The following is a 576,716-nucleotide window of genomic DNA, read 5'->3' on the forward strand; positions in this document are numbered from 1 at the left end:
GAACAAACAAAGGAACCTTTACAGACAGAAATAAGGTCATTGATCAGGTGCTGACTGAACTTGACCAGGAGATCCACAATTTTTCATCCACTCGATCCAATTTTTCCTAATTTGTCTCTCTGGAGTCTCACTTAGGTGTGGAACAGTCAATACAACCCTTCGGCCCTCTAAGTACATTCCAAACAAGTGCTCACAGCAACCAAGCGTTGGGTATAAAGCTAGAGAGTTGGCGTATGCAAAACAGATGAGTTTATTCCGATTACAATGTATTATGTTGACCTGAGCCACCACATCTCCATCCAGTTTATACCTAAACGAGCTAGAAGCCCTATAATTCCATTAGGCGTTCTCACCTCTTCTTTTTATTCAACATTCAAGTGGTCACTTAATTATATAGACTCTTCCTTCTCTATGAAAAGTGGAACCATTTTAATTTCTGGGGTTCGAAACTGCAACATCTCCTTTATTTAACGTTTTAAATGTCATTTTACAATGTACTTATAAGGCAAGAGCAACCACTAACAAAATTCCGCCTAAATCACTTGAGAGCTCAAAGTTCTGCTAAAAGATGTCCAAGCAGGGGCGCCCGGGTGGCTCAGTTCGTTGAGCATCTGACCCTTGGTTTCCGCTCGGGTCATGATCTCCAGCTGGGATTGAGCTCCCCTCAGCGAGGAGTCTGCTGGGTTCTCTCTCCCTTTCCGTCTCCCTCTACACCTCCCCACACACACCTGTTCACACTCCCGCCCGCTGTCTCTTTAAAATAAATCTCAAAAGAAAAAGGTTCATTTATTTGTGCACACTCAGTACCTTAGCCAGCATCTTTAGTTGCTAGTTGCTCATAAACATTAAAAGGAATGAAACTCATAAAAGACATTTGCTCTTGTGTAGTGAAGTGGTTTGCATTCTTGCAAAACATTTTAAAAGTAAAGATGTTGGGTCTGAGTGCTACGAGTCCAGAAAACATTCATTTTCTTTTGAAAGAGAAGTCATAAGAGAGGAGACCTCTCAGCCACCCATCACCAGCCTCTTTCAAAAATGCATCCCCAAGAGCCGTGAAAAACTTACAGCCCCCGTCTTCACATTTTTTTAAATAATGCAAGCACTTGGACACCCCCGCCCCGTGACCCGCACCCCACTCTGCAGGAGACACAGTGCCTGTCTTTTTACTTAGTTTTACTCTTGAAAGCAGTTACAGAACACCTATAGATTCTGTAAGAAACCGGCTTGAAATCACCAATAATCTGCATTTCCAACCAAGATCTCATAGACAGAGGTAAATATTCCACATGAAAGCAAAAAGTGGTTTGTAGATAAAGGTGATGCCGAAACTCTGACATTCATCTGAAATTGCAGTAACAGGCTTCTCCCCAGCCAGGGTGGATCCCAAACAGAAAGCAGCCTCTATCCCTACAGGGTTTGGCCCAGGGGTTCAAAGTCAAACTCAGAAGGGCGTGAAGTTGGAACAACAGGAGACAGGAAGGTGAGAGCAGCGAGTCCAGGCACGAGCGGCAAGAAGGATGTGGGTTCAAGTCATCTCTTTCGGAAGACAAATTTTTTGTCCTGCTTCAAACAGGCGTTTAAGTTTTTGCTACAAATATTTCCTTCTAATGCCTCCACCGACTGCCTTCTCTCCTCTCTGCAGGCCTGGGTGTAGCTGTCGTCTCTGGTGCGCACGCAGACACGTCGCCGTTGTCCGCGTAACACGTGTGCAGCTTCCGCGCTTTTGCTTCCCGAGCAGATGTTCAGACTCGTTTACATTTGTATCTCCTCCAATGATGTAATCACTATTGTGAAGAATAGGACCTTCAGAGCTCCAGGGGAATTTGATTCGAGCCCACCCCTTGTTGGACATCTCCAAGGGCCCCACCAAAGCCAGCACAGCTTTGCTCACTCCGAGCAGGCCCCGCTCACTCCGTATGTCACCTCCTGAGACCTTTGGTTCTCACAGCATTTTGATGCTTAGCTCAATGTTTGCTTTTTTTTTTTCTTTTAAGATTTTATTTATTTATTCATGAGAGACACAGAGAGAGGCAGAGACACGGCAGAGGGAGAAGCAGGCTCCATGCAAGGGAGCCTGATGTGGAACTTGATCCCAGGACCCCGGGGTCACTCCCTGAGCCCAAGGCAGATGCTCAACCACTGAGCCATCCAGATGCCCCTTGCTCAATGTTTTAGTAACCTTTTCAATATTTGTTTTCAGGAGGTTCTTAAAAGATAAAAATAAAGATAATTATGAAGATAAAATTCTTAAAAGATAAAGATAATTTATTTATTCTTGAACGGTTAGTAAAAACAAGAAGGGATCCTGTCCAGCAACATGTCCAGAATATACTTTCTTGCTTCTAATTAATAGTCACTGGCATTTGATTAAAAAAAAAATGCCGTTAATTTCTTTAGCAAGTTAGGAATAGGGAGGAAAAACACTTCCTCAAGCTGATAAAAGGTATCCACCAAAAACCCACGCAAACATTATACTTGATGTTGAAATACACAGAGCTGGCTCAAAAGCCTCAAGGAGACTTCCTTGTGAGCATGCCTGCAAAGGGTGCAACTTGCCCTCTAGTCCCTTTAAGGTCACAACAAAAGCTCACTAGATACTCATAAATATACGAAACATAAATAAATACAATGATAACAGAAAGCATCATGGGTAGCCCCATGCACCGAAACCAGAATGTTGCATAAGCACCAGCCGTCAATCAAAACTGTCAATCAAGGCCAAATTTACATGTACACAAGCAGGTGTAAGAGGACGGAGCTCGAGCATCTCGGTGCCATTGCCACTCTTGCCCCAGTGGCCTGCTTTCACTCTTGAAAAAGTTATATACTTATAACCATATTATAACTGAGGTTATACTATACTTATCTACTCCATAAACTCCGGCTACCCGTTCTGGTCTTGGATCTCCAATTCTTTGGTGCATCTGGGGCAAGAACCAAGGTAACCCTATGAGTGTTCTCTTTAACGTAAACAACAAGAAAGGATCCTCGCCATCACCATTCTTGTTCACCTTTGGTTCTAGCCAGCACAAAAACACAAACAAAATGAGAAAGCAATTATAAATATCAGGAAGAAAAAAAAAAGTCATTATTTTCAGGCAGTACCATTGACTACTTAAAAATTCCACGAGAATCAACTTAAAACTTTTTAGCTGTAATAAAAGAGGCCAGTGAGCTGACCGGGTACATCATCAGCACAATCAATAACCACGACCGGTTAGAAAACTACCCACTTGTCAAAGAAAAATATATAAAATTATACATGTTTATGTTTTTAAAATATACATAAATTAAATATAATCATATATTTTTCTATATAAATTATATATATAAATTAACTACAACTATACCCACCAAAAAATGGACAAAATCTATTGGAGGACAACTATAAAATTTTATGAACTATCCTTAACAGGTGGAGAGTGGTGCTACATTCCTAAATGGGAAAACTTAACACTGGGGAGATGTCTGTTCTCTCACAAATAATCTGCAAATTCAAAGGAAGGCCAGTGAACACCTAGCAAGATGTTTAAGTAATTTCAAATGCAGATTCTAAGTTTTTTTTTAAATTTTTTATTTATTTTATGATAGTCACACACACACACAGAGAGAGAGAGAGGGGGGGCAGAGACACAGGCAGAGGGAGAAGCAGGCTCCATGCACCGGGAGCCCAACGTGGGATTCGATCCAGAGTCTCCAGATCGCGCCCTGGGCCAAAGGCAGGCGCCAAACCGCTGCGCCACCCAGGGATCCCCAGATTCTAAGTTTTAAGTAGAAAAAGAAAATGGACAATATAGCCGGTATATGGTAATACAACAGAATAATTTTCAGAAACAGACCCGTAAACACATGGAAGTTTCATTTATGATAACGGTGGAATCCACAAGGACTTTAATTTTTTAATAAAGGGCGACCTACTTGGGGGAAAACATAAGGTGAAATTCCTATCTCTGCTGCAGAGAGAAACAGATTTTTGGGCGGATTCAAGAAAAGAGAACACAAGAGAAGGACTTCTAATTAATAGTGACTATGCCCCTCAGTCGCAGTGTCTGTGAATGGAAGGTTCCTATGATCTTACCAGTCAGGTCTCAACTCCCAGGAAAAAGCAAGAAAAGGGTAGAGAGCAAAATGGAAGGGCAGGAGTTGTCAAGGCGAGAGTCAGGAGAAAGAGGAAAAAGAGGTCCATCCCCACCTGCGCACTACAGTAGGACACCCCCCGACGCAGCCTCTCCAGGGACAAGGGCCCGTGGTTTCGGTCACATGGTGGCTGACCCATGTGAGTTAAATGGACAAACACATAAATGAAGAATCTCAACATGTCCAAATGCTTAAGCAAATCGACAAGAGAAATGGAAGCTCTCTCCGAGACCATGTTTTGTTTTTGTGTGTTTGTTTGTTTGTTTGTTTGTTTGTTTGTTTTTTTCGAGATCCCGGGGTAGTAAGGAGGTTGTCGTTTCCCCCATTGTCTTTGAGCAAATATCCAAAGCATGGGCTCTCCCTGGGTGGAATTGAATGAATTCCTATAAAAATTCATTAACTTTGTCAGCATCCTGCATTGCTTTTCAATGCATACACATTCCTCCACGTTCTAGGTCAGTTGAGGTCAAGTCCTTTTTTGCAGTTGGCCTGGGAAGAAAAATAAGAGTAGATGCCAGGAACTTAGGGTAGGTTCCAGAAAGGAAAAAAAAAAAAAAAAAAAAAAAAGGCGCCAGCCCTGGCAGTCCCCAGGAGAATCAGCTCCAATTTGCCTCGTTTGTTTATCAAATGTCCTGTCTCAGGACCGGATTCCCTGCCATTCTACAAATGCCTAGAGCGAGACTCAACAGTTGTGTCATGGCTCATTGAGAAAACAGCAAGAATCCAGAATCAGCAGTCAGGTTGTTGTGATTCCCATGAATGCATCAGTCAATAGAGCAGCTGTTTATTTGTACATTGATGTTTTGATATTTCACAACTGCCTGAAAGGGCTTTGTCCGGTCCGTGGTGAGGACATCTCCTCACCTCGGCTGCAGGGCACGTGTCTGTGAAATTCAGCCTCGACTACTGTTAGTGTGGTTGCCTCTAGAACAGAAACTCGCTTTCTTTTTTCTTTTCTTTTTTTTTTTTAATTAATAGATTTTACTTTTCTGGAACAGTTGTAGGTTTCCAGGAAAACCGGCCAGACAACGTGGAGAAGCCCCACGCATCCCTCTCCCCAGCACACGGCTCTCCCAATGAGTACCACCGGCAGGAGTGTGGGACCCACATGCCCCAGTGTCCGGGTGTGTGGCCATTCACCTGCTAAAGGACACTCGTGCACCTTCCGGCTGTCCATAGACAGGAGTCAGAGGGGCGGCTTGACGCTTCCCATCAGGTGTGTGTGTGCGCACGCGTGTGTGTTTATAAGACACAGGTGGGGGGAAGGGAAAGTCATCCATCATTGGAACACCAAGACAAAACCTCTGAAATATCTTCACTTATCCCCTCTCAGTCTTTTCTTTATATATATATGCCCATTTAAAAATATTGAAATCCTACTATAAAAATACTTTTTTACCTCGTGTTTCTCACTTAGTATCATCATGAAAATGGGTGTCACGGATGCACGACTAATGGGGATAGTATGCTACTCCACCCCGCTCCCCTCTTCGAGGCTCACACCCCCCAGTTGCTGGGAATATCAGCTGCCGCCCATAGTATTTGCTATTCCCCAGTTTCACTGCTATCTGTCTAAGGAAAATCTTGGTTTTGTTGCTATAAATCTACTGGGTTTCCTGAATTAACAGTCTGCCTGTATGTTGCATCAATTCTGAATGATTTTTTTTGTCATCATTCCTGCAAAACTTGCCTCTCTTCCCCTCTGTCTCCTTGCCTTCCAGGATAGCCATATGGTAGACCATCCCAGCCCGTGCCCCAGGCCTCGTAACCTGCCTGTCATGTTCCCCACCTCATTGTCTCCCTGCTATGCATTCCAGATCACGCCTCAGATCTGTGTTCCTGCTCATGACTGTATCACCTCTACTTAGTTTTCTCTTTCAATCATCATTTGAGGGGCACCTGGGGGGCTCAGAGGTTGAGCGTCTGCCTTCAGCTCAGGGCATGATTCCAGGGTCCCAGGATCAAGTGCCGCATTGGGCTCCCCACAGGGAGTCTGCTGCTCCCTCTGCCTGTGTCTCTCTGCCTCTCTCTCTGTGTCTCTCATGAATAAATAAATAAAATCTTTTAAAAAATAATTAACAAATGTGAGGTTTTTTAATTTCAGTTTTTATATCTGTCTTTTATTAAAAGTTCCTTTTTGGTTGGCTTTCAAATATGCCTGTTTACCTTTCATCATAATCGCTGTACCTTAAATTTTGAATCACCACTTTTCTTTCCTAAATATATTAAACGTGCTTAATTTATATTTTGTATCCAATAATCCCCATATCTAAAAGCTTTGCTGGCCTGATTCTGTGGTTTGTTGTTCCTGCTGACTTTTGCGTACAGTGTGCTTTGTCTCCTTAAATGCTTTTTGACTTTGACTCTGAGCCCACATTCCTCAGAACTTTATTCATGGAAAACTCTGAGGTTTTTGTTGTGATTGCATTTCTCCAAAGAAAATTTATGTTTGCTTCTTCCAAGTATCTGGAATCATTGCCAGTCCAGAACTGTTTTAAAATAAATTCTAACCTAAAGGTATTTAGAATCTTGCAGGTATTGTAAATTTGGGTTACAAACTTGAGTTAGTGCCAGCCTGTGGTTAAGAATTCTCAAGAAAAAATTTCCTCCCTTAACCCAGCTGGGACAAACAAGCTATTCCTTTGCTGTTCCTATCTGTAGGACAGAGTACTTTTCTAGATCATTCATACACCCTTTTAGGGTCCCAGTTCCTTATGTTGGCTCTTGTCTCTTGTTCACTCAACCAACATGTGATCATCAAAATGAAGCTGGTCCTTGAAGAAATGAGTGATTCCAGGATTAGTACACCAAACAAGGGCAAGATGAGAGTGGAGCATAGATGTACCATGAAGATAAAGAAAAAAATCTTCCTTGGGGCACCTGGCTGGCTTAGTTGGAAGAGCACATGACTCTTGGCCCTGGAGTTGTGAGTTTGAGCCCCACGTTGGGTGTAGAGCCTGCTTAAAAAAAAAAAAAAACTTCCTTAAACATAATGTCCACAAATAAAGGCCAACTACGGAAAGAATGATATAATTAGACAATTGGCATTTTGGCAACCACGATAGTAACAATCGTTTCAAGCAAGAATGATAAAAAGATATTGAAACTAATGAGCAAAAGTATGATGAGAAACAGGATATTCACATAGACTCAAAACATATCACCAGACATACTTAGTAATTATAAAAAGATAAATAGTATGTTTATAATGGAGAAAGTTGGCGGATAACCACCTTCAGCAAGTTTAATCACAGATGACAATCTGGTATCATGTGCTTCTGTATATGATGCACCGAGAAGGGCACAGCATCACTTCTGTGATATTCTTGCCAAAAACGTACAAGCCAAGTCCAGTCCTGAGAAAACATCAGACAAATACAAACTGAGAGAAACTCTACAAAATAGCTGACATGTTCTGCTCTTCAGAAAGAAAGGGCCAAGACCAAAGAAAAACAAAGACTGTAGAATTGTTCTAGATTAGAGGAGACTAATGAGACAAGAAAACAGATGCGGCCTGTGATCCTGGGCTGGACCCTGGATTGGAAGCTTTTTGTTGTTATTATTATGAGAGAGGACATTATTGTGACAGCTGGGAAAAAATTGAAGGAGGTCTGTAGTTTAGAAATAGTATTTTATTCATGTTAATTTTATGAGTTGGGTGGCTGTACTATAGCGCTATAGTTAGGTAAGAGAATGTCCCTGTTTTTAGGGGAGATAGACACATACCTATATAGATGGCAGAGAAAGATGGCTAATAGATATAAATACAGACAAATATCTGTATAAATACAGATACAGAGGTAGATAGAGGTATATAGAAGAAGAAGAAGAAGAAGAAGAAGAAGAAGAAGAAGAAGAAAGAAGAAAGAAAAGAAGAAGAAGAAGAAGAAGAAGAAGAAGAAGAAGAAGAAGAAGAAGAAGAAGAAGGAAGAAGAAGAAGAAAAAGAAAGAAGAAGAAGAAGAAGAAGAAGAAGAAGAAGAAGAAGGAGAAGAAGAAGAAGAAGAAAGAAGAAAGAAGAAGAAGAAAGAGGGCAGCCCGGGTGGCCCAGTGGTTTAGCACTGCCTTGGGCCCAGGGCGTGATCCTGGGGTCCCAGGATCGACTCCCATGTTGGACTCCCCACAGGAGCCTGCTTCTCCCTCTGCCTGTGACTCTGCCTCTCTCTCTCTCTCTCTCTCTCTCTCTCTCTCTGGTGAATAAATAAATAAAACTTTAAAAAAAAGAAGAAGAAGAAAGAATAAAACTAGGGTGGAAAAACGTTAACCACACGAACACATGAGAATCAGGGTAAAGAACATGCTCCAGGATTCTCTGCACCACTGTACTATTTGGAACATCTTTGTAAATCTAGAATTATTTCAAAATAAAAGTTAAGGAAATGAAAGCTAATTTGGACAGAGTCCAGAACCAAGGCTAGAAGTAAGTCTGGTCCTGGTCCCCAGCCTTGCCCGCGTCCCAGAGTGAGGCAATTCCGGAATAGAGGAAGACTAAGAACAACCTGGGTTTTAAAAAGTCGGAATTAGTGGAGCTGGAGACTGATGGAGACTGAACGAGCCATGAGGCAAGGGACAAGGAGAGGTGCAGGCAGACGGGCCACCAGTACCGGGCACTTAGGAACAGCAACCAAATCACAAAGATATGCTGACTGTGAACAACAGATTAACAGACGCTCTCGGGGAAACAAAAGTCTGTGCGATAGTTTCCAAACTCTTCAGTTTCTTATATTAACTTCAGATTTCAGAAAAGAAAGAGCAAATAAATCAGTTGTAACTTAACGTGAACTCCTGTTATTTAGCCCTGTTGAAACTCCCCAGCACCTATTGGTCTAAATCCTCTAGAACTTAACTCTCCGGTATGGTGATCATTAGACCCATGGGGCTATTCTAATTTAAATTATTTTTTTAATAAAAGAAAATTTAAAATTTAATTTGTCAATTTGTCAGTCACACTAGCCATTTTTCAAGTGCTCAATAGACCCATGTGACTACTGACGACTAGCTACTGTACTGGGCGGTATAGATACAGGACATTTCCATCACCACAGAAAATTCTGGGTATTCTGGAATTCTGCAGAAGATGTCGTACATCACTATTCTAGAAGCTGAAGAGCTCATCATTGATGAAGATGGCTGTGATTTTTTTTCTTCATTTTCTTTGATTCATGGAAAATAACAGACAAAACATGAGAAAAGAAAACTCAAACATTCCACTTCCTGTAGGATTCAATATTAGGAGGGTTCTTTTTTGCCAGATGAAAGACACTCATGGAGAAGAAATGGGAGTATAAAGAAACTTGAGGAGCACTTGGCTGGTTGAGGCAGAAGAACATGTGACCCTTGACCCCAGCGTTGTGAATTTGAGCCCCACGCTGGGTGTAGAGATTGTTTAAATAATTTTTTTAATTAAAAAAAAAAAAAGCAAGAACCTTGAGACTATTGTAAGCATTGCAGAGAAGACTCTGATACTCCTATGGCCTCTGACTCCTTGATTGATCCACACTTCCCCCCACCTTCTACACCCACCTCGGCACTGTGGAAAATATCGTTCATGTTTCATTCATTACCCTGAATGGTTTGGCAAGAAACGCTTGAGCAAGGCAAGCTACCAATAATAAAGCCTGTAATATTATCTAAGGAAGTAAGGAAATTGACTTAAACATCCAAATTAGGGAGCTAAGGAGTTACAACTCTGACTTCACAGGACTGGAGGCGAGTTGTGAAACACTGAACCTTCAGAGCCTATGGTCCCCTCGTGTCAGAGCTGACAACGCGATGCTTGCTCAACGCAAGCTGAAGTTAACCATCTATGATCGCCAATGGGTATCTTGAATGTACTCAAATGGAATCCAGGAAAAAAAAAATGCAGACTTTGATACCGTTCTTGCAACACTTGAAAGCATGCAAAATAATACCATGGATTGTTGTTTTTTTTTTTTTTTAAATGAGCGCACAAGCTAAATCTCACAGGCTTGGTGCTTTTTATTTGTTTATTTATTTATTTATGATAGTCACACACAGAGAGAGAGAGAGAGAGAGAGAGAGAGAGAGGCAGAGACACAGGCAGAGGGAGAAGCAGGCTCCATGCACCGGGAGCCCGATGTGGGATTCGATCCTGGGTCTCCAGGATCACGCCCTGGGCCAAAGGACCCAGGGATCCCCATGGATTGTTTTTATATGGTATGTATAATAAAAATATAAACAGGGATCCCTGGGTGGCACAGAGGTTTAGCGCCTGCCTTTGGCCCAGGGCGTGATCCTGGAGACCCGGGATCGAATCCCACATCGGGCTCCCGGTGCATGGAGCCAGCTTCTCCCTCTGCCTATATCTCTGCCTCTCTCTCTCTCTCTCTCTCTCTCTCTCTCTCTCTATCATAAATAAATAAAAATTAAAAAAATTTTTTTCTAAAAAATAAAAATATAAACAATTTGCGTAGTAATAATAAACATCAACTTCAAATAGCAGTTATCTCTAAAGAGAGGGAGGAGGAAAAATATCAGGAGGGGAGCCACAGAGAGCTTTGACTGGATTTGTTCGTATTTTCTTTTAAAAATCTGATGCAGAGACGGCTTAAGGGTAAAGTCTTATAGAGCTGTCATGTGGTATTCTTGGAATGTTCCTGTTTTTCTGAAGTATTTCATAACAAAAGAAAAGTTTAATAAAATAAATTCTACATCCCCCACTTCATATTTGTGTGATCTTGAGTTTCCTTTTGTTCTAGCTGCAAACAAAACCAATATAATACCTACAAGGCGGGCTGTTGTGAGACGTTCAGGAGGGCCTCAGACCAATCAAGACGCCTGCGTGGAGTCTGGAAGGAGGCGCCCTCAGGAGCGGCCGGGCCCGGGGATGTGTGGTGGGCCAGACTGGCCGGCCGGGCACGTGGCACGCAGCTGTCACGCTCTGCCCTAAAATAGGAGACCAGAGATGGCCCATTTTCCTTTGGACTGGAACAGACTGGAGGAATGAAGCTGGGTCCTGACGTTCCAGTTAAAACAGAAAGGAGGTTTGGATTTGTAAGGCTCTCTGCTGACTTTGGCTGGCCACGCTCACTGCTTCCACATCTGTCCTGGGGTCGGGGGCTCGTACGCCTCAGCACTCGGGGACCCAGCTTCAATGCTGCGGCTCTGTAAAGGAGCGACAGGCGAGAGGCTGGAAACAGCCCAGAGATCGGAGGCCAGTTTGGAAGCGCTCCCAGCCCTCCCTCGGCCCACGCCCCCGCTGCGGTGCCCTCGGTCACTGAGCTCCGTGGAGCGGCCTCCCTCCACCCCAACGCTTCTGAACGCTCTCCTCCCTTTTCTGTTCCCCCGGAGTCCTCATTTCTGGGAAAACCTCTCTCCACTCCTCTTCCCCTGCCCTTCGGGGACCTGGCTCTCCCCCGAGGCCACCTCCCTTGGAGCCCCCGCCCCACACGCCAAAGCCGCCCGGAGGCAGTACTGGCACCTTCCTAACTTCTCCCACCACCGCACACCCTCCATCTCTCCTCAGGGAGGGCATCATCCAGCTGTTTCAGGCACGGTCCTCGTAAACTCTAATGCTTCCCAGGCCTCTGACCTTGGCTTTTTCCATAGCACATAGTCTCTTTCTATCCATTCCCATGATTTCAGTTTTCCCTAGGAGTTAGTGACTCCTAACTCTGCACCTAACACAGATGTCTCCCCAGCATTCCAGATCCATCCTTCCAGCCACTTCTGGACATGACTACCTGGATATGGTACAGTCGCCTCAATGGCACATCCTCTTTCTCTCCCATCCCCGAAGCCCGCTTACCTCGAGCACTAGTGGCTCAGGCACCTAATCCTGACCCCATCTCCTAACTGCCACCTCTAGTTAGTGACCAAGTTCTGTTGATTTTGCCTCTGGAATAATAAGCTCTTCCATTGCAGCCCCACTTCCCTTCTAACTTCAGGAGCCATCGTCCATTCCCTGATATATAGTGCAGCCATCCCCTAATTTGCTCTCTGGCTCCCTGGCTTTGGCCTTCCAAACAGGTGCTCCAGAGTTACGTCTCTAAAACACAGCACTGATCGTGTCACACTCCTACAATGGACAATGGACTTCAATACATTTCTGAAAGACAGAAAACAATACATAGGGGCTGGCAAGGGATGAAACAGGATGGAGGTTGCCACAGCTTCTAGGACTCATCGAGGGGCCACAGGTGAAGAGGGAGACCCCTGCCCTAAATATCCCCAGAGAAGCTCTCAATTCAGAAATGCCAGGTGTTAGAGAATGGGAGGAAGGCAAAGGGCTGAAAACAAGGAGATTAATGAAAAGTCTGTATACAGAAGAACTGTCCCCCAACTTACGTCTTGCCTCCATCTTTTGCAGAAGTCCTAGCAGACTAGTATTCTCTAATCACCCCCTCTCTACCCTGGACAAACAAAACAGAATTCTTCCTTTTTAAGAGTAGACAAACTAGGAAAAACTAGGGAGGCCAGCGTAGGGCATTTGGAGCATCCTTGGTAAGATCCGACTTCCTGCCCACTCTCCTTCCCTAAAGCAAAACCTATGTATGAGTTGAAAAGCTCCTCCCGGACATGCAGACTATTTCTATTGCCTCATCCCTGAATATAACTAAGATCTCACTAGACTTTTAAGAGAAGCCTACCTATACCACAAAAGAGAAAGACCAAAAAAAAAATTAAGAAATGGGGAATTCAGAGACAAGGAGCTCTCTAATTAGTATCCTCAGTGAGATTTGTAACATCACATAAAATAGTAAGACACTACAAATAAAGGGAACAATACAAGAAGAAATTTAAACATTATCAGAATGATAGGAGTATAAAGCTAAGGAAGTCTCCTAGCAAAGAGAATAAAAGTAAAAGAAAATGTTAAATAAAAGAAAAAAAGGGAAAAGACCTAGAGGATTAATCCATCTGACCTGTAGAAGTCCCAGGGGAAATAAGAGAGAGTATAGAAAACAGAATGGGTGGAATTATTATTTTTTTGGTGGAATTATTTTTAAAATAGTATCCTAATATCCCAGAGTTGAAGGAGATACTAACATCCCAGAGTTAGAGAATTTTTAGATTGAGGGGTCAACCAAATGCACTGCAAAAAAGGAAAAAGAGAGAAAGAGACAAAGTTACATGTTATAAAATTTCAAGATTCCCAAGGATAAAAAGAATAATCCTAAAAGCTTCTAGAAAGGAAAAACAAAATTGTCTACAGGGGAACAGGAACCAGACTGGTATCGGAAATTACATCAGAGATGTGGGATTCTAGAAAACATTGGAACCAAGCCTTCAAATTTCTGAGAAAAATGATTTCAACACAGAAGTATATACTGTGCCAAACTATCACTGGATCATAAAATTAAAACAAAGATATTTTGAGGCCTTCAAGGAAAGAAAAATTTACTACCTTTTAATTAACATACTGGAGAATGCGTTCCAGAAAAAAAAGAGAGAGAGAGAGAGAGAGAGAGTAAAACAAGAAAGAAGACACAGGATTCTGGAAACAAGAGATTCAACCCCCAAGGTTAAGGATTCAGGATAAAAGCTATTCAGCACAGCGAGAAAGGAATCAGTCCAGACTGGAGCAAGACAGCAGTGGCCCCTGAGAGACTGAAAACCAAGGAGAAAGGTGGATTCTATAGATGGGATACTATTCTTGGTTAGTTAGAAGAACTTAAGCTTGTAATTCAGGAAGACAATGCACGAAGAAAGTCATCTGAAAAAAATTAAAAGTGAGCAAAAAGATACAATCAATGCTCTAGTTGAATATGCAATGAAAGTATGCACATACTTATAATAAACAGTTTTTATTATTGATTTTTAACTTTTGGATCAACATATAGCCAAATGATAAAAATTAATAACGGTTATAGTTATGAATGTATTAGCCTTAAAAATACAGAGGGAAAATTACAGATGACAAGCTGAGAGATGTGAGAGAGAGATGTAAATGGAAAAGAAGAGAAGCCAATGGGTGCCTAGGGGCCGTCGGTTGAGTGTCCGGCTCCTGCTTTAGGCTGAGGTCATGATCTCAGGGTCTTTTTCTTTTAATATTTTATTTATTTATTCACGAGAGACGGGGGGGGGGCAGAGACACAGGCAGAGGGAGAAGCAGGCTCCATGCAGGGAGCCCAACGTGGGACTCGATCCCGGGACTCCAGGATCATGCCCTGGGCTGAAGGCAGGTGCTAAACCGCTGAGCCACCCGGGCCGCCCCCATCTCAGGGTCTTGATAACAAGACCAGCCTCAGGCTCTGTGCTTAATGGAGAGTCTGCTTGAGATTCTCTCCTCTCCCTCTTTCTCTGGCCCTCTCTCTGCTCACGTGCATCTGCTCTCACTCTCTCTCTCTCCCAAAAAATAATTCAATAGGGACGCCTGGGTGGCTCAGTTGGTTGAGCATCTGCCTTTGGCTCAGGTCATGATCTTGGGGTCCTGGGATCAGGCCCTACATCAGGTTCCCTGCTCAGTGGGGAGCCTGCCTCTCCCTCTCCCTCTGCCTGCTTCTCCCCTTGCTTGTGCTCTCTCTCTCTCTGTAAAATTAATAAATAAAATATTTTAAAAATAAATAAATAGGGGGATCCTTGGGTGGCTCAGCGATTTAGCACCTGCCTTTGGCCCAGGGCGCGATCCTCAGGTCCCGGGATCGAGTCCTGCGTCGGGCTCCCTGCATGGAGCCTACTTGTCCTTCTGCCTGTGTGTCTGCCTCTCTCTCTCTCTCTCTCTCTCTCTCTCTCTCTCTCTGTCTATCGTTAATAAATAAATAAAATCTTTAAAAATAAATAAATAAACCTTTAAAGAAAAGAGAAGAAAGAAATGCTGTGTACAATTGATAGGACAAGAAATAAAAAGGTGACCAAAGTCTTTAAAGTCATGAAGATAGTTAGTGAAGGAGCTAAAAATAGTGCTATAACTATATCACTGAGTTCAATCTTGACCTATTATTGCAAGAAGCCATTAAATAATGTCTAAATTTAATTAATCAAGAAGTGATAGTTAGATATTAAGTAGAAGCTCTGATGAAATTGACAGATTGAACACGTTGAGCCTCTACTAGTCAGAAACTCCACTATAGATGAAGTAAAAAAAAAAAAAAGTTTGTTTTTTTTAAGATTTTATTTATTTGAGAGAGAGAGAGAGTGCAGGTGCACATGAATGCTCATAAGTGGGGGGAGTGCAGAGGGAGAGGGAGAAGCAGACTCCCTGCTGGGGCTCGATCCCAGGACCCTGAGACCATGACCTGAGCCAAAGGCAGATGCTTAACCAACTGAGCCCCCCAGGTGACCTGCAAAAAACAGTTTTAAGGCATAAACACACAAAGAAAAATAAATTGAAGTGTAAGATAAATTGATTGAAGTGATGGATGCACAACTCTGAGGATATACTAAATCCATGGACTTGTCATCTTAAATGTTGTGTGGAGCTGTTTGGAGTAATAATTATATGTCAATAAATTTGATTTTAATGCAAGAGAATGGATGATGAGAAAATAGGGACAAAATCTCAGAAAATGGACAACAAATGGATGAGCGATAAATAACCCACAGATCCCCTCAAAATAAAGAAACAAAACCACAATGGAGAAAGAGCCTCGGGATGATTTTCACTACGGATGCGTCGAGAGATCTGGAAATCAGCCACCCCGGGTCCCGGAGATGGAGTGAGGGGGGGACAGGCGGCTGGCGAGCGCAGACTCGGGCCCAGGCCCGCTGCCCCAGGCCCCAGGCCGCTGCGCTGCAAACACGGGCCCGCGGCACCTGCAGGCCTGAGACCAGGTGTGAGCGCGACGGGGCGGGCCGCAGGGCCTGGCGGGGCAGGAGGTGAAGGAAGGCGGAGACCTCCTCTGTTTTGGACAGAAGCCAGCAGTGATGACGGAACTGGACACTCAAGAGCGAGCACTGTGAGCAAAGTAGCCGGGAAGCGTGGGGCAGCAGGGCCCCCCCCCCCCCGAACTGAAGCGGTGGCCCCGTGAGGCCGGGAGGGGCGGGGAGCGGGGGGGGGCTCTGCTGAAAGTATTTGTCGTCCTTCCTTTTTGCACAGCTTCACTGACCTGCATGCAGCTCCCGCGCGGGCGAGATCCTCCCCACAGTCCGTGGGTTTCGGGGTGTTTCCAGGGTTGTGCAACCACCACCACACTCTAATTTTAGACCATGTGCATCGTCTCCCAAGGAGCCTTGTACCGCCGTTTTAATAACAAGCCTTGGAGAACTATTTCACTCGTTAAACTATGGTAACATAAAATAATATAAAAGCTAAATTTAAAGAAGAAACAAAGCAACAATTAAGAGTGGTTTCCTGCAGAGGCAGGGCTTCGGGACGGTGGCCTCGGAGAGGGGCTTGTCACCGCTGGTGTTCTGGAACAGTCTCTGCTTTTTTCTTTGAAAAGTCTACACGTACTGTCTTATTTTTGCATTCTCTTCAAAAGTCACAGCAATGCCTCGAGCACAGTGGAAAGTAAGAGATCCCACGCGAGGCAGGGGCCGTAAACGCCCTTCAGGAGGCTGGGAGGTGACAACTGTCCCTCTGGCATCACGGTGGACCTGCGCGGGGAGCAGCAGCCAGTGGTGACTTGAGGGCTGCGGCTGGGAGCCTACCACCCGCAGGCTGGAGTACGGGCTGTCACCACCACAGGGCCAGGGCCCGAGTGAGTCTGCCCTTGGTGACAAGGTGCGGCCTCCACCATCAGACACGCGGGCCAGGGCTTCAGCGCATCCGCCTCCCGGGAGGAAGGAGGAACGTGGCATCTGACCTCTCAGCCAGACTTCTCTCCCCAAACGGCAGTTTGCACTCCTCTTGATTTTAGGTCCTTCTTATGTTTTGTATTTTCCTACACTCCTAAAAAAAAAGAAAGAAAGAAAAAGACCATGGAACGGTGCTGGCCACAGGCATTGTTCTCGCCCTGCCTCGAGCTCTGTTTCTCATCTGGCTGCCGAGAGAGGTGGCCATTACTCTGCCAGCAAACTGTCTCTGGGAAGAAAGGAATGGAAAATGTGAGGATATTTTCTTCCAAAATCCCAAAGAATCCTCACCTCAGCATAACCAATGAGAATTAGCTACACGACGAACCACACTGGAAAAAAAGAAAAACAGTCATAATTTCTCAGTGCCTGGTGGCACTTAAATTTATAGCAAGATCTCTCTTCCTGGACCCCAAGATGTAGCCGGGTAAGGGGAGGGCTTCCCAAAGAGGACTGGAGGAGTGAATCTCTTGGGTGAGGACCCCTCCTGCAGGGCCTTGATGGAGAGATAGGACCAGCCACCCTGGGAATGATGAGGAATTCGACTTAGATTTCAAGCTGAAGGTGGTAAACTGCTCATAACTTCCAAACTGTGACCAAGCCTGCCCAGTCCCAACCACCCCTCACTCTCCCTAAGTGTAAACCCCACTGGCCCTATTCCCAGGCTGCCGGTGGCACAGCCTTTGGGAGCCCACGAAGGCTATCACACACGTGCCCCAGAAAAGTTGATTTTGTTTGATTTTTTTTTTTAAACCAGAACATCTGGGTGAGATCCCTGTTACAAGAGTCAGACATAGAACAGGTAAGTTTTTACTGGGAAAAAAAAAGAAAAACGGTTAGTAGTAGGAGACCTTACTAGGAGGGCAGCCCTGCTAAGGAGATTTACCAGCTTTGGGCAATACTCAGTGGAAAGAACAAAGAGCAAAGAAAATGGAGCAGAAGTGATAGAATGCAGTTAAACATGTGATCGGGAAAATAAAAGTAAAACAATGCAATAATTCATAGCAAACTTTTCCTTTAACTTATTTCAATTACTGACACCCACTTTATCTCAAATATGCTTCTTGAAAATAAGAACATTTACATGCAATGCAAATATACAACTAAAGGATTAAACACCATGAAGAAGTGAGATTCATCCCTGGGATGCACGGATGGTTCAACATACCCAAACCAATAAATGTGATACATCATATTAAAAGAATGAAGGATAAAAGGAAAAGGATGAGCTCAGTTCATGCAGAAAAAAAAAACATATGTCAAAATATAACATGCTTTCATGATAAAAACTCCCAACAAATTGGCTACAGAAGGAACATATCTCAATATAATAAAGGCCATAAACAACAAGTCCACAGCCTACATCATACTCAACAGTGAGAGGGTGAAAGGTTTTCCTCTAACGCCAGGAGCAAGACAAGAGTGCCCACTCACACAACTCCTATTCAACATAAACTGGAAGTCCTAGCCAGAGAAATTAGGCAGGAATGAAAGATAAAAGTCATCCATCCACATTAGGGGCGTCTGAGTGGCTTAGTCAGCTGAGCATCCGACTCTCGGTTTCGGCTCAGGTCATGATCTCAGGGTCATCAGATTGAGCCCCACATCAGGCTCCATGCTCAGAGGGGAGTCAGCCTGAGAGTATCTCCCTCTCCCTCTGCGCCCCCCACCCTGCCACTCGTGCTCTCTCTCTAAAACAAAGATTTTATTATCTATTTTAGAGAGACAGAGAAAGGAGAGAGCTTGAGTAGGAAGGGAAGGGCAGAGGGAGAGGGAGAATCTCAAGCAGGTTCCGTGCCCAGGGTAGAGATTTAAAAAAAAAAAAAAAGAAAGAAAGAAAGAAGAAGAAAATCCTAAAGAATCCACAAAAGAACTGTTAGAACAAATCAACAAACTCGGTAAAGTTGCAGGACACAAAATCAACATCCAGAAGTCAGTTGCACTTCCATACACTGATAATGAAATATCTGGAAAAAAAGAAAGAAAGAAAGAAAGAAAGAAAGAAAGAAAGAAAGAAAGAAAGAAAGAAAACAATGTCAATCACAATAGCACTAACAAAAATAAAATGCTGAGGTGTAAATTTAACCAAGATGAAAGATCCATAGAATGAAAACTATGAGACTTTGATAAAAGAAATTGAAGAAAATACCAATACATAAAAAGATATCCTATGTTCATGGATCAGAGAAATTAATATTGTTAAGACGTCTATACTACCCAAAGTCACCTATAGATTCAATGCAATCTCTGTCAAAATTCCTATGGCAATTTTTCACAGAAAGAGGAAAAACAATCCCAAAATTCATATGAAACCACAAAAGACCCTTAATAGCAAAGGCAACCTTGAGAAAGAACAGTAAAGCTGAAGGCATCACACTGTCTGATTTCAAAAATGCATTACAAAGGGATAGGAATCAAAACAGTATGATTCTGGCCTAAAAGTAGACAATGAGACGAACGGAACAGAATTACAACACCAGAAATAAACCCAAACATATACAGTCAGCTAGGATTTGACAAGGGAGCAGAGTACTCAATGGGGAAAGAATAGTCTCTTCAATAAATGGTGCTGGAAAAAAAATGAATAATCACATGCAGAAAAAGGAGATTGATTTATTTTTATACCATACACACCAATATACAAAAATTAACTCAAAGTGGATTAAAGACTTGAACATAATACCTGAAGCCATAAAACTCCTAGAAGAAAATATAAGGAGGGGATCCCTAGGTGGCGCAGCGGTTTGGCGCCTGCCTTTGGCCCAGGGCGCGATCCTGGAGACCCGGGATCGAATCCCACATCGGGCTCCTGGTGCGTGGAGCCTGCTTCTCCCTCTGCCTGTGTCTCTGCCTCTCTCTCTTTCTCTCTCTGTGACTATCATAAATAAATAAAAATTAAAAAAAAAAGAAAACATAAGGAAAAGCTCCCTAAGACACTGGTCTCAGCAAGAATTTTTTGGCTATGACATCAAAAGTACAAGCAACAAAAAGCAAAATAAGTAAGTGGAACGACATCAAACCACAACACTTCTGCACAGCGAAAGAAACAATCGACAAAATGAAAAAGCGACATGGAGAATCGAAGAAAAATATATTGCCAATTGCAAATCATATATCTGATAAGGGGTTAATATCCAAAATATATAAGGAACTCCTACAACTCAACTAACAATCCAACTCAAAAATGGACAGAGGAACTAAACAGACTTTTTTTTTTCAAAGAAGGCATCAAATTGACCGAGAGGTACTTGAAAAGATGCCCAGCGTCACTCATCATTAGAGAGACGCAAATCAAAACCACGATATCATCTCACACCTGTTAAAGTGGCTACTATCCAAAAGCCAAAGGCAACACATGTAAAGGGAACTCTGTGCGCTACTAGTGGGAACATAAATTAGCCACAAAGGGAAACAAAATGGAAGTTCCCAAAAAATTAAAAATACGACCCCCCTACGACCCAGCAGTCCTCCTCTGGGTGCGTATGGAAAGGGAATGAAATCAGACCCTCAAGGAAATGGCTCCACTCTACGTTTATTGCAGCATCACTCACAATCGCCAAAAAAATGGAAACAACATAAGTGGCCATTTGCAAAGGAATGGATAAAAAAGACGTGGTACCTATGTACATGGAATGTTCTTCGGTGAAGAATAAGAAGGAAATCCTGCCATTAGCAACACGTGAATGGAACTGGCGTCAATGCAGATGGAGCACGTCTTCCTCTTCCCTCCCGTTCCGGTGTAACCACTGTCCTAACGCCAGCATTTCTCCCCCCACCCCCGTGCTTACTCTGGAACCTGTGAACATATAATATTGTTTTGCACTTTTAATGTATGTAAAATAGTGGCTTTTGGACTTTCCTACCGTGCTCGGTGCAAGAAATGTGTTTTGCACTTTGATAAACGTGCACCATTTTGACAACCATGCACACGTACACGCGGAGGTACCCCTAGCACCTCTCTAACAGGTACTGCAAAAATGTTCCTAAAAATTGGTGTTTGCGCTTACATTGCCACCAGCGCTATTAAAGTTTCTACTGCTCCACATCCTAACCACCGCTTCGTGCTATCAGATTTTGCATTTTTGTCAATCTAATGATGTGGAAATACGTATTTTATTTTGCATTCAGCTCGTTACTTTTTTTTTTTTTTGGCATTCACCTCATTACTAACGATGTAAGATTCTTTTCATGCCATCATCATCCACTCAACTTTCCTTTCTGTAAATTTCCAACTTTATTGCCTGTCTCCTTCTACTCATAGTCACGACGTTTTCTGTATTCTGCACTCACTCTTTATTGGCTATCTTTGTTGCCAATTTCTCTCATTTTCATGCAACCAAATTTATCAGACCTAACCTTTAACTTTTTTTTTCCTATTTTGTCTTGTTTATCAAGTTTCCAAACCTTGAAGTTGTAAGGATATTTTTCTATATTTTCTTATTAAAATCTAACAGTTTTTAATTCCACATTTATAGTTTAATCCAGCTAGAAGTGTGTGTATGTCTGTGTGGTGGGGTAGGAATCCCATTTTATCTGTTTCATAGTTTATGATCCAACACCAATTTATTAAGTGAGTCCATTCTTTCCCTGGTGCTTTGGAATGCTGACATAAGCCAAATTCCTAATATACGTAAGTCTGTTTCCTACACGCTCTATTCTGTTTCATTGGTGACTTTCTCTATCTTTATACCAGTATCACACTGTTTGAATTATTATATAGCTTTGTATAAACTTTTTTAATTTCGTAGAGCAAACCTCTTATGATTATCATGAGTTAAGATTTTTTGGATTTTTTTGGCCTTCCTTCTTTTGTTTGAATTTTTAAACCTATTTTGTCAAGTTCCATGAAAAAGACTCTCTTGAGAATTTTCACTGGAATTGAATTAATCTTAACTTCATTTGGACAAAAAAAGTGACATCTGTTATGCCACCCGTGAATGTGGTTTTTTGGTCTCCAACTACTTATGTCTTATTTTATGTCTTTCAATGAATTGCTTTGATTTTTTTTCCGTAATAGTCTTGTGCTCTCTTATTTCTATTTATTTCTAAGAGTTTAGAGATCTTTTGTTGCTGCCGCTGTTACTGCACATAGTATTTTTAATTAAATTTTCTAAATTTTGTTACTGATCGTTTTTGTACATCGATGTTCTCAGTCACCTTTTGTCACTCTCATTATTTCTAATATTTCTGCCTATTGATTCTCATGGATCTTCCACGTTGGCCATCATGTCATGTTGAATAATACCAGGTTGGTTTTTTTTTTTCTTCCCCAATGTCTGCTTTTTTTCTACAACCCAAAGAACCCCAGCCATGCTCAGGGCACTAACGTCTCTAGCAATACTATGCTGGGACAGGAGCAGGGGAAGAGGCGAAGCTGACACTGATTCCTTGTACTGACGGCGGGTGATTATCGGGCATGTCCAGCACCCAAGTTCTCTACTGTGTCTGTTAAGTTGAACAATCGTACAATTAAAAAAAAAAAAAAACGCACTAGGGGTACCTGGGTGGCTCCGTGGTTGAGCATCTGCCTTTGGCTCAGGTCATGACCCCAGGGTCCTGGAATCGAGTTCCGCATCGGGCTCCCTGCTCAGCCAGGGGTCTGCTCTCTGTCTAAATATCCCTACATCAGTGGTCTCTTTCAGATCGTATTTCTATGATCTCAACTTTGGAAGTTCCTGATCCTCCCGCTTGTCGTGTCTGCAAGTTCTTGTTCATAGCAGATCTTTCCAACAGGTGTTTTGTAATTTTTTACTGAAAGCTCATCTTCAGCTGAGCTTGATTTTCTTCCAGTGGAAATCTGCTATGACCGGAGTGGTTTTCTAACTGCTTCTGCAGGTGTCCTAGCGGTAACGTAACCTGGACTACCCTTATGTGCATTTCTTCATTTAGGATGTCCACAACTCCTAGGCAGGATACAGTCGGTCTCCAGGACCTCTCAAAGCATAATGGTGGGATTTCATTTTTTTCTCAAAAGGTTTTTATTTTTTCCACTCAGAACCCGGGCAGAGGCAAACTTTCTTGGCATCTTCCCGATTCAATGGCTGGATTTTTTTTTCCTAGTCCTCCTCTCTCGGAGAGTTCAGCCCTGCAACTGCCCCACCTTTTTGCTTTCTTGTTCAGGCCTCCCCATGGCCCTGGCCCAAGGCCTTAACTCTCGTCCCGGCCTGGGCCCTACCCCAGCCTAATAAAAGCAGAGACAGGCACGCCCACACCCTGGCTCACTGCGGCGCCACTCACCACTTCCGGCTATGTTTTTCCATTCCCTCTTCATTTCCAGCAACTGAACTAACTTGGTTTTTGTTTTATCCCATATTTCTACGTAGTAGGAAGGATTCCACATTACCCCACTCCTCCTGCGTCCCCTTGTCCTCACGGAGGCCCGGAAAGCACCCGGGCCTCAAAACCTCACAGACACCAGAAGCCCATGTCGCTGGGACGTAGGGTAGATGCTACCTGCAGAGACTATCTCCAGAATTTGGCCAGAATCTTTTTGGGAAGAGGGGGCTGGGCTGGACTTGTCTGATTACTGACTGGACAGTTTCTGCTTAACAACCACCTTTCTGTTCTTGTGCTGGAACGAAATTGGAATGCTGCTCCTCTGCCAGCTTCAGGGGTGAGATCATCCTCACGAAGTCCCCGCGGAGACATTAAGTCAGGAATCTCTCACAAAAGAAGCGCATGTGGCAGAGGAGACTCGGTGAGGGACTGTCGTCCTAAGAAGCAGACCCAATGGGTCTCTTTGCCTTTATTGTTGCTTTGGGAAGGAGGCTCCTCAAGCTTGGTTGTTTTGTTTTGTTTTTAAGAAAAATAGGAATAAACCAGGGAGCTTGGCTCTTTGCGGAGGGAACACATACCTCCGCGGATCAGCAGGCCGGGGGTCACGCCAGGTGCCCCGACAGTGTTCCAAGCGATTGGAGTCGGGGGAAACTGAGCAAGTATCTCAGGAAAGGAGAGTCCGGAGAAAACACGCCCCGGGTTTTAAAGTGCATCTCGGAGACACACCCCTTAGTGACGCTCCCAGTGAGGGCTCCTCCTCTACGCGGGCGTGAGCGCCTAAAGCCCCGTGGCACCGCACCCATGCGCCCAGGCTCACGATGATCAACCCGAGGCTACGTGTAGACGTCTCCTCGCTGGATCTCCTGGCCTCTCGCGGCTCCTCTTCCACCCTCCGTGGAATCAGACCTGGCTCCAAGGGAAGGCACACGCAACCCGTCAACCCACAGCCTAGTGCGGCTTCGGCCCAATGTGTCACCCACCCAGAGACGCCGTCTCGCGAAAATTATCATCTCGGGGAGACAAAAACTCAACTGAAATTATGTGGCGCGGCGTGAGAGGATTCAGACGGGTCCTCCAACTCCAAGTCCCCCCTCTTTCCCAGCCTCACCACCGGGCCCGAGAGGAGAGCAGGCGGGAGCCTCCGCTCTGAGCGATGAGGCCCAGGTGACCCTATGGGACGCACACTCTGGGCAGTGACCGGTGACCGAGGGGTGACAGCTCACAGGCCCCGTCCTGCCGCGCCGGGCAGCTCTGCCGGAGTCGAGGAGCAGCGGGCGTCGGGGGAGCCTCCTGATCTGCTCCTCAGGAGCTCCGCCTCATGGTGCCCGGTCCCTGGGGCGCCAGCGGCTAACCCCGGGCTGCTCCAGGGAGATTCAGCGCCCCAGGAAGCAGCACCCCAGGGATTCAGCACCCCAGGGATTCAGCATCCCAGAGAAGCAGCGCAAGGAGCTGGCTGGACCCCACTAGTCCCGCCAGCCCGAAGCCAGAGCACTAGGCTGTCGAGGGCGCTCCTCTCATCGGGGGCCTCGTCCGTGACCTTGCTCACTCACCAGCACGACTTCCGCCGCGGGTGGAACCACGGGCCGTGTTTGTGACATGTGACCCACGGGTGGGCCAGGCTGATGCCAACGCAAGTGGAGGCCTCGCCCCGGAGGAACCAGCCCCCCGGCGAGGCCCCCGTGCAGGGAGGCCCAGAGGGTGACGGGGAGCCCCGGCCCAGCCGGGGGCGCGGCGGGCACCAGGAGCCGACAGGTATGAGGAGCCGACAGGTGGGGCCTCGCCCGGGTCAGGGCGGCCGTGGAGATGGCAGGGCCGGCGCTCAGCCCACCGACGCCACGTGGGGCCTGGAGAGAGGAGCGGGCGCACGCGGGACACCGCGGCCCGATGGCGGCAGATTCAGGCCTGGGACGGCCGAGAAGGCCCAAACCGCTCCCCTTTCATGCTCCTCCAGGGGGTTCGGGGTCCGTCGACAGCTCCACTCACGTCCTCCGCGACCCCCGCACCTTCAGGCCCCGGCCTGCCTCCTCCAGCACAAGACCAAAGCGCCCAGAGCAGGGGGGCCAAGGCCCCTTGCCCCCACCAAGGCCCGGCTCCATCACCCTCCAGCCCTTCTCCTCTGAGGAGATGCGCCTCCTCCGTGCACAACCCTCCACGTGGCTACGGATCCTGAGGCCGTGGGCCCTGGTCCTCCCCACCCGCCGACCGTCCCGCCGGCCCTGTGACCGCACCGTCCTGTGCCCCGCGCCCTTCCTCCTCCACGGGTCCCCCCGGCGCCTGCCGGGCTTCCCTCAGCCTCTTCTTCTTTTTTTTCTTAAAGATTTTATCTATTTATCCCTGAGAGACCCAGAGAGACGCAGAGACCCAGGCAGAGGGAGGAGCAGGCTCCACGCAGGGACCCCACGTGGGACTCGATCCCGGGCCCCGGGGTCACGGCCTGGGCCGCAGGCGGGCACTAAACCGCTGAGCCGCCCGGGCGCGCCCTCTCGGCCTCCCCATCGCCGAACCTCCCGGAGGACCGGCCGCCCTCCCGGGGCGCCCTCCCGCCCAGCTCTGTGCCCGTCACACCGGGAGCCGGCTCTGGAGACGCGGGGCAGCTCCAGGGCAAACCGCCCTGCCCGGGTCCCGGCCTCCCCCGTGCCCGCGGCGCCGCGGGCCGAGCCCTCTGTACTCCTCACGGCCAGACGGGCGGCTCCGTGCGGCCTGCAGCCCGCGGCGCCGGTGACAGCGGCAGGGGCCAGAGCCGCGGCCGTCGGGGGCCTTGGCGGAGGGCGAGAGCCGGGAAGCTCGCGTGCGGCCCTCCTCCTTCCAGCCCCTCCTGCCCTCAGCGCGTTGCTGCAGCGTGGCCGGCGTCCGCCCAGGGCTCAGGGCACCGCAGAACGCTGGCGAGGAGCGTCGGGAGGGACAGAAGGACCCAGAAGTCCCTCTGCTCCCAACTCTAGTCTCTTGGTTTCCATCCCTCAGCCTCGTTGTTCTAAAATTCTAACCACTCCTGGGACGCCCGGGGGGCTCGGTGGATGAGCCTCTGCCCTCGGCCCAGACCGTGACCCCGGGGGCCCGGGATCGAGTCCCGCGTCGGGCTCCCTGCAGGGAGCCTGCTTCTCCCTCTGCCTGGGTCTCCGCCTCTCTCTGTGTGTCTCAGGAATAAATAAATTTTAAAAAAGAAAGAAAAGAAAAGAAAAGAAGAAAAGAAAAGAAAGAAAGAAAGAAAAGAAAGAGAAATGAAATCCTTCCCTGTCCCATCAGTCCTTGTTGCCTGTATCCAGGGAGGACTCTGATAGGGACCCAGATTACCTGCTTGCAAAAAAAAAAGAAAAGAGAGAGAGAGAGAGAAATGATTTGGGGTTTCCAAAATGAGAAGCCCATTTGTCTGAAGAAGTCCCAGCTGACACGTGTCCCGGAGACCGTGTAGAGTACATGACGCCCCCTCGCTCTTATCAGGGTCTTTCTCTGAGCTTCAGTTTCCTCATCTGTAAATAAGGAGTAACAGCAACCAGGCCAAGCTATTCTTGATCCACAGAAACCATGAGATAATATTGTTGTTTCGAGCCACTGAACTTTGGGGTCACTGGTCACGTAGCAGCAGCTAACAGACCTGCTGTGCAAGCCGCCCTTCAGCGCTCGCCCGTGAACCCCTAGAAGTGCCTGAGCCGATGCCCATGCCCATGTATCAGGTGTACGACCAGACATGCTCCCCGGGGCGAGATCTTTTCCCTTAAAATCACTGTTCATTAGCATGTTTCCCAGTAAACTTAGGACACAGTTTTCAGATGGTTCGGCTTGAGGATCGACCTGCGGGTGTAGAAGCGGGATGCTGGGGTGGCAGGAAGCTCTACCTAGGCCTCGTCTTTCACAGGCAGGCGGACACGGCAAGTCCCTCTGGAGAAGAGCTTTCCTCTCGGAGGAGGCAGTGGACCCCTGTATGCAGAGAGCAGGGACCTGCAGACTCAGGCTGGAGTATTTTCAGCTCGTCCGACAGCAGGTGTGGGCCTGCAGCCGGGCAGGACGGGCGCCGGCTGGCCCATCACGCCCCAGGTAAGGCCCGCGGGCCCGAGAGAAGGGTGCTGCGCCGGGACTCCGGGCGGCTTGGCCAGGCGCCTCCCCCTTCTCGGGAAAGGGAGCGTTGGGTGCCAGAGCAGAGCCCAGCTGCTCGTCCCAAACCCGCCACCGTGGACAGGACAGGCTTCTCTGAAGGCCTTCTCTGGTGTCTGAAAAGATACCAAGGGCTCTGGAGAGGATCCCACCTCTTCCCGGAGAGGAAAAGAGGAAGAAGCTGTTTGTTGGCTTGTTTGTATGTTTGCCTGTTGGAGGGGAGCCATCCGGGCTGGTTCCCCGGGGCCTGAGGCTGAGGCTGGCGCCGGGCCAGGCCCGGCCAGGCCCTCCCATCCCCTCCCGGGCCGACAGGCAAAGCTTTGCAGGCCAGCGACTGAGCCCGTGAGGGGGTCCTGGGGGGCTCAGCCTTCGAGCGCAGCGTGGGACCTCGTGAGTCCAGTTCTGAGCAGGTTTCGGGGGTGAGACCCCCCCCATTGAAAGGCCTAGCACCTGGATAAACGGGTCTTGAAGTCATGGGAGTTCAAAACTGGGGATAAGGACTTTGTTTCATCGCGGTGGTACCTACGCAGAAACGCGGAGTTTCCCATTTTAACCGTTTCTACGAGGACGATTCGGTCGCAGTGGGCACAGTCGCACGGGTGCGCACACATCGCCGTCGTCCGCCTGCGGAACTCTTTTCATCTTGTAAAACCCAACTCTGGGCCCACTGAGTGATGCCTCCCCTCCGCCCCCCAGCCCTTGGCAACTGCCCAGCCCGACTCTACCTCCCGTCCGTCCGCGTTCGCCCATCCTAGGATCCTCAGAGAAGCGGACTCGGATGGTGTTTGTGCTTTTGTGTCTTTCTTTCGCTTGGCATCACGTCTTCAAGGGTCATTCCTGCTGTAGGGTGATCAGAACTTCGTGCCTTTTCAAGACTTATTGCTATTCTCTTATGTGTCTAGCACTGACCCTTGAACAACACTGGGGGTTGGGGGGTTCACCGTCAGCACAGTACAGAAAAAATCTGCATATGGGGCGCCTGGGTGGCTCAGTCGATGGCTCAGGTCTTGATTTCAGGGTCATGAGCTCAAGCCTGTATTGGGCTCCATCTGGGTGCAGAGCCTACTTTAAAAAATAATTTCAAAAAAAATTTTTAAGCCACTTTTACAATATAATTTTTACTCCCCCTAAACCTAACTGCCAGTACAGCCTGCCGGTGGCCGCCTTACTGATAACATAAACAATGAATCAACACATACTTTGTATGCGCATCATATACTGTATTCTGACGATAAAGTAAGCTAGAGAGAAAACAGTAAGAAAATAATAAGAGAAACTACATTTACGGTACTGTACCATAGTTATTTTTTAAACTGCATGTAGGGACGCCTGGGTGGCTCAGCGGTTGAGCGCCTCCTTGGGCCCAGGGTGTGATCCCGGGGTCCCGGGATCGAGTCCCGCATCGGGCTCCCTGCATGGAGCCTGCTTCTCCCTCTGCCTGTGTCTCTGCCTGTCTCTTGCTGTCTCTCATGAATAAACAAATAAAATCTTTAAAAAAATAAAAAAATAAAAAATAAAACTGCACGTAAGTGGACCCACTGAGTTCAAACCCATGCTGTTCAAGGGTCAGCCGTACACAGCAGTTCGATTACCCACCCTTCTGTCAGTGGGCCTCTGGATTGCTCCCACCTCTGGCAACCGTGACTGATGCCACCGTAGCACGGCCGTGCAAATATCTATTGGAGTCCCGGTCTTCAGTTCCTTCGGGCGTGTACCTAGTCCAGCTAATCGCTGGATCATATGGTAATAATTCATCTAACTTTTTAGGGAACGTCCATACTAATTCTCCACCACAGCTGCACCAGTTTGCACTCCCACCAGCGATGCACAAGGCTCCGGCCCCCCACGCCCCGCGCAGCACCTGGGTTCTGTTGTTTTTCATTGTAGCCGTCCTAACGGGTGCGAGGTGGCGTCTTTTGTGCTTTAGCTTTCATTTCTCTGACGATGAATGATGTTTAGGATTATTCCATGTGCTTGTTGGCCATTTGTTTAGAAAATACGAATTTCAGAATCATCAGCAGGGAAGTGCTAACGTCATGAGGGGCACCCACGGCTACTTTCCCATCTAGTATTCATCTCCCCTCTCTCTTTCTTACTAATACTGCCAGATTTGGGCTTTTTTTTTTTTTTCCAGGTCTGCATTGTGCCCAGCTAGATTACTCACGTCCCATGATGCTGTCGTAACTAGAGGAGGCCATGCACCTGGTTCTGAAACAGGATTTCTGGGGGGGAATCATAAAAAGATAGCTTTGATGAAACGTGGCCCGTTCAGTCAGCATCTTCCCTCGGCCACTGTCCCTTCCTCTTCCTCCTACCTGGAATGCAGAGGTGATGCCTGAACATGGGGCAGAGAGGGAAAAGAGAAAAGAGCCACGCATGAAGGCTAGCAAAGCACGTGTGTCAGTCAGCCCTGGACTGATGGCCTGCCCTCACCCCCACGGCTCCCTGAGAAAGCTGAGCGCCCCCCCCATATCAGCCACCATTTGTCGGGTTTCTATCACATGCAGCCAAACACAACCTTAACCGACCTATCACGGGAGCAGATCTGTGCAGGTGAGCGCACAGAGGAAAGAAGACAAGGGGGTGGTGCCCTGGGAATTGCTGGAAGATGAGAGAAGGCAGCAGAGGAGTCACCCAGGGCAGGGACTAACTAAGAGTCATGAGACGGATGTTTTAAACATGAGGCCATGAAGAAATAACCCCACAGTTACATGGTCCCTTAGTCTCTGACAAAAGGGAGGCAAGGATATGCACCGGGAAGAAGTCTCTTCAACAAGTGATGGTGGGAAAACTGGACAGCTACATGCAAGAGAGCGACGCTGGACCACTTTTTTTATATCACACGCAAGATAAACTCAAAATGGATTAAGGATATACGCGTGAGACTGAAACTACAAACATCTTAGGAGAGCGCACAGGCAGTAATGTGTCTGACATCGGCTGCAGCAACATTTTTTTAGCTGTGTCTCCTGCAGCAAGGGAAACAAAAGCAAAAATAAACTACTGGGATTCCATCAAGATGAAAAGCTTCCGCACAGCAAAGGAAACCATCTACAGAGCTAAAAGACAACCTACCGAATGGGCAAAGAGATTTGCAAATGACGTATCAAACAAGGGGTGAACATCCAAAATACGTAAAGACTTTATACGACTCAACACCAAGAAAACCACAAATAATCCAATTAAAAATGGGCAGAAGGCATGAAGAGGCATTTTTCCAGAGAAGACCTACAGACGGCCAATAAACCCATGAAACGATGCTCAACATCACTCATAGTCAGGAAAACGCAAATCCAAACCACAATGGGGAACACCTGGCTGGCTCAGTCAGTAGAGCGTGCAACTCTTGACCTCAAGGTTAGAAGTCTGAGCCCTACGCTGAGTGTAGAGATTACTTAAAAATAAAATCTTAAAAATAAAATAAAATAAAATAAAATCTTAAACACACACACACACAGGCCGCCTGGGTGGCTCAGTTGGTTCAGCGTCTGACTCTTGATTTCAGCTGAGCCCATGATCTCAGGGTCGTGACAATGCTTGACATTCTCTCTCTCCCTCTCCCTGTGCCCCCACACCTGCTCTCTCTCTCAAATAAATAAATCTTTTTAAAGTATATTTTGAAAACCACACACACACACACGCACACACACACACACACACGATGAGATGTCACCTCACACCTGTCAGAATGGCTGAAATAAAAAAATCCAGGAAACAGTAAAGTGTTGATGAAGACGCGGAGAAAAAGGAACCCTTATACAGTGAGGGTGGGAATGGGAACCGGCGAAGCCACTGTGGAAAATGGTACAGAGGTTCCTCAAAAAGTTAAAAATGCAGTTACCACGTGACCCTGTAATCGCACTACCGGGTATTTACCTAAAGAATATGAAAACACTAATTTTAAAGGATCTGTGTGCCCCTGTGTTTATCTTGGCATGGTCTCCGGCAGCCGACTATGGAGGCAGCCCAAGTGCCCATGGATAGGCGAATGGATAAAGAGGCGGCGTGTGCACGGGTATATATGTGCACGCGCACAGGAGGGAATATTATATGTGTGCACACACACAATTGAGGATTATTCAGCCATAGAAAAGAATGAAATCTTGCCATTTGCAATGACATGGAGGGATCTAGAAGGTATGACGCTAAGTGAAACGAGCCAGTCGGAGAAAGACAAATGCCATATCATTTCACTCGTATGTGGAATTTAGGAAACAAGGGGAAAATCAGGAGACAAACCAAGAAAGGGACTCTTACCTCTAGAGAACAAAGAGATGGTTACAGAGGGGAGCTGGGCAGGGGGAATGAGGACGCGGGTGAGGGGGTTTGAGAGCGCACGTGCCAGCACCGAGTGGTGGATACAAGGGTTCAATCACTACGTTGTTCACAGGAGACGAATATAACTCTGTGCTTCCCTATCCTGGAACTACGATCTTAAAAAATAAAAGAACAGCCAGGAAGTGATGACAGCAGATGAATGAAAGGAAGAAGGAATATCCGTAAGTCCGAAGCTGAAGGACCATCTAGCGGGGAAGCACTGGCGAGCGCGACCGCCACACACCCGGGGCCTCCGAGGCCGTCGAGGTGGGGACCCACGAGGAAGAGGGTGGTAGGACAGGAGCCCAGGCAGGGAGGAAGCAGGTGGAACCAGAGGCCAGCGGAGGTAGCCGGGCGGGAAGCAGGTGGACCAGGCTACCGACCTCCGTCCTTCAGGCCCCACAGGATCCCAGGCCTGTCCCCGGGCACTGCGGCCTGCTAACCCGCTAGTGCCAGTGCTGCACCGGCCCAAGTGATCCGGCTCAGGGTTGTCCCCCTACAGACCCGCACCAGGGGCGACAGCGGCGACTCCGGGCCAAGGGCACAGCGCAGTGGGCCCTGCGGCTTGAGCCCCGGGATAGTGGCCCCAGCCGCCCGCCCACCCCCAAGGCCATGGGCCATGCACCGAGGGCCACAGACCCCCCGCAGGAGCAAGCGAGGCCGCAGGGAACCAGTGAAATCTCCGTCGCGAATCGCAATGAATTCGGTTTAAACACGGCCTTTTATTGTGAGGTGACCCCCTTCCTAAGGCCCTTTATGTTCACCTGAACCCCGCTTGTGGCATCGAAGGCTGAACAAGGCCCAGGCCAGAAGCGGGAGACCGACGGCCAGGAGCAGGAGCAAGCCCTCCGGGATGCGGAAGCCGCCCAGGCCCGATTATGGACCTTCGTGTACGACTATGGAGGGTCAGCAAAATTCCCCAAATTGTAAGCGAAGGAACTGTACGGTATGCCAGCAGCACCGTGATTAAAAAAATAATTAAAATGAAAAAATGGTCCTTCTTTTATAAAAATACTAAGGAAAGGAAAAACTGGCTGTCATTTTTCAAGATGTACTTCGGAAAAATAAAAAGGCAGCGAGCTTCTGTGGACCCTGACATTGTTTTCAAAATTTTGAGGGCTGAGAAATTGTCGGGCCTGAGAGCCCCGGTTAGTTGCCCACGGCCGTCCAATAAACCACTCACACATTTAGCAGGTCACGGTCATACACACTCACATTTGATGGCTCCCGGGGGCTGGGACCTTGGTGGCCTCGTTGCCTCCTGACCTCAGTGTGAGCTGGGGCTGGGGTCTCATCCGAGGGCTTGAGGGAGGGAGGCTCTGCCTCGGGCCTGACTCACCCCCTTCGTCTCGGGCCCTCGGACTGAGGGGATCTGTTCCTTGCTTCCTGAGCCTCTCTGTGGGGCGCTCACAATGTGAGTGTGACTCCGGACCCCAGGATCCTAGGATCTCCAGACCCCAGGCTCCTAGGATCACATGACCCCAGGCTCCTAGGATCTCCAGACCCCAAGGTCCTAGGATCTCCTGACTCCAGGCTCCTGGGATCTGGTGACCCTGAGCTCCTAGGATCGAGCCCCATGTTGGGCTCTCTGCCCAGTGGGGAGCCTGCCACTCCCCCAGCTCACGCTCTCTCTCTCTCTCTGTCAAATAAATAGAATTTTTTAATCTTAAAAAAAAAAATACTGGGCACGAGATGGGCTTTAGCCCCCAACCACTAGGAAAGAGAGGGCACAGGCTTTGCACGGGCGTAGGAGCGCTGAGTGGTGTAGATGAGCACTGGTGGTCGAGCACCTGCAGAGCCCTCTCCTCTGTGGCTCCTCTTCCCCAGAGGCCGGGACCCCAGGCCCCGCTCCCCCCCACCGACAGCACAGACCCTGCCCGGATCCAGGATCCAGTCTGGAGGCCAGAGCAAGCACAGGAGAAGATCAGCTTTCAGCACGGGGCCAGTGCCCCGCGGACCAGAACCCCTGTCTATGCAGCCAGACCCTGCAGAGGGACAGCTTCTTCTGCAGGCAGATATTTCTGTCCACGGCGCCCTGGGGGCACCCCGAGCTGGGGGGAGCGGTCCACGGCACCCTGGGGAGCATCCCGAGCTGGGGGAGAGCCGGTCCAGGGCGCCATGGGAACACCCTGAGCTGGTGGGAGCCGGTCCAGGCGTCCTGGGGGCACCCCGAGCTGGGGGGAGCCGGTCCAGGGTACCCTGGGGGCATCCCGAGCCTGGGGGAGCTGGTCCAGGGCGCCCTGGGGGCATCCCAAGCTGGGGGGAGCCGGTCCAGGACACCCTGGGAGCATCCTGAGCTGGGGGCAGCCAGTCCGGGGCGCCCTGGGAGCACCCGAGCTGGGGGGAGTCGGTCCGGGGCGCCCTGGGAGCACCCGAGCTGGGGGGAGTCGGTCCGGGGCGCCCTGGGAGCACCCGAGCTGGGGGGAGTCGGTCCGGGGCGCCCTGGGAGCACCCGAGCTGGGGGGAGTCGGTCCGGGGCGCCCTGGGAGCACCCGAGCTGGGGGGAGTCGGTCCGGGGCGCCCTGGGAGCACCCGAACTGGGGGGAGCCGGTCCACGGCGCCCTGGGGGCACCCCGAGCTGGGGGGAGCCGGTCCGGGGCGCCCTGGGAGCACCCGAACTGGGGGGAGCCGGTCCACGGCGCCCTGGGAGCACCCCGAGCTGGGGGGAGCCGGTCCGGGGCGCCCTGGGAGCACCCGAGCTGGGGGGAGTCGGTCCGGGGCGCCCTGGGAGCACCCGAGCTGGGGGGAGTCGGTCCGGGGCGCCCTGGGAGCACCCGAGCTGGGGGGAGTCGGTCCCGGGCGCCCTGGGAGCACCCCGAGCTGGGGGGAGCCGGTCCACGGCGCCCTGGGGGCACCCCGAGCTGGGGGGAGCCGGTCCGGGGCGCCCTGGGGGCACCCCGAGCTGGGGGGAGCCGGTCCACGGCGCCCTGGGGGCACCCCGAGCTGGGGGGAGCCGGTCCGGGGCGCCCTGGGGGCACCCCGAGCTGGGGGGAGCCGGTCCACGGCGCCCTGGGGGCACCCCGAGCTGGGGGGTCCGGCCCACGGCAGGACCCAGCACCCCGCCGCGCACCCATCCGGCCCCGCGAGGCTCCCCTCGCCCCCTCGTGGTCGCCGCGCGCCGCCGCGTCTGTGGCCGCACCGCCGGGTACCTCGGCCACACCCGGGGCTGCGGACACGAGTGCGCCTGACCCGAGGCCCCGCGAGCCCCCCCCCCGAGGCCGGTCTGGGCCCCCCGACCTCCCCCGACCCCCCGGAACCCCGGCAGGACGGCGCCCGCGGGCCCGGGGGTGGGGGCGCCGCGAGCGGGGACGGGGCTCCGAGGGCGCCCGGGGGCGGGGCCGCGCCCGCTCCGACCCGGACACGGCTGGGGAGGCACTGCCCCCCGGTGGCCACCGCCCGCACCGCAGCTGCGTCCGTCGGGGGCACCGCGCGGTCTCCGGGTCGGTCTCCGCGTCGGTCTCCGCGTCTCCCCGGGGCCGCGGTCTGTCCTGAGCGGGCCTGTGCGTCCCCCAGCCCCGACCCAACTCCCTGCGGCTGGAACGGCAGGGTCACGGTGACCGCACAAAGCAGCGCTTTTCTGGATCCACCCCGTCTGCGCAATAGCGGATACTCCGGGCGGCAAGTTCCCCAGTCAGCGCGCCAGTTAGTGCATCAGTTAGTGCATCAGTCAGCGCGCCAGTTAGTGCATCAGTTAGTGCGCCAGTTAGCGCACCAGTTAGTGCATCAGTTAGTGCATCAGTTAGCGCATCAGTTAGTGCATCAGTTAGTGCATCAGTTAGTGCATCAGTTAGTGCATCAGTTAGTGCATCAGTTAGTGCATCAGTTAGTGCACCAGTTACTTAGCGCGCCAGTTAGTGTGCCAGTTAGTGCATCAGTTAGCGCGCCAGTTAGTGCACCAGTTAGTGCACCAGTCAGCGCGCCAGTTAGTGCATCAGTTAGTGCACCAGTTACTTAGCGCGCCAGTTAGTGTGCCAGTTAGTGCACCAGTTAGTGCGCCAGTTAGTGCATCAGTTAGCGCGCCAGTTAGTGCATCAGTTAGTGCACCAGTTACTTAGCGCGCCAGTTAGTGCATCAGTTAGTGCACCAGTTACTTAGCGCGCCAGTTAGCGCACCAGTTAGCATGCCAGTTAGTGCATCAGTTATCCCGCCAGTTAGTGCACCAGTTAGTGCATCAGTTAGTGCACCAGTCAGCGCACCAGTTAGTGCATCAGTTAGTGCATCAGTTAGCACGCCAGTTAGCGCGCCAGTTAGTGCGCCAGTTAGTGCACCAGTCAGCGCGCCAGTTAGCGCATCAGTTAGCGCGCCAGTTAGTGCACCAGTTAGTGCATCAGTTAGTGCGCCAGTTAGTGCATCAGTTAGTGCGCCAGTTAGTGCATCAGTTAGTGCACCAGTTAGCACGCCAGTTAGTTAGCACACCAGTTAGTTAGCGCGCCAGTTAGTGCACCAGTTAGCACGCCAGTTAGTTAGTGCGCCAATTAGTGCATCAGTCAGTGTGTCAGTTAGCGCGCCAGTTAGTGCATCAGTTAGCGCGCCAGTTAGCGCACCAGTCAGCACACCAGTTAGCACAACAAATCAAGGGGCGTCCAGGCTTCCTGGTGACGAGGGCAGGGATGGAGACATTCGGTGACCCCTTCCCTGACAGCGCACACCCCCCCTCTTCCCAGCACTCAGCCCCACGCCCTCAAATGGCCCCTGGCGAGGCCCTCGGGACAAAGCTCGGCTGCTCCGGGCCCCCTGAGCTCATAGCTGCTTTCGACGGCCCTCGCCCTGAGTGACCCCCCCACAGCACTCGCCCTGAGTGACCCCCCATGGCCCTTGCCCTGAGTGACCCCCCCAAGGACTTTCATGCAAATCCTGCCTCCATATTATTCCACTGCCCCCTCCCCACAGTCCCCAAACTAGAATCTCAAAGCTAAAATCCCTGCTATATTGACAAGTTGCCTTGTTTTGAACGTTCTAGACCCACAGTCCCCTCAGGTACTAATTTTGACCCAGCAGGTGTGGATGGCTTGTGACGGGACAAAGCAGGAAGGAGGACATGGAGTCCAGCCGACTGGGCCCTGGCGGTCCCTTCATGCCCGGCGGCCACCTGCTGCAAACAGTGAGCGGCCAGCACAGAACCTGAGGCAGCAGGACTGGCGGTGCTAGGGGGACAGGGGATGGGCCCCCGGGGACACGGTGACAGGGGATGGCGGGGCGGAGGACAGCACGGAGGACATCACCGTGTGGTCTCAGCATGGCCCCCTCCGGCTCAGAGCCCTGGGGTATGTGGGGGGCCTAGGACTCGGGGCAATGGGAGGGGTCATGAAGCCAGGGCTCTGGCCCCGAGGACAGGTGCAACCCCCGGCCTCACCCACCCCCACACCTGGCAGGAGACATGAAGGGATCTGCTCCCAAACACGAGCAGGGCCCCCGCGGACTCCCAGAGTCGTTGGGGTGCAGGGGGATACCAGGGGGCACCGGCCTGGGGCACCGGCCACAGTGGGGCTCCTCTGGGTCCTGGCGCCCCCAGAGCAGAACCAGTCTCTTCATCAGGGAGACTCCCAACAGTGGAGAAGTCTGGTGCTCGCAGTTGGACGTGGATCCCCGTGCTCCTTGTGGGTCCCCAGGCCCCGGCGGGCGATGAGGCAGCAAGTGAAGGGGCCCCACAGGCCGCCGCACCTCCAAACAGCTCTGGAGACGTGTCCAGAGACTCAGGGGGGACGAAAATGCAAACAGCTTTAGCCAAGCTTGCACAGATGCCTCGACACTGCACGTTCCTAGAAAACGGATGCCTCAGCTCATACCTTAAGTTTCTAGAAGGAATGAGGCTTCCTGAAGCCTGGGGGTGGGGGAGGACTGCAGCCGAGGCGCCAGGACCTGGGACCCTCTGGAGGTGTGAGCATGGGAGCTGGATCCAGCCATTCCTGAGGCCCACCGGGTCCACCTTGCCTGTCTGGTTCTGTGATCTGAGAAATCCCGCTCTTGTGATTCAGGGCAAGAGGGTAGGGTTTTTCTTTACTGGTAACCAAGTGGGCCCTCTTACAAGGGCTTGTGAAGACCTCCCAAAGAGAGTGGACATGGGCTACCAAGGGGGGGCGACACGGGGGCAACGGCCACGGGACGGGCGATCGATTGGGGTGGGGGTGGCCCCCAGTTGGAGAAACTGGGTGCTTGGGGTACTGAATGCTGGGTGCGGGCTGCGCCAACGCACTGTGGGTCGCAAAAGGTCTGCCGCCCCAGCCCCACCCCCCCCGCCCTGGGTCGCCCAGTGCCCTGGGCCACCCCGTGCCCTGGGCTGCCCCGCCCTGCCCAGGGCACGCCCGGAGACAAACAGCTGCTCAGCGTTTGTAATGAGTGTTTTCCCCTCCCGGGAGACACCGAGCCTGGCTCACACACCCTCTAGCCCAAGGGGCACAATGGACCCCATGAAGCTCTGAGAGCTAAGACTATGAGGTGGACCTCTGCCACGTACACCAGATCGATCACCTTTAGTGATTGTTGAAGATGCAGACTCCTGGGCCACAGCTCCACCCACTGAATCATAATCTCAGCTGTGGACCCAAGAATCTGCGTGTTTTACTAGGCTCCTCGGGCATGTGGAAATTTGAGATCTACTCCCCTAAGCCCGACAGGAGACATGTGTCTAAGGGAGACATGGTCATCTCCTGTGGCAAAACTGTGTTCTGTGGAGAAACAGCGATGACCAGGACCCATCAGGTCCTCTCGGAGTTAGAGCTGCATGGAGGTAAGCCCCAAGTGCACATCCCTGATGGCACAAACTCTCAAACCATGAATGTATAAAGCGATCCAGGACTGGAAAGTTCTTAGGCACCTCATGGAAATAAATGTGAATCCTCTCTGAAGGAAGAAATCACCTTCATCCTAGGCCTCAAGGAATTCTCAGAGGTGACTCTCCGAGGAGCTCATGCCTGAAACAAAAAAAAAAAAAAAAAAAAAAAAAAAAAACAAACACAAAGAAATTCAAGGCACCATGAGTGAATGTCAGCAGAAATAATGAACAATCCAGATACTGGAAATATCAGGTGTAGGCTTAAAGATAACTCTGCATATCACATTTAAAGAAGTAAAAGGGGGATCCCTGGGTGGTGCAGCGGTTTGGCGCCTGCCTTTGGCCCAGGGCGCGATCCTGGAGACCGGGATCGAGTCCCACGTCGGGCTCCCACCGCATGGAGCCTGCTTCTCCCTCTGCCTGTGTCTCTGCCTCTCTCTCTCTCTCTGTGTGACTATCATAAATAAATTTTAAAAAAATTTAAAAAAATAAAGAAGTAAAAGACTCAAAATAGCTTCAAGAAAGAGGAAAAAAAATAGAACAAAAGTTGGAAAATACCCAAAAGAACTTCTTAGCAAAGAATATACATTCATAATTAAAATTTAAAATTCAGGGATTAACTATAATCAGGCACAAAGGAACTCTCTAGAGAGATGGGAATGCTCTACAGCTGGGTTGTGGGGACTGTTGCACAACACCATACATTCACTGAAACGCCTTTAACCGAACAATGAAAATGGATGAAGCTCAACAGAGCTGTTTAAAAAAAAAAAAAACAACAACAACAACAACACTTTAAGAACAAATCAGACACAGGTAAAAATAAACTGGTGAACCAGAAGACAGGTCAGAAGAAGTCATCCAGAATGATGCACAAAGAGACAAAAAAAGGAAAAATACACGTGGGAGGTTAAGGGGTATGGAGGATAGGGTGAGATGGGTAACATACGTCTAGTTAGGGACCAGAAGGAGAGGAGTGGAGAGACGACACAGGGAATGGACAATATTCAAAGAGTTACAAAATGGGAATCTTCCAGTGCAAAATCTATAAAGCTCCATGAAGCCTAAGCAGAGGTAACCACGCTGAGAAACAAGAGCAAAGCTGCAGACCACCAAAGCCGATGATGAGATCCTAAAAGTCACTGTAGAGAAATAACAGATTCCTTCCGAGAACAATACTCTGGACCTCTCAACAGCCACAGTGAAAGTCAGGAGGCGATATGTTGAAAGAAAATAACTGCCAACCTCGAAGTCTGTGCCCAGCAAAATAACGATGTATTCAGACAAGCAAAGTCAGTTTGCCTCCAGACACAAGGCATGGTAAGGAGGAACAAAGGAAAATGAGGATTAATATACGTGAACATTATATAAGATAATAAGGTCTTATGAGTTGGGGCACCTGGGGGGCTCTGTGGTCGAGCATCTGCTTCTGCTCAAGTTGTGACCTCGGGGTCCTGGGATCGAGTCCTGCATGGGGCTCCCCCTGTACAGAGCCTGCTTCTCCCTCTGCCTGTGTCTCTGCCGCTCTCTGTGTCTCTCATGAATAGATAAGTAAAATCTTAAAAAAAAAAAGGTCTTATGAGGTTAATAAAAAATGTAATTAAAATATATGTTAAGAATGACATGTTAACATATGTAAGGAGAGGGAAATGAAGCTAAAATTCCCTAAAGTCCTTCCATAGTCTGCAAGAAGGACAACAACATAAACTTTAGAATCTGATACCTAATATGTGAATATTGTAATTTCTACAGTAATCCATAAAAGAACAGAAACAGACTGGAACATCCAAATAGAAGTGGGAAAATGGGATGATGAAAAAATGATTCAAGAAAGGGAAAAAGAGAGAGAGAGAGATACAGGACTGGCAATATGAAGAGAAGGCACAAAATAAAATGATAGATGTAAAACTAAGATACTTTTTTTTATATATAAAGATTTTATTAGAGACACAGGCAGAGGCAGAAGCAGGCTCCCTGCGGGGAGCCTGATGCGGAACTCGATCCCGGGACCCAGGGTCATGCCCTGGACCGAGCGCAGACGCTCAACCGCTGAACCCCCAGGTGTCCCTGTAAAGGGAAATTTAAAGCCTAAAGATACCAGATCGAGTCTCTCCTGGGAAGGCAACATAATCCACCTCATTAACAGATTAGAGGCGGAGAATACTGTGACGTCAGTAGAAGCGTTTGATGAAACCGAAGCAGCCATAAGGGATCTGGAAGCAAACAAACGAAGTCTAACAAACAAAAGAAAACAACTCAAACAAAAGTCCTCCCAAACCTCACGAAGGGTGTCTGCGAAAATCTACGGTGAATAGAAGACCTAATGGTACAATGTTGGGAGCTCTCCTCTGAGGTTAGAAGCGCAAACAGCACGTCCTGGCACCGCCTCTACTGGAGTTGGGCTGCGCGGCCCTCGCAGCGGGGCAGCGGCGGGTCCTGTCCCGGGAAGGGCGAGCCGGGCAGGAGCAGGCCCCGACGTACTCCGGGAGGCGGGGTAGCGCCCGCGGAGACACCGCCTGGAAGTAAAGCCAATTTGGAAATAAGCGAATTTAGCCAAGTTGCAGCGAAGTCAACATACAGAATTGCATTGTACTTTCTACACCAGCAAAAAAAAAAAAAAGGCTAGAAAACGTAAATGTTTAATTTTTTTGTGGATTCTTTACAAATCCTCATCTACAAGAATCCCCAAGTCCCTAAGGCGTAAACACAACAAAAGACGGGCCACTTTCCTGTGCGGCTGTCACACGTCCCGTGTCTGGGGACGGCAGCAGGAGGGTCATTCTCTGGCGGCTCTCCCGCGGGGGCCGGCGCTGGACTCGATCCCGGGACTCGATCCCGGGACCCGGGTCACGGCCTGGGCCGAGGGCGGCCTCCCCACCGCTGACCCCCGGGCCCGAGTGTGTGACCCATGTGTGTGCGCGTGTATTTACGTGGACTGTACTCTCGACCAGCCGTCCGAGGCGTCGGTGGCCACGCGTGCGCCCCCCGCACATCCACACATTCCTGGGACTCGCCTGCGGGCGCCCCCCGACACCGCCCCCACGGCCTTGGGGGGTCTCTACCAGGCGGACAGTGACGGGGGCAGAGGCGCGGGCCTCACGCACGGCGACCCTTGTGCAACGGGAAGAGCAGGCCGGGCTCCAGCAGGGCCCCGCAAGCAGAGCCGCATCCCTCGGCGCCTCCCTGGAGACTCAAGTGTGGACACAGGGCGCGGAGAGACGCCGGGGGACCAAGGGCTGCAGCAGGTCCCCCCCTTCGGGGCCCTCGTCCAGGGACAGCCACTTGCACAGTTTTGGAAAAGGGAAGTAGAAGCAGGTGCTGTCCAGCGGCTCGCTGGGGCTGCTCAGGGCTCGGGCGTCCGGCCGGCAGGCACCCACGCGGGCTCGGGGCCTCCCCCGCCTTCCCCGGCCGCCTGCTGGCTGCCCAGGCCCAATTCCCCACGTTAAGTCCTTTCTTACTAAAACGCCAGTCGGGATTTATGGTTTCTTGACCAAACTCTAACTCACCAGGGACAAGCACTGAAGGAAAAAATAAATAAAAATACTATTTAGAGCGTAACTTAAGGTCAGTAAGTATTTTATTAAGTAACTACTATGGCAAAGCCACTGGGCGAAGGCAACGAGAAGTATCATTTAAGCGGCGCCCATCGTCCCCGGGGCCTTCTCATCACACAGACCTCATGGACCCAGGACGCTGGGCGACGCAAGGGAAGGACGGAAAAGCAAGAACTGACTGTTACAGGTAGTGAAGGGCTGTCCATTTAAATAGTGATCCAGGTTCTGAGGCATCCTATTTGGGTATGAGCCAAGCCAGGACAGATTCTTTATTTTAAAAAATAACGTAAGGGGCACTGGGCTGGCTTAGTCGGGGGAGCATGTGACTCTTGACCTTGGGGTCATGAGTCTGAGCTCCACATGGGGTGTAGAGATTATTTAAAAGATCTTTAAAAATAAATAAAATAATATAAAGAACTTAAAAATCAGCCTTATCCTTTTTTTTTTTTTTTAAGATTTTATTTATTGATTCATGAGAGACACAGAGAGAGGCAGAGACACTGGCAGAGGGAGAAGCAGGCTCCCTGCGGGGAGCCGGATGCAGGGACCGGGGTCACGCCCTGGGCTGAAGGCAGGCGCTCCACCCCACCGCTGAGGCCCCCCGCTGAGCCCCGCCCCGGGCGTCCCTTATCCGCCTTATCTTCTGATAGGACGTCAATAGTCTCGGAGCTGCCCTTCCTTAGTCTCAGCATACTGAGCGCAGAGGAACTGAGGACCATTAGCGTGGAGACGTCACCCTCCGGGAAGGCCAACTTGAGGACCAACGTGTCTACAGGCCGCTGGCCTTGGTCTGCTCTGGGCAACTCCAGACTCTGTCCCCTGCACTCCTGGAACCAGGCGTTTGCAAACCAATTTACATAAATAAGTCTCTGCTGAGAAAACAACTCAAAGCACTTAAGTTATTAATGTGTCAGTAAAGTCAATTCTGCATTCGGAGGCCAGAGAATTTTGCCACTTTCACTTAAAACATCAAAAAACCCAAAACAATAATGAAAAACACAAAACCCTACATGTAAGATGTTTTAAAATTAATTTGTTTCTTTGAGACAAAGAAATACTTTGAACTTTAGTAACGATACATGGGTCCAAGTTAATACCCAAGAACGTAAGATAAAAATCTTGCAAGGATTCCCCAGCCCTAGGTTTCTGCATAGCAGCAGCAAACGTAAATTCAGTATTGGGTTTACATTTCATTCAAAGGGGAAATACAAAATTAGGAAAGCAAGAGATAAAAGTCAAAGCAAATATACTCAATACTCCCAAACAACTCTACGGTACAAAGTAAATAGGGGCGAAGGGAGCCCCCATGAATCCAATTGGCGGTCTGCGTTCAAGTCTACCAGAAACGTGAATTTCCTGCTATTTCCCCTGCCTGGGAACCACAAGCTGTCGCCGTCCCGGTCTCCGGCCCGTTAGGGACACTGCCTGAAGACAAGGCTTTCTTATGAGTCCATCCATGACTGACGGTGCTATCAGTGAGGGCAACGTGAGGGCAAGAGTGTCACCTGAAAGGGGCCGTTGGCAGAAACAAACCGTAGGGACCCCGGGACACGTGGTTTTTTGCGGCCTGGATGTTGTAGGACAACCTATTAATTAATGGACATCGACCCTTGAGTCTCACAAATCAAGAACGTATTAGCTAAGGACCACGGGGTCATTTGCCCTGCAGGTGTAATCAATCTAGAATCCTCAATGAGCACCCACATTACAGGTTTTGGGGATCCTGGCAATTCTCCTTCTAAGACCTCACTGTATTTAGGAACACATAAAGCTGAGTGATGGAGGCAAAAATGAACTCCTCAAGACCTCCAGGGTATGTGACAGCTGTGAGCTCCAGCATACACCTTCTTAGGCTCTGGTTTTTAAACTGCTGGATGCTTCTCAATCACTCAGTATACAGCAGAAATTAAAAGCATATGAACACATGGCAACAGCTTTCATCCTAATAGGTACAAACCGTCTTTTGAGTCTTTTTTTTTTAATTTTTTTTTATTTATTTATGATAGCCACACAGAGAGAGAGAGAGAGAGAGAGAGAGAGAGAGAGAGAGAGAGAGGCAGAGACACAGGCAGAGGGAGAAGCAGGCTCCATGCACCGGGAGCCCGATGTGGGATTTGATCCCGGGTCTCCAGGATCGCGCCCTGGGCCAAAGGCAGGCGCCAAACCGCTGTGCCGCCACCCAGGGATCCCCGTCTTTTGAGTCTTATACAGAGGTAGACAGATAAGTGAATGGAAGGAAACAACTCTAATTCCATCCAAAAAGTATTTCTCTAATGGTGACAAGCTCCAATTTTTATTCATTTTATTCTCAACTGCACATCCATACTTCACTTTCAAAAATCTCTTGAAATATGAAAGGGAAAACATGGCTACATAACAGCATTAGGAGAAACGTGTAAGACAAAACATGTATGTGAAACCTTGGAATTTGAACCAATGAATCATGTTAATATGAAGTGCAAAAACATGGCCTTTCAATCTGGAAAATAATCTCTTGTACAAATGCTAACCAAAAAGAGAATAATAAGTTTATCTTAATACCCACATACTTCCAGGGAAGGGAATCAGCTGGTTAATTAGCCTGTAACCTGGCAACCTGTCCATATATTATTACAAGATTAGTGTATTGCTCCAGGATGTTTAAGCTAATAAAGTTCCTACATCATTTTTTAAAATGAAGGAGAACTATTTACTTTCAGATTAACAAGAAAAACCTCACCCTTACACTTCGTTTTCCTCACACAAAAAAAAGTTAAAGAATTTTTTTCTTAAATGTTACTCCAATGAAAAACTGGCCTCTAAATTTCTAGGGAAATCATTTCTTGGCCTTTAGTAAGTACTCAGTAAATACTTACGGCCAATTAAGGAGAATTTAAAGATAACAGTTTAATAAAAGTAAAGCCGGATTTTATGCCAAAATGCAGCTCGTAGAAAAAATGATCCGTGCTGTGTGGCAGCCCCAGGCTTTGCTGCAGAGCAACACAGAGACAGAGATGAGAGGCTGGGCTCAGTTCAACGGGAATTGGCAAAACAGCACAGCTATTCATTCAAACCACCCGGGCATAACTCTGTCCCCGCAGAACACAGTGCGCGCTGTAAGCACCAGGGATGGAGACTTTTGCTTGCTGTTTGTGAAAGGATCCTGTAAAAGGAATCTTTGTTCTGCAATTAAAAGATTGCCAGATACTACAGAAACTTTAGATTCAGGGTACATGCTGCCTTGCCACTTAGCCACCTTAAATATCCTTCTTTTGCAACTATTAATTCACTTGCGCAAAGTTGCTGATCACTGTCTACACTAGAAGCTTGCTAGAAACAACATATTTTCCCAAAAAAAATTGCAAAAGACTTGAGAAGCCATAACATCTATGGAGTATGACATCAGAAAAGAGTAGAGCCTTTGTTTCATCTGGTGATCGTTTCTGAAACAACTGGTAAGTTGGAGTGCGGCCATGGAGCTTTGGATTCTATTTATGCAATCATCTCTTCTTTCAAAAAGCAACAGTAATGAATTAACTTCTAGCGTCAGAAAAGTTGACTAACAACTAAACACTGGCTACATTCCTAGTGCAATACAATCCTTAACACATCCACAAACAGGTATACACTTCAAATATTGGCAAATTGCTTCAGAATGCAATTCTCAGTAAGTTTTGGTAATTTATTCACAGTTCAAGGTTAGAGTTGTTGGACTTACAAGACGTAAGGAAGAAATGACCAAATGCCTCAGTAAACTAAATATTTATCTTAAAGAACAGGAAACTGAAACAAAGCAAGATTCTAAAATCTCGAACTCACAAGCAGGGTAATTTAAACAAATTCCAAAAGCTTTATTTGAGCAAAAGCAAAAAACAAAAGACAGAAAAAAACAACCAACCAAAAAGTCAACCACAGAACATTTAAAAAGCTAACAGGATCACTTCTATATTCATTCTGAGTACCTTAAGAAAGTTAATTCAAGAATTTCCTAAAACGTTCGCATTAGCCAATATTATGGCAGATTCCGTAACATTGATATCAAGCTATCACAGACTTACAGGTTAATACAGCGTCACTTTACAATCTTGCTGGTCAACTACGATTTTCATTTTAACCCTGGAAGCTCTTGGTTCAAAGTGAATGTTAAGCAGTCCTACTGGTTGTCATGCCATAGATCTGAAGATATGGTTAAGCTCATCAAGCTGGAGAAATACTGATATATTAATAATCCTTAAATATTGTGAGAACAAGCTGATGTGTTAATTCTCCTAAACTTAGGATTCTAACACGAAGAACAAGGGAAGTCATCTGAAGCATGTTTCGTCAAGACATATCTGGTAGTCTGGGAGACAAAACCCACTAAATCTGTGGACAGAAGGCTCAGATACCTTCCTCTGTCAGCCCTTCCACTTCTTTGGCCTTCACAAATTCCATGTGAGCTATGCTTTCTTCTTCTACAAACACTTTTCCAAGGACATTGTGCTTTTTTAGAAAAATCACTTAACTTGTCACATAGGATAGTTAACATCAGTCTTTCCCTTTTATTGCTGTAATAGATCCTAATTTTTTAAACAGATAAAACACTGACTCCAAAGGACTTCCTAAAATATGTTTGTTAAAGCCGACATTTCAGCTGGTCTTCCTTCTTTGACGACAATATAAGTTAAGTGCCAAATAAACACTACTAAGGAGCTAAAAGAAAGGGGGGGGCTCCTTTTCCTTCTTCTCATCCTCATGATTAGCTCAGGCCAAGAGAGCTGTATTCAGAAGGATAAGACAGTATCATCTTGGAAACAACCGCCAGCCCCACCGGCACGCCGCGTGTCCGCTCCCCACGCAGGACCAGGGCTCGTTGATCACTCGTGCACCTCGCCTTCGCCCTTCCTTAGCACACCCGGAAACACGGTCTCCGCAGCCCGCAGCAACAGCTCGCTCTACAAAATGCACTTTGTAGCTCCTGTGAACATGATGCACCCCTGAACGCGGAGCATTCCTTAACACCCAGCTCGCCTCCATTCTACGCCCTCACCCTGGGCCTTGCCAGGTCCTTGTCTTCACCAGAGAGAGGTCGGCCTCGGGACAAGCAGACGTTGCTTTCAACAAGATGTCCTTTCCGGTTCCGGGCACAGGGACTTGCCCATAAGAGGATGCTGACACAATGACAGCACACTAAAAACGGCTCATGTTAATTTATCTCTTCTCCTTCGCTCCTACAGCACAGGTAATTTAAAAAAAAAAAAAAAAGACAGAAAAGCGGACTGACTGCAAAGTAACCATCATCTACGGGGCCATGTGTGAGCTGCTACACATGACCCCAGCCTGAAAGGGCTCGTGGCGGAGGTCAGGAACGCTAAGTCACATATGAGTGAATCTAAACTTTAAATGTACTACAAGAAAGAACTTTTCATATAAAGGACTCCTTTTGTAGCATATCCTTCTTGAAAAATCAGATTTTTCTTATCCTGTTTCACATTGGTTTTAACTGGGCGGCAGGCACACTCATTAGTGATATGCCTCATTACACTACCTTTTCTGCATTCATAATTAATACATAAAAGCATTTAAAAATCACTACATTAAATAAAGTAAGAAGCAAGAAGGGACAAGAAGGAGAAACTGTTCATTTGGAAAATATCACTTCTTGGTTCTTTAGTATCAGCTTTTGAAATCCAGTTCAGAACGTATCCTAGCTTGAAATGTGCGTCTGTGTGTGAAAGACAGACATAGAGGAAGAGGAAAAATAGAGAAATTGAAAACTAATGATTGATCTCAAATATTTGCTCACTTAGAATGCTGACCCAAACTTCAGACCGTTAAGAAACCCTATAAACCCATACAAATCACAGACACAAAATGCCAATTTAACAAACATAAAAAATGACACTCTACACATACTAAAACTAGCAGGCCTAAACAAAATAATCTCAGAAACAATTAAAATAGGTAAATACAGCTATCGTAGCTATGTATATGATGTAAATAATAATCTTACCTTATTTTTAAAAACAATCAGGTTTCTAGTCTCTGTCTAGGACAGTCCTTCCAAACTACCTCAAAATATGCAAGGTATTTTTCTAGACCTAATACACAAGCAGAATCTGGGCTCCCCTTGTAGCAACAGCCATTAGAAAATCTTAACCTCACCAAGAAATTCAAACACAGAAAAAAGAAAAAGCCTGAATTTACTTAAATAATTATGCTAAATATCTTACCTTCACAATTTAAAAGTGAGAACTTTAGAAAGACTTCACCAAGACACAACACACTGCCCTATAGCCCCCAAGATTTGGCCAAAAAGCCCCATAAAAAAATGATTACTCACAACACGTTGGGTGTCTAATATTCTACTCTATTTTAATCTAAGTTGTTAATTTCCATTTCTGACGTAAGCCAGCTGAAGGCACCTTGATATCACTTTATTTTTATCTTCTTCATTCCTAAATATATTTCAGGGTAGAACACAGACAACAGAGAACACCTAGGAAGTAATACTATGTTTGATGCAATCCTTCACTAGCATCAGGGTAAAGCACGGCTTTCTCTAACCTAGCCCAGCATATACACTTATAGTCAAACGATTAGTCAAAAGACTTGCAAACCTTCCAAACTACAAAGAACTTCCAACCGGCACGATGGTACTAGTTTTATGCAACAAGGCAGTAAAAAGTTAAAATTCACTACAGGAAATTCACTACAGGAGATTTTGGCATATACCAGTACTGATTTACTCTCAGACATCTGATAGCAACTTTGTGTGGTGATTTCGAAGAACAAGTCATTTTAAGAAAAAAAACATGAAAAATAAAAACGATAGACGCAAGGAAATAAACAGTTTTAGAAGATGAAAAAACTAGGAGTAGGACACCCCACCTGGAGGTCCCCCATCTTCACAAGGAAAATCATGTGGTCAGTCGTCCAAAGCAGCTCAAATTTAAAGTTTGTGCTACGAAATTGTGCAAATATTTGCTGTTAAGAATGGAGAAAACCAATGTACTACCATATTCTAGCTTCCTACGTTAACTCGACCTCCAGATAACCAGCAACAGGTCTGAGACACTCGGGTTAACCTAACTTACATAGAAATCCCACCACGAAAAGCTTTCAGTTTTTAAGTTCTACAGTGTGATTTTAAAAACAAACACAAACAAATTTCAAAACAAATCATAGCATCTTCTAGTTATATGTAAATTTAACAAAACCTTAATTAAATGTCCAAGCATTAGCATACATTGCCACTGGCTTTAGATATTCCAATTAAATGTACTAGATTTTCTTTGGGCTGAAAGAATAGAAACATGGTAAAACAAAGGCCAATTATTCTAAAAACATATAATCCTCCCAGATTGAAGTGGAGGGCCTGGAAATCCAACACCCAGCATCCTTTAAAGAAAATGAGAGTTAAATCTCTTGGTGACAATGATTCCAATATAAATTCCATTATTTAAACTCCCCCACAAATTACTGAAAAAATATGAGGTAATTTCACAAAAATCACAAATTGAGTGGAATAATTATAACCGATATATAAATAAGGATTTACTAAAAAAGGCTTCAAAGGGTGATATTTTAAATCAAGGTGTTAAATACAAAAGGTGTCTTGTGTTGCTCAATCGCCCAGAGTTGCAGATGCTCCTTATTCTACAGTTACAGATTTGGCAAGATTCCGGGGAAAATCAACCTGCAAAAGAAGCAACATTTGAAAGATTATATACATTGCAGGGAGAGGTGGGGGTTCTCTAAGCAAATTATTTTTGTGTATAAAACCAGAAAACAACATGTTCATCAACCACCTTAATTACAGACTACAAAGAACTAAAATTAGAAAATGATGCTGAACAATGTATCTCAAAAATCCTGACACGAGGAAAAGAATTCCCCAGGAGCCAGTTCAGCGCAGGAAGTGCTTCTGTGGTCCTCCATGACAGGGCAGCTTACTCAGAGGACACTAGAAGCGGGTAAGACCAAGAGGTCTGGCTGTCCTAACGACCAGGAGACTGGGAACCCTAGGAGACTCCCCGCGGGTAACCGCATCACAGGGGCAGGCCCCACGGTGCCTGCAGGTTCTGTGGGTAGGAAAAAGTGAGGACGTAACCTACGAATTGGGCCATGCAAACGTAACAGGTGACAGATACGTATCTGAAGGATTTCTCAAATGCTACTGCTAAAAATCTAGAAGGAAAACTAAGAGTATCAAAGCAGGTAAAAAGCCGGCCCAAGATTTCTACAGGAGCCCATCACTTACGTCATAGCCCCTCAGCACAGCCAGGTGGAAAGCCAGCAACTGTAAGGGGATCACACTGAGAATGCCCTGCAAGCAGTCCACTGAGTGGGGCACCTTGATTGTTCTGTTTGTGTTCTTAATGGTCTCGGTATCTTCCTTATCACAAATCACCACTGGGCGTCCCTGGGAAAGACACACACACATTCAGCGGCAAGCAAAGGTAGAGCAGTTGCACACGAATGTGCAAAGCCCACACTGCACATCTGCACGCGGCCTCACAGGCTCAATCCCATGTGTAACTCAGATTGATTTCACTTGTAGCCAAGAAGCAGAAACTTTGCAGGATTCAGTCATTTGTTTAAACTCACACAACTGAGAAATACCAAGCTCAGTGCTTGAATCCAAGTCAGCCTGCCTTCAAAGCTCAGCTTCGTAACCACCATTGAGCCCACACGGTAATACCTTCGGGGCTTTATGTAAGTAAGAGCCAGATGATCTGAAGAAAACTCAGGTAAGCACAGCACCTGAGTAGTATTAATGTAAACCCTAGTTTCTCCTGAAATACACTTTTAAGTATACTAACTTAAAAGGGAGCAGCATACACTAATAGAGAGGACAGGACCTGGAGAGTAGGACCTCAGTTCTGGTCTTGGTTCTGCTTATTACGAGATCTTTGAGCTGGGTCCTGTCAAAATTCTTCACACCTAAACTCCACATGTTCTGTGAGCCTCCTACTGGGCCCTGGTCTATCAGTTTAAATGTCATAAAATTCAAATAAGCTATAGTAACCCAACTCTTAGACAACCCCAGGGACCGTCCCAGCACAGCCTCTAACGTACCTGCCTGGCCACCACCTGCTGAAGAGCATTCTGACACTTGGCATACGTGTGATCTCTCATGATGATCATGATGACAGGCATCAACTTATCCACCAAAGCCAGAGGGCCATGTTTCAATTCACCAGCAAGGATGCCTTCAGAGTGCATGTAAGTGATTTCTTTGATTTTCTAACAGGAAAGAGCTACATTAGTCTTCAGTTTGTTTTTCAAAAACCCATTCTTAAGTAAATATTACACAAAACATCTGCTGTCTGAAGTCACTACTTATCCACAGTATAAAAGGACCTACACTGGTGTGTAAATATAGGTTAATAGTTATTTATAAACTACCAACAAGTAATGGAAGTTTGAGTGTCTATATAGTAAATAACTACAAGTTTTACAACCACAAAAACTTTTTTGAAAATTTTAGATGATCATGAATATATTCACATTACTTTGTAACTGTTCTATCACTTGCCTCATGTTTACCTCAATTAAATCTCACACCTAGAGAACTTAATCTTTTATTTACTCCTATTTGGACAACAAATTAACTCAAGTAACTTGCTAAACCTAAATCCAAATCACAGTGGTGAAATGTACTTTTCTTGATACTCACTTTTCAATTACGTATTGTTACCCTTTTTCCAGATAAGTAATCAGAGTGCATTTTTTACAAAGGCATTTTCAAAAGTCCCACCTATTTCATTCAGTCTAAAAGTAGGACTACGTGCAGGTCCTCAAGTCCAAGATGAAATTAGAAGCGAGACGACTTACTAGGGCCCCTTCAAGGCAAGTGGCATAATGATAGCCACGCCCCATGATCAACACTGACTTCTGATGGTACAGTTCTGTTGCCAGTTTCTGAATTTCATCATCCATGCTCAGTACTTCCTTAATCAAATCTGTTAAGAAGTAATATTAACAAAGTCTATGAGAAAAGGACAACTAACTGACCCAGTATCATAACAATAATACACTGGCAGCAACCAACAAAAAGACCAGGGTTTCTATTCTATTCTGTGACACCAGCAAGGGATTTCTAAATACACGGGTTCAAAAGAAGAAAGATCTTTGGGACTAAATAGCTACAAGCCACAGCTTCAGGGATAAGAGACCTCACTCATTAGCCCCCGCTCAGACAACAAAAGTCGACGGTGTGAGCTCTTCCTACCGGGCAGCCGCTTCAGTCCAAGCATGATCTCTTTGCGTCTCTCTTGCATGGAGATCCTGTCATCACACATCATGAGGGCAAACATGACAAGGGAAACAAACTGGCTGGTATAAGCCTGCAACACCACAGAAAGGCAGAATTAGCTGCAAGTGCATTTTAAGAACTTGGAATTTTTAATTTATAAAAAGAGGAAAACAAAGAATTCCCTCCCACTGGTTTTATAAATATATATTGCTCCCCCCCCCCTTTTTTTTTAAAAGACAGCATTAGTAAAAGCAAACTGAATCAGTAGTTGGGAAATCTATCACTATGCTCCATTTCTGAATTTGAACAAATGACTTAATCTTTTTCCAAATACAAAAGTTCCTTATAATGCACTGGATGCTTACCAAATCCCCAATGTCTTCAAGAAAGGAGCGGAAACATGCCAGAGGAAGGTGAGCAGAGTGTAAATCTGCACATACATAACCAAATTAGGTTTTTTATATAAGCCAAAGCACTGGAAGGATTTTCCCTGAGGTACCTGCACTGATTTTGTTGGTTTTTTTTTTTTTTAAACTGATCTTTTTTTTTTAACTATTGCTTATTGTTTTTCCTCATTTCCATCTTTGTTTTTTTTTTTTTTCCAGTTTGGCTTGAAAAAATTTTAATCTCAATTGTAGCAAAGTGGGTAGAAATAAGAATAATCATCATTCTTAAGAATAATTACATTTTAATAACATGGTATTAATAACATTTCTGTACTAAGCCTTTTTAAGTAGGTTCCACAGCCAGCATGGAGCCCAATGCAGGGCTTGAACTCATGACCCTGAGATCAAGACTGAGCTGAGACCAAGAGTCAGCTGCTTAACTGACTGAGCCTCTTAAGTGCCCCTGTACTAAGTCTTTTTAATAGTAGTTCTGATATCTTTTTAATTCACCAGCCATCTAAAGAAACTAAATTTTATGATTTAAACATTTGAGTTTCTTTTTTTTTAATATATTTTTTAAAATTTTTATTTATTTATGATAGTCACACAGAGAGAGAGAGAGAGAGGTAGAGACATAGGCAGAGGGAGAAGCAGGCTCCATGCACCAGGAGCCCGATGTGGGGCTCGATCCTGGGTCTCCAGGATCGCAGCCTGGGCCAAAGGCAGGCGCTAAACCTCTGCGCCACCCAGGGATCCCACATTTGAGTTTCTTATTTATATTTTTATTAAATCACTAGGACTACTGTAGTGTGGCCAGCTACAGAGTTATGTGCAATTTTAACAGTAAGAAGTTTATTCCTGGGACACCTGAGTGGCTCAGCAGTTGGGCCTTTGGCTCAGGTTATGATCCCAGAGTCCTGGAATCGAGTCCCACGTCAGGCTCCCTGCATGGAGCCTGCTTCTCCCTCTGCCTGTGTCTCCGCCTCTCTGTGTCTCTCATGAATAAATAAATCTTAAAAAAAAAAAAGTTTATTCTTGGTTTTTTTGTAGATTATAGGCTGAATTTCTATCAGCCTTCTCTGGATAAGGAAATCACTTCATTAGTGAATATTTTCCTGTCATAACGTGGATAATGAGCCTCCTGTATAATGAAATCACAATCTGCTAATGCTCCTTACTGTCCCAATAGTTAAACGAGACTCCCTACTTCTTCTTGCTGAACCTCCCAACTAGTTGCTGCTTACATGTCCCCCACAGCTACCTGCGTGACCCGTCTTTGTGTTACGACGTGTTCCCCTAGCAGGCTGGGGTTTTCTCCCCCAAAGCACTGACACGGACTTGCAGTCCCTTGGCTTCAGGCTAACAAGCACACCTGTATTCTAAATTCCAGTCCCTTCTAATCTACCTTTTCCTACTGACATTTACTCTTCAATAAACCAATTCATCACAAAACATTTGATCAGGAAAAGGGGAGAGACCCAATATCTAGGACCCCTGGGATACCTACACTATTTCCAATTCTTTGTGTTTCCTTTTGTTTGTTTAAGATTTTATTCATTTATTTGACAGAAAGTGAGAGAGAGCAAGAGAGAACACAAGCGGGGGGCAGGAGGAGGGCAGGCAGAGAGAGAGAAAGAGAGAGGGAGAACCAGGTTCCCTGCTGAGCAGGGAGCCCAGATGCAGGGCTCGCCCAGGACCGCGGGATCATGACTGAGCCAAAGGTAGATGCTCAACCAACATCTTGAAGGGCCCCAGGCGCCCCTTCTTTCCAATTCACACTAATCCAATGAGTTCTAGTTCCTCCAGCCCATGACTAAAAATGTTACTCTACAGAGTAATGTTTCCTTATTTGGACTTAAGACATCTCAACCTTGGTTTTTAAGTATGAATATTAAAATAAAATAGATTTAATGCACACATTTTTCTATTGCATTCCCATTACAGCTTAATTTCCAATTTCATGTTTTTCATTTCATCAATATACACCAGAAAACCAATTATAAGAAAAGTAAGGTACACCTCACACTTAGAATTTACTGAGGTTTTAAAGAATTCACCAGGAAAATGTTGATTCTGAACTTTTAAACTTGTTTTACTTTATATTCTGCCAAAAAGTTATATTGGTTTATTTTTAAAAATCAACAAAAGTCAGTACTGTGGTTAAATTTTAAACACCTGCAATAACATACAAAAACTGCTAAATCTGCACATTTATGTCCATCAATTCCTACAGAAATATCAAATTGTCTATGGTCTGATATTAGGAGAAACTTAGTCATCTCTCTCTCTCTAATCCTAACAGTTTTTCAGGCAAAGTTGGGGATTCATGATCAAGATTATAGAATTCTTGGGCTGGCTCCATCACAGGGTCAGGGATTAGGACCGATGATGAACTTCTTTGATCATCTATTAGCATATAAACTTGTATTTGCCATTCGGAAACGGTCTATGACTAAGCACTGCAAAACTTTTATAACTCCAAGCCCAGGAAGTCTAAGGCAGTTGAAGAAAACAAAATTACTTTGGAGTTCAAGAAAAATTAAAGTAACACTAAACTGCCATACTTCCTAAAATTTTCAAGGGAGCTATTTTTTTTAAGCAGTTAATTAAAATATATGTACTACGAGAAGATGCTTATTTTCTTATACAAGATGTAACCACTGGGGGAGACTGAGGGAGAAGTACATGGCCTTGTCTGTACTATCTTTGCAACTTCCTATGAACCTTCAGTTATTTCAAAATAAAAAGACTGTATAAAAAAGGACCTGCAAAAAAGAAAACTACTGCTAGAAATAACAACCTGAAAAAAAATCTCAAAAACATCATCGGTGAAACCCTTGTTTCACCACGTGTTAAACAGAAGGAGCCAGACACAAAGGACATGTATTATACTATCTCGTTTACAAAAAACCTCTGGAAGATGACACAGGATAGCAGGAGAAAGCAACTGTAGCTGCCTTGGCGGGAGTGGGGGTTGACCGTAAGGCGGCACAGAGGAACTTGTTCAAGTGAGTCAGTCTAAAACAGGACCGTGGCCAGTTACACAGCCAAACTTACTAAAACTACATACCTAAAATCGGTGAGTGTTATGATGGTGAAATTTATACCTCCATAGAGCCGCGGGAAAAATTGTTAATGGTACAATCTAGGTGAAGAGTATATGGGTGTGAACATAAAATTCCTTTCACTTTGCTGTTTGAAAATCATAATAAAATGTCTAGAAAATTAAAGTTTTTGTGAACAACAGAATTAGAAATAAAAAAAGCGTACTTCCCCTGACAGCTCACAGTTCAAGAAAGATTTTAGTAAAAAGGTAAGTCAATGGCACCCATGCACTGGTGATCCCATATCCCACATACCCCGTGGTGAAGCCCTGTTCCACCATGTGTTGTGAATAAAGGAGCCCTGGAATTCCAATCCCTGATCAAAGCTGTCTGTCTGGATACTGTTCCAAAAATCCATAAGCTGCTGCTGAGGGAGGCTGGTTATTTATTCAGGCACAGAATGGAAACCCAAGCACAAACATCTTACATGTTTTAATTACCACATGGAGAAAATTCAGGTTTCAGCTTTCTGTAAATTACAGTGTTAGCAACATCAAAGTAACCAAGAAACAAAAAACCTCACTCAGAGTTTTTACATAAGAATCACAGATTTTCCAAAAAAGAAAAAATTCTGAGGTTCTTTAAAAGGAAAAAAAAATTCAAATGTGGTTTTGTACATCATCTTCCACACACCCTTAATTAGAATCAAATCCACCGATACCTAAGCATCTTATTAGACAATCAGCAGGAAATATTACATTTAAGCAGAAAAACAGAAATGTTGAAATCATAAAGAGTACTACAACTGTGGACAGAGAACATCTTTTGCATTTATAGATCTAAGATTCCTATTTTTATGACTAATACTAAATTTATTCCAATATTCCAATTTCAAAGAGCAAAGTAGTTTCAACAGGTCTTAAGGGACGCCTGGGGGGCTCAGGGGTTGAGCGCCTGCCTGCGGCTCAGGCCATGACCCCGGCGTCCTGGGATCAAGTCCCACATCAGGCTCCTCTCAGGAAGCCTGCTTCTCCCTCTGCCCCTGTCTCTGCCTCTCTCTCTGTGTCTCTCAGGAATAAATAAATAAAATATTTTTTTAAAAAAGTCTTAAAAAAAAGATGCTTTAAGTCTCCACAGATACAGTATCCAAAGAGAAGCAGATATTGTCATATAACACTCATTTTAATTTTTTTAAATAGGTAGATTGTATGCCAAAAAGTGCACACCCTCTTACAAACTTTCACGGGTAGTATGTATATTTAGGCATGTGTATTAGAAGCTATGAGTATGTAAATAAAAATTTATTATTATTAGAATTAAAAATAATTAAAAATTAAATGGATTAAGCTGGGTGTTTCTGTTATTTCTCTAATTTTCTACTCTACTTAATAGAAGAAGAGGACCTGCACTTACCATGTACCCCACTGTACCCGCAAGAGGGACATAAGTGATGAATGGAAACAGACAGCATATATGTTAGATCCTCTGTCCCTTTTAATGGGACTGAGGGAGGGAACAAGTGTTTTATCTACTATGGACCATCCAGCCTTACGACAATTACAATGATTAGTAAACTGTAAGAGCTCTGTAAGTGCTACCAAATGAACCATAAGGTATGGATGAGGGTGTCCTAGCAGCACTACAATCAGACAGGTGAGAGAACTAAGTCAGCAACTTACCTTCGTGCTGGCCACGCCGATCTCGGGCCCGGCATTAATGTGAACCCCACAGTCTGTCTCCCTGGATATGGAGCTGCCCACCGTGTTTGTGATCCCCACAGTTAAGGCTCCTCTCTCCTTGCAGTACCGAAGACCCATCAGGGTGTCTGCGGTCTCACCTATGAAAGCAGGAAGATAAAAGTCACAGAGCAGTCAGCAGACACGGTTTCTTAGATGCAAAAACAAAAAAACTGACTACACTTTCGACAGTATCATTTGTTTAAGTAAAATTTAAAACATGCCCTTGGGGCACCTGTGGCTCAGTGGGTTGAGCATCCGACTCTTGATTTTGGCTCAGGTCATAATCTCAGGGTCATGAGATCAAAGCCCCACATCGGGTTCCACATTCAGTGTGGAGTCTGCTTCAGATTCTCTCTCTCTCTCTCTCTCACACACCCACACCCCCCCACACCCAGCTCACACAATGCTCTCTAAAATAAATCTTAAAAAAAAAAACCAACCAAAAATATGCACTTCAAAATAATAAATTTGTAGAACTTTTAATAGTAAGTTCCTATTTTTTAGGATCTCCTTTCTTGGTCTTTGAAAATTCACCCCTTTAAGTGTAAAATGTGTTAATTCTCTAATTCATAAGGAATTATGTAATATCAAAATAAATCTGTGTTTGTCAAATCATCTGCAATACCTGTATATCTTTAAATGTCAATTTTGCCAAGATGTGCTGTAATTAGGGATCCCTGGGTGGCTCAGCAGTTTGGCGCCTGCCTTTGGCCCAGGACATGATCCTAGAGTCCCTGGATCGAGTCCTGCGTCGGGCTCCCTGTATGGAGCCTGCTTCTCCCTCTGCCTGTGTCTCTGCCCCCCGCCCCCTCTCTCTATCATGAATAAATAAATAAAATCTTTTTAAAAAGTCTTTAAAAAAAAAAAGACATGCTGTAATTATTAGAATGACGTTCCTTTCCTTCAAGTCTTTAAAATTAGCATACCTGACTGACTAATGAAAAAGCAAACATCATCTCGAAAAACTGGTGTGTTTCTATCCAGGAAATCACTGGCAAGCTCCACCATAACAGGCAACTCAGTCAGCTCTTCGAGAACTTGACGTGTCTGCAGAGAAAAAGATAACTTCCTCATATAAGCTTCAAATACTCTCTCGCTGGACTTCCTTGGATTCAATGTACACTTTTCATTTTTTTCTGATTATGAAAATGATACACATGCATTGTTAGAAAATACAAACAATACTGATTAAAGCATAAAAAAATCATCAAAATCCCACCAGTCGGGACACAAGTGCTGTTAATATTTTACTACAAGTCTCTTTAGACAGTTATCAATCCATGTATTCTTAAAAGCAAATATACCCGCACATATAAAATGTTTTGAGAAGCAGAAAAAGCACTGTTCTGAGTTAGCTTGTATATTCTCTCTAATTTCCCAATTCCTAATCTTGAAATGACAATTCATATAATACCAAGTCACTGAGAGATTTCAAATGAGATAAAACACAGATACATAAGCACCTCTTAAACACTTCAGAAATACTATGTATTCATAAATGGTACTGTTTCCAAAAAAATCAATACATTTTAGAAATCCTACTTAAGCTCACTATTTCCAAACTGTGTAGTATGCAGACCAGGTAGAGGGCAATATGCTTCTATGCAAACAGCACCTTAGCACTTCTTTCACTAATTTCCATTTTAATTCAATTTCTTCTACTCTAAACATCAGAAAATGTAAAATAATAGAAAACTTTTAGGTAGCAAAAATTTTAGGCCCTACAGGTGCATATATTTAGTTATGATGGAGGAGACCACCTGCTTCTGCAGGAAAAGGGCCCCAGCCATCTCTTGCCCTGTCACTGCATTCTTCCTTCCAGCAGTGAGGAACTGAACAGGTTTCCTTACTTCACATCCCTTTAACTTTCTTGTCCACAAAAGTAAACTAAACTGTTTTGTTCTGTAACTTTGGTTTGACACCTTAATCTTTTCCACTAATGTATTTTACTAATTATACATAAATAGGTTACTGATCCTAACATGCTGAACATTTCCCTTCAAATAGAGATCAAATTTTACCTTCTCATTTATAATATAAATGTTACACTAGAATTAAATTCTTCAGAGAAAGATACAGATAGCAACTTACCAGATATTTTTAAATATACCCCAAAAAACTAAACTCAAGGTTTATCTGTGCTAATAAATGTCTTTTTCTTTCAGTGGAAGCAACTCTTAATGAATACACAGAATGACATATTTGCATCATAAGGGACTAATATACTGTTATAAATTCTATTGTAGGTCACTGTAAAAACCCAGACACAATTAACGTTTTGAAAAGAAAACTACACTTAGGATGATTTTGATGGTTATTGTTCAGGATACATATTAAACAACAAAGCATTTATGCATATGTGTCATTCATTTTGAGCCCCACCCAAAAAACCCACAAAACTAGATAGAACAGAATTAAGGACACTATTTTGCATGATAAACCACAAAGGAACTTCGAACGTTTGTTAATTATAGTAATCTCAGCAGCTACCAAAAAACAAAACAAAGCAAACCTTACATTTTCTCAAATTTCATAATTAGAGAATTCTAACATAGCATATAATTTCTGCCCTAAAATTCAGGTTTAGCATCAGAAGAAACATTTAATCAAATCTTTTACTTCTGAATAGAGGGCTCATTCATTAACAACAGACTAAGCCGCAGGGAACTGGCCAATCCCTTCATTTATATTTTTTTAATTCATCCTTTCTTTTCCTATGTTCAAAACAAGCTCTTTCTTAGAGCTCTCCCCTTCAAAACTACCTAGACTTTACTATTCATTTTAAAGATTTTATTTATTTGAGAGAGAGAGAGAGAGAGAGCATGAGCAGGGTGAAGGGCAGAGGGAGAAGCAGACCCTGCTGAGCAAGGAGCCTAAGGCAAGGACGTGGGGCTCAATCCCGTGACCCTAGGATCATGACCTGAGCCGAAGGCAGACACTCAGCCCACTGAGCCACCAGGCACCACAGACTTTCTTTAAACCAGGTGATTTGGGGAGTGGGTGGGTTAGAGAACTGAGATGCAAGGGCTGGACAACCAGCCAGTTTCCATCACTAGTTACATGACTGGCTCCCACAAGTACAGATCATAGATATTTTTGCCCCAGCAAATAAAAAATTACTATGTCATAAACTTTGGAATCAATTCTAGAAGTAGAAACCCAATGTGTAAGGGTCTTCTGTACTCGTGGGAGTTGACACCAACAGCACTATAAATGTCTTTATAAGAAAACCTCATGTGGATCTGATTTATTGGCCTAAAAGAACATTATATTCTGCACTTCTGCACTGACAACCAACACACATCTTTGATACAGAATTTCAGCTTCCCAAAAATTAACTCGAAATGGATTAAAGATTTATTTATTTTATTTTATTTTATTTTATTTTATTTTAGATTAAAGATTTAAATGTAAGGCCTAAGACCACAGACTTCCCAGAAAAAAACACAGGAACTAAGTTCCCTGACATGGGTCTTGGTGATGACTTCTTATCTATGACACCTAAAGTACAAGGAACAAAGTAAAAAATAAAAAAGTGGGAGTACATCAAACTACAGCAAAAGAAACCATCAGCAAAGTGAAAAGTCACACTATAGAATGGGAAAAAAAATATTTGCAAACCATGTTATCTAATAAGGGACTAATATCCAAAATATACAACTGAAAAAAAAAAAAAACTAATCCAACTAATGGGCAAAAGACCTGAATATACATTTCCCCAAAGAAGATATACAAATGGCCAACAGGTACACGAAAAGATGCTCAAAATCACTAGTCCTTAGGGTAATGCACTTTAAAACCACAATGAGGGCAGCCCGGGTGACTCAGTGGTTTGGTGCTGCCTTCAGCCCAGGGCCTGATCCTGGAGACCCAGGATGGAGTCCCGCGTCGGGCTCCCACGTGGAGCCTGCTTCTCCCTCTGCCTGTGTTTCTGCCTCTCTCTGTGTCTCTCATGAATAAAAAAAATAAATAATCTTTTAAAAATAAATAAATAAAACCACAAGGAGACAGCTCCTCATGTCTGTAGGCATAGCCATCATCAAAAAGATAAGAAATAACAAACACTGTGTTGATGTGGAGAAAAGGGAACCCTGAACACTGTGGGTGGGAATGTGAATTGGTGCAGCCACCACGGAAAACACTATGGAAGATCCTGAAAAGATTAAAAATAGAGTTACCATATGATCCAGCAGTTCTGATTATGTGGATATCAAAGGTAAAGAAGACACTAACTTGAAAAACCATCTGCACCCTCAGGTTCTCAGCAACATTCTTCTCAAAAGCCAAGACAAAGAAACAAACTAGGGTCCATCAATTGCTGAATGGATAAAGTTGTGGTGTGTATGTACATGTGTACACACACACACACACACACACACACACACACACTCTGAGGAATATTATTCAGCTGTGAAAAATGAGGAAATCCAACCATTTGGGACAACATGGATGGATCTTGAGGGCATTACGCTAAGTGAAACAAGTATCAGAGACAAAAATAAATACTGTATGATTCACCTATATGTGGAATCTTTTATGTAAAACAAAAACTAATAGAAAAAGGGATCAGACTGGTGGTAACTAGAATTTGGGGCTGGGGGAGGGGGGATTGGAGGAAGGAGGTAGGATACACAGGAGAGTCCAGACAGTAAATCCTAAGAATTCTCATCACAGAGAAAAATGTCTTTCCTTTACTCTTGTTTTTATTGTACCTCTATGAGAAGATGGATGCTAACCGAACCTACCATGGCCATCACTTCACGACAGATCTACGTCGAACCACCAAGCTATACGTCTTCAACTTACACAATGATGTATGTCTATTATTTCTCAAAAAAATTGTAAAAAATTTAAATAATTTTTTTAAATTAGCTTTCAAGAGAATAAAGAACAAAGTCTGACGAGAAGCAGACTTCCTTCGTTTGCAGAAATGTGCCTACCCAGTAAAATCCTGTTGAGGTTCACACATGTTACCAGCCATCTGTCTGAGCCGAGGAAATGATAAGCAAAACCTAAGGACTGCTCCTATGGAAGTCTCGCTGTAAGAAGGAAGCACTTTGCCTGGGACGCCTGGGTGGCTGAAGGGTTGAGCGTCTGCCTTCCCCTCAAGCCGTGACCCTGGGGCCCCGGGATCAAGTCCCGCATCGGGCTCCCTGCAGGGAGCCTGCTTCTCCCTCTGCCCCTCTCTCTGGGTCTATCATGAATAAATAAATAAATCTTTAAAGAAAAAGAAAAGAAAGAAACACTTTGCCTTCCATGAAGTCACTGCAGGTCGTCTACCTGTATATCCAAGTCTTCCATTGATAAATAATTCCAAGCAGCTCTTAACATTTCTGCCCCCAACTGTCCTGATTTTTGTCTTAATAACATGAAAAGGTAACACGGTGTTTTAACAAAGCAGAGCTTCACGTGGTATGTTACAGACGCCTTCTAATATCCAACATCAGTTAAAATCTTAAGCAGCCACTTACTGCTACACCAGCGTGATAACTTGTCCCACAGGCAATAAGAATGAGACGCCGACACCTCTGGATCTCCTTAATGTGATCCTTCAAGCCGCCCAAATTCACTGAAATGAAATTTTGAATATAATTATTTAGGAAAGAACCACATGAAACAGGCAGCCACTTCTCGTGAGTGTCCGCCGCCAATGGGGGAAACACCACCACCGTTTAAATTTATATTCCTCTCAGGAAGTGCAGTTGTCTCTGGTTTTGAAAACCAAGCAGGTCACGAGTGGGCTGCCCGCCCCAGCCCTGCGGTGCCCGCCCAGCCCGCGGGCCCACACACAGGGGCAGCCACGAGCTCAGCAGGGGCCGGGGCGGGACTGCCCGCCGGGGGTGGGGGTACAGGACGTGGGCAGGTTTGTCAACTCCGGGAAGGAGGCACCAGCACCGGCGCGTTTCCTCCCGCCTGCGGAGACCGAAGCTCCCAGGAGTCTCCCCAGGCGGCCGAAGCGCTCTGAGCAGTGCTGCCCGGCCCCTTCCCGCCCTCCCTGGGGGTGCGACCTTGCACCCCACACCCCGCAGCTGAGGGCAGCGCCCACCGCCTGCCTCCCACCTCCCCGCCGGCCCCACAGCCACAGCCCGCCCACACCTTTCAGCCTCCAGAGATTTCTCCGTGTGCTTCGAAGGCCACCTGCTGGAGAAACACCCCAACACGAGCCCGGGTCTCTGCTCGTGACAAATTCTCACTCAACATCCACCCAATTTTTCAACCCCTATTTCCCGCATACCCAGGGCAGGCCACCTGGGCGCCTCGCTCTCCTTGCTCCCCTCACTCCCCTCACCCTCCCACACCTCGTCCCCGAGTCCGTCTTCTTGGCCGCACATGCACACCCCCGGGTGGCACCTCTTGTGTCTGACACCCTGTGGGCTGTCTCCCCACCGTGGGGCTGTCCACACCTGTGGTCTGTCCACACCCTGTGATCTGTCCACACCCCATGGTCTGTCCACACCGCATGGGCTGTCCACACCCCGTGATCTGTCCACACCCCCGTGGGCTGTCCACACCCGTGGTCTGTCCACACCCCGTGGGCTGTCTATTGTGCCCCTGCTCTCTATCTCCCCACACTTTGTTCTACCTTCACAGGTTATGATATAAACCAAGACATAGGTTTTGCTTTTTATTTTTCTGAGTAATCTTGTGTCCTCCTTTTTACATTTCAATACTAAGAGGACATGTCGTACTTCTCTATTTTTAAAAAACCAGCCAAGTAAACGATCTAAGGAAAGCACCACCACGAGCTCCAGCAGAGTCACAGACGGCCTGGGTGAGAGCCAGGCGCCCAGCTCCCCCCGCGGCCCAGGTCCCCCCGCGGCCCGGCGCTGAGCGCTCCGGGCGGACGTCGAGCAGTACTCGAGGGGTCTCCCACCGCGCAACGCGGAGCAGTGTGGACGGACTCGGTGTGAAAGCCGTGAGACCGTCAGAGACGCCGGTACTTCGGTCGGTGACCAAGAATGACGCGAAGGAAGCGGTGAGACGAGCTGGGCGACGCTACCTCCCTGGAAACTGGCAGGCCCCCGAGGCCGGGAGGCGATGCTCCGAGCAGCAGGGCCCGAGCTCGGCTCGTGAAGCGCAGGGACGTGGGCTCCGCAAGACGCTCACGCCGACGGGGCGCGATGTCCTTACCTTTACAATGAAGAGCGAACAGCTCTCCTGCTTGTAGGACAACTTTACGAGGCGCATAATGCTGACAAAAGGGCTTTCTGGGCATTTACCTCCCTGTCTTCCCTTGCGTATCTCCTCTTTTCCTGCTCTTTCTTCCATAAACACCGGAGGAGGCCCTGCTGCTGGTGGCCTGGGTCCTCCGCTCCCCGCAGCAGCAGGTGCCGCTGCCATCTCCCCGCCTCCCCCCTCCCGCGGTCGCCCCAGGCCCGGCCTCCCACGGGGGCTCTCGGGGTGCGCTCAGGCCTGCTAACGGCTCCGCATGGTCTACACGGGGCCCCGCGCAGCATGCCAAGGTCCACGGACACCCGGACACCCGGCAGCGCCCCATCTCCCCTCAGACCCCGCCCCTCACTCCTCTCCACGTGCAGCGTGGCGAACTAGATGGCACACCGCCCCGACAGCGGGCACACTGCCACCACCCCGACAGCGGGCACAGCACCACCACCCCGAGAGTGGGCACACTGCCCCGACAGCAGGCACACCACCCCGACAGCTCGCTGCCGGTCCTCCCTCCCCCCGCGGCTCCCACATCCTCCTCACCCTCCATCCTCACGGCTCACCCGCCTCCGAAGGCCCTGCCCACAGATTTCTTCTCTCCTCCAAACTCAACACTGAACTTTAAATATTTCAACATTAAACTGTTTCTGGTGTCATTTATCGTATTTTACCTTTCTTTAAACAAGTCTACATTTACCCCTCTTACAGATTTATAAGAACCTCAGAGAGGCCGTATCAGAACAACTCTGTGCAGCATGCGGTTCTGAACAGGTGCTCAACCTGGACTTCAGCTTCAATAAATCTCTCCCGCTGAGAAAGTCTGATGCTGCTCAGAAAAGAGGAAGATACAGAGACAGCATTTACTCGGAGAAATCATTATTAACAGGACTTAATACTGTACGGACGACACGCAGACTCAGGGAGAGGTTTTTGCACACCAGCAACTATTTCTCAAAAACTAATTAATGCTGAGAAGCTTCACCCAAAGTTTGTTAAACTGTTTATTTAGCCGGTCACGATGAATACGCGGTGTTCCAAAAATGTGATCTCCCAATAAACAGTTCACAGACATCTGAGGACCTCAGAAAGTCATTCTCAAACTCCTCTCTGCAAGGTACACAAACTCCCGTGACACCCGGTCCAGGCAGTTTCCGGAAACAAGACCAGAGCAGCACTCAGCCCATCTTAAACAGGAAGGTGAAGCACACGCCCGGAGAGCCTGTGGGCAAGTTCACACCTTCCCTCACTTAGAAGCTGAGAGAATCTAGGCTGAGCAGGCACACGGGAGCTTCCCCCGAGAGGCCCAGGCCTCGCTCCTCCTGGAACTGGTGGTGCCACAGCCGCCCCTACCACGGAGCAAGGGCCCAGCAGCGGCGTTCTGAAGGGAAAGGAGGTTAAGAGTTCTTCACGGCACACCAGAGGACCTCCCCCACCCCCGGAAAATCCTGCTAACACTCCTGTGACAGTTTTCAAATGCAACTTTCTAGTCATTCTTTACATTTTGTATGACCTTATTGAGATATGTCACATACCATAAATTCACCCTCTTAAAGTGTACAATCAGTGGTCTTTAGGATATTCGGAGCGGTGCAACTGTCACCACTATCCAATTTTAGGGCATTTCAGCACCCATCCCAAATCCCATACCCATTAGAATCCCTCCCCACCCCCGGCCCTGCAGCCTCTGGCAACCATTCGTTCTTACCTCCTCCCTTTGATTGAGGTAAAATATCCATAGCGTAAATTTAACGTTGAACAATCCTTAAGCGTGCAGTTCAGTGGCATTACGCATTCACACTTGTGCAGCCATCACCACCATCCATCCCCAGAACTTCCTCATCTTCCCAAACAGAAGCCCTCTCCCCACCCCCACTCACCATCACCCTCACTGTCCTAGCTACGCCCCCAAGAGCAGAACAACACCGGCGCCCCTGGAGGCTGCAGCCACAGCCTCCTCCACAGCTGGGAGGGACAATGACCCTTCAGACTGCCACTGCCACCCCCACAGGACCCCCTGAAGTCATCATTCGTGTTTGATTACCAGTGTAGTCATCAAAGTTGACTCTTCCTCTCATCGTGTTCACAACGGACTCAGGCTGCTCAAAAATTTCCTTCTGCATAAATGAGCTGAAGTTGCCTAAAGTAACAGAAATTATATCATTAAGAAAAGAAATTTGTACACAACCAAAAGTCTACCTCCTGGAACAGAACCTTAGTAAATGAAACAAGGGCTCATGCGATGAAGCACAATATTCACATGGGACGTTTTACCCAATGTGAAGAAAAATAATCAAGTAAGGAGGAAAATTCGCTTTATTAATAACTTTATACCTAAAATATGCAGTTAGAGCAAAACAAAGGAAGGGGACAAACTTAAGATTTAAAGTCAGATCTAGGTTCAAACCATAGTTCTATCCTCCAGCACCTAAATGGCTCTGGAGAAATTCCTTTATCTGTAAGCACAGTGACTACTTCACGGCGCTGTAGTGTGGATATAGGGCACACCCGACATATAGCAGCTACGTAATAAATGGTGGCTTCCAGCCCACCTCGACCCCGTGAGAAAGGAGAATAAAAATTAAGACCATAATAATCTTAACAACAGCAAACATGATGTAGGGCTCACTAAGGGTGTTCTGTTCTGAAGGCTCTACATAAATCAGCTCTCTTCAACCTTAATGAGGCAGGTCCTATTATCCCCATTTTACATATGAGAAAACTGAAGCACAGAAAGTAAGAGAGGAATAAGCCTTATAAAGTATCTTAAAAATATCAAGTGCTACTTAAACAATCTCTCTTTTTTTTTTAAAGATTTTATTTATTTATTCATAATAGACATAGAGAGGCAGAGACACAGGCAGAGGGAGAAGCAGGCTCCATGCAGGGAGCCCAACGTGGGACTCGACCCCGGGACTCCAGCAGCACGCCCTGGGCTGAAGGCAGGCGCTAAACCGCTGAGCCACCCAGGGGTCCCCTTTCAATGTTAGAAACAGAACCATGAATTAGTCTAAAGAACAACTACTTGAAGATCAGCAGGTAATTTTTCCAAAGAGTCATCCCGTTTTTGGGGTCACCCGCTCACCAATCGTGTGCAAGATTTCAGGCAGCACTGTGTCATCAGATCCCTACACGACAGGAAGGAGAAGGTCTCCTTTCTATCAAGAACACCAAGATAACATGACAAAAGCTTTCACCCTTCATGATCTGCTGGAGTTCCATCTGGAGGGTTTGCACAGCTCGTCCAGGGTGATCTCCTGCGGTTCGTTTAATTCGATGGATAGAAAGACGGCCATCCACCACCGCTGCAACATCATCGTCTTCAAGAAAGATGACACGATTGGTATGTTCTATGACAGCACTATAAAATGTTCAAGGAGATACTATGATCAGTAACCAAGAATGATCATTAAAAATAAAACTGTCATCAGGACACACAGACCAAATTTAAACACAAACTTAGGGCGCCTGGGTGACTCAGTCAGTTGAGCACTGGCTCAGGTCATGATCTCAGGGTCATGGAATCAAGCCCCACGATGAGCTCCATGCTCAGCAGGGAGTCTGCTTGAGATTCGCTCTCTCTCCCTCTGCCCCCCTCCTCTAAAATAAATAGATAAGTCTTTTAAAAAATAAAATAAAATATATAGTATCTCTGATAACTTTCTGGTTACCAAAGCCCCTTCCTACAAGGCAGTGGGAGGTTACTTTGGACAATGAATAACTGTGCTCTGTGCAGCAGAGCAAATTAGACTAGATCAAATCAGAAAGCATGGCTATTTCTTCCTCATTCTATCGCCAAACCCTTCAATTTTAACTCCTAAATATTTCTCAAAGCTTCTCTCTATGTCTGCCACCACAGACCAGTTCTAGCTACCATTAGCTCTTGGCTGAACTACTGCAGCAAACTGTTAACTTATCCAACCACTTTCCCTCCCTCCAACCATGCATTTTCCATTTCCGCCAAAATGAGTATCAAAAGGCAACTCAAACCAAGATTTCTCTTTCACCCACCCAGGAAGCTTGATGGCTTCCCTTTGGCTTTTTAGAAAACAACAAAACATCTTACCATGACCCCACCTCCTTCTCTAGCTTCATCTCCCACCAAACTTCCTCTCTTCATTCCAGCCACACTCATACCAAGAAAATGAACGTTCTCCCCTCTAACTCTTCACCTAATTAACTCCTAACAACTTACCAAGGGAGAGATAAGTGTCACTCCCTTAAGGAAATTTACCCATAGGAGGGTAAGTCACCCTGTCACAGGCACTCTGTAGCTCTCGTTGCAACTGGAATTCTAGACTTGTGTCTTCTTTATTAAGAAAAAGCTCCTCAGGGACAAGTGTGTGTGTGTTTGTGCGTGTGTGTATACACACAGAAGTGTATTTTATTATTATATACATATTAAATTTTTTTTGGCGTAATCTCCACCCCCAACATGGGGGTCAAACTCACAACCCTAAGATCAAGAGTCACAGGCTCCCCTGACTGAGCCAGCCAGGCCCCGCCTCGGACAAGTATATTTTTATTTTTACTGATCATTGTCTCTTAAGCCTAGCACATAGCTTTGCTCAGAATGTGCAATATGTATGAATGAATGAATGACAAAAGGATGGAAAGCTTCTGCAATTTCCAGTTTATTAAAATCATAACTATAAATTCTGTAACAAACCTACTTAATGACAACAATGATGCATCCTAGCACTGACTACATTCCTGCAAAAATTAGGAAACAGTGAAGCTTATTCTCTCACTGAGATGATGCATTCCCGGATGTCCTAAACTACGACACTTTCTCATCTTCAGATCCCCTCACTTTCAGGCACAACGAATGACTCGAATACCTGTTGGCAACCTGAGTGATCCACTTTATCATCATCACTGTTAGTATTCCATTTATAAATGCATCTAAGCATCTCAGGGTATTTTTCACTCAAAATGTCCTGGTCTAGTACTATTTCTTTTACAAAAGTGATTATGCTGTAAATTACTTCTGAATTAAAAAGGCAAGTGTCCTTATTAGACTAAAACTAGAATGGTTTAGCAACCATACTGGAATTGGTGGGACGCTAAGCCATTCTATTCTCCAATCTAAAAATCTCTCCTCCCTATATAAAACCTGGGTAACGCTCCAGAAAGAGGAGGAAAAATAATACAAGAGCTCAGAGTAAATATGCAGGCACAAGTCTCAAGGACTGTTCTCTTCTTGGTAAATTGATCTAATGCTTTGAATTGGGAGAAAAAGTATTTTTAGAACCCCATCTCCAAAAAGACACATTTTCCCTAACTGATATATTCTCACACATAGCATGCCTAGCTACTACAAACTGCCTTTTGGTTTTCTCTGAATCAGTGAAGGAAGCTCACCTTGCATCAGAAGCAAAGTAATACTCCACTGCCTTTTCTTCAACAGGGAAAAGGCAAGTTGTGCTGTCCACACGAGAGAGATTGCAGCTTCCTTTCTTGTCCTTGCCTAGAGCACAGAGTTAACACAAATCAACAAACATGTAGAAAACCACAGCCAATATATAAATATACATATTTTTCTACAAAATCAACAAAAAATCATAGCAACGCAAAATAATTCCAGCAACTTTAAGAAGCTAGGTAGATCACCTTATTTCCATGCAATAAGCCAACAAGAACAAGAGACAAAAGGTGTAGAGTGAAACAGCAACTATCAAAGAGAGCGTGGCAGTAATAGTGCTGCATTACACATTTTTAAAATATGATTATTTATTTTCCTGGTAAAAGGCAAATAATTCACTAATTGCACTAACTTTTTTTAAATCAAAAGTATGTAAACCTAATCTTCACTTAACTTCATACAAAACATGATAGAATACATACATCTGTGTAACTAAACTTATAAAAATTACATTAAAAATTCAAAACTGTACAATGAATAAAATGGCATATTTTATGCCATTTTAATTATTAAAATGAATAATACTGGCATAATTATTAATTAATAATACTGGCATATTAACTTTTATTATCTCATAACAAAACTTTGCCCTAGATTTTATAATAGTAAGTCAGTACAACAAATCAAGGTGTAGCCTACACTAATTCTGATTACAAAACAAAACAAAGACACTTAAAACTCCCTGACCATGGCATACCATATGTGGCAACTGCTACTAAAGACTGGAAATAAACACCTAGGACCTCTTCTTTCTTAAAATTGAGTTTTCTTACATTTCTTTTAAGTCAGGATAAAAGTCCTTCTGCAATAATAATATCCTTTTAATAATAATATCCTTTAATCCCTTTTAATCCTTTAGAACTTGAGAATTTTGACATCTCTACTTAATTTGTCAAGTCACGAATGAAGTATTTTTTTCCTTTTTGCTCATTCACAACAAAAGTCAAAACTGAAAAGCAAAATGAAGTTTGGCAAATTAGACAAATAGAGAGGGGAAAACCATTAATTGAAGATTATTTAAATGTCAGAGACAAAAGCAGCACCTTTTTCTGAGATTAGGACAGAGTAGACCTTATAACTATGGACACAAGACCAGAGGATATTATAAATACACTTGTAAAAACTCATATTGTATCTAGCCTCTAAAATGCATGTCTGTAAAGTACATCCAAAGTTCTCCATAATCTGTGCTAATTTGATGTGTTTTAGACATGAAAATAGAACAGTTCTTTCCATCCAAGTTCAACAGCAAAAAAAGATACCACACTTTAAAAAACATGTATAAGATGACATCCCAGAAAAAGTAACACTACAGAAAGATTAAACGTGTTGATAAGTGTTTGCCAAGGCCTGGGACTGGGAACAAGGGCTGGCTACAAAGCTATCGCTGCAGGGAACTTTTAGGGGGATGGAATCGTCCTGTACTCTGATTGTGGTGGTTATACAACGGTGTGCATTTGACAAAACTCATGAAACTGCACATCAGAAACAGTGAATTTTACTGATGTAAAAAAAGTGAATTAAAAAATATGTAGAAGGATAGCCTAGCATCTATATTTTCAAAACAAATACAACCAGCCTTAGGTTATAAAATGTCCTCACATTGTCAAGTTTCACTAAATTCCTCCTCCAAATGTTTATTCTTCAAGTAACACGGTATATTTAATTATAACATTTAAAAGGATTTAAGCTACCACTGCCTATTTAAATGAAAAGAACTTACCACCTGATACCTATACCATGACTCTTAAACTCTATAAAAAGTTCTGCCATACGTTGATTATCTCATCTGATTTGAGTGGAACACAATTATTACCACCCCTTTTTATTCTGTAAGTAGTTAGACCTGGAGAAAATAGCAAAATCTAAAAGCCAGTCCCATATTCTCCTCTTTACACAGCCTCGTCAATAAGAGGCTCAACTTTTCCAACTAAACTTTGTGGAGTCACACATTATCTACCTATTAGGAGCTAGAGAAATAAAGGTTACCAAAACATAATTCACAATCTTAAAAAGATGTCTCATGTTAAAGTTTTTCTTCAAACTTCTTAAGACCTTAGGCCAATGTTCTTCCTTTTTTTTTTTTTTTTTTTTTTTGCCCTAAAAGCAGTCTAAGAAACTGTACGAGGTAACATAAAGGTAATGTATACATGAGCAGGATTATAAACAGAAATCTGGGACTCTGGCTCCAAAATTCTGTACTCTCACTGGTAAACTAATTTTTCTTCAGAAAAGGGAAGGATAGGCAGGAGGAAGTAAGAAGAAAAGCTAACACTTCATGACTGAAGGCTACTTAAGGAACTCTGCTTTAGATAAAGGAGCTAAAGCAGCCACTATCTAAAAATGAACAGGTTTAGTCTTTCGCTAATTTTTTTTTCCAAGAAACCAAGAATTGTACCTTAATAATATGGGTTTCAAGTTCCTGAATTTACCACTCCCTATCTTTCACTTGGGAAGCTTTTAATAATAAGTAAATGAGAAGGGCATGCCATTTGTTTTCTGTCTAATTATATCAATAAAATGATCAAGAGTTTGACTGAAAGTCCTATAAAGAAAAATAAGTTTCAAACAATAAAAAAAAAAGACTCCAATTTGAAACAAGGCAATCAGAATGTTGAATGTAAATCTAAAAGTAAAATGTCATGCATAAAATAAAGACCATTTAAACATAATCTAGTAAAAAGTTAGGATAAATTAAATAACTATCAGTGAATTCAATCTACAATAGCCTAGCACGCAGTGTTCTGTTCCCAATCTAAGCATCTTATTTATAATATATCTTACATTATTCTTATTTAAGACAAAAAAACTTCATGATTTCAAATCTCAGAAATTTCAAAGAAACAAATTAAAAGCAGTTTTCTAAATGCCAAAAGCAGACAGACAAAATATACTCTGCAAATTAGAAAAATGTCAAAATATGTTTCCCCATAAAAAAGCATTTTTAGAGGCCCAGCACATTCACTCACTCCAAGAACAAAGAATTAGTAAAGAATGAACAAAAGAGGATAAGACTCCTCCCCATCCATGCAGAGTGCATTTCCCACCTCTTTCTCCCTGTGATCCCCACCGTGTGAATTTTGATCCAATCTGAGTCCTAGCTAAGGATATACAACAGAAAAAAATTCTCCTCGTCAAAGAATCACAACAACAAATCCTTTTCATGTCTAGACAGAACTATATACACATATGTGTGGATCTGACCAAAGAGGCATTTATTTCAATTTAATGAACACAATTCTTTAAATCTACTGCACTTTATACAGTTTCCTCATAGCAGGACGTAGGGACAGTTTTTACCTGTTCTGTAGAGTATCGGAATGTGATCAGTAGAGAGTTTATGTTCACTTCGTACACCAATCAAAAGAGGGCTGCCTCGTCTGTTAGCACAAAATTAGACAGAATTAAGCCATTTTCATAAATAATGCACTGACAGGCATTTTAATGAGCCAACACTCTTCAAATAATGTTCAAATTCTCCCTCTAAGCTTGGCTTCAGGTATAACAGAAGAATAACATAAAGAGAATTTTTAAAAAATACTCAGTGACGAGATCCCCAGGTGGCTCAGCGGTTTAGCGCCGCCTTCAGCCCAGGGCGTGATCCTGGAGTCCCGGGATCGAGTCCCACATCGGGCTCCCTGCATGGAGCCTGCTTCTCCCTCTGCCTGTGTCTCTGTCTCTCTCTTTCTCTGTGTCTCTCATGAATAAATAAATAAAATCTTAAAAAAAAAAAAAAACCTCAGTGACAGAGGGCAGCAGACTATAGACCCCGAGGTCAGGTTTGTCTATTTTTGTACACAAGAGTTTTACTGGAACACGGCCATGCTCTTTCTTTTACCTATTCTCTGTGGCTGCTTTCGCAGTACAACAGCAGAACTGTGGTGCTACGGAGGCCATATGGCCCAGAAAGGCTAAAATATTTACTCTCTCACCCTTCACAGAAAAGTTTGCCAATGCCTGTTCTAAAAACAGTGTATCTGAAATGTTTCTCCTTTTTAAAATGTCAAATGGAACCTTTCATTCCACTGCACACAGAATTCTGATACATGAATGTTTAGCACTTTCTCCTTAGTCATCTTGCCTTCGTATTAAAAATAGCTCTCTCCTGCCAAAGATTAGGGCTTCTCACTGTTCTAAAAATGACGTCATGATCTTAGCAAAAGCACCGATGGTACAATTATCTAGGAATCTGTTTAAAATATATACTTCCCAAAAATATGGAGCAAGTTAATGTTTGGGGCCTAAAACTAGAGAATACTCAATATCCAAATTCACAAAGTAAGCATGGTGTCCCAGTACAAAGGCCGGTTATAAATGCCAAAATATACTTGCTTTATTAAAGGATTCTGTTAAATGGAAGAGTGGTGAGAAATGGACAAGGAGGAACATGTGAAAAAAAAAATATATTCACATGGTGTCTCTGGGAAAGGGCAAGTCTTTACAGTTAAGGGTAATCACTGTGTACAAACAACACATTTATAATTCAAATGTTTCAAAATACACATAATTATTAGTCATTATTAAATTGGTATGTACCTTGTGCCAACTGCTTGGCCAGGAAAATGAACACTTTTAAATACCAGTGCAAAAGCACCTTCCTACAGAGGGAAAAAAAAATGCATTAGCAATATTTATTATGATCAATTATTAAATGTGAAATGCCTAAAACACATTGGCTTCAGCATAGAAATTCTTTGTTCACGTGCTGCTCTTTTGCAAGTTATAAATAAGCCTAAAATTTAGATAGACACTTATTCCTGAGCTTTGGTGTATAGCACTTTTGTATACATTCCTCAATAGATACATCCTATCTCTCATACTGTGCATTAGAATGCAAGGAGGAGAGAATTAGAAAAGATTCCAAACCCAATATCCAAAATCCATTCTCTGGTCCAGTGATTTTACACCACTGCTAACTTCCATGCTTGTTGACCTTGACACTGAAGATAAAAATATACACAACCACCACTGTTAACAGGTGTACCATTAACATCTCCTCAACACAACCTCCTTAGGGACTGGGCCTAAGGAAATCAAGAGTGAGTACAAGAGGAACAGGAGGTAGGAAAGGTAGGGGACCACCACAGAACACAAACTGGGTTTCATAATGAGTAGAAAAAAGGAAAAGGCTGGAAAGGCACAGTACTCTGCCCTAACGGGAAGGAACAGGCCTCTATTTTCTCCATCTTTCTGACTCCTCCTTTTGCTGCAGACATCTAAGATTTGGGTAGAAGGAGGAGGTGAGGGTTAGACCTTCAGAAAGAGGTGAAGGGCTTTTAAATAAGAAAGCTAGAGTTATGAATGGGGATGAGGGCAGAAATCCCCATGCATCTGGACTTCTGTGGATCTTGGTATCTTTGAACTTTAGCCAGGGCAACTGGGATGGGATCAGAAAGAATGACATTTTTTTTTCTTGGGCTGGGAAATACTTTTTTACAGTGTAACAAGGCCAAGGAAAAGTCCCCATAAGGAAAAATAAAGAGTTGCCTATATTGGCTCAGAGACATGCAGACATTATCCCAGAACAGAGTGTGCATTTTACTGAAGCGATCCTCATGCTAACTGACCAACTGAAGAGAATACGTGAGTAGGAAGCAAGAAAGTGATGATGAACCTCTGTGTCTCATGGGTGCGTTTGTGTGTGGTATGTATGGGTTTGTGTGTGTGCATGCCCATAGTTTTTGGACAACTCTTTGATTTCAGATTTTTTTTAATTCCCGTGACACTAAGCTAGAGTGAAAGAAGAATTTTAAGTGTAGGGAAGGGAGGGGGTCAACTAGTCAGAGTCTCTCAAAATTATTCAAGCCGAGTATTTTTATACACACACACACACACACACACACACACGAAATAAAAGCCAAAAATATTTAAATCAGCATAGTTTCTGCTTATCTTAATTCTAAGAGTTTATGATTAACATCAGCAATAATTATCTTTAAAGGTGTGGTTTATTACCAATTGCTGGATAACTCTCTCCACCAAGGTAGTGAAGCTGATATCTTGACTTTCCCGATTGTCATACATGTACTTAACAAGCTTGGCAATTGTCTCTGTGTCTGTTTCAGATTCAAAGTCATAGCCTTTGCTTTCCTGAAATTAGAAAGGGAAACAAATTGACACATTTAATGAAATAGTCATCCAAGTCTTTCCTACAGAATTTTTTTTCCTCAAAAATTTCACTAACCAATTTCTAATATTTTTTCAATACTATACCCCTTACCCATTGTTCAAAATTAAAGTCACCATCTAAATAAGTGAGCCCAAAATAGTGAGGTTATTTTGTGTAACTAAATATATACTTTTAATTATATAAGTCTATATATATGTCACATACGAATTAAGGACATTTCAAATAATTAAAGTATAATAAGCAACAGTCACCAAATAAGAATTCCATAATGAATAGGATTCTTTATTGGATAATGAAATTGCACCATCCATTACAACAGTCATTAGCTGTATGTGGCTATTTAAATTTACACTGATTAGGGGGCATGGGGCTGGCTCAGTCAGTAGAGCATGCAGCTCTTGTTCTCAGGGTTCTAAGTCTGAGCCCCACCTTAGCTACAGAAATTACTTAAAAATAAAATCTTTAAAAATTTTTTTAATTTAAAAAATAAAATTTAAACTGATTAAAATGAAATAAAATTTCAAATTTTATAATATATTACATTATATATTACCCTTGTAATCATCTCAAGAATTACTTGATCATACATAGATGGTGCTGTACAAGCTGCCTAACTGCTTTCATTAGAAATTTCTCAAAGCCTGGTGTCTTTGTCAATCACTTACCAAAAACTTTTTCAAGTCTTTGTAGTTGGTGATAATTCCATTGTGAATAACAATAAACTCTGAAAGAAATAAAAAATACTGATGACAAAAATTATAGGTCTGGTAAACACTATAAATAGCCAATAAGAACGGTCAGATTTTTCTCAAGTCAAAAAATTTGTCACATGCTGTAATTCTAAGAGTAATCAAGTACCTTTTACTTTTCATTATTGGATTATCCTCAGGTAGATCAATAGACTCATTTATGTGGTTTAGTGGAAGCACACAGCACTGGGGAAGTGGATAGAGGGGAAATATAATAAACTGGGATCTAGAGGTTAACAATTTCATTTGTAGCTGAACTACTAACTCAACGTCATCATATGAAAGGGACAAATTTCCTGACCCTGTTTCTTTCTTCATTTGCAAAACAAGAAGGCTGAATTATAGAACTATTGTTCTCACTTCTTCATTCATTCATTTTTACGCATGAAAAATTTCTTCCTAATTTTATTTTATTTTATTTATTTATTTTTATTTATGATAGTCACACACACAGAGAGAGAGAGAGGCAGAGACACAGGCAGAGGGATAAGCAGGCTCCATGCACCAGGAGCCCGACGTGGGATTCGATCCCGGGTCTCCAGGATCGCGTCCTCGGCCAAAGGCAGGCGCCAAACCGCTGCGCCACCCAGGGATCCCTCTTCCTAATTTTAAAGTGAAAGACTTTCAAACTAAAACAATGATCTGATTTACACTGAGTTTAGGAACTGAAGTTAAAGAATAAGAAAAATCAGTTATTCAGATCTACAGTGAAATTTACTTAGGTGAGGTCCAGACAATTCTTTAAATGTCAGATAAATTGGGCAACCCGGGTGGGGTTTAGCGCTGCCTTCAGCCCAGGGCCTGATCTTGGAGACCGAGGATTGAGTCCCACGTCGGGCTCCCTGCACAGAGCCTGCTTCTCCCTCTGCCTGTGTCTCTGCCCGCCCCCCCCCCGCCCCCGCCTGTGTCTCTGCCCCTCCCTCTCTCTCTCTCTCTCTCTTATGAATAAATAAATAAAATCTTTACCAAAAAAAAAAAAAAAAGTCAGATAAATTAATGTGAAAACAGTATTCCAAGATCAAATATATGTGTAGTGGGATAATTTTCATCTTTTTTGATTAAATAACTTTGAAAAATATAAATACAGTATTTTAGATCCATGAGTTTATAATAATAATAAAAGAAACTCATTCATCTTAGAACATTAGAACCACTTCAGTTTTGAAAAACGGTAAATAAAGTGGGAAAAAAAACCACATTTATCCCGTCTTTTCTATATATAATCTATAAGTCTAAGTAACTAAGTAGTTAGATACGGAGATGTTTCTCTTTATAGAAGTATGTCAGATAAGTAAAAAAGGAATGAGAACATATGACTATCACCACTTTACAAAACCCTAAGGAAATAATGCTGGCAATGATCATCTATGGCCACTAATAATACAAAAAGAAAAATGCCCAAACATCATGTATCTCCAGATGTAAATCAATACCACAACAATTTATAGCAAATAGAAGGGACAGAAAAACATGCTATTTTTTTTTTTTAAAGATTTTCTTTATTCATGAGAGACACAGAGAGAGAGGCAGAGACCCAGGCAGAGGGAGAAGCAGGCTCCATGCGGGGAGCCCGACACAGGACTCGATCCTGGGTCCCCAGGGTCATGCCCTGGGCCTAAGGCAGTGCTAAACTACTGAGCCACCCAGGCTGCCCGAGAAACATGTTAAATAACACCATGGGATGCATACAATTAGCAGGATCTAGACTGTAGGAAACTGTACAGGACAAACACCACAATAATCTGGGAAAGAAAAGGAGAGAAAGGGAAAGCTTCCAAAATATTCTGGGTGGAGGGGTATAAAGAAATAGAACTGTGTACTAACCAATGTTAAAGCTGGGTGACAGACACATCTAGTTCTACAGCCTCTCTAGTTGTGAATATGTTTAAAACTTTCCAGATTAAAAAAAAAAAATTAAATAACAGTAACATAAGAGCCTTCATTCTTCTCCCATTAATGATCTTCAATCATTCCAAAGCATGTAGAATGTGTCCATACCGTTATTTTTATCAGAGCGCTGGGGATGGCTATTGACAGGATTGGGTTCTCCATGTGTCGCCCAACGGGTATGAGCTATTCCAAGGTGTACGTCAAATTCTATATCCAAATCCATATCTTGTTGCTCTGAAGAACATAATAAGAAAAATTCCAATGTTAAACCATGCTGTAGAGATAATACTAGAAGCTATATTTAAATATAATTATTACAGTGCTACTCACCTGGAATACACAATTATTGAAACTGAGTATCAGCCATATTCAAAATAGTAATTAAAAGATTCAGGAGTTAATGCAGCTCAAATATTTAGGGCAAATGAATCCAGTAACAACCAGGGAAATAAAGCAAATGTGACAAAATACTAACAACTGGTAAAATAGATGAAGTATATGGGTGGTTAATGCACTATTCTTTCTTCGGAAGGCTTGAAGATTTTCAGGCTGAAGGGTTGTGGACAAAAAAAAAGTTAACTTGATTTTTTTTTAATCTATATTTAATCTTTGCCTTGAAAAAAATCAGCACCACTTTACCCATGTAAAAATAAATTCATTTTCTCAATGCCACAGCCTTATGACTGCAATTTCTTTGGTCTCTACTGAATGTAAACATATCTCACAACATAAACTGCAATTATAGAGAGGTTCTAAAATCAAGCAATAGCCCTTGAGAATAGACCAGGAAAGTACGGGGTTATAGACAGATGTTCCTTTATCCTGAAAAGCAGTTATTACAATTCCTTTTCCCTATAACCTAGCTCTTCTTTTTCCAAAGGAATAATAAAAAAAATAAAAAATAAATTTTAAAAAGGCAGTTCTAGTATTTACTAGTAATGCCCCCCTTCTGATTTCCTAAATATAACATTCATTTGGCGAAGAAACAGATAACCAAGCCTATGAGAATTAGGTCTAAATTAAGAAGAGCAAACTGCTCAGAAGTCTCAAAGAGGAAAGTCCATGCATTTTATTTTAGCACAGTCTTCGTGGTTTTATACTGGCTAATCAGACGTCATTCTAACACCCAAATCTGATCAAGAAACACCACTTAAAATCCTTGAACAGATTTCCATTGCTTAAAAAGTGGTTTGCATCCCTAACTCCCCATATGAATCATCTTAAAACCTGGTCACGGGGGATTTATAAAAAGATCCTCAAATTCTCATACAGAGCCAGAGAGCCAATTTCTCACAAGATAAAGCCATTTCTCACAGTGCCTTTCTATGGGTACAAGGCCCTCCACCATCTGGCTCCACTGCCTTGACGTTCTCATTCTCCCCACCTCTCCCATTTCCCCTCAAAGCCCTCAACACAGCTTTTGCAAATAACAGCAGCCACCATTCACTGAGAACTTACCTGGTGCTAGGGACTTAAGACTCCTCATGGCTCTATCCCTATCAGTAATGAGCCAAGCAACCAACCACTAAACCACTTCAGCAGAATCCTAACTGGTCTCCCCATGTCCAATTGTCCTCCTGTACATTCCAGTCTTTGCACACCAACCAACGAGATTCCATTAAATCAGATCAATCCCCTAATGCAAAATCTTCCAACGGCTTCACATGGCTCATGAAGTAAAATCCATCTTATTTAAGATCCTACATGTCCCAGTCCTGAGTCAGGTCTCCAGCTCATCTGCCGCCACTTTCCCCCTCACTCTGCTCTAGCCCCACTGACTTCCAGCTATAAGCCGGCCAAGCACACGTAGAGTCCTTGCACTTGGGAGTTCCCTCTGCCTAGAATTTCCCCTTTGGACAGTAACGCGTTCTCTGCTTACATGTCACCTCTATATACCTTTGTGTCATAGCACTGACCACACGCCCTAACGTTATCTATTTGTTTGCTGTCTGGCCCTCTCAGTAGACCGTAAGCTCCATCAGGCTAAGGAGTTTGCCTGTCTTGTTCTCTGTTGTGTCACCGGGGCCTGGCACAGTGGCTGGAATAAAATAAGTATTCAAGAAATATTCATTTTGTTATTGAATCTTTAATAATGCTCTGGTAGGTACTATTGTCCCCATTTTATAGATAAGGAAACTGAGGCTCTAAGAGGTCAGAGAACCTACCCTAGGTCATAACAAATAGGAAGCAGAGATAGGATGTGAACCTAAGGCTGGCTGACTCCAGAGCTGGAGATTAAAACCACAGGGCATACTCTGCTGTACTATTATAACTTTAATGACATGTGCAACCTGACTCCTACCCGTATTTAAGTTCTACAAAAGCAGCAGCTTGCCTTACTACCTTAGAATCCCAAGCACTAAGCTAAGTAGGACAGTTATTCAAATTTTTATTGGATGACTCAATCAACCAACAGATAAAGTCATCAATGTATTCTTTCCTGGCTTAACCGTGTCCTGAATAATTAAGGTGACCTGATAAATAACCTCCAGAAAAGTAAAGGATTACTGGTTATCACTACTGAACAGGCTGATGCAAGCAATGAAAACACCTGACTACTCTGTTAGGCTAATTATAATTAAGGCAGCCGCACCCCCACCCCGGCCACGCTGGAAGCAAAACTGAGGAAAGTAGCAAGAGTCTACAAATTGAGTCCAATTCAAACTCACAGTAATTATCATACCTATTTCACTGCTGCCAAAAGAACATTATCTAAAGTCTAATAAGGGGGATCCCTGGGTGGCGCAGCGGTTTGGCGCCTGCCTTTGGCCCAGGGCGCGATCCTGGAGACCCAGGATCGAATCCCACATCGGGCTCCCGGTGCATGGAGCCTGCTTCTCCCTCTGCCTGTGTCTCTCTGCCTCTCTCTCTCTCTCTCTCTCTCTGTGACTATCATAAAAAAAAAAAAGTCTAATAAGGAAAAAAAATCACTGCTCTGACAATAAGCATATTTCTCATGACAAATCTCTCGTTTTATAAATTAATCATGACTCCCAACCTTTGACATTCCTCCCTAAAGCCCTCTGTTGAACCTTAACTTTAGTTAACCTCCACCCTCAGTCTTCTCCTCTCCCCACCCACAAACTGCCAAACAGCACTCAAGAGAGGTAGAAAACTCTGTAAATTGAGTTCATGTCAAGTTTAGGGTAATCACCAAATCTCTTCTCCTGTTGCCACACACGAACATGTCCCCACGTTCCTTACTCATGAATCCAAAAGCTCACTCAATTCTCCAACAGCTCATGACATCCCTTCTATTCTCCGTAAGCCTTGATCCAACCTGTACCTCAATATCCCGTTTACTGAGCTTTTCCCCTTCACCTCATAACTTCTTTACTTCGCTTTTCTTTTACCTTTGACTCCTTTACAGGCTAACTTCCTACCCGTGCCTGGACCCTTCTGAGCTGTGATCCCTCAGTAATTTCCTTACTTGCATCTTCTGTCTTTTCCCCACGTGCACCCCTACATGCCCTCTGTGTGCCTTTTCTCAGATAGCAACCTTCTTCTAAAAAAAAAAAAAAAAAAAAAACTAATTCAGGGAACGCCTGGGAGGCTCAGCGGTGAGGTGTCTGCCTTTAGCTCACGGCGTGACCCCGAGGTCCTGGGATTGAGTCCCACATCGGGCTCCCTGCATGGAGCCTGCTTCTCCCTCTGCCTGGGTCTCTGCCTCTCTCTCTCTGTCTCTCTCATAAATAAATAAATGAATGAATGAATGAATGAATGAATGAATACCTATTTAAATTTGTTGGCAATAATAAAACACTCAGATACCTACATCCAGAGATAACAAATGTTAACATATAGCCATTCGTGCTTTAAATCTTATGATACAAAATATTTCTAAATCTTAAATTTTTGTTAGAAATAGCAGCCTTGGGCAGCCCAGGTGGCTCAGCGGTTTAGCGCCGCCTGCAGCCCAGGGTGTGATGCTGGAGACCCAGGATCGAGTCCCACATCAGGCTCCCTGCATGGAGCCTGCTTCTTCCTCTGCCTGGGTCTCTGCCCCTCTCTTTCTCTGTGTCTCTCATGAATAAATAAATAAAAATCTTTAAAAAAAAAAAAAAAGGAAAAGAAATAGCAGCCTTCCTTTGCTTCTAAACTTTACTGCCCCTACTGCCGACACCTACTCCTTGGTGTCAGTACTCCCATGTTTCAATCTCATCTGCAAAATGAGGATAATCATTTTACCTACTTCGTGGGTCGTACTAAGGACTAGTGAGGCACTTAGTAGAGTGCCTGGGGCACAGGAAGCAACAATACGTGTCAGCTATTGCTATCAAAGTCAGAAGTTACCAAGAACCAATCTAATGGCCTTTTCTGAGATGACTTCTTTCTGTCTCAACAGGTCAAACACTGAAACTTGCTAGGAGTAATAAAGCGAACGCCACAAACATCCAAATCCCCACACCGGGAGCAAACAAATGTGAACATCTAACCACTTGTGCTTCAGATTTTTTTTTAAGATGTAAAATGTAGGAGCACCTGGTGGCTCAGTCGGTTAAGCATCTGCCTTCGGCTCAGGTCATGATCTCAGGGTCCTGGGATCAAGCCCCACATCAGGCTCCCTGCTCTGCTCAGTGGAGAGTCTGCTTCTCCCTCTCTCTTTGCCCTCCCCCTGCTCACTAGCTCGCTCTCTCCCTCACAAATAAATAAAGTCTTTTAAAAAATAAAACTAAAATGTAAGAAACGCAGTTAATACCTCTTTTATGACCTGGGCTCAACCCATTCCACCCCAGGGATTCTCAACTTGATGGGGAGCTTTCTTACCTAGGTCTTTAAACATCTAATACACTAACATGTATCCACAAATGACAGCACTCTATTGTGTTTTTTAAGTGGTAGTATACTTTACCCGTCCCTCTGCAGGTTGCTTTCTTCACTCAACACTAGGTTCTCACAACTCAACCAGGTTCCCATATGCAGAACCAGATCCAGTACAGTCCTTTCGAAAGCTACACACAATCACGCACTACGTCACATACAACTTAGTCTCCCATTCTCTTACTGGTCATTTCTACATTTTGTTGCAATGAATCTTGTTGTCAGGTCTCCTTGTCCATAGAGTTTCTTCCAAGTATGTGCCCAACTATGGAAGCGCTTGGTCACAGGGTATAGGCACCTCCCATTTAGACACTGCCAGCTTCCTCTTCCAAATGATGGAGCAGTTACTAATTTGCCAGCGACATCTACAAATTCCCATGTCTCCACTCCCTTCCTGACTTTCCTTCAGGAGGCGGCATGTTTCAATATGTTGATACACAACGACAACGATGGTGATTCCGGTTATAGTTTGCCTTCCAGCCTCCCACATTCATCTACCAATAATGCACAGTAAAAGGACTACCCACCATTCCACCAAATTTGACTTCCTTATTCTTATCTTTGCCCACACCGTCCTCCTCAGAAGGTCCTCCCTTCTCACCTTCACTGCCCAAACAGAATTAGCAGCCATTCCTTATTTATACTGAATCTCCCCATGGTGTCCAACCCCAAGCTCTCCCCTGAGTCCTCAAGCAATTTGTCTGTTCTCTCCTATGGAACCTACTATAACCAGCCTGGTATACAGGACGTGGTACACACAGCAGACCGAGCGTGTACACTACAGTTGCTGAAGTACAGTTCTGTGGGTGCCTGCCTCATCCCGAAGCTAATCTTACCCACAATATGTGCAAAATAAGTATTGATCTAGTATGTTCAGCAAGGACTACAAAGCTAAATGCTTGGCTTATGTGAAAAAAAAGTGATTAAGTCCATCATTTTCCTCTGTTACCTGAACTCCTTTACCATGATTACTATGGCATCCATTCAAACAGGTACATAAAAAATCTACTGTTTCCTGGGGTTGGTGGAAGGTTTGTTTTTTTGTTTTGTTTTGTTTTGTTTTTTAAAGAGAGAGACAGTGGTGGAAGGGCAGAGGGGGAGAGAGAATCTTTTTTTGCGGGGGGTGGGGGAATCTTAAGCAGGCTCCACGTGCAGCGCGGAGCCTGATGTGGGGGCTCGATCTCATGACCTGAGCTGACAGGAAGAGTCGGACATTTAACCAACTGAGCCACCCAGGCAGGAGCTCTGTGGGAAATTTTTTTCAAATGTTTTTTCAGTCAACTTACTTTGAAGTTTTTGTTTTGTTTTTAAGTTTCCTGTGACAAATTAAAATGTAAGAGCAGAGTGTGATGAAACTAAATACTGACAAGTACCCTCTTTAATGAAACATGTATCTCTGGACAACTACTGTATGTGAGCAAAGTAAGAAAATCCTGAAGGAAAAACATGACACTTACCTGATTACATCAGATCTACTGAAAAGGGCAATATCTAGACTGACCATACATCCGAGGGAGGCATTTGCTCCAAAGTGAAGACAACCAAGTGAAGACACCAGAAGGAGGGCACCACTAAAAATACCTTCACGTCCTATGAAAGGTCCTTCCTCAGAAATGGTGGCCATGCTTCATTCTAGGACACTGAGCTTGCTGTGAACACTATGTACCTAACCAATTTCCTCCCCTAGTTAATAGGGTCATTTCTGAAGCTAAGGTACATTGTACACTAGTAGAGACAATTAACAAAACTACCTTTCTTCCTTCCTTTGAACTTTAAATATCACTATATTAAAATGGACGTCAAACTATGGGAAGAAAGGGGATTTGGTAGGGAAGGGAGAAGGAAGCGAAGGGAGGGGAGGGGGACAAAACCCAAATTAAGTACATTACTGTGAACTTCTTCATCCAGTGCCTTAACTTTCCCTTTCTTCTTAATGAGCTGGATCTTGCAGGCATTGGCTTCCCAGTCCTTGTCATTGCCTCCATCAACTCCCACACCTGAATCAACGAGGGGCAGAAAAGCAAGATTCAGACACTTAGATTATCATCGTGAGGCAGATTTTTAATTAAAAACTATTCTTTCATCTAATTAATTCATATGTTCATCAATTCACAGTCGCTGAAAATTATTATATGTCAAGAACCACAACAGCTGCTGGAAACAAAAATGCAAACTACTCAATTTTCTGCCCTCAAATTTCTAATAGTCTATTCAGAAGATAGGGACAAAATAATGACAATACAGTGTGGGTTTGGGTTATAATAAAAGGGCTACAGATTAAAAAAAAAAAAACAAGAATACCACAGGTTGGGTGGCCATTGGAGCACAATGGAGAGAGGCAGCAGATGGGTGCCCACCTCAGAAGGGGAGGGAGGAAGGAACATGAGGGAACACGTTTCTCAAAACTCTACTTTAGTGCCTCAAGAGTTTGAAAAACTCACCTGAAGGTACTAGAAAAGCACTGAGTAGTTTCAAATCAAGAAAGCACAGGGTAAAAATGTTTAGGAAACTCTCTTTGAGAAACAGAGTACGGACGGAAGGGGAGAAACGGAAGAGGGGAGCAGCTGTCAGCAGCTCTAGCTACAGCAAACCAAAAATGGGGACGCCCCGAACCAAACGGGGGTGATGAGGACAGAGATCAGCGCTACTGAGGGTAGAAGTGTCGGATGCAAGGTGAGAAAGCAGCCTGAACCCGGGGTACCTCCTAGGCTCGCAGGACTTGCTGAAATGGTGGCTGGATAAAGAAACGCAGAAAGAAGAGAGTGGCGAGTGTATTCAGTTCAATTCTGGACACGCAAAGTTTACGGTGTCGTGGTTTCTCCAGAGAGAAACTTGTAAGGGGCAGTTGGAAACCCAGGCCTGCGGCCTGAGAAATCTGCGTGGGTCCTGATCACCGACACGGAGGAGGGGAATGATGTCAGAGTTCACCCATGAAGATACAAAGAGAGAAAAACGGGCCTAGGAAACAATCTTGAAAGACGTTAATATTTAAGCAAGAGGTGGCAGAAAAGGAGCCCTCAACGCAGACAGAAAAGGAACCAGCATGTTAGAAGGACAATACGTGTTGTCAGAGAAGCGAAGGGAGGAGGGAATTTTAAGAACCACAGAGTAGGCCAAATTAAACTGCACGTTTAGCTTTTTACTTTCAATACCACCCCCCCTCCAAAAAAAAGAACCACAGAGTTGAGGAGTTCACTTTCTGTTAAGCGAAGAGAGTCACAGAGAACAGACGCCGTGACCTGCGGACACGGACACGGGCCTGCCACCGCCCTCCTCAGGAAGCTCTGCTGGCACAGTGGCCGCCGCCGGCGCCCGGGGACTTGGGGTTCAGGGCGGCTCCCTGCCCTGCCCAGCCGGCCTGCCACACCCCACACGGCCCGAGCTCCTGCTCCCTCTGCGGAGCCCACGGGGACTCCTGTGCCGGGGGGACTCCCCACGCGGGGCCGGGGCGAGGCCCCCACGCAGCGGGGAAGAAGCTGCCCGGAGCGCAATTGGCAAAAAGTGATTCTTAGTCGCTTCGTCATTTATTGAAGGTAGACGACCTCGGCTAAGTATATATGCCAAGAGCAGGGAATCCTTAGAGAAAAAGAAATTACAGGAAAGAAAAAAGATAATTTATAAAGTAAGGCCTCTAAGAACTGTGTTCCACCACGAAAATGCCCCAGGTGATTTCTGTTTTTACAGTAACATTCTTAACAAAGGCAGATATCCATAAGAAATAATATAAATGGTAATACTGTTGAAATTATACGAATAAGCCCTTTAAACATGGTAAGAGACAAAAATTCTTGTTTTTAGGTTTACTCAAAACAGAATAGACATTAATAAAGAATCTAGTTAACTAAAACAAAAAAGCCTATTTAGACTCAAGAATCATGCAAAAACTATATTTTTTTTATAGAAAGGGAAATACCAGCAGAATCATATCCTCTGTACTCCAGTCTCTGAAGGCCTTTGATTAGGGTCTCCAAGATTTCTCGTCTTGTGCGAGGAACATGGTAGTTTAAGTATGCAAATATACCTGCAAATGAACAAATATTTAATAAAAAATATGACTAACAGCAAAATTACATAATTATGACAAAATCCTCATTTGCATAGTTATGTCTAAGATGTGAAGAAATATGAAACTAGAGTCATCTTTAAAAAAGAAAAAAATTCTCACTTCAAATTACTTAAAGGTGGTGAAACTTTTACAAAGAGGTGTCTCTCCTTAGTATAAAAGACTGAAGAAAACATGTCAAAATAAATGTTTAGCTTTTGCAAAGAAACTTATAAGGCTGGTCACATATCTTCCATCGTTGCCACTCTGTCAAGTAAACTTTAATTTAAAAAAATTAATTAACAAATTTGTGACTTATGTCCTAGGTATTGAGCACTGTTTAAAGGAAAACATTTTCCAAAATAAGTATTGTAAGCAACACATGGGCCCTAAAAAATGAGACAAATGGAATAATCTTTCTTATTTCCAATGATTATGGGATCAATAACATGTAAGAATAAACATAAATAAGTATCAATGATGTGAAAAATACAACGTAAATAACTTAATAATAGGGGAAAATGGGACTAAAATATTTATATAATCATCTCAAGGGAAAATAACATTTGTTGAGTGAATCATTTGCTCACCAGACATGACCAAAAGATAAACAACTATCATGATACATGTTAACACCTACTGAGAATTCATAAAAAAGAAGCCCTTCTTTGGAAGAGCAAAACTAGAATAAAATGACTCGTACAACGTGAACTGAGCCAGAAAAGCAAATAGGCAGTAGAACAAAAGTAAGGAAATCCACATTTTAAAAACAGCAGCATGAAAGTGACCTGAAGTCTTCCATAACCATGCTTCGCTAGGGTGGATATAGCTTAAATGTATAAATACTGAAGATCAAAATATAAGGAAATGAAAGCTCAAGTCACTTTTTTTTTTTAAGATTTTATTTATTTATTTATTCATGAGAGACACAGAGAGAGAGAGAGGCAGAGACACAGGCAGGGGCAGAAGCAGGCTGCATGCAGGGAGCCTGACGGGGGACTCGATCCCGGGTCTCCAGGATCACAACCCAGGCCAAAGGCAGCGCTAAACTACTGAGCCACCCAGGCTGCCCTCAAGTCACTTTTTTATGAAAGAACTTTCCTCTTCCCAACTGTGTGACACTATGATGCCACTGATTCATACAGATATTAATTCTGTGGGGTATAAGAACTAGTGTCCATTTCCATCTGAAGCAATACCTTTATTTCTGTAAAGAGCTCGTCCTATTAAAGCATTTCAGCATACAAAAATACGACGGTGGGGCACCTGGGTGGCTCAGTTAAGTGTCTGCCTTCGCCTCAGGTCACAGGCTCCCCGCTCAGTGGATAGCATGCTTCTCCCTCTCCCTCTCCCCCTAACACCCACTCACTCTCTCTCTCTCTGTCTTTCTCCCATAAATAAATAACATCTTTTAAAAAATACCACAATGTTACTATCCAACAAAAAGCTATCGTGTGTATGACCATCAGGATCGATACAGAGCAATTTTTCAAATGAACTATCATGCTCTTCCGCCCCACTACACTACAATCCAAAACAAAATTAACAACTTTCCCCAAAAAAGGCAGTATGAGACCAAACGTTACAGAAATCCTGTATTTCATTCATATTTTTACTTTTTTAAAGATTTTATTTATTTGAAGGAGAGAGTGAGTGAGTGGAGGGAGGTACTGTGGGAGATGATCTTCAAGCAGACTCCCCACTGAGAGTGCAGCCCCACGCAGGGCTTGATGCCACGACCCATGAGATAACAACCTGAGCCAAAACCAAGCTGGTTGCCCAACCAACTGAGCCACCCAGACACCCGCATTCATAATTTTTTTTTAAAAAAACCTTACATTTGTATAGATTTTTTAAGTTCTCACGTGTTATACAGGCACGATGGCTGTTATTGCTGTTCCTTTATAAAGTATCTGTAAGATGAAGTGAACTAACAACCCAACTAGCGAGTTCTTCTACACTTTCCCTCATCACAGGTCACTGGCATTTGATTAAGATTAAATGCACTAAGAAAACTACCAGTTCCACGTAAGTATTTTTATTATACCATTAAAAGACAATACACAGAATATGAATCTTCTCCCAAAATAATACAGTAATAAAAATGAGCTAAAGAACACTGATTCTCAACTAGCCTACTTTCTACCATTGTGATGAGCATCAGCTAAATAATCCGCTAAAAGAGGATACGGTCTAGCTCATCTAAAAGTTATTAACCAGTGAAACACATTACACTGTTAGGAGCCATTTGCCATGTCTAGGAAATCTTAAAGAGAAAATCCATAGTTGCCAAATCCTAATAATGCAGCACAAATCAGAAAATTCACTGAGTCATCCCTCTCTTTATTTTTTTTTTTTAAATTTTTATTTATTTATGTATGATAGACACAGAGAGAAAGAGGCAGAGACACAGGCAGAGGGAGAAGCAGGCTCCATGCACCGGGAGCCCGATGTGGGACTCGATCCCCGGTCTCCAGGATCGCGCCCTGGGCCAAAGGCAGGCGCTAAACCGCTGCGCCACCCAGGGATCCCCATCCCTCTCTTTAAAAAAAAAAAAAATGTAACTTTAATGGTAAAAGTAATACACATAGAAAATTAAAGATTAAATGCCAATTTAAAAAAAATCAATTTAAATGCAGATATAAAACCAACTGTCCTTAATACAAATTATAGATTCAACACATTTTTTAAAAGATGATACAATATTCAATTCACGATTTTCAATACATGGAACTCAATACTGTTCTAACTTCAATGTCTTTGGTTTACATGGGCTCAGCATGCGGATCTTGAGATCATTTCGGGTATCATTTCATGGTGAAAGAGTATCTTCTAAGCTAATGCCCCACTTCAAACAAACTTCTAAAATGGTAACTATTTGAGAAATGAATAAAAATTCACACTAAACATCTGTTAACTCACAATCACTGAAGAAATCCTGTGCATCTTCTCACTCAGGTACGCCCCCAAAGCTTTCCACCACACCACCCTGCCTCAGCTTCCCGCTCTGCAAAATGAACGGGTTTCACGGAGAGGCGGCAGGATAGGTTTCAGAGCGAGTACCCCGTTAACGGGCAGCGGCTGCAGAGAACTCGGAGAAGAACCATACAGTGGCCCCACTTCCTAAATGGGAAGGCGAGCCATGGCTGCCCAGCAGCACGTGTTACCAGGAAGTGGGCAATGACAGCACAAAGGCTACGTATGTCCTACCTGACACGTGAGGACATCTACAGCCCTCACCAGCTAGATGTTCTCTAATTTCCGAAGTTTCTTCTGATTGCTTTAGAGCTATTCCAGATGGATCTGACGTTTTCTTAGACGTCAGATTAAGACTGCACAGACTGCACCTACAGACTGCACCTCTCTCCTGGGCCTCATTTCTTTGTTATAACATTTTCATGATTGTCTCCTGTGTACATTCTATCTACCAAATTAAAATTGGAAACCTGGTGAAAAACCTTGCTATTTTCAGGGTACAGTTGCCCCCTGAATGCAGGTTTGAATCGCACAGATCCACTCATGTGTGGATTTTCTCCAATAAATACAGTACAGTGCCGTAAACATATTTTCTCTTCTCTATGATTTTCCTAATAACATTTTCTTTTCTCTACTTTATTCTAAGAATACTGTATGTGATACAAAGCATGTAACATACAAAACATGTGAAGTTTATGTCATTGGTGAGCTTTCCAGTAAACAGCTGGCTATTAGGAGTTAAGTTTTCGGGGAGTCCAAAGTTATACTGGGACTTTCCATTGAAGACGGGTGAGGGCAGGCACTCCAAACCCCATATTGTTTAACAGTCAATTGTATCGTTAAGAATAAAAGCAAAGTAACAAAATTTGAGGACATTTTTCTGCAAAAATGATTATTATACCTAAGAAGAAAATGCTAACACCACCCACCTAATACAATGTTCATATTTAAAATTTCCCTGGGGCAGCTGGTGGCTCCACTTAACCAGGTCATGATCCCAGGGTCCTTAGGATCGAGTCCCCATTGGGCTCCCTGCTGGATGGGGGGCTTGGCCTGCTTTTCCCTCGGCCCCTCCACCACCCCCATGCTTGCTCTCTCTTGCTGTCTCTCTCTCAAATAATAAAACCTTCTAAAATAATAAGATAAAATTTCCCTATTATAAAAAAAATCTTTGGGATCCCTGGGTGGCGCAGCGGTTTAGCGCCTGCCTTTGGCCCAGGGCGCGATCCTGGAGACCCGGGATCGAATGCCACATCGGGCTCCTGGTGCATGGAGCCTGCTTCTCCCTCTGCCTATGTCTCTATCTCTCTCTCTCTCTCTCTCTGTGTGTGTGTGTGTGTGTGACTATCATAAATAAAAAATTTAAAAAAATTTAAAAAAAAATTAAAAAAATCTTTTACAGCTGATTGTTCATTCTAGGATGTAATAAAGGATCATACCTCCCATTTGATCATTATATCACAAAAGTCTCTTCGAATCCAGAATGATCTCTCCCCTACTGCCCTGTTTTTCCTAAGACACCTACTTATTGACAAGCTGTGGCCAATTTTCTTGTTGAATGTCTCACCCTCTGGCTGTGTCTGTTTCCACACAGTATAGTGTACTGATTCTTCTATTCCTTCTATTTCCTAGAGACTGGAGACCTAAAGACTTGATTGAGTTAGGTTAATATTGGAGGCAGGACACCTGGTTGGGGGCTCAGGGGTTGAGCATCTGCCTCTGGCTCAGGGCATGACCCCAGGGTCCTGGGATCGAGTCCTGCATCAGGCTCCCTGCGTGGAGCCTGCTTCTCCCTCTGCCTGTGTCTCTGCCTGTGTGTGTGTGTGTGTGTGTCTCATGAATAAATAAAATCACCAAAAAAAAATTGGAAGAATTATACACAATGTATGTATGTATTTTATATCATCCATAGGTCCCTTATTAGTGTTAAGACTGTCAATGGTAAATACAATTAGATCATCTAGCCCATCATATTCTGAAAGCATCTTCTGAATACTTTTCAGGGTTTCAGACACTGACAGCAGGGATTTTAAAACATTCATATTCTCTTTCTTTGTGATGTACATAATAACAGTGCATTTCCCAATCAGTGGCACCTTAGATTCAATAAAATATCATATATCATGTTCCAATTCAAAACCTGCCCTTTCCTTGAGAGGAAGCACTACTATTATCTATAATCATCACTGTCATTTTTTGGTTTACTCTTGGAACAAAGAAAAGGAGGAACAGAGGAAGAAGCTGGAGCAACATTTCTCCCTACATAACCAGGCAGGAACTGAAAAGAAGAAAAGGACAATGTATATAGAGAAGTTTTCAAAGATCAAGTAACAGAGTTGGGTGAAGAAATAACAGGGGGAAGGGATTAACCTAAGTCATCCCTGCTTAGAGAAATGAGAGATAAAGAAGAGACTGAACCTGTCCACTTCACAGCTCAGCCCCTTGCCAGGACTGCTGACCGGACACAGCGCACCTGCTCGGGTTAGTGGGTTACGTGTGTTCATGGGGTAGCTGGGAAAACACAATGGCAAATAACCAGCCAATCATACATGCGGGGCCTGTTCACAAGGGAGGCATTCACAACTCAAAATGGTACTTATCACAGTAGAAATCACTAGCATGAGCCCCGTTTCAGGTCTTTGACTTGTCTTTCCAAACCTCTCCTAAACAGCTTTGCTTTAGGTTAACTACTAAAAGCCTAAAAATCAGCTTTCCGTTGCTCTCCGGTAATTGCTCCAATATCGCACACAGCAGTCATATGGAGCGCAGGAGACTTTCTACTCCTAAATCACCATGTGCTTCCGGTATAAGTTCGCTCATTAATAGAATATTCTCAGAATAAGTATCTGCCTAAGTGGAGATGTTTGCACTTACAGGCATCACTCTTGGAAAAGTGCAACTTAAATTCAGTGACATGAAAGCACCAATGACACCTTTCTTAATAAAATATTCAGACATGACCCGGGTCACAGACACATTTGGTTGAAAGGCTGTTAAGCGTTACTGAAAGAAAACTAAGAAAACTAAGAATGCAACTTAGCAGACTAATTAAATTATTAAAGTTCCTACGCCTGGCTGAATATACGCCCTTGTAATTAAGAATACTTTTACCTATTTTTTGCCTTGACGGCTTCAGTATTTTGAGACCTCAGACACTGTAATTTATCAGTGATAAGTGTTCAAATTCATTCTCTAAATTTTATACTTTCTGAATCAAAATCCATCTGCAATGCCACTTAAATTTTTACATTTTTAAAATTTTTCTTACAATGCAAGTGTATTTCATCGTTATCATCATTAAAGATTCAAATTACACAAATGCTACAGAATTGTGAAAATCTCCTTTTTCTACCCCCCCTCAAGGGAGATATCCACTATTAATCCCTCACAAACTGTCCCAATCCTGCAGCTATGAGCCTATGTATATATACTGTCCTTTAGCGACACTATATAAAGCTAGATGTACAGGGTTTTAGAAGACACTTTAACACATCAATGTGATGACTCTATATACATTGTTTCTTTGACTTAAAAATGTTGGATATTTTTTATGCCGGTATATACACGCATCTACCCTATTCTATTTAATGGCCACGTACTACTCCCTAATAAATTTTTTACCTAATCATTTCACTCCTGATTGAGGTTTTTCTATGTCTTTGTAATTACAATGCTGCAATTAAACATATACATATCGACTTGATGCTTATCATAATACATATTCAATACTACAAACACGGAAGCACATTCTAAACATTAAGATTCCTTTAAAAGAGGAAATGCTGAGGGCGCCATGGTGGCTCAGTGGTTGAGCATCTGCCTTCAGTTCAGGTCATGATCCCAGGGTCCTGGGTTGGAGCCCCGCATCAGGGTCCCTGCTCAGCCTGCTTCTCCCTCTCCTGCTGCTGCTCCCCCTGCTTGTGTTGTCTTGTGCTGTCAGATAAATAAAATCTCAAAAAAGGAAATATTGAGATACTCTTTTCTATAACCCTAAAACACCAAGAAAAAATTATATAGAGTGACACAATGAGGAATTTCCATTTTTAGTGTTTTTTAATTGTCTAAAATCTTTCCCCTGTTTACACAATGCTGGTTCAGGTATCCCCTACCTTGTTGTAAATACATGCCGCCACTGCCCGAAGCTCCGTAACAAGCTCCCTTGCACCTTTAACACCCTGGAACCCACAGCGCTGTTCAAACCCTGACATCTCTAATTACACACTCCCTCCCTCACAGCCTACCTAGGGCATCAACTTTCCTGAGAAAAAGCATGCCCTTCCTGCTCACAACCCTTCAAACATTCCATCTCTCCCACTTCCACCCAAGCAATCCCATCAGACCACAGGCTTTCGTCATCCTGACACGCAGCCCCTCTGGGCCCACGGCTCTCTTCCTCCCGAGTCCCTGAGCAGGCCTGTAGCAGAGCCCGTCCACCTCAAGTCCATCCTCCATCTCGGGCCCTCCACTTGCTGGCCAATCCTGTCCATTCACTGCTTGTCCAACTGGCAAATTTCCCCAGGTATTATTCTAAAGCTAGAATCTAGACTACTCCATTTCTCTGTTCCCAGGTTCTTTCTCAGTTTCTGGTAGACCCTCACAGAATTGAAGCTTTCATTTTCATCTTAACAGTATATACCCTCCTACCTTCCTACGTTGTTCCAACATGCTGGAGGCTGTTCACCCTGGAGACCTGGGTGGATGCAGATACAGCCTGGCAAGAGATCCACACCTTCTCCCCCAGATTTTCAAGGGCCAACAAGAGCTCACCAGACACGCTGGAACATCGCTGCTTTCCAAGGCAGAGGCCCCTCCTCTGGGCAAACCCGCTCCAGGGTGCCTTATCCTTCCTTATAAGCTCAAAACAGAGAAACGTATTTCACAAGCTATTTCCTCGACGCCGGTCTCTCCTACCTGTAACTCTTGATTAGCAATTCCTCAACTTTCTAAATATAGAACCTTTTATTACATCAAAACATTTTGAGGATCCTACACAATAGTGGGTTGAATTTTTATTATGCAATGATCTAGAACAACTTTTTTTTTTTTAAGATTTATTCATGATAGACAGAGAGAGAGAGAGAGGCAGAGACACAGGCAGAGGGAGAAGCAGGCTCCATGCCGGGAGCCTGACGCGGGACTCAATCCCAGAACTCCAGGATTGCGCCCTGGGCCAAAGGCAGGCGCCAGACTGCTGCGCCACCCAGGGATCCCCTAGAACAACTTCTATACAACTTTACAGACCATGCCTAGAGTATGACTCAATCAGTGAACACCCACAGTAGCTTCATAGCTTACAGGTAAAGAACCACAGCTCTAGAACTCAACTTTTCAACTCCATCAGGGGATCTCAGTTCCACGGTACTCCCTCCTCCGCTGGTACGGATACCCTCCTTGACACAAACTCCAGTCCCTCCGCCTTCAATATATGCAGCTCCTCTAATGATTTATTTATAGCCAAATGCAATTAATTTCCCTCTGCAATGTTAAACATGAATGCAGAGTCTGTCCAAGTCAGTACACTACTCTGGAACTCTTCTGCCTCTAACCACTGTTCTTTGGCCCCTTTTCCTGGAATTTTTATTTCTTCTTTCAAACCCCACGGCAACAGTTCTCAACCTATTTCTGACTCTATTCACTGTTGGGTAAATGCCATCGTGATATTTCTCACAGTGCACTATTTCTCTACCAGCTGGCACTATTTCTCAACAGTACTGCCACTGGGACGCCTGGCTGGCTCCGTCAATAGGGCATATGCCTCTTGGATCTTGGGGTTGTTAAGTTCGAGGCCCACATTGGATATAAAGATTACTTAAAAAAAAAAAAAAATCTTAAAAAAAAAAAAGAAAAAAAGTACTGCCCTGTTACCTGAAACATTCCTGCCCCAACTAGTCCCTGAATTTCTATTCAATCCACTTGTAGTCCAAATATGACAAGGAACAGTGAACAAGAAATGCCTAGTAACACACCTGTTGCATTCCTTGTTGTACCTGTGTATTCACTGTTTCCTCCAACCAGACAGCAACTCCTTCAAGGCAATTTCCTTATTTTAGTCATCTCTCCAATGGACAAACCAAGTATAAAGCCTTCACTTCCAATATCTTCTAATGCTTTCTAGGTACTTGAAACGTACAAAAATTCCTAAACTACAGAAAGAGAACACTATTTTGCAGAATGCTAAATAGGGATGAGGTAAAAGAAATGTTCCATAATTAAAGGTTTAAGAAATACTGGGTTAGGGGATCCCTGAGTGGCGCAGCGGTTTGGCGCCTGCTGGGTTAGGGGATCCCTGAGTGGCGCAGCGGTTTGGCGCCTGCCTTTGGCCCAGGGCGCGATCCTGGAGACCCGGGATCGAATTCCACGTTGGGCTCCTGGTGCATGGGGCCTGCTTCTCCCTCTGCCTGTGTCTCTGCCTCTCTCTCTCATTCTGTGTGACTATCATAAATAAATAAAAATTTTAAAAAAAAAGAAATACTGGGTTAAAGTTAACAAGTTTATTTGTAGAACTTTCTAGAAACTTTATTCTTGCTACTTGCGAATCTCCAAAAGCAGAATTTCCCACAGCTGTGTTGTAAAACTCTTTCCCACCTTCCACTGCTCATAACCAGCACCTATTAACTTCTCCCTTTCCAGGGAACATATTTGAGGAAATACTTATTAAACAGTTAATTATTTTCTTTCACAATTACTTTATATCCAGTATGATTTCCAAGGAGGATATGTTAAAGGTATTGGTTTTATGGTTTATCCTAGCAGCCCATCACAGCATCCCTCAAATATCTCCAAGTCTATTAGTGTTATTACAAAAATCTTTTTAAGGATTTATTTCAGGATACTTTTAAACTGTAAGCTCCCTTACTGCTTTTAAATATGGCCTCACGGGGATCCCTGGGTGGCTCAGCGGTTTAGCGCCTGCCTTTGGTCCAGGGCGCGATCCTGGAGTCCTGGGATCGAGTCCCGCGTCGGGCTCCCGGCATGGAGCCTGCTTCTCCATCCTCCTGTGTCTCTGCCTCTCTCTCTCTCTCTCTCTCTCTCTCTCTCTCTATCATAAATAAATAAATAAATCTTTATAAATAAATAAATAAATAAATAAATAAATAAATAAATAAATAAATAAATAAATAAGGCCTCACTTACAAAAATTCCACTTATATACACACCATTGGATCAGAAGGGATATGTCTTCCAGGGACAATGTCTAGAGCCATTCCAGAATGGTCCCATGTTTGACATATCATCCATCATAGGCTGCCCTATAATACAGCATCTAACAAAAGTAGGCTGTCCCAAACCCCTGGTAATAGTACTGTTTTACGTTTATACCAAGGAGGTTGGAAAAGCACCAAAATCCACATGTTGGCCCAGGCCAACCTCCAGGCGTTTGTGCTGTGAGACCTACAGTTCTTATGAGGTTGTCTAAGATGAAAAAACACATTAGCAGAGACTGTGGTGATTCCATGTGTGCTGTGTCAGTGACTGGATCAAGCATGTTTTGCTTACAGAGGAGAACATTGTTTTGAACATGTGGAAGGAACAAGCACAGAATCAGAAAGCTAAATCTAAAAATGCATTTGAAAAATAAATAAATACATAAAAATGCATTTGAGTAACACACAAAAAGAAATCAGAAGAAAAAAAAGAACAGTATAACCCTACATTGATTATAATACAGCAGCCCAATCTGTTAAAAGCTGTGGGTAGCTTAAGTGACTTGCCATTCTCTTACCAAAACAAAAGGCAGTACAAATCAAAAACGACAGAGTGTATTCTAAAGAACCAAGAATAAGAGGAAGAGAAAATTAAGTTGGAAAACAAGCACACTATTCTTTTCTGGGAGATTCACAGCACTTATTAGCCCACTAAAGGTTCCAAGAAATCCTCAAAAAAAAAAAAAAAAAAAGCCAAAGTTCAACACTGTTTTAATCTACTGCTTCCCAAATTTACTTGGCTCAAATCTATTTTTTTTTCCTGATTAACACTATTAACCTCCCAACACAAGCTGGTAAACATTTTGACAGTTTTATCAGTATATCTGATTGGAAAAAGTGTATCACAGAATTTTCCACCTTCGTTCTTCTTCAACATTGTATGGTGTTGAAACAAAATGCTCTTTTAGAAAAACTTGGAATAGGCAGCAGGTAATCAGAAGGTAAACTTCCATGGGTGGGGAATGGGTGAAATAGCAGATGGAGATTAAGGGGTGCACTTGTCCGTGACCGATCACTGATCACTGGATGAGGTATGAAATCCTTCAATCACTGCCCTGTACACCTGAAACTAATGTAACACTGTATGCTAACTATGCTGGAGTTAGATGAAAAAGAAGGTAAACCTCTATATGTTCCTATCTAATCTCATTCCCACTCACTTCCTCTGTCTAGAAATTTTATTTCAGGGACGCCTGGGTGGCTCAGCGGCTGAGCGTCTGCCTTCGGCTCAGGGCGTGGTCCTGGAGTTCCGGGGATCAAGTCCGGTGTCGGGTTCCCTGCATGGAGCCTGCCTGTATCTCTGCCTCTCTCTCTCTCTCCACCCCCCCCCCGACATGTGTCTCTCATGAATAAATAAAATCTTTTAAAAAAAATTTTATTTCAATGATTGAGATATGGGAAGAATATAAATACAAAGTCTCATCCTCTTGACAGTTAAGTTTCAGAATTTACATTAAAGAAGAAATAAATCCTGAACTCTATTCCTGGAATCATGCAAAACTCTGCTCTGAGTTAAAAGCAGCACCTTGGAAATGTTTCAAGTACTATTTCTTTATAACCAGTGCGTTTCCTGAGCAGTAAAATTATGAAATGGGCACGGTGGCTGTGTGAAAACTACTTATCTAGTCTCCACCCCAAAGCTTCACCCTTATCTGAACCTTTCTAAAGCAAATCTGACTTTTTTTTTTTTTTATGGTACTCTCTCTCTTTCCTGAAACAGGATGAAGAAGAAACCACCTGCAACCAGAACGCCACGTACTCACCTAGGCACACGCCTCATCATTCCGGAAAAGTCAATGACCAAATGAAGCGTCTTAGGGATTAACCGGTTTTGCAGATTCACTACTTCACAGCCACAAACTAAATAATGTGTTTCTCAAAACCACTCTACTAACCAGACACAGCCAAAGCATAACTGACCCTTAGGTCAGCCCTAGTCTAATAATTTCAGAAATAATTTATAGATGTTTCTGTTTTGTCTTTTCGATCTACTCTGAATGTAAAAGTGCTCCTCATTTTCAGAAGCTGAAACTATCATAAAGTTTCAACACAGGGGGCAGCCCAGGTGGCTCAGCGGGTTAGCGCCGGCTTCCGCCGAGGGCGTGACCCTGGAGACCCTGGATCAACTCCCACGTCGGACTCCCTGCGTGGGGCCTGCTTCTCCCTCTGCCTGTGTCTCTGCCTCTATGTGTGTGAATGTCTCTTGTGAATAATCAAACAAAATCTTTAAAAAAAAAAAGTTTCAATACGATACAGGAAAAATCGACACTACTGAGTACAAGCCACATCCTGCTGGGATGTTCTCCCAAAGGGCCGTGAGGAATACGGGCACCGAGGGGGCACCTGGCGGGATGAGCACCGGGTGTTACGCTCTATGTCGGCAATCTGAACTCCAATAAAAAAAAATATACAAAAAAAAAAAAAAAAAAGCACAAGATGCCCAGGTAGCGTCGCTTCTTTTACAACCCCACGTCCCTTAAAAGAGCCTTCCTTCTCCCAGGCTTACGACAGCGGCCGATTAAATCCCTATTCTGGGGCCTGTCCATCCCTTCGGACGTGACTGCGACACTGCCTGTCAGGATGGGCTTTAGGCTGACATGGGAACTGCTGAGCCCCGGGTCGCCGAGGGCGACGAGCTGCCTTTTAACTGCTCTCGGAGAAACGTTTATCGTCGCTGGTGGGCGGGGCGCTTCCGACGGGAGCACCGGCGCGGCCGCAGGTGGGCAGGTGGGGGGGCGCTCCCCAGGTTAGGGCCGCGGTCCCGGGGGCGGGCGCTTCCGACGGGAGCACGGGCGCGGCCCGCAGGTGGCAGGTGGGCAGGTGGGGGGCGCTCCCCAGGTTAGGGCCGCGGTCCCGGGAGCGGGCGCTTCCGACGGGAGCACGGGCGCGGCCCGCAGGTGGCAGGTGGGCAGGTGGGGGGCGCTCCCCAGGTTAGGGCCGCGGTCCCGGGGGCGGGCGCTTCCGACGGGAGCACGGGCGCGGCCCGCAGGTGGCAGGTGGACAGGTGGGGGGCGCTCCCCAGGTTAGGGCCGCGGTCCCGGGGGCTTCCGACGCGAGCACCAGCGCGGCCCTCAGGTGGGCAGCTCTCCCCAGGTTAGGGCCGCGGTCCCGGGGGCGGGCGCTTCCGATGGGAGCACGGGCGCGGCCCGCAGGTGGCAGGTGGGCAGGCGGGCAGGTCGGGGGCTCCCCTCGGGCCGGCGCTGCGGTGGCGGTCCCGGGCGGCGGCGGGGGCGGGGCGGGGCGGGGTGGTGCGGCGCGCGGCGGCTCCCCGGGGTCTGCCCGGAGCGGGCGGCTGCGGGGCCGGTCCAGGAAGGAGAGCGCGGGCGGGCGCAGGGCAGGTCCGAGGGCTCCCCCGCCGCTCCACAGGTGGCCCCGCTCGCCCGCCCGGGTCCTCGCAGGCCACGCCGCCCGGCCGCCTTCCCTCGCCCGTCGCCGCCCCCGGGACGCGGGGCCGCCCCGCCGCTCCCTTCCCCGCGCGCCCCCGGCCCCCAGGCCGCCCCGGGCCCGCCCGCCGCCCGCGCCCGCCGCCCGCGCCCCCGCCCCCGCCCGCACACGCCCCCCGCCCGCAGCCCCCTTACCGCACATGATGCAGGCGGCCCGGCCCGCGGCGGGCGGCGGGCGGCGGGCGGCGGGAGCGCACACGAGCCTCCGGCGCGGCCGGCGAGGAGGGGGCCCGGGCCCGGCGACGCGACCCGCGGGGATGCGACGGCCCAAGCGACGCCCGCGCGGTTGGCCTCCCGGGCGCGCCTGCAACTGCCGCCGGCCCCGCCCCCCGCGCGCACCGCGCCGCCGCCGCCGCCGCCCGCCGCCCCCATTGGCCCGCGCCCGCGCCGCTCACGCCGGCCCCGCCCCCCGCCGCCCCGCCCCGCCCCCGGGCGCACGCACGCGCAGGCCAGCGGGCGGCGGAGACGTGGCAGCCGCGGGGGCAGTCGGCCGCGGGGAGCCGGGAGCGGGGAGCGGGCAGCGGGCAGCGGGGACGCGTGCGCAGCCGCGGGCGCCACCAGCCTGCCGCGCGGCCGGCCCGGCGGGAGGAGCAATGGGGGGGGAGCACCGAGGGTGGGGGGGGCGGGCGCGCAGCCCAGGAGCCGCCACGAAAACCCCGCGAGCCGGGGGCGGCGCCGCAGGCCTCCACGCCCAGCGCCCTGCGCGGCCGCGTCCTCCCGGGCCCCGCAGACCCCGCGCCCGACCTACGCGGGCTGTGGCAGGCGCGGCCCCCGGCCCCGGCCCCGAACCCCGCACCCCCTCCGTCCCCCCATACCCCACACCCCTTCCGCCCCCCCGCATCCCTTACCCCTCCGCCCCCCCGCATCCCGCACCCCTTCCGCCCCCCCGCATCCCGCACCCCCTCCGTCCCCCCATACCCCGCACCCCCTCCGTCCCCCCCATACCCCGCACCCCCTCCGCCCCCCCATACCCCGCACCCCCTCTGTCCCCCCCATACCCCGCACCCCTCTGTCCCCCCCATACCCCGCACCCCCTCTGTCCCCCCCATACCCCGCACCCCTTCCGCCCCCCGCATCCCGCACCCCTTCCACCCCCCCGCATCCCGCACCCCCTCCGTCCCCCCCATACCCCGCACCCCCTCCGCCCCCCATACCCCGCACCCCTTCCGCCCCCCCGCATCCCGCACCCCCTCTGTCCCCCCATACCCCGCACCCCTTCCGCCCCCCCCGCATCCCGCACCCCTTCCTCCGTCCCCCCCATACCCCGCACCCCTTCCGGCCCCCCCACATCCCGCACCCCCTCCGTCCCTCCATACCCCGCATCCCTTCCGCCCCCCCGCATCCCGCGCCCCCTCCGCCCCCCCATACTCCGCACCTCTTCCGCCCCCCCGCATCCCGCACCCCTTCCGCCCCCCCGCATCCCGCACCCCTTCCGCCCCCCCGCATCCCGCACCCCTTCCGGCCCCCCCGCATCCCGCACCCCCTCCCCCCCATAGCCCGCACTCCCTCCGCACCCCCCCCCGCACCCCCGCCCGGGTACCCCGCACCCCCGGGCCCCCAGCGAGGCCGAGCCCAGCGCCAGGGCCCTAAGCTCCCGGCCTTGCGGAGCTGTGCTGGCCCCGGCTCCCGCGGCCACCCGAGGGCCAGGAACTGCCCAGACACTGACCCTTAGTTCTGTGAATCAAAGCCCCCCCCCCCCCCCCCGACTCCTGCCCAAGAGACACTTAACCAGAGAGAGATGAGGTTTCTGAGAATCTGTTACCAGAGCGCTTGCTCTAGGAAGGTGTCCGTGGGACCTCTAGCCACCTGGAGGTGGTCATCTAACTATTAATGGCTCTAGATTATGATCAAATAAAAACTTGATTGGCACAGAGAACAGCCCCCGACCCCTGGCCCGAGATACCCGGTCCTTGCACGCTGGCTCCCGTCCCACCCCACCTTCCAGCCCTTCATGCCCCGTTTCCCCACCAGGCCTTTGTCCCCCACTATTTTCCACGTAGGAGTATTCGCGGAATCCCCACCCCCTCTCTGCCTGCCACCTGTTGGGGAAAACCGATTGTCTCCCCAGATGGGCTTAAGGACGTGGATCAACCTCTGATTCTTTGAATTGCCCCCTTTATTTTTTTTTTTTAAGATTTTATTTATTTATTCATAGACACAGAGGGAGAGAGGCAGAGACACAGGCAGAGGGAGAAGCAGGCTCCATGCAGGGAGCCCGATGTGGGACTCGATCCCCGGTCTCCAGGATCACAACCCAGGCTGCAGGCGGCGCCAAACCGCTGTGCCACCAGGGCTACCCGAATTGCCCCCTTTAAATCAATATACTTGTGACATTTTATTACTTTTTGTGTGTTTCCCTACCGGGCTGTTCCTTGAGGCCAGAACAAGCCTTTGCACCTCCAACACCTAGTATAAACCCTGGCACAACACAGTACCTGAAAATGTTTTTGTGGCGCTTGGCTGGCTGTCAGTGGAGCCTGCGACTCCTGATCTTGGGGGTCATGGGTTTGAGACCCACATTGAGAGTAGAGAGTACTTAAAAAAATAAAAGAATAAAACTCTTTTTAAAAAAGTTTTTCAATGAGTGAAAAAAGCCATATTAGCAGAACTGACTTCCTATGGCTGGTTATATGATCAAGTGAACAAAGAAAAGGCTTTTCAGATTCTCTTAAAGGGAAAAAATATATATGGTTTTCTTTTTAAGATTTTAGTTATTCATGAGAGACACACACAGAGAGCTTCAGTCCCAGGACCGGGGGATAATGACGTGAGCCAAAGGCAGATGATCAACCACTGAGATACCCAGATGCCTCCCAAAAAATGCCTTTTTATTACTTGCCTCAAGAGAGGCTAGAAATGTTACATTTAAATGAAGTATTTATCGCCTAAGAGCCCTTTAACATTTCAGGCCCTTAAGCCCCTAAACAACCCCAGAGCAACGTTTAAAAACAAAAAACAAAAAACAGTGAGCTGCTTGTTAATACACATTTCTTAGTTCAAGAGGCAAAAGACTGTGGATGTACTTCTTAGCCACACAACCCTCATCTAAGTTTCTAGCAAGACCAGGGTGATGTTGCCAAGGAGTCAAGGTAACAAACAGAAGAGAAAAGCAAAGGGTTCCATAGTCCTTTAGTTTGAGCACGAGAACATCGGTGTTAGCTGCTGGCACTTTCTTTCTGGCATCAACAGGGTTGTGAGCGGTGCACAAAGATATTGTTCAAACACTGTAATCATACTTTGCCTCTTTGGTGATTATAGTTAATAATACTGTGGGTTCTTCATTTCTTTAGACATGCCAACTGGAAGCCTGATGGCCTTCTGCCCAGCAGGATGTATGGCAAGGAAGAGGTGAGAGAAACTTTGAAAGCCAATATTTTCCCAACCCAAGGCAACAAAGAGCCCTTTATAACTATGCTCCAGCCAAGACACTAATGTGAAAGAACTCTGTTTGTCTGACCCCCATCTCTGCAGAGCTGTGCCTTAGCTGGACCTTTGGGAATAGGGGCTAGAGAAGAAAATAAATGATCTGTGAAGGAAATGGGACATCTGGGTCTAATTCAAACAGCTGAAGAAATGGAAAAGATTTTCTCTCCTCATCAAAAGTTCTGAACTAACTGAACTTAAAAAAAAAAAAAAAAGGAATGATGTGTGTCCATTTCTCTGTTCACAATCCGTCCTGTTAAACCTGATGGCTCTCAGTCTCCTCCATGCCAAACAGCCTGATGGGCAGAAGCCATAAGGGCTTCCATCTGCCATTTCTAAAGAAAGGAAGAACCATAATTAAAATAGGTTTATAAGATTTTTTAAATGGGGGTGCCTGAGTGGCTTAGTCGACTAAGCCTCAGACTCTTGGTTTCAGCTTAGGTCATGATCTCATGGGTCACGGGATCGAGCCCCATGTGGGGCTCTCTACTCATGGGGTAGTCCGCTTAAAGATTCTCTCCTTCTGCCCCATGCCCCACTCACATGTGCACTGTGCATACTTTCTCTCTCAAATAAATGGATAGAATCCTTTTAAAAAAAAAGATTTTTAAATGTCCCCATGATTGTGATTTTTTTTTTAAAGATTTCATTTATTTATTCATGAGAGACACAAAGAGAGAGAGGGAGAGGCAGAGACACAGGCAGAGGGAGAAGCAGGCTCCATGCAGGGAGCCCAACGTGGGACTGGATCCCGGGTCTCCAGGATCACGCCCTGGGCCAAAGGGCTAAACCGCTGAGCCACCCCGGCTGCCCTGATTATGATTTTTGTTAGCCCTTACCTAATTTACAATAACAGTTAGGAATAAAGTCATCACAATAAAGAGGGCCTAGAAACAAACTTTCAGTTCTAAGTCCTAGGAATGTAATGAACGGGACGGTAACTATAGTTAATAATACTCCATGTATATTTGAAAATTGCTGGGAGAATAAATCAAGTTTTTATAAGAAAAAAATTGTAACTATGTTTGATAATGAGTGTAAACATGACTTATGACTGTTTTACAACATACACATACACCAAATCATCCTGCTGTACACTTGAAACTAATATAATGTATGTCTGCTATATTTCAATTAAGAAAGGCCTGTGCATAACAAGAATATGGGGACCAGAGACATCAATGTCCCAATTTTTAGGGAGTTTTGTGAAGAAATGTACCCCGGTGGACAGAGAAGATGATGGTATAAAAGAAACAGATGGAGCCAATAAGGCCCATGAGATGGAAGATATGAACACAAGAATAAAAGGCACCAGTCAGGGCCTCAGAAAGACCCCTTCAGTGAACCCCTCTGGTTCTGTCGCCATCCCAATTCATCCTACACACCTTCACACCACAGTGACCCTCCAAAAACACAAATCTGATTCTGTGTCTTCCTGATTCAGTGGGTACCCCTCACCTGCAGAATTAAGTCCAGACTCCCATGTACACACATAGTTAGGATGTCGTTCCTGCCAGTTTTATCAGCATCATTTCCCACCACTCTGCTCAAGCAAGCAGCTCATGGTCTGGCCACACCGAACTAGTTCCCTACGAATGGACTATGATACTTTTTCACCTTTGCATTTGCTTTTTGAAAGGAAGCATTAAAAAGGTGTTAAACAGGGCATGACTATAGAGAACTAGTCACAAAATGGGACTTTAAGGGGACCGCAAAGTCCCTTTGTCCAAAATTACCTCCATTCCTTACGAATCACATTGCCTAAATGCTTGTATGTCTATATTCAAGGCAGAGCACCTCCCCTTCCCCCAGGAGATCTACATTAAGTCATTATCATCTATTTACACTTCACAGTGACCCTACATATAGGGTTATTTTTCATTTGGATCCAAGTATGAGAAGGTCACTGAGGAAATGAGAGTTTTGATGTGGATGAAGTTGATCCTGAAATTAGAAAGAAGGCAGATCTGGACAGATCACCGTGGTTGATGACACTAGGCAAAAAAGGGAACGTAAGGGCATCTGGAATTGAGTGTGATAATGCAGAGAGAGGGGGCCAAGATATGAAGAAGGGATCAGAAACAAGTTGGTGCTAAAAGCAGACTCCGCCCTCTATCATGGTTAATTTTGTCTATCAACTTGGCTGAGCCACGGTGCCCAGACTAGGTCAAACGCTATTCTGGATGTTTATGTGGGGTGCTTTTGGATGAGACTAATACTTAAACCAGTGGACTTTGAGTAAAGCAGATTGCTCTTTATGATGTAGGCGGGCCTCATCCAATCAGCTGAAGACCTGAGTAGAACGGAAGACTGACCTGGAGTAAGGAATTAGCCAGCAGCCAGCCTCTGGACGAACTACAACCCTGGCTCTTCCCTTGTGTCTAGTGTGACACCCACCCTGAAGATTTCGGACTTGCCAGCCCATAATTACATGAAACAATTCCTTGAAATAAATACTATGGATCAGTAGAGAGGTGAATAGATGCAATCTGTGTCTCTGGAGAACCCTAATACATTTACATAAAATTGATCTTACTGATCTTCTTAATGGTGAATATAGGTATTTGTTTTAAAATTCTAAAGATAGAGCTTTTAAGGACAAATAATAGAAATCCACTCGATGTAGCTATGGGGGTGGGGGGGATTTGTTGGCTAAAGTCATTGGAAAGGTCAGCGACACAGCTTCAGGCACACCTGTATCTGGGGACACAATGTTGTCAGAAGTCCCTTCGATTCTCTCTCCCTGACCTTATGCACAGGAAAATAAACCTCAAACAGCGCTGGAATCACATCTTTATAGCCTGCAGTCCACGGAGAGAGAGTCTACTCCTCCATCCTCACTTTTCATATTCTAGGCAAGGATTCTGATAGGTCCAATGTAGGCTTGTACGCCCCACTCATCCAGTGGCAAAGGGCAGGACACTGTGATTGGACAGTTCCACCAGCACCAAACCGAGTCACCAGAGGCACACACCGTCTACAAGAGCCAGCAAGTCCCCCAGCATGGCGTGAACTCCTTTTCTTCAAAGGAAAAGGGAAGGTGTTGCAAAAAAAAAAAAAAAAAAAAAGAACGGACACCTGGAGACACAAGCTAAAGATGCCCACTACATCGGATGAACATGCACCAGGAAACCTCACATTTAGGAACAAAGGATGCTGACTCCAGCTAGAATTAACATATTCCCCTATTTTCCCCTCTGGGGTGCCTCCAAATTTTCCTAGTAGGCAGAACCTAGGGCAGAGTTTTCTAGCTCTGCTAGAAGGAAACTCATTGTACTGCCAAGGAATGGTCCACGTGTAGGAAACCATGAGATTAACTGGTCCTGTCTACCATTTCTGTTCTGCAGAATGCGAACAGAGCTGCAATGGAAGCAGACCATCAGGGAGCTGCCTCGAGCTGAAAAATCACTAGAAATGTAAGGTGATAGAAAAAAAAAAGGATTTCCTAAGATTCTTTTGGGGGTTGGGGGGGTGATACAAAGGCATTCCTGCATAGTCTGCAGATGCCCTGTGGAGATGCCACAGATAACTTCCTCCAGTGTGGGGAAATGGAATATAAAGCTGGGTTTTCCCAAAGGAATGTAAATTCCCACTGGACTGAAGAGCAGCTTGGCTTCACACTGCTGGGGAGAGGTGGAGGCGGGGGATCACACATGCACACGCCACTGCGTTGGCCCATTAGGGTCAGGAGCAAAGGCAAGACGGAAAAGACTTTGGCCCACTAGAAAACTGCACCTACGGAGGCAGGGAGTGCTCGCTCCTCCATCAGGAGGGGAATTAGGTACCATCCCCTTAAGGCAAAGTAGTAGTAGAGCAGCAGTGTGCACAAGGGTCTGCAGCCAGGAGGCCTGCTTTCCCACTAAAGCTGTACGAGGCAGTGGAAACCGTACCTCTCCCTGTGCCTCACGGGGACAGTAACAGTTCCCAATCTCAAGGGATTAAATGACTTCACAAATGTAAGGTGCTGAGAATAGTGTTTGTCATGTAGTGAATGCCAATGGAAGTTTGCTATTTTTTTTTTTCTGTTAAGTTTGCTATTTTTAAATATTTTGCTCCTTGTCATTCTGGATAGCATGTCATTCTAATTTTCAGTAGCAAAAAAATCCTCCAAGTGCTTGGCTGACTCTTACCCAACAACTTTCCTTTCAAATACCTACTGGAATGTCCCACATTTATAAAGTGTTTTCAATCATACTTGCAAGATTTTATACATTTGTGGGGGGTGGCTAAAATTTTGGTTTTCACCAAGCACAACTAATGTGAATGGTTACTTCCCTTTTTGGGGACCATATAGGAGAAAATTAAGTATAATTTAATCATTCAAAAATAAAAACTTTTACCTGATGAAACCACACCTTCTAAATTAATTTCTGGTCAAAAAAGTGGCTCAATTAATTTACAAATATATTTCTTTTTTTTTTTAGGATTTTATTCATTTATTCATGAGACACACATAGGCAGAGACACAGGCAGAGGGAGAAGCAGGCTCCCTGCAGGGAGCCCGATGTGGGACTGGATCCCAGGACCCCGGAATCATGCCCTGAACCAAAGGCAGACGCTTAACCACTGTTAAGCCCCCCAAGTGTCCCTAAAAATATATGAATTTGTTTTCATTATAAGATCGGTATTTGGCACTGTCTGCCACAGATAAAGAAGCAGTAAAATTATGTACCAAGTCCTCCAGGGCTCTTTGTCAGAAGGCGATCAGCTAGCTGCAGGTGACAATACCCACCAACAGTCGTGGTTCATTACAAGAAAACCTCTTATGAAAAAAAAAAAAAAGAAAAAGAAAACCTCTTATGTCACATGATACTCTGAAAATGGGTGGTTCCCAGGCCAGGTCAAGAGTCGATAATGTCCTCAAGGACCCAGGTGTTGTTTCCTTCCTGCCTTTCTCAGTGGACTGTCAGAGCCTTGGATGTCAAGTTTTCAGCCTATGGCATTCCAAGAAGGAAAGAAAGGAATTGAGAAAAGAGCCTTCTTTACATATTTTAACTTTCTCTTAATCAGGGAAGAAAATCTTCTAAAAACACTCTGATAGACAGACCCTCTCTTCCAGCTCGTTGGGTGGAGCTGGGTGGTACGTCCACACCTAGACTAGGGACTGGCAAAGAGAAAAGGAATTAAAATGACTGGTTTAACTTAGTTATAATTTATCTCCAGAGATGGGACCTACCTTCCGTGGTCACATCACAACCACATGATGATTAAAAGGGCCTCTCTCAGTAGGAAGCAGGGGTCCATGTTGGGTGGGCAAGCATTAGTTTCCGCAGCACTCTGTTCCGCCCACTGTCTGCTTCTGTACCATTTCCAGGTCGGCACTTTCACTTCACACTCAGGCCATACTTAGCTCCTTGCAGTTCCAAACACATTTCACAGCTTCCAGGCTCTGTTTACACTGCTCTGTATGCCTAGAATGGTCTTCCCCACCTCTCCTCTTTGTTCCTCATGGCTGCTCCCTTTTGCAGAAAATCTTCCGGATACCTTGGGCTCTCGGTTCCATGATTTCCAGTCCTCCAATAATCTTAATTCATCCCCCACTTCAGCCACTTATTTCATGGCCATACCCAGGACTTGTCATTAACTGCATCTCCTCCACAGTCTCAATTTCCTGTAGCTTCTAAAGGGCACATTCGTGTGTCTAGTCTGGAAAGCAATTCCCAGAGTCTGACCTGAATTCATCTATAATAGCTCAGAGAACAAATTCTCCAATCCCACTATCTGGTTCTTTAAGATATTTACTTATTTACTCATGAGAGACACAGAGAGAGAGACAGAGACACAGGCAGAGGGAAGAGCATGCTCCCCGTGGGGAACCTGATATTGGCGGGACTCCATCCCGGGGCCCCAGGATCACAACCTGAACTGAAGGCAGATGCTCCACCACTGAGCCACCCAGGTGCCTCCCCCCCCCCCCCACTGTCTGGTTCTATGTACCAAAGGACAAAAATATAAACTTTAAAGCCCAGCATTCACAAATGCTGGAGTTATTCCTGTTTCTACTCATATCCGACTACCCATGCTTTTGGGAACCAGAATTCCATAAATACAATGTACCACCACTGCTATTTCCCTCTTTCCTATCCTGATATTGTCTGTAAACTACTGTCTCTGAATTATTATAGACAATGAGAGAGAAATGCAATTTAATATTTTCGATATCTGAAAAATCAGTACCTCTATGGGAGAAAGACAACTGATCAAATTTCTGCCATGGCACAGATTATAAATCTCTGAATCAGGAGAAGCCAGTGGAAGAAGAACCAAAGCAGTTTCTCATCTTTTCCCAGAGATTCTGCTTCATAAAATAAAGCCTGAGCATGCTAAGACAGCTTTTCCCTCAATTCAGCCTATTGTTTCTTCTATCAACAGAAATTCGGTCTACATTCTGGAACTTGGTTCTTTATTAGTTTTCAGCATTACAACTTTTTTTTATTTTTATTTTTTTGGTCTTTTAGTGAGAAGTTATGTGCCACTACATTTAGGGCTCCCAGCCTGATGCTATTTTTTAAGAGACAGATGGGGGGGGGAGAGGCAAAGGGAGAGGGAGAGAGAGAATCTTAAGCAGGCCGCACACCCAGCACAGAGCCCAATGTGGGGCTTGTTCTCACAACCCTGATATTATGACCTGAGCCAAAATCAAGAGTCAGACACTTAACCAACTGAGCTACCCAGGCGCCCCTAGCCAGATACCATTTTTAAGACAGAATTGTTAGGGCTTTTTTTTTAAAACAAGATAAAAATCCAATAAAGACAGTTTCAGATATTTCACAGAGCTAAGCCATTTTAGAGTATTTTTATTTTTTTTTATTTTTTTTAATTTTTATTTATTTATGATAGTCACACACACAGAGAGAGAGGCAGAGACATAGGCAGAGGGAGAAGCAGGCTCCATGCACCGGGAGCCCGACGTGGGATTCGATCCTGGGTCTCCAGGATCACGCCCTGGGCCAAAGGCAGGCGCCAAACCGCTGCGCCACCCAGGGATCCCCATTTTAGAGTATTTTTAAAAGCATTCTCCGTATTCTGTATTTAAAAAGTAAATAAATTAAATGGGAGAAAATGAACTGCTTCACATATTATGCAAAGAAGGAACCATGAGAAATAAAGAACAAACATTAAAATATCCTTGGATAAAATCCACGTGTACAGATGATTCAGGATGTTATAAATAACTCATATGAGGTAAAGCAAACATGCAATATTTATATATAAGTCTCTGAAAAAAGGGCATATTTTATTAATCCTCAAGTTTCTTAGATTAATAATAAACGCTTGGTATATAGTATCAGTAAGTCCAATTGCTGGGCCCACAAAAAATTCTAATTATTTTAAGTTGAGTTTGCTTCTTTTTCATCTGATTCATCATCCATAACCTAAAACCAAAAAAAAAAAAAAAAAAAGAGAGAGAGAGAGAATTTAAGAATTAAGGATTAGAAATTGCTATTTTTCCTGATTGTACCATTACTTGCTTACCTAAAATACACTATAATAATGCATATCAACCCAGTAAGAGTAAGTCTATCAACAGCCCCCAAAGCACAAAGTTTGTCTCACAACCTGGAATCATAACATAGAAGCAAATTTAATATTAGCAAATTAACTAAGCACTGGTCTCTTTTTTTTTCTTATCCCAAAAAAATCTAATAGCAGAGTCTCAGCTGGACACTGACCATAACAATTAACTAACTTTTTATTTCCTAGTCACAAGACTAATGTTAATTGACTGTTTTTTTTTTTTTCTCCCCAAAGCATTCTATTTACTTGAATATATTCTTAGGAGCTATACCAAACTATTATAAAATATATCTTAGAAAAATGAATCCCCCCAAAAAGAAATAAAATATCATGCTAACAACTAATTATTTTGGTTTAACTCAGATAAAAATTCATTTTATAACTTAAAAAAATGTGAGGACCTTCATTTTTAATGTAAAATTATTAGAAAGATACTAATGAATACCCGATTAAAAATGAAAAGATTTATTTATTTATTAACAACAGGTTTATTTACTTGAGAGAGAGAGAGAGAGCGAAGCGCCGCGCACACACAGAGCGAGAGCACAAGCTGGGGGACGGGCAGCAGGAGAGGGAGAAGCAGAGTCCCCGCTGAGCACAGAGCCCAGGCGAGGCTCCATGTCACAACCTTGGGATCAGACCTGAACCAAAACCAAGAGTGGGACATGTAACCAACTGCACCACCCATGTGCCCCAAGATTAATAACTTTTCATGAGTTAATAATACTCAGAAAATAAAAGGTTGTTCTTTAGAGAGGAAAAGAGTTACACAAACTCAAGATTTTTGTTTGTTTTCAACACACCTACTACAATTAAACACCAATTCAAGTTTATAACCTGACTACCAATTCACTACCCCGCCCTGGATAAGTGAACAAAGAAGATAAAGGAACATTTTGTTTCTTTAAATCTAGAAGAATCTGATTCTGATCCGAGATTATCATGGAGAAGTACTTCTCTCATAGTTTCTCTTTTGAGTTGTGTACAAATGGATATTTATTTCCAAGGAATGGATATTTTATAATTAATCTCAGCAACATTCAATCCAAATAATTTTGTCAATCACCTCCATTTTTAGGCAGAACATTCCTAAATTTGGAAAAATATTTCCAAATACTTTATAATACAAAGAAACACACAGGACTAAGTGTTGGAGAGGAACACAAAGACCTGGATATGATTACAAGCTTCCCAAGGACTTCCCCATAAACATAAATCTGAAACACACACTCAAAGAGGCTTTGGACCAAAGTAGACAGAGCCTAAGTCCAAGGGGGAGGACTGATAAGGCCTTCAAAGAGGAGATGGCATGTACTGTACCAAAAGGACAGGCTTTAATACCACCCAGATGAGTGGTTCTCAGAAAAGCTGAGGAGATACCTCTCCTTAAAGGCACAGAACGATCTAAAGAGTGTTTCCAAATTTCCATTCTTTTCCTCCTTGATAATCTCTTTCCATAAGGCCAAGCCTCTTGGTTGAGAACTGCTGCAGTGAAAGTCACTATTACCACTGAGAAGGTTCTGTGCTATATTCCTTAGATACCTTGGGGAGAAAAAAAAATGCTAGCAGGCTATACCTCGGCTCAGTACACTGTTTTACTATACAACAAAGCAGGATCTCTCGATGAGCTCTGGCCCAGGTAAGTATGATATAGTGGAGCTCTTCCAGAGAGGACTTCCAACTCTCATCTACAAAATTCCATGTTTTGAATCCTCTTTTCATAATTTTTCTACAACCAGAGCAGCAGTATGGTCTCTGAGTCTCCATTTCCTTATATGTAAAATGGGAATGCTTTACTCAATACTGTGTTGTGAGATTAAAGAAATAATATTTGTAAAAAGGGCCTGGCAAATAGTAGGTATTCATAACACTAAAGTGAATTCTAAAATAAGGAATCTTCAAGTCTGATAACAATTATAACACAAAGTTCCAGGCCCTGAAGAATATGTAAGGTGACAAATTTCTTTTTTCTCCCCTCCAAAATTTATTTTAATATTGAATTTCAAGTGTCATATAATATTGGCATACCTGTTCTACACCCTCCACTTCTGGAATATAAAATTGCAGCATGTTCTGAATTCCATTTTTCAGAGTAATGATTGAACTGGGGCAGCTGGTACAAGAACCTTGGAGCTTCAGCTGGACAATGCCATCTTCAAAGCCTTTATAGATAACATCTCCTCCATCTTCCTGCACAGTTGGCCTGTGGTCACAGAATATTTGTGATGTATGTAAGAGACCTGAAGTTTCCATCAAAAACATTTAAAACAACTTAGGGCTTAGATTTTATATTGGTAAATTCATAGTTAGAGCTACTTATACAACAGAAAATGAGTATTATAGCTAATCTCATTTGTAATTTTTTAAAAATTTCAGATAAAATGCCAAAACTCACTCATACAAGTATTTGCTTTACTTATTATATTTTAATCCTGCTTATTTGCAATCTTTTTAGGCATTTAAGATCTTAGATGTCCTAGTAATTACAGTAATTACCTAAGATAATACTCATTTCTTGTGAATGAACAGAGGCAGACTGACATAACACATGCTGGTTTTTTTTTTTCAGGTAAACTTTGCATGGAAATATAACAATATGAAAAATGCATAAATCACTTATGGTCAATTAAATGAATCTTTACAAAATGAGCACACATTTGTCCCAGGCCAACACACAATGCTAGCACCCCAGAAGTCCCCTCTGTGCTTCCTCACAACCAAAGGTAATCTTCTCGTAACTGGTTATTACCACTGATTAATTCTGCCTGCTTTTTAACTTTATAAATATAAATTCCATTTAAAAAACATATAGCACGGGGATCCCTGGGTGGCTCAGCGGTTTGGCGCCTGCCTTTGGCCCGGGGCGTGGTCCTGGGGCCCTGGGATCGAGTCCCACGTCGGGCTTCCGGCATGGAGCCTGCTTCTCCTTCCGCCTCTGTCTCTGCCCACCCCCCTCTCTCTCTTTCTATGTCCATCATAAGTGAATAAATAAAATATTTTTTTTAAAAAAAACATATAGTAGGGATCCCTGGGTGGCGCAGCGGTTTGGCACCTGCCTTTGGCCCAGGGCGCGATCCTGGAGACCCGGGATCGAATCCCACATCGGGCTCCCAGTGCATGGAGCCGCTTCTCCCTCTGCCTGTGTCTCTGCCTCTCTCTCTCTCTCTCTCTCTCTGTGACTATCATAAATAAATAAAAAAATAAAAAATTTAAAAAAAAAATAAAAAATTAAAAAAAAATAAAAAATAAAAAAACATATAGCATTTACTCTTTTGATTTTGGCTTATTTTACTCTTTATGAGATTTCCTCATCATCACATAGTATTCCATTAAGTGAAAAATGCCAGAACTTCTCCCTGCTATTGCTGCTGGACCCTGCTTCTCCCTCTGCCTGCATCTCTGCCTCTCTCTCTCTCTCTCTCTCTCTCTCTGTCTCTCATGAATAAAATCTTAAAAAAGAATGGATAAGCACATACCGTATTCTAGTATCTAACAATTCCTTAATCATTGCCACAACTTCATCATCTTCTTCAGATCCTAGAAACAATTACAAATAAAATATATCAACAATAGAAATTTTAGTGACACCTGAGAGGCTCAGTCAGTGAAGTATCTGCTTCAGCTCAGGTCATGATCCTGGAGTCTTGGGATGGAGCCCTGTGTCAGGCTCCCTGCTCAGTGGGGAGCTTGCTTCTCCCTCTCCTCCCTGCTCTAGCTCTTTCTTGCTATATCTGTCACTATCTCCCTCTCTCAAATAAATAAATAAAATCTCAAAAAAAAATTTTAATTAAAAAAACCCAGAAAGGGATCCCTGGGTGGCGCAGCGGTTTGGCGCCTGCCTTTGGCCCGGGGCGCGACCCTGGAGACCCGGGATCGAATCCCACGTCGGGCTTCCGGTGCCTGGAGCCTGCTTCTTCCTCTGCCTGTGTCTCTGCCTCTATCTCTCTCTCTCTCTGTGACTATCATAAACAAATAAAAAAAAAAGTTTTAATAAAAAAAAAAACCAGAAATTTTATATCAATGCAAATACTAGTACTAAACCAGGATGATTTTAACTTAATGTCTCATTAAAAAAAATAATAAAAGCACAGAACATGTATGTCTCATTAAAAAAAATAATAAAAGCACAGAACATGTAACTTATGGTGACATAAGGGAAATGGAAATGAAATGATAGTTGGGGAGATGGGAAGATCATTTGATTCTCTGAAGAAAAAAATTATTTTAAGATTTGTTTATTTGAGTGAAAACACACACGCATGTGCCAGGAGGAGGGGCAGAGAGACAAAGAGTCTCTAGCAGACTCTGTGCTGTGTATGGAGCCCAACATGGGGCTCGATTTCATGACCCCAAGATCACGACCTGAGCAGAAGCTAAGAGTCTGTTGTTCAACCAACTATGCCACCCATGCGCCCCTGGATTCTCTGAAGGAAATTAAGGAGCACCAGTCAACTCAACACTTGGCAATAGGGAATCCCTGGGTGGCTCAGCAGTTTAGCGCCTGCCTTTGGCCCAGGGTGCGATCCTGGACTCCCAGGATCAAGTCCAGGATCGAGTCCCACATTGGGCTTCCAGCAGCATGGAGCCTGCTTCTCCCTCCTCCTGTGTCTCTGCCTCATTCTCTCTCTCTCTCTCTATCATGAATAAATAAATCTTTAAAAAAAATACTTGACAATAAAGGTGTCTAACTGACATAACTTGATCTACCAATGATGTTAGGGTTTGAATTTTTTTGGTCAATAAATTTGTAAACTTTCATCATCCTGAAGGATTGAGAAGTGGCAGAGAAAAAAGATTGCCTGGATTCTGATGTACAGTTTGAGACACAAAGCCACACCTACTTCATAAGTTAACTTACACTTTTTTCAATTTAGTATTTTTTCAAAATGACAACCATACTAAATATAGATGTAACCCTTATGAAAATTTACAAAATGTTCTACAAATCTGAATAAAAATCAGTTCTTTCATTTTTTGTCATTTTTGTTTTTACTTTGTAAGGTTATATACTGACCTTCAATACCTTTTTAAAAATTTTAAGGTTTAGAAATTTTTTTCAGAAATTTACCTTTAGGAAAACTAAAAATACAGATAATCCCAATTACGCTAAAAGACACACACAGAATTCTGACAACAGTGTAAATAAAAATTATCAATGTTAAATTACATTAACTTTGAATCTTTTAAATAAAAGAAATCAAATATAATAAAACTAAAACTCTCTTATGTTGGGCGCCTGGTGGCTCAGTCAGTGAGCATTGGACTCTTGGTTTCAGCTCAGGTCATGACCTCATGGGTCATGAGATAAAGCCCACACCAGGCTCCACACTCAGCAGAGAGTCAGCTTGAATGAGTCTCTCCCTCGGCCCCTCCTCCCACACACAAGCACACATGTTCTCTCTCTAAAATAAATAAATAACACTTTTTTTAAAAAAAAAAGGCAAAAAATTCTCTTACGCCAACAAACCTAAGTTTCCTTCCCCACTACCACTTCCATAAACAATCACTATCAGAATTTAGCATGTATCCTTCTAGTATATTTACATTAAATTTACATTAACATGTGCAAATTTTCACAGATAAGATCACATACATACACTGTTCTATACCTTTTGTCTATTTAATATTTCTAAAAAGTTTTTCCATATCAGCATATATAGATATGCCTCAATTTTTAAAACAGGTACACAATAATTGCCGTATAGATTTTTCATTTAGCCAATTTCTGAATTTCAGTTGTTTCCAGTTTGTTGCTATTTCTAACAATCTGAAGCATACATGCTTCTGTGAAGTATGATCAATGTACTTTTGCAAAATCTATGAAGTATTTCTCACGTATCTGTAAGATAAATTTCAAGAGGTGAAATATTGGATCAACAGGCTTTTGTATTTTTTAATTTGGGGAGGTATAGTCAAATGGCTCTGCAAACATTCTATCAATTTTTTGTATATACCTACCAAAAACTCACATAACTGTTTTGGGCATTATTTAAAGTTTACATTAATGGTATATATGTAAGATTACGTAAATAAACATACCCTTCAATTTTCCTTAATCAATTAGTATTTTCTCTTATGTCTTTTCACATTGGTGTATCTCCCAATCTAGTTCATTCCTTTTAATTGCTGATACACTTTTTAAATACTTCAATGAACATGCTTCATGTATTGTTTTGTGTACATTTGTAAGACTCATTTAGGATATATATCTTGAAGTGGACTTGTTCATCTAAATATGACTATATAAATTTTTTGCGTGTGTGTGTATTGTGTGTATATATACGTGTATATTATATATATACGTATATATACACACACACACGACAGTATCTTTATGATGCTGGGAAAGGATAAACTTCATAAAGAACAAATTCTAATAGTCCTAGCAATACTTACTAATCTCCATGCACAGTTACTCTTCCTAGTGCTTTACACAAAGTTAAATTATTCAAAAGGTACAAAAAAGCACAAACCACAAAGGAAAAGATGAATATATGCGACTACATTAAAAAGAAAAACTTCTGTGCTTGCTTCAACAGCATACATACTAAAACTCGAATGAAAACAGAGAAGATTAATATGGCCTCTAAGCAAAGTTTACAGGTGAATTGATGAAATGTTCTGCCTTTTAAAAAATTGGAAAAAGAAAAATTTCTAAATGACAAAAACCCTATAAACATAGTGAGAAGGAATGGTTGCAAAGAAGTCATTTGCAATGATTATACCTAACAAAGGTATATTCACAATATTTTTCAAAATCCTGTTAAAATTAATGCAAAAAAAGATAACTCAGTTTTTAAACATTGGATAAAGATTATGAACAGGAAATTTACTGACAAGAACAATAATGGCCCGGAAACAAATGAAAACCTTCAAGCTCAGTGCTAATCAAGGAACTACACTTAAAACAGGGTACCATTTATACCTAATATATTGGCTTAAGAAAAAAGTAAAAGACACTAAGTGATGATGATGATAAAGATATAAAAAAGTTCAAATTCTTATGTACTGCTAATTTGCATGCAAATTAGAACAATGTACAATACAGTAATTCTACTTTTAGGAATATACCCTAAAGAAACTCTCCACATACCCACAGAGACTTGTACAAGGATGCCCATTGCAGCAATGTTTGTGATAGAAATGAGTACAAACAATTCACTTGACCGTAAGGAACATATTCACTCACTGTAATTTATTATATAATACGATCTAGCAATTAAGCTAGAACTACATTTTTTCAGAATGGTTGTATATATATATAACATACATTGTTTGAAGTTTAAAAAACCAATACCATATATTCCCTGCAGAGACTTATAGTAAAAGTTCAAAAACAAACCAGGTTTATATACATCTCTGGAAACAGAAAGGGGAAACTGATGGATGGGGTTTGTGGGGTTTGGGTTGTCTTTAATGTTTTATTGAAAAATCAGTCTAGGGCAGCCCCCGTGGCTCAGCAGTTTAGCGCCACCTTCAGCCCAGGGCATGATCCCGGAGACCCGGGATCGAGTCCCACATCGGGCATCCCTGCATGGAGCCTGCTTCTCCTTCTGCCTGTGTCTCTGCCTCTCTCTCTCTCTCTCTGTCTGTGTTTCTATGAATAAATAAATAAAATCTTTAAAAAAAAAAAAAGAAAGAAAAAGAAAACTCAGTCTAAAACAACTATGGCAAAAAAATTAACCTCTATAATCTGAGAGGAAAACAAATTGGAAAATTTTTGTGATTGAAAACTTCAGTTTTGTATAATATATTCAATTTATATGCAAGTTTTCAAAAATGATGGAAAAAACTAGTATATGTGAAGTTTTGTTCCCTCTAGAATTGGTTCCAGATCTAAACATGGTACAACGACAAAAATCTGAATTCTCATGACTTCCAAAATCAAGAGAAATGTGAAGAAAGTAGGAAAAAATTTTTAATTAGATTAAATATGAATTACCCAGCACAGTACCTGCTTCTCCTGAAGATGTTTCCTCAGTAACTAAGGGTAAGCCAGAAGCAAAGAAATCCATGATTGTTGCATAAATATCTGGTTTCAGTAAATTCCAGTCTAACTCTTCGCTTTCCTGTAAATATTTAAAGGAAAATGCTGTATTTCTAATCAAAAGCAAAGACTAATACAAAACAATACTTTGTATCTTCTAAAAATCTTTTCCGGGATCCCTGGGTGGCGCAGCGGTTTGGCGCCTGCCTTTGGCCCAGGGCGCGATCCTGGAGACCCGGGATCGAATCCCACATCGGGCTCCCGGTGCATGGAGCCTGCTTCTCCCACTCCCTCTGCCTATGTTTCTGCCTCTCTCTCTCTCTCTGTGACTATCATAAATAAATAAAAAATTTAAAAAATAAAAAAAATAAAAAAAAAAAATAAAAATCTTTTCCTATATACATCCTATACTGTGTAACAACAGGAGGCATTTCTGGAGAAGACCTGTCAATTCCAGTCCTTAATGGATCTGGCTTATAAGGACTTTTGGAAGATATAATCTTAGAACATTCCTCATACTTTCATTCATTCATTCATCAAACTTGTATTAAGTGTGCTGTAGGTACCATGTCTTGTATAGGGAGATATTACAATGATTAAAAGATACTTTTTTTCATGAAGTGAATAAAGTTAAAATATTGAATGAACTCAGTGATTAAAGAGAATGACCAAGAGAATTCTACTCTTTTAAAGAAAATAGGATAGGGTTGTTTGATCAAATATACAAGATATCCCATTAGTATTCAAAACCTTCAATTCACATGTATTACTTAAGAGAACTGAAGAAATTTAGTGACAAAACTGGAGAACATTAACATTCTTATCTATGGCTGTTGTGCTAGAGGACTTATGAACCTCCAACGAGCCTGGTATCTTTTTTTTTGTTAAAGATTTTTATTTATTTATTCATGAAAGACACAGAGAGAGAGCGAGAGAGGCAGAGACACAGGCAGAGGGAGAAGCAGGCTCCATGCAGGGAGCCCGATGTGGGACTCGATCCCAGGACTCCAGGATCATGCCCTGGGCCGAAGGCAGGCGCTAAACTGCTGAGTCACACAGGGATCCCCCAAGCCTGGTATCCTTAAAAAAAAAATAACTATGTCACCTCTATGTCTGGCCAACTAGTTGATTCCATTTTTTAAAAAAGTCGATTATTAAATACCTAGATAGTACTATATCTAAAAAGAGAAAGGGAGCATGTATTCTTTTAGTTTTTTAAAAGAGAGCTCTTTAGGAGGAAAAACTATTAGATGCACTCCATTTAGATTCTCAGGAGGCTGTTAGCCAGTGGCTATACTTAAATACTATTAAAAATGAGTCCACATGCATAAAAGGGGCTATTTTTGCCATGGATTAAGAACCAATTCAGGGTGCCTGGACAGCTCAGTCAGTTGAGCATCTTCTCTTGATTTCAGCTCAGGTCATGATCTCGGGGTCCTGGCATCAAATACCATGTTGGGCTCTGTGCTCAGCTCACAGCTTGAGATTCTCTCTCTACTCATGTGTGTGCTCGCTCTTTCTCTCAAATAAATAAAATCTTTAAAAAAAAAAAAAACGATTTAGACATGATTTAGACATGGTATCCAGAAGACAAGATAAATGAGCACTTCCATGGATACAAGAGCAAAACTAGTGAGTGCCTTAGTGACTGGGAATAGGAACTGGTTCTGGGTAACATTTTAATAACTTATTGGGAATATGGATCAGAGGGCTTCAGATCTTCAGGAAGTAGGGGCCCTATTGAGTAGGAAAATAGTGGTAATAAAAAAAAAGAAAAATATTCCAAAGTTGTCTGAATGAGAAAAAAAGGCAGTACATAAGCTTCAAACACATTTACTCATTTAGAAAAAAGTAACAGGGGTGCCTGCTGGTTCAGTCAGTAAAACATATGACTCTTGATCTTGGGGTCATGGGTTCAAGCCCCATGTTGGACACAGACCTTTAAAAAAATCGGAATTATTAAAGTTATTTCAAAGGATAGAAAAATAGAAAACTGTCTGTACTCTGCTAAAAAAAATAAATAAATGATTCATTTTTAACAAATTATATATAAAACACTCATTTTTATGAATATACCTGTAAAAAACATAAAATATCCATTTCAATAACAAATTATACATAAAAAGTCTCTGAATTATCAATTATAAATCAGAAAAGGAAACAGGTAATAGCTGAAGGTATCAGGTAGATGAAATAGTCCTTACAAAAGGTAAGTGAAAGAAAACAAATCTACTATTCTACCTATTAAATGTCAATATATGCCCTAACTTATTATTTATTAGTTATGCTATTTCACTTAAGAAAAAATAGTGGGGCTGGAAAAATTCCAAAAAGAGTAATTAAATTATGAATAAGGAAGCAAATAAAAGCTGACTTACCAAAATCAAGTCAAAGAAAAAAAAACAACTCTGTAAGATACACTCACATTTTCATCTAAAAATTTTTTACATGCCACAGGCTGTATTTAAAAGGACTAAAAAAAAAAAAAAAAAAAAAAATCTTGTTAAAATATACACATAGGGCAGCCCCGGTGGCACCGCCTGCAGCCCGGGGTGTGATCCTGGAGACCCAGGATCGAGTCCCACGTCAGGCTCCCTGCATGGAGGCTGCTTCTCCCTCTGCCTGTGTCTCTGCCTCTCTCTCTCTCTCTCTCTCTCTGAATGAATGAATGAATGAATAAATAAATAAATAAATAAATCTTTAAAAAAATAAAAATAAAAAGTAAATAAAATAAACACATAATTTGCCATTTGTAAAACGAAGACAAGAATACCTAGTTTACCTAATTAAATTAGATGATATACGTAAAGCACTTCTGTTATGTAAATGCCATACCAGACACGTTGGAGATATTAAACAAAATTGGTCCTCGTTCACCCTCAAAAAATATCAAAGAAAACAAACTGAAGAATACCAAAGATTGGTCAGATGTCTCTACACTGGTAAACAAGTGGGATTGGTCATCACGGATTTACTCACCACAGTTCTATTGGCAGAAACCCCTCAAAGCCTGAAAATTCAGTCTATGAAGTCTTACGTCATTGCTTCTTTCTACAAAAAATTCTTGACGTGCATACCATGTGCTAGGCATTGTTCTAGGTGAACTTAACAAGATGGGCAATCTCTATCTTTATGGAGCTTACATTCCAATGTAGGAAAGACACATAATAAAAATCAACCAAAAAAATGTAACTAAGTGATAAGTGCAATGAAGACAATAAACAGAGTAATGAGCTCCTGGAGGGAGAGCCACTTCAACCGATAGGGGTTAGGGAGGGCTCTGTGAGAATTTAGAGCTGGTAACACTTTAAAATAACAGGGAAAAACATTTTACATTTGGGATACTTGTAGGAAAAACTAGGGCCAGTGGGACTGCCACCATGGAGGAAAACTAATTCTCCTCCACACATAGAAAGCTGTTACGAGAATACTGTACTGGACTGTTTGTAACACGTCACCGATCCAGTCCACTTTTATCAGTTCTATCAGTACATCAAGAATTCAGAGTAATGCTTTCAAACTTCTTAAGAACATAAAAAGTTTTGATTCTGACATAATCTTAAACAAGTGATTCAGTTAGTGATACACATCAATATCACTTATCATCACTTATCATCAATACACACAATCAACAGGCCTAAAAGTGAACATAGTTTCAATTTAAACAGTCCATTTCCCATTCATCTAGTTGAGTTAAAAACAGAACTGCCTGGGCAGCCCCAGTGGCTCAGTGGTTTGGTGCCGCTTTCAGCCCAGGATCGAGTCCCATGTCGGGCTCCCTGCATGGAGCCTGCTTCTCCCTCTGCCTGCGTCTCTGCCTCTCTTTCTGTGAATCTCATGAATAAATAAATCTTTAAAAAAAAAAAAAACGGAACTGCCTTTTCTAGAGGATACCACCTCAGCTGTTGGAATGGGTAGAATGGTTAGATGGACTTTCTGACATCCACAAGTTAACAGGTGCTGCAGAACACCAGAGTCCACTGCTCCTATCTGTGCAGTTCTGAAGTATTGCAGCAGATGTGCCATGACTTAAGAGCCTGCTTTGAAAGCAGGTACACATTCATTCTGTTGGTCAAATATATAAACATAGTTTGATTATATCTGTTTGCTTCTCTTTTTACTCTATCATTTTAAATTAAGAACTACTAAAAATATCAAAACCACCAACAAAATCTCAAGTATGAAAGAAAAAAAAAGAATTAGTAAAAATAATACTTGGAGCCTAAATTCTAGTCCTGCCCAGGCTGAGTCCTGGCCCTGCTGTAGGACAGATATAAAATACTGGACACAATTCTGTATTCAACCCTCTGAAGCTCAAGTTTTTCTCTTTTAAAAAATGAGGGATTTGGACTATAGTTAATTTCAAGTTGAAAATTCTATTTAACAATTAACTGGAAAAAGAGAAGAAGTAAACAATTTGAGATTTTTAATAATATGTATAAAATACACTAAGAAAGAAAATTTTGAAAAAAAAAGAAAGAAAATTTTGGAGATGAATGTTGGAAAAAATTAACAGAACTTGACACATTATTTTATATAATCCTATGTTTACCTTTGTGACAGTGATGAAATCTGGTCCAAAAAAGACACTTTTTACACCTTCGATCCTAAATAACTGTCTGTGAATAAATAAAAAATAAAAGATAATAAAATGCTTTATTATAGAAAAGTTTAAACACATACAAAGGTAGACAGAAAAGTAAAAGAACCTTTACATATCGTCACCAGCATCAATAATTCATGGCCGACAATTATCAACTCCTAGCCAATCTTGTTTCATCCTCTTACCCTAAGATCTAGCAATCCCACTCTTAGGTATTTACCTAAGAAAAATGAAAACATGCTCCACAAAGACCTGTACATAAATCTGTATAGCAGCTTTATTTATAAGCCAAAAAGAATGTTTGGAAATGTCTATCAGCTAGTGAATAACTGAACAGACTGTGAGTACCTGTAAAATGCAGTACTACTAAGCAATAAAAAAGAATAAACTACTGGAACGTGCAAAAATAAGGAGGGCTCTCAAAAGCATTAGGCTAAATGTAAGAAGCCAAACACAAAAGACTGTAAGGTGCCATTTATATGAAACTCTAGAAAATATACAACTATGATGGCAGAAAGATCAATAGTTACCAGGGTGACAGATGTGTTAACTAATTTCACTGTGGTAAGCATTTTGCAAGGCACATGTATATCAAGTCAGCACACTGTATACCTTAAACTTACACAATGTTTTACATCAATTATATCTCAACAAAGCTGGAATTCATTCCCCTGAAACAAAATAGTTACCACCATATGAAAGTGAAGCAAAAAGATCCTATGGGAAGAGAAATGAGGGATTTCTGAAGTAATAAAAATGTTGCATATTTTTATTTTACTGGTGGTTACACAATTTTATATATTTATCAAAACTCTGGACTAGGGATGCCCGGGTGGCTCAGCGGTTTAGCGCCGCCTTCAGTCCAGCGTGTGATCCCGGAGACCGGGGATCGAGTCCCACATCAGGCTCCCTGCATGGAGCCTGCTTCTCCCTCTGCCTGTGTCTCTCCCTCTCTCATGAATAAATAAATAAAATCTTTAAAAAAAAAAAAAAAAAAAAAAACCTCTGGACTATACACTTAAAATTGATGAATTTTATTTCATGTAAATTATACCTCAATAAAATTAATTTTTAAAATCCTCTAAGAGGGGCAGCCCCAGTGGTGCAGCGGTTTAGCACCGCCTGCAGCCTAGGGCGTGACCCTGGAGACCCTGCATCGTGCATGGAGCCTGCTTCTCTCTCTGCCCCTCTCTCTGTCTCTATGAATAAATAAATAAAATCTTGGGATCCCTGGGTGGCGCAGTCGTTTGGCGCCTGCCTTTGGCCCAGGGCGCGATCCTGGGGACCCGGGATCGAATCCCACGTCAGGCTCCCGGTGCATGGAGCCTGCTTCTCCCTCTGCCTGTGTCTCTGCCTCTCTCTCTCTCTGTGACTATCATAAAAAAAAAAAAAAAAAAAAAAAAAAAAAAAACTATTTAAATAAATAAAATCTTTAAAAAATAAAAATAAAATAAAATAAAAATAAAATCCTCTAAGAGGAGGAGGGGAAGATTATTATTTGGAAAGCCCCTACATGGGCAGCCTGGGTGGCTCAGAGGTTCAGTGCCGCCTTTAGCCCAGGGCGTGATCCTGGAGTCCTGGGATGAGTCCCACATCGGGCTCCCTGAATGGAGCCTGCTTCTCCCTCTGCCTGTGTCTCTGCCTCTCTCTCTGTGTGTGTTTCTTGTGAATAAATTTTTCAAAAAATTAAAAAAAAAAAAAAAAAAAAGGAAAGTCCCTACAAGGGATTTTGAAATACATCTTCCTTCCCCAATCACTGGTGTATGTACCATACCTAGTATTACACTCCAGAGCAATTTCCTTATCCCCTTACCCCTTATTAGGAATAAAAGCTGACACACTCCAAAAAAGGTTACAGTTTACCTTTTCTTTGTCTACCATTGTAAGAGTATTACTGGAATTACTAATTTGAAATTATTTAGGAATTTGTCTAAAAAAATGTCATCTGGGTTCTCTAATTCAATATTAAACCTACAAGAAGTTACAAGGTACCTGGCTGCATAGTATTGATCCAATAAACCCAAGCAGATCTATATATAAGTAGGTCCATTGACTGGCTCTGTACACCTGCACTGTTATGAAAGCTTTTTTCTCAAATGAAAGGAACATACAGAAGAATCAACTCAATAATGGGCCATATCATGGGGACTTTTAGGCAAGACTACATAGGTTCTAAAGAACCTAAAGAAAGAAAAAGCTGAAAAGGAGTTTCAAAGATGATTACACATGCTTTGCCATTTAAGTTACTTTCCTTGGAACAATTTCAACTTCTACAATGAAGAAAATAAAATATGATACCTGGAACTGAACACATATGCCAAATGCAGTCTAACTTACTCAGAATATAAAGACTGTTGCCGCTCTTGGGCTGGACAAACTCTTAAAGTTTGACTGATTTTTTTGAGTACTGCATCACATCCAACATAACAAACTAAAAAGTCAGATTCTTCTATCCCACAATTGTGCTATTTGTTTTAAAAATTTAAATAACAAGCCTTAGTATTTGTTCCTGTTAGAATTTAGCTGACTTGCTTTAACCTATCATTTCAGCCTACTGAAACTTTTTAAACATTTCTCTGAATTTTGCCACCTAACATAGAAGCGATTGTTCCCATCTGAAAACTGGTAACTATCACTATCAACGTCACCGATAAAGAAATGTATTGAATACACATGGCAACTACAGAGATATTACAGATACTACAGAGCCCTCTTACATGTCACTAGAGACAGACTTACACTGTGCTTAAATTTGTCTTGTATATAGGATAGTGAGAAATAGATCAAATGTCTCTCTGAAGTAAGATACACTACTGTTTATTCTTATTTATTCAGTTACTCATTCATTCAACAAATATTTCAAAACTTACTGAATATCACACTGTACTAAGCACTAGAGCTAGAATGATGAGCAAGACAGACTGGTCTCTGTTTTCAGGAAGCTTACATCTAGCTTACAGTAAAAACATTCTCTGTTAAAACAACAAAAACAAGATTAGTTTTGCTTGACTGAAGATAATAAATTCTGAGAATTCAGGAAATGAGCTGCTTTCAAAAGACTAATTTGAAAAGGGCTTTTGCCAACTAACATCTGACAGGAATAAGCTCCAGCTAATCTGTAACTAAACAGAGTGTCTTTTTCACTTTTATATCCTTTTAAATACAAAATACATAAATTCATTCTTGATGTAAACATTTCAAACTATTCATACAAACTGAAAATGCCTCTTGACCACCCCTCCCCCAAATCTACCGTTATCACTTGGGCATACAGTCTTCCAGACCTCATGTTAGTATAGTTTTGGGTTTTTTGTTTTTATATACGTAATACTCATATGGTACTCAGTGTTCTGCAACATGCTTTCCTCACTTAACAGTCTCTTTTTTTTTTTTTTTTTTTTTTTAGAGAGGGAGAGAGAGATTGGGACAGAGGGACAAAGGGAAAGGGAGAGAGAATCTTAAGCAGTCTCCATGCCCAGTGCAGAGCCTGATGCAGGGCTCAATCTCACAACCCTGAGATCATGACCCAAGCTGAAATCAAGAGTCAGACGCTTAACTGACTAAGCCACCCAGGCACACTAACAGTGGGTCTTAGAGGTCAGCCTGTGACAGTAAATGAGGGTTCTTCTCATCTTTTTTAATATCTACAGACTATGGACAAACGAAGTTTATTGAACCCTTCCTACTGAGGAGTATTTAGGTTGTTTCCAATTCGTTAACATTACCAACAAAGCTGCAATGAACATCTTGGTACCAACTTGTATATGTATGTGGATGTTCTTTAAGGCAGTGTTTTTCAACTCCACTAGTAACTTGTAAAATCAGTTAGGTATTGATCTGGATTTTATGGAATATATTAAAACAGAATAGAATAAGGAAAATAAGAAAGGAAATAAGAATATATAATGTCAGGGTGAAAATTGTACCAACAAATATGTACAAATTATACGTCCATCTACATGTATGTATATACTGGTTTGTAATATAAAATGTTTCTTACTGTGGACTATAAAAAAAAAAGTATGAAAAACAAATGCTCTAAGGTATATCATGAGAAGTGGCATGTGTAGGTTAAAGGAAAGGCACATTTTTATTAAGGAGAAATTTTAGAAGGGGAGCCTGGGTGGCTCCATCAGTTAAGAGGTTGGCTCTTAATCTCTGCTCAGATCTCAATCTCAGGGTCCTGAGTTCAAGCCCCACACTGGGTTCCATGCTGGCCATGGAGTCTAGTAAAAAAAATTTTTTAATTAAAAAAAAATTTTCAAATTCCTGAGATGAATATATTTCTGGCTCTGCATATAAAATGGCTGTGTGTATAGAAGCAGTTATCTAAGATTTACTTTCCAAATACCCCTGGCAATCAGTATCAGGCTAATGTAAATTAATGTAGATTGATCTAATACATCTTATTACAAATAATTTCTCTAGCTATTACTAAAAAGAGGTTTATTCCAGTAATTTTATTGTTTGTCCTTTATCATCTGACCTACATTTAACATGTAGTGAATTTAAAAACTGTGTCTAATTGACCAGTTTTTTAAAAATCATGCCAAATCTAATAATTATTATTATTTATAGTTCTGAGTGGAATATTTTAGAAACTGCTCCATTTTGAAACATCTAAAAAATTCAGTTATCCTTAAGAAAAAAATGAACTTTTCACTTCTTTTTATGAACAGTTTTAAAGATTTAGAATGGAAATTTATGTTATCATTTTGATGAACTTTTTTTAAGTAAAAATATAAATTCTTATTTAGTCTTGCTATCGATCTCTCAAATACATTACTTTTCAGGAGAAGGGTTTCCTAATATCAACTGTTATTTTTCTTAAATCTCTTACTTGAGAAGAAAATAAAGCATTCTCTACACTGAAAACAGTGCAGTCCACCTAAAAACGCAATCACTAAATGTGGCTGCCTTACCCCCAAACTCAGTTATTTATGTTTCTTGGTAAAAACAAATGAGAAACAGCAATATACCTAGCCAGAGGGGAGCGAAATGCTGCAGCTGGTGTGGGAAAATCCATGGTCCTTGTCTCAAGAACTGGTTTTCCTGGAATAAACTTTAAACTGTTGGGATTTGGGGTATCTTGTGTTTGAATAAACATGTGTCTCACTAAAAAAGAAAAAAGAAGAAAAAATGTTATTCCAGAAAAAACAGTAGTTAACTTTATGGACTATGATGTGCTCATTTCAAAGAATCAAAAGAAGAAAAAAAGATAATAAGGCTTTATTGCTCAAGCTGACGAAATAGTTTTTAAAGACAAAGAACTTTATTGATACATTTAGGATAATTGCACTGAATTTTATACGAATACTGATTATTTAGTTTTGTTACTCAACAGACTCTAGCAATATCCTACTTTTAACTAGGAAGGTATATCATCATTCAAGAGTCTTCAATGTATTTTATTTGATGACTTAGCACTAATGTTATCATATTCATAAATCATCACTATGATATTAAAAACAGTAAAATGCTACATTTTCTTCTTTCCAAAGTGCTTGTTTTTTTAAGATATATATTTATAACAATAATAATACTTTGTGTGTGTGCTTATTACCTGCCAGAGACAGGGCTGAGTGCTTTAAATGTATTTGAGCCTTTAAAGGATCATATGAAGAAACTCCATATTTTCCATTTTACAAATGAAGAAACTGAAGCTTAGAGTTAAGTAACTTGTCCAACGGTATAGACTTAGTGACGTTATAATCATCATGTAGGGGCACCTGGGTGGTTCAACAGTTTAGCACCTGCCTTTGGCTCAGGTCGTGATCCCGGAGTCCAGGGATCGAATCCCACATGGGGCTCCCTGCATGGAGCCTCCTTCTCCTTCCGCCTGTGTCTCTGCCTCTCTCTCTCTCTCATGAGTAAAAAAATAAACTCTTCTAAATAAATAAATAAATAAATGTTTAAAAAATAAAATAAATTATGTAGGTGGGAACCTATGTGAATTACTTTCTGGAATATTTTTAAATTATCTTTACAGGTTCTTCTTTGTTTCCCCTAGGGCCAGTGAATTCATTAAATGAATAAAGAAAGAACAGAATCTTCCATTTCCTACCTTGCTATTATGATAACAGCTTATAGGACAAAAGATAGTACTAGGGTTTAATAGTTTTAAAACGGGTCCTGATTATTTATTACAAAAATAAACTTTCTAACCAAATCAAATCAAACCAATTCTCATCTTAGAGCAATATACTGAAAAAGATTAATTTATTGAGCAGCTATCATGTGCTAAGCGCTCTCTATGACACCATTTAATCTTTTCATTCTCTCAAGGAAACACTGTTCTAATCCTGTTTTATAAATAAGGAAAGTAAAGCTCTAAGTCACTTAGCTAGTTAAGAAATAGAGACAGGATTAAAGTCCTGCCAATTTCCCACCACAGACTTGCTTAACCACTAATACATGCTGCTACTCCACACCCAGCATAGTGCCCAGCATAATAGGAAAATATGTTTAGGGGATCCCTGGGTGGCGCAGCAGTTTGGTGCCTGCCTTTGGCCCAGGGCGCGATCCTGGAGACCCGGGATCGAGTCCCACATCGGGCTCCCGGTGCATGGAGCCTGCTTCTCCCTCTGCCTGTGTCTCTGCCTCTCTCCCCCTCTCTGTGTGACTATCATAAATAAATAAAAAATTAAAAAAAAAAAAGGAAAATATGTTTAATAAATCAGTTTTCCTATCCTGTCACAATCCTCATATCATGTCTGAAGAAAAATAGTAAAATATCAACCAGTAGCAGTTTTATTTTAAATTAGAAAGAGATTAAATTTGGCAAAACATGATTTGTATGAAAGTGGTTTTTTGGTTTTTTTTTTTTTTCCCATTATAAAAGATTATAACTTCACAGCTGAGAGTAGTTTTTTTGCAACTTGCCAAGCAGCCAACTAACCAATGTTGAATTATTTCCTTGGTGAAGCAGAATCTAAAACTAAGTCCCATACATTTTTAAGTCTCTGTCCTATAAAGGTATCAACTGTGGCTTGGTGAACACACAAATCTTAAAAAAGAAAAAAATTTAAAATGATAACTTCAAAGTCCAGATACTTGATTTAAAATATTTTTATCTCTGATGAATAAATTCCTCTGAAAATCTGTGTTACATGGGAAAAAGTTTTCAGATGGAACACTAAAGAAAAGACTGCCAGCAATTTCTGTAAATATAAAGACAATGAGGTTCTTTTAACTTGGTTCTAACCAATCATTTCTTGAGGCCTTTCTTAATAATTTATTGGTAACCAAGTTCTCCACACACATTAAGCTTTTACCACAATATTTGAAGAATTAAATGGCATTTCTCTTCTCAATTCATTTATATAAAACTATACATGCAGAAAGAAAAATTTTTAGAAATACTTGAAGGTACATCAAAAACCATAAGGTAACTAGGAATAAACCTAACCAAAGAGGCAAAGGACCTATACTCAGAAAACTGCAGAACACTCATGAAAGAAATTGAGGAAGACACAAAGAGATGGAAAAATGTTCTATCCTCATGGATTGGAACAAATATTGTTAAAATATCTATGCTACCTAGGGCAATCTATATATTCAATGCAATCCCTATCAAAATACCATCAACATTTTTCACAGAGCTGGAACATAAAATCCTAAAATTTGTATAGAACCAAAAAAAGACTCTGAAGAAATGTTGGAAAAGAAAACCAAAGCTGGTGGTATCACAATGTCAGACTTCAAGCTCTATTACAAAGCTGTGATCATCAAGACAGTGTGGTCCTAGCACAACAACAGACACATAGATCAATGGAACAGAAGAAAGATCCCAGAAATGGGCCCTCAACTCTATGCTCAACAAATATTCGACAAAGCAGGAAAGAAGATCCACTGAAAAAAGACAGTCTCTTGAACAAATGGTGTTGAGAAAATTGGACAGCCACATGCAGAAGAATGGAACCAGACCATTTCCTCACACCACACACAAAGATACACTCAACATGGATGAAAGATCTAAATGTGAGAGAGAAACCCATTAAAATCCTAGAGGAGAACACCACAGGTAGCAACCTCTGTGACCTTGCCCAGAGCAACTTCTTGCTAGACACATCTCCAGAGGCGAGAGAAACAAGGTCAAAAATGAACTACTGGGACTTCATCAAGATAAAAAGCTTTTGGGACACCGGGTGGCTCAGTGGTTGAGAGTCTGCCTTTGGCTCGGGTCGTGATCCCGGGGTCCTGGAATTGAGTCTCACATCGGGCTCCCCGCAGGGAGTCTACTTCTCCTCTGCCTGTGTCTCTGCCTCTCTCTGTGTCTCATGAATAAATAAAATCTTAAAAACAAAACAAAACAAAAACAAAAAAACGATAAAAGGCTTTTGCACAGCAAAGGAAACAGTCGACAAAACCAAAAGACAACCATGGTTTGCAAGTGACATATCAGATAAAAGGCTATATCCAAAATCTATAAAGAACATATCAAACTCAATACTCAAATAACAAGTAATCCAGTCAAGACATGGGCAGAAGACATGAAAAGACATTTCTCCAAAGACAACATAGACGTGGCCAACAGACACATGAAAAAATGCTCCGCATCACTTAGCATCAGTGAAAAACAGATCAAAACCACGATGAGATCCCACCTCACAGCAGTCAGAATGGCAAAATGAACAAGTCAGAAAACGACAGATGTCGGGGAGGATGTGGAGAAGGGGAGCCTCTTACACTGTTGGTGGGAACATAAGCTGGCACAGCCACTCTGGACAACAGTGTGGAGGGGCCTCCAGAAGTTGAACAGAGCTGCCCTACGACCCAGCAGCTGCACTGCTGGGGATTTACCCCAAAAATACAGATGTAGTGACCCAAAGGGGCACCTGCACCCCAATGTTCACAGCAGCAACGTCCACAAGAGCCAGACTATGGAAAGAGCCCAGATGGCCAATGACAGACGAATGGATAAAGAGGAGGTGTGTTGTGTGTGTGTATGTATATGTGTGTGTGTGTATATATATATGACATATATTATACATATATATAATGAATAAAATAAATGAAATCTTGCCATTTGCAATGACATGGATGGAACTAGAGGGTAATGCACGTAGTGAATTAAGTCAATCAGAGAAAGATAATTATATGATCTCACTCATGTGGAATTTAAGAAATAAAACAGAGGTTCATAGGGGAAGGGAGAGAAAAATAAAATGAAATCATAGGAAGCAAACTGAGGGTTGCTGCAGGGGAGGTGGATGGGGGATGTGGTACCTGGGTGATGGGCATTAAGGAGGGCATGTGATGTAGTGAGCACTGGGTGTTATATAACCCTGATGAATCACGGACCTCTACCTCTGAAACTAGTAATACATTATATGTTAATTAATTGAATTTAAATTTAAAAAGGAAAAAAAAAAGAAATACTTGAAGGTAAAAACTGTAAATGTGGGATGTGTGGCTGGTGCAGTGAGAAGAGCATACAATTATTGATCTCAGGGTCACAAGTTCAAGGCCCACATTGGGTGTAGAGATTACTAAAAAAGATAAACGAATTTAAAAAACTTAAAATTTAAACTTAAAAAAAATTTGAGAGTATCATCTATATATACTGTTGGAAGTAGAAAATATATGACATCACAACATCAACTTTCTCTTTTGACAATGAACAAAATTACTTCAAAACAGTAATTTGACTAGGTAGTAACAAAATCATTCCAATTATAGTCTAAGCTGGGTTTAATTAGGTATTTCAGAAACCACCACTGGTCCATCACCCAGAAGGATGCCCCTGAAAGTGTCCTAAGGGTCCTAACAAAATAGACTGGGGAGGAGGGCGGGGGGTGGGGGTGAATGGGTGACGGGCACTGAGGGGGACACTTGACGGGATGAGCACTGGGTGTTATTCTGTATGTTGGTAAAATGAACACCAATAAAAATTATTAAAAACAAAAAAACAACAAAAAAAACAAAATAGACTAATCTAAAATAATTTTTCCCATCATACCTGGTACTAATAGGTAAATAGGTAGGAAGAAAATCACCCCAAAATATACATTAATAGTGTTTCAGGTCAGTATCTAAGACTAAGATCAGTGGGTTTCCAATTTGAAGAGCCTGATGACCACGTAATTCCATCCTACAAAATCTAACAGTCCAACTAAGGTAGTTTAACATGCTGAGCTACTCAATATTTATGCCTAAATTTTTATTCTATGATTCAAGGAGACAGGCAAGGTTTTCCTCTTCTTCCCCCGGTTTACAGGGAAGGTGAGGTCTCTACCTCCATCCAACTCATGTGGTTAGCCAGAGTCAGCTACCTGCCAGAGTATGGCCACAAAGTGTTCAAAGTGGTGATGGCAATGGGAGACGGTCCCAGAGCTGAATCCAAACTCTTACAGCTCCATGAGCACACACAGCAGACATTTATACACAGACACGACAGACAGACACACGGAGACAGCTCCCAAGGTTCCCTAACCACATGACACGGGTTACATTTCAATAATTTTCAAATCCTGTTTTTAAACCTATTTCCAATATTAATGAAAATAAAAGCACGTGACATCAACAAAAATGTCACAAAGCTCATAACTAATTTGTACTCAAAAAAAAAGAAAAACTACGTTGAAAGTTCTATTTTCTAAGGCTTGGTTGAAAGCCAGAAATTTACTGATTTTAGGTGTATTCTTATCAAAATAAGGAGGGCACCAGCTTAAAATAATGATTTTTTGAAACAAATCCATTTGTAACTTCTTTTTATAACATTTTCATTTCATAAATCATTTTTCTTAAAAAGATTTTATTTACTTATGGGGCACCTGGGTGGCTCAGGGGTTGAGCATCTGCCTCCGGTTCAGGGCATGACCCCGGGGTCCCAGGATCGAGTCCCACAACGTGCTCCCTGCAGGGAGTCTGCTTCTCCCTCTGCCTCTCTCTCTGTGTCTCTCATGAATAAATTTTTAAAGAAATCTTTAAAACATGGGATCCCTGGGTGGCGCAGCGGTTTGGCGCCTGCCTTTGGCCCAGGGCGCGATCCTGGAGACCCGGGATCGAATCCCACATCGGGCTCCCGGTGCATGGAGCCTGCTTCTCCCTCTGCCTGTGTCTCTGCCTCTCTCTCTCTGTGACTATCATAAATAAATAAAATAAAAAAAAAATCTTTAAAACAATGTTATTTATTTATTTGACAGAGAGAGAGCACAAGCAGGGTAACTGCAGGCAGAGAGAGAGGCAGAGGGAGTAGCAGACTTCCGGCTGAGCAGGGAGCCTTGATGCGGGGATCCATCCCAGAACACGGGGATCATGACCTGAGCCAAAGGCAGATGCCCAACCAGTTGAGCCACCGGTGTCCTCAGAAATCATTTCCTGAGAAATGTTCCAGATGATGTGCTATAGAAAATACTAAGATTTCATAGGTCTATTGGACACTATGCTCAGGATTCTTTTTCTTTTGTTTTGTTTTTTGTTTTTTTTTTTTAATATTTATTTATTTATGATAGAGAGAGAGAGAGAGAGAGGCAGAGACACAGGAGGAGGGAGAAGCAGGCTCCATGCCAGAAGCCTGACGTGGGACTCGATCCTGTGACCCCAGGATTGCACCCCAGGCCAAAGGCAGGTGCCAAACCGCTGAGCCACCCAGGGATCCCCTTCTTTTTAGAGATGTATTTATTTTACAGAAACAGAGTGAGTGTGTGCATACATGCACAAGTGAGGAGAGGGGAGAGGGAGAGACTCTCACACAGACTCCCTGCTGGGTACGGGGCCTAATAACGGGGGGGCTCACGGGGCTCCATCCCAGACCCTGGAGACCACCACTTGAGCTGAAACTAGTCAGATGCTCACCCGACTGAGCCACCCAGGTGATCCTGTGCCCAGTATTCTTGAAATCTAATGCCAATGATATGTGTAAGCAAATAATTAAAGTGTTATTATACTAAAAAAAAAAAAAAAAAAAAAAGCTACGTTCCTTTTACACATCTGACTAGAAAATTTACAAATTCTTATCGCTTATGATCCACCAAATTTTATTTAAGCACTGTCTCCTTAGCTTCTGAAACATAATTTGTTCTAAAAGGTGAAATTTTACCTGTGTTACATAAGGTTGCAGGCAGTGGGAAAAGTGGTCTTTGCACAAACTGATGCAGAGGCTGTTTCTTAATGGTGTCTGGATTCATCATCGCACAGAATCTACATTCAAAAACAAATAAAAATGACATTTCAAGAGATAATCTTTTAAGCTCAGTGTCTACTTCTTATATTTATAAAAAAAATAATAACAACAAAGCTTAGTTTTCATCCTCCATCCACATTACTTGCACTTCCTTGGGCAAGCAACATCTGCAAACAGTTTAAGAACAAGAGCTCACGTGGAAATTTACAGCCTTGATAACTGAGTGTCACAGGATAGTGCAATACCCAGTGTAAGAAACAGAAACGCTACATTTGTGATTTATAACCCAGATTCTCAGACCCTTAGTGATGCATGAAGGATGCAAAGAACTACAAACTGTTATTTTTCTTCTTTTTTAATTTAAAAAAAAAAAAAAAAAGGGATCCCTGGGTGGAACAGCGGTTTGGTGCCTGACTTTGGCCCGGGGCGCAATCCTGGAGACCCGGGATCGAATCCCGTGTCAGGCTCCCAGTACATGGAGCCTGCTTCTCCCTCTGCCTGTGTCTCTGCCTCTCTCTCTCTCTGTGACCATCATAAATAAATAAAAATTAAAAAAAAAAAAAAAACCACTAGGTAATAGTCACACAGTTCAAAATTCAAAGAGAGGGCAGCCCGGGTGGCTCAGCGGTTTAACACCGCCTTCAGCCCAGGACGTGATCCTGGAGACCCAGGATCAAGTCCCACGTCGGGCCCCTTGCAGGGAGTCTGCTTGTGTCTCTACCTGTGTCTCTGCCTCTCTGTGTGTCTTCCATGAAAAATAAATAAAACCTTAAAAAAAAATTCAAAGAGAACAAAAGTAAATATTGGGGAAGTCCTCCTCCCTTTTCTGTCTCTACCATATTTCCCTGTAAAAAAGAGAACCAATAGTACCTGTTTTGAAAGGTATTTCACACTTCAAAAAGTCTAATAGAAAGTGTACTATTCTTCTCCAAACTGCTAACATATCAAACAATTTTTATATGCTTTTTGACTGGAAACCTCTTAAGCTGGTATTTGTAACTTTGGTTATTTCACTGTATTAGAGAAGTATTAATTGGTTATTTTTTTGTGGCTTCGACAAAAAAATGAAGAAGGGAAAAATAAATATTATTAGGAAAGGAGAAAAAAAAAACGCTTTAGTGAAAAGTTTTAGAGACCTTTAGAAACTTGATGCAAGTTACTTTAGGATCCAGTTCCCGGCAGCCCGGGTGGCTCAGTGGTTTATTGCTGCCTTTGACCCAGGTTGTGACCCTGGAGACCCGGGATCGAGTCCCACAGGCTCCCTGCATGGAGCCTGCTTCTGCCTCTGCCTGTGTCTCTCATGAATAAATAAATAAATAAAATCTTTAAAAAAGAAAAAAAAAAAAAAAAGGACGGAGAGGGGCCTGCAAAAAAAATCTTCCAGCAAGCTTAATGCATTTAAGCTTCTCAAGGGCGCCATGAGCACGAAAGCTGCCAACGTTCACTACGTGAAACCTTAGGCCGTCCTGTCCTTTTGGTCCAGAAGCAAAAATCAGGGCAGGACAGGTACGTGGGTCGTGAGTCCTGTTCACCTGAGCAACGTGGGCAGGTGTCAGGGGAGGCCGCACGGCAGGCAGGTGGCTCGGGGGGCTCAGGCCCAGAGGCCCGGATCCTCCGCGCAGCCCCTGCCCTTGGAAGCTGTGACCTCCTACAGCTCGGGTCACGTCCCTTCCGGGCCTTCGGGGCACAGGACACCCCCTACCGTCCGCGGACACTCGGGTTTGTGCTTAAGAGGCGGGGGGGGGGGGGGGGCGGGCTCAGCGCTGGAGACCTGCCCCGGCCCAGGCGTGACCCCGGGTCATGGGTTCGAGTCCCGCGTCGGGCCCCGGCGTGGAGCCTGCGTCTCCCTCCGCCCGGTCTCCGCCTCTCTCCGTGTGTCTCATGCATAAATACGTAAAATCGTTAAAAAAAAATAAAAATAAAAAAAGAGGGAACGCCGGTGGGGGAGGGAGGGGGCCCGCGGGCCTCGCCGCGCTGCACAGGCCCCCACCCGGCTGAGCCCCGACGGCAGCGGCGGCCCCGGAGGTCGCTCGGGGGCACTCGTCCCCGCCCCGCCAGGCCCGGCGGCACCGGGTGCGGAGCTCCGGGCTCTTCACCTACCGCCCACGCAGCCCCGCGGCCGCGGCCGCAGCTCCCCCGCGCAGCCCGGCCGCCGCCATCTTAGTCCGAGTGCGCAGGCGCGGGCGCGGGCGCAGGCGCAGACCGGGAGCTGGGCGGGCTCCGCGGAGAGCGCACCCTGCCGGCCGCGGGCGGCGCTGCCACCGGGGAGCGGGAGAGGCGGACGCCGCTCCGGGACGCCTTTGCCCGGCTCCGCGGTGGAGACCGCACCTGGTCCCGGTGCCCGCCTCCGCGGGAGAGACCCGCACCCGGCCCCCTGGCCCCACCTCCGCGGTAGAGACCCTCACCCGGCCCCCTGCACCCACCTCGGCGGTGGAGACCCGCACCTGGCCCCCTGCACCCACCTCCGCGGTGGAGACCCTCACCTGGCCCCCTGGCCCCACCTCCGCGGTAGAGACCCTCACCTGGCCCCCTGCACCCACCTCCGCGGTGGAGACCCGCACCTGGCCCCCTGCACCCACCTCCGCGGTGGAGACCCTCACCTGGCCCCCTGTACCCACCTCCGCGGTGGAGACCCGCACCTGGTCCCCTGCACCCACCTCCGCGGTGGAGACCCACACCTGGCCCCCTGGCCCCAACTCCGCAGTAGAGACCCTCACCTGGCCCCCTGTACCCACCTCCGCGGTGGAGACCCGCACCTGGCCCCCTGCACCCACCTCCGCGGTGGAGACCCGCACCTGGTCCCCTGCACCCACCTCCGCGGTGGAGACCCACACCTGGCCCCCTGGCCCCAACTCCGCAGTAGAGACCCTCACCTGGCCCCCTGTACCCACCTCCGCGGTGGAGACCCGCACCTGGCCCCCTGCACCCACCTCCGCGGTGGAGACCCGCACCTGGTCCCCTGCACCCACCTCCGCGGTGGAGACCCACACCTGGCCCCCTGGCCCCAACTCCGCAGTAGAGACCCTCACCTGGCCCCCTGCACCCACCTCCCCAGTAGAGGCCCGCACCCGGCCCCTGGCCCCACCTCCGCGGTAGAGACCCGCACCCGCTCCCCTGCACCCACCTCCGCGGTAGAGACCCGCACCTGGCCCCCTGCACCCACCTCCGCAGCGGGTCCGCAGCAGGCAGGTACAGGTCCCAGAGACGCGGCGCCCTGGGACAGACACCGGGACTCCGCAGGCAGGCGGAGCAGGGCATCACCCTCCCCTCCTGCTGGGGGTGCACTCACAGGGACGATCCTCTGCAGGGTGCTGTCCCCCACCCCACCCGGTCGTGGCCGCTGGTGGGGCCCTACTCGCCCTCCAGGCCCAGCTCAACAGCCGCCTGGACGACTGACTGCCTGGGGCCTCAGCTCCCAGGGGTTCCCCCCTTCTGCAGCAAGAGGCCTGCCTTGTTCCCCGGGCCGAGGTGGACGGGGTTCCCCGGGCCGAGGTGGACGGGGTCATCCTTCTGCAGCCTGGGCTGCTGGACCCCGTCATCTGGGACCCACCCCAGGGAGGACTCCCCGCCTGCACAGCTGCCCTTTGCCGTATCAACAGGAGTATTTGATGAGTTTCCAGAGTACAAAAGCCATTTCTGTTCAAAGTACAGAAGCCCATTAACTACTCTTCCAGAACTTTCCTTGAGTATTCTGCTTTCTCTAGGAGGACGGGTCTCAAGATGTGCACCTGGGCAGCCGCGGAGGCGACGGCATCCAAAGCCGGCCTTAAACCTACTGAGCCACAGGGTCTGCGGGCGGGGGTCTATACTCGCTTTCAGCAGGACCTTCGGCTAGAGTTTGAGAACCACTGCTCTAGAAGTAAGCACAGAACTGGCTTCTGGACTAGAAACTCCCGTTGTTGGGCAGGTTGAAGCGACACCACGGTGGCCCGTGTGGCCTGGAGACTAAGGTGGGGGGTGGAGGGGGAGCTGCGGGCCTGGATGCCGCTGGCTCGGACACGGAGCAGGCCCTGGCTCCGGGGCACGTTGCCTTCTCCCAGCTCTACCGGGCTTCCGCCCCGGCTCTGCGGTGCCGCTCGGGACCTCGGGGCTCGCCCCGCCTGCTGTCTTTTAGGTCTGGACCCAACAGGCCCGGGGGAGGGAACAGTCTCCTCCTCCTCCGGGGTTCCCGCCCAGAAGAGAAATCCTGCCTTGCCCCCATCTCCCCGAGCCGCCACTCTTCTTCCCTTCAGAGCCAGATTTTAATCATTAGTGTTTCCAAGCTGCTGAGCCACCACTCCCCCCTTCCCCCCTTCCCCCCCTTCCCGTGTCCCGTGCTCTCCACCCCCAGGCACCTCTAGTCAGGACCCTCTCTTTTTCCTTTTTGGCTCTTCCTCTCCTGAATCGCTTGTATTAATCCCCCCAGGTCTGAACATAAGGTAGGGATATTCTCCCTAAATATCCTGCCTTGGGGGGCTTCCCTGAGCCCCCCCTCCCTCCCATCCAAACGGTCTCCTTCGTTGGTCTCTCTCTCAACACACCCTGCCTTTTCCTTTGCAGTGCATCCTCCCACCGTGTCACGATGTATCCGGGTGTTGATTTTTCTAACGGTCGCCTAAGACTTAGAGGGGCACGTGTGTCTCTTTCCTCCTGTGTCCCAGCACCTGCTGTGACACCTGGCACACGGTGGGCACTCGACCAGAAGTTGTTGAGCGAATGCAGTCACCCCACCCTTTGTCACACCCGGGACGTTTGTTCACTGCGTGTGGCGCCCCTGCGGACGCAGAAGGGGGGCCTGGCCTGGCATTGCGCAGGCGGGGTGTGGCCGCCCCCCACCCCCCACCCCCGGAGAGCACCGTGGCCACTGGCACATGAAACCAGCGACAGCAGCGGGGGACAACTCAGGGACAGACGCCAATCAGCCTTCATCTTTTACTCCAAATGTGCTAGAGGAGGGGCGACTCCTTTAGGAAGAGGTGAAGCTGCGACTCTGTGTCCCTGTTGGTGCCCCGCGCCTTCCCGTCTGTGTCCAGGGCACACGTGCGCACACACCGTAACCGATGGAAACTGGTATTTTCCCCAACATCATTTCGTGAAGGTGCCAGCCCTGCTCCACTTGTTGGCTAAGAAGGTTCCCAGATGGCGTGACCCGGGCCAAACAGTCGTGGGTTTGCTCCTCCACCGCCCACTCAGCAGCTGTTTGTTAAGGACGGAACCTTCCGAGGGCGACCAGCGCCTGGCGCGCGTGCTGCTAAGGGAGGCGAGTGGGAGACGAACCCCCTGTGGTCGCACCCGCGTGGGGAGTCTGAGAAAACAAGCACAGGGAAGAAGAGTAGGAGAAAGAAATCGGGAAACAGACTCTTAACTATAGAGAAGCAGCTGACGGGGGGGGGGGGGGGGGGTAGGTGGGGCCTGAGGGGCGCTGGCCGTGAGCCCCGGGGGCTGTGCACTGCCGGACCCTATGCGCGGAACACTCTTAACTGGAATCACAATGAAAACTTTACAGAATGGTCTAAACTAACTATGTTTCGATTAAGTGTCATCTATAATCCACACCTGGTGTCACGTTGGTGACAGGTGCGCAGTCTAGCGCCTCGATCCCTGCCGGTGCTCGCGATGAGTGGACTCTGGGCCCGTCTCCCCATCCGCGCCCCCCTCCCCCCGGCAGCCCCCAATCTCTTCTCTGTAGTTAGGAGCCTGGGCTTTCGCTTGTCTCTTTTTTCCTTGCTCGTTGGTTTTCGGCCAATGCGTGTTGAGCGCTGCCTGGGTACCACGTGCGGGCGCTGCGCTTTGCCTCCGGGTGGCCCGCCACCTGCCGCTGGTCCCCTTCCCCCTCTCTACCAGCCCCTGGACTTTGCTCAGTGGCGACGTCTTCAATCTAACAATAGTAGCTCAGCGTGGTGTGCGGCTACGGCGTTGGCTTGTCATGTGGCAGTGCTCCAGCCAGGGGTGTCCCAAAGGGCCGTCCCGTCCTGTCGGTGCGGGAGGGAACACGGGTCCTCCCTGAGGCCCCAGCCGCCAGCCCCCAGCTGCCACCCTCCCTAGGCTGCCTGCTGCGTGACAAAACAAGTCAGCCTCAGTTTTGCCGATGCCACTGGCCACACGGATGATCGAAATCTTTGGTTCGAGGATGTAAAGGTGAACAGAACAACTCGGGGTGTCAGGGAGCTCCCAGAAGAGAGGCGGGAATCAAGGCAGGCGGCTCCAGGGACAAAGTGCTAGACAAGGGCCGCTCAGGGCCCTGTGGCACAGGTGTGGGAGGGGAGCGACGACCCGGGTGACAGGGGAGCCCGAGGAGGGCCTCCCGGGAGGGCCAGTTCCCGAGCGCAGGGCTCAGAGAAAAGTGAGGGTTAAGATGTTCCAGCGGTGGGGGGACCCCTGGGTGGCTCAGCGGTTTGGCGCCTGTCTTTGGCCCAGGGCATGATCCTGGAGTCCCGGGATCGAATCCCACGTTGGACTCCCTACATGGAGCCTGCTTCTCCCTCTCCTGTGTCTCTGCCCACCCACCCCCTCTCTCTGTGTGTGTCTATCATGAATAAATAAATAAAGTCTTAAAAAAAAAAAAGACGTTCAAGCAGTGGGATATCGGGCGCTCAGGCCGTGACCCCGGGTCCGGCTCGCAGCCCACTTGGGCTCCCCACGGGGAGCTGCTTCTCCCTCTGCCTGTGCCCCTGCCTCTCCCGGTGTCTCTCATGAATCAATAAGTAAAATAGTAAAAGAAAAAAAAGGAAAGAAGGTGTTGGAGCAGTGGGGGCGTTGCCGGTGCCCAAGCGGCCTGGCCGCACAGCTCGGGTTCCGCGGCCTCGCGGCCTCTGGGGCGGGCACTCACGTGCACTCGCTTCATCTTGGTCTTGACGTGGTCCCCAGGGCCTGGCACGGAGGAGAGGCTCAAAATGCCCTCCGACGTGGGAGCGCCCGGAAGTCCCCTCCAACCGGTCCCCTGCCACACTATTTCGTTACATGCTCATTATTTACAGTCATTTCCCGTCTAGAGGGCCCAGGCGGGGAGGCCGGCGGCAGGGACGGGGTATCCGGTGCCCGCAGCAGCGCGAGGGGCCCAGCGCCCTGCTCTGTGAGCTGTGGGTGTGCACAGCGGCCGCCACCGGCTGAGCGGGCGACAGAAAGGTGCATGTGAGCAGGCCCTGAATTGTCACAGGATCATGACGCGGTTGTCCTCCTCTGTGAAACTCGGGACCCACTCGGGACCCACTCCGGACACGGCCGTTAGCAGCCGCGGGGCCGGCAGCCTGGTCTACACCCGGGCCGGGGCGGGCAGGTGCAGCCCGTGAGTGTCTGCCCGGAGCACAGACGAGGCCGCGGCGGGGACCGCGTCCGGGACAGGAGCCCTCCCTGCCGAAACCGGCGGCGGCCGAGAGTCCGGCCCACGGGCCACGGGTCCTGCTGTGTAGGGCCGGTTCCCGAAGGCTCTGCCTGAGGTTCGGGAGGGGCCTCGAAGCCAGGTGAGCCCCAAACTAAGAGGGTGGCCGTGTGACAGCCCCGGGCCGGGGTCAGGGAAGCGGGAGGAGGGCCGCGCGGGCACCTCACCTCCTGGGGCTCCCAGGTCAGCCGGGTCAGGGCGGGGAAGTAAATAGGGCGATGGTGGCAGGACACACGCTGCCCCGAGGACACGGGGCCCCGGGAAGAGCCGGGAAGAGACGCGGGTCACCGGGGTTTCTACAGAGCGGGGGGCAGGAAAGCATTGTGCTGGGCCCCGATTCTTCCCAAGAGACTGGTCAAGGTCCCAGGAAGTGCTAACAGCGACAGCGGCCATCGGGCCTTCTGATTACCACTCCACACTCTCGTGGGTTGTTGGTCGAGAGAAAGAAATCTCTTCCTTCTTCCTGTCTCTTAAAAATTCTAGAAGAATCTTTTTTAGATTTTATGATTTGGTGGGGGGAAGAGAGCGTGCGCAGCAGAGGGGCGAGGGGTAGAGGGTGAAGCAGACCCCTGGCTGCACAGGGAGCCCCACACAGGGCTCCATCCTGGGGCTTTGGGACCATGACCCAAGCTGAAGGCAGACGCCCAACCCCTGAGCCCCCCAGGCCCTGGGGATCTGGGTGCTGCAGTGGGTTAAACGTCCGACTCTTGGTTCAGGCTCAGGTCATGACCTCAGGCCTCAGGGTTGTGGGATGGAGCCCCTGGCAGGGCTCCGTTCTGATGCAGCCGGCCCTCTGCCCCCCCGCCCCCCACCCCCACCCCGGCACTCTCACCTTCTCTCTCTCCTAAATAAATCTTTTAAAAATAAAAGCATGGGGCAGCCGGGGTGGCTCAGCGGTTTAGCGCCGCCTTCAGCCCAGGTCGGATCCTGGAGACCCGGGATCGAGTCCCACGTCAGGCTCCCTGGGTGGAGCCTGCTTCTCCCTCTGCCTGGGTCTCTGCCTCTCTGTGTCCCTCGTGAATAAATAAATAAATAAAATCTTTTAAAAAATAAAATAAAAAATAAAAATAAAAGCAGAAGTCCCCAAGTATTTCCCCAAGTCACTCTGCAAGCCTTGGATCTCCTCTGCTGGTTTATGCTCGATGGCTTTATACCAACCACCACCCAGACCCGGCCTCCTCCCTCCCCCCCCCATCCTGCTCCCCCCCCCCCCCCCCCCCCCCCCGCCAGCCCCTCTGACCTGGTTCCGCCTCCACAGTCAGGAAAGAATCCTTAGATTTGAGATCTACGGGGAGGACGGAGCCCGGTCAGGTTTGCAGCCACAGGGAGGTCGCCTCCCGCCCAGCGGGTTGTGCCCTGGGCGACCCCGCGGCCACGGTAGCAGCAGATCGTGACCCCTGAGCTCACAGCGCCACAGCCCGGCGGCTCAGGCTGCCATAGGACCTTTTCCCGTCGTTTCCTGAGTTTCAGGTAAAGCCTCAAAGTCCAGGACACCGGATGCTAAGGGCTGCAACGTTTCAACGTGATTGGAGCCAACCGTGTAAGCTTCCCTTACACACTGTAGAAAAATGATGACCCCCCCCCCCCCCGTTCTAGAACAGACGCCTACTGGAAATCCTGTTTTAACGCCCCAGGGGGCCTGTGCACGGTGGGGGGGGGCTGGCCTGCACGGGGGGGGGGGGGGCTGCGCACAGAGGGGGGCTGCTGCACACGGGGGGCCTGCACACCAGGGGGAGGGGGCTGTGCAGGGGGGGCCTGCGCTTGGGAGGGGGGCGCTGCACATGGTGGAGGCCTGCGCACAGGGTGGGGGAGTCTGCGCAGGGTGTGGGGGGGCTCCTGCACACGGAGGGGGGCTGTGCACGTTTGGGGGGCCTGTGCACGTTGGGACAGGCTTCCTGAGCCCTAGGAGCTCTGGGCCTGCCCCCAGCTACTGGGGTGAAACGCAGTGGGGAGCCCTCAGGGGGCCCAGAGCTTGGGGTGAAGCCTAAAGCAAGGGCCTAGCGCAGCAAAGGCGGAGGGAGCAGGGGAGCAGCTCGTCCTCGTGGGCTTGGAGCGACAGGACACAAGGCCTGGTGGTGGCACTGGAGCTGCGGCGACAGTGCCAGGCCTGCGGGTTCTGGAAGGGCCTCCTGTTCGCGGGGTCCGGGCGGCGGTGGAGGGGGGGGCAGTGGGAGGCGGCGGCGCGGGGTTGGCCTGCACCTGGGCCTGGACACCACCCTCGTCCTTCAGGTCATGCGTGTCCTGAGTATTGTTCTCTTTTGCAGACGTGGAAACCTGGAGTCGCCGTTCTCCGCGGCCCCGGCTCCGCCCAGGTCCTGCTGGCCAAGTGCCCGGCGAGCTGGCGCGGTCACCGCGGGGACAGTCGCCGGAGAGGGGCCCGCGCACCCTCCACCCACGGGAAGGAAGGAGGGAAGCCCGGGCAGGCGGGAGGTGCAGGTCTTAAGGACTTGGCTGGAGTCCCTAACTCTGGGGAGCACTGTGGAAGGTGTGCTAGGGTCGTTTTTGTTTTTAAGATCTTATTTATTTATTCATGAGACACACACAGAGGCAGAGACACAGGCAGGGGAGGAGCAGGCCCCTGAGGGGAGCCTGTGGCAGGACTGGATCCCAGGCCCCGGGCCACCTTGTTCCTTAAAATACATCCTTCCTTCCTTCTTTAGACCCGGCTCACTCCTCAATGCGCTGCCGTCTACACCGCGCCTGCTGGGGTCACCGCGGCCCCCGCCCCTTGAATCCCGGTAACACTTTTCTCCTGATGTCTCCGCAGCTTTTCAAACTACCGACCACTGTTCATTCTTGAAAAGCTGGACCCCCGAGCTCTGCTATCACCCTTCTGCTGAGCGTGTGGCTCAGTTTCCTTCGTGGCCTCTTCCCTCCCCCCATCCTTTAAATGTCCTTCCCAAAAGATTGTGCAAGTGCACCTCTTACCCTACCTTCTCTCACTGATGCCATCTACCGCCGGGATGTCCTGATGACTGCCCTCTCCCAGCAGCGGAGACTCCTCTCCCAACTCAAGCCGCCCACCCCGTCTGCACCACTTCCTTCCGCAGCCCCGTGCAGGCTCAAGAAGGACATTTTCACCTAACGTGGCTGTGTCACTCGGTGTTTCTGAACACCTACGTCGGGGGGCTAAGCTGGATGGATTTGCATCAAGAAACTCCATTAAGCCAGTTTAATTTTTGATCCACTTCCTATGCTATGTATTTCCATTTTATTGTAATTATTTTCCCTAGGATCCAGTCTCTTCTCTATATATTTTATAATGGAGACTTCTTAGTCAATTTTTGGTTGATTTGTAATTTTAGCAATGTAGCTTCTGCTCTCGAGGTCTCCTGGGGCTACTAGACCTACTAGATTCAAATTTCCTGGCTAGAATTTCGATTTAAACTTGACACTTGGGCAGCCCGGGTGGCTCAGCGGTTTAGCACCGCCTTTGGCCCAGGGTGTGACCCTGGGGTCCCGGGATCGGGTCCCACGTCGGGCTCCCTGCATGGAGCCTGCCTCTCCCTCCGCCTGTGTCTCTGCCTCTTTCTCTCTCTCTCTGTGTCTCATGAATAAATAAATAAAATCTTTTTTTTTATTTTTTTTTTAAATTTTTATTTATAATAGTCACAGAGAGAGAGAGAGAGAGAGGCAGAGACACAGGTAGAGGGAGAAGCAGGCTCCATGCACCGGGAGCCTGACGTGGGATTCGATCCCGGGTCTCCAGGATCGCGCCCTGGGCCAAAGGCAGGCGCCAAACCGCTGCGCCACCCAGGGATCCCTTTTTTGTTTTTTTATTTTTTTTTTAAATTTTTATTTATAATAGTCACAGAGAGAGAGAGAGAGAGGCAGAGACACAGGTAGAGGGAGAAGCAGGCTCCATGCACCGGGAGCCTGACGAATAAAATCTTTAAGAAAAAAAAAAACTTGAAACTGAAACAAACAAAAAATAAATAAAATAAACTTGGTCAAAATTTCATTCTTCCATCAATCTTTAATGATGCGTGGTTTTAACAGATTTGAATTTTACACAAACTATTTCTACCAGTAATACTCATTATAAACTGAATAGAGGCCAACAGTTTATATTTAATTCTTTGGTTCTTCCAACAAAACACAGAAAACTGTGATCAATTCTCTGCTGATAACTTAAGGTTTTCTCTGAAGAGTAAGAACAATCTGTCCTTGAGGTCAAGTTCCTGCTAAGACACAGGATGCGCCTGGGGAGATGTAGAAATACTGATTTTGCCAAATGTGACTCGGGGAGTTCCGTATCTAGTGATGATCTGGGTCCCCAAACCTCAGGGCTAGAGAAGTGGGCCGTCTTCTGACGAGAATACTTGGACTCTTCCGGGCCTCTGCACCAAGCAGAATTACGGGTCTTCTTCCGTGTAAACTGGATGCTCCCCGACCCTCTAGACCTTGCTACCCCAAGGAAAGGTGAACTCAAAGAAGAATTCTTACGATGGAAGGAAAAAGATCTTTGTCTCCCAGTCCAGGCGAACAAGCCTAAATCATCTGCTCACAGCTTTTCTCTGGGTCTCACTCTGGTTCCTCCCACTGGCTCTCAGTTAGGGGCTGATATTCGGGCACCCCCTCCCTGACTGGGCTCTTACTAACCAGTCTCGGGGCTGGCCTGGCAAAAATGAGCCACACCGGGGCGAATGCGAACGACAGCGTCCTGTGGGAACTGGAGCTTCTGACTTGGGCTCTCCCTACCAGGAAGGCAGGGCTGAGTCCACCCACATTTGCAGAAGGCCCTGACTACCCCCAGAGCAGTCCAAGTCACAGGCAAAGATGACTGTCCTCTTGGTCCACGGTAACTTGAAACAGAAGCAGCACAGGAACTTTGCATCGTAGGACGAGCTGGGGCGTATCGTTAGACATACACGAACCAGATCTCGGTGAATCTTCAGAAAAAGGAGGCAACTTTGGTTTTACTCATGTGAGTCCCACCGGAACTCTCGGAATATCCCTGGATCTTCCACTGCCAATTTCAACTCAGACCTGAACTCAGCCCTTCACCAATTCTCCCGGAATGATGGATGCCAAACTCATTAAAGCTAAAATATTATGGTTGGGTTATTTTGTCAAATTTGGGGAGGAAATAAGCAGGCAGTTTCTCTCCCACACTATGGGATTTTAAGATTCTTAGGTATCATTCATTCCTCCCCAATTCCTCTCTTTGCGTGTATGTGTGTACTTTATGTACTTCCAAATTTTAATTCCAGTATCATTAACGTACAATGTTATATTAGTCTCAGATGTACAATAGAGGGTTCGGTGATTCTATACATGACCTAGGGCTCCTCAAGGTAAGTGTCCTCCTAATCCCCTTCACCTAGCTCACCACCCCCCCACCTTCCCTCTGGTAACCTCCAGTTAATTCTCTATAGTTAAGAGTCTGTTGTTTCTGCTTGTTGTTTCCAAGACTTCCCTCTAATTTGTTATGTTAATGCTGGTCTCTCTTAAGGGCTTTTTTGGTTTGTTTTGAAAGACTGAATATTACGCAGGTCATATTCAGGTAACGTATTTTAGGGGCTCATGGTAAAGTTTACAATAGCAGGGATCCCTGGGTGGCGCAGCGGTTTGGCGCCTGCCTTTGGCCCACGGCGCGATCCTGGAGACCCGGGATCGAATCCCATATCGGGCTCCCGGTGCATGGAGTCTGCTTCTCCCTCTGCCTATGTCTCTGTGCCTCTCTCTCTCTGTGACTATCATAAATAAATAAAAATTAAAAAAAAAAGTTTACAATAGCAGAGAGCTCTGTGGTTTTCTTGGCTCAGTCCTTATGGCCCCGCTGTCTTTATTATTTCATTTATGTCTCCAGGTAACATCTAGAATGGAAAGTAGGTCTCAGGTAGTAGCAATGCTGGCATCGGAAACCAACCAAGCAACCAACCAATCAACCTTGAAACTTAAAAACGCAAAACTAGGTGTGGCACTGTAAAAGGTACTTATGGAGGCCTTCAATCCTAGGAAGATCTGACTTAAGAAATAATACAAAATATAGATCATTTGCTTTTATTAGGTTCATTTTAATAAAGTGTATAAGAGTTTACAACTCAAAACAATTATTCATAAAAACTATCAGATACATGAGATAGATCACACGACGAGTGCAATAACAGAAATCCAAAAAGTCTGCAAATAGGAGGTATTGCAAAAACTGTGAAGATTGACTTTACGAATGTCTTTCTCCCTTCCTTTCCATGTCCACAGCCCATGGGATTGCATGCACATACTGTTCTCTGCGGTCTGATGACCTCAGGGTTCCTTGTAGCTGGGTCAACTTCCTCGTTCACTGAACTCAAAATGTCTTGCCAGCAGAGGAGTTCACCTCTCGTCCATGGAATGAGCATTGTCCTTGGCCTTTATTTGGTTTCTGCACCCTAACAAATGACATCAAACGCTTTCTCTTTCAAAGGAATGTCTTGCAGGCCTTGTGCTGGTCTGGTCTCTACTGCCAGTCCAACCCCACACATGAGCCAGGGGTTCGGGCCAAACCCTACTGAGTTTCATCCTTGTGGATGAGAAGAGCGTACTTAACTGTGGGAACAGGCTAAGGCGATGGCTGACTTTTCCGACCATTGTCTAGAACAACTCCAGGTCTCTGAGTTGTTGGCAAACGGGACTGAGTTTACTCAGGTCAACTACCTATTGTCACCACTTGCTATTCTTTGGATGCCTTCATAAGGAGGTCTTAACACCATGGCAGAAAGTATGAGGACAGACAGACACACACACACACACACACACACACACACACACACACACACGCCTCTCCAATCACAATCCTCAAACAGGAGTCTTCGGTAGACTCAGAGAATACAATGATTTGCCATTTCAGAGTGAAAAGGCTACACTGCCTTCTCTTACTTCCAAAGTCTCACTTTAACTGACATTGTTAGACACCATTTCTGCAAACAAACAAAAACAAAGACAAAACAAAAACACAACGACAAAAACCAGTTCTGCGATTCTTTGCCGAAGGGAATCCAACAGATCCCTTTCATACGTATACGCGGTTCCATCACAATGCAATGCAGATTTCAGGAACACAACATTGTACTATAAACGCACAACAGCGTCACCCATGTTGAGACTGCTGGGAAGGCGCTCGGGCTAAATTTCTCACAGAATTACTGAGTTCTGGGAATACTGGAGTAGCCCCCAGTGTGCTGGGTGGCAGTCGGCCGTCTTTGCAAGGCCTTCTGGAGCCCCTTCACACCTGAACTTTCCCCTGCACTCGGGGCACACCGAGCCTGTGTCAGGTCATGGTGGAGAGATGCCTTTGGGCTGTGTCTCCGGAGTAAGGCTGGACCCCTGCCAACCTCGCTTCGTCTGCTCTTCTAGTCCGTAAGGAGCGGGAAGGTGAGCCATTCAGCTTACTTGGGGTTCCTCCAGGTGGTGAGGTTATCACGGGTTAGGCTGGAACTTAGGAAGAAACTGTTTACAGTAACAAAGGCACATAGAAGTTACCATGATCATCCAGTCATACCTCTCATTCATCCTCTTGGTGGTGTGGCCATAGTAGGGGAATGTTAGTGGGGAAACCAAGTGGGAACGGGAACAAGAGGAGCCAGGAAGCCTGCAGGAGCAGAGAAGCCGCAGGGGAGAGCTGCGTCGGCAGCGTTTTAGGGACCGGACGTTGGATACCACACGGGAGGCCTGTTGGCTAATAAAGGTCAAGGTACAAATGAGGCAGGTAGGACCCGAAGTCGGAGAGCAAGGTGGCCCCTGGGGAATCAAGACATAGCCAGGGTGGATTCTCACATCTAAGCTGAGGCAGCTAGGTATTTTCAGCAACCTGGAAAACTTATTTTATAGCAAAAGAGCATAGAAACAATTCCCAACCAGATACTAATTTTTTTTTTAATTTTATTTTCAAGCATCTTGAAGTCTTCAAGTGAACGTCACAAGTTTGCAAGTGTTGATGGTTTAAAAAAAAAACAACAAGAAACAAAAACTACAAGGAGGAGTTGACAAAGGCATTGAAAAACGAGGAATTTAAATTACATGATTCCATTTAAAATCTTCACGTTTACTCCATGAGGCAGGATTGGAGGATGAGAACCCCGGGGGTGACTATGGGCATTTACAAAAGTGCTTCTACCTCCTTAGAAGCTGCGGTCTTCCCAGCAGCTCTCCTACGTCCCTTTTATCAAAATAATCCAAGTTCCAGATTTCTCAGATAAAAATGCATCTATGCGACCAGTAGCCATTCCAGAGTTGACTGGCATGTATTCTTGAAATTCAATTCCACAGACACAGCAGGGAATAACATTTTTCTTTATTAGAGGCACCTGAGTGACTCCATTTTAAGTTGTATCCTTCCTGCTAGAGAATGGGTTGGAGCTCACCCTTCTCCAGTTTCCTAAAAAATTTCCTATGTGGGAAAATGAACACAAATCGTACGATCCATGTTCTGATGACCTTTCTTTATAGAAGCAAACACAGCATGATTGAATTAATATTGGCAGATCACTCTGGTGATCACATTTAAGTAAAACTGAAAACTGCTACTTTGAGTCAGTGAAATGTCCACCAAACAGTTTAAAATACTGATGTTCATGTATTCTAAATTTACTGAATAAATAATGGGCCAATAAGATGCTGGTATTTTTTCTGGAAGGTTTAAACAAACAAACAAAAGTCGGTTGTCAGATTAGACTGAGACCAAACATGGGCACGTGGACAGGTACACACCAGTCGACACATAGGAAATTTCCAACTCAATGACAACTGAGCCCAAAATGAAACTGAATTTATGACCTAGATTCCCTTAGGTCCTGCCCAGCTTCTGCTTCTGCCTCGTTTTGTTCCAATTAACAAGGATTGGGAGCCTAACGGGCCGTATGTGAACTCAAGGTAAATATTTTCCACCACACATAATGTAACTTCATTAATTCAATGGTGCCGCTGGTCAATTAACACAGATTCTTTCAAAGAGTTCTTCAGCGCGCGTTGTGCTTCAATGCTTTATGTCTAAATATATTCCGGCTCATTGCACTCCACTGAAATGCAAAGGCACAAGTTCTTGCATCCCCATCAGATGTGTAGAGCAAATAACACATAAAACTAAGAGGTGTAGCATTTTGTTGACTATATATCCTCTTTTTCTCTTTAATGTTAACCTGTTGCGGTATAGTTGTTGGAAACATGCATTTGCTACTAATTTAAAGCACCCTGAGCACTCCTAAATCCCTTAACACTAAATTTTCTAGAATTCCAGATTCAGGATGGCCTCTGGCAAGAATATTTTATCTTTAAATGATGCTTTTACCCTATACGTTCCAAAGATCGATGCAGAATTTACTAGTTATTAGCTAATACGTAAGGTAGGATAGTCACAAATTTTTCATGCTTCACTCAGCCCACGCGTGACAAATGATTCAACTCTGTGATTAAAATCACCACGATTTTATGATTTTACCTGGAGAGCTAAAATGGATACTTGATTAGGAAGAAGCAATTAAATAACCGAAGGAAAGACCTTTTGCAGGGCTGTTACAGAGGCAACCCTGAATTTTTGGAGGAGTGAGTGAGAATGGCCTTCCCCTTGAAGAGCTTCTGTCTTGGGGTAAGAACTCTCCCCGAATGCTCCTATCCTCTCAGCGCCTGCCTTGGGGGGCTTTACATGATAACGACCAAGGTTAGAGTGTGGGGTGCAAAGTTCCATACGCATGAGCCCAGACTATTTATCCAACTGGAGAGATGATTTTTGCATCCCCTGTTACACAAAATAATTAGAAATAATCACCGGGAGAAAAGCAACCTCTGCGAAGGAACATTTAACTAACATTCCCCAGAGGGAAAGACTGTCGTGGTCGGAACCTCACTTGGGAGACCATTGCTGCGAGCCCTGATCCAGTGCCGATTATTTAAGTTTGTCTTTTAACCTGGACATTTGAAATAGGCGGAGGCCGAACTAGAAAAAGTCTTGTGAAGTTGCTGTTCATGTCCTACCCCTAAGATGCCACCGATTGAAAGAGTATGACCCCTCATCAACTGCGATCAAGTCTGGCATTCTGGCTTGATTCTTGGACGAATTTCCAATTCTTGAATCCTTAACCAGGTTGGGTGAGCAACTCTCCCGACTCCTGCAGCGACTGGAGACATCGCTGACGTCAACGACAAGTCACAGGGAGCTTTCAGGCTGAAACACGGTGCAGCAGCTCCTCCCACGAGGTTGAACTTCGTCAGCAGAGATGTTCCCGTGGAGACACCGGAGTCTCACCTTAAGGCACTAATAACGAAGGCTGCGGAAGCAGCCGGGCGGCCAGATCTCGCCCGGAATAGAAGACCTCGCAAACACACAAGCCAGGCGCCCACCTGGCCTACCTGGACGTCTCCAGAGGATGGGGGATCAGAACGTTTGCAGGGATCGCGGACTCGGCTCCTTACTCTTCTCCCAACTGATTTACGGGTCTCAGATTTTTCCTCAAGGGGCGGCGGAGAAAGGGGGCAAGGAATGGGCAAGCACCCACAAGCCGATCTCGTCTGGAGCCGAGTCTCGAGCCGCATCCCACGGTGGCAGGTGGCAGGTGGCAGGTGGCGTGCTCAGGCCTGAGGGTCTAGGTACGTTATCGCAGAAACCACGTGCCCAGGGGTTAGAGCCGCCACAGGGTGCTCTTTTCTAATGTTCTGAGGGAAAGAGCATAATTAATTTTTTAAGACCGTGCAAAGAGAATTTGTTAATAGCAAATTTTGGAGGAAATAAAAGAATCTCCGAAACCTCAGTTTCGGCAGAATTTTCCCACACCTTCCAACGAATTCGATCTCGCCACAAGACGACTAAGTAAAAACAGGAGCTGCGACAGGCCAGGAGCCTGATGCCAGGAAATGAGGGGCCGTGGAGGTAGGTGGAGGGAAGCCGGCTGGACCCAGGGAAATGCAATCTGGGCACACATGCGCACGCGCACACGCACCTGTACACTCACAGGGATTTAACAAGCACAGGCGTGCGAAGGCTCAGCACTGGCACACTTCGACAGAAGGAAAGGATCTGACGCCCGTTACACACCCGCACTCACTCACGTGTGAGGCCAGCCTGGCTCGCAGGGCCACGCGCTCCCGGGGCTCCCGGTGGGGCTGCTGGTTTTACAGGAACGACTGGTGTGGGCAGGACCCGCGGCCCTGGGTTTGCAGGGGCCCCTTGCACCTCCTCCGGCCACGTCCCCTTCACCACTCAAGGGTGGACCTTGAGTCCTTGGGCCACAGTCACCGGGGACCCGCAGGACCAGAACCTGGGGGAGCCTGGCCCCTTTGGGGTTGGGGGGGACGCTTTCCTGGACTTCAACAGTTGGGGGGCGGAGAGAGCAGAGTTCTGGGCGCAGGAGGAGGCGAGGTGCCCGGAGGTCCGAAATCCGCATCCACAAGGGAAATGAGCATAACTTACGGGGGTTCCACTGAGTGTCACTATCACTGGGGTCACTGGCCGCGTGGAACCGGAGGCTGCTCGGCCGCCCCGCCTCTTCTGGGGGGTCAGCTGTGAGGGTCAGCTGTGAGGTCGGGGCTCGGGGACGCCGTCTCTTCTGGGGGGTCAGCTGCGAGGGTCAGTTGTGAGGCCGGGGCTCAGGGACCCCGTCTCTTCTGGGGGGTCAGCTGCAAGGTTCGAGGCTCAGGGGACCCCACGTCTCCTGGGGGTCAGCTGCGAGGTCGGAGCTCAGGGACCCTCTCTCTTCTGGGGGGTCAGCTGCAAGGTTAGGGCTCCCCACATGTTCCAGGGTCAGCTGCGAGGTCACGGCTCGGGGACCCTGTGTCTCCTGGGGGTCAGCTGCGAGATCAGGGCTCGGGGACCCCGTCTACTCTGGGGGGTCAGCTGCGAGGGTCGAGGCTCAGGGGACCCCGCGTCTCCTGGGAGTCAGCTGCAAAGTCGGGGCTCAGGGGGCCCCCTCTCTTCTTGGGGGTCAGCTGTAAGGGTCAGCTGCGAGGTCGGAGGTCGGGGCTCGGGGGACCCTATCCCTTCTGGGGGGTCAGCAGCGAGGTCGGGGCTCCCCGCGTGTTCCGGGGGGCCAGCCTGGAGGTCGGGGCTCCGCAGCGCCCCTAGGGCCTCTGGCGGCCCGACCTCGCAGGGAAGGGCGCTAGGGCGAAGGGGTCGGCGGGCAGCTCCGCGGTCCTGGCGGGCAGGGCGCCGGCGCTCACGGGGGCCGCGGCCTGGGCGCCGGGCGGAGCCACAACGGTGCAGGCGGCAAGGGGCTGCGCGTCGGGGCCGTAGTGGCGCGAGTACTTGCGCAGGGCCTGCGGGCGCGAGGGGCGGCCGTCGGCGGGGGGGCCCGGCTCCGGGGGCGCCGCGGGGCAGGCACCGTCGGGGGGTGCGGGCGGCGGGGCGGGGCCCGGGGGCGCGGCGCGGTCGGGGCCGGGGCGCGGGGGCCCCTCGGCCGGGGGTGTGGGGGCGGCGCGGGCCTGCGCCGGGGGCTCGGGCTCCTCCAGGCTCTTCTTCTTGCTGAAGGGGGCGCGCAGGAACACGTCGGGCTCCTCGGCCGGGGCCGCGCCCGCCCTGCACACAAACGGGGCCCTGGAGAAAATGTCCAGGCCCGGCGCGGGGCCCCGGCAGCTCCTGAACGGGGCGGTGGCGAACACGTCGGGCTCTGCGCCGCCCGCGGCCGCCGGCTGCTCCAGGCCCAGGAAGGGCGCCCGGCCCACCTGGCCCACCTGGCCCACCTGGACGGCCCGGCCTACCTGGCCTACTGGGCCTGCCTGGACTGCCCAGCCCGCCTGGCCCGCTTGGGCCGCCTGACCTACCTGGCCCGACCAGCCGACCTGGCCCGCCTCACCTACCTGGCCTACCTGGCCCAACCAGCCCACCTGGCCTGCCTGGCCTACCTGGTCCGCCTGGCCCACCTGGCCCGCCTGGCTTGCGCAGCCTACCTGGCCTACTTGGCCCACCTGGCCTGCTTGGGCTGCCTGGCCCGCCTGGCCCACCTGGCCCGCCTGGCCCTCCTGGCTCACCTGGCCCACCCGGCCGGCACCCAGCTCCCGAGCGAGGGGCCCCACACCACCCGGCCTCCCCTGCGGGCCCTTGCAGCCATCGTCCTCCTCCTCGGACTCCAGGAGGGGCCGGGAGCCACTGCAGTCCAGCACGTCCCCCTCCAGGTCCGTGCCCTCCTCCTCGCTGCTGTGGAACGAACTGTTGCTCGAAGGGCCGTCGCGGGCCAGGGAGTCCGACTCCAGGCTGCGCTGGGCGCCGGGCGCTCCCGAGGCCTCCGGGTGCAGGGGGGCGCCTCTGCCGGCCGCCGGCTCCTTAAAGTGCTCTACGGTTAGGACAGGGCGGGGGTTGGGCTCTCTCTGGAGACCTAGGGAAGCACAAAGGGCAGCATTAAGGCACAGGTCACGTCAGCTCTCCCTGGACACGCAACGGCAACCCGCGGCGGACACATCGGGGGCCAAATAATAAAGGTGGAAATGGAAAAAGGAAAAACGGAAACATAAAGTCAGGCAAGGAAACGGCACACAAACCGGAACACGAGCAACCACCGTCTCACACTTTGGAACAGGACGCGCACGGTGTGCGGGACAGGAGATGAGGGTGTAGACACACGCACGTTCAGCACAAGGACACGATGCCCCGCGCGCCGGCACCGCCACCCGTCTACCTGGCACTGGCTCGGGTGGGCTGCAGGCCCAGTCCCTCGTCTCCACACACGCCTCGGCACCTCCGGGTACGCAGAGATGCTCAGGGCAGGGACAAATGCGACCCGCCCCCGGGGTGGCCTGCCCCCTGCCTGCCCCTGAGGACGCGGCCCAGCCCCGCCACCCCGGGCCTGCAAGAGCACAGGGCTGCTCCGGAGGTCAGGCCGCCACGGCAGCGCGGCCAAGAGCAGCGAGCGCCCCCCAGCCCGGACCGAGGGCGCTTCGGGGGCCCTGCCGGCTCCTGTCACGTCCAGCCCCTCCGCTGGAGCGGCCCTGGGATCCTGCTCGGGTTGGCTTCGGTTTTCTAAGTTAGCAAACATCTCCTCTGCTTCAGCGCATCTATCATAAGGCTCTTCAAGCAGATGGAGTCACATCCGTGGGTAGTGACGGAAACTTCCGCAAACTCTACTAAGCTCGTCTACTTCTGGCGACACAGAGGGAGCTGGGGGGCCTGGCTTTTCAAATCAAATAGACAATTATCAGAAAGCGAGAGAGCTTACCTTCCAAGAAACATTAGCAGGTTAGAAGTAGGTCATTGGGCACATGTTAGCAAGAGGGCAGGAGAAAGGCATAAGTAACTAGGCAAGAAGAATCCAGAGAAAGGGTGGCTGGGGGTAAAGGCGTCATTTCATCCTGGGGTTCCCAACCCACCAGGCCTTGGTACAATGGTGTGGATTGGGTAGCCGACTTGGAACCTCCGTGCTCAGGTAATCCCATCAGCCCCTCCCCATGCTACCCTCTCCCCTCCCGGGCAAGTGGTGAGCTACCAGAAACTTCCGCTAACAATCGGCCCATGCTAAGGTTTCTGCTTGAATTAAGCACACAGAACACAGCAGAAGCGGCATCAAAATCAGTTTATTGGGAAGCCAGTCACTTAGGAGACATCACCTACATTGTAAAGAGACGTAGAGAGAGGCTGGAACATTTTAGAAGGGAACGTACAAAAATACTACGTTTCGCAGAATTCTAGGACTCTTTTTTTTTTTTTTTTTTTTTTAGCAGTGCTTCTTTTTAAACAGCTCTGACCTTAAATATTGTTTGCGGAAACCAGAAAAAAAAAAAAGGCGAGTGTCCCCCTCATTTTCTAAGAGCTTGAACGCATCCGGTGCATTTCCAGGCAGAGTCTTTAAGCGGAATTCTGTCCTGGCGCCAAACAGCGTCCCGGGTGGTGCTTGCAGAGCGTGATTTTGAAGAGGAGACTTTTCCCCCTTGCGTTGCAGCTTCAGTACGTGCTCCCGCTCGGCGACGTGGAAGTGGCAGCCGGCGGACAGGCAGTGGACGGAACGCGCCGCCTGCCGTGTACGTGGAGACCCCTGACCTCAGCCTCTCGGCGACTATGCTGCTATTAGTCCTGTGGCGGGGATTCTTGGGGGACTTCTGAGAGGAAACGCAAATGAGACGGGGGCGCGGGGGGGGGGGGGGGAGGAGCCTCCCAGAATCAGGCCGAGCCAAGGGGTATGAAAGCTCCCCTCCCCCAAGCTCCCTGAACCGCTTTCTAACCCAGCATCCGCTGGACGACACAGTTTTCAGCCAAAACTAAGGCACAGTTTCTCCTCTTCCAAAAATTACCCCAAAGTTGGCGTTATCAAGCCTGTTCTAGGGGGAAAAAGGTACATTGAGTCCAGCCGATGACCAATCCTGGCGTCATCCTAGTGGGTACTGAACACTGAGCTCCAGTGCGACTGGAGTGAGCGTTTTTGGGGAAATTTAAATCGAACTCAGACCAGTTCGCGTGCACAGTGCCAAGCAGCAGCCACCCGCGGAGCGGGGTGCGTGGGACGCCCGCGAGGGTCCGGGGCACTCTGGGAGCTGCCGAGTACCACGGAGCGGCGCCCGCATTCAGAGCCGGACGGGACGGAGGAACGTGCTTAACCTAGACCTAAATCGCCTAAAAAGCGGGTTCGTGGTCAAGTGGACACCCGCCAAATCCGCACATACCAGGACCCTGATGGTAACGGGAGAGCCATACCTAAGATGTCCAGGACTTTCAAAAATCCCTACGGACGGTCACAAAACCCCTGTGACACTGAGTGTGAAGGGGAAGCTTGCTTCCCGCCCTTCACGACAAGGCCAGAGCGGACTCTCTTTCAAGGCATCAATCTGCTTTGCAGGCTCGGACAGCTACGCTGGAAGGATTTTCCTAAGGAGGCCAAGTCCCTTAGCCTCTCCGTTCGTTTCTAGAGAAGCTGTCGTGTGCCCACAGCAGACAGCAACCCCCTCGCAGCTGGCCCAGGGTGCCGGTGGCTGTGGGGGAGACCCGGACACCCATAGCCCCTGAGCACAAGACAGAGCGGTCGAGAGGAGGGGAGATCCCCAGTACCTGGAAGCAGAAGATGGACATTACACCTTGTCGGCAGGGAGGTCTTTTTGGGGGGATCGGAGTCTGTTCTTGTAGGGGCCGTGTACGTGTGCGGGGTGAGCCGCCCCTCTGAGAACGGCCTCGCTCTACTGGGAGGATGTGATGGGGGCCGTCTGGCTACCAGCAAAGGATCTGCACTCGTGTCCCCTTGCGCTGGGCCCCCCCTCTGGGAACCAACACCGGGCACAGCAGACACCCCGGGCCACCGCGCTCCGTGAAGCCAGCCGCTTCCTGAGGGGTGGGGGGCTCGGAGCCAGGCCCCGGCCTCAGGGGCGCACAGGGGTCTTCCTTATCACGAAGCCCAGAGTAGGGCATTTGGTTCTAATCCCCTCAAACTGGGCTAGGGCTCTCTTCATTCTGGTTTAGCTCATTACGTTAAGGCGAGACACACTTCTTTTTCTTGCTCTCATGTAGGACCATGTGCAAGATTAAGGGTTAGGCACACTTTTTTGAGACTTCGACTCGGGATAACCCCATTTTAGTCTATTCTGAGGCTCAGAATGCATGCAGGTTGCAGTAAGAGTTCATATCCTTGACAGAGTAGGAAGGAAGCCGCCCAGAGTCCTGGACGGCTCGGGAATTCTCCTCCCTAACTGTGCTCAGTGGTTTGGGGTAGGGTTACCCCGGGGCTTTGATCTCATGGACACAGTGAGGGGTCATCAGAGGGCTTTTTTTAAAAAAAAAAAAATCCAGATTCTGAAGACTTAAATTCCAGGCTGGATACTCTTTAGTACAACGTGTCACGCACGGCCAGAATTTCACTCTCCCCCACACTGTCACTGAAGTGATCACGAGCGGTCTCGGAGACACGATCCTTGCCAAAAGCTGGAAACGAAGACTCGGGGGGCCGAGAAAGCTCAGACATTTGGCAAATAGAAAGCAAACTGGCCCTTCACGGGAAGGTCAGAAGTGCTGCGCCAATGAACACCCACCCTCTTGGGGCCAAGTCAGGGACTCAAGAGCTGCACGTCAGGTCAGTAACTTCCGTGGCCTTCGGCTCAGATGGTAAAATCAGGGTTTGGCTCTGCCGTGCGCTGTGCGTGGCATTAACGCCCGTGACTGGGGAGTGGGGATTCGGGGGCGGCCGACGCAGCCGGGGATGCTGTGCCCCTCGGGCCAAGGCAACAATGAAGCGAGGGGGGTTTCGGGGAGCACAGAACTGCTGTCGCCAACATCGAATGTCTAATTAAACTGGCCCCGGGAACCCAGAGATTAAGTCAGAGCAGGGAGCTGCAAATCCGTGCTCTGTTTTCGAACCCGAGCCTGGTCGTAGGGAATGCAGGCTCCGGGGGTGCTCTCCCTGCCTGCCGGGGGAAGCTGGGTGGCCTCGGTACCCGTCCTCAGCACGCGGCCGCCCCCCCTTGCGCCCAGGTGCTGACTGTCACCCAACAACCGGGTTAAGTCCCTTTGGCCACGGTGGGTTTTCAGAGCAGGAAAGCGGCAGCTGTTCAAAGTTACTCACACCCGTGAACATCAGGCTCCTGGGTGAACAGAGAAGTCTTTATTCCTGTGTGTTTACATAATAAACTGTTTACAGACTTTTTTTTTTTAAATACAATACTTGCGCAGCAATGTTTAAGTTCCGTATTTTTACTGCGTAGGGTAGCTTCGCGGACCTCTGTCTGCTCTGTCCTCTTGGGGAGGACCTGATAGAGACCTGCGGTAAATACACATCCAGGTGCCAGGGGCAGGGCAGGGCAGGGCAGGGCCGGGGAGGGTAATGACTCCCGGGGGAAAGGCTGAAGTCAGGACGCCACAGCAACGTGGGAACCAAGAAAGTGTCTTCCCTTCGGGCAACTACGGGACTCCAAGTTTGGTGACTTGGAGTCAGTCAGCGTTCCCCGGAGCACCTCCCTCCTCCACCTCCTCCACCTCCTCCACGGGCAGTGAAGGGAAACCCAGGATAAACAAAGTAGTGTCTCCTTACAGATGATTTACATGGAGGCCATCTGGGATTCATTTCGACTCAAGAAACCCAAGTACATCCAACTGCAGCGACAGGGCGAGCGTGGAAAATGAAAAGACTAACTTCGTGTGGGTAAGACTATAGTCTCTAGAGAGGACTAAAAGACAGCTTGGTATTATCTGGAGTGTTTCAGTAAAGATCTCATTTTCTGCATCCCTCTGATAGCTCCTCTGCTCTGCCTGGCAGCCTCTAATTTGCTTCTTAGGACTTTGGGCGAGCCTGTCATTTTTGTCCCCAAACTCTTAAGTTAGTGGCTACATGATCCTGGTAATCTTACAGCCAGAGAAAGTTAAAGACTCCTGGAAACTTAGACAAACATCATCATGGGAGACTTTACTTTGGCCCAAGGTTATCTACAGTGTGCATTTCTTCAGCCGAACTCAGATCCCTGCACACTTCTGCGCGGAGCTCAACCCCAAAGGTCCTCTCCTTCGTCTAAGATTGCTGCTGAAGGCAGACTGCTCCTGACCTGGGGAAAACTGTGTTAGTTCGAATCAGAATGATCAATTACCTGCCAGGAGAGCAGGGGGAAAAGAAGTATGATAAACAAGACTAAAATTCCATCTTGAGAAAAACAGGCTCTTTTCTTGAGTTTGTTCCCTTGTAATTATTAGCGGCCCAAGTTCTATAATTCTAATTCGGGAAGAACCAAGTCCAATATCAAATGACGCGGAACAGAGTGACAACCTCCCTCAGAGGTTATTTTAAAATCCGCATCTTTCCATTTTCTAAACTACTAAAGACAGGTGCAATTATGGAAGTTCCCTTATTCAGAATATTGAGGAAATTAAGACTGATTGTTGTCGCTTTCCATTATAAAAGGTCATCTCTGGGAATTTTCGTTGGTTATTCCTTTCACTGTCTTTAATAGTAACCATGCTTCACTGGGGGGGAGGGGGTGATTTTGGTTTTGGGAAACAGCTAAATGTGACTCAGAACCAGGAGTCATGGAAAAGACCAGGAAAGAGAACACACTTCCAGATGTTGAAAGCAATACTAATTAGATAAGAATTCAACGGATTTTTCTTATACCTGATTACCTTCCTTGATGGTTTCTAAGGAGGGTAGTAGTTTCAAAAATAAAGTAAATGAAGGCAGCATCGCTAAAGCATTAGCCTCCCAAGTAAAACCAGATGCCTTCGGAGGGAACAACACGCAATGAGCGGTCGCAATTCTGATATGTCTGCTGAAGAACCCATTAATTATGATCAGAGTTAGAGGTGTCCATTTAAACCTTATCTCTTCTTAGCCTGTGGTTTTTAAAAATACTGGGACTTAGATTTGGTGATCTAGTTACCTGAATGCGGTAAAGGAGAAAAAAAATCTGCGATGTGTTCTGGTGCAGTTACTACTTGTGCACAGTTGGGACTAAAGCAAATTAGAGACATATGCTTTTAGTGTCTGCTCATTTTTAAGTGCCAGATCACCGATTATATTTTAGAAGAATTGAAGGTGTCTGATACTTTTTTGTTGGAATAGGCAGGTACGTGTAATAGTTTTTCTAAAAGGGTCTATGTCCCAAACTCACCGATAATGTAGGCTTCTGCTGCGATAACCAAGGAAGGGCAACCTAAGCCGGTGAAGGGCCGTTATGATTCTCTAAGATGTAAATACTGCTCCAGTAACGGAAAGAACTAGAGAAGATAACTGAAGAACATCAGGATTATACGAATCCTTCACAGTCCTTCCAAAGCATAATAATACGTATGCAGAACTCTAGAATCCCGTAAGCTTGAAGACCATCTAGTCCAGACTCATCATTGCATACATAAGGAGCAACAGCGCTTGGAAGCGAAGCGCCCGCTGAAACCCACTTGGCTGGTGACTGGCAATCGTCAGGGAGAGACCCCAGGTGGACTGTCCTGCCCAGGCCTCTTCTCCCACGGCCCGGCCTCGGGTACCACACCCGTGAAACGAAGTGGATGGACCAGAGACTGGTCTCTCTGACCCCGCTTGTGGCTCCGTCTCGAGTTCCGTGGGTCTACCAGTTATCAGACACTGTATTGTCTCTAGTCTCCTATCAGATAAACCCTTTTAGCTCAGGGATGAAGCTCTACACTAAGGGAGGTGCCATTTACTGAGTCACTCACATGGGCTCCTTAAAAGAAAAAAAAAAAAGTTCTCCCCTTTGAGGTCCTATCCCTAAAGGACAAACCCAAGATGATTTCACGCCGTTATCTCCCTCGGGCTTCCTCCATCCAGTCTCTGGCTTCCAGTCTGTTCATTCTCATTAACAGTCTCCATTAAGCTTTATTGAGCCAGACGACTAGGGAATACATCTCAGTGTGATTATGGGTAATACACGAAAGGAACAATTTAGAGATACCGAATTTCTACACTGTACTCTTCACGGTTTCAATTAAATTGAGAAACTAGATATTTCATTATATTTCTGACATGTATACGTATGGAAAAAAAATAAAATTGGAAAACATAGGCATAAAACATTGTTCTTATTTAAAAATAAACATTTCCTTCATTTGTTTATACATTCTTTATCTATGTCCAGGAAAAAAGAAGAATACAGTTTTGATTTTCAGGAACATCCCTGTCCATAGAGGGGCCAGCCGAGTCCCACTGTCACTGCCATCCAATCATGGAGAGCTCTTCAAGGACATCTTTTTTTTTTTTATCTTCAGCAGGAAGGTTGTGCCTCCCTCAATTTTGGAAATGATCCATTATCCTAATAGAGGGCTTTACTTAGCTCATCTAGTTTCAGCCGGCACAGGAAGTATTTAAAGTCAGAAGGAAGACTGAAAGACTCAGACTTTTCCTCCGATGCCTTTCAAAGGCTGCTCTCACATTTCTGGGGTCAAGGCTTGACCTCCAACGTGCAGTGCTTTGCAGGCTGTTGTTGCTGCTCAACTTTTTTTTTTTCCCCCTTAAAGTGCAAACGTGAGGAAGAAGAAACAAAAGTACTAGATAGAGAAACAAGCAAATGAGCTTGGAATTTTATTTGTACAAATCTGATCAACTAAGAGTTTCCCCTTCTGATCATGGAAAATGGCACTCAAGGAAGAGAACCACGACGGGTTTCTCTGTGCCCACCTCTTTCCAAAAGGGCAATTCTATAAAATTGCTTTCTGTGTAAGGAAAAGAAAAATACACTTCAACGAGTAAGGACATATACAGAGGGTGACCATGAGGCATGTTGTCATGTCAGTGCAGGGTCCTTTATTTATTTTATGAACAATATTCTAAGGTTAGTGAGGAACTACGCTTTGTTTTGTCTTGTTTTTAATCTAGGAAGCCAAGGAAAACCAACTGAACATATTTCATTGGCTGCATCCTTCGATTCAAACATCAGAGAGAAAAGAAAGGTAAGTAGCCAGAATCAAATTGTGCCTAGCTTGTCAGCACACTTATTTCTGATTATCTGAAAATAAACGACATGCTTATTCTACAAAGACAGAGGACCTGCTGAAAGCTTATAGCAACACACAAGTCTACTCGAAATGATTCCATATGTTATACTGTAGGATTGCTGTATAGTTATACAAGGGAGTGAGATCAAAACCCTGTACAGACACCTGATATCAGACTTGAAACGCCAAGTGGAAACAGAGCTATTCAGCGTCTTCATTTATACACAATTTACAATATTTGATTCAAAATAAAAATCACAAGAAAAATACATCTGTTTCTGCTACAATTCCTTCCCCTCCCCCATCCACCCCCCAGTGAAAAGTCTTCTAATAAAAGGTATCATGTTACCACCATTGTCTTGTTTTGGTCTAATTCTGAGATCCCGGCTTGGGACAGTTAACATGGAAAGGAATGGCAATACTTGGGTTTTAAATAATGTACACATTTTATCCAAGGATCTCAAGTACTTGCAGTCACGTCTCCAGATCTGAGAAATCACGGTTCAATGGAAGCCAGAATGCTGGATGAATGCTGGGCAGGTTGCATGGGGTGGAAAATCCCTTGGCTAAGTCTATGATCAAACAAGGTCAAGGCTGGTTGGCTAGAGCTGGGCTCAATTTCTCTTTTCAAACACATCCCATCCGTCCGTCAGTTTTACCCTCTCTTAAATCACACACCCATCTCCAGGCTACTGCCCAGAGTCAAGACCAACTGAAGAAGCCATGTCCTCATGATAATGCAGCAGCGTAAAAAGCAAAAACAGAGAAACACATTCATCAGCATCTGGCCAAAGGAGACAGGGGCTGGGAGGATTGGTTTGGGAGGCCATTCCTAGCAAGAATGAGACAAAGGTGTCAATTCACTAGTTTCAGTTACAGTTAAGCTTTGGGTGGAGTTGATTCCAGCAGAGGTGAAGCTCATGGCATCTAGCGCTTGATTTAAGATTATGCTATTGAAGAAGGGTAATGAGAAAACACAGCAAACTAACAGGGAGGAACTGGCCAAGGAATATGTGGAGGGCCAAAGTGATTTTCTTTCCTTATCGTTTCTACAGGAGAAGGCAAGGGGTAGGAGACAAGGGCTAGAGGGCCCCTTATTAGCAGATTTTTTAAAAAAATCATTTTTCTTATAACTCCGTAATGAAAATGTATATTACGGTGTGAAGGTTACAGAACTGCATCTGCTACTGGGTCACGGCTACAGGTCTATGAGCTGATCCACCAGCAGTAAAGACCTGGCTAGGTTGGGAAGACTGGACTCAGAGCTCCCACTGCTGTTTCTAGAGTGCCCACCTGGAAGTGGAGAGATAGGAATTCAGTACAAAACACAGAGGGTTAAGGTTTAGATGTGCAGAGCAAGCAAAGGAGAAAAAACAAAAACAAAACCAAACCCTAGAGAAGCAACAATTTACATTTGCAAACTCTTACATGTTGATTTTTAAACACACAGGCCAGCTTTCCACCACCTCCCACCTCGGCTTCAGGCACACACCCTGGAGGCCCAATACCTTGCAGAGAGGATGCTATTTTCCCATGAACATGTATTTCGCCTGAGAACTGCTGGCTGCACCCTAACTTCCTGATAACATCGAATCACCTCCCTGCTAAGGCAAACGTCAACATTTTTTGCTTTGGGGAGAAATTAGGTATTAAGACCACTGGCAATAGGAACGTGCTTTGGGAAATATATGGATGGTCCCACGGCAATTCGGTGCCTCAGGGCATGTGCAAACGGCTTTAATCCATCAAAGAGGAAAAAGGATGCTTCGCAAATGTCCGAAAGATGCAAATGGTATCAAAGCACCATATTTAATCTCTTTGGCAAGAATGTTTATTGTGGATTATTCTACTCATGCTAAAAAAACGTTCAGAGCCTTTTTTTTTCTTTTTTAAATACGTGCGTTCTGGTTAACTGACTAAAGGTCATTTTAGTTTTGGCTTGATACCTTGTAAAACCCAGGTTTTAGTCAAAGTATTAAATGTTTTTCTTGGGGCAGCCCGGGTGGCTCAGCAGTTTAGCGCCGCCTTCAGCCCAGGGCGTGACCTCGGCGTCCCGGGATCGAGTCCCATGTCGGGCTCCCTGCAGGGAGCCTGCTTCTCCCTCTGCCTGTATCTCTGCCTCTCCCTCTCTGTGTATTTCATGTATAAATAGATAAAATCTTTTAAGTAAATGCTTTTTAAATAAATAAATGCTTCTCTTTTCTCTAAATAAACCGCACAGCCCAGCTTTGAGATCACCGCATCTTGGTCTGTACCTGTGTCTCTACCTTACCCTGGCTCAGCCCCAGGGACGGTCATTATCCCCTGTTTCCCTCGTTAGGTGTGGATGCAGTTTCCCCTCTGGTAGATTAGGTACATTACTATTTTGTAGAGAGCTGTGATGTCAAGCTCTTCTCTGTTCCCCATCCTCTCTTTCTTACCTTGTGGGTTTTTGGTTATCAATACAGGAATAGGGTCAAACTCATCTTCAGCCACCTTGTCCGAGCCCTCAGGGACATCAAAACCTGAGATGAGATTACTATCTTCTGCAGCTTAATACAGAATGCAAGTACACAAGCAGAAACAACAGAGGTAGAGATTAGCAAACGAGAGAACACGTAAGAGGCACAAAGTTCCCAACTATACAATCATGGTTGTTTTTTGAAGGTGACAACGCTTAGTCTCATGAGTTGAAATAAAAGCAGCAAAACTGGAAATAGGGAGACAGAAAAGATGGTTTGGAGACTTCCATAAGTGATTAGGGGGAAGGGTCAGAGGACGCGTTCTCTCTGGCCACTGTGAGACCACTAACTGTAGTTGCTGTGAGGTGGCTCTTCAATGCCCATAATTCACAAAGGCATGGGAATTAGTCATTGGTCTTCCTTACTGAGCAAATAGAGGCCTAACAGACAAAACTCGAGAACCTCAAAGCCAGGGGCAGGGGCTTCTTTAAAAAGTAACTACTATAGACACTGAATGTTAGTTAATTGGATTTAAATTAAAAAAAAAAGATGCAACTGCTATATACAAGGCAAACAAAATATTTCTGAAAGGACTTGCTGCCCTGTGACTGGAGGAAAACGACTTTCCATCCACTCTGATGCCTCGGGGAGTGTTGGGGCCCAAGATCACATGCACTGAGATTTCCAGCAGAAGCATGTTAGAGCTTTCTCCACAATTCTGATTAAGACTATCCTGCCACAAAGTGCTCGCTGAGCACCTATTTTGCAAGTGATGCTTCTCTGTGATTACATATTGCTGCGGACACACTCCTGCCAGGCATACCTGGTCAAACACATACTCTATAAAAACATGATCATTTCAATGCTGTCGAGGGTAAAAACAAAAGCTCCACTGTTACCCCTGCAAACCCTAAGCTAATTATTTTTAGACATCTCGGGGAAGCTCCCTTCTTGAATTTCTTTCAGAATAAACTCAACATTGTTCTTTTTCTATATTCTTGCCCCTTCCACAAAACCAATTTCACTGCCCAAGTACAGAAAGAGGTTTAGTGAATGCTGCACACAGTAAGCCAGGCGCTGTGCCCGTCACTTTTACAAACTTGCTGAAGGGAACTCCATTCAAGCTACTTCTGTCCCGCAGCATTTCAAACCAGTATCAACCCAGGACTAAGACGTGAAAATGGGAGATTAGAAAGAGAAATCCAGAAATCAATCCTAACTCAAAATTCAAAACTTTTGTCAGTTCACTCGCTGAAGGCTGACTTTCGAGGACTTAGGCCTGCTTTATTGTAGCAATCGCTACCCAAAATCTTTAAATCAGATTGGATGAGACAATTTTAGGTTCTAAGGTTAACACGTATCCTATTAATAATGATAGTCAAGTCAGTGGATGGTCAACTCAACCATCTACGGCTCTGCCTTTAATGGAGAACGTGGAATACCCTGTGCTCCACGTGACACCAGAAAGCGATGCCTCCGCCAGTTTGTTGTCTGAGCCTTACTGGGCACTCTTCCTGAGAGGGATTATAACCCAGGGGCTAAGAGTACAAACTCGGGTTTTCCATAGGAAGGAGGGGGCTGAAAAACTTCCCTGGCAAAGACTTTTGGTAAGGAAAATGCTCAGGAGTCATTCGGTTCTCCTTGAAGGACACACGTGAGCCCGAGGACAGGAAAGCGTTTACCTTTATGGGCTGGAGCAGAGATCGCTATGGGGGCAAACTCTTCCAGAAGGTCAGTAGTAGGGTTAGAAAGCAGGGAGCCATCAATCAGGGAATCTTCCCCGGTGAGAGAATCTGAGTCCAGATTGACAACATCCCAGGTCAGTGATGGCATTAAACGGCACATACAATATCATGACATTAGAGCGTAGCCTTGAAGTTACTGCATTTACATGTCACACATACAAGCCAAGGCAGGAGACAGAAAACCCCAAGTGACACATTAAGCCCCCTGCGTTTTCATCTATGGAAATGTGTATTTCTAGATTCCTCTGAACATGAACATACAAATATGGGATAATTCTTTGCTCAGAGGTTGCTGGGTAAGCAAATATGTGGTCGAGATGGAGATAAAACTTTAGCAGCTCAGTTCTCATCAAATGCCATTTGGGAAAAAGGACTTTATAACTTAAAAGTTTCATTTAAACTTCCCCGAAACATTGGTGGGAAAAGGTACCATAGGATGAGGTATCTGAGTTGACTAGGAGGGGGTTGTCCTTGGGCTTATTATTAGCAGAATATGACATGATTAAACAGTGTTTTCTAGAACCCAACCAGATACTCATTCAAGATAAAATGGTCTTGCTTCTTAATATTATTCTTTAAATTTGAATTGCTCGTCTGAATATATGATTGTACTTTTAGTTAACGAACAGAAGGAAGACAAAAATCCAGAGTTCAAGCATCTTAACATACAAATTGTTCTCCGGGAAAGTTTTCTAAAAGGAAAGTCAAGTAAGCACAAGTGGAAGGAACCACATCGCCTTCTATATTCATTTATTCCCCCCACCTACATGAGTTTATTTTCATAGTTCCCAAACTTCTAATTGTCTTCTGTTCCAAGTTAGGAAATCAGACACTTTTACCAAGGTAACTATGGACTCAGTAAAAATGCAGGTTATCAACTCTGGATTTATGGACAATTAAGGAATTGTATTAAGGATTTGAAATTAGGGGGAAAGCAATGCTGGACCAGGAGAGATTTTAGCACTGTCTACAATTTAGGAACAAACCACCCATATAGGATAAAAGCACTGTGCTGAGAATAGAATGCCAACATCCAGAGCATGAGCTCCACGAAGTGACTGACACCGTTAGATGGAAAGGCGGTTCAGAAACCTTGGAGGGGTTAAGATCATCCTTGCAGCTCGGCAGAGTTCTTTAAGGAAGGAGGTGGAGGGAACCTGCCACCAGTGAAAAGAATCTTGAATAAAGAAACAGCCGAGAAAGTCCGAGTACCACTCTACAAAGAACATGGCTCCGAAAAGTACTCTGCTCTTTAGCATGGAAAGGTAGCACTAACCATACCGAGCATCCATTCTAGGGGGAACTGACCAGGCTGCAAAAGCAGCCCAGGATCACCTGCTGCAGGTGCAAAGGTTGACTTTGAGGGCCACCACAATGAACGGTTCCCGCAGCTGCAGAGACACCTGACTGACCTGTGCGGTTCGAGGTCACAGATTCCGTCTGAGATGGAAGGCGCTGGGGCACTGGGGGCTCCAGTCCTGGTATGAGACTCTCAACAGCAACATCGGCTTTTTCTTTTGTAACACAGCATTAAGAAAGGAGAACAAAGGGGAAGGGAAGAGGAGTCAAAAGTTTCTTTAGACAACTCTGTGAAGTCTTTCTTCTACGGGGTCTCTAAAATAGCCAGCCCGGGCAGGATGGACAGGACAAGAAGTCACTTTATTTCCGTAGCTTTCAGGGTCTGGGCTTCACTGGCTGGGCATGCGTGCGCAAGGCTTACCGCTAGGACTAGTCTCGGTGAGTCTCAGTTTTTAGAGATAAATGTAGAACGTGAGACACCCAGCAGGTTTCTTCCACGTCAGCAGACACAGGCTGGGAGGCACCGTACTATCTTACGGTAATTTCGCTGTTCTCAGGGATAAACCTGGGGACAGACAGCCTCTGTGCCTTGCAAAAGCCACTAGTCCATTTCAAATCCCACCCCATGATGTAGCTGGGAGGTGCTCTGCACTGTAGGACACCCCGCAGCTGGAGGCCCATCTCTCTACAGGGTCACGGCCTTCCTCAGTTTTAGGACTCTGTGCCCTGGGGTACAGAGGCCCTAGACACCTCATAGGTCTTGCTTGCCTTGCTGCAGGAGCACAGGGCAATACCCACACCTCTACCCTGGATTCGACTAATGGGGCTTCATCACTGGGCAAGTGTTTTCTGTTACTGATACTTGGCACACACAGAGGCCCTATAAAGAAGAATCTGCTAAAGGTAAGGGCCCAGCTTGAAAGCAACTTTCTTCATGAAGCTTTTTGGAACTAACTGAATTTTCCCGTTATTGCTCGTTCATAAGACGGTCCCTCTAGAAACGTCAGGCTATTGAGCAAAGCAAAAATAACAGCGTGTTGCCCCTGGAAGGCAGAGAAAACTCTTCCTTTCGGTGATAACAAATAAGATTAAAGGAAGCTTTGTGGCATTTTCCACTCCAGAGCAGGGCTATTCTAGGGATCTGCTAACCAGTTAGTTATCATTCTAGAAACAGACACATATATCATGCAGGACTGAAGAAACAGAGATGACGACTTTACCAATTACAGCATCGGAAGTGCTACCAAAAGGATCTGTCATAGGCAAGAGGTCAGGGAGCAGGAGAGAAGTGTCAGGAGATTTGAGTCCCTCAATTAGTTTTTCTAGGTCGGGCAGAGAGGTAAAGAGAAAGCAAAAATGCAGTGAGATATTCAAGCAAGCTGATCATTTACAGTTTTCTATGCAAACACATTTTGCGGTCAAACTTCTGTATAGATTCATCACAAAACCAAACACTGTTAGCATCTCTTACCATTAATTAAAAACAAGCTTTCGACGTTCAAGGTTTAAAAATGTTTTTTTCCTGGGCCACCCTCTTGGGTCCCCTCTGTCTTCAGGAGCTTTGTACTCAATAAAACTGTGCTTTGCTGCCCACCAAAACAAAAAAAAACCCAACAAACCAAGTACACAAAAACAAACAAAACAAAATAAAAAAGTGGAACAAAATAAGGATGGTTATTTCCCTTGGTTAAAAAAAAAAAACAAAACGCATTCATTCCTCAGTTGAAGTAGTCACTTTGTAAGTCATTCAAGATAGTGCCCTAAGTTTGTTTGTTTTAAAATTTGAGGTATATTTACCCAAAGGACACAAAAATACTGGTTTGAAGGAATACGTGCACCCTGATGTTTGTAGCAGCAGCAGCATTCTCAATAGCCAAATGTCCATCAACTGACGAGTGGATAACGATGTGGTGCATACACAATGGAGTATTACTCAGCCTTGAGGGAATGAGATTTGCAACAACACGGATGGAACTAGAGGGTATTATGCTACGTGAAATAGGTCGGAGAAAGACAAATACCATATGATTTCACTCATGTGGACTTTATGAAACAAAGTAGAGAGGGATGCGTGGGTGGCTCAGTGGTTGGGTATCTGCCTTTGGCTCAGGGTGTGATCCTGGAGTCCTGGGATTGAGTCCTGCATCAGGCTCCTTGCATGGAGCCTGCTTCTCCTCCTTGTGCCTCTGTCTGTGTCTCTCATGAATAAATAAAAAAATAAAATAAAATAAATAAAATTAAATTAAAAAATAAAAAATAAAATAAATTAAAATAAAATAAAATAAACAAAACAGAGGAGCAGAGGAGGGGAAAAGCAAGAGGCAAACCATAAAACAGACTCTGAACTAGAGAGAATAAACTGAGGATTGCTGGAGGGGAGGAGAGTAGGGCGATGGCTAAGCTGGGTGATGGATATTAAGGAGGGCACTGGTGGTGGTGACCACTGGGTGTTGTATTTAAGTGATGAATCCCTAAATTGTACTCCTGAAACTAATAGTACACTGTGTGTTAATTGGAATTTAAATAAAAACTTAAAAAAAAAATTTGAGGTATAAGGTACACTGAATAAAAGTCACCAATTTCAAGTGTACAATTTTGCTGAGTTTTGACAAAGGCACATGTTTACATGAGCACCACCGAAATGATGCAGAATGTTTCCATTACCCCAAAAGTACCAGTGTGTGTTATTCTGGTCAGTGCCTTCCCGTGACCCCGAGACCTGGCTTTCTGATCTGCTGTCTGTCCCTATGGCTTGGCCCCTTCTGTCTCATGTCTTTCATTTAGCACAATGCTCTTGAGATTCCTGCCTGTTGTGGCTGGTGTCAGTAGTTTGCTCCGTTTCGTTGCCGGGTAGTGCTCCACTACGGGACGGTACCACGGTTTGTTTAATCATTCACCAGTTGATAGACATTTAGTTGTTTCTAGTTTTTAGCTATTAAACCTGCCATAAAGGGATGCCCGGGAGGCTCAGGGGTTAAGTGTTCACCTTCGGCCCAGGGCATGACCCCGGGGTCCCGGGATTGAGTCCCATGTCGGGCTCCCTGCATGGAGCCTGCTTCTCCCTCTGCCTGGGTCTCTGCGTCTCTCTGTCTCTCTCATGGATAAATATAAAAAATCTTTAAAAAAATGGGATCCCTGGGTGGCGCAGCGGTTTGGCGCCTGCCTTTGGCCCGGGGCGCGATCCTGGAGACCCGGGATCGAATCCCACATCGGGCTCCCGGTGCATGGAGCCTGCTTCTCCCTCTGCCTGTGTCTCTGCCTCTCTCTCTCTCACTGTGTGCCTGTCATAAATAAAATAAAATAAAAAATTAAAAAAAATGACGCTGCCATAAACATATGTATATAAATCTTTATGCATTCATATCACTTCTTGGGCTTAGTTTTGAAAAAAATTTTTGGACTTGCATTTAGAAATCCAAGTGAATCAAAATATGCCTAAGTTAACTTCAACAATCATTTATTTTCTGCCAACTGAGAGCCTGTGACAAGCTGCCACCCTTATCACTCTCTGGCCAAATCTCCTGAAATGCGCTTCCACCTGAAGGTAGATTACTTTTGATGTCTTTTGGCTAGGAAACAAAGGGACGCGAGAATCCACCAGACGTGTCACGCCTGATAACGTCAGTGCACACATTAAGATTTCTTCATGATTTTTTCAGTCTTGATCCATCAACAACTCTCTATTTACCTTCAACTTATTAAAGATAGAGAGCATTACTTGAAACAAAATAATGAACCACAGAATCTTACAGAAAGAAGGGAATTAAGAGCTCAACCTCCTTTTAATTACAAGGAGATTGAAACCACATAAATTCTATAACTTGCTTGGTTAAAAGCCTGTCAACATTTTTTAAGATTTTATTTATTTATTCACAAGAGACACAGAGAGAGGCAGAGACACAGGCAGAGGGAGAAGCAGGCTCCATGCAGGGAGCCCGACGTGGGACTCGATCCCGGGACCCTGGGGTCACGACCTGGGTCAAAGGCAGCGCTAAACCACTGAGCCACCCGGGTGCCCCAACATTTTTTTTTTTTCTGTAACAGAAATACCATGCCATTAAGGTAAAATTACAATGAAAATTGAGAAAAAGAGTGACTTGAAGTTCAAGTATGTGTATAGAACATTTTAGTGACTCTGCATTCTTCTAGGCCATCAGGAATCCAGATAAGATGAACTTGGTATTTGCTGAGGGACTGAAACCAAATTTTAGGTGATGTGTTATTTAAGGTGATCTATAACTACACAGATGAAACAAAATAATGGATTTTAGTGTCTTGGCAAGATAATCTGCTTTGGTAAAAGTAACACACTGCAGAAAAAGATATTTTTATATGGGAAATCAACTTACTGTCTTTGGAGCGTACGGCATGTAGACATCTTTGAGTTAAATGACAATATGCTACCTTTCTCATTTATACCTGATACTCATATTGAAGACAAGAGGTTTCTCAACATTGGGGGAAAAAAACCGGACTACTAACCAAGTGTACAAGTGTAACCACATCAGCATTAATCTTGCATCGTGAATAACATTTTATTAGCAGAGAAGATGTTTTTTTTTTTTTTTTTTTAAATGATTTTATTTATTTATTGAGAGAGAGAGAGAGAGAGAGAGACACAGGCACAGGCAGAGGGAGAGGGAGAAGCAAGCTCCATGCAGGGAGCCTGATGTGGGACTCGATCCAGGGTCCTCAGGATCAAACCCCGGGCTGCAGGCGGCGCTAAACCGCTGCGCCACCGGGGCTGCCCAGCAGAGAAGATGTTAAAAATATCTGACAATTTTTAGCATACTGGCAAAGATAAGACAGTTTTCTTGAAAAGTCTAATTTTTCATTTTTCTGAACATTAGCTTTTGTTTTATTCCCAAAAAGAACTTCTTTCATGTACAGAAAAGTGATTTTTTGCTTCTTTCACTTTTAGAACTCCTATATTTGCAATCTTATGAAGCAATGGATAAAAAGTAATGACCCCAAATTACCTGCTTATCTTTCATACAGTAGTTTATCTCGGTGCAAAACCTTAGGCTAGCCAAATTCAGAGTCCGGATTCTGGACTTTCCAGTGACTCGCTGCAACCATGGGGTCATTCCTTAAACTTCTGTCCTTACCTCCTCAACTGTACAACTGACACACCTCCCACCATCTTTTTGTATTGGTCACTCAAGTGTCATCCCCTCTACGCCCTTCCCCATCCTCCCTGCCACATCAGGAACCTTCTGGAGCACTCCGCACTCACTTCTCCTGCAGCCCTTACAACGGGACTGAAGACAGGGTAGGTATCTTACTGATCTCTGTGTCCCCAGTTCTCGGTCTCCTCTCATACCCTACTTCACATCTCTGCCTTTTGGCTTCCATGGGGAGGAGACTAGGAGATCAACTGGAAAGTCAGGTACTTCAGCAAGAATCTAATATTTTGATTAACCATTATCAAAAAGACAATGTGAGGGGGTAAAAAAAAGTGTGTGTGTGTGTGTGTGTGTGTGTGAGATGGAATAAGGTGGGGATGGGGCGAGCTGCCAAATTTAGGGGGCTTATCTTCAGACCAAACCTTAAGTAACAGGCTACTCAGCTCACACAGATCACCTGCATGGTCACTGCTGCATGAGGATACTCGAATCCTGAAATGTGGGAGGGAGGAGCAGGGACAGAGCCGTAGCAGACAGAGAACCAGGAGTGAGAGCAGAGCCACAGCATATGTGAGGTGGCCAGCAGGTGCAAAGCCAGCCTGTCAGTCCCAGCGCTCCCCAGACGACAGAAGAGTCTCACTTAGTGCGGGAGCCCAGGGGCCACTGTAACTATGGTCACCACTTCCATCTGTAGCGTTTGATGTCAAACATTTTCATTCTTTATTCACACACACAAAAAAAACCCTGGGGGGGGGGTCTGGGAATACTGGTAGAGTTCAGAAGAATGGAGATAGAGACCAAGAGAATGTGCGACTTGCTCAAAGTCACAGACGGGACATGGTACAGCCTGGACATGACTTCAGTTTCCCCCACAGGCTGCCCACTAGGGCCTGCCTATCTCCATCGATACAGGAGAATAGGGTTTTACACAGACATGGCCCCGTGCACAACGGCCAAGTCATCAAAGATGTGTTGACGCTGGAAGGAGCCTCGGATTTTTTATTCAATTAGCCTTCTCATTTACGGATGAAGAAACCAGCTCCAGAAGATGCAGCCACCTGCCTGAGAGCCTACAGCAGGTAAGCCACAGACCCAGCTAGGACTAGGACCCAGACCTTCTAGACACTAGAGACTCCGCCTTCTGGCTTAACTAAGGCTTTGGCTCCTTTAAAAAGGTAAAGGCTATTAGAAGTCACATCTCAAGCTATTGTTGCTCATTTTTGATCACTATAAACGAAGAACCCAGAAGAGGATGTAACGGGAGGCACAAGGACACAGCCCACAGGCCTCACGCGGGCATCGAGGGATGGCCTCGAGTCACTCATGTTAGGAATTCCTCTTACGGTTATATAAAGACACTCTGTGTGGCGGGAGGGAAGAGTGGTGCAGAAAAGAGGGTGGTGAGTTCAGGAACGTGGGCAGGAAGTATTCTTTAAGATCCCAAACCTCAATCAAGTCCTCCATGAACACTTCACGACTTGTTGAGATCTAACGAAGCCCCAGGTGCCTGAGATTACAGGAGTGAGAATGGGTGGAGTTCCAGGTTTTACTCCCGTGCCTTGGTGTGAGATCAGAAGAAAAGCAGAAGTCCCTGCATAAAGTGAAATGTGGGAGGAGGCAGCAGGGTGGGACAGAGAAGGAACTCACCAGGTGGACGCCCAACTGACTGAGCCACCCAGGTGGCCCCTTAGGAAAGAGAACATCAACTAGCAGGGTCTGAGCGCTTCTGCTTTCTCAGACACTCGTCACCCATGAGGTGGTGGGTCTTCCCTCTTTCCAAGCTGATGGCAGAGGCTGCAGCATCTCACTGTTTCATAAATGGCTCTTCTTGGATTCATCATGATGATGGACATATACATGCTGAATGGTCATTTCTATCTCTTCTTTCATGAATTGTCTGCTCCTATTTTTCCATCAGTGGTTATTTTCTTATCACTTGCTTGTTACCATACTCTGTTGTTTTTCGAGTCTCTAGGGTTCCCAAATAAAAATGAGTCTGGTTAAGAGCATGGAGAAGCACTGAAATCGCAGTGAAAGGACTGAGAAGGTGGACAAGGTGGACCCTTGGAGCAAAGTGATGCAGGAGTTCGCCTGGGCACTGGAAACTGAGAGTGCTCTTCAAGGAGAGGATTGTTAGTACTTTGAAAAATTAAGAGGGGACTTGGAAAAAGGATCTTTTGAACACCCCCCTCTCTCCTCTCAAGCATAAGTCAAGGGGCATTGGGGACTAGGGGAAGAGAGGAAGAGGTAGGAGTGAATCCGTTCTGGAGTCCTCTCTTTCGTTTCTCTCAAGATGTAGTTATTGAAAATATCAACCACAAAGTAAGAAGGTTAAAGCCTTCGTAAACCTGTCTAAGGTTAGGTAATCAAAACTGCCTCCTGATGTGAGACTGGGACATGCTGCAAGTTGTGAGTTTTCTCTCTTACAAAATATCAAAAGAGAAAGGCCAGGTGTCTACTTAGGTAGGCTAAAAGGACTACGGGCCTGCTCAAGGACCATCTCGGCCCTAATTAGGGATACGATCATGAGCATCTTGAACCACTGAACATGGCAGAGCTTGATGCAGCCCCATCAGAAAAGAGGGTCTGGCTGCTGCAGCTTTGTGGCTTTGGAAATGTACATCCCGTCTGAAGTCTTGTGATGAGAGATGCTGTTTTTAAAATCTAGTCACTTTAAATAGTTCCTGTCATTGAGAACCAGACACCAAACTGTCTGTAACATCTGCAAGTTGGAAGCGAAAATCAACCACCCTGCCCCATTCCAACTTCATTCCAGGGAACTGAATGTGCAGAGAGACAAACTTTCCAGAGCAAATACACAGAGGTGATCAACTCTGGACCTTTTAACATCACAAAACAGAAGTTGGAAGTGAGGAAGACGCCAGCAAACCGCTCTAAGAGGAACGCCCATCTTGACTACAAACCACTAAGAAAACACGCTTTCTCTTGCCTACTTTTTAAGAGATGATCAGGTGCCATAAACCGGGAGGCACATTTTTAAAAAGCTGTTGGTTCCAGAAAGCGGCACTTAGGGGGCAACTAATGCATTGTTGCTTAGGCTTGTGGAACACGGATGTTGGGAGGTCAGTATGAGGGAGCTGCTATGAAAAGCTTTTCTTCAAACTTGTGCTCTGTTAGTGGGAAAGTAAAAAGACGTAGTCGTTGTGGAAAATAATACAGTGGTTCCTCAAAAAATCAAAAATAGAATTACCAAGGATGTAGCAGTTCAACTTCTGGGTATATAAGCCCCAAAGAACCTTGGGTCTTGGAGAGAGATTTGCACACCCATGTTCCTGAAGCATTATTCACAACAGCCGAAACATGGAAGCAACTCCACTGGCCAACAGATGAGTGGATACACAAAACGTGGCTCACAATGGGATATAATTCAGCCTTAAAAAGGAAGGAAATTCTGACATACGCTTCAACATTGACGAACCTTGTGGACATTAAGTTAAATGAAATAAGCAAGTCACAAGACAAATGCTGTATGACTGCACCTAGATGAGGTAAGTGGAGCAGCCGGGTTGACGGAGACAGAGTAACGGTGGTTGCCAGGGGCTGCAGGAGGGAGGACGGAGAGTCACTGTTTAACAGGTAGAGAGTTTAAGTTTTGCAAGTTCTGTGGATGGATGGTGATGGTTGCAAAACAGGTGAATGTACTAATGAACTTTAAAGATGGTAAACTTTGGGTTGTATGTATCTTACCAGTTTAAAAAAAAAAAAAGATTCGATCTTTCAGCCAATTTTCAGGGAAAATATCCCATTCTCTTCCATCATATTTTAAATTTGGTACCACCTATAGCTTATCTGTTCTCAATAGAGGGTGAAATAAATGCACACACAGTACGTGAGCATCAGTGAAATGCTTTGAGACTCACCAGAGCTGGGCTTCATTTGGCGGGTCTGTGGGCACACGAATGCTCACGGCTTTGATTTTTTTTTTTTTTTAATGCCAAACTTTCTAAGAAAATTTGTTTTGTGCTTTGGAAAATAGAAATGCTCCTTTATGAAAACCCCCCAAAAATCCAATTATTTAGTCCCCTCTACCCCCAGTTTAATAATCATTATAGCAAGGAAGTCTACTTCAATGGTTCTCAGTTGTGCAAAGGTCCAAGGTTAGAAAAGCAAGTTTAATTTCTGTAAGGGAGAAATATCATCATCTAAGACTTTATTACGAGTAGGACTGCCCACGGGGAATAAGGACCCAGGACCAAAGCTGTTATAGCATTTCCTATCTTTATACTACTTTAAAGTTTACAAAGCAATTGCAAACACATGCTTTCATCCGAACCTCGCAAGCCACTTCATGGGGTGGGTTTGAACAGCCCCAGTTTTGAGGATGAGAATACAGAGTTTAAGTGGTTTGATCAAAATCACGGAGCTACTCTGTGGGTAGAACCCAGGTCTCACAAGTTCAAGCCCATTTTTGTATTTCCCTAAACCTTAAGTTTAGCTCTCCAGTCAAAGGCTTTATTGACCTCCAGACAAGGAAACCTTCACTGCCTGGGGCCCGAGGGCCACGCAAAGGAGTGTGTACAACAGCACCTGCCACAGGAGCAGCGGGGCCACACCTCCTCACCCAGAGAATGAGACACTGCTTGACATACCCACCAGTCGGGATTCTTTGTGGATCAAAGGAAATTATATGTGAGAACATTTTAAAAGCATAAAATAAAATGTTAAGTCATTAAAAGGCATATAGTTGTCAGGGGTCTAAGATTTCATGACTCCTACAATCAGGAGGTGGAGTGTGCAGGGAACCATGTGTGCAAAACAAACAAACTGACCCAAAAGCCTGACCGGTGCCCATAGTGGGCGGGAAGTCATGAAAAACTGGGTCCTTAAGGGGGCAGGAGGTGGAGGGAGACAAACCTGCCATTTGCTGAGGTCCCAGAGACCCTAAACTCTCAGGCCTTTCTTCACTCAGACATTCCAAGACGGTAAGGAGGAATGTAGGGCAATCCTGTGTATCTCCCACCTACGTCCTTGGATAAAGAGGCCACCGAATTGAATTGTGTACACGCTGAATGTTATAGTACATACAACAGTTCAGACACGGCGGCAACACAGTCCAAATTCTGGAGGCTCCAGGAAGGGCTGGAGGTGAAGCTCTGCTCAGCCTAGCTAGGACTTTCACTCTGGGGTTTGGCAGCTTCCTGACACGGCGGGCTGTGCCTTCATTAATTCATCCTCTAAGAGCAGATGGGAGGCCTGGCTGGAGTTGGCAGAGGCACAGATGGAAGGCTATGGAGCTGGCAGTCTGGTATTTGGGAGCTGGGGACAGAAATGAAGAGCAATGGGGCCACCATAAGCCTTGCAGCCTCAGGTCTTACTTTGTTCATTTATCCAACCTGCAAATATTCGCTGCGGGCCAACTCTAAGTGTTCTTAGGCCTGGCAAAGCAGCGCTGGGTAGGAGAGCAAGGTCCCTCCTTCAGGACAGTGACATCCTGGTGGGGAAAGACATAATGAAGCAATGAAAACAGACAGTGTCATAGTAAGTGCTATGAAGAAAAAGGCCAGGAAGTGTGACCGAGGGTGTGTGGGACCACGGTGGGCCTAAGAAGACCGCATTTAAGCAGAGGCCCAAATACCAGCTGACAAGAAGGGAGAGAGATGGAGGAAAAGCTTTCCAGGCAGAGTACCAGCATGTGCAAAGGCCCCGAGGTAGGAACAAGCTCAGCCTGTTGGAGGAAAGACTGAAGAAAAGAATGCTATGAGCTCAGGTTCGAGGGGTAGCCAGGGGGCTAACCAGATTAGTTAGGGCCTTTCAGGTCACAACAAGAAGCCTGATTTTATGCTCAATGATATGGAAATTCACTGGAGCACAAAGGAGTGACAAGTCTAATTTATGTCTTCAGAGGAGTCTGGTCTGAAGGATCATAAAGCAAATAAGATACCCCTGTAATTCTCTATAGAATGTTCCATTTTAATCGATTTCCCATTAAAACCAAGAGGGGCCGCGGCTTACTTGGTTTTAAAGTGAACACCAGTATCACTTGAGCAGGAATCCCCCAGAATGAGAGAAATACAGAGAGAGGATCAGGAGACAGGAAAGGTAAGGGAGGTGGAAGGCAGCCAGCGACCTACGGCTCATCGTCACAACCTTCACAACTCATCTCTACAACCGGGAGTTGGTCTCTTGAGCCACCTGGCACGTGTGCCTGGCTCCTCATCCCTGACCCGGCGGGCACCTGTGACCGCGGCAGAGGACAGCTCCTCGCCTGTGGACCCTCATCTTCTGGCCTGTGCCAAGAGGCCGCCCTTCCAGCTTCCACAGCTCATGGGCTATCCGGGAAAGAGTAAGGCAAGAGCCCCGCGGGCTGTTCAAGGGAGATGCCTCAGTAACCCCCTCTTCCTGTCTGATCCCATGACTACCGCAACAAGGGGCCAGGGGGCCCCAGCCTGAGTTTGCAGCCCATACTTTTCCAGCGTTCTCCCAGAAACCGGCTTGTCTACGCACTGCCAGGCACACCTGAAGGACACAACTGAGAAAAGGGCCTCTACCTGATGCCTTCCTTCCCTTTAACCATCCTGTACTGAATCATTCCTCAGTGACCTTAGGTATTTTTGACCTGTGTCCAGGTCCAGCAAGCTATCAAGTGACACAATTTACTACCAGGTCAAGGCAAGTATTTGCTCCCCCTAAAGAGGGTCAGCAAATTGCCCAAAGAAATAAAAACCATCATGGTACCACTGCTATAGTCTGTCTTAGTAAGTAGATGGTACAGATATCATGATCACTTCCAATCTTGAGCCAGTTAAATACCTTTAACATTCTGAGAGAAGAAGAACCAAGTAGATCCTATTAGTATAAAAGCAAGAACAGGCAAGGGTAAGAATGAGAAAAAAAGAAAACCTATCAGGAACAAAATGGGCGCTAGATGCTTCTAAATAACTGGATCTATTTGCTAAAGGGTGGCTTCTATGCCACATGTCATGCTCCCCACCCTACCCTCAAAAGGATGGCAAAGATTAGGGAGAAAAATCCTTGGCATTCGTGAACCCCACATAGACAACACCCAATGACTGTTTCAAAAGCTATTTCAATCAGAACATACTAACAATTTCTTACTTTTTTAGACTGCTCACTTAAAAGTCAGGATATTGGAGCCCTAATGGGATATTTGAACTCAGGCAGGTCAAATTACTTCACTGATGAAGAGGTGAGCCCAGAAGGCTTTCAGAGAGTTCAAGTGCTAGGAAGGGAACCTGGGTCTCCTGGCTCACATTCCCTTTAACTTTTATTTCTAAAATAAAAGCACCATATAGGAAAACAGGAACTGGACAGGAAATCCCCAGTAATTCAGTCATCATACTATAACCACTATGAGCATTTTGTTCCTTCTATCACATGGTTACAGGTGCCCCCCAACATGTTACAATCATATTGGACTAGGGTTCCTTCCAATGCACAGGCCCTTTCCGTTACCAAAAAACAAATAACGGGCCTGGAATTCACCTCCTTTTTATGGAGTGGGGAAACAACTCTCAAGGGACCCTGGGACATAAGAATCAAGCTGCTTAAGCTCAGATCAGCTCGATTTACCTACCTGGTGCATCGGGTACTTGAAGAGGAATGAAAGGATCAGATACACTTAGAAGCGGCAGGCTGGAATCCACAGTCTGCCCACCCTTCCTTTTCTCAGCTGGAGTTGGTTGGAGGGGAAGAAAGGGTCAAGGAGAGAAAAAAAAAAAAAAAAAAGAGAGAGAGAGAAAAGCAGAAAACGTCAAGTAAATCCAGATGAATTTACCACCTATTTACTCAACAGCTCAAATTATAGAGTAAATCTAAACTCAGAGGCAGAATAAAGAGGCATATGAGTGGATATAATCCAGTGTGATGGCAAAACACGTCTGAGAGATGTCACCCGGTCCCTGCAACATACTCAGAGACACAACTGACGACACTAGTCTATTCGCACACCTGGATTCCGCTTCTTCCTGGTGTGGAAGCCTACAGTGATCTCTTCCAGAGCTCCTGCGGCAGCTATTGTCCGTGTCTCACACCGCAGCATGGAAGTGGACGGGGCTTCGTGTGTCATCTAACACAGCCATACAGGCACCTCAAGGGCCCTTCACCACCTTGTGGTCACGTGCCACCGCACGTCTGTTAGAGTGCAAGGCAGACAGACACAGACAGAAACAGAAATGGACTCTGTGTCTGCTGCAAGGCTAGACAAGCCCTAACTTCTGGACGCCATCTAACATTCACCGACGTTCATTCTAGAACTTGGCAAACTCAGAAATCTACACACCCCGTGGGATCACAGGGCTTAAAAAGGGATCTTAGGATTTTCTAGCACAATTTTCTTATTTTACGGAAAAGGAAATGAAGCCCAGAAGTTAAGAGGCGAGCCAGGGGTCTACCTGCAAACCAGGGTCAGAACCCAGGCTTGCTGGTTTCCAATTTACCATTCTTTACGTTGCATTTTAACACTCAGTTTGTTCTCTAGTTAAAATCTCATTTTACCATCTGTAGAGATTTTTTTAAAAAACGTTTTATTTTCAAATAATTATGAAATCATAGGATTTTGCTATACATAGAGTTCTGGGAATCTCCAACCAGCTTCCCTCCATAGTGAGATCTTTTACAACTATAGGACAATATCACTGACACCATTACAATACTGTTATTAGACTTTATTCAATTTTCACATGCACTCGTGTGTGTGTGTGTGGTTCTTTGCAGTTAGATACTATGTACAGCTTAGCATAAGCACCACCATGACAATGACACAGAACTGTTCCATCAAACCAAAGAACCCTCTTGTTCTCCTTTATAGTCACACTCACTCCTTCCTCCAGTCTCTACACCCTGGGAACCCACTAATCTGTTTTCAATCTCTGTAATTTTGTCATTTTGAGAAGGTTATTAAAGTGAGTTTTTAACTAAGCTTCTTTGAAGGTAGATGGAGGAAGAGAAGGGTAAAATCACTGCTCTTAAAATCTTTAAAATATATATATATATATTTTAAGATTTTATCTATTCATAGAGACACACACAGAGAGAGAGGCAGAGACACAGGCAGAGGGAGAAGCAGGCTCCATGCAGAGAGCCCGATGCGGGACTCGATCCAGGGTCTCCAGGATCACACCCTGAGCTGCAGGTGGCGCTAAACCGCTGCGCCACCAGGGCTGCCCTTTAAAATATATTCAAATGAGATACAATGAAATATATTAACAGAAAAAAAATCATAAAACTGCATATATTCATTTTTGAAAAAAGTATATATACAGAAATAAAATTCTGGACATAAATATTATAAAATGTCAGCAATGTTTTCCTCTTGCACTGGGATTATGAGTTCTTTTATCTTGTTTCTTTGGGCTTTTAGTCATTTTTCCAAAATTACACAATTGAATGTGTATAACTCAACAGAAAAATATTTTAAAAAAAGAGGCACAATGTCAAGTTTTAAATGTCTGTTCCAACATATGGACATAGTTCATCAACATTTTTGCAGCTTCAACCATAAAAATGTTTAAAATAATCATTCTGTCATCCTCTCTGACTCATTGCCAAATTTCCTGCCTATCTCCTCCTTTGATTGGAAGGTTTAAAATCAGTGAACAGTTTCAGCTTGATTAGAAAAATTCTAGAAAATGGTGCTATCCTATACTTTGTACGAATGAGGACATATTAATTTCTGGGATTTAGATATAATTTTCTTTCATTTATAAAATTGAAAGTGTCACACACACACAAAAGTTTACACCACAAAGAAGGAAAAATATCAAATGTTCATTTAAAAAGGCTGGATAACATGAAAAAAATGTGAAGACGTTTTATAATGTTCATAAAAGCTTAGTCACTGATTTACAAAGATTCTTGAGATGTAGTTATGACTACAGGTTCTGGGTTGGGTTGCTCAGGTCCAAATCTCTATACTATCATTCTCCAGTTGTGGCCTTGGTCAGGTAATTTAACCTCTTGTGGGCTGGTTTGTTGTTTAAGATTATTTATTTATTTGATAGAGAGCAAGCACGAGGTGGGGAGGGGCAGAGGGAGAAGAAGACTCCCCACTGAGCAGGGTACTGGATCCTAGCACCCTGAGATCATGACCTGAGCCAAAGGCAGATGCTTAACTGACTGAACCACCTGGGCGTCCCTTGAAGGTTGTTTTAAGGACTACCTGAAATAATGCATAGAAAGCACTTAATCAGTGGGCTTATTAGCATGTAGGAAATGCTCAGTATATGTTCACTGTTATTATTGTCATAACTTTACTCAAACGTATGTTTTTTAAGGCAAGGCCTTTAAATCCCTTTAAGAAATACAGCCGTTTATAGCCTTTAAAGTAAGCATAAAGGGAGAGAACAGGCTAAAACAAAAATAAAAACTGTTTGAAAAAGTTCATACAAGGGTGCCTGATGGCTCAGTCAGCTGAGCCCTGGATTCTTGGTTTCCATCTGGGTCATGGGATCGAACCCTCCATCAGTCTTGGTGCTCGTTTAAAGCTCTCTCTCTCTCTCCCTCTCCTTTTGCCCTTCCCCTCCATGCTCTGTCTCTCTAAAATAAATAAATAAATCTTTTAAAAAAGCCAGTTCATATAGACAAACAACAAATCATGTGATAAGTAGGAATTATAGGCGCTGAAACTGAGGGCAGATGGAAAATGTGTAGGACCTCTGTTAACACTGATGAATCCAAGTGCCTAACCTGTGGCAAACAGCAATTCTTTTCATTCATTCAGTAATCTATACTGAAGCAAACACAACACTAAATGCTAGGATTCAACACCAAAGAAGACTCTCCTAGAGCTTATTCCACAGCCCTCTTTCCAGGGAAACTCTATCCTACCTAGTACCATAGCTGGTCATTGGTGTGATGCTCTATCTCAAGGACAACGGTCAATGCTTTACACATTTGGTCAACATGTGACCTATTGAACTTCAAGCACTTTAAACCAGACCCAAATACCAATATATTTATAAACTACACAGGCAAGACAAAAAAAGCTAAAAATAAAGAATAACACAAAACATTTTAACTTTTTAATATTAAAAAGCATGCCCTAAATAAGGCCAATGTGTATGTATTCCAAATGAGTAACAACGAGAATATCACATGAAGACTTATGGGATATGATTAAAACATCAGGTTTTTTCTGACGAGGGAAGTGCACACCTATTAGCAAGCACCCTCAATAAACAGTGTAATCCTCAAAGGTCAGGGTGGGCTGGGCAATTAAAGAGAGAAGGGAATATTGAAATATTTGTGGACAAGTCTTCTAGCAGATTACAATGAACCTCTCTCCACACTCTCAAGCTGGCTGAAAATCACTATTACAATGGGAGAAAAATGCTAAACACTTATGTTTTTAAGAAGAATATTAAAGATTTTACTATGTGTTCCTCTTAATACTGACAAAGCAAACCTAAGAAAAACAGATCTGTAATCAAAAATAAATAAATAAAAGCAAAAGTTAAAGATTTAGAAGACAGAAAAACAGTAGATTTTATAAATCTAAAAGTTGCCTTAGAAAGATGCTAAAACAATAGATTTCTTGCTAAGGTTCCCAAGAAAAAATGAAACACAAATACGTACAGTGAAAACTGATATGTATACAAATAGTATAAAAGGTTTAAATGCATTATTCTATTTTATTCAATACACATTAAAATTGCAGATGATTTTCTAGAAAAAATATTACTAAATTTGCCTCTTTGTGTGGCAGAAAACCTGAGAGAGGAAGTTCTGGAACCAGAGGGATGGTGTCCCAGCTGTGCTGCTTCCTAGATATGTGACCCTGGAAAAGATGCTAGTCTGTGCTCAGTAACCACAACTGTGACTGATGTGGGGATGGTGTGAAGGGTCAGGTGAGATAAGACTTGTGTAGGACAAATGATAGACTGGGGAAAACGTTTACATATAGGACAAATAAGAACAAAATGAAAAAAAGAACTTCAAAAAGAAAGGCAAAAGACATGAACACCACAAATCCCAGAAGAAATAATGGCCAGTAAACACTGTCCTCTGTCTACAGCCTCTGAGTGGGGCTGGATGGGGAAATGGAGGAAGAATTACTCTTTCACTGTTGATCAAAATAAAATTTGTATAGCATTCTCAGAGGCCAATTTAGAAATACGTATCAAAAACCTTAAAAGACACATATCTTTTATTTAACCAATAATCTTCTAGAAGTTATCTTAAAGAAACTGTAAAGGTTATTACATGACAGCCAAAGTTCCAATAACAAATGAACCTAAGACATTAGAAAAACTACTAACACACTTACAGAAGACAGGAGGAAAGGAATATATAAGGATAAAATCAGAAATTAATCAATATAACTAAAAAAGATCAATTTCAGAAGCATATCAAATTCCTTATCCACAAGGAATATACATACTCAAAACCTCATATCTGTTGCTGAGTGAATTATAACAGGAAAACACTGAAACCAAATTAATGTTTAAAACAGAGATTACTTGGTTAGATACATTAGGACAAATCCATATGAAGCAATTTAACATAGATCTTTTAAAATTTACCTTTTAGGAGCTTCCTTAATGATGTGGGAAATGTGCCAGACTTAGCAAGCAAGAAAATTTGGTTTTAAAATAAGACTATAAAGATGTACATTAGAGTCTTAAGCTGAAGCTAACAATTATTTACAAAATTGTGGTCGTATATTTTCGTGAGGAAGAAGATCTGTAAATTTCATTACATTCACGAAGATATCTGTGACCCTACAAAGGGTAAATGCCACTAAAATAGACACCAAAATGGTACCTTGTGCTACTTCTTAGCAGTGAGACTATGGGGATTTTAACTTTCTTCTCTACACTTGTCTATAAATTACTTTTATATAATAAACGTACAATTTTTTAATTTTTAAGAAATTTTAATTGAAGTATAATTGACGGTATATAATTTTTGTTAATAAAGGAGAAAATTAGTGTTTTACTATTGCTTCTTTAAAAAAGGTCTAATTTAAAAAGAGATCTCCCTCTTCCTGTAAACACACACACACACACACACACACACAGAGGCACAGAAACACAGCTCAGCAGAATCTTGGATAGAGGATACATCATTTAATTCTTAGAATTCTTCAAGTCATTCCAAAGACCTAAGCAATTATAAGACATTAACAGTGATGTTCTTAAATTTAGAAATATTTGCTTAAAGTATGTGCGTGAACTAGACAGAACAATCCTGTATCTTACTGACACATCATCCTGTCATTTTAATTTGAAATGATTCTAGATATTTCTTTCTCCCTATCTTTATACTGGAAATATTTTTGAATAATAGAAAACACATTAGCACCAAGATTTGGGGCTCCGTGGCGCACCAGAGTTATCTGTGGAGTGGAAAGTGCAGAGGTAACGACAGTGAGCCCCGTGCTTCAGGCGTCTGTGATACTAACCGGTTCCAGAAGCAAACGAGGGAGTGGCAAAAGCGTCACCGGGAGTTGGTTGAAAGCCTGGGATCAAACTCTCAGCAGAGCCTCCGAGCTTCTCAGGATGTTTGCCTGGAAGGACAAGACAGCAGTCAGCTCACTCCAGCAGAATTCCACGACACACACTCACAGGACGGAGGGGAGACTTGACTCCTCTTACTGCATTGTGGCAACACCGGGGCCCTTCACAGGTCCTTGTCTAGTCGCTGCAGTAACCGAGACGAGAGCTGAGAAAAGGGAGGAAGTTGTCAGAAGCGAAGATAGCACATTGGTTCTGCGAGGTGGAAGTCCTGGAGACTGGAGGTGCAATGACGTGTGTGTAGTTAACACTACTGAACTGTACACCTGACAGTGGTTAAGAAGCTAACGGTTGTGTTATGTTTACTTATCACAACTTTTAAAAAAGATTTTACTTGTTTACTTGAGAGAGAGACACAGAGTACACACGCACGAGAGAGGGACAGAGGGAGCGAGCACGTGCGCACACAAGCGGGGGGTGGGGAGGGCAGAAGGAGATGGAAGAGCAGACTCCCCGCAGAGCAGGGAGCCTGACACGGGGCTCTATCCCAGGACCCTGGGATCATGACCTGAGCCGAAGGCAGGCGCCTAATCAACTGAGCCACCCAGGTGCCCCTGTATATTTATCACAATTAAACATTTTTTCAAATAAATAAATAAATAAGCAACAAAAAAGATGGCTGGAGCTAAAGCCCCAAAGCTCAAGCACATTATAGGCAGAATGCCTCCAGTCCTTACTCTCAATCTATTTGTTTTTATAGAATTCTGATGAGTTTGCCAATCTGTTTTCCGTGTTGGAAACAGTTCAGGAGAGCGCATGAGAAGGCGGCGTGGGTGAAATGGCAGGAGTGAGACTGAAGAGGGACAGGCACAAGGGCAGCAGTTTATTGCGACAGAAGAGACACAGGAAATTATGAAAAATAAAAATAGACACAAGATTTTTAAAACTTGGGAGTCTTGTAAGTGCAAAAGTACAAGAGTCTTCAATAGCCCGTGAAGATATTCCTGTCCATTCTAGAATAAGCGGCATACCCAACAATGTAATAATTTGATGATGAATTAGCTGTCAGAGTTAAATCCTATACTCTATCTTTTCTTTAAAAGAATAAGAAAGTAAATATTTTTTTTCCCAAGATTTTAGATTTTATTTATTTATTCATGACAGAGAGAGAGAGAGAGAGAGAGAGAAAGAGAGAGAGAGAGAGGCAGAGACACAGGCCAAGGGAGGAGCAGGCTCCATGCAGGGAGCCCGACATGGGACTCGATCCCGGGTCTCCAGGATCACACCTAGGGCTGAAGGCGGTGCTAAACCACTGAGCCACCAGGGCTGCCCATAATATACATTTTTGAAAGACATCTATAAAATAGTTAAAAGAGATTAACAAAAGTTAAAAAAGAGTAAAATTAAAAGGTATGGCCCAAGTTTGTATCATTCCCTTGGTTCTGATCATTCCTTTACCATCCTGTGCTCTGGTCTAATGCCAAGGAACTCTATTTGAAGTATTTTCCCAGGGTATGCTGTTGTTTTCCAAAGTGCACATGTGTGCCTGTGCGCATGAGTCCCGCCTTTCCAAAATAGACTGTGCATTTTTTGTTTTGTTTTGTTTTTAAGTAGGCTCCATGCTGAGCGTGGAGTCCAATGCAGGGCATGAACTCATGACATTGAGCTCAAGACCTGAGCTGAGATCAAGAGTTGGGCGCTTAACCCACTGAGCCACCCAGGGGGCCCTAAACTGCGGGTTTTTGAGGAATGGTACCTTCTATTTATTTGGTCACCTCTCCACAGTCAGCAACCGTACTACAGAGCTCTGATGGTGGTCAAGATGCAATGTCCACAGCAGGGCACACTCTCCCGGGTAAGCAGTTACAACTTTCTGGGACAATAAACACTTAGGATGAACAACCATCACACTCCCCCAAGGAATGACCATGCTCGACCATATATCCTGATCTATGCTATCAAATCTGTCCTAAAAGTGTCCCACTCTGTGTGCCGCCACCCACAGCAAGCCAGGAGTTCCTGAAGATGAAAAGATGTCAGTGCTCTGCGAAACACAGAAAGCAATTTGCGCTCCAACTTCCAAGCAAGCCTCTAAGGGAAGGAAAGACCCAACCCTGAGTTTTCACACACATAAGCCTCTAGCATTAGGGTTTAAGAATCACAGAAGGACAACTGCTCACCTTCCCCCAGCTTGGCAAAGTCCTTGTTCAGCAGTTCTTCAGCTGTGAGTTTGGAGAAATTGTCATCGTCGAAGGGATTCCACGTAGAACCTTCTGAAGCATTATAAACGTTTTGCTGGGAGGTCCGAGGAGAGCCTGATGGAGTGGTGGTTGCAGACCTAGGTAGGTTCCCACCCCCACGAAATGAAAAAAGTTGAAAAAGGGTCAATCTACTTTTTCTTTGAGACCAGATTGTTTTCTGAATTAAACCATTATTTTCAAAAAAATAAAATAATAAAATAAACCATTATTTTCTGCAGTGGTTTTCTAAAAGGATATTCCATGGCAATTGGATGGTTTCCACAGATACTTTTATCACCGTGTGAAATATTATGTCTCCCTTTCTTTCACAATCCACTATCCCCCACTGCTTCTTTAATCTCTTGCTTGGATTTTTGGTCTCTTCTGCAACTCCTTTCAATCCCGAATCACAATGCAACCTGTTCTTAGGCTTGTACCTCCTGAGGCATCCACTGTAATACCCACAATAACCGACCCCAGAAGGGCTGGGGCTGATGCCTTTTCAGGCTGCCTCCCATCTGTCAGGACCTGGCACACAGAGAATGGAGGGCCGCCATGAGCAGTGACCATCGCAGTTAAGGAGAAATAAAGACAGTCCTCACTATCTTGTGTTTCCAGGTATCATTACCTAATTTTCTTCTAAAGCCTCTCTTGATGTCCTTTGCATTTAACTAACAACTTAGAGATTTTTAACTTTGGAGTGAGTACATGGTTCCAAGAAAGTTGAGGGTCTGAAATTGCATTTCCCTAGCAAACACTCATTGCAATCTACTTTATTTCAGGCACCGAGCTGGTCACTGGATTTACAAAGGTTAAGGCATGGTCCTTGTCTTGGAGGAATTTTCAGGCTAGGTCAGCTGGACACACAAACAGATAATGATCATGTAATGCGATACATGCTCAAAAAAAGGTTCTGACAAACGTACATGTGATACCCAAGGGGTCAAAGAAAAGGTAATCTTTGACATGGATCTTGATGAATAAATAAGCATTTCCTAGGTGGACAAGGAGGAGAATGGCAGTTCGGGGAGAGGGCCCAGGATGAACAAAGTGTTCACAAAGATGGAGAACAACAAGTCCACCGATGTGATACAACAGCCTATGGAGTTTAGATAGGGGGAGCCAATGAAAGACTTTCATCATAGAGAGATTTGGTCAGACTGGTTTAAAAAACACTCTGTGGGACATACATACATACATAAATAACAAAATCTAATTTGTCCAGGAAAAAAAAACACACACACACACACACACACACACAAAACAAAACTCTGTGGAAGATGGAATGGTTGAGAGGATGGAAACAGTAAACAAGTATGAAATTATGTCTTAAGATCAGTCCGGTCTATGTACTACAGGCAAATTCAGTTTCTTAATAAACAGGCACACACACACCATTATATGTGCACACACACACATCTACATCAAAGAATGACACAGCAGTGGCCCACAGCAGCCCCAGCCCACAAAAGTAAAAAAGATAAAGGGGGAAGCACCACATACTTGGACTTATTGAGGCTGGCCTCAGCTGCAGCTGCCTGGAGCAGCTGGGTTGATTTGCTGGCAGGGACCCCAAAGACTGCGCTGTGGGTTACGTCACTGAGAATCCGCCTGTGCCCAGCACGTTGGGTCTTGGGGGATGATGGAGGAGTGAGAGATCCGAGTTTCTGCCCCTGGACGGCAGGAGGTGGGGTTGTTTGAACCTTTGGCTGTTGTCTTACTGGGGCTTGAATCTGCTAGGAAAATAAACGGCAAGTGTTCCCAAAAAGGGTGGGGGGGGGGGAGGAAAAGCAAATAAACAGATAAGCATAATAAAAAACGCCACATGAGAGCTAACGCTGGACTCAAATGGCTGAATTTACCGATAACACCCAGAAAGAAAAAAGACTTGTTGACAATTTTTTTTTTTTTTTTTTTTTACAATCTGAGCTATAACTTTGGGACTGATGGTACGGCATTTATGGGATGCTTATATATAAATTTCCTCTTCATCAGCAGTGATATACAGAGTATCCATACACAGTACAGCCCAGAGCCTAAGACTGCAGAAGCTATTTCTCGCTCCAAAAATCAAGAGTGTATCCTGTAGGACCACTTTCTGTTTCTGGGGTCACGTAGGAACTCACTGAGAATGCCTCCAAAGGGCGTGCTTTGAGCAATCTATCTCCACAGACAGAAGCCAATGAAGCCACACCTCCAGCTGAAACACGCGTGAGCTGAGAAATTTCTGCTCAGAGATCCTCGACTGACACAGCTCAGACTTCTGGTTAGGAGTAATTTAGGATTCCACCGTGATTCGTAAAAGTAGCAGGGTTTTTTTTTTTTTTTTTTTCTGTTTTGTTATTGAGGCTCTTGATTTCCCTGATAAGATGGGGCTGCCTATCTGTGCCCATAAGATGCACAGCCCATTTCTGTGGCTTCCCTGAGAAAATGTACAGCACTGGGGCGATGGGATTCAGTTGTTCCCACCTTTGGTTTAGAGGTGGCCCTGAAGAACCAGGTAGACAATACATGAAGATATAAGAAAAAATTTGAAAATCTCTTGATGGAACCTGATCTAATATAACACAAGGACTCTTGAGATTTGGGCCATTTTCAGAGGGCAGAGCAAACTGTCACCCCAGAAAAAAAAATAGGTAGGAACATCCTTGTGGCCACGTCATTAGACTTCAAGCATCAGTCACAAAGTGCTACAGCAGGGAGATGAACATAAAACAGTGTTAAGAAGGCCACTTAATGCTTGAATCCTGTCAGTCCAGAGACAAAAGGACTTAGAATGGTAAAGGCCTGTGAGGTATTGAACTATCCCTTCCCTCCAATCTCTCATTTGAGACTAAGACGTCCTTCCATGCTGCAGCTCAGCTCTCACATCCGGTGCCTTCGAGGATGGGTCCTGAGAGAGAAAGGAAACCAGAAGGGCCAGCTGCTGGGGTCAGGATGTCAGCAGCCTGGGATTTTCTGTCCCTGGATTGATGCAGACTCTGAATTTTACTAAGGCAGGTTATGTGCACGTATGAGGACACATCCGCTCATCAACTGAATGATACAATACAAAGCTTTAAATCAGTCAAATTAAGGCCAGAGGGTAAAGCAAGGGAGGCATCTCTGAGGGAGAAGCAGAGTCCTCCATGTAGACCAGAGGTTCTGCTCCACAACTCCCTCCAGGAGCCCAGCGTCAGCCAAGGCAGAGCCGGTACCCACAGAGACCACACTGGCTTTACGGACAGACCTAGGTCAGCTTCTCTCTTGGAGTTTAAGACATTCACTGCTCTGAGAAAGGTCTACTTCGCTGTTGAGTCCCTTTATTTTGAAGAGCCCAGACAACTAGGAGAACATTTTCCCTTCCTGTTGCCCATCCCCGTAGGGAGCACACGAGGACCCGGTGCTTCCCTCATGAGGACATCTTACCCCACCATCCAATCCATTCAGCTACTCCTCACAACAACCATGTCAGGCAGTTTTATTTCCATTTCAAATCTAAGAATATGAGTCAAAAGGGGCCTTGAGAACAAAGATTCCAACTGCCTGGCTTCAGAGGAGCTGAGACCAGGGTCCCCTGAGGCTAGGCTCTCACTCAAGGTCAGAGATTCAACTGGGGACAAAATTCATGTCTCCTGATCACTGATCACTGCTCAGGACTCCCTTTTCTTCACCATCACGTCTCTGCCAAAGATGGGATTAGGAAAGGGACGGGGGACACACAAACCACAGTAGAATCAAAGTACACTCAGGTGTCTGTCTTGCTGAAGATTGTTTCAAAGAACAAAATATATGATTATAAAAGGAGTACAGTTAGATGGAGGAATGTAAGAATATACACAAAAGAATATACACAAAGGTCTGGAAAACCCATCCAGACTTCCATCCCACTATCCTAATACAACTGTTCTTATCTTTTCTGGCATCTTTTCAAGTACATACTTTTCCCATAATTTCAACATTATCTCATGCTCATGATCATTTCATACTATTGTACAGACTTTATAACCATGATTTTTAATGGCCGCAGAATTGGGTTCTTGAACAATTAGGTTACTTTGGTTCTTCTGGCTGCTACTAGTAAGACTCCAATAAACACCTATGGCATATTGCCATTTTCCTTTCATAGGTTATTTCTTTAAGATGGCTTCAGGGTATTCTTTACAGTCACTCACTTGCTTATCTAGGGAAGTCCTGCCAAGGGTCACCAGAGAAAGGAAGGGATGGGTCAAATTTGGGAAGCTCTCTGGCTCTTCCCTGGAGCAGAGCTCAAAGGAACATGGAGAAGGCTCATAATTCGTTCCCCAGAGAGGGACCGCAAAGGGGAACCTCCTAAGAAATGTAGTCAGTGGTTGCTGATCATTTCCTCCCCCGCATGAGCATTCATTATTATCCTTGAACAGAGATCAGGACTCTCTGGTTCTTGCCAGCTGTGCTATCAATCTTGGGTAATCCCTTTCTAGCCTGGGCCCAGTTTGAAAGGGACTGGCTCTTAGCCTACCTAGGTCCTTCACTGCTCAGTACTGGCACCAACAGTGACTAGATCTTAATGCCAGTCTAATTTTAGAGTGATAAATAAGAGTGTTCATCTTCGGGGCACCTGGTTGGCTCAGCGGTTGAGCATCTGCCTTTGGCTCAGGGCATGACCCCTGGGGTCCTGGGATCGAGTCCTGCATCAGGCTCTCTGCTGCTTCTCCCTCTGACAGTATCTCTGCCTCTCACTCTGTGTCTCATGAATAAATAAATAAAATCTTAAAACAAAAAAATGTTCACCTTCATCGGTAGCCTAGAATCATTTTTTCCCACGCTCTAGCTTCTACAGAACCCCTCATCCTGACCTTGGACATATCAAGAAAAAGAATCAAATATTTCAACTGCAAGACTAGGGCAGCCCCCTCTCCCGGATGCAGCAGCCCCCCACCCCATCACTGCACCCCTCCGGCCGGGGACCCAGCCCTGACTGCTGGCCTGGCTGCTCCGCCCTGGCCGGGGGCTCTTACCGGGGGCTCCTGGGCCGGGGGCGGCTGCGGGGCTGCGCCCGGGGCTGCGGGGGGCTGCGGGGCGGCGGCGGTGGCGGCCTTCTGGGTCAGCAGCTGTGGCTGGTGCAGGCCCGTGGCCAGCGGCGGCTGCTGCGGCTGCTGGTAGAAGTTCTGGATCAGGGGCTGCTGAGAGCTTCCTTGGGGCGCCACGGGGAACGGGGCGATCGCGGGCTGCTGGGCTGCGGGGTGTACGGCCTGAAACTGAGCACAAGCGGCAAACGGGAGGAGGGGCCGCTCAGAACAGTAGCTCGCAGAAGACGAATGTGTCAGCAGCAACGGAGCCCAGGCCGAGGCCTGAGCACAGGCGGGCGGAAGTCCCTTGGCTGAGCCTCACACCTCTCGGGGGGAGCCCAGGGCACGCAAACCAACGCGACAGCCCGACATGGCAGCGCCAGCCGCGGCCACCGCCCTGTGCTGCCTCCTGCACGGCAGCCCGGCTCCTGGGCGGCGGCGATGGAAGCCGAGGGCGCCCATCCCACTGGGCACCTCGCGACTCCCCGGGTAACGAGCTAACAAATGCTCTCCCGCCCACAGAAGTAATCCCTCCTGTAAAGGGATTTGGAAGGAGCCAGGATTAAAAGGCTTCACTGCACCGACAGGATGCAGCAGTGACGACACCGCCAAGAACCTAACTGCTAAGCCAGCTAGAGTCCGCCAAGCCCTCCTGCGAGCGGCCCCCCTGCGGCTCCAGCCCCTTCACTGTCCCACCTCCAGCATTCAAAAGGCTCCGTACGCTCGCTCGGTACGCTCGCTCCGTATACCGCACCGCGCACCACGCCGGCTGATGCTTGGTCTCACGGTGACAGCCCCGGCTCTCAAGTTACACTCTCTTATCAGCTGCCTGCGGACGGGGATACTCTTCGTCCATCTCTGCTCCTCACTGCTAAGGCCTGTGCTACACACACACACACACACACACACACACACACACACACACACACACGTGCGTGCAGGTCAAAGGAGGGCCTGCTGATTAAGAAAAGTCAAGATCCTGTCTTTGAATATCCCAAACATTGTTCCTTGCTGCAGAGCTCACTAAGGGGACACTGTTACCCTTCTGGGGCAGACTTAGAGGGTTAGCAAAGAAGCAGATGTCAGCACATAGCCGCCTGTTTATAACTGCAAAATCCTGGAAACAACCAGATGTTGATCAACAGGGGACTGAGTGAATAAACCATGCTATGTACCCCTAAGAGGAAATACTGTCAAGCTGTAAACAGAAATGAGGGCTCCCTCCATCTTATGGGATGGAAGGGACAGAGTTCTGCAGATTTCACTTTGAAACTCTGTGTTTTATATTTTCATAAAACAGAACTGACCCAAAATTCGACAATAACTATAAATCAAAGGCAAAAATGAAACAAATAAACCTATGTATCAAATTGGGAGCCAAGCTCTCCAGAAAATAATGAGCAAAACAAACATTTGAAGGACAAAAAGGGCAAAGAAATCTTTTTCCAGAACTCGTGCTGGCACTGTTATCTTGAAATTATAGATCAAGTAAGTGATAAGCCTAGAAAAATACAATCATAAAATCCAAACAGTTAAGCAAACATCCTAGAATTACAATTCTGATTTAAGAACATAAATTCGAGGGGATCCCTGGGTGGCGCAGCGGTTTAGCGCCTGCTTTTGGCCCAGGACGCGATCCTGGAGACCCGGGATCGAGTCCCACGTCAGGCTCCTGGTGCGTGGAGCCTGCTTCTCCCTCTGCCTATGTCTTTGCCTCTCTCTCTCTCTCTCTGTGACTATCATAAATAAATAAATAAATAAATAAATAAATAAATAAATAAAAACAGCGATGTACGGAAACATATCAAATATGTTTAAATCCCTGAATTCATGATGATCCTAAAACAAATCAGAAACCTCTGTTCACCTTTAGAGGACCCTCGAAACAGACCCGTTCTGACAACTGGGCAAACACAGGCAAAGACTCAAGCATTGTATCAGCCTTTTCCATAGAAACAGTACCTCACGGTCATCGAGTAGCTGAGAAAAATTCTTCACAGGAAAACGCCAGCCCCTAAGGGAAGAGGGAAGCCTGGATATCCACCCTGGGGCTGTCCCCGGGGAGCGAATGGACTTGGGAAATGATCAACAGCTGCTCCACTGATGAGGGACGTTACATGGATGCATCACACAGACAACAGCAAACTGATCTTAGTAAGAGAGAGGGCAACCAGACTTTGTACGCCTCCTGAAGTGATGCAACCAGAGCAAAGAACCGTCCAAACGAATCGAATTTTGAGTGAGCCTCAAAAAAAATGACCCGTTTACACAGGGGATGGAGGAGCACAGTAAATGATCGCAGGGATGCAATCAGCCAAACCCAGAAGGCAGAAAATTCTACAGGACAATGACCCAGTTTTTTCAAAAAATTAAATGGCAAAGGGGAAAAAAAAGACGGAGAGGGCACCTTTGAATAAAAGGGGACTTAAAGATAATGTCAGTCATTATAAAATCAACTTGTGCATAGTAAGTAAATGTAGAAAAAAGTATGAAAAGACAACGGAAGAAGAAACACTCGCCACTAAATGTAACCTAACCTAAATGTGGGCCTTGTTTGGATTTTGATTCGAACAAGCCGACTTAAATTACGAGACATCAGGAAGAGATACATGTTACTAAATATTTTGTAATAAGAAAAAATAATTTTTAGAATGCTAAGGGTGCAGTTGTGTTAGGGGGAAAAAACAGAAGAAGAAGAAGAAGAAGAAGAAGAAGAGAAAAGAAGCCCTGAAAGTAGCTCCCTTGCTGAGGTTCCTCCGACAGGTGAGGGACTCGCCAGGGCCCTGGGGGGGGGGGGGGAGCGCCCCGATGGGTCCACTCGGCTGAGACGCAGTGACGCCCTGTCGAGCGGCTCCCGCCCTGCCACGGCTTCCCAGGGAAGGCGCCTGTGGCGACGGGGCCTGTGCGCAGCCGCCCCGGACACGACGCGCCGAGCAAGGGTCCCTGAGCAGCCTACCTGTTGGGCCTGGGCCTGCGGCGGCGGCTGCTGCTGGTAGAACGTGCCCGCGGGCTGCTGGGGCGGCGGCTGCTGGGGCGGCGGCTGCTGCTGGGGCTGCTGCTTGAGGAAGAGCGGCTGCTGGTGCTGCGGTGTGGCCTGCGCCGGGGCGGCCGGCGTCTGCTGCGGGGCCGGGGGAGCCTGGGGCTGCTTGGGCTGAGGCTGGGGTAGAGGCTGGCTGGGTTGGGCCTGGGGTTTCGGTTGGGGGACGCTGGCTAAAAGGCCAGGCTGACTGCCGGAGCCTGGAACGAGGAAAACAACCCAGATGAGGGCTCGGAACTCTTCCACCCAAAACTGGCTGCCTTTCTCTTGCCAAAGAAGTAACGGGGGGTGATCCGTGGACAGGTAATCCCAAGAGCCTTGTGCCGCTCCTGTCTTTGCATCTTCGTGCTAAACGATGTGCTTCGGAGTTTTCAAGACAAGGTTCAGTAGCAAGGTTCAACGCTCGCCTCCTTCAGGAATCTCCCCTTGTTCACCATCCCACTGGGTCGCTTATTCCTCTAGTCAGCACCCAAGTAGCTACTTATTCAACTGGCCTCTGACGCTACTGGATGATGCAGAGACAGTATTTGCCCTTACTGCCAATGCTTCAGGTCAAAAGCATTCTTTGACGTTTTACTTGCAAGCTACACAACCCACGAGCCCAGGCTAGGTGCTTGGGCCTGGCTGTAAGTGCGTGACCACCAGATTCACCAAAAGCTGCTTCCTGGGAGGGGAAGTGATGACTAAGTTCAGTGACCGGATAATTTGGCTCCTCCAAACTAAGTCATCTCACTGGAACCAGGACACCAAAACATGGGGTGGTCACAGATACTTTAAGAAGACAGAGCATTAAAGAAACGATGCCTCTGTGTCAAAAGGGGGGAGAGTCTTCCTTCTTTAAAGGCCAAGAGAAGAATATGAAATAAAAAGGAAGGCATGGGATGAATGGACCAATCCACAAAATCAGGCCAAGAATAGGAGAAATGGAGAGATTAGGCTTCAGTGGTCCTGGAGGTCCCCGCACAATCCAGCGAGAGGCCTCCCCTTTCGGCCAGCCACTTGCCGCACCATTTTAGTGGGCGCGCACCACCTGTCCTCCAGGCAAATCATTATTCCTTATGTGCCTCTAAATCCCATTCCTCAAGCAAAAGTAGGCTTCCCAAGATTTCTGTTAATATCTAGCCTCCCAAAGGGGTGTATCAAAGTCCAAATCAACCGAGTTACTGACCTGCAGCCTGGGGTGGGGGCTGAACCGTGGCCCGCTTTCTAGGTGTCAGGGCTGGCTGGATAGGAAGGATTCCTGGGTTTGGCTGAGTCTGCCCAGCCTTAGGCCTCTGACGGGGTGCGATTGAAGTCTCTGTGGTGGGAATGGGATCCGTCAGTCTAGAAAAGGAGGGGGGAGAAACACAGATTCACGTTAACGTGTGGGAGAGCGTGAGAGGGGGAGACAGGGTGCTTGACGGATTGGCTCTCCCCTCCACACTCATCCAAACCTTCCAGATCCGCTTAATCGACATTTGCCAAAGAGTGTTCCACAGGATGTGTTACTAGATGTTATGAAAAAAGGGTTGGTGGGAAATAAGTTTTAACACACTAGTCAAAATATATCAAGCAGATTTCTTTCCAGCAGAACTTTCCACGTGTGAATGCGCGTGGAGAACCCCGAGGAGAGCACTACATAGGATGCAACGTTTCTCTAGCTTATCTCAACTTCCGTCTAATACTTCCTAGGATTTCCCAGAATGGACTTTGGAGGATGATGGAAAGGGGTGGGAAGCAAGTGGTTTTCAGATGTAGAAAGAACTCAAACTTGGTTAGAACTAGCTGTCTGCACGGTCTCTCTACAATAAAAAGCATGTAAATGAGTGACTCCAATAAGGCAACTAGAAGGAGTAAGCAAACAATCCAAGATAAAGGATTTGGGGAATAGGACAGGGAGCATTTCCTCTACTACACATGCTCCCTTTCTTCCCAAGGTAATAACATTTTTAACTGTTTGTAGAGCTTAAATTCACACAATGCTATACGTCAAACAGATTTCAGTTTAAAAATTTAGCTGGGTTTCACCCAGAGTAAAAAAATCACGTTGCCCGGCTTTTCTTATAATGAGGTGTGGCCAAGTGTCTAAGGTCTGGCCTTACGTGGGAAAGCAGATTGTTATATGGCAGTTTCCAGAAACGCTGAGAAACAACTAGTGTATGCCACTTGTCTCTCTTCTTTGGCTATTCCTTCATCCTATTGCTTGGAACCGGGGTGCTACCATCTTGGTCCTGACGTCATGGCTCTATCATAGGGAGGGCAGAGTGATAAGCTTGAAGAGGCCTGGGCGTCGGGCGGAACTGCCTACCAACCATGGCCTGCTGGCCTCCAGACTTTGTCTACTTGGAAGAAAAGACAAACGTCCATCTTACAGAATCCACTGTCATTTTGAGCATCACAGTCAGATCTAATCCAAATTAATACAGGATGGATGGCCAGGGGTCTAATTGCTCCTAGTGAGACTGCAGAAACACAAGGGATAACTTCACTCATCTCCAGAGCACTCCAGGCTGCTGGCTACCACCTGACTCAGATCAGAGTAGTTGTCTTTTGATAATGCACATTAGGCAGCATCGCTGAAGTCGCGGCCAAAATCAACAAGCTTCACGAGTATTTCCAAATTCTGTCTGGCACAGCCTCCACGAAATGCAACACAGGCAGCGAAGCAGTGGGGCACCTGTGCCTTCCCCATGACAGCCCCCGAGGGATGTCCACAGTGGGTCCTGACGCTTTCCTTTGGAATCCTGCTAGAGGGATGCTCCTGTGCAGGGCGCACAACTTATAATATAAAAGCCACCATATTTGGGGAGCTGTAACTTGGGGGAGGAAGGGAGGGAGGAAAACAGGACAAATGTTGGAGAAGAGGAAAAAGATGCAAGAAAAATATAGCCAGTGGTGAGGAAGGCGAACAGATTTCTATAGAAACCAAATGTTAAGAACCTCCACACTGGATAGATTTCTGTGTGTGTGTGTGTATGTGTGTGTCTCTCTCTCTTTTTAAAGATTTATTTATTTGAGAGAGAGAGAGAGAGAGAGAGAGAGCAAGAGTGCAGGAGGAGGGGCAGAGAGAAAATCTCAAGCAGACTCTGCACCTAGCACGGAGCCCGATGTGGGGCTCGATCCCACGACCCTGAGATAGTGACCTGAGCCCAAATCAAGGCTTGGACGTTCAACCGACTGAGTCGCTCACGAGCCCCTGGTTGCGTTTCTCTTAAAGGTAACATCTTAGAGATCAAGGGATCTGGAGTCAAATAAAACTATATTTGAGCTTGGTTCCTCACTAATTCTGTGCTGATAGCTTTGCCATTTTAGCTCTTCTTGCCTTAGGTCCCTTCTGCGTAAAATGGAGAAAATTATACATCATGAAGCAGATGTGAACATCGAAGGCGTCAATGACTGTGGAACGGTTTTTATAAACTGTGTCGTGCTCGGGACGTTAGCTTGTGTGGCCCTCAACATGCTGTGGAAGAACACAGACCGTGAAGCCAAGAGACCTGGCTCCAAGTTGTCCCATCTCCCTGCTTGTGCGCAAATCACTTAACGTACAGGACGGAGCACGGATGCTGGAATTCTGGGTTTTTACTAACCACACACTCACTGATCAATCACCTCGGGCCAGTACAATTCTGAGTCTGTTTCCTCTTCTGTAAAATGAGAACAACATCAATGTCTCGCAGATTTGTTTTAAGGAAAATAGAGCCATCTTACTTATATAAAGAACCTCGTATGGGGGTGTCTGGTATACACGGTGCCTCCGTGAAGAGCGGCTACTTTAAAAACAGAGTCAGAAAGAAAAACTTAGGGAGCAGGACTGGGGAGCAAATGTAGTAACGCAAATGAAATCCCTGTAAACTATAGATAGGACCCCTCAGGCCCAAACCCCTTGGCTGTAGACGGATCCACAGCATCAAGGATCCAGACCAACTAACAGCGTGGGCACCCTACAGTTTATACAACAGTTTCCCCGTCACGGATGTTTACAACTGCCGTATGATACAGGTATTGTTCTCTTCATTTGACACGGCACAGCACCACTCACTACGGTACCGGTTACTGTCATTGTAACGTGTGGGCTTTGTGGGATCGGATCCTCGGGCCTAGAGCCATAGGGCCGTAAACCCAAAGACGTGGCCAATTAAAGCAGCCCCAAAAGCAACTTCCCGAGCTGAGTGTGGCAGCCTGAGGTGAGAAACAGCCCACAAAGTAACAACATGGATATAGCTGGCTAAGTGTGTGAAAAAACAAAAGTCTCCTTACTTTAGAGCCCCATCAGCATTGACATTTATTCTAGAAACGTTTAGGAATGTTTTAAAGTGTGGACATTATTTTACTGTTCTATGAAAATACCCCACGTGGGGTACTTGGTTGATAGCCTGCGGCTAACGTTTCCTTGCTATGGGGACACGGTAGAAAGAGAGGTACAAACGTCACTTCGAGGCACGGCGGCCATGGGGGTGTGCCCAGCAGACCCTCGGCTCACGAGGGGTGCAAGGAAGACCAGGGGCCCCACTGCCGTGCTCCTGAAAGTCACGCCCGTGCGTGCGCGGAGGCCGTGCTGCCCCGGGCTGCTCCCGGTCTCCTACCCCGTCACAGTGATGTTCAAGTGGGCGTGTTCCTGGGCCACAGGGCTCCTCTGGTAGAGGACCTGGGCTCGAGGATTCCCTGACCCCTTTGGTGCGCCTTCCTGAGATTGTGTCGACAGGTTCTGGGTCGCTCTTCCTCCCGCTCTCTGGGTTAGACGTGTATCGCCCCAGCCTGCCCTGGCTCCCTATTTTCTCGCATGGTCAAATAAAATCCTAGCCTCCTCAATCCTCTCTTGGCATCGGCTTCTAGAAGACCCCATGCTACGTGGGAGGTGATTAGCTAAGATCCACAAGCTCCTTTGCTGTCCGTGGAGTCAGTGCTGCGACCTGCACTCTCTTGACGTGGTCAGGGCCACGCACCGCGCAAAGGACAAGGGGAGGGGGCCAGGCCCCACGGAGGCCAGGATGCAGGCTTAGGGCACTCTCTTTAGCAATATTTAAAGGTGGCTGTGCCGCATCTCTGAATGCCCCGGCACTTCTACTCAAGCTACAGAATCAGCTGCGGAGTTCTTCATTCCCTTTCAAACGCAGGTCGCTGGGTTTCACTACCTCCCTCCTTGGCTCCCTGGAAGAGACAGAGCTCGCTCTCCTGCTCTGCGCAGCCTCTGGCCCCAGCAGTGACAGACACAGGGCACCTCCTCCTGCACCGCGTCAGCTGCCGTGGGACGTGGGCACACTCAGGCATTTCTTACCTGGCCTTCGGCTGACTCTTTTTTGCAGCTGCCTCACTGGCTTTCACTGGCTCAGGAAGCTTGGCAGGAATGGGAGAGTTCTACAGGATTGAAAGGACACCAAAAAAGGACATTACAGATTTCTTTGTAAAAGAACACCAGCATGACGGGGCCGATAGAAACACATGATGGGATGCTCCAGAGTGGCGTTCGGGCCCGGATGTCTACTAGAGCGAAGGGAAGTCAACCAAAGGTAGATCCCAGCAGTCTTAGCCCCACCCGGCAGGCAGCATATCAGAGGAGAGCACAGGGCAGCCCTGTAGGGTGCACCCCTCCCCCCCCACTCCCAACCTTCTGGACCCTTCACTCCCTACCACACAGCTTAGCGGTGGTGTTAAGAATTGAACGGGAAAGAGACAACTGTGACCCGTATTACTATTTGAGCTATCAGCTCGACCCTAGAGAAGGGAGCACGCCCAGCCAGGACTCATTCCACCTTCCATCTTGAACACTGGGAGAAAACCACAACCTCGATCCATCTGGTTGCTGGCGGGCACCGATCCCAGTGCATGAGGCTCCCCTTGAACCAGGAGGCCAGTAGAACTCGGCCCACCTGGATCCCGAGCTGTCGCCTAACACCGGCTCCCCCCAGGGAGCACTGCTGTCCCCAACCACAAGATGACTGCTCAGCACTGCCGAGTGAGCGCCACATGGCTCGAGACTTGTGAATCTGACTTTTTAAAAACTAGTCAGCAATCTGAATGCTTCCAATGATATTTCAGGTTATTTAGCTTTATGAATGGGAAAGTGGGGGAGCAAAAGGGAAGCATGGTCATGTTGGGAGTCCTGTACGGGATTCCTCATTTTAATCTGGAAACCAGACAAATGGAAAACTAGTAACAGTAAATATTTAGGCCTTTAGGAGGGACCTCCTATTTCCTTCATGTTTCCAGGTGGGAAGACTCTCTGCTAGGCTATCTCTCCTTGCAGCTCTTCCTCTCTCCAAGCATTCCTCTCCCAAGGGAGAAGCTTAACTTATTTGACTTATAGGATGGGGAGAAAAAAGCAAGCTGGCCTGACTCACCTGCGCCCTCCCCTCCTTTAAGAGAGAGCCTATCTCTACTGAATCAGGCCCTCCCTGCCCAGTCACGTGGCTCTAATGTCAGGGAGTCTAATGGGTCCACCTGCGTTCTCTGCCTCAATCGTATTGTTAATACAGCCAATATTCTGAGTTCCATCTGAGCCATTCCCACATCTGATTCCAAATGTGAGAGTGAAAGAGGAGTGTTCTTTATCAGTACCCCCAAGCTCCAACAGCGATATCTAAAGGTCACTATTGGGAAAACTGGGAAGACAATTTCAGATTAGAACTGATTTATTATGGCATCCGTTAGTTAAATTGCAAAGGGAGCTGGATCACCCATGAAAAATATGCTAAGATTGCAAAAAGGGGGGTGTGCAAGCAGTGTACTCCGAAAACTGCTGAGTGCAGAGCTTAGGATTACTAAATGTAGGAAACATTCCTGTGGCCTGATGTGTGCGAGGAGGGGAGTGGAAAACGAGTGTGAGTTATAGACAGTGGACAGCAGAAGCAGAATCGAGAAAGCTCTGCTGCCATAAAGGAGAAAAGGGACAAGGGCTTACATTCCAGTAGGTATGGGGGCAAGTCCAGAGGCCTGCCTCGGGAAAGCAGCTCGCCTTACTACCGCTACGTAAATACAACAGTCACATAGTGAACTGTGGAAGCTGACAAAGACAGTGGGAGGATCAATCTTCAAAGTGCTCAACTCAATCCCTAGGGATTTATTATTATTATTATTATTATTATTATTATTATTATTATTATTATTATTTTGGTGTAATTGCCTTAGTGTAATAATTAAATTCTAGGGGAAAACTGGATTCTCCTTAGAGTAATTGCTTCATAGTTAGCTTTGCTTGAATGCCCCCTACCCCACAAAGCAAGGGACATCTATAGTCCTTAAACAGCTGGTTTACGCCCCAGGAATTTTAAATGATAATCTGATGATGTTTACTTCCCCTTAGAAGCACCCTTCACATACCTGTACATTAGGAATTGGGCATTCTTTCTTGAGGAGTTTAAATGAGAAGTAGGACACCTGGTAAATATCCGGCCTTTTATCAGGGTCTGGTTCCAACATATACCCTAAGACAAACATATGTGAGCAGATTTAATAACATCCTAGTACTTATTACATTAGCTAAGAAACATAATTTCGGTTACCAAATGTTTTTATCCACAAGAAACTAACAAGGTATCTGGACTATAACAAAGATACCTGAAGTTCACAATTGGTGGCTTGTGCAACAGGGACTCAAGCAAGCTCTAATTATTGAAGCTACCACCTTTATATTCTGGTACCTAGGAAGTTACAGGCTTCTGGCTTCCTTGGTTCATATCTTGCTCAACAAGTGGTTACCCTTGATAATTGTAATCAAAATTAACTTTTTCTTTCTTTTCTTCCTCCCTCCCTCCCTCCCTCCCTCCCTCCCTCCCTCCCTCCCTTCCTTCCTTCCTCCCTTCCTTCCTTCCTTCCTTCCTTCTAGTAATCTCTACCCCCAACATGCAGCTAGAACTCATGATCCTGAACTCATGACCCTGGGGATCAAGAGGCGCATGTCCACCAACTGAGCCAGCCAGACACTCCTCAAAACTCAAATTTTAAGAACGGACTCATTATTCCCTTTGTTGGAGATATTAGCTGGTCTCCATTCTAAAAGAAATTACGAAATAATAAAGACATTCCTACTTCTACATAATCTATACGACACTTGTTTATTTCCGAGTCCTTTAAGCTTTCGCACTTTCTGAAGTTGGAAAAATCCCCAGGAAAAACATCTCTGTGAAGACACATAAACATACACATGCATACGCATAAACAACAACACAAGGCAATTTACTGTTTAAGGAACCAAATGAATGGTCTGAACACTAAGTACAAGAAAAACTGATGAGGCTGTAGTCTTGTGAACGCCTTACAGAAGAAGCAGGGCTTGGGGGCACTGGGTGGCTCAGTCGGTTGAACGTTGGAGTCTTGATTATGCCTCAGGTCATGATCTCAGAGCTGCGAGATCGAGCCCTGGATCGGGCTCCTCACTCAGGCCAGGCTCTGCTTGAGATTCTTTCTCCTCCCACTCTCTCCTCCCCCAGCTTGTGTTCTCTCTCTCTCAAATACATAAACAAATTTTTAAAAAGCAGCAGCAGCAGGGTTTGGGCTGATCCTTGAAGGCAGGAAAGAATTTAGTCAGTCAAGGGAAAAAGGAGAAAAAGATATTCTTGGTGAGTGAACAGTCTGGGCAAAAAAGCACTTGAGAGAAGGCAAGGGAGGGCCCTGTTGTGAGGGAACGCAGATGCCAGAAGGACAGAGCAGAGATTTCCTTGTCAGAGAACACGGGGAAATAAGGCTGGGTGGGCGGGATGGAACCAGAGCACGAACCGTCTTAAATGCCACACGAGGAAGCTGGGCCCTACTGTGGGACCACGGGTGAACCAGAATAGGGTGGCGAGTGGAAGGCTGATCTCACGGTGGGGTGGGGCGGGACGCACTGGAGGAGGAGGAGGCTGGTGGCCACTCTCTCCGTTCAGGCCCACGCTGGCCAAGTGTGTGAGACGATGGTGATGATGAAGACAGAGAGAATGTGATGGAGACAGGAGACAGTCTAAAGAAAGAGCACGGCTTAGGAAATGCTGGACTCTTTACTCTCTTTCAAGCCAGATCCAAAGAAAACCCTAAATTTCAGTTATCCCAGCCTGAATGGTGACACCATTCATTGAAACTGAGAAGAGAGGGGAACTGTGTATTGGGAGTAGTTGGACAAGGACAACACATTTTATTTTTTTTAAAGATTTTATTTATTTATTCATGAGAGACACACAGAGAGAGGCAGAGATGTAGGCAGAGGGAGAAGTAGGCTCCCCAAAAGCAGCCTGATGTGGGACTCGATCCCAGACCCCGGAATGAGAACCTGAGCCCAAGGCAGACGCTCAACCGCTGAACCATCCAGGCATCTCACAAACTTAATTTTAGACCCGTGACTTTGGGGTGACCGTGGAATCTTCAAGTAGTTTGGAAAGAAATACGTCAGAGTTTGGGAAAGATGTCAGTGTCACAGACACTCCTAATGTAGTGTTACAACTACATTCGTAGTTGTTTTTCCTAGTATGAATTTGCTGTGCAAATGTTAAAAAGAAAACATATTACCAAAAAAATCCTACCACTCTCATGCCACATTTGGCCGTTTCCTATAGATCCCTCCAATGTCACTTACACAGCTGCAGTTCTAGAACAGACATCCAGTAGCCCCTCCTTATCCATGGGGAACATGTTCTGAGACCCCCAGTAGATGCCTGAAACCACAGATAGTCCTGAATCTTACATATCCTCTGGTTTTTCCTACTCATGCATACCTATGATAAAGCTCAATTTATTAATTAGGTACAGTAAGAGATTAACAACAATAACTAATTATAAAATGGAGCGATTTTACCAATATGCTACAATAAGTTACATAAATGTGGCCTCTCTTTCTCAGAACATCTCATTATACTGTACTCTCCCTTCTTGGGATGATGTGAGAGCATAAAAGGCCTATGTGATGAGATGCAGTGAGGGAACGTCGCGGGTGTGGTGACATAACGTTAGGCTACTATTGACCTTCTGACTATACATCAGAAGTAGGATCGTCTGCTTCCCACTGCGGTCAGCCGCGGGTAAATAAAGCCACGGAAAGCAAATCCATGGATAAGGAGGGACTATTCTAATGCTTTAGCTCTGAAAACAATCTCACAACCATTAAGTGCCATATTCCGCTTCTTTAAATACCACCTCCCCTTTCTTGCTTAATAAACAGAAGAAGTAGATTGATAAAAATTGGCCCAGCGGAAGAGGTCGTCATCGGAAAGCTGTAACTATGTTCCCTTGGGTAAGGTACCTATACTTTCTCAGCCTTGGCTTCCTCAATTGTATAATGGGGAGGATTATAACTACCATCTAAGATTTTTAAGAATTAAATAAGGCACAAGTAGGCCCTCAACAAATGTCAGATGCTCCACCCACATCTGCTTCTATTTTTTTTTCCAATGCAACCCCACCCAGGACCCAAACTATCTCAGGATTTATAACCCATAATGGTGAAAATTGAGATGCTAAATCCCTTGACCAATGTGAGGAGATGATGAAATATTTCTGTCTCATATTTTAGTACAAGGGCTTTTGCAAAGATTACTTGTTCCACCATCTGGTTAATGAACTAGTACATATGCTTGCCATCCATGATGATGCAGAAGAGTGGGGGAATCTTAAAAAAACATCTGAAACAAAGCACTGAGTTTAAATGCTGGTTATCAAAATCCAGTGATTAACCTAAAGAGAGAAAAAACCTAGTTCCATGGAGTTATACAGTCTTAATTATGTATTCACTCCAGCCAACGCATGGCAATCATTTCAATTTGTGTTTCTTCCAGTTTTGCAAAGATGAATTTCTTATCACTTGATAGGAGTCAGCTGGACTCTTTCACACTGACTGCAAGAGAACAGAGCAGTAATGTACTGCTCAAAGCACAGTTAGGATTTCTGCTCAAGTGCAAAAGAGCTTAGATTTACAGCAAAAGGACCTACCACTCTAACTAGGCACTGTTATATTTATTATCTTTGAGTGACCAACCATTACCGACTGATTTATCTTTGCACCCAACCCATCACTTCTGCGATCCAGTCTCTTTGTTCCCCAATTCATTCCTGGAGATAAGAGATAAAAATATGAAACTAGAAACTTGAAATACTTACTAATTAGGCAGTGCATGTCTTGGGAATATCGAGAGTTATCAGGAATTGTGAAGTTTCCATCACAAATTGCCACCTGACTCTCTCCAAATGGCAAAGTGAAGTAGCATAATTTATACAACAAACATCCAAGAGCCTAAAAAAATAAAGCAGATTGCTACGAGTGGTTTATTTACCATTACTGCAAATGGGTCTACAGAGAGAGAGAATGGCATCATCCACATTTATTAGCAGATATAAAAACTACGTAACTACTAACCTGCTAGAAACTTGAATTTAGAACTCAACACCACTATTTAGCTGCTGAGATACATTATTTCTACCATCATTACCAGATGGTGCTCCAGTAAGGAACAAGTATTTCAGCTATTTTGCTCTTCAAAACTAGTAATGCATATATGAAAACCACCTAAATAAGGGGCAGGTCACCTGAATAATTCTCACATAACTCTAAAGTAGTTTCCTTTGACATGCCTCACGAAGCAGTGGCTGGTCATCTGGAGTGAAGATTAACCCTGAGGGTAAGTAGATAGTGGTATGGTACAGTGGCCACTCTCGCTATGGCACTGTCTGGATTAAACTTGGGAATCTACAGTCAAGACAGCTGGTATCTGAGATGCGGATAGGTTAGTTGACACCTACCCAAATGTCTGCCTTCGTAGTGATGATTTTGCCACTGTACAGGTTGACCATTTCTGGTGCTCGATAGGACAGCGTTGTGTATCTACAATCAAGAGATTTGTTTTTTGTTAAATATGTCAGTGCTATAATTAAAAACCAGGGGTAGCAGAAATACTTTTTTAGAAACATATATATTGATATTAATAAAGTCTAGTTCCCTGGGAGCCATCTGCAGAAGAGAGTATGAAATATTAGTGCAGATAAAATGAAAAGCTGTCCTTAGCACACACCCATGGCCCTCTGGAAGCGGTCCTTCTACCTGAGGGCGTGTGGAGACCCAGACACTATGGCACTTCAGTAAACGCTAAAAGCACTTTTCTTGGGTCCTCAAATGATAAAATCTTCCCCTGCAAACCTTGTTGTCTGATGCTATATTGATACTGTATTTTCTGATTTGTTTTTAAGAACACCGATTCCCTTAAATGTGGCTCAACACAGATAATGTAATCCTGGCTAAGACACTGGAGAAGAGCAGAGAGTGGGTCCTGGCTGGGGTGGGAAGTGGATGAAACAACAGTTTTCCTCTTATCTTTGGCTCAAGTAAAGATAGTATAAGCTCAGCTTCAAAGTGAGGGTCTTGATGTTACCAAGCACGTGACTTATGATGCCCAGTTTGGCTGCCAGGGGTGACCCAGGAAAGGGGACTGAGGATGAGGATACAGGTGTGCATACCAGACTGCTGGTTTATTAGTAAAATTAGTGAGTGTCATCACCTGTGAAAAACCTGACCCTCTGGACAAGAGGGGAACTTGGGTCAGGTTCTTACTAGAGCCAGAAATCTAAGGAAGCTTCTTCTCATCAAAGTCAGTGATTTGGTACCTGTAGAGCCGTCATAGCCCTACTTACCATTAATTCCACTAGATTGGTGAGCTCCTTAAGAGCAAGAAGGAGAACACAGCAGTGTAGGGTTCAGTGAAAAGCACATCCAACTGACTGATAATGTCACAGTTGTTATGATTCCATTTAAAAACATCACAGTCCCTCTACGGTTTGTGCACCATTCAGCTTTTTGAGGGCTGTGTGACATGTCAGAATACGTACGTACAGTGATCCTGGACCACTGATAAAGTGCTGTAGGAAGGAGTCCTTCACTTTACTGACCAATGCTTGTGGACCCCTTCCACATCTTGCACCTAAAATCAAACAATCCAACCGCCAGTGCGATGCTCTGAGACAAGGGGCAGCACGACTAGCACCATGGCCTTCCCACCCTGACCTACTCATCCTTCAGCTGAAAATACAGCTGCTGATCCGGTAATGGACAGAACTCCAAGAAAGGAGGAAAAGCTTACTTCTTAATCTCATCTTCTACTGCATTGACGCCCTCAGTTTGTGGATTCTGAAATTTGTTGGTGGCGCTTCCAAAGTCACACAGGACGTAGTGGCCTCGGTCATGCAAGAGGATATTTTCAACCTGAAAAACATTCCCCAACCACCCATTCCAAGATATTATTTAGCAATGCATATGAAAATTTGGTTCATAGTCATATAAATATTTTATTTCTGATAATCCCATTAATATGCATAGGAAAGTTATTCCTCCCCAAGTACCTCGACAAGGGTCATCCCCAGGGAACAAAAGGCAAAGCACGCTGACAGGGTGAAATGAGAGTAGAGGGGGGCAAATAGAGGAATTCCACAATGCGGAAGTAAAAAGCCTCATTTTCTTAGATTTCCAGCCACATTTCTCACCTCTGCAGAAACACTCCTGATACTTTCAAGCCTCTGTATGTTTTCTCACGTTCTTCTTTCAGTCTAGAATGCTCTCTGTGGCCCCCACCTCATACCCAACCATCAATATCCCATTCATCTTTCCAACTCCAGTTCAAATGCCCCCTCTTCTTTGAAGCCTCCCTCAAGCACCCGCTCAGACAAATGTCACTCCTTCCCTAAGGTCCTTCAGGACTTCATTCTTCCTGACGTCAATTATTTCATTTGCACCTTATACATGCATATATCAATTTCTTTACCATAATGTCAGGATTTCCAGAATAATAAATATTTGCTATATTTTAGATACTTCTCAAAGTGGTTAAAGGCCTGTGGGCAAATGTGCAGGTGTCCTATTAAAGTATTATCTTTTTATAGCTGAATTCGTTGGACAGCGAGTTACCAGTTCCAGGTAAAAAGGAGCCTACAAATACCAGACCCTACAGAAATCCCTTGTATCAAAGGACTATGCCAGTGAAAGAATAACTCCAAGACGGCATGCACTTTGTCCTTGAGATGTAGAGACACATTTAACACCGTGTATGTGTCTGTCTGTCTGTCAGAAGTGAGACCGGAGCCATCAAGTGCCCAGACCTTACTACTGTTACTTTAAAAGGAAAAAAATCTGGTCAATTGTGAAAGCCTTTTGTTCCCATACGTGTTTCTACACTTGCATTAGTTCTTCTAAAAAGAAAAAAATTCTTCTGAAAATCACATTATATATTACAAAAATGTTTACTGTATAGTCTGTATCAGTTGAATCTAATACCTAAAGCCTTTGCTGCAAACGGATTCTTTGGCTTATTGTTTCTTACTCCTACTCAGTCTCACGTGTGGTGTTGTTATGTGGGGTTTTGTTATTGTTGATATTAACTCACGTTCCATGGAATTCATCTGTGGGAAGCCTTTGAGGCCTGGGTTTAAAATCTATTTTTCCTCCAGGGAGACTATGCATTTGCACCTGGGGCACCGTTAACCTACAATCACTTTAACCTAGAATTTTGACCTTGGGATTTTTAGCCACTTGGGCAGCGTGAACTGCGGCTATTGACGCAAGTGGATGTGCTCCTGTTCCCCAGAGACAAGGCTGAGGCAAGCAGACATTACTGCCACTTACAGCTTTTTATAAAGCTCATCAGTTTAACCTATTCACACAAAGTGAAACAGCCAAGCTATCCTGAACGGATACTCACTTTAGGACTTGAAAATAATTCCAACAAATTTCCCATCTAATTTAGAGGTTATAGACAGATCCGCTATACTGAGCTTTTACTATTAGCAGTGCTCCTGTACTCAGCACTTTACCTGGATTATCCTCGTAATAATATAATAATATCCCTGTTTTACAGCTGCAGAGAGTGAGGCTCACAGTGATGAAGAGGGAAGTAAACCTAGGTACTTTCACTCTAGAGAAAGACCGGGAATTACCCTTCTGCTGGGCAGGAAGCAAGTTAGAAGCAGAGCTTTCCTCAAGGTCCCCACTTGCACTATCCTCCAACCGCGGTGGGTGTGATGAGGTCACCTGCCCAGGGTCCTGGGTACAAGCTTATGGACGGGGCTGCCTTAGTCCTTTATCCTCAGAAACGCCCCATAGTAAGAGTCTAGTCGATGAGGAGCCAGGTGTCTAATTACTAGCCAGGCTGCTTTGCTCCGTGTCTCTTAACCAGTCCCAGCATCGCCTGCTTTGTCCCCTTACACTTAATTGCTCCACTTGTCAAATCTTAGCCGTTCTACAAGGCCTTGCTTGAGTCATAAATCCTCGGTAAAACCCTCCATGGCCACCGCACACGAATCTGTGGGGCTTCCTGTCCATGGGGTGGGGGTTGGGGGGCAGAGCAAGACCTTTGGACCAAATGGAGCCATGCCCACCGCTTACCTACACTGCAGTCTGGGGGTGCTGCTGGGCTCTGGAGGCAGAGCCGAGCAGGTGTGACAGGGGCTACGTGGCTGGGAAGCCACATGGAGTGACCACCCAGTCCTTTGCAGGAAGAGGGGTGTCCCGTCGCAGCCGGGTCCCCCGAATCCCGAACTCGGTGTCCTCACCGGCACCTTGCAAAACACGCGCCCCTACTGCACACGCACAGCCCCTTCCCAGAACCGCTCGTGTACTTCCCACAGCAGAAGGTACAACCTAAAGGACCGAAAAGCTGCTTCACTTCAAGACACACACGAGGTAGCTCCAGAGACCAAAATCACTGGGCTGGAGGCAGGAGGAAAAACCAAGCAGACAAACGCAGCACGAGGAGGCACGGGGCGTTTCTGTCTTGGTTCTCTCCAGCCCGTCCGCACCTTCAAAACGAGGTTTGTACTTCTGGTTGGTTCCCGAGTAGCAGAGCTCAGCAACCCGGTCTCCACCTCCGCCCGCCTCCTTCCCAGAGAGGTAACATTGTACAAAACGACATTTGCAGGAAAGACAGTTAAAAATTGAGGGCGTGCACAACAGCGGTGTACAGCCAGAAACATCACCGTGGGGGGAGCCTTAGCAGTACCAAAGGCCCGGCCGCGCAGGCAGGAGCCCCGAGCCCGGCCTGGCCGCTCGGCAAGTGTGCTGGGAGGGCCGCGGGGTGAGCTCACCTGGCAACGCCCGCTCAGCAGCCGCCTTGCCCCCTGCGTCTCCCGGCCTGAGCCGGTGGCCTGGAGCAGCCGTGGGACCCCGCCAGCTGCTCGCCGCCACCATCAGTGACACACTGAGCACCGGGCCTGGCGCAGCCACCCTGGACCTGGGGGCCCGCGGCCTCGGAGACTCGTTAGACGTCTGACCTCGGACACACCTTACACCTCCCTGGGCCCGCGTCTCACCTGCCAGGTAGAGCTCGGAATGTCACTGATGCTACCAAGCAAATGAAAGAACGTAAGTGACAGCGAACCGTGAGTCTCCCGTGCAAACCCAAGAGGTGCCTACCCAGCACTTACTAGGAAAACCCGCGCAGGGCCCTACCGCCCGAGGCCGGGGCTTGCGGACAAGGCTCGGCAGATCAGGGGCGAGGGCTCGTGGAGCTCGAGCCCCGGGGAGCGGGCCGGGGGGCAGGGAGGGGTGCAGGCGGCGGCAGACGTCAGGCGTCAGGCGGAGAATCCCGGCAGGTCACACACGCCCGCGGTGCGGGGACGGCAGTGACCCGGGCGGCCGAGGCATGGGAGGCGCAGGCCGGGGGCCGCCGGGGAGGCCGTGCAGAGCTGGCCTAGGGGAAGTGCAGTCGTAGGAGAAGCAAAGGCACGGGGGCGGCGACGACAGTACCCCGGCACCAGCTCTGGACGAGCCCCACGCTGCCCCCGCACCTTCACCTACACCCCCACGAGCTGCGGGGCCCCCACGTCGCGGGCGGGGGAACAAGTCCCGTTACCCACGCGGCCGAGGCGTGCAGGGCGCGACCCCGAGGGGCAGGACCCGGGCAGAGCGGCTGGCAGGCGGCCGCTGGGGAAGGGGGCTCCGAGGAAGGCTGGCCGGTGACCCAGGGCAGGGCCCGGCGGAGGTGACTGGGGCCGAGGCTGCGGCAGGGGGCGGGCGGGACCCCGAGGGGGCAGCACCAGCCGGGCGCTCGCACCCCTCCTCCTGGAGCTGGGAGGCCCGCGCAGCCCTGGGGGTGCGGCCGCTCCCTGGCGCCCCGCTCCGGCCCAGGTCGGGCATCGCCGGGGCGCCCCAGGCCTGTTTGTGGCGGCGGCAGCGGCGGCAGCGAAGCCGAGCCCGGGCCCGGCGGGAGCAGGTGCACGGAGCAGGTGCAGGTCCCAGCCCCGCGGGCGCCGTCACGGTCCCGGTCCGTGACCCCGGGGCGGACGGCTCCTTCTTCCCTCGGAGACAGAAAAGGAAAACCAGACACGCCCGGGAGGTGGTTCAACGGCTGAAACGAGGCTCCGAGGAAAGGCCTCCCGTGAGTAGCGCTCCCGTGGGAACACGAGCCGCTGGCGACGCGGCCCAGGGCAGCGGCCTTCCCCTCCCGCGGTGCGCAGCCTGGCTCCTCCCCACCTGCCGACCCTACTCCGAGGGGTGACGCCGCACCAGGCGCCACCCTGCTCGAGGGCGGGGCGCCTCAAGGCCAGCACAGCCAGGGCCCGGCCCCGGGGCACCGAGGGCACAGGCCTGCAGCGGCTGCAGGCGGAGCCTGTGAGGGCAGAGGGGCGCCGGGGGCCTTCGGGGAACTTCGGGGGCCTTCGGGGAACTTCGGGGGCCTTCGGGAGGCCTTCAGGGGTCTTCGGGGAACTTCGGGAGGCTGTCAGGGGCCTTCGGGGGACTTCAGGGGAACTTCGGGGGCCTTCGGGTAACTTCGGGAGGCCTTCGGGGGGCTTTGGGGAACTTCGGGAGGCCTTTGGGGGCCTTCGGGAGACTTCAGGGGCCTTTGGGTGACTTCAGGGGCCTTCAGGAGGCCTTCGGAGAACTTCGGGAGGCCGTCAGGGGCCTTCGGGGAACTTCGGGAGGCCGTCAGGGCCCTTCGGGGAACTTCGGGAGCCTTCAGGAGGCCTTCGGGGAACTTCGGGGGCCTTCGGAAGGCCTTCGGAGAACTTCGGGAGGCCGTCAGGGGCCTTCGGGGGCCTTCAGGGGCCTTCAGGGGCCTTCGGGGAACTTCGGGGGCCTTCGGGGGCTGGCAGCCAGGCGGCCCCTGGGCCTGCGCACCCAACGTGGGAGGACACAGCCGAAGGACCTCGCTGGCTCACGAGAGCAGGCGGACGGCGCAGAGCTAAGTCCCGGCAGCTCGGGGACCTCAAGCCCCACAAGCAGGAGCCGTGGCCCAGAGCCACAGCAGCAGCCCCTCCCGGAGCGCCTGCCACGGGGCCTCCTCCGCGGCCGCCCTCGCTCCCCTGGGCCCGGGGGAGGAGAGCGCCGTGGCTCCCGCGGCCTGGGCCCCAGCACCGGGCCTCCCTGTGCCCGGGTGAGACCTCGGTGCCACCGGCCAGGCTCCTGTGGCCGCCGCGGCACCGGGTCACCGCAGGGCACGCGCCGCCACGCTGGGAGCAGGCCCCTCGGGGAGGTGTTTCCGCGGCTCCGCGAGGATCCATCACCCCTACGAGGAAGACAAGACTTCGTTTCGGACCGTGGGGATGGCCCTGGCCCGAGGGGGCCCTGTGGCCTGTGCTCCTCCCCGCGGCCGGGCTCCTCCCTGCGCCCGTGCTCCTCCCCGCGGCTGTGCTCCCCCGCGCGGCCGTGCTCCTTCCCACGGCCTTCCCCGTGCTCCTCCCCGTGGCCGTGCTCCTCCCCGCAGCCGGGCTCCTCCCTGCGCCCGAGCTCCTCCCCGAGGCCCGTGCTCCTCCCCGCGGCTGTGCTCCCCCGCGCGGCCGTGCTCCTTCCCACGGCCTTCCCCGTGGCCGTGCTCCTCCCTGCGGCCTTCCCCACGCCCGTGCTCCTCCCCGGGGCCCTGCTCCTCCCCGGGGCCCTGCTCCCCCCCCGCGTCAGTGCTCCTCCCCGCGCCAGTGCTCCTCCCGGCGTCCGAGCTCTTCCCCGGGGCCCTGCTCCTCCCCGTGGCCGTGCTCCTCCCGGCCTTCGTGCCCCTCCCCGCGGCGGGTCCACCCCGGGCCGGGCCTGCAGGCAGACGCGGCCTTCCCGGCGGCCCAGCGCCTACACGGGCGGACGGCTAGGACTCCGGAGGCCCAGCAGGCTGGCTGCGGGGGAGAAACGGGACCCTGCGTTCGCGACACGGCACAGCGCTCTGCACCGCGGCGCGGCTGCCCCTCCAGGAGGCCCCTGGCCACCACCTGACCCCGCCATTCGCCCCCCCGCACACGCACGCACACCTGGGAACACGAGCCCTCTGAGATGCTCGCAGCCGTCCTGCCTGATAGCCCAGGCAGAGGCAACCCCAAGGCCGCCCTGACTACTTGTTTCTGCTCACAGCGACTGTCATGCCAGAGAAGGATAAGCACTGCCCCGGGCGACACAGCAGAACTCGGCGGCCCCGTGTGGGGAGGGCGCGGGCGCAGGAGGCCACGGACCGTGTGAGCCGTTATGTGCAGTCCGCAGGACGGGCCACGGCCAGGCTAGCGGTGCCCGGGGACCCCAGGGAGACCGTTCCCTCTGGGGACATGACACACATTGGAATTAGATAGTGGCGATGGCTGCATGGCCTTGGAAATAAAGACCACCGAACTATATATTTTAATAGGGTGGATTTTATAATTAGGAACTAGATCTCTACTTTTGGAAAAGCTAAAAAAACAAAACCAAAAAAAGAAAAAACCAAACACACACCTCGAAACGCCAGCATGCTGCGGTGACCCCACGCTTCAGAACATGCAGATCCCACCTGCGTGGTTATTAAGCTAGAACTCCTGGCCCTCCCCGGCTCTGCCACAAAAGTCAAGCCTAACGGATTCAGAGTGGGATCCCGTAGCCTGCGTCTGACAAGCACGCCGGGGGACGCTGCTGCAAGTTACTAGCCGTGAAGCATGTTTCTGAAAACACGGGTATAATGAAAAGAAACTATGGTCGAGGATCAGAGGAGCAGGATTCGCATTCTGGTTCTGCTCCTTCCTGGTTATACTACGGTTATACTGTAGTCAAGCCACATGAACCTTCCCACCGCTGCATTTCCCTAACTATGAATGTAAAGGAGAACATCTTCCTCCAAGAGACAGTGCGCACAGAGTGTCTTGGACGGGACGGGGCGCACCGGCTGTGTGTGAATCCATACAAGCTGCTGAATCCCAATCAGGAGTCAGTTCCATTCAACAAACATTGTCGAGTGGCTATAATATGAAAGGCCTGATACAAGGAGGTGATAATCAGTAGACAAAATTTTCAGATAATCACTTACTTACTGGATTTTACAAAATAATGAAATGGACGTTAAAAACCAAGCCTCAGTGTTTGCAAACTATTTAAATTAGCATATCATTTTCCATGCCCTTAACCAAGTGAATTTGGGACCATATCAGGAAAGACAAAAACAACATGTGTTCAGGCATCTGATGATTATAAAGAACTTCTAAAGGTTGCCTAAGCAATAAAAGTGACACCTGTATTGTACTTTTTTTTTTTCTTTTGTCTTTGTGTTTTCTGTCTCCAAGCAGAATGTACAGATGTAAGGCTACCACGCCTGTTCCCTCACATCCCCAAAGCATCTCCTCTGTTCCCGGGGCAGATGGAAAATATCCTGCAGGAACGTACTTAATGATTCAGCGCGGCCTTTACCTTCAGGTCACGGTGGATAATAGGAGTTTTGCACTGATGCAGGCGGGCAACAGCTTCGCAGGTGTCACAAAATATCTGGAGCACTTCATTCTCTGTGAAGCCTGTTTGCAGGCGCTGGTTCATGAGGTTGACCACCTGGCCTCCTGCAAGGGGGCACAGAGCGAGGGACAGGTTAGCCGCATTCACATGCAGCACTTACTCAAGACAACGAACGGCTGCCCAGAGAGGACAACCCAGACCAAGGTTGACAGCTGAGCCATGACTGAAACCCTGATGTCTTGATTCCCAGGCCCAGATTTGACTTCTTACAATCCAGGGCCTCCTCTAATGCATCAAAACCAGAGTATTTCGTAAAGTCTATCTTCAAGATCAGGTTAACTGACATGGTCCCACTACAGCCCCTTGGCTATCCCCGTCTGTACAAGGAGGCCACGGGTCCAACCTGCCACGTCCTTTAATGAGAATCAGACTGCACAATAGACCCCAGGGGCAGGGAGAGGACAGCTTTACAGTCCACACTTTAGGAATGGCTTGGTTGCTCTGGCTTCACTCACTCCCAGCTGCAGAGAGTGCAGACACACTATACCAGTATTTAATCTGCAGGACCAAAACACTGACGACCTCACTTATAAAATGATCCAGATCCCTGGATGCTCCTACCTCACTTACAAAATGATCCAGATCCCTGGATGCTCCTATGGCCTTGTCTTGAAACATGTTACCTTCCAGAAAGGAATGGATAGGAGGAAACAAACTATCCAAATGTAAACAGGAAGTTTACATTTCGTAGTGTCTTAAAAAATCAGCGTAAGGGTCATTCCAGAATAGGCTGAAATTACTGGTTACCATCACACTGTGGGGACTGACAACATATTTAATTGATGGACAGAATCTTTAAAGGCAAGGCAAATGTCAGTGGAAGTAAGGGCGATTATAAAATAGGGCACCAAACAGTGAGAGGGTGACCCCAGCTTCTCAGAGGCAGCTGCTGAGGCCAAAAAAGTCAAACCTCTGAACTGGCTGTATGAAATGCAGTCAACTCTGAATCGATTCATACTACAGTCTGGATTTCCCAAGATAAACGTTGCTTGAAACTCCAAGCTTTCAACTACTTAACTTCACTGTTAACAGCAGCATCGTTTGAATGTAGCCTTACTGGCAATTACAGCTTACAAGCAAAGAGAGGAAAGGTCATTTCCATTAGACGAAAAGGATTATTTTCCCCCATAACACAAGGATGGCGGTGTGGGTGGAGAAGAGAACACAGAAGGGAGGGAGTGGGGAGGCTGAATCGTTGCTGAATCGAGGCTGAATCGTGGTCCATCTGGAGTTGGGTCTTTATTATGTGCCTTCATCGCTTGTTTTAAAGCATCACAAATAACATTCATTCTCACCCTCATACATCCTCATTCATACACAAGCGCCAAACCTGCCCAAACCTAACAAAAAAGGGAGTTTCATATTATCCACCACTTCCGTTTGCCGTCCTAAGAATAACCAAGAGGAGACAGCAGGCTCTCTATCTTCTGGCCTCACAGTTGGCCCATCTTTAAAACCAGAATGATATACATCACGGCATGGCGCACAGGAAGTGCGATGACCCCCATGCCCTTGACAGTCCAAGTGCCCGAGCAGCGGGAGCTGTAGGTGTGGGTCATACACTCACCCCTACAGAAGTCCATCAGGATGAGCACCTCCCATACATCACCGCTGCTCACATTGTTGATACTGGAGTCGATGTAACCGACAATGTTCTTGTGCCCCGACAGGTCTCTCTGCAGGGAAGAGTTGAGAAATACGGCATTAGTTACCAACACCAATGGAGATGGAAGGAGCCAGTCAGTTCCACCGGCACGGATCGTTTACATACAGATGACCTTAACCGCCATGAGAGCTAAGACTGAACAGGAGGGTCAAGAGCAGGTTTCCAGTGCTCTCTGAGATTCAAGGCCAAATCTTCAATAAACAATTCTGGAATCCTAGTAAACCACAGCACTCTCCAGAGCGAGATGCTAGAACCAGAGGCACACAGGGGGCCTACTTGCCCACTCCATCAGTGCTCCAGGAAGCAAACGTGAACCAGGAGCAGACGCCCATCTCCAGAAGTACCAGAGTCAGAGCCAAACAGGATGAATTATTTAAATGCGTGAATTTTTAATTCAGAAAAATGAAACTGGTGTTGTTGTTGTTTTTTTTCCTGGCTGTAGGTGACAACTGAGTTCAACATGACTTTTAAATTATTTGTACTGTTTTTCTCCCTTTAGGAAATACTTGAAAAGAATAACTGCTTTATTACAGAGTTTTGGACAGCCTGCAGTGGCATCCAGACCTAAACGTTTTGCTCATAATTAAGCCTCTCAAGCCAACCGAATGGAATATGGGATGGGTCATGTTTCCGGCTCCCTGGTTAGAACTGCATATGCTCTCCTGGGGCTGCTTATGGAATTCACTTAGTCAACAAATGTTTATTGAGCACTTCCTATGTGTCAGGTTCCACTTAGGCACTGGAAGGTGCCTTACACATCTTGGTATAGTTATTTCAACATCCATCGGGGCAAATCTTTGTAACGATGATGTTTAAAATTCAATGTCATCAAGAACTAAGTTGGGGGGAAAGAAAAAGTGAGCAGGCCAGGTGAAAGGATTTTGACACAAAAGCAAGATAAGATTTAAAAAACTAGTCTTAATGAATTGTTTCACTTTTGTTTAAAAAAAAAAAAAAAGAGGGGAGTGGAAAAGTAAAGTGGTTCTGAGTTGCCATACAAACGTAACCGTTTAGACCATTAAAAACAGTAACTACCACTACATAAATAAGAAATCTGGCTGCTTAGAGTGACACATGAAGTCTCTTTTAATCTGAAGTCATATACCAAAACAAGAAGAAATGTCATAATATCAAAAGAATATATCTGAGCCCTGAACACTGAAGTTAAAATTCACTAGAACCTTCCTCTGAGTGAGGGAGTAAGAAGGAAGACAGTTGCTTCAGAAAGGTAGACAAACATAGAACTGTGACCACTGGAGCCCAAGGTAAGAGCAGTTTCAGGGAAGGGAAGAGGGGGGTGGTGAGGGGAGGGTGGAAATGGACTCACAAAGAGTTGAGCTTATAAAGCTGGAGACTACAGAGGAGTCTTCTGGAACATTCTGTGCTTCATGGAGGAACGGCACTGCCAGGAGGAATTCTTAGGATGAGAGAGAACTGAGCATGGGAGAGTGGAAGGAGCCAAGAACAGCAATAGTGGTGGACAGGAGGGAATGAAGTCCTGCAGGAAGAAAGGCGTGGGGACTGAGGGCCTGGTCTTAGAAAGAGGGGCTGGAAGGAAACAAGGATGGATATGCATATTGGTTTCCAGCTGGAGAAAAGGGAACTTCAATGAGTTCCGTTCTATTGTTCTGTTTTTGGGTAGAGAGCACAACCACGTTTGCAGTCTAAGGGAATGAGAAAGATGCTTGATGAGAGAATTAAAAGGCTCAGAGCAACTACTCTGGATGACAAAGGAGATGATGAGGCAAAAAAAAAAAAAAAAGCAATCTCTTGAGTTCTCCACAACAGAACGTGATTTCAGGGTTCATGTCGTAGAGGCCCCTTCTTTCCCCCCGGCTTTTTACTCTCATCACCAACTCTTCAAAAACTTGATTTCGTTTACACAGTCATGGAAGGAGGAAGAACTAGAGAGAAGTTCTTGAAGCCAAAATAGAAGAGCAGAAGATCTAATGTGTGCAGGAAGAATCAAAGACTAATGTTTCCACATTAGTAATTTGTCTACATTTAACTGTTTGAAAAAGACTCAGCAATGCTACCTCTGATTTGTCTCACCCCAAGAGTAATAATAAAGAATTAGGAAGGAGGAAAAAAAAAAAAAAAAACATGTGATGGAGCCAAGAGGAAGAGGTCAAGAGCTATTAGAGGACCCACGCTGGATAATTAACATCTGCAGATGGCATCCTAGAATAGTTGCCAAGCTGTGTGCTGATCAGTTCAAGTCCAAATTCCTGTTCATTTTGTCTTCTGCAGAGTTCCTGAGATGCGTCCAAGCAGAAAAGAGCTCCTCTTGGGAGGGGGACCCTGGCTCTTACTTTTAACAACATCTCAGATTTTAGAGTAACACCTCACCAGTCGGCAACTGATGGAGAAGATCGATTTGAATGGCTGTGAAATGCAGAAAAGGTCAAGAGAAAATCTTACTGCAAAGTGAGACTGACTGACACTGCAGGTGCACTGCCCCTGTCACAGCAGCAGTGGCTGGAGGAGGCCCACGCGTGCCCTGGCTGGCGTTAGAAGCCCAGTCCCAGGCTTGGAGAACAGACAGGGATACAGAAGTGTGGGTGGGACCCCCATGGTCCTGGAGCTCAAGGACTCAGGAAGAGGCAGGATACAAGGAGGATGCCTGAGGCCCTTGGCTACAACCATTATTTAGGGGCATTGAGATAAAAGTCTTTATGATGAGTGTAAGTCAAAACCTGATTTTCAGGGGAGTAGGAAATGTTCAGCTAAATCATAGGTCAGATTGGTTTGATTGAAACAGTGATGATTCTAAGGAGTGTGTATTGTCATTTAACTATTTTTAGGTTATCATGGCACAAGACTAATAAAGTACTGATGTAAACATGTTATTAGAAAACCTGCTTTAGTAAGTAGATATTTTAAATGATTTGTAGTTGCCTTATTAATATCACATTTAACTGCTTGAAGTGCTAAAAAACTTTCTTCACAAATACATGCACAAGCTGCCATGTGAAAATCATGCCTTCAACCCAGACCGTATAGGTCATCACAAATCTCAAGTTTATCTGGGGTTCCTAATTAATGACGCTTGTAGCACAAAACAGTAGTCTATCTCTATCTTCAAAACTCCTACAGCTGGAGGGGATCCCTGGGTGGCTCAGTGGTTTAGCACCTGCCTTCAGCCTGGGGCATGGTCTCAGAGTCCCAGGATTAAGTCCCAGGATCCAGCTCCCCGCAGGGAGCCTACTTCTCCCTCTGCCTGGGTCTCTGCCTCTTTCTCTGTATCTCTCATGAATAAATAAATAAAATCTTAAAAAATTCCTACAGCCAGAGAATTCCTAGTTAAAAGAATCTTATAGCCTTTACAAGAAAAGTGAGGACTTAATCCCTAAATACATCTACTAAAACATTTATATATAAATTCAGGAAAACAAAGAAGATAGCATTTTAAAGAGCCTATCAGTAACATGTCACCTGAAAAAAGTAAAAATGAGCATGGTTTATGACTGATTTCCCTACGTTATTTGCTCAGGTCACACCCATCCTTGGAATGTCAGCGTGATACCTGCAAGTTCCCAATGATGACAGTGCTTGCACAGGCAATAGATTATTAAGTTTCCAAAGACACGATTTACCTGCTTTGACCCTCCATTCAAATATTCAACACTTTCTGATTGTATGACTTAGCACTTGTTGCTGCTTACTTTTGGGATCACACCACGGTTCCACGGAACCTTTTAGGCAAAGTTCAGCCTCTTTTTCTGACTTAAATGCAGTTCTAAGGACTGAAACTTGTTTATTTCTCCTACTGGCTGCTTTGTCAAAGTCTTCTGCCTTCCTACTCTTTGCCCCACCTTTCCTCAATAACTCTGCGTTTCCTTTATGAGTCTCGTCAAGGAGTTACAGGCAAAGCGAAACATCAAGTCCAGTGCAACAGTGAAAAGAAACTGAGATCTCGGCCGGCCCCTGGTGTTCCACCGAAGGCCAAGGTGTCTGGGCTTTTGCTACGTAAAAAGTCCCAAATACTCTCTTCCCACAATCCATGGACTCTCCCTTTCCTGGGTCTTACTCATTAATTAACCCTGCATTTACTGCATAGATCTTTAAAGTCATCTAAAATCTGATTGAGAATCCTGCTGCTCAAACTTTAATATGCATATGAATCACCTGGGGGTCCTGTTCAAAAGCGTATTCTAATGCAGTAGCTCTGGGAAAGGGACAGGATGCTGTTCCTCAGTTTAAAGTAGAAAGATCCAGAGCAGTGCTACTCAAAACTTGGCCCACAAACAGGTGCTGGCTAGTAAACTGTTACCAGCCCATAAGGAGATAAGAGGCTTGCTCCAGGACATAAATCAATTAAGTAACTAAGCTGACTGGAGATATTTTACCCAGGAGGAATGCAGTTCCTTCATTTACATTCTGGCATAACATTCTCTGAATGGCACCCACACATTTACAGCCAATTGATTTTTGACAAGCATGCCAAAACAACTCAATGAGGAAAAGACTGGTCTTTTCCAAAAGTGATAACTGGGACAGCTAGATATCTACATGCAAAAGACTAACTTAATATCCCAACCTCATATTATATACAGAAATCAATTCAAAATGGACCAAAGACCTAAAAACTCTCCAAAGAAAATATCTATACAAAGCTTCACGGTGTTGGATTAGGTAATGGTTCTTAGATATGACACCTGAAGCACAAGCAAACAAAGAAAAAAAAACAAACCACACTTCATCAAAGTCTTTAAAAATTTGTGCTTCAAAGGACACTATCAAGAAAATGGAAGACAATGCAAAGAATGAGGGGCAAAATATTTGCAAATCTTACACTCAGTAAGGATCCAGTATCCAGGCTATATAAAGAACCCTTAAAACTCAACACTAAAATAGCAACATGATGCAAAAATTGGCAAAGGATCCAAATGGACATTTCTCCAAAGAGCATATACAAATGGCTGGTAAGCACATGAAAAGATGCTCAACACTATTAATTACTAAGAAAATGCAAATCAAAACCACAATGAGGTATCGCTCCAAACCACTAGGATGGCTATAATAAAAAAAACCCAGAAACAATAAAAAATGTTGCCAAGGATGTGGAGACTGGAGCCTCCACACATTGCTGGTGGAATGTAAAACAGTGCGGCTCCTGTGGAAAATAGTTCGGCGTTCTCTCAAAAAGCAGAGTTCCCCTGGACCCAGCAACTTCACTCCTGTGTATATGCCCAAGATAAATGAAACATCATGTTCACACAAAAACTTGGACACAAATATCCTCAGCAGCACTGTTCATAATGCCAAAAAAGCGGAAACAACCCAAATGTCCATCAGGATAAACAAAATATGGTATACGCACACAGGGAATGTCATGCAGCCACGAAAGGGAAAAAAGTACCCATACGTGCTACCACGTGGATAAATGAGGCACTCACACATGCTGCTACAGCATGGCTGAACCATAAACTTCATGCTAAGTGGAAGAAGTCATAAGAGGCCATATATTACATTATTCCGTTTATAGGACATGTCTGGAATCCCCTAACAGAGAGCAGACTGATGGTTGCCAGAGACTGTAGCAGGTATGGGTGACTGCTAACAGGTATGGGTCCCCGTCTGAGATGATGAAAAAAAATGTTCTGTAATCAGATACGTGGTGTTGGGTAAGTGACCCTGTGAATATACTAAAAATCACTGAATGATATTGAAAAGGGTGATAAACACACAAGGGGGAAGGGGAGAAAAAGAAAACAATGTCCTCAGAGTAGCACTGATCTAGAGCCCTCAACAGCTCGAATCCTAATCCCTGCTGGAGCCTTCTGACAAGTACTTTTCTTAGAATAATGTCATTTCTTTGGACCCTCAGCCCAACTGCAGACAGCCTGCACTGCTGACGAGTTCTTCCTTACATCCAACTGGAAATGTCCACCTCTTGTGCCTACACTCTTCTCTTCAGAGCAGAAAGAGCCAAGTCTTCTTTTTCCACTTTCTAAATGATTGAAATATTATTATTTAGACTCGGAGTTTTTTCTTCCCTAAGTTAAACGTACCTAATTTCATTGAGATGTTTTCTCCTTACATCACTACTTAAATGCTTCAGTTTGTCTATCTTCCTTTGACAAGAATGGCCCCAGGAAATGAATGGAATTCTTCGGGTGTGGTGAAGTGACTCATGCAGAGTAGACCAGCATTATCACCTACTATTAATTTTACTAATGTAGCTAAAAAACGGCATGTTTTTCTTTTGGCGGCTGCATTACATACACATTCATATTGAGTTAATTGACCACTAAAATACTTAAGTCTTTTTCCACTCTTACACTGCTTTAAATCTCTGCCTTCCCAGAACTATGCTTGTAAAGTTGTTAAAATAAAATAAAAATCCAAGTGTATGACCTTGCCTTGTTATTTCATCTCATTAGAATCAGTCCATTGCTCCAATTCATAAGGATCATTTTGGATCCTGATTCTATTACCCAATGCAGTGGTTATATCTTACAATTTCGTATTAGGTACATAATTGATAAGCGTGTCTAATCTTTAACCAAGTTACTTGCTAAATGTAAGATAACATAATGGTAAGCTGCAGGGCTTTTTTCTTAGAAGGCTTCCTCCAAATTAATATCAAACCACTGGTCAGAAAGCATTACACACACACAGCAGCTATGACTCCTGGCATCCAGCCTAGACTCTCCAACTTGCTCACAGATCTCTGGTGAGTGTCCTTACCCAAGTGATACAACCCACAGACACTGCATGAACTGTGCACTCTCCTGAGCTTCCTATCCAGAAACCTTCCCCAAAAGGCCATGAGGTTGATAGGACATGGCCTGCTCTTACCCAATCTGAAGATCCCTGCTTACTTGTCCAAGGGACTACAAAACAGCTTAACATTTTATTTTTAAAATAAGTAATATTTAACATTCAAAAAGGGAAATTATTTTCTTTTTTAAAAAAAAGTATTTATTCATGAGACACACACACACACACACACACACACACACACACAGAGAGAGAGAGGCAGAGACACAGGCAGAGGGAGAAGCAGGCTCCATGCAGGGAGCCTGACGTGGGACTCGATCCCGCGACCCCAGGATCACACCCTGGGCTGAAGGCGGCGCTAAACCGCTGGGCCACCCGGAGATCTCTGGATATTATTTTCTACTCTAGTACTCATCCCCTATAGGGAAGACTCCCCATCTCTTTCCCTTTCTCCCATTCACCCTCTCTCTCTCTCTCCTTCTCTCTTATCCTTTGAGGGTGTTGTTCAGGCAAAGCCAAGCAGTATATATTGATGTATACATACACAACACACACACACACACACACACACACACACACACACACCATTTTCTTACACAAAAAATAACATCAAAGCATCTTTGTAAACGACCTGTTCCAGATTCTTGTCCTCTATCAATCCTGATGTCCCTACTGCGCACAGTCTACCTTCCTCCCTTTTAGGAATATGGAAACATTTTCCTCCCTCAAACCTTCTGATATCTATTCTGTTGCAAGCAAGTCTTCAAACATCACTGGTGGCAGGCAGCTCAGTGTCCTCACTGTCAAGCTCACTGCAGATGTAATCCATCTGGGCCAGGAGATGTGAACACAAAATAGCACTTGGCACATCTTGAGCTTCAGTTCTTATCCCTTTAAGTCTGAAGATAATCTTTTCCTGCCTTTAGGTAAAGGAATCTGAAGTCCAAAATCCAACTTCCAATTGTCTATCAGAAACCAAAATCACTTTGGTTCCATCAGGGCACACATCCCAGGTGCATCAAAGGACTCATACCATACTCTGGTAAGTGGTACACAGCATTTGTCAAAATAAAATGTCTCAGGCAGCCCGGGTGGCTCAGCAGTTTAGCGCTGCCTTCAGCCCAGGGCGTGACCCCACGGTCCTGGGATCGAGTCCCACACTGGGCTCCCTGCAGGGAGCCTGCTGCTTCTCCCTCTGCTTGTGTCTGCGCCTTTCTCTTTTTCTCTCATGAATAAATAAATAAAATCTTTAAAAAATAAAATAAAATGTCTCTAGTGAAACCACTCATCATTTGTGAGTCTGAGTGGGTGCAACATGCACATCCTTACTCTGCCACGAGTACAGAGACGACTCCACTTCTTTGATCACTAACATACAAGCCTCAGCACATTATAAAGCATGTTACCTCCTCCCATTCCTTTCACAATTCTGACCTGTTTGAGAGAGGTAGGGTTAGAGTATGGCCTCCATCTGACAGAAGTCTGAGCCTAGGAGGGTTAAAAACATCACGCAGGGGGATCCCTGGGCGGCGCAGCGGTTTGGCGCCTGCCTTTGGCCCAGGGCGCGATCCTGGAGACCGGGATCGAATCCCATGTCAGGCTCCCGGTGCATGGAGCCTGCTTCTCCCTCTGCCTATGTCTCTGCCTCTCTCTCTCTCTCTCTCTCTCTCTCTCTCTCTGTGACTATCATAAATAAATAAAAAAAAAATTAAAAAAAAAACATCACGCAGGGCTTCTGATTAAAGTGGTAGGAAAAATTTTTTTAAAGCAAGTTGAATATTTGTTTTTATCTCTGCTTCCTTCTAAAGCCTTACTAAATGATGTAAAGAGTTTGTTTTGGTTTTTTTAAAGCACAAACTGAAGACTTCCATTTCCAAGAAAATGGAGTAGATTTGCTTTTTTTTTTTTTTTTTTAAGATTTTATTTATTTACTCATGAGAGAGAGAGAGAGAGGCAGAGACACAGGCAGAGGGAGAGGGAGAGGAAGAAGCAGGCTCCATGCAGGAAGCCTGACGTGGGACTCCATCCTGGGTCTCCAGGATCATGCCCTGAGCCGCAGGTGGCACTAAACCGCTGGGCCACCTGGGCTGCCCGATTTGCTTTTGCCTCTTCTTCCAAGTATAACTAAATACTTTGGACAGTAGTATATATTTTAAAAAGCGTAATAAAAAGGTTCTGAAATGTGAACAGAAAGCAGACTGCCTAGAAACTCTGGAACCCACAGAATAAGATGGTGGTGAGTGGCCTGCGATTTCTTTTTGTTCCATGTATCCCAGACTAGAAACTGAAGCAACTGGGGAGTTAAAAACACCAATGGGTGTAAACAAAGAAAGCCCCAATAGAAGCCTGCTCTCTCTCGACAAACACAGGAAAGGGTCACTACTCTATTCCAACCAAAAACCACAGAAAAAACCTGCAGCCCCTCCCTGCAGACATGCCAGCAAAAGCCAAGTGAGGAGCCCAGCCTTCTGTCTTCACCCACACAATAGATATATGTACATAAGAATATAAAACACAGAACATATATACATAGCATATACATTAAATATACTTATAACAAATATAATACATAACTAATATGTATAACATTAATTAGAATATTTTAAGTTATACAAAGAAATGGCCAACAAATACAGGCAAAGATTCTCAACATCACTAAGCATTAGGAAAATGCAAATTAAAATCACAAGGAGATAACACTTTGTGTCAGGATACCTTTATGAAACACACACACACACACACACACACACAAATAGCAGGTGCTGGCAAGGATGTGAAGATATTAGAATCCTTGTGCACTGTTGGTGGGAATGTAAACTGGTACAGCCACTGTGAAAAACAGAAGGTTAAACAGAATTACCATATTACCCAGCAATCCCACTTCTTGGTGTATATCCAGAAGAATTAAAAACAGGATCTTGAAGAGATATTTGCACATCCATGTTCACTGCAACATTATTCACAATAACCAAGGTGTAGAAATGTCCACTGATGGATAAATGACTAAAGAAAACGTGGCATATTTTTATAATGGAATATGACTGGACCTTAAAAATCATTTCTACGATATGGATGAGCCATGAGGATATTATAGTAAGTGAAATAAGCCAGTCATAGAAGGACAAACATTGTACGATTCCACTTACATGAGGTATATAAAACAGCTAAACTCATAGAAGCAAAGAGTAGAATGGTAGTAGTTGTCAGGAGCTGGGGCAGGGGGAAATGGAGAATCGTTATTCAATGGGCATAAAGTTTCCATTTAGATAAATTCTAGAGATCTGCTGTACAACACTGTGCCAACAGGTAATAATACTGTACACTTAAAAATGGCTAAGATGGTAAATTTTAAGTTATGTGGTTTTGACCACAATAAAAAAATTATTTTTAACAGTTAGTAAAATTAGGGACATCTAGGTGGCTCAGTTGGTTAAGCATCTGCCTTCGGTTCAGGTCATGATCCCGGTGTCCTGAGATCAAGCCCCGCGTGGTACTCTCCGCTCAGTGGGGAGCCTGCTTCTCCCTCTCCCTCTGCAGCTCTGCCTGCTTGTGCTCTCTTTCTCACTGTGTGTGTGTCAAATAAATAAAATCTTAAAAAAAAAAAGTTGGATTACAATTAATATAAAATAAAAATTTAAATATTGGCTTAGAAACAAAAAAATCTTCAAAATTGAAATAATAATTGCTTAGTTGATAATCTATGAAATATATCCAAGATGAGTTGAAAATTTATACCCACACAAAACCTGCACACAGATGTTTATAGCAGCTTTATTCATAATTGCTAAAACTTGGAAGCAACCAAGATATTCTTCAATAGACGAATGGATAAGCTATGAAACATCCATACAATGGAATATTATTCTGCTCTACAAAGAAATGAACTATCAAGCCATGAAAAGACATGGAAGAAACTTAAATGCGTATTAACGGAAAGAAGCCAATCTGAAAAGGCTACACAATGAATGACTGCAACTATATAATGATGTCCTATAAAGGCAAAACTATGGAGACAGTGAAATAAAAATCAGTGGTTATAGCTGGGGGATTTGGTGGGACCAATAGGCACAGGCAATGTCTGGGGCAGTGAAACTTCCATATGATGCAATAATGGTAGACACATGTTATTCATTTGTCAAAACCCATAATACAATACCAAACTCCACGCACAATACCAGAGTAAACCTAAATATAAACTAGGAACCCTAGGTGCTAATGATGTCAAGGTGTCAACTCCCACCTCAAGTACCTAGGGAAAGAAGAACAAAATAAACCCAAGGCAAGCAGAAAAGAAATAAGAAAAATACAAACTATCACAACCAGCCTAATATAAAATGGATAATTTGAAAACCCTATAACTATTAAGGAAACTGATTTTGTAACTTAATAACTGCCAAAAAAGAAATCCCCAGGCCCAGATGGTTTCACCAGAGAATTCTAAAAAATGCTTAAAGAACAAACACCAATTCTACAAAATCTCTTCCAAAAAACAGAAAAGGGAACACTTCCCAACTCATGTTATAAAGCCAGAATTAACCTAATGCCAAAACCAGGAAAAGCTTAATAAAACCTCCAAAACTACAGCCTATTATCCCTCATGACTATAGATGTAAAAATTCTAACCAAAACATTAGCAAATAGAATCTAAAAATACGTAAAAATAATTATAGACCATCCCAAGTGGGGATTATTGCAGGAATGTAAGCCTGCTTCAATATTTGAAAATCAGTCAATGTAATCTATCATATTAAAGCTAAAGAAGAAAAATCACATGAGCTTATCAATCAATGCAGAAAAAAATATTTGACAAACTTCAACACCCATTCATGATAAAAACTCAGAAAAATAGGAATAAAGGGAAACTTATTCAAATTTCTTTTTAAATCTGTTTTTAAAAACTACAGTTAAGCTTATGCTTAATAGTGAAATTTTTTTTCCTCCTAAGATTGGAAAGAAGGTAAGGATGTCCACTCACTATTCTTATTCAACACAGTATTGCAGATTCTAGCCAATGCAATAAGGCTAGAAAAGGAAATTAAAAGGATACAAATCAGAAAGGAAGAAATAAAACTGTCTCTCTTTGTAGGTAACAGAATGGTCTATATAGAAAATCCTAAATAATCTAGAAAAAAAATTCCAAAACTAGTAAACAAATTTAGCAAGGCTATAGAGGATAAAAGATAAACATAGAAAAATCAATTGGTTGGGGCACCTGGGTGACTCGGTCAGTTAAGTGTCCAACTCTTGATTTCAGCTCAGGTGATGATCTTAGGGTTGTGGGATTGAGCCCTGCATCAGTTCCACCCACAGCTGGGAGTCTGATTGAGATTCTTTCCCTCTCCCTCTGCCACTCCCCCCTACTCACACTTAGGCTCTCTAAAATGAATGAATGAATGAATGAATGAATGAATGAATGAATGAAGAAAAATAAATTGGTGTTCTACATACTAGCAATAAACACATGGACACCAAAATTAAAAATCCAATACCATTTATAACCACTGAAAACAAAACCAAAAACCTATGTCTAAATCTAAGAATGTGTAATGTTAATGAAAAAAATCAAACTTACAAATAAATGGAGAGATGCACCATGTTCATTCATTGGAAAACTAAACAGAAAGATGTTAATTCTCTACAAATTCATATACAGGTTTAATGGAATTCTTATCAAAATACTGGTAAGGCATTCTGTAAACATTATTCTAAAATTTATGTGAAAAGACAAAAAAAAAACACTAAAGTAAAAAACAACTTTAGGGAAAAAAAAAAAAAGGAGGAATCAGTCTGATCTCCAGACTTATTATAAAGCTACAGTAATCAAGGCTGTGTGGTGTTGGTAGAGGGATACACATATGGATTAACAGGAATAGAACAGAGGAGGGTCTGGAGATGGACCCTCACAAATATGCCCAACTGATTTCTGACAAACATATTCAATGGAAGAAAGATAGCCTTTTTAACAAAGGGTGCTGGAGCAAACGGATAGCCTTAGCAAAAAAAAAAAAAAAAAAAAAAGACCTAAATATAAGTCTCATACCTTATATAAAAATTAACTCAAAATGGATCACAGACTTAAATGTAAAATGTAAAAGTATAAACTTTTAGGAAAAAAAGAAATCTTCAGAATCTCCAGAATCAAGAGGTAGGCAGGGTTCTCAGAAATGACACCAAACACAGGTCCCAGAAAAAGAAAAACAAAACAAAACAAAAAAACCCAGATAAACTAACTTCATCAAAATTAAAAACCAAACCGAACCAAACAGAAAGGCCTTAGAAATTAAAAAGGCTGACAAATAAAAAATTCAGCAGGGTGGTTGGAAAGTAAAGCTAAGGAAATTTGCTGGAATGTGTGTGTGGGGGGGGACCCAAAAGGAATGAAAAATGAAAGGGAGAAAACAAGAAAATTAATAAATCAATTCAGGAGAACCAGTATCCAAAATAACAGCAATTTCAGACAAAAGGAAGACAGAAAAGGAAATCACCAAATGAGACAAGCTAAAATTCTTCACAGTGCAAGACTAGGATCTCTAGTTTACATGGGAACACCACTTATTAAGAAATAATAAATGCACCCAGCAAGGTGCATCATCAAGATATTTCAGAATGTTGTCAACAAAGGGGAGACTGATACATTTCTAGGGAGGAAAAAAAAATGGGTCCCACCCAAAGGCCCCATATCAGAATGACTTCGGACTTCCCACGCACAACAATGAAATAAAGACAGTTCCAGGTCTGCGAGTTCTCAAAATCCTGCCTAAGGAAGCTACCACAGGATAAGCTCCACCAAAATGAGGAAGTAAAACAAACAAACAAACAAAAAAATGAGTCAGGAACTCTAACATAAGACAAAAAGCAGGGCAAAGGGAATGACTAAGAAATTCCAAGGTAAGAGTGTAAATCAGGCCTAGAGAGCAAGGAATCCAGATTTCCTGAGTTAGAAGACTGAGATTTCTTCAAGAAGATAAAATGGACAGAATATGTAAATGTATTCAAAAATATTTTTAAAAAAAGAATCACTTGTACAGCCTACGGAGAGTTCAGGGTCAAATTGCTGGAAAGTATACAGAAAAGACAGACCAAAAAATCGAAGAAGATGATTAATTCCAGTGAACACAGAGTCATATGGAAAAGGAACAGTCACGCTGGCGCAGCAGGAGGTCTCCTAGACCGGCGTCCTCACACCCGTACAGACGGCGACTGTGACCAGCTCAGCGCCCCCCCGCGCTGCGGGAGCAGGTGGGAGGTGCGCGAGTGTGCAGGTATGTGGGGAGCAGCGTGCAGCCGAGGAGAGGCGGCTAAGTGTTTGCTCTCCCTGCCCCACCAGGCCTCAAGAGCGGGGAACAATCAGGAAGCAGCCCTAGAGCAGTACTCAGGACGTCTCCAAACCGTCTCCAATGAACCGACCACAGGCGCCCGCAGGAGCGGCCCTCGGGGAGCTGCCCACGTGCGGGGAACCGCTTCGTTGGCCCAACCGTGCACTTAAGTCCTGAAAAAATAGAAGCTCAAGACACAACAAAACAGAACCTTGCACGGGGAAGGCGCGTGGCCGGGTGTGCCCGGTGCCAGCCCGTGGGCCTGAGCCCCGGCCTCGGCCCCACCAGCCCAGCGCAGCCTGCGCCGTCGGGTCTCTGAGGCCTCTTCGCAGCCAGAGGACGAGCGAGGGGCCGGGGCAGAGAGGCAGCCGGATCCCGGGGGGCGGTGGGCGAGGCGGGGAGGGCGCCCCCGGGGGCCCGGGGCAAGTGGGCCGTGGGGAACTTGGCTCTGCAACGACGGCAACGCTTACTCCCCCCAGTAAGCAGGGTGTCCTCCGTCGGTCCCCGCCTTCTGGCACCTGGAGCAGGACCAGGCTCTCTGGAGCCCCAGCTCTTCCCTAGCACCCAAGGTCAGCAGCTCCCGAGGGCGACCCCCCGGGCGGCCGGGTGAGCAGAGCCTTCCCCCATGTCGCGGACCTCTTTTTGTTCTTTACAAAAGCATCAAAACCCGGGGCACCAAGGAATCCTCCCTCCAGGTGAATATTCGCATCTGATGTTACCAGGAGTCATACCCTCGTCTCATCCAAAGCCCATCAAACACAGCTGCTCCCTGAACAACAGGCGTTTGAACTGCGTGAATCCAGACGCATATTTTTTCCATAAATACAGTACACTACTGTAAATATACTGCACTGTATTTTTTCTCTTTCTTTTCTTTTCTTTTTTCTTTTCTTTTCTTTCTTTTCTTTTTCTTTTCTTTCAAAGATTTATCTATTCATGAGGGACCCAGAGAGAGGCAGAGACGCAGCAGAGGGAGAAGCAGGCTCCATGCAGGGAGCCCGATGTGGGACTCGATCCCGGGACCCCGGGGTCATGCCCTGAGCCAGAGGCGGACCCTCAACCACGGAGCTGCCCAGGCGTCTCTCTTTAAGTAGGCTCCACGCGGGACTTGAATTCACGACCCTGAGTCAAGACCTAAGCTGAGATGGAGAGTTGGATGCTTAACCCACCAAGCTGTGCAGGCAACCCCTTCCTCAAGATTTTTCTTAACGTCTTCTTTCCTCTAGCTTCCTCTATCGTAGGAATACAGCACAGAACACACACACAAAATATGCGTTGACTGTTTCCGTTATCAGCAGGACTCGCGGTCAAGGGCGGGCTACTAGCAGTTAAGTTCGGGGGACACCAAAAGTAATATGAGGATTTTCGACTGTTCAGGGGTCAACAGCCCCCCCCCCGTGTTGTTCAAGGATCGACTGTATTTACTTTATGTCAAGAAGTCTGCTGGAATATAAAGTTTTCGATTTTAAAACACCTTCTGGCAGCAGAATTACTTATAAGATAACAAGATAAGCAATATGATTGGCATAAACCAAAGTACTGTGGAAACCCAAAGGGATAAAAGACTATTTACGGGGGGCGGGGTGCCTGAGTGGCTCAGTCAGTTAAGCCTCTGACTCTTGGAAGCGTGGGAGGTTCACCTGGTTAAGCATCTGCCTTCAGCTTAGGTCATGATCCCAGAGTCCTGGGTTCAAGTCCCGAGTTGGGCTCCCTGCTCAGCGAGGAGCCTGCTTCTTCCTCTACCCCTACCCCCACTTATGCTCTCTCTCACGCTCGCTCTCTTTCTCTCTCTCAAGTAAATAAGTTTTTTAAAGATTTTATTTATTTATTCATGAGAGGCACAGAGAGGGCAGAGAAGCAGGCTCCATTCAGGGAGCCCAATGTGGGACTTGATCCCTGGCCCGCAGGATCAAGCCCCGGGACGAAGGCAGGCGCTAAACCACTGAACCACCCAGGGATCCCCCTTTTATTTATTCACTTTTTTTAAAGATTTAATTTTTTTTTAAAAAATGCCTCCGTCTCTTGATTTTGGCTCAGGTCATGATCTCAGTCAGGATCATGAGATCAGCATTGGGTGTAGAGCCTGCTTAAGATTCTCTTTCTCCTGTGTACCCCCCACCCCCTGCTCTGCCCACTGCTCACACTTGCTCTCTGTCTCTCAAAAAAAAAAAAAAGAGAGACTTTAAGTTTCTTAATGTATAATATCAAACAGAACTGAAAGCAGAGACTAACAAACTCCCACGTACCCACCGCTCCGCTTCGATCGTAACCCTTTGCCAATTTGTTTCTCTTCTAAATCTACTCATTACTTCAAGACATCATGCTATTTCACCCATAAATATTTCAGCATCTACTCTAACAGATAGGGACTCTTTAAACACAGTATGAATCTGAGTTGTGAAAACGAAGTCTTTAAGACGTGAGGTATGATTAACATATAATAAAACCTACAGATGTTAAGGTGTTCGTTGAGTCCTAACACTTGTGCAGCCCTGTGTAACCACTACCCAAAACAAGATATAGGACATCTCTATGGCCCAGAAAGTCCCGCATGCCTCTTTCTGGTCAGTTTCCCACACTCAGATGACCACTTCTGATCTGTTACCACAGATCACTTTCACCTGTTCTTGGACTTTTATAAATGGAATCAGAGGGTATATATGAGAAAGAGGTTTCTAGTTCAAAAAAAAAAAAAAAAGGGAAAACCATTTCTGGAGAAAAGAACTGCACGTGCAAAATATAAAGGTATGGGAGGGTATGTTCACAGAACGCTGAGAAGCTCCAGAGGGATGAACACCAGGACCGGCAACTGGTAGTAGACAAGAGTAGAGAGACAGGGAGAGATGGGGTTCCTGGATCAAACTCCATAGTTAGTTCTGGGAATGATGTTATGAGATAAACTCTTCCCAATGCACAAACACTTCTCTGACCCAAAAAGCTGGTCAGTCCTCCCAATGTGCTCCTTCCTCCTCAGCCCTCCAGCTAAGGGTGACCGAGATGGGAGAAGCATGCTATACCCCAGGTCTCTTCATTCTCATCTTGTGCTGAGGCTCCGCTGCCATCTCGGGGAAGGAACAAGCCTCCCCAAGCCCCCCGACATCTTAGGAGAGGGGACATTTTACACAAGCAATCCCAAGTCCGAGGGGCAGCCTTACCATTATCTGGATTTCTCTCTTGCACACCTGGAGATCATGCTCATTGTTGACAAACATGCGTTTCAAGGCACATTTCATTCCATTGCTTGTCCTCACCAGAAACACGATAGCAAATCCACCTGTGAGGGAAACACACACATACAAGCTCTTTTGAGTCGTGTTCAAAAACTCAGTGAGATAACCAGGGTGCCCGTAGCTTTGTGCCGTCACTGTTAATGGTACTGATGCCATCATCAGCCAGATGCAAAGGCTGGCCTGGCCTGGAAGCCACTCCTTGCTTCAAGGGACTCAGAGAGGTTACTGTGGGACTGGGGGGCAAGAATCAGAAAAATCGTTCCTGAACACCTGTATCAGGAAGAAAGAAGAACAGTAACTATCTTGCAAAGAACCTACAAATAAAGAACAAATAAAGAGATGAACAAATAGATGAAAGAAAAAATAACTATATTCCAACCACGGTCCTAGGCACTTTGAGCTTTTATTTGATTCTTACTACAATCCTATGAGGCTGAGTATTATTTTTCCCTTGAAGATAATTACGAGGCTCAAAGAGATTAGATTCAACCAACTTAAAAACATATTTATAAGTCCAGCACTTAACCCAGAGAGGCTTGGAAATTATTTTATTTTTTTAAAGATTTATTTACTTATTTATGATAGACAGAGAGAGAGAGAGAGAGAGAGAAAGAGAGAGAGAGAGAGGCAGAGACACAGGCAGAGGAGGAGCAGGCTCCATGCAGGGAGCCCGACGCGGGACTCGATCCCGGGACTCCAGGATCACGCCCCGGGCCAAAGGCAGGCGCCAAACCGCTGAGCCACCCAGGGATCCCCGGAAATTATTTTAATAATTGCTATAATAATAGCTGTCAAATTCAAGGAGCTTTCTGTTCCTCCTCATCCTTCCTCAGCGACCCACCTCCCCACAACTCAGATCTAACAACCAACCTTGAGGGCTCCTCCTGCCTTTCCTACCTCATGGGCTGTTGAGAAGACACAAAATACAGGTATGACAATGCTCCTCAACACAGCAGACACCAGGAAGGCATGACTCCATTCCTGGGCAGGTGTTTTCATGTCCACACCAACTCTTCTCTTAAAGACACTCCAAAATTCATTAAAAAAAATTTACAGAACACTAGCAGAAACTCTTAAATGCTGCAGACTGGTTACACCGTAGCAGTCCACAGATTCTTAGAACTCCTTACTTCGATATCATTCCCCAAACACTGGATGAGGCGCTCAGTGCCATCGCTAACAGGGGTTAATAAAGAGGTAAGGTGCAGCAAAGCTGTCAAACCTGAAGGCTGTGGGATAGGCAGCAGTTAGACGGGGCACTTCATCCACCTGTCTGCTCCTACGCCATAATTTAGCTTGAACTACCCTGTGTATTGACCCTGGGTAATAAATAGGTAGGTAGGTAGGTAGGTAGATGATAGATATAAATCAAGACTCTTTTTTGCACAGAGGTGATCACTAATTGGATGGAGAGGAACACAGAGGGGAGCCACCAGCGTGGGAAGTGGAGCCGAGGCTCTGGTGTGGTGTGGGGCTAGCAGCCACATGCAAAATCAATGCAGAGCAAACGCGGGGACTCTAGATCTGAGACCTAAGACTTCGTCCTGTTTAATCTCTCTACCCCCTCTGAGGCCCAGCGGCTCTTTGACACCTGTCTGCCGAGGTCCATGGTCATTTCCCGGTGAATCTTCACAAGGTGTATTCTTCAAGTCCGCTTGTATATAGGTTTCTGCAGCTTGCAGCCAAAGAGAGCCTTAATCCTAGAGCACTCTTGCATGTTTTCACACAATCCACACATAATTCTGTGTTTACAAAAATGTTAATGGGTTCAAATGTTCCAAGTGTGCATTTTGATAATGTTTACCAGATTTTTGGTCACAAGTCAGGTAAACACTAAGATCTGCCATGAAATCTTTAATTTCCATGGTCATCTTGAGTATTTGTGTCTCAGTAACATTTCCGATTTTCTTGTAATACTTTGCAGTCGTTTACACTGATCAATTGTCAATTTCAATTCTAGAAATTTACTTTAAAAATCTGTTTAAAACTCTACCATGTACTGAGAAGTAGAGGTCTTATGACACACATGCCCACAAAATCTCAATTTTAAGGTGCACAGTTTTTTACATTTGACTTTTTAGAGTATTGGAATTTTTCCTGTAATATGTATATTTAATATAGTATTTAATCTTTCCCCCATAAGTTATTAAATTCATGATGTGCCTTATTACCAGTCAGAATTAGAAATGCTAATATGAATTATAAAATGTCTGTGTGTGTCCGTAATTACCTCGTAAACGGTCCGAGTATTTGTCTTATAGGTATTTGAATTTTTTAAAAAAAATCATGTAACTATAGACTTTGTATCAGTAGTGCTCCTAGAGAGCATTAAATCCAAGCATTTTGCTTTATGAGCAGACGAACAGAGCGAGGCTTAGGAGTCTCATGGCTAATTATGCAGAACCTAGAATGTTATCGCTCTGCTGATTGTCCAAAAAATATTCTCTCCAACTTACTTGTCTTAAAGAAAACCCGTGTAACACCCCCTTGAGATAATGAGGAGACATCTGACAGTGCTGTAGAGCACGAGCTGGGAAGGGCCCTTTGTACAGTTTTGTGATGCGCAGAACCACCCAAGGGCCGGGCAGCCGTTTCAGAAGCAGGTGGATGATGCAGCAATTTGAGATAACTGCCACCAGATGGGAGCAGTGCAGTTTTCTTTGCCAGGCAGCGAGATGACCTTTCCAGCCTAAACTGAAGAAACGTGGCAGATGCCTGCCTGCCTACCGCACGATCCAGGCAAGCACAAAGGGCCGGGACGAGCCAGCCAAGATTCTCAAAGCCTGGAACCATCACCGATCTAAAGGCAAAGCAATGAAGCTGTTCGCCTAACACAGAGGGAACCACGTTATTTAGCTTCTACGCCCACCAGCGGTTTGTCTGCAGGTGAGAAGTCAGAGCTCCTTGATCATGAGATCAAATTCAAAGCCTGCTAGGATTTGTCAGTCTAAAGATGCTGGTCGCTATCGATGCGTCGCTGGCCACGTAGAGACGTAAACTGCTCGGTTAGCGAGAAGAGGGGAGACGGCACCACTCCAGGCACTGTCCTAGCACAGGCCCAGGGCCATCGTACCCATCAGGGTAGGAAGACTCCGGCCGCAGCTAAACACAGTTCAGGCTGTAAGACTGTCAATAGAGATGCTTATTTCAGATTGAGTTGCATCCCAAGACCTTGATTAAACGGAAAAATCCAAAGCTGAGCTGATAGTTCGGACAGAGGTAAGAAAAGCGAACATTCAGTGGAGCCTGTGCCAGTCTGCCCACTGGAATCTGTGCCAGTCCCTCGGCCTACTTGCATTCTTTTTTGAAATGCTGAGATATTCCCTATGATTTCACTGGAATCCATTTTGGGGGAAAATTCATGAATTTTTTGAATCACAGAGGGAAAAAGGATTCATCTCATTATGTGAGGTAAGCAAGTGAAATAGGTGTGATAATTTTGACACAGACACATGTTAGCCTCTTAAATATGTAGGAATATTCTTTTATTTCCACAAAGAAACATATTTTCTCCCATTTTCCCTAAAATATATAGCTCTTTGGGTCTTTTTCCTGCCTAATTTTATTATTATTTTGGCTTTTAAAAAAAAGTTTTTAAATTCAACTTAATTAGCATATGTATTATTAATTTCAGGGGTAGAATTTAGAGATTCATCACTTACATATAACACCCAGTGCTCATCACATCACGTGCCCTCCTTAATGCCCATCACCCAGTGACCCCATCCTCCACCCACCCCTTCCCTCCAGCGACCCTTAGTTTGTTCCCTGTAGTTAAGAGTCTCTTATGGTTTGCTTCCCTCTCTGTTTTCCTCTTACCTTATTTTTCCCTCTCTTCCCCTGTTCCTCTGGTCCTTAAATTCCACATAGGAGTGAAATCATATGGCATTTGTCTTTCTCTGACTGACTTACCTCACTTAGCATGATACCCTCTAGTTCCATCCATGTCATTGCAAATGGCAGCATTTCATTCTTTTTGATGGCTGGGTCATATTCGTGTGTGTGTGTGTGTGTGTGTGTGTGTGTGTGTAACCTCTTCTTCATCCATTCGTCTGTTGACGGGCATCTGGGCTCTTCCCATAGTGTGGCTATTGTGGACATTGCTGCTTAAACACTGGGGTGCAGGTGCCCCTTTGAATCACTATGTTTGTGTCCTTTGGATAAACACCTAACAGTGCAATTGCTGGGTCATAGGGTAGCTCCCCCTAATTTTTAATGATGTGGCTAGGTACTTACCACTCACTATGAGATTAGAGATTTTGTCTCTTTGGTTCCCCTCTGCATCCTCACGCCCTAGAATAGTGCCTAACATACAGCAGGCACTCAAAAATGAACTTTCCTCTTATTGCTACTACAGAGAATAAAAAAAGGCTATAGAAAGTGGGGGAGACTGGGGGAAGCTAAAGCAATGGCTCACGTAAAGCAAGAGCCACTACACAACTCCAGGTAATGAGTGTCACGGGAATAGGGACCCAGATCTGCTAGTTTCTAAAGATAAGCTAGAAACCTAAAATTGTATGTGACATTTCCAGGTGTAAACAATGGCAACAATCTCACTTTAAATTACCGCTGGATGGGCTAACACTACAGAGGCTAAAGGAAACACATCTGAAAGGCCGAGTCTCGGAGCCTATAGTCCCCTCCATCTGATGGAGTCTAACCCCTCATCCCACTGATGGCCAGGGGAGGCAGTGCCACAGCCAGCGGTCCACAAAGTGAAATCATACCCTGGTCATCACAGTTCTTGCCTCTCTTCCCTAAAGAGGAGTTTACGGAATTTGCACCTACCCAGCATCTGTATTTGACTTTATGCTTTTCAAAGGCATTTCAAAATAATTGAATGAGGTAGATGACCTACCCGCTGTCCTCATTTTTGTCATGGGAAAGAACTACAGAGATGAAGCTCCTTTTACAAAAATACACAAAGCTAGTTAGTGGTAGAGCGCAGACTAAATCCCTCATCTTTTTAAATCTGTTTTAAACCAACTTTATATACAACACAATGCACCCTTTTAAGTGTGGAGCTTGGTGAGTTTTCACGCCTTTTTATCTTTCAACCATCACCACCATCAGGCCATCACTGTGAACAGTTCCTCGTGCCTCTTCGTAGGTATCCATCCTCCCCCCCCCCATACTATCTCATGTCACTGCTGCAGAATAACTGGAATCACACAGTATGTACTATTATGTCTGCTTCTTCTGCATCATATTTCCGAGATTCACCCTCATTGTTACATGTATTACATGTATCAGTAGTACGGGGGGGGGGGGCTTAAATTGCAGACTAGTATTCCATTCTATAGAATGTTCCACAATTACTTTAGCCATTCACCTGTTAAAGAACATTTGAATTGTTTCTACCTTGGGCGGTTATAAATAAGAGGCTCATGGTGAAGTCTGTTTTTTGTAGACGTTTCTCTTAGGTAAATAGGAACGGAATTGCTGGGACATATGGTAAGTGTATATTCAGCTTTATAAGAAACTTCTAAACAGTTCTCCCCAAGAGCTGTAGCATTTTGCACTCCCAACAGCCATACGTGAGAATTCTGGTTGTTCCACACCCTCATCAACACTTGGTATTGTTCATCTTTCTCTTTTAGCCATTTTAGCGACTGTGTAGCGATCTTTCATTATGGTTTTACTTTACATTTCCCTATAGATCCTTCAGCATTTATTTTTTTTATTTTTAAAATTTATTTATTCGAGAGAGAGAGAGAGAGAGAGAGAGAGAGAGAGAGAGGCAGAGACCCAGGCAGAGAGAGAAGCAGGCTCCCTGCGGGGAGCCCGATGCAGGACTCGATCCCGGGACCCCGGGGTCACGCCCTGGGCCAAAGGCAGGTGCTAAACCACCAAGCCACCCAGGGATGCCCTTCTTCAGCATTTAAACTCCGAGGATTAGTTGCTCTCCAGTACTTTCCTGATGAAAGGCTTTAATGATAAGCACAGGATCACAAAGTCGCTGGTGAATCACTGAGATGGCGTGGACTTCTACCTCTCAAGCAAGGATCACGAGTGCCTAGCTCTCTTCCGTGAGAAGCAGACAACTGAGAATTTGTATAGAGGGAGAATTAGGTAATCTCTAAAATTTTTTGACTCTGACACCAGCAGGTGATCATGGTCCTCAATATCATTTTTATGGCTGGAACTTCTTTAAGCAAAACCTCCTCGGGGGCCTAATCGTTGATACTCAACATCAGCAATGGGGCTTTTGAAAAACTAGGTGCAGTACCTCTGTTGGCTTTGTCTCAAATACTGAATCATGTTAGAGACTACCGTGCCCCGGGGGCTGCTCCGCAGGAATCAAGACACCAGTGATTTCCACTTAGCAAAGGAAACTAAAAGATGGTGGCATTAAGGGGATGGGGAAGAGAAGAAAGACCCCAAAGTGACCATCTCCACGGCGGTGTGCGGAGATGGGAAACAGCTGCGCAGTTACGAGAATGACTAGACCCAGGACCAAGAGACAACAGGAGCCCAACATGTGCTGAGACAGGGTTTCTGGATTTGCTCCCAAAGACATTTGGGTGGATATTTTAATATCGGGCACAGATTCTAGCCACAGAAATCTGCTGCCTGCTTATATCCTGCAGGTAAACGAAGCTTCGGTTCCTAACCTAAGTCCCACCTACCCCTTTAAAGAAGGGCTTCCATGTGTTGGAGGTGAAAGCAGACACAAACCAGAGGAACCAGAGGATACCAGAATGAGAAAAACCTCATTGGGTCTGTCAGAAATGACATATGACAGACCCATATTCTGGTGTGGTCTTTCATTTTTCCACCCTACAAACCCCTTGATTCCCTTTTATTTTTTTTAAAGATTTTATTTATTTATTTATTCATGAGAGACCCAGAGAGAGAGAGGGGCAGAGGGAGAAGCAGGCCCCCTGTGGGGAGCCTGATGCAGGACTCGATCCCAGGACCCCGGGAGGATCCCGAAGGCCGGCACTCAACCAGTGAGCCGCCCAGGTGCTCCCTTGTTTCTCTTTTAAAATAAGATTTACCCAATGAATGCTGTTTCCTTAATGCAATTCCTCTTCAAATGACAGGGGGGGAGAGAAAAGGAGCATACAACCACCTTCGGAAGCTTTTCTGAAGAATCCGACGGACAGCCCAGGTAAAGTGGAGCTCACCCAGGAGACAGAGGGGAAGGAGCAACCCTGGACAAGTTGCTGGGTCTCCTTGGCCTCCATTTTCTCAGCTGCAGAAATTAAGGCTCACTTAGTGGTTTTTACGCAGTCCCTCAGCACCCCAGGACACAGGCGGTATCTCGGTGGCCCCCATGAGGAAAACAATGACTTCACCTAAGGGTAGGACTCTGCATATGGCTCCCCTTTGCCTGTTTAATATTAATTCTGAAAAAGACACTGGGGGAAAACCGGGGTGACTCTGCTTTAAAGGCGAAGGAGAAAGGCACTCAAAGAATATTCTGCAGTTCTGTGTAAAAATCACTTTATGAAGAGAGAAGGACGACACCACCGCAAAGCCCACCAAGGGCCCCGGCCCACGTGCCTACCGCAGGTAGACCCGCGTACACGTGAGCTTCTGGGGCAGGGCTGTGCCCGACAGCCACGGCACGCTGACAGCCCGAAGCGTTGCTTTGCGGGCCAAGAGCTCAGGCTCCAACCCTGGCTGGAGCGGGCCACGACCCCCGTGGAGCCCTGTGCGCTCATCCGCCATGGGCGGCAGCTCCACCTCATACTTCGGGGGAGGCTTATGGGGTAAGCAGGGCACCGAGCACATGAAGGTGCGTGATGAACACAGGCTTCCAGGCCCAACCAGCACCCCCGATCCTTTGTATTCGTATGATACTAACTTGCCATAAAGTCCTAAGTCTGCTATATCCTCCTGAAATCAAGGGCATAAATCCAAATGCCAAGAGGGTCCACCAACATCACGTGAAGGAGGGAAACAGTCCACGTACAAAACGTACAGACCGAGGCCAGCGACGCAGACTCTCCGTCAGAAAGACCACGGGGTGGGGACGGCACAAACCAGAAAGCGCTGGCCCCAGCTCACAGGCGGCCACTCCTCCAATCCGGTCGCTCGCTGCCGTGGGGAATGGAGCTGAGGGTTGCCAAGATTTTTGACTTCCAAGAGAAGCTAGAGTTTTCCGAGAAATTTCCTGATTTTTATTATTATTATTATTTTTAAAAGTAGGCTCCACGCCCAGCAGGGAGCCCAATGCGGGGCTTGAACTCACGACCCTGAGACTAAGACCCAGGCTGAGATCAAGTCGGACCCTTCACCCGCTGAGCCACCCGGGGGCCCTGAAATCTCCTGATTTTTAAAATCCAGGCAACAAACTTTAAAAATTTTTTTTTTTAAAAATTCTTAAAACCTGTGCAGTTAAGGAAATCTGTTTCCAGGTTGGGACTGAACTCCAGGCCCTGCTTTGACCTTTGAGAGCCCCGTGAGGTGGGCAGGGCCCGTGTAGGGTCTCCACCTGGCCAGCTGGGAAACGGAGGCACCGACGAAAGCCCAGGTGGCCTTAGTGCCGTCACTCGGTGGCAGGGCCAGGGCGAGAATACAGGTGGGCCAGCTCCGGGCCCTCACCTTGGTCCACCGCCCGCTGCCATCATCCCCGCCCCGAGCAGGTAGGAGGAGAGGCGCCGTGCTGGGCCGGGCCCGGGGCCGGGGCGGGCGGGGGCCGTTCAGGGCTCAGGGCGGTGCGCGCTCTGCAGCGGCGGTGCCTCCCCAGGGGAGCGACACCCAAGAGGCCGACAAACACCCATCTACAGTTGATTCACACTGAGGACGACTTTGCCAAGCGCTTCGGAAGGAACCAAAATTCTCAAAAGTTTTCAAGGCTCCGTAACAGATGGCGAGGCGCGCAGCAGGGATTTTACGGGAGGAAAGGTCAATCCGCATCATTTGTCAACACTGACTTCAGTGGGGCCTGCAGTCTGGGCTGGGGCGTTCGCTTGGCGTTCAGCTCTCCCTACTTGCCTCAAGCGAGGGATCACGAAGTGCCAGGCCCTTGGGGGAACACGTCTGGGCGGTCCCGTTGGCAGGCAGAGCTCCCGGGGAGGCCGGCACGCACCCCCCCTGCCCCGCCTCGGCCCCGCAGGATCGAGCACACTCAGACCCCGCGAGCTCTGGACGGCGGCTGGGCCGTGGGTCCAGGCGGCGCATCGCCTCCTCTCCCGGCACAACAGGGGGGCACCCCCAGCTCGGGGCCCCTCTAGGGATTTGGCAAGAGTCTCTGAAAAAGAGAGAGACAGAAGCGATTGCAGGGGAGGCACCTGCCCCTGGAAGCCAAGGTCAGCGAGCAAGCATCTGGCGGCCCCCAGGGCCCCTGCGGGGCAGGAGGGAGGCGGCCGGGGCCGCCGTGCACCCCGTTCGCGGCCCACGCTGCGCCAGGGCCCGGCCCCCTTCTCGGTGGAGGGCAGTGTGCACCCCGGGGGGAAGCCCGCGCCGCCTCGGGGTCCGGCCTGTCATCTGCCCAGGGGTGACCCGAGGTCTCCCTGGCCTCCGCGGCACCCAGCCACACTTGCTCCGGCCGCCCCCACCACCTTCCCCGGCCTCCCCCAAAAGCCTCCGGGCCGCCGCTTCCCGCACCCGAGGGTCCCTTGGCCCGCCACCCCTCCTAAGCGGTCCTGGGGGGTCTGGGCCCCCCGACTGCCCTGGGCCGCCGCCTTCTCGTGACGCGGAGAGAGCCCTTGTAGGGCACAGGGCCTCCTCTCCTCCTTTGGGAGCGAGCAGGAGCAGGATTCAACCCTGGGGCCCAGCTTCGGGTGGCGGCAGCAGGCCAGGGACGCAGGCTGAGTCGCGGTGCCCGTCACCCGGTGCCGGTCCAGGGCCCGCACCACAGCAGACAGCACCCGCACCCCGCCCAGGGGACCCCCAACGCGGGACCCGCTCCACAGGCCCGGGCCTTCAGGAGGCCCAAGTCCAGCCTGGGATCTAAGGGACACATTTAGGGAAAAGGTCCCCTGGGGACTGGGCAGTCAGTCCACTGCAACAGAGAAACCCGAGCGCCCCGCGGCCTGCCGGAGGGCCGGGACCCCCAGCAGGTGGACGGCCGAGGTCACCCCCAGCCCCGGCGGCAGGCACCCATGCCTCACCCCACCACCTCCACCGAGCCTGGTGCGCGCCACGGGCCCACGCCCTCCTGAGGAGACTGGCGCTCCGGCAAAGTACGGCCGGTGGTCTCAGCGCCCACCTGTTAATTCTAGAGCATTCCACCTCCAGGTTCCTCTGAGGTTCAGGATTTCCGGATGTACCGCCGCCCCTGCCACGGCCCCGGTGCAGCAGCTCACAGTGTCCTTCCATCCCAGCTCCTGCCAAGCTGACTTCACCGAGTCTTTTGACAACTCTATGCCCTGAACCTCTCGGGGATCCACCCTCTCTACTCCATCCCCGGGGCCCCTGCACACTCTCCTCTTTTCTTACCAGGAGAACCAAAATAGGGTCCTCAGTGCCTGTGCCCCGGACGCCTTTCTCTTCTAAGACTCCTAGCTAATAACTCCTCTTAAAAGCATTCAGTAGTTCCCCAGAATAAAGACCAAATTCCTTACGCAGCAATGTGAAAGAACCTTTATATTTTCCATTTTATTATGAGAAATTTCAAACACACAGTAAAGTTGAGAGGATCATACTTCGAATAGGCACATACCCAGCCCCTGGAGTCTACGATGCTACCACTGCCGTACGCTTCTTCCATCACACACGCATTAGCCATCTCCGCAAACCAGCTCATCGTAGTTTTGCCCCATTTCAAGGAAGCTGCAGACCTCAGTGCACCTCACCCTAAAACGCCTCAGCATGCAGACCTTTACCTTGGGTTCAGAGTTCACGTCACGCTTCTTTTGCGGGGGAGGGACAGGAGAGTAGAAATAAAATCTATTTACAGTGAACTGTACAAATCTAAATTTTATTACTGGATGAGTTTTGATAAATAAACGTACTCCATGTACTCCTGACCCCTACGCGAAGGTATCAAACCTTTCTATCACTCAGAAAATTCCCCCAGGCCCCCTTCCAGTCTCACCCTTGTATCCCCCCAGGGACTGGTTTTGCGGGCTTTAGAACGTCGTATGAATGGAATCATACAGTACAGGAGTTCTCTGTGTAAGGGCCCTTCACTCACCACAATAGCTCATACTGCTGAGTATATCGGTGCTGCTGACCGGTTCGTGCTCTCTTACGGGGACACACTGGGTTATCTCTAATTTGGAGCTCTTACACAGGAAGCTCCGTAGGTGCCCTTATGCAAGTCTTTTCGTATCATAAAATAGGCAATTCTCTTGGGTAAATAACTAATACGCAAGACTGTTAAGTGCCGGGCCACCAGGTAGGTGTCTACTTAATTTTACGAGTAACGGCCAGACTTTTTCCCAAAGTGCTTATATCATTTTATACTCCCACCAACAACGTATGACAGCTCTAGACCCTTTCTAATTTAAAAACAGCCCTGCCTCCCCCAGCCCCGGCTCCCAACGCTCCCTCCTCCTCCTCCGCCAAGCTCTTAGAACTCGGACCTTTCTGCTGCTTTATTCTGGGGGAGAGGGTGGTGATGGTTTACGTGTGCTCTTCCTTGGAATATCCTGTCCCAATCTTCTTCTTGATATAAGTTTAAGATTGTTAAAGTAGCACCTCTTCTGTGAAGTCCTCCCTTTTCCAGACAACCCCCCCCCCACACCACAGGCTTTCATATTACCTCACATTTGGCCATTTCCTCTACTGTCACACTTATCACAAGGTATTGTGATCACCTGCAATACTTTGATCTCTTTACCAGGTAAGCTGAGGCAAAGAGGGAGCCACTCTTGTCTGCCTTGGTAAAAATAATGCTTACCCTGTTATATTTTATGACACACTGCACGGTACTTTACAAAGTGGTTTTTATTATGTAAAGTGTACTACTTATACTTTATGGACACTTGGATGTCATCATTAAACACCAGTTTAAGGACTCTAAATACTGTAAAGTCATAGGGACATACCGGACATAGTCCTTCAGGACAATCCTTCAATGTCCTTCACTTGACACATGGGTCACCAAAGAAAATTAAAGTGTCAAGAAGAACTTCTTATTCCTCTTGGAATCCTCAGGGCTAGCACAGTGCTTCGTACATGACAGATGATTAACAGTTATAAAGAGCAAATCCAACGATGTTTCCATGCTTATCATTGTTGGCTAGCTCTCAACCAGCTACAAAATCAACATCCCAGACTTAATGTGGAATACAGGGCCCGTCACAACCTGCAGGCCACACTGAACTGAGCTGTCCGGACGGTGACCTCTGATGCCCTCATACTTTTTCCTTATATTTTCTATCTGGAATATCTGTCCTCTGATTAGTAAACTTGTATCTGTAAATACAAGTGTAGCTCAAACCAGGACTCCTTTGTGAACTGTCCGCCTCACAGAATGCCCATCCCCACATCATTTTCTTATCCTGATTATATCCCACCTGCCTGTATACCCGTCTCACCAGGACCATATTCTTTCAGAGGACAAAGATTTCACTTTATTATTATACACCGTAAAAAACACAGTGGTCTAGCCTACTATACTCTTCACCTCGTGCTGAAATAACGGTTAGATGTGTTGCATCAAGTGATTCCCTTCTCCCAGCCAGGCTGAACTGGACCAGGAATGCGCAGCTGACGCACATTCTCCCTTGGGAGCCAGAGGCAAGGAGATGGCTTCCAGTCGTGGAATGAAGACGTCGTGGAGATAAAATATATAATATAGGGAATACAGTCAACAGCGGTATAGGTGACAGATGGTAGCTACCCTTGCGGTCAGACTTGCAGAATCACCATGTTGTACACCTGAAACTAATGTAACAGTGTGTGTCAGCTATCCTTCAATTAAAAAAAAAAATAGTTCTGTTAAAAAAAAAAAAAGGCAAGAAAACGGAGCAGACACTTGGAAGAAGCTGTAATCCAAGACTGTGTGCCTCCAAGGGGAGAGGTAGAGACAAAAGAACCATCTGAAAACTTTCCAATACTAACAAAATCCAGCTTCACTTCCTACTCTTAGGTTCTGGAAGGATCAACCATATTTATCCAATAAATTCCTTTTCACTTAATCTAATTTGAATTACAGCTCTGTCCCTTGACCCTGACGACCCTAAGAAACCTTGTACTAATATGATTATAGAATACATGAGCTCTGATACAATGAAAGTTTTAGTAATTTTAACCAAAACAGGCCCCTTTAACAAAAAGTATCCAGAAGAGAATGTTAAAACACAGTATTAAAAATTGCACTTGAAGAGTGAGAATTTTTAAGTGAAAGACGAGATTTACATTAAAATAGAACCTGCCACCTTACACAGAAAGTGGTCAACATCTGTCTGGGAAAGGCCAGCCATAAGGAGTGTGAACAGGGGAACATGCTCTGCACTATAATTTTTGTGGGGCTCACAGATCGGGGGTCAGGGAGTGTGGAAACAAACCCTCAGCACCCAGAACACTCATTATCTGATAAAACCAGGAAGGTGGTTTTCAGCCAGGGTTATCAGAAAGCAATCATAAGGGATCCCTGGGTGGCGCAGCAGTTTAGCGCCTGCCTTTGGCCCAGGGCGTGATCCTGGAGACCCCGGATCAAATCCCACGTTGGGCTCCCGGTGCATGGAGCCTGCTTCTCCCTCTGCCTATGTCTCTGCCTCTCTCTCTCTCTCTCTATCATAAATAAATAAAATTTAAAAAAAAAAAAAAGAAAGCAATCATAAAGAAGGGGGCTTAACTCTCCAGTGAGAGGAAGCAGAGTAGAACCTTCCGTAGCAAGTGAGCTCCGGCATGGACAGACCTGAAGAGGCTGGCAAGACGGTTAAGTCTCCAAAGGAACAGGCTTACACCAGCACTGACCAATGCACTGACTCATATGCATGAGAAACATCCTCTGCTTTGCTGTACAACCAGGGTCGGGACCAGGATGGGTAGAGAGGCACAACCTTGGGCACAAAAAGACAAAGTCAGTATTACTGGCATTTTCCTTTCGACTCAGGCTGCAGTATGGCCGGGCACAGCAATGTTAAACTGATCCTGGATTTTATTTTTGATTTTTTAAAGAGAGAGCACAAGTGGGGTGGGGGAGCAGAGAGACTCTTAAGCAGGCTCCACGCCCAGCGAGGAGACGGATTTGGGGCTCCATCTTGTGGCTGGGGTCACGACCTGAGCTGAAATCAAGAGTTGAGGCTCTCAAACTGATCCTGTATTTTAAACTCCGATAGTTCTGTTCATCGTGGCTTCTTGCAATCATTTTTTATTTTTTAAATATTACACAAAATATTATTAAGGTTGATTACTGAGTTTTAGGGTGTTCCTCACTCTAGTGCCGGCTCTATGTGAAACTGCTCTCCGCACAGGACAGAAACCTGCTCAGGCAGCAGTGTCCATACTGTCCTTGTACTCTACTCCATGGCAGACCTGAGAGGTCAAGATGCTCCCTGGGGGGGAAACAGAAACTCAGGGAGTGACTCTAAAGGGAGTGGGGGCTGGGCACCAGGAAGAGACGCAGTATTGGGAGCCCGTGTCCGGCTCTCTGTGGCAACTACGGTGATGCAGTAAAGCTCCAAGGATGGCCAGTTCCAAGCCCTCTTGGATACAACAGAGATCAGACTTGACTCAGGCACCAAGCAACATAAAGAAACCCAATCTCACTGAAGCTGAGGTCAAGTATTACCAGCCCAGATACCACCTGAGTATAAGCTCATCAACTAGACTGATGATAAATGAGTACCGACCACAACAGGACAGAGAAATATAAGTTAGGGGAAAAGGTGAGTCTTCCAACAAAGGGCTGAAGAAAGAAGCTACACGGTCGGTGTAGAACCTACGGAAAATATATCTGAAGCTTGATTAGGAAAGTGCACACTCTCTCAAGAGCCTGGACAGGGCTCTAGGAGAAACCAAGATGTCACAGGTTTCTAAGAGGCTTATACCAAACAAGGAAGGGAAGTCGATCTGCAGCACAGAGGATCCCACCCAATCTGGAAGAAGACAGGACAATTTGACCCAAGAATTCAGTACTATTGTAAGGCTATAAATAGAGTTGAGGAGAGGGATGTATGAGCATTAAAATATTGAGTATTTTTAATATGCTAAAATATGAACAATATTAACAAATTTAAAAAACAAGATACAAAGCTCTAGCCTTTTTAGGAACACAACTATGTGAAAATGCCTATGCGTAGTGAAAAGACTAGAAGAAAACACAACAAAATGGTATGACTAAAACATGGAAAACCTTCAAAGATTGAGTTGCCAACGGATGATAGGATTACAGGTGATTGCTTTCTTCCTTAACCTTTTTTCTATTTTCCAAATTTTTTAAAAGATTTATTCATTTTGGGGGGAGGAGGGCAGAGAGAGAGGGAGACAGAGAATCCTTAAGCAAGCTCCTCACTGAGCGCAGAGCCCAACGTAGGGCTCCATCCCATAACCCTGAGATCATGGCCTGAGCTGAAAACTAGAGTCAGACGTTTAACCAACTGAGTCACCTGGTGCCCCTCTAAACTTTTTATAATGACTATGTATTATCATTCTTAAGTTATAAAAAACACCTTGAGTTGTATTTATTTATTTATTTACTTACTTACTTATTTATTTTTAGATTATTTATTTATTCATGAGAGACACACACAGAGAGAGGCAGAGACTCAGGCAGAGGGAGAAGCAGGCCCCATGCAGGGAGCCTGACACAGGACTCGATCCCGGGACTCCAGGATCACACCCCAGGCCAAAGGCGGCATTAAACCTCTGAGCCACCTGGGCTGCCCTTGTTTTTTAAAAAGCAACCTTTTTCAGAAAAACCTCCCCTCCAAACCTGAGGTGGTGTGTTAAGAAGGTAAGTCTTCAGAAAGGACCAGGAGCACACCAGCACCAAGCAGTGTATTAAATTATATGTGGAGAAAATTTCCTCTGTTTTTGATATAAAACAGGGCTGAGACTAGAATGTAAGGAATGAAGTATCATTCATTCCTTACACAAAATTTGGCACAAAATTTAAGGGAGTGCCAAAAAACTCAGTAATACATAAAATATTAACATATTTTGTAAATGAACATCAATGCAAAAACTTCACAAACCGATTTCCATTTTTTTTTCAAATTTCTAAATAAAGACAGGATCCATATTTATTTTTCCTTTCACCTCAGTCTCCAATATGGCTGGGCACAATGCTGTGACTGATCCTATCTTTACTTAAAAATCTGGTATTTTGCTCATCATAGATACTTCGCATTAATTCATTTCTATGCTTGGGGTGCCAAGGTCGCTCAGTTGGTTGAGCATCCAATTCTTGATTTCAGATTGGTCATCACCTCAGAGCTGTGAGATCCAGCCCTGCATCAAGCTCCACGCTCAGTAAGGAATCTGCTTGAGATTCCCTCTCCCTTTGCTTCTTCCCACCACCACCCCCTGCCAAATAAATAAATAAAACCTTTAAAAAAAAATTGTTTCTATGCCTACCATAATCCTGACCAGCTATTTTCATGGAAAATGTTTGTACCCCTCCATCTGCCGGTCAGGGCAGTGAGGTGGACCAGTGCCCATCTGGTTTGATGGCAGTACTAAGCAGGAACGAAGGAGTGGTGCTGGCCTTGAGAGAGCCCCACGCACTCTCCGATGTTCCCCTGACCCAACTCTAGCCCAATCTTTCTCTCCAGTGATTTTTCTGGGCTCAAAATAGAAAACTCCTTTCTATTCAGAAGATATACAATACGCAAGGACTGACACCCGCACTCAACCATGAAAGGAACATCAGTCCTTAACAGAATCCTGCTTAAAAATGTGCATGTTCACTTGAGGTGGGCACTTGACGGGATGAGCACTGGGTGTTATTCTATATGTTGGCAAACTGAACACCAATAAAAAATAAATTTATAAAAAAAAATGTGCATGTTAACAGTCATGCTTAAGTTTAGTGGCGGTATAAACACACAATGCACACGTTAACATCCAGGAAGGGAACAATAGTGAATTATAATAATGAGCTCAATTAACCGTGCTTATGAGAAGCTTATCAAGGCCTAGGTCCTCATGGTGACAAGCAGAGGCACATACAGCTAGACAAAAAATGGCCTCTGGAGCTCGAGAGTTCAAGTCAATGATCACAGAAGCATCATCGGTCAGGACAGCAGTCCGAATAATCGCTCTAGTAAGAACACAAATATAATATGAATGTAAGGGAAAGAAACAGTATAATGCTACATGGCCTCTTCTCCACCAGATCTTCACATCTTCCAGCTACTTTACAGCACATCTGTTTAGGACACATCCAAAAATAGCACTACTGAGATTCAGCTCTGTGCCAAACACTTTCACATGCATCATCTAATTGCATCCTCATGACAATCCTGTGAGGCAAGTGGTATTATATGCATTTATCCAACGGGGAACAGCAGGTTCATTCTGTACGCAGTTAAACCCCAATGACCCGGGCACATGCCCAGTGCCCTGAATCTGTGCCTCACACACTCATTTCCTAAAGCCCACCTACCAGGCTTCCAAAAGCTCCTCCAGCTTATTCTACTGCGACCTTCTCATCGTCCACTCAGAGACTCAAGTCTCATCTCACCAATAAAGAAAAAGAGACACACCGCAAAGCAAAGCATTCACCACATTTTCCATTAGCTGACCTCTGGGACCTTGCACTTAAGAGCGGGCCTAGGCTACTCTGTAGTGTTTACTCCCCCATTGTGCGAGGAGGCTTGGGGCTCCATTCTAGGTGAACCACCCCCCACGCCCCTTCACGAGGAGAGCTGAGGGACAACACGGGAGGTGTCAAGCAGCTACTGGTGTGCCAGCTTTCAGCACGTCGTCTCCTACCTTCCAGCACAGTGGAAGGGACCATGTCCCCGAGCTGCTGCAGCGGCCAAGTGTGGGAGGGATCCCAGCTACAGAGTTTCAGTTACAGTCCTTCCTTCCGGGCCCTCATCCCTCTCCACTCGCCCTTTGTATTCACTCTAACAGCAGAAGGCAGGTTACGATCTACCAAAGAAGTCCTGGCAAGAGACCGCTCCTCATCCCTACCACATCTGTTTCCGCAGGAGGCCCGAGATCCGGACCGGGTGGCAGCAGCACAGTCGGTTGGGGACTTGCATTTTGGGTCGGGGAGGCAGTGAGGATGGTGAAGGTGCTGATCTTATTCTTAAATTCTCCTCCTTTTCCCCAGCCTTGGCTATCTCTTCCACCTTCACCTTCACTACAGCACCCTGAGGGACTCAGGCTCCCAGGGCAACGTGGTACCAGCTGGGAGGGGGAACGTGGTACATTGGGAAGGAGCAACTTGCAGGTCTTCCCTCCCACTCGGGGCCTAGCAGGGAACGCGGCGCCTCACCTCTCTGCTTTCAAGCAGTAATTAACTGCGGCACAGTCAAGGGCTTGGGATGAAGTAAACAGCGGGAAGCCTTAGACAACGTCAGACCGCATGCACACCCCAACAGCACTATGTCAGGAAGAGTGTGTGGGGTGGGGGGAACTATTTTCAGTGAAACTTTGAACAGAAAGATGCCTTCAGACTTATCTCTGAATGCTGAATACTCATAGATGCCAACTGGTCCGAGCCTGCTTCATTGCCACTGGTGATTCAATCCTAAGGAAACCAGAGACTCCAACGCTGAGCACGTCTACAACCTGGCTCCGCTGAGAGTTCACGTACAAGGAGATCCCAGTTCCCAGGTGAACCACCTCCCCTCCACCTTCCACTGATCCATGCAGCACAGACACCCACTTTCATTTCTAAAAGTATTTGCAGGGTCAAAAGCATCATTGAAAAAAAAAAAAAAAAAAAAAAAAAACCTTGGGCAGCCCAGATGGCTCAGCGGTTTGGCGCTGCCTTCGGCCCGGGGTGTGATCCTGGGGACCCGGGATGGAGTCCTGCGTCGGGTGCCCTGCAGGGAGCCTGCTTCTCCCTCTGCCTGGGTCTCTGCCTCTCTCTCTCTCTCTCTCTCTCTCTCTCTCTGTCTCTCTCTCTGTGTCTCTCATGAATAAATAAATAAAATCTTTAAAAAAAAAATCTCAACGCTGAAAGGGACCTTTAAAATCTCTTCCTTTCCACCTCCCCAAACTATGAACAGTTCTGGAGTCCCCAGGAGTCCTGAATCCAGCGAGTGCACTGGGCTGTCATGTGCCAGCCTCTTCCAAGTCCCCTCCAAGCAGCCAGGCTGCCTCCCCGCCTCCTCCTGTCTCTGGAGCCCTTTGCTCGCTCTTTAAGGACTTCAGAAACTGTGCCTCGTCTCCTGTATTTCCAGCGGCTCCTCTTCCCAACGGTATTTAAACATGCTCTAAGCCTCTGTGATCTTAAAAAGGAAAAATAATGTCTTCACCCCTTTCTTGATCCACCCAGCTACCGCCCCTTTCCTCTCTTTTGCAACCAGACATTCTTAATGGTCTAGTACTCTTCTCTGTCTGCACTTCTACCCTCAGTCATCCACAAGCCTCCTGTAATCTGGTCCAGCACTCTGCTCGGCCCTCTCCAGGGGTCGTCTCACACGTCAGCCACGTGGCCCTTTCCACTGGTGACACTCCTGAATCACGCACTCTTTCCGTTGGCCGTTACACATGCAGTTTTCCTCTTACATCTCTGTCCACGTCTTGATCTCTTTAGAATTCCTCATCTTCTTCCTGCTTCTTAAATGCTAGTGTTTCTTCAGGGTTCGGTCCTGAGTCATCTCTGTTCACTCTATAAATGCTCCCTGGGCGAGCTCACCCATTAAGCATCCTTTAATTACATTCATAATATTGACAACCCTCCCCAGAGGTCCAGACCCATACATTTTGGACTTACTCAATTAACCTGACAGACAGCTCCACCTGGAATTTTCACAGGCACTCCCAAGTCAACATATTTAAAACTGAAACCAAGCCCCATCTGCCCTCCCCGTACCTCCCAAGCCTCCTTTCCCGGGCTCCCCCATTACCGTGAATGTGACCACCTCCCTACCCCATTTCCTATCTTTGACAGCTCCCATTCCCCAATACCCAAATAATTACCAGAGCTTACTGATTTTCTCCATCTCTCTCAAATCTGCCTATTTCTTCCCATACTCGCTATCATTGCCTTATTTCAGATCATCCTCATTTTTCCCACTAGATTTACTTGTGTACTCTCGGAAAAGCTGTGGGGTGTCTGCCTAACTCAGTGATTCACCTTCCTCTTCACATTCCCTCTGCCCCAGTCATGTCTGACTAAATCATACCTCCACCTCCACCTTGTCAGAGTTGATGGGACCAGTTGACCCAAGCTTGGACCCATCAGATTCTTTCTTCCACAGAAGGGGAATCTCGTGTACGTCCGGGTAGGCAACTTAAATTCTAAGTAGAAGTGGGAGGTGTACAGTAGCCATACTGAGCCACATGAATGAATGAGCAGAGTCAGTCCACACAGAAGAACGAAAGACCAACACAGAAGCAGAAAAAAACCGGTACAAGAGAGACAGAGTCAGAGACACAGAAAACTCCTGGGGGCCTCCTTGTTCCTGATTTCAGCCCATTCCTAAGGGTCAGCAGGACTCAGGTTCCATGACAGACCCTTCCTTACCTCGTCTTTTCATCGTTTTCTTTTTTATATGTCAGCTAGTTTAAGCAGGTAACTATCATGTGCCTATAGAGAGTCTTGATTCATGCTTTTGGATTAACTCACTATTCCTCATTGGGTCTCAGCTTCCTCATCCATAAAAGCAGAAGACTGAATTAGATAAACTCTGTAAGGGTAGTAAACACCAACGTGCTACAACATGGGTTACTTTTATATTCAGTCTGTGCAAAATCATGGACGGCAAAATGAATGTTTTAGGATTGTGCTTTTAATAATCAAGTTCTTAAAAGATGAGGTCTTGTGTATTTTTTTTTAAGATTTATTTATTTATTTGAAGGAGGCAGGGCAGAGGAAGAGAGAGAGTGAATTCTCAAGCTGACTCCCCGCTGAGCATGAAGCCTGACCCAGGGCTTGATCCGACCCTGAGATCATGACCTGAGCAGAAATCAAGAGTTGGACACTTAACCCAGGCACCCCTAAAAGATGGGGAGTTTAAAAACATTGTTTTTAATAGAATGTCTATTTTAACTCAAAGAAAGTGTTTTATTTATGTCAATTTTCAATCTATTTACCATAATGTACAATTTAAAATTGCTTCCTTTTTTGAAGCCCTAAGTTAAAACATTTCTCTGTCCTTTAGTAGAGCTCATCTGACAGTCTGCAGGTAGGCCAGTCCATTTTCAAATGGCCCGATTCAGAACATATTTGGTGAAAAGCATTCTCTATATTCCTTATATCATTGCTGGAAAAAAAAAAAAAAAACAGATTCACCTTACAATGCCACGTTGAACGTCATGCACTAAGTGTTCTAGAAGAACAAAACCTTGCGTCCTCCCAAGAGGCTCTAGATAAATTCATAAGCCACTTACTAAGTATCCAATATACAAAGTACACGTTACATCACTGATTAAGTACTTGGTAAATAGCTAAATGCTGATAAGGAGTCTGATTCAGTAGGCCTGGGTGGGTGGGAGCTCTGAGATCTATTTTTTTTTTTTTTAAGCCTCCCAGGCAATACAGATCATCTGCCATTTTGGGGAACTGCTGTCTCAGGATCAGAGGCATTTCAGGATTTTGAAATCAAAAGTAAAAACTGTAGTATACTGAGAACACTTGAATATAATCAGAGTATCTCTTTATGTTAAAACCGTGTGTGTGTGTGACTAACTTAAAATAAAGGCTACCAGTGGTTTAAGGCTAAGAGAAGTGGCAAGGGGCTCTGACCATGCTGGCTGTCCTTGTCAAGGAAAGGAAGCTAATGACTGCAAATTTCTCTTCTCCCGAAAAGATCTGCCACTGCGCAAAACAAAATACACCATAATCCACATTTTAAATAGCTACTCAAGATCCTACAGAGAAACCTCGCTGCCAGATGTCTGCTCAAGCTCACGTCTGAATGCTAGGAAAGCAGGGCAAAGGAGAAAGGCTAACCCAAAGTTGTTTCAGAAACGGGATTCAACAAGAAGTGGCGGTCAAAGGGAAGGTCAGAGGCGGGCTTAGCTGTAGAAATAAAACTTTCTGCTCCAAAATCTCGGCAAACTCATGGAGAAAGACTGCTGACGTCCAGCACCTTCAAAGTCCCTCCTGCTGCTCCGACAACCCTGCCGTCGTTGGCACCTGTGAGAGCCCACGTCATATCCAAAGGGTTCTGTCCCCAGACTGCGCATGATTGATTACCTTCCCACGGCAGTCATGTGTGACTGCCCCTGCCACAGAACTCTGGCAGTATTTCAAATAAATCTCCACGTGAGAGATACCAAGAGGCCACAGAAAGAACAGGCCAGGAGTCAGGAGACCTAGTTCTGGTCCAAGTTCCACAAATGACAAGCTATGACCTTGAGCAAGTCACTATACTTTTCTGAGCTTCCGTTTCCTTATCTGTAAAACGCAAGTGTGGCCCTGGATTAAAGGGACAGAAAAGTGTCTGACATCTGGAGCCTGGTATCTGCCACATTTTGATAATTCTTTAAGGATATGAAACATATCAAATAACCTTCCAAATTCTATGCAGGACTTTGAATTATTATTCTTTAAAAGGCAATATTGCTTTCATACTGGAGGTGGCAGGTGGGCAGGAGAAGAAAATAAATTTCAAAGAGCTCTCTGATAGATGGGAGTAGGGGTAGGAATTGGCAAAACACTGCTCCCTTTGGGATGTTCACTGCACTCGCTTGCTGATTTTCTTTATATATTGGCACATTTTTAAAACCTGAAGGCAAAGAGATTTTCTGTTAAAGGTTCTCTTAAAGAGTGTTTAGGAAGTTTGATATTTTCCTTGAAAGTCACAGCCTATATGTCTAGCGTACAAGCCGGGTGTTGCCATCCTCCTAGGTCTCAGCCTCCTAGGTCTCAGCTTCATGGCTCACAGGCCAAAGCTTCCTTTCCAGCCGAGCGCAATACCCACCGCAGGTCCAAAGGGGCACTCCCTTCACCTGCCATTTTCCTGCCAGCTGTATGACTTCTTCACTGATTCTTGGACCTAAGTCACTTCAGAGGCAACTAACTCATCAGGTGCCCTGAGCACAGTGGTTTGCATTTCAGTTCTAACACTGATTTGTCCTGTATTTAATGTTTTCATCTCTCGTAGAAACCACCCACTGAAAAACCAAAGCAGTTATTTCACCCTTTCTCCGAAATGGAGAAAAAAATGCCTCAGTGGGTTCTCCAGGTAAACTTGAGGTGTCTGGCCACATCCTGACAGTACCCTTCACCTGACGGCCCCTTCCCGTCTTTTGCGGAGTCTCTTCTACAGAATAATTAACCTTCTACCAGGAGTCTCCATGCCAGTGGAGTCTTCCAAGGCTGTTTCTACTCCCTCCCCCAACAACCTACCAACCACCTTCAAGAAAGGCGTTAGCATGTCTTGTATCATTTACCTATCTCCCCCCCACACACATACACATGATGCGTGCACGTGTGCATATCCATACACACACACAGCCCCCTGAACAATCTAGCATCCTCCTTGAAAACCACAATCAGGGAATCCTAACCAGGCAGGCGTGACTCCTAAGCAGATGGCAGGCCTCATAATTAGGTTATTACATAATGCCTCTTCTCTAACCAGCTTCTCTACTTCACTCGGAGACCCTGGGTTGATGAGCTTTACACTGTGGTTACTTAAGTATAATTCGCTCTGGAGAACACACTCATACCGTGTTTTGATAGAGGAAAAGAAACAGGGTAGGAGAGTATGGGAGGGGGAAGACTCAAATGCTACTTTCAGCTTCAGCTTTGAGTAGTCCAGACTTGTGTGGATAACTCTCTGTCTTGGTACCTTGGTCTCCCGACCTATCACATAGACTCATGCTGGTCCCTAGCAGCACTGGTTCCATTACAAGACTCACATATACACACCGTGTTATGGCACATGATTTAATTTCTCCAGGATAATCTCCATCACATTTCGGTGTCATGTTGGGCTCTCAACAACTCATTGCCAAGCTAAAGGCTGCATAAGATGGTGTCCGCGAGCACACAGCAACTGCTACTCTCACTAAGACCCCAGCTCAGCATCTAATCAGGCTTAGTCTTTGATCTCCCAAGACCTCCAACTCCAGGCACTCAGAGATCTCTTTTATACCTCCTCCATCCCCAAGAAACCTACAGCTTCCCATCCTGCTTCCAAGACAGCTTCCCCACTCTGGTTTTGCTTCTGGAGTTAGCCACACTCCAAAAACCACTGGTCCCTTCGCCCAAAATCAAAACTGTTGTTCTTTCCAATCTGCTAGTTTTTGAGGAAACTGGGAGTTTCATACTGGTTATTTGTATGGACGGTCTACAGTTTGCAACAATCATTCACATATATGTTCTCATTTCCTCATCACAGTAAACCTGAATTATTCTGTAGATTCAAAAACTGAGAGCCAGGGGCACCTGGGTGGTGCAGTCAGTCAAGTGTCTGACTCTTGGTTGCAGCTCTGGGTGTGATCTCAGGGTCGTGAGATCAAGCTGAGCGTGGAATCAGGGAGATTCAGTTTCTCCCTCTCCTTCTGCTGTCCCCCCTCCCCTGCACATGTGTACACACACACACACTGGCTCTCTTTCTAAAACAGATAAATAAGTCTTAAAAAAAAAACAAAAACAAAAACAAAAACTGAGAACCAGATAATTACCAAAAAAGGCAGATACATAAAAATTCAAGCCATAATTTAAGATTTTTTTTTTTAAAAAAAGACTGTTATAGTAAAAGGAGAGATTAATGATCTGCAATTGGCATAAGGTATAATGGGAGATATTTCTGAAATGAAAAGCCATCCCTCCGTACCACTTTCAGCTTCCCAAGGACCTCGGCTTAGGATTTATGCTTTGGTGACAGTGAGCATTCCAAATCCTGACACTGACCTGGGAGAGGGGCTTTTTGGTCCCTGGTTCTGACGGGCTGGCTACGAGCTCAGTGCCCAGCCTCACCGCAATTCTCAGATTATGACACCTAGTGCTACCCTGTCTGGAGTCCTGTCCCAATTACTATATCCCTCCTGAACTGTTAAACCAAAGCCTTGATTTCTAAAACCTACTGAGGATATCAGGAATCAAGTTCAGAGTCACTTATCCAAAAAGTGGGTTTGGACTAGAGCAAAAGCTTTCCCTATGATGTGGATGTGACGTAAGGAAAAGAGCAAGGCCTCTAGGTCAGAGGGCTCTATGGTTGGATTTCTAGCAACAAAACTTACTTGTTTACATAACCTTGAGAAAGTTACTGAACTTCTCCAAGGCTCAATTATTATCCCAATTTTGCAGATGCAGAAACTTTCTCCCCCAAGGCTATTGAGAAGCATTAAAGGAAAAAAATGCACAGAAAAGGGCCTCACACAGAGCTGGGCACATATACTGCCTTCCTCCTTCCCTCCCCAGTGACTGGAAGGAATGGCCCCCTGCCCTCTGCTGTGTTCACTATCCTGAGAGGTCTGGGAAAAACTCTGAAAAATATGCAGCCCACAAAAACACTGTAGGGCGAATCAGATGACGGTGAACTAATTAGGAAGCACAGCAAAGAGATCATGATGACCACCGATAGGGCAGGTTTTGTCCAAGCATCCCATTTCTAAAATAATCACTGGGCAGCTTTTCAGGCCTTTCCAGGTGAGACACTTAAAAATGAACCAAGAACAAAGCAGTCAACTAAAAAGCTGTGGGCCTGTGAACCTACGGCAAAATGAGTAGTTGAATACCAGGCTGGTAATGAGGCAGAAAGGCAGGCAGGAGACTTCTGGAACAGCGAGCTGTGGGCTTTGGAGGCCACTTAGCACAGTGTTAACAGGAACCATTTACACAGCTTGGAGGGATCTCAAAGAGGACCTGGCAATGATAATATTCAAAAGACTTTATAACACCAATGAAGTCACAAAACCTAGATTCCAGTTGTGGCACTGCGTTCACCAACTACGTGGCCTTCAGCTAAAAACTCTTCAAAGGCAGGGAAAGTGGTTTTTTTCTTTGCATTTGGAGAATCACCTAAAATAACAAACAGTCAATGCTGGGTTAAGTGCTATACTGAATGAAGAAATATCTGGCTTCTGAGCTCTCTGAGTCTCAGTTTCCTCTCAAAGAAGGGTGGAGATACTACCTCCAGGGCCACCCTAGCGCTCACATCCATTCCAGTTCTCTCTACATAAACATGTCTCAGTCCCAACAGCTATCACAATCACCTTGGAAGTCCCAGCCCCACATCCAGACCCACTGAGATTCAGAATCCTTGGGGCGGTGGGTTTGTTTTTGGTGGTTTTTTGGGTTTTGTTTTGCTTTTTCTGAAATCTCCACAGGGGATCCTAAAAGACACAGGTGACTGTAATAACTGGTGTTGGAAACGAATGTACCTACCCTGCTTTCAAATGCAGCGATCTTCATGAAATGAGGGAACTGAGACTGAGTCCTTCCCATGCCTTCCTGGCGAAATCAGCACCTTTCATTTTCTACAGCAAGCCTGTCTCACTCTAAGGAGCAAGGCTCTGGAGTTAAAGAGCTGGAGGCAAGCGCGGCATGGGAATGTCACCTCAGCATATTTATAAAATGAGGAACCACCGGCTACTCCACTGAAGTGCAATAAAGATGAAAGGAGATAGCATCACAAAGCACCTGGCACCTGTCTAACCACAGAAGTAGCCAACAAACGGCTCCCCCTACCTCCCCTCACCCCTTCCTTCCTACGAAATGTCCATTAGACGGGTGTCTGACATCACCTGCCGCCTTCGGGAAAACTCTGGTGATATAAACTTTGCTCCAATTTCAATATTTGTCATAGGCGTTAGTTTCTCCACCCCTATATTAAGAGGGAACCCATCTTTTCTCTTAACGAATGACTCTCGATGTGTTATAATGGTTTGTCATCATTAAAGATGGCTTCAGATTACGTAAGTATCCAGAAATCCTACTCTTTGAATAATCAAAATGAGGTCTCGTCTAGGATGGCTATAGCATCTGAGCATCTATGAAATCATCCCTTAGTGCTGAGCTATGGAGTTTTATGACTCCTCAGTTCTGACATTTGTTTTATACTTGCTACCACAGCTACAGGCTTTTTTTTTTCCCCACACAAGTTTTTATGATGTTTCCATTAAATAGGTTTGATTGAGTTCTTCCAAATTATTTTTTATCAAGGTTTACTGTTGTTAGTACTAGGTACATTATGTGGAAGGATATTTTATTAAGAGCTCAATCTGGATCTCCAACAGAATAAAATAAAAGAACTTCTACTCCAAAAAGTTTCTGATTTTCTGTTGCTTTTTAGAGGTCTTTTAGAGAAGGTGGACTCAGTCTTAAGAGACATATAAACAATATGCGCATACAGTACACATGGAAGAGCCAGTCTCATTACCTAATCACAAAGTCATCACCTGTTTCATCTGAGGTTAAGGGTCAAGGTACAGATGAGAAACCGGGGTTTTCACTGAATGCCTTGGTCAAGGTCGGGGGGCACAGATACATCAAGTTGGACAGGGGTTCAATAGCTCTTAGACTAATCAACACTAGGTGGAGCCCTGTCAAAGTCAGGAATAAATCACAGAGAACCCGGATAATTAGCTGATGGTATGCTGGACAGGGCAGATGATACAATTACTGGACTCTGAAGCTGGCTAATGGTCAAGCCCTGAGGTACAAAGCCTAGGTCAAGAAGCAAAATCAGCAGGAAAAGTAAACCTAGGGGATGTGAACAAAAGAGATACACAATATTCCAAATTAAAGAAGAGAAAGGAGTATTGGGTCCGAGAAGTGCCCTTGAAAGGAGAAGCAACCTCTAGGCATGACCTGCCTCAGGCATTCAAGTACAGATAACAGAGCACCTGGACTAGGTAGTTCAGGCACAGGGAATTAGCAGCTCCTCGCTGGTTTCAAGGTAGCTTCCATTTGACCTTGAAGAAGAAAGACAAGCAATATGATTTTTAAAAACCCAAATGGTCCAACTGGTTCTGATAAAATAATCTATAGAAATTAGCTCTACCAGGCCACGGGAATAAGTCAAAAACCTCTGTATGACAGAGGGACAACCAACAGGAGAAGTCAGACGTGCAGACAAGCTGGGAGCTTCATTCTCCATTCTGTGAGCTGAGCTAAAAACTAGGCTCCATCCTCTTATGCCAGCAGAGTCATCCTCTGTGGTTTCCACGTTGGTTGAGACATACTAACTTCCTGGTCACTTCAGGGCATACTGGAGCCTGTCCCTCAAACACTCGGTTTTAGCTGGTATTATCACAAAGCTCTATCAGTAGCAGCAGAAATGCGAAGGATTAAGGTAGAGGACACTGGGGACTTCGGTCAGCAAATGTGCCTGAGAACAGGAAAGAACACACCCTCCAAGAAGGCTTTAGAGAGAAACTGTTGTATGATCATAGGCTGTATACCCACCCCCAGACTGCTCTTCCGCAGTGCCTGCCCTTCCTAGAGGACAGAGCCAGGGCAGGAGTGATTCAGCATAAGCCATCCCCCCTAACCTTGTCCCTAGCCTACTTAATACAGCAGGCTTAGACGTCTCAATACTTTAACCGGCAACACAAGATTCTGCACCTTGCAAACATAATGGCAAGTCAAAAAACAGTTTTTAGGTTTGAACAATTTCTCTATTAGGAATCCCAATATCTAATGGGTACTATCCTTGGCTTAACCAACTATTAACTGGATAACACTGGATGAGTCTCAACTTCACCAAAGCTCCATTTTCACAGCTGTAAATGCGAATAATCATATCTATTCTAACAATCTTAAAGTAAGTAGGAAGATCAAATGAGATAAACCATAAAAAGGATTTAATATTGCATAAAAATGTGATGTCCCATCCAATCCCCAATCCTACCTCCCTGCAAAAAAAAAAAAAAAAAAAAAAAAAACTATTTATAAATTTGTAAGAGACATAAGACATGGAACAATGAGTAAAAAATGGAAGACTATGGAAAGACACATGTTAGCTGAAACTGGTAGAGTAAGTTCCTTGAGACAAATGGGACTTTGGATGGATTCTGAAGGACTAAGATTTGGAAAGGCAAATCCATTTTGTATGTCCAGATTTTATAGAGCATTTACTTAAACTATAGTTCAAATATTTATAGTTCAGAGGTTAACATTATAAATATCACTGCAATTTTATTACTCTCAATGACTTTGAGAAATAGGTAGATTTAAGGCATAAGATAGGTGAAGAACTCAATTCAAAGGGTCACAGCAGCAAAGCAAAAAATGAAGTCCAGTTCAGCAACTTATGCTACCTGGTTCAATTACAGCATGAAAATAATTGGAAATCAATCAAAACCAGTAAGGTCTACAGATCACCTCACTTTGATCCCACATGAGAGATTCTGCTGTGTGCCACCAGAGTATAGAAGGATCATTCCCACAGTTCACAGTGAACCAGGGCAGGAGAAATAAGACCATGTTTGAGGAAGAAGCCTGTGTAAATGACTTATAAATCACTTTATTCTGGAACCAAGAGGGTTAGAGTTGGTTCTATATTTCAAACCACAATGACCACAGACAGTCTAATGGAGCTGAAATAGGAAAGTTGGGGCAAGATGTCATCAAGGGATCTGCTGATAACTTTCCTAAGACTTTATTAATAGCTCCCAGTTACCCTCTCCTGGTTCTTCTATAAATAAAATCTTTTAAAAAAATAATAAGAATAAATAAATAAGTTGTTTTGGGTGTTTCAGCTCTTCCAAAGAATGCCAACATGTTTCGATTTTAATTATTTTGATAAAATTCTTTTTCAAATGTATTAAACCTACTCTGGAAGTTTAAGTCAATGAAATTCAGCCAGAAGAAAAAAAAAATTAAAGAGAGAAATCCTGAAAATGTTCAGATCAAACTTCCTTTACTTACAGCTGATATAACTGTCTCTTTGGAAAACTCAAGACACTAATCAAAAGAAAGCTGGAGAGACTATATTAATATCAGACAAAGTAGATTTCAGAGCAAAACGTATTACAGAACCATTTTGTAATCATAAAGAGGTCAGTTTATCAACAGAACATACTCTTAAATATCTACCTAAAAACAGAACTTCAAAATACATGAAGTGAAAATTAACACAACTGCAAGGAGAAATGGACAAATCTATAATTGTAGTCAAAGATTCTAATATCCTTCCCTCAATAATTGATAGAATAAATAGAAAATCAACATGGATATAAAGGACTTGAACAACACTACTAATCAACTTAACCTAATAACAAACTTGACCTAATTGACATTTATAGAACACTCCATTTAATAGAATACATTCTTTTCAAGTGCCCACAGAAGACCAAGACATGCTATATTCTACGGCCATAAAACAGTTCTCAATAAATTTAAAAGGACTGAAATCAAAGTATGTTCTCTAACATGATCTTAAACGGAACTAAATTAGAAATCAACAATAGAAAAATCTCTGCAGAAATCCGTAAGTATTTGGAAACTAAATAAAACACTTCTATATAACCTATGAGTCAAATACAAAATTAAAAGGGAAATTAGAAGGTATTGTGAACTGAATGAAAATGAAAATGAAAATTTCAATAGGTTACTTTTGTTTTGGGGTCAAATTATTCTAAATTTCACCTAGAAAAAAAAGATACACTAGAATACTGAAATTGTCAAATGGCAGGTGGGGATTGGGAGAAGCTGAGCCTACCAGACATTAAAATTTTAAAACATTTAATTCAGATATACAATTATATAATGTGATTGTTGTAACAACAAACAGAAAAATGCAAAGACCTCAAAAACATGTAAGAATTTAATATCTATGAGAATTATCCAGTAAATCTGTTGGTACTATTAACTAGTCACTGGGGTGAAGATAATTCAAGTCAGTACCCTCTATCACTCAAATACCAAAATAAACTCTCAATTGACTAATTAGGGGACACAAATTCAAATGTCCTTAAGGATCATGTAGGTAAAATAAAATGTTCAAATCTAAATATGTGAGGTATGGGGCACATGCGTGGCTCAGTCAGTTAAGCATCTGCCTTTGGCTCAGGTCATGATCCCGGGGTCCTGGGATCCAGTTCCACATCAGGCTCCCTGCTCCTCCATCTCCCTGTGCCTGCCCATCCCCTGCTTGTGTGTGTGTGTGTATATGTGCATGTGTGTGCATGTGCATGTGCACATATGCATGTGTGTGCTGTCAAACTAATAAAATCTTTTTAAAAATTAAAATTAAAAAATTTTTGAAACTTACATGTGGCAAAAAAAAAATCAAAAAAATTAAAGATAACTAAAAAAAATTTACGATAAAAAAGTTACACAAAAATCAATACATCTTATCCTGGGACCCAACAATTTGGGTTATGAGAATTAGACTCACTTAATACCTCTTACTCAAATTATGAGACTTTTGTGGATTGACTTGGATTTTGTATACTCCATGAATAGGTGTTTTAAGACAAAAGTTAGCATGCTTGTGCACTGAATATGTTAAGTTCTTCTCGTAAAGAACCAATAATTTGTTAGTTTATAAACCATAATCATCTCATGCATCACAGTCCCTAAAATGGATTTTTCTAACTGACTTCTTGAGCCTTTACTGCCCTGTTAGCATTTTTTTTTGCATTAAAAGATAGATACATAAACACTGATTTAAAAGAATTGTAACATCAAATATTGGCAGGAATACAATGAAAAGGACACTTAAATATGGTGACAGAAATGCAATCTGACAATATACATCGGAAGCCTTTAGAAAGTACACATCCATTAATCCACCAATTCTCTTGGAACTTTATCCTGATGAAAAATGTGGAGTTATGTATATTTAAAGATGCTTTATGCAATGTTAATAACCAAAATTGGAAACCTAAATATTTGACAATGGGAAATTAACTAGATTATGGTATATCAACACCTCTTCAAAATTGACCATCTCTACTCATGGATGAGAAAATGTCCACACTATATTACTGAGCAAAGAAACGCAGGCTTCACAATGTGAATATAGTTAACAATACTGAACTCTAACACTTAAAACAGTTAAAAGGGTCAATTTTACATAGGTTTTTTTTTTACCACAATTTTTAAAAGAAAAAAAAAGAAAAAAGGAGACCTCAAGTTATCACACACAAATTTGGCATAAATATCTATCATATAGTACGTATTTCCTATATAATAAAGATGTTATTATATATATTTATATTTATACATAGGAAAAGGCTAGAGAGCTAAATACTAATGTGCTCAGTAGTTAAATCTATGGATGATAAGATACGGGCTGTTTTTAATATTTTTTCTTTTATGCTTCTGAATATTGACAATTAATATGAATTCGTTATGGTGAAAGTTTTCCAGATAAGCTATTATTCACATCTAGCTATTCCCAAATCGTATACTGGATACAATTTCACCTTTTATTGTTAACTGGAGAAATCGCTACAAGTACCTATTCCAAACCCAACACTGGAATGCCCTCAGAAGCTACTGGAGGGCGTAATACTACTTCTCTCACTCATTAAATAGACTACAATGCTTTTAACTCTCCCATCAGCTTTTACGTTTTTGTTCCTTACTCAGTGGCTCCTGTCATTTCTCACCACTGCCAGGATGCTGTCTTTCTCTATTTTAATTTATTGCTTTTAATTTAGTAGTAAACCAAAAGTGTAAGTGCTCAGCTCATTAATAAAAAAGAAAAAAGAATAAACAGACCAAGGGAAGGCACAGAGTCTCTCCTAAGGTACAAATTAGAGGAGGCTTTTGTGAAAGATTTCTGACGCTCAAAAAAATCTTCTTTGGCAAAGGGAGGTGAAGCAGTAGTATATTCTAAAGTCGAATCTGTTTTAGTGCAGCCACTCCATGGTCCTCTACACACATGCCCACATGGACGTCCGGGGGCTGGCGTGAGGGCTACGTCAAGTAGGGCCATCCCGTGGGCTGGGCCTAACTCCTAAAGGTTAAATGCTATACCTCCACACCATCCTTTGGCACTCAAGAAAAGTCAAACTTTGAGGGAGAGTCAGGTTATTTAGGGGATAACCTTGAATTTATTCAGGTGTCTATATAAGAATGTGTCTCAAATTATTTCAAATACAGTGCCTTATATCTGACAACATGACGCAAGTGTGTGGTGACACTATGGCAGAGCTGCGTTTTCAAGGTCACGGCAATCAGGAATGTGAGTGCTGCACACGATGTCCAATTAATCCTCTTACTTCACTGATGTCTCATGAACAGAAGTCACCAGCTTTCCCAAAAAGGGCCCCGGTGAGGTCAGAAACCTACAAAAGCTGAGAAACCGTGGTCTCAAGAAGGGTGAGGGAGCGTGCTGAGTAAGCGTGTGTGCTGAAGGAGGGAGCGCACCTTCCTCATTACCAATACTGACCCAAAGAAACCAACAGTCTTCGTTTCCACAAGCGATCTAACCTCTAGTTCAACTGAAAAGCTGGAAGGCCCCATAACCAGGGACCAGAGCAGAGACATGGCTGCTAGGAACGCGTGCAAGCTAGCACAGGGACAGCTAGCATGCCTTACCGAATGTTCCCAGGGCAAGAAGTCCACCGAAGGGAAGCACCACCACTCTGCCTCCCCACCCCACTTCTCAGCTTCTGGTTCAGACATGCATCAGAAAGGATGGATTCGGGGATCCCTGGGTGGCTCAGCGGTTTAGTGCCTGCTTTCAGCACAGGGTGTGATCCCGGAGTCCCAGGATCCCAAATCGGGCTCCCTCTATGGAGCCTGCTTCTCCCTCTGCCTGTGTCTCTGCCCCTCTCTGCCTCTCTCTCTCTCTCTTTCATGAATAAATAAATAAAATCTTTAAAAAAGAAGAAAAGAAAAGATGGATTCTTAGCCATGTGCCTTTTCTCACAATATCCCTACTGATCTTACCATTTGGGGCTCATTTACCCCAGAAGTCTGCCTTGGTTACTTTTTACGTCACTCACCCCTCTTTTAATTTCTATAGCATCTAAGTGTAAGAACTGACCATTTTATGCCACTTGGTATTTTTTATATGTCTTCATGTTATGCTTTGTAACATGCTACAACTGGAGTACGTGCTAGACTCCAACATACTACAAACGAACTCCTGTGACTCACACAACTGCAGCCTTACCACGGCTCGGGATCCGTAACTGGGGCTCAGAAGGCAGTTGTCTGATTAGAAACAGAATGCTCGTTCACAAGTGACTCAACACATAAGCAATTTACTCTGGCCTCCCAACCGACAGCATCTTAATCAGAAGCAAAACGATAAGGGGTCAAAGACGAAAGACAGCCATAGGCCAAAACCCAAAGGGCACTTGTGACCGAATAAACTGGTTGGATGGATCTGGGGCCCTGGGTGACCAAACCAGGAGCCCAAAGCTTATAGGTTATAGCCAATCACTATTCCCAAGAGTGTGACTAAAGTTAAGTTAATATATGTAAAGACAGGGCAGCCCTGGCGGCTCAGCGGTTTAGTGCCACCTTCGGCCCAGGGCCTGATCCTGGAGACCCAGGATCGAGTCCCACATCGGGCTCCCTGCATGGAGCCTGCTTCTCCCTCTGCCTGTGATTCTATCTCTCTCTCTCTCTCTCTCTCTCTCTCTCTCTCTCTGTGTGTGTGTGTGTGTGTGTCTCTCATGAATAAATAAATAAAATCTTTAAAAAAAATATGTAAAGACAAACCCCAAAGATCGAAGGCACTGGTTTAAAAAAAAAATGTGGCTTATCTGCCTTAATAGACTGAATGTGTCACTTTCTCTTGGCTTCACTTTAGCTCCAAGGGAAGCAAGTATGCATTCACTTTGAGCATCCTTGCTTGTTGCCTCAAAAGATATTTTGCGTGCTAAAAATTACTGACTGAAAGTTTGGTGAGGAACAGGATATTTATAGTCTTAAAGTATTATGCCACAAAATACTTATTAACTATACAGTAAAAAATAGTAACCTCACAGTAGAGAAGCCTAGCAGAGAGCACTTATCCAGGTGATGTCAGTCCATCACCAGTGATAAGACAAACAGACATCATGTGTCTCTTGATAGTGTGCACTGAGAGGGTCACAATGACACTGAGGTATTTCAGCCAAAAACACATAACCTGTATCTAATCATAGGAAACATCAGACTTACCAAATTAAGGGACATCTTACAAAAAGGAACTTATCAGTACTCTAAAAAAAATCAAGGTCATGAAAGACAAAGCAAGATTAAGGAGCTGGTCCAGATTAAAAAAAGATTTAAGAGACAAGACAACTAAATACAATGTTTCATCCTGACTTAGATCCTGGACTGAGGGGAAACATTTTTCTTTCATTATAAAGGACATGGATAGGACAACTGGTAAAATCCGAATAATCACCTAACAGTATTATATCAAAATTAATCTGATTTTGACAACTGTACAGTGTTGTGTTTGCTTTTTTAAAAGAAAGTAAACATCGAAGTACTTAGGGTAAAAGGGACATTGTGCCTATGTCTCTGCCTCTCTCTCTCTCTCTGTGTGTGTGTGTGTGTCTCATGAATAAATAAAATATTTAAATAAATAAAATATTTAAAAGGGACATTGTAACTGTCAGACGGTTCAGAAAAAAAATACGTGTATATAGACAGAATGAAAAGCAAATGTAGCAAAATGTCAGTCTTTGGTGAATATGGGTAAAGAATATACTGGAGCACAGAGCTTCAGAGCTACACAGATCTGGGTACTAATCACTGTGCCTTGCACAAACTAAGCTCAAAATAAATGATGATATTTATTATTTCAGATTTAAAAAGAAAACAAAGATATGGAAGGCTTCCACATTTATTTTATGGGAACAAGTAAGTAATTTTACAAAGCAAGAAGTAACAGCTGTATTACAGAAACTCTGGCATTCAATACAGGAAAAAGAAAACTACAGACTACTCATTTACAAATTAAGATGCAGAGATATTCAATAAAATGCTAGTAAATGGAATCTGGCAGCATGTTAAAAGAATAATAGACCAAAAATCAAGTTCTTTCAGAAAGGAATAGATGGATGGATGGATGATGGATGGATATCAAGAAATCCATTAAAATAATGTTATGTAAGTCAAAAAAGAAAAAGTCTCATAAATTCAATTAATTCTCAATATCTGAACTTCTTTTCCAGATTTTCAAATGTTTATTTTTCCACTGGGAATATTTATAACATTTCTGATTACAAAAGTAATTATGGTTATTGTGAAATTTTTGAAATAACACAAAAGCAGGTAAAGTCAAAAGTTTTCTGACTAATCCATGGCAACATAGAGTCTTTCCAGTTTGTGAAAATATGTTTATAGGTAGACAGCAAGCCACTGAGCAAGAAAAAGAAAGCAGAGAGAGAGAGAGAGAGAGAGAGAGAGAAGACCCAATTCTGAGAACAAAAGGCGGACCCTGCTCCTACCAATTACTTTCTATTAGAACTGGGGGCTCTCAAAAGGCACATGGCTGATGAAACAGAATCCACCAGGGTGTGCGCCTCCCCTCCCACTGTCCTCCCCCTTCCTGCCTAACCAATCACCATCGACCCAGATGGCAGCAGTCTACCTGTGAGCACCTGTGAGGACTTAGGTCCTCACCACTCAGATACTAGCCATCCTCAGTTATCAATGTGTTCTCTGTAGAAAGATAGAAAGATGAAAAAAATTTAATTTAAAAAGACAACATTTAGGTATAACATTTAAAAGTAAAGATGGAAAATTTTTAAAAATTAAGGAGCTCTTGGATAGTAGAACCCAAGCTAAAATCATCATCTTCATCACCATCTGCTCTCAGGGCAACACAGTATAAAAAGCATATTGTTCAGGGTATATTTGTGTTTCAATTCTCTGATTTTTCAGAGATAGGCAAGTAGTTTTTCAGAATTTAGACAACACACATTCAAGTAATGGACAGAGGACAAAGTGGGCAGGCAAGTGGAAGCCCCATTCACTGATGCTATTCTCTATCTGTGGCCAGATAATAAGGCATTTCTCAAAAATAAAAGGCACAGCATCCAACAGGGAGTGTATCTACTCCCAATTCCAAATAACTTGCCCTGCAAGAGGTAAAGAGCCTTCTGGAATCAGGGAAGTTAGAGAGTCTGATCTCATCCTTTCAGAACAACCAGAGCTCAAGGTTACAGTAACTTAACTCCTCGGTATTAATTTGACCAACTTCATAAAGACAAAAGCTGCCACCGATACACTTCAATGCCCAGCCACTGCACCAGAGAAGCAGATATTAAAAATTAATCCAGCTGGCAAAGCACCATTCAATGCCAGGCAGTTCTACATGAGACGGAGCTCTGAGTAGGCTTGGACTAAATGCTGATCTTTTATTGTCAAGGACGTCTACAATCTAGATCATGGCCCATTTCTTCTCCTAGTGTGTCTAATTCTGTTTGGCCTGCGGTGGCTGAGCAACCAAACTTCCACTTGGCCTCACTCTCTTGGTTCTTCCACTCTCTCGCCACTCATCTCCGTCCCTAGGGCTCACCACCTCCAAATGCAGGCTAACTCAACCTTCTTTTCATGCCGTTCTACAGTATTTGCGGCAAAAATTCACATACTAGCAAAGTGCCAGGCATCACCTGTATTCTGGAGTAGACACTGACAGGAGTGGGATTTCTGTAGATGGGGAAGATAGAAAGGGACGGTCCAGGCTGAGGCCAGACTTAAAAACCACGCTCAGGGGGGACGACTGAGGAAGTGGCAAGTGGTCCAGCGTGGATGCAGCTTAACGACTAATACATCTCTACCTCTAGAGTCTCCTTCTCCCAAGTGCCACACACCAACTACACAACAGGCTCTCCACGTGGGGTTCTTCAGAGACCACAAACCTAAACTATTCTGGCCCAAGCCTTTCCCCTCCTCTACTCTAAATCTTGACTGTTAGAGCCACATGTATGTATTCAGTTAAATCCTCAGTCATCTCAGACTCTTTCCCCTCCATCCAAACAGAGTACACCAACACCCGGCAATACTATTCCAAAATGGTCGTGAATCTGGTCCCCCGTTCTCACTTCCTACTACCACTAATTGCAGCTATATCTTTCACCCGGACTACTGCAGAATCCAGTGTACGCTCCCCAAACTCCCGCTCTTCCCTCAATCTGCTCAGTCACTGGGTCACTAGGAAGCCTTCTCCACCACCAGTGCTCACAGTGCTTTATACCTACCTTTACCCGTACAAAACCAGCCTGCAGTGTGATCATTACTTAAAACTCGTGGGTCTCCTCCCCTCAACAAATTCCTCAAGGGTAAGCACCATGTGGGGCACCATGAGGCACCATGGGGAGATTTACAACCTCCCCAGCATCTGACGTAGTATCTGAACATAGCATTTCACAATAAAATATTGTGAAATAAATAAAAATTCTAGAGGCGCCCGCGTAGCTCAGTCAATTAATCATCAGATCCTTGATTTCAGCTTGGGTCATGATCTCAGGGTCATGGGATTGAGCCTCATACAGTGCTCTGTGCTCAGCACAGAGTCTGCTTGTCCCTCTCCCTCTGCTTCCCCACTGCTCATGCGTGCATTCGCTTAAACTCTCTCTCTCCCCCCTCTATTAAATAAAATCTTCAAATAAAATAAAATAAAATGAATAAAAAAACAAAAACTCTCCTCAGCCTCCCTACTCCAGCTCTTTCATCATGTTGTTCTTGTCAATGCATTATTTCCCGAACTTTTTATTTCAAAATAATTATAGATTTATAGGAAGTTTGAAAAATAATACAGAGGACCCACATACCCATCATCCAATTGTCCCCAATGGTAACATTCCTACATCACTATAGGACAGTATCAGAACCAGGAAATCGGCCCTGACACAATCTTCAGACCTTACTCAGATTTTCCCTTATATGCACGTGTAAGTGTAGGTATAGCTCTGGGCAAACTCACCACATGTATAGATTCATGTAACCAGCAGCACAATCAAGATACAGAACGGTCCCATTACTACAATGATCCTAGTGCTGCCTCTTTACAGTCGATTCATCCTTCTCCTTCCCCTTTCCCCCACCCTCGGCACCAACCTAAATTCCTGACAACCACTAATATGTTCTCTATCTCCATAACATTCTTAAGTGTCTTGCTGCCTGCAGAACAAAGTTCACAGATCTCAGCACGGGCATTCAAAGCCTTCATAATGTGGTCTGGATCTGCCGTTCCAGCATATTCTTTACCTCCACTCCCATGAACTCACTATTCCAGCAAGAGAAGACAACGCACTCCCTAGGAACATGCTTCACATTTTCCTGCCTTTGTATCTTTGCTTATGTTGTTCCTATGCCTAAGACATTCTCTCCCTGGTTTTTCCACTCAGAAAGGCTCAGCTCAAATGTCATATTTATAAAAAACTCTTCCTGACCTCCAACATCCCGAAGCAATTGACTTTTCCCTTCTCTGTGATCCCTCTGTTACAGCACTCAGAGAATTGTGTGTCCACATCTTCCCCACTTTACCATGACCCAGCAAACACAGGGTATGTATTATTCATTTCTGTCTTCACAAGACCCAGTGGTTTGGTTCAACAGACTTTCACAAATCCTTCCTTTGTGCTATCCATCGCTAGTTGCACTTACTGCTGGAGATGCAAAAATAAATATGCTTATGAGAGGCTAATGAGCTTCCACCCCAGTGCCTGGCTCACTAAGAATATACGCCAGAAACTTCTGGAGTGAGGGAATCCTGAAAATCTGCAGGTCACTTGAAAACACTTTTAAGCCACGTTGACCTAGAGTAGAAACACATCAGCCATGGATCCCGATGCTGCTGAGTGACACAGAAGTCACCAATCACTGATCATTCAATAAATGCTTACTGAGTGACTACTGCATGTCAGGTACTTCACAAAGTACTGGGGACATAGTAGTCAGCAAAACTGACAAAAATACCTGCCCTCATGGAGTTTTCTTTTCAAGTACAGGGAGATAGGAAATAAAATACATAAATAAATTTAAAAGTAAGTTAGGTTGTGGTATGGAGGTCTTTGGAGAAACACAAAGCAAGAAGGAAGAAGGTTGACGGGGGTGGAGGGGTGTGATGTGTGGTGAGGGGAAGGTAGACAATTTTAGATCAATGATCAGGGAAGGACTCCTTGAAATGACATTTGAATAAAACCACGCAGGAGTCGAGGGAGCGTGCCATGGGGCTACTTGAGAGAAAGACTGTCCCAGCAGAGGGAAAAGCAGGCAAGAGCATATCAAACATATTCAAGGACTAGCAAAACGGCTCCTAAGTGTTAGGGAACGAGCTAAGAAAGGTGGAAGATTAGGGGGAGGGGAGAAAGTGAAGGAGGGGAGGTCACAGGGCCTTGTACAGCACAGAAGGACTTTGCCTTGATTACTGACACTTCATTTAACTCTTTATCCTTTTCCACCTGTATGTCTTTCCCATGTTATTTGGCTACTCTTTCCCACTCCCACAAGCACCCAAAATAGCACTCGAAGGTAAAATAATTTATCAAATACAGGTAATGACTACTTCCAGCTATCAGGATGCAAAAGCTATTGGACATGGCCAACAAAAGGTAAGAATGCATCATCAAAGCCTTCTAGATTAGACTTACACTAAATTGACCCATTTCTAAATTCACTAATTCTTTTTAAAAAAACTGATTTTTCCTGGGGTGCCTGGATGCTCAGTTGGTTAAGCATTCAACTCTTGATCTCAGCTCAACTCACAGGTCTTGATTTTAGGGTCATGAGTTTAAGACCTGTGTTGAGTCTACTTTAAATTTTTTTTTTTTTTATTTTTCCCTAAGTCATCAGACTAATACAGGAAAAGCTCTCTCTTCTATGATTCAGTCAGGTCAACAGCTGAAATCATTAAGTTTGTGGGTATAGCAGAGACTAGCCCATGACCACTCAGTCTGTTGTGAGAAGTCACATGTTACAGAAGGAATAGAGGGGGGAGGGGGAGTCTATTAATCTCATCAGGTGGATTAGTTGAAAGAACTTCTATCTTACTGAACAGTCTGGGCAAGATGGTAACAGGAGGACAGGTGTCTCTTGCCCTCAGTTTCCTTCAAAATAAACTAAAGAAACACAAAAATAGAGAGAAACCTGTATCTGGGCTAAAACCCAGGAAGAATGCCATCCCACCTGCCCAGAACTTTGAGGAATTTCTGCTAGATACACTCAAGATGGAGCAGGCCCAAAGAAGGGCTAGCAAGCTTTTTACGGAAAAACAAGTATTCTGGCAATAAATGTAGGCAGCACCCGCAGAACAAACAAGAGGGCGAGGGCAGCACACACAGAAGTGCTACAACACCGGGCAAGGCCCACACCGAAGTGACTCTTCTCAGAGCCTTGGGCCAGCAGTCAGCCACCCACCTTTTGCCCAGACCACAAAAAGTCTGGCAGTGGCACCAAAGGGCTGGGCTGGGCATGGGCAGCCCCAACATAAACTCAATCAACCTAAAATTTCCCCTTGTTTCTTTACTTGGATATGAAGACGTCAGACACTCAGTTATCTCTGTAAGAATCCATCTCTCATGAGATTATGGTGACAGCTGCAAAACTCTGTTCAGAATAAGATTTAAGGAATCAGTGTAACTATGACACTCAAGTAAGCTGTTACTTAAAAAGGAATTTCTAAACCAGGAAAGACTGGGGCACCTAGGTGGCTCAGTCAGTTAAGCATCAGCCTTCAAACAAACCAGGAAAGACTGAATGGTAATTAAAACTTTGAATGCCAATTTAGTAATAGAGGAAAGGAACACTAAATTGAGGGTTACAGGAAATCAAATTAGTAGAGTAAAACTTAGAAATTCCTCAAGAGCTCAGAGGAGAAGTTAAAGAAGATAAAAATGAGGTAGGGATTAATTTTACAAGTACAGGACAGAGAAAGAGCACAGCATGTTAAAAACCTGGACTCACAAGAAAAGACGAATAGCCACCATTTGCTTCGACGTGGATGGAACTGGAGGGTATGATGCTGAGTGACGTAAGTCAATCAGAGAAGAACAATCATCATATGGTCTTACTCATACTGGAATATAAGAAATAATGAAAGGGACCATAAGGTAAATGAGGGGAACTGAGTAGGAAAAATTAGAGAGGAAGACAAATCATGAGAGATTCCTAACTCTGGGAAACAAAGGGTTGTGGAAGGGGAGGTGGGGGGGGGGTGACTGGGTGACAGGCACTGAGAAGGGCACGTGATGGGGTGAGCACTGGGTGTTATAGTGTACGTTGGCAAACTGAATTTAAATTTTAAAAAAAGAACAACAAAAAAGCCTGGGCTCAATAAAAAACTGTGAAAATTAATAAATCCATTATAGTTGCAGGATACAATCAACATGCAAAACTCAGGTGCAGTTCTATACACTTATAATGAACAGTCCAAAAAAGCATATTAAGAAAACAATCCTGGACGGGTGGCTCAGCCGTTTAACGCCACCTTCAGCCCAGGGCGTGATCCTGGAGACCCAGGATCAAGTCCCATGTCAGGCTCCCTGCATGGAGCCTGCTTCTCCCTCTGCCTGTGTCTCTGCCTCTCTCTCTGTGTTTCTCTCATGAATACATAAATAAAATTTTTTTAAAAAGAAAACAATCCCATTTATGACAGCATCAAAAATAATAAAATACTTAGGAATATAAACTAAACCTAAAACAGTGCAGGAAGTTAAAGACTTGTACTCTGAAAATGACAAAACAATTCTGAAGAAAATTAAAGACAGAAATAAATGGAGACACATTCCAAGTACATGGATTGGAAGACTTAATACTGTCCTCCAACAGACTTTCACAGGGTAAAGTCAATATGACCAAAGCAATCTACAGATTCAATGTAACACTCATCAAAATCCCAGTAAAACAGAAAGACCCATCCTAAAATTCATAAGAAATCTCCAGAGACGCTGAATAGCCTAAACAATCTTCAGAAAGAACAAAGTTGGAGGTCTCACACTTTCTGATTACAAAAGAATGGTAATCAACACATTGTGATACAGGCATAAAGACAGGTACAGAGACGGATGAAATAGATCAGAAAGCCCAGAAATAAACTTCACATATACAGTCAAAAATTTTTCAACAAGGCTGTCAAGACAATTCAAGGGGGAAATTACAGACTTTTCAACAAATGGCGTTGGGAAAACTGATATCCACAAGGAAGAAAAAAAAGAAAGAAAAAATGGAGACCCTTACAATATATGTAAAAATTAACTCAAAATGGAGCAAAGATCTAAACATAAGAGCTCAAACTATAAAACTCTTAGAAGAAATCATAAAGGAAAAGCTTCATGAAAATGGACTGGGCACTGATTATCTTGGATATGACATCAAATGCACAAAAGGAAAGACAGATAAACGGGACTATATCGAAATTAAACAGCTGGGTTCTGGGGCACCTGGGCGGTTCAGCGGTTGAACGTCTGCCTTTGGCTCAGGGCATGATTCCGGGGTCCTGGGATCAAGTCCCACATCAGGCTCCTTGCAGAGAATCTGCTTCTCCCTCTGCCTGTGTCTCTGCCTCTTTGTGTCTCTCAGGAATGAATAAATAAAATAGTTTTAATTAATTAATTAATCAATTAATTAATAGTTGGGTGGTTTGGGGGTTTGTTTGTTTGTTTTTTTGCATCAAACGACTCTATCAGCAGTATGAAAAGGCAACCCTCAGGACGGGACACAAATTCGTAAATCATGTATCTGACTAGGAGTTAACATCCAGAATATATAAAGTACTACTACAACTCAACAATAAAAAAAACAAACAACCCTATTTAAAAAATGGACAAGAGACTTGAATAGACATCTCTCCAAAGAAGACATACAAATGGCTCATAAGGCACATGAGAGGAAGCCCAACATTACTAATCTTTCGGAAAAAGCAAATCAAAACCACAATGACCTACGACTTCACACCAAATGGGATGGCCATTATGAAACAGAAATACCACCCCCCCCACACACACACACAGGAAATGACAAGTATTTACAAGGATGTGGAAAAACTGGAAACTTGTGCATTATTGGTGGCAATGTAAATGGTGCAGCTGTTGTGAAAAACACTATGGTGATTCCTCAAAAAAGTAAACACTGAATTATCACTGGCTCCAGCAACCCCCTTCTGGGTATCTACCAAAAAGGACTTGAACAGATACTTGTGCACCTACATTCACGACAATAGTCAAAAGAGAAGCAAGCCAAGTGATCATCAACAGATGAATGGATAATCAAAATGTACATATGTACTATGGAATATTATTCAGCCTTAAAAAGGAAGCTCTGACACCTGCTACTACTTGCATGAAACCTGAAGACATTGTGCTAAGTGAAATAAGCCAGACACAAAAGGACAATACCGTATGATTCCATTTCTCTGCGGTACCTGAAGTAGCCAAACTCAGACACAGAAAGTAGACTGGTGGCTGCCAGGGGCTGGGGAGGGAAACAGGAAGTTAGTATTTAATGTGTACAGAGATCAGCTGTGGGCACAGATGGTGGTGATGGTTATACAACAACGGGAATGTTCTTGATGCCACAGAACTGTACACTTTAAAATGGTTAAAATGATTTTATGGTATGTATTTTTCACCACAACCAAGGGAAAAAAACAAAAAGCCTTGGGCTTAGGGTCAGCAGTCCCTTTACCCACAATAGATAATTCTGTGGCCTTAGGCAAGTTGCTTACCATCTCTCAAATGTAAAACAAGGTAGTATCAGTCCCTGGGTTGTAAGGCTGAGATAATCCCAGTAAAGCAGTCACCACAGAAGCACTAAAAGTTAGCTCTATTATTATTATTATTATTATTATTATTATTATTATTAAAATGACTAAGATTACTCAGGTGGCACAGCTGACTCCCAGGACCTTGGCCAGAAAAGGACTGTAACTGTATTTGTGAATCACTATCTAGGGAAGGATGCTTTCATTTTTGTTTGGTATTTTACTAATTAAGACCCTCTCACCCTTGCCCCCTTCACCATTCAACCCATGTAGGGTTGAACTACACCCTATATAATTTTTACCCAGCAAGTCTCAATATTGCCTCAGGAGACAGGACGTTCCTTGGAAAAATTAACTGGCACTTTCATCCCACAGCGGAAGATATGATTCAGTTTATAAAAAGCAACTCAGGGATCCCTGGGTGGTGCAGCGGTTTGGCGCCTGCCTTTGGCCCAGGGCGCAATCCTGGAGACCCGGGATCGAATCCCACATCGGGCTCCCGGTGCATGGAGCCTGCTTCTTCCTCTGCCTATGTCTCTGCCTCTCCTCTCTCTCTCTCTCTCTCTGTGACTATCATAAATAAATAAAAAAAATTTTTTTTAAAAAATAAAATAAAAAGCAACTCAGTGATGATCTCTAAGCTAGGCAAAGATTTCAGATCCTTTGTGTCTTCCACTCTACCTAAAATGTCAACTTTATAGATTTGCCAATGTTTTTGTCAATCTTGAAGTGTTATTTGGAGGAGTGCTGACTAGGCTTCGGACCTTTAGAACAGAAGTATTATTATCCTTCAGGGAGATGTGCATTTAACCATATATGATGGCCCAAGCTCTAGATGGGGCAGGCGACAGGGGTGTGGGGTGCAGGTGGGGAATCTACTAGAAGTGGGTGACTCAAGGTCTCAGGAGGCCCATCCTTTCCCCCAGTCCAATGGCTTCCTGTTAGAAAAGTACTCTGGTCAAGGAAGTGAGACACACACAGCTGAAGGCACATGCCTTGTAGTCCCAACAGCTCCTGGAATCATATCCTGAATCATGTGGGCAAAGATCAAGATCCTAGGAAGGAAGAAGGTCATTGCAAGGCTCCAGCACCATCATCTGCTGAATCAGTTCAGAAGACAAGCAGCAAAGAGCCACTTAATAAGCTTTATAATGACTAACATATATACTTGTGTGTCACTTACCATTCATGATGGCGACAGAATAATACCAAAGGAAAGCAAAATACCAGAGAAGACACCTGGTAAGGAAGGAAAGAGAAAAAAGGAAGGGCTCATGGAAGGAAGACAGAGCTAGAGTCACAAGGAGACAGGCTCAGTAGGTGTGGGGTAGAGGGCTGACAAACTAGCTCCAGTGAAGCCAGGCCCCGTCAGGCTGCCCACTCCTCTCCTGGTGGGGCTGGCATTTCAAACCAAGAGCTTCCATGGAGGGCAAGGGTGATATTGCAGCAAAATATGCCACTTGCTACCCAACTTTGTCTCCTTCTCTCCCAATCATGAAAAAAAAAAAAAAAGGCTTTCCTGTACTCCCGGAACCATGTCTCCTTCACCCTTATAGTGGGATGGACGGCGAGCCATGTCTTAACGCCAGAAACCTATAAATGTGACCTTACTTGAAAAGGGGTCTTGGCGATGTAATTCAGTTAAGGCTCTCAAAATGAGATCGTCCTGGATCATAGCGGTAGGCCCTAAATCCAATGACAAGTATCCTTAGACCAAGACACTCGGAGAAGAGACGGTCCCGTGAAGATGCGGGCAGAGACTGGAGTGACACTAGAAGCAAATGAGCCCCACGGGCCGCCCCACGGGGCGCTGCAAGAGGCAAGGAAGGATCCTCTGCTAGAGACTGGAGGGGGAGGGAGCATGGCCCTGTCGACACGCTGATTTCAGGCTCGGGGACTCCAGAATGATGAGAAGGCGGACCTCTGCTGGGGTCATCTGTCACAGCCCCCCTAGACCCCAAGCCTGGGAGAAAAGAGACAAACGCCTTGCTCTACCCTTTCTTCAGGGGCACCATCAAAAGCCTTCCTTCTGGGGGGTCTTCACTTACATCGTCTACCAAGGAAATTTCGTGTCCCTTGGTATTGAGCTTTCCATGTGGACTTGGACCTCAGCTTAGCCACGTCCCAGGCACTTCACAGAGAAAGGAGCTCCACATGCCAGCACAGTTCAGTCACTCCTGCCAGGCACCCAGCCCACCTCATCTCACGTGGACTCTGATCCTTTACAGAAGACACAGACGGGAGGAGGGGAGGGGGTTGCAGTTTTGCTTTTACACCAATTCGAAAGGAAATATGACTGTCCCATCTGCATGGCTCAAAAGTCAGAAGACCACAGTGGAAGATGCTTTAAGAACTTGGGGGGTTTCTAAAGGAATCTGAAACAAAGGATTTTCCCAGTGGACTACAGGACAGGGACAAATGCCACAGCACCGCTGCTGGGTCTTGTATTTCTTTTTTTTTTTTTCTGTGTTTTTTACACTATGAATATGTCCTTATATGAAAGGAACTACACACACAGTGGAAACCAAAAAGTTGTTACAGTTAAGCCTGATGCAATAGCTACACCTCCTATACTTTCTACTAAAATCACTTCCAGATTTGATAACTTAGTGGTGGGAGTTCAATAATGTCTGCTTCCTTCGGGCCTATACCTGTTTTGTTCATCATAATTTAAGCAATGTTTGCCCTCATGAGTAGGGCCTCAAAATATATTTGTCAAATGACCAGTTTGTATCATAAGGGTAAGACATTAAAATGGTAGATTTTATGTTATATATATTTTACCATAATAAAAAAATTTTTTTTAAAACCACAATGAAAAAAAAAAAAAACCACAACGAGATACTACTTCACACCTACTAGAATGACCACCATCAAAAAATAAAATAACAAGTGTTGGCAAGAATGTGGACTTGCCAAGAACTGGGACCCTCATGCTTTACTGGTGGAAATGTAAAATTGTGCAGCCACCGTGGAGAACAATTTGGAGATTCTTCAAATTACCATTTGACCCAGCAATTCCACTTCTGGGTGTATACCCAAAATAAATGAAGAAGAACTTTGTTTTTCAAACAAAAACGTGTACACAAATCTTCATAGCTACATTATTCACAACAGCCAAACACAGAAAACAACCCGAATATCCATCAATGGATGAATGGATAAACAAACTGATATATCTAATAATTCTGAGGAATATTTTAACAATGGAATGTTATTCAAGCATAAAAAAGGATGGAGTACCGACGCATACCACAGCATAAAGGAACCTCAAGACTATCGTGCTAAGTAAAAGAGGTCAGTCACAAAAGATGGTTGTATATGATTCCATTTATATGGGAAGTACAGGATAGGTAAATCCACAGACACAAAACCGATTGACTGGTGGCTTCCAGTGGCTGGGGAAGGAGGAGAGGGAGAATAACTGCTAAATGGAGACCTTTTAGGGTGATGTGAAAATACTTGGGAATTAGACAGAGGTAGTGGTTGTACAACACTGTGAATGTACTAAATGCAAATGAACTGTTTACTTTTAAGTGATTATATGTTATATGAATTTCACTTCAGTTCAAAAAAGAAAAAGGTGAAATAAATCCAGCTTTGCCATCTAACCATACAATTCAAAGTAAATAATCCATATAAAACATTTGTTTTAATGACTTAACTAGTTATCAGGGTTTCTTAACCCAAGCACTACTGACTTGCGGCTGAATAAACAATCCCCTGTCATGAGGGGTCATCCTGGGCACCGCAGGACCAGTTCAGCAGCATCCCTGGCCTCTACCCATCTGATGCCAGCAACACACACATATACCACTCGCCAAGCTGTGACAACCTAAAATGTCTCCAGACATTGCCAAATGTCCCTTGGCAGGCAAAACAGCCCCCGATTAAGAACCACTGGTCTAAATGGAAAAAAGAGCTCTCCCGGCAATTACTAAGAATTTGTTCTTTTTCAATCCCCTGTCAACCTGCCAGTGTGACTCACTGTTTCCTGCCAATCCTACCAGTCACAAATGACCTATCTATGAACTTCTGGCACCTGATTATAATGTCCTTCTAATCCTTGGTTCCCCCAAATCACTCATAAGTGCCCCAGATATGCTGCTTTCTGCCTGCCAGGCCAGAAGTTATCCAGTAGCCCCCTCAGAGGTTCCCAGTGCCCGGCTCACGGTCTCCATGAGCACCCATGAGACAGAAGGGCATCCTGAAGGTACAGGTCAGGGAAAAAGCAAACCTACCAGTTTTACAAGTAGGACAGAACCTTCCAGGTGTCTCGGCCCTCCTCCCCCAATCTCAGTAGTTAATTAAAGAACAATGAAAGTCTCACCCATCATCCCATCCCCAAACAGGCTCACAGGGGAAATGAGAAGTTGAAAGCCCCTATCCCTAGAAGATAGGATTAAATTTGCAGAGTTCAATTATCTCTACCTTTGGGGGACAAGATCAATTTAGGCCTAGTTATTTTGACATTAATCTTTCAGGAAACCCCCAAACCTTGAAAGGAGAAATGGATCCTAATTCCATCTGAACCTGTGTAGCCTTGGACAGGTCATTTAATCCTCTGGGCACAGTTTTCTCCTTTGCAAAACGTGTGAGTCAGGCTGTTTGAACTCTAAGTTTAATGCATTAATTCAATACCTACTTACTAAGTATCTACTTATTGAGAGCATATAAAAGGTGAGTGGAAACCTAACCACACCCCTTAGGAGCCCAGGTTGGGTCAGGGGTAGGCGGAGAACAGCTTAGATGACAACGAGATAAATGAACACAGTTAAGATGGAACAAAAGGTAAAGAGATGTGTGCCAAGAGCTTGAGTGTAAGAAAGAACACAAACTGGGAACCACTAATCACATGTAAAAGAAGTCAACAGGTATTCCCAGGAGCAGTCCTGATCTGTGCAGGAGGTGAAGCGAGGAGCTTCAACCACTAGTTCAACTACTAGGGATGCGGAGGAGCCAGCATCTCATGGAGACTTCTCAGCTAACTATTTTGGTTCTTGGATAACTGGAAATACGCAAGATACCATGTCTAACTCACAAATTGAGTTGTTTTTTTTTTTTTTTAAATAACAAAGACCTTTTCCTTTATCTAGAGGCTGGCAAAGACTCAGGGAGAAGTGATCCTTCATCACTCAGCAACCTCTGAGGTAAAGGACTCCTCTAAGAGTTAATCATTAGTCCACCATGACAAAAGAGAACCAAGAGGCAACCAACCTGACCAGCAAGGCCTAAAAGTTAAAGGTGAGCAGAAAGTTCCAGCAATCTATAAAATACAAAAGGTAAATTCAAAATCACATACTGAGGCCACATCTTTTTCTTCTCAAAGCCAACAGTCAAAGGAGAATTTTTTAAAAATTTATATATATAATATATATATATAGTACAAGTAAATATTTAATATATAAATGTATAAAATATAACTGAAAAGCAAGTTTACTCCTTTTAATAATAAGAGGAAACACAAAACTGTCAAATAAATGCCATAAACTACTACTTAACTCCATAACCTGGCCAAAAGATACATCATCTAAATCGCTCTGGCCTGCTTCTGCACCAGCCAACATGGCTTGCATCATCAGCCCTCTCATGCCAGATTTTCCTACACTTCACTAACCTCAGGGTAGGAGGTCAGAATCTTCCTTGCTCTCTTAAATTAATTCCAGATCATTACTGTTTCCACCTTCCACTCTCATGTAAAAGTCCCTGCCCCTCTGAGCTCATGCCATCTGGCTCCCATGGCTTCTACTCTTCCTTGCCTTTCCTACTCATTTCTGCAAATTCACTGAAAACTTTGGCATCCTGGCTTCCTCTCTGCTGTAACTCTTGCCACTATCTTGGATGGTTTCAAAATCTACAAGGATGATTTACTCCCATACTTTGGCGTCTAAATTTCTTCACTACAAAGACCTTTGGTCTTTCCAAACACCTACGTCCATGGCCACACCTTAGACCTCGTCAACACAAATCTTAAATGCCAACTGTTCACCTTCTGACACACCTTCCAACCCTTCCAGTCTCTCATGCCTTCGCTCTGGCCTAATCTGTTCTTCAAATTCATCCATCCTCCAGGCTCTGACTCTTTCCATTTCTCCCATCAACCAACCTGTTCTTTAGATGATGGTCTTCTCTCCTGATTCTTGCCCCATGGTTGACAATGTGGACTCCTTTGACTCCTCTGCTCCCCTGGCTTCCCATCACATCTACCCAACTTGGAATCAATGCTAAATCCACCTATCTGGCTCCTAACCCAGTCTCCTGAGCTCTACTGGAGAAAAATCATACAATCTTCCAAAACTGTATCATTATCAATTCATGGTCTTCATCCTGGCCCGGGTCCTTTACTTGTCCTTGGAGAGCTCCCACTCCTATTCCTCTCAATGACTAGCCCAAATCCTCAGGAGTGTCCTCAGCCCTATACTCTCACCACTACCCTCAGGAGACAACCTTGCCTCCTTATCCAGAAAAGTGAGGGCATCTGCCATGACTACCTTCAAATTCCTATCTCCCCCAACCAACCCCAGCTCTCCCACTACAAGCTGAACTACATCTACACCGTCTCATTTATCTCCTCCTGTCTCTGAGGGTGAAATTTCTTCCTCCTTTTCCAAGGACTAGCCTTGATCTCATTCATTCATCACCAATTTAATCAATAAATATTTGTTAAGCCCATCCTGTGACAGCCTGTGAACAAAACAGACAAGCTCATGAAGTTTATATTCTTTTTTTTTTTTTAAAGTTTTTATTTATTGGGATCCCTGGGTGGCGCAGCGGTTTGGCGCCTGCCTTTGGCCCAGGGTGCGATCCTGGAGACCCGGGATTGAATCCCACGTCGGGCTCCCGGTGCATGGAGCCTGCTTCTCCCTCTGCCTGTGTCTCTGCCTCTCTCTCTCTCGCTGTGACTATCATAATAAATAAAAAAAAAAAGATTAAAAAAAATAAAAAATAAAAAAGATTTTATTTATTCATGATAGAGAGAGGGAGAGAGAGAGAGGCAGAGACACAGGCAGAGGGAGAGGCAGGCTCCATGCCGGGAGCCCGACGTGGGACTCAATCCCGGGGCTCCAGGATCGCGCCCTGGGCCAAAGGCAGGCGCCAAACCGCTGCGCCACCCAGGGGTCCCCTGAAGTTTATATTCTAATGAAGGGAGATAATCAACAAATAAATTACAAAGCGTACAGATGCAGGGAAAAGGAATAAGGAGAGTTAGGGGAATGGAGGGTTGTAATTTTTTTAAAATTTTTTTAATTTTTATTTATTTATGATAGTCACACACACAGAGAGAGAGAGAGAGAGAGAGGCGGAGACACAGGCAGAGGGAGAAGCATGCTCCATGCACCGGGAGCCCGACGTAGGAGTCGATCCCGGGTCTCCAGGATCACGCCCTGGGCCAAAGGCAGGCGCCAAACCGCTGCGCCACCCAGGGATCCCAGGGTTGTCATTTTTAATACAATAGTCAGAGAAGGACTCTCTGAGAAAGTGAAATTTAAGCAAGACAAGTGAGGGAGAGCAAGCTTTGGGGCTACCTAGACGAAGACTATTACAGGCAGAAGGAAAAGTGAGCACCAAAATCCGGCATGAACCTACCCTGCTTTAACGAGCTACAAGGCCAGGATGGATAGAGTGCAAAATCCAGAGGAGAGTGGTAAAATAGAGAAGCGACTGTGGGCTAGAGAAGAGCACTTTCTAGGCCCAGGTCAGGATCTGCAGTTTTATGTCCAGTGAGATGGGCAGTCACTAGGACCATTCTGAGCAGAGGAGTCACAAGAAATGACCTGCACTTGGAAGGATCATTCTGACTCCTGTGAGATTAGACAGGAGCCTCAAGGAGAAGTAGAGACCAATGAAGAAGCAACTGGAATAATCCAGGCCAACAACAGCTTGACCTAGGGAGACAGCAGGTGAGGAAGGTAGGTCTGGTTGGTTTGGGGGATGTATGGTGAATGGCAAATAGAGTTTTCTGACACACTAGATGAGAAGAGGTTTGGGGCCTGAGAATATGGAAGGGGCCAACTGGCTCACTGGAGGAAATGTTTTTGATCTGAATAACTGAAAGGATAAAGCTGCAATTCAAAAAGATGAAGATGTCATCTCTTCCAGTCTCTTCTGGAACCTTACTCCAATAGGCAACTGTCCTTACTTTTGTTTTAATTTCTCTATCTCTCCCCACCTGATGCCTTCCTAGTAGCCTGTTCTTATATTCAAACACCTCCTGACCTAGTGACCATACAATCTGTCCTTTTCTTATTCACACTTCTTGAAGAAATAATGCAACCTTGGTGCACCCACCCATCAACTCACTGCTCTTCTGAAACCACTCTCTTGTGGAGGCCAATGCCATCCCACTGTCCAATACGGGGGACATTTTCCAGTCTTTATCCTACCTGGCCACTCTGGTGCATCTAAGCCTCTTCTAGACTCTGATTTCTCACCTCTGTATGGTCCCATATGTGTAAGACACTGCAGTCTACTGATTCTCCTCAAACCTCTCTGGATGTTCTTTCTCAGTCTCCTTAAAGGGCTTTCCTTACCAGGCTATCACTTAAATCTTGCTAAACCTCAATTCCATTCTCAGCCTGTTGGTCTTGTCACTCTTGACTTTTCAAACTTGAGTACAAGTATTTCTGCACATACAGCTCCAAAAAATTTCATATAATATTCAACTTCCCTAGCTGCTCTTTCCCAAAATGATTTGCCCAAGTTCCCCAAAGCCCTATCCCACTTTACCAGAAATAAATAAGCAAAATTTGTAAAAGGCACACCTTCACCCAGTTCTCACTGTGGTGCATTCCCCAGAGTGTGAAAAACACCAGAGTTCTACATATAAAATCCACAGGGTTTTTTTGTTTCCCTGACATATATGTTTCTGTAACAGATGCAGCATGATGTTAGAAATGTGAGGCTCTGGTGCGCCTGGATGGCTCACTCAGTTGAGTGTCCAACTCTTTTTTTTTTTTTTAAGATTTATTTTTATTTATGAGAGAGAGAGAGAGAGAGAGAGAGAGAGAGAGAGAGAGAGATATGCAGAGACACAGGCAGAGGGAGAAGCAGGCTCCATGCAGGAGACCTGATGTGGGACTCGATCCCGGGTCTCCAGGACCAGGCCCTGGGCTGAAGGCAGTGCTAAACCGCTGAGCCACCCGGGCTGCCCAAGTGTCTAACTCTTAATTTCAACTCAGGTCATGATCTCAGGTTTGTTGGGATCGAGCCCTGCACCGAGGTTGGCACTGGGCATGGAATCTGCTTGGGATTCTCTTTCCTTCTTCCACTCCTCTCCCCTCCTCTAAAAAAAGAAAGAAAGAAAGAAATGTGATGTACTACTAGTCCATGTTGGGATGCTCTGAATTCAGGTATGTTGTAGAACAGAGTAGTAGGAGTAAAGACAATTTTAACAGACCCTAAATTAGATGAGCAGAAGCCCTAGGAGAAGCTCAGCTGAGCCTCCATCAACCCACAGAATCATGAGAAATTATGAACCATTGTTGTCTTAAGTCCCTGGGGGTGTAGGTAGTTTGTTACACAACAGCAGAAAACCCAAACACACCCAAACACAGTGCAAAGTGATCATATCAAACTCATCATCTTCTTCATTAAACCTGCTTCTTCCCTCTTTCCACCCTCTCTCTCCTACTGAACTAACAGAGCTCAGCTAGTGCCTCTTCCATCTCACGTACCTGGGCCCTCAAACTAGAAGCCTGGAATCATTCTTGATTCCATGCCTCACTTTCAACCTCCAAGTCCAAGCGAGCACCATATCCTGACTATATGAACCTCCTAAATATCTGTGTGCATTCTACTCTGTTCCCATTCGTGTTCTGCCCTTAGATCTAGATCATGGCAACAGCCTCCCAGATGCTCTAGACCCAGCTCCTTCCCATCATTCTCCACAGATCCAACTAAACTGCAAATCTGATCACGGCATCCCCTCTTAAGAATCTGGCTTCCCTACTGCTCGAAAAATAAACTTCGGACTCAAAGGGTCTCCGTGATCTAGGCCCTCTATATCTCCTTAGGCCTTTCCAAGTATGACTTCAGATAGAAATCATAAAGGAAAAGATTGACATACATGATTGCACAAAAATTAAAGATCTCTGCAAAACCTCACTTTAACAGAAAGTAAATGACAAAACAGAAAAAAAGAAGCTGCAATGTGTGTGTGTGTGTGTGTGTGTGTGTGTGTGTGAAAGGATTAACATCTCAAATATGTGAAGAACTTCTGTAAGTTGTTAAGGAAGATGAACACTCTAACAAAACTATGAACAAAGAAACATAAATCAAAAAATCACCAACGAAGAAATATAAAGGACAGATAAAAGACATAGAGACAGACAGAAAGAAACAAAGAGAACATGTCCAACCTCATAAAGAAGATATACTTCTGGAGCACCTGGGTGGCTCAATCAGCTAAGCATCTGACTCTCGATTTTGACTCAGGTCAGGATCTCAGGGTCAGGAGATCAAGCCCTGCATCACGCTCCTTGCTCCATGGGGAATCTGCTTGAGATTGCTTCTCCCTCTGCCTGTGTCTCTGCTTCTCTTTCTGTGTCTCTCATGAATAAATAAATAAAATCTTAAAAAATAAAAAAAAAAGATACACTTCTTATGGAAGTATGTTTACTCTTTCTGGAGGCTATTTTATAATATAGATCAAAAGTTGAAATATGAGTATCTTTTTTTTTTTAAGATTTTATTTATTCACGAGAGACACAGAGAGAGAGAGAGAGGCAGAGACACAGGCAGAGGAAGAAGCAGGCTCCATGCAGGGAGCCCAACGTGGGACTCGATCCCAGTACCCCAGGATCACACCCTGGGCCAAAGGCGGCACTAAACTGGGGCTGCCCCTATGAGTATCCTTTGATCCAGCCATTTCACATTCAGAAATTTCTTCTAAGGAAGTAATAGGACAAGGCTTGAATAATACTCGCTGTGGTTGTTTCATAACAGCTATAAATAACCTAAATGTCTAATAGGAGACTGGCTAAATAAATCACAACACATCCATACAATGGACTAAAACTGATGATGCAGATATTTAACACAAATAGGAAATACTGCTAAGGGAGAAAGCAGATTACAGAGGATGATGTGAAGTATATTCTTATTTTTATAAAAACACACAAGTCTGGAAGGCACACACAAAACATTAACAATGGTGAGTTATAGGATTATGGGTAATATTTTCCTTTTTTAAAGATTTTTTTAACGTAATCTCTATACCAGACGTGGGGCTCGAATTCACAAACCCAAGATCAAGAATCACATGTCCTACTGAAAGAGCCAGCCAGGTACCCAGTATTTTCTCTCTTTGTCTAACTTTATTTTCTAACTATTCTACTATCTGTATGGATTAACCTGTATAAAAAAATATTTCATCAGGGGCACCTGGCTGGCTCAGTCAGAAGAACATGCAACTCTTGATCTTGGGATCACGAGTTTAAGTCCCACATGGAGTGTAGAGATTACTTAAATTAAAAAAAAAAATCTTAAAAAAATATTTTACTACTTAACGATTGCTTTCTTCCATATCATGCACACATCACACATAGAACTAACATTCATTTCATTGTTTCAAGTCTTCCAGCCCCCAACACCAAATACCAGTTGAGCGTCTCCAGCAGGGCCCTTACTGAGATACAAACATAGACAGCATTGAACAGTGAGCTATAATCCTGGAAACTTCTCTGTGGTTTCATATAAATGGAAATTGAATGACTGAGATAATATTATAACAGGGCCTAAAACAGTGCTTTACATTGAAAGGGTGAAGAAGGGCCTTCTGTGTGTGAGGAGGGTGGGTGGGAGACAGGAAGAGAAGGGATAGAAAGTGAGAAGGAAAATGGAAATAGGCTAAGTCCCTATGGCATTGATACTCAACTTTTCAGACAAATGCTTCTAACCACATTTAATTAATAAGAACTATCAAATGGTAACTCGTTATCTCCTTAGAACTCAACCTTTCTGGAACATGAGGCATAAAAAACTAATTTCTGTGTCAACAGGAGGCACAGCCCATGCTCAGCAGCTCCTGTCCTTTCATCACAGACAAGACCCTCCAACTCTCACTAACAGCCTCTTTACTGTTTGTTGCACACGGCTCTAACAGGCTTAGTCACCTGCCTTCTGAGTCCACTGCAGATTAAAGCAGCAAATCAGAGAGGCCCTAATTCAGGAAGGCACACGGATAGCAGCGAGAAGTGACAGGGGACAGTCTCCCAAGAAAGGAACCAGAAAAACACAATGAAGCACAAACATGAAGTTCTAAAAGCCGTGCAAGTCAGGAGCAAACTGTCTTACCCATATCAAGCAAAGCTCACAACAGACCTAATAACAACGCAATTGAGAAATAAAAGAATGGTGAGATGTTAGACTTCAAAAGTAACGTCACCATCACATTATCCTCCTCTTACTGACCGGGAACCTGATGGACAGGGTGGGAAGTAATCTGTCCAGAGTACAGGGCATGGTGGTCACCGGACAGGTGCTGACCAGGCATACTTTCTACCTATGTCATGCTGCTTCTGTGACGTATAATCTAGAAGACAGGAAATAATCTGTTTCAGAAAAAGTCCTACCCAAAATAGTACACTCTCAAAATTGATAAACCCTCAGGGGTCAGGAAAACCTACCTTCCCATGATGAGTCATTTCCAATGGGCTTTCCAAATGATCAGGCCACTCTTTTATTTATACTGCCAGTCCTTTTCTTCCTAAACCTAAGGAATTTCTCTCCATCCTTCCTGACTCTCTGTAAACCCGCAATTCAACTCACACCCCACAGCATTTGGATAGAAAACAAAAGCCAAAAAAAAAAAAAAAAAAAGAAAAGAAAACAAAAGCCAGGAGGTGTAGGGAAAAGAAGAAAGAAGAAGAAAATAAAACTAAAGCCAGGAGGCAAGAATTCCCTCGACCTATCAAATCTCACCAATTCCCTATCTTCTGTACCCATCCTTTGTCCTGTGCCCTGCCAGGTCAGTGAATGAAGTGCCTTTTCCTGTCCAAAGCCCTCTCCTGCACCTGAGTTCAGAATTCTCTCTGTGACCTGTCCTTAACTCCTCAGTCCTCCTTCATCAATAATCCCCGCTGTACTCTAGTTCCATCCCCTCCTCTCTACTGGCTGCTTCTTCTCTGCCTAATGTACTTGAGACTCTCCCACCATTAAAAATAATAAGAAATTCGGGGATCCCTGGGTGGCGCAGCGGTTTGGCACCTGCCTTTGGCCCAGGGCACGATCCTGGAGACTCGGCATTGAATCCCACGTTGGGCTCCCGGTGCACGGAGCCTGCTTCTCCCTCTGCCTATGTCTCTGCCCCCCTCTCTCTCTCTGTGTGACTATCATAAATATAAATAAAAATCAAAAAAAAAATAATAATAAATTCCTCCGTGACTCAGCATCCAACTGACTTCCCATTCACTCATACCACTGCCTCCACTGCTCCACTTAAACTGCTCTAACAGAGCTCAGGAATAATCTTCATATTTCCAAGCTCAATAAACACTCTTCCATCCTTATCATGACCTTTCTGATCTCTAACACCCCAAAGCATCCATACTCCCCTCCTTTTAAATCTACTTAGTATTCATTTCCATCGCTTAATCTCTCCTGGTTCTACATCTCTATCTCCAATCATTCTGCCTCCTTCATCTGCTCATGTCTTCCTTCAACTGGTTTTCACTGAGCTCCTCAGATATGTCAGGTGCTACACTGGGCGCTGGGGATATATGATGAACAAGTCAGTCAAGGTCTCTGCTTTCATGAAGGTGATATTCTTGTAGAGGGAGATAAACAACAAGCAAGAATCAGTTGATACAGCCTACCTGGCAAAACAAAACACGGTAAGTTCCTTATATTGGATGGTGAAGGAAGCTCTCTCCGATGTAAGATTTAAATGAGGTCTGAATGGCAAGAAGTCAGCCAGGGGCGCCCGGGGGGCTCAGCTGGTTAAGCATCTGCCTTCTGCTCAGGTCAGAATCCCAGGGTCCTTGCATCGGGCTCCCTGCTCAGACAGTCTGTTTCTCCCTACCCCTCCCCCCAGCTCGTGTACGCACACACGTGCTCTCTATCTAATAAACAAATAAATAAAATCTTTAAAAAAAAAAAGAAGAAGAAGAAGGAGTAGTCAGCCATGGAAAGACCAGAAAGGCACTAAAGACCTAAATATGAGATCTGAAACCATAAAACTCCGAGAAGAAAACACGGGCAATAATTTCTTTGACATCAGTTACAGCAATATTTTTTCTAGATGGATCTCCTTAGGCAAAAGAAACATAAGCAAAAATAAACTATTAGGGACTACACCAAAATAAAAAGCTTTTGTTTTATACAAAACAAAAAGACAACATACTAAATGAGAGAAGATATTTGCAAATTATATAACTGCTAAAGAGTTAATATGCAACATATATAAAGATCTTATGTAACTCGAGACCAAAAAAAAAAAAAAAAAAAAAAAAACCCAGATAATCCAAGTGAAAAATGGGCAGAGGACCTGAAAAGACATTTTACCAAAGACGAAATACAGATGTCCAGAAATATATGAAAGGATGCTTTAAAAAAAAAAAAAGATGCTCAACATCACTAATCATCAGGAAAATGCAAATCAAAACCATAATGAGATATCACCTTCTACCTGTCAGAATGGCTAGGATCAAAAAAACAAGAAAGAACAAATGCTGGTGAGGATACGGAATAAAAGATACCTCTGTTGACTATTGGTAGGAATAAGTCTGAAATAAGTCAGACAGAGAAAGTCAAATGCCACATGATTTCACTTATCTGGGGAATCTAAAAAAAACAAAACAAATGAACAAAGAAACAAAAAAACAGATTCTTAAATACAGAGTGCAAGCTGGTGGCTGCCAGAAGGGAGGTGGGGCAGGGGGTAAAATAAAGGATATCAAGAGGCACAAACCTCCAGTCATAAAATAAATAAATCACAAAGATGAGAAGTACAGCATAGGAAATATAGTCAATAATATCGTCATAACGTCGCTGGGTGACAGATGGTGCCTAAGCTTAGTGATGAGCACTGTGTAACGTGCAGAATTGCTGAATCACTATGTTGTACACCTGAAACTAATATAACACTGTATGGGGTGGGGGTGACTGGGTGACGGGCACTGGGGGGGCAATTGATGGGATGATGGGTGTTATTCTATATGTTGGCAAATTGAACACCAATAAAAAATAAATTTGTAAAATAATAATAACACTGTTAATTATACTTCAATAAAAAAATTACTTAGTTTTAAAAATAGATTTTAATATATTTTTCTATCTGTATATCTACCTTCCCTCCCTCTTTCACTTTCCTTATTTCATTCCTTCCTTTTGTGTTTCTTATCTTTTCTTTTTCTCCCCTGTCCTTCATTTCTTCCTATCTTAAAAAAAAAAAAAAAAGAACAAACATTCCAGGCAAAAGGACCAGCCAAGCCTAAGATACCAAAGAGGAAACAATGATAAATGCTCAAAAGAGATAAAGAGCACACAGGGGTTTGCAGGTCAGAGTGCGGAGTTTGGTGTGCACCTCTTCCTCCACGTATCCATAGCCCCCTTCTCTCTCCCAGTCTCCTTCTGAGGACTCATTCCACTTCACTTTTCATTAATATCATATGGTTATAGGACAACTCTCACCAAACTTTTCTCTAAAATGCAGGCCAGTCCTATTCTCCAATGTCCTAAACCATATTCACACTTGGGTTTTCGTTGGTGCTTCCTGCTAAAGAATCCCAAAAGTCATTCTCTTTCCCTCATACACTGTTCCTTCTTCATTTTGTTGACACCATTACCAACCTAGTCACGCCAGAAGCCCAAGCTTCAGCCTAGCTTCCTCTCTCCTCCAACATCGAATTCTGAACACAGATTTTTCTAGTTTAAAGGAGAGATACAGAGGGACACCTTGGTGGCTCAGAGGTTTAGCATCTGCCTTCGGCTCAGCCTGTGACCCCGTGACCGAGTCCTGCATTGGACTCCTCCCAGGGAGCCTGCTTCTCCCTCTGCCTGTGTCTCTGCCTCTCTCTCTCTCTGTCTCTGATGAATAAATAAATAAAATCTTTTTAAAAGAAAATAAAGAAGAGATATGGAAGCAGGTAAACAGAAAAGGAATGCAATCTTTTGCCTCCCCTAAGAATGACACTTCCCAGTATGGCTCATACATCAGCCAAGGTTAACAACCCATCTCAGGAATGTTGTTTAGTCACAGCCACACAAGTCTAACACTTCAATCTGATCAACTCCATGCCACTGTCCCTCTCAAATGGCCTCAACACAAACTACACAAACTTAAAAATCATGTCTTCCAGGAGAAGATATCTTTGGGACCCCCAATGATCTCCATGTTTATATAAGAAAAAAACACGCTCACAGAGGGGAGTCACGTGTCCCAGATCACTGAGGAGACTAAAGGATCCACTTCCCTCACCTTGTTCATTATGAGCTAAACCTCGAACAAGAACTTGAATATATAGACTCGGACGTTAGCCTATCATATCACCCGAAAATACTTCAAAACTGCTAGGTGAGTCACTTAAATGAGCCATTTTATATCATTAACATAACATACTAAGAGTCTAAAACTCTGTTTTTAAAAGAGAAAGAAGTACTACATTTTCTGAGAAAGTCTACATTATTCCAAAGTAACTTTTTTCAAGTGAATTCTCATCATTGGTCAGGGAGCCACCATGATCTGATCTTTCTTTTTTCTTTTTTAAAGATTTTTTATTTATTTATGATGAGAGACAGAGAGAGAGAGGCAGTGGCACAGGCAGAAGGAGAAGCAGGCTCCTTGCAGGGAGCCTGATGTGGGACTCAATCTCGGATCCCGGGATCACGCCCTGGGCTGAAGGCAGACACTCAACCGCTGAGCCACCCAGGAGCCCCAGAGCTGATCTTTCAACAAGGTCATGGAACTCACAGGGCAAAACACTGGGCAAGATTTACTAAAAATCCTCCTTTTCACTGCTTCTCTCTGAAAGTAGCAAGAACAGGGGGAAGTAAGGGCCTATCTATGTTCTACGAGCTACATCAGCGATCAATTTTAGATATCACCACTCTAGACTCAATTTATAACTGAGCAGCTAGTGCCATACTCATGAACATTTTAAAACCTGTATTCTTGGGGCACCTGGGTGGCACAGTCAGTTAAACGCCCGACTCTTGGTTTCGGCTCAGGTCATGATCTCAGGGTCCTGCAATCGAGCCATTGTAGGCTTGGGATTCTCTTTCTCCCTCTCCTTTGGCCCCTCCCTCATGTGCTGTCTCTGTCTCTCTCTCTCTCTCTCCAAGATAAATAAAATATTTTAAAAACAAAATCACATTCCCTTTGATAAACATAAAAGTCTCCTGTCTCCCTTCCCCCTGTCTCTTAAGGCTACAAAATACTTCTTAAGAAGGTATATCAACACTCCTCATTCTCTTTGAGGTCCTTCCTTTCCTAGCTGGACCTGGGGTTAGTCTGTGCTCTTCCAAATTATATATTTGTTTCCTATCTGTTCTTTGTTCCCATGCTCACAATCCTAAATATAAGTTGAGAATCACTATCCTAATTTAACGAGGCCAGCATCTACCACGAGCTAGAAAATTAATGCATGCCTCCCTTAAAGACAAATTCCAGTTACTTCTGAGGTTTTGATACTTCACTTAATCTTCTCCATCTTCACAATACAGACTGAAATAATTTTAGGGTTCCTTTACATAGTTAAGATACTTATATTTTATATCTCTACTTTTGAGATTGAAAGAATTAGGTATCCATAATTGAATTCAATCAATAAAGAGATTTACATGACTTTCTAGAAGGTGTTCTACTTTGCTTTGAATTTTATTATTTTTCACCTTTACCAAAAACCTACAAGATTTGAGAGCTCTTATCATTGTAATAAGGTCCCAAACAGATCTATTATATTATTGGAATAGGCATAGGGAGGTCTATGTATCTCACATTTGTCTGGTCTGTAGTGCCTACCCAGTAAATTTGAATTAGCATTGATTTACTGTATTATTCTTCAGTTAATTTATTCTCCAGAACCCACAGTTGCATTGTTCAAACATAAGAGTCCTGAATTGGATACAAAATAAACCTAAGGTTTACACCCTGCCTCTTAAGAATTATCTAACACTAGAAAGTAGATACAAATGAAATAGATAAATAGCAAAACAAAACCTTGAGATTATGGACCCGGCCAACAAAGGCAGCAATGATGACAAGCAACTACAGGACAGAAGGAAAGATGGATCAACTGTTCTAAGTATGCAGGTTAGATGGGATGAAGGTAGGTGGGCAAGAGAGAGGATCCCAGATAAAGGGAGCACTCGAAAGAACTAAATCCACGGTACAAGGGAGGATGAGGAGGGCACAGGCCTGAATGTGTCAGAGCACAAGAATCTGAAGCTGGACAGGCAGCGAGGATCACATGTTTCTCAGGGGCAGAGAGGCCCTTCATACTAATAGCAACATGACAGGTGAGGGAGATTTTCCAGCACACAGGTGGCTTTCAAGCAGGAAAAAAAAAAAAAAAAAACCTCAAACCACAATACTTATCTGAGATTCTCATCTCCTTAACCTTATCTAAATCTGTCAATCTTCAGAGTATAGCATTCATTTAAATAGTCTGTGTTCCTTCACATAGTTAAAATACTTATAACTCATATTTCTACTTTTGAGATTGACAGTTACATATATATATAAAATTAAACTAACATTAGTTATATATAGATACATATATAAATACACACACACCTCTCTCTCCAGGACTCTAACTTCATGGGTTATACACACAGCAAAACAAATACTGCCCAAGAAAAACAAAATTCATGCACTCGAATACTAAGCGTTACCACTTACAGACTGCTAACTACATGCGAGGCACTATGCTAAGCACTTTGCATAATTTAATCTAATCCTTACAACCACCCACAGTATTAGCTACATTTTACGTATGAGAAGCCAGGATCTTTGTTGCCCAACATCACAGGGACAGGTCCAGGATTCAGGCCAAGGGTTGCCTACCTCCAATTCCCATGCTTTTAAATCACCGCACATCGGCCAACCTTACAAGTCTTCTCCTAAGGAGAACACTGCAGGGCTTCCATTATTCCAGGGACAGGGGAGGAAAGACAGTACGGATAGCAGGCTTCCCCCAATCATTACGAGTTACCCCTTCTGGCCAAACCAAGGTTGTTTCACAGGCCAAAGTTCAGACGGAATTATTCCTCCCAACACCACCTAATCCCAGCACCGAAATGCCCAGGCTTCTAAAAACAGTAGAGGACAAAGGTCTGAGGAACAGGGCTAGGCAAGGGGAAATCAAACAAATTTAACAAACCGGTAAGATACTCGGCGCTTCCCGAGCGAACAAGATTCACTCACCAGGGGAAATGATGAGTTGAGGGAGCTAGCAGGACACTTGCCACCTCTGTAAATGATGCTCAAGCCCCAATCCTCCACGAAGGGCCCAAATGATGAGGCCAGAGTCGTCTTCTTTTTTCTTCTTCCCAAAGGGTAATGAAGTCTCCATTTTGTTCTCAAATTCATGCTCAGTACCAGAGGGACAATAATCTCTCTCACCCTAAAGGTCCCAGTACAATAGCTGTAAGCATCCTCAAAAACAGGCAGCAAACAAAATTACATGGCATCATATTGCTTTCTCCAGGATTCAAGTCCTAGATGAAAGGCATCATTATTTAAGATCATTATAATTACAAATGATAATCTAATATCAATGCTATGCTTGGCCTTCTATGATAATAATACAGGGATGCCATAAAATCTTTCATCCAATTATCTCTCGGCTCTTCAGAAATCATGAATAACAAAGCTTCAGTTGGCATTGCCATCCACTGTCTGCCAAGGTTAACTCAGAGCCCAAGGAGAAAACTGACCAGTTCAGGTTGATTCACTCACAGCAGGCCCCAAATGAAAACTCCAGATTTTCACTCTTTCAACTTTGTTCCAACTCGAGGAATTTGCCCTCTGCCAACGTGGAAGTCTCACTCATAATTATGAAGGACTCCTCTTTCCTAACAATTGTCCATAACTCAAAAGAAGAACTGAGATTGTTTAAAGTATACATAATACACTAAAAATAAAAATAGCAGACTAGTAATACTAAAGATACCGGGGGGGAGGGGGGAGGCACAAAATACTGCAGCCAGGACTGCTGAGTGATCTGAAATCACATGGAATGAAAAGGCTTTTTTACTTTGGGTGTACGCACAGAACATATGATTTATTTATGTAGGCAATTTTGTTCCTCAAGAGAAACCAAAAATGTTGCAATACTTACTTCAACTTTACTAAGAATATAACATATGCAAACGTGCAGAACTAGACGTGTTCCCTAAAACAAGGTTACTCGAAGGAGGGGTTCCAGAGAAGACTCAGTTAAGAGCAATCTACCTTCACAAAACCTTTCCTAACCATTTCAGTCCTCACTGATCTCCCTCCCCTCAACACCTCCAGAATTTCAAGACTACACCACACGCCCTGTGGTGGGGTACTTTTGTTCCATGTGTATTGCTCAAATTATATCAACAAGAAGGGCAGAAGGCAAATCTTCCATTATTTCTCTGTATGCCACAGCATCCTAGAGCTGAAAATACCGTAAGATGCTCAGTAAACCTTGCAACTCCCGGCTGACGTGGCTGTGTCTTCTGCACTCTACATTATACCTACACCCTCTCTTTTTGTGGGCATGACATCTCTACAGAGGCAGGAAGGACATTTGTTAGAAATGAGGAACCACTAGCTCACGTTGGCTAAATGACTTCCCCGAGGCCACACTGGTAAATAGAAGTCAAAGAACTTGAACCCAATATCCCTAACTGCAAGTGCTAGACTCCTCCTGAAAACTCTTCTTTGTACAGAGCCTTATCAGCATCTTCTCTCACAACTTTTTTTTTTTAAGATTTTATTTATTTATCCATGAGAGACACACACAGAGAGAGAGGCAGAGACACAAGCAGAGGGAGAAGCAGGCTCCATGCAGGAAGCCCGATATGGGACTGGACCGCAGGTCTCCAGGATCACGCCCTGGACTGAAGGCGGCGCTAAACCGCTGAGACACCCCGGCTGCTCCCAACTTTCTGATTTTTAATAACCCTTCTCAACTGAACCTCCCTGTAAGCCCCTCAGGTGAGAAAATGCTTCACAATACTTTGGGGTTGCCCGAATGTGAGCGATGAGAATACAGGGAGAACTGTCTAACGTTGATGATCCACAGTCAGCCAGGGGTGGTGTACAGCTACAACTCCCTCAGCCAGAGCCTACAAAGACTTACCTTTCGATCTCCTTTATCCTTTAGTTCACTGGTTTATTTCTGATGCAGCCATCTCATACGGAAAATGATACATAAAGATGTTTAGCCGTAACAGGTTAAGAAAGATTGGCTTACTGATGCTGAGAAAACGAATTTAAAAATTAAGTGATTTGCCTAAAATCAGATTAGACGCTCTGAGCCATGCCTGACTCCTCTCTCTTCCCTCACAATGGTCAACACGTCACGGTGTGCCACCTTGGCACTACTGACATTTTGGACTGGATAATTCTGTGTTGCGGTGGAAAGGGAGGGCTACTGGGTACACTGGAGGATGTTTAGTGGAATCCCTGGCCTCTGCCCCCTAGATGCCAGCACTACCTCCCACCTTGTAACAATCAAATACGTCTCCAGACCTTACTAAATGTCACCTGGGGGATAACTGTTCCTGGCTGAGAACCACTGCTCTAGACCAGTGGTCTCCAAGCAGAGGTACACAGAACAATCCCCTGGGGTAGAAAAGTACATATATGAAACTCTCTACTTATATTAATATCCATCTTAAGAACTGAGATTTTTATCTTTATCAACATTTATTAGATGGCCCAACGCTAGCGCTCCCATCCTGGTTCCATGTCAGGCCCGTGTCTCACCTGAATCTGATGGAATAATGAGGAAAGACTGGCAGCTCCCTAGCACGGGCTGACGGGGACTGAGATGTACTCCAGTTCATGTGCTCGGTTAAGTGGATTTACCGATCACATTTGTTTTAAATGAATTAACCCTCATAAAGCAAACAAGGGGCTTCAAAAACTTGCAAAGATACCTTGGATTAAAGACAACATAAGCGTATGTGAACAACAGAAAAATAGCAGCGCTTCACTTTCTATTCCTGGTGTCCTTTTCATCAGTCACATTACAATGCAGAAATAATTACAATCTAAGATGACAAGAAACTCACCAAAACCTACCCAGATAACTTAAAATACAGATTTGCGTCTACCATCACACATGATGAACCTCAGGTCGGTGCACACTGTGCCTTCAGGTATTAAGTAACGATAGCAGGACATGCACACAATGTATAAATAAACAAGCACACCTACAGTAAAAGGACTAAAATGTTTAACTGATAGTGCTACTCCACCCAAAAAGTGTAGAAACCATTGCTCTAAACCAACATGGTCTAATAGAACTTTCTGTGATGGTGAAATGTTTTCTATCTGCGCCGTCCAGAACTGTAGGCACAAGCCACACGTGGCTATTAAGCAACTGAAAAGCGGTTAGTACGCCCGTAGAATTAAGGTTGCATTTTAATTCAGATAATTTAAAGATGTTATTTATTTGATGGAGAAAGAGAGAGAGAGAGAGAGAATACAAGTAGGGGGAATGACGGGGGGAGGGAAGAGCAGGCTCCCCGCCTAGCAGGGAGGTGGAAGTGGAGCCGGATCCAAGTCCTGGGGTCATGACCTGAGCCGAAGGCAGCCACTTAACCGACTGAGCCACCCAGGCGCCCCCGATTTAGATGATTTAAACTTAAACAGCCGTGTGTGGCCATGGCTGCCCATGGGACAGGACAGCCCTGGACCCACAGACAACGCGGTGTCAAACATAAAGCTCCCAGCAGCAGTACATGTTCCTGCTTTTTGTCTTTGGCCGTGTTATTCTCTCTGCCTAGAATGTTCTCTCAAGCTTGTCCATCCAGCAGTAAGTTCTTATTTTTGAAGACCTACCTCAAATATCACGTTTCTTTAGCTTTCCCTGATACTCCTGACCCCACAGAATTGACTGCGCCTCACGGCCGTTCCCCTACCCGGCCCCCTCCACTCCGACACGTGGGGAGCTATGGACTCCTGTATCTGCAGTTCGATCAGGGTGAGCTCCTCCAGGCAGAGTCTCACTTGTCGCTGGCTGACGTCCACACGTAGGAGCGCTCAGTAACCGGCCCTGGACGCGGCATCGAACGGGCCAACAAACCTTGGTCTCCCCGCGTAGACCTGTGGCGCTCCTTCCCCCACACGGAAATGCTGGCTCCAGAAAAGCAGACGGAAGGCCCCTCCTGGCTACTTCACAGTGCCAGATGCTACTTCACTAGACAATACCATCTCTATGAGCCTCACTGTTTGGCTCTTTCGGATGCAGATGTCACCGTCCCTAAGCAGGCTCAGAAAGCACGTACCCTCTGAAAAGCACAAAACGAAGGGACCCAGTGGTGTGAGCCCCTTCCTGACGTGTCAGCGTTCAAACACTGCAATGACCGCCCTGATGCAGTCATAGTTCACGTGTACCTGACTAACGGCGACCGAGCTTCTCCTGTGTACTCCACGTGCAGTCTCAGCCACTGAGGTTCAAGTGTGCGCCTCCCCTCATAACCTCCCACTCAAAACCCACGTGAAACTGTCGCTCGCTACCATCTCTCATTAAGTGAGTGTGACTTTGTTAGAAAGACCAAAGGAAAGGCTTTGACCATGCAAATGCTTATTCTGGATTTCATTTCTGAATTCTAGATTTGGCTATATTTAGCAAAGCTATAACCGTCATCATGCCTGAAGCCAGGAAGAAGACACCATTCACAAACCACCCCCTGAAAATCTGCAGTTGCCACTAAAAAACCAGACTTCCCAGCAGGCAAAGACATCTGAAGTGGGAGGGATCACATCAGTGTTTGCGTCAGAGAAGACCTCAGGTGCTTAAAACCAACCTCCCCGCCTGGCACTAAAGTTCTCCATCACCGTACCGCCCCTTCTTTTCTCTCCGACATACCTTCTGCTCAGGTCACACATCCTCATCATCCCCGCCCCATCCACTCCTTTCTGTAACACGGGTCATCCCACTCCCAACCTGCTTCTCCTTGACGCCGCTCGCCTCTCACTGAACCTGTAGGACCGCTCCCCTTCCCCCAGACACTATCCCCTCCCTAGCCCTGCAGTTAGCACAGGACCAGGGCACCCCGGGTGGCAGCTATTCAATACTTACTCGAAGGACCAAGACCGAGGGCGACGGAAGAAAGCCAGCGGCCATGGAACAGCCAAGGAACAAATGTGAAAGAATTTCCTATTATTCCATGTCCTTCTTTCCTTGATTCTGGAAGGGAAACCTAGACTAACCTAAATGATAACACCAGACTACTCGGTATCCCTGAGCTCATCAAACGGCTCCACCACCCCACCCTTGCGTATGCTACTCTTTCTGCTGGGAAGGCCTCGGGTAACTCTCATCTGGACCATCTCCTGTGGACCATCTCCTGGGCAATTTCCATTCCTGTTCAAACCACACTTCATCCAGAAATCCTTGCCCTCAGGCCCTCCCTCCTTACCACCTCATAACCATAACATCTTTTTATCATCTACTATATGCCAAGGGCCATGCTAAGTGCTGGACACTGATCTTGGGGTCATTTGTTGGTCAATGAGCTCCTTAAGAGCCAGGCCCACATCCTACTCATCTTAGTAGCTCTGGACTCAAACACAGTGCCTGCCACAAAGAAGGCCTAACAAATACTAAATGGATACACACATATGTCATAGCGATACCAACACAACGTAATCATACGCTACGTGTGTGTACACATACATACACATACGTGTATACTTGTTTGTTTTAGGTGTTTCAACCTCACTACCTTATGGTGTTGGTAGGAGAAATTGCCAGTTTACTGCTATAGAAAGTCACTCAGTAGTTCTCGTTAACTCTAAACCTGGATTACTCAGTGTAAGGAAACTGCTCTGAAGGGGCACGTGGTCCACCTTACAGAGAACTGATGCGGTTCTGCAATGTGGTCTTGCACACAGCAGGTGTTCAATATTAATTGTTTAAAGCTTAGATGTGAGGCCTCATATAGCTAAGGATGTTTAACAAAAGCACGGCTCTTCAGTCCTCCTCCGAGCATCGCTCCAATTTTTCCATTGAACTCATTCTAGAAGCTTAAACCAAATCTTCCCTTGACCTCATATGCCCATTACCTCAGACATGATGAAGAAGTCATCAGGGCATCTCCTCCTCTGCGCCCAGCCTAGATAGCCACGTCCCTTTGAATTCATGCAACGACAGAGCCTTCACTTCCCCCAGACAAGCCCGGGTGGACTAGCTAGTGAAGGCAGGCGAGCAGCGCCGATGCTGTGGACGCCTTCTCCTGTCCTACTCCAGCACCTCTTCCTTGGTGCTTTCACATTCCTCACTATACGGCACACACCGATACCCAGATTAGAGAAACAGGGGTGACAGGTTCCCAACTGTGATGCTGAGAGAGTCTGTGTTTAAAACCTACCCTCCCCAAACTGCCTGGCCACTGCCCTGGGTGCTCGATGCATAACTCTCACCATCGTTGGGCAATCCTGGCTGGGACTGGTGGTTAGGTCTGCACCTGGGGACTCGAAGAGAAGAGGGTGCAGGAAGAAACATGTTACCCAAAACATCTATCTGTTAGCCCTTCAAGGAGCCAGTGAGGCTTCTGCAGAAAAGTATCTGACTCTATTCACCTACAAGGGGGAAAAGGATTGCTGCAGATTGTTGTAGCCAAACTAACCCTCACAACCCCCCAACACCCCTGAACTATATATATATAGGATGTAACGCTGCTGGCAAATAATGGCTACCACTCACTCACTGAACACCTGAAAAGCGTTAAATAATTCACACGCGTTGCCTCACTTGATCTTCACAACCACTCCACAGGGTAGGGGTTCTTGATCTTTAGCTTGCATCACAACCTCTACAGAAATCTGTTAAAGCCCCACACTCCTGGCTTATTGGGTGAGGCCTAATTTGCATTTCTAACGAGCTTCCGTAATGTCGATGCTACTGATGCAGGACTCCACATGCTGAGAACCACTGCCATAGGGAAACAGATTCAATAGAGATTTGAAATGTCTTATCCAAGGTTTCACAGCTGGTAAAAAACAGATCCAGAATCCGAACCTAGATCTGCCCGACTCGACAGACAGTGCTGTAACCATGCTACCTTGTACGTGTGAATATTTGCCTTGTCTTCCCAAAGTCACTGGTAGCTCCTTAAAGGCAGACATCACGCTATACCCGTCTCAGAATTCAGTAGTACTTTTTCACTTAGTAGGTGCTACGTAAATACTTTGTATACCGGCTCCTACAGAGCTATATACTTCTTAGAGCCACATATTCAAACTTGCTTATAGTCAAAGAACATAGAGAGGGCTATATCACCAGACCCAGTTTTACACAAGACTCTCTCCTGCTGCTCTGAGTCTTGGTCCACGCGGTCTCCACACGTGGGGAGCCCCTACTCACTCTTTGGTCAGCCACTTCCTGCAGAAAGCGATTCCTGGCTCTCTAAAAACTGGGGGCCACGGCACCCTAAGCTGATCTCCAAGATTGCACAGATCACTCTATTCGAGCTGGTTGTTTTCCATCTTTCAACGTAGTTCGTAAACTACAGCATCTAGTTTGATGTCATACCCCCAGGGCCTAGCACTGTGCCTGGCACATCATAAACACTCCATAACTGCTTGCTGGGTGAATATGAATGCAGAGCTGCAAGCCCTAAGTTCCACTTAAAAATATCATAATGCATGATGTGCAATTCTCAGGGATGAATTCCAGGGAAGAGGAGGACAGCCTGGATGACAAAGACCAATTTTGTCTTTTCTCTTCCCCACCATTTAGACTTGGGGAACAGGCACCGCTTAGGGTAGCACCAACTACAATGAGACAATATCCTAGCTGAACAAAATGCTCCTGGGCTATAAAGTCAGCAGAGGCCATTCAAAGAGAAGGAAAGAGCTCCGTGCCCCCTCATTCCTCCTGATTTCTCTCTCTCACTCTTCTTCTCCATTTCTCCATCCCACTGCAGTTAAGGGCTTTGGCACAGGGATGAAAGACACAGATCAGACTCAAGGGTGCGGATCTGGCAGCGGGCACAGAAGCATCTCCCATCCTGCACCAAAGCCCACAGGGAAAGATCCAGAGGGACGGTGACTCAGGCCCCGGATTAAGTCCGGCTAGAGCAGTACTGAGAATGGGAAAGAGCAACAATTTCACAAGGACATGAATTGTCAGATCTTTTTTTTTTTTTAAGTGTTTTTAAAGTAAAAGCTTCTACCCTAACCCCAGAAAAATGGGACCAAGTTGAACCCAGTACTTGCACAAGCTGAGAGCCAAACACAGCTTCCTCCTCCTCCAACCCACCAGCCTGCAACACTCACCCGTGACAGGCATCTCCCAGGCCCAGGTTAGGACCTTTGCTTCGACCTTAGCTCGCAAAAAGGCTCCTTCTCCAGCTAATAAATTGTCCCCCCACAGACCACCATGTTGCAGTAGCAGAGGCCTCCCCCTTCCTCCATCCCCTCTCAGTGGACAACACAACCTAAATAAAGCAGGTTAGCCCCATCCAATTAGTTTGAATAGCCTCATGCCAAGGAAATTGCTACTTTTATTAAAAATAAAAGCACACAAGGCAGGCAACGGGCTGTGAAAAGTAGGAGTCTGGCGTAATTGTGAAGGTCGAGGTTAAGGTTACCAAAAGATACACGCAAAGATCTCCAGAAAGCCTGGGGGGGGGGGAGGCGTAAAATACATATATTTATACATCTCTAGATACACAGATGAGCACACCTGGAGGGAATTTACACAGCAGACCTAAATGACATCTTCTCCGACAGAGGGAAAACAAAAATCAGGTGCCACTCTCCAGTAATTCTTTTCGCTAAAAAAATAAAAATAAAAATAAAAAACTAAAACAGGAGGGAGAGGGGGCCTAGTTAGACTGGTTTTCAAAATAACCACATTCATCTCGTGTAATTTCTGTGATCTTGGCTACATCCTGGGGACCTGATTACAGTTGGGGTCAGGAAACAAAACTAGTCCAATCCACCGAGAGAGAGAGAGAGAGAGAGAGAGAGAGAGAGAGAGAGAGCGAGAGCCTTGGCTCTTAAGAAAAACACATTCCCGTTCTCTGAAAACCCTTGTCTTCCTCCAACGCTTGCCTGCCTGCCGGAGGGAGAGGGAAAGTTGGGCCGAACGAGAAACCCCTCTCTCTTCTTAAAGCTACTCCACCTGCACCCTTGGGCCCTCGCATCACAATTTCAAGTTTGAGGAGGACGGCAAGCCCAGCCCCCGACACCGGATGCCTTTGCACTTTCACACGTACCTTATTCTCACCCGATCCTCCTAATTCTGTGAAGCCGACAAACACTGGCTTGCCAGCTTTTTTTTTTTTTTTAATTAATAATAATGGTAATACAAGCCCCCCCCCTCCTCCTTCCTCCCTGCAGGTAAACAATTTCCAGCAACCTCCTTCCACCCCCTCCCCTCCCCGTGAACACTGTCACTTCCAAATCTCAGTTTTAAATTTCTCAAGGACAAGGGTTCACTGAGCAAGGAAAGGGAGGTGGAGGTGGAGGTGGAGGTGGGGGGGAAAGGGAGGAGGGTCAACCGGTCAAAGCCCATTCATACACCGGGCAACTGGAAAGCAGTCCTGCTGCATCAGCACGAGATCCTGATTCCCGGCGCACCGGAGGGGTCGGGCCATACCTTCCGCCAGCACCTCGTCCACCGTGACCTGCTGCCGCCCGATGCCGAAGACCCTCCCGATGTAGCCGCTGCCCAGGCCCGAGGTGCTGCCCCCGCCTCCGCTGGAGCCGGAGCCCAGGCCGGAGCCGCCCTGCTCTCGCCGGGAGTCGAAAAACTTCTTCATCTTGCGGATGGGAAGCAGTGGAGCAAAAATACCGACGGGTTTCTGGATCTTTTTCTTTTTCTTTTCTTTTTTTTTTTTTTTTTTAAAAAAAAAAAAAAAAAAAAGCAAACAGGCGAGATGCAAGGATTTCTTCTCGGATTTCAGCTCGGAGAGGAGCCACCCGAACCCGGCCGTGGGGGTGGGGGCCGAGGGAGGATGCCTGCAGGCATATGCGTGTCAATCGCGCCGCGGTGCCCTCCTCCTCCTCCTCCTCCTGCTCCTGCTCCTGCTGCTCCTGCTCCTGCTCGAGGGAGCGATCCGTGTAAGTTCAAGCCTGTGATGACAGAAGCAGAGGGCGCCCGGGGATGGGTCGGTGACACACTCACGGGCCCGGCCGCCGGGTCCCAGCGGGGCAGGAGCCGTCCCCGGGCCCCCGCCCCCCCCCCCGCAGCGCCGACCCCGGGGCACTGCCCCCCCCCCCGCCCCGCGCGGCAGCATCCCCGCGGCACCCACCTGCGACGGCTCGGCCGCTGGCGCCCCGCTACCGGCCCCGCAGCATCGCCCCGGCCGCCGGGCCCGCCCAGCGCTGCAGCGAGAGCCGGGGCCGCGGTCGCCGCCAGCTGATCCCCGAGCGCCCCGCCGAGCCCGGCCCGCCGCCCCTCCCCCGCGCGCGCGCCCGCCCGCCCCGCGCCGGCCGCCCAACCAGGAAGTGACCCGCCGCCGGAAGTGCCTGTCGGGGCGGCGCTGCCCCCGCCCCGCGGCCGCCGCTCTGTCGCGACGGGCGAGAAGGGAGAAGGGAGACCCCGCAGCGGGGGCGGCGCGGGGCGTCTCAGCGAGGGGACCGTTTCGGAGGCGAACTGTTACGGCCGGGCCGCGCGGCACCCTGGGACACGTAGTTCGGCGCCGGGCCGCGGCTGGACTACAACTCCCAGGATGCCCCTGGAGGGGGAGCGTGGGGGGGGGGTGCGGGGGCGAGCGAGGCGGCGCGGCGGCCTCGGAGGCCCGACGGTGTCAGCGGCTGCTGCGCGAGCGGGGATTCGGTTGCTTAAACACATGCGCTAGAGGAGCTGCCGGGGACGGGGAGGCCGCTGCGCGTTCCGCCCTTCTGGAGCCATCTCCTACGCGGCGGGACCTCCCCGCCCAAGGGATTCTGGGGCTTGTTGTTCCCGAGAGGATGGAGGCTGACACCTGGAGGACGCGGCGTGGCGGCTCAGCCCCCGGCGGCCCCGCGGGGCTCGGGACGGCGCCCGGCCCGGAAGTGGACGGCGGGGGCCAGGGCGAGAGCCGTGCGGGCGGCTGCGGCGAGGCCACGCGCGACCCGCCGAGCCCCCGGGCCCGCAGCCTCCGAGCTGTCGGGGACCCGCTCGCGGAGGAGAAGCGCAGCCAGCGGTGCTTGCTCCGGGACTCCGGGCGACTAAAGGGGTGTGTGCGGGGCAGGCAGGTCCTGGGGTGCACGCAGGTGCGGGGGTGCGGGCAGGTCCGGGGGTGCAGAGCAGGCCCGGGGGTGCAGGCAGGTCCGGGGATGCAGGGCAGGTCCTGGGACGCAGGGCAGGTCCTGGGTGCAGGGCAGGTCCTGGGGTGCAAGGCAGGCCCTGGGGTGCAGGCAGGTCCGGGGATGCGGGCAGGTCCTGGGTGCAGGGCAGCTCCTGGGGAGCCGGCAGGTCCTGCGGTACCGGCAGGTCCTGGGGTGCAGGGCAGGTCCTGGGGTGCCGGCAGATCTGGGGGAGCCGGCAGGTCCTGAGGTGCAGGGCAGGTCCTAGGGAGCCGGCAGATCTGGGGGAGCCAGCAGGTCCGGGGTGCAGGGCAGGTCCTGGGGAACCGGCAGGTCCTGGGGTACAGGCAAGTCCGGGGGGAGCAAGCAGATCTAGGGGTGCTGGCAGGTCCTGGGGAGCCCGCAGGTCCAGGGGTGCAGGGCAAGTACGGGGGTCCCGACAGGTCCAGGGGTACACGGTAGGTTCTGAGGAGCTGGCAGGTGCTGGGATACATGCAGGTGCTGGGGTTCTGGGAGGTCCAGGGTGTCGGCAGATCTGGTGATGCTGGTAGGCCCTGGGGAGCCAGCAGGTCCTGGGGTACCGGCAGGTCTAGGGGAGCCGGAGGTCTGGGGAGGTCGGCAGGTCCTAGGGTACCGGCAGGTCCTGGGGTACCAGCACATCCAGGGGTCCCAGTAGGTCCTGGGATACCAGCAGGTCTGGGGATGCCAGGTGGTCCTGGGGTGCTGGCAGGTCTGGGGGAGCAGGCAGGTCCTGGGGTACCAACAGGTCCGGGTTGTGTGCAGGTCTGGGGGAGCCAGCAGATCTGGGGGGCTGGCAGGTCCTGGGGAGCCGGCAGATCCCGGGGGTGCTGGCAGGTCCAAATCGTTGGCTCTGATCCCAAACTTCCGGGCTGGGCCGCCGCCGGTGGTGCTTGATTCTTCCACTTTTGCTGATGCTCTGGCTGGGCCCGACCTTCATAAATCCCCTCACCCAGGAGCCCAAGGCTGACCTGTTGTTTCTTTTTCACTTCAAGATCTCCTCCTTGATGCTTATTTTACCCTGACACCGCCTGAGTGACAAAGTCCACTGGGTGGACAACGTGATTTTCAACTACCAAATACAGAAAATTTGGAAAGCCGGTTAGTACCCTTCTCCATCCTTAGATTTCCTTTTTTTTTTTTTTTTTTAATTTATTTATTCATGAGAGACTCAGAGAGAGAGGCAGAGCCAGGCAGAGGGAGAAGCAGGCTCCCTACAGGGAGCAGGATGCAGAGACTGGATCCCAGGACCCCAAGATTAGGATCTGAGCCCAAGGCAGATGCTCAACCCCTGAGCCCCCAGGTGCCCCCATCCCTAGATTTCCGGATGGATGATCCTGAAGGTAGTTCCAAATCCCTGCTCCCCCCAACAATCCATGATTTTTCTGACTACCTGAATATAGGTTATTTCTCACCCCAACCCTGCTCTCCCTAATTCTGTGACAGCACTCTTGGCTTGCAATTCATCCCAGAACTTTTTCAACAGGCGTTTGAGGGGAGGAAAGAGAAGTACTCCAGGAAGAAGAAGAAAAAAATGGTTCTTGCTTTCTTGACTCTGAATACTGAATTGAGCCGTGACTGGTGCCTCTCCTTCCTCTTTTCCTCCTCCTCCTCCTCCTCCTCCTTTTCAAGTAGTGCCTTTGTAGTTAAGTTTCCCGTGCAGAGACAGCATTTTTTTCTTCCAGAGGGAGTCAATGTTGTCACCTCAGCTCACAAATTCATGCAGCCACCTCCAGGGTAGAATGCAGCACCTGCTAAAACATTCCCTCAAAGGAAGCCCACGGAGGCATGTTCTCTGCGCTTTCCTTAAAAGGCTAGATTTTGTCTTTAGGAAGTTTGGAATAGACCTTAAAATAGATGGGAAAGCTTATTTGGAATTAGGTTCATTGACTCCATCCTTCTCAATGTCTATTGATCTTGATTGGCTTTTTTGAAGAAGTTCTATTGGGTCCTAGAATCTGTTGCTATCTCCGTTCTTACTATCCTAGACATTCCTGTTACCAGACTAGGCCAGACTTCATGCAAATCCCAACTCTCCTTCCTGAGGAACAAAAGCTTGTTTTTATCTAATAGGATTAAGGTAGCTAATGAGCATTCACCTGTATGCTTTGAGGAGGTTTTTTTCAAAAGAAGCAAAAGAAAGAAAAAACAAAAAATGTGAGAAAAAGTCTCTGTCAGAGACAAATGACAATTGTAATGACAAAACTCCAGTTTTTAATTATTTACATATATAATAAGTTATTTGATCCTCCTAACAACCCTGTGAAATAAGGTACTATTACTGTACTCATTTTTTAGTTGGAGGAACTGAAGCATAGAGAAAAATGAGTTACCCAAAGTCACACGGATGGTGACCTGGCAAAGCCAGGGCTCAAACAGATTTTTTTTTTTTTTTTTTTTGGCTTAGAGCCCAGTGTTTAACTAACTACGCTGCACTGCCTCCTTAGAAAAAACAAATATAGACTGACTAAAATACTTGAAAATAGTTAGAAATGTATCTGCAAGCAGCAAGGGACCAGGGGACAGGAAGTCTCTGCCACTCTATAGCTCTCCCCTAGATCACTTAGATCTCTGGACCTATTTTCTCAGCCATAAAACCAGTGTTCTCTTACAACTCTTAATAATTTTCTTGTTCCTGAGTGCGAGATAATCACAGACCAGCCACTAGCATCCCAAAGCTCCTACCACAGTTACCGTCTGTGTAATTTGTCCCACCCTTCGTTGCGTTCCTATTCAACTTTTCGTGTATATTGTCACCTCAAGTACTCAGAGTCAGGGCGTAGTCTTCTACTTGTCTCCTTGAGCATTCAATACAGTAGTTTATGTCGTGTGTGTCCTTTCCAGTACTTGACCAAGCCGAATAACTGACTTCCAATTAAATGTGACATAGAAGAGAGCCATCTGATTGAGGTAGAAAAAGTGATTTGAAGTATTCTGGACTAGGTAAGCTTTTGAACTTAGTCTAGGCGATACTTTGGATAAATACCTAATCAAAGAGAAGGGTGCCTGGGTGGCTCCATCAGTTAAGCAGATGACTCTTGATTTTGGCTCAGGTCGTGACCTTAGAGTTGTGAGATCAGGCTCTACCCTGGGCATGGAGCTTGCTTAAGATTCTTTCTCTCCCTCTTCCTCTGTTCCCCCCTCCCCAGGGGGTGGGAGAGAAAAGGGGAAAAGAAAATGACTTTTACTATGTATTTTTCATATGTCAGTTACTGTATTAAGCACCTTTTAAAAAAAAAAAAGACTTCATTTATTTATTTGACAGAGCATGAGAGAGCACAAGGAGGAGAAGCAGCAGAGAGAGGGAGCGGGAGCAAGGAGCCCAATATGGGGCTCCATCCCAGGACCTTGGATCATGACACAGGCTGAAGGCAGACACCCAACCGACTATGCCACCCAGGCGCCCTGTATTAAGCACTTAACATATTATCTTTAGGGATCCCTGGGTGGCGCAGCGGTTTGGCGCCTGCCTTTGGCCCAGGGTGCGATCCTGGAGACCCGGGATCGAATCCCACATTGGGCTCCCGGTGCATGGAGCCTGCTTCTCCCTCTGCCTGTGTCTCTGCCTCTCTCTCTCTCTCTCTCTGTGACTATCATAAGTAAATAAAAATTTTAAAAAAACCCATATTATCTTTAACCCTCAGGTATGTATCTCTGCAAAGTAGATACTTTTATCTATTAAAGTAGATACTATTATACTATTATCCCCAATTTTATAGATGAACGGTGAAGAGTTTGTTAGTAGCAGAGGGATGTGCAAGGTTTGTTAGGTTAGGAGAAAATGACTTGCTCTGTGGTGTTGGCTAACTCCTGTCACAGTAAACCCAGTTATGGCAAGATGTGGTGCATCCTAAGAGGAAATGAAAAGGAAGGGGACCAACATAAACTTAACTACCTTAACCAAGGCCCGCACCGTGTTGGATATTTAATCGTATCACTCAGCCTCCACAATACACCTACGAGGGGCGCGTTACTTTTAATTTTGTCAATGCGGAAACAGGCCAAGTGTTCACATATGTCAGGTGTTGCTCACAGAGCCTGCAAAGGACAGAGGCAGAATCAAAACCCTTGTCATCTCCCTTGCACCATGTAGCCATTCTAGATTGCCAGCTGTTAGTCCAATGGAATATATTAGAAATCCAGATTATCAGGCCCCCTTCAGACCATTAACTTTGATTACCAAATAAGGAACCAATCAAATGCATTGCTTAAGGGGAGGAACCATATACTTTTTTTCTCCACTTTTGGTTAACATTTTATTTTTTTATTTTTTTATTTTTTTTTAAATTTTTATGATAGGCACACAGAAAGACAGAGAGGCAGAGACACAGGCAGAGGGAGAAGCAGGCTCCATGCACCGGGAGCCTGATGTGGGATTCGATCCCGGGTCTCCAGGATCGTGCCCTGGGCCAAAGGCAGGTGCCAAACCGCTGCGCCACCCAGGGATCCCTTGGTTAACATTTTAAAAAAACGTTTTTAATTTAAATATTTTTGCCCGCTCTCCTGAAGTATAATTGACATGTTTATCATTGTTATATTTTTCTCCAACACTAAAAATGTACACAGGGATACAGTTTGCAGAAATTTATTTTCAGCAACTCCTTAGTGCTTAAAGAGCGAGCAGAGAGTTAAAAGTGAATAAAATATAATCCTCACTTTCAAGGAATTTAAAGTATCCTGTAAAATTAACTGTTTTAAATGACAGAGAACTAAAAATGTTAAGAAAGGCACATAGTAAAAACAGCCAGAACGTATTTAGGTAGGGGCGAAGGCAGCAATCTGCTTTCACCAACCATCCAGGTGATTCTGATTCATATTCATGTTTGAAAACCACTATTTAGCAGAAGGGAAATTATAACAACCATTTTCCTTCTTTAACAAGAGCACTTAATGTTTTTGTTTTCTGGTTAGAAAAATAATTACATAATCATTCAAAGTAGCATGAAGAGTAAAAACCAACTCAGAATAAAAATCACTCAGAGATAACTGCTATTGAATGTTTTTTGTTTTTGTTTTTGTTTTTTTTGCATTGACCGTTTGTTTTTCCAAGAAGTTCAAAATTTCAAGGACCTCTCAGCATATCCAGTCCAATAGCCTACTGGAGGTCTAAATCTCCCTTTCTGTTTTTAGCTGCCCTATAAATCTCAGCTTCTCCTTCTGTTCTGCTGCTTAACTGTTACTGCAGAACTTTGAATGTACCTTCATCATAGCCCAAATCAATTCATAGCATCGTCATTGGTTTACCTGTTTATCCCTTCAGGATTACATCACGCCCATCCTTCTGTCCTTAGCAATCAACTCACACACACATACATAGTGAGTGCTCAAGAAATATTTCAAACAAATGAATTAGTAATTTAATGAAAACAATTTAGTGAAAAAAATACTGAGACATATTTCATGCTTATCAGGGTCCTAATTAGATTGAGTTCTAATAGTCTAATTAACCACAGAAATGTTCTTTTAGAAGAATTCCTTCATCACAAAAGATTTTAGACCTAAAAAAACAAAAAACAAACAAAAAAAAAGGTTTCTAGACCTGAAACCCCATGTTTGACGATCAGCAAATCCCAAAATATTTATAAAGAAAATATACAGGATATTCAGTCTTCTGTAACAATATGAAAGGCACCTGAGATGTTGTAGGTCACTCATATCCACCTTCTCCTGCAGTTTATTTTGATGTCATTGGTTTAATATCAGTTTACCATGAATTTTCATTCTCTTCCAGCAACTACCCCATTTTTTCCACCTCTTTCCAGCAAAGCACGTGAGCGCAATTGTCTATCCTTGCCTTTTCTACCAGTTCTCCATACTACTATGTCCTATAAACAGCTCTCCATCTTTTTTTTTTAAGTCAATTAATTTAAACAAAAAAAAAAAACAGTTCACCCATTTTTCCCCACCCATCACACCCTGCTTCTGGCATCTATCAGTCTATTCTCTGTACAGACTAATATATATATGTTTTTAGATTCCACATGTAAAAGAGATCATATAGTGTTTGGCTTTGTTTAATTCCACTTAGCGTGATGCCTTTTGGGTCCATCCATTGTTGTTACAAATGGCAAGATCTTGTTCTTTTCTGTGGCTGAGTAATCGTCCATCATGTATATATATACCACAATATCTTTATCCATTCATCCACTGATGGACACTTAGGTTATTTCCATATCTTGGCTATTGTAAATAATGCTGCAATGAACATGGGGATGAAGATACCTGTTTGAGTTAGTGGTTTTGTTACCTTTAGATAAATACCCAGAGGTAAAATTGCTAGATCATACGGTAGTTTTATTTTTAATATTTTTGAAGAACCATCATATTGTTTTCCATAATGTCTACACCAATTTACATTTCCACCAACAGTGCACAAGAATTCCCTTTTCTCCACACCCTCACCAACATTTGTCATTTCCTGTCTTTTTGATTACTAGTCATTCTAATAGGTGTGAGGTGATGTCTAATTGTGGTTTTGATTTCCATTTCCCTAATGATTAATAATATAGAGCATCTTTTAGTCTACCTATTGGGTATCTGTTTTTTGGGGTTTTTTGGAAAAATTTCTGTTCACATCTGCCCATCTTTTAATTGGATTGTTTGAGGGGTTTTTTTGCTGTTGGTTTTATGAGTTCTTTTTTTCAGATATATGATTTACAAATATTTTTGCCCATTCAGTAGGTTGCCTTTTCTGATGGTTTCCTCTGCTGTGCAAAAGCTTTTTAGTTTGATGTTTATTCTTGCTCTTGTTGCTTTTGGTGTCAGATTTTTAAAAATCACCTCTAAGACCTATGTCAAGGAGCTCACTACCTATGTTTCCATCTAGTTTTATAGCTTCAGGTTCAAGTAAGATAGTGGTCCAGTTTCATTCTTATGCATGTGACTATCCAGTTTTTCCAACACCGTTTATTAAAGAGACTTTTTTCCCTATTGTATATTCTTGGCTTCTTTGCCTTAAACTAATTAATCATATATATGCAGGGATTTATTTCTGGACTCTCTGTTGTGTTCCATTGATATATTTGCTTTATCTCCGTACCATACTGTTTTACTTAGTATAGCTCTGGGTTTTTTTTTATTAATTAATTAATTTATTTATTTATTTATTTAACAGAGAGAGGGAGCGAGCATGCACAAGCAAGGGGAGCAGCAGGCAGGGGGAGAGGGAGAAGAAGGCTCCCCACAGAGCAGAGAGCTCAAAGCAGGGCTTGATCCCAGGAACTTGGGATCATGACCTGAGCTGGAGGCAGACACTTAACTGACTGAGCCACCCAGGCACCCCTAGTTAGTATAGCTTTGTAACATAGTTTGAAATTAGGGACCATGATGCTTTTGTTCTTTCTCAAGATTGCTTTGGATATTTGGGGTCTTTTATGGTTCCATTACAAATTTTAGGATTTTTTTACTCTGTTTATGTGAAATATGCCGTTGGTATTTTGGTAGGGATTGAACCAAATCTGTAGATTGCTTTGAGTAGTATGGACATTTTCACAAAACTAATTCTGCAATCCGTGAGCATAGAATGTCTTTCCATTTATTTCTGCTGTTGACATTTTGATCAATTTCCTTTTAGCATTTTTTCCAGATATAAATACAGTTGGGTTTGTTTGTTGGTTTTTTGTTTTTGTTTTTACCATCATGTTGGGAGGGCCCAAAGAAGCTGGGAGCTAGAGCCAGTGTGCTGTTGACAGTGTACTGGAAGCCAGGACTGGCCTCCTCTCCTGCTGCCTCCCCACGGTCTCCCAGTGCCTCTGATTAGCAGAAACGGAGCCAGCTGCCAAGGAAGTTTGGGAAATATGAATTACCACCTCAGGATCACAGCATAGAGACAGTTAAATAGCCAGTATACTAGATGTATGACTGTGGGCACAATGATGGTACTTACCATCATGGGGGTATTCTGAAGATTAAATGAGATGATTCATGTAAAGCATTTAGACTAGAGCCTATCTTTATAACTTTATAAATATGTTAGCTGTTACTATTATGAAGTTATTGTTTTGTCTTTCAATAACAATTTTCATATTTGAATTGCTTTGAAACTGCAATTATAAAATTATATTGATGAGATTCTTTGCTTATCTTAATGCCTCTAGAGGGTTCTTTTATACCATGATCTTTGAGTTTTTTTTGAGTCATCTCTCAAACAGGTGGAATATATCATCAAGCAGTATTTTTCTACAAAGATGTGAGGATGATATGCTTTTAAAGATATCTGTGAATGTGTCTTTGTTGCCCTTAAAGAGAAGATACATTGGTTGACTCTAGAATTCCTGGATATATTTTTTTCCTTCAAATCTTTAGAAATTCCCCCATTTAAAAAAAAAAAAAGAAATTTCCCCATTGTCATCTAATGTTTATTTTTGAGGAAAAGTCTAAAACCTCCCCTATTTTTGTTCCTTTATAGTAAATTTTACTGTAGGATTCTTTATCCTTAAAGTTCAAAACTTACAAGGGTTAAGTCTAGGTAATAGTTTCTTTTAATTAACCGTGCCTACAAAATCAGGTATTTTTTTCACCTCAGGGAAGTTGTCAGTATTATATATTGAAATACAATCCTTGGTTATTTGCTTTAATTTTTTTTAAGTTTTCATTTATATCAAAGTTACACATGACACAGTTTAAACAGTCAAAGGAGTTCCCTCTGGTTCATTTTGAAAAATAGCAGTCTCCTCCCCACTTGCTTCCTATTTCTCCCTTCCAGGAAGTAATTATTTTCACCTTTCCTGGTTGATTGTTTTGGTCTTTAACTCTTTGTATTTAAACAATATGCCTTTATTGCTACTTTTAGATTTTTACTTTTTGTCATAATCTATTGATTTCCCACTATGGTAGAAAATAACTTTGCTTCCTTTTTTTCTCCAGCATCCACCACATTCAATTACCCTTCCCATGTCCATCTTGCAACATATCATAATTTGGGTTAGGTTGGTAGTCAGTGTTTACATTATCATTAATAAGTAAACACTATTCACACTGGAGCCACGTGGTATGATTATTGATTTTCTTTTGTCATGGAACATTTTGGTTTTCCTGGAGTTAATAGCTATCTTCTTTTTTCATTTCCTTAGTTTTCTGTATACTTTCTACTAATTCAGCTCCAAGCCCTTTACCAGTTGTCGAGATGATCATTCACATTAGGTATTGAATCAATCTCCTCTTCCTGTATAAATCTTCTGACTGCTTCCGTTTGGCCTATTTGCCCTCTGAGCCTGATATGCAGTTGACATCCTTGGATTTTCCTTCACCATCATCTTGGGAATTCCCTTTGCCCTCCTCCTCTGTTGGAACCCCACATCTTCTTGGTTTAACCTCTTACTTTGATAGAGCATACCCCTAGTACCTTGTCTAGAATAGTGGACAGAAGGTAAATTTTTGGAAAAATACCATGTCTGACATGTTTTTATTCTACTCTAACACTTGATTATTTGGTTGGTATACAATTCTAGGATAGAGATAATTTTTTGCAGAATTTTTAAGGCATTGCTCTATTATCTTCTAGCTTTCAGGATTGTTCTTAGAATAAAACCATTCCGATAACTGACTCTTTGTATGTGAATCTCTCTCTCTCTCTCTCTCTCTCTCTCTCTCTTTCTCTTTCTCTTTTCTCTCCCTTTCTCACTGCTTATAGGATATTCTATTTGTTCCCAGTATTTTTCTAGAAATGCATATCCTGCAGTTCTGGAAATTTTAAATTATCTCACTGATGGTTTTTTTACCCATCTGTTTTTCTTCTATTTTTTGTTTTGAAATTTTCTCCTTCACTTTTCCATCTCTCTGTTTAAAAAAATGTCTTTCATTTGTTTTCTTTTATTTAGTAGAATATTTCCTCACCTTTATCTTCTAATTCTTCCATTGAATATTTAAGATATTTATCATATTTTTAATTTCAAGGACTCATTCTTTAATCATTTCTTTTTATATGATTCTGTTCTTACTTCATGAATATAATATCTCCTTGAGGACTAATGGTTTTTGTTTGTTTGTTTTCCTTGCGTGGTCTCTGTTTCCAATGAGTGCCCTTTTCCTACTTATTTGCCTGACTTGGTCTCTGTGTCGTATCAAGACTTTCCTTAATTAACATGTGACAGTCCTTGGCTGTGTGTTCAGATTTGAGACTGGGGGATTTGATAAGCTGACTAGAAACCAAGTACTCCGATAGGATTTGTTGACTATAAGCAGCACTCTAGGGTAAACCTCTGAAGTTCATTTCTTTTGGCCTAAGCTGGTCAGATTTCCCCAGAAAAGATGTGTCCGATATACTGCCAGGAGGTGAAGACCAAGTCATCTGTGTTGGAGAACCCGGCTAAAGGAGAGGCCAAGGGGACCCAGCATGCAGTGTGCAATTCCTCAATCTTCTCAGCATCAGTACTTTACTTTGGTTTGCCAGAGGAAAGGTCCTCTATTTTATTCTTTTCAGAGAACAACCTTTAGTCTTTTGCCAGGGCTGGGGAGGGCAGTCACCTGGCCCTGCAGACTCAGGGAGGAGATCTGGACTGCTTCTTAAACTTTCAACCGGTCCTTCAACAGGTACCTTTTGCAATCAACTCCTGAGCCTTTTGGAGACTCAGTAGTATATATGACATTTATTCTCAGCTTTCTCTGCTGCTGCCTTTAGATGCACCCTTCCCTCTGCTAAATATTTACTAATCTTAAATGCTCCCTTCTTCCAAAAATTTAGTGCTGTTGTCTCCTGTACTTTTTCTTCTTGCTTTTGTGGGTTCATGCCTCTAAAATCTCATATTTTCTTTGGAACAACTGTGTACGTGTCAGATCTCCATTTTCTGTCCTTTGAGTCCGTGATGTCATCTCTCATCATTGTCATGCCTCTTTCGTTTCCTCTGCTTTGTAGTTTGTCCTCTGTACCTTTCAGCTTTTTACTGCATCTAATGTAGTATTAGATTCTGCGTTTTAGTTTCCTTACATAGGCCCCTTACCTTATCTACCTTCCTTTGATTCTTTCATGACTCCCGGTTCCTCATTTTCATCTTCATTTGTGTCTCATCTACCAGGTTTTCTGTGTGTATGTGGGTCCACTTTTTTACATTTTTATTGCAAATATGAAGTAGATGCTTTTTTTCAGAAATTGATTTTAGTAAATTTTGTTCAAAAGGTAGCCTTCTTTGATGTCTTGAGCGCTGAGTTTTGCTTTTTTATGCTGTGGAATCTTTTTATAAACCTATTAGGTTTTTTTCCTATTTACTTATCCTAGATAAGCAGTATTGTTATGAGTCTTAATATTTTTCTGAGTCACTTAAGGAATTTTAATGGAGTGTTGGGTGAAGCTAATGGACATCTAGCCAGGTTCCTTCTTAAATTGGGAATCAAGCCAATTTCACTTTGGGAATTTGTCGTATTGACTGAAATGGGCACATTAAAGAATTGAATTAAGATATACTTGTTATAAGTGATGTAAAATGTAAACTGAGGTCCCTGAAATGGTCAGAGCAGTATGGATATCCCTGGGCCATTCTTAGCCATGGATTCTTTTTTTTTTTTTAATTTTTATTTTTATTTTAATTTATGATAGTCACAGAGACAGAGAGGCAGAGACACAGGCAGAGGGAGAAGCAGGCTCCATGCATCAGGAGCCCGACGTGGGATTCGATCCCGGGTCTCCAGGATCGCGCCCTGGGCCAAAGGCAGGCGCCAAACCGCTGCGCCACCCAGGGATCCCATGAGCCATGGATTCTTGAGATCATTTCACCAGCAGTCCATATGCTCTTAGTTGGATTTTGAAGGCATATGGTTATGTCTAGGGAACAAGAAGGAAGCCACCCCTCATCCACATGAGTGTTAAATCTAGGACTGTGGTCTAAGTACTTCAGCACTGTTTGCCTGAACAAACACTCATCGAATACCCACAATAAGGATATACTCCTAGAAATCTTACTCTGACAGCTTAGAATTGTGATACTCAAAGCATGGTCTGTGGACTAGTGCCAGTCCTTCCAACTCTTCGTTATGGGTCCACAACGAGATAAGTACATAAATTGTGAATAAACATTTATAATAAACTCCATATAATTTACAGTACAATTGAAACACTTTTGGAGATGAAAGGGGGATATGATTCTGTACCCCTATTTCTAGTAGTCTATTGTTTTCCCACACTGCTAATTCTCTGACACCAGCTGGGTATCCTACAATTTTCCTCAATTCTGATACTATCTACCTGGAGATAGCGTCAAGTCCCACAGGTTAACGGGTCAGTCCTACAAGACTGCCCACCCCTTCAGATACCATAGCAAGCCCAGGTTGCTCCTTGGGCTTCTGACTTGTTATAAATCAAAGGTTTACGGGTGGCTCAGCGGTTCAGTGTCTGCCTTCAGCCCAGGGCATGATCCTGGAGTCCCGGGATCAAGTCCCACACTGAACTCCCTGCATGGAGCCTGCTTGTCTCTCTGCCTATGTCCCTGCCTCTCTCTCTCTCTCTGTCTCTCATGAATAAATAAATAAAATCTTTAAAAAAATAAATAAATTGGAGGTTACAATGACCCCCTCCTTCGGTTCTATTAATAAGCTAGATGGGCTCACAGAACTTAGAAACATTTTACTCATGAGATCACAGGTTTATTATCAAAGGATGTAACTGAGGAACAGCCAGATGGAAGAGATATATAGGGCAAGGTATGTGGGAAGGGGCACAGAGCTTCCATGCTCTCTCGTAGCTACTCTCATGGTATCTCCACGTGTTTACCAAAACAAGCTCTCCGAACCCCCTCCTTTTGAGTTTTTATGGAGGCATCATTACATAGTCACGGTTGATTAAATCATTGACCATTGACAATTATTCAACCTTTAGCCCTGATCCGTCCCAGGAGGTGAGGGGAGGACAGTACTGAAAGTTTCAACCCTTCAGTCACATGATTGGTTCCCCTGGCAACCAGTCCCAATCCTTAGGTATTTTCTGAAAGTCATCTTACTGACTTAGACTCAGGTGTGGTTAAAAAAGGTTTATTATAAACAAAGCTACCTTTATCTTTCTTTCTTTCTTTCTTTTTTTTTTTTTTTAGACAGAAAGTGGGGAGGGAGGGGTAGAAGAAGAGAGAGAATCTTAAGCAGGTCCCATGCCCAGTACAGAGCCCCATGGGAGCTCAATCTTAGAACCTCAAGATCATGTCCTGAGCAGCAATCAAAAGTGGACACTTAAGTAACTGAGCCCACATGTCTATCACTCTTATCACTTAGGAAATTCCACGGGTTTTAGGAGCTCTGTACCAGAAGCAGGGAGGAAGACCAAACATATATTTCTTATTATAAAGCAGGGTATCACAGGGGACTACTAATAATTATACCACAACAACAGAGTCCAGTTACCTTCTGGACAAACTGGAACATGGTTACTTCATCCTTAGAATTTACTAGTGGAAGAGCTCTGTGGACACACCTATCAAACTACCTCCTAAGCCTTTCTTTTCCTGAGTGTAATATAGTCTAATTCCCAAATCCCAGGTCCTACACACTGATAAGATAGTCCCGCAATTATACTTGAACCCCTTGTGCCTACCACTTCCCAAACCATTCCTGGACACTGACATAATTAGACACTGTCTTGCCCACTTGGCCCAAGCAGAGACTTTAACCAGTGACTATCTCCCCACAAGGGTATCTTGGAAGGCCAGGCTCCAGTCCTCAGCCATACCTCAATGAGGAGTTTAAAATAATCATTCATGATCATGACCTTTGAATAAACTATTGAGTGCTGCATTGACCACAATTCAAGTGCCTCTCAGCAGATATGTTCCAAATAGTTCCTTTTGCAAGTGGATTTGATTTAACAAGAAGGCAGAGATTAGAGCACATTGAAAGCCACAGTCTTTCAGGTAGGCCTCTGTGAAATATACATTACTTGGGAATTATTACAGTGGTCTTCAAATATTTTCAATGACGTAATCACTAAGTTCATTTATTTAAGCCCTGTATTTTTTCTTTTTTTTTTAAGATTTTATTTATTTATTCATGAGAGACAGAGAGAGAGAGAGGCAGAGACACAGGCAGAGGGAGAAGCAGGCTCCATGCAGAGAGCCCAACATAGGACTCGATCCCGGGGCCCCAGGATCACACCCCGGGCTGAAGGTGGCGCTTACCCGCTGAGCCACCCGGGCTGCCCGAGCCCTGTGTTTTTTCATACATTTTTAAACTGATTTTTAAAAAATTTTTAAAAAGTAATCTCTATACACAACGTGGGGCTCGAACTCACCACCCCGCATGCTCTACAGACTAAGCCAGCCAGGTGCCCCTCCTTCATACATTTTAAATTGGCATATAAAAATTTTCATCAGGGCAGCCCCGGTTTGAGGATTGAGTCCCATATCAGGCTCCTGTGGAGAGCCTGTTTCTCCCTCTGCCTGTGTCTCTGCCTTTTTCTCTCTCTGTCTCTCATGAATAAATAAATAAAATCTTAAAAAAAAAAAAAGTACTTTCTGTTAAACGTGTAGAATGTATGAGATACAAGTGCTGGCTTTTTAGAATAAGAATCATGTATAAAAATGAGAAATAGCCCTGTTAGCTGTTAGATATTATCCTCAAACTTTCCTTGTGTATTTAATAAAAGAGAAAGGTACAAACTAAAAATTAATTGGCCTGGCAGCTAGCATATACTTGAATTTTTTTTTAAGATTTTATTTATTTGGCAGCCCCGGTGGCGCAGCGGTTTAGCACCGCCTGCAGCCCAGGGCGTGATCCTGGAGACCCTGGATCGAGTCCCACGTCTGGCTCTCTGCATGGAGCCTGCTTCTCCCTCTGCCTGTGTCTCTGCCCCTCTCTCTCTCTCTCTCTCTCTCTCTCTCTCTCTCTCTGTCTCTCTCTCTCTCTCTCTCTCTCTCTCGTCTCTACGAATAAATAAATACAATCTTTAAAAAAGAAAAGGATTTTATTTATTTATTCACAAGAGACACAGAGAGAGGCAGAGGGAGAAGCAGGATCCAGGCAGGGAGCCCGACGTGGGACTCCATCCCGGGTCTCCAGGATCACGCCCTGGACCAAAGGTGGCGCTAAACCGCTGAGCCACCCGGAGTCCCTAATTTTTTGTTTTTACTAGGAAATAGAAAATATTAAGCGTTTAACTGGATGAAATAAATATTTCTTATATTATTTGTAGAACAGAGTTTAATTTATGGAATCACACTACTCTTTTAAAAATTAAGTAAGCTTAAAAAAAGAATTAAGTAAGCTTTTTGGCAAAGGTCCTATAGTAGTAGTAGTCCCAGAAAACACTCAACTTACATTTAAAAGTCAGTGTCACAAGCCTGCCCTGCTTATTCACTATGAAGATGCCTTTCTTTCCAGCTAATCATGTGTCCTCAGGATGAGTATGAAGAATAGCGGAAAAGAATTGCTTATATTTAAAAAGTTCTTTATAGCCTTCATTATTTTTTTTACCAACACTTTCTTTGTTCTTTCCCCGTGGGATTCCTCCTAAAACATGATGTCTTCTAGGATTTTGATGGATTCCTGTCTCACCTTTAGGTCTTTCATCCAGTTTGAGTGTATCTTTGTGTGTGGTATGAGGAAATGGTCCAGTTCCGTTCTTCTGCATGTGGCTGTCCAATTTTCCCAAACCCATTTGTTGAAGAGACTGTCTTATTTCCATTGGATATTCTTTCCTGCTTTGTCAAAGATTAGTTGAGCATAGTTCTCTATTCTGTTTTAAGGACAACCTAATTTTAAAATGTGCATAAGGGGACGCCCGGGTGGCTCAGTCAGTTGAGCGTCCAACTCTTGACTTCAGCTCAGGTCATGATCTTGGGGTTGTGGAATCCAGCCTGGTGTCGGGCTCTGCACTGAGAGTGGAGCCTATTGAAAGTCTCTCTCCCCCTCTCCCTCTGCCCCTCCCCCCCACTTTGTCTCTCTAAGATAAATAAATCTTAAAAAATAAAAAAAATGTGCATAATATCTGAATTGATCTGAATTGTTATTTCTTCCAAGAAGATACACAGGTGACTAACAAATACATTTTAAAAATGTTAACATCATTAGTTATTAGGGAAATGCAAATAAAACCACAATGAGATGCCACTTCACACCTATTAAAATGGCTGTAATAAATGAGACAATATCAAGTTTGGCAAAGACGTGGAGGAATTAGAACCCTCATACACTGCTGGAATGTAAAATGTGCAGCCAGTGAAAAACAGTCTGAAAAACAATTACTCAGAAGGTTAAACATAGCATAACCATGTAACAGGAATTCCACTCCTAGTTATATACTTGAGAAACAAAAGCAAAATATATACAGCTATACACAAAAATATGCATGAATGTTCATAGAAGCATCATTCTGTATTATACTATACATAACGTATATACTAATAGCATATATAGCATAGTATATATTATAGTACATAAAATATATATTTAATGTATACCATATACAGTATATTAATATATATTATATAAATTAGTATATATTAGTATGTTATACTAGCCAAAAAGTAGGAACAACTCAATGTCCACCACTTGATGAATAAATAAGTAAAATAGAGTATAATCCATACAATGCAATATTATTCAACCATAAAAAAGAATGAAGTATTGGCACACTACAACGTGGATGAACCTTTAAAGCATTACGCCTGGGATCCCTGGGTGGCGCAGCGGTTTGGCACCTGCCTTTGGCCCAGGGCCCGATCCTGGAGACCCGGGATCGAATCCCACATCGGGCTCCTGGTGCATGGAGCCTGCTTCTCCCTCTGCCTGTGTCTCTGCCTCTCTCTCTCTCTCTCTCTGTGTGACTATCATAAATAAATAAAAATTAAAAAAAAAATTTAAAGCATTACGCCTATTAAGAGAAGCCAGTCGAGGACCACAATTGGTTCGATTTATAGGAAATATCCAGAATAAGCAAATCTGTAGAGGCAGAAAATAGGTGAGTGGTTTCCTAGGGCTGCAGTAACTGGACAAGATGGTTGGAAGGAAGTGGGGAGTGGCTGCTAATGAATACAGGATTTCTTTTTGAAGTGATGAAATGTTCTAAAACTGACCTAAAACTGATTGTGGTAATGGTTGCACAACTCTGCAAATATATTAAAAACCGCTGAATTGTACATTTTAAGGAGGAGCACTGTGTGGTATGTGAATATCTCAATATTCACTTGTTGAAAAAAAGTCCCATAAAAGTGTTACAGACTAAGATTTAATCTAGTTTAAGAAGTACTCCGGCCTGTCCTTAGTGAAGGGAACCGAGTTCTCTGTGACGTGATGTCTAAAGATGCTGCGGCAAAATTTACCCAAATTTTCCTCTTTGTTTCTGGGTTTTCTCCTCTCTACATGGCATATTCATTTTTCTGCGTTGTATCAGTTATCCGTTGACACCATAATCTGATGACAAACCCGCCGAAGACTTAGTCCTGCTGCTCACAAGTCTGTGGTAGCTGAGCCTTAATCGGATCTCGCATGGATCGTGGTTGAGCTCTCCCGCGGGCCGGAGGTCGGCTGGCTGTTTTCTGGATGAGGATGGTCTCTGCTGCTCTTCACTGGTCTCTCATATCCCTGCGACGGACAAGCTGGGGCAAGTTGCCACGCTGGGGCGGAGATTCAGGAGTGAATAAGCTCATTGCACAAGAGAGCGAGCAGAGATGCACAGGTGCTTTTCAAGCCCCTGCTTGTTCACACCTGCTCACGTTGGGCTGGCCTGGGTGAGTTACATGGCTGAACCCACACTTAGAGGGGGACGGGACTCCAGAGTCACAAGCAGAGGACGGGGAGACAAGGAGCCCTCAACTGGGGCCACTGGTATAATACATAGCTGTGTTTATAAGCTTTGCTCATCCGTTTAATAAATTCAACATAGTTTCTTTCATATCGTGAATTTAGTTTTGAAGTAAAGAAGTACCTCTTGAAGTAAAATTTCTTCTATTGTTACATATTATTGCAGAAGTATAAGAAATAAAATATAAAAAAATAAAATAAAATATAAACAGGTAAAATGAGCATAAGGAAATGTGGTCATTTCCCCTACCTATAGAGATGGTCTCTCCTGATGTCTATTCTTCAAGGTCCCCCTCTTTCTCTAATAAAAGTTAGCATATTCATTATAAATTGTCTTGAGAAATTAAAATTAAGTATTTAATTTTTTAATTAAATATGCACTATCTTTTCCTTGAGCTCATTTTTGTCAAAGGGCTTATTGCAAAAAACAAAAGTGTTATCAAACATCACAAAGATTTGGTTTTTTGTTTTTGTTTTATTTATTCCTGAGAGACACAGAGAGAGAGGCCTCTAGAGACACAGGCAGAGGGAGAAGCAGGCTTCATGCAGGGAGCCCGATGTGGGACTCGATCCCGGGTCTCTAGGATCACGCCCTGGGCTGAAGGCAGACCCTCAACCGCTGAGCCACCCAGGCGTCCCCGCAGTGAGAATCTGTTTGCTGCATACGTGTGTCACACACCGGAGAGTACAGAAGCTGACACACAAAGTGGAGGCTTACCAAGCTCATTCCAGTGTACTGTAATGCAACTATTAATGATGGTATGTGGTTTTAAAAAATGACACACCTGAGACAGATGCCAAATGCATGACAGCTGGGCCACAGTCAGCCTGAGCAGTGTTTCTCTAACGATAAAGCTGTAGAAATTAAGACAATTCAGTGTCGGCACAGGGACAGACATTGGCAGACCCATCGGCAGAATCAAGAGACCAGAAACCAGCCTACAGATAATGGGCGCCTGGCATATGCAGATCTGTAGGGAAAGAGTCAGTGGTCCCGAAAATCTTAGCTATCTACATGGAGAAAAGTGAACATAGATCTTTATCTCACACCCATCATAAAAATAAATTCAGAATGGACTCAAGTGTGAAGAGCAAATGTTTAAGATATTGAGAAAAAAAATGAGAAGAGCTTTATGACCTTGGGGTGGGAAAAAATTCCTTAAATGAGACCCAAAAAACAAAACTTTAAGGAGAAAAATTGATACATTTAACTATATTAAAATCAGTAATTTCTGTTCATGAAAAGACACCATAAAGAGAATAAAAAGACAAGCTACAAACTCAAGATATCTGCAACTCCTGTAATAGAGGTTTAGGGTCCAGAACATGTAAAGAATTCTTATGAGTCGATAAGAAAAAGACAACACAGGGCAGCCCGGGTGGCTCAGCGGTTTAGCACCGCTTTTGGTCCAGGGCCTGATCCTGGAGACCCGGGATCGAGTCCCACATCGGACTCCCCGCATGGAGCCTGCTTCTCCCTCTGCCTGGGTCTCTGCCTCTCTCTTTGTATCTCTCATGAATAAATAAATAAAATTTTTAAAAAGAAGACTTATTCTTAAAAAAAAAAGAAAAAAGAAAAAGACAACACAATAGAAAAATGCACAAAAGGACATGACTAAACATTTAAAAATAATAAACTGTCAGTCAACACAAAAGATGATTGACCCCATTCGTAATCAGAGGCATACAACACAAAACCATGGTAAGACATTTTATCGCAGCTATCAGATTGGCACAAAATGAGAACGTCAAGAACCGCCAAGGTGTTGATGAAGATGCAGAGCAGCTAACGGGCTCATCCACTGCTGTCGGGACTGTACACGTTTGGAAAACAGTCTGATATTTTGTGCTAAAGATGCACAAACATTACAACTCAGTGACTCAGCTCTTACGGTTATACATCCTAGAGAAACTTTGCACATAAGTATAAGAAATAAAATATAGAAAATGGAAAATGTGGAAATGATCTTAAAGTATTGTTTATAGTAACAAACAAAAACAATTGGAAGCAATCTATCGTTTATAGATTGGAGATAAGTCGTGGAATATTCATGAGCTGCAGTTACATGGATCAACATGGTTGAATATAAAGTACTACTGAACAACAACAATAAAAAAAAATCCAAAAAACAAAACCCACACACACACATCTTCCTGAAATAAATAAGTTTAATTTCATTTTTATAAAGATGCATTTCAAAAACAGCAAAATCAAGAAATATTTTTGTGAATGCCCGCATGTATAGAAATAGTTTAAAAGCGTACTTGTGAGTGGATAACAGCAGTTTCAGAATAATAGTTGCCCGTGGGGATTGGAGGAAGGAAATAGATTCAGGAAGAAATTAATAAACTGTTTCAAACTGTGTTATTACTTTATTTCTTTTTAGAAAAAAAATCTAAAACAATTATGGGAACATGTGAAGACTTGATGAAGCTGGTGGTTGGATATACATTAGTCTTACTTTTTGTTTCTATGCAATCAATTGGTAAACATAGTAAAAATGTTTTCCAAAGACAAAAACGCAAAGGGAAAAACCGCCCCTGCTGCTTCCCGGAGTGGCAGCCGACTTCTGCACCCCCTCTCCTTGCTCAGCGTAGCCCCAAACCTGACTGGGCCGGGAGGGCCCTTCTGGGATCTGCTCCCCGCCCACGAAGGCCCAAGGGTGCACTGCTCCTTGCTCCGAATTGTTCCCGAGGGAGCCAGTGGCCTTAGGGAGCCTGAGGGAGACTGGTTTTCCACCACGCTCCTTGCACGCGCCTGGCACGAAGGACGTGCCCAAGATGTGTCTGTGGAGCCAACTCAAGCCCTTGCCGGCACTTCGGTGAGCCGCTGGGGACACGAGCATAGCTGCATGATGAGGCGGCGTCCGCTGGCGCCCGTCGAGTTGCCCACCTCTGCCAGCGCTCCAGCGGACGTTCTCCGGGAAACCTGGCCCATTTGCAGAAGGCCGACAGCATGGAATTCAGAATTGTTAGGATTTGGGCTTAATTCCAGTTAAGCAGGACAATCTGGGCTCGACGCCAAAGAGAAGCAGACTCTGCTGTCTTTTCCTGCCTTTTTAATATTTCAAGGCAAGGCCTTACACCCATCCATCCATATAAAACTTTCTTGTTCAGAAAGTCATCTGAGCAACTGGCAAAGCACCATCTCAGAGTTTTCTATTTTTATCCCTGTGAGTAATCAATGGGAACGTAGAGTGACAGAAATGGAGAATTATGAATTGGTAAGAACAAACTATTGACACTTGTTTTTGTTCCTGGGCAAGCTAACAAAAGAAAATGTACCTAACGTGCAGAAGTGTAACGGACGTTTTGTAGGTCAGCCTTCCTACAAACACACCCAGTGATTTCTGTGTCTATTTTCAGGAAGGAAAAAAATACATATGCTTTCAACATTCAAATTGGTTGGGCTTGGAAAAAGTTTTCGCAGGAGCTAATTTTTTAGAAACATTAAGATATAAGATACTATCAGCCCTTTCTCCACTGAATTATTAATCTGTGAATTCATTATCTGTTTGCTGCCATCCTCTTATAATCAAAACTATTTCCTCTCCAGTTTGATAACACTATTAATTATTTTTTTAGATCTCATTTCAAGAATTATGCCTCTCTAAAAATAAGCCATTTTTATTTCCCATGGCCTTCCTTTCCAGTCTTTCTCCGTACAGAGGAATTCCTCTTACCTGGTGGAATCACAACATGCAGATTTGTCTCCTGTTTCGTTTAGGTGTATAATGCGACTTCCAAATAAAATGGCACATGAGTCTTATGACTTTGTAGTTGTACTGACAATACACTGTCACATACACATTCACACGAGACAGATAAAAAATTGTGTATTTTTAAGTAACCGGATGCGTTTTATTGTATGTAAATATTACCTCCACTTAAAAAACATTGGGGTCGGATGCCTGGATGGCTCAGTGGCTGAGCTTCTGCCTTAGGCTCAGGGTGTGACCCCAAGGTCCTGGGATCGAGTCCCACATCGGGCTCCCTGCAAGGAGCCTGCTTCTTCCTCTGCCTGTGTCTCTGCCTCTCTCTCTGTGTCTCTCAGGAATAAATAAATAAATAAAATTTTTAATTGGGGTTTTTTGTGAAGTTGACTCTTTCAGACTAGCAGTGTTCTCAAGAGAAAAGAATTATTTAGGACTTAAAGCTGAATAAAGTTGAGGTCCTTAGAATAGTCAGCCATAGAGATAGAAAGTAGAGGGGTGGTTACCGGGAGCAGGGGGTAGAAGGGGAAGGGGGAGCCATTGTTTAATGGGAGTTTCCATTTGAGAAGATGGAAAAGTTCTGAAGGTTAATGGTGTGTGATGATTGTAGGACCATGTGAATACACTCAACACCAGTGAACTGTTAAAATGGTTAAAATGGTAAATTTTATGTTTGCACATTTTACTGCAGTAAAGAATTTTTTTAAAAAAGACTATACAAAGTTGGGCACCTGGATGGCTCAGGGGTTGAGCGTCTGCCTTTGACTCAGATTGTGACCCCTGGGTCCTGGGATTGAGTCCCACATTGGGTTCCCCGTAGGGAGCCTGCTTCTCTCTCGGCCTGTGTCTCTGCCTCTCTGTGTCTCTTATGAATAAATAAATTTTTAAATCTTTAAAAAAAAAATTTTCTGACTATAAGAGAATATATGATCCTTGTAGAAAATTTAGACAATAAGAAAGTATATACAAATTTTAAATCACCCATATTCCCAACTCTAATAGGTACTTGTTAATATTTTAGTGTTATTTTTTTCCAGGCTATTTTGTATATGTAGCTGAAATGACTATGCATAAAATTTTGTGCCCTTTTTTTTCACTCAATATTATATGCCTTTAGTTATTAAAGTTTATCTGTAAATACACTTTTAAATGTCTTCAGAGTATTCTAACTTATGGCTGCATCATACTTTGTTTAATCATTCTTTTATTGTTGGACATCTAAGACCACTTACAATTTTTGTTATAAATCATGTGATCTGCTTCTTTATGTATAAGGTTTCATCTGCATTTCACATTATTATTTAGGAGATAGTTCTAGAATTAAGAATTACTAAGTAAAGATTATAAATTATTTTTAAGATACTTGGTTTATGTTGAGCTATAATTTACTTGTAAGCCATTATTTTAAGTGTTATTTGTAAATCATTAGTTGCCTATTTTTCTATTGGGAGTTACCGTCCGTATTGGTTTATATGAACTCTTTATGTGTTAGCTTGTTAACCCTTTGTCATATTTGCTCTAGCTACTTTGCAACTTGTTTCTTATTTTTTGACTTAATGATATTTTACATATCTATACTGTCAGAATTATTGAGTTTTACTTAGTAATTCATCTTTGCTTTTTAAAATGTTTGATTTTATTGATGGCTCAGTAATAATAAAAATACATCTTAGAGGTCTGACACTCAGTTTCCATACACTATTTCAAGCTTTTGCAGTAGGAACAACCAAACCAGATTCTTGTGCAAATGTGTTACTTTACATAACTTTATATTTTTTACATAACAGTTCTTTTGAAGCTTAAAAAAGTTCCTTCTCAACAACCTATATTTTCATCCATATGGAATTGACTAAGTATATGGAACAAACAAAATAAAGTGGAAATCTACGGAGTCCTTTAAAGTCATGGAATACAGCTCTATCTGGTGACACAGAAAGATGTTAATGACATTATTGAGGAGGAAGGACGAATCTAACGCAGGAAATAAAGAGCACGCCATTCATGTCAAATTAAACATATATGTACCCAGGAAAACATCTGGAGAGACTTTACCAAAAATCTGCGGTGTTTATTTCTAGATCATTAGTCTTCAGGTGATTTTTATTTAGTACCTTCTTAGTGGTTTTTCTGATTTGTCCCCATATTTTACAATGAACACAAATCAATCTTACTAAAACAATCAAGTTATTTTATTTATTTTTTTTCAACCAAGTTATTTTAAAAAGCACAAACAAAACTTTTTTCACATACAGAGGGACAATAATATTTGCCTATTTTTCTCCTGGTCTTTAACTGAGTATTTACATGCGCAAATAACATTTTCCTTAGCATTTTGAGCACTTTCCAGAAAGGTATGTACATTTCTACCTATGGGTCAAATATACACACATGTCAATAAATACATCTTCCAAGAAACTTGGGACTCCTAAATCCCGGGTAAGAGTTCTGAGTGAAAAGAACTCTCCGGTGAGCTGTTCTAATCTGAGACCTTCCTACTGCATAACTCTCTGGATGATGTCATACAAACCTCTTCCTGCATCTGGGAATGTTTCCAGTGGCTACACGGGGGAGCTTCCCGTTTTTGTTCTACGTGAGTGATGTTTACTGGAAATGAATGTGCCCTAGCAAGATCTCAGTTCAGATAGCTTTGTGGGGGCAGGAAAGAAGGATTGTGAGATGAATTTGTCCAAAAACTTTTACTTTCTCCCTTGTCATTATCTTGTTTTGATAGGTTGACTTAGTTTTGTTTTGAAATTACCTCTTGTGAAAACCCTAGAAGGAAAATGACATGGGCTGTCTTCCCCTTCCCCCTCCTCCTCATTCCCTCCCTACCAAGACTCAACTCCAATCTTTCTTCCCCATCCCTCCATACAAAACCCGTACATTCATGTCAAGTATAGAGAGTAGATGGTGGTGGCCAAGAACCTACAGATAAGATAGCTGGATGTTTCTCTTAGATCTGAAAGGGACTTACACCAATAATTACATGTGAACAAAAAGGCCAAGGGGTTTGTCCAGGATTGCACGGTCGGTGAGTGTCAGAACAAAGTGGAAAACCTACCGTTTCAGGGCCTCTGGGTTAAAACCCATAAACATTGTTAACATTTTTCGGAACTGTGCATAAGGGCAACTTACAGAGTTCCATGTAAAAGAATGCAGTATAACAAGAGTTGATTATATTGAAGTTATTTTATGTCAAAGGTCAGCTAAGTAAAATTAAAGAAACACCTAAATATACTGAGTTCTTCCCTAGTTTGCAGGTCCCCTTGATTCAAGTGATTTTTGTAGCATCAGAGCTATTTACAGGGTTCGTTTGTCAAAAGACTTCCAAGATGAATAATTCTCCAGACCAAATTAATTAAAAATTTAAAGAATAATAGTATTTGGTGCTGCACTTTAGGGGATGGGGAGCTTGTTGCAAATTCAAACAAGGATGTGATTTCACAACCTCTGAGACATCATGAATCTCTTATCAAACATCTATCCCACTGTGAAATTGCCATTACCTGTGTTTGTAAGTATCAAAAAGTCTATAGCTGCAAATAAGCTCAGGTCATTCCAAAACTACAATTTTATGTTCTGGCTGTTGTTTGAGTGTCCTTCCATTTAGGACAGTTTGAGGAATAACTTCAAAAAAGGGGCAGAACCTGCCACGTGGGGCCCAGTGTCAATGGGGGATATGGAGAAAACAGAGCTGTTCCATTTTCTTTGTTTCCGACTTTCAGGGTGAGGACATTTCTTCTCCACATGAATAAGGTGAAGAGGAACAGAAAAAGGAAATGAACCTTGGTAACCAGAGATGGAAGCCCAAGATGGAATAATAGAATGTGGAAAAGCCCAGAGCGGCTGCCGGTGAGTTTCAGCCCCCAACTTTGAGAAATAACATCTTAGGGCCCCGAGAAAAAGTTATTATGGGAACTACCAAATAATTGTCAGTGATCTTTTGGGCATTGTGGAGAATATGAGAAGTATCAGAGGACTAGAGACCGTGGAATAGCCTAATTTTCAGAAAGCGAAGCCAGAGCCAGAAAAATTATAGACAATTGTCTACAACTTCAATCTCATGCAAGACTCTAGAAGGAGTTAGTAGAGGAAGAGTTTCAGGCACTAAGTGAAGAAGGAATTAAGACCCCAAATGAATTCACCTTATTCGCTTATCAACTTCCTTCTTTGACAAGCTTATGAGGCCTGTAGCTCTGGGGAGGCCCATACATAGTATTTTGTCATTGGTTAGACATTTAATGAGCTTTTTCATGATATTCTTTTGGAAAAGAGGACGAAATACGAATTGTTGGACTCTAGCATAGTGAATGAATTAGTAACCAGTTGATTATATACACAAGGTGCCAACTAGCAAATTGATACCAAACTACAAGGAAGTATGTAATGGTGAGTCCCGGGGCTGTGTCCTTCATCTGCCCCTCATAAAGCCTCTCAATAAATATATACAGGGTGTGCTCATCAACCCTTTATAGGCAACCTAAAGCTAAAGGGGTGATGAATACTTGGGTGACAAAATGAGAAGCAGTGACTTGAATCTACAAGGATGCATTTATTTTTTTTTTAAGATTTATTAATTTATTCATGAAAGACACAGAGTGAGAGAGAAAGGCAGAGACACAGGCAGAGGGAGAAGTAGGCTCCTCTCAAGGAGACCGATGTGGGACTCGATCCCGGATCACGACCTGAACCGAAGACAGGCTCCCAACCGCTGAGCCACCCAGGCGTCCCTACAAGGATGCATTTAAAATCAGTCAGCACAAGGTCTTAAGGAACTAATTGTATCAGTAAGAATGGCTTATGCTTGCTTTAGCAGTAGCCGACAGCCTTAGCCCAATTTGAGTCAGAAATGTAATGTGGTTGCCAAAAATACCCTAAGATTTTAAGCTGTATCCAGGGGTGGTGGTAAATGTTAAACAACTGGCTCTCTGGAGGAAAAAACACCTTGATTTATAGCACTTGCCAATTTCTGTCATCTAATTATTTACATCATGGCCAATTTCAAGCTACCAACATGATGTCTGTCACTGAGCACCGTTTGGAAGGGACTCACAGTGGCACATCACACAAATACAATAAGTATAAATAAGCTCAAGAGAAGAAATAATAGTAATAAGTGTATAATAATTAGAAAATGATAAGTGTTAAGTATTTATTACCTTTGTTGATTTTTTCCTTTTTTTCTCCAAGTTTTGCTTTAAATTCAGGTCAGTCAACATACAGTGTTAACTATATTGGTTTCAGGAATAGGATTTAGTGATTCATCATTTCATATAACAGCCAGTGCTCATCACATCACATGCCCTCCTCAGCTGCCCATCACCCAGTGACCTCATCCCTCCCCCACCTCCCCAACTATGACCCTCAGTTTGTTCTCTGTAGTTAAGAGTCTCTTATGGTTTGCGACTCCCTCTATTTTTATCTTATTGTATTTTTCCTTCCCTTTCTCTGTGTTCATCTGTTTTGTTTCTTTACTGTATTTCCTTTGTTTTTAATAAACTATAGGTAATTGTAAGTTTATGTAATTTAACTTTTAATTATAACTGAGTTCAACAGTTGGCTCAAAGAACTCTTGAAAATTTAACACTCAGCTCTTGGAACTTTGTGTACGCAGGCTCCAGCCCATAGTAACTGGAACAGGGGAGGCGATAGCCCTGTTGTTCTCTGCAATTGTCAGGCCACACCCAGATCACTTCATTCCAGGACACATAACTTTCAAGTCAGACTGTTCTGAGATCAGAGCAGAGCAGCCAGGATGGCAGGGGACCAAAGTCATGGGTTTGTGGAGCAGTGGACAGAATTAGGGCTGGAGCTCAGAAGCCCTGCAAATGGGGTTAGGGTGAGAGGAACAGGTGAAGGCCTGTTTTCAAATATTTGAGGGACTGTTGTGTGAAGAAGGGCTAGGCCTAGAATTTATGGGTAGAAAAAAGATACAGGGAGACAGATTTCTGCTCAATATAAGAAAGAACAAATGAATGAGTGAATGAATGAAATATATAGGAAAGAACTTTCAAAGCTGTCACAGGGCTACCCTGAAGAAAGTGGGCAGCAACCTTTAGGGGCAACGTAGAGGTGGTTCCAGTCTCGGAAGAAGGAATAGAGTCTCCCTGGAGTCTATGATTTCCTGATTTTTGATCTACTGCTCTTTCCAGCTCCACGCAAAGAGGCATGTCCCACTCCTGGCTTTACTTGGCTCGTATTAGAAGGGTGGTATGGGGTGCCTGGGTAGTCCTGATTTCGGCTCAGGTCGTGACCTCAAGGTCCTGTCCCCAAGGTCAAGGTCGTGGGGCTCTGCACTTAGCGCAGAGTCTGCTAGAGATTCTCCCTCCCTCTCCAACCAAATAAATACATATCTGTATGTTTATTTATCTATAAAAGAAGGATGGTAGAGTGTACTTTAAAATGACTTTTTATTAAGGAAAATCAAATATTAGGGTATCCCCGGGTAGCTCAGCGGTTGAGCGTCTGCCTTTGGCTCAGGGCGTGACCCCGGGGTCCCGGGATCGAGTCCTGCATCGGGCTCCCCGCAGGGAGCCTGCTTCTCCCTCTGGCTGGGTCTCTGCCTCTCTCTCTGGGTCTCTCATGAATAAATAAAATATTTTTTAAAAAGAAAATCAAATATTAAAAAGTAGAATATCATGAGTACATGTCTATGTCTCTACAATTAATCAATTTATGCCCAGTCTCTATCATCTATACCCACATACACATACACACCTCCTGCCCTGGACTGTGGAGAAGCACACCCCTGACATCACCTCACCACTACCATGAATACCTTGGTAGGTTCTCTAAATTATAGGTAAGGGGAAGTCCGGGTGGTGCAGCGGTTTAGTGCCGCCTGCAGCCCAGGGCGTGATCCTAGAGACCCTGGATCGAGTCCCACATCAGGCTCTCTGCATGGTGCCTGCTTCTGTCTCTGCCTCTCTCTCTCTCTCTACGTCTCTATGAATAAATAAATAAAATCTTTAAAAAATTTTTAAAAAATAAATTATAGGTAAGGACTCCTTGGAAATATACGCAACGATGCCTTTATCACACTTACGAAGCTATTACAGACTCCCTAGTAACATCTAAAATCACGTCAGTGCTTAAATTTTCCAATTCTCTCATGAATTTTTTTATTTGAATTTGCTCAAATGGGGGTCTAACTCAGGTCAGCACCTTGCAATTGGTTGATGTGTTTCTTAAGTTTCCTTTAATCCACCGATTTTCCTCTCATTATTTTTTCCCCTTTCAATTCATTTATTGAAAGTGCTGAGTCCATCTGTTCTTGAGAATTTTCCAATGTGGATTTTTCTGACCACAGTATCATGATGTGTTTAACATGTTCCTCTGTCTCCTGTATTCCCTGTGATTAGATCCATGTTTGATTCGGAGGTGGGCAGGAACACTTGCTGGATGGTACTGCGTATTTCTCATTAGGGAACAAACAATGTCTGGCTCTCTTTTTTTGCTACGTCAGCAGCCACTGGTGTGTGTCTAGGTCCATTAATCCATTAGGAGTTGCAAATGGTAATATTCCAATTCTATCATTCCTTCATTTGTTAGTTGGAAACTTCTATAAAGAGAAATCTCTTTTCCTCAACTATCGGTACCCTGAAATACAGGTTATACAGAAAATGTAAGATGAATGTGTATTTACTAAATTTCAGAATAATGAGTTTGTTTCCTGGCATCTGCCAAAGTTGACCACTGAGGTATTTGATTTTTTTTCACATGTCCCTGGTGTAGTTATTTCCTGACTTTATTTTTTTTTTAAGTTTTTATTTTTTTTTAATTATTTATTTATTTATTTATGATAGTCACAGAGAGAGAGAGAGAGAGAGAGAGAGAGGGGCAGAGACACAGGCAGAGGGAGAAGCAGGCTCCATGCACCGGGAGCCCGACGTGGGATTCGATCCCGGGTCTCCAGGATCACACCCTGGGCCAAAGGCAGGCGCTAAACCGCTGCATCACCCAGGGATCCCCTATTTTTTTTAAGTTTTAATTCCGGTATAGTTAACAAACAGTGTTGCATCTGTCTCAGGTGTATAGTATACCGATTCAACAATTCCGTACATTTCCCAGTGCCCATTATGGTAAGTGTACTCTTAATCCCCTGTACCTATATCACCCACCTCCCACCCCCCGCCCACTTCCCTTTCTTAGGATCCTCCTACTCCACCATCTTCCCCAGAAGTCAGCATTTGATTTTAAGTATCATTATGAACGCATGGATTTTTATTTATTTTTAAAGATTTTATTTATTTATTCATGAGAGACACACACACACACACACACAGAGAGAGAGAGAGAGAGAGAGAGAGAGCAGAAACATAGGCAGAGGGAGAAACAAGACTCCATGCAGGGAACCTGATATAGGACTCAATCTCGGGACCCTGGGACCATGACCTGAGCTGAAGGCAGACACTCAACCACTGAGCCACCCAGGTGTCGGGAATGCATGGATCTTTAAAAATGTATTTCAATCCATTGCTATTCCTATTCTTATTAATATTCAACTTGTGCCATCTTTGGGTACTGGAGGTTTATTCATGTTGGCTCCCAAGCCTTTTTAACATGATCCTAGTAATTTTCTTGATTTGTAGTATGACAAGATTCCTTATATTCTAGACTAGGTTCATATATTTTCTGCCTCAGATCTGAAATCAGCCATTTCTCCAAGGACTCCAATTCTTTTTAATGGGAAATGAGATTTAGAGACAATATTCTGGGCTCTAGGGTTGTCAGGCCACTGAGTTGATCATACTTTGTAGGACATTTCTGTAGAAAGAGTTAGGAAATACATTTTTTCTTCCCCCTTTCCTCTCCTCCTCCTTCTTTTGCAAGAGAAAAACTTCATCAGTGTTAAACTTATATTTTCTTTCTCTGATCAGAAATCCCAATTCTCAAAGATATCAGTACAGTTACTTATTTGCTTTATTTCACAGGAAGCATGCAACTGTCTTAGAATAACTGTTCTAATACTACTACCACTAATAGGATTACTGAAATCCATTTAATGTTGTTATGTGGTTATTTTTATTTGTAGTGCTTAACATAACAATGAAAATCAAATTAAAGCCCCCAAAGTAGTGTCTTTCTGCATGGTCATTCCACAGACATTTTTAGTTCATTTGTTTCATTTTGATTTTGGTTTTTAGGAATTACTTTTTAAATTTTTTTTTTTAAAGCAGAGGCTATTTATTTATTTATTTATTTATTTATGATAGTCACACACACACAGAGAGAGAGAGAGAGGCAGAGACACAGGCAGAGGGAGAAGCAGGCTCCATGCAGGGAGCCTGATGCGGGACCTTGATCCCGGGACTCCAGGATCACGCCCCAGGCCAAAGGCAGGCGCCAAACCGCTGCGCCACCCAGGGATCCCTACTTTTTAATTTTTTTAAAAAAAGTATAAAATTATGTAAAATGTTTATAAGTTTCTTTTTTTGTTGTTTATAAGTTTCTAAAGTAAAATCTATAATCCCAGGTGCATTCAGAGGAGTGTCCTTCTCTCCCTTATTCCTCCTCTTCCACATAGATCATCTTTTTTAAAAAGCCAAGTTTTATGGTTTATTCTTTCATTTAAAAAAATAAGCAAATACTCTCATATATTGAGTACTCTCTCCTTAGATAAAACAAGAGTTCTCGATAGTTTTTCCTGCCTTGCTTTGTTTTCACTAACTGTGTATTCTCAGAATTGCTGCCTGTTGTCCTCATTTGTTGTTACAGCTGTGTCGTACTCCATTGTGTGGATGAACATACTGTTTACTTGAACATTAGGCACATTTAATCAAAATAAAAATTTAAAGCGTTGTAACACACAACATGGTCCGCCAAGATAAAATTCAGGCACCCCTGGAAATTTGCCCTCAGTTTCTATCTCCCACCTGTTTAGAAGCCCTGCGCCATTTGTCCAATTCCTAAACCCTTATCACTGGAACACTCTCTAGCCTGAGCAAATGTCCTATATTTTTCAAACAATTCTCTCAGGCATCTAAATTAAGCCTTTTTTTTTTTTTTTTTGGGTCCATCCCCTTAAAACCTTGCTCTTTTTGAGGTGGCAACCCATGCTGAGGAGTTCATTTAAAAATAACTCCTGCAAAAGTTTTACCCACCTAATGAGTCACTCTCCTGGGTAACAGGAGGCCTTGACTTCCGATGCACATATATCAGGGCATCACTGGTTGCTTTATTAAGCACCATGTTTCAGTTGATAGTGCTTCAGGGTTATTGCTCATAAAATAAACAAAGCAACTCACAATCAAAATTATCCTGGGGCCTTTTTGGGCACAAACATTCCAAAGTAACCGATAAGGGCAGCCCAGGTGGCTCAGTGGTTTAGCGCCGCCTTCAGCCCAGGGCGTGATCCTGTAGTCCCGGCATCAGAGTCCCACGTCGGGCTCCCCGCATGGAGCCTGCTTCTCCCTCTGCCTGTGTCTCTGCTCTCTCTCTCTCTCCCGTGTCTCATGAATAAATAAATATAATCTTAAAAAAAAAAAAACAAAAACGAAGTAACCAATAAATAACAATAATGGTAAATCATATGTACATAAGAATGTTGGTGATGGAGGATGTGGCAACAGTTTTTCTTATAATTTAGTATGGTAGTTTTTTTGTTGTTTGTTGTTTATTTGTTTGCCTTATGTGGGTCACAGAAATACAAATTTAACAAACACTCTGCCCCGGATGGAGCACCACAACTTCCTGGGATAGTCTTTACACTGAAAAACAGATGATCCACTACAGGATAAAGATGAGAGTTTATTCTGGAGACAGAAGAGAAAAGGAAACCAGAATAAAAATTATAGGCTCAAAGTTAAAAAACGAAAAACCTCAGTAATTTTACACATACACACAGACATGCAAACACACACACACACACACAACTATAGGCTATTTCATCAGAACCAGCCACTGATCCCTGGAAGCTGCCACTGAAATCCAGAGAGCCATGGAGCACAATCTGGAAAGGCCTCGGACATAAGGTCTAGAGTCCCCCTCCTGAGCTGTCAGAAGCTGACAGAATGGGAGTAGCGAGCAGGGCCAGAGCTACTGGGCCACTGTGGCTGGGCTTCTTGGCATATGTAGATCTTGAAGGGAAGTGGGATTAGTACTTCCCTAGTACTAATTAGTTACTATCTAGTAACTAATTTTTCTCAGATGGAGATAAGGAGATTTAATTGGGAGATTTAACATATAGAACTCTGAATTAAAAAGTATAAATTTGGTCATAATAATTTACATTATGCAATATACTCCAACATTTATAAAGTCAAGGAATTTAGACCCAGAAATGTCTCAGAAAAATTTAGTGCTAAAAAAAAAAAGAATAAAAAAAAGAAAAATTTAGTGCTTTTTCTAAGCATTTATACAATCTGTGCACTTAGCGTGGCGTTCCCTTTCCCTGTAACTTCTCATCCTAATAAACTCCTGCTCATTCTTTAAGACCCAACTCAGTGTTCCTTCCTCTCTCTACTTCCATAACACTTTATATATATCTCTTATCACAGCATCATGTCGTGTTCCGATTCCTTTGTCTATTGCTTGTTTTCTACCATGAGTTATTTTGGAAGAGGAGCCTGTTCTTTACCCCTTAGTGGCTGGCCAACCGCCTGACATAAAAAAACGTTGAATATTTATTAAGTGTAGAGACCAACCTAGGACCAACTAATCATCTAAGTATAAGAAGCTGAGACCCAAAGTGTTTCTTTAGATTCAGTAATGCAGTAAGTGTCTGCGGAGTATCTGGCATGGGCCTAGCTGTATGAGGCTAAATGTCTTTAGTGTATTTTAAATGTGATTCAAAGTATGCTTAATTTCTGTTTGTCCACAGATCAAAAGATGAATGCTAGAACCTCTAAGTCCTCAGAGAAAGATTAGATTATGTTCAGAATTGGTTTACATCAATGTATTATATCCTAAGTGAGCATCACCCAAGAACCTGTCTGCAGAATGCTACCTTAATTGTGTGTGGGTGAGAGTTAGAGTGGTGAGAGAGAGATGGGGGGGGCAAGTTGAATGCCCAATTTAACTTAGGAAACACTGGATTAAATTAAGTAGTTTCTTCCCTAAACTTTCATACTTAATAGTGATTAGTTAAATCTCCAAGAACGGCGCCAAATTTGTAGTGTTTCACAAATCCATTTGACTAGGGAAACACCCCGCTTTTGTCATTGTGCTTATTAATATACCCCAGAAATAGTGTTCTGAAAAGCACAGAGTTGGTAAATGCACCTGTTCTTTGAAAAGTTCTCACCCATGTTTAGTGGCGACTTCAAAGGAAAATAGTCAGAGTCAAAGGCTGGTGGTAAAGCTCTAGGGAGTAGAGGGCAGAAGGTAGCTGGGGAGAAGAGAAGGTTTAGAGGACAGGGTTGGGAGGGTAGCGGTCCTATCTAGGGTCTGCGAGGGGGGACAAGGGCCACAGGTAGGCATTTGGGAAGCTGTTTTCTTGCTAAGCTCTGTGAAGTGTTGGGGGCTCTAGGGCAAGATATAAGATGTTATCACCAAGAGAGCAGAGAGCGCTTCTGCAGGAACATGGGGACTCCAGAGGACACGGGCCCCCTGCCTGTGGCTCCCCGGGAGCTGTCACACCTCCCAGCCACAGTGTTTCTCTGTGGGGGCAGGAGAGGGAGGAAATGCAGGGGCACCAAGTAGGTGACCAGGTGATTTCATCAAATCTGCGAAACCCACAACCCAGGGAACTACCGGACAGAAGTTGGCTTAGTTTTGACAAGGGGTTGTAGCGACGGGGAGCAAGAGTAGATGGACGCAGAGCCAGGGGACAGGATTGGCTAAGTCATTTGCAAGGCCCAGTGAGAAATGAAAATGTGGGCCCTTGTTTTTGCACTAAGAATTTCATGAAGGAAGATGGAACCAGAGGGTATTACGCTGAGCGAATACCCTCAGTCAGGGAAAGACAGATACCACATGATTTCACTCACATGTGAAATTTAAAAAACAAAAGTGATGAACATAGAAGAAGGGAAGGAAAAATAAAATAAGGTGAACATTAAGGGGGAGGCAAACCAGAAGAGACACTGAACTCTAGGAAACAAACTGAGGGTCGCTGGAGGGGAGGTGGGTAGGGGATGGGGTGCCTGGGTGATGGGCATTAAGGAGGGCACGTGATGGCATGAGCACTGGGTGTTATATGCAACTGGTGAATCACTAAATTCTACTGAAGCTAATAAAATAAAAATAAATAAATAAAGAATTTCATGATGTCCACAGCAGGGAGTCAGAAGCACAGGGCCCTCTGAGTATGGAGCCCATGCCACTGCACAGGTTGCCCGACCACAGAGCTGGCCCTGCCAGAGAGTTGTCACAGATCCTATGAATCCTCTGGCTAATGTAGCCTTGAGAAACCAGGTTACACACACGTTCTATAGAAGGCGGTTTCCTTCTCTCAAGATACTTGACTATCGGGCACCTGGGGGGCTCTGTGGTTGAGCATCTGCCTTCGGCGTAGGGCGTGATCCTGGGGGTCCGAGGATCGAATCCCGCATTGGGCCCCCCACAGGGAGCCTGCCTCTCCCTCTGCCTCTGTCTCTGCCTCTCTCTCTGTGTCTCTCATTCTGTAAATAAATAAAACCTTAAAAAAAAAATAGTTGACTCTCATAGAAACCCTATTTCCCAGCCATACTGGGTAAGCTTTCCTTTGCTGCGAGATAAATCTATGTACACAATAAATCCCAGGAACGTATTTAATGCAAAAACCCATGCACACCCAGGATATTCCCATATATAGTTCTCAAATCATGAACAATATCCTTTTTTCTCAATCCAAGAATAAAGACAGCCTTGCAGCTGCATAGCAGAAATGTATGACCTTTGACTTTGTCCTGGGGTTAAATACCAGTATTTAGTTGGTGCTGAGGCAGCTCTCAGCACCCTGCTGAGTTCTCTCAAAATGAAAAACAAACTCAGGTGGAAAATCTGGGCAAGCAATGTCATTTGCTATTTTTGGAGGTGGGGGAGAGAAAGAAAGTTGTAGAAAGTGTTATAACTAACAGCACAGAGCAGCACACCATGAGTGTGAAATAAAACAACACCTGCATGCTCTTGTTGACTGGATGGAAGCCCCAAAGTTTAGGAGACACCGTCCTGGGAGAGCTGGCGTCCTCTGCTGAGTGGCCCCTGGCCCGGAAACAATGGGATGAAGCAGGACTCTCCTCCCCCTGTACGGTTAATCTCCGACTGACCAGCAATCCGATCTCTGAGATCTTTCAGAATATCCCCTGGGGAAACAGTGGGTACTGGGGGCTTGAGGACTAGACCCCAGGGAGCCACTCCCCAGGAATGTTCTGGAGCTGAAGAGCTGCCTCCTTCACCTCCCCCTCCCACTCCTTCACAGCCCCCCCCCCCGCGCCCCCCGCCTCTTCCCACTGTTTCCCCACCGAAAACTTCGGTTCGCTAAGAGGACAGGCTCCAGGAGGGTGAGCCGTGAGGCCCAGTTAGTGGAAAAGAAGGAATACCAGGGGGCCTGGGTGTCCCTACAGGAAGGAGGGATCCTGGGGACAAACCGAGTTGCAGGCTCTGACCAGGTAGGGCAGGGCCGACTGGGCAATGGGCAAGCATACTAGTTATTGCCCATAATACACACAATCCCGGACTTATGATGGCTCACGAATGACTTTTTTTTTTTTTAAGATTTTATTTATTTATTTGAGAGAGCGCGCACCAGGGCAGAGGGGCAGAGGGAGAGGGAGAAGCAGACTTCCCGCTGAGCAAGGAGCCTGCCATCACCACTGGGGGCAGGGGTGGGGCTCTATCCCAGCACCTGGAGATCACAACCCCGGCTGAAGGCATAGGCTTAACCCGCTGAGCCGCCCAGGCACCCATCAAGGAACGATTTTTTTTTTCTCAATTTTACCACCGTGCAAAAGTGGTACACAGTCAGCAGAAACCCTACTGAGTTTCGAATTTGGATCTCTTCCTGGGCTAGGGGTACGTAATAGGGTCCTCGGTCGTGATGCTGGGCAGTGGCAGCAAGACACAGCTCCCGAACAGCCCCACAATCACAAGGGCCAACAACCCACACGCTTACCACCATTTTGTACCCGTACAACCATCCTGTGTTTCACTTTCAGCACAGTATTCAATAACTTACATGAGATATTCAGTAGTTTATTATAAAATAGGCTTTGTGTTGGGGAATCTCCCCAACTGCCTGTGGGCTGATGTAAGTGTTCTGAGCACGTTGAAGCTAGGCTGCACTACCATGCTGAGTAGCCTGCACGTATTAAACGCATTTTTGACTCAGGATATTTTCCATCTATGATGATTTATTGGGACATCAGCCCACCCTAAGTTGAGGAAGGTCTGTACACTGAAGGACCCAAAGCCCAAAGAAGTCAAGAGAATAAGCGGTGGCATTGGCGTCAACCCCAGTCCTTTCTGCTCTAGGACGTGATCTTTCTACCATGTTGAGCTTTAGCTCTGCTTCTCCACACTGTAAGCTACAAATGCTCCGCAAGAGGTGGTTTTTGAGCTGCAATTTCAACTAAGAGCAGAAAGAAAAGACAGAAACTGGATTTGTTTTTATGACTTGAAATATTGACTGAAGGAGTCAGCATCCTTCCGAGGGAAATAAGAGGATAAGGAGAGAAAGGAGAGGGGAAATGCTAACCAATGAAGTCTGGAAAATATGCTGCGCTGATATCTTGCAGAGCTAATGAATTAAAGGGAAGACTCTGGGGCTGGGGGGGAACCTCCAGACCAAGATGCCTGTGAGACACGCACTGTGAGCCGAGAGGAGTTTGCCGAGATGAGAACTGGGCGGTTGGAGGGTCTGAGGGGCCAGAGTTCATCTTCACTTCACAGAGCTGCAGGGTAAGTTGGTGACCGAGCTGGGGCTAAACTTTGGGCCGGGGACTCGGGGGTCCAGGGCTCCTTACTCTGCTCTGCTCACCCCGAGAAGGGAGCTAAGGACCGAAGATGTGGAAGACCGTCCGTGTGATGTTCGAGGACACCCACATACAAACGGGCACAGGCTCCACCAGTTGCGGTGAACACGACTCTACTGAACACCCAGGAGATGCAAAGAGGTGCAGGGTGGACGTGCTGGGAACAAAGCGTCAGGGCTGCAGCGTGGAGGCTTTCAAAGCAGGAGCATCAATCACGACCAAGACAAATCTATTTTTCAGGTAGGAATTGAACCCTCAGTACATGCCGTGCATGTTCCAGGTACAAGGAGAGCCACAAAGAAAGGTGGAGGCAGCGTCTCCAAAGACGTCCCAACCCCCGAGGTGGTGATTGAATATAGGCAGGGAAGTGAGCACCTGGGAGGAATGGAAAGAGAGAAGGAAAAACAGAGGAAGGGCGTGGACTGTCAAAATAACGTTTAAGGTTATGATTTTTGAATTTTGATCTTTCTAATAAGGATGGTTAGATAAGACACTCAAATGGAAATACATCTTGTGAACCATGTGCCAAGCCTCAGCATCTGAGCACAAAATGTCACACTTCCTTTACGCTTGGAAGAACTAAAAGCGAATACGTTCAGATGGGAGGAAAAGTCCAAACACTACCGAAAAGGCTTACTGTTAGGTCTTACCGTCACCCCCACCATCACTACCCCTCTCCCCAATGTTGATTATTTATTTGTGACTGCAGAAAAATATTTTATGGTTATATAAAAATTATCATGAAAATGCAGGAGCACAGAGCACACACATTTTTCTAAAAAATATGTCCACATGGCCCCTACAGTACACACTCCGTGGAACCCTGTTGCCTTGATTACACAGTAACATGTTTCAGAACTCAGTTTACCTTTTAGAAATCTATACAGGGATGTTGGATCATCTCACCATCGTTTACTTAACCAACTTACTAATGTTGGACATTCAGGTTGTTTGAGATTTTTGCTTTTACGATGGGAATGAAATACTCAGCATATTTTTACTTTCTACCATAAGATAAACATTTGGAAGTAGAATTGCTGAGTCAAGGGATATGTATTCCTTTTCCATTTTTTTTAAAGATTTTATTTATTCATGAGAGACACAGAAAGAGAGGCAGAGACACAGGCAGAGGGAGAAGCAGGCTCCATGCAGGGAGCCCGACGTGGGACTCCATCCCAGGACCCCGGGGTCACACCCTGAGCCAAAGGCAGACGCTCAATCGCTGAGCCCCCTGGGCGTCCCCCTTCTTCCGTTTTTTTTTTTTAATTGTGCTAAAATACACATAATGTAGAATTTACTGTCTTAATGAGTGAGTGCACAGTGCAGGTCAGTGGTGTTAAGTGCGTTCACACTGCTCTGCAATCATCACCGTCATCTATTTCCGAAACTCTTTCCATCTCGTGAAACTGAAGCTCCCTACCCATCCAAAGGTAACTCTCACCCATAAATCCAGAGATCACAGTGACGGTCGCCAGAGGGGAGAGTGATGGAAGGGTGGGCAAAACGGGTGCAGGGGAGTGGGAGATACAGACTTCCAGTTATGAAAGGAGTAAGTCATGGGGATGAAAGTGCAGCACAGGGAATTTAGTGCCGGTTCTGCAGCAGCATCGCATGGCAGCTGCACCTGTGAGCACAGCACAGGGTACAGAATCGTGGAACCCCTGTGTCCCACACCTGAAACTAAGGTAACATTGTGGTTCAGCTCTACCGCCGAGAAACCACTGCCTGCATCCCGGCCTCCAGGCCCAGCAGCCACCACGGTTCGCCTCACCTGTGCGGCCTGGCCTGCTCGAGGGCCGTCCGGTAAGTGCAGGCACACAGCATGGTCCCTTTGTGTCGGCCTCCTTCACTGCACTGCGCATGATGTCTTCGAGGTCTGTCCATGTTGTCTCGCCTGCCAGACTTTCCTTGGTTTCTAAGGCTGGATAATATTCCATTTTACGTACAGCAATGTGGGCCTTTAACAAGTTGCCATATATTGTGAGATTGTCTTTTTATGAGGTGGTGCCACCCTGCACCCCCACCACAGTGTGGGTCCAGCTGTCTCCCTCCCAAACCAACACAGCTTTCTAGCAGACTCCTGAAGTTTGCCGGTTAGCGGGATGGGAAACGGCATCTCAGTATCACTTTCCTTTGCTTGTGTGGTCAGGTTGATCTGGTCATCTCTTCACAAGTTTATTGGCTATTTTGTTTCCTTTGCCTTGTCCCGTCTATTGATATTGTCCCCTACTTTTTCATTTGGGTTGTCGTAGTGATTTTTATGAGCTCTTTATGAATTAAGAAATTAGCCCTTTTATTATTTTTTTAAGATTTTACTTATTTATTCATGAGAGACACACAGAGAGAGAGGCAGAGACCCAGGCAGAGGGAGAAGCAGACTCCATGCGGGGATCCCGATCTGGGACTTGATCCTGGGATTCCAGGATCACACCCTGGGCCGAAGGCAGGCTCCAAACCGCTGAGCCACCCGGGAATCCCGGAATTAGCCCTTTTAATATTTTATGCAGCAAATATTTGTTTTCAGTTCATCTTTGAAGTTTGTACATGGGTTTTTTTATCGCTATTTATTTTTCACTTGTTATTATGGAAAAATCAAACATTCAAAAAGCAGAGAAAAGAGTATCCCGCATACTCATATTTTAAAAAAGATTTTTTTTTTTATTTATTCATGAAAGACACAGAGAGAGAGGTAGAGACACAGGCAGAGGGAGAAGCCGGCTCCCTGCAGGGAGCCCAATGTGGGACTCGATCCCGGGACCCCGGGGTCATGCCCTGGGCCGAAGGCAGGCGCTAAACCACTGAGCCCCACCCCCCCCCAGGGATTCCCTCCCACGTACTCATTACCAAGCTTCACCCTCAAAATTATTTGTTTTTTGTTTTTTGTTTGTTTTTTTTTAAATTAGAGAGAGAGAGAGAAAGAGAGACAGAGGCAGAGGGAGAAGCAGGCTCCATGCAGGGAGCCTGACGTGGGACTCGATCCCAGGTCTCCAGGATCATGCCCTGGGCTGATGGTGGTGCTAAACCACTGAGCCACCCGGGCTGCCCCCCAAAATTATTTTGAAGTTGATTTCAGACATCATCTCACTTCATCCACAAGTATTTCAGTATGTATCTTTAAAGATTAAAAACTTTTAAACAGCAACCATAATACTGTTTTCATATATATATATATGGCTTCTAAGTAGAAAAACTAATTTATGTGCAAATGCACCATTTTTCATTTAACTTCCAGGTTTTGTGCCATGCTTAGAAATGTCTCTCTGACAAGATTATAAATGCATTCAGTCATGTTTTCTTCTAACATTTTTTTAAAAGATTTTATTTATTTATTCATGAGAGACCCAGAGAGAGAGGCAGAGACACGGGCAGAGGGAGAAGCAGGCTCCATGCAGGGAGCCCGATGCGGGACTCGATCCTGAGACCGTGGATCACGCCCTGAGCCAGGGGCAGGTGCTCAACTGCTGAGCCACCCAGGCGTCCCTAACATTTTTTTTAAAACCCAAAACCATAATGATTACTCAGGGCATGCAGAGTCCTAAGGTCTTGGGAAAAGGCAGAGTAATGGAATAGTCAGAGGCAGGAGAGATTAATCCCTTTTCTACCTTTCTCACCTACAAATCATAACATCTGTTTCTCAAAAACGCCCTTCCACACCCAGCCCCTGTGCCCTGACCTAACTCCTGGGGTCAGAGTCCCCTCTGGACTCGCCAACTTCTGGGTTCTTTCTTCTTCTTTTTCTTGTTTTCCAAATAGGAGTTTTTTTGAAGTATAATTTATATACTATGAAGTTCACAGTCTAAAAGTTGCAATGCAGTGGTTTTTTAGTGTTTCCAAAGTCATGCAACCATTGCCACTAATTTTAGAGTTTTTCCTTTACCCCCAAAGGAACCTCATATACATGAAGCCGTCCTTCTCCATTTCTGTGTCTCCCCAGCCCCCTGGCAAGTCAGCAATCTACTTTCTGTCTCTATGGGTTCCCAGGACATTTCCTATAAAAGGAATCCTACAATATGTGGCCTTTTGTATCTGGCTTCTTTATTGCTAGTGCCTTTCTAGTTTCATTTTAACATTTTATTATTTTCCCTTGGGAATTTACTTTGATGAAAGGAGTGGGGTTATACAGCTTAATTTTTTTCCCCAAATAGTCCCAACACTGTTTTTTAATAATAATCCATCTTTCCTCTCATGGAGTGAAAATGTCACCATTATCATCTACTAAAATCTCATGTGCATTGCAGTCTATTTCTGGATTTTCTATTTTATTCCATTGATCTGTTTGAATTTTTTCTAGCATCAAACTTTTTAATTCTTGTAACTTTAAAATGTATTTAAATGTCTAATTGGACCATCCTCTTCTCAATATCTTTCTGTTCAGATTCTAGTTTATTTCTACAGAAACCCAAAATTTGTTTTTTTAATGTTTAACATTTTCTTTTTTTTTAATTTTTTTAATTTTTTTTATTTATTTATGATAGTCACAGAGAGAGAAAGAGAGAGAGGCAGAGACATAGGCAGAGGGAGAAGCAGGCTCCATGCACCGGGAGCCCGATGTGGGATTCAATCCCGGGTCTCCAGGATCGTGCCCTGGGCCAAAGGCAGGCGCCAAACCGCTGCGCCACCCAGGGATCCCTGTTTAACATTTTCTTGATATTTTGATTGAGATCATGTTTATAGATTAATTTAGCAAGAACTAATACCCCTTAAGAGAGATATTACATTTTCTTTACTGAGGTCCTTCCTAGTTCTTGTTAAGTTTATTTTCAGGTAAATTATTGCTATTGTACGTGAGATCTTTTCTCCCCTTGTATTTTCTAGCAATGTATCAATTTTGCACAGTAAGTGTACAAAAAGCAGCTAACCATCTTAATAAATCCTTGTACAATTTCTGTTCCGCTTAGCTTTTGCTGCATAACCACCCCAAAATTTAGTAGCTTGAAATAACTTGCATGTGTTATTTCTTGTATCTCTGTGGGTCAACAGGTTGTTCTTCTGGTCTAGGCCAATTGGGTTTATCTCTTCGGTCAATTAACACCTTGGCTAATATAGCTAGTCTGGGATGGCCTCACACATATATATATTTGGTAGCTGGTTCCATGTCAGTAGGGCTGTGGGGTGACTTAGCCACATGTCTCTTACCATCCAGCAGGCTGACATAGGCTCAATTCAAAAGTAGTGGTTTCCCCAAAGATGCAAATGTGATGATCCCAAGAGGCACCTGCAACCCAATGCTCATAGCAGCAATGTCCATAATAGTCAAACTATGGAAAGAGCTGAGATGTCCATGGACAGATTAATGAATAAAGAAGACGTGAGATATATCTGTACACACACACACACACACACACACACACACACACAATGGAATATTCCTCAGCCATCAGAAAGGATGAATACTTACCATGTACTTCAACGTGGTTGGAACTAGAGGGTATTATGCTGAGCAAAATAAGTCAATCAGAGAAAGACAATTATCATATGGTTTCACTCACATGTGGAATGTAAGAAACAGCACTGAGGATCATAAGGGGAAGGAAGGGAAAATGGAATGGAAAAAAAATCAGAGAGGGAGACAAACCATGAGAGACTCTTAACTCTAGAAAACAAACTGAGGGTCGCTGAAGGGGAGGCAGGGGAGAGGATGGGGTAATTGGGTGATGGGCATTAAGGAGGGCGTATGATGTGACAAGCACTGGGTTTACATGTTAGCTAATTGAATTTAAATTTTTTTTTAAAAGAGTAGTGGTATCGAAGTTCCTTAAAACGGTTATAAAAGAGGGCGAGTTCCATTGCATAAGCGCTCTGCAAGTTCCTGCTTACATCACGTTTACTAATCTAAGGAAGTCAATGGTCCAACTCAGATTCAAAATGTGGAGAAATAAACTCCACTTCTGAGAAGAGCTGCAAAATAGCATAATGATTCTTGCAACTTCCCACAGCTTTCTAGTATTTCCTTGACCTATTGTCTTCAGGTTTCTAGCTATTCTTTTTTTGTTGTTTTTTAGCTAGGCTCCATGCCCAACATGGGGCTTGAACTCACAACCCTGAGTTCACACGGTGCACTGACTAAGCCAGCCAGGTACCCCTCCAGTTATTCTTTAATATCATTTCAAATAATAGATCTTTCTTACCTTAAGTGGTACTTTACCTCAGGGCACCTGGGTGACCGACTCTTGGTTTCAGCCCAGGTCATGATCTCAGGCTCATGAGATGGAGCCACACATCAGGCTCCATGCCGAGCTGGAGTCTGCTTAAGATGCTCTCTCTCCCTCCCACTTGGTCCCACCCCCCCATTAAAAAAAAGAAGAACTCAAGAAGCACTTTACCTCTTAAAATTGTTCCTTAATTCTGCTGGTTAAGATTTTTGGAACAAAAAAAAAAAAAAGATTTTTGGAACATTATTAAGGCATGATGATGTCTTCTTCCTTATTTTAATGGAAATTAAAGTATGATGCCAGATTTTTATGATGGCAGAAAAAAATCTAGCTATTCCTAAGATACTAAGATGTTCTGGGTTTTGTTTTGTTTTGTTTTTAATATTTTATTTATTTATTCATGAGAGACACAGACTGAGAGAGAGAGAGAGAGAGAGAGAGAGGCAGAGACCCAGGCAGAGGGAGAAGCAGGCTCCATGCAGGGAGCCTGATGCGGGACCTTGATCCCGGGACTCCAGGATCACGCCCTGGGCCGAAGGCAGGCGCCAAACTGCTGAGCCACCCGGGGATCCCCTGGGTTTTGTTTTGATTTCGGTTTGTTTGTTTAAGCAGGAGTGGATGTTCTGTCTGGCTAAGTGGCATTTCATCCTGAGATGATTGTGCTGTTTTTCTCCTCTGCTCTGTTGATATCATGGCATGTTAAAACCAACCCCTATAATGGTCCATACTTGCATTTCTGGCATGACACCTGCTTGAGGTGTGTGTTTCTTTTTTTTTTTTTTTTGCTTGTTTGTTTGTTTTTACCGGTAAAGGAAGATTATGTTTCAATGGATCTGCCTACTGTGGAAATTTCACATAAATAAAACCATACAATTTGTGGCCTTCTGTGTATGGCTTCTTTCACTTAGCATAATGTTTTCTTTTCTTTTTTTTTTTTTTAGCATAATGTTTTCAAGGTTCCATGTATCAGTACATCATTCTTTTTCATGGCTGAATAATACCTCATAAACGGGAATAACACCCCATTTATGTGTGGTGTGGATGTTACTTCTGTGTCACCTACTGAGTGAGTGATCATATCATCTTCCTCTTTTATTTTGCTTTTCCAATGAATTACATTCTAGATATTTTGGTGTTGAAGCATCTTTTCATTCCTGGGATAAATCTTGGGCATAATGATTATTCTGTTGATGAATTGCGTGATCTGACTTACTAGTAGAGTTGACCCTTGAACAACAGGGAAACAGGGTTGCCAACCTCTGTGCAGTTGAAAATCTGCGTATAATTTTTGGCCCCCCAAAATCTTAGCTAGTTACTAACCTAGCTTACTGTTCACTGGAAACCTCGCCGGTAACATAAATAGTCCATTAACACATATTGTGAATGTTGTACGTATGAGATGTTGTATTCCTTCAATAAAGTAAGGTCGGGAAAAGAAAATTATTTTTAAAAATCATAAGGAAGAGAAAACACCTTTACAGTACTGTACGCATATTCATTGAAAATGACTCCTTGGGCAGCCTGGGGGGCTCCGAGGTTTAGCGCTGCCTTCCGCCCAGGGCGTGATCCTGGAGACCCGGGATCGAGTCCCACGTCAGGCTCCCTGCATGGAGCCTGCTTCTCCCTCTGCCTGGGTCTCTGCCTCTCTCTGTGTCTCTCAATGAATAAATAAATAAAATCATTTAAAACATTTTTAAAAAAAGAAAACGACTCCTGAATGAGTGGATCCAGGCAGTTCAAGCCCATGTTGTTCAAGGGTCAGCTGTGCTTTATTTAGAATGCTGGAATCTTTTCATAAGTGAGCTTAACTTGTGTTTTATTTAGCTCTGTTATAAGATCGTGCTGGCACAGGAACCGTTGTATAAGATGGGAGGTATTTGTTCCCCGAAAGTTTGTTAGAATCTAAGCATAGGGTCCCAGGTTCAGGTTCCTCTCAGGAAACAGGTCTGTGGCTACCGTCCTCTATGGGTGTTGGCTTCCTCGCTTTTTCTTCTTGGGCTTGTCTGAAACACTAACAGTGAAGTTTACACAACTTGATGACATGTCACAAAGCGACACCCAGGCCGAGAGTGACAACATTGCCAACACGCCAGAAATCCCCAAAGTGATTGCCTGTAATCACTACTTTTCAAAGATAATTATTACCTTAACGTCTGGAATAACTCTTTTCTAGCCTTTCTTTATAGTTTTATCTCCTAAGCTTGGAACCCTAAGTAGTAATTTTTTTTTGCCTGTATTTATATAAATGGAATTATGCCATACATGTTCTTGTGGATCTAGCCCCTTTTATGCAACAATATGTTTTTAAGATTCACACAGGTTATTGTGTGTAGCTCTTGCTATTCTTTTACTTTGCTAAAAGCACTGTATTGTATGAATATACAATTATTTCTGTCTTCATTCATCTGTTGATGGACTTTGAGGCAGTTTCCAGATCGAGATGCTTACAAACAGAGCTGCTGTGATATGTATGTCTTGTATATGTCTCGTAGAGGATATGGACACATATTTTTGTTGGGCATACTTCCTATAAATGATACTCTTATTTGTAACTGACATAGGTTATGTATAACTTCGATTTTATTAGATACTATCCAGAATTTTCTACAGTGTCATACTAATCTACACTCCTCTAGCAGCATATGAACGTTTCTTGTCCACATCCTCACCAACGCTTGGCAGGTTTGGTCTTTTAGTTTTAGCCATTCTGGTGGGTATATAATGGTGTCTGGTTATGGTTTTTGCCTTGCCCTGATTATTAGTGATTAAGTATCGTTTCATATGTCTCTTATCCGCTGGATATCCTTACTCCCCCTAAAAAGTATCTGTGCAAGTCTTTTGCGGACTTTTTCTTTTGGGTTGGCTGTCTGTCGTTTCTTACTGATTTGTAGAATTTTTTTTTAAGATTTCATTTATTTATTTATTCATGAGAGACACACTGAGAGAGGCAGAGACACAGGCCGAGGGAGAAGCAGGCTCCCTGTGGGGAGCCGGATGTGGCACTGGATCCCGGGACCCCGGGGTCACGCCCTGGTCTGAAGGCAGACGCTCAACTGCTGAGCCCCCTCGGGTGCCCCCGGTTTGTAGAATTTCTTTATGTATCCCATTCTTGACCTCTTTGTATGTGATAGGTGTTGCAGATACCTTCTCCACATTCCGTATCTTTTAATGAGTAGACATTCGTAATACTAATATTAAATTTTAATGTTAAATAAATGTCAAATTTACCCGTCTTTTTCTTTATAATTAGTTCTTTTGTGTCCTATTTTAAAAATCTTTCCATGGTGCCTGCCTGGCTCCGTTGGTTGAGTGTCTGACTCTTGATTTTCACTCAGGTCATGATTTCAGGATTGTGAGATCAAGCCCCATGTAGGGCTCTGCACTGAGCATGGAGCCTGCTTAAGAGTCTTCTCTTTCTGCACCTCCCCCAGCTCCCCACTGCTGTCGTGAATATGCACACACTCTCAAAAAAGAAAAAAAATCTTAAAAAATCTTTCCTTACCTTTAATGAGGTTTTGAATTTTAATGTACTCAAATATATCAGTCTTTTCTATATGGCTAGTACTTATTAAATCATCTTTCCCTACCTTGAAGTCACGAAGCTTTTGTTTAATATTGTCCTCTAGAAGCTTTATTTTGCCTTTTACATTTTTGTCTATGATATGTGTAGAATGAATTTTTAGGTGTGGTGTAAGGTAAGGGTCAAGTTTCCCCTAATAATTATCCAATTGTCCCAGCACCATTTATTGAAAAAATTATATTTTCTTTACTGCTTTGCGGTGCCTTTTTTTTTGCAGTGCCTTTTTTTTTTGTCATAAATAAAATATCCACATACACATGGATCTCTTTCCAGACTTCTGTTCTATTTCACTGGTCAGTATGTCCATCCTTGTGCCAAAATTATTTATAGTGCATGTAAATATCCAGTAAAGGAAGTCCTCCCACTTGGTTCTTCTTCACATTGTGTGTGTTATTCTTGGCCCTTTGCATTTCCATCTTATCAAGCTTCAAAGAAAAAAAAATCTACTTTGTTGGCTACCAAAAAACAAACCTCTACTGGATCTTCTGAGTAATCATTTGAATGTTATTTCTTGGTTTCATGGATGACTCATCAGCCAACATGTATACTGTGCCTGCCTTAGGAAAAAGAATTGACCAGGTTCAAAAATATCTCTGCTATCAGCCGAATCACTGACCTTCTCAAGATATTTTACCTTAGGAAACTGCCTTCTTCCGAGAGTAATCCCTACAGGGACATCGGAGTTCTTTCCTCTCAGTAAACCCAGTAGTAAATGTACTTTCTTTCGAGTGTTCATAAGAGAACAAATAACTTCAGAACTAGAAATGAAAATGAGTAAAAGGTTACCGATTATTTGCAGGCTAAGACTTCGCAGGTGCAAAATGTATCTACAAAGTTCTGATTCAAAGTCGGACCTTTCTCAGTCCGGAAACCTGGTTGCTTCCATTCTCTGTTCTCTCCTCCGTTTCCTCTTTCCCTCCCAACCATCCTCTTGTTAGCTCCAGTATTTTCTTCAACCCAAGCCTCTTCTCTGCCCACACTGCTTTCCCTCCAGCTCTCTGAGTCCGTGTCTCTTTGGTCTCATTCTCTACTGACTGAAACACAGATACTCTGTCTTCTAAGTATTGAAGTCATGTCTAGGGGCACCAGAGGGGCTCAGGGAGTTAAGCATCTGCCTTCAGCTCAGGTCAAGATCCTGGGGTCCTGGGATGCAGCCCCCAGTTGCGCTCGCTGCTCAGCGAGGGGTCTGCTTCTCCCTCTCTTCCCCACTCATATTCTCTCTCACTATCTCTGTCACTCTCTCTCTCCAATAAAATGAATAAATCCTTTAAAAAAAATAAAATAATGTCTTACTTCTCTCAAGGACTTCCCAAGCCACTGAATGTAAATAAGCTCAGGAGTTTTGCATGTTGTAGAGCACACACCTGGGGAGCGGTTCCTTGGAAAGCTACTTGGCGGCCTTGCTTGTACTTCACAGTCCTGAATCACGTTCTAGACGGGAAGGAAAACTGCCTGGAGTTCAAGGACGGAGCTGGAATTAGGGTTCAAAGCTTTGGGGTGGGGAGCCCTGGGTGGTGCAGCGGTTTGGCGCCTGCCTTTGGCCCAGGGCGCAATCCTGGGGACCTGGGATCGAATCCCACGTCAGGCTCCCGGTGCATGGAGCCTACTTCTCCCTCTGCCTGTGTGTCTCTCCCTCTCTCTCTCTCCCTGTGTGACTATCATAAACAAAAAAAAAAAAAAAGCTTTGGGGTGGTCTGTTAAGGAATTAGCTAACTCACTTGGTTATTAATGTATCACAAATCAAGTGAGCCTGTAAAGGAAGCATCAACTACTGCTGAACCATGTACTTTTTTTTTATGAGATGCTTTTCCATTTTTAACTAAGGCATGCTTGCTGTATAAATCTTGAAAACTATAGAAATGTATAGAAAATTTAAACACCAGACATCATCGTACCTCTTAGGTATTACGATTATTATTTCAGCATATAATATACTTTGAGCCTTTTTCATGCATGGCTGATATTATACATAATTTTATTTTCTGCTTAAAATTATTTCAAAAGCATGTCTCCAAATCTTTAAATTTTTACTATTAAATGACTGTAAAATATTCCTTTACATTATAAAGAAATGGAAAGTTTCCCTTTTATTAGATTGTAACTTGTTTCCAATTTCATCATAACTGTACCTAACATTGTTAGGAAAACCTCGTCCATTTCTCTTCGAATTTCAGGTTCTTTCTATAGGCAAAATATGTATCTGATAGAGGACTTATATCCAGAATACGTAAAGCGTTCTTACAAAATCAATAAGAAAACAAACAACCCAATGTTTAAGTGGGCAGAGAATGTGGGACAGTTTACCAAAGAAGTTATACTTAAGGCAAATAAACACATGAAAATATGTTCAACAATATTAGTCATCTGAGAAATATAAAAGGACGAGGAGGCAATACTATCCACAAAATGGCTAAAACACATCCACAAAAATGGCTAAAATTTAAAGAAATGGACATTACAAAGTATTGATGATGATATGGAGCAACTGGACATCTCATATATTGCTGCTGGTGGGGATGGAAATGATGCACCCTCTTTGGAAAACAGTTTATTCATTTCTTATAAGGGTTCAACTACACTTACCATCCACTCCGACAATTCTCTTCCTGGAAATGAAAAAAGTTCTACTCCCAAGAGAAGTGAGAATACATGTCCACACAAAGACCTATATGTGACCATTCATAACAGTTCATTTATAATAACCCCTAACCGAGAACAATGCACATGTCTATCAACAGGTGAGTGGATACACAAACAATTGAAATTTTTCTGTACAGTGCAATGTTTCTCAGCAATAAAAATGAATGAGCTACTAATCCATGCAACAACATAGGCAAATTTAAAAAGCAGTGTGCTGACAAGAGAAGCCAGGCACAAAAAGCTACCCACCATTTAATTCCATTTATATGACATTCTAGGAAAGGCAAAAAATGTGGTGATAGAAAACTTTCTGGAATGATGAACATATTAAACATAATCATTATGTCTTGATTATAGTGGTGGTTATTTGACTGTACACGTTTATTTAAAAATGCATTAAACCATACACTTAAAATGGGTGAGGTTTTCTCATATATAAGTTAGATCTTGATAAAGCAGACTTTAAAAATAAGGAATGATTCTGAGTTGTTTTTGTTTGTTTGTTTGTTTTAACTTGGGCAGCTGATCCAAAGTGGAACCTGAGAACAGATGGGGGATCCATTCAGAGAGAGAAGTAGGACTTGAGTGCAGCAAATGGTGTCAGGATGATGACTTCTGGTTTTGGAAGTGTTAATGAGGTTGAGTTAATAAGAGCACACAGAGAGAAAAGAGACCTATAGAAGTGAGAAGGAAAAAATCCTGAATTCAGTAAAAAAAAAAAAAAAAAAAAGAAAAAGGAGAACATGAAATTGAGAAAAGGAAAGACTTGGCTTTTGTACATAGGCTTTTTTGTGTTGCCTGTTTTTGTCTCAATTTATTTTCACTTCTTTCTTGTTTATTCTCTCAGTCTTTCCTTTTCCTGGGGTGTGTGTTTCAGGTGTGTGTGGGGGGAGGTGTTACACGCCATATGTTACCATTCTGTGCTTCCAAAGTCTGCCTTCCTCTAAACAGACCACGCACATGCATTCCTACACACACGTGTACATGTGCGTGCATACACCCCCCAGCAATACAACCAAGTGAGAACAGTAGGAGGAAAAAGTAAACCAAGAAAACAAGAAGGTGAAGAAGTTTGGCACCTTCCCAACATGCATTAGTAGGGAAGGTTCACTCTTGGTCCTTCATAGTCTATGGAGAAGAGCAATAGAAAAAAGTACTAGGTTATTTATTTATTAAAGATTTTATTTATTCACGAGAGACCCAGAGACACAGGCAGAGGGAGAAGCAGGCTCCATGCAGGGAGCCTGACATGGGATTCGATCCCGAGTCTCCAGGATCAATGCCCAGGACTGAAGGCGGCACTAAACCGCTGAGCCACCCAGGCTGCCCAGTACTAGGTTATTTAAACCAGCTTATTACCAGCTGTTGAAGTTCTGAGTAGGAAAGTAGCTTTAATAGCTCCATTAGGACTTGGGCCAAGGACTTTTCCTTGGGATTTGCGGTGAATAATTAAAGGTTAATGGTGGCATTTTTCCTCTCAGCCTAGGGGAGGCAACCATACCAGTCATGATCCTAACTGAATCCGACTGGGAAACTCTAGAAAAATGTAACACATTTGCAATGATTAAAACATTCTGGGCCTTTTCATCTGTATCCACAAAAGGCAAGGAGGCTGTATTTTTATTTCCATCCTATGAATGAAGAAATTAAAATTCATTGGACATTGAGGCTCCTTCCACAGTTTGGCTACTGTGGACATTGCTGCTATAGACACTGGGGTGCAGGTGCCCCAGTGTTTCACTGCATCCATATCTTTGGGATAAATCCCCAGCAGTGCAATTGCCGAGTCATAGGGCAGCTCTATTTTTAACTCTTTGAGGAACCTCCACATAGTTTTCCAGAGTGGCTGTACCAGGTCACATTCCCACCAACAGTGCAGGAGGGTTCCCCTTCCTCCGCATCCTCTCCAACATGTGTTGTTTTCTGCCTCGTTAATTTCCCCCATTCTCACTGAGGTGAGGTGGGATCTCATTGTGGTTTTGTTTTGTTTTAAGATTTTATTTATTTATTCATGAGACAGAGAGAGAGAAAATGAGAGAGAGAGGCAGAGGGAGAAGCAGACTCCATGCAGGGAGCCCTACCTGGGACTCGATCCTGGGACCCTGGGGTCACGCCCTGGGCTGAAAGCAGCGCTACACTGTGAAGTCACCTGGGCTGCCCTCGTCGTGGTTTTGGTCTGTATTTCCCTGATGGCCAGGGAGGCGGAGCATTTTCTCATGTGCTTGTTGGCCACGTCTGTGTCTTCCTCGGTGACATTTCTGTTCATGTGTTTTGCCCATTTCATGATTGGATTGTTTCTTTGCTGTTGAGTTTAATCAGTTCTTTGTAGATGTTGGGTACCAGCCCTTTCTCTGATGTGTCGTTTGCAAATACCTTCTCCCATCCTGTCGGTTGTCTTTCAGTTTTGGTGACTGTTTCCTTTGCTGTGCGGAAGCCTTTTATATTGAAGAAGTCCCAGTAGTTCATTATCGCCTTTGTTTCCCTTGCCTTCGTGGATGTATCTTGCAAGAAGTTGCTGTGGCCAGAAATTAAAATTCGGAAAAGCCATGGGACCTACCGACCCTCTCAGAAAGAAGAACCGAAGGACGGGTGTTAGGGATGGCATCTCCAGTTTGGCTTTTCGTAAAGGTTTTTTATTTTATTTATTTTGAGAGAGAGAGAGAGGGGGGGGAGGGGCCGAGGGAGAGGAGAGAGAATTTTTTTTTCCAAATATTTTATTTATTCATGAGAGAGAGAGAGGCCGAGGGAGCAGCGGGCCCCCAGGAGCCCCCCGCGGGACTCGATCCGGCCCGGGTCACGCCCCGGGTCACAGGAGAGAACGTCCGCAGGCCCCACGGCCGGCGCGGAGCAGGGCCCCGAGGGCGCGGCCCGGGTCACGGCCAAGGGCCGACGGAGCCCGAGCCCAGCCGAGCCGAGCGGCCTCCTGGTCCGGGGCCGCGGGCGCCCTCCGCGCTGCCGAGGCCCGGGCGCCGGAAGGGGGCGGTCACGGGGCGGGGGCCGAGGGGAAGGACGCACGGACGCCCCCGGCCTTCGCGGGCTTCCAGGAAGGACCCGCGTCAGCCGCGCCGCCTCCCCGCAGCCGCTCGCCCCGCCGCCGCCCCCGCGCCGCCGCCGCCGGGAGCTCGGGACGCGGGCGCCGCCGCAGCCTCCACCCGTTCCGCCCGTTCCGCCCGCTCCTTCCCCGCTCCTTCCCCGCTCCTTGCCCGCTCCCAGCGCCCTCCGCCGCCCGGGCTCCGGAGGCTCCGCGGCGCGGCTCGCACGCGCACAGACACGCACACATAGACGCGCACGCGCACACGGGCGCACGCGCACAGACACAGACATGCACACGCACAGACGCACACGCGCACACAGACGCACACGCGCACAGACATGCACGCACGGCACGCATGCACACGCACACAGGCACGCGCACACAGACACGCACGTACACGCACGCAGACACACGCACAGACACGCGGACACACAGACGCATACACACAGACATGCACGTACACACGCACACAGACACGCACACGCACGCACAGGCACACAAACGCGCACACACGCACACAGACACGTGCACACGCACACGCACAGACGCTCATGCGTGCGCACGCACAGGGACAGGCACACAGGCAGGCGCACACGCGCACACGCACACGCGCACACGCCCGCACGCACGCCCCGCAGGGGAGGACGCAGGGCGGCCCGGCTGCCCCTGCAGGGGGGGCCCGCTGCCGACGAGCAGCACCCGCCCCCGGAGCGCCACGTCCCTGCGCGCTGCCCCGGGAGACACCGGCCCCTGCGGCGGCCTCCGGGCCGCATCCTCGCCCCGCGGGAGCTCCCGGGACGGCGCCCCAGGGCCAGCGCTGCCCCGTCCCGTCCCGTCCCGTCCGGAGACCTCTGAGCCTGCGGGGCGCTCGGGGCCGTGTGACCCCCGCCAGCCCGCTGCGCCCGCAGCCCGGGTCCCCGCACACCTGCCGGCGCTGGGACGGCACCGCCCTGGGCCCCGGGCCGCGGAGCTGGGGGCACCTGCGGGGCTGTGCCGAGTCCGGGGGGGGGAGCTGCGGGCCCCGACCCCACTGCCCACGCCCCGCGGGACCAGGCCCGGCTCCCGAGCATCCCCGCAGGAGGCCCGCGCGCACCTGACACCTGCGCGGCCCCGGGGTCCTGCGGCCCGTCGGACCGGCTCTCCCGGCACCTGCAGGGGTGAGGCGGGCCAGGCCGGGACCGGGACCCCCTCTGAGCCCAGAAGCCGGGAGGGCGGCCCTGGTCCGGCCTGAGCCCCGCCCCAGCCAGGCAGTCAGTCGGGGGGATGCGGAGCAGGGGGGGCCGGCGGGGTCCCCCGGGTCTAGGCCCAGCTCCCGCCCCGGGAGGCCCCGGCAGGTGCGCGCCCCTGCGGACCCCGCCTGGTTCACCTTCCGCCTTTGAAGCCCTGGTAATCGTGCTCCTGAAATCGAATTCAGGGCCGCTTGGGCTGACACGGTACAATCAGACGACGGATGCGGAGGCGCTCCAGGGAGTCAAGAAAAGAGGAGACGATAAAGGCGACGGCGCGTCCTTATGAAGCCAGGGCTGAGAGGGGCAGGACTCACTGGCCCTCAGCCTCAAGACCGGCCTGATCCTACCTGCCTCCTCTTAGTGTCGTCCTCCTGATGCCGCCTCGTTGGGCGGGAATGAAGCGTAGTGGTCTGAATTCTGTCGTCCCCCCCCCCCGACCCCCCCAAATTCACATGTGGACGTCCTGACCTCCCGGACGTCAGAAAGCGACCGTTTGGAGACAGGGCCTTCAGAGGGGTGACTAAGTTAGAATGAGGTCATTAGGGTGGGCTCCAATTCAGGATGCAGGGGGGCCTTACAGGAAGAGTAGAGGACACAGACACACAGGGAGGACCCCGTGAACGCACACAAGGCCGCCGCCCACCAGCCAAAGAGGGAGTCTTCAGATGACACCGACCCTGCCAACGTCTCCACTTTTAGCCTCCAGAACTCTAAAACATGAATCTCTGTTACTCAGGTCACATAGCCTCGGGTACTTGTTATGGCAGCCCTGGCACGCGCGTGCACGCACACACACACGTCCGTGACACAGTCGAGATACGCTCTTATAACTGAATTTTATTGCGCTGAACACAAGGCTCTGCCTAAAGGTAATTCATGGCCTGGAAGGAGGAGATGGGCAAGTACAGACAAGTTTCAGGTAGTACTACTGTTGGCACCTACTGTGTGCCAGGTACTCGACCTGTGTTGTCTTCATCCTCACAACGATCCTAAAATATTGGGTAGATGAGAAAGTAAAGGCACGATCAGGCCTAAAGCCTCCTCCAGGTCACGTAGTCATCATAAAGCCGGTAACTGGAGCTACGTCTGGCCCGGAAATCTGTTTTGTGCTCCACTGGAGCCTCTGCCTCCCTCTGCACGGAGGACAGCAGGACCCGGAAGGAGTGGGAGGGAGGGATGAGCCGCTGGTTGTAGTGGGCGTCGGCGGGCGGTCGGCTCCCTCCTCCTGACGACAGTTCTCTCTCTTATTGGAGAAGGTTCCCCAACAAACGGAGTACACATTCCCCCTCCCCAAGGCGTAAGGGACAGTCCCACCCTGGTCAATCACGACGTTTCCCCTCCTGCCCAAGCCAATGGCTGGCTACATGTCTACAGCCAAGCTCATCTTAGAGTCTCCCATAATTTTTATAAGCTGAATCCAGGAGAAAGAAGACTTCATTCTCCTCCTGGGGTGACCAGAGTGTATGTAAGCCTGGAGCTCCCTTGACTACATTTCCCTTCACAAGAGAGAGTGAAATCAGCTCGTAACAAGACAAAATACCTCTGTGTGTGTGTGTGTGTGTGTGTGTGTGTGTGTGTGTGTGTAAAGGCAGAGAGTGATAACATCAGTTAAGTGTCTGGATCCAGCCGTTCCTGAAGCTGCCTCCATCCAGCCCTTACTTATGTGAGTTAATACATTTGAGGGACTACCGATTTTTTTTAAAGTCATAGATGAGGGCACCTGGGGGGCTCAGGGGTTGAGCGCCTGCCTTTGGCTCAGATTGGGACCCTGGGGTCCTGGGGCTCCCTGCTCCGCAGGGGGGCTGCTACTCCCTCTGCCCCTCCCCCTGCTTGTGCGCTCACTCTCTCTCTGTCAAATAAATAAAATCTTTTAAAAAAAAGTCCATCCGTTTTGTGATTCGCCTTCCTCGGGGGAGCGCCCAGGCCGGCACAGCCTGCGGAGAGGCCGGGGCCCAGCGCCCTCACACCACCGCCCAGCACCCCCGCTGCCTCCCCCGCACACAGCAGCCCTGGCTGTCATCCCTGCACCGCAAAGGGGGGCACAGAGGCCTCGGCTTCCCAAGCATCAGCCACAGTTATTTTCTGAGTCCAGGGATCTCACCTAGAGTCCAGCCCCGAATACTCGGCATCTGGGCTTCTGTCCTCGGGAATTGCCGGGCGCTGCCTTCCCGCCGGCGGCCTCCCGTGCCGCACAGCCTCACCGAACACTTACTTTGGCTTCAAGGCCCCTGCGGTCACGTTGCTTCATCCGCCCCACCTGTTACCCAATCCCTCGGCTTTTCTCCCCAGAACCTCTTTAGATTGAAGTGCTACAGAAAGTTCTAAGGATACTGGATGACTTCCTTCCTTTTTTTAGGGCCCTTGGTATGAGGGCAAAATTGCCATTACACTTAAAGATACTATTTTTATTTTAAAATTTTATTTATTATTCATGAGACACAGAGCGAGAGAGGCAGAGACCCAGGCCGAGGGAGAAGCAGGCTCCGTGCAGGGAGCCCGACGCGGGACTCAATCCCGGGGCCCCGGGGACATGCCCTGAGCCGAAGGCAGATGCTCAACCGCTGAGCCACTCGGGCGTCCCATCAAAAAGTTAAACAGAGGGTTACAACACGGCCTCACAATTCGACGCCCAGGTACATACGCAAGAGAATTGAAAACATCTGTGCATGCAAAAACTTGCACATAAATGTTCACAGCAGCATTCACATTAGCAAAAAGTGTACAGACCCCCAATGCCCACAATCCGAGGAGTGATGAATACAATGTGACCTATCCATATAGGGGAGTATTACTCAGCCATAAAAAGGAATGGCGTATTGATACGACGACAGTGTGGGCGATCCTTGAGAGCAAATGCTAAGCAAAACAGCCAGAAACAGAAGTCCACATATTATAATACTCCATTGATTTTTTTAAACATAACCTCAAGATTTTATTTTCTTCATACTATAACAAAATATGAAGCTTAGGACTGGATCACTCGGCCCTCCCAGGTGAAAATGCTCGCGTCTCTTAGTAGCCGCACCCTCTTGGATCTGCAATTGGGCTCAACGCATTCCAGCTTCAGCACAATCCTCTTGGTAGTTTTAGCCTTTTTTCCAGAAAATTGACTTAGTCTGCCCACCGTAGCCACTGGTTCCTGCCGTAATGCCGCCTCCCCTGGGCGTAAAGAGAATCTCCGCCTTCCTTGTTCCGTGCCACTCTGTGGGGTTGGTGCTTGCCACGCTTCTTGCAGAAAGTCTGGTGGGTTTTAGGAAGCCACTTGCAAGAACACAATCGGCCCGGAAAGTATAATCTCCATTTATAGGAAATGTCTAGAATAAACAAATCCATGGAGACAGAATATAAATTAGTGGTTCAGGGGGTGGGAAAAGGAAGGAATGGGAGTGACTGCTAATGGGTAAGGGGTTTCTTTTTGGGATGCTGAAAATGTTCTGGAATTAGATAGTGGTGGTTGGTTGCACGACCTGGCGGCCACGCTGAACACCACAGGGGGCACCTGGGTTGGCTCAGTCGATAACTGTCTGACTTTTTATTTCAGCTCAGGTCATGATCTCAAGGTCATGAGATCAAGCCCTGCAAGGAGCCTAAGATTCTCTCTCCCTCTCCCTCTACCGGTCCCCACTGCCTCTCTAAAAAAACCCCATATAATCGTACACTTTAAAGGACGAATTTTATGGCGTGTGAATTATGTACATCAATTTTAAAAATTGACATTTTGAGGGCACCTGGGTGGGTCGTTTGAGCGTCTCTTGATTTCGGCTCAGGTCGTGATCCCACGGTTATGGGATCAAGCCCTGAGTCCAGCTCCTCACTCGGCTTGGAGTCTGCTTGAGATTCTCTCCATCTCCCTCTGCCGCTCTGCCCACTCGTGCTCTCTCTCTTTCTCTCTAAATAAATAAAATCTTTAAAAACAAATAAATAAAAGGTCAAAATGTTTGCGCATCAACAGACATCACTAAGAAAATGCAAATACAAGTAGACCGGGAGAAAATATTTGCAAATCATACGTCTGATGAAGGACTAGTACCCAGAACACACAAAGAACTCCTGCAAGGTAATAACACGAGACCAACAACCCAATAAAAAATAGGCAAAAGACTTGAGGAGACGTTTCATCAGAGAAGGTATTCAAATGGCTGATAAGCATACGCAGGAGTCTTCAACGTCATTAATCACTAGGGAAATGAAAGTCAATAAGACAGAGAACCACAGACTCACGCAATAACGCCTAGAAGCAAAAAGGGCTGAAAACCAACCTCGGTGGGATGGTACAGCTACAGCCCTCGGAACTCTCAGACATTCCCGGTGAGAATGTAAAATGAGCGCTGCCCGGGAAAAGCCTGGCAGCTTCTTAAATATAAATGCGACCCAGCAATTCCGCTTCTATGGATACGTATCCAAGAGAAATGGAAATACGCGTCCAACAGAATACTGGCTCACAACGAGTCACAGCGGCTTTGTTCATAGTAGCCTCAAATTGGAAGCAATCCAAGTGTCCCTCAACCGATGAACAAACAGCGTGGTTTGTCTACACAATGGCATATATATCTCAGCAACAAAAAAGGAACGAGTTACTCGTGCGTGCAACAAATGAATGAGCTTCAAAAATACCGTGCTTAGGATAGAAGGCAACGTACTGCACGATGCCATTTATATGAAATTTCTAGAAAAGGAAGAACCGTAGAGGCAGGAAGCAAATCCCTGGTCGCCTGAGGCTGATGGCAAGAGTAGGCGCCGGCCATATGGGCAAGAGGGAACTTTTGGGGATGCTGGGAGCGTCCCCAGATTGGATTATGGTGAGGGTCACACCGCAGGATAAATTCACCTAAGATCAACGCACCGTTAACAAGAAAAGAACGACGGCAACAACAAAACAAGGAAATGGACACAGGAAAGCTTTGGGATAAAGGTGACGCTCTAGTTCTTGGCTTGGGTGGTAGGTGGCTACTTGGATGTGTCCACCTGAGAGCCATCCATGCCCTTATGTATGTATATGCATGGATTTCCCAAAGGTACGATTTATTCCTTTTACTCTATTTTGCCATTCTTTAAAAAAAAAAAAAGGTTTAAAATAAAAAACTACCCATTCAGAGAATCTAAGCGATTTATTGATGAAAGAACACTCAGGCCTGACCTGTGCGCTCATAACCAGCCAGGACCACCCGTTCTACCCGTAAGTTACCATTAACGCATTCTCCGCCCGTGGGGTCTATTTACCCTTCTCTCGGGGATCATCTCACCACTTTTTTTGGGGTGTTTTGGTTCATTTCCATACGTACCGACTCTTATCCGTTCTGGATCCTAGAAGATAGGACGAGACGCAGACGCTTCTCACACAGATTTGTTTTTGTTTTTGTTTCTTGGATAGAACGTGTGGATGGTGGAGCGAGCAGAGCCGCCGTCACGGCCACGTGTGCACCCGGGCAACCCTCACCTCGGTGGAGAACATTCCAACACCCCCGAGCTCCTTGGTGCCCCTCCGCAGCTCCCCAGATGTAGCCACTGAACCCCAGACCCGCCAAGCACAACCCTGACTTCCAGCTTCATAGATTACGTTTGCCTGCTTCTGAGCTTCACGCGTGGGTCCAGACGCGGTGTGTCGGGCTTCCTTCATTCCACCTTGCGCTGTGACAGTCCCCAGCCGCGGCCCTGTGCCAGCAGCCCGCCGCGCTTCCTCATTGGGGACTTGCTCTCAATTTCCTTTAAAAAAGGGGGGGATCCCTGGGTGGCTCAGCGGTTTGGCGCCTGCCTTTGGCCCAGGGTGTGATCCTGGAGTCCTGGGATCGCGTCCCACGTCGGGCTCCCGGCATGGAGCCTGCTTCTCCCTCCTCCTGTGTCTCTGCCTCTCTCTCTCTCTCTCTCTCTCTCTCTCTCTCTCTCTCATAAATAAATAAATAAATCTTAAATATATATATATATATATATATATATATATATATATATACACTTTATTTGAGAGACAGAGAGAGAGAAGACGAGGGGGAGGAGGGGGGCAAGCAGATGGCGCTGAGCACGGACCCGACGCGGGTCCCCATCTCTTGACCCTGAGGCTGTGCCCTGAGCTGAAATCCAGAGTCAGACGCTGAGCCGCTTGAGCCCCCCAGGCACCCCACAACTTACTTTTGATGGACGTTAGGTTTTTCTAGTTTTTGGCTTCACGAATAAATGTGTGCATATCTTCGGGTGGATACAAGCACTCATTTCTGTTGACATCTAATGGTATTTTACACCAGGTTTTATTTTATTTTATTTTATTTATTTTATTATTTTACTATTTTATTTTATTTTATTTTATCCTATCTTATCTCGTCTTATTTTACGCACTAGGTTTTGATAAAGTAGAGGTGCAACATCCAGGTCCGAGTAGGTCCGTGCATTTGGACTTGCAACCCCCGATGTCTGGCGTGCAAGGGTAAAACCAAAAGGCTGCGCGTGCTGGTACTTTTAGAAACCGTTAACGATGCTCCCTCCACATCCCTCGGAGCTCTACCCGAGAGGGAACCTGCGAAGACCCCGCGCGGACTGGAATCCGTTGTACCTTTTCTCAGCTCCTAGGGAGCGAGCCCGGCCCTCTGCTCAGCCGTCATAGGTACTAATGGTCTTAGAGAATTGAAGACTTCCCAAAGGACTGTGAACCATTCGTTGATTATATAAAGGACCTATTGCAATTAATAGATTTGGTTTTTTTCTTCCCTCGAGAGTGATTCGAGGAGAAGAGGGGAGGGACAAAGGCAACGGATTGAATCAGGCCTCTGAGGCATTAGTCCCAGAGAAACTCGTAGAGAAGGTGGGGTGCCTCCAAGGGCCTCGCCCACCCATGCTTTTCTCTTCTTTGGAACATCTTCTTCCTGGTGACCTCCCCCTTCCAAAGCCTCATAAGGCCCGAGTCGGGCACTTGGCTCGCTCTACCCGGCTCAGGTGGTGCAGGCCCGGCCTTGGCCCTACAGCGCACACCCTTGGGGCCTGGCTTTCTCCCGGGGGCCGGGGGGCCGGGGGACCGGCACCCTGGGCTCCCTGCCCTCTGGGACGCGTTAGTGGCACCCTCCGGGAAGAGCGCCGGGAAGGGCAGCTGTTGGGGGGGCAAGGCTGGGGGGAGCTTGGCCCGGGGTGGCGGGTGGCGGCTGCTCTGTGCGAGGACAGGACTCCTCGGTCACAGCCCCCGCGGCCCCCCAGGAGACCTCTGCCTCCCACCGACGTCACAGAAGCAAGGACTGTACATTTGCTGGACGTGGGTTTGAGCCGCTGGGTAAGGGTGCTCCCCGACGGCCGGGAGTCCCGCAGGGTAACTGTCGGGAGAGCAGCGGGGATCCGGACCTCCCCGGCCTCCCGCGCCTCCCGCTCCCCTCCCCTCTTTCCCACCGTCTCTGAGGAGACTCGGGGGAGGCAACGAGCCAGAAGCCAAGCTATACGGAGCCTCCTCAGTTGGTGCCAGTCCCACTGTCCCCCGCAGTCCCTGGGGCGCGAGCCGCAGCGCCAGGACGGGCGGGCCCTGGGACGGAGCCCAGAATCCCGGGCTTGGGCTGCGGAAGCGTGAGCTCCTCCTTCTGGAACCCACCACACCTTCCTTTAGCTAGAAAGCTTTAGATCTGCTGCCCCTTTGCCTAAAATTCCCAGCTTTTCACCAGGCCTATCCGACACAGAGAGAGAGACACAGAGACACAGAGAGACAGAGACACAGAGAGCGCCGAGTGGCTTCTGCGGGCCCTCAGGACTCCCATTAGGCGTCACCCCGTCGGTACAGTTCTCCCCCCTCTTCCAAGTCCCAGCTGGCCCCCCTCCCCCCTCCCTTCTCAGGTTTCCTAACCGCTGATGGGTTTTCCAGTCTTAACCAACTGGCATAAGCTCCCTCCTCGTCACGACAGACCCGATATGCCAGGCGCACTGGAAAGGACCGACAAATATTAGTATATTCGAATGGATCCGATAAATGGATCGTTACTGCTGCTGCTGGGCTCAGCCTCTCATCCTGGTTAAGAACGAGCCTCGTCCCCAAATACCCAAGCAGCGAGAGGATTTTTTTTTTTTTTCAAAACCGTGACTCATATTCGCTTCAATGCAGGGTTTGCTTCCCCCCCTCGAGACGAGGCCCTGGAGGGTCGGGGAGAGGGAAAATAGCAATAGTAACTGTAATCTCGGCCCTCGAGAAGCCTTGCGAGTCCGTGGGGATGGCACAGGTGTTGGCCTCCCCATGCACCTGCTCAGATCCTCCGCCCGCGGCCCTCGAGCGCTGCCCTGCCCACCACTCTCATAGCCGCCCCTCGGGTGGCATGTGCTCGGGGGCTCACGGGGGGAGGGAAGGGGCACATCGGGGACTTTAGAAGTTCAGTGTAACTGAAATAAAGTGCACTCACGGCGGGCGGGGCGGGCTGACGGGACCAGGTGAGGCCGGAGGTTCAGCGGGGCTCGGACCCTGAAGGGTCCCCAAGCACGCCAAGGAGTGATCCTGATGCCGAGGGGCAGCCCTGGGAGGGCTTTGAGCAGGATGGCAGCTTTGCCATCCTCAAAAAGATGAGACTCGATCAGACCTATGTTTTAAAAAGATTCCCCTTCCTGCCGTGTGAAAAATTAACCAGAGGAGGGCAGAGCCGGAGGCAGGGAGGCCGGGAGGCCGTCCTGCTGCACATGAGAATCACCTGGGGAGCCTTAAAGGTGAACATCGACGGGCGGGACCAGACATCACCTTTGTCCCCTCCAGCTCCCCGTGATCCCCAGGTGCAGCCAGTGTTGAGGCTCCCTGGCCGGGCAAAGCGGGAGAAGCGTGCAGGGAGCCGGCTGGGGGCCCTGGGCCCTGGGGTAGCACCCAGCCCGCCCCGTTCTCAGATTCACACTCATTTTGGCCCAACTGGTTGTTGAATTTAGCCGCGTGGTGCACAGCGTTTTCCGGCAGCGAGAGCATCCTGCGTGACGCGGTGGAAGTGCGACGTGTCACCGCGCGTTTGTCCAAAGCCTCAGAACGCACAGCACCGAGAGGGAGCGGCGGCCCTGGTGACCTGCTCCGCCGTGGAGGCTGGTGACCTGGCGGGGAGGCCGGGCGTGAGCGGGCCCGGGGCCGTGGGAAGTCTCTATGCACCGCTCACCCCTGCTGCGAACCTCAAGCTTCTCTAAAACAGTAAAGTCCGTTGGGGCACCTGGGTGGCCAGGTAGGTGGTAGGTTAAGCGTCGGGCTGGATTTTGGCCGAGGACATGGTCTCAGGGCCAAGAGACGGAGCCGGCCCAGGCCCCGGGCTTGGGGGTGGGGGGCTGCTGGAGGACCCTCCCTCTCCTCCTCCCTCTGCCCCCTGCCTTCAGATGTGCTCCCTCTCATTCTCTTTAAAATAAGTAACCTTAAAAAAAAAAAGTAAAAAATCTATCCAAAAATATGTAAAACTCACACAAAATGTCCAAGTTTCTGCTTCTCTAAGAATTCCGGAGATCTGGCCGCACTAGGTCTGCGCCCCACCCCCCCCAGGGCCCCGCGCAGCTCGGTGGCCCGGCCGCCACTTGCTCCTGGGCTGAGGCCTGTCGGGGTGGGCCGGGAGGCGCAGAGCCGGACCCACGGGCCGTGGACGGGGCTACACCGAGCAGCGGGATCAAACCTGCACACGTACAAGGTCAGTCCAGGGGCGCCGGGGGGTCTGTCCGCTGAGCCCTGCCCTCGGCCCAGGCCGTGACCCCGGGGTCCTGGGATCGAGTCCTGTGCCGGGCAGCCTGCTTCTCCCTCTGCCCCTCACCTGCCTCACGCGCTCTCGCTCTCTCTCTCTCTCTCAGATAAATAAGTAAAACATTGTTTAAAAGTCAATCGAGATTCTTGGAATCCCAAGTATAGGAAAGATTTTACTAGTTAATGAAGACGAATCCAGGCACCTCAGCCTCGCCTGCTCTTTTACAGAAAAACCTTTATTACATTCCTGTCATGGGTCTTCAGTAAGAACGGGTAATTTTAATCAATAATTTGTCCAAAACAACAGGCAAAATAACAAGAGAGGATGAAAATAGAGTTGAGCTAGAAAGCAAAAGATCTGGATATTTTTTAAGCCTCTATTTATTTATTTCTGAGTCACAGAGACACGGGCCCAGGGAGAAGCAGGCCCCGCTGAGCAGGGACCCGGTGCTAGAGGGCAGCCTGGGCCTCCCGCGCCGACCCGCCGCTAGAGGGCAGCCGCCCCCGCCTGGAAGCACCTGCCCGAGGCCTCAGCCCGAGGAGGGAGCTGCCCCGGGGTGCAGGGCCGTGGGGTGCAGGGTGCAGGGCCACGGGGAGCAAGGAGCCGGCAGTGGGGTGCAGGACTGCAGGGTACAGGGACCCGGGGCGCAGGGAGCAGGGCCACAGGGAGCAGGGGGCAGGACTGCGGGGTGCAGGTGCAGGCCTTGGGGTGCAAGGGTGCAGGACCGCCCCAAGCAGGAAGCCGGCCGCGGGGTGCAGGACCGCAGGGTGCAGGGAGAAGGGAGCAGGAAGCAGGACCGCAGGGTGCAGGGCCGTGGGGTGCAGAGAGCAGGGAGCAGGACTGTGGGGAACAGGGTGTAGAGCTGCAGGGACCCGGGGCGCAGGGTGCAGGGAGCTGGGCCGCCCGTGTGGGGAGCTCTCTGGGTCGGCCCAGCTTCCTGAGCACATGATGTGGAAACAAGGTCCTGCCATTTGGTTCCACTGAGTGACAGTTGTCACACCCGCCGAGCCCATGGACCCTTTCCTGTCTTGTGCACTGATTCTGTTTCAGTCCATGGGCAGAAATTCAGAACAGGTCAGGCTGTGGGGACCCAGCGTCCCGAGGACTAGTACCCCTGGGAAGTAGCAGGGGCCCTGTTGATCCGTGGGCGGGGGGGGGGGGGGGGCGGAGAACCGCCCGGCTGGCAGTGGCTCGAGGGTCGGGCTTCAGCTCAGGTCAGGATCTCCGGTCCGGGTTCCAGGATCTACTTGCAGGGAGCAAGTTGGGTCTGAGCTCAGGGAGCGTGTGCTCGTCCCTCTGTCTCTCCCTCTCCCCCCCCCACTCATGCGCGTGTGCCCTCTCTCTGTCTCTCTCTGTCTCTCTCTGTGTCTCTGTCATTTAAATAACATTTCTATTACACGCGAAGGTACCACTCATTTGGGCATGCAGCTCCGCGAGCTGTCCTAGGTGTGCGCCCCGGGGGACCCACCAGCCCAGCTGGGACAGGGCAGCCTCCGGCACGGCGCTAAGGCGTCCTGGGACCCTCAAGCTGATCCTCCTCGTGGCCCGGGAGGGCGGAGGCTGGGAGGGCGGGGAGGCTGGGACCTGGGGGAACGGGCCCGACGTGCCAAAGTCCTGTGCTTTTGTATTTTCTTGGTAAAATCAAGCAACGTGTTATTTTTAAAAAGAAAGAAATGACATTTTAAGAATCAGTTCCTTTTACCCAGCATCTTAGGACATAATTTTCTTCCGAGGATGAAAACGCACCAAGTTCTCCAAAATCAGTGCAGTCGTGGCCCCACGGCTTGGTTCCTGGAAGAGCCTACGCGCTGCGGTCGCTGCGGTCGTCGGGCCACCGCTCAGAGGAGCCTGCAACCCGCTCCGTGAGCCCCCAGCTTTGTTCTGACGACACCTTTCCCGGAGCATCTGGGAGGCGCCAGTCAGCCCCAGGTCACTGCAGCTGTCCCCACCCTACGGAAGTGCAGCGCTGCCACCCCGGGGTGCTTGCCTGCTGGTGGCTTCTCACAGAGCACAGCCCACGCGGGGACACAGCTCAGTGACTCGACTGGCGGTGGACACCCTGGTCATCAACAGCGGGCCAGGGAACAGGGAGGCCTCTGGTCACCTGAGCTACCCCTTACCTCACCACCTAAGAGCACAAATGACCTTTACCGGCTTTTTTTTTTTTTTAAGAATTTATTTATTTATTTATTTATTTATTTATTTATTTATTTATTTATGAGAGACACAGAGAGAGAGAGAGGCAGAGACACAGGCAGAGGGAGAAGCAGGTTCCATGCTGGGAGCCTGATGTGGGATCACAATCTGAGCCAAGGCCAGATGCTCAACCACTGAGTCCCCCAGGCTGCCCCCTTTACCTGCTTTTGAACTTTCCAGAATAGAGTCGTGTATTAGGTGCTGTTCAATGCCTGGCTTCCACCCCTCGATATTTTGGGGTTGTTTTTCTTTTTAAGAAAGACATTCATGTCGTATCGGAAGACATTCATCATCTTTCTCTTGCTGTGTAGTATCCCCCTGGGTGGCCATCCCAGCCCTTGTTTATCCATTCCATATCGACCGACATGGGAATGGTTCCAGTTATTGACTGTTACAAATAAGGCTGCTACGAAGTTAAAAAAAAAAAAAATCTCTCAGGGATCCCTGGGTGGTTCAGTGCTGTGGTGCCACCTTCATCCCAGGGCGTGATCCTGGGGACCCGGGATCGAGTGCCGCATCGGGCTCCCGGCATGGAGCCTGCTTCTCCTTCTGCCTGTGTCTCTGCCTCTCTCTCTCTCTCTCTCTCTCTCTCTCTCTCTGTGTGTGTGTGTCTCATGAATAAATAAATAAAATCTTAAAAAAAATCTCTCAAAAAAAAAAAAATCTCTCGATGCACATTACTCACATATTGCCGGGGCCTACATCTGTTCGGCTGGAATTGAAGCTGCCAAAGAGCTTCCCAGTATGGTCGTGCTGATTATCTTCCTTTCAGCAACATCTGACAATAGTACTTGCTCCATTTGGGCGACATTTGATATAACTAATCTTTTTCATTTTAGGTACTCTGGTATGCACAGTGGTATCTCACCAGGGCTTTCATTTGTAGGTAAGTCGACGTAAGTCGAGCGTTTTATTCATGCTGCATATTGGCTGTTTGGATGTCTTCTTTTGTAAAGAGCCTGTTCAAGTCTTTTGCCGGTTTTCCGTAAGACACTTGACATACATTTTTAATTTTTTTCTTTCTTTTTTAACTTTCCATTATGAAACAGTTTCAGACCTCGGCAAAAAAAGTACCAAAAAAAAAAAAATCCACATTCCCTTCATCTAACTCGTATCTGTATCTTGCTTGACTGTAGTCCACTTATCAAAATCAAGAAGTTAACATTACTCATGTGCAGACCTTATTAAAGTATCATGGGTTGTCTCTCTAATGTCTTTTTCCAGACCAGGAGCCAGCCTCTAGTTGTCACGTCGTCTTGCTCTCCATTAATCTGGGATAGTTCTTTAGTCTCGGTCTTTAATGACCTTTACCACTTTAGAAAAGTTGTATTGACTCGTTGTTTTGTAAAATGCCCTCCGTTAGCATTTGTCTCATGTTCCCTCAAGATTAAATTCAGATTATGCCTCTTTGAAGGAGTGATGTCGTATTCTCAGTGCGTGGTAGCAGGGGGAACATGGTGTCAACACATCTTATCAGTGGTGATGTCACTTTTGATCACTGGTTAGGCTGGTGCCTGCCAGGTGTGTCCAGTTTATTTTTTTATTTTTAATGATTTTATTTATTTATTCATGAGAGACACACACAGAGAGAGAGAGGCAGAGACACAGGCAGAGGGAGAAGCAGGCTCCGTGCAGGGAGCCCGATGCGGGACTCGATCCCGGGTCTCCAGGGTCATGCCCAGGGCCGAAGGCGGCGCTAAACCGCTGTGCCACCCAGGGATCCCGTGTCTCCAGTTTAAAATGACTACTTTTCCCTTTGTAGTTAGTAAATATCTAGTAACGCAGGAGGTACCTACCGTGTTTCTTGTCATTCTTATGCTCTCCAATGTTTCCAATTTATAGTATTCGCTTATGTCATCTAAAAACTTTATTGTCTTTCATGTTGGGATCCAAAATCCATCTGCAATTGATTCTCTTTTAGGCAAGTGTCGAGATTTATTATTTTCTCACATGGTATCAGACTGACCTAGCACCATTTATGGGAAATCCATCCTTTGTTGTAAATCAGGTGACTGTTTGGGTGAAGGTCCCTTTCTGCACTCTCTTGTCACATTGGTTCATTTGTCTATCCCTACGTGACTCCCATATTGACTTAAGAACCACATTATTAACTCCTGATATCTTTATATTTCTGGCTTTGATCTTTTTCAGAATAGAGTTGGCTATTTTGGGCCTTTTGCATTTCGGCTTAGATTTCAGAATCCATTTGTCGATTTTCAACATAAACCTCTGATGGGATGATTTGGACCTGCCTTGAGTTTATCGGTCATTTTGGAAGCACTATGTATTTATGGTATTGAATCTTCAAATTCTGAACACAGTACTTCCCTCCATTTATTTTTCTTTTAAGATTTTATTTATTTATTCATGAGACAGAGAGAGAAAGGCAAAGACAGAGAGACGCAGGCAGAGGGAGAAGCAGGCTCCACGCAGGGAGCCCGACGTGGGACTCGATCCCGGGACCCCAGGATCACACCCTGGGTGGAAGACGGCGCTAAACCACTGAGCCACCAGGGCTGCCCACTTCCCTCCATTTAATCACATGTTCTTAATAACGTTTTATTGTTTTTGGTGTAGTGGTCTTGCATAGCTTTCATTGATTTATTCATAAATATTTGACGTTTAACAATTTTTGAAATACGGAACTACGTGAGAAGAGAAGAGCATAGAGCAGTGGTTCTCAGTGGGAGGTGACTTTGCTCCCAGGATGACTTTGGCAGCACCTGGAGACATTTTTGTTTGTCACATGGGAGTAGTGCTAGTGGCCTTTAGTGGGTGAAAGCCAGGGATGCTGTTAAACATTCTACAATGCCCAGGTCAGTCATTCTCCCACAATGAGAAATTAGATAGCCAAAATGTCAAGAAACTTCAGTGTAGATAGAGTTAAGAATTTCTCCAAAAATGTCACTTAATAGTCACTATTTTTTATACATCATTTAAGGATTTTTGTATGTCATGCACATGGTGATCTACAGTGACATTTTCATCATATTAATGTTATTCTTTCCTACTGGAGTGTGAATAAAGCTTGGCATTCTCAGGGTTTTATAAAAAGGGTGTTATAATTGTTGGGAGATAATTCTCCATGGGTTTGGGTTTCCGTACATTTTCTGAGCAAAAGACATAGACCATTTTCTTCCAGGATGTTTGCATAACAGATAACCTTGGAAACATAAAGATAGAGGCTCCCTGTGGAGGGTTGGAGACATCTCGTCCTGGAGATAGTCCAGGGTAATAAAGCTAGAGACCTTGCCCTTCCTTTCCTGGAGATTATTTGCTTACATTTTAGTGTAATAAAAAGATAATACCTCTGGGGGTGGGGGGTGATAGGCAGGTTTGTTAGCAGGCCCCTTAGAAGATTAGGGGTTTCCCAGGCTCCCTGTTCCTCACCTATGACAGATGCACAGTATGCCCGGGGTCCACCTCAGCCTCCCCCCTCCCCGAGGCCCCCATGGGACTGGGAGGCAAGAAGGAGCCCATCGACCCGCTGGCAGTGGATCATAAAGCTGTGCAAATCCATCCGGGCTTCTTGTCTCTTCACTGGCTGAGTCTACAGAAGGGTGTTCAACTGACCCAGCAGCTGCAGTCATCTCTGCCGCCGGGGTTGCTGGGTGACGGCCCAGTAGCAAGGCCTGTGACCAGAGGAGCAAGGACCACCAGGGTCACACGTGTGCTCTCTGTACTGTACGGCGGGAGGGAGTTGCAGTTAAGGGACACACAACTGTTTTATGAAGCGGCCGCGGGCCCCTCCTTAGCGGATGGGTTTTGGGGTCACCGGAGCACAAGCGTCCTGAGTGAGGGCCGCTCACCGTGTACTACTTGCGGCCGCTGTGTTCTGTGAAAGCTAACGTGGCCGCATTCCCTTCGGGGCTGTCCACGTTCACCCGAGCACCTGCAGAAACAACTGAGACCGTGTTGACCAGAGCCAATTTGCTTTCTCTTCTTTCTTTCTTTCTTTCTTTCTTTCTTTTTTTCTTTCTTTCTTTCTTTCTTTCTTTCTTTCTTTCTTTCTTTCTTTCTTTCTTTTCTTTCTTTCTTTCTTTCTTTCTTTCTTTCTTTCTTTTAGCCAGAGCTAATTTTCTAAGGATGCTTTGATTTTACACACTAGCCATGTAGGTGAGCTACAGGAGTAGCAGCAGGAGAGGCCCAAGCTAGAAGAACAGGTGCTCAAAGTCAACATCCTTGAAGAAGTACCTGCCTCAGCAGCTACCAGGCTTCCGAGGGGGGCGAGCAGTGGAGGGAGGCCGTTGACCTGCAAACGCACCGTCATCGGATTCCAAATCTTTGCAGCAGAGTTTCTGTTGATATGATGCAAATGATTAACCTCCACGTGATCTAATCGGGTTTCTGTTTGGGCTGAACTGCAGCCGCTCATGGTAACCAAAACTGAGCGTGGAGAAGGAGAAGAAGAGGAGAAAGGCGTTGCTGTTTTGAGACATGAAAAAATGAAAATAGCAAATGCTGCCGCGTTGCCTTTGAGATCCTTCCTGTAGAACGTTAGGCTGCCTCCTGCTGGAGAACGAGCTTCAGACGGAACCCACTGCCTTGGCTGACGCCATCTATCTGCCAGCGAACATGCACCCCGAGATCCCCACTTCTAACCGTGCGATATGCTGGGCAGTACCCCTCTCCAAGCCAGTGAGGTTTCAGGTGTACAGCATAATGACCTGACGTTTGGATACACGCTCACCACAACAACCTGATCAACATCCGTCACCATACACGGTTACAGTTTTTTTCTTTTTGTTTTTTCTGGTGATGAGAACTTTTAAAGTCTACTCTCTCAGCAACTTTTTTTTTTCTTATTCATGATAGACACACAGAGAGAGAGGCAGAGACACAGGCAGAGGGAGAAGCAGGCTCCATGCAGGGAGCCCGATGCAGGACTCGATCCCGGGACTCCAGGATTGCATCCTGGGCCAAAGGCAGGCGCCAAACTGCTGAGCCACCCAGGGATCCCCTCTCTCAGCAACTTTTAAATATGCAATAGCGTATTATTATCTATACTTAATAATCCTGCACATTACATCTCCACGACTTACTTATTCTATTGCTGGAAGTGTGTATCTTTTGACCTCTTTCACCCATTTTATCCCTGATCTGCTCCCCATCTTCTCTGGAAACCACTCATCTGTTCCCTGCAATGAGTTTTGGCTCAGTTTTTTGTTGTTCTTTTTTATTTTTTTATTTTTTAAAGATTCTATTTATCTATTCATGTGAGACACAGAGAGAGAGGCAGAGACACAGGCAGAAGGAGAAGCAGGCCCCATGCAGGGAGCCTGATGTGGGACTTGATCCTAGGACTCCAGGATCACGCCCTGAGCCAAAGGCAAACACTCAACTGCTGAGCCATCCAGGCGTTCCTGTTGTTCTTTTTTAGATTCCACATATAAGAAAAATCATATGGTATTGGTCTTTCTCTGATTTATTTTACTTAGCATAATACCCTCAAGGTCCATCCAGGTTGTCATAAATGGCAGGATGTCATTCTTTTTTATGGCTGAATAGTATTCCAGTGTGTGTATACGTGTGTGTACCACATCTGTATCCATTCACCCTCAATGGACACTTAGGTTGTTTCCATACCTTGGCTGTTGTAAATAATGCTGCAATGAGCATGAGGTGCATATACCTCTTCAAACTAGGAAACACAGGTTTTCTACATGAGAATCCCTCTTACAAACCTTTCACAGATTTTTTTTTAAGCAAATCTAATACACTGCTGTGACTTGTGATTGGGATGCCTTATTACATCACCTCAGGAATCACTGGATTCTATGGTCTCCCAGAGGGTTTGTGCCTAAGCATCACAAGTTGCCTGGCAGAAAGATGGAGAAGAGGAGATAGAGCACTGCTGTTCTTGTTGCAACAGGCTTTTGAACTATTTGGTTCTTAAAAGTCTGTGCATTTGCAACTTTGATTCAAATAAATACAATTCTGTGCATTTGCTACTTTGATTAAAATAAAAGTTATTGGGGCACCTGGGTGGCTCAGTGGGTTAAGCATCTGCTTTCAGCGCAGTTCATGATCTCCAGGTCCTGGGATCAAGCCCCACATCAGGATCCCTGCTCAGCAGGGAATCTGCTTCTCCCTCTTTCTTGAGCTCTCTCTCTCTCTCAATACGAATAATAAATAAAATAAATAAAATAAATAAAATAAAATAAAATAAAATAAATAAATAAAAGCTATTTTTTAAAACGTGGTAGATGGGCTGAATAAAATGGACACAACTAAAAACAGAATGAATGAACATGTAAGATCAATCCTGAAGAGCCTCTCAGACTCAGAAATAAAGAACCAAACCAAAGCAAAACCAAAACCAAAAAGAAACAAAAACAACCATTGCAAGAAAAATTAAGTGACATAGAGGATAAGGTCAGAAGTTCCTACAGCATCAAACAGAAATTCCAGACAGAAAGAATGGAGATAATGGAAGAGAGACGATATAAAAGAAGAGTATTTCTGAATTCAGAAAGTCTTCTGAGTGAACAGACCTAAGAGTGCCAGTCAGGACTAGGGAAGCAGATCCCCCTCCTAAACAGGTAGGGAGAGGCAGAAACAATCTTAAATCTTTCTAGAGAGAAAAACTAAATTACCTACAAAGGAACAAGAATCAGTATAACATCAGATTTTTCTGTGATATCTATGGATTCTAGGGAACAATGAAGAAATATCATGAAGGACAGTATCAAAGTTAGTTTCCTTTAGATCCCCCAAACATAGCATTTATATATATATTAATATTAATTAATTAATAATATATTAATATAAAATTAACATATTATATATGTTTATATATATTAGATGGTAATATATAAATATATAAATTTGTAGCAAATACTATTTATCGGGGATGGGAGTGATTGTTTGAAAGTTTTATTACTGACTTTTAATTTTATTTAGCTGTGACCAGAAAAATAGCCAACACTAATATAGCGCTTACAACAGTCTGAGAACTCTTAAAAATTTTACATATATTAAGTCATTTGATCCTTACACCTATGAGGTAAGTACTATCATTATCGCCATTCTACAGATGAGAAAACTGAAGCACAGAAAAGATGAGTGACTTTCTTTAGGTCTCCAGCTAATAAATGGTAGGTCTGAGATTCAAACTCTATTTCTATTTTGGAATTTAAGTAGATTTTCCTTGCAAATAAATATTTTGTTGGTTTTGTAAATATTCAGTAGACAATTGAAAAGAAGGTGATTTTTCTGTAGAATATGGATTCCAGTTAGGTTTGGAACTATTAATTCTATGTCAGTACAATATTGTTCTGATTACTGCTTTTTTTTGTTTGTTTGTTTGTTTCATTTGTCAACATCAGAGCAGAGACTGTTTAAAATATATTTCTTCCAGGCACCCTGGGTGGCTCAGTCAGTTGAGAGCTCAACTCTTGACTTCAGCTCAGGTCATGATCTTGGGGTCCTCAGACAGAGCCCCCAGTCAGGCTCCATGCCCAGCAGGGAGTCTGCTTGGGATTCTCTCCCTCTTCCTCTGCCCCTTCCCCTGCCCAAATGCATGTGCACACTCTCTCTCTCTCTCTCTCAAATAGATACATAAAATCTTTTAAAAAATTTATTTCTCCTTCATATTGTAAAAGAAAAAATTAAGTTTCTTCTACCTTTTATGTTTTCATTTCTCCGTTCCAGAATTTTTTCATAGTTCTATATACTTTTTTATGCTTACTCATCCTTGAATGTTAAAAGTTTTATATATGCTTTGCATTTGTTCCCAAACAGGATGAGGTAATTCTTCTTGGCTTCCTGCCTGTCTATTTGGATGCGGTTGGAACCTTCTCATATCTTAAGCTGAAGGATTGGTTACCTTCTGGCAGCCTGAAAAGACTGTGGTGGGAGCCAGCTGGCAAGGAATGTCACCGCTGAAAGATTTCTTCCAATGTTTTACGAAGCCACTGTCCCAAGGGGCCAGAGGTTCTGTGGCCTTTGTCCTTGCCTCCTTCCTGGCAAATGGCCAGACTGGATATCAGAGAGGAGCTGGCCCTGGCCGTTCAAAGCTTTCCTTTTTGCCTTAGGTCACTTCAGTAAGTATCAGGAAGAGGGAGTCAAAAAACTGGGCTGAGCCCACACTCTGCTGTGGGAATGTTCTGGTTCCCTACGGCCCTGGGCGATAACCTCGGCAATCATTTACTATTGTTACCTCTCCTGAGGCTGGTGAGTGACAGGGCTCAGCCAGGTGGTTCTCACCCACAGGGGCTCTCAGTTGGCTTCCATGAGACGGAGAAGATGAGGGAATCCGCTCACAGGCCTTTCCATCTGCAGGGCTGGCACTGGCACTGGGCAAGTTCACACTGGAGGGCTGGGACAGCTAGGGTTCCTCTGCCTTCTGTCTTCGTGTGGTCTGTCCAAGTGCTCTCTGCAGCATGGTGGCTCCGGGGCAGCTGTACTTGCCACACAGCCACTCAAGGTGCCACACGCATTTGTTCTGAGCAAGAGAACTAGATGGAAGCTGTATCAGCTTTTAAGACCCAGCCTCGAAAGCCACATAGAGTCACTTTAGTTGTGCAGTCACAGCAGCCCATCCGAAGAGCCCACTCAGTTTCAAAGAGGCTCTCTCTCTCTCTCTCTCTCTCCTCCTCACTTAAATATTTTATGTATTTATTTGAAAGAGGGAGAGCACAAGCAGGGGGGAGAGGGAGAAGAAGACTCCTCGCTCATCAGGGAGCCCGACGTGGGGCTTGATCCCAGGATGACCTGGGCCGAAGGCAGATCCTTAACTGACTAAGCCACCCAGGTGCCCTGTGAGAGGCCATCTCTTGACTAGGGGTGAGGGAGGGCAGGGATTTGGAAGAGCACGTGAGACGGAATACATGTTGTGACCAATTTTGAAAAATACACTCGGCCACAGGAAGTTTGATACAATTTTGTTGAATTAATAAATGATCCTATACCATCAATAGGTAATACTTCTTGACACCTACTCTTCGGGGGTATCTAACCATTAGAGCTGTTGTGAGGATAAATTGATTAAAACTGTAGATCTAATGTACGTGAGGTAGTGACTGGCACATAGTCAGTGCTTCTATAGATGCTGGCTGTGCTCTACAGGTAAAGAAAACTAGAGATCAATGACTATAGTGTCAACTGACCCCTCCTCCCTGCCATTCAGTTTCAGGTGTCCATTCTACTAGTCAACAAGTTTTTTTAAAAAAAATCTTGGTTAACCTACTTGTTTTGATGGAACATACCATCTGAAAGCTTCTTAAGAAAAGGTACATGGAAGATCAATTTCTTTGAAATCCTGCACGTCTGAAAATATCTTTATTTACCCCTATACTTGACCAATAGCTCGAATGGCTATCTATGTGGGGAATAACTGTCTCCCAGAATTATAAAGACATTGTTCCACAGTCTTTCAGTTTGGTGTGTTGCTGTGCAGAAATCTGATTGTAGGGACCAATGGTAGGTTGCTCCAAGATGGGCTGCTTTGGGATGAACAGTATTTTGAGCTAAAAGCAATCAGAAGGGGATCCCTGGGTGGCTCAGTGGTTTAGTACTGCCTTCAGCCCAGGGTGTGATCCTAGAGTCTCGGGATTGAGTCCCATGTCGGGCTCCCTGCATGGAGCCTGCTTCTCCCTCTGCCTGTGTCTCTGCCTCGCTCTCTCTCTCTGTGTGTCTCTCATGAATAAATAAATAAATAAATAAATAAATAAATAAATAAATAAATAAATATTTTTTTAAAAAAGCAATCAAAACCCAGCTGAGTTAAGAAAAGTTCTTTTCTGCCCCCTCCACTGCCTGGCTGTACCAGGAAGAAACTTATTAACAGATTCCTCTTTACTTAAGAAACTTACCTACAGAATAGGGCAACGTTTGTTTTCCAAGCATCTCTCCTTCCCTTCCTGCTAATGGTCTTTCTCCTCTCGGGACCCTCAGGCCTCTAGCCCTCTTCTGAGCTCATGTACGTGTCATGGAGCCTCACCGTCTTTGGACTTTCCATGTCTGTGTCGATTTCCTGTATGGATGCTCTTCAGTCTGACTTCCTCCTGTTATTCTGTCGATTTGATTCTTAGTCCAGCTAGAAGGATCTTGAAGGGCAGAGGAAATTCTTCTCCCCCCACCAGCCCCGCCCATAGTATGCAACCTCATTTTCCCCTCTAGGTGCTTGTAAGACCTTCTCTATGTCCCCGGTCTTCTGAAATGTTATCCAGGTGTGCCTTGATGTGATTTTTCTTTGTTTTTGTCTGTTGTGCTGGGCTCAACGAGTACTTTCAGTGTGGAAACTCAATTTGTACGCAGAAAGGATTAGGGTCCTCAGAAAAAGACAGACACAGACTTCTCGACATGAGAGAAGTCATGTAGGCGCCCCACCATCTGGTGGAAGAATGTAAGATCAAACAGCCACTCTTAGGCCAGGAGATAACCCGATCACATCAGGGACAGTAAAGCAGTGGAAACACTCCCGGGGCTGATCCAAAAATGAAGACTGACCTATTGTAATTCTTGAATTATCTTTGCGGGATCTTAAACTCCTTTGAGCACTCAGATACCAGACCTACTGGAGCCAGAGAATTGATGATGCTGACCCCAGCTGGCCCTTGTGACTTTGACCCAGACTCTATTACCTTAAGATGACTTTTGGCCAAATTCCCTGCCGAATTCCTCATTGCACAAGCCCCTTCATGACTATGCATGAACCCTAGCTTAAAACTTCCCCAGTGGTTCCCGGAGACACTCTTTTGGGGAATATCCCTTCACAAGTTGCAAGTTAAATACTTCCTTTGCCTAGTCTCTGGCTTGGTTGTGTCTTTTGATTGGACATTCACCAAGAGGCAAACCCAGTTTGGGATAATAATATCCTGTAGTTTGAAAAATATATAATTGTATTATTTAATTGATTTCTTCTCGGTTTCCCAGATGTCTTGGGCTGACTTTCAAATTTTCTTATCTCTTTCTCCTTTTTGCCTTTTGTCTATTCATCCTAGCATATTTCCTTAACTTTATCTTCCTACCACTGTACTGAGATTTTCATTTTTGCTATATTTATAATGTACAAGAGCTCTCTGGTTCTCTGTTCATTTTTTTTTTTTAGAGAATCTGTTCTATTTTTGTTATAATTCTTTTTATTTTTCAAAGGAAATTGATAATGGATTTTTGAAAGTTTTCCTCTCTCTACGTACTGTTTCTTTGAGATTTCTTTTTTCCTGTTCAGATTTGTGTCAGATCCTTTCCTTAAATTCTGATAACCTGCAGCTTCAGGCAAGAGTGTCAGATTTAGCAAAACAAAACAAAACAGGACACCTACTTAAATTTGAATTTTAGATAAACAGTAAATAATTTTTAGTATAAGTATGTCCTGTGCAACATTTAGGATACACTATGGCATATAAGTATTTTATACTTTAGTGAAGAATTATTTATTTATGTGCAGTTCCATTTAACTAGATGTCCTCTATTTTATGTAGCAACCCTAAGAGTCAGATCCTAAGTGCTGCCTGGAGGCTCTGTGCAGGTGGGCTGGGCTTCACTAAGGTAAATTCACTAAAGTCTTGTTTTCACTGAATACTTGATGACAGTCTCTCTGGGCCTTTACTCTCCCCAAAGTAGAATATTCCAAACTCTACATTCTAGAAACCACATAAGGAAGATTACTGACCCGCTAGATATTCATCATATTAAGTTTCATATAGATCTTCAGTGTCAGTACAGCTTCCCTAGCTAAGCGTGGCCGGCTGGACTAATAGCAAACCACAGGCCCCAAATGGTGTCACTTAGGAGAAGGCCCCACGTCATTAAACCAAGACTTAATCCCTGACCTCACTGCAGTTCCAAGCCCCCAGGAATGTAAGTTCAACGAGTCATGGGATTTCCTGATCAGCACTAGGAAATTTACGGATAGACCCTCTGTGCCCTCCACCTTGTCTAAAACAATGGAGACTTTGCTAATAATTTCCTCTTTTCCGCTCCTTCCTTACCTTTAACAACCTTTCCCTTTCTGTAGCCCTTTGGAGCGCCCCTCTACCTGCTGGACTGACTAGTTTGCTGCCTGATTCATGAATCGACCAATAGGGCCAATTAGATCTTTAAAATTTACTTGGCTGAATTTTTGTTATTTAACGCTGCAAATTTTTTGTTGCTCCCCCCAGTCAGGGATGGAGCCTAATACCGTCCCGTGAATCTGGGCTAGCCTTAGCGACTTGCACGACCTGCAGAGTGCAAGGGGGGGGGGGGGGATGATCCTTGTTTTAAGCGACTAAGTTCTGAGGCACCTTGTGAGGGAGACTTAAGTAACAAGAACAACCTGACCACACGGGTCCGGCCCATTCAAGAGATCCTCTGCTCTAACCCTCCAGCAGGGCTTCAATCTCTCCCTACAGCCCCCGGGATCCTACACACGTAGGGAAAAAATCCCTGTTCTTATTCTTACGTATACAACCACTTCCAGGAGCAGCGGGGGCGGCAGCACCTGCAGGTGAAGAGAAATTCCACTGCCGCTTGGCCTCACCCCTCTGGCTCAGGAGGCCGGCTAGGTCCGTGCGCCGGGCCGGCTGCTTTCCAGCCTCCAAATTTTGTTCTTTTTCCTCTCTTGTTACCTTATTCTTGTTAAAATCTGCTTTTGTGGGCGCCTGGGGGGCTCAGCAGTTGAGCATCCGCCTTCGGCCCAGGGTGTAGTCCTGGGGTCCGGGATCCAGTCCCACATCGGGCTCCCCGCAGGGAGCCTGCTTCTCCCGCTGCCTCTGCGTCTCTCTGTCTCTGTCTCTGTCTCTCTCTGTGTCTCTGCCTCTCTGTCTGTCTCTCATGAATAAATAACATTCCTAAAAAAATAAATAAATCTGCTCTTGTTTTAGTCGTGTTTCAAGAGAGAGCTGAGGCAAATGCACGTGTTCCTTCTGCTATCTTTAAAGGCTCCTTTGAGTCTTTAATTTCAACAACTGTATTAATTTTTTTTACACCCCGTCTTAGGGGAGACTCCCTGGAAGCAGAGGCCGGGTCCCAGCACGGGCCTGTACCTGCCCGGGCAGCACAGCGCCGAGGAGGAAGCCGGCTGGGCTGTGGCTTCTCCGGAGCTTCAGCTACAGGCCCGAGCTCCGGGACCGGGAGCGGGGGAGCCACCAAAGTGTCCCTGCCTTTCTACCCCGTGAAGTCAGCGGTGGACCTGGCTCCCAACCTGGCGGCAGGGCAGCTGTGCGAGCCCCGGGCGGCCTTGCCCAGGAGAGGTGACCTGGGTGATCAGCTCCAGTCCCTTTTTATTGTTTTTTTTTTTTTTTTTATTTTTTAGGGTAGCCCAATTGTTCATTTTTAAGGGATGCAATGGTGTCTCCCGGGGACCTGGTGGGGCGGGGGCTAGCACCTCGGGGGTGGGGGGCTATCACCTGGGGGCGGGGGGGGGGGCTAGCACCTGGTGGACGTGGGTGGCTAGCACCTGGGGGGCGGGGGGAGGGCTAGCACCTGGGGTACGGGGTGGGGGTGGCTAGCACCTGGGGGACAGGGGCGGGCTAGCACCTGGGGGGCGGGGGGAGGGCTAGCACCTGCGACGTGGGTGCTAGCACCTGGGGGCGGGGGGGTGGGGGTGGCTAGCACCTGGCAGACGGGGACGGCTAGCACCTGGGGGGCGGGGGGAGGGCTAGCACCTGGGGGGCGGGGGGGTGGGGGTGGCTAGCACCTGGGGGACAGGGGCGGGCTAGCACCTGGGGGGCGGGGGGAGGGCTAGCACCTGGGGGGCGGGGGGGTGGGGTGGTGGCTAGCACCTGGCAGACGAGGACGGGCTAGCACCTGGGGGGCGGGGGGGGGGGGATGAGGGCGGTGATCCCGGGTGGGGTTGGGGCGGGGCGGGGGTGATCCCGGCGGCTCCCGGGCCGCGGCGCCCCCGGACGGGCCAGGCCAGCGGGGGGCGCGGGGTCGGCCGGGCCTGGGGCGCCCCCGCCTCCCCCGGGCCCCAGGTGCGCCTCCGCCCCCGGACGGCTTCCGGCCCCGCGCGCAGAGGCCCGGCAGGAGCTCGGGCTCAGTCTCCACCCCGGAGTGGGGCGGGTCCGTCCGGGGTCACACCCGCTCCCGGGCCGCCTGGGCGGGGTCCGCAGGGCTCGAGCGCAGCCGTGTCCGCAGCCGCGGTAAGGGCGCCTGGCGGGGGGCTCGGGGCGCCTGGCGGGGGGCCTGGCGGGGGGCTCGGGGCGCCCCCGGCCCACGGGCTGCGGGTGCGGGTGCGGGTGCGGGCGGGGGTGCTCGAGGTGACGGGCGCGGGGTGCTCGCGGGGCCCGGGGTGCGCCCAGCGGGTCCCGCCCGGCCCGTCGGGGAGGAGCAGCCACAGCCGGGCGCAGGCTCGGGGTAAGGAGAAGCGGCTGAGGCCCCAGCCCCGCAGCTGGCCCGGCCCGAGACCCAGGTTGCCCCGTGACTCTCTTTTCCCCTTTTAAGAAAGCTGCGCCCTCCTGCTGGTCTCGGGGCCTTCCCTCCCTCCCCGCGCCTCCGGCCTGGCCCCGAGTGTCCTCCCCCTCACTCCCTACCCCCTCACCCCTCCACCCCCCTCCATCCCCCCCACCCCTCACCCCTCCACACCCCTCCATCCCTCCACCCCCTCACCCACTCACCCCTCCACCCCCTCCATCCCCCACCTCCTCCATCCCCCACCCCCTCACCCCTCACCCCTCCATTCCCCACACCTAGGAGCCCACTCCGGTCACCACCTCCACCACCTGAACCTGCCACCCGCCATAGCCCCGGCTCCCCCTTGGGTCGGGCTCTGGGAGCAGGGGAGGCTGACCTGCAGCAGGAACCCCCCACGGTTCCGACAGGGTCCCCTGAGCTCCAGAAGGGACAGGGTCCTGCTCCAAGTTACACATCCCCGTCCTCTCTGTAGGTTGTAGGCAACCCTGGTGATGGCCAGACCCTAGCTCTTCAGTTGCAGGGACTTGAGAGGACAGACAGGTGGCAGAGGGAACAGGAGTGACATGGGCCCTCGTGGTCACCCAACACCTGCTTCACTGCCGGAGCCCAGCCCTCCCTGGGCAACGCCGGACCTCTGTTGTTTTGGGGAAACGCACGCACACAGAACTTTCCATCAAGGGCCTCTAAGAACTTCCCTCCTAAATAGTCTTACATTTGGTTATAGGGATAATTTTTCTCTGAAAGCAAGTTAGAGAGTAACACGCACGGTCAAGTCAAATCACAGCGGCCCTCCGCATCTGAAGGCTGAGCCTCCGGGTTGTCCTCCGACTCACGTCCTTTGCGCCCCGTGTGTCTGTCCAGCCCCTCCCTCGTTTTCCCCACCTGGGTCCTCAGCTGGTCCACTAAGCCCCGTGTTCTGCAGGAGCAGGTGCTACGCTCTGCCCACTGCCGGGAACAGCTGAGGCTTTACTGTAAACCAGGGGCCGTGCTGTCAATTTGACTGAGATATTTGAGATCAAAAACACTTTTTATGCTAAAACAATCATATATTTTGGAGTAGAATTCAAAATTTATACCTTAAAAAAAGATTTATTTATTTGACAGAGAGAGAAGTACAAGCAGGGGGAGAGGGAGAGGGAGAAGCAGGCTCCCCGCCGAGCAGGGAGCCAGATGCGGGTGCTAGGATGCTCCATCCTGGGACCCTGGGGAAGGCAGATGCTTAACCCACCGAGCCACCTGGCCCCCCCCCCAAATTTATACCTTTTTAATATAAACAAGAAGCTTTTTTTGCTGGGGTTTTGGGCTTTGCTTTGCCCCCCACGAAGCCCCTGAGGGTTTGCTTTCACTGCAAGTAGTGTGATGGGTGCTGCTGTGTCCTACCTGGAGGGATCAGATTAGTGGTCGTCCTTGGTTACTCATTTACTCTTTATTTCAACTTGAGGTGGGGTTCCTAACCTTGTTTTACAGACGAGGTGGGCCTGGGGACACTTGTCAATGGCCCTAAATTCTTGAGGGGTTGGCATGTGGACAGGAGAATGAACTCACTCCTCATGGGGTCGGGCAGGGCCGGGGTGGATGGCAGGCTCCACTGAACGTGAGTTGTGGCTCTCGAGTCCCCTGGGCTCGGTGCACTTGGGATGGAGAGCTTTCCCAGCAGAGGTGTCTGGGCAGGGGTGTAGTCCCTTTGGCTGGGCCTGTGAAGGTAGAAGGTCAAACTGGGATGACCTCTAAGGGCGTAGCTTCCTTACTTCGGGGTACATCGGGATTCCTCAGGAAGCTTGCACAGCGTGCAGACCCTTGCCCACTCCCCAGAATCTCACCCTGTATGACAGGGTTGGGCCCAGGAGAATGCATGTGTAATCGGTTCCCCAGATGATTGTGATTCGGATGTTTCCCGTCCCTTGCTTTGAGTCAGGGAAGCTTCAGAAACACTTACATGAGCGTATGCACGCTTGGCAAATTGCTTAGAGCCTTAACAAAGACACGGGACCTCAGGGAACTTAGGCCTGTCGTCCTGCTGCAAATTATAAATAATGCGGTAAAAGCTGATGCCGTCCCCATTGTCAAGGACAGCTCTTTATTATACCTGTCACATGGGATTCACCCCGTAGTTTTACATTGCTTGACCCCCCCCCCCAGACCGAATAGAGGGTCTAAACTAAAAGGGTTTCATTTTTAGACTTCACGGGACCTGGGATGGGTTGCTGTGTCAGGAATAACGGACCTAGGAATTTGGCATTTCGAAGCCCCGTTGCTTGTTTCGAGCCTGTGAGTGTTGTGTCTGAGCTGGACTAAGGGCCTCGGCTGTGGGAACCTGACCCACCACCTTTGAACAGTTCTTTTTAAAGGTTTGAGATGGGCCCCCCGGGGGCTCAGCAGTGGAGCGCCTGCCTTGGGCTCAGGTAGTGTCCCCGGGTCCCGGGGGTCCCGGGATCGAGTCCTGCGTCCCCGAAGGGAGCCTGCTTCTCCCCCTGCCCGTGTCTCCACCTCTCTGTGTCTCTCATGAATAAATAAAATAAACACAAAGATTTTAAAAGATATCAAGGATTTTTAAAAGATTTCATTTATTTGACACGGGGGGGGGGTTGCGAGTGAGAGGGAGAAGCAGGCCCCCGACCCAGGGCGCCCCGAACCGCCTGCACGGAGGCCCCCAGCGCCAGCTCCTTGAGCAGCGGCCCTGGCCTAGCGCGTCGCGTGTCACCCCGAGGGCTGAAGGAATGTGTGCAAACTGAGGCCGTCCCTGAGCTCAACCTGCACAAAACGAGCCCCTTGTGCAGGTGACCTCCCCCCCCCCAGGGCTTCCGGACTCCAGCTCTAGAGGATGGCGCCCCTAGAAAAAACCGTCCGCAGGTGATTGTTGTGCACAGTGAAATTCGAGACCTTTCCCTGGGTATCACGTTAGGTGCTTTATGGTCTGTATGGTAATGAGGATCGGTTGCAGCCACAGTGTGCTGACGTCATCCAAGGCCAGAGAAAGAAGGAAGTTGGCAGAGGCTAGTGCGGGGGCGTCTTTCTTCCAAAGCCTCTTGGTGGGTTTGTTCTTGTCTCTGACCCTGAAGGGGGTCACTTGGCCACTTGGAAACCGTTAGCTGCCGTTGGAATGGGGTTGCCTTGGACCCATCGTTATTTCTTCCCGGATGAGGCCTACCCTCACGGTCTTCCGAGCCCGACCCCTGCACGCGCGCAGGTTCTCTTAATGCGGAGGGAAGGTGGGGCGAGGGCAGCGTAGCCCGTCCCGTCGGGAGCCCTGCAGTGGTCCCTCCCGTGTCAAGTCAGGCCAAATTAAGTGACTGTGTCGGGGGCCTAAGTCTGCAGGCCAGAGCCGAGCCTGGATTTTGGCCCACGTCTGGGATTTGCAGGCCGCCTTGTCCCACACTGGGTGGCCTCCGTCGGGCCCCTGGCGGCAGGGGGCCCGGCCCGGGAGTTCAGAGGGTCCCGCACACGGAGCAGGGCCGCGCAGCTCTGCCCGGAGTGATGCATGTTTGCAGTGAGGGCTTTGAGAACTCCACTATTGATTTTGTTATTTTTATAACATTTTAAAAAATTTTATGTATTTATTCATGAGACACACAGAGAGAGGCAGACGCAGGCAGAGGGAGGAGCAGGCTCCCTGCAGGCCGATGCGGGACTGGATCCCCTGACCCCGGGGTCACGGCCTGGGCCCAAGGCGGCCACTCGGCCGCTGAGCCCCAGGGGCCCCAGGAGTGTGCACTTGCACCCAGCGCCCAGCGTGTGTGACGGCGTGCAAACCACACACGTGTCTCCCAACACCGAACCGCGTGAACCTCTTTTAGGTTGAAGTACCGGCGCCCCCGCCCCTCCCACTTCTCCAGCTCCCTGGTGCGGGTGCCAGGCCCGGCCGCCCCGGGGCTCCGCGGATCCCCTGGAGCTGAGAGGGGCGGCGACACCCACGGCCCCCCCAGGCCACGCGGGGCTGTGGAACAACCCACGCCCACAGCCGAATCCGGAGCAGAGGTGAGGGCGGCAGGCGAGAATGGGAGCCGGCGGGGGCTCCGGGTCTCTGGGCCCATAGAAGAGTTCTGGAATCGGAGGGTGGGGGTGGGTGCTGACCCGTGAACGCGGTCACTACCCCGACTGAGCTTCCCGGCCTTGGTTTCGCCTCGGGTTGTGGTCTCAGGGCCCCAGGGGCCTGGGTTCGAGCCCGGCATGGGGTCCCGCTCAGCAGGAGGCTGCTCCTCGCCCTGTCTCTCTGTCTCTGCCCCCCTCCTGCTCGTGCGCGCGCTCTCTCTCTCTCTCTCTCAAATAAATAAATCTTTAAAAAAATACCATTGAATTATATGCTTAAAACTGGTTAAAATGGTAAACATCATCATGTGTATCTTATCACAGTTTTCTCTAAAAATGTGCCTTCTCTACTCTTCGGTCTCCCGGTGGGTGCCGGAGCGTCCTTGCATCAGCCTATTAGGAGTAACTGTGACATTTTCAGGGTTTTGTGACCTGATTCAATTCAGTTATATGAACTTAGCAATAAATAAGTTATATTAAAATATGTTTATAAATAAGTTATATTTAAAGTAGCATCACTTCCTAATTATTTTACTACCTTTCATTATCCCGTATGCTCTTGTGGTTACTCATGCCTGCTTTGTCTTGAAATACTGCCTACCTCGTCCTAGTTCTAGGTTCAGTGACATCACATTGTGATTTGAAATCAGTCACGTTGCAAATATTCATGCCAAAGAAATGGCTACACAGCAGGGTTTTCCTTCTCTGGAGAGTCAGCTGTTAAGTTTATCCCAAAATATCGCCTGACCATGTGTTATTGGTGGGTCAGGGTTGAAGTAAGTTTGTAGGAATGAAGTTCCAGCTACTTGGGATCTTGCGGGGAACTTGCTTACGTTGAATTCTAGCCCTTTCCAAACGGCCGGGCCGTTGGGTATTTTGGGTACCTAGGGAACAAGAGGGTGAGGCCAAGTTTAGTGGGTGGGAAACAAAATGAGTCATAGAGTAAATGAGTTACTCTAACATCCCGGGCGAGATTTTCCTCAACTGGAACCCTGAAGACGGGCGGGGGAGACACTTGTAGAAATAAAATCAAGTGATTGCTCTCAAAATGGGAAAGAGATGCCTTTAGAGAAAGTTTTTATTATGGACATTTTCCGACATATGCTCAAGTGAGGGAATAGTTAAAATGAACCTCTATGTATTTATCTCTCAGCTCCACAGTGATCAATATTTCACCAAAAAAGAGACTTTCCAACTCTTGAAGTGATAAGAGGGAGGAGTACAAAGGAAAAGATGGCCAGATATGATTCAAAATGTTTCTTCCAAATTTTGGCTGTACTGAATTAAAAGGATAATATTAAATTGATAAAATACTTAATAATACACCTTAGATATAAGATACTAAATTTTATAATATAGGAATAATTTCTATAAATTTTAGGAAAGTACCAAGATGCTAAAAATGGGTGAAAAATGCAGATAATACACAAAGGAGGATATGGATATGAGTTGAAAAAAGGGAAAGTCAGTGTTCCTACTTTAATTTTAAAAAAGGAAGTTAAACCAATAAGATTTAGTATTACACCCAAATGTTATGTTATAAAGAAATAAATAAAGCAAGCAAGCTTATGGCTTGGCTGGGCTTGGACGTCCTTGTAAATTTGGAGGACAACTGGAAATATTCAGAAGTATCAGATATCACAAGAAATACAGCCAAAAAAAAAAAGGAATAAAATATCTTACAAAGCAAATTGTAGAGATTGTAGCCATGGCCTTTAAAAACCTGAACAACCAAAAAAGAAAATAAATAAATTTTTAAAAACCCTAAGCAAGCAATAATAGTGAATAAATTTTAACATATCATGTCATGAAAGAGTGTAATTCAGTAAAGGGATCTAGATGGTGATCGCGTGGAGTACGAAAAATGAAGAGGAAAGAATACAGCCCAAAATCATCTACGCACTGGGACTACAGCCAAAAGATTGGCACAAATAGAAATAACAGTAGATCGTAAGTCTACATTATTTTAAAATGTCCTTCTCAGTGCATAAAGTCGATTAATTTACAAAATAAAATGAAAGAGAGAAATAGGGGATTGCCTAAGGCTTCAGTCCCTACGATTCTCTGAAAGTTCATTGTTTCCTTTCATAGGCAGTGGAAAGATTCATAATTTTTAGCATTGCAACGGAAATTTTTTCCTCTACCCACATTCTGCTTGTTAAGAAACAAGTTTATCAGATCACACAATTTAATAACAGCTGGAGGGAAGGAGAAGTTAACAGTAGGGGGTAAAGGTAGCACTAACTGTCCTGTTACCACCATAAAACCCTGAGGTTGCTAAAACAGAAAATAAAATCATAATAAATAACCCAATAATACGTTTTACTATATAAATTAAATTACAACTTAATTTGAATTTACCAGACTTAAATTTCTGTTGCTATATTCCGTTGCTGAAACAGAAAACTGTAACGAGTAAGCCAAGTAACTTTTGGCCATGTACATCGATGATGTTTAATATTAAAAAATGAATAAAGGTTATTTTTAAAAAGCTAACCCATATTTTCTGTTTTATCCTTCCTGTGATATTTCCTGAGGTGGTAATACTAAATTTTTTATGATCTCTGCAGATAGACTCCATTTCTTCTAGCGCGATTCCTGCTGGAGGACTCTATTTTTATGAATATAAAACAAAACAAAAAAACCCCACAGAAACAGTGCAGTTGAAACCAAACAGTAGCGAAAAGAATGCTATTTAGATACGAATTTGGTAAGCCTTCTTAAATGCATGTGTTTGATTTACAAAATCTAAAATGCCTCATCACTTGATTCCAGTAAAAGGAGGGAGGGGATCCCTGGGTGGCTCAGCGGTTTAGCGCCCAGGGTGTGACCCGGGGTCCCGGGATCGAGTCCCGCGTCGGGCTCCCTGCGTGGAGCCTGCTTCTCCCTCTGCCTGTGTCTCTGCCTCTCTCTCTGTGTCTCTGTGTGTCTCTCATGAATAAATAAATAAAACCATTAAAAAAATAAGAGGAGGGAAGGGATGGTCAGAGGAAAGTAACCTGGGCCGTGATGTGCCGAGTACAGAACATCTAAGCCAAAGTCTTTAGTCTCAAAGGATTTCTTGGTGTTGCCACGTTCGTCATCGCCCCCCGTACTGAAGGCCTCATTACTTCACCAGAATAGTGAGGGCGCCGCTAGTTCCCTGAACCTTGCTTCTGAACAATTAAGTGGATTATTTTCAGGAATGGACTTTCCCCCTGAATATTCCGAGGCCTTATTCCTTTTACCTTCTTCTCTAGCATTTTGTCCTGGGCCACTTTAGGGTTTTCTTTCTTCATTTAACAAATGGGGAAATGAAGGTACAGTGGACGAACAAAAATTTTTTGTGGGATTTAAAAGATACCATCTGGGGGCACTTGGGCAGCTCAGGTCGTGATCCCTGGATCCGGGGAGCACATCGGGCTCCCTGCCCAGCGGGGAGCCTGCTTCCCCCTCTGCTCCCTGCCCCAGCTCTCCTTTGCTATTTCTGTCTCTATTTATAAATAAGCTAAATCTTTTTTAAGAAATAAAAGAGAAATCATCTGGTCATTCATGTAAAGTGTTGAGCACACTGACACGTAACAGAAGAGGCGCTCGATGATACCTACGCTCAGTACTGTCGGACAAGCCCAGGGTGTCTGGAGCGTGGTCTGCAGTACAAAGGGCGAGACACACATACTCGTTCCAATTATCTGGTAGTCACATTCGAAGAATTCAAAAGAGACAGGCGAAATGAACCTTAATGATAAATTTTACACTCTACACAGTGGACCCAAAGTAGTATCATTCCAACGTCTAATCAATAGGAAGAAATACTGAGCTGTTTTCTAGTCTTCGAGCCGAGTCCTAACAGTCGGGTGTGAGTGTTTTACACTGACAGGACATCTGAATCTGAATTTCCACCAGAAACATTTGATTCGTATTTAGATTTCCTAAGAGTCACCTTTGACGGAGATTCACACACCCAAATTATTTTAAACATACTTAGTTTTCCCGTATCTGACAAGAGCACAAAAAGATAATTTTACTTTAATATTTGCGTCCACATCGAAAAAGCTGGTTCATCTTTTTTAGGAGCCTTGATTTGACCGTATCCTACTTTTTTATTTACTTATTTTAAAGATTTTATTTATTTATTTATTTATTCGCGGGAGACCAGGGAGAGAGGCAGAGACACAGGCAGAGGGAGAAGCGGGGTCCCCACGGGGAGCCTGACGCGGGCCTCGATCCTGGGACCCCAGGGTCATGGCCTGGGCCGAGGGCAGATGCCCCCCGCTGAGCCCCCGGGCTGTCCTACTGGTTTCCATAGAGGCCGTGCCCTCTTCCATCCCTGCCGGCGGTACTCGAGTGTTCCCCCTCCTTGCACATCTTCACCAACACTACTATTTCCTCGAAGTAGCCGTCCGGTGGGTGTGAGGAGGGTGTAACACGTTCGGACGGAGCGTATAACTGGTGTGCGGCTGCGCCAGCGGGAGGGGCGTCCCTGCAGCGCCCGGAGCCCCGTCGAGCCCCCGCAGCTGCCCCTGCGGCCTCCACGCCGCCGCCAGCCCCTGGACGGCCTCCTGACCCAGCACCCGGTCGGGCACCTGGTCGGGCCACCTGTGCAAGCGGCCGCTTCCCACCAGGGCCCCCAGGGCATCCTGCTCCAGCTTCGCCCTCACCCGCTTGCTGAAGACGGGAAGACGTGAGCGCATCCCACTCGGGGACACATACCGGTTGGCAGGTTTAGTCCTTGTTCCTCTGAAGGCTCCTCGCGCTGTGACCTGCCCGTTCGCACACGTGCGTTGGCACGATAGGACACAAAGGCCTCCAGGGTCGCATAGACGTGTGCAAAAGCAGCTCCGGCCGCCTCCCACTGGGTGACCTCGGGCACTGCGTGGGACCGTGCTCGGCGCCGGGCTTCGTGGGCCAGACGGGGAAGGAGCAGGACGCCCGCGGGTGCAGGGTGCTCCGTGCAAGCAGGTGTCCCAGCCAGCTTCTCGGCCGCCCGAGGGAGGGGGACAGGCTGCGGGCCCCCCGGACGGCCTCGCGGAGTCCCAGCCGCGGCAGCAGGCTGAGCGCGGGCACTGCAGGCGGCCTGTGGGCTGGTTGGCTCGGCAGCTGCTGCTGGCCATGGTGTGGTGCCTTCTCCGCAGGGCACGGCCGCACGATCAGCCGCAGCTCCTGGCACCCAGCGGTCCCCGTCGCCTTTGCAGAACGGGCGGGCGGGCGAGTGTGCGTGGAACGTCAGTGAGCTGTCACATGGGTGCTGAGCGTGAGCACTTCGGTCCCCGCCGTCCTGTGTCTGCGCCACTGGCCCCAGAGGGGGGAATCCAAGCAGTTTGTCTGCAGTTAAGAGGCTTAATGGTCAAAAGCAACAAAATAGAGCGCGGCTGCCGACAGGAGGGCGGCCGGCGGGAGGGCCTGGGACCTCCAGGCCCCGTGTCACCCCCCCCGCACGGCTCAGCTGACCAAGAGCGTCACTTAGGAAAACCCAAGCACGAGTCTATGCAGGCTGACACCACAGGAGCGGGGGGACAGGCTTCAGCAGACGCCTTCCCCGTGGGGACCGCGGGTGCGCCGCCCCGGGCCGTGTGTCTGGCAAGGCACGGCCGGCACCCAGAGGCGGGCACCCGGCCCCTCGCCCAGCATGCGCTCGGGACGCCGGTTCCGTTTCCCCAGTCGTGCGGCCCAGGGTGATCGGCCGGAGCTCACCCCGGGCTGGCGCTGGGGACTGTCCCGCGGCTCGCAGAGCACAGGCGAGGGCCCGGCTGCAGGGGGCCGTCGGGTCAGATGGGCCACGGGCGGGAGGGGCGCTGGCCGCTTGCACCTCTCCCCGCCCGCCCTGGGACACAGCATCCCAGGTGGGGGGCCGCTCCGACGGACTTCGCCGCCTGTGGGGGTGACAGAGGAGGGGGAGCTTTAAAATTATTTGTCGGGGCGCCCGGGAGGCTCAGCAGGTCGAGCGTCTGCCTTCGGCTCAGGTCATGGTCCCAGGGTCCTGGGATCGAGCCCCGCGTCGGGCTCCGCTCAGCGGGGACTTTCTCCCTCTCCCGCTGCTGCTCAACCTGCTTGTGCCTGCTCTCGCTCGCTCTCCGTCAAATAGATGAAGAGAATCTTTGTTTTTTTAATTTTTATTTATTTGTGATAGTCACACACACAGAGAGAGAGAGAGAGAGAGGCAGAGACACAGGCAGAGGGAGAAGCAGGCTCCATGCACCGGAGCCCGATGTGGGACTCGATCCCGGGTCTCCAGGATCGCGCCCTGGGCCAAAGGCAGGCGCCAAACCGCTGAGCCACCCAGGGATCCCTAGATGAAGAGAATCTTTAAAAAAATAAAATAAAATCACTTGTGGATTGAAATTATTGTCCCCCACAATACTGCAAAGCGGTGGCTAAAATTTGGACAAAAGACTGTCACTAAGTCGTTTGCCCCCTATTGGGTAGGAAGAGATCCATCCCGAAGATTCCTAGCGGGCCGCCTTGCTGGTTTGTCGGCCTCCCCTTAGCGCGCACGCTCTGCCTTTGAGGAAGTGTCTCAAAATGCTTATTTTTGGGGGATCCTGGGGGGGAGGCTCAGCGATTTAGCGCCACCTTCGGCCCAGGGCACGATCCTGGAGATCCAAGATCGAGTCCCACGTCGGGCTCCCCGCGTGGAGCCTGCTTCTCCCTCTGCCTGGGTCTCTGCCTCTCTCTGTCTCTCTGTGTCTCTTGAATAAATAAATTTTAAAGACCCAACAAAACGACAAAATGCTTATTTCTTCCAGACGCAAACCCCATCCAGGCAACAACCTTCCTTTACTTTTAGAAGGATCTAAGTTCCAAGGACAAAGGGTTGTATTCACTTCCCGATTCCACAGGGTTGGAAAGCCCTTCAAAGCCAGCGCCTTGGGCGGGGCCCCGGGCACACCCTCCGCAACCCGCAACCGGAGGACAAGTGTAAATGTGTCACGCTGTGGGGTGTAAACTGAAACCGAGGGCCAGGGACAGCCGGGGAGGGACTCTGTCACATGTGATCTCCCGGGGAGACGCGGAGAGCAGCTCCTCCAAGGACTGCAGATCCCTCGGTAAGGGCCGGGCTGCGCGGCCTGGGCCTGGGGCGACCTGGTGATGGAGCGGAGGCCGCTGGGGCCGGGGGCTGTCGGGGGCTGTCGGGGGCCGTCCGTGTCCCGGGCCCTGGCAGGGGCTCCACCTGCCCCTCACAAGCAGCAGGCCCCGGGGTGGCGCTGGGGACAGGCTCCCTGCCCCCCCCCCACACACCCCCGAGTGCTGACACCTGCAGCGAAGCCTTCATGCAGGGACTTGGAGGACGGGCCACACGGCAGCCGACTCCAGGCCAGGGCGGGTGTGGCCGTTGTGGAATCAGAGCAGGGGGTGACCCTGGGCCGGGCCGGGCCAGGCCACCGTCTCCTGGGGGCTGTGCCCAATGGCCCATCCAGGTGTCGCCCGTGGCGCAACCCTGCTTCAAACCCGCTTTGAAGGGGGCCGCCCCCAGGTCAGGAGCGGGCCCCCTTCTCCCTGAAATGAATTTGCATGGCTTTGTTTGGAGGGCGCTTCGCTGATTTCACTAGTCTGATGCTCAGGAAACCATCTAATTTGCCTGTTTTCCAAATTCCGGGAGAGTGGGGAGGAACCCGCCACGCTGCTGCCTGCACGGCAGCCGCTCAAGTAGTGCTCGGGATTGGACGGCCTTGATCCGTGTGTCTGCTGTGAGGACGGTGGAAACCCTGTGCTGGGGGCGCCCGGGGGCTCCCCGGGACAGCATCTGCCTTTGGCCCAGGCCATGACCCTGGGTCCTGGATTCGAGTCCCGCATCGGGCTCCCTGCAGGGAAGCCTGCTTCTCCCCCTGCCTGGGGTCTCCACCTCTCTCTGGGACTCTCAGGAATAAATAAAATCTTAAAAAAATAATTTTCAGGAGCCCTATTGTGAACCCCAGTTGTAGAGTCCAGATCCCATAAAGCAGGTGCAGCTTCCCATCCACAGACTGGGTAACCCTTGGATTTTGGGGGGCATCACTAACACATGGCCCCCTCTCTCTGTGGTGAAGGGCCCCGGAGCATTTAAGGTCATTCGAGCCGTAGGCCCAAGCCCGAGTGGGTTTGCCCTTTTCCTAAAGCCGCGGCACGGTTGCTCATTATTTTGCCCCACCTGCAAGTGGCCAAGAAGCTTCCTCAAGCCCAGCACAAAGTCTGGGTCAATGTGATCCTGGCGACGTCGTTCGGTCAGTGGGCTGGTAGGCCGGCCTCCAGACGAGAGCATGGACGGACCAAGGGAGCGGGGCCCAGGAGGGACCCCCAGAAAGAGTCCCGGCTCCTCGGGCTGCAGGGCAACGTGGAAGGACCTTGAGGTCGAGCTCCCGGACGAAGGGCCCGGCATTCTTTGGGAGCCCACGGTCTAAGAGGAGGCCTGGGGCGATCCCGCAGCGGGGGTGGTCTGAGGGACCCCTTCCCTCCATGCTGGGAGCGACTCGCCCCTCAGCAGGTGCCAGACACCGCGCCAGGAAGCGTGAGTGCAGGGTAACGTTACATGTTAATACCCGATGGAAGAATCAAGGGGTAGCATTTCCAGCATTCATGTCTAGAATTTTTTTTAATATTTTATTTATTTGCTCATGAGATAGAGAGAGGGGCAGAGACACAGGCAGAGGGAGAAGCAGGCTCCTGCGGGGAGCCCGATGCGGGACTCGATCCCAGGACCCCGGGGTCACGCCCTGAGCCAAAGGCAGATGCTCAACCGCTGAGCCCCCTGGGCATCCCCATTTCTAGAATCTACTGAGAAACTCATTTGGTGCTGGTAAGTAAGGACTACCCGACAGCTGTCTCTCGATTGGTGGACTTAGGCGGCGGGCTGTCCCGTCTGGTAAGTGTACCCCGTGTTCACGCAGGATACATTCTTTCCCCTTTAGTAAGTTATTTCTAGCTCATTGAATAATGACTCTCAGTATTTCCAGAAGGTTTTGCTCAAGCATTTTTTCCCACTTCTTGATGTGGTCAAAGGATTGGCAGTATTTCTACTAAAGGCCGGCTTTTGGGGGGAGGAGTTTTCCTTTCCGGCCTCCTTACGTGTTGTCATCCACAGCGGCTCCCCCTTATCCAGGGGTGTGTGTTCCAGGAATCCCGACGGGTGCCCGGAACCGCATGTGGCCTGGAACGGTGCACGAGCTGCTTTGTCCCGTACAGACGTACCTGTGGGAAAGTCTGATTTGTAAACTAGTAGGAGATTAACAACAAGAACAAATAATGTCTAACGTTATTCTGTAATAAAAGTCATATAAATGGGGTCTCCCTTTCTCGAGACACCTTGTGATGCTGTAGTCTCCCTTCTTATGACGATGAGGGGGGGCACATGGGGTGCCACGCGGCGGAGTGAGTTGGGGGACATGGGCGTTGGGAGCAGCTTTCGTCTCCCTTTGATGTGGTGTCAGAAGGAGGACCACCTGCTTCGGGATCGCAGTTGACCGAGACCACAGATGACGGAGGGTCATCACGTTCCAAAACGATGTAGAAACCAATGTCTTACCTTAGTCATTCTAGAATTTTCCTTCCTCGAGTGGAAAGCACAGTAAAGGGAGACTTTGCTCCGCAGAGCGTGTCCGCAGGCTGTGCCCTGATGAGCAGGCTCCGTCCGACTGCCGGGGAAGGTGGCGCCCCTGAGCCCTCCCAGGACGGGGCCCAGAGCAAGTGGCGGCTCCGTCCCCGGGAGCCCGGCTCTTGGCTCCCCACGCATCGGGCCACGAGGAGCAGCCCTTGGGGCTCGGTGGTGGCCCGGCCAGCGCGTGGACACCGGGCGGGCTCAGCGGGAGGGGCCCTGAGGCTGCTGAGGGCTGCCCTGGCTCCGGATGCTTCTTGGGACACCAGGGAGCCCACGGAAGGTGCGGGACGGGAGTGGGCCCTGCAGGACCGGGTGCTCCCTGAGGCCGGCAGGCGCCAGCCCAGAGCCCCGGCCGAGACGCCCGCACGCCGGGACCGAGCGGCCTCGCTGCGGGGACAGAGCGGGGGCCGAGCACGCAGCGGCTAGGGGGTCGCCGGGCGGTGGCCGTCCCTCCCCGGGGCCTCGGCCTCCTGTCCCCTCGGGGGACGCGCGTCTGCAGAGCAGCGGGGACGGTGTCCGCGGCAGCCTCCCTGTTACCCACCTGGCCTCGGTGCCTTCGGCGATCGATGGGGCTGGCCTGCGGGGACGGCGCTGGCTTTCCCTGGTGACCCACCTTTGAGCAAACCGCAGGTCACCGTGGTCAGCGATTTTAGCGACGCATCGCTCATCGCGGAAACCGCCCCTCTGCTTCTTTCACAGAGCAGCTTCTGGACTGTGACCGTGACCGGGACGTGGAGCCCGCGGAGCCGCCATGGTAAGCGCGGGGGCACCTGGCCTACCTGCTGCCCGGCCGGCGGGTGCACGAGCGCCTCCCTACCTGGTGCCCGCGGCAGGTGCAGGATGTGTATTCAGGGACAGTGGACTTTGCGGAGCTGTTTCCTCAGTGGAGAGGAGAGAGGGAAGTGAAAAGGGCCTGGCTGCCTCCCTCCCTTCCTCCCTCACTTCCTTCCTCCCTTTCAGTCAACCCCCGTTTTAATTTCTTCCCAGGACAGTAAGTCACTTGACCCTGAAAATTTACTCAAAAGCAGAAGCCTTTGAATCCTTCTTCCAACATCCTGAGATACAAAAAGAAGTCGTAGTTTTCTCATCCCAGGAGCTCCTGTGTGTTCACTGTACAAACTGCAGGCACATGAAAAGGAAAAACGAAAAATCCCCCAGGCCCACCTGCAGGACACAAGTGCCACCCACACCTTGGCGCGACACCACCGCAGGCTCATGGGGAGGGGTGCGTGTCAGCGGGCAGGCTCGCCACCCGCCTCCTGTTTGGGGCGTGAGCGGGCCCCTCGGGGCTGCACTAGCGGATCTTTGGGGCGGGCTGCGAGTTGGAGCCTTGAGAGTTTCATAAAGTCCGGTCTTGAGCGGAAGCTGAGCCTCCCCCTCCCCCCTGCAGCCGGGCTCTCCCCGCAGGTGGCCGTCTCCTCCCCTCCTCCCGCCCAAATAAGGTACCTGGACACACAGGTGATCCTGACCCCTGGCCCCTGGAAGGAGTAGTAGACATACAGTCTTCCACCTGGAGAGGAGCCGGAGATCCCGCCAGCTCCAACTGGCCTCCTCTAGGAACGTGGAGGACAATGACTAATATACCCTTAACATTGTTTTACCTTGGACATTCTAGAATTTTCTTCATCATCCATGACAGTCAAAACCTCACTCATCTCTGCCCTAGATCTCCGTGCTTTGTTTTAAAATTCGTTTCTTCTTGATTCTCCCGGGACACAGACCATTTATTCAGAAATGTTTACAGGGTCCCAACCTTGTGCCAGATGTGGTACTTGGCCCTGCGGACTCCAAATTAATGGGACAGTCTTCCTGCCTGCAGCAAGCTCACGTAGGAAGCCTGTGGCCCAGTGACCCTGTACTGTGCTGTCCACTCGAGGAAGGTGACCTCAGTTGCTCTCATCTTTCCTCCTAGTACCTGTTTCTCCATCATCACTGATATTTGTTGGACAGATAAAGGACATTTTTATTTTTTTATTCTTATTTTTTTTAAAGGACATTTTTAAAGGTCAGGAAAAACACACAATAGTCGCAATATTGTAATTCCCAATTGTTTTCCATCATTTTATTTTATTTTATTTAAGTTTTATTTATTTGTTTGAGAGACCGAGTGAGAGAGAGCATGAGCAGGGGGCAAAGAGGGGTAGAGGAAGAGAGAGCAGCAGACTCCGCACTGAGCAGGGAGCCCGAAGCAGGGCTTAATCCCAGGACCCTGGGACCATGACCTGGGCCAAAGGCAGATGCTCAACCACTGAGCACCCAGGTGTCCTCCCACTTTTTAGATCTTTTTTTTTTTTTAAGATTTATTTATTTATTTATGACAGAGAGAGAGAGAGAGAGAGAGAGAGAGGCAGAGACACAGGCAGAGGGAGAACCAGGCTCCACGCACGGACTCCGATGCGGGACTTGATCCTGGATCTCCAGGATCACACCCCGGGCCGCAGGCGGCACTAAACCGCTGGGCCACCTGGGCTGCCCACTTTTTAGATATTTTTAAAATCTTAATTTATTTTAACTTCAACTTGCCAACATATAGCATAACACCCATGTGTTTCTTCTTTTCTGCCCATTTCATGATTGGGTTATTTGTTCTTTGGGAGTAGAGTTTGGTAAGTTCTTTATAGATGTTGGGTACCAGCCCTTTATCTGATGTGTCGTTTGCAAATACCTTCTCCCATCCTGTCGGTTGTCTTTCGGTTTTGGTGACTGTTTCCTTTGCTGTCCGGAAGCTTTTTTATCTTGATGAAGTCCCAGTAGTTCATTATTGCCTTTGTTTCCCTTGCCTTTGGTACGTGTTTTGCCAGAAGTTGCTGTGGCCAAGGTCAAAAAGGTTGTGGCCTGAGTTGTCCTTTAGGATTTTTTGTTTGTTCCTTTGGTTGGTTGTTTTTTTGTTTTCTGGGATTTTGATGGATTTCTGTCTCACATTTAGGTCTTTCATCCATGTCGAGTGTATCTTTGAGGGTGGTGTGAGGAAGTGGCCCAGTTTCATTCTTCTGCGCGTGGCTGTTCAGTGTTCCCAGCACAGCTGAAGAGACTGTTTTTTCCAGTGGATCTTCTTTCCTGCTTTGTCAAAGATTAGTTGACTACAGAGTTGAGGGTCCATTTCTGGATTTTTCTATTCTGTGCCATTGATCTCTATGTCTGTTTATGTGCCAGCAGCCAGCGTTCTGATTGTTATTACCGTAGATGAGTTTTGCCTGTTCCGGAACATCCTATCAACGGAGCCATAGAGTATATGGTCCTCTGCGTCTGGCTTTTTTTCCACTGAGCATTACGTTTCGGCAATCCGTCCATGTTGCCGTATCGGCTGTTTGTTTCCTCATGCCCTTTGATTGCTGATTGGTATTCACTGGGGAGTGTCATCAAAAAAGATGTGACCGCTGACTGGCCAGGGAGCCGGACCTGGGCCGTCGGAGGCTCCTCACCCCCGCCCCCGTCTTTGGAGGATCTGCTTCCCAAGGGTACAGCCTTGAGATGGCGATGCGGTGTTGAAGACGCGGCACCGTAAACGTGACTGAGCCCGCTCAGGGCCTCTTTATAACCTGAAGATCTCGGGGCCGAGTCCAGGGATCGATTTGTCTTGCTGCTGCGTAAGACAAGCCTCGTGTCTAAGTTCCCTTTGCCGTTGTTAGAGCCGCTGCCAACCTCCCTTCAGCCTCTCCCTGCCTGCCCCCTGCCCAGGGGGGCGGTTTCGGGCGACCCGGGAAAGCTCCTGAGGGCTTGTGGACCCACCGTGTTCTAATCTATCGTAGTCCAACTTCTGACATTTATTACCTTCCTGATTATTTTAATAACTGGATAATATTTCATCGATTACGATCTAACACCTTGTCTAGCCATTCGCTTTTGTTATTCTTTCCTGCATCCTCCCTGTTTCCTTTGTCTGCTGCTGCCACACGAAGCCTTCCTGGTACAGGATCCCTCGCTGTGCCAGGACGGATAATGGTCCACTATGCCCTGGAACTTGATCAATACGCTTACCGTAGGGCTAACAGGAACAAGTTTCCTGAGCTTATCTTTTTCCTGGAAGAAAGAGTCACTGAGAATGTTCATTGATAAGCTGAAACATCTTTGCAAATGCCTCCATCGATATTTCTTGTTAGATATTAATTTTAATCCCACAATGGCATCCCTCAGCAATGCAGGTTGTGTTAAAGGTCAATGCAGTGTTTGGGAACCATCCAAAATTTTGCAATAGAGCTCAAAAGAATGCCGTGAAACATTTCACCCGGAAAGCTGTCTCCTAGTGGAACCAGTGGCTGAGTTAGGCCAGGTTGGAGTTTTGACAGCACGTCACCCATTTGCTGTTGATGCACAGTGGAAGAAAAGAATTAAGGTACCTGTATTAACTTCCTAGGGCTCCCGTAACAAGGTCTCACAAACTGGGTGGCTTAAAATAATAGGAATTTGTCTAATAGTTCGGGAGGCCAGAAATCCCAAATCAAGATGTTGGTGGGGCCAGGATCCCTCTGAAACCTGTAGGTGACACTTCCCTGCCTCTTTCTAGCTTCTGGTGGTTTGCTGGCAGTCTTAGGCATTCTTTGGCTTGCAGCTTCTTAACCCCAATCCCTGCCTTCAGGGTCATGTCCTGTTCTTCCTGTGTGTCTGTGTCTTCATGTGCTGTCTTCTTAGCAGGCCACCAACCATATTGGCTTAGGGGATGCCCTTCTCCAGAATGATCTCATCTTAATGTAATTAATTACATCTGCTGTGACCCTCTTTCCCAATGAGGATATATTCTCAGGTGCTGGGGGTTAGGACTTCAACGTGTCTTTTTGGGGGTTACACTTGACCTCTAACAGTACCCAGTGATTTCTACCTCCTTCTGTCAGGTGTATAGAGGGTGGTCTCCAAGTGCTAGATGCTGACCGCATCCAGGAGGTGAAAGCCTGGGCTTTCGGCAAACCAGGCCCACACTGTCTGGTACCCGAGGCCTTTGGATGGGCTTGATGCGGGCCCCAGTGAGCAAGGTCCATCTCACTAGAGGACTTCCCTAAGGACATAAAAATCCTCTGTTCCTTTAGATGGTCCGCATCATATCATTGGATGAAATTAAAACACCAGAGAGCCTTAGATCTATTCTACATTGTTTTTTCCACCTGTACAAACTCTGTCTTCTGGATTTTGCTTTGACGTTACCCCATAGGCTTACATTAAGAGGCGTTATCAGTGGGACGCCTGGGGGCTCAGTGGTTGAGCCTCTGCCTTTGGCCCAGGCCGTGATCCTGGAGTCCCGGGATCGAGTCCCACATAGGGCTCCCGGTGCATGGAGCCTGCTTCTCCCTCTGCCTGTGTCTCTGCCTCTCTCCTTGTGTCCCTCATGAATAAATAAATAAAATCTTGAAAAAATACCCCCCCTTTTTTTAAAGAGACATTATCAGAAATAGACAAAAGAATTTCACTCTCCTGTTTATTGTGGAGATGTTGGAATCATACTTGATGATGATGATGATGATGATAGCCACTGAGTCTGAATGTTTGTTTCAGCGTTTAATATTTGCTGGATTCTGTGCTAAACGCTTTGCCATCTTATTCTGCTTCATTATTACAACAACTCTGTGAGTTGATATCATTATTTTCAAAGTACAAGTGGGAAAAAGGAGACCCCCCCCCTACAGACAACCCAGCTAGGAAGGGCTGAAGCCAGGATTCAAGGCTGGGTCTATGGCACTCCCAACGTCTGTGTTCCCCCCGCGAAGCTTTGCTACCTCTCCCTGGAGCCCGCTGTGTCTGCTTCACAAAGACCCACAGATGAAATTTCCCTCAATGTTAGAATTCCCTTCACAGTGATTGTGACCTCAAGAGTGATGTAACAGTGACAAAACTCTCTCCATGAATATTAGATTTTACTAGATCCTGAGCACAAGGCTATGGGTTCATTTCACCTAAGGCTGACCTAAGATGTAAAACCCTTCCCCCTTGCAGGAGCGCATATCCTCTCGCTCTGTTTCCTCCCATCACCAGAACATCCTACCACCATTCACCAAAAAAGGCCATTATCAGAAAAGTCACCAGAAACAGTCACCTACTCTGTGACCTGTGCCCTAAATGCATCCTCCGCTGTCTCTGCCTTCCCTCAGCTTGTGAGCTCCTAGCATCCTAAAAGCACATAGCACCAGCTGTGAACAGAGGAAGGTCTGCAGCTTGGTCTGAATTCCGTTGACATCCTGGTGGCTTCCCAATGCACTTAGGACAGACTAGAAACCCCTTACCCCAGTGAGGGCTGTCTTGCTCTGGCCTCAGCCCACCCCTCTGATTCTCTTTCATCCTTTTTCACTTTTGAAAATCCTATGGAAAAGTGTAAATACCTAAGAAAGTAGACTGAGTATCAAAAAGGACCCCGGTGTGCGTCCTGATAATTATTAACCTATGGTCAGTCCTGTTTCTTCTTTATCTCCAACTCCCCCCCCCCCCCCGTGTTATTTTGAAGCAAATTCTGGAATCTTATCCTCTTTAACCCTGTAAACCCTGGATTTTGTGGATTACAACCCTGTACTGTGGGTTGACATTTTCCTCTCCCTTCTATTTTCTGTAAATTGGTATTTGGCTCTAGGGGCTTGATTGGATTCAGGTTTGATTTGTTCCTTTCTTGGGACAGGGGGTGCAGATGAGATGACTGCACAGGTGATAGTGGAACTTATCTTACTACTGTCCTCCTTGCCCACCTCCAACTGGGGCCGCAATGGCCTCTGTCCTGCTTCTCGCATACAAGCTAGGCACAGCCTCAGGGCCTTTGCCTTGGCTGTTTCCTCTGCCTGTAACCCCGCCACCACCACCACCCCACCCTGCAACCCCCTGTCTTTGCATGGCCACCTGCTTCATGTCATTCAGATCTCAGCCTACATGTTGCTGCTCAGAGCAGCCCCTGCAGGACCTCTCTATTGGCGCCCTAGCACTTCCCACCGTTGGACACCATTTATGTATTCATTTGTTGGCTTGTTGATTGTCTCCCTCCTCCTGCACTAGAGCCTCAGCTCCATGGGAGCAAGAACCCCATCTCTCATGCTCACTGTGGTATCTAGAATAGTCTGCTGTAGCCCCAGCAGCAGCTTGTGCTGAGGGGGATGATGACGCCGCTCACTTACATCTTCCTCTGTGTGCTCAGGCAGCCAAGGGAGGCACCGTCAAACCCGCATCAGGATTCAGTGCTACCGAGGATGCACAGACCCTGAGGAAGGCCATGAAGGGGCTTGGTGAGTGTCCCAGCGGAGGTGAATGCCCCCGGATGTGTTGTGCGTCACAGAGTCCCACAGAGGGTGTTGTGTCCACTGGCAAAAAATGAGTAGGTCTCTAAGAAAATACAGTGGGAACAAACTGGCTTTTGAGACAAATTAGATGAGAGGATATTAATCACTTTTTTAGTGTTACAGAAATAACATTTAATGCACTCATTCTGGATTTCCTCATTTAAATCTGTTTTTTGTTTAAAACTCTGTTTTGCACGAGGACATTACGAATCTACATATAAAACTTGAGCAACGTACCTGTTTTCCAGCTGGTGCAGCGTGTGTATGTATAGTGCCATAGGATTTACAAAGCACTTTCACAAATATTATTTCGATGCGTGTGTAACACGACGGCCCAGTAATGCAGTGAAAGCAGCAACTGCTTTTGTTATTTTCAGCGCATTTCATGGAATGTGAAGCTGAGACCCAGAGAAGTGAAGTCACATAGCAAGTGGCACTGAGCCAGGAGTCACACTTGACAAGCAGGGCCTCCTGTAGGCATGCGGGCACACTGCAGGCTGCCCTGGATTAGTCTCTTGCCTGTGTAGACGTTTACCCAGAGAAGTGCCCTTGGTTCATAGCTGCTATTTATAATTTCCTTGAGATGTGGCTTAAAACATTTGATCTTGAAGCCTTATTTCCCAATTTTTCTCCCCTCCGAGAGCTCATTTTACTTAGCCCCAGTGTTATTAGCAGCAGATATGACAAGAACAATAACAGGCAAAAGCTTGATGTACCGCTGAGAAGCTGAGATTTAGGCAGCTTGGCGAACTTGCCCAACATCCCAGAGCCAGTAGACGTTAGAGTCAGGAGCTAGGCAATTCCAGGCAGCCAGACCGAGGCAGTCTCACTCCAGAGCTGGAGTTTAAGTCACTATGCTCTCCTGCTGCCCCGCTCTGAACGGAACATTGTTCTGAATCTAGACAGCCTTCTCATTTTTCCCTCTTTCGTGAATAAGATGGAAAATGTGCTTGGCCCACTCTTTTTCCCCCGTTCTCCTGCTTCTTTGGTATACAGCAAGAACACCGTAATTCAGGGCGTGGACCACACGGCATTCAGAATTCTCAAAATAAAAGTCAGGAGACGTTTGACAGCCAATGCTTGTCAGTGTCTGCTGTGTGGAGACCCGTCAGTGTGAGGCAGATAGTTGGAGGAGACAAGGATTACAACACCTACTTCACGGAGGCCATGGGTGCTGGATGGGCATGGCGTGAGCGGAGATGACTGTAGTAATGTGACAACAGCTGTCATAATATATTGGTGATAGGAGGGGCACAAATAAGGTACCATTAGGTTCAGAGAGGAGATCATATTTAATTTGGGGACATCAGGCAAAACTTCTCAGAGACTGTAGAATTTGAGATGAGCCTTGCGAGAGAGGTTGTTGCAACAGAGGTAAGAGAGAATGTGTTTCAGCTGAATGGAGTCGCATCAGCAAAGGCATGGGATGAGTGCGAGTATTGTCCCATTTTCCGGGTCGGTGGAGGCCTAGGGGAGTCACAGAAAATACATGGAAATGTGGCTTGCCCCAGGAGGTTGTTGGAAAACAGTTGTCGGCCGGTCCAGAGGGCGGTCCTGAGGTTGCCGCTGAGAAGGCCCCCTGGAGAATCCCAGACGTGGGGAGATGGCCAGGAAACCAGCGCCACAATCAACATCCTAGGGAGTGGCCAGAGGGGCGTACAAACCAAGAGACCGAGAGTGAAGGAGGTCGGGAGGAAGGAGTGCAGTACATTGGAGCAAGTACCATCATTCAAGAGCGAGGTCTGTGAAATCTGGCTGCCTGAGTTCCTTTCCTGTGCGTATTTACAACAGCACGCAGGGTCTCGCAGAAAGTCTCCAATGCCAGACTGCTGCTCCTGTAGAAATCCAGCAGATGGGGGCAGGGGGGACATTCCTGAGCCTGAGGGCGGGGGATACTCGGGACTTTTACTTTTTAGGAAAATTAATCTAGCAAGAGTTTGGAAAGACCAAGTAGGAGATAAGAATACCAATTACCAGACTTTACATTTGTCTAAGCCCCTAAAGTCCTGAATCTGAGTAGTAGTGGTAGGAATCAAAGAGGAGAAGCATGCAAAAAAGACTTTAGAGTTAGGTTTTGTATGCCTTGGCAGGAAATTTGAATGTAGAGGATGAGGGAGGGTAAAAAAAAAAAAAAATCAAAGCTATGTTGAGGATTCAGATTTGACTAACTGAAAGGATGGTGCCTTTTATAGAAATAGGGGTGAGCAAAAGATGGACCTGCCCCCACTCAGAGTTCTGAAGGAGAACAGGAAGTTTGTATATAGAGACCTGTTTTGTTTTGTTTAAAGATTTTATTTATTCATAAGAGACGCAGAGAGAGAGAGAAAGAGAGAGGCAGAGACACAGGCAGAGGGAGAAGCAGACTCCATGCAGGGAGCCCGATGCGGGACTCGATCCCGGGACCCCTGGTCACGGGGGATCCCGGTGTCACGCCCTGAGCTGAAGGCAGATGCTGAGCCACTGAGCCTCACAGGCGTACCCCCATTTTTTCCCTAATACGACAGAGAGTAGGGCCCTCAGATACGTAAACACAGTGCTATAGCTTCCTCCCTACATACAGCTCACACTTTTCTGGATCTCTAATCTTGCGAAGAATACCTATGGTAAATCTACATTTTTTCATTTCTCCCTGAAATCTCCCAGCAGAATCTTTTCCGTAGCCCCACACAATTCCCCATACAGGTTAAACAGTGAGGAAGCGGAAAACTCACCAAACATGCATGGACGTCCAGCTGTTAGTAAGACAAGGGACCGATTTTGAAAAAATCAGAATAAAGCCGTCCCGGTAAAAGTTGCTGTAAGAAGCCTGCAAACAAAATTGAGAACGTTTACGATTTGTAATTCTCACGAAGTTTTGGTAGGATATTGCACAGTGGGAATTTTTTTTTTTTTTTAGCAGTTCTAAGAAGGGAACCACCGAGGTCGGGAAAGAGCCTGGAAATGAAAAGCCACACCTACGGATCTGAAAGCTCAGGGCAGGCAGTGAGCAGCCCACTAAAACCCTGCAAGCGCTGGGTGAAGGGGGTGCAGGGCACTAAATACACTAGTGATGAGCGCTCGGTGACGTACAGAATTGTTGAATCCCTATGTTGTACACCTGAAACCAGCACGGTGCTGTTTGGTAATTAAAGTGAAATTAAGGGGCGAGGAACCCCTGCAAGAGGCTGAGTGAATCAAGAGTCCAAATTGTTCCAAGACTCAGAGGAAATTTTAACAAACTTAGAAATGAGGAGAGGGGGCACCTGGGGGGCTCAGTTGGTTAAGCATCTGACTTCAGCTCAGGTTGTGATCTTGGGGTCCAGGGATCGAGTCCCACTTCGGATCTCTGCACTCAGCCGGGAGTCTGCGTCTCCCTCTCGCTCGGCCCACTCTTGCACGCTCTCTCTCTCTCTCTCTCTCAAATACATAAATAAAATCCTTTTTTAAAATATGAGAGAAAAAGCAAGAACACAAGATAGAGGAGAACCAGAAGACATGCCAAGAACTGCAGGGGGGACTGAGGGCCCGACCCGGTCAGCAGTTGGTGCCCGTTCAGTGAGTGTGGGCGCCCCAGGGAATCCGGGGAGGCCGCAGGCCCGCAGGTCGTGGTGCAGGAGGACGCCAGCGCTCACACGAGGTAGCTCCTCTGTTCAGTGGCGAACAGGTGATTGAAAGGAGAGGCCGAGACTCAAATCGCGTGTCTGGTTCCTGAAAAAATAGACGAACCTACCGAACCAGAACCTCTTTTCTTAAAAAGTGTGTGTTTGGGTAGCGCTGGTGTCCCTGGGGGAACCCGTTTGCTCGCTCCTCCCCAGATCACCTCACCCGCTGTCCCCGCTCCCTGCCAGGCACCGACGAAGATGCCATCATCGGAGTCCTGGCCCACCGCAGCACGGCCCAGCGCCAGGAGATCAGGACGGCCTACAAGAGCACCATCGGCAGGGTAGGCTGCGGCCCCCCAGGACCTCCCGCGGCAGGGAGGCCGGGCCCCTCCCCGTCTTGATTCCTGCAGTGGCCCTGTGTTTGCGAGAGCAGATCCTTGCCTTGTTTAAAGATGTTCTTGGGGGAAAAAACCTAAAACTGTGTCAGCAGGTTCCATCTGCTGCCCTTGGGCAGGAGTCACTTCTGGGGGCTCTTGGTGTCTTCCCACTCGGCCCCTCGCGGGGACTCGGTTGCTCAGTGGACTCCGCCGCCACCCTTGGGAGCACCTCCCCTGATCCTGGTCGGGCTTAGGCCACCGGGGACGACGAAGCGGTGCTTAGACCTTGTTTGTTTTAAAAAGGCTCTCCTGGGACTGAGTCCCTGCTGACCCTTCTGCACACGCCCACCTGTAGCGTATGTTCATTCCTTTGATGATCCTCAGCCGAGGGGCACCCTCTCAAGTTCCCGAGCGGGGCCTGGGTGTTTGTGAACACGCGGTCGATTTGTCAGCTTACGTGTTCAGAAAGGGAGCCTCTTTCAAACTCCGCTTTCGGCAGCTCACTTAGCAGGACCATTCCACCCAACCTTTCCTCGTCACTGCGGACCCACCTGTGTGATTGGCAGGAAGCCTTTTTTACCGAGGCAGGCAGGGCTATCGACGGGTGATTGAGGTCTCGGAGACCTTTCAGCTCGTGCGACCGCAGCTGCTCTCGAAGGCTAAGCGGCGGCGGGGACAGGGTGGCGGGGCACCAACTGTGGCCGGACCCGGCAGGGAAAGGGATTCTTCGCAGCTCAGACTGTCTGTTGGGCATTTGAAACTCCCCTCCGTCCCGTAGACACTTAATGAGCACAAACCGGTGTGAACACGTGTGGGATAGATGAACTGGAATATTCAGCCTCAGAACTAAGCTAATCTGACGGCCGTTTGGCAAGATGCCCAACGTTAGCGGATTGAGCACTAAGTAGTTTGTTCACCTGTTCCGTGTCTGTGGATTTGGCCTAGAAATCTGCACAAGAGATGAAACACGGGGCTGTGCAGTCAGGTTTGTGAGAATCGGAGATCTGACTTGAACAGTATCTCAGCTTCTTACTTTAGTTGATCGATTTTTTAAAAAGATTTTATTTATTTATTCATGAGAGACAGAGAGAGGCAGAGACCCAGGCAGAGGGAGAAGCAGGCTCCCTGCAGGGAGCCCGATGCGGGACTCGATCCCAAGACCCCGGGGTCACGCCCTGGGCCGAAGGCAGATGCCGGACTGACTGAGCCCCCCGGGGCCCTTTGCAAAGCTCTTCAATGCCTGCTTACGGGGGATACTCGGCTCCTCAAATCTGCCTCTGCGTTGTCTGCGGTGACACGCGGTTTTGGCCGAAGCACAGGAAGAAAGGCTGGTGTCGCAGAGCCGTAGTGGGCAAAGGGCCTCATAAAGGCCTCTTGGCATAAGGGTAGGCACGTGGATGCGGCAGGGAGCCTTTGCAGACCTCCGCGGTGCGGCTGCCACTGCTGGAGAGGGACCACGGGAGGAGGCAGGGGCGACTCAGAGTCACCAGCAGGGGAGCTGGGACCGTGCAGGCCTCGTGGCCGGTCCCCGGGCCCCCCCGAGGGCCGCTGGTTGCCGTGAGCCTGGCGGGTGAACGGGCCCCTGGCTCGCTCCGCAGGACCTGATGGACGACCTGAAGTCGGAGCTGAGCGGCAACCTCGAGCGGGTGATCGTGGGGATGATGACGCCCACCGTGCTGTACGACGTGCAGGAGCTGCGCAGGGCCATGAAGGTACGCACCCGCCTGTCCTGTAGCGCCCGGGCCCTGCTCCTCCCCGGGCCCAGCCCACAGCCTCCCGGCGGGGTCGCAGCCTTGGAGAGGTAAAGCCTCGTGGCTGCCAGGGCGGGGGCTCCCAGCTGCCGGAGGGGGTTCTCGGCCAGTGCCTGCCCGTCCTTAATCCCTGTCAGCGAGCAGCCTCGTGCCAGGCTCTGTCCGGGAAAGCGAAGAGGTGCTGGTCTTTGCCAGGAGGTTCAAAGCCTGGGGGAGGCCAAGGACAGTCGGCCCGGCCCCCGTCGCGGGCAGACGCGGGGCACAGCCTGGCGCAGCAACCGTCCAGTGGAAACAGCCCAGAGGGGTTGCGATCACTAGACAGCGTCGTGGTGAAGCACCCTGCAGTTTGGGCGGGACAATTAACATGGGCAAATCCCATTGCTAGAACCCCGTGGGTTGTCTTTACGCCCCGTGGGTTCTGGGCCGGAGGCCTCTAGGTCCGCGCTCAGCAGTAGACGGGCTCCTACCCCCTCTCTCCCGGCCTCGCGTTCAGGGAGCCGGCACGGACGAGGGCTGCCTCATCGAGATCCTGGCCTCGCGGACGCCCGAGGAGCTCCGGCGCATAAACCAGACCTACCAGCTCCGTATGTAGCCCTCAGTGGCCCCGTTGGGCTTTCCTTGTGATTTGAGAAGTACTAGCGGGGGGTAGCGCCCACCGATTCAGCCGTCCTCATGGAGACCCTGACCACGGGGGATCCCCAGCTTCAGGCTGTGCTTTCAGGCGGGTCCCCATCTAGGGAAGTGACAGTCCCGTGGCTTCTCAGGACCTTTCTGGTGAAGATGCCACTGCCCTGGAGCCCCCCGGTGTAGCATTACTATTATTCTGGAGGTTGGAGGGTTGTTCCTTATGATCAAACAGGTGTGTTGAAAACGGGGGGCACCAGCGAGCCTTACCGTCCCAGGGGCTGGCCCGGAGGGGCTTCTGGGCCCACCTCTTACCTCCAGACTGGCCTGTATCCCCTCCAGGCATCTCAGAAAGATGGACATTTGCTCCCCTCTTAAAAATCTCCAGAGGATGAAGCCCACCTAGGAAGAGCCTTTAAAATACGCCTTTTTGCCCTAAAAATGCGATCAAAAGAAAAAAATGCACAAAGGTTTAGATCCTACAAAGCCTATTTGGTATGGTTGACGTGGCTACAAACATCCACCAGTGGCAGGTTGGCCAAACAAACGCGGCGCATCCGCACGCTGGAGTGCGTGTCGGCATCAGAACGTCCGTTGAAGGATATTATCAGATTCCACGAAGTGGGCCGCGGAGGAGTCCCGTGGGGTTCTTCCCTCCTTCGTGTTATTTGTTTTTCCCTTAGTTTTCTGTAGCAAGTGTGTACTGCTCTGGTAGAAAGAGAACAAAATAGTGGGCGTTGGGTCAGTGTTCAGAGCAGGAGGCCCTAAGCCCGGGCGCTTGGCTCAAGGTTCTCTGTCCCCGGGGGCGTGAGGCTTGGGGCTTCTCTGGGGAGGCCCCCGCCCTTGGCCCTGACAGCCCCCTCCCAGGGCCCGACCCCGGGGCACCCACTGCTCCGCTTGCCTGTCCTCGGCCCGTCGGCGCCCCCACCCCGCCGCCCTGTGCCACCAGCCGGGCCTGGGCCGCGGGAAGGTTGGGGTGCGGGGCCGGCGGCCTCGGGGGGCTGACGGGTGCCCTTGCTCTGTCCCCAGAGTACGGCCGGAGCCTCGAGGACGACATTCGCTCCGACACGTCCTTCATGTTCCAGAGGGTGCTGGTGTCGCTGTCGGCCGTGAGTCCTCCCACGGGGCCCTCTCCCCCTCCCTCCTGCCTTCCCGGCCGGGGTGCCTCGCCTCCTTCCCAGGCCCCGGCTCCTCAGGGACGTGACAGGTGCCGGGGCCCCTGCCCAGGGCTTCCCACGCTCCCCAGGGTGGGGGGCAGGCACCGGGCTCCTGTCATCAAGGCGGGGACACTGCTGGGGGCCGGGGACAGGCTCGGGCCGAGAGCGCGGTGGCGGACACCCAGCAGGGCTTCTCGAGCGAGGTGCCCATGTCGCAGGGGCCTGGGGGTGTGGGCCTCGGGGCAGGGGAGCTGGTGGGCGCCCGGCAGGGGGGACCGGGTGCTGCCAGGAGCAGGGGGCAGGATGCCCTGGGACGTGGGGGGCGGGCGGGGACCACCGAGGCTCTGGGAGCCCCGCAGCGAGCAGCATTTCTGGGCGTCCTGGGACCGCGCCGTGCCGATGGCTTGGCCTGGAGGTGACCTCGGGATTCGGGTAACCAAGGGCAGGGGCGCCGGAGGTAGCAGACGGGGCTCCTCCCCTCCTCCTTCCTGGGGGGCAGACGCTCTCCCTTCCCCAAGTGGCGCCTCCGACCCAGACGTGCCCTCTCCCCGCCCAGAGCAGCTCATCTCCTGACGTGCCTGTTCTAGTGCTGCTGCTCTTCCAACAGAGGAGGACCCAGGGCGCCCTCCAGCCTCCCCGTAGCCCCCCCACTCCTCGCAGCGCGCGCCCGCTTCTCCTGTTTTACCCACTTTGCTCTTTGCCTCCCAGACTTAGCATCCGGCAGGGCCGGCCTGGAGCCCAGGAGCCCGAGGCCGCGTGGCAATGAACCTCAGCCGGCAGAGCGGGGGGGAGGCCTAGATCCCTCCACGGCCCGGGCCCTGGGTCTCTCCTGTTCCCAGCCCCTATTTTGGCAGAGTCCATCAGTGCGGGTTTGCCAGCTGGGAAGGCCTTCGTCCGAGGGAGGGGGTGGGTGACAGCAGTCAGCAGGCCGTGGTCGCGCTCCTTCCCCGTCTGCTGGAGCCACTGGCTCCGGTTAGAGCCGCGGGAGTAACGCAGGCACATTCGAAGGGCATCGCCCCCCCCCCCCCCCCGAGGCTGGAAGTCTGATCCCCCTTGGCATTCGGTCTGCACAGTGCCCCCCGCCCCTGCCTTCATGGACATTCTCTCATCCCTTTGCCTTGTTTTTCTCAGGGTGGCAGGGATGAAGGACATTTTCTGGACGATGCTCTCATGAGACAGGATGCTCAGGTCAGTAGAACTGCAGCTTCTCTCTTTTCTGTTGCCAACAAGGCTTTAGTGGGTGGACCCCCCCCCCCTTTCGTATTTCAGTGTGTGTCGGCCAGGCTGGGATATGTCCTATGGAAAAAAAAAAAAGATTCCCACAGATGACCTTCAATAGCAGAATTTTTTTTTTAAAGATTTTATTTATTTATGAGAGAGAGAGAGAGGCAGAGACACAGGCAGAGGGAGAAGCAGGCTCCATGCAGGGAGCCCGACGTGGGACTCGATCCCGAGTCTCCAGGATCACGCCCTGGGCAGAAGGCGGCGCTAAACCGCTGAGCCACTGGGGCTTCCCAGCAGAAATTTCTTGCAGAAATACCTGAGGCTCCGGGTGACACAGGATCATTATATAAGCATCCCTGGGTTCTTGACCTTGGGACCATGGTCTGGCCCCCCCAGAGAGCCATGGAGCATCTTCTGAATCACTTGGAGGGGAAGGGACCTGCCTTTGCCGCATTTACCTTGCATTTTTACGTTTGATAGAACCTGTGTAAAACAGCCTGCGCAGTATGTGCCCTATCGGGTAAAATTAATTTCAAAGTCCAAGAGGCAGTTGTTTGCCTGGTGCCCGGCCCACCACTGATGCCTGCCCTGGCGCCAACCCCTGATTCCTTTACTGAATTAGTGGCCAGATAACACTAATAATAATAGCTGATTAAAAAGAAATGGGGGGATCCCTGGGTGGCTCAGCAATTTGGTGCCTGCCTTTGGCCCAGGGCACGATCCTGGGGTCCTGGGATCGAGTTCCGCATTGGGCTCCCTGCATGGAGCCTGCTTCTCCCTCTGCCTGTGTCTCTGCCTCTCTCTCTCTCTCTCTCTCTCTCTCTGTGTGTGTCTATCATGAATAATAAATAAATAAACAAATCTTTAAAAAAATAAAAAATAAAAATAAATGAGTCCTTACCAGGTGCCAAACACTGCCGTGAGCTGTTGACACGAGATATGTCATTGAATCCTTGCAGTAACCCTACGAACCGAGCGCTGCTCTCCCCAGCTCGTGGACAAGGAAGTTGGGGCTTGCAGGCGCTCAGTCCCTCGCTCAGGCTTCACGGGGAATGCACGGCTGAGTAGGATGGGGCCCAAGGCGGTTGGGATCTAGACGCTGTACTCTTAACCAACGTACAGCCACAGGGGAGAATTGGTCCCATTCATACGTGAGGCGTGAAGCCCTCTGGGTTCTGCAGGAGAGAACCCGTTGCTTTCTCCAGAAGAGAGGGGGTAAATGTGCCACAGGAGTCCTGAGGGTACAAGGAGGACCATCCCATACTGGAAAAACAGGAAATTGCTTTTAATCCGGAAGCTTTGAGGAGGGAGGAGGTGTTGAAAACGTCGGAACCCCTGGATGCTGCTGTGAGGCTCAGCTACCTCAAGGACAGCATCTGTGGATATGGGAAGGCGCCTCCGTGGCCCAGGGGAATCTCCCCTTCAGTGAAGAGTCAGCGGGCACTTCATTCCTGAGACACTGTACCTGCCTTCAGTTCCTGGGGGGTCTCCTGGGCGCCGGGCGCCCCATGGACCACCTTACACTTTTTCCTCGCCACAAATCTGTGAAGCAGGTAGTGTTCCTTCGTATGCTTTAGAGATAAGACCCCGATGCAAAGGTTTAAATACCTCGTCCAAGACCACATAGCTGGTGGAATTGGGCTCTTTGCAGTCATGCAACTCAATGAACAGGTGTTTTGGGGGCTCTTCAAGGGGCACGGTTCCCCGTGGGGGTGTGATGAGGTACAAAGGGGCTTCCAAGTATGTTTGGGCTGGGGGAGTCGGATAGAGGGAGTAGAGTTCACAGTCAGTTTTTCTGGATCCTTTCGAGTCTCACCAGGAGGTGAGGAACTTGAGAACTGCAGCTGAGATTTCAGCTCTCGTAGGATAAGGCCGTAGGAAAACCTTGGCAGCCTTTGCTCTGTGACTTGTATCAGCAGCACCGGGGCGCTGTCTGCAAACACTGCGTTACCGAAACTGGATTTTGACGGAGGAAAGTAAGTGAGTTCGAGATGAGAAGACTGATCCGGGCAGGTGGAGTTAGGTAGTGGTTCCTTCCGGAGGGTGGACCTCTGCAAGTACGGAGGCTGTTACCCCACTAGTCCCATTTTAGTCCAATTTTATCTGTTCTTGGGATGGAACTTGCACAGGAGGACGTCATAAGGAGCACTTAGAATTCTTACTTGAGGAAGAAACGTGCGATATATTAAGACTACATTAAAAACGCCCTCCAGAGCTTTTGCGAGCTGACGCATCTTGATTCCCTTCTTCTGGGAAACAAACAAATACAGAAATAGGAAATATCGGCACGAACACTGGAAGCTGTGGAGGAGGAGGAGGCCCACTAAAATGCCAGGTGAGCAGCACCGCTGGGCCAAGCGCTCAGGAAGGGCGTCCCCCCCGCCCCCCCGAAGCTGGAAGCAGGCACAGCAGCTTTATGCGGAGGCCGAGGCTCCTTGGGGAATCCTAGGTCTCCGCCGCACACCATGTGCTCGCCATGTGCTCACCACCCGCGCTCCTGCTTGACGTCCATCCAAATAAGGAGCAAGGCCTCGCTCCGAGAAGAATCCGCTTGTCTTGTTCTACAGGGAAAAAGCAGCTCTGGACAGACTGCTCATCACGTAAGAACAGAAGAGCACGGAAAGCAGCACACCCTCAGCCCAAGCACCGTGTGGCCGGGGGACCAGCAGGAGCGGGAGGGAGGCAGGTGGGCCCAGGCGGGGAGGAGGACGCAGATTTCAGCTTCGGACCCCAAGACACACGAGAGAAGACACATTTTGATGAAACAAGAGCTGAACAAACAGACCGACGAAAGTGCGGTGGGAAAATAACAGGTGACGATGGGGCCGGATGAGGCGCGAGAAGAGCTGGCGGGAAGCTAGAGGAGCCGACGGGAGGATCTTGGGTGCAACTCTGGGTGTGAGGGTGATGAGGTATTGCCCAGGGAGCCCCGGGCCCTCCGGGCTCTAAAGTTCCAGGGCTTGGTCAATTGACTCTAAAGCAGTGAGGAACCAAGACCCAGACGAGGAGACGGAGGTCAGCCCAGCGGGTGGCCCAACGTGTCAAGTGAGGGCATCTTGAGAAATTTAACAAGCGTACAGCTCAGGAGTGTTGACTCTGCAGAGTCTTGTGAAGCCAGTCTCCAGAACCTTCTCACCTTGCGAGACGGAAACTCCGTACCCATTAATCCCGTTGAACGACTCCTCATCTCCCGCTCCCCGCAGCCACTGACACGATTCGGTTTCCTGAGTCTAGGAGTCTGACTTCTCCGGGCACCTCATCCAGGTCAATCACACGGGACCCGTGTTTGTGCAACTGGCTTATTTCGCTTCACGTAATGTCCGCGAGCTTCATCCTCGTCGTAGCCACGGTCAGACTTCCCTTCCTCCTTAAGGCTGCGTGGTACCCATGCCACGCCTGCACATTGTGCTCATCCGTTCGTGTGCCAGGGGACAGTTGGGCTGCTCCTACCTTTCGGCTGTTGTGAGTACTGCTGCTGGGAACGCGGTGTAGGAGCATCCCCGTAAGGTCGGCTTTCAGTTCTTTTGACCGTATACTCAGAAGTCATGTTATTAGGTCGTACGGTAATTTTATTCTTGATTTTTTCAGGAGCAGCTATAATACTGCTTTCTGTAGCAGCTGCACCATTCTCCACCCTCCTCAACAATCACAGGGTTCCATTTTCTCTATATCTTCGCCAACACTCGCTATTATGTTCTGTTTTGCTTTTTTTTTTAAATAGCAGTGAGGGGGCAGCCCTGGGTGGCTCAGCGGTTTGGTGCTGCCTGCAGCCTGGGGCGTGATCCTGGAGACCTGGGATCGAGTCCCACGTCAGGCTCCCTGCATGGAGCCTGCTTCTCCCTCTGCCTGTGTCTCTGCCTGCCTGTGTGTGTGTGTGTGTGTGTGTGATGAATAAATAAATAAATAAATAAATAAATAAATAAATAAATAAATCTTTTAAAGAAATGAGTGAATGAATGAATGAATGAATGAATGAATAGCAGTGAGGTGGGGCACCTGGGTGGCTCTAACTTTGGCTCAGGTCATGATCTTGGGGTCCTGGGACCGAGCCCCACATCAGGCCCCTTGCTCAGCCAGAGGCCTGCTTCTCCCTCTGCCTCTGCCTACCGCTCCCCTGCTTGTGCTCTCCCTCTCTGTCACATGAATAAGATCTTTAAAATAAGTAAAAGTAAATAGCAGTGAGGAGATATGAATAGTAGCTTTGATTTATCAATAATATAGTAAAAGCAAGCGGAATTTCTGATAGTCCTACCTGTTTAGAATGTAAGCAATTACTGATGGGTCCTGGTCCTACTGTGAGACCTTCGATAGCCTCGAGCAAATCACAGATCTTTCTAGAGCAGTGTTGTCCGATGGAACTTTCCGTGATGCTGAAAATGTTCACATTGGCGTTGTCTAAGATGGGTAGCCACTAGCTAATTTTAATTAACTAAAATAAAGTAAACTTTAAAATTCGACTCTTCAAAAAAAAAATAAAAATATAAATAAATAAATAAATAAATAAATAAATAAATAAATAAATAAATAAATAAAATTCGACTCTTCAGTCGGACCAGCTACACGAGGCCACTGAGCTCTTGAAATGTAGCTCGTGTGACTGAGGAGTTGAATTTTAAATGTAATTTCGTTTTAGTTAGCTAAAATGTAAATAGCCACATTTGGTTGGTGGCTACTGTACAGAACACCAGGTCTAGGGCATTCCTTTTAGCTCTGAAAGATAGAACAGTGTGGGGCGTCTGCCTGGCTTAGTCGGTGGAGCATGTAACTCTTGATCTCAGGGTTGTGAGTTTGAGCCCCACACTGGGTGTAGAGATTACTTAAAAATAAAATCTTAAAAAAAAGAGGGATCCCCCCCCCAAAAAAAGAGGGATCCCTGGGTGGCTCAGCGGTTTGGCGCCTGCCTTTGGCCCAGGGCGTGACCCTGGAGACCCGGGATCATGTCCCACATCGGGCTCCCTGCATGGAGCCTGCTTCTCCCTCTGCCTGTGTCTCTGCCTCTCTCTCTCTCTCTCTCTCTCTGTCTCTCTCTCTGATGAATAAATAAATAAAATATTTTTTTTAAAAAAGAAAAAGAATCATGTAGTCCACATATAGGGAGCTGCTGGTGCTTGCCTTGCCTCCCCCATTAGTCTTTTTTGGGGGGAATGGGGAGGGGGTATAGGGAGAGAGAATCGTAAGCAGGCTCCACACCCAGCAGGGAGCCGAGGCGGGGCTTGATCTCAGGATCAAGACCTGAGCTGAAATGGAGAATCAGATGCTTGACCAACAGAGCCACCCAGGCGCCCCAAGGTCCCATCAGTTTTATACCTAAGGGAAAATCTTGACTCATCGCCACTCACCACAAACAGCTCTTCCACACCCATTACCAACAAAATAAAACGAAGCCAGCTCGGCTCTTTGATGTTCTGGAAATATTTGCATGTTTCCTGGCACCTTCTCTGTGATGTTTTAAACTTGTGCTTTGTTTGGCGTCAGGACCTGTATGAGGCTGGAGAGAAGAAATGGGGGACAGATGAGGTGAAATTTCTGACTGTTCTCTGCTCCCGGAACCGAAATCACCTGTTGCATGGTAAGGCCCTTGCCTCATCTTCCAATGACCTGAAAGACAATGAAAACTGTGTTGTCCATAATTAATTGAGAATTTGCCCCCTTTACTTGGTACAAGAAACAGATCGTACTGAAGTGTCTTAGATGCCTAACATTGGAAATGCAGGAGCGCAGCGATGTGCATGAGGGTCGATTTCTGAAAGATTCATTGTGAAAACTTAGCAGATATACAGCATGTTCGTAGGACTTTGACATTCCTGTTTGTAGGAAACCAACCTTCATAGTCTTTTTTCTGAAGCAGCCCCGTTTAATTTTAGTTACATAAGAAAAAAAATCTTCAGTACGTCAGTGAGCAATAAAATAAAATTGTTGGTTGACATTTGTTCTTATTTAATATCCAAGTTGTAAAGTTAAGAGACATGATTTCTTTAGGGAGTCTGTTGCATAAGATAAATAGTGGATAATTTCGAATTTTATTTCCTATGTGTAATGTTTCTAATTTGCTTCTGATAATGCTAGTCTTTATAATGTGCTTTTAACATCTTTGGGGGAAAAAACTGTAGAACATTTGTCGTCAGGTTTACTTTCTTATAAACAGCAATGAGGGTTTAATAAGATATTTCATCTTTTATATAAGCTCTTTAGGTCTTTATGTTGCATCATAAATTTGTAAACCTACCATGCCTTGTAATCACAATTTATAAAGCCTACGGGAAATTTGAGAAGAATGAGTTCGGTAAATTGAAAACATAAAGCAACTGAAAATTACGGCACGTTTGGAAGTTGCACTTATTTCGGATATTCCACAGTGACTAAAAATAGGTGATTGCACCTGTTAATAAATGTCATGAGCTACCATCAGATGCACCAACTTCTGACTCAGCTCCTTGTTTCTTTGCCTTCCCTTGCCAGAGGGCTAATGACATACACCTCCCCCTGGTGGCTATTTTCCAGAAACGGCAGGTCCTCCCAAAGATGCAAACAACTTTGTAACAGTTTTCACTTCTAGGCCAGGTCTGTTACTGGGAAGTCATAACACACCTGCACTGGAAGACAGTCGAAGAAGCACTATTTGGATAAAGAAAACTTCATGATTTACTTACCAACCGACACTACTAGGGAGGATCCAAGTAACTAAGGCTTTATTCATTATCTTCTAGGTGCAGCGCTAAGCGCGTGATAAGCATTGCTCGCTGCGACATCCCATTGGAGCAACCATTATTTTCCATTTTACAGCCTAGAAAACTGAGGTTTAGAAGCTGTGTCCATTAGATCTTTTGATTCTAAGCAATAGACGCTGATTCCCATCTAAGTAAGAAGAAGGAATCATACAGAATGGGACAAGAGGGGAAAGGGAAAATCCTGGCGGCTCATTGAATTGGAAAGGGAGAGCCGAACATTTCCAGGAAGTACAGAAGTCAAGGCAGATCTGGGCATCTCAGGGGAAGGGGGAGTCCCATATTTTATTTGTAAGGTAGAGTCTCCCAAAGTCTTCATTGAAAAATGTTGCTCCTCGAACCCCTACTTCAGGCTGGCTAAGAATCTCCAAAAGGGTTCATCGCATTCCAAAACACTTGTCCAAAAGTGAGAGAAAATTATGTTCCAGTCTCTTTATTAGAAGATGCAACCATTTGTTATCAAATGTGACTCGGTAGTGAAGGGGGTGAAGGACTCCGGTTTGGATGAGCCGAAAGGAGGGTGAACATACAGGTGACGGCTGAGGCCAGCGTTACACTCAGACGTGTTCTGCCCGTCAAGGGACCAACGAGAAAAGAACGCAAATCTCTCTAGACGTTATCCCCACTTTACGTGTGAGCAAACAGGGTCCTAAACAAGGGAAAGGGCTTGCCTGCTGTCCTCCGAGACTCTCCATATATCCCTTCGTCCTCTCCTTGCACCTGTTCCTCTGGCCACACGCGTCCTGGTCCTCACTGACGTTGCTGATGTCAGTTTGCTCCTGATGTACGCCGAAGAGTAGTGAGCTCTAGAAAGGTGCCCATTCTCTCCCTAAATTTTAGTTTCCTCCCTTTTGTTATTATTTATAATTCCATTTTGTTACTGTTTGTAGTGTTTGATGAATACAAAAGGATATCACAGAAGGATATTGAGCAGAGTATTAAATCTGAAACATCCGGTAGCTTTGAAGATGCTCTGCTGGCCATAGGTAAGCTGGTGGGTCGTGGGTGGGGAGCAGAGAAACAAATGTTTATAGACTTTCCTCCTTACCACTTGTTGTCATGGGGATATAGTATTTGTTTTCAGGGATTAAAAAAATGCTTAAATCACTCATAATGGGATTTGGAATTTTTTTAAGGTCTTATTTATTTATTTGAGAGAGAGAGAGAGAGAAAGCATGCGCAGGGGAAAGGACTGAGGGAGAGGGAGAAGCAGGCTCCCCACTGACCCACAGGATTATGAGAGCCCAAAACAGATGCTTAACTGCTTAACCACTTAACCAACTGAGCCACCCAGGCACCCCAAGATCCAGAATTTTATTTTATTTTTTTAAATTTATTTATTAATGAGAGAGAGAGAGAGGGGCAGAGACACAGGCAGAGGGAGAGGCAGGCTCCATGCAGGGAGCCTGACGTGGGACTCAATCCTGGGACTCCAGGATCACGCCCTGGGCCGAAGGCAGGCGCCAAACCGCTGAGCCACCCAGGCACCCCAAGATCCAGAATTTTAAACAAGAACTATTTTATGTGTTATTGTATTATGTGGCTTTTTGTATTGTGTATCCTCTGTGCTTTTGCATCTCAGTATACTGGAAGGATAATCCTAAATTAGCGGTCTCTCGCGGGTCTATGAATTGTTAGAATTAATAACGGTTTCATATGGTACAGATAGTAATCATTTTGAAACTATATGCTGCCTTTTGCTTTAATTGCCTTTATTAATCAATTCTTCAATTAATTGCTTTATTAATTACTTCTCCATGGCCTGTGTTCATAAAACATTGTTTGGCTAAAATTTCTCCAACAAAGCCTTCTAGAGATACAATTTCATACCTTGTAGAAACAGAGAGAACAACTGTCACTTTTTTCTCATAGATTTTATCTGTAATTTTTTAAATTTCTTTTTTTTATCTCTTAACAGTAAAGTGCATGAGGAACAAATCTGCATACTTTGCTGAAAGGCTTTATAAATCTATGAAGGTAAATGGCTTCATTCTTGGCGTCTGAATGACTCCAACATGTCTTGTGTCCACTTCATGTTTACTTCTGTTTCCCACACAAATTAACCAAAATTGGCCCGAGATATTCAGTTCAATCAGTGCCTGCTAATAATAATAATAATATTAGGTAATATTTATTGAGTAGTTACAACATGTGATCACTATTTTTAATGCTGTATACATATGGGGCAGCTGAATGGGGCAGGTGCTGTTGTAAACCCCCATTTTACAGATGAGGAAACTGAGACACAGGGAGGTATGCGGGTTGCCCAAGGTCCTCAGTGAGGAAGTAAAGGAGCAGGGATGCAAGCGCTGGTGGTCTGGCTTCAGAGCCCAGGCCCCTATATGTGCATTGTCCTCTCTGCAGACCCCCTTGCTGGGAACCATGGGAGATGCAGGAGAGATCAAAAGGTAGGAAGGGGAAGGCAGGTATGGGCAAAATGCAAATACGAACAAAACAGAATGTAAGACAGTAGTTGAGGACCCAAATACATAGGAGCACAGAAAGAAGAGTATTTTTTTTTTCAGTATTTGTTGAGGGGGTGAGGATCGAAGAGACTATACGGACAAGTTGGTGTATTTGAGCAGGACCTTCAAGGAAGTTCAACCTGGGAGGGTTTGATGGGGTAGGAAGGATGGTGAGGCTGGGGGGAGGGACATTCGGGGGGAGGAATCATTGCAGGCGAGGCAGCAGGCTGAGAAGGCAGGGTGGGAGCCCTGTGGCAGGGAGCGGTCTCCTGTGGTCAGAATGCAGAGCGTTGGGAGGGTAAGTGTGGACCCTCGCACACGGGGGAGCAGTAGTCCCGGGCTTTCTGCGTGCTGCGGAGCTGTCTCCCTCAAGAGAGCCCTGCACGGTCGGCCGTGGTAAGCTGAGGAAGGGACCTCTGAACACCAGCATGGGTCTTGTTTGCTTCCTTAGGGCTTGGGCACAGATGATGACACCCTCATCAGGGTTATGGTGTCTCGAGCGGAGATTGATATGATGGACATCAGGGAGAACTTCAGGAGGCTTTACGGAAAGTCTCTGTACTCCTTCATCAAGGTGGGTCCGGGGAAAGCCCTCAGGAAAGAAGGGGTTGGAACCCGGCGGCGTTCAGACACTTCCCAGCTGCCCCCTGCCACATGGCGTCCCCCCTAAAGGTGGCCTTCCCGGTTTCTCTCCTTTCACACACCTTTCAGTCTCTGCCAGGCTAGAAGCCGGAAATGTTTGCCTTCTAAATGCAGTGACTCTTTCCTGTTGAGCTCAGACCGAGAGACGGGAGCTACAGACAGGTGGGAGGGAGGGAGGGAGGGAGAGAGAGAAAGAGGGAGGGAGGGAGGAGGCACGGAGGGGGGAAGGAGCAGACGGGGAGGGAGAAGCAGGCCCCGCTGCGCAGGGAGCGCAGGAGCCCGGCTCTGGGGCTGCTGGGCCTCCGGGACGATGACCTGAGCCAAAAGCAGACACTTAACTGACCCGGCCACCCAGGCGCCCCAAGAGAGAGTAGATTTTAATGAATACTCGTAAGAGTGCAATCTCCTGGGGCACCTGGGCGGCTCAACTCAACCGAGCTGAGCGTCTGCCTTAAGCCCAGGGCGTGGCCCTGCGGTCCCGGGATCGAGTCCCGCGTCGGGCTCCCCGCATGGAGCCTGCTTCTCCCTCCTCCTGGGTCTCTGCCTCTCTCTGTCTGTGTCTCTCGTGAATAAAGAAGTAAAATCTTTAAAAAGAAAAATTTTTAAAGAGTGCAGTTTCCTTGTCCGCCGCTTACGGTGACCACTACACAGCTAGATCAGTCGTCCGGAGCCCTCTTCAGCGCCAGCTGAGATCTGCCAAACACGGGAAGGCACGTTAGCCACCCGGGATGCTGCCTTTCTCTACCTGGCAGCAGACTGCCGGGCGGGCGTGGAGACAAATGATTCCCATCCCTCAAAACCCCTCATTACTGGGATTTGGCTTCCTGGGGAAGCCAGAAGGGCCTCATGAATATGAAGGCAAGACCCACTTCCCTCGAGGAGCTGGTGTTGCCTGCACAGCTGACTGCGAAGCTGGATTTGACCCATGAATTAAGTATTCTGAATCCTACACCGAGCTTGCAGGGTGTAATTATGAGGTGATTTGAGCTGCTAAGTTTGTTACTGTGCATACAAAGCATTTAGGAACCTGTTTCTATTTCTGGACAGTCTGTGAGGTAACTATTTTGCAGAGCTGAAAGAGAGCTAGCTTTAAGTAAAATACTTTTAAGATTCAGGGATGACCAGTAGGGAAGTTATGGGGAAAATGTATTTGTAATATATAGTATAGAGTCAATATCTCTATGTGAAGAGCTTCTACAAAACACTAAGAAAAAGGAGAAAAATCCAAAAAGAAAACATGCATTTCATGAAAAAATGAAACACTTAACAGACATTCTAAATATAGAGTGTTTAATCCAAATAATGTACGATAAATTACAGCTAAAAACAAATAACCACCTTTCACCGAATACCTTAACAAATTTTATTTCATTTTTTAAAGATTTTATTTATTTATTCATGAGAGACACAGAGAGAGGCAGAGACACAGGCATAGGGAGAAGCAGGCTCCCTGCAGGAAGCCCGATGTGGGACTCGATCCAGGGACCCCGGGGTCACACCCTGAGCCGAAGGCAGACACTCAACCACTGAGCTAGCCAGGTGCCCATACCTTAAGAAATTTTAAAAAGAAAAAAAAAATTTTTAAAAAGATCCTAACCAGCATTGAGAAGAGCTTGGGGAAAATTCACCATCTCTTGTGCAAAGACGGACTGTAAATTGGTCTAACTTTTCTGGGAGGCAATTTGGCAATAAATGTTTGGGTATTTTGGCAAATGATGTTTATTTATTTTATTTTATTTTTTAATATTTTATTTATTTATTCATGAGAGACAGAGAGGCAGAGACATAGGGAGAAGCAGGCTCCATGCAGGGAACCTGATGTGGGACTCGATCCCAGGACTTTGGGATCATGCCCTGAGCTGAAGGTGGACGCTCAACCGCTGAGCCACCTGAGCGCCCCTGTTTATTTATTTCAGAGAGAGTGAGAGAGTGAGTGTGATTTGGGGGAGGGCAGAAGGAGAGGTAGAGAGAAAGAGAGAGAGAGAGAGAGAGAGAAAGAGAGAGAGGCAGACTCCTGCTGAATGTGGGACCTGATGCAGGATTCAATCTCATGACCCTAATAAGATCCTGACCTGAGCCAAAATCAAGAGTCTGACACCCAACTGACTAAGCCACCCAGGCGTCCTGGCAATAAATGTATAAAAAATAAACTATACCTTGGGGCACCTGGGGGCTCAGTGGTTGAGCATCTGGCCTTGGCTCAGATTGTGATCCCAGGGTCCTGGGATCGAGTTCCGCATCAGGCTCCTCACAGGGAGTCTGCTTCTCCCTCTGCCTGGGTCTCTGCCTCTCTCTGTGTATCTCTCATGAATAAATAAATAAAATCTTTAAAAAATAATAAGCTATACCTCTTACTTAGCTATTATATGTTTAGGAATTTCTTTAGAGAAAATAATAAATTAAAAGTGCACTAATCCAGAGGATTGGAGAAAATATTTGCAAGTCACATTTAACTAGAGTTTACTATCCAGAATATGTAAAGTGTTTCTACAACTCAACAAGAAGACAAACAACCCAATTTAAAAATGACAGAGGGGGATCCCTGGGTGGCTTGGTGGTTTGGCGCCTGCCCTTGGCCAGGGCATGATCCTGGGGTCCCGGGATCGAGTCCCACATCGGGCTCCCTGCATGGAGCCTGCTTCTCTCTCTGCCAGTGTCTCTGCCTCTCTCTCTGTGGGTCTCTCATGAATGGATAAAATATTTTTTAAATTTTTTTTAATTAAATGAAAATGACATGATTTGAATAGACATTTCTCTAAGGAAGATAAACAAGTGGTCAATAAGCACATAAAAAAGATGCTCAACATCATTAATCATGAGGGAAATCCAAATCAAAACCACAATGAAATACCACTTCATACCTACTAGGCTGACTATAATTTTAAAAAACAAAGCCAGAAGATAACAAATGTTGGGAGGACATGGAGAAATTGGAATTTTTGTGCATCGCCAGCGTGGATGTACAATGGTGCAGACACTGGGAAAAACAGTTTGGCACTTCCTCAAAACGTTAAACATTAAAAAAAAATTGTTAAACGTAGAATTACCCTATGACCCAGCAATTCCACTCCCAGCTATATATACTCAAAAGAAATTAAAACAGGGACTCTGTGCACACCAATGTAAACATTATTCATAATAGCAAAAGCTGGAAACAACCTAGGCATTCAGCAACAGATGAATGGATACACAAAGTGGGGTATATTCGTGTACCCAAAAAGGAATGACTTTTCGACATATGGGTGCACCTTGGAAACACGCTAAGTGGAATAAACCAGACATAAGAGGACAAATACTATATGATCCTATGTACTTATATGAAATATTTAGAATAAGTAAATTCATAGGACAGAAAGTAGATTAGAGGCTACGGAGGGTGGGGAGGAGGAAAGAAATGGAAGGTTGCTGGTTAGTGGTGACAGACTTGGGAAGATGAAAAGGTTTTGGAAATAGATGAAAAGGATTTTAGTGATGATGGTTACACAACAATGTGAATATAATTAATGCCTCTGAATTATACACTTGAAATGGTTAAAGTGCTGGGGCGCCTGGGTGGCTCTGTTCACTAAGCATCTGCTTTCAGCTCAGGTCATGATCCCAGGGTCCTGCTCAGCAGGGAGCCTGCTCCTCCCTCTGCTCCTCCCCTTGCTCATGCTCACATTCAGTCTCTCAAGTAAATAAATTAAAAAATCTTTTAAAAAATGGTTAAAATGACAATTTGTTATATATATATTATCATAATAATAAAGATTTGGGAAAGAATTTAAATAAAATTGTTTTGTGAAATGTGAAAAAGTCAACTAAATATTGTATCATAGAATTATTTATATTTACATTACTTTATATTTTTATATTTGTATAAATTAAATGGCATAGACTTATGGCACATAATTCATTATATATTATTATTTTTGATAACCAATAGGGGATGACTCAAATAAATTACGGAAAATTTATACGATGTTATACTATACAGGCACTCTAATGATGGGGCACAAAAATATTGGCTGGCTTGGGCAACATCACTATAAATATATTTATATTATGTTTGTATATATATAAATATGTAAGTATATATGTGTACACACACAACACTGGAAAATATTAGAAATAAAGAATACATTGCTCATTTAATAACAGCTGTCAAAAGAACCAGAACAGAAATATAAAGTATGTCAATAATAGAAAAAATGACAGAAGCAAGACAAAAATATGTTATAAAATAATCCCTCAGGTTATATAAAAAAGTAAAATCCTAGTCTATGCTGTTTATAAGGAACAACTAAAACATAGTGACAGATGAGTGACTTTATAAAAAGGCAGTTTACATTTGACAATATAAAAAAGAAAGGGATTACCCTACCAGGAAAAAAGAATTTAAGGAGAAAAAGCATTAAATAGGAAAAAATGGATGACTTTATACATATTTTTTAAGATTTTATTTCTTTATTTGAGAGAGCAGGAGCAAGAGAGCACAGTGGGGGGGAGCACAGTGAGAGGGAAGTGTGGGGCCCAACATGGGGCCCAACGTGGGGCTTGATCCCAAGACCTCCAGACCGTGACCTGAGCTGAAGGCAGATACTCAACCGACTGAGCCACCCAAGCGCCCAAGATCACTTTATATTAAGAAAAGTATTCACAACGGAGATTAAATTGTCATGAAACTTTAGGTACCAAATAAATATTGTATTCAAATCTATTAAGAAATTCGAAGCTCCGAAAGACCTTGATGGCCACAGTATGCCAGATAGAGTTTAACAAACACAGCCTTGTTCTTTGGCAGATTGATGAGGCAAAGAATAAACAAGGATATATAAGATTTATTTTAAAAGATATGTATTAAACTTTGAATCCTATAGACAGAGGTTCCATCTTTTCTTTCTTGCTTGCTTGCTTTCTCTTTTTTTAAAGATTTGTTTATTAAAAAATAATTAATTAATTTAAAAAATACAAAAAAAGAGATTTGTTTATTTTAGAGAAAGAGATTTAGAGAATTTAGAGAAAGAGAGAGTGTGTGCAGGAGGGAGAGGCAGAGGGAGAGAGAATCTCAAGCAGACTCCCTGCTGAGTTTGGAGCCCAATGCAGGGCTCAGTCTCATGACCCTGAGATCATGACCTCAGCCGAAATCAAGAGTAGGACTTTTAACTATCCCAGGCACCCAGGCGCCCTGGCATTCCCTCTTTTCTAGTGCCCATGAAGCACAAACAAAAATTGATCCATTAATTAGGCCATAAAAATTACATGTAGAAATTTCAGCACCTTTCTGGAAGGCTATTTTGCAACACATATTGAAAGGGTTAGGAAAATACATGATCATAAATCTAGTAATTCCCATTTTATGAGAATTTATCCTGACTCATCAAGAAATGCACAAAAATTCAACCTAATTGCTTATTGCAGCAGTGTTTATAATAGTGAAAAACTGGAAACAAGAAATATCTAACAGTGGGGGAGGGTGATCTAATAAATTATTTTACCTGTATACAATGGAATACCTTTTAATCATCAAAGAATGATGTTGTAGAAGAATATCTAATAAATTAAAAGAGGGAAGTAGTCTACTTATGTAAAAAAGAAAAAAGAATACAGAACACTCTAGGCGATCACACAGGAATCTATACATATAGAAAAAAGTCTGTAAGGATATGCACACACCAAAGTTTGAGGAATAGTAATCTCTGGATGGTGGAATTAGGATTTTTATCTTCTTCCTTTAGGTCTTTATTCTCTACATTGAACATGTATTATTTTTTGCAATTAAAAAAATAACACATAGGGATCCCTGGGTGGCGCAGCGGTTTGGCGCCTGCCTTTGGCCCAGGGCGCGATTCTGGAGACCCGGGATCGAGTCCCACGTCGGGCTCCCGGTGCATGGAGCCTGCTTCTCCTTCTGCCTATGTCTCTGCCTCTTTCTCTCTCTCTCTATCATAAAATAAATAAAAATTAAAAAAACAACAACGAACACCTTTCTGGAAAAAGCCAGAGAAGATTTAAAAAGTTAACACTCTGAGTTAACAGAGTTAACACTCTGATGACTCTGAGCTGTGAATTCCATGTTAAAAGCCATTTATCTGACTGTATCTTTGCTTCCCTTGTTCCCAGGGTGACACATCTGGAGACTACAGAAAGGTTCTGCTCATTCTCTGTGGAGGAGATGATTAAAATAAAATCCAAGAAGGAAAGGAGGAATCCCAACACATTGAAATTTTTTTTAACTTCATTTTTCTACACTGCTATTAGCATTATCTCAGAATGCTTATTTCCAATTAAAACGCCTACAGATGCTTCCTAGGATACAGACTGACTCTTATTATTCATCAGCAATTACTCATTATGATGCTTTAAAGTTGTACTTGCATTTCAAAGCTTATAAAACCTAAAAGGAGATTTAAAATTAGAAATAAAAATGTACTCCACCTTTTAAACAGATTTCCTCATCTGTGTTTCACAGAAATTGGAATGTACTAAATTTATTTCATGATTTTGGTGAAAAACTACTGAAATGGAAGATTGAAAGACTATTCTAAAATCACTCTCTGCTTCCCTAGTTCTGATTTCAAAGTGACTAGTAATTTCTTGATTTGAAATTGTGAGTATCTAGTTCATAAGACTATCTATCCAATTTGCTATTTTGCATGACCACACTTTGAAGACATCCAATAATCTCCTTTGTTTAGATTTTGTCTCTACTGTTAGTTAATCTACAAAAGTTTGCATTGGAGACTTCCTTCCTCACATCTTATGTTAAGATTACTACTCTCTCCAGGTTGACGTATACCAAAAATCAGCCAGCTTTCTGACAAATTAAATTCTAGGTGTGGTGATACAGATTATATATGTGTGATTAACAAACATAAATGCTGAACATTCCATGTTGTTACGGTTAATATCTTAATCTAGCTGGAAGATGAATGGAAAAAAGTGTGCAACTAGGTTTTGTTTTTTGTTTTTTTTTTTTGGTGATGGTATAATGTTCTGAATTTACTTAAAGGAATTCTTTTTGTGCTAAAAATAATTTTAAAAATATTTTTCAATTCTGTTAATTTGTAGTAATTTACGTTTGCATGTGCCTTTCAACTCTAGAATTATTCTGAAGTTGTACTTGATTTTAATCAAAAGTTCAGTTTGAATACATGGAAAAATAATTTTAATAAAATATGGTATCTTTAAAATGAGGTGTATTCTTTCTCTAATTGACTTTTCCACCTCTGAGATTTTTCACCCTGGATCCTGAAAGGAGATGTCTTTTTTTTTTTTTTTTTTTAGGAGATGTCTTTAAAAAGCTTGTATCGCTTAGTTTCTATTAGAAACTACAACATTAAGAAAAAAATAATAATATTTAGTCTTATGTGCACTCACTGCTATAACACTAATGTTCACATACACCAAACACTAATGATATGAAATAATGTATTAATTTATTCTCCGGAAATGAGTGATGCTCTCTGTTCTACTAAATAGAACATTTGAATTAAGTGAGAATAACTGCCTTCTTTGTTCATTCTATAATATCTATTGTATTTTGATAGATGAATTTTTTTTAATTTGTTTATACCTGCCCATTATAAATGCCCGAGTTATTGGTAAAGGTTATTTGTATGACTACTTAGTCATTCACATTAATTATAGGAAACAGTACTCCTGCTTTGATGCCTACCTAGAAAAGTATGGCATCTCCAACTTTATTTGACTCTGGAAGCATTACAAGTTCTTGGTAGTGTTATCTTTAAATTATATATATAATTTAGCCAAAATTTTAAATTTAATTTGTTCACTGGATAAGTGATAAGGATAAGGCTTTTTTTTTGGGGATGGTATAATGGCCAGGATTATGCCTTGGAAGGATGTTTATGGTCAAGGACAAGCATGACTCTGGAATATAATTATGAGGCACTTTGTTTTTCTCTCCCACTGTTCATTTACCTGTGTTGATGGGCCCAGCTCTTCTCCCAGCTTTAGATGAAAATTCAGATAGAGGATAGAGCTGGAACCTTTCTGGTCACTCTTAGGTTTTAAAAAGTCCTACTGTGTAGTCCCTTAAGGTCACTTTAGTCATTAATATGTCTGATCAAAATTGCAAACTGGATTTACAGTTGAGGCTTCTTCCCTTGCTCAGCTCTGGCCTTTTGGCAGGAGGAATAAGGAATAGAGTGGTCTTCTCTTCTTTCTCCACCTCACTTTCCTTCCACACACCCAACCCTCCACCCCAGCCCAAACTCAGCCTGGGTGTAGCAGGAAGGAGAAGACTAAAGGGAAGCAGGGAAGTTCTTACCTGTTATGGCTGTGGTGGTCGAGGGTCAGCACTGTTTAACATTGCCAGATCTTTAAAGCTGATTTTTTAAAGATTTTATTTATTCCTGAGAGACACAGAGAGAGCCAGAGACACAGGCAGAGGGAGAAGCGGGCTCCCTGTGGGGAGCCTGATGCGGGACTCGATCCCAGGACCCCAGGGTCACGCCCTGAGCCAAAGGCAGATGCTCAACTACTGCGCCACCCAGGCGTCCCTGAAGCTGATTCTTGAGGGCATTCTCCTAGGTTCCTTTATCAACACCATCACCAGGGAACTACTCATCTTCTGTTCCTTTGGCAAAGCAAATGCATTCTCCTTTTCCAGCCCCTGGGGATTCAATGATACCTTCAGTTACTCTTGCTAAAATCAGTTTATCCTTCCACACAGGCTTCTGGGACAGAATCTTAGATGATCCCATGCTGGCTGTCTTCTGGTGGCCCATACTTTTTCCATGGGAGACACCTGCACATCCTTTGTGCTGACAAATTCTGGGCATGATGACTGATCCCCTTGCTGCCATCATTCTCTGCTCCTTTCCATTCCACCCCTTCCCAAGCTGCTTCAACCGGCCTCTCCTCATTCAGATTTCTCAGGGATAAGTCAGACACCAGTCCGCTGGGGCCCTCAACTACATAAGCTGGTGCAATCATTTCAGAGACCAATCTGGAAACAGCTAATAAAGACGGAAAGTTCCCAGGATACCTGCTTCTAGGAATCTATTTGATGAATCTTTTAGATTTTATTTGAGGGGAGAGCGAAAGCGAGAGATCACAGAGGGAGAGGGGGAAGCCAACTCCTGGCTGAGTTGGGGGCCCAATGTGAGGCTTGCTCCCAGGACTCAGATCCTGACCTGGGCAGAAGGCGGGCGCTTCACCGACTGAGCCATCCAGGCGCCCCTTGCTCCGTGAACCTTTGCACGCAGTGTTCATTGCTACTCTGCAAGCATATTAAAGTAGGAACGACCTCGCTCCCTCAAAAGATAAATTGTGGGGTAGTGACACAATCAACAGTGAAAATTACCTGGAGAAACGTCAACTGGATAAGCCTCCGAAGCGTAGGTCTGAGAAAGGAGCAAGGTGCAGAATGACAGGTGCGGTGCAATTACGCGCCTAAATGTGTTAAAGAACACACCTTGCTCTTGGGTACAGGAACATGCATGGGAAAGCCCGAGGGGGAGGGCGAGCTTCGTTCTGTATCGTTCTGTTTAAAAGACTAAATCACAACGATTTTAGTTTTGAATCCTCATACTTGGCGGCGGGGCCACGGGGGTTTATGGTGTCACTAAGCCATGGCCCCTACTTGGGAAAGGAGCACTGGGGAGTCAGGGGGCGCAGGCTGGCCGTCCCCGCCCCCGCCCCGAGCCCCACGCCCCACGCCCCACGCCCCTCGCGAGGACCGCAGCCACGGAGGGCCGGGAACGCCCGCCCTAAGCGCCTAGGGCAGAAGCAGGCCGAGGCCCACCCCTCTGCGCAGTCGGCCTCCCCGGGAAGGCTTGGCAAACACCCGCCCGCGGGATCCCGGCAAGGGGCCGGCTCCTGCAGGGGAGAGGACCCGGTGCAGGGGGGACCCCCGCGCTGGAAGTCGCGGCCGCGCTGGAACCGGGCTGCGGGGAGGGATGCGCACGCCGAGGTCGGCCCGCGGGTCACGGGAGCCGGCGAGCCGGCGCCCCCCGGGCCCGCCCCCCGCCGAGGCCCCGCCCCTCCCCGCCGAGGCCCCGCCCCCGCCCGCGTCCGCTCTGGCGCAGGCTCCGCCCACCGCGCCCACGCCCTGGCCCCGCCCCTTCCGGAGGCTCGCCGCGCGCACGCGCCTTCCGGTCCGCGCTTTGTTGCGACAGCGAGGCGGCGAGGTGCTGCGGGAGCGGCTGGACGCGGCTGGACGCGGCTGGACGCGGCGGGCGGGGCGGAGGATGGAGGCGGCGGCGCCCGCGGCGACGGTTGGGGCCGCGCGTGAGGAGGCGGCGGCGTAGGCACCCGGCGGGCGGCCGGGCCATGGCGGGAGGCGGTCTCCGCCGCGCTCGCTGAGGAGCGCCGAGGCCCCGGCGAGCCGCGGTCCATGGGCTCCCTGAGCAGCCGGGTGCTGCGCCGCCGCGGGCGAGCCCGAGCCCCGCCGGAGCCGGCTTCCGGGGCCGGGGGCGCGGCTCGCAGGCCGGACGCGGGCGGGGGCGGCGGCGGGGCCGGCCACGGCTTCTGCTACTGTCCCGGCGGCCGCAAGCGCAAGCGGAGCGGCGGGGCCTTGTGCTACTGCCACCCGGACTCCGACACGGACGACGACGAGGACGAAGGCGACGAGCAGCAGCGGCTCCTCAACACGCCGCGCAGGTGCGTGGGGGCGGCGGGCGGGGGCCGTGACCCCTGACCCGGGCCGTGACCCCTGACCGGGGGCCGTGACCTGAGGGCCGTGACCCGGGGCCGTGACCGTGACCGTGACCCGGGGGCGCCCGCCGACTTGGGCAGTGACCCGGGGGCTGTGACCCGTGACCCGGGGGCCGTGACCCGGGGACGCCGGGCCGAGCTTGCGCCTCCTGTCCGGGCGGGCGGCAGGAGAGCGCGTCCTTCTGCGTCCGGTCACCTTAAGGGGCACCCGTGCCGCCGCCCGCGGGTGTGGAGGGCAGTGGCGGGAGACGCGGGGCGCCCTCCCGGCCGCGAGGGTGACGTTCAGCGACGGGGACCCGGAACGCCAGCCCGCGCTGCAGCCTGCTCTGCCCACCCTCCCCCCACCTTTTTTTTTTTCTTCTTCTCAGAGTTGAAGAACAGGATGTTAATTGGTTAATTAGAAAATTAGAATGTAGTTTACGCGTACAATGTTTTCACGCAAAGCAACCCGGTTGGTGTTTTTTTTTTTTTTCTAAGATCGTCAGCGGGGGTCACAAATGTACTTTTTTTTTTTTTAAATGAAACTTTAAAAAACTCAAGACCTCTGCTGTACTTAACACGAGTATGACGTATGTATCGTTAGATGAGAGGTTCACGGATACCCTCTGTTTTCTTTTTTTTTAATTTTTATTTATGATAGTCACAGAGAGAGAGAGAGACAGAGACAGAAGCAGGCTCCATGCAGGGAGCCCGACGTGGGACTCGATCCCGGGTCTCCAGGATCGCACCCTGGGCCAAAGGCAGGCGCCAAACCGCTGCGCCACCCAGGCATCCCTACTCTCTGTTTTAATAGCTGGCTGTCTAGAGGCCTTTCGTGCAGGTTTCTGCAGGGAGGACTGTGTTTATTTACAAAAATGGACACCCCCGCCCCCCCGCCCAGATGTCGAGTTTCCTTCTCTGGAGGGTTAGTCTGGTGGGCTGAGCTCAGATTCTGAGGTCTAGTCTGCATTCTGTGCTCACCAGCCTTATTTCCTCATAAGGAAGATGGAGATGCTAGTACTTGCATTTTACGGTTTGACAGATATTAGATTGTGTATAATGAACAGTGCCTAATGAGTGTGGTTTTTTTTTTTTAAGATTTTATTTATTCATGAGAGATAGAGAGGCAGAGACACAGGCAGAGGGAGAAGCAGGCCCCATGCGGGACTCGAGCCAGGGACCCCGGGGTCACGCCCTGGGCTGAAGGTGGTGCTAAACTGCTGAGCCACAGCCTGACCTGCCAGATGTTGAAGTGGCACAGCGGTTTGGCGCCTGGCTTTGGCCCAGGGCGTGATCCTGGAGACCCGGGATCGAATCCCATGTCGGGCTCCCAGTGCATGGAGCCTGCTTCTCCCTCTGCCTGTGTCTCTGCCTCTCTCTCTGTGACTATCATGAAAGGAAGGAAGGGAGGGAGGGAGGGAGGGAGGGAGGGAGGGAGGGAGGAAGGAAGGAAGGAAGGAAGGAAGGAAGGAAGGAAGGAAGGAAGGAAGGAAGGAAAGAAAGAAAACTTGGCCCCCTTTATCATTACACACTCTTTATCCCTGGTAATATTTCCATGATTACTTTCGATAAGTGTTTAAAACATACATCTTTTCCATTGTTTCCTTCTTTACCTGTATCTTTATAATAGGTAGCTTGTAGAGAGCATATAGTTGGGTCTAGCCTTTTTTTTTTTTAATCCTCTAGGATAATCTCTGCCTTTTAACTATTATTTAGACCACTTATGTTTAATGTCATTGGAATCTATGTGTCAGGGTCTGATTAAAAGAAATTATGCAGTAATTTGAACAGGGAAAACTTAACACAACCATTGTTAACAAGTAATGGGGAATTAAGGACTGAAGGTAAATTACTAAGGAAAGAGATTTCTACAAATATACAGGAATAGAGGATATAAGGGTGCAATCACGACTTGGACTGAGACCGAATACCCAAGGAAGGAACAGATGTGGAATATAGCCATCTTTCCCAAACTGAAATTCAGATATTGGAGGTGGTGTGGCTGTATCCCACACTAGACAGTAGAGAAGTTTGCTGAGATGTGGTAGGGTAAGACAGGCAGGCAGGCAGCTGCCCACTGGGATGCTAACACACTCGCTTGGAGCCTGTCGGGCCCACAAAGCCAAAAATATTTATTGTCCAGACCTTCACAGAAAAACTGCCAACCCCTGAACTACATGAGTGGACTAGAAAGTGTATAAAGCCGTATTACAAAATACATCGAGAATTTAGTATGTTTTATATCAGTAGAAGAGGCCTGGCTGTTCAGCCTAGCATGGATGAAGGGTGTAAGAAAATATTAAGAAATTTAATAGAAATTTGTGTGTTGGCACCAGTCATGGTCCCTGAGGTTGTCAGGTGTGCTCTCCCACCTCAGCCATCTACTCCATGAAGAGCTTTGGCTTCCAGGCCCACCTTCCACTCATTTAACGCCTTGACAGCTGCATCTTTCTACTTCTGTGTCAACGTAACTATTAAAACTCAACTGTTCTGCAACCAGATCTTGGGTTTTGCTGTGTCTAGATTGTCATTAAATTTTGAGACCTAGTAGACAGTGTTTGTTATAACTACGTACGTACCGTTCACTGCGAACAAGTAGTGTGCTAGGGTTATATATTATACTTCCTGTGTGCGATGTCACAACTCGTTTTTCTGTTGAAGTTTTCTAACCTCACATTTAAGTGCAATCTTTTTTCTATATTCCATCAAGTGCTCAGAAGTCAAACCCTGTTTTCATTTGTATCTTATTGCATAGTTCCCTTTTTTTGTATTGCTTTTTTATTTTCCTAGAGTTTGACTCTCCCCTCCTCAACATTGGCAAAAGAATAATATTTCTTCATTATATATTCAGGCTTTTCTATCTTCCAAATGTATTTTCATGGTGTCCTCCTCTAAACCCAAGTCCTGCCCCCACCCTTCATCCTCCTATTCCTTTTTTTTTTTTTTTAAAGATTTTATTTACTTATTCATGAGACACACACACACACACACAGAGAGAGAGAAGCAGAGAGAGAAGCAGGCTCCATGCAGGAAGCCTGCTGCGGTACTTGATCCCAAGATGAAGGCAGATGCTCCAGCGCTGAGCCACCCAGGCGTCCCTCATCCTCCTATTCCATTCTGTATCCATCATTCTCCAGGTCTGTGCTTATCCAGGGACTTAATTTTACCACACCTCTAGGATTGTATCTAATTTTTCTGTAGCCTGTGTCTTTTTCTTTCTCACCCATTTTAGGGATCTGCATCCTCATGTATTTTCCTCAGAAAGGATGCAAAAGGAGGTAATTTGTGCTTGTCTAAATGTAAATTTAGCCTTTGACTTTGTTCATCCTTTGGCAGGGTATGGAAACCTAATCTAAAATAATTTCATATTCTTGATGATACTCCTTCATTGTCTTCTAGCCTACAGTGTTGATGAGAAATAGGATGCTGGTCTAATTCTCTTTTCTTGGGACGCCCTCTCTCTGCGTGTCTCTCATGAATAGATAAATAAAAATCTATTTAAAAATAATAATTCTCTTTTCTTTTTAGGTGACCTTTTTTCCCTCTGGAAATTTTGGAATTTTTTTCTTTGGTATTTTGGAATTTAACTAGAATGTGCTTAAGTGTAGGTTTTTTTTTTTTTTTTTTTAAGATTTTATTTATTTATTCATGAGAGAGACGGAGAGAGAGAGGCGGAGACACAGGCAGAGGGAGAAGCAGACTCCATGCATGGAGCCCAACGCTGGACTCAATCCCGGGTCTCCAGGATCACGTCCTGGGCTGAAGATGGCGCTAAACCACTGAGCCACTGGGCTTCCCATAAGTGTGGGTTTTTTAATTGCCTCAGTGCTTGGTTGACCTTACAATCTGGAGACTAGTTTGGAGACATTTTCTTCCAGGATTTCTTTTTTCCTATTATCTTTTTCTCTTTCTTGGACTCCTCTTAATCAGATTTTGGATTTCTTGGATTGTACCTGTTCCTTTTTTCTTTTTTTTCCTTTCTAGGTGTTTTTTGCTTTAAGTTCTGGGAAGTTTCCTTAACTTTATCAGTCTGACTCTCGTTTGGCTTTGTAATTTCAGTAATCTGCTTTTTAGTCTCTAAGAGCTCTTTTTTCTCCTTATCATAGTATTCTGTTGTTTTGGGATCCCTGGGTGGCGCAGCGGTTTGGCGCCTGCCTTTGGCCCAGGGCGCGATCCTGGAGACCCGGGATCGAATCCCATATCGGGCTCCCGGTGCGTGGAGCCTGCTTCTCCCTCTGCCTATGTCTCTGCCTCTCTCTCTCTCTCTGTGTGACTATCATAAATAAATAAATTTAAAAAAATTTTATTCTGTTGTTTTATAAATGTAATATTCTCTCAGATTTCTAGATACACCAATTTTAGAGTGTTTTAAGTTCCCTTTTTCCTAAATTAATATATTTCCTCTGGGGCCAGTTTCTCTCTTTCCATAGTCTTTAATCTCCCAATTCTCTCCATATTGGGTCATCCTTGGTTGTCTGCTTATATTTAAGAATGAATAACTGGTATGTGTATGTTTTAATAGAGTAAATAGATCTATTGCTACCAAGCCTTTGCTTTAGGAAGACTGACTACTGAATTGGATATGAGTGGAACATGCTTTGTTTTAGAGTAGAGATTCCCAAACTTTTTTTGTTCACAGAACCCTTAGTGTCTCAGTAATATTTTTCATGGTACCTCTAGTCCTAAGGAAGTACCTCACAGTTAGGCTCAAACTACTGCTTAATAGTAGTAGATAGTATAGTACCTGAAAGATACTGCTGTGTTGTTTCCTTCCAATATAAAATACTCCACACGCATCCCTGAGTTTGCTGTGGTGCTCCAGGTGCTTAGACACATGGTTTGGGGACCATGATTCAGGGTGAATGGGTTAAGAGCTCACAAACTACAGATTCCTCAAATGCCAGAGTGAGGATTGCTTTGTCCAGGGTGCCAACACCTACACTAAAGTCTTAGCTTTTCCTGATAGGTTTGTCCTCTCCTTCCTAGAAGAGCCTTGGAACCTTTGTCTGAGTTATCTATATTCTGGCTATCTGTGTTCTGTATTCATACGTGGTGGAAGAGGCCATTAGGGGAATGTATTTCCCCATTTTTGGCCTCACTTTTGCCTTTTCTTCCCCTGAGACCTCCTCCCCTCAACCCACACAGGCTTCAGAAGGGCAGATGGGTTTCAGCCTCCATCCTAGACCTTCACGATATATTCCAGGTTGGGGCTTTTGCTGCTCTTTTGTGTTCCATTTCATTTTCTAACTTCCAGATCCATTGAATTCTCTCACCAGGTGGTAAACCCATCCTTACTCTCTGCTGTTGTAGGCTTATTCCTTTCTGTGCTTTTAATCTTTTAATGTAATTTGGGGATGGTGCCATCAGGAACTAGAAACTATATTGTCCCATTTATTTCTCACAGTAACCCAATAAAGTGGTTATTATTAATATCCTCTTTATATCTAGGGTAACTGAGCTGTGGTGGAGCTGGGATTCAAACCCAAGTCTCTCCACCACCAAAGCATGTGCTTTTTTTTTTACTATCTGTTGGGAAGACATGTCAAACACACTGGTTCAAGACATCATCTGAAATGATAGCTTCATTTTTTTTTTTGAAAGATTAAACATTTTAACTACCAAGAAAACTTGTCAGGATTGGCCAGGAATATGAAAAAGTATGCATTGGCCTTTGCCTACGGCTTTTCTTACTCATTGAACCATCTTGAACAATGATTATCAAACTTAAAAATATATACAATTCATCTTTTAAATGAGATCTTACGCAGAAATCCCCAAGATATTGGAGATCCCTGGGTGGCTCAGCGGTTTAGCGCCTGCCTTTGGCACAGGGCGTGATCCTGGAGTCCCGGGATCGAGTTCCGCGTCAGGCTCCCTGCATGGAACCTGCTTCTCCCTCTGACTGTGTCTCTGCGCCCCCCACCCCCCCCGTGTCTCTCATGAATAAATAAATAAAATCTTTTTTTTTTAAAAAAAAGGAAATCCCCAAGATATGATGCTGCTCTAGTTGAAGTTAGGTGAGGGTGTCCAGGGTTTACTTCTTAGCTCTTTCTTCTGGTGGCCCCGAAGACACTCTTCATTGAGCTTAGTTTTGAAAACCTTTGATGTAAGACTGCAAACCATTTGTCTAACGGGGAAAAAAAGTTGTTTGACTAGTTTAAGAATAGTTTGGTACCAAAATAAGATTAAATGTAAATTACTCTAAAAATTACTTGGGTAGGTAAAATTTTTACTCTTGTTCTCCATCTTGTCGTTGCATAGAAGTATCATTGCAGTTGTATTGAGATCCTTCATAGTACTATTCTCTAAACAAGGAAGTCAGAAAAATCACTGTGCTGACTTACAGGTAATTCACTTAGTTCAACAATCACAAATTACAAAAAAGGTGCACAGTGAAAGGTCACCTGTATATGATGTCCCATCTAGCCACTATTAACCCTTTTGGGAATAGAATACCCTAGAGATAACTACTATTAATTAGTTTCTTATGTACTAATACAAATTTGCATATAATATTCCTCTATCCTTTTACACAATGGACAAGTTGGCTCTGTTTAATAGAGATTGAACAACAAGAATATTTTGTTTTATGCAATATGAATAAAACATTCAGTAATACACATATTATAATATTTGCATTTCTTTTAACAGGAAAAAATTAAAGAGTACATCCAAATATATTTACCAAACATTATTTTTGAATGGTGAAAATAGTGACATTAAGATTTGTGCTCTAGGAGAAGAGTGGAACTTACACAAAATATATTTATGTCAAGTAAGTATTTTTCTATTTCAGTAATCTAGGTAGTTATTTAAAAATAGCTCGAACTCTTTCAAGTTGTGTTCTTTCTAATTGCATTTCACTACTTTGCATGGACAGTTGTTTAAGTTCTAACATCTCATTCCAAAGTCTTGTTTTATTAGAAATACAGCATACACTTAGTTTGGTCTAGAAAACAGGTTTTGAATATTTATTGTCATACCAGCCCAGCAAATTTTTGTCATTACTTCAGAGAGGTTCTTGTATTGATGCCTTTTGTTGACAAAAGAGAAAAAAGGGGAAATTGCTGAATTTGTTTATTTGTATATAATTATTTAAATTGGATGAATTTAGCCGAAATGTTATTTGTAGTTATGGTTGAATATGAATGGGAAGTTTTGACACTTATTCTTTTCTTCTGGAAAATGCAGCTAAATTAAAGGCCAGACCCAACAAATACAAACTAATTCATTCAGCTGATACACATATTTGGTTTGTGTGCTGAAAATATTACTATCTGCTACCTCCTTTAATTTAAAGATTCAAAACTTTCAAAATGAAAGAGTCACTTTAATGGCTCAAATATTTTACTCATTTATTCTTTCATCAAATCTATCTGTTCTTTCTTCAAATCATTGTTCTAGGCACTGGGAATAGAACAGTGGACAGTTCAGTTTTTATCCTCTGGAGTTTATATTTTCTCCCTTCTTCACTGTTTGACAGTAATTACTGGTAAGACAGTATAGTACAAGATTTTCAGTACGAATATTTGAAAACGATAACATTTTAATCATGGTTTTTATTTAATTTTTTTGAATAAATTTACTTTGGCTTGAAGTATATAGCCTGGGGAATATATCAGAACAGTGGTCTCAACTTGAGGCTAGGGTCCATGTCCTCTTTTTTTTAATCTATGAAAGCAGTTTTGTGAATTTAAGGATGAGAATATCTCTCTGAAGGCTTTGCCTCTCAAGAGAAACTGTATTGATAATGGTGCAAGCCAAATGCTAAAATATAGTAAGACCTCTAAGGACAGAAACAATATTTTGTTTACTGCTGTATTCACAGTGCCTTATACTTACAAGTATTCAGTAAAATTAGTCAATATCTGATCTATTCCAAAGTAATTCTAATTATGAAAGGTGCCATCTAGATTGTAACTAAAGACTTCATCTGTTCTGGTACCTTTCCAAGAATTTAAGTCCATTCTGGAATTTTCTGATTAGGGTAAAACTAAACTTTGGATTTATCTTAATTTCTGGGGAACATCCCTTTAATGCTTACTCGGGACTGGTTTGGACCCTTTACAGCCACTAACACAGTAAGGATTCAACAGTATGAAGGTTCACTCCTTCTGAGTACGTGATTATGTATTCACCTTGTGTATTGTCAGATGTTTATGAAAGGCTTAAATATGTGTTACAAAGCTTGAATTTAGGATGTGATTGAGAAGGAAAGCATATACAAGATGCAGAAATTGATTTAACTAAGTAAAAAACTAATGTAAGTTTCAAATAGTAATATAGGGATTCAGTTCAGATAGTAAATGAGAATTTGGTTTAGTTTTCATTAAATTAATGCTCAATAAAGTACTCTGACATACCTTAAGTGTCCTTAATTTCATTTTTCCTGTAGACATATTTAGCAATTCTTTTTCTCTTGAAATAATATGTATTCTTGTTGATTGAACAGTTGTTTGGAATTAGGAATGGGAAAGTAATTTGGAAGAAACAAAGTACTGGATAATTGTGTTTTTTTTGTTTTGTTTTGTTTTTTTAAGTCTGGCTACTTTTCTAGTATGTTCAGTGGTTCTTGGAAAGAATCCAGCATGAATATTATTGAACTGGAGATTCCTGACCAGAATATTGATATAGAAGGTAACCAAGCTCAATCAATTATGGTTGAGCACCAACCATAATTACTATTATGCAAAAATTATAACATAATCTTTTTTTTTCTTTTGGTAGAAAATAAATATTTTTTTCTAACCTTGTAGGCTAGGAAAAAAGCCCCATTTAATATGCCAGGGTGACAGTTTTGTGTTGATTTGCTCCATAGTTTTTATCAATTCTATTCTATCTGTCCCTAACCTACTTAGTCATGTAGGCCTTATCAGTTTGCTTACTTAAGCTTGTAAATATATCTGCCTGGGATATGGAAGATGTAGGGTGAAGTATTCCCCATGTATGAAGACTTTCATGTAATCAGTGTTTTAGAGCTCCAAGTTCTTAGATGAGGAATGCTTACAGGATTTAGGGACTTATTTTAGGTTTTAGCAGTTTAGTGAACCTCAGTCGGCCTATAGTTTTTCTAATTACTGTTCCAGTGCTCATTCTCTGCTCCCCTCTTTATCCAGATGTTAAGTACCCAGTACTTAAAACGGAGGCAGAGAAAAAAGTTAAGGATATGTATAAACACATGCAAAAGTGGCAATAGAGAGAAGGAAGGATAGGCCTAAATAGCTGTGGTGGCTGGGGGAGAGTGTGACATGGAGAGGACCTGGAGCTATTCCCCACTCCCTAGTAATGAAGCACTGAAAGCACCAGGGTTAGGAGTATCATGGGGTGGGAACCCTGGGTGACGCAGCAGTTTGGCGCCTGCCTTTGGCACAGGGCCCGATCCTGGAGACCCAGGATCGAATCCCACGTCAGGCTCCCGGTGCATGGAGCCTGCTTCTCCCTCTGCCTATGTCTCTGCCTCTCTTTCTCTCTCCCTGTGTGACTATCATAAATAAAAATTTAAATAAATAAATAAATACAAATGCCTATATTGGTATTTAAAAAAAAAGTATCATGGGGTCTGTGTACTTAATGATTGGTCTACTCAGGGTATCTTTATAAAACTTTTCCAAGGGTGTCTTTTTTTTTTTTTTTTTTTTTTAAGATTTATTTATTCATGAGAGACCTAGAGAGAGAGGCAGAGACACAAGCAGAGGGAGAAGCAGACTCCCTCTGGGGAGCCTGATGGGGGACTCAATCCCAGGACCCTGGGATCATGACCTGAGCCAAAGGCAGATGCTTATCCACTGAGCCACCCAGGTGTCCCTCCAAGGGTGTCTTAATTCTGATTAATATCTTAATATCTCTGTCAAGATTAGATACAGAAGAATCCAGCTCTGTTAGGTAGAATAAATGGAAATTTGTAACACTGTTATTAAATTAGCACCATTAATCAATAACCATTACTAACATTTTAATTATTGATACTTCTCTTATCCTTTTATGTACATCCTAAATTTATATGTATGTCTTAGAGTATGAAGATGATCATTGTTGTTATTTTAGTAATACTTTTATAGATGCTGTTCTTATTTCATTCCCTATGTCTACTTTTGTTTTCAGCACTACAGGTTGCATTTGGGTCACTATATCGCGATGATGTCTTAATAAAGCCCAGTCGAGTTATTGCCATTTTGGCAGCAGCTTGTATGTTGCAGCTGGTGAGTATGCACATTATTCAAAGAAAGGATCACAGTTGGACCTTTGTTTCAAAATATTTATTCTAAAAACAAAAATAAAGCTTAGCTTTTTAGTTTTTAGAATAAAATGAAATGTGTAAATATGTCATTTGTGATAAGTCATTTAAAATGCTTATCCAAAAAAAAATACTAATAAAATAAAATGCTTAATGAAAACCAATTTATTATAGCTAAGGGGGTCATCATGTCTGTGTAAGATGAATGCAAGCAATTTCAGTGTAGGATATCTTAGAATTACTATAATGTGGTTAGAATTTACTTGTCTAAGTCCATTTACAGATTTCTGTTCATTAATTTAACTGTTATCAAGCAGATCACTTACGATTACTGATTCATATGGGTCATGGGTTTGAAAAGCATTGAGTGCTTTGTCAGCTTTTTCTTAATTTTGAAATTGTTGTGGTAAACCACACAAATATATAAAATCCATTGGTAGAATGACAGATTTGTTCTTTCAAAAGAAGTATATTGAGCAATGTGTCAAACTAGACATAGGAATCCAAAGGTAAATTAAGACCTAGTCCCAACCTTTAGGGAACTCACAATATAATGTGTGTGTGGGGAAAAAAATATATACATATATATATAAAAAATGTGTGTGTGGGACCCAGTAATAAAGAACTGTCTGGTATTATAGGTATGGTAATAAACATCCCGTAGGATTTAGCAGATGAACAGAGGGAGTGGTCAGTTCAATTTGGTGGTGCAGAAGAGGAAGTTGAACCATGAAGACTGAAAATGTATTTACATCTTGCAAAGAAAGAAGGGCGGAAGGAAGCTTTTTTTTTTTTAATTTTTTTAATTTTTATTTATTTATGATAGAGAGAGAGAGAGCACCGCAGAGACACAGGCAGAGGGAGAAGCAGGCTCCATGCACCGGGAGCCTGACGTGGGATTCGATCCTGGGTCTCCAGGATCGCGCCCTGGGCCAAAGGCAGGCGCCAAACCGCTGCGCCACCCAGGGATCCCGGAAGGAAGCTTTTTATACAGATGTAAGATGTGAAACAGTGGAGGATCAGGGAATCTGAGTGGGACATGGCTCTAGCACAGAGATAAGCACATATAAGCTCTTTAGCTTACACAATGTATAAGAAGGGTTGTAGAGAAGGCAGCAAGACCAGATTGTGAAAATCCCTCTATACCTTTTAAGAAGTTTTGACTTTGTATGTAGGCACTTTTGGAAGATTTTTAAAAAAATATTAATATATTGGGCATTTTATTTTATTTTCACTTTATAGTAATGATTTATAGATACAACACCAAAGGCATGAGCCATGAAAGAAATAACTGATGAACTGGTCTTCATTAAAATTAAAAACTTCTGTGGGACACCTCGGGTGGCTCAATTGATTAAGCGTTGGCCTTTGGCTCAGGTCATGATCCCGGGGTCCTGGAATTGAGCCCTGTATTGCTCCCTGTTGAGCAGGGGAGCCTGTTTCTCCCTCTGCCCCTCCCCTTGCTTGTGCTCTCTCACTCTCTCTCTGTGTCAAATAAAATCTTTAAAGAGGGACACCTGGGTGGCTCAGTGGTTGAGCATCTGCCTTTGGCTCAGAGCGTGATCCCAGAGTCCTAGGATCGAGTCCCACACCAGGCTTCCTGTATGGAGCCTCTTTTCTCTCTGCCTGTGTCTCTGTCTTTCTCTTTATGTCTCTCATGAATAAATAAAATCTTTAAAAATAAATAAACAACAACAAAAAAATAGATAAAAGTAAAATTTTTAAAGAAAAAAATTTACTTATTTGAGAGAGAGTGTGCATGTGAGTGGGAGATAGGGCTGAGGGAGAGAATCCTCAAGCAAACTTGCTGATGAGCCCAGAGCCTCATGTCCAGCTTGATTGTATGACTCGTGAGGCCATGACCTGAAACGAAACAAAAGTTGGATGCCCAACCGACTGAGCCACCCATGTGCCCCCTTTTGGAAGATAATGATCAGAGGAAAGACAGTTATGTTTTAGAAAGAATACTTCAGAAATCATGTGAAGGATGTATTGAAGAAAAGATGAGTAATCTTACTGCAGTAGTCCAAGTGAGGGTCTAAGGTTGGGCAGTAGTGATAAGCATGGAGAGTAAAAACTGGATCACAGATTAATCGGGGATAATCCATGGACTTGGTGACAGACAAGATATTAAGAGGAAAGCGGAAGGAGCCAGAGGGGGGCGGGTAGTATCAAATGACTTCCAGGTAAGTTTAAAATCCTAACAGAGTCAGTACTTTATTTTGATCTTTAGAAAAAGTTAATTGTTTCCTTTTCTGTGACATTTGTATGCTGATCTGTGTGAAGTATTAGTAAATAGCTTGCTCAATATACTTAGTTGAAATCATTTGATTTTTTAAATGCTGTGATCCTTTCAATACTTAATTTTCAACAAGTACACTTTATTTTCTAACTTTAGTCCTTTTGGTTTTGTCCTAAATCCATTTTCTGCATTATCTTTATGACTTCCTAACTAATTTAATAATATACTTGCATGGTGAATGTATTTCAGAAATTTAGGTAAAAAGTAACATTTTTTCATATATTGAATAAAATTCATTTGAAATCTTACATCTAAAACATTTCAGATTAATATTTCAATGTAAATAATATATTTGTTTTAGGTGCATCTCTTAGAAATTGATAAGTGTTTTGTAGTTTAATAAACACTTCTGATGATTCATACTGTTCACTTGCCTAGCTCCATCACATGGTTGACTGAGTATGTTAAGAGATCTTAATTGAAAGAGAATAGGCGAACCAGGCCGAATGGTGCTTAAATTTGCCGGTCCCGGAGAGGGGAAGAATACAAAAGAAAGAATAGCAGTGTTCATCTGTTACTTTACTACCTTACTGCTTTTACCCCCTCCATTCTGCTTTTTAATTCCAAGTATTTAGTTGAATACTTGCTGGATTTTTTTCAGTATTTTTACTGGACTTCAGATTTAGGCTTGTTACACTTGATGAGTTTTCTTTCATTTCTTCTTCTTCTTTTTTTTTTTTTTTTTTTTTTTACTTTTTAATATGTAAAAGCACATATTCAGAGCTAATTTTTCCCATGTGAAATGGGCCTTTCCAGTGCTTATTTATATTTGCAGGATGGTTTAATACAGCAGTGTGGTGAGACAATGAAGGAAACAATTAATGTGAAAACTGTATGTGGCTATTACACATCAGCAGGGACCTATGGATTAGATTCTGTAAAGAAAAAGTGAGTTACCTTTTTTATTTTTCCTCCCATCCCACTTGTGGGAATTTGGCTGCTTTGGTTTCTTAAGAGAATGTATAGCTATAAGAAAGAAAGAAAGAAAAAAAAGATACAGGACTAGAATTTTGTTTAAAAAAGTCCTGTTTAACATTTGGATAAATTAGTAAATTTCTTGAAAGTGTTGTCTATGTAAGTGACCATGGGTCGGTTATACATGTTTATATGTGGCTTATGAAAACTCTGGTCACTCTTTACAGTGTCTTTTTTATTAATATTTTTTAAGTAGTAGGCATAATAGACATTGTATCAATACATCTACTGGCAATGTTTTTAACTCCTGAGAATTTCAGTACCCATTTTCAAATTACAAAGAAGGTAATAGAAGTATGCAAGTGCTTTCATAAATGATGTAACTCAAACTTGAAATGAGATTTTCTTAATTAGATATGCACTTATTAATATAAAGAGAATATTTCCTTAATAACAGCTGACAAAAACAATACTAAATTTTTGGTTGTTTAATTTAAAAATTTGAGCATGTTCTAGCAAGACTAATTGTTTTTATTTTAACTATAAGTTCTAAGTAAGTTATAAATACATGATATATTTACATATCATGTAATAAATAATTCCATGTTTTAATTTCAGGTGCCTTGAATGGCTTCTGAACAATTTGATGACTCACCAGAATGTTGAACTTTTTAAGGAACTCAGGTATTTTGATTTTAAATAACTTTGTAATTAACCATTCTAAATAATGTTTATTTGTTAAGGTATGCATTTCCTTTATGCAAAAACATATTACTTATGAAAAAGTGAACAATTTAATGAAAGGTATCTTGACATCTATGAACTGAAGAAATGCTTCACAAATTTCTTTGTCTTAAATAATATGTATGTCTACTATTTTAACCAACTTTAATATAAAAATTTATTGCTAATATAAAACTATAGAAAAGTATCAAGTGTTACCTCACTTTTGCTAGGTTCTTAGAGAATCTAAAAGTTTTAAAAACCATCTTTACCATTGCAAAATTAAGTTTTAAAAATTTTTATTTTAAGTAATCACACCCAACATGGAGTTTGAACTCACAACCCTAAGATCAAGAGTCACATGCTTCACCAACTGAGCCAGCCAGGCACCCCTGCAAAATTAGGTTTAAGAAAATTGTTTTAAACTTTATACTAGGTCTAATGAAGTTAAATTCACAGTCAGGTTGGCCTTTTGAATAGCATCTGCTTATTATTCCTTCCTGCCTTCCTTCCTTCAACAAATACTTCCTGAATGTCCACTATATATGAAGGTACTCTGTTAGGGGCTGTGAAGGATTCAGAGATTATTAATTCATGGTTTCTGCCCTCAAAACATCCCCTGTGATGTCAATTTTACTGATTTTTTTTTTTTTTTTTGCAGGGGTGGGTGGGCAAGTGGGAAAAAGACAGAACATTCTTATGTTTAAATACAATATGGAATAGAGAGAATTCAAGTTTCTTTGAACTTTAAAGATGAAATACAAGAAGTAGTAAACGTGTTATTTTTATTGCTAGACCATCTCTTGTATTCCTGGGTCCTTTCCTTTCTCTGCCCTTAAGAGGTACTTTGGTAGAAAAGTTTGAGAAGTATTATCTAGTGATATCAGGGTATAAACAAAGCTCTGCATTATGTTTGGTTTGAATATCATTAGAAACACTTTTTTTTTTTCTTGTTTATAATTTCTCATTGAGCTCTTTCAAAAAGAAATTGTAGTGGTCATCTTAAAAACCTAGATGTTCTTCTGGCTTTTTATGGCTTAAAGGAAGGGGGAAAAAACAGCTGGTGATATCCTTTCCACTAATACATATTTCTTGATCTTACTCATTAATAGTAATAATATGTTTTATGACCAAGCAGTTTTCTCAGGCTTTGATGTTAAAGGTTACTTTGAAGATAATAGACATTTCAGTGAAATTTTGACATGTCTTAAAAAAAAAAAATACAATGAATGGGCAGGAAAGACCTATAAGAACACTGCCACTTTATCAGAGCATACTAAAAGTTATCTCACAGAGAACCGTGTTTTAACTGGGTTAATTAGCAGATCAAAGCTCTTTGTTTTCCTGTTCAAAGAAAGACCTTTCATAGTATACTGTCTGAATTAAAAGTATCGTTGTGTTCAGGTAGGTTGTTTCTGTCTAAGATTCTTCCGTCTTGGGCAAAAAGACTGATACAATTTTTAATTCCACATTTTCTTTTCATAAGAAAGAATTAAAATTTTTTAATTCCACCAGAGTATTTTAGTCTGCACAAGAATAAACTCAGTACCTCTGCTTTATCTTTTCTAGTATAAATGTCATGAAACAGCTCATTGGCTCATCTAACTTATTTGTGATGCAAGTGGAGATGGATGTATACACAGCTCTTAAAAAGGTATTGACATAATATGTAAGGGCATCACCTCAGCATTACTTATAATAGTGAAAAATTAGAAACAGCTAGTGTCCAGGGAAAAAGGAATGGTGTAAATGTAAGAGGAAATATGCCATAATGTTAAAAAAATTCTTTGTTTAGGGATTTGCTGTCATGAGTGATTTTAATTTCATTCTTTATACTTGTCAACCTTAAAAGTATAATAGCCAGTTATTTTACCAGCAAAATGGATTTATTTGGGAATAGTAGAGGAATTGCAATTTGTGACATGTATGCTATGACAAACCATAGGCAACTCCAGACCTCAAAGGAAAGGAACATTATAGAGAAAAGATAGAATTTGGGAGGGGCTGCTTTGAATGAAAGTCTGTTGGAGGAAAGTGAGTTCCTTGTTGTCTGAGTTGTGGTGTCTTCTTATTGGCTGAGCTTGTTGCTGGACAAGGAGAAATTCTTCCTTTTTCCTACTAGAGTAGTAAAGTAGGCTTCTTCCTATTGGAAATGTGAGGCACCTGTCTTACTGTTGGGTCTGCATTGATGACAAGTGCTGGGCCATGAGAGCTCCCATCCTGTTTCTTTTGTTTGGTTTCACATACACTTTTCTATCCTAGGAATATGTTTCTGTTTTTTTCCCAGATTTTTTTCAACCTTGAGGATGTATTATTTACATAATCAGAAGTGTTAATTTATATGGTTTTTAGAAATGTTTTGAAAGTTGAAGTAATGACTTCATGATGAAAATTTCACTTTTTCTAGAAAATGGTGAAATTTTTTAAAGACCTTATTTGTACTTCAGGCACATGTTTAATTTCATCCCTTTGAAAGGTTTTAACATTTTTATTTTTATAACTCTGAAGAGACAAATCAGCTATCATTCTTGTTCTGTAGATGGTAGGACTTAGAACTCTTCTAGTTACTAAGTGACAGATTTGAGGTAGAACCCAGGTTTGTGAGTCCTAGTCCATTGCGTTTCCCACTGAATAATTTTGCCGCTAGCCTTTTGGCCCTAGCAATACAATCTCCGTTTAACATAGCTTTGAAATTAGGGAATGAGACATCTTAAATTATATTATTGCAATTGTTTTGTGGTAGGGATGAGATTCTATTACTGTTTGTTTTTTTTTCAAGGAAGTTTAGTAACTTAGTTATGCAGTCATTGAAGGGTGGACAGCCCATTTCTATCTCTGAGCCACTGGTAGCATTCTTTGTTTCCTATTGTTGTGATTGCTTTTATGCCAGTAATGATAAGTGCTTACTATGTGCCAGGCACTATTCAAAGTAAGTTACACCTAATAATTCTTTCAATGTATGGGGAGCCTGGGTGGCTCAGCGATTGAGCGTCTGCCTTTGGCTCAAGCCGTGATCCTGGGGTCCCGGGATAGAGTCCCACATGGGGCTCCCTGCATGGAGCCTGCTTCTCCCTCTGCCAATGTCTCTGCCTCTCTCTTTTTCTGTCTCTCATGAATAAATAAAATCTTAAAAAAAAAAAAATTCTCAGTGTCCCATGAGGTATCATGCTCATTTTATAAATGAAAAAATTAAGGCCCAGAGATATTAGGTAATTTGTCCAGCTATTAATTGGCAGGGCCAGGATAAAACAGTAAGAATCTCCTTTTTCCCTTGTTTAATAGACGATTATTAAATAATCTACTAAATTATTATTAAATAAAGATTGTTTTTATAACCTTACACAATATTTTGCAAAATTGAGTTGAACAGAATAAATTAGTGTAAGATGACTAATGTAATATATATATATATATATATATATATATATATATATAAACCTTTATCCTTTTTTTTTTTTTTTAAGATTTTATTTATTCTTGAGAGAGAGAGAGAGGCAGAGACACAGGCAGAAGGAGGAGCAGGCTCTGTGCAGGGAGCCTGATGTGGGACTCCATCCTGGGACTCCAGGATCAGGTCCTGGGCCGAAGGCAGGCTCTAAACCGCTGAGCCACCTGGGCTGCCCAACCTTTACCATTTTAATTGTGTAACTATACTGTGTTTGAGGCCATATTTTTTAGGAATTCGATTATTCTTTATCACACACTGTTTTAGTTTTTATCTTTGGACCACAATTAAAGCCATGATTTTTTTTTTCTCCTAGAGAGGGAGAATGAGGGAGAGAGGGGCAGAGGGGCAAAGGAAGAGGGAGAGGGAGAGAGATTCTTAAGCAGGCTCCACATCCAACGAGGAGCCCAGTGCAAGGCTTGATCTCACAACCCTGACATCATGACTTGAGCTGAAGTCAAGAATCAGATGCTTAACCAATTGAACCACCCAGGTAGTCCAAAGCCATGATGAATTTAAAGCTTGTAAGCATATCACATAAGAGTTCTACTTCTTTCAACTGCATGTACTGGAAATTAAATTTTTTAGATACTATGTTTTAAGGTGGAAGCAGTTTGAATGTAAAATTGTAACATGTAACATGAAGTCTTGTAATTTTTTTCTTAAATTTAAGTGGATGTTCCTTCAACTTGTGCCTTCATGGAATGGATCTTTAAAACAGCTTTTGACTGAAACAGATGTCTGGTTTTCTAAGAGGAGAAAAGGTATGCCTGAAAATTTTGAGAATTTGTTTTTTGGGCCTTTTTAATTGAAATTTATTAAAATCGGGTTCTAACTTATTTGTAGACCTAGAAAATTTTAGATCTGGTGAGGACAGTAAGCAGTTATCTATATCAGCCCCTAATATAAATTGAGAAAAGTAAAAATAAGAAAAATGCCTTGCCAAGTATTAACTGAATTATTTTCCCTTGAACTAATACAATACCATAGTTTGATTCCCCCAAACTATTATTTTTCCCATTTTATCACCAACAGGTCTTGATGATTACATTCATCTTTTATTTGACTACATTGAATTTTCCCTAACACATTAGCCCTATCAGGCAACAGTTCTTAACTCGGGCTTGGGGGGCCCATCTACAGGCCTCAGTGTATCACTAACCCCAAAAGAACATGCACAACTTTACAGGTATGTGTGTGTTGCATGCATTTTGCAGGGTGAGAACTTCCATAAGTTCTCATAAGTTTTGTTGGATTCTTAGAGAAAATCGTTCTAAAATTCATTAAGATCAGCTGCCATTAAATTCTTTCTTATTGGGACAGAGGGAACATGCAGTGTATTTATTTTTTACTTTGCTAGAACAGATAATAGAGAAAAAATTTTTAGGTCCAAAAAAGTGGATAAATCATAATCCTTCTTAGTTCACGGTCATTTTTGGTCCATGGATGGCCACGTTTTTTATTTTTAATAATATACTGAACCCCCACAAACTAATCTTCAAGTACTAGAACATTAGTAACTTCAGTTACTTGTGCTTCTCTCCTGTTGTTGCCTCTGACTTTCCCAACCACTATCTTGAATTTTGTGTTTATTATTCCCTTAAGAAAATGTTATTGTATTATGCATGTATGTCTTAATATATGTAACATAGTGGTGTACTAGTAAGGTGGTCTCTGAAAAAATAATCCCTGATTTGCAGTTTTTTAAATTTCCATGATACAGATTCTCCCAATGTGGCTGATTCCAAGCTACCAACATGATATCACTGACATTGAATGCAGAGTTAAGAAATACACACCATCAGCTCTTATAAGCCAGTGCAGGCCATCTCTAGCACCACTGGACAATATAGCATCTGATTTTAGTTGTTATTGGACAGTTTCATATTGTGGTCTTAATTTGTCGTTTCCTTGAAGAGATTGAACAGTTCTTTACATGTTTATTAGCCATATGTTTCCTCTTCTGTGAAATATCCATTCTTTTTCCTATTTTAATATCCTATTTGTGTTTTCTTAATAACACAATAGGCATTCTTTATTCCTGGTAACCAATCCTTTGTCATTTATCTTCTAGTTTGTAGATTGCCTTCTTGCTTTCTTACGGATATCTTTTGATGAGTAGAAGTTCTTAATTTAAAATCTAGTGCTCTTTATGTCTTATTTAAATAAATTTTGTGAAGTTATTTTATACAGAGAGATTTCCTAACTCAGAGCCAGATAAGTTATTTTCCTGTCAAGCTCATGAACCAAAAATATAAAGGACCATACCAAAAAAACCTAACTTGATTGCCTTGAAGAACAAAATTCTAAACTTATATTTTAAATTATACTTTAGAGCTACATTATGGCAATTAAAGAGGCATTAGAGAAGTTATAGAGGAGAAAATTTAAGCAAAAAACTAAATGGAGAGAGAGAACAACTGAAAGAGATTAAGGAGGTGTGGAGAACCTAAAAAGACAAAGGCACTCTGGAAACTGGGGAGCTGTTAGGTGAATCCCAACAGAAACTTATGCTCATTTGAACTCCAGCAGTCCCATTAAGATTTCTCCTCTACGCTCTTCATTCCGGCCTCAGTCGTGTAGAAGTATACAGTTTTAGATAACTTTTCAGGGAGACACTTATTGCATAAAACAAAATGTAAGTCTGATGCCTTGTGTTTCAGTGAGGACTTTGAAGGTCATGTCATACAGTTTTATTTTTATTTTTTTTTTAAATATTCTTGAGAGCCAGAGAGAGAGAGAGAGAGAGAGCGAGAGAGCCAGAGACACAGGCAGAGGGAGAAGCAGGTTCCCTGCAGGGGGCCTGTTGCGGCACTCAATCCCAGGACCTTGGAATTACGCCCTGAGCCAAAGGCAGATGCTCAACCACTCAGCTACCCAGGCGTCCCATGTCATATGGTTTTTAAATGATCAAAGAGAGGGGCGCCTGGGTGGCTCCGTTGGTTGAGGGTCTGACTCTTGATTTTGGCTCAGGTCATGTCTCAGGGTCATGGGATCAAGCCCCACATCAGGCTCTGAGCTTAGCAGGTAGTCTGCTTGAGATTCTCTCTCTCTCTCCCACTGCCCTTCCCCCCCAACTCTCTTTCTCTCTCAGTCTCTCTCAAATAAATAAATAATATATATATATATATATATTTTATTTATTTATGATAGAGAGAGAGAGGCAGAGACACAGGCAGAGGGAGAAGCAGGCTCCATGCACCGGGAGCCCCACGTGGGACTCGATCCCGGGTCTCCAGGATCGCACCCTGGGCCAAAGGCAGGCGCCTAACCACTGTGCCACCCAGGGATCCCATAAATATATTTTTTTAAATAAATAAATCTTTTTAAGAAATTATCAAAGTGGTGAGGACTCAGGAAATAGGACAGAAAAACCACTTGTAGTCCCCTGTCCCATTATATTTTGAGACATTTCTTTTAGGTTTTATTAATTATTTGACTTTTCATATACATTGCTCAGGACTACAAGAAACAGTGGAAATTTAGACTTTGTTCTACACAGTTATTCATAGGGACTGCCATTGAACTTGGTTAGTGCAATTAATATGGCTATACTTGGCCAGCTACAATCTTTAAAATATATTTCTAATTCATGAATTCTTACAAAAGTAAATGGGCTAATCCTTTCTATACTCTTGAAAAAAGGGCTTCATGAGATAATTTCCAGATTTCTAGATGATCTAGTATTAGATGTTTTTTTTTTAAGATTTATTTATTTAAGAGAGAGTGCGCATGTGCATGAGCTGGGAAGGAGGGCTAAAGAGAGAGGGAGACAGAATCTCAAGCAGATTGTCTGCTGAGCATAGAGCCTGACTTGGGCCTAATCTCACGACCCTGAGATCATGATCCAAGCCTAAATCATGAGTCAGACACTCAACAGAATGAGCCACCCAGGTGCCCGCTCCAGGTATTAGATTTTTATAACTTGTTCATGTGATGGGGCATCTGTAAGACCATAATGGTATTCATAGTACAGCCCATGAATTGCCACATTTGATTCAACATATGAACACTAGAACTAATGTTATCCTTAAAAAAAGGACGTTAACTCCACATAAGTAAGCAAAGTTACTTAATTTTTAAAATGAATTTACTGCTTTTTTGTTTACTTTGACTCTGAGCAGACACCAAAGGAATACAAAAAATGTATGGTGTAAAAATTAGAAAATTATGAAAATACTTTTCATTAAATAGACTGTCTTTTTGCTGATTTCAGGAAAAAATTATTTTAGTGGACATCATCTACTTTCTTGTTCACAGTACTGTGTTCCATATGAAACATAGTTTTAGCCATAATAGATAACAGTAGCAACTCAACTTTTTTCTCCATCCTTAATAGGAGCACAGAATATGCTCACATGGGTATCCCTTTTTAATAGAAAATAGGCTAGGGCTTTTGCACAAGTTTCTATATGATAGCAGGAACTAGACCTTTCCTTCACACTCATGAAAACACATTTGAATACAACTGAGAGCAACTATTTTTAGAAATAACCTGAAATTCTCCCTAAAAGAAAAAATTCACATACTTCATAAACTTGAATTGTTTTAATAATAAATACTATCCTTATGGCTATAGTGTCTTTGTATCTTATTTGGTACTATGATAGAGAATTAACATATTAACTAGTAGCGTTCATCACATGTAGCTAAAGCATAAATTAGATGAATCCCAAAAGACAAACCCATGCGTGTCCTGTGTTTGGCATTCGAGCTCTGGGTTCCACTAGAGTGTTCAGTCTCTGGGAGAAGGTTTCTGGTGAGAGACCGTCGTAACCTTAACTACCGTTCTCGAGCCTTCTTTTTCCAAACCTTGCTGCACTGGAAGCTCCAAACTCTAGAAACAAGGTACACAAGTGAATTCTCAGCCCAAAGGCCACTTGGGACCAAAATTAGTTTCCTGGGGCTTCTTCCTAAATCTTTCCCAGGTTTTTATCCATACACCACAGGTGTGTATAATCTTTGTAAAGTAGCTTATTTGTATTCTGATAGATATACATGTGTCTGTGTGTGTGTGTGTCTTCCTGCCTATAAAAACATTTAGGAATAAAATTAGATACATTTGAAAAGAATGCCTATTGATTTAAACTGTTTTTTATAGATTTTGAAGGTATGACCTTCCTTGAAACCGAACAAGGAAAACCATTTGTGTCAGTATTCAGACATTTAAGGTTACAGTATATTATCAGTGATTTGGCCTCTGCAAGAATTATTGAACAAGATTCTTTAGTACCTTCAGGTAAGAGAACATGACAAAATTATGATTTTAAGTAATATCTTTCTGATTATGTTGTAAAAAAGAATAATAAAGAGAATAGAAATTAACCTTAATCCCATTAAGAGACACACTTTTGTACCAAAGTGAAATCATATTATATAGGTAATTTTCTGTGTCCACATTTTATAGTATTTTCCCATATCACTTAGCACAATCCAGACTATTTAAAGGACTCTCATTTTCTGTTACAGTTTTGTTTTGTGTTGTTTTTTTATTTTTATTTTTTTTATTTATTTATTTTTTTTTAAAAAAGGTTTTCTTTTTTTTTTTTTTATTTTATTATTTATGATAGTCACACAGAATGAGAGAGAGAGGCAGAGACACAGGCAGAGGGAGAAGCAGGCTCCATGCACCAGGGGCCCGACGTGGGATTCGATCCTGGGTCTCCAGGATCGCGCCCTGGGCCAAAGGCAGGCGCCAAACCGCTGCGCCACCCAGGGATCCCTGTGTTGTTTTTTTAAGTATGAGGAAAAAGAAACGAATCCTATTATCTAGGGTTAATATCTTGGTGAATTTCTTCTAGTCCTCTTTATTAATATATACACATTACAACAAAAACAAAAGTATATAATATATACTAAAATTTTTATTAATATGGATGTTCTTTAACTAATGCACTATTTTAGACCAGACTTTTAAAAATGAGTTTTGAAGTATACTGTAAATGAAGTTTGTTTGTTTTTAAGATGTATTTATTTGTTTATTCATGAGAGACATAGAGAGAGGCAGAGACACAGGCAGAGGGAGAAGCAGGCTCCTCGCAGGGAGCCCGATGGTGGGACTCGATCCCGGATCCTGGGATCATGACTCGAGCCAAAGGCAGGTGGCAGCAACCGCTGAGCCACCCAGGCATCCCTAAAGTATCATTTAAAGATCATTACTGCTTTTATTATTAATACTCCTTAAATTTGCTTTTTTTCTTATTCTAGTCTTAAATCTTATGTCAAAGCAAATGTAATATCTTTGCTAATTATAATAATTTAAGTTTGTTAAACAATTACAGATTTGATTTTCTAAGTCTCTAGTGCTTATGTGAGATTTAGCTTAGTGTACTATATATGCATATAAAAAATAGGAAATAGAGTTTGAAGATTTATTTCTAAATTTGTGAACATTAATAATTAGTTATAGATTTGTCTAAAAAGTTACAATTGTTTTTGATAGCTCAATTTTTAATATAGCTGTATGTTTATGGATTTAAATTGTTCTCAAAATCTATAGTTAGGTATTAAATGGAAAGCAAACCTACATTTAACACTTCTGGTCTATTTGAAAGTAACACATTTTTATAAAATTACTCTAGCAGGTTTATAGACACTTTTTCTGTTAATTTTGTATAAATTATTTTTATAGTAGTAATTTTAGAAAGCCAAGATAAAAGGCTGCATATTACATTTGCATGGTTGTGCTATTTTTTTTTCCAGTGACAGTTTCTATGAAGATTATGTTCCCTGTAATATAGCAGATCTCTAATAGTTCTCATGTGTGTTCTATGCCAGGCCCTAGAGAGGTGTAATACTAGATGCTAGGGCCAATTACACTCTTAACTGTACTTCCTTTCAAGGCTTGTTAGAGATGAATTTTGAAAGAAGTGGAAAGAAGTCTGTTCTGAAGTAATTCAGTGTAGGTGTATCTATGATGCACGTGCGTAAGCTTTATATTCTTTGAATATAAGGTGGGTGAAAGTATTTTAGTCTGACATGTTTTATTCAGTATAAAGTTGAAAATAATTTAGATTCCACATTTCTGACCAGATTTCAGCCATTTTTTCCAGACCTAAAATCACAGTAGAGGGCTTTTTTTTTACTTTAGAATGTTCCACTTTATTTATTTTTTATTTTTATTTTTTTTAAAGATTTTATTTATGAATGAGAGATACAGAGAGAGAGGCAGAGAGAGAGAGAGAAGCAGGCTCCCTGCATGAAGCCTGCTTCTCCCTCTGCCTGTGTCTCTGCCTCTCTCTCTCTCCTCTCTGCGTATTCTCATGAATAAATAAATAAAATCTTAAAAAAAAACAACTGTCTTACTGTATACTTTTACTGTCCTGCCTTAGCCCTCCTTGGTACATCTGATCTATCTTGTTACCATTCCTCCCAGACCTTTACATTATGTACTCTGGGACCCAGGTCAACAAACTCTCATGTCTTCTATCGCTTCTCTCCATTTATTTAACTCTCCCAGAAGGCACTATTTTCTCTCTCTAGAGGACTTTCTGTCAGTTAAAACACCCTGAAAATATAGGAATAGGAGGCCAGACATTCATGGTCCTAGTCCCTCAGTGCCCTTTCCAAAACTATTAACTCACCCTCTATCCTTTCTCTCTTGACCCTGTCATTCTTCCGCATTCACTGAACACACTGGATTTACCTTTCCACGTCTGCCCAGTCACATAATGTACTTAAATGATCATTCTGGGATCCCTGGGTGGCGCAGCGGTTTGGCGCCTGCCTTTGGCCCAGGGCGCGATCCTGGAGACCCCGGATCGAATCCCACATCGGGCTCCCGGTGCATGGAGCCTGCTTCTCCCTCTGCCTGTGTCTCTGCCTCTCTCTCTCTCTGTGACTATCATAAATAAATAAAAATTAAAAAAAAAAAATGATCATTCTATTCTGTTCCCTGGCCTCCGACTAATTGGACCTCCACCACAGTAACATGTTTTGTGATCATTGGGCACTCACCATCCACAGAAATAACCGTGAACCTTGTAACCCAGAATTGCTCAGCATCGGAAATCAAGTAGTTTTCAGGCCACGTATAACCAACCGTATAGCGTGTTCATAGCTTCATTTCCTTTTATACTGTTACTTGATTTCCAGTCCATTTTAAGCCCTCCATTTTCTACCAGGCTTTCAAACCTCTCCTTCCTTTTTAGGGCCTGGATTTCATGATTGATCATCTGAACTACTCTCTCTCAACAGTTGCCTTCACCTCTGTGTCCTTCCACTTGGCAAAATCCTAAAACTAAATTAAATTTTGTTTCTGTAGCATTTGAGCTCTGGGTTCCACTGAGTATTCAGTCCCTGGGAGAAGGGTCTGTAGCAGTTCTCAGAGGAGTACTGCTACAGAGGTTTTTTACCAATTTTGTACTGGTGCACTGCAAATTCACATTTCAACACTAAGCTTGCACTTTGGAACTTCTTACGCTGCATTTATTTGGTCACTTTGGCCACTCTCTTTTTCATTTACTTCATTAATTGTATTAGACCTCTGCCATTCTGTTCAATCTTCCTATCCAGTCACCTCCCAGTCAGTATAGGAATTCTGTTTGTTGTTTTTTTTTTTTTAATATAAATTTGGGGTAATCGGGTAATAACTTGTTCAATTCCTATTCTTCCTCACCTGTCTTCCTGTCCTGCAGTTGAGGTGCTCCCTCCCTGTCAAGCCAACCTCCTGCTCTGTTCATGTCATGATCTTATCACTTCCTGTTTGTTCTGAAATTAAACCTTATCATTTAAATTGTGTCTTCAGCTTTGTCCTCCCTACTCTACCTTAGCCTTTAAAATATGGTCAAATCTCTTATTACAAAACAAGACCAGAAAGCTTCCCTTGACACTGCTCCCTCCCCCACAAAGCAACCTTCTAAGCCCCCTTCTTCAGAGCAGTCTGCAGATGCTCTCTCCTTCCTTTTAGTGATTTCTCAGCACTCTGAAGTCTGTCCCTTGCCCTCACTGTTTCACTCAGACGTTCTAGCAAAAGTTAGGGTTGTTCTGTTTGCAAAGTCTAGTGGCCTCATTTAGCCTACCTAGCATTTTATGTTATGGTTTGCTTGTTTTTTTCTTGAAATTCCCTACTCTACTCCCATGGTTTAGAAATGCTATTCTTTCCTGAGTCTTTTCCTATTTCTCTGACCAATCCTTCTCTTTTTCTTTTGTAAGTGTCTTTTGCTCTACCTACTTCTTAACTTCCTGAGAATACTTTTGACCCATTGATTTTTCATTCTCCCAGAGTAATATTCTTTGTTCATATGATTTATTAAAAGATTCCAGTTCTGACCTCTCCCCTGAATTTCATACTTCGATATTCAACTGCTGTCTTGCCGTCTATAAATTGCTTCTGGCCATCTGTTCAAAACAGTACTTAAATTTCCTCTTCAGCCCCAATCCCTGCCTGCTTTTTTTCTTCCTGTGTTCCTATTAATCATTAACACCATTAATAAATAGCCCAGCCTTACGAAAAAGACAAACTCCGGGAAGTCATCCTACACTCCTCCTAAAACTCTTTCCTCCACATCCATTCACCAAGCCCTGTAGATATTTTCATAGATAGTTCTGAAAATCACCACCTTCCTTTACCCAAGGCATTCCCTTGATTAAGACGTTGTCATCGTTTGCTAGGTGACCTAAGTGCAGAATGTATCTGTGTCCTTGTTGAACTGTGAGGCCCATAGGTTTTACAACCTTTTCCTTCTAGTACATAGGGCACTGATTGACAAGTAGTAGGCACTCTGTGAAAACTAAAATTGTTTTCTAAAACATACTAATTTACATATGGCCTAATCGTGCATTTACTCCCTCAAATTTCATTTCTAGCTGCTAACCTAAGAACTGTAAAGGGAGAGGATGGGGAAAAGTAAGCAAATATGTGTAGATTCCTCAAAGTATTCTGTGTATGCCAGATACTGCATTTAATGTCTATTTTGTAACATAACTTTGAAATTCATCAAGGTAGTTGTCCCCATTTTACAGACGAAGTAAAGTATAACTGTCCTGCCATACAGCTAGTGAGAAGCACAGCTCAAATGCAGCCCCATGTCTTTCTTGTTCTGTAATCATATTGTTTTCACTCTTATCTTACTGGTTACTTAAAAGTCAGACTTTTCCATAGTGTTACTGATACTTCATACCTAGATGCTCTATTCAAAATACTCTTATTTGTCCATATGGGAATTTTTTTATTATGTAAACTTTTGGTCTTTTACCTTCACGATCTACATCTGACTTAAGTGTTTTGTATAGCAGTTCAACTTGTAGGCTGTTTTTTGCTATAAACGTTACTGATTATAAGTAAATTTTTTTGTGTGTATACCTGAAAAATACACCTTTTCTTTCACTTAAGTAATAAAATACTGAGTAAATTAGGAACATATCTTTTTTATTTTGTTTGTCTAAAGAGGGGAGAGGGGCAAAGAGAGGGAAAGAGAATCCTAAGTAGGTTCCACACCCAGTGTGAACCCACCTGGAGACCAAGCTGAAGTCAACAGACACTTTAACCAAACCACCCAGGCATCCTTTATCTTTTTGTTTTTTAAAATTTGTAAAGCTAAGACATTAGATTTTCAAATATTATGCTTTTGGAGACCCTTTGTACCGTATCCTTTGTGTAAGACAAGAGAAGTAATCTAAATTTATCTGACTTATTTATTCTATTGGAAAAATACTCTGTTTACATTCAGAATTACTATATGCTAGATCTGTAGCTGAGTCCAAGGCACGGTCAGATGGCACCTTGTTAACACCCATTTTGAGCTTTTGTATGGGGCTTTGTTCTAACAACATTTAAAATAAGTGTTTAAGATTATTTTCCTGGATGGAAGTTTCTTAAAGGAATCTTTGCATTGAATACTAACTCTGCTAAAAAGGATTCTGGCAAACTCTGTAGTATATCTACCTTTTGGAGATAGGACTGCATATAATTGTATTAAAAACGATATAAAGATGAACCTGTCTTACTTATTTTCATCCCATGTTTCTCAAACTCATTTTAGCAGTGATTCTTTTTTTTTTTTTTTTCAACATTGCATTTGAACTTACTGTTCTATGGACTTATTTTTGGGCTACAGGGTAAACTACCAGTGACTAGAAAGATTTCTAGTTTGACTATTTACTTGTTTAAAGTAAGACAAGAAAGGAGAGACAAAACTATGTACCCATGTTTTTAATTTGTTGAAGTGGTTTTTGGTTTTTTGGGGTGTTTGGTTTCGAATTTTTTTTTCTTTGGTGTTTTGGTTTTAAAGGAGATTATTGAAAGGTTGTGAAAATTTTATTTTTTTGGAGAGAAAGAGAGCAGGGGCGAGGAGGCTCCAAAGGAGAGAGAGAGAATCTTATGTAGGCTCAATTTTCACGGCCCTGAGATCAGGATGACCTGAGCTGAAATTAACTCGGAGGCTTGGGGCACCTGGGTGGCTCACCCAGTTGAGCATGACTCTTCATTTCTGCTCAGGTCATGATTTTGGGGTCCTAGGATTAGGCCCATGTTGGCTCCATGCCTAGCATTAAGATCCTCTTTCTCTCTCTCTCAAATAAACAAAATAAATCTTTAAAAAAAAAAAAAGAGTTGGAAACTTAACTGACTCAGCCACCCAGGCTCCACAGGGTTGTGAGAAATTTAAATTTTATTTATTTATTTATTTACTTTTAATTTAATTTTATTTTATTTTTTATTTATTTATGATAGTCACACACAGAGAGAGAGAGAGAGAGGCAGAGACATAGGCAGAGGGAGAAGCAGGCTCCATGCACTGGGAGCCCGACGTGGGATTCGATCCCTGGTCTCCAGGATCGTGCCCTGGGCCAAAGGCAGGCGCCAAACCGCTGCACCACCCAGGGATCCCTTTATTTATTTATTTATTTCTTAAAGATTTTATTTATTCATGAGAGAGAGAGAGGCAGAGACACAGGCAGAGGGAGAAGCAGGCTCCATGCAGGGAGCCCGACATGGGACCTGATTCTGGGACTCCAGGATCAGGTCCTAGGCTGAAGGCAGCACGAAACCGCTGAGCCACCCGGGCTGCCCAGAACTTTAAATTTTAAAATTGAATTTTAAAACCTTTTCACGTGCTGTATCTTACATGATATTTGAGAATATTTATGTGTAACCTTTTCATTCCAGTTTTATAAATGAATCATGAAAACCATATTCTGCATCCCTAGATCAATGCATTTCATCTTAGAGGCATAACTATCAGTGAATTAAGAAATCTATTTTAATGAGAAAAGATCAGCTCTTTTTTTCTTATAAAAATACATTAGAACAGAATTTAAAAATCATAATGCATTGCAAATAAAATACACAATATGTATGCATTTATACTGACTCACATAAACTTTACTAGTCTTTACCTACTGAAAACATTATATGTGGCCTAGATATTTAGTAGTTATTCTGCATAATAACAAGAATATTTTGACAGAATGAAACATTCAAAGTGTATTTATAGAGAGTTTTAAGGGAATATACCAATAAACAGTGGAAGTCATCTGGATACCTTTATTTTAAAAGACTTATGAAAAAGAAAAAAATAAAAATAAAAAAATAAAAGACTTATGAAGTGAAATGTGGATTTTAATCACAGTAGGGTTTCCATTCTTCTAATAGAGATTGAAAAATCATTTAACTTAAAAAAACAAAATCTGTTCCCTGTTCATCTGATAATTTATCTCCCATTAATTGTTATTTTTAGATAATTTAATAAATTAATATACATTCAGTTTTCTATAAAAATTATATGAAAACAAAATACTACTTTACGTATGTTTCTCACAAAAAATTAATATGAGCTATGACAAGGAAACTATTAAATGCAAGAATCTACTTTAAAGATTTAAATCATAGGGATCCCTGGGTGGCGCAGTAGTTTGGCGCCTGCCTTTGGCCCAGGGCACGATCCTGGAGACCCGGGATCGAAACCCATGTCGGGCTTCCGGTGCATGGAGCCTGCTTCTCCCTCTGCCTGTGTCTCTGTCTCTCTCTCTCTCTCTCTCTCTCTCTCTCTGTGACTATCATAAATAAATAAAAATTAAAAAAAAAAAGATTTAAATCCTAATGTGAATGCATATAATCTAAGTACAGTCCATCTTAAAGCAAAGCAAAATAGCATTTACCACACTAAAAATCATTAAGCCATATTGTTTTGTTTTTTAAATATTTTATTTATTTATTCATGAGAGATACGGGGGAGGGGGGCAGAGACACAGGCAGAGGGAGAAGCAGGCTCCATGCAGGGAGCCTGATGTGGGACTCCATCCCAGGACCTCAGGATCTTGCCCTGGGCTGAAGGTGGCACTAAACTGCTGAGTCACCCAGGCTGCCCTAAGCCATATTGTTATAGAGCATTTGTAAAATCTAAACTGCCAGATCTATTTGTTGCTATTTTAAGCTTAGAAATGTAACAATTTTGGGATGCCTGGGCGGCTCAAGGGTTGAGTGTCTGCTTTTGGCTCAGAGTCAAGACCCACATCAGGCTCTCTGCATGGAGCCTGCTTCTCCCTCTGCCTGCCTCTGCCCCTCTCTCTGTGTTTTTCATGAATAAATAAAATCTTTTAAAAAAAAGTAACAATTTTATCCAGTTCTTAATTTTTTTTTTAAGATTTTATTTATTTATTCATGAGAGACACAGAGGCAGAGACATAGGGAGAGGGAGATGTAGGCTCCATGCAGGGAGCCCGACGTGGGACTCGATCCCGGATCTCCAGGATCACGCCCCGGGCTGAAGGTGGCACTAAACCACTGAGCCACCGGGCTGCCCCTAGTTCTTAAAATTTTTTAATGTTTTATGTTTTTCATGTTATTAACATTTATCTATTTTTATATTTAGAATGGCTGTCTTCAGTGTATAAACAGCAGTGGCTTGCTATGCTCCGGGCAGAACAAGACAGTGAGGTGGGGTAAGTATGTTAGGTCATTTCATTGTCCATAATAAACAAACAAAAAATAAAGAAACAAACAAACCCTGCTATGAATTTTAAAATGCATTTATTATATTGAAAAATCAAGAGGTGTTAAAGTAGGGAAAAGATCATTAATCAGGTTTTATTCTTACATTTATGTAACATCGATATTAATCTTTCTGGTCAATTAGTGAAATGTTTGAATAGTTATTTACTTATTTGTAAAAACTGAATAATTCATAAACTGTGTTTCACCTGGTGTTATATTAGGATTTTCTTTCAATATACTGAAATATTACTTGGAGTAATGGTTTCACAAAGAATGATTTTCATACTTTTTTATAGGTAAAGCTAATCTTATTTGTGGTAGTATTGTGATATTGTAGTTTTTATTCATTATCTAAGAAGTATTTTAAAGATCTCTGAGTCTAAAATGAATTAACATAATCCAGTTATAGATGACCCCCCCCCCCCGCACACACACAATATTTTTGTGCTTTTTTCATTTGAAGGAAAAGCAGATATCTATTCTTTCAGTGTGCTTTGCAGTTCACAGAAGTACTTCCACATATATTATTTGATCTTTATACCAGCTTCTTGGCTATAGGCCATGTGAGGAGACAGTCCATCTGTGAGTATATATGGAAGAGGCCTTAAGTTTGACTTTTTTTTTTTGCCCCGATTTAACGGATTTTTATGTACCAAAAAACTTGCTAAAATATATGACCTAGTTATGTTTTATCCACGCAGTGACTATCTGAGAGTGTTATACAAACTCATGGTAATGATTATGAGCTTATTTTCCAGGATTCTTGGTTTCTACTTTATTTATAATTTATATTCCATCTTTTTCCAAATATATTCACAGCATACTTATCCTACACAAACACAGTAAGATTGTTGAAATAGAAATAATAACTAATCAGGCAACCCGGGTGGCTCAGCGGTTTAATGCCGCCTTCAGCCCAGGGCGCGATCCTGGAGACCCGGGATCGAGTCTCATGTCAGGCTCCCTGCATGGAGCCTGCTTCTCTCTCTGCCTGTGTCTCTGCCTCTCTCTCTCTCCTCCCTGTCTGTGTTTCTCATGAATAAATAAATAAAATCTTAAAAAAAAAAAAAGAAATAACAAAAACCAAAAAAAAGAAAGTTAATTATTTAATGGAATTCAGATTCAAAGCATTTTGTAATATATGAAATATTTTCAAAGTCATCCTCATTCTTTTGTATATTCAGTTTTTAGATGTTAGGTGTTCTTATTTTTCAAGATTTTCCTCATCTGTATCTTTACTGAGTTGAACATAGAGTCTGACCCAAAAGACTGAGCTGGAATAAGTGGGTTTCCTCCCCTTAGAAGTTTATGTATGATTATAGCACCCCAATGAAGTGCTCTGTTTTATAGACACTGAGCATCTGCTTACTGCTGCAGGGCTACTAAAGTGAAGAAGACCGTGTATTTCCCGAGTGCTAGGTTATAATCTAATAAAATCTACCTCCACAGTTTTCTTTCATGTTCTTCCACATTGCCAACAGATAATCTTTCTGAAGCAGAAATATAATTGTGTCACTTCCCTGCTTAAATATGTCCAAGGATTTAATGATAGGGACTATTGTTATTTATATGTGATATATATTATATTAACATTTTAAAAAATTCCTTGTCTTTAAGAAATTTATATTGAACTATTTACAGATTAAAGGATATGCCTGGAGGATTAGCCTCAAAATGATCAGCCAGAAGGGATATGGGGAGAAGTAGGCTTGGAGTAAACTAAAACAAAATTATTGAGCTAGATGGTGAAAAAATTTAGCTCATTATACTATTTTATCTACTTTTAGGTTTGAAATTTTTCATAATAAAAAATGTCAAAGTAACAGAACTAATGCCTGGGAACTCTCTATGATCTACAGGAAAAGTTAAAACTCTTTTTTTTTTTTTTTTTATAAATTAACTCAAAGTTTATTTTTTTTATTTATTTTTTTATTTTTTATTTATTTATGATAGTCACAGAGAGAGAGAGGCAGAGACACAGGCAAAGGGAGAAGCAGGCTCCATGCACCGGGAGCCCGATGTGGGATTCGATCCCGGGTCTCCAGGATCGCTTCCTGGGCCAAAGGCAGGCGCCAAACCGCTGTGCCACCCAGGGATCCCAAAAGTTAAAACTCTTATTAGCATAGCCTGGGGGGCTTGTCCAAGTCTATCCCAAATGTCTTTCACTTCGCCTCCTCTCGTGCTCATCTTAAACTCTTGATGTACGAAATTCTTCATATATTTGGGATTCTTTTATGCTCCAGATTCTTTTTACCTACTAGACCTTCTTCCTGAAGTGTCGTTGTCCTGCATTGAATCCCCCCCTAACCTCTACTTCAACAAACTCCCACTTGGCACAAATAATACCTCCTCTGTGATGATCCCTCTCTAATCCCAGGCATAAATCTGTGCCCTCTTCCTGCCCTAACATCACAACTCTCTCCACATAATTGTAATTGTTACTTATATCTCTACTAGAATGAACTCTTGGATGTCAAGGACATGTTTACATTTACTTATTTTTTGTATATTTGTTTCACTATTTTAATTTGATGATGATTGAAGTCCCTAGTATCTAGGCATTTAATAAATGTTGTATATGATGAATATATTGTATTATTTCTATCATTTGGGGTTCCAAACTAATAATCATGGCTTTTTGTTATCATAACTTGAAATAATAGTATTTTTCTTAGTTGATTAAGGCTTTTAAAGTAGGGAACCAAGAAAGATCAATTGATACAATTCTACAGCTGCTTCTATTAAATATTGACTTTGCATGATTATACTAAATAAAAGATAGCTTGGACATGAAGTAATGTCCAGTGGTAGATGATACCAAGTCACATCTTAAATAGTAGATTTTAACTTATTTTACTTAGACTTTTCAGTGTTTTATTTTTTTGATGAGCACAATTTCTTGTAGATATTTTTTTCCTCTGGTTTGGCTAAGCCCTAATAAAAGTAGTCCAAAAGTCAGAGCTAAGAAAAACATTAAAGTTATTATTTTTTTTAATTTAGCAAAGGCAATGGGCAAGATTAATCAGTGCTTTTTGTATTTTTTGTAACCACAAAAAGATATTTTTAAATCCATTAGCCAATTTTTCTCTTCTTTTAAACTTCTTTTTAAACTATTAGTTGCCTATTTTCTATGAGATTTCACATCTTATGTATATTTCTAGGCCTCAAGAAATCAATAAAGAAGAACTAGAGGGAAATAGTATGCGGTGTGGTAGAAAGCTTGCCAAAGATGGTGAAGTAAGTATGGGTTATGACTCTTAATATTCTCATGCAAATTACTATACTACTAGTGCAAAATACACTTTTGTGTAACAATCACAATACCTGCCATACCTCAGAAGAGCTTTCTTGGTAGTTTCTGTAGCATGGTCTCCTGGGCAAGGAGTGGTGATTAGACCTTTTGTGTCTAACTAAGAGATATAAGAGGCCTCTGCAATCCAGAAATTAAGATAAATAAGAAATTATATGGGAGCTATTACATAGTCTTAAAAGTCATTTTTTAAATTTTATGATTACCTTAAATCAAAGACATTCAAACCCTTTGATTGCTACCTGCATTTAGACTTCTTTTATTCATTACCACTATATATAAATGTATATAAGTGAAACAAAAGTATTATGAAACAATACTATTACTGTATCCAAAAATCCTATTTTCTTTTTAATTTTTTAAAAAAGCTTATTGTGGGATCCCTGGGTGGCGCAGCGGTTTGGCGCCTGCCTTTGGCCCAGGGCGCGATCCTGGAGACCTGGGATCGAATCCCACATCGGGCTCCCGGTGCATGGAGCCTGCTTCTCCCTCTGCCTGTGTCTCTGCCTCTCTCTCTCTCTCTGTGACTATCCTAAGTAAATAAAAATTATAAAAAAAAAAAAAAAAAAAACTTATTGTGACTCATTAAATTGATTTTAATGGGACATGAACTACAATTTTTAAAATCCCACTCTAATTGTAATTTCCATCTTTTTTTAAAATTTATTTATTTATTCATGACAGACCCAGAGAGAGAGAGGCAGAGACAGGCAGAGGAGGAGCAGGCTCCATGCAGGGAGCCCGATGCGGGACCCAATCCCAGGACTCCAGGATCATGCCTTGGGCTGAAGGCAGGCACCAAACTGCTGAGCCACCCAGGGATCCCTGTAATTTTCATCTTAAAAAATAATTCAGCCTGGGTTGTCTGGGTGGCTCAGTTGGTTAAGCATCCGACTCTTGATTTCAGCTCAGGTCATGATCTCAGAGTTGTGGGATCAGGCTTCGCAATGGACTCACGCACTGGGCATGGAGACTGCTATAGGTTCTTTCTTTCCCTCTCCCTCTGCCCCTCCCTCTTCTAAAGATAATAATAAATCAGTCTAATTTAGATAAGCATTCAGTTATTTTTCTCCCAAATTTTCCCTCATTTTAACTTTTCTTGTTTTTAGACATTAATTAAGTTTGCATTCAATAATTGTGATAAATATTAGTAGCATATGAAAGGAGGGAATAGGTAGCTGTCTTCTTTATTCCTTAGTCTTCCTTGTTGCTACTTCCACAACTCCCTCCCTCACTGAACTACAGCTCCTTTGAAGCACATGCTTCTACTATACCACTCAATACTCTACACCACTGAATAGCATCATTCACTGGGCTCTCCATATTTATCACTGTTCTTGTTGTCAGTCTTGGTGATTTCAGTGTCTCTATGTCCCCACAGTGATCTTAGCTCTGCCCTACCTCCAGCACCCATTTTCTGGAAGAAGCATATCTTCACTTTTTGCTTTACTAAACAATACACCCCCTTCAAAATTGCCATTTCAAGCATACCATTTTCAGATTCCACTTCTATTATCTTTCTAGCACTCTCTTTCTAGAACCTGGACTCCCAACAATTTTTTAACTCCACTGGGATGTATAATACATTGTTCTTACTACCTTTTATCCCATTACCCTCTCATCACATCCCTACTTCTTTCTTTACTTACATTTTATGTTCCATCTTAAAATTGGTTCCTGGATAATACTCCTAACTTCCCTTTTCACTCTGTCAGGCTCAGCTGGCTAAACCCCAATTCTTATTAAATCCTGATTTGCCATGTACTCCATTCCTGCTTTCAAATAGATGGATATGACTAAAGAAAAACTACCCCACCAGGTTTCACTTGAATGTTTGTAACTAAACTTCAGGTGCTGCATGGTGACCCTCCTATATTTACCTATTGAATTTATCCTGTCATTCTTTGAGTACCTGTCAGACCTTCTTTAAAAGGGGCAGTGCTGTCTCATTCTTACCTAATAACCTTATTTCTTTCATCAGAAAATAAATGCAATAAGCTCACTCCAAAGGAATCTCACCTAGTTCAAATGACTTCACACTGATGACTTCTAACTCCAGATTCATATATCTAGCTATTCACCTGATACCTTTCTTAGAATCCTAGTAGCATCTTAAATAAAAGCCGAACTCTTTGATTTTCATCCCCAGACTTTCTCCTTTCCAAGGAATTCTCTAACCCATAAAGGGCCTCCCTCTCATTCATCTGTTGAATAGACTGCGAACTTGAGATACTTCTATCTTAAATACCATACCTGGTGTTCATCAGAAATTCCTCCAGGCTCATAACTGCTCTCCTTACTTTTGCTCTTGCTCTTCTACATTTTGTTTCCCATATAACAGCCAAAATCATTTTTTTTTTTAGATGCAAGTTAAATCATCTCAAATGTTTCTCCCTTCCCTGGAACTTTCCATCAGCCTCTTACTGCACTTAGAAGAAATGCGTGCTCTTCCTTACTAAGGACTCCTAGGCCTTACATTTCCTGACCCCTGACCAGTCCTCTGAATGTATTCCTATTTTTCTGTCCACCTATGTGATTGCCCTAGCCATATAGCCTTCTTGACGTTCCTCAAAGAGGCCAAGCATGTTTTTATCTCCAGAGCTTTGTACCTCCTGTCCTCTCTGCCTACTTCACTCTGCAGATAGTTACTGGTCTGCCCTTTATTAGACTCAGGGCCCTGCTCACCTAGTGTCTCCTTAGAGAGACTTTACCTGACCACCTCTCTGAACCAGCAGATTCCCCAGCTGCAAGCTTCTCTGTCCTGCCATTCTATTCTGTTTTGTTGTCTTCCATTCCATTGCATCTATTCCTTCCACACAGACATACGCATATTAAAATAGCACATTGTACCCTCGCAGAAACTTACTTCAATGCCTAGAGCAGTACTTGGCACATAATATGTGTTCAATAAATACCTGTGAGCTATTGAATTGATGTTGTAACTCATAGTGTCAACCAAACACTTGAAGCCCTAACTTGCCTTCACTATACCTTACCAGCTTGCTTAATAGTCCATTAATAGTGATAGATTAAACAAACTTGTGAACCACATGATGGTATTTAAAATAACCCAGTTGTGGGGTGTCTGGATGACCTTGAAGAGCTTGCAGCTCTTGATCTTAAGGTCATGATATTGAGCCCCAAGTTGGGGATAGAGATAACTAAATAAACTTTAAAAAATAAATTAACTAAAGTGACTATGTATCTGTTAGTTATTTAAGGAATTTAGAGTATTTTTAAAGCAAGGTAGGTTTTAATGGGTTCTTAATACCTCCATATAGCCTCCTAGCCCTCTAAGCTATACCTCCTTAGAGTTGCAGTCAAAAGCCATATTACTTACGATAGAATAACAGTGTGGAGACATAACAAAACAGATCATGAAGAAGTGATATTATGAAAGTACCTTAAAGAATGGTGACCGTGAGGGCTGCTTTTCTGGCTTTGAAATACACTATACCGACATGGTAAACCTTTATATATATTCACAGATATATTCTGTGTGATAAGCCTTAAAGGAAAAGTACCCATGAGGGATAAATATTTGAAAGGAGTTAAAGGACATTTTGAAATTTTTATTTTTGATTTGCTAGTGTGATAAACTGAAGTAAATCTTTCTCTTTTGTATTTCCTTAGTACTGCTGGCGGTGGACAGGTTTTAACTTCGGCTTTGACCTGCTTGTAACTTACACCAATCGATACATCATTTTCAAACGCAACACACTGAATCAGCCATGTAGTGGATCTGTCAGTTTACAACCTCGAAGGAGCATAGCATTTAGGTAGGATGAATTTCCCTGCCCCACTCCTCCTCACTCCAGAAAAAATAAAAGAAATGAAATAAAACCCAATAATTTACACCAACCATAGTAGAGTTTTGATAAGATACAATATATATGAAAATATATATGAATGTGCAAGGAAATAATAAGCTTTTATTGCTGTGACATGTTAGTAATAATCAAAAAAGTATGGATCTAGTATGTCAGAAAGAATAGGCTAGAATATGAATGATACAGGATTGGTAATAGACTTGAAGCTGTTGCCTTGCTGCTGTTCTTGCAGGTTATAGGTCCAGAATGTAAAAACAGCAAGGTATTTTTCCAGGAAAACATGTCTGGTATTGTTCTTCACTTTCTGTGGGATTTCAAATGTCCCAAATTTGCCGGATAGTTGACCTGGCTCTTTCTGGAGAAGATGCTGATGAGTTGGAAAATTGCTTAATGAATGGATTTTTTTAAAGTCATATATTTACCTTCTACCATATGAGAAAATTAACTCAAAATGGATCAAAGACCTACACATAAGAGCTGAAACTATAAAACAATTCTTGGAAGAAAACATAGAGGGAAATCTTCTTGACATTGGATTTGGCAGTGCTTGCTTCAATATGACACCAAAGCAGAGATAACAAAAGAAAAAAAATTGGACTTCATCAAAATTAAAGTCTTGTGTACCAAAGGACACTAGCACAAGAGTAAAAAGGCAACAACCCAGAGAATAGGAGAAAATACTTGCTAACAATGTATCTGATAAGGAGCTAATATCTAGAATTTTAGAGAACTCCTAAAACTCCATAACAAAAAGACTAACAACTTTGTTCAAACATGAGCAGTGGCCTTAAACATTTCTGCAAAGAAGATATGCAGATGGCTAATGAGCATCTTTTCAAACATGAAACATCACTCATCAGAGAAATGCAAATCAAAATCATAATGAGATAGCACCTCAAACCCATTAGAATGGCTATTATCAAAAACAACAAAAAGTGTTGATGAGGATGTGGAGAAATTGGATCTTTGTGCATTGCTGGTGGGAATATAAAATGGTGTGTCCTAGGTGGAAAACGAAATGGCATTTCCTCAAAAAATTAAACATAGAATTAGCATATGATCCAGCAATTTCTCATCTGGGTATTTACCCAAAAGAACTGAAAGCAGGGTCTGGAACAGATATCAGTATATTCATTTTCACAGCAGGGTTATTCCCAGTGGCCAGAAGGTGGAAGCAGCCCACATGTCCCTCAGCAGAGCTCTACGTAGATATTGTCTGTACCTACAATGGAATCTTATTCAGCCTTGAAAGGAAAGGAAATTGTCACATATGCAACAACATGAACCTTGATGACCTTATGTTAAGTGAAATAAGCCAGTCACAAACAAATAGGGTACGATTGCCCTCATACAGAGTACGTAGAGTGACAGGTTCACCGAGAAAGGAGAACGGCATCAGTGGCGAGGTGGGGTGGGGATCCGTGTGCGCTGGGTGCAGAGTCCAGGCGGGAGGAAGTTCTGGACGTGGAGGGCAGTGCTGACCGCAGGACCTTGAGGCTGTGTTTAAGGCTGAGAACTGTAAACCTAGAAATGGTATTTTAATCTTATGTATGTTCTACCACAACAAAAAGACATTCATGAATTATTTTAGATCCCAGGTACATATAACAGCACAAGCGTATAAATCTGTAACAGGGTCGGTTTAGAATTTGAAAAGACTTATCAAATAAAAGAATATGGAATAAAAAGTGAAAATGTTAAATATTAAAGTGAGGGAGAGCATGTTTAAGTTAATCTGGGGTTAAAAAACCATTTAGGGGCACCTGCTGGTTCAGTCGGTGGAGTACGCAACTCTTGATTGTAGGGTAGTGGGTTTCAGCCCCACGTTGGGTGTACAGGTTACTTGGAAATAAGATCTTAAAACAAAAGATCATATGTTTGTTATTTCTGTTTTTCTTTTTAATCCTAGATTACGTTTGGCCTCTTTTGATAGTAGTGGAAAACTAATATGTAGTAGAACAACTGGCTATCAAATACTTACACTTGAAAAGGACCAGGTATGTTTGATTACCTTTCTGGTATTTGTCTTTTGAATCCTCTCTTGAAAATTCTTAAGTAGAATTAACATTTGATTTAAAGACTGGCTTAAAAGTTTTTTTGAAGGTAGGAATGGAAATATTCTGTTCATTTATGCATAGTTTGCCCTCATTTTATTAAAAGTGTAACTAAGACAAAAAGAGGAAAAAGAAAACTCAATTTGATTTGAGGGGCAGGGAAATGCTGATAATAGGGAAATAATTGTTTATCCTGAATAACTTCTTCAGAAAGCTATGAATCTTAATTGCTTTATCCATTGTGTTCATAAGTGCATTTATTTATAGATTATTAGCAAACACCTTGAAGATAATCCAGTATGTCTCCATAGCTTCTGAATATTAAGAGAACATTATGCTTTAGCATAACAGGTTTGTAAAGTAGCAAGCATCTGTAATATTCCCAAAACTCTCTCTAAAGCCATCTGTTTCTTCATGTATCACATGCATGTAGAAGTTTCAAGATGTCATGATGAGAAAGTAAACCATTTCAAAAAGTAATATGAGATCTGTTAAAATATTAAGTTTGGGGACACCTGGGTGTCCCTGTCAGTTAAGCGCTGTCAGCTCAGGTCATGATCCCAGGTCCTGGGAATCGAGTCCCATGTTGTATCACATTGGGCAACCTGCTCAATGAAGAGTCTGCTTCTCCCTCTCCCTTTGCTCCTCCCGCCTCTTGCTCACCTGTATGTGCACACGTGCAAGCACACACATGCACTCTCTCAAATAAATCTTTAAAAATATATATATATTAAGGAAGTTTACTTCTGTTAAGGCTAGACACCATTCCAAGGGACATACTGTTTTAATAAAGGGTTCAGAGCCTAGAGTTCACATAAATTATTAGCAGTTAGCAGTTTTTTCCAGACTGAAGAGCCTCATACAGAACATCAGATTTTAGCATTGCGAGGAACCTTGGGGTGATAATTCTCACCTCACGTAGCTCTAACCTCACATACCCTGTATGAGAACTCCTTTAACAACATTCTTATAGAGGATCCTCCACTTGTAATTCTAGCAACAATGAGCTGACTCTCTCACATGGCATCTCTCACTCTCTCACAGATAGTATTTGAGAAGATAGATAATAGAAGTTCAAATCTGCCTTCAGTAGAACTCTGTTGGTCCTTCTGGAGCTGCATGAACAATGGCTATCTTTACTTTCTACCTGGAATGTCATAAACAACCAGAGATTTAAAGCACCAGGCCAAGATAACTGTATTTCAAGTGCTCCTTGAGTTTGTTCAGCAAACATTGGAGTCCCTGCGGAGTGCTAGGTTCTGTGCTAGGAGTAGAGTAAATAAAGAGGAACTTGTGTTCCTCTTTATATATATAAATATACAATATAATGTGTATTTGTGTATTGTATAAATGGAATGTTGAAGAAGTTTCTAACTTTGACCATGGGGTTGAGGGCAGGTGTGGTTGTTGGGGGAGGAAGAGAAGGGACAACAGGGACAACAGCTCCTGGAAAATTTCCTTTCCTGGAAAAATTGGAAAGGGAATGGATACCTGAACGAAGCCTCAGTTGATGAATAAGATGGAGGCAAGAGAGCACAAGGGTCACTGGAGGAACTGAGAGAGGTTTGGAAGAGTTCAGTAGGATGAGAGCCAGGGCATGATGGGCTGAGGCTGGAGCGTGGACTTTTTCCTGAAATCTGTAGAAAGCTTTGGAAAGGTTGTGGTTGAGAGTTGCATATGTGTGTTTTATATAGGTTATATATGTTAAAGAAAAAAATGGAAAATATAAAAAAGCAGAAAGAAAAATCATACCTGTCTCACTTAAAGATAACACCAAAATTAGATCTTGCTGTTATTTTATGACCTATTTTTCCACATTGTTATATATAGCTTTTCTTATCAATAAAATGTATATCCACAATGTCATTTTTATTATTACATAATATTAGTTATTTTGGATATACTATGATTTAAATAATTCCTCCTTTGGGGGTAAAGTTTTTTGTTTTTTCACTATTATAAAAACACGTACATATATCTTCACACATTTTTCTGTTTTTTTTAAAGATTAATGCCACGAGGGAAAATTCTTGTCAAGTGGTGTACACATTTTCTATTGTTTAGATTGCGCTTTAAAATGACTGTCCAGGGATCCCTGGGTGGCGCAGCGGTTTGGCGCCTGCCTTTGGCCCAGGGCGCGATCCTGGAGACCCGGGATCGAGTCCCACATCGGGCTTCCGGTGCATGGAGCCTGCTTCTCCCTCTGCCTGTGTCTCTGCCTCTCTGTCTCTCTCTCTCTGTGACTATCATAAATTAAAAAAAATTAAAAAAAATTAAAAAAAATAAAAAAATAAAATAAAATAAAATAAAATGACTGTCCAGGGCAGCCCCGGTGGCGCAGCGGTTTGGCACCGCCTGCAGCCTGGGGTGTGATCCTGGAGACCTGGGATCGAGTCCCACGTCGGGCTCCCTGAGGGGCTTATATGCATGGGGCAAACCAATAATGCACGACGTATATAGGGGAGGGAAAAAAAGAAATTTTGGACATACTGGCATAGCACAGTAGAGTTGTTGCAATATATGAATAGAGGAGGGTTTGTTATCAGGGAATAGTTTAAGAAGAATTTCAGCTTTGGGTGCTGATGGTGGAGCTGGTGCTTCTTCCTTGAGTCTTAGGGAGGGTGATTAGTCTCCATTTTTGGTTTACAAGACCAAGGTAATAAATATACTACAAAGACTCTTCATTTTAGGAGATTGTTTTCGATGATACTAATAGTTGGTAGTAGGACTAAGAGGATGATAAAGTATAGAATGGAGGCGATTTGGCCAATAATGATAAAGAGGTGCTCTACTGGTTGTCCCCCGATTCATGTTAATGTGAGTAGATCGGCTGTTAGTAATCAGAATAAACATTGAGGGGTCGGAATATTATTCCACGTTGTTTGGATGTGTAAAGTAAGGGGATAATTGCTAGAATTAGGATGGAGAATACTAAGGCGAGAACCCCTCCTAGCTTATTGGGGATGGATCGTGGGATGGCGTAGACGAATAGGAAGTATCATTCAGGCTTAATGTGCGGGGGAGTGTTGAGGGGATTTGCAGGAGTATAATTGTCTGGGTCTCCTAGTAGGTCTGGTGAAAATAAAACTAGTGATATCAGTACTAAAAATAGAAGTAGGGCTCCTAAAATGTCTTTGATTGTATAATAGGGATGGAATGGGATTTTGTCTGAGTCAGATGTGATTCCTGAGGGGTTGTTGGATCCAGTTTCGTGTAGAAATAGGTGGACTATTGCTAGGGCTGCGATGATGAATGGGAGGATAAAATGGAATGCAAAAAATCATGTTAAGGTTGCCTTATTGACTGAGAAGCTGCCTCAGATCTATTCTACTAGGTTAGTTCCAATATAAGGGATAGCTGAGAGAAGATTTGTGATGACTGTGGCTCCTCAAAATGATACTTGTCCTCATGGTAGGACATAACCTATGAATGCTGTGGCTATGGTTGCGAATAAGAGAATAATTCCGATGTTTCATGTTTCTATGAATACATAGGATCCATAGTATAAGCCTCGTCCTACATGTATGAATAGGCAGATAAAGAATATAGAGGCTCCATTTGCATGTATATAACGGATGATTCAGCCGTAATTAACATCTCGACAGATATGAGTGACTGATGAAAAGGCTGTTGATGTGTCTAATGTGTAGTGTATAGCTAGAAATAAACCTGTTATAATCTGTAGAATCAAGCACATGCCTAGCAGAGATCCAAAGTTTCATCAAGCAGAGATGTTTGATGGTGCAGGGAGATCAATAAATGAGCTGTTAACAATTTTAGCTAGTGGGTGAGTTTTTCAAATGTTGGTCATTAATGTTCTTATAGTTGAAATACAACAATTTTTCATGTCATTAGTTATGGCTAAATTCCATGTAGGAATAATGATAACATACATTGTATTTATTTTAAGCATTGTCTTTGTAATGAGTTTTGTAGGTTTTGCTACAAAGCCGTCTCCTATTTATGGTGGGCTTGTACTGATTATTAGTGGTGGGATTCGTTGGGCAATTGTGTTGAATTTTGGGGGGTCTTTTTTAGGGTTGATGGTCTTTTTGATTTATTTGGGAGGTATGCTTGTAGTTTTTGGTTATACGACTGCTATGGCCACTGAACAGTATCCTGAAGTTTGAGTCTCTAATAAGGCTGTATTAGCAGCTTTTATTACTGGCTTATTATCTGAATTGTTAACTGCCTGCTATATTTTAAAGGATGATGAGGTTGAGGTAGTATTAAAATTTAATGGAATGGGAGACTGGGTTATTTATGATACTGGGGATTCAGGGTTCTTTAGTGAGGAAGCTATGGGAATTGCGGCATTATATAGTTATGGTACTTGATTAGTGATTGTCACTGGTTGGTCGTTGTTGACTGGTGTGTTGGTAATTATGGAGGTTACCCGTGGTAATTAAGGATTAGTAGGCTAAGGGTTATGGTAATTATAAAGGAGAGAAAGTATAGTTTAGGTCTTTTTGGTTAGAAACTAAGGTGGAGGATGTTATTTGAAAATGTGAGATTGTTTTGGGTAAAATATTTTCTAGTCAAATAGCGTGAGTCTAGGAGTATTGATGCTGATTTTTGACTTATAGACAGGCTTATCTTAGGTGTGAGGCGGTGTATAATGGTTGGATAATAGCCAAGATTTGAAAATTTGAAGGTGTAGGACGGGTAATTAAATTTAAGCCCTTGTATTGTGAGGTTTAGTTCTAGTGCCAGGATGAAACCTAAAATGGTCACTGCAAGGGCAGATATTTTTAGATAATGAGGCATAGTTATCTGTGGGATGGTGGTAGGTGTAATGCTGTGGGAGATGATATATCCTGCAAATACACTTCCAAGGAGGAGACATTTAATAGAGTTAATTAGGAGTGGATTATTCTCGTTGATGAGAATTAAAGGGTTAAAACGGGGTTGGCCTAGTAATGCAAAGAATAAAATTTGAGTACTGTAGGCAGCAGTTAGGGATGTGGCAACGAGTAATTAAGAGGGCTCAGGCGTTGGTATTCGATGTGTTGGTAGTCTCGATGATTAGGTCTTTGGAGTAAAATCCTGTGAGGAAGGACATGCCTGTTAGTGAGAGGCTACCTTTAATAAGGGAGGTTGTGGTAAAAGGGAGAACTTTAAACAGTCCACCTATTTTTCGAATGTCTTGTTCGTCATTTAGACTGTGAATAATTGACCCTGAACATATGAACAGTATGACTTTGAAGAATGCGTGGGTGCAGATATGTAGAAATGCTAAATGGGGCTGGTTGATGCCAATTGTTACAATTATTAGTCCTAGTTGACTTGAAGTGGAGAAGGCTACGATTTTTTTAATGTCATTTTGTGTGAGGGCACAGATTGCGGTGAATAGTGTATAGTGTAATAGCTCCTAAGCATAAGGTGAGTGTTTGAATAGTTTGGCTTTGTATTAGTCCTAGTTGACTTGAAGTGGAGAAGGCTACGATTTTTTTAATGTCATTTTGTGTGAGGGCACAGATTGCGGTGAATAGTGAATAGTGTAATAGCTCCTAAGCATAAGGTGAGTGTTTGAATAGTTTGGCTTTGTTCTATCAGGGGATGAAAGCGGATGAGTAGAAACACTCCTGCTACAACTATTGTGCTGGAGTGGAGTAGGGCCGATACGGGGGTTGGACCTTCTGTGGCTGAGGGGAGTCATGGGTGTAAGCCAAACTGGGCAGATTTACCGGTGGCTGCTAGTAGTAGGTCAAGTAATGGTAGGTTGAGGTTGTTGTTAGTTGTTATGAAGATCTGTTGGAGGTCTCATGTATTTAGGTTTAACAGGAATCATGCTATTGCTATGATAAATCCTACATCTCCAATGCGGTTGTAGAGAATTGCCTGTAGGGCGGCTGTGTTTGCATCTGTTCGGCCATGCCATCACCCAATAAGTAGGAAAGATATGATACCTACCCCTTCTCAGCCAATGAATAGCTGGAATATGTTATTTGCGGTGACTAGAATTATTATAGTGATAAGGAATATGAGGAGATATTTAAAAAATCGGTTAATGTAAAGGTCTGAGTGCATGTATCATATAGAGAATTCTATGATAGATCATGTGATGAAGAGAACTACAGGTACGAAAATTATTGAGAAATAATCTAGTTTAAAGTTCAAGGATAGTTTTATGGTTTGGATTGTTATTCAATGTCAGTTTGAGATAATTATTTCTTGTCCTGAGTGAATAAATATTATTGTAAGGATCATGCTGATTATAAATGTGTAAGAGGTAGTTGTTTTTACATAGTATGGGTATAGTTTATTCTTGTAAAGTTTAGTAGAAGTTAGAATAACTGGCAGAGTAAGTATGATCAAGGCTGTAATTATGCAGGAAGCGAATATATTTATTACTTTTATTTGGAGTTGCACCAATTTTTTTGTTCCTAAGACCAATGGATTACTTCTATCCTATAAAAGTTGAAAAAGCCATGCTTTTATGCATGGGGGCATGAGTTATCAGTTCTTGCAATACTTTTTCGGTAGGCAAAAAGGTTTGAGCTTTTATTGTTAGATTCACAATCTAACGTTTTTATTAAACTATGCGTACAGTAGATGGGTCCTAGGATGACTTTAGGGTTAAGAGATAAGAGAAGCAATGGTAATAGGTGCAGGGTTATTAAGGTGTTTTCTCGTGTGAAAGATGGTTTGATGTTTTTAATGTGGTGGGTGTGCTTACCAGCGTTGTGTGGTAATTAGTATGTAGAGTGAGTATAGGGCGGTGACAATAATATTTGTTCCTATTAGAATGATAGTGATGTTAGATCATGAAAATGAGGCTATTACTACGAATAGTTCTCCGATTAAATTAATTGTAGGAGGGAAGGCTAGGTTTGTAAGGCTTACTAGTAGTCATCATGCTGCTATTAGGGGAAGGAGAGTTTGAAGTCCTGGTGCGAGAATTATAGTACGGCTATGAATTCGTTCATAGTTTGAGTTGGCTAAGCAGAATAGTATGGACGATGTTAGGCCATGGGCAATTATTAGGGCTGTTGCTCCTATATAACTTCATGGTGTTTGGATGAGGACTGCTACGATGACAAGTGCTATATGGCTGACTGAGGAGTATGCAATTAGGGATTTTAGGTCTGTTTGGCGAAGACAAATAGAGCTCGTTATAATTATGCCTCATAAGGATAGTAGTATAAAGGGATATGCTATAAAGCTGGTTAGGGGATTTAATAGGGTTGTGACTCGTATTATGCCATATCCACCCAATTTTAGAAGTACAGCTGCAAGTACCATGGAGCCGGCGATGGGGGCTTCTACGTGTGCTTTTGGCAGTCATAAGTGGAGTCCATATAAGGGTATTTTTACTATAAAAGCTATCATGCATGCTAATCACAGAAAAATATTAGATCAGGAGTTTGGTAGGGGTTGAATTCAGTATTGGATTATAAGGAAATTGAGGGAGCCTATGGTGTTTTGAATATAAAGAAAATGCTACTAGGAGGGGCAAGGATCCTATTAAAGTGCAAAATAGAAAGTATAGTCCCATAGGTGTTAGATACTATAACTAGTAAAGACAATCCTAATGCTGCTTCACGTGCAGCGAATACTAGTAATACAATTGGTATCACGCAGGCTAATGTGAGATGATTGTTTAAGATAGTTACAGATATTATTACGAATAGTGACAGTATCGTGCCCTCTAAGCATAATAGGGATGATATTAGGTGGGATCGGTAGAGAAGTATGCCCATTAGAGAGAGGATAAATGCCAGGAAGATGTTAATGTATACTGTGGACATATGATAATTATGAGTTAAATCATAATTTAATGAGTTGAAATCATTTGTTTTAGTTTAAACTAATTATCATATTCAGTTCATTCCAGTCCTTTTTCAGTTCATTCATAAGCTAGGCTTGCGGCTAATAAAGAGATTAGTAGGAGTGCTATAATGAGTATTGTTGTTAGTTTGTTAGTTTGTGATGCTCAGGGAGGTGGAAGGAGTAGTGCAATTTCTAGATCGAAAAGTAAGAATGTGATGGCGACTAGGAAAAACTTTATGGAAAAGGGTAAGTGTGCTTACCATGCAGGGAGCCTGCTTCTTCCTCTGCCTGTGTCTCTGCCTCTCTCTGTGTGTCTATGAATAAATAAATAAAATCTAAAAAAAATAAAATGACTGTCCAATAAATAAATAGACTGTCCAATTTATGTTTCCTCCAGCATTATACAAGAGTCTACCCAAAATAGTGGTGTTTTCACTCTAATCTTTCCCCCAATACAAAATGTAGAAACAGATTATATAAAAATTAAAACAGGGGATCCCTGGGTGGCTCAGCGGTTTGGCACCTGCCTTCAGCCCAGAGCGTGATCCTGGAGACCCGGGATCGAGTCCCACATCAGGCTCCCTGCATGGAGTCTGCTTCTCTCTCTGCCTGTATCTCTGCCTCTCTCTCTCTCTCTCTCTCTCTCTCTCTCTCTCTCTGTCTGTCTCTCATGAATAAATAAATTAAATCTTTAAAAAAATAAAAATTAAAATTAAAACAATTTTCATTTTTTTAGTTACTGGTGTAGTTAGTATATGTGCTGCCGAAGCAAGCACTAGTTACTGGTGTAGTTAGGTATTTTGTATGCACATTAGATATACTAGATTTTGTTAGTTGATAGTTTATATTGTTAATGTTGAAGTCCTTATTAGGGTGTGGTCTGTTTTCTTGTTAATTTTTAACAGCTTTTGTATATTAAGAATAACAATATTTGTGGTATGCTGTAGCTTTCTCCATTCTTGTTACTTGTCTCTGAACCTTCATGAAACAATTTGTCAGTCTATTCCTCTAATGATTTCTTTTCATGTGATGTTTAGGACTTCTAGCCTTCTGTGTCAGTATTTTTTTTCTACTTCTATTTCCTGTTTTATATTGGAGTATATTCTGATGACATAGATGGAATGTATCAGATGTATCAGTGTATTTGTAATGCCACTTTACCACATACTAAATCCTTTTATACTTGCTTTCATTTCTGAACTTTGTTAGGCTTTATTGACTTCTTTTTGCAGAAACAATACGCTTTTAACTAGACTAACTTTAAAATGAATTTTAATACCTAGTAATGCAAACCCACCTTTACTCTTTTCAGAAACCTCTGGGGTCTTTGTGCATGATTATTATTATTAATAGCATATAGAATCAAGTTTCCTCTCAAAAAATCTTATGAGGATTTGATTTATATTTGTTAAATATATGATTTGTGGAAAACTGATGTCTTCCTTTCTGGCATATGGTATTTTCTGCTTTACATAGGTCTCCTTTTATGTCTCTCTCTAAAATTTATAGTTTTCCCTTATATTTTCATTTTCCCCATAGTTTCCCCCCATATATTTCTTAGAAGCAAAAGTCTAAGTATATTTTATTGCTAATATGAAATGAATTTTCTTCCTAATAGTTTCTAATGACATACAGTTTTGATGAAAGCTAGTGATTTTTGTTTTTATAGCTATCTTATAAAACCGTGCTGACTAGATTTGCATTAGATGAAGGATCTCAGGCAGTCCGGGTGGCTCAGCGGTTTAGTGCCACCTTTGGCTCAGGGCGTGGTCCTGGGGTTCCAGGATCGAGTCCTACATCAGGCTCCCCGCATGGAGCCTGCTTCTCCCCCCTCTGCCTGTGTCTCTGCCTCTCTCTCTGTGTCTCTCTGTGACTTTCGTGAAAAAAAAAAAATTTAAAATTCATGAAAGACACAGAGAGAAAGAGGCAGAGACACAGGCAGAGGGGGGAGAAGCAGGCTCCTTGTGGGGAGCCTGATGTAGGACTCGATTCCGGGACTCCAGGATCACGCCCTGGGCTGAAGGCAGATACTAAACCACTGAGCCACCCAGGGATCCCCAAAAATAAAATCTTTAAAAAAAAGATGAAGAGTCTTAGCATTGTATAAGAAGGATTAGAGACGTAATAATTAGAGTTAGAAGTTATTGTTATAATCCAGATAAATACTGAAAACCTTAACTTAAGGAAGGTAGCAGTGGAGATGAAGAAGTGTTGATGGGTTCTAGAAATAAGTGCAGTTGATAGAATTTGATGCCTAATTATGTGAAGGAAGAGAGTAAAGATAGTTCCTAATATTCTGACTTGGGCAACTTGATTTATGGTAATTTTGCCTTTGATTTGAATTACAGGAAGGAGAATGAACGTGACAAAGTGAGGATGAAAAGATAATGAATTCAGCTTAGGCCATATTTAATTTCAGGGCACTGAGGGGAAAGTGTGATGGGCAGTGGGTAAATGGGTCTGGGGTTTACAAGAATGCCTAGACTAGGAAGAACTGGATGAGGTGGCCTCCAGGAACTGTGTGGAGAATCTGACAGGACAGAAACCTAGGGGACACTGGTATTTGAGGGGTGAGCAAAAAAAGTAACCTGGTGAGACATTCAAGAGCCGGGGTAAGCAGTCCAAGCCAAATTGCAAGAGTGAAAGTGTAGATGGCCCCAAAAGAAGAGGTAGTAGCAAGTAGCTGATGGTTTGATTTGGGGCTGCTTTATATCTAGGTGACAATTTCCAGTAGAGAGATTTCTAAATCCTTGGAATTTAGACCTAGATGGAACATGTGGGGAAGTGATAGAGCTATAGTACAGAATAAGCGATGAGCCTCAGAGAAGCAGGGATTTGTAAATGAAGATGGAGAAGTAACAGTCTGGAAGTAGAAATGGAGACCTAGAAAGATGCTGCCGCTTTGTCTGATGCTGTGATGTGTGGGCTTCTCAGCTTCCACTCTGTAGGGGAAGAAAGGAAATGAACGTTATGTTGCTTCAGTGCAAACAGTTGTAAATTGAGCCCTCAGGTGGAGTTAGAGGTTTAGTAAAGCTAAGATTAGATCTCTCTAGTTTGGGGATGGGGATTGAGAATTAATAGAACCTAATACTCAGAAATCAGTGTATCCGTTCAGCTCTCAGATGATGGCCACATGGCTCTGCTCTTTTCCCAAAGTTGGTACTTAGACCTACCCCCACCCCCAGCCCTACCTATATTGAAATACTAGAATCTTCCTTGGACTCTTTGTTTTGTTGTGGCACTGAATCTTGGTTTTTAATCATCAAATGTACATATCGTCAAAGTATATGTGCTCAACAAATTCAGTTAGTGTGTCTTCACCTGGGTTGTAGCTACAAACTTTGTCTAGACCAGAGTGATTCAAGCTTCTAAAGACCAACTATGTTTGACATCATTTCTCTCTGCTAACCCTGTTAGTACCATCAGCCTAGGTGATCGCCTCACTTGATCCATCATCTCACCCATCTTGTTCACTAACACTTTTTTAAAAACATTTCCCCCATTTGGAGGTATCTAGAGATATTGTGTGTGTGTGTGTGTGTGTGTGTGTGTGTGTGTGTGTGTGTGTTCGTGTTCCTAACCTCTTTATCCAATTTATCTTGCTTTTCCTCCACCACAGAAGCTATGTCCAGTTAAGCCTACGCCAATCATTCACATGTTCCAGTGTGTTCATCCTTCTTTGCAGGAGCATCTTCCTTAGTAAAAAATAAAAAACTTTAGGTTTAAACAGTACTTAATAATACATTCTTCAGGGCAGCCCCGGTGGCGCAGCGGTTTAGCACCGCCTGCAGCCCAGGGCGTGATCCTGGAGACCCTGGATCGAGTCCCACATCAGGCTCTCTGCATGGAGCCTGCTTCTCCCTCTGCCTTTGTCTCTGCCTCTCTCTCTCTCTCTCTGCATCTCTATAAATAAATAAATAAATAATCTTAAAAAAAATACATTCTTCAAAATGTATAAAATAAAGCAAAACTAATGTATATTACTGCAAAGAATGTAAGTATTCAAAAAGTAGAAGTTCCAGTGTTGCTCTTTTTACTCTGATGACTTTTTTCACCAAATGCTGTTCGTACAGGGTTCCAAATGGAGATTTGTAGAATGAAAGATGATCACATTTGTGCCTTTCAGGTACAGGATCGACTCCTGTCTCTATGAGATTTCAGGGCATTCTCATGTGTACTGATTTAATTGAGCCTGAAATTGATTTTACAAGATAATGTATTTTATTTTATTTTTTTTACAAGATAATGTATTTTAAATTCCAAGAGACAAATAATATGTTTGCATTAGAGACAGTGGAAAATCTAAGACAAGAGTGGGAATGTGGGCTTAAAAAAAATGGCTCAGTGGTTGAGCATCTGTCTTCGGCTCAGGGCGTGATCCCGGGGTCCTGGGTTGGAATCCTATATCAGTCTCCCCACAGGGAGCCTGCTTCTCCCTCTGCCTGTGTCTCTGCCCCTCTCTCTGTGTGTCTCATGAATAAATAAATACCTTTTTAAAAAATTAGTGGGAATATGGGAACCATGCTTATTGGTGCTAATAATGACTTCCCACCTTCCCTATTATTTGCAATACCTAAAGGCCATCAGGAGGGGCACCCGGGTGGCTCAATCAGTTAAGCATCTGCCTTGGGCTCAGGTCATGATCCCGGGTCCTGGGATTGAGTCCCAGGATCGGGCCCTGCATCGGGCTCCGGCTGTGCATCGGGCTCCCTGCTCAGTGGGGAGTCTGCTTCTCCCTCTTCCTCTTCCCCGGCTTGTGTCTTGCTCTCTCCCTCTTTTTCAAATAAATAATCTTTTTAAAAACAATAAATAAAGGCCATCATAAAATGAATCCAAATTGCTATGTATTTCTGGACTACATCTGTTCCTACGTTATGTAGATACTGGATAGAAATTTTTCATAATGAAAATAACTACTATGAGTAATTCCTACATGGCTGGCTTTGCTGAGTCCTCTATGTCTCATTTAATCCTCACTATAATCATATGAGGTAGGTATTTTTATTCATTTTACAGTAAGGAAGCTGCAGCTGACAAGTCATTGACTTGCCTTGCCCAACATCACAGCCAGTAGGAGTAGGTAGGAGTTTCAAGATCTGAACAGTGATTTTGAGACTTTGGATGCAAGCTCTTGTTTTGTTGTTGTTGTTTGTTGTTGTTTTAAGAGTTTATTTATTTGAAAGAGAGAGGATGAGGAGGGTTGGGCAGAGGGAGAGGGAGCAGGCTCCCCGCTTAGCAGGGAGCCCAATGCAGGGCTTGATCTCAGGACCCTGGGGTTACGACCTGAGCCAAAGGCAGACACCTAACCGAGGGAGCTACCCAGGCGCCCCTGGATGCAAAGCTCTTAACCACCATATGATCTCCTTCTGTTAACTGGATTCAACAGTTTGGTTTTCTGTTTTATTTTTTCTTGTTATTAAAGCTACAAATTTGTTTTATAGGAACAAGTAGTGATGAACTTGGACAGCAGACTTCTCATCTTCCCTTTATACATCTGCTGTAACTTCCTGTATATATCACCAGAAAAAAGAACTGAAAGTAATCATCCAGAAAATCCAGAAAACTGAGGATCTCATCAGTTGGAAACAGTAGCACTTTGAAAACTTTTTCGGCCAGCTTTAATTTAATGGCCCTACTGATATTCACGTCTAAGGTGACTAACAAAGACAAAGGCCTTATGAACTGTACAGATAATACAGAAGACTATTCTTATGCTCATTACATTTCTATGCATATATGAAAAAAAAAACCATTTTAAAGCCAAGAAAATGTCTGTCAAACCATTTGTTACAAAGATGTTGACTCATGCTTTTAATTTTTAAGCATCAGTAGAAAATCGCTGTAGGTAAAATTCATATTTCTCTGAAGCCTAATATAGATTTAATTTTTGGTTTAAACTTTGATCCTACCTAATGTTAGTGACTGTCAGTTATCTACCTGTAAACTTATTTTTATTTGTCTAAAAGAATGCTAAAGAAACTATTTGAATGGCTAATTATAAATGCTGTTTCAATTGTTAAAGCTGTCCTTTAATTTTTTTCAACTGCTCATTTCAACTCCTCCTCGTATTCTGCTATTCCTCTAAGCTGTGCTCATTTTTAATCATTAAATACTTTTTTGTGGGTTTTTTTTTTTTTTTTTTGTGGTTTTGGAGACTAAGTTGGGGAACTTTTTATTTAATGTAAGCATTTTCATGCTATTTTACTTTGCTTTTAATTTAGTTTTCTTATTAGGATTTTTAACAAAATCAGCTTTAGACTTTCAAATGAACTTGAATGGGGGAGAAAATCAATTTGAACCTGAGGATATTCTTTTGTCTTACCTGGTCTTTTCTTTGACATTCTGTACTTTATTCTGGGTCATGGATTATTTATGTACCAAATATTATACTTTAAACATTTTCATATTCTCTGATCTTCAGAATTATTTATGTTCAAATTTTGGTTGGGAATCCTATTTCCTACTTAAGCTCAGGACCTTATAAACCTCTGAATTGAGTGCCTTTGAGTTATACATGCTAATAGAAATTTCATAGCAAATGTAAATAAGGTCGGAGGATCTCATATAGAAGATTATAATAAAGTATTAATGTAAAAATAGAACTTATTTTTATCAAAAATGGATGTACACTTGTCATAATTTATGTTTGCTTTTTGTGTTTATTGCTCTTTTGCAAATAACCATGCTCATCTTCTTTCCAGTCAGAGTTAAGTGCTTTTTGTGGTTAATGTATATTTTTAGTATGTTTTAAAAAACGGGAATCATTTTTATGTATCTGTACAAATAATAAATACCCATTTGGAAAAAGAATAAATAAGCTCTTCTATAAAATGGACAAAAAAAACTTAGTTGAAAGCAGAATTTTTTTCTTTCTAGATTTTTTCCAATTAGATTTAACTTTTGGAATTTGGTAGTTTTTCTCTCCAGTAATATGTCCATAGGTTCATAAATTGCTTTTCTCCTTTCAAAATTCATCCTTTTTGACATAAAGGAACCTTTTCAATGCCTCTCCTTCCCTCACCCCTCAAACTGTAGTTTAAATGTTTAAATACAACAATTTAGCCATATCAAGAGGCTACATTTCTTATTTTTATATTTAACTATAATTCTATCTCTTTTTGAGATTTTTTTTTTCCTATCGTATTCTAGCATCAAAGTTTGCTTGCTAAAAAATATAAATAACCTTAATTTGAATTATGTGATTAAAGTTTTAGAAATACTGGGAGTAAAGAGAAAGTTTGAGTATATTAGTGAGTAAAATTACTATTCATCATATAAATTAACCAAATTGGAATTATATATGGTTCCTGTCCTTTGGTTCTTTCCTAGCCAAATTGCGTACATCATTCACAAACCATAACTACTCTCCAATCATGAGTAGGTTGTGTTCTCATCTGAGAAATTGATAATTTTTAGCTACTGTTAGTATGAGATCTGGCTTTGTTTTTGATTCCTTAGCAGCAACTTTTCCTTCTTTTTCAATAGGACTATTTTCCATAAAGTGTCAGCTGAGGTGTCATAGAAACCGTTATGTATGAAAGCTTTTGTGTTTGTCTGCCTTTGCCCTATAGCCTTTGCCAAGTCTTTTTTTAACTACTAAGGCTAGAAATTAATATTTACCCATTAATAATTATTAGTAGTAACTTGGTTAGTAGTATCAATTAACTTCGTTATCAGTAAAGAGATCCTTAAGAGAAAATATTCTAAAATCTCATGCTAAATTATTAAAAAGGAATACGGACGTACCTTTTTCTTTAATGGATTTGCCTTGAAACTTAGCAAGGTATAGGCAAAATTAAATGAACAGTGGTAGTCACTACTAGCTTTTTATTAAGTGTTCATTGGCTAACATTTTATCACATTTTAAGTCTTTTTTTTTTTTAAGATTTTATTTATCTATTCATGAGAGACACACACACAGAGAGAGAGGCACAGGCAGAGGGAAGCAGGCTCCATGCCGGGAGCCCCGTGTGGGACTCGATCCCGGGTCTCCAGGATCGTGCCCTGAGCTGAAGACGGCGCTAAACCACTGAGCCACCCGGGCTGCCCCATTTTAAGTCTTTCAATGGGATTACCATTATATAATGAATGATCTTCAATATCAAGTGCAAAAGTGAGATCACCAAGGGTCACTGTGGCTATATTTTAAATTTTTATTTAAATTCAAGTTAGTGTAGTGCTGGTTTCAGGAGTAGAATTTAATGATTCATCACTTAAATATAACCCCCAGTGCTCAATACCCAGCATGGAACCCAGCTTAGGGTTTGAACTCCCAACCTATTTCCATTGTTGCAGAAAGTTTTCTGTTCAACAGTTGGTCCAGAATATCGAACTATTAACATTGAAACAATATCAAAAGTTGTATTCCCTTAAAGATGATCCCATGTAAATAACAAATAGAGCCAGGGGTGCAAATGGTAGATCAAATACTTGAAATGATATGTTGATTCCTGATTTCAAGCAATGTGGAGCTAAGAGAAGACCGTACAGTTCCTCCTTAGAGAGTCTGACATCTTTCCCAAGGTCCAGGTATAGGGGTATAAAGGCAAAAAGCCTCAGACGTCATCAGTCACTGTTAACCAGTGGTCAGTCAGACTGCATCTAATTTAGAGGGGAGATTACTGACTCAACAGCATGCACCCACACGTAATGATAAAGTAGGACACTTTTGTAAAAGCTGGTGGCCTTTTTAAAGTAGGGCTAGCAAAGTAGAACAATTTAGCCAAGGCTAGAGAATAGCACATTTGCAGACCATCACAGGCTGTGAATGTTGGTTCTTAAGCAAGGTACATACATACTTTGAATACAGTTGGCCTTTATTGAAAAACTGGTTGGGGAGGGAATTTAAAATTAAGCAAGTGTGATCACAAGTGTTGACCCTACCCCACTTAAATTCCATTAAAATGGAATGAGGGTACCTCAAACTATTTATCAGAAATATAAAGGATTTTCTTCCAGATACAGTGCTGAAAGGTACACAGTGCTGGATAACCTGCATCCTGAGGGAGCTCTCGCAGAACCCAGTTTCTGGCCCACATTTCAAAGAGGAAGGAGCTTTTTGGAGACACACCATTTCTTTTCCCATCTCCTCTAGAGAACTTACTCCTTTGGTTTTTTCCCTTTCTCTTTTGTATTTTGCTTTTTTTTTTTTCGTTCTATACTGACTCATTCACACCAGTATTTAAATGTGCTTAGTTAAGTTTCTCACATCTTTGAAAAACCTTCAAATGTTGACCTCCACCTGTTGCCATATTTTGCTCTGAATCAGCTAAACTTCTCATAAGCGTTCTCCAAATCCTGTCTCCACTTCAAAACCCATTCACAGGGACGCCTCGGTGGCTCCGCGGTTGAGAGTTATCTCAAGGCAAAGGCCACAGGTAGTCTGAGGGCTTTGAAGGATGGGAGGGAATCAGATTGGAGTTTATTCAGAAAATACTGGATATGGATACTTGACTAGAGGGGAAATAATAACAGGAGGCTGGTAAAATAATCTAGACACTCGAGTGGCACGTACTAGAATGGTGTCAGTACGTGAGGGGAATAGTGGCTGCGGTTGAGAAATAGCTGCTGAAACTGGAAAAACTTGGTGATTTTGAACATAGACGATGAGGGAATTAGAAGATTAGCCCACGTCAGGCTCCCTGCTCTCCTCCTGCCACTCCCATTTGCTCATGTTCCCTAATAAACAAAAATATCATCAGATTACAGATGCTCAATTGAAGCCATAGTGTATGTGAGATCACCTGGTGCAGGCTCAGGACAGAAAACAGCCTGGAGACAGCCAGAGGGGACGACGAGTCTCCAGAAGGAGACTAAGGAGTGGGCACAGAAGTGGAATGAACTGGGTGACTGTGATGTCCAAGAAGTTCATGAGAAGGCTGCTTTTTAAGGACGGTGGTTAATTTTAAGTGTCGGTTAAAAAGAATGAAAAAAAAACACATCTAACCTATAGAATTTAGCATCAAAGTCTGTTGACTCACAGGTTTTAGTGGTTTCGTTGTGAGTGGAGTTTTCTTTTTTTTTTTTTAAGACTTTATTTATTCATGAGAGACCCATAGAGAGAGAGGCGGAGACACAGGCAGAGGGAGAAGCAGGTTCCCTGTGGGGAGCCCGATGCGGGACTCCATCCCGGGACTCCGGGGTCACGATCTGACCCCAAGGCAGACGCCCCTCTGATGACTTATTTTTCTGTAGTTCCAGCCTGGATCTCTGATGGGCTTCAGATACACATCTAGGTGGCATCTCCCCCTAAGTCTCTGAAATGGCCCCTCAGATTCGCAGGTCCAGGTGTGAACAGCAGCGTTCTCCTGAATTCACCATGTATGCTCTGCCCTAGCAGATGATGCTCCCAGTCTCTCCAGTTTCACAAGCCGGAAACCTGGACGTCATTCTTGAATCTTCTAATTCCCTCATCGTCTATGTTCAAAACCACCAAGTTTTTTCCAGTTTCAGCAACTAATTCTCAAACGCAGCCACTATTCCCCTTACGTACGGACACCATTCTAGTACGTGCCACTCGAGTGTCGAATCTGGATTATTCTACCAGCCTCCTGTTCTATTCCTCTAGTCAAGTATCCACATCCTAATCTGATTCCCTCCCGTCCTTCGAAGCCCTCAGACTACCTGTGGCCTTTGCCTCGGGGTAAGCCTATTCTGGCCTTTGTATTTCCTCTCCTTTTCCTCTTGCCCTCACACATTCAGTCTCCTCTACCTGGACAATCTCTTCCAGCTCCCCACAACTTGTCACCCCGTTTTTCTTTTTTCTTAAAATTGTCATCTATCCAGGAGAGACACGGAGAAGAGAGGCAGAGAGAGAGGCAGGCTCCCTGCGGGGACCCTGATGCGGGACTCCATCCCGGGACTCCAGGATCATGCACTGAGCCAAAGGCAGACGCTCAACCACTGAGCCGCCCAGGCGTCGTCACCCCATTTCTGGCTAATTTGTACTCATTCTTAAGGTCTTGTTTGGACATTACTTCCTGTTGGCAATTTCTCCACAATCCCCTCCCCCCCCCCCAAAACCAGTTAGGGACCTGTCCTGTGGCCTCACAACACCGCATCCTTCCCGTCAATGCGCTTCCACACTATGTACCTGTGGGTATCCCTCTCTGGACTGCAAGCCACTCAAGAGGAGACCTGTGTCCTTTTCAGGGATTAATCCTTTGGTACGTAGGTGTGCAATCCACGTCTAGGAGAAAACTCTTGATAATATTATTCATTCATTCATTCATTCATTCATTCATTCATTCATTCATTTATTTTGATGTCATCTGGAGCGCTGCGGAGACCGCCCTTCCCGGGCCGACTGTTCCCAGAGGTAGCAAATGTCCCTCCTTCTGGGCACGAACGACGCAGACCTTCCAAGCGCCTTGTCACGCGAGCCAAGGCCTCCTGCTCTGCCCTGACGCCTGCGGGGCCAGGCACCAAACAGCTCGGGGTCGCCCCTGCGTCCCAAAACCCACCGGAATTCTTCTGACCGATCTTCAATCTGTTCGCTCGCGGCGCGGGGCGGGCGGGCGGTGACATCCACCTGTAGGTCTGGGCTCCGGTGACGTCAGGCTGGGCCCCGAGCCCGCCGCACATGCGCTGTGTCCCCCTCTAGGAACAAACAGGGCGGGGACCCCGGGGCTCGGCGGTGGAGCGGCTGCCCGCGGCCCAGGGCGTGATCCTGGAGTCCCGGGATCGAGTCCCGCGTCGGGCTCCCCGCACGGAGCCTGCTTCTCCCTCCGCCTGGCTCTCTGCCTCTCTCTGGGTCTCGAATGAATGAATGAATGAACGAATGAATGAATGAATGAATAAAATCTTTAAAAATAAATAAACGTAAATACGAGCAAGCACACCGTGTGAGCGCGCGCCCGACCGCGCAGTAAGGGCCCCCGGGCCGGGCCTCCACTGTGTCTGCAGACCTCACGCACCTGGACGAGGAGCGGGACGGGCAATGGGGAACCGAGAGGCGCGTCGGGGCGGGAGGCCCGGCTGGAGCCGGCTCCTGGAGCCCGCGGGGGAGCGGGGCCGCCGCGGCCGGGATCGCCGGCTCCCCTCCTCCACGCCGGCGGCCGAGCAGCGACGCCGCCCAACCCTCCTCCCCGCGGGCGCGGAGCCGGAAGGGACCACGACCCAGCGGCCGGGCGAGGCCGAGCCCGGGGCCCCCAACGCCGCGCCGCCGGCGCCCTCCGCCGGCCGGAACCCCCGGGGCCCCTCCGCGTTGCCCGTCGGCGGCGGAAGCGCGGCGCCCCGCGCTCCCGGAAGTGGTTGCGCAGGCGCTTCCGGGGCAGCCTGAGGTGCGGGGAGGTTCCGAATGGGTCGCAGCCGCAGCCGCTCCCCGCGGAGGGGTGAGTCCCGGGGGGAAGCGCCGGGCTGGGGCTCGAGCGGAGGCGTGTCCCCCCTTCTCTGCCCCGAGGGCGCGCGCGGCGGAGGGAAGGGCCCTCCTGGCCCGAGAGAGGCGGAGCTTCCGGACGCCGTCGGCCTCGTACCGTAACCTGCGACGCCTGTGGGCCGCCGTCGGGGCTGGGGTCGGAGTCGGGGCTGGGGTCGGGCCGCGGTCGGGCTGCGGTCGGGTCGGGGTCGGGCCTGGGTCGGGCTGCGGTCGGGGTCGGGCCGGGGCCGGGGCCGGGGTCGGGCCTGCGGTCGGGCTGGGGTCAGGGCTGCGGTCGGGCCTGGGGTCGGGCCTGCGGTCGGGTCAGGGTCGGGCCGCGGTCAGGCTGGGGTCGGCCGGGGTCGGGCCCGGGTCAGGGCTGCGGTCGGGCCTGGGTCTGGCCTGGGGTCGGGCCTGAGATCGGGCCGGGGGTCGGGGCTGCGGTTGGGTCGGGCGGGGGTCGGGCCACGGCCCGGTCGCCGAGTTCCTGGGTGTCTGCAAGTCAGCGGGCTCCTGCGCGGGCGCTGGGGTCGTCAGGCCCCGGGGGTCACCTCCGGCTGGGACGCTGCCCCCGGGGCTCAGGTCCCGGCATCTCGCGCGCCCGCAGCATCCGGGAGGCAGCGGCCCCAAGCCCAGGACGTGGACGCCGCCCGCCGCCTCCCTCCGCCCGCCGCCCCCCTCCGACTACTCAAGGCTGATTTCTTTAAAAAGCCGAAGAGGCGGCGACCCCCCGCCGGCGGGGAGCCCTGGACACGTGCTGAGTCGGGATTCGGCCGCGCGGCGTGGGTGCGGCGGCTGCGGGCGCCCCGGGTACTGCCCGCACGGCAGCCGCGGGGTGACGGGGCGGGCGACGCCGGCGGGACGTAGCGGGCCGCATCGCGCAGAGTGGGAGAGGCGACTCGCCCCTTGCGTTCCTGGCACTTCTGGGAGTGGCGGGCGGGAGGTTTCCGGGGCGGCGCGGCCGCGGGGGCGCCTCCGCAACAGACCTTGTGTGTGTGTTAGAGCGCAGGCGGTCCCGGTCCGCGTCCCGCGAGCGAGAGCGCCGGCGCCGAGAGCGGTCCCGGTCCCGGGACAGAGACCGGCGGAGGAGCCGCTCGCGGTCGCCGCACAGACGACGCTCCAGGTGCGTGCCGCCAACTGCAGGTGCCCCCAGGTCCCCGAGAAACTAGGCGCCGCCCTTAACTTCGTGTTCGGTTTTCTTAAGATTTTATTTATTTATTCCTGAGAGACCCAGAGAGAGGGGCAGAGACACGGGCAGCGGGAGAAGCAGGCCCCTGCGGGGAGCCCGATGCGGGACTCGATCCCGGGACCTCGGGGTCACGCCCTGGGCCCCCGGCTGCCCTGACCTGACGGCGTAAGCCCACCTTATTCTAGAACCCACATTTCCCATTGGTAAAGTGCGGTTGATCACGCTGTCGATACCATTGACTTGCCCAAGGAGGAAATGAGGTAGAATACATAGGAAACACTGGCGTGGTGCTTGTCCGTCGTAGGAAGTAAGTGTTTTTTCGTTTTTCTTTTTTGTTTTTCTTTTTTTGTTTGTTTTTTGTTGTTGTTGTTGTTGTTGTTGTTGTTATTTTTTAAAGAATTCATTTTTGTAAGGAACATCTTTACAGCCAACGTGACGCTCCGGCTCACAATCCTGAGATCAGCAGTCAGGTGCTCCACTGACTGAGCCAGCCGGGTTGCCCCTGTGTTTTTATTGACTTCTTAGTGATGAGGCTTTATTCAAATGTATGAACAAGAATGTGAGATCTTGAAAGAACTTTAGGGATTGATTGTTGATTCTTAATAAGTAATAATTGGTGTTTAAGTCAACTTTTTTGCGTGTCCTTGTTAGAAACATCTTTTGCTGACTTCCAAAAAAAAAAAAGCTTTTTAGCTCTAGCTGTATTGGACCGATGGTTAAAGCAGTAAATTATATTTTTGGTTTTTTGTTAAAAGAGTCTAGGTAGAACCTCCTTCCTTCTTCTGCTATGGAGAGTGGACTTCTGGTTCTCTGAAGCCTGGCTTTTGTTTAGCCTTTATCTCTTAGGAGCTCATGTATGTCTTTGCCAGTCAGCATAAGCCATCAGTTATGTCTCTGTTTCTGATCTCTTATTAGATCCCCAAGACGACATAGATCCACATCTCCTTCCCCTTCTCGACTCAAAGAAAGAAGAGATGAGGAAAAGAAAGAAACAAAAGAAACAAAAAGCAAAGAACGTCAGATTACTGGTAATGTTATTAGATAAATAACTGCAGGAAAATACAACCTTGCTTATATAGCTTGTAGTCATGATAAAATTATAAAACTATAATTTTGAGGTACTTAAATATCAAATTTTTTATAGTGTTCATTGCATATGGTTTTGATATTTTGTTATCATTGTAGCTTAGTGAGTTGGTTATCTGTGGAGCTCCTGACAAGGACAGTTAAAAACCTGAGAATATTCCATTTTTGAATTACCTTCAAAACTAGTGTCATATAACGTGTTAAAAGTTGTCCTGCCCAAAAGCTTTCCTCCACGCATGTCCTTTTAAGCAGTCTCTTCTGATGGCAGATGGATAGCATATTCCTTCCATGCATTGTAAGTTACATTGTGCCCAAACTGTAAAGGAATTTTTTCCAGTAGAAAATTCCACTGGAATTTTTTCCAGTTTCCAAGTCTTGAGCTAATTGTTTTGTGTGTTCTCTGCTGCTGAGGTGGAATAACTATTGACCTATTGCCAGCTCTCTTTTGATATAGGTCATATTCCATGTCGTTGTCCCTGCCTCTGGGTACAGATGTAGAGCCTTCCTGTGAAATCTTTCCTAAGCTGGAATGGCATAAAGCAAAGAGTATCTCATGCTTTCTGGAAGCTTGTGGTAAGCCACTTTGCTTTTATGAAAGACCTACATTAGTACAGTAATTGCCTTTTTCTTAAAAGTAAAAATCCTCTTCAGATTTCTTTTGGTTAGCAAAAATAACTACTAATACAGGTCTTTTTCTTTCAAAGATTTTATTTGTTTTAGAGAGACCGAGCATGAGTAGGGAGGGGCAGAGGGAGAGGAAGAAAGAATCTGAAGCAGTCTCCGCACTGAGGGCAGAGCCCAACATGGGGCTCGGCCCCACAACTGCAAGATGATGACTAGAGCCAAAAACCAAGAATTAGATGCCTAACCGACTAAGCCACCCAGCCGCCCCTAATGTTGGTCTTTTCTAAAAGCAAAGTGGTGTATCACAACCTTTGGGAAGGCAGGATGCCTATATATAAAATGATGAGAGTTTTAAAAATGTTTTTATTTTTGTGTTATTTTTTGCAGAGGAGGACTTAGAGGGCAAAACAGAGGAAGAAATAGAAATGATGAAGTTAATGGGATTTGCCTCTTTTGACTCCACAAAAGTAAGTAAAATGTGCAGCCAAGTAAACATTCTGATTTGAATTAATCCATTATTACTGTCACATTTTTCCATATTGTTTTGCTTGTAATTTCTTCCATTCATGCAAGTTTTTTCCGTTAGAAAACATTAAGTATCTGTTTGAAGGGCATTGAGAACACAGAGAAGGAAGCCCTGAGCTGCCATTCGAATTCAGGGAATGTTTGTCCGATGTTTGATCTTCTAGGTGATGAAGAGGAGGAAGATAATTTGAAATAGAGGGAAGGGCTCATGAGAACCCCATATAGGCATAAAGGAGCATAGTATATTGCAGGAGTTTGAAATTCAGTGACTGGCAAGAGGATGCTGATGGGATAGTAGCTATGAATGAGGCTAGAAAGCAAATTGTGGAAGCTTTTGATACTCTTAGCGATGCTAAGGAATCTAAAATTGATTCTTTAGATGTTGAGAGGAAGCAATGTTTGTTTTTTTTTTTTTTTTTTTTGTAGGATCATACGTGTGTTTAGAAAGATGAGCTAGGGCAACATGGAGGACAGTTGGGCAACAGATTAGATTGGAGGCAAGGAGAACTGCTAGGTCGTGCAAGTAAAAGTTGAAGGCCTGAATTGAGGCCAGAATATTGAGTCCACCCAGGAGCCAGAGTTGGTGGTGGTGGTAGGAGTGGGAGTGAATAGCCAGTGATGGCTCAGGAGTGACAGGCTAAAAGACTGGGGGATAGAGGTAACCAAAAAGGGGTTCTGGGAAGGAGAAGTGCTGTTAAAAATGAAATTCGGCTACAGAGAAAGATGACATTGGGGAGCTGTATGCATATCTCATAGCTCAGAAGAGGGGAATATTGGAGAGTGAATGCTGTCCAGCCTTGATCATAATACTGGAGAGAATAAGGAAATGGAGAAGCAAAAGGGGGAGGGTTGGTGGAGAGGGAGGTGAAGAGAGGGACTATGGGGGGAGTAGAAAGAGATAAGGAGATGGGGTAGAGAAATGGGGGAAGGTGGAGAGGATGTGGAGAGGAGAGAGGGCATAGAGGAAGCTAGTGAGAATAGTTGGAGGAAACGTGTGTGTGGAAAGAATGTATTTTTTCTTTGAGAATATGGTTTAAAAACATTCTTCTCTAGAATTTTAAGTCTATTTAATTTTGTAAATGGAAATTGAGTTTTTTTTTAAAGATTGTCAAAAATTGGGATCCCTGGGTGGCGCAGCGGTTTAGCGCCTGCCTTTGGCCCAGGGCGCGATCCTGGAGACCCGGGATCGAGTCCCGCGTCGGGCTCCCGGTGCATGGAGCCTGCTTCTCCCTCTGCCTATGTCTCTGCCTCTCTCTCTCTCTCTCTCTCTGTGACTATCATAAATAAATAAAAATTAAAAAAAATAAAGATTGTCAAAAATAATCCACTTCCCCTAATCTTGTATTCCATCAACTTGTAAATGAAATGGGATAATCTCAGGTGCTGTAGAAGTTTCTTTCTAATGGTTGTGATTGTGTAGGGCTCACAAGTTTTTAAAATGGCAGAGTATAGCTGAGGAGGGATACTGAGGCATGATTGTTTTGAGGTAAGAAAATTATGAGTTCTTGTTCTCACAAATAGTTACATACCCTCTTTTGGAATTTAATGCAGTTTACGTATTAGTTTTTTCCTTGAATACACCAAATCCTTATTTGTTTTTCCAAAGAATATTTTATAAGTGAAATGGTTTATTAATATATACACTGGGTGAACAAAAATATCTCCAAAGTAAAGCAGAAGAATTAGGGAAGGAACCTATCAGAATTATTTTCTTGGGGTTGGGCTGGGGCAGTAGGTTTACTGTCACCTCATGTTAAGTTTAAAATTCTGAGCGTCAGATGTGAAAATGGAGCCATACTTCACTTTCATGTTGTCAATGCTGAAGTGTTTGTTTTTAAGGAAAAAATAGGTGAGAATTCAGAGACCCCTTGAAAATTAAGGAGTACCATGAGGATACATGGTGTCAGTTGATTTCTTTCTTTCTCTTTTTTTTTTTTTTTTTTTAAGATTTTTTATTTATTTATTCATGAGAGACACATAGAGAGAGGGGCAGGCTCCATGCAGGGAGCCTGATGTGGGACTCGATCCCGGGATTCCAGGATCACACCCTGGGCTGAAGGCAGGAGCTCAACCGCTGAGCCACCCAGGCATCCCTGTCAGTTGATTTCTTAAAAATATCTACAAGAATGTTCATTTAGTTTGTATGCAGGTGGCTTCATGGCTATCAGTTACAAATTGTCTCAGCTCATTTGTGCTTTTCAGTAATGTGTACCTTGTGATAGTTCATCATTGATCTATGGTGGTACTTTTTCATGCGCCAATGTAGTCACTTATTTTACCTTCCATTTTCACATTCTAGAAAGTTTCAGAGTTTGGTTATGTATATTAATGGGTAATTTTCTACTTCAGTATGTAAATCAAAACAGGGTAACAATATACAACTATGTAAATAGTTTTCAAAAACCAATAATCCTTTAGGAATTGAACTTAATAAAATGGTTAATATCATTTACTTTTTTTCTAAGCTCATCTTCAAGTCAAGCCTACTTCCTGTTCTTGGGAGAGCAGAATTATAGACCTCAAGTAATTTACCTAGTATTCTCTCCCCCACCCCAATAATATAGTGACAATAGGAATAGAAAAGTAAAGCCAAATACATTTTTTTTAAGGTTTATGTATTCATTTTTAGAAAGAGCACAAGCAGAGAGAAGGGCAGAGGGAGAGAGAGAATCTCCAACAGACCCTCCGCTGATCACAGATCCCTTACACAGGGCTCAATCCCACAACCCTGAGACCATGACCTGAGCTGAAATCACTTAACCAACTGAGCCACCCAGGTGCCCCCAAATACATTTATCTCCACCTCAAATATGTACCTTACCTGTGCATGCCTCTAGGGCAGTGGAAAAGAGTTTTTTTTGTTTGTTTGTTTTGTTTTGTTTTGTTTGTTACCCTAACACAGATACCTAGTAAGTGTGCTACAGTTAGGATATGCTCCCCTGGGTAATAATGAGGCAGGGAGAGAGAGAGCTGGAGGTCGTGTGTGTGTGTGTGTGTGTGTGTGTGTGTGTGTGTGTGTGTGTGTCTGTGTGTGTGTGTATGGGAGAGAGAGATGGCACAAATCAGTGGTGTCATGTATTTAAGTCATTTTCTGAGCACCTGCAAGTTCAGTGGCCTAGGATGTGAGAACACAAAGGTGACTCATATCCATTTCCCTCCATCAAGAAGCTTTCAGTGTAAGGGGAAGTAGCATCATGATAATGCAAGTTAGAAAATGGAAGATATTACGAGGAAAGCACAGATAACATTCTATGGAAGGGTAGAGGGTGCTTTCTGGCAGCTGGATCACTTGAATTGAGTCTTGAATGATGGATAAGAACCAGATGGTAGGGTTCTTGGATGGGAGTTGAGAAGGCATTTTAGACATGAGGACAGCAAGTGATGAGTTAACTTGGACAAATCAAAAGACCCAGAAAGGAATTAGTGAAAAAGAGGGTAGATGCCACATCAGAAAGGCTAAGATAAAAGTGACACTTAACATTAGCATCTGGTATTCTGTATCTTGGTTTTTTAAAGATTTATTATAGGAGGTAGGGGAGGGTTAGAGGGAGAGAGAAGCCCAAGCAGATCCCCCGTTGAGCATGGAGCTGCATGTGGGGCTCCATCTCACAATCCTAAGGTCATGACCTGAGTTGAAACCAAGAGTCAGACACTCAACTAACTGAGCCACCTAGGTGCCCCTGTATTCTGATTCTTGATTTGAAAATTTTTAATTTTTCAAAACCTGTGCAAGAAATGAGATCTCCATGAATGGTGACTGTTTCAGCTGTGACTTGAGAATACTGTGAGCTAAGGTCATAAGTTAAATTTTTCTAGAGGAAATAACTAACTAGTATTTGGTTTCAAAGAATTCTTAGACCAAAAAGGGTTAGGGTCTGCTGCCCTATTTCTCTGCATGCCTCGCACATAAATATATACACCGTGATTGTTTGTTGGCTTGAATATTTGAATATGTTAAATTATGTATGACTGTAAAAATATGAACAGAGCTGTATTGCTTGGGAGTTCATTGACTATCATCAGGATCTGAAAATCCTCTCATTGGGCTTCCTCATGCTTAAATAGATTTTGCCATTTAAGTATGTCTATAGGATTCAGCTCTTTGATCGGGCATTTTTAATATATCCTTCCCATTTTTTATATCTGTTTATTCTTTTCTCCAGGGGAAAAAGGTGGATGGCTCTGTAAATGCCTATGCCATAAATGTGTCTCAGAAGAGGAAGTACAGGTATGTGTAGTCCCCATTATTATGTTTGAACTAACGATATAAATTATGTGCTTAGGAAAGTAAGTATGAGATAGTTGTGTTTGTAGGAAATGTAGCAGTTTCCATTTGGTCCCTTGTTTTAATATTCTTTGCTTATATTCTGGTGTGTTAAAATAATTTCCAATCTACATGTGAACCAATACCTATTACAGAGAAGGGTAATTGCCTTAAATGTTCTAAAGCTCCATATAGTTCTTTAAAACAGCATAAACTCAAAAAATAAATTAATAAATAAATAAAAAATAAAACAGCATAATCTCAAGTCTTTATTAATGCCACAGAAAAAAACAATCCATACCTGAAATCACACTGAATTCCTAATGAATTGAAAAGTCGAGACATCTTCAAACATGCCTTTTTCTCAACCTTTACCACTGATAAGACTAATATTCCACCTAATTTAGAATATGAGTAATGTGATTTAAGAATGCTGTGGCTCAAGGTGATGACCAGAATCATAGTTGATGGTCCTTTGTAAAATTATCTTCAAATAAAGTCTTATGAGGAGAACTAGTACAACATGCAATCAGATTTACCTGATGGGTACCTGTTTTAGAGCTCTTCTCTATTTCCTTACTGTTACCTATAAATCTGGATTTTCGACTTTTTTTTTTTAAGTCCGTAGAATCTTTCCAAATAATTTTGAAAGTATATTTCCATACTTCTGTTTAGATTTTAAAGAAATCTGAAAGGCTTTTAGATTATTTTGAAAGTGAAGTAGGGCAGCCTGGGTGGCTCAGCGGTTTAGCACTGCCTTCAGCCCAGGGCCTGATCCTAGAGTTCCGGGATCGAGTCCCACGTCGGGCTCCCTGCATGGAGCCTCCTTCTCCCTCTGCCTGTGTCTCTGCCTCTCTCTCTCTCTCTCTCTCTCTCTCTCTCTCTCTCTCTCTCTCCTCTCTCTCCCCCTCCCTCCCTCCCTCCTCTCTGTGTATTCTCATGAACAAATAAATTAAATCTTTGAAAGAAAGAAAGAGTGAAATAATATCCTTAATGTGCATTAAATAACTATGAATACTTTTTACCCTAGTAAAAAAGTATTTACCTTTGCCAATTTAAAGATGATTTATATTATTTTTTTATTTATAAGAGTCCAAAATTTTTTTTAATAAACAATGAGTTTTCTCTTCTCATCATAGGCAGTACATGAATCGAAAAGGCGGATTCAACAGACCTTTGGATTTCATTGCATGAGAATTGAAATGATTTTTCTTTTCCCCTACCTTGTTCAGAAGAGTGGATTTTGTATTTCATATTTAATATGCATAAAAAACAGGATCACAGTCCTCCCTCCTTGTAAAGTAAGAAAATTTTATTTATGTGTGCAGTTCACTTACCTTGACTCAAAAAAAAAAAAGAAGATTAAATATTGCATTTTTTTCTTTTAAGAAATATCATTTGGGGCAATCATCAGCCCCATTTTTTGTTCTTACTGTTGTGGAAGCTGTATATGTTTTCTTCTTGGATGCTTGTTAGGACTTTTTAAAACATAAAAGTAATTTGGTTGTAAGTTTCTCAAATAAAGCAATATTTCTACCCTTTTGTATTTGATAAATATTTGTGTTACTATTATAAAATTGTCCCCGTATACGTTAGGTTTTTTTTTTTTTCCTACATAGATTTAGATTCCATTAGTAATTTATAAATAACTGGATTTTTTTATCTTCTGTGGTTTTTTCCCCCCAATTATTATTTCCCCTGTATATTGTTTTTCTCCATTTTAAAAGCAATATATGCTTATTATATAAAAACTTGGAAGAGGGACGTCTGGGGGCTCAGTGGTTGAGCATCTGCCTTCAGCTCAGGGCGTGACCCCGGGGTCCTAGGATCGAGTCCCACGTCAGGCTCCTTGCATGTAGCCTGCTTCTCCCTCTGCCTGTGTCTCTGCCTCTCTGTATCTCATGAATAAATAAATAAAATCTTTAAAAAAAAAAAAAGAAAGAAAGAAAAACTTGGGAGAAACCAAAAAGTAGAAAGAAAAGCCAAATATAATTTGGCTTTTATTTTATATTTATATAAAATATAAATATAATTTACCCCCCAGAAACAATATTTTGTTACATGTCTTTCCAGCCTCCTGTGGTGTATATTTATTGCCCCCACCTATTATATCAGAATTCATAGGCTGTTCCCTTTTGCTAATCTTTTTTCTCCCATGTTCTGTGAACAGTTTTTAATACTGTTACATGTTCTTTAGAAGCTTAACTTTTAGTTAAGTTTAGCTACTTGGGTGTACCATAATTTATTAACTAATCTATTATGAGCAAACATTGGCTTCCCTCCCATGGCTTGCTGTTTTAATTAAAGCTGTGAGTAGTATCCCTGCTACATATATCTTTTGGTACTTGTTGAATTATTTCCTCAGGTTCTATTCTTAGATGTGGCATTGCTGGATGAGATAAAGGAGTGTGTATACATATTTTAAGGCTTTTGATATGTGTATGGCTAGAAAGGTAACAACTCACCAGTAAAGTGTGAGCATTCCGATTTCATACATGTACACCAATATCAGCCTTAATAATATTTTTTAGGGCACCTGGGGGGCTCAGTGGTTGAGCGTCTGCCGTTAGCTCAGGCCGTGATCCTGGGGTCCTGGAATCAAGTCCTGCATCAGGCTCCTTGAGAGAGCCTGCTTCTTCCTCTGCCTCTGTCTCATGAATAAGTAAAATCTTTAAAAATAATATTAATAATTTTTGAAATTTCCAATCTGGTAGGTAAATTAATATTTGGTTTTAATTTGTTCAGTTCTTTTACGATTTTTTTAAAATATTTATTTATTGATTGATTGATTCATTCATTCATTCATTCATTCATTTGTGATAGACAGAGAGAGAGAGAGGCAGAGACACAGGAGGAGGGAGAAGCAGGCTCCATGCCAGGAGCCCGACGTGGGACTCGATCCCGGGACTCCAGGATCGTGCCCTGGGCTAAAGGCAGGCGCCAAACCGCTGAGCCACCCAGGGATCCCCAATTTGTTCAGTTCTAAGGAGGATGAACATTTAAGAAATGTGTTAGCCATATTTTTTGGTATGTGTGAAATGCAAGCTTTTTTTTTTCTTAGGTGACAGAAGTCCTTTTTATGTTGAAGATAACAACCAGTACCCTTTGCTGATATTTGAAGCTCTGTGATTAGCTTTTATTTTACTTAATTTTTGAGTAAGACAAACACATGGAACACAATGCAGACAGAACAAAGGGTATATAGTGAAGAGCTACTGTGCATCCTTTCAGAGATATTCCATATATCTACAAACATATGTGTACATATTTTACTTTATTATTCACATGTAAGCAGGCTCTACACATTATTCTACACTTATCCCTTTTTTTACTTACTCATACATCTTAAAATTTTTTAAGTAGGCTTCACACCTAGTGTAGAGCCCAACGTGGGGCTTGAACTCACAATCCTGAGATCAAGACCTAGGCTGATAGCAACAGTCAGATGCTTAACCAGCAACCTGATCGACCCAGGTGCCCCAAGATTGTTTCTTTTCAGTACATGTAATATGGCCTCTATTTAAGGGCAGCAGTTACAGAGTGTTATAGGATGGACTGTAGTTTAATAGTCCCCATTGATGAGCACTCACGTTGTTGTTTTTCTTTTCTTTTTAATTTTTTTTTTTAATTTTTAAAAGATTTTATTTATTTTATTTATTTATTTATGAGAGAGAGAGAGGCAGAGACCCAGGCAGAGGGAGAAGCAGGCTCCACGCAGGGAGCCTGACGTGGGACTCGACCCCAGGTCTCCAGGATCATGCCCTGGGCTGAAGGCGGCACCAAACCGCTGAGCCACCTGGGCTGCCCCTGTTGTTTTCTAAGTCTTTCGCTATTTTTTAAAATTCTGCGGCTCCTTGCTGGCTCATTTGGTGGAGCATGTGACTCTTGATCTCTGGGTTGAGTTGCAGCCTCTTGGTGGCTGTAGAGGTTACTTTAAAAAAAGAATTCTAGAATTACTATCCTTAGATACAGATGTTTTTACAAGCATTTTTAGCTGGATTTTAAATCCTTACTGCATCTGAAACTTGACTACCTATTGTAGTTTTTTCAAAACTTTCCTGTCAAGTTCATTTCCTATAAAGAAAATAATAGTAATGTGAATGCATTGCATAATCGCGTACAGAACACCTTGGTTTAGTTAGTCCTTATGAGACAGCAAGTGCTATTATCTCCATTTCCCAGATGAGACAGCTGAGCCTTCAGACCATAAAAGCAGAAAATACTGGTACTTATGCTACCTTAGTTGTTCAACTTGTATTGCACCAGTGTCACTACCTCCAGGTGGTTATTTTGCTTGGAGTTTTTGCCAACCAAGCTAAATAATTCCTCCTATACCCCTACTTACCAAAATACTGCGTATCTCTGAATTATCCACAATAAGGATTATTTCTGACCACATTTGTGCACACTTAAGGAAGGCAGACCAAACTGGTTTTGATAAGGAAGTTAAAACTTCTGAGAGAAAATAATATATACTAAAGCCAAATTACAGACTTTTGGATTGTCTTCTTTGTGAGGTAATAGAGATTTGACTCCAGATCCTCATAGCAGCATAGTTTGTAAAGAAGTAAATTGAGAATACCTCATAGGCCGATAGCTAACACCAAGAAGTGGAAGAGGAAGACATCCGAAAAGCCAGAGGTAAGACACCTGTGATCCTAAGGGAAGTCTTGTTTTCGTTTAAGATTTTTTACTTATTTTAAGAGGGAGAAAGAGCATGAGCAGGAGGGAGAAGCAGAGGGACAGGGACAAGCAGACTGCACTGAGTGTGGAGCCTGACGTGGCTCATCCTGACGATCCTGAGATCATAACCTGAGCCGAAGTCCAGGGTCGGGTGCTGACCCAACTGAGCCCCTCAGGCACTCTAGGAAGTTCTAGTTCAAAATAACTTCTCCACCAGATCATTTGATTCTGTGCAAATACCAAACATGGATGGAGCATCTTTCTCTTCCTCTAATAAGCTGCTGCTTGTCAGACATAAATTGTGCCGTGTCTTCTGTTTTTAAGTATTTAAATGTTCGGGTACTCTGAGGCTCAATTCTTGAACTCTCCGTTGTCTCCCTTTTTGAGTCCTCAGTGTGGCTTCAAACGTCTTCTGTGGCTCTCCAATTTGTACTTCCAGCCTGGCCCTTTGACTGAATTGCAGGCTTGTGCAGTCGTGCAGTGATATGCCCAGAGGAATAGACCCCTCAGAGCTCGGTTTAGCGGAGTTGTCCTCTGCTGCCCAGCCTTCCCGGCGGCTTCCCCGTCTCAGTAAGTGGCCCATCCTCACCCCTGGCTCAGACCGAATCCTTAGGGTCATCCTTGACTCCTCTCCCTCATACCCCATGTTCATGAGCAAACCTTTTGGCTCCAACCTCGGAGTATATGAAGAAAGTCCAGCGTTGGGGTACCTGGGTGGTGCGGACCGATGATTCTTGATTTTGGCGCAGGTCATGATCTCAGTGTCGTGAGATGGGAGTCCAGCATCGGGCTCCACACCCAGCGTAGAGTCTGCTTGGGATTCTCTCCTCCCCTCTGCCTCCCCCCACACACACACACACACTGAGCACGTGCTCTCGCGCTCTCCCATTTAAAATAAATATTTTTTAAAAATAGAATGAAGTCCCGCCCTTACCTTAGTGCCCAAGCCTGTATAGTCTGAACCATGGCTTCTGCCCTTGGCCTTGCTGTTCCTTGAGAACACGTGTGAATCTACCTCAAAAGTCTCCCACTTGCTCTTGCTCCCCCACCTCTACCCCGATTTGCATGGGTAGCTTTACGTCTCTGCCCAAAAGAAGGTCAATCTTGACCAGCCTATCCTAAAGGGCAACCCCACTTCCCTCTGTATCCCTTTACCCTTACTTATTTTATTTAAAAAATTGAGATAAAGTTCACACAGCACGAAATTCACCTTTTCACAGTGGTACCATTTCAGTGAGTTTTAGTATATTCAGTTACGTATCACCACTAATTCCAAAAAACTGTCATCACTCCAAAAAGACCCCATCAAGAGTACTCCATAACCTTCCCTGCCACCCTCATTCCCCACCCCTGAAATCACTAATGTACATTTTGTTTCTAAAGATGTGGCTAATTGTGGATGTTTTATATAAAGGGAATCATACAATATATGGCCTTTTATATCTGGTTTCTTTCACTTAACATTCATGTTTTCGAAGTTTGTTCAAATTATAGCATGTGTCAGTACTTCATTCCTTTTTTTGGTCAATTAATATTCTGTGAATATCACATTTTTATAATTCATCAGTTGATAGGCATTTGCATTTCACTTTTTGGGTTTTATAAATAATGACGCTATGAACGTAAGTAGTCAAGTTTTTGTATGAACATATTTTTTGTTCTCTTGGGTATATGAATAGGAATGGAATTGCTGGGTCCTATACTGTTTGACTTTTTGAGGCCCTGTCAACTGTTTTCAAGAGTAGCTGTACTGTTGCATGTTCCCACTGGCATACAGGAGGCTTCCAGGTTCTTCATGTGCTCTGCAGTCTCCTTGTCCTAAGGGCAGTTCCCGCTGCCTGCCGCGCTGTACTCAGGTATTCCCGTCTGGATCTGACGCTAGGCATCCAGCCCTGAGATTCGGGCTTCCGTCCCCCGCTGCTGGAGCCCCAGCCCCACGCAGTGACTGGCACAGAGTAAAGCACCCATTAAACACCTGCTCAACCCATGAAAATAGTTCGGTGACCTTTGTTTTCTTGATCTTTTTCTCTTTTGATTTTTACAAAAGATTTCTTTATTTGAGAGACAAGAGATGGCATGAGCAGGGAGCTCAACGCGGGGCTTGGCCCTAGGACTCAGGATCATGACCTGAGCTGAAGGCAGGTGCTTAACCAACTGAGGGACCCAGGTGCCCCAACCACTTCCTTTGATCCTTATGTTAACCTTTAGTTAACCACGTAATAAATGGACACATTTCTCCCATAAAAATTTTAAAACATGACACAGCTAGACCCCTTTTGTATAGTACCGACCGTCCTGGTCCTATTGCCCCTTCTTCACTGTGAAGCCTTTGCAGTGTATCCTTCCAGACCTCTGTCTATGGACCTGTGTAACATTGCAAATGAGGAAAGTACTTCGTTTGGGCTTTTTTTTTTTTTACATAAATTATACGCTATAGGAACATTTTACAGCTTATTTAACACTGCCTTGGAGATCTTTCCATGCCAATATATATACCTCTACTTTTTTTTAACTGCTACCATAAGTATTTTGTGGAATGTACTACCACTGTTTAGCTATTGCTCTGTTTTTAAAATCACAAATATTCATGGAGTAGCTAATTTTTGGAAAGCAGCATTTTTAAAGGTTTTTAGAGCTTAAGATCATGATACTAGATCATCCAATAATAGGATATTGGAGCATCCAAAGTAGCCACAAAGAAAGGGATTAACATGGAAGTAGCAAATTTCAGTCCTTTTTACACTTTAAAGAATGAAATCCACACCTCAGACATGTAAGAGCAAAATACATTTTAATGTCATAGCAGTTAGATGTCAATTCAGCTACAAATAATTTTTTAATTCCCACAATTTTGGAACTTTTTAGACGTTTAAGGATACAACAGTAGTCTTTCTGCCGCTCTGAGGGATTCACTGAAGAGGCCTCTCCACGTCACAGTTCCCATAGCATTTAATGACCCTGCGACTTGGCACTGGAATCTACCCACTATCCTATGCCTCTTGGACATAAGCCCCTCACAGGAAAGAGGCTGGGTCTTAGCCTTCTGAAAGACGCAGTAAAAAATTATCTAGCAAGTATAGTATCTACTGTGTTTATGCATCCCCATTTTCAGCATTTTCTTTCTCCTTCCCAATTCTACTAGTTTATCTTGATGTCTGTTTGAAAATGTGAATGATTGTTGGACAATCCATGTTCATGCATAACTTTTTATTTAAAATTCTGGTCACAAAACAATTTCAAACATTCTGGAATTTCCAACTTTTGTTTTTGGGTTTGTGCCTAGTGGTCAATCCTTTTATAATGCCTTTGAGGCACAAGGTGCTAGGGGTCACCACTTATACCTTGTTTTAGGATTTCCACTTTTCTTCAAAACCTATACTTTTAGGTTATCTTCACTAGACATTGTGTACATTTGTGTAAAATAATCTCTAGAAAAACAAAACAAAATCTTTGTTCTATACTACTTGATGTCCAGTAGATGGCACCAAATACCCTTTGAAATTCATGATACTAATTCCTACTTGGTGTTCCTGGCTATTTGATAATTTCTTCCACCACTGCCAGGAAATAGAAAGAGTCCCTTCTTTCATCTAATTCTGTGATTGTTATACAACCTAGTATTTTTGTCCATGGTTTAAGATAAACCTGTTGGTGGGTATATAGCTGGCTCAATCAGAAAAGCATGAAACTCTTGATCTTGGGGTTGTAAGTTCAAGTCCCATGTTAGGTGTAAAAATTAAGAATAAAATGTTTTTAAGAAATGTTTTTAAAGATAAACCTGTTGGTGTTTAAATCATTAATTTGCTATTTCTGACTCAGATTTCAACCTTTTTTCCTTCTTCTGTGTGGTTTTCAATCACATTGATTCAAGGAGAAGGATCATGGTATTGAAATAAGACTGGGCTGAAAGAAAATTAAGGATAAGAGAAAGAATAAAGAAATATGCTGAATGTTTATGATAAAACGCAGAGAAAATATAAAAGTATATAAAATCCAAATTTAAGATAAGGAAGTCAGTGTTTTTACTGTTAGTTTTAGTACTTTAGTAGAATTCATTTCATTGACTTTCAAATTTGTTTTATAAACAACTTGCAATTAAAAAATACTCGTTAAAAATGTTATATCCCCATTCTCATTTCTCTTTGTACTTTCTTGAAAACCTTTATCCTGAGTGTATTAGCTTTCATAAAGAATAAGCTTTTATTCAGTTTACCATCAAAACCAGGAAATGTTCCCTATACGCCAGGCATGCTTTATAACGTTTATCCTAGTTGTTAGTTCTGTTGACTTTATTTAATTTTAATGAATTTGTCAACCATTAAAAAGGACATGTTAAAAAAATTCCCATCATGATTACATTTACATGTTTTTCTTCTCCTTCCCCCCAGTGTTTGGGGATCAGTGTTTGTGACTCAGTCTGGAAATCTCTCTTTTTCTTTTTCTTTTTTCTTTTTTCTTTTTTTTTTTTTTTTCTTTTTTCTTTTTCTTTCTTTTTTGGAAATCTATTTTTTAACTCCTGTTGAAAGCAAGTGTTTACATGGTTCCAGGCGAAACACATCTGGGTTCAGTCTCCATCTCTGGCTAAATGGATGACAAGCAAAGTCATTTAGCGTCTCTGGGTCCGTTTCTTTGTATGCAAAATGTAGATAGTTAACCTACCTAATGGGGTTGCACTGAGGACTAGTGATAATGCACGTGAAACAGTAAAGCTCTTATTTTCATGTATTGGCAACAGTAAACTTTTTTTTTTAAAGCTGTATGGAATCTGTCCAAGCTGACCAAGACATTTATTCTTCCTTTTTAAAATGCAGATGTCAGTATATTAACAGAGTAACTCGGGCCTCCAGACGGCTCTCCGCTCAAAAATCTTGATACGCTTAGGGAATAATCCTTAATTTTTTTAGTTCCATATATTTCTGTTGGCACCGCCCCCCCCCCCCACAAACCCCATCCATAGTCTTGAGCAGAGGAAGCATTTTTTTTTTTCTTAAACGTTTTCATCGAGAATTAAAAGGGAAGGAAAGACCCTGAACGAGACTGAGGTCAAAGAACGTCGTGATAGGACGCGGGTCCTCCCGCAGGTGCAGGGCGCCCGGGGCGCCCCGGGGCGGGGCGGGCGGGGGCGGGGGCGGCGAGCGCGGAACGCGAGCCACGTGGCGCCCGCGGGGGCCCGGCCCCTCCAGGCCGCCGGCGCCCTCGCTGCGGGGGATGCGCGGCGGCGCCCAGGTCGGCGGCGGCCGGTGAGTCAGCGCCGCGCCCGGGGCAGCCCCGCAGCCGGCGCGGCCCGGGGAGCTCGGGAGCTCAGCCGCTCAGCCGCCTCCCGGGTCCGCCGGGCCGGCGAGGTGACGTCACCGGGGCTGGGCGGTCTCGGCGGCTCCGCCAATGGGAGGCCGGCAAGGCGGCTCGCTGCCCGCCGCTCCGGCCAATAGCGGCAAGGCAGAGCGGGGCCGTCGGCGTAGGGCCAATGGGCAGCGGGCAAGGAGCACGAGGCGGAGTTGCGAACCCGGCCGCCAATTGGGAGGAGGGGGCGGAGCCCGGGCCTTGTCAAGCGTGACCAACCAGAGAGAGGAGCGGACCCCAGGGGGCGGGGCCGCGGCGCGTCCCCCCAATCGGACAAGGCCGGGGGCGGGGCTTTCTTCCGGGCGCCCAATGGGGAGCGCGGCCGGAGCGGGCCTGTCAAGAGCAGGGCCTGGGGGCGGGGGGATGGTGAGTCGGAGATAAACACTCGGCGGCGGTGGCGGCGGCGGCTCTTCCCCGGCTGCTGTCACGGTGTCGGCGGCGCCCAGCGCCCCGGGCCCCTCCCTCCCGGCGAGCGCGGTCGCCCGACAGGCTCTCCCCGCCCTGCTCCGCGGGGCCCGGCGGCGGCGGCGAGCCCGTGGCGGTGGGGGTTGGTCCCGCGGCCGCGGCCCCCGGTGCAGAATGGCGGCGGCGGTTCGGATGAACATCCAGATGCTGCTGGAGGCGGCCGACTACCTGGAGCGGCGGGAGAGAGGTGCACGGGGCCGGGGGTCCGCGCCGAGCCGGGGCCGGGGCCGGGGCCGGGGCCGGGGGCTCTGCGGGGCACGGCCGCTGGGGGGGCGGAGGGCGCGACCGCGAGCGCCTCCAACCCTCCGGCTGCCCCACGCGCGGTGCGAGGGGAGGCCGCTCGGGGCGGGGGGTGCGCTGGGTGCTCGGGGTGCACGGGATGCTCCGGGTGCTCAGGGTGCACGGGGTGCCCGGGGTGCTCAGGGTGCTCGGGGTGCCCGGGGTGCTGCCCCGCGCAGGGCGCACCAACCTGCGGGACGTCCCCAGCGGGCAGCCCGGGCTCCGCGAGCTGAGCCTCAACAATGAGCAGCTCGCTCGCTCCTTGCACCTGCTCCGGACTGAGGGTGCTCACACAATTTAAGGGAGGAGTTTAAAAAAAAAGAAAGAAAGAAAGAAAGAAATCCTTGTTCTAAGAATTCCACCTTGCATCGCTTATTTCTTGACACAACATGCTCGTGATGAAAAATAAGGTCTACAAAGGAGCTCCTGTGCAGGGGGCGGGGGGGGGGGAGTGTTGAAGGTTCCAGGCTCATTCATTAACTGGGTCCTCCGGTCTTCTAGAAGCTGAACATGGTTATGCCTCCATGTTACCGTACAGTAACAAGGACAGAGATGCCTTAAAACGGAGGAGCAAATCCAAGAAGAATAACAGCAGCAGCAGGTAATTTGGTGAATCTTTCTCTTTCTCTCTCGGATCACGATACAAACTGCAGAATGGAAGTGGCCTGTGGTGATTACGACCCAGGAAAATGCGTTAAGTGGCGATCAGGATTCAGGAAGGCGCACATGGTCCTAAGCCACTGGAGGAAGCAGCCCTTCTGTTTGGGTTGAGGGGACAGAAAAGAGACATGGAAAAGCTTTGCGGCTTCTTTATGAACTTTTCAAACTTAATTTTTGCTTTTCTTCCCTTTTGGAACAACGACAACAACAACAAAAAAAAAAAATCTGTGGAAACTTCCAGTGAGATTGGTGACCGTGACAATATTTTGCCTACAGAAGTTGCAGATTCAGGCAAGCTTTTTTTTTTTTTTTTTTTAATAATCAAAGAGGCTGGACGTTATCCATTTCTTTTACTTTTCATAGTGAAGATTGTACAGACACGTTAAAGTATCTGATTTAGCCTAAGGGGTAGGACTTCATATTCGACATGTAAATTAAATGCAATTAAATGCAATGGTTTATCTCCTCTGTTACATCTACTTATAATGGCAAAGAGGAATGATTGAGGTTGGAACCTGCCTTTTGGTGATGGAGGATTAATATTAAAATATTAATATGCCACGATCCTTTTACGTTTGGCTTATAATTTTTAAAACCTGTGAATCTCACTGGAAAGCAGATGGTTAAGGGTCCGTGAAATCAAATAAAAACCCTGAGTACCTATGAGTACTCTATAAACCTACCCCCTTTTTTCCCCTCTTTGCCCTTAAAATATAAGTTAGCTAGGAAACCTGTTAGGTCTCTTTACTTATACCTTTCATTCCAGTAAATTAAAGCCACTCACATTTTCATCACTGGCTTACAATCCTCATTCCTCTCCCGCCATCATGTATAACTCCCTGCAGGTAACTGTATTTGGTTACCCCCTGTGACGTCACACACACCACTAAAAGCCAGGAGGTCCCACTTAAACCTAAACCCACTTGTTCTTGCTGCTGCTGCTGTTGTCCTTGATTCATCCCATTGTCCTTAGTGTTGCTAGAACCACAGGATGTGAGCAGCACCCATGTGCTGGGCTCTTGCCGAGGAAGGAAGGCACGTGAGGGATGAACCTGGTAATTAACCACCCCACGGTTTTCTCTTTCCCTCCCATCTTCCGCGTTACCTGAAAGTGGTAGCGAATAGATCCGTGTGTGGGTATTAGGGCCTGTAAGAATGTTAGCCCTGACTTGTGTCCTGCAGTGCCATAAAACAATTTAGCTGTGTTGCATCTTGTTAGTCTTTTTTTTTTTTTTTAATTTTTGGAAGAATTTTGAAGCTTGTTGGCGTATTTTTTCCTGAGAAGGTAGCCCAATTGTTGCTTTTATTCTTGTCCGTTTATGGTTTAGGAGGAATTGTCCACCGTACTCGTCAAGGCTTAATCCTAAGTTTCGCAGGAAAGTCGGGGGAGGTTCAGTGGTGGGGAGAGGAAGAGCAAGGAGTGTTGAGAGAGAGAAGTAGGCTGGTCCCCGAAGGTGATTAGGAAAGAAAAATAATGATAGCTGAGAATCGCAAGCCACGAAACAGATTCTCTTTAGTATCCAGCGTTATTACCGAGAAAATAGCTGTGACTTCTGAGTCTGGGAAGAGCTCTCTCCTGTTAATGGGCTTGGTGTGCTTTCCACGGTTACAGACCAGAGGCTGTCACAGTTTCCCATATTCCTGACTAATAATGAATTAGTGTAGTACCTGCGTGGTGCCGGATCTCCGAGAGGCCGCGATTAAGCCTGGAGATGGCACCAGGCAAACGTGAAGCAAGAGCAGGTTGTTTTGTTTTACTGTGATCACTTCCTTCATGCCCTGTTGGGAATGACCCTTACCTGAGCCGTGAGCTGTCTCCCCAGAGAACGCAGTTTGCCCCCCACCCTTGATTTGAATTAGACTCCTCTCCAAGACCACATATGGGCAGGGTTCTGAGCTGAGGTAAGGCCGATGGAGAGATTACTGCCGCTTTACATAACCGCCAGATAACAGTTTATTCTTAATTCAGGTTGAAACGCTGTGCTCTTTGCTTGTAGAGTCGGAGGCTACTTTTCCTTGGACAATTTAAAAAAAAAAAAATTAGCCACATATCCCAGCTTCTTGGGAACTAAAAATGCAGATCTTAATCCAATTCCTCTAGTTGCTTGTTTAAAAAAAAAAAACAAAACAAAACAAAAATGAAATCGTGAATATTGATTGTTTCAGAATCATCCAGAGAGCTACTGGAATACAGGGAAGAGGAATCTTTTTTTTTTTTTCCCCTAATGACTTTTTAAATCAGTTACTAATAATTTAGAATTGAAATCCAGAGTTTTTAAAGGTATATTTTGCTAAATTGTAAAGCAGGTTTTGGCCCTCGTGAAAGAGGAAGTTCAGGACCCGCCAGCTAGCTCTTGAATGTAACAGTGGTTATTCAGCTGAGCTGACAAGGAGAGTCTTTTTAAACCCAACAACTTTCCCCATTCTCCTACATTCTGTAGTTTGGCTTAGTCATCTTTTTGTGAGAATGAATATACAGATATTCTTTTTTTTTTTTAAAGTAGGCTTTGTGCCCAGCAGGGAACTCGGTGCGGGGCTTGAACTCATGGCCCTGAGATCAAGCCCTAAACTGAGATCAAGAGTCCGACGCTTACCCGACCGAGCCACCCAGGTGCCCCTTGTTAGGATATATTTTTTTAAATGGTGACATTTGACCTTTACCAGCGATTCCAGAGTCATCGAATCTTCCAGTAACCACATGGAAAATACTTTTGACACAAGGTACCTGTGTATTCTTATGCTTTAATTAAAAATAGAAGTCTTTACCCATTAACAGAGCTGGCAGTCTCTGAACAGGATCGTTCTTGAAAGGCTTACTTTCGTTAACGACAAACTGTTCAGTCCCCCAGGTGCACCTCAGTAATGCTTTAGCCGTTAGATGTACGTCCCCTTGTACAGATCACAATGTGTTGGATACTCTTAAGGAAGCAAATACGATCTGGAGTTTCCAAAACTGTTCAAAGTTTGGAAAGAGTTGTCCTTCCTATGGATTTGTTTAAAAGTTTAACTTTTCTTATATATATACCTTCAAGGAACCTAGAAATTTTGGGTAAGAGTGCCCTGTGTGCTATTGGCTGTAATCAGAGATTCTATTCTTTTCAAATATCCACCCGTCTCTCCTCCACCCCGTTCCTGGGAGGGTCCTGGCCTGCAGTTAAGCAGGGAAATCCTGACCAGCTGCTATCATATACTTTTATCCATTTAAAAAACCTGTCAGACTTTGAACTTGTTGTTCCCTGGTAAAACTAAAATGCCACGTGCTTTAAAGCCAAAGGTTTACAGTGCTGGCCTGACTGTTGTCCACTGCGCTATCCTGCTGGCCGCGGCAGGAAGCGAACCTTCAGAAAAATGTAACTGAACAAGGCTGAGGGAAAAACCAAGTGAATCAATGTAGAGCCTGTAAGGTAACCAATTTTGAGGTCCTCTATCTAGAAAACCAATATTCTAAAACTTCAAATACTGCCATTATTTTCTTGATTTTTTTTTAATGTTTATTTTTTTTTCCTGGCTAACAAAAATTGACGTCCCACAAATTGATGTTGTGGAAGAGAAGTTTTATTGCTGGACTGGAAATTTCTCATTCCAAGACTATAAAGCCACACGCCTCCCCCCTCCCCCCCCCCCCCCGCCCTTCTCTGGTGTGAATGAGCTCGCGGGTGGTTGCCCCTGATAGGAACGAGTGGCTGAGCATTCACAGAGGTCCCGTTTCTCCATGAGAATTTCTCTGTAGGTCCAGAAAGGTTCTGACTGTGGCCACATAGAATTCATGATCTGAGCCAGGGTGTCCTCTCCCAAACTGGTTAGATTCCAGAGAATGTCCATTAAGAAAGGTCGAGACTTGAGGGAGATTCCTCAAATTTATAATTAGGGAGGAGTTGTGTGAGGAGGACACTGAATTGGCCACATTGACGGGCTTCCTGTGACTTCTGTGAAAACCTGTCCACAAATTCTTAGGCCAGACCTTATAATTCAAGGTCGGCTATAAACCCCTTAATAACAGGACTTCCCGCCTCCCGCAGCTTTCGTCCAGGGCTCTCTAATCACGTTTACAGCTGCTTCCTCATTGATCTGCGTGTGTTCAGTAGATAATGGACGATCATTTTTACTCCCATTTTACAGAAGGGTTAACCGAGGACGCGAAGGTAAAGAACTGTGTTTCTTCTCCAGTGCCAGTCAGTGCGAGGCTAGACTTCACACTGCACCCACCTGTGGCCTTGACCCGTGTGATCCTCTTTACGTGGAGCGGAGTTTTAGAGGCCCCTTCTGGAAATCATTTGGTAGCTATTCACCAGCAGCGTTTTTCAGGAGCTTGTACGTGATCAAATAATGGCATCACAGAGTAGAAAGACTGAGGGAAGAGGGATTATTTTTACCCACTTAAAATCGTATCCTGTTGTTAAATAACTTAACATAAAATTTTGGCGTATACACTACACGTAGAAAAAAACTGGAGGCCTGGCACCTCCGCTGCTCTGCCCCCAGCCCGGAGGAGGCTCTGGTGTTCTCTAACCCGAATTCACATCACATTGCGCAGCTGTTTTTCTCTTTGTATAAATAGACCCCTTTTATTTCCTTTCTTAAAATGGATTACATTTCCACCAGGGGTTGCGTGCCTCTTAAGTTTGTCACTTCTCCTTGGACTCTTAGATATTTACGTTTATCTAACTCCTCAGAGGGGCTCATTTCTTTAGCAGAGCCGCCGAGTTTTCCTCCTTTTTCTGTTTTCTCTTTACCAGCTTTGGAGAGAAAGAAGTCAAAATAATTGTATTTGGTGCTGAAATAGTCCTTTAAGACCAGAAGAATCTTACTCTTTTCTTATTTTCCTTCTTTCAGATCAACTCACAATGAAATGGAGAAGAATAGGTGAGTTGGGGATTTTGAGGGTGGGATGAGGGTCGTTTTGATGTATCCTCTGATCTCAGAGACTTGGATTTTTTTTTTCTTGGCTCTTCCCACAAGTAGCCCCTGATGTAAGGGTTTCCTCAAGTCATGTAGGCAGCGCGGCCCCTAACCCACTTAAGTAGATGCAGGGCTTGCAGGCTCCAGAGGCTGCCCCCTCTCCTCGCTCCTGCGACCTGCTCCTCCTCAGAAGTGCCTTTCTGGGTGACCGTTTCACAGGCCAAAGCATTTTAGGTCATGAGCAGTGTTTCCACAAATAGTGTCTTTAAAAAAAAAAAAATTACATGCTACTGAATATAATTGGTAGTTCCGTCTTAAATCATGTACACACCCAGATATATATAAATACACATGTGTGTGTGTATTTACAGTTTACTTGTGAATAAAGATTCTCAAAATTCAGGCAAATATATGCATAGCACAAATTGGAGATGGTGATTCACTAGAGGAAGCCTGCCACCCTCCTTGGGATCCATCTGGCTGAGCCTGAGTTGATCTCTCTCACCTGGATTGCCTCTTGCTGTTTGTTTAAATCTTCATTTTCCAAATGTGGCTTGCCCCCTTCAATGATGTAGCCTTGTGGTTCTCGGCTCCGGTTGTACGTTAGAGTCACTTGCTGAGTTTTTATTTTAATGCTTTTAAGAAATATTTTTGTATTAAATACATTACACACATTTATATACTTGGGGGAGAAGGAACAAATTTTATAAAAGAACTTCTAGAAATCTTCAAATATGAGAATGGACAATGTAGTCGAGTCCCGTGTGTCCGTTACCCAGCTTCAGCAATTATCGACATTTTGTCAATCTTGTATAATCAGAGCTACCACTCCCAATGGACCATTTTAAGGCAAATCTTTTATCTCTAATAAAGACTTTTTTTAAAAAAACATAACCACTTTTACCATGCTGGTGGGAAAAATTAATAGTAATTCTTTATGGAGCTTTAAAATGAAAGAAAGAAAGAAAGAAAAATAAAATGAAAGAAAGAAAGGAAAAGAAAAGAAAGGGAAGGAAAAGGAAAGAAAAAAAAGAAACCAACGCCCAGACCTCACACCTAGCCATTCTGATTTAATTGGTCTGGGTTGAGACTCTGCTCTAGTATTTTTTTTAAAAGCTCCCCGGGTGATTCTCGTGTGCTGCCAGTGCTGAGAACCCCTGAACAGGCCCCCGTCTGGTCTCCGAGCGCCCATCAATTTGAAACACAGGCCACCCATTCGGATGGAGGAGCTCTCGCCGTGCTCTGCATGAACCAGATGACGCGTAAGGGTGGCTCTGTAAACACACGTGGTTATCTCACGCAAACCTTGCTCCAAGAGGGAGCCCGACTCCGAAAGTCAGGGTCTGAACGACCTGCTCCGTCAGTGGAAGGCCAGACTTCCTAGGAAGGAGAATCTTGGAACAGGGTGAACGTCTAGCGTTTCGCACTAAGGAATTTTGTGTGTACGCGTGTGCTGCTCCCCATCCCTCTTCTTCCCTTTTAATTTCTCTGGTGGTGACTGTTTTAAGTCCGAGCTTCCCTTATGCTTTGGGGATGGACACGTCATGGACTGGGAGCTCAAAAGGATCTTTCAAGGTGGAGAGGTAGTCCGATGTGGCTTCTCTTTCTCAACTCCACTTTCTGCCTTTGGGGTGAACTGGGTAAACGGGACTCTTTTGCTGAAAAGTCTTCTAGTTCTTCCCCACCCCACCCCCACCTTTACTTAGGCATTTGTTTGTTTACTTTAAAAAAAAAAGAGTTTATTTATTTATTCATGGGAGACAGAGACACAGGCAGAGGGAGAAGCAGGCTCCATGCAGGGAGTCCGATGTGGGACTCGATCCTGGGTCTCCAGGATCATGCCCTGGGCCAGAGGTGGCGCTAAACCGCCGAGCCACCCGGGCTGCCCAATTTGTTTACTTTTTATATTTCCATTAGGCACTTATTTTTGTCGTTATTAAAAGTCTACCCCTTCAGGTAAGGGCTCGTAGGCTTACTACACCTTTGTGCCTTGTACCTCTGCAAGAATGCCACACAATGTCAATTTTGCCTTTGTATTTTCGCAGTTCAGGGTTGTTTATGTGTTGCCTACCTTGCCTCAAGAACTTGTGCTCGACACCAGGTATTAAATGAGTTCACACTGGAGGCTTGAGCCAGCATGCTCCCGATCCTAGAGAAATGTAGTTTGTCTAATGAGAAAGACGCAGAGAGAGTTTCAGTGAACACATGATGTGCTCAGATGGGGGGAGGCACAAGAGGCTCTGGAGGCAAAGAATCTAGAAAACTGGATTTGAGGTCCTCACTGGGCAAGCTGCTTTTAATTCCGACTGCTTCCGCGTCGCCGGTCAATGTGTGCTTGCCGAAGAGTTAACTTATCTAGTTTCCTTATTGTCCTTTCTTTTTTGGAATTTGGTCTTTTAAAGCCTTGATAATTCTTTCTCTAGTCCAGAGCATGTGAACAGAAAAGAAGGAAGTTAAAGACTCAAATTTCTTAATTTAACCAAACATTGGTTGCTGTAGCCCAGAGGAGGAACTTAAAGTTGTCGGGCTCTTCTCCCCTTCTGAGTGTAGGTGCTTAAGAAGCTTCGAGTTTTAAAGTCCACAGAACAGCTGCCCTGGTTTCAATCGATTCCTATCAAAGAATCCCGCTTGGCGAAGTGCATATACACTTTAGCCATTTTTTACCTTAAAACATCACATAAAAAGATTAACATGGCTCTCAAAAAAAAAAAAAAAACAACTCAGGAAAAGAACTTCTAACAACGGGAATTTATTTTCCTCCTTGATATTGCAGAGTTGATTATATTTGGGTTGGATTTTTAAACAGAAACCTTTTCTGTGGCATTTTAGAGCTTTTGAGTAATTGGTGTTCATCAGGACTCACTACGAGGACGTGGCGCTCAACACCACCTTGATAACCTTGGTGTTGGTCGGAGGAAACTAGCCTTCTAGGTGGTGGCGGCGGCGCGTTTCCCATTCGCTAGATGAGGCATCGCGGAGCATGAAGGTGCCGTTACTAGGTGCTGGGCCTACAGAGCCCCGAGGAGCCCAGGCCCCTGGGGCGGAGGCTTCAGCTTAATGTCCCTGGAGATCGGAGTGTCTGTCACTTGGCCTGTGCTTCTCTGAACTGTCATTTTGTGGGTCTAGTCACCTAAGGAAACCCTTCGAGTGTGTGGTGGTGTTTTGCTTTTTTTTCTTTTTAAAACTAATCTTACAGAAAAATCTGAGAACTACAGAAAGTCTTTCTTAAAAAAAAAAAAAAAAATTAAGTCGTCCGTGATTCTAGCTGCCAGGGGAAAGCAGTGGAACTTTTGATCTCAACGGTTGTTTTTGGAAAAAACATAGTTTGGTGTAGAAAATTGAGAAGTTTCAAAAAAATACAAAATATATATATATATATAAATCACCTGTAATAGATCTTGCAGCAGTAACAGCTGCCACCATTCCTGCTAAGTTCTGTATCCATCTAGACTTCTGTGCATGCTTTTCTTAAATCAACCTGGGGTCATAGTAAATAATTTGTGGTCTTTTCATCTACATTATGAATATTTTCTAGTGTCCTTACGTCTCCTTTTGTAACATTACTTTTTAGTGAATGCCCAGCATTACCTCATATGGAGGGGCCATAAGTCCTATAACGAATCCCCTGTTTTAGGTTCTTCGCAGTATTTTGCTAATATAAACAATACTTCCTTAAACTACCTTGTAGATAAATCTCTGTCCAACGCCATAATTATATCCTTAGGGCAAATTTATAGTTGCAGAAATAATGATGTACGCATTGTTATGGTTTTCGATGTTGACTGCTGGACTCCCCACTGGGCAGGTTATAGACTGTATTTTCCTTAAACCTTCACAACGTGATATTATAATTTAAGACCTTTATGAGTTTGATATGTAAAAAAAAAAAAAACAAAAACCAGACAACTTGTTTTAATTTGCATTTGTTACATTACCAGCACAAATAATTTTCATATCTTCGTGTGCTGGTATTGCCTATTTTCTACTCAGGCGTTTCTTTTTCCTTATTTTGAAAAGATTATATCATGTGAAGGAGATTGCCCCTTTGAGTATCACGTTATTGTCCAGTTTATCATTTCCTCTACAGAATCCGTTTTCTCTCACTGTTTGAACTTGCTGCCTCTGTTGTATATTAAATTCTTAGTTCATGGCGAAGTCTGTTTCTAGACTGCTTCTCCGGTTCCACTGATCATCTGCTCTGCTGTCCTCTGCCAGTGAGCATTGCTTCAGTCATTGAGGTTTTATCATGCACTTCTAGATCTGGCAAAGCAAATCCCTCCTCCTCCCTCCTCCTTTTTTAATTTTACCATGTTGTTAGCTACTTTCACTAGTTTGTTTTTCCCTATAAACTGTATAGTCAGCCCATCTCTCCGACCCTCAAATCCTTTTGGGATTTTCAAAATCAAAATTTAATAATTTCAATATAAATTAACCTTTAAAAGTTCACATTCACGTATTAGCTCTTTCCATCCAGGATTTGGTATGTGTCTTCATTTATTCAGATCTTTTTTCTGTCTCTAAGGTTTTATAGTGTTTCCCCATAGATATTGCATATTTCTTATAAAAGGTATTCCTGCATTCTATATGTCTTTAAAGTCTCTATTATATTCCCATTGTAATCACTAATTAATTCTTGTTGGAATATAGGAAATTTTTTTAATCTTGCTGCTGATGTTATATGGCTTTGTTGGTAAAAATTCTACTGTTTTCCTTCTCTTAGCTGGTAATTCTTCTGGTCTGAATGCCTTTCAGTAGCACTTCAGCAAATGGAGACTGAGTGAATGCATATAAGCTGCAGTCAGTGGGGCCGGGAGTCAGGTGCTAGAATGGACTTTTTTTTTTTCTTTCTTTTTTTTTTTTTTTTCAAAAGAAGGCTCTGGCATCTTCTTTAATAATAGACACTCGTTTTTCTGGAATGGTACAAATGCAGGCCTTGCTGGAATTAGGCAGCTGGTCTAGAGAGATTACCTCTGCTAGAGTCTTCTGACCCCATGACAAAAGGTTTGTGTGTGTGTGTGTGTGTGTGTGTGTGTGTGTGTGTGTGTGTGCGTGCTCTGTGGGGAGGACTCAGCAGCCTGATCTAAAGCTATTATTTTCATTTGGTCTCACAGTATTTCAGTGGCATCTGGTCCGGTCTGAGAAACCCCTGCAATCAGGTCTCTTCTGGCACGACACTCTAACTGATTGCAGGCCCCCGTAGTTATTTTGGCTTCTCAACTGGCCAAGCTCCTTATATCGGAAGAGGGTAGGGGCGTAACTTTTGCGTTGGTCCCAAGCTGTGGTAGGCATTGCACCACTCTGTTTCTGAACTTTCTTGACCACATTCAGATTTCACCCTAAGGTGTTGTAACCAATCCACATTCCTTGTTGCCACATGGGGCCGAGGGCGTGGCCTGGTTATTACAAAGAAGGGATGTAGTTATCAGTGTGCAAATCCGGCCTACATTGACGTGTGGAGGAACACCCAGATTTTGTACCACCGGAATCTATCTTGGACTGTATCTCTTGGATAGATGGCAACTGCCCTCGGAAGAACTTGAAGAGACATATGCTGGTTATTCAACTAATTTCCAGTCCCTACTGGAGCACTGAGGGCACCGCCTGACTTTGTCATAGACCTTAATAGTCACAGGTTGAGAAAGCTAGCAAGGACTAACCATGACACGTATCGTGAACATTTTTAAAATTGGGCTCCAGGATGGAAATGTTAATATACTTATGTATTTCATAGTTTTAGTACAGAAATTATAACTTCAAAATGCAGTAGTTACCATGAATTGCTATTTATGAATTGTTCACTGATGTGTTCCCCTACAGCTAGCATATACAACTACCGCTGTATTTTTTTTTATAAAGATTACTATCATGATTATCAAAAATCTCCAAAGCCTTCTAAGATTCCAGTTAAGTTGGTAATCATGATTCATCTGGCAATTATTTATAAAGGGATCATTTTAGGGAAAAGAGCAGAGTACTTTTTTCCCCTCAAAGCATGACTTGCAGTCTTCACCTGGACTTCTTGCTTAACCCAGTAAGGCTCTGTTCTCAACCCCAAATCTGGAAAAAGTTAGTCTCTCTTGTGACCTGTGACCACTTTTAGGGAGTGATTTTTGATCCCTTAAGATGATTTTCTTACTCTAGACTAAACATATTTTTCTCACTATGTGGCTCATGCGTAACCATATCGGAAATTTTTATCAAACCTGCAGTTAGCCTATAGGATTCACGGAGCTATTTAATTGGCTGCATCTGTGCTCAAAGTGAGGCAATAAGATGATGAAACTTTAAAGTACGCTCTTGTTTATTGTTTGCTGCTTCTTCGGTGAAGAACCTGAAGCCCAATTTTAATGAGAAGTGGTGCTCGGTGAGGGGCCTGCCGTGTATCACGTTCGTTAGGTAGGACTTTCCTCAAAGAGAAGCGCGTGCATCGCCTGAGATCCCAGATTCTACCCTCAAGTCAGCATCTGCGGATGCTTTCTTGTTTCTAGGCTCCAGTGGAGTAACACAAAATAAACATCTTGGTCTTTCCCATTAGTTGGTGATGAAAGAACACTTGGGTATATAGGAAGTCTGCGGTGTATGAACAGACCAAGTGTGATCCATTGGGAAAGGGGAAAAAACAGGTTCCGACGGTCTATGGAAGCTTGACAACCTCTTCAGTCAAGCAAGATACGAGTGAGGGGAAAGGAAAAATAGGGGTTTTTTTTGGGGGGGGGGCGTTGTTGTGAACTTTCAGTGAGAGCGGCCATTCGTCATAGTCTAAAGGTAGCTCAAACCAGTAATTCTGTTTATGTTCCGTCTCCAGCTAAGTTTCAAGAAGCTCCAAGGCGGGGACTGGATCTACCCGGACATCGCGTCCTGGCCCCTAGGGACACAGCCGTGCGTGGCCGTCCTTAGAGAGGCCGGGGCGGCGAACGGATGGATGGGCCACGTGTGTGTCCCCACGTTGCCATCCGTGAACCCCCCCTTCTCCACCCCCCGTGGGCCGCCACCCCGGATGCTCCGCTCTGACCTTCTAGCTGGGGACGGAGGGTGTTCAGCTGCAGCTTCAACCGAAAAGCTAACAGTCCCCGGGGTGACGGCGCCTCCCTCGCGGCGGGCACGCGGGCCCGACCCGACCTGACAGCGCCCCACCCGGGCCGCCTTCGGGTCAGGAAGAGCTTTGGGGTCCCCTGCAGATTCAGAGGCGCTGTCCGCAGCCGGCGGTCCCCCGTGGTCTCCGTCTTTCCCAGTCGGTACCCCAGTTTGCGAACGTGCTGGCGGGAGAGACGCGGAGAGACCCCGGGACTCGGGTCGGGGGCCTGGATGGCGGCGGGCGCAGGTGCCCCGGGGGCTTCACTCGGCGCCCGGCTCTCCCTGTCCCCCTGTCCCCGGCCGGCGAGACGTAAGGAAACCGACGAGGAACTGTGTGGCACCGAGACCTGTAAATCTCCAATATTCTTGGAATTTATTTGGACGTTCGTCTCCGCGCTCCTCTATTTTCTGAGTCATCCGTTCTTTCCCCAAGGATTTGCAGGGTTCCCTCGGGTAAATTCATGCCCATTCCTCAGCCTGCTGCTGGGAGTTTAAAAAATCGGTTCACTTGATATTGTTTTTTTAATTATCAAGGCTTTATAATGCAGTTTCGTGTCTGGTGTAGCACATTCTTCCTCACTTTTCTTTTTCGAAAATCTGGCAATCCCTCACACATTTCCTCTTCGAGATGGAGTTTATTTAGGATTTCACTTATTCATGAGAGACCCCGAGAGGCAGAGACCCAGGCGGAGGGAGAAGCAGGTCCCTGCGGGGAGCCCGACGCGGCACTCGATCCCGGGACCCTGGGGTCACGCCCTGGGCCCAAGGCAGGCGCCCCACCGCTGAGCCTCCGGGTACCCCCCAGATGGAGTTTACACTAATTTCCTAGAGTTAGTAAGAGCCCTTGGGATTTTTTTCTTGGCATTATGTTAAATTTGTAGACCAACTTGGGTAACCTTGGCAGTTGCTTTCAGGTTTCGTATCTACTACTTTTGGATGCGCTACTTTTTTCAAACATTTACTCAGATTTTCTTAGGTCTCTCAGCAAAGTTTTAGACTTTCCTTCCTACAAATCCCTCCTAACCTGTTTTTAGTTGACTCCTCCACATGCTGCCCTTTCCTCTTGTGTGGTATGAGGGAGCGTTTAGGTTCTTTGGGCACAGACGGCACATCCGGGGACGCCCTTGGGTTCCGCAGGCCAACATCTGCCCCTACTGTCCTCGGGCCGCCGCGGAGCCGCCGTAGCGGGGGACCGGGTGCCCTTCGGTGCTTTCCGCCCAGCCTCAGGCTCCCTTCCCCGAGACTCGACAGGATGTTGGCCAAGCAGGAGGCCTTTCTTTCCCACACATTTTATAAGGACTGATAAGATCCTCGCTAATCTAAAATTTTTTTTAAAATTCCAGCATCGTCAGCATACAGTGTAAGATTTCGGGCGTACAGCACCGTGTTGGGCACAGGTGCCCTCCTTCGTCCCCATCGCCTAGTCCCCTCTCCCCTCTGGTAACCACAGGTTCGTTCTCTATAAGTAAGTGACCGAGTCTTGGTTTGCCTTTTTTTTTTTTCCTTTGCTCATTTGTTTCTTAAATTCCACACGTGAATGAGATCATACGGGTTCCTCTCTCTGATTCCAGCTGGCATTCTGTCCTCTAGCTCCGTCCGCGCTGCTGCGGATGGCAGGACCTCCTTCTCGTCCGCGGCCGAAGAGTACTGTGCTGTGTGCATATTGTACCGTATCTTCTTTATCTGCTCATCCCTCCACGGACACCTGCGCTGCTCCTGTGCTTTGCCTGTTGCAAATAATGCTGCCGAGAAACACAGGGGGGCATGCACCCCCTGGAATTAGTGTTTTTGTATTTTTGATGGAAATACCCAGGAGTGCAGTTGCTGGGCCGTGGGGTAGTCCTATCTTTAACTTTGAGGACCCTCCACACTGTTTCCCACAGTGGCTGTACCAGCTTGCGTTCCCCCCACAGTGTAACGAGGTTCCTTTTTCTCCACATCCCCGCCCCTACTGGTGTGTGTTTCTGATTTTCGCCATTCTGACAGGTGTGGGGTGGTATCTCCTTGTCGTTTTGATTTGTATTTCCCTGGTGATGAGTGATGCTGAGCACCTTTTCTAGTGTCCGTCGGCTGTATGTCTTCTTTAGAGGAATCTCTGTTCATGTCTTCTGCACAGTTTTAATTGGATTATTTGTTTTTTGGGTGTTGAGTTGTATCTGTTCTTTATATATTTTGGATACTAACCCTTCACTGGGTATGGCATTCACAGATGTCTTCTCGCATTCTGTAGGCTGACTTTTATATTTGTTGATGGTTTCCTTCACTGTCCTTGCTGATTTTTTTTGAATGAAAAAAAAATAGTATCTTTAGCGTAAAGCAAGATCTGTATTGTCATAGAAAATCGGTTACATTTTCCATTAAATTTCCTTAATGACAAAAAGATAACTTTTCTTTAAGGAAGAATTGGATTTTTACCAGATAGTTTCCATCTACCTTGTGAGACGCTTTGAGTTTCCTATTGATTTTTCAAAGGAATATTACAGTGCCGTACATACCTGTTTGATCCCGGTCTGCAGAAGAAGCTAGGATTGAATGAATAAGTGTCGCCATATGGAGAGCACTCATGTCAGACCCTGGCCGGGGGCTTCTGTACCTTGTCCCAGATAACACACTGGCCTCTGGGCACGGCGTTCCTGTCTACTGCTGGGGAGGCTGTTGCCACCTGGAGTTAAGTTACTGGCTGAAGGTCACCCAGGAAGTGAGTGGCAGAGCCGGGATCCCAAGCCTTTACTCTTACACGCTACAGTCACATTTGGTTGTGTAGTGATTCACAGATTCAGACTACTAAAGGAACTAAACATAATAATAGTAATAATAAAATTTGAGATCCTTTTCAAAACCGTACCGAAGAAAAGTTATAGTTTTTATCTAATCCAGTTACCCGCAGGTATAGGGCACCCTTGGTTCTGAGCATTGCCAGTGATAGCTCCGATCAAAGATCTGTCTCTTTATGCTCCTAGAGGCCAAAGGTATATCGTCCGTTCAGAATAATTAAAGCGCTCTTTCTGAAGAGTCAGCACGCAAGGTTTATCAAGGTTCGTGACCTAGGCACGAAGCCGTTGGATCAGCGCAAGCAGAAGAGGCCGTGGGACAGGAGGGAGCCAGGACTTGGCCCAGCCCTCCTCCGCTGGGGGGCGGCGGCGGGACCGGCCGGGAGGAGGTCTAAGGTGGGGATCCGACCGGGGTACCGAGCGGCTTCCTGCTCCGTTCACATGGCAAAACGCTGCCGGCTCCCCGGACGGGAGTTATACTAGTTCAGCGAGACACTAGACCCGGGAGAGGACCGGAGCCCGGGGCAGGGGAAGGGTAAGGAGTGAGGAGGACGCGGCCAGACGCCGGGGTGCCTGTGTCCCGGCCCAGGAACCCCGGGGGGAGCGGTACGTGGGGGGGGGGTTGTTTGCTTATCTCGTTCAGGAATTGAGTGTCCCTATGACAGGACGGACTGGGCCTGCTCCGCAGACCTCACCCCTCCCCCGTGGTTGGCCCAGGTGCCAGCCGGGGATGTCTGCAGCCAGGGGGCAGGTGGGCAGGGCGGCCAGGGGGCTGGAGCCGTGGGGGCTGCAGGAGGCCAAGGCGGGTAGACAAAGTCAGCTTCGCGCCCCGACACAAACCCAGGAAGAGCTCTGGTCTTATGTTCCTAGAACCAGGCCAAAAGGTACTGAGTGAACATGTATTCTCCTTCGCCTGAATTAGTCAAGTGGCGTATTTCTAGTTTCACAACAGAAGCGTTCTTTGGAAAACCTACATTTGGGTAGTGAGAATTCTACTTTCTGGGCTAGATTCCCTATATAACTAGAAATGACGATGCATGGAAATATGACTTTATTATGTTTTTATCAGTAGACAAACTTCCTAAAAAATTTACATACTCATATTTGTAGATAACCCCACGTCGTAAAATGACTAATAGGGCACTGTTCTGAATCATGCGGTGTTTGCAGATAACAAGTAAGCTGGAAAGTGTCTACATCTAATTTTTAGACTTTTTTCCTAACTTGACAATTTGTACACTTTGGGAGAAATAGTTTGGATAACTGTGTAAGTGACTATACTTTCTTAGTGCTTCTAGTATGGTCTGTGCCCGTGGCTCTTCTTGAACATTATGATTGAAGGTGAACGGGTACATTTTACACACGGGTTCTGCTCTTCTTTTGCCCTCCTGTAGTGGTGGCAGGGGCAGACCTCCCATGGGAGTCTGTGCTTCTGGCCCTTCCGCACGGCTTTGAGGCAAGCGGAAGACCTACCGGAGAGCAAGGTATTTTTGTGCCGTTAGATCTGCCCAGCTCGAGAGTGGATGCTCTACTCTTCAAGTCTGTCAAGGCCTAGAGGGTCCTGGGAGAGCTGGGGGAGCTCCTCCGAGAGCTGGGCCAGGAAGGAGGCTGGGAAGGACGCGGGACGCACCGCTGGCTGGATCTGCCTTGAGGGGAGCATTCTGAAGTCTCGATGTGCAGGGTGTGAGCGGACTTCCCCGGTCATTTCCGTGCCTATGACCTCCAGCTTTCTGAAGCCGTTTTCTTGTTTTGGTCCCAACTTTTGCTAATACGGTCAACAATTTGAAGTGGGGGGGGGGGCAGGCAAATTAAGCTTTAAGGTCGTCCCCTGGTTCAGCCGGAGGGTAGCCCCCCAGGCTCCGGGGCACCCTGCTCCGGTGGTCGTGTGGGCCGAGCGCGTGTGAGGAGGTGGAGTAGAGATGGCCCGTGTCCTCCAGGGGCTACGGTCTCGTTGAATAGGCGACATAAGCCACTCCGCAGACGTTTATTAAGGGGGGGAGGGGGCGCTGGGATAACTCAGCAAGGACTAAGTGGCAGGCCCAACTTTCTTTCTTTCGAGACTTTATGTCCATATAAGAAGGCAGAACCATTTTGCCTCTGTTTTGCCCAGGGCTGGCGGGGTTTGATATCTTGCTTTCCCTCATTTCACAATGTATCGGAGACTTCCTTCCTAGGAGTAAATAGAGCACATTCGGGTTCTTTTCATAGCTGCACAGTATTCCACTGAATAGATACGTAATTTATTTAGCCAACTCCCCATTGATGGTGACTTGGGTGGTTTCGGTCTTTGCTATTAGGAGGCAAGCCGTGACGGATCCCCGCACAGGTCGCTCGCGTGTGGCAGTAGTCTACACGGCCGTGCTGTAGACCTACTGGTCCATAAATGGAAAGAGGAAGTATGGGTTGAAAGGGTGTTGTCAGGTTACGCCATAACCCAGAAACCTGGAGCTAACCGGATAAATATGCCTAATAGTAGGTCTTAGTCCCGCCCAAACACCTGTATTATAGAGACTTGCGAAAACGCCGGTTTGGGCTTCTCCACGGCTTCCACCACAGTTGTCCAATTTCCAAAGATGTTCATTTGACCAGAGGTCATCGGTGGCGTTTGCCTGGGTAACTTCCTGCTCTTTTAGAACTTGTTCCTTCAGGTGCCTTCCAGCCCGCCTGAAATCCTCAGTGCCACTGTGACCTTGTTTTTGTAGGCGGGCCCATCTTCGCTTGTGCCTGGAGAAGCTGAAGGGGCTCGTGCCGCTTGGGCCCGAATCGAACCGACACACTACGTTGAGTTTATTGACAAAGGCCAAATTGCACATAAAGGTGAGTGTATCCTTGGGATTCCTTTTTAGTGTTCCCTGTCCAGTGAGGGGGGTGTCTGTTTCTTTTTTTTTTTTTTTAATTTATATATTCATGATGGGGGGGGTTGGAGAGAGAGGGGCAGAGACACAGGCAGAGGGAGTAGCAGGCTCCATGCAGGGAGCCCGACGCGGGACTCGATCCCAGGACCCCAGGATCACACCCTGAGCCAAAGGCAGGTGCTGAACCGCTGAGCCACCCAGGGGTCCCCCGGTGTGTCTGTTTCTGAGGGAAAGCATCTGTGTACCTCCGTGACCGTCCTCTCCTCTGGAGAGGCCTCCAGCCTGCCTCGCGATGAATCTCGGGTGTCCCACGCCCAGCACGTCCAGAACCCCACCGGGCCTTTCTCACCCCTGCGTAGCAGAAGTTAAATGACCCTGCAGTTGTCCGTTTGCTGGAGCCAGAACCTGGGCTCATCCTTGCTAGCTCTTCTTGCTCCGCAGCCATGCGTGCCTAATCCTCTCCAGGCCCCAGATGTTTCCCAGGCTAACTTCCATTGGCCCCACCATCGAGCACTGCAGGGAACTCCTCAGAGGCCTCCCTGTGGTCCTCCGGCCGCCTCTGAGCCTTAAGATAAGCCTCATGATCCCCAAGAATAATCTTTCAAAGCTCAAATCAACATGTCACTGCTTAGAATTCTTCAGTGGGCTGGGATAGTCTGTCACAGGCCTGCCCCAGGCCGCGTGACCTGCCGTCGCCTGCGGTACAGCAGCATCTCGTGCCCTGTCCGCCCCTTGCACTTGTCACGCTCTTACCACAGGGCCTCTGTACGTGCTGTTCCCTCGGTTTGGTATGCTTTCCCCTCCCTCCCTCACCTAGCTGACTTCTTGTCGTCCTTCAGATCTCAACACAGGTATCACTAGCTTGGGAAACCTTCCTGCCCTGCCTACGGCCTTCCTGCCACGGACGGGCCCATTATTGGATCTTTCTCTCTTAGCACTTATCGCAGCTGACCTCAGACCGTGACTTATGTGACTGGTTGTCCCCACTGTCAGAGGGAGGGGCCCAGGTCTGTTCGGTCCCCCTAGACCCCAGCACCCCCAGAGGGTCAGAAACAGCATGTAGCCAACGCTCACCGTTTAGCGTGTTTCTAGAACCCTGGAGTCGCTATTGCCCAAATGTCCCTTCACTTACGGTCAGCGGCCTGCACACGTGAGCCTTCTGGAGGGAAAAAGCCCGTGTTTAGAGCAGCGTAACCACAGCTAAACAGATTGGGAAACGTGTTTAAGCCCTTTCTTGGACGATGTGGAATCAGGACTTGAAGGGACACTTCCCGCTGTAAGAAGGTCCCTGCGGTGTGGGCTGAGCGGAGCTCGGACGCAGGTGCTCAGCAGCCGCACTTCCGCTGGGATCCAGCCCACGGGGATGGGGCACCGCGCACCCCCCGAAGCCCCGCACCCCCCGGAGCCCCGAGCCCCACACCCTGAAAGACCCTGCACCCTCGAGCCCTGCAATGTGCCGGTCCCCTGGGACAGGCTCCTGGGGGCAACTGGCGTGTGGGGCGCTGGGGAAGGGGCCAAGCTCGGGCACCAAGCACCCCCTGACTTGCAGAAACTGGAGGATTGTGACCGAAGAGCCATTCACCAAATAGACCAGCTCCAGCGGGAGCAGCGGCACCTGAAGCGGCAGCTGGAGAAGCTGGGCATCGAGAGGATACGGATGGACAGCATTGGCTCCACCGTGTCGTCGGAGCGCTCGGACTCGGACAGGGGTGAGCGCCCGCCCCAAGTGTGCGTGCGAGTGCGCGTGCCTGTGTGCAGGGGCCTGTGTGCAGGTGCGTGTGCGTCTGTGCAGGGGCGTGTGTATAGGTGCCCGTGTGCAGGTGCCCACGTGTGTGCCTGCGCTGCCAGATGCACGTCCACACGTGTGCATGCCTGTGTGCAGGTGCTGTGTGCGTGCCTTGCTGCTGGATGCACGTATGAATGTGCTCGTGCCCGTGTGCAGGTACCCATGTGCGGGTGCTGTGTGCACGTGCCCGTGTGCAGGTGCCCGCGTGCATGCCCCTGTGTCGGATGCACGTCGGTAGGTGTGCGTGCCGGTGCGTGTGTCCCAGGGCAGGGCAGCCCGAGGCCTGGGGGTGACGGGGCGCGCTGTGGGGGCATCCGGCCGGGCCACCGCCACCCATGTGTGTCGCCCCGCAGAGGAGGTGGACGTGGACGTGGACGTGGATGTGGACGTGGACGTGGACGGGGACGCGGAGGGCGCGGACTACCTGGCGGGCGAGCTGGACTGGAGCAGCAGCGGCGTGAGCGACTCGGACGAGCGGGGCAGCCTGCGGAGCGCGGGCAGCGACGAGGGCTACGCCAGCTCCAGCAGGAGGCGGCCGGCGGCCCCGCACGCGCGCGGGGGCCTCTGAGGGCGCGGGCACCGGCTGCCGCGGGTCCCCTCCGCGTGGACCGGCTCCCGGGCGCCCCGAGGTTGCCCCGAGGTTGCCCCGAGGTCACGGCGACACCCGGCGCGGGGCGGACGCGGGCCTGGGCACCCGCGCCCCGCTCGACGCCCCCCCGGCGCCCGCGGCTCCCCCAGACTCGGTTTCCCCCGAAGTGTGTTCTGCTACTTGTCTCTGGAACATTTTTTTTTCCTACCTCAGAGATAAATGAGATCTCCATTTCCCACTTAACACGAAGCGATTATGCCTTTTTTTCACCCCCAGATAAGTGACTTTTGGTCCAAGTCTAATCTATTTTCCTATTTGACTTTCAGCAATAACTGAGCTAGTGTCCTCGTCAGTGAAGGACAAGCCGCGTGTCTACCCTGTTGCAGGTGAACAGGAGGGGACGGCTCAGCGCCACTAGGGCCCCCCCCCCGTGTGGATGCACCCAGGAACTTCCCTGTGGAGGCTTCCGGGTCGATGGTTTAAAAGGCTGATCTTCCCTTTTGGTTATGATTTCTCCCTCAAGTGGTCTCCCACTTTGTAGCATTTTTATTTAAGCTAAAAAAAAAAAAAAAAAACAGAGCACATGTTATATGTACATAAGACACATTAAATCTATAAATACTATTTATTCATTTTATATAAACTAATGTAATGGAAAACAAATTCTTATGACTTTGTGCTTTTATAGATGTTCTAGAAACTTTGTATGTAGGTATCTACAAAATTGGTTCATTCCCCTCAACTATTTTTGCATTCATATTTTTGGGGCCGAGGTTTTTCAGCCTCCGGCGAATCTTTTTCATTGAATCTGAACCATTTGTAAAAAAAAAAACCTGTGACGCCGAAACAGAGCGTGTGTCACGAAGTGACGAGAACATTCCTAAAACGCACAGACGCACCGCGACCTAAGGGCTCCACGGCCGAAGCGGCGGCCGCCCACCCCGCGCTTGGGCCCGGGCCCGGGGCCCCGGCCTCGCCTGCAGCGCCTCCACCTTCCACACCACTCCGAGTTCAAACCCGCTCCACGCCGAAGCTCGTGCTAGACGTGAAGAGCGGTCTAAACCAGATCACTTTTGTTTCTCCATTTTAATGATTCTCTATTAATTTTTTTTTAATTGGACGTAGCTGATTCCTAAACGATTCCAAAGTCCTCTGTACTTCTGGTTTTGTTTTGTTTTTTTTTTTTCTTCCTGCATTTCAGCTTTGGGTGGGGGGAGGGGCAGGTGACACAAAGGATTTTTTTTTTTAATTGTTGGAATCTTTTCCAATGACCAGCTGAAGATTTGCACTGAAATACAACTTGTATGCCTTTTGCATTTTTAAAGCCTGCTTCCTGATTTAAGCAGAGTGATAGTGTTCAAAGAGCCAGCTCAGCCTGTAACGTGTTTGAAAAGATGTACCTGCACTTTGAGGTCCCTCTCGAATGCCATTCGCTGGACCTCTCAAGCGTTTTAATTGCTACATTCAAGCGCCTCCCAAGTCCAAGATGCTGGATGCCCTGATGGCATCGAAAACTCAAGACTTTGGGCAAAGCTTGTGGGCTTGCATTGGGGGAGGGAAGGGAACAGAATTTGTGTATCTGTTTGATTTAGAAATAAGGCATCTGAGAGATGCCCTTATTTTCTGTGTTTAAGTTAAACTGCATTTTTGTCTTTTGGTTGAAATACGAAATGTACTGTCCCGATATAAAACGGTAATTATTTGACCTTTGCACTGTTCGTCTGGTCCTTTTCAATTTGATTGCATATGTGAATGTGCGACTTGATAGATCTTTAATGCACGTGTGATAAACCGACACCAGGCCCAGACCTTAGTTTTCAAAGCGCGAGGTGGACCGAATCGACGCGCCAGCTAGGCCTCTCTCGGACCAAAACCGTGACCTTCAGGACCGCAGACAGCCGGCGGCAGCTGCTCCCCGTCCCCACGCGGCGCCGGCCTGTCCCCTCGTGCACTGACCCACCCGCGTGACTGCTCAGAGCTTTGGTTGTTTTGGGTTCTTTAAGCAAAATGAAAAACCTTTCTGTGAGGGTTGGCGGGGCGGGGCGGGGGGGGGGGAACAGGCAAAGCCGGAAACCCCAGCCTTTAAGACTTTGACAATTGTACGTGCCCAGAGGTGTGTGTAGACATAGGCACGTGCAGATTTTTGTGTAAAATTGATTTTACGAAACAAATCTATACTCACTGATTCCACTGCGATGCGGATGGAGAAGTCCGTAGGCCACTTCCACGCGGTGAGAACATCCATCCGTGCGCCGCTGTGACCATCGCAGCAGGGCCACTCGCCCCGCCTGACGGCTCAGAAAGGCGGGCGGAGCAGCAGGGGCCACGCGGGGGTTTTCTGCTGAGCGAGGATCCTGAGTTCAAGGAGCTGCCAGTGACCGCTGGCTCCTGTCCCCGTCCCAGCCCCGCCGCCAGCGTGTGCTGTCCTCTAACTCACTCGCTTGAGCAGGACCTCGAGTCTCCTGTTCAACCCCAGACTCTGCTCAGGGTCGCCTCAAAGCTGAGCGCTGCAGGAGGCCGTGGGGCGGCCGCTGGAGCGGGTTCGTTCTTGAAGGGAAGCGTCCTCCTTAGTCTCCTTAATACTTTTTTCCCAAAAGCCACAAAGGGTCCTTACCTGGGTTTCCCGTGGGCCTCTCTGGTCCGTCCCTGAAGTGGCCAAGAGCAAATCCTGGGGGCGTGGGGGCGTGGGGGCGGGGGAGAGGATGGTGAGGATGCCGATGCTCAAAATAACTGTGGCGGGGTCCTGGGGCCGCTGGGGGTGTGGCGGGCCCCTTCCCCCTCGCCGCTGCCCCATCCTCTAAAGAGAAAGCGTATGTGGGGGGAGCATAGAGATGCACGTCGTCTCGGTGTCTCTGCCCTACTGCCGGGCGGAACACGGCCCCATGGTGGCCTGCTCCTGACCCTGCCTCTCCTCCGTCTGGTCCCTAACTCCCCTGCCTTCCTCCGTGACCTGCCCTGTGTGTTGAACCCCAGGAAGTCAACGCTGCAGAGCCATTTCCTGCAGGTCACCCTGGCTGCTTTTTCTCTGCGTCGAACTCTTGGGTACAGGGTGCTCAGCCCGCTGGCTCCCGGGTTGTAAGCCCTTCCTGGGAGAAGACGAGCCACAGACCCCTTCACGGGGGTGCTTTTCTCAGATCTCTGGGACTGGGGGATGTTTTGTCTTCGGAGATCCCTGGGGATGGGGGGGGTGCGTGTGTGCACGCGATACGTGATTTACCGTGATTTCTTCACTAATGTCTATCCCGTGGATGACTTTCTGGGATTCTCCTGAAGGAGTAACTGCCCGGCGCTGCTAGGGTCGGCACTGGGGGCTGAAGCGATGGAGCATCGTTGTCTTCGCTCAGAATCCTCCAGTGAGGGGAGCCCTGGGTGGCGCAGTGGTTTGGCGCCTGCCTTTGGCCCAGGGCGCGATCCTGGAGACCCGGGATCGAATCCCACGTCGGGCTCCTGGTGCATGGAGCCTGCTTCTCCCTCCGCCTGTGTCTCTGCCTCTCTCTCTCTCTGTGACTATCATAAGTAAAAAAAAAAAAAAAGAACAGTGTCTAAGATCTGTTATTAAGGGCAGCCCGGGTGGCTCAGTGGTTTAGCACCTGCCTTTGGCCCAGGGCGCGATCCTGGAGACCCGGGATCGAATCCCACATCAGGCTCCCGGTGCATGGAGCCCGCTTCTCCCTCTGCCTGTGTCTCTGCCTCTCTCTCTCTCTCTTTCTGTGTGACTATCATAAATAAATAAAAATTTAAAAAAAAAAAAAAGAATCCTCCAGTGAGGATTGGGGAGGCACCCAATGCTGGGCCTCATCTGGGTTCTCACCGGTGCCCCGTACTCCGTGGGCCGGAGGGGGCCTGGGCACGCTTCCCTTTAGCTTTTGCCTGAGAACCAAAGTCGCCTTCCCCCTTGTGGCTAGAAGTGCTGCTGGGGGGGGGGGGGGCAGGGGCTGGGGCCCTGCCACGGGCGCACAGGCCGGGGAGCGCGGCTTCTCGTTCTGCCTCCTCATGTAAATACGAGGCGGGCGTGAGTGTGTGTCGGGGTCTGGAGGATGCGCTTCGTACGACACGTAGCACGGGCGTTTTTAGAACCACTCCGTGCCGGAGGGACTCTCGGCTGTGGACGTGAGAACCTCTGTGTTGTCCCCCGTTAACAAATAAGTCACTTCGTTATTAAAGAAATTTTGGTCTTCCTGATGTTTTGCACCGTTTTCGTGGTTTTTACTCACAAAGCTGAGCGGTAATTAGCCAGACGTTTTAATTCCATGAAGAACTCCCCGGCCGGGGCTGTGGGCTCCCGGCTCTGCGCCGAGCTCAGCTGGAGCTCGCGTGTCCACCAGAAGCGCCGCCTGCACCTGCACCCCGCGCCCCGGCCCCCAGCCCACGCTCCACTGCGAAGGACAGGGGCGCGGTCGCAATTTAACGCCACGCAGTCGGTTGTGGGGTTGAGTGGGGCCGGCCCACGAGAGGAGGAGGCCCCGGCACGAGGGGACGCCTGCGGGGAGACAACGGGGCAGCCCCACGGGCGGGGAGCGGCCTGCAGCCCGGGGACACGCGGGGAGGACAACAGACTGCAGGACGCGTGCCATCGAGAGGACAGGAGTCCCCTCTGAGCCAGGCCCTGCGGAGAGCCGGGGGCGGCGCGGACACAGCTCAGCGCCCTGACCTCTGACGCCACTGCCTCGGGTCACCGCCGGCTCTGGCCCCACGGCCCGCCCAGCAGGCCTCTGGGAGGAGCCTCCTAAACCACCCCCGTCCTGAGGGGCTGTCATGGGGCCCTGGAGGGCACCCGCAGGGCCCTGGAGGGCATCTGTGGGGCCCTAAGGGTCATTCGTGGGGCCCTAGAAGTCATCCGTGGGGCTCTGGAGGTCACCCGCGAGGCCCTGGAGGTCATCTGTAAGGCCCTGGCGGTGTCTGTAAGGCCCTGGAGATCATCTGTGGGGCCCGGGAGGTCACCCGTGGGACTCCAGGGGTCATCTGTAAGGCCCTGGAGCTCATCCATCTGTGGGGCTCTGGAGGTCATCCATGGGTCCCTGGAAGTCATCCAGAGGGCCCTGGAGGTCATCCGTGACGACGTGCAGCCAGCAGGGCTCATGCAAGGGGACCTTCCTGGTGCTTCTCTGTGGGAAGAGTAGCCCCCCCCACTTTCTCCCCGAAGCAGGGTCCTTGCAGCCCCGACATGTGTGATTGCCGACCCCGCCTCTGGAACGGGAGGGCAGGCCCCAGGCACAGGCAGCAGGCAGGGCCCCGAGTCGGGCCTGACGGGAGCCTGGGGCAGGACGCCTGCGACTCCTCCTGACGGTGCTTCAGCCCAGGTGACACGGTCACAGGCGGGTGGCCGTGAGCCCACAGTCCCCGGCGCCAGCCTGTGCCCCGCATGTGCCCCGTGGGGCCTCGGGTCAGGCTGTGGGGCAGAAGCCCAGACACACGAGAACGCCGAGGTGGCCGGCGCCGTCCTGCTCCCTGCCTGGTGGGACGCGGCCTGGGACGACAGCCCAGCCGGGGGCAGCGTGGCCGCGGGGAGGACGCCCCGTCTGCACCGCGTCCTCTGGGCTGTTCACGGGCACGCTCCCTTCTCCCCCGGCCCCGCCGGCCCGCCTGCGCGTCACCAGGACCCAGACGGGGGGCACCCTGTGGCCACCTGGCAGGCAGGCGGCACCCCAGGCAGTGCCCCACAGGCAGGGACCGTGGGGACCCAGTGACCTGAGGGAAGGGGACACACTGGGCCGCCACGAGGGCGGGTGGCAGCCCCGGCAGGCCGCGCAGGGGCCCGCGAGGGAACCCGGGGGGGCGGGCGAGGCCGCGGAGGCCCTTGCAAGGCGGCGCTGGGACGGCTCCGAGGGCTCGTCTGGAGCCACAGCTGCAGGGCCGAGGACGCGTGTCCAGCGCTCACCCCGCGGCGAGCACGGCCGCCGTGACAACCGCCTGCCACCCCGCGGCTAAGGACTTCGGCTGTGCAGCTGCGGGACAGCAGGGCCCGCACGGGGTGACACAGCCCAGGCCCCGACGGGGAGGACTCGCTGACGCGCCGCGTCCTCACCACGTTCAGGGCTGTCGGTGGCAGCGAAGCCACACGTCACTCGGAACAGGATCCTGTTGCTGTCCCCGAAGCGGGGGGGTGTTTCCTCGGGAGAAAGTGAGTCGCTTAATGGGTCACCTTTCCCTTATTGCTTAGGCTGCCAGGAGGCTCCGACCCAGCTCACCCCTCACCTCCAGCAGTCACCCGAGACCCCGTGATCTGTACATGCGTATTTACGACGCCCCCTAGTCTCCCCCCCAACCTTGATATTTTTAAAAAATGTCTTGTATGTCAATATATGTAATTTTAGAAGCCATTTCAGATGCAGTTTTGTAGAGAACAGGGCACAGCTGTCCAAGAGCACTGCCTGCGAATGATAAAAAATTCAGAAATAAATAATAATAATAAAACCACTCCGGCTCTTTGTTCAGCACGCACAGGGCCGTGAGGGTGGCTCGGCAAGGGTGAGGTCATGGGGTCGAGAGCTTGGACACGGGAGGTGAGCGTGGGCTTTCGTTGAGGGGAAATAAACTCGCCATCGAAGAGCGGGAGCTGCCTGGGGGCTGAGAGAGGCCCCAGGTCGGGGGATCCGGGCTCCGTCGCGGTGTCCGCAGCGGCCGGGCTGTGGCCTGGGTCGGAGCCGCCTGCCGGACACAGGAGCGGCCCCGGCCTGTCTCCCCAACTCGAGGTCCGCCGGGCGCACGCCAGGAGGATACTGTCCTGCGCTCTGCTCGGTCGTGGGGAAGAATCACCCGCCGACTCGAGTGGGGACACCGGCCCCGCGGTCCCGGGAGATTCCAGGAGCACACGCAGGCTGCGCACCAGCGACACGAGGGGCGCCGTCCCCGACCCTGTGCCATTCCACAGGACGGCGACACTCGGGCCGGAAGGTGGGTGACCCGGGGGAGGGCGGCACCTGGGGGGACCAACAGAATCAGGACCCAAAACTTCCCGAGGGCGGGTGCCTCTCGGCCTTGGGGCGTCTTCGGAGATGAGCACAGGCCCAGCTGCGGACAGCGGTCCCCGGAAGGGCCGCCAAGGCCGCGGGGGAGGAAGGGGCGCCCAGCCGCAGGTCCTGGGGGCAGGGGCACCCAGAGGGGAGCCCTGGGGCGCGGGAGCTGGTCCCCCCAGGACTGCGCTGCCCTCCTGTGTATGGGAGGAGGGGACAATCGTCAGCAGGCTCCACGCCCTGCGCAGCCCCATGACCCCTGACATCACGACCCGAGGCCGCCAGGCGCCCCAGCTCTCGGCGGTCAGCAGTGCCCTCAGTGGCCGGTCCCCCCACCGGGCCTGGGCCCCCCCGCCGCCAGGTCCTACCCACACACCCCAGGGCGCTTCCGCGGACACCAGGGCCTTTGCACTCGCTCCCCTCCCGCCGATGCTCCAGCCCATCCGAGGCCCGCGTCCCTCGCTCCGGCGAAGCAAACGCGTCACCCGGCCCGCCAGGCCCGAGGCCCTCAGGACAGGGCCGCACAGCCCCACGGGTCCCGCCGCGTCCCGCTCGTGCCCACTGCCTTCCTGCCACGGACTGTCCGCCCTCGTCAGGGGCCCGAGTGGGGCACTGTCCCTGGCCAGGCCACCGCGGATGACGGCGTCCCACGCCACGTCCCCGGGGCGGCTGCGGTCACACAGCGAGTGGGGTGCGGGCCAGAGTGGGGACCGGCGGCTGGCGGTGGGGACGCGGGGTTCTGGGGCCGCCCGGGGACAGGCAGGCCTCACACCCGAGTGTCCGTCACCCGATGCCGCGGGGGAGGGATGCAGCCCCTGTGCCTCCAGGGCCCCTCGCGGCTCTGGCGCGTCTCCACCGCCCTCCGTCATTCTGTTCATTTAAAAAAAAAAATGTCTTGCGAGATGCCCGGGCCCCGGATACGGGGAAGCTAAGCGTCCTGCTCAGTGACTTGCTGCCAAGCCAACGCGCACACGGACCCGGCCCGGTGGTAGTGACGACGCAGCCGACACCGGGCCCCGCAGCATCGCAGCCCCCCCGCCACCGTCCCCCCCGCCCCTGCCCCGCGGGGCGCACCTCCACGCACGGACCCCCGTTTGCCGCCACAGAGGGTGGGACGTCCACGGGAGCCCCTGTCCACGCTGGTGTCTGGCCTCTGGCGTCGGGCCGTGTGATGGCCCTTCGCTCCTCGTCCTCCGCGCCCAAAATAGGTGATTAGGTCCACGGAGTATGGACGTTCACTCGGAGGACGGGCCGCGTGAGCCTATTTCTTGCTAAAAACGGAGACAGGAACGACAAGCATGAGGGAGGCAAAGAGAGGGTGCAGGAGGGTCACCCGCTTGAACGTCGGAGGCAAGTCCCGGCCCGATGCCTGCTTGACCTAAGGGGTGGAGGGTTCGTCGGGAAATTTCCTTCCATCTCCTTAGATCGACCCAATTTCCCGGCCTTCCTATAATGAGCCCTCGCTGCTTTTGTAAAGACAACAACCAAAATTACTAAAAGGGATGTAAACGATGGAAAATTAACGGAGCAATAAAGTAACAAAGGGATCTGGAATTCGGGGGCGGTGGGGGGGGTCCTTCCTCTCAAGGTTATTCTCGGCCGTTATGTCTTTGCTGCTTGCTTGGTGATCCTTATAAATTCTTTTTTTTTATTATTTTATTTATTCATTCATGAGACAGAGAGAGAGAGAGAGAGAGGCAGAGACACAGGCAGAGGGAGAAGCAGGCTCCATGCACCGGGAGCCCGACGCAGGACTCGATCCCGGGCCCCCAGGATCACGCCCTGCTGCTCAGGCGGCGCTGCGCCCCTGGGGCCGCCCTGTCTGGTGATCTTTATAAATCCTTAATTTTCATAACTTGGTAAAAATGTGTCCAACCACAGTGAACATGTTGCAAAGTCTTAGGAGCACTGCACGTGCTGTGCCGCTGACGGAGCCCGTTTGTCCGACGGCTCAGCTCTGCCGCCCCGTTGGTGCCCTGGGCCCTGCCCGGCTGTCCAGGACGCAGGAAGACAAGTTCGTTTTTCCCACATCCTGTGTGGCCGACCCGACCCGACCCGACCCTTGGAAGTGAGGCGCCTGAGGCTCCAGCACTCGCCACTCGCCGGATGAGCCACGTCCAGCCAACCAGTCCCCCAACGTCAGTTTTCCCATCTGTTAAATGGAGATAAACCTACATTCCAGGGGTTTTGTAGGACTTAGAAATTTGCCAGGTCAGCAAAGTGCGAGCTACCCCAGGTGGCGCCTCAGCCTTGAACCTGCTCTGCCCACGTCGGGGCGCCCCGGGCTGGGGGATCCTGGCCACACCCCTGGCCTCTACACGCCCCCCCCCCCCCGCCACCCTGCCGGGGACACAGCTCTCCTCCCCCCACCCCTCCCCCAAACCTGTGACTTCAGACCTGTCAGCTGTGCCCCGGTGGGGGGGGGGCTGCTTCCCGCCCGTCCTGCCCCCGCAGCAGCCCTCCCCGGCCGTCCCCGCTGTGCCGGCCACATGGAGCTGGATGCGCATCCCGGAGGGACAGGGGACATGACGGGCCTTGGCTCCAGATGCGTCCCTCCGACGCCCGGTTTCAGGGCCGCAGGTGGCCCCGGGGTTGGCGCTGCCCACAACACAGTGCTCCCACCTCCCCTGGGTACCTGCCTAAGCCCAGGGAGGAGCACCAGTCCCAGCACTGCAGCCGGTGGGGGGGTGCGGCGGGTGGCAGCGGGTGGCGAGAACAGGCACCCCCAGGCTGCCCTGGGGCTCACCCTGGACGGGTTCAGGACATCAGGGGAGGGCTCCTGGGAAGGGCTCTGGGGAAGTGCTCCCAGGAAGGGCTCCCCTGGAAGGGCTCCCGGGAAGGGCTCCCTGAGAAGGCCAGCCCATCCCCAGCCTGGAGGCCCTGCTGCCCCCCTCCCTGTCCCCAGCCTGAAGGCCCTGCTGCCCCCCATCCCCGGCCACCCCACAGGCCATCTCACCCCGCAGGCTCCCCCTGGGTGCCCCGGATCCCGCAGGTGCGGCTCCCATAACCGTAAAGGCCCCCGCAGCTCCACGGAGCCCGCGCACCTGAGGCTGAGCACCCCAAGTCCACAAAGGCCGGCTGTGCGCCCGGGATCCACGCGAGCTCCCCCAGAGAAGCCTCGGGCCCCTCACGCCGTCTGCTCCCCGGCGGGCCCCACGTCACCCAGGACAGGCTGCGGACCCTCACCCGTCCCCCCAACACGGGTCAACCATTTCCGGCGGCCCCGACACGCACAAGCCTGCGGCCCTGGAGCACGGCTCCGGGGCTCACACAGCAGGGAGGGGAGGCCCAGCCACGTGCCCCCCGCTTCCCAAAGTCTTGCCTACACGCGAGGCCCGTCACGGTACCGGCCCTTCTCTGGCTCAGGGTCCGGGAGTCACCGCTTTGGCGGCGTTAGGCCCACCACAGGCTGCAAACGTTCGCCGAAGGCTCAGCTGCGAGGATACATGTATTTTTTCTGATACACATTAAAATAAACAACTTTAAAATTTAACAAGAATTGATAATGTACTTTCTAGCGAGTGCATCTTCTTACATATACACACAGAGTTTCTATTTGGCAGAGCGCACAGGCCGGGGAGCGGCTGGCCCAGGGCAGGGGGCCCGACGCGGGACTCAATCCCGGGACCCCGGGACCCTGGGACCCTAGGACCATGACCGGAGCCCCCCGGGCGCCGCTGCTGGAGCACATCCCGAAGCGGAGGAAACCCACCACCGTTGGGGCCTGGCCTCCGGGGCCCCCTCAGGAGTCCCACGAGGCGCCCACGTGGTCTCTGTCCCCCGGGTCACTGCCCCCACCCGCCCGGTCCTTGCTCGCCCGTTGCTCTCCCGTCTCCAGCCCCTGCTTCATGGGCGGCAACCACTTGTGTTCGTGTGTTCGGGTGAAACGTGTGCTTGAGGGGCCCTTCGGGACCCACCCCGCTACCCTGTGCAGGCGGCCGTGGGGAGGGGACACAGTGTGGGGCCCACGAGGACCTGGGGTTCCTGGCCTGCCTCGCATGTCAACCCCGGGGACACCTCTGCCCTAAGGGAAGGAAGCCGCCCTAAGGGCCCGGGGGCCTGCTCAGTGGCATCCTGGCCACCCTGCACGCCCAGCCACGCGCCCCCCCATCCCGTGGACCTCGGCTGGGACGGGCCGTGTGCATCTGGTGGCTCGGCTGTCGGCTGCCTCGGCGTCCCGCCAGCGGCACAGGAGCGGGAGGGCAGCCAGGTCACCCCGTGGCCTGAGGCTGGCGCCCTCCCGTCCCTGACCCCGGTGGCTCCGAGAACACCGGGGTCCTGGAGACGCGGGCCCTCCGGGGACCACTGCGCTCTGAGCCCCCATCTGTTCTCACTCGCCACCCACACCCCACGCCCGGCCCCGAGCAGGCGACTCACACCGGGTCGCTGGTGGCCGTCGTCACAGGCGCACCGTTGGCAGCGCCGAAACGCCCCGGGGACAGACCCGGGCGGAGTAGGCACCTGCAGCGGCAGCTGTCGCCGGAGACGAGCCACAGACACGGGACTGGAGGACGCCACAGTCACCGCCTGGGGCGCCCGGGGCTCGCAGTGCAGCGCCCGCCTGTCGCCCAGGCCGTGACCCGGGTCCTGGGATCGAGTCCCGCATCAGGCCCCGCAGGAGCCTGCTCCTCCCTCCGCCTGGGTCTCTGCCCCTCTCTGGGTCTCTCAGGAATCAATAAAATCTTGAAAAAAAAAAAAAAGAATAAACCCTATTGCTGTGGGTTGGAATTGGACGTATCACCATGAACTCACGTTTACTACGCGTAGAGCGAGACAGACGCACACGGGCTACGTGTGGTTTTCCCTTAGGTGCGGCCACGCCGGGAGCTCAGTAACGTAAGGACACCCCACAAGCGACCACGCACCCAACACCCGAATCCCGGCCTTGGAATAGCCGACGCCTCCAGGGGGATCCCGGGCTCCCGGGAGGAAGAGCCGACCCCGAGGGAAGACAGACGCAAGGCGAACCCGGGACGTCTCGCGCCAGAAAACAAGGAAGGGCCCGACCAGGCCGGAGGCCAGTCTGCGGAGGCTCCCAAGGCCCAATCCACAACGTGAGCGTCAGAACGATGATTTAACAGAGGATGAGTCCCTGAATAGGAGAGTCCGAGTCTAACGTGACACAAATAACAAACGGGGAGGCGGGGGCGGCCTGGGCGGCTCAGTCAGTGACGTGTCTGACTCTTGATCTCAGGGCTGTGGGTTCGATTCCTGCGCTGCGCTCCAGACCGGGGGTGGCGCCTGGTTAAAAATCAGTAAATTAAATTCATAAATAATAAAAGGGACGAGAAAGCCCAGAGCCGAGAGCCAGCTGGGACCCACGGGGGGTAGAATCAGGCATTCCCGGCTGGCGAGGCTGACAGCGCGCGTGGTGGGGGCGTCCCCGACGGCAGGTAAGCCACCTGCGTGGTCCTGCAGCCCCGGCCCGGAGCGCGCGCTACACATGGCCAGGCCCAGCGGGGACACCGGACACGGGGACTGATGAAGGTCAACCTCCCCAGTGAGGGGCCCACAGGCGGCCCGCGCCCTGACGCACGCTGAGGAGCACGTCGCCGGTCCTCTGGCCACTCCTGCCAGGGACACACACCCTCGATCCGCTCACGGGAAAGCATCAGTCCCCCGACAGCAGCGTCGCACGGTCCCGGATGGCGACCTGGCCTCTTCATAAATGGAAGAGCATGGAAGACCAGGAGACGGCGGGGCCGCCCAGGTTGCGGAGGCCAAGAGACGTGGGCACTGAAGGCCGCGGCGGGCTTGAACCCCAGGTGCAAAACAACGGTTCCCTTCGCTGTCGAGGTGGCCCTGGGGGACGGGCCAGGTAGGAGGCCACACACCCGCAAGCTCCCCGGGTTGGATCACCGGCCCGAGGTCAGTGGGGGTTCCTCGCCCTTGTGATCTGAACACTGGAGGCTTCCGAGGGGAGCACACACACGCGGGCACTCCCAGCTCACACACACGCAGGAAGCCCAGGGAGAGATGGAGCCAGGGCAGCTGGTCGAGGTGACCGGGCGCCTGGGGGGCCCAGTCGGTTCACCGTCGGCTTGACTTCTGCCCAGGCCCCACCTCTGGGCCGTGGGGTGGGTGCGGTGGGCCCTGCGCTCAGCAGGGAGCCCGCTTCCCCCTCCCCCTGCCCCGCCCCCGGGGTGGGCACGCGTGCTCGCTCTCGCTCTCAAATAAATACAGTCTTTAAAAAAAAAAAAGTCACCATTTGGGGAAACTAGGTAATATGGATGGAAATTCTTGTAGTGCTCCTGTGACTTTTCTGTAGCCTAAAATTAGTTCAAAACAAAGGCTTAAAAATAAAGTAAGTGTTTGTGGGATAAAGGCACGAGGAATTATCCGGCAACGTCCCAGGAATGAACAGCATCCAGGGCGTGCTGGTCACTATCAGAGACCTTGGGACATGAGCTTCCCGCAACTGGAGGCATCAGAACGCTCTTGGCCAGAGCTTTTCAAACATCCCGTGCAGGAGAACCACCTGGTCAGTGGTTGGGGTTGTTTTCCCCCAGTGGAGGCTCCGGTGCAGGTCCGGGTGGGGGGGTTGGTGGTGGCGGGGGGGGGGGTAGAGATTCTGCGTTTCTAACAAGCCCCAGGTGACACCAATGCTGCTTTTCTGCTGCTCTGGGGATCCCCCTTTGGGTCCCTGGGAGGTGAAAAATTCAGCTGGGGTGTAGACAGGCTCTCGGGCAGCTGCACGGTAGGACCCGGAGACCCGGCTCTAGCTGACCTCCGCAGGTGACCCTCCCGACCCCGATACCCCGCACACCGGTGCCTCCCCTGCCCCTCCAAGTGTGAACAGCGCCCACCAGGGCTGCACCCTCTGAGCTGCACCCTCTGCGGCCCCACGGCGCCCCGGAGCCCACAGAGCGCTCCTGGCACACGGCTCGAAGCGAGCACACGGCTCCCACGCACACTCCCCACCGGGCAGCCGTGTGCCCGCAGCCTCCTCTGCCCGTGCCTCCAGGGCGCCCCCCCACGCCTGTTCCCGGGGCGCTGTCCACCTGCCCCCGCCGCCCCGCCGCCCCCCCCGCCGCCTTCCCGCATCTGCACCTGTAACCTCCCCCTCCCGCCTCCCACGGCGCCCGGCTCCAGCCCACGGAGGGCCGCCCGACCGCACACAGGGGACAGCCCGGGCGTGGCCCGGAATTCTGGCCCGGCTGCCTCCCGCGCCCCCTCCCTCCTACAGCCCAGCAAGGGCCTCGGATCCCAAGGACCTGGAGGAAAATAGGTCACAGGGAGGTGCGGGCGGGGTTGTCCCCTCGGGGGAGGGCTCGGCCTGGGGCAGAAGCCACATTCCTTGGGAGTATCCCTTGGGAGCGGGAGCAGGGACCTGCGAGGCCCAAGGAGCCCACCTCCTGCGTCCTCCGGGCTCCGGCCCCCCGGGCCTCCCCTGCCCAGAAGCGGTCCAGCTGCCGAGGCCGATTCCGGCTCCCTGCCTGCTGGGCCGCGCCAACCGGGGGGCTGAGGGGCCGGGCCTGGGCCTTGTCCCGGGCATCACAGCCGGGCCCGAGCTCGCAGCCGCGCAGGAGGACCAGCCTCACGGCCCCAGAGGCTGCCGAGGACGAACACTCACCCCTGTCTCGGCTCCCGCTCAGCTGGTTCTCTCTCCCCTGGAGATGCTCAGGGGGAAACTTCCAGGAGAGGCTCAGCCCGCCCTCATGAAAGGAAGACATCCCTTCCTTCCCACCTCCCATCAAAAGCTCCTGAGCTTTGCCCCCTCCGGCTCCCTGCAGATCCCTTTCAGCTGCTTCCAGATTCCCAGCCCTGCCGAGTTCCAGGGGGAGAGGCAGGAACCTGGAGGCACATATGAGGTAGACCCTAGAGAAGGCGAACACCCCCTTCCCAGATCTGGGAGGGTCCTCCCCGCTCCACCGGCTCTCCCGGCTCAGGCTCCACGCCCTCCGGGGAGAGGCCGTCCTCGCCACAGCAGAGCCCTCACGGCCACTCGCCCTCCAGACCCCCTTGGGCTGCCCACGGCCCCGTGTGCCTCGGTCCCGGGGGGCTGCAAGAACGCGGTGCAGGCACCCTCCCCACTTGCTTACAACGGCCGTGACTCACCGATCCCCAGTCAGCGCCGCACAAGTGTCATACGGCTCGTTCTTGGGTATGAGAGGCAGTTTGGGTGCAGAAGTGCCGTAGCTTGAAATGGTTACAGGCATCAGGGAAGAAATCGGTAAAAACTCTTTGAGGCTATCTTAGAAGATCCAAGATACTATACGGTCCCTTCCATCTCCAGGGGTCCCCCCCGGAGCTCCTGGATGCTCCTCCCCTCTGACATTCTGTTTTACCCAGCCTCTCACATCCATTCCATTCATCCCCAATCAACACGTTACGTAGTTCTTCCATGAGTCAATCTTTATTGTTTTTTTGAAGTAAGGAATTATTGGCGTAAGGTTCAATGAGCTTCAAAGTGAACAACAGAAGGGAACTACACCATACGGGTAGGTGGGTAGGTGGGTAGGTGGGTGGGTGGGACCCGACGGGGAGGGGGCATGACCGGGGCAGCTGCAGGCCTCACCTGCGGGAGCTGGGTCTCGCTTGCCAGGACCCTGCCGCCGGGTCACAGCCCAGCGGGGCACAGCATAGCGTGGAGGAGCCACAGCTCAGGGGTCTGAAGACGCACCCCGTCCTCTGGGGGAGGCAGTCCTTTCTGGCCTTCTTGGAACTGAACCTTCCAATCATTGCCACCAACAGCGGCTTGGCCACCACGAGGACTCGCCCTCCCTCCGGGACAGCCGGTTCTCCCCCACCGGGACCTCCTAGGATGGAAGCCCCCCCCCCCAGGGACAGATTAAGGCCCCTGCAGATGGAGGACGGGGCGAAGGCGCAGGTGGTTCCGGAGGCCCTCCACCATCCACCGCGCGTGTCTTCCCTCGGGGGCTCGGGGCAGCGCAGAGAGGGCCCCTCAGTAGGAGGGAGCTGCCCCGGGCTCCGCCGGCTCCTCCTCTATGAGCTCCAGGTCGAACTCGTCCTCCAGGGACCCTCCGACGGGCAGCAGGCGGAACTTCTTCCCCTTCAGGGTGCAGGTGCGGTGCTCGAAGTCCAGGACGGCGTTGTGGTCCTGCAGCACGTCGGTGCCGATGATGGCCTCCTCGGCGCTGGCGTTGGCCACCAGGAACTCTGCCTTCAGCTTCAGCTTCCCCAGGGACACCACCGTGTCCCAGATGCCCAGGATCTTCATCTCTGCCCCGTTGGCCACTTTGACCACGTTCTCGAAGGGCCGCAGCGTGTCCAGGTCGCCGTCCGTGACCTCCTCCCACAGGCTGGGGTGGACCACGGACACCTGGGCCCCGGAGTCCACCAGGAACCTCACGGGCACCTTCCCGATCTTGCCCTTGAGGTAGTAGCCCTTGCCCATGCTGTTGGCGAAGACGATCTCGCGGGGCGGGAGGCCCCCGGAGGCCTGCAGCAGGGCGGCCTTCACCGCCGCGTAGTCGGCCTGGGCCTCGGGCCCGAGCGCGCGGAGGGTCTGCAGGGCGCGTCCCCGCAGGGACCCCCGCAGGAGCCGCAGCCTGGCCGCGGGGTCCCAGCCGTTCAGGTCACCGATGGCCTCGAAGCGCTGCAGCCAGGCGCGCGCGCCCACGGCCTCCCCGTCGAAGGGCTCCGGGGCGAAGGCGCGCTCCCCGCGGCGCCCCCGGGGCCCGGCCGCCGTCCCCGTCCCCGGCCCCGTCCCCGGCCCCGTCCCCGGCCCCGTCCCCGCCATCGCGCTGCCCTCCTGTGCCAGCGCCGCGGCCACGCACGCCGCGTACAGCAGACCGCAGAGCCGTGCGGGCGCAATCACGCTGCGGGGCGCGGGGGCAGGTGCGGGGGGCGCGGGGGCAGGTGCGGAGGGTGCAGGTGCAGGTGCGGCGGGCGCGGGGGGGCGCGGGGCGCAGGTGCAGGTGCAGAGGGCGCAGGTGCAGGTGCAGAGGGCGCAGGTGCAGGCGAGGGGGGCCCGGGCCTCTGCGGGGAGCGGCTGCGGTGGGGCCGAGGCCGAGGCCGGAGCGACTGCGGCGCGGCTCCCTCGCGGGGCCCTTTTGATGCCCAGCCCGCCCCGCTCGTCCCCTTGGCCCCGGAGGCCCCGCCCCGCGGCGCCCGCCCCCCGCAGCAGCCCGCCCGGCCAGCACGCCCCGCCCCCCGCATCCTGCCGGCCGCTCCGCACCGCGCGGCCTCCTCCCGCCCGTGTCCCAGAACAGCGGGTGACACGGGGGTGATGACACGGGCGGCCCCGGGCTGGGAAGCCGCCCCCGCCCCCTGCGCCCCTGCCCCTGCCCCTGCTCGCCTGCCCCCTCCATCCCCCCACCCGGCCCCTGCCCTTGACCCCAGGCTCCCAACGCCCCGTGCCCCTCGGCTCCCCACGCCCCTGCCCCCGTGCCCCCTCTGCCCCCGCTCCCCTGCCCCTGTGCCCCTCTGCCCCCCGCTCCCCTGCCCCCGTGCCCCCTCCGCTCCCCGCACCCCTGCCCCTGTGCCCCCTCTGCCCCCCGCGCCCCTGCCCCTGTGCCCCCTCTGCCCCCCGCTCCCCTGCCCCTGTGCCCCCTCTGCCCCCCGCTCCCCTGCCCCCGTGCCCCCTTCGCCCCCCGTTCCGCTGCCCCTGTGCCCCCTCCGCCCCCCGCGCCCCTGACCCCATGCCCCCTCCGCTCCCCTGCCCCCGTGCCCCCTCCGCCCCCCTGCCCCCTCCGCCCCCCCGCTCCCCTGCCCCCGTGCCCCCTCCGCCCCCCGTTCCGCTGCCCCTGTGCCCCCTCCGCTCCCCGCGCCCCCACCCCTGCTCCCCGGGCGGCCCCGCTGTCCTGGTTCTCAAGGCAGCGCCGAACCCCGCGAGGCTGTCGGGGTTCCCGCAGGGGCGATCGGAGCCAGGAGCGTAGCGACCCTTGCGGGAGCCCCTGTCCTCCCGCTCCCCTGCTCACTCGGGAGGGCCGGAGCATCTCCCCGCCTTGGGTTCTCAGAAGGGGAAATGCCCGCCATGGTGGCAAAGCCAGTGGCTTGGTTCTGGAAGGCTCTGGGCGGAGGAGGTGGGCTGCCCCCCATGGGTTCCCAGAAGGCAGCTCCCTGAGCGGCGGGGTGGAGCATCCCATGGGCCTGGGCACAGAGCCTGGGGCTGTTGGGGGCCACCTTCACGACCTCCTTCAAATGCCCTGCTCCACGGAGACGTCCCCTCTGCCCCCCGCTGGCGTGCCGACCCCTGGCTGAGCATGTGTCGCCGTGTGTGCAGTGCCAGGCCCCCCCAGAGTTGCCTCCCGCGGCAACCCCGAGGGTGAGGCTCGCACTAGCCACACCAGGTGACTGCGGTCCCCATACCCTCGGGTCGCAGGTGTCCCCGCTGGGCCCGGCCTGGCTGCTGTCCGAGACAGGAGGGAGCAGGCCAGGAGAGGCCAGGCCGGTGGCACACTCATGCCTCGGGGCGGCTTCTCCTGGCCCAGCCTGTTTCTCCTCGATTCCCGCACCACTCATTAACCCCCGGGCCACTGACTCCCTGGGGACCCCGGCCAGGCCTGCAGGGGGGAGGCGGCTGGGTCAGTGCCTCTCGCTGCAGCCTCCGGGGCAAGGTGGGGCCCTCATGCCATTCCAGAAGCCCAGAGGAGGGTGAAAGGGAACCGCGGGGAAGGGGGCAAGAGCAGGGGGTCTCCGAGACTGCACGGCGGCGCACCTGCTGCCAGAGAAGCCCCTGCCACCCCGGCACCCGCAGCCCCACGCGGACTTGTGGGGCCGACTCCCAAGCCCCGGGCCAGGCACTGCAGCCTTCTGGGCCCAGGAGCTGACCGCGGGGCTGCCTGGGCACCTGCTGCTCGTCACCAGGCACAGCTGGTCCCCGGACGTGGGAGTATGAGGAGGCCACGTGTGATGGAGGAGGGTGACAGGCCAGGCAGCCGGCAGCCAGCACCCTGGGGCTCGCCCCACGGCCGTGGCCAACTTTGGACGGACCCCGTTCTGGCCTGGGAGGTCGCAGTCCTGGATGGTGGCCGTGGCACTTGGCTGGGCCTGGCAGTGCCCACTCACTCCAGCCCATCGGCGCGTCCCAGGCCAGTGCGGGCGATAGCACATGAACACGGGCGACAGCACATGGGCGTCTGCTCGGGGAGGTGCAGGCGGGTCCGGCCGGGGCGCCCACGGGCGGGGAGAGCTGCGTCAGATGCTCGGGAATCTGTCCGTCGGTTCTCGAAGCAGCTGCTTGCTTCGAACCTGGGCCCAGCGGGAGTATTTAGGGCGCAGACGGGGCCGGTTCCTGCCCAGGACCCTCTGCCCCCTGGAAAGCCGGCAGGTCCCCACCACCCGGTGGCCCCCGTCTCGGGGCAGGCCAGGCCGCGAGGCCCGTGCCCGACATCTCCACTCCTGCCCACTCTCTCGGCCCGAGGCCCCCCTCTCGCCCCTCCTGCCCTTCACAGTTGCCCAAACCAGCTCCATACGTCTGGGTCCGCGGGCTCGAAGCAGGCGGCTGTCGTCGGGAGGCCCGGGGTGTCCCGCGCCCACAGGCCCACTTGGGTGCCAGGATATGGGGGCTCACGGCCGCCGGGAGAGCTGGACAGCCCCGAGCCAAGGACCGCGTCTGGCAGGGACCCGGAGAGGTGCCATCCCCAGTGCCCTTCGCCAGGAACACGCAATCCCCGGGCCGCGGATTTGCCGTCCTAGCGCCACGGCCTCCTGCCAGGACTAGGGAGCCGCGGTTAGTGCTGCGGGAGCACCTGCCGTCCATGTCCATCAGTCCGCCCGCATCTCCCGAGGCTGCTCGCAAGCAGCCCGCCGTGCTCACCCGCGATGATGACGGCGAACCGGGAGGCCGCAGGGCGACCCCGCCTCCACACCCCCACGCGGACTCGGGGCCATGGGCTGCTCTGGCCAGTGCCGCCCCCAGCTCCCTGGCCCCTCTGCCCTTTCCTCCCCATGTGGCACACGATCAGCGGGGCCCTCGCAGGCCCCTCGGGGCAGTGCAGCCTCTGCGGGGGGCCTGCACGTCCCTGGGAGATGGCTTTGGGCAAAGAGCACCTTCCGGTGCCTGTGCTGAGGCTCAGGAGATGCGCGACCACCCGCTGTAGCTCCCTCCGGGCTGCCCCCGGCCAGCAGCCCACGTTCCTCAGATCGGGGCGCCCTGGGAGCTGGGTGGGGGGAGCGCCGGGATCCAAGAGTTGATCAGGGCAGCAGAGGAAGTCTGAGGGGAGCCAGGAGGCCCACACTTTCCGCCAGGGCAGGCCTCACGGGTGGGCAGCGTGTGAGGTCACGGGGCTCGACGCTCAGGAAGCCGGGCCGGGCCAAGAAGCTCCCAGAAACTCCCAGTCGCTGGGCCCCAGCAGTTCGCAGCCTGGTCTGCAGCGGGCCTGCGGCGTACACGGCCGGCTCCGCGCCCACCCGCCTGGGGGGACGCTCCCCCACGGCCCCCACAGCACGCCTGCACAGCCGTCCACCAAAGCGCGCTCCCTGCACGCTGCCTGCGCGTCCCGCACGTGTGAAACCCGTGGCGTCCACACAAAGGCAGGCACACTACCGGCCTCAGTTCAAAACAGCTCTGAAGTCGTGTGACTGGCGTAGAGAAGTCAGTTCCCACCTTTCATTTCGCAGTCGTATTTGCACACACGTTTACACTGAGTATTAAAAGCAGATTTATTGGAGGCACCTGCTGTTTATTAGCCCCCGGGCACACTGTTGGCTCAGAGGACGAGGCAGGTCCCCAGCGCTGAGGCACAAGCTAATGAAAACAGGATACAGACGTTTAACAGCCCACCTCGAGGAGTCTGAGGCTGACACGTCTACGCACACGGACCATGGGCAGCAGTCCCGGCCCCCCCATGCCGCTCTGAAAGTGGGTCACCCTGCCCCCCCGTCCCCCCGCTGCGTGCAGCCGACGTGTGCCCTCCGTCCTTCCCCTCGCTGGGCGTCGGCACCACGCGCAAGGCCCCAGCTGTGCGGATGCCCCGGGCTCGGGATTTGGGGTGCAGGCACGGCCGGGGCTCTGCTTCCCGGGAGCGGTGGCAGGGCAGAGAGGCGCACTCTGCACACAGACCCACCCAGGGGTTCAGACGGGAGCCCCGGGGGGCGCTGGGCTCCGCGGAGCCGTGGGGGGGCCTTCCCCAGCAGGAGCCAGGGCACCCCGGCAGCCGCGGCCCAGGACGCCCGGCGAGGAGCGGCCTTCCCAGCCCGCGGCCCTCCCCGGCCGCCCTTGGCTCCGCGGCCTCCGCCGGCACCGGGATTGCCCTCCGCCCCCCTGGGAGGCCGCCCCGCTCAACCCGGCTGGCCCCTCGGCCGGCAGGCAGGACAAAGCCGGTGGCGGTCGTGGCCGGGAGCAGGTGCCCGGGAACGTCATCTCCGGGCCCAGCGCCCTCGGTGCCACTGCCAGCCCTCCAGGCCCAGGCAGGCCACGCGCACTGACTCCCCGGGAGTCCGACGTGCGGGTGCTTCCCTCCAGGTCTCTATCTGCGACCAGACGTGAGGCCCCCGGGGGCGCTCTGAAGCCTCCCTCCCGCCCCCACGGCCGCCCTCCAGGTCGGCTTTCCACCCGCTTCCCAGGCCCTGGGGCGCCCCCCGGCCGAGCTCTCGCGGCAGTGGCACACGCACGACCCACTTGTGGCCAACACCCCACAAAGCACGGAAGGTTCAGGCAACCGGAACCTACAGACGGCGATCTGCAAGCGCAGGCGGCCTCCTGACGGCAGCGGGACGCACTCGGAGCGACACAGGGAGGACTTTGGTCCGACTTAAAGTACCTCAAAGGCAGCTTTGAACTGATCCTGAAATAGTTTTAATTGCTGCTAATGATAACCGGAATCGTGAGCGACGCAGACATGTGAAGCAGCCTCAGAGCAGGGACCTGCTCCGGGGAACCCGCTGCCAACCGAGATTTGCCCCCAACTTACGGGAGCGGGGGAGTGAGGGCACCTGCCCGGTGCTCCTCAAGGTCGTGTCCTGTCTTCACCACCTGGAGGGAGGGCGGGGAGAAGGGGAAAACCAGTAGAGCCCTAACATGTGGACACATCCCCGGGTTATTGGTAGCAGCAGGAACAAACACTTATTGAGCGCCTACTGTGTGCCAGGCGCCAGGCTGTGAGCTGCAAATTAGCGTAAGGCAACAAAGATGAGGATGGGCAATATCAAGTAAGTGGGTTGATTCAATTCCACGCATACTTCTTGAGGCCGACTGTGCCTCACGTTGAGATGAATCACCGAGTGTCAGGTGAGCGGGGAGACACGCTCACACACAGACGCCCCAAATCCAGAGAGGGGTGTGGACAGTGGGCCAGACGGTGGGCAACTCCTCCCACACAAATCAACCAAGAAAAACAAGAATGAAACGAGTGTTAAGGGGAGAGCTGCATAGTACCAAGACCAAGAACGAGAGCGCCCACGAACCACAGACGTGGGCCAACTGCGGTCGCCGCCTGCAGCCGCTGTGGAAGGCTCTGGGGCGAGCGCCCTGGGACTGAGCCCGTTCACATGGACACACGGCACGGGAAGGTTTGGGACGATAGGGCTACTTTCTGGATAAAAAAGTCCAATTAAAATATATGTACATTGAGACACAGAGGGGACTCGGGGGTTGAGCGTCTGCCTTCAGCCCAGCGCATGACCCCGGGGTCCCGGGATCGAGTCCTGCATCGGGCTCCCTGCACGGAGCCTGCTTCTCCTTCTGCCTGTGTCTCTCATGAATAGATAAAGTTTTTAAAAAATAAAGTTTTCAACAAACAGGGATATATGGGAAATCTCTCTATGCCTTTTGCTCAGTTTTGCTGCGAACCTAAAACTTCCCTAAAAAATAATATCTGGGGATCCCAGGGTGGCTCAGCGGTTTAGCACCTGCCTTTGGCCCAGGGTGCGATCCTGGAGACCTGGGATCGAATCCCACGTCGGGCTCCCATTGTGGAGCCTGCTTCTCCCTCTGCCTGTGTCTCTGCCTATGCCTCTGCCTGCTCTCTCTCTGTCTTTCATAAATGAATAAATAAAAAAATCTTTGAAAAAAATAATATCTGTTCAATTATTTTTTTAAAATTTGAAGAAGTCCTTACAGGGGGAGGTCACACAATAACGCTGACAGCCACAATCATCCCTGAAGGCTAACGATGGGTATATGATGGTCCTTTTGGGTGTCCCACAAGTTTTGGGTGTGTTTGAAGATTTCCCATAGTAAAAAGTAAAATTAAGTAAACTCAAGCGCTGTGCCCAGACCCCTCCGGCCTCTTTGGCCCAGTCCCCGGCCTAAAGCCTGGGCAGTGTAGACGTCACCCAGCCCGGGCAGCAGAGCCACTGGCCACCCCGGGAGTCGGTGTGGGCCGTGTCCGCGTCCCCGCTCGGTGTCTGCTCCCAGGCCCTGCCGCGGAGAATCTCACTCACTCTCGCCAGCAGGCTGACCTGCGCACCGGGCCCGGGCTCTGGGCTCAGCACACAGCGCTGCTCCCCCTCAGACCCCCCAAGCCCCAGCCCTGGCCCCAGCGCACCGGAGGCGCGCACCTGCCCGGCTGCCCGCCCACCCGCCCGGCTACCTGTGGCAGGTGTCCCGTCCTATACTTTCTTTTCTGTCATGGGTTCCCCTCCTCATCCAAGCCAACCGCACTGGTCTCTCAGATCTTAAAAAATAAACCCCCACGTGCTCCAGCACCTTCCTCGGTCGAGGACTCCTCGTTCCTTCTCGTTGTGGAAGGGCCCAGGTGCAGCCTGCGTCCTCTGGCCAGCCCGGCATGCGGGGTGACGAGCTGCTCCGCCTGGAGGAAGGAGCACCCGTTCTGACCCGCACAAAGGTGCAGCCCTGCCTCCTGCCTGCCTCCCCGTGTCACCCACTCGCTCCCAGAGCCCCTGGCTCCCGCCCCCCACCCCTCACCACCTTGCCCTTGCCCGGCACATCGGTGGCCTCCAAAGGCCACAACCCAATCTGACTTCCTGAAGCATCTGCATCACTGCTCTTCCTCCCAAGTCTTTTCTGTCCCACTGGCTCCTGGGCCCCAAGTTTCTGGATCATTTTTTTTTTAAGATTCCATTTATCTATTCATGAGAGACACACAGAGAGAGAGAGGCAGAGACACAGGCAGAGGGAGAAGCAGGCTCCGTGCAGGGAGCCCGACGTCGGACTCGATCTCGGTCTTCAGGATCACGCCCTGGGCCGAAGGCAGACGCCAGACCACTGAGCCATCGAGGGATCCCAACCTGTCTTCTTTTTCTGGGCTGAAGGGACCACGACCGGGCAGTTTCCGTTGGCGGCCACTCCCATCACGGGCGGGGGCCACATCCTGCTGGCTCCTCCTCCTGGGTCGCCCTGTCCCTGCACCTGCACCCCCACCGCCTGCCTTGGAGCCCATCGATGGCGGTAACGGTGCCGCCGGTCCCCTCCCCACGAATCCACTCTCCTCGGGACGGCCAGGGTCCTGAGGTAGAAGTCACTCATGTCATCCTTCTGCTCAAAAGTCCTCCATGGCTCCTCATCCCAAAATAAACTCTCAAGCGGCCACGCCGCAGGTGAAGGCCTCCTCCCTCAGTCATGCTCCGTCTACACCAAGTGGCTCATGGTTCCCCAGACACGATGGGCTTTCCTGTGCCTCCCCATAAGCCTTCCCCGCGGGCCTAGAGAACCCCAAGTCTTCCCATCCAAGGCTCTGCTGCCTCTGGGAAGTCTCCCCTGATTTCCCCAGCGGACTTAGGGCTCCCCCAAGCTCCCGTCACAGGGACCGCCACCCTTCTATCTGCAAACCCCCAGGCCCCCTGAAAGGTGGAGACACCATCTAGGCACGAAAATCATGGCCCGACTTGGCTCCTCTTGTTCCCTCTGTTTGTCCGTAACCCGAAGGTCCTCCCACCCCCACGCACCTTCGCCCTTTTCCCGGGAAGCTCCGCCTGGTTTGCCTCCGCCGTCACTCTCTCTTCCGGATTTGGAACGTCAGGCCCGGCCGTGCTGTCTTTATCCGCACACCAGCGGCACCCAAACGTGTTTCCTTGCTGTGAGCGTAGAAAGACGGAGGTTTTCGTCACATTCTAGCGCCCGTGTGCACCACGGTATATGAAGCACAGAAGCAACTGAAACTAAAATGCATTTCCTACATGGAGTAAAATCTGATTATCTTCTAACTCATTTGCCTTCTTCTTCTTCTTTTTTTTTTTAATGCTGCTTATGACACACCCCATTAAGTTCCACAAACTGGTCCCCACCAACCATTTGAAACCTCAGCCGGTGGGTCAGTAAGGGGAGTAGCCGGGGAGTAACGCGATTAGAGGGTGGGTGAGAGCGGCCCGGCTGGCTCCTCCGTGGAGCACGCGGCTTGACCTTGGGGCTGTGCGCCTGAGCCTCTCGGAAGGTGCAGCGATTACTTAAAAATAAATAAATGAACTAAAACAAGAAGGGTGGGCTACCACAGTGCTTCTCCAGTGTTCTGGGGGGAGGCCCAATTGTGTAAGCTTCGGGTCTGTCATGTACTTTATTTTTTTAAAATACAATAAGATGAATTATTAGAAAATAAACTAACAAAGGTATTTTAAAAAGATGCAAGCCCCGATCCACTATTATCAGTTTCCAGCAGCCACTGTAGAGCGGCTGGCAAGACGTGCTGGAGGCAGACGCAGCCTGGGCCGCCGGCTGGGGGCTTTGCCCAGGGGAGGGGGGCCGCCCGCAGCCTCCGCCTCGACCTGGGCCTGGCACCTGAGCCGCATCCCGACGGGGCCCCGCACGGGCCTGCACCCCCGGAGCAACCGCCGTCTCCCAGCCTGGTGGCCCCAACCTGGCTCCCGCCCACCTTGTCACCGTCGTGGTCACAGCTCCGTAGCTGGGTTGTCCCCCTACTTCCCGAGCCAGCCTCAGCCCGGCCTGGCTCGGTCCCCCACCGCCCTCGGCCACCAGGCCTTGGCCACCGCAGCTCCTCGCCCGCAGGCCTCTCTCCAGTTCCCAGGACACGGCTGCGCCCCTCTGGGCCAAGGACACACGGAGGCCCCGCCGCCCGCCCTTCCTCGGAATCTCCCTCCACCCGAGCCTCGCCTCCCCGCTCGTGAGGGCTCTTTCCACCCGTGACTCCCTCCCCCTTCTGGGAGTCTCTCCAGAGTCCCATCTGGTCTGCGCTCAGGCCTCCACCAGGCTCGTGGGTGCGGACGACAGGCCCCCAGGGTCGAGGCCGGGTGCGCACGCGGGTTCATCACACACGCTGCCGACCGAGGGGCGTTCAGCAACTTACCGGTAGTAGTAAAGGACACAGCCGTCTACACGGTACTTGCAGACGGCAAACCGGGTCTCCCAGAGAGCGTCCGCCGCTCTCACCAGCCTGCTAAGGCGTGAGCTGTGATATAACTGACAAGGGCGCGTAGTTGCAGCGCGAACCCTGGCTGGCATTTTTGCCCGAGCCGGCCCGTAAGGAAAAGCAAAAGCGTTAAGGTCCAGGTTGCAACTCTACGCTTGTCAGTGGTGTCGGCGGCTTCTTTACTGACTCGGGTGATACTTCTGGAACATACTGGAAGAACACTGGCCCAATTTCTCTGTGCCATCCACACCCTCATAGCTCTAGGATACAGGATACAGAGACATATATTCAAAGCGCCTTATTGACATCTTCTCCACAATGTTCCTGAGTCTAGAGACAGTCAACAAAGCAGTAGATCAGGCCCGGATGGACGGTGTTTGGCGTCTCCACAATCTCCAGGTGCAAATACTCCCACCACAGCGGATTTCCACGCGGCGCCGCTGAACGTGGGATGGGAAAGAAAAGCACAGTAACAAGGGATCACATGGTATTTCCAGACTCGTAACCGATGTAAACAACCTTAAAGCCATAAACAATCAGGTATTCGGGAATTCTCAGAAGCGATGAGTTGGATACCTTTGTTTTTAATATAATTTACTTAACTATAATTTTATATGATTTGACTTTTTAGTAGTGGACAGCTTTACTGACTCCTGAATGTTTAGCAGCAGCTCGTAGGGGCTGGTGTCATCTGAGCACACCTGGGTCTGACCCCATCCCCCCACGCTCGGCCTTGAACGGGGGCCTCCGAAAGCTCTTCCCGCCTGATGGCCCCTTCCAGTGTCCACTTCTCAGGTTTTTTTTTTTCTTTTTAAGATTTTATTTATTTACGACGACAGAGAGAGACAGAGAGAGACAGAGACCCAGGAGGAGGGAGAAGCAGGCCCCATGCAGGGAGCCCGACGTGGGACTCGATCCCAGGACTCCAGGATCACGCCCTGGGCCAAAGGCAGGCGCTAAACCGCTGAGCCACCCAGGGATACCCCACTTTTCAGGTTTTATAAGCAAAACTAGACTCATTTTCTTGCTCTCCAGTCTGCTCCTTTCCAGGCTGCCATCTCGGTGAGGGTCCTCTCCCTACAGCCCCCCCCACCCCGGCTGCAGGCCGCGGACACCTCAACCTCATGCTTGACCCCTGGCCTGCCCAGGCCCACCCCCCCACTGCCTTCGCCATCCGCCCACGGCCTGACTCTGCTCCCTCCTGCCCCCCTTCCTCGTGGCTTTCCTGAAATTAAAATTCCTGCTTCGCAAATTCTTGGTCATTCTTCTGCCCTCGCCTCAGATGTTATCTCCCTAGTGAGCACCCCAAGTCCAAGCAGAATTCATTCACTTGTTCACTCATGTATTCTTTCGTTACTAAATTTTATTTGTTGCAAACTATGTGCCAGAGTCTCCACTAGGTCCTGGGGATGCAGAGGGGAGCTGGGCTTTTGGAGAGCTCTAATGGGGGCACAGCACTAGGGCAATCGGCCCCTGACAGAGCTCCGCGGAGGGTGCTGGGAAGAGCAGAGGGGTGGTGCCCTCACTAAGGCTCCTGGGGGCTGTAGCCTTGACCTGAGCTTTGACGGAGGGGTAGAGGTTGGCTAAGGAAGAAAGTGGGGATGCTCCAGGACGATGGTACAAACAACCGCAGGCCACTCCGCGTGATGCAGTTTGGGGGGCGGGGGGCCGGGGGAAGACCGTCAAGGGAGGAGACCAGCTCCAGAGGGGGGTTCCATCCGGCGTGGATAATGGGGATTCCATAGTGATGACGGCAACCGGGAGCGTGGAAGTGCAGGCCCAGGGGCACCTGCGTGGCTCGGGCTTGATCTCAGCTCAGGTCGAAATCTCAGAGTTGTGGGTCGAAGCCCCCCTGCTTAAATGGAGAGGGACAGGGCGTTCTGGGGTGCCTGCGGTGGCAGTTTTCCTAGGAAGCTAGGACGCCTGGACTGAGATGTGAGGAAGGAAAGGGGTGTCCTGGGTGAAGACAAGGGAAGGGGAAGCGGGGTGGAGAGTGAGGCTCCCAGAGGGACCCCACTTACCCCGGGAGCCCAGCCTGCAAGTGCCCCTTCCCGTCCTTGTCAACCCACCGTCCCTCGGGTTGGTAAAGGGGGAGGCCTGTGGCCACCGTGTTCCTCTCCCTGGAGAGCCTCATGGCCTCCCCCCTCCCCCCACTCTTTAGGGAATTGGTAAGCCGGGAAAGCACCCAGAATTATCGGATGGGAAGGCTGTGTTTGCAGCAGACCTACTTGAATTTGCCAAGTGGCTCTGCCCCCAGCCTGGCTCGGTCAGCAGCAGAAGCCAGGCCACCGTGTCCTCCCCACGGTCCCGGCCCCGGGAGGTGCGGCCCCACGGCCACTGGCGAGCAACCCCGAGCTCAAGGTCAGCAGGTCCACTGCCGCGGGCGGGGCTGCGTGCCCAAGGCTCCCGCGGGCCCAGGCCCAGGGGCTTGTCGCGGGTGGGACCGGGCCAGGGCCAGGCGCTAGACGGGCTCGGGCTGTAGATGCGCACCTTGGGGCGCAGGGGGCTGCTCTGTCCTCGCTCCGAAACGCCAGCACCTTGCTGGACGGCCTGCTGCTGCCCGGCGGTGGCCCGGCGGTGGCCCCGAGGCGGCCCAGCACGCAGGACGGGGTCTGGCCGCCTCACGGGCCCCCAGGTGAGTGGCGGCGGCTGTGCCCTGCGGGTCCTCACTCCCCGAGACCCCCTGGGCTTGCTTCCGGCTCCGGGCCTGCTCGCATCTTCCCAGAGGAGGCACGGGGGAGGCAGGAGGAGCCCCCACTCCCCCCAGCGGCGGGCGGCCACGCGGAAGCCCGGTCCCTGCAGGCCCAGGGTGCCCTGCCAGGAAGCCGGCACGACCCCCCCAGTGCCCCACCTAACGCTTTGCACACTTCATTCCCCGTCCTCTTAGTCATGGGACCCCGTGCCAAGCACGCGTGCAGGGCTCTGACCCGGGCCCCCATGTGAGGCCGCCCAAGGCCGGGGCTGCTCCAATGCCCCCCGCAACACGCAAACTGGGCAAAAATGCAGGAATCCCATTTTACCAAATCATTCTCTTTTAAGTATGGGAGTTCCCAGTGTCTCAAAAGAAAATGACAACCCGGAGACAAGCATGTGCAAGTAAAACACATAACGACGCTGGCAGCAAGCCACGGTGGGTGGGAAATCACCAGCAAGGGGAACCGCGCCACCACCCTGCCCCGAGAGTTCTCTAGTTGTTCCAGAGCCATCGTTCCTGCAACCACCCGGACGGTGCGCTGCGTACGACGCCGTCGAAGAGGGCAGGAGCCTCAGGTCCCAAACCCACCAGTGCCCCAAGTAGCCGTGTGACCCTCGGCGAGCTCCCGAGCATCTGTGGGCCGCCCTGTCCTCCCCTGTCAAAGCAAACACGGCCCTGGGCCTTCTGTCTTGGGCTTCTACTGCCTCCACATTGCCTGGTCCTGCACCGCCTAGGAGGGCTTGGGAAGTGCAAGAGAACAAATGAGGCAACGTGATTTTTTTTAAAAGATTTGAGAGCAAGAGAGTGAGAGAGAGCGAGAGAACGAGCAGGGAGCGAGGTGGAGAGAGACAGACCCTGCACTGAGCGTGGAGCCCGATGCAGGCTGTAGTTCGATCTCACAACCCTGAGACCACGAGCTGCGCTGAGATGAAGAGTCAGCGACTTGACCCACTGAGCCGCCAGGCGGCCCGTCCGACGCGATTTTTGAGTCGCTGTGACCGCGAACCTGGCTTAAGTCGTCATTCCCAACAGCTCATCACAGACGTCGGTTGGCTACGGGGCATCTTTTTTTTTTTTAATGAACCACTTTCTTTTACTATTTAATTTATTGATTAGAGACTGGGTCGCATCGGCTTGGGACGGCAAGAGCCCTGGGAAGGCGCCGCGGCCACCCCGCAGCCCGTCTGGGGAAAGCCTCCCTGAAGCCCCCCAGGAGCGCGTCTCCCTGCGCCCCGAAGAGATGAGCGCAGGCGCCCCCAGGGCCCTCTGGGGTGACAGCAGCCTCCCTCAGACGCGGGGTTGCCCCCACACCCCGGGCCCGGGCGAGCCGACCTGCAGTGGGCTGGCCTCCTCCCCACGCCCCGGAGGCCCGCGCTAGCTGGGCTCCTGCACAGGCCCCGGAGTGGGCCATGGAGGGGCGTCTGCGCTCCCATCCTCTCGCTGGGCACCCCCAGGGGCACCCCCAGGCCAGTACCCACACGGGGGCTCCTTACCCCGAGGCAGCTCCAGCCCAGCCCGCGGGGGGCTCAGGCAAGAAGCCTCCCCCGTGGCCCGGCCACCGAGCCCCCAACACCCCACCGAGGAGCTCCTGCTTCTCTCCCTGGCGCCCACGGGCTAAAAGTGGGCGGTGGAGACCGAGAAAACCCCCAGACCTCGCGGCCTTCGAGAGGTGCGATCTGTCCAGGGGCCTGGGGCTCCTGCCTCTGGCTCAGGCCACCATCCCAGCATCCTGGCTCCAGCCCACGTAGGCTCCTTGCTCGCAGGGCCTCTGCTCCTCCTGTCTCTAATCAATAGAGATTAGAGATCCAAGTGTCCAAAGACACCCTTGTCCCCTGCCTGGAAGCACCAGCTCGAAGAGGCGAGCGTCCAGGGATGCTTCCGAGGTTCTGGCACCCGCCTCTCTGCAGGGTGGAGAAGGACACGCCTGGGGACACCCCACAGTTTCCTGACAGTATTTGGACAAGAGGACACTTCTCCCAGTTTCTTCGCTGGGGCCACATCATTTTCTCAGATGTGTTTATTAATTTTTTTCAAAGATTTTATTTATTCATTCATAGAGAGAAATAGAGAGGCAGAGACACAGGCGGAGGGGGAAGCAGGCTCCATGCAGGGAGCCCGACACAGGACTCGATCCCAGGACCCCGGGGTCAGGCCCTGAGCCCAAGGCAGGTGCTCACCACTGAGCCGCCCGGGGATCCCTCACTCTGTGTCTAGAAGGCTGCACTTTCCCTTTGGCTTCTCATTCCAGGAGCTCGTGGAGCCACTCTCCTTGAGGCTCGGACTGCAGAGAGGCCACCCTAGGCCCCGTCCTCCTCCGCTCCGTCTTCCTGGGCCTGAGCTCTTGGCAGACTCCGAGGAGCGAGGAGCGAGGAGGGTGTTGGAGGCCACCCTGGGAGGGAAACAATGAAAGGGGGGAGGGAGGGGGATCCTGGAGAGCGGCAGGAGGATCCAGACCCTCCGGTGAGTGGGGCCCTGGGCACAGAGCCTCCAGCAGAGCCTGAGGGCGGGGTCCGAGCCTCACAGGGTACTGGGTCCACGAGCAAGAAGGTGGCGGCACCAGGAGCTTCCCAGATCCTGGGGTGACCCTGTGAGGAGGGGCCCACAATGACAGCACTAGAGCTCCCTCCCATCACGTAAGGTGGGAGGTCAGGGTGGGAGCAGAGTTGAGGTCTTGCCCTCCGGGATGGTGGACCAAGGTTCACACTGCCCCCAAGGCTCCCCTCAGTCCCCTGAGAACAGCACGCCCGTGACCACACCACGCCCATGACCACACCACCCGTGTGCACGGCGCTCTACAGAGTGCTTGGCAACAGTCCACTCAGCCCCCGAGTCCTGCCATTAACCACATGAAAGAAAGAAAGCCCAGAAAATGGAGCAGACGCGCTCAGGCTCAGCTGGGGAGTACGAGGGCAGGATGAAGCCTGCGCTCTCCGGACGCCCGGGCCAGGCCCTCTGCGGCACGTCACTGCCACCTGCACCACTGCGCCCACGGCCGGCCTCTGGGTCACCAGCGGGGCTGGCACACCGCACTATCACCCAGGTTCCGCCGGCCTGGGAAGGCCTCTGCAGGAAACATCTGGCAGGCCTCCCCTTCCCGGGTGACAGCGCCTGGTGACTCTGCAGGATGCACTGATGGCAGTTTCTGACACTGGCTGTGTGTCCGCTTGGGTGGGCCGTGAAGGCTTAGGTGTTGACAAGAGCCCCGATCATGATCGGGAAGTCAAAACCAAAACGTATAAGTGGTTCCCAGACAGATGGGAAAAATCTACAAACCCGCTAGCGACCAAGAAGCGCTCACGGACTTAAAAAACGGGCACAAGACATGAAGGGACATTTCTCCAAAGAAGACATCCGGCCGGCGACAGGCACGTGCCCGGGGCTCGGCAGCGCTGGCGCGGGAAACCATCCAAGCCACCCTGAGCCCCCGCGTCACAGCTGCCGAATGGCTGCGAGAGCTCACGAAGTAAGGGCTGTGGGTGAGGGTGCAGAGGAGGAGGGACCGAGGCCACCGCCTGGGACCCGGGCGACC

General features: G+C 46.1%; 9 protein-coding genes, 2 long non-coding RNA genes and 1 other non-coding gene across 24 annotated transcripts; 6 read left to right on the plus strand and 6 right to left on the minus strand.

The window, feature by feature from the left end:
- Nucleotides 1-44,102: 44,102 nt before the first annotated feature.
- Nucleotides 44,103-101,363, minus strand: GFPT1 (glutamine--fructose-6-phosphate transaminase 1). 3 transcript variants are annotated; one of them, XM_055328006.1, is made up of 20 exons: nt 101,208-101,363; nt 87,320-87,427; nt 85,296-85,403; nt 78,694-78,819; nt 76,612-76,670; nt 75,772-75,906; nt 74,353-74,414; nt 73,117-73,196; nt 72,864-72,917; nt 69,756-69,861; nt 67,589-67,752; nt 66,436-66,531; nt 62,699-62,796; nt 58,154-58,274; nt 57,168-57,325; nt 52,035-52,149; nt 51,638-51,765; nt 50,879-51,046; nt 50,061-50,222; nt 44,103-49,496 (listed from the first exon to the last, which is right to left on the minus strand). In XM_055328006.1, the coding sequence occupies exons 1-20, from the start codon at nt 101,212-101,214 to the stop codon at nt 49,452-49,454; spliced, it is 2,100 nt and encodes a 699-aa protein (XP_055183981.1). In that variant the 5' UTR covers nt 101,215-101,363; the 3' UTR covers nt 44,103-49,451. The 3 variants fall into 3 exon arrangements, with proteins under 3 accessions (XP_055183981.1, XP_055183982.1, XP_055183983.1); XM_055328007.1 differs by lacking the exon at nt 72,864-72,917; XM_055328008.1 differs by lacking the exons at nt 87,320-87,427; nt 101,208-101,363 and having other exon boundaries at nt 85,291-85,349.
- A 10,122-nt stretch (nt 101,364-111,485) lies between these two features.
- Nucleotides 111,486-138,894, minus strand: NFU1 (NFU1 iron-sulfur cluster scaffold). Of its 3 annotated transcripts, none has more exons than XM_055329358.1 (8): nt 138,831-138,894; nt 136,647-136,747; nt 129,583-129,718; nt 124,553-124,619; nt 119,968-120,082; nt 115,490-115,550; nt 114,042-114,216; nt 111,486-111,871 (listed from the first exon to the last, which is right to left on the minus strand). In XM_055329358.1, the coding sequence occupies exons 1-8, from the start codon at nt 138,887-138,889 to the stop codon at nt 111,827-111,829; spliced, it is 759 nt and encodes a 252-aa protein (XP_055185333.1). In that variant the 5' UTR covers nt 138,890-138,894; the 3' UTR covers nt 111,486-111,826. The 3 variants fall into 3 exon arrangements, with proteins under 3 accessions (XP_055185333.1, XP_055185334.1, XP_055185335.1); XM_055329359.1 differs by lacking the exon at nt 138,831-138,894 and adding an exon at nt 137,867-138,046; XM_055329360.1 differs by lacking the exon at nt 129,583-129,718 and having other exon boundaries at nt 138,831-138,848.
- LOC129512282 (U6 spliceosomal RNA) lies at nt 118,537-118,644 on the plus strand. Its single transcript, XR_008665016.1, has one exon. It is a non-coding gene; the product is annotated as a U6 spliceosomal RNA (small nuclear RNA).
- A 14,582-nt stretch (nt 138,895-153,476) lies between the features above and the next one.
- Nucleotides 153,477-156,383, minus strand: LOC129512005 (uncharacterized). The gene is made up of 2 exons (XR_008664955.1): nt 155,110-156,383; nt 153,477-154,716 (listed from the first exon to the last, which is right to left on the minus strand). It is a non-coding gene; the product is annotated as an uncharacterized LOC129512005 (long non-coding RNA).
- Nucleotides 156,384-165,180: 8,797 nt separating this feature from the next.
- AAK1 (AP2 associated kinase 1) lies at nt 165,181-313,406 on the minus strand. 8 transcript variants are annotated; one of them, XM_055328165.1, is made up of 22 exons: nt 313,271-313,406; nt 312,616-313,091; nt 239,253-239,371; nt 221,957-222,065; nt 220,291-220,433; nt 212,756-212,877; nt 211,425-211,506; nt 210,786-210,918; nt 207,042-207,145; nt 205,000-205,079; nt 200,914-201,068; nt 199,665-199,945; nt 196,658-196,897; nt 193,182-193,411; nt 191,619-191,776; nt 189,387-189,491; nt 183,561-183,656; nt 172,100-172,201; nt 170,993-171,094; nt 169,518-169,628; nt 167,815-167,925; nt 165,181-166,687 (listed from the first exon to the last, which is right to left on the minus strand). In XM_055328165.1, the coding sequence occupies exons 2-22, from the start codon at nt 312,776-312,778 to the stop codon at nt 166,593-166,595; spliced, it is 2,841 nt and encodes a 946-aa protein (XP_055184140.1). In that variant the 5' UTR covers nt 312,779-313,091; nt 313,271-313,406; the 3' UTR covers nt 165,181-166,592. The 8 variants fall into 8 exon arrangements, with proteins under 8 accessions (XP_055184140.1, XP_055184139.1, XP_055184143.1 ...); XM_055328164.1 differs by having other exon boundaries at nt 193,182-193,414; XM_055328168.1 differs by lacking the exon at nt 169,518-169,628 and having other exon boundaries at nt 193,182-193,414.
- Nucleotides 313,097-332,289, plus strand: LOC129512203 (translation initiation factor IF-2-like). Its single transcript, XM_055329455.1, has 4 exons — nt 313,097-313,126; nt 313,209-314,179; nt 315,263-315,368; nt 331,570-332,289. The coding sequence occupies exons 1-3, from the start codon at nt 313,097-313,099 to the stop codon at nt 315,273-315,275; spliced, it is 1,014 nt and encodes a 337-aa protein (XP_055185430.1). The 3' UTR covers nt 315,276-315,368; nt 331,570-332,289.
- Nucleotides 332,290-394,073: 61,784 nt separating this feature from the next.
- On the plus strand, nt 394,074-440,926 carry ANXA4 (annexin A4). The gene is made up of 13 exons (XM_055328105.1): nt 394,074-394,129; nt 408,676-408,730; nt 415,079-415,166; nt 419,048-419,142; nt 420,777-420,890; nt 421,423-421,513; nt 422,583-422,662; nt 423,842-423,898; nt 429,410-429,503; nt 431,550-431,645; nt 432,578-432,636; nt 433,576-433,698; nt 439,869-440,926. Exons 2-13 carry the CDS (start codon nt 408,728-408,730, stop codon nt 439,926-439,928), a joined length of 960 nt encoding a protein of 319 aa, XP_055184080.1. The 5' UTR covers nt 394,074-394,129; nt 408,676-408,727; the 3' UTR covers nt 439,929-440,926.
- A 1,171-nt stretch (nt 440,927-442,097) lies between these two features.
- Nucleotides 442,098-443,376, minus strand: LOC129511443 (uncharacterized). Its single transcript, XR_008664826.1, has 3 exons — nt 443,077-443,376; nt 442,907-442,992; nt 442,098-442,383 (listed from the first exon to the last, which is right to left on the minus strand). It is a non-coding gene; the product is annotated as an uncharacterized LOC129511443 (long non-coding RNA).
- A 495-nt stretch (nt 443,377-443,871) lies between these two features.
- Nucleotides 443,872-499,549, plus strand: GMCL1 (germ cell-less 1, spermatogenesis associated). Of its 2 annotated transcripts, XM_055328103.1 has the most exons (14): nt 443,873-444,374; nt 451,059-451,182; nt 452,948-453,044; nt 454,509-454,606; nt 457,719-457,831; nt 458,477-458,542; nt 460,151-460,235; nt 462,700-462,790; nt 467,128-467,265; nt 475,838-475,907; nt 479,121-479,196; nt 482,903-483,048; nt 485,009-485,096; nt 498,368-499,549. In XM_055328103.1, the coding sequence occupies exons 1-14, from the start codon at nt 444,109-444,111 to the stop codon at nt 498,491-498,493; spliced, it is 1,584 nt and encodes a 527-aa protein (XP_055184078.1). In that variant the 5' UTR covers nt 443,873-444,108; the 3' UTR covers nt 498,494-499,549. The 2 variants fall into 2 exon arrangements, with proteins under 2 accessions (XP_055184079.1, XP_055184078.1); XM_055328104.1 differs by lacking the exon at nt 467,128-467,265 and having other exon boundaries at nt 443,872-444,374.
- A 5,638-nt stretch (nt 499,550-505,187) lies between these two features.
- Nucleotides 505,188-514,511, plus strand: SNRNP27 (small nuclear ribonucleoprotein U4/U6.U5 subunit 27). Its single transcript, XM_055328106.1, has 6 exons — nt 505,188-505,258; nt 506,284-506,404; nt 507,386-507,498; nt 508,568-508,647; nt 512,869-512,933; nt 514,109-514,511. Exons 1-6 carry the CDS (start codon nt 505,225-505,227, stop codon nt 514,161-514,163), a joined length of 468 nt encoding a protein of 155 aa, XP_055184081.1. The 5' UTR covers nt 505,188-505,224; the 3' UTR covers nt 514,164-514,511.
- An 8,859-nt stretch (nt 514,512-523,370) lies between these two features.
- MXD1 (MAX dimerization protein 1) lies at nt 523,371-546,075 on the plus strand. The gene is made up of 6 exons (XM_055328255.1): nt 523,371-523,644; nt 524,238-524,337; nt 529,230-529,259; nt 541,843-541,957; nt 543,545-543,704; nt 544,135-546,075. The coding sequence occupies exons 1-6, from the start codon at nt 523,572-523,574 to the stop codon at nt 544,347-544,349; spliced, it is 693 nt and encodes a 230-aa protein (XP_055184230.1). The 5' UTR covers nt 523,371-523,571; the 3' UTR covers nt 544,350-546,075.
- Nucleotides 546,076-559,657: 13,582 nt separating this feature from the next.
- ASPRV1 (aspartic peptidase retroviral like 1) lies at nt 559,658-563,306 on the minus strand. Its single transcript, XM_055329456.1, has 4 exons — nt 563,060-563,306; nt 562,598-562,791; nt 562,207-562,348; nt 559,658-561,475 (listed from the first exon to the last, which is right to left on the minus strand). Exons 1-4 carry the CDS (start codon nt 563,304-563,306, stop codon nt 560,229-560,231), a joined length of 1,830 nt encoding a protein of 609 aa, XP_055185431.1. The 3' UTR covers nt 559,658-560,228.
- Nucleotides 563,307-576,716: the final 13,410 nt, after the last annotated feature.

Source organism: Nyctereutes procyonoides, unplaced genomic scaffold, assembly GCF_905146905.1.
Source record: "Nyctereutes procyonoides isolate TBG_1078 unplaced genomic scaffold, NYPRO_anot_genome, whole genome shotgun sequence".
NCBI classification, from domain to species: Eukaryota; Metazoa; Chordata; class Mammalia; order Carnivora; family Canidae; genus Nyctereutes; species Nyctereutes procyonoides.

Excerpts from the sequence above, each read along its gene's own strand:
- GFPT1 (XM_055328006.1), bottom strand. Across the intron at positions 76,671-78,693 it reads GCGCTCTGATAAAAATAACG|AGTTTATTGTTATTCACAAT; the intron begins GTATGGACACAT and ends TATTTCTTTCAG. Across the intron at positions 50,223-50,878 it reads AGCAGGTGGTGGCCAGGCAG|GGACGCCCAGTGGTGATTTG; the intron begins GTACGTTAGAGG and ends TGTCTTTCCCAG.
- NFU1 (XM_055329358.1), bottom strand. The coding sequence starts at position 138,889 with ATGGCGGCGGCCGGGCTGCGCGGGGGAGCTGCGGCCGCGGCCGCGGGG. Across the intron at positions 124,620-129,582 it reads TTTCGCTCCCCTCTGGCTAG|ACAGTTATTTAGGATCGAAG; the intron begins GTATATTGCTGT and ends ATTTATTCACAG. Across the intron at positions 115,551-119,967 it reads AACATCTTCAGGAGAAGCAG|GATCTGAAGAAGATGATGAA; the intron begins GTACTGTGCTGG and ends AATTGTTTCTAG.
- AAK1 (XM_055328163.1), bottom strand. The coding sequence starts at position 312,778 with ATGAAGAAGTTTTTCGACTCCCGGCGAGAGCAGGGCGGCTCCGGCCTG. Across the intron at positions 239,372-312,615 it reads GGACGAGGTGCTGGCGGAAG|GTGGATTTGCTATCGTGTTT; the intron begins GTATGGCCCGAC and ends TTTCCCTCACAG. Across the intron at positions 169,629-170,992 it reads TGTGACCTCGAACCGCACAG|ATTCTCTCACCGGGGAAGAT; the intron begins GTCAGTCAGGTG and ends ATCTGGACTCAG.
- LOC129512203 (XM_055329455.1), top strand. The coding sequence starts at position 313,097 with ATGACAGAAGCAGAGGGCGCCCGGGGATGG. Across the intron at positions 313,127-313,208 it reads CAGAGGGCGCCCGGGGATGG|CGCCGACCCCGGGGCACTGC; the intron begins GTCGGTGACACA and ends CCCCCCCCGCAG.
- ANXA4 (XM_055328105.1), top strand. Across the intron at positions 419,143-420,776 it reads ACAAGAGCACCATCGGCAGG|GACCTGATGGACGACCTGAA; the intron begins GTAGGCTGCGGC and ends CTCGCTCCGCAG. Across the intron at positions 433,699-439,868 it reads CTCTGTACTCCTTCATCAAG|GGTGACACATCTGGAGACTA; the intron begins GTGGGTCCGGGG and ends CCTTGTTCCCAG.
- GMCL1 (XM_055328103.1), top strand. The coding sequence starts at position 444,109 with ATGGGCTCCCTGAGCAGCCGGGTGCTGCGCCGCCGCGGGCGAGCCCGA. Across the intron at positions 444,375-451,058 it reads CTCCTCAACACGCCGCGCAG|GAAAAAATTAAAGAGTACAT; the intron begins GTGCGTGGGGGC and ends TTCTTTTAACAG. Across the intron at positions 483,049-485,008 it reads CGAAGGAGCATAGCATTTAG|ATTACGTTTGGCCTCTTTTG; the intron begins GTAGGATGAATT and ends TTTTAATCCTAG.
- SNRNP27 (XM_055328106.1), top strand. The coding sequence starts at position 505,225 with ATGGGTCGCAGCCGCAGCCGCTCCCCGCGGAGGG. Across the intron at positions 505,259-506,283 it reads CAGCCGCTCCCCGCGGAGGG|AGCGCAGGCGGTCCCGGTCC; the intron begins GTGAGTCCCGGG and ends TGTGTGTGTTAG. Across the intron at positions 508,648-512,868 it reads CCTCTTTTGACTCCACAAAA|GGGAAAAAGGTGGATGGCTC; the intron begins GTAAGTAAAATG and ends TCTTTTCTCCAG.
- MXD1 (XM_055328255.1), top strand. The coding sequence starts at position 523,572 with ATGGCGGCGGCGGTTCGGATGAACATCCAGATGCTGCTGGAGGCGGCC. Across the intron at positions 523,645-524,237 it reads CCTGGAGCGGCGGGAGAGAG|AAGCTGAACATGGTTATGCC; the intron begins GTGCACGGGGCC and ends CCGGTCTTCTAG. Across the intron at positions 541,958-543,544 it reads AGGCCAAATTGCACATAAAG|AAACTGGAGGATTGTGACCG; the intron begins GTGAGTGTATCC and ends CCTGACTTGCAG.
- ASPRV1 (XM_055329456.1), bottom strand. The coding sequence starts at position 563,306 with ATGGGCTGGAGTGAGTGGGCACTGCCAGGCCCAGCCAAGTGCCACGGC. Across the intron at positions 562,792-563,059 it reads GGTGCCCAGGCAGCCCCGCG|GCCTGGCCGGGGTCCCCAGG; the intron begins GTCAGCTCCTGG and ends TCCCCCCTGCAG. Across the intron at positions 562,349-562,597 it reads GGGACACCTGCGACCCGAGG|GGAGCTGCCTTCTGGGAACC; the intron begins GTATGGGGACCG and ends CCCGCCGCTCAG.